At 40.9% G+C, this 576,716-nt stretch overlaps 15 protein-coding genes and 10 long non-coding RNA genes across 52 annotated transcripts in view; 11 read left to right on the top strand and 14 right to left on the bottom strand.

Moving 5' to 3' along the window:
- The window catches only part of LOC120742115 (lysosomal alpha-mannosidase-like), a 14,664-nt gene extending 13,996 nt beyond the window's left edge, over window positions 1-668 (top strand). The window contains 1 exon segment of the mRNA XM_040045262.1: window positions 133-668. Coding sequence (XP_039901196.1) covers window positions 133-236 — 104 coding nt within the window. The 3' untranslated portion in view covers window positions 237-668.
- Window positions 669-25,173: 24,505 nt separating this feature from the next.
- Window positions 25,174-86,739, top strand: LOC120742080 (B-cell receptor CD22-like). 3 transcript variants are annotated; one of them, XM_040045227.1, is made up of 13 exons: window positions 25,185-25,510; window positions 62,697-63,050; window positions 63,170-63,397; window positions 63,676-64,026; window positions 66,637-66,870; window positions 67,054-67,314; window positions 67,592-67,852; window positions 82,527-82,787; window positions 83,065-83,325; window positions 83,603-83,863; window positions 85,673-85,751; window positions 85,831-85,891; window positions 85,971-86,739. In XM_040045227.1, the coding sequence occupies exons 1-13, from the start codon at window positions 25,312-25,314 to the stop codon at window positions 86,112-86,114; spliced, it is 2,955 nt and encodes a 984-aa protein (XP_039901161.1). In that variant the 5' UTR covers window positions 25,185-25,311; the 3' UTR covers window positions 86,115-86,739. The 3 variants fall into 3 exon arrangements, with proteins under 3 accessions (XP_039901163.1, XP_039901162.1, XP_039901161.1); XM_040045229.1 differs by lacking the exons at window positions 62,697-63,050; window positions 63,170-63,397; window positions 63,676-64,026; ... (7 more) ...; window positions 85,831-85,891; window positions 85,971-86,739 and adding exons at window positions 41,444-41,767; window positions 41,922-42,242; window positions 45,573-45,905; ... (5 more) ...; window positions 50,614-50,674; window positions 50,752-51,871 and having other exon boundaries at window positions 25,174-25,510; XM_040045228.1 differs by lacking the exons at window positions 62,697-63,050; window positions 63,170-63,397; window positions 63,676-64,026; ... (7 more) ...; window positions 85,831-85,891; window positions 85,971-86,739 and adding exons at window positions 41,444-41,767; window positions 41,922-42,242; window positions 45,573-45,905; ... (5 more) ...; window positions 70,883-70,943; window positions 71,022-71,271 and having other exon boundaries at window positions 25,177-25,510.
- LOC120742103 lies at window positions 50,757-57,711 on the bottom strand. The gene is made up of 3 exons (XR_005697765.1): window positions 57,601-57,711; window positions 56,125-56,198; window positions 50,757-50,869 (listed from the first exon to the last, which is right to left on the bottom strand). It is a non-coding gene; the product is annotated as an uncharacterized LOC120742103 (long non-coding RNA).
- Window positions 86,740-114,645: 27,906 nt separating the features above from the next.
- On the bottom strand, window positions 114,646-148,744 carry LOC120742114 (B-cell receptor CD22-like). Its single transcript, XM_040045261.1, has 17 exons — window positions 146,794-148,744; window positions 145,106-145,459; window positions 144,759-144,986; window positions 144,136-144,486; window positions 143,802-144,035; window positions 143,392-143,652; window positions 139,818-140,078; window positions 139,259-139,519; window positions 138,909-139,162; window positions 134,404-134,504; window positions 121,584-121,732; window positions 118,010-118,270; window positions 117,450-117,710; window positions 117,093-117,353; window positions 116,020-116,110; window positions 115,842-115,899; window positions 114,646-115,716 (listed from the first exon to the last, which is right to left on the bottom strand). Exons 1-17 carry the CDS (start codon window positions 146,855-146,857, stop codon window positions 115,696-115,698), a joined length of 3,471 nt encoding a protein of 1,156 aa, XP_039901195.1. The 5' UTR covers window positions 146,858-148,744; the 3' UTR covers window positions 114,646-115,695.
- On the bottom strand, window positions 128,761-132,935 carry LOC120742099. The gene is made up of 3 exons (XR_005697761.1): window positions 132,874-132,935; window positions 132,636-132,763; window positions 128,761-131,280 (listed from the first exon to the last, which is right to left on the bottom strand). It is a non-coding gene; the product is annotated as an uncharacterized LOC120742099 (long non-coding RNA).
- Window positions 134,514-137,667, top strand: LOC120742095. Its single transcript, XR_005697756.1, has 5 exons — window positions 134,514-134,863; window positions 135,561-135,626; window positions 136,003-136,158; window positions 136,614-136,706; window positions 137,001-137,667. It is a non-coding gene; the product is annotated as an uncharacterized LOC120742095 (long non-coding RNA).
- A 1,827-nt stretch (window positions 148,745-150,571) lies between the features above and the next one.
- LOC120742097 lies at window positions 150,572-156,581 on the bottom strand. Of its 2 annotated transcripts, XR_005697759.1 has the most exons (8): window positions 156,294-156,581; window positions 155,941-156,124; window positions 155,678-155,746; window positions 155,447-155,586; window positions 155,015-155,269; window positions 154,683-154,904; window positions 154,445-154,572; window positions 150,572-153,089 (listed from the first exon to the last, which is right to left on the bottom strand). It is a non-coding gene; the product is annotated as an uncharacterized LOC120742097 (long non-coding RNA). The 2 variants fall into 2 exon arrangements; XR_005697758.1 differs by having other exon boundaries at window positions 155,941-156,581.
- LOC120742105 lies at window positions 156,307-157,709 on the top strand. Its single transcript, XR_005697768.1, has 3 exons — window positions 156,307-156,399; window positions 156,933-156,935; window positions 157,676-157,709. It is a non-coding gene; the product is annotated as an uncharacterized LOC120742105 (long non-coding RNA).
- LOC120742091 (PHD finger protein 13-like) lies at window positions 156,774-157,689 on the bottom strand. 2 transcript variants are annotated; one of them, XM_040045246.1, is made up of 4 exons: window positions 157,505-157,689; window positions 157,320-157,428; window positions 157,035-157,105; window positions 156,774-156,911 (listed from the first exon to the last, which is right to left on the bottom strand). In XM_040045246.1, the coding sequence occupies exons 1-4, from the start codon at window positions 157,598-157,600 to the stop codon at window positions 156,810-156,812; spliced, it is 378 nt and encodes a 125-aa protein (XP_039901180.1). In that variant the 5' UTR covers window positions 157,601-157,689; the 3' UTR covers window positions 156,774-156,809. The 2 variants fall into 2 exon arrangements, with proteins under 2 accessions (XP_039901180.1, XP_039901183.1); XM_040045249.1 differs by having other exon boundaries at window positions 157,320-157,398.
- Window positions 157,710-166,644: 8,935 nt separating the features above from the next.
- LOC120742104 lies at window positions 166,645-167,802 on the bottom strand. Of its 2 annotated transcripts, none has more exons than XR_005697767.1 (2): window positions 167,236-167,802; window positions 166,645-166,777 (listed from the first exon to the last, which is right to left on the bottom strand). It is a non-coding gene; the product is annotated as an uncharacterized LOC120742104 (long non-coding RNA). The 2 variants fall into 2 exon arrangements; XR_005697766.1 differs by having other exon boundaries at window positions 166,645-166,773.
- A 13,077-nt stretch (window positions 167,803-180,879) lies between these two features.
- On the bottom strand, window positions 180,880-183,113 carry LOC120742100. The gene is made up of 2 exons (XR_005697762.1): window positions 181,754-183,113; window positions 180,880-181,348 (listed from the first exon to the last, which is right to left on the bottom strand). It is a non-coding gene; the product is annotated as an uncharacterized LOC120742100 (long non-coding RNA).
- A 13,163-nt stretch (window positions 183,114-196,276) lies between these two features.
- Window positions 196,277-203,721, top strand: LOC120742086 (B-cell receptor CD22-like). 3 transcript variants are annotated; one of them, XM_040045237.1, is made up of 11 exons: window positions 196,277-196,505; window positions 196,689-196,949; window positions 200,186-200,446; window positions 200,543-200,803; window positions 200,900-201,160; window positions 201,258-201,518; window positions 201,884-201,974; window positions 202,065-202,125; window positions 202,537-202,578; window positions 202,830-203,008; window positions 203,251-203,721. In XM_040045237.1, exons 1-11 carry the CDS (start codon window positions 196,391-196,393, stop codon window positions 203,312-203,314), a joined length of 1,857 nt encoding a protein of 618 aa, XP_039901171.1. In that variant the 5' UTR covers window positions 196,277-196,390; the 3' UTR covers window positions 203,315-203,721. The 3 variants fall into 3 exon arrangements, with proteins under 3 accessions (XP_039901171.1, XP_039901174.1, XP_039901172.1); XM_040045240.1 differs by lacking the exon at window positions 200,900-201,160; XM_040045238.1 differs by lacking the exon at window positions 202,537-202,578.
- Window positions 203,722-211,265: 7,544 nt separating this feature from the next.
- On the bottom strand, window positions 211,266-243,167 carry LOC120742106 (complement C3-like). The gene is made up of 44 exons (XM_040045252.1): window positions 243,035-243,167; window positions 242,928-242,945; window positions 242,774-242,809; window positions 241,530-241,568; window positions 241,033-241,222; window positions 240,156-240,321; window positions 239,833-239,903; window positions 239,509-239,600; window positions 239,031-239,113; window positions 238,855-238,942; window positions 237,834-237,936; window positions 236,620-236,734; window positions 235,627-235,742; window positions 235,382-235,525; window positions 235,008-235,220; window positions 233,516-233,719; window positions 233,048-233,203; window positions 232,804-232,933; window positions 232,040-232,108; window positions 231,436-231,711; window positions 230,461-230,818; window positions 228,160-228,245; window positions 227,092-227,231; window positions 226,801-227,010; window positions 226,635-226,695; window positions 225,099-225,182; window positions 224,811-225,014; window positions 224,510-224,585; window positions 224,086-224,248; window positions 222,033-222,146; window positions 221,797-221,947; window positions 218,438-218,601; window positions 218,176-218,328; window positions 217,962-218,021; window positions 217,740-217,830; window positions 214,686-214,737; window positions 214,271-214,358; window positions 213,767-213,856; window positions 213,506-213,611; window positions 213,172-213,261; window positions 212,994-213,077; window positions 212,280-212,360; window positions 211,952-212,099; window positions 211,266-211,798 (listed from the first exon to the last, which is right to left on the bottom strand). Exons 1-44 carry the CDS (start codon window positions 243,112-243,114, stop codon window positions 211,654-211,656), a joined length of 5,388 nt encoding a protein of 1,795 aa, XP_039901186.1. The 5' UTR covers window positions 243,115-243,167; the 3' UTR covers window positions 211,266-211,653.
- Window positions 243,168-245,691: 2,524 nt separating this feature from the next.
- On the bottom strand, window positions 245,692-261,132 carry LOC120742110. The gene is made up of 3 exons (XR_005697769.1): window positions 261,120-261,132; window positions 256,152-256,157; window positions 245,692-246,761 (listed from the first exon to the last, which is right to left on the bottom strand). It is a non-coding gene; the product is annotated as an uncharacterized LOC120742110 (long non-coding RNA).
- Window positions 246,269-251,484, bottom strand: ccdc130 (coiled-coil domain containing 130). The gene is made up of 10 exons (XM_040045254.1): window positions 251,405-251,484; window positions 250,658-250,707; window positions 250,493-250,546; window positions 250,320-250,402; window positions 249,762-249,817; window positions 249,601-249,661; window positions 249,291-249,433; window positions 248,839-249,011; window positions 247,464-247,602; window positions 246,269-247,335 (listed from the first exon to the last, which is right to left on the bottom strand). Exons 2-10 carry the CDS (start codon window positions 250,658-250,660, stop codon window positions 246,842-246,844), a joined length of 1,206 nt encoding a protein of 401 aa, XP_039901188.1. The 5' UTR covers window positions 250,661-250,707; window positions 251,405-251,484; the 3' UTR covers window positions 246,269-246,841.
- On the top strand, window positions 251,449-253,245 carry LOC120742107 (transcription factor IIIA-like). Its single transcript, XM_040045253.1, has one exon. The coding sequence runs from the start codon at window positions 251,464-251,466 to the stop codon at window positions 252,679-252,681; it is 1,218 nt and encodes a 405-aa protein (XP_039901187.1). The 5' UTR covers window positions 251,449-251,463; the 3' UTR covers window positions 252,682-253,245.
- Window positions 261,133-265,523: 4,391 nt separating the features above from the next.
- On the bottom strand, window positions 265,524-270,392 carry wdr83 (WD repeat domain containing 83). The gene is made up of 10 exons (XM_040045255.1): window positions 270,267-270,392; window positions 269,492-269,604; window positions 269,126-269,246; window positions 268,917-269,022; window positions 268,705-268,753; window positions 268,371-268,497; window positions 268,157-268,224; window positions 267,926-268,034; window positions 267,366-267,480; window positions 265,524-266,353 (listed from the first exon to the last, which is right to left on the bottom strand). Exons 2-10 carry the CDS (start codon window positions 269,592-269,594, stop codon window positions 266,198-266,200), a joined length of 954 nt encoding a protein of 317 aa, XP_039901189.1. The 5' UTR covers window positions 269,595-269,604; window positions 270,267-270,392; the 3' UTR covers window positions 265,524-266,197.
- Window positions 270,393-270,498: 106 nt separating this feature from the next.
- On the top strand, window positions 270,499-273,763 carry wdr83os (WD repeat domain 83 opposite strand). Its single transcript, XM_040045256.1, has 4 exons — window positions 270,499-270,667; window positions 271,155-271,260; window positions 272,317-272,414; window positions 273,369-273,763. The coding sequence occupies exons 1-4, from the start codon at window positions 270,618-270,620 to the stop codon at window positions 273,433-273,435; spliced, it is 321 nt and encodes a 106-aa protein (XP_039901190.1). The 5' UTR covers window positions 270,499-270,617; the 3' UTR covers window positions 273,436-273,763.
- A 52,038-nt stretch (window positions 273,764-325,801) lies between these two features.
- On the top strand, window positions 325,802-475,533 carry cacna1ab (calcium channel, voltage-dependent, P/Q type, alpha 1A subunit, b). Of its 18 annotated transcripts, none has more exons than XM_040045198.1 (52): window positions 325,802-327,923; window positions 367,368-367,473; window positions 369,055-369,194; window positions 396,086-396,177; window positions 396,520-396,672; window positions 397,079-397,266; window positions 399,372-399,475; window positions 399,598-399,713; window positions 399,850-399,894; window positions 400,172-400,264; window positions 400,463-400,660; window positions 403,092-403,204; window positions 403,933-404,045; window positions 404,513-404,644; window positions 404,740-404,812; window positions 406,027-406,147; window positions 406,393-406,460; window positions 407,792-407,898; window positions 408,965-409,118; window positions 411,031-411,635; window positions 414,258-414,565; window positions 415,488-415,620; window positions 415,825-415,954; window positions 417,128-417,187; window positions 417,384-417,490; window positions 418,130-418,132; window positions 424,116-424,127; window positions 427,794-427,893; window positions 428,451-428,611; window positions 428,938-429,075; window positions 429,376-429,577; window positions 429,676-429,840; window positions 429,929-430,039; window positions 430,363-430,446; window positions 432,659-432,664; window positions 435,104-435,220; window positions 435,313-435,378; window positions 438,173-438,264; window positions 438,440-438,590; window positions 439,813-439,940; window positions 440,990-441,086; window positions 449,942-450,047; window positions 450,364-450,471; window positions 453,851-453,954; window positions 457,520-457,641; window positions 458,904-459,039; window positions 460,364-460,477; window positions 462,217-462,234; window positions 462,701-462,736; window positions 466,517-466,715; window positions 468,723-468,961; window positions 470,136-475,533. In XM_040045198.1, the coding sequence occupies exons 1-52, from the start codon at window positions 327,625-327,627 to the stop codon at window positions 470,862-470,864; spliced, it is 7,302 nt and encodes a 2,433-aa protein (XP_039901132.1). In that variant the 5' UTR covers window positions 325,802-327,624; the 3' UTR covers window positions 470,865-475,533. The 18 variants fall into 18 exon arrangements, with proteins under 18 accessions (XP_039901132.1, XP_039901135.1, XP_039901131.1 ...); XM_040045201.1 differs by lacking the exon at window positions 440,990-441,086 and adding an exon at window positions 444,988-445,084 and having other exon boundaries at window positions 327,625-327,923; window positions 453,854-453,954; XM_040045197.1 differs by lacking the exon at window positions 440,990-441,086 and adding an exon at window positions 444,988-445,084 and having other exon boundaries at window positions 327,625-327,923.
- Window positions 327,930-346,437, top strand: LOC120742076. Of its 2 annotated transcripts, none has more exons than XR_005697751.1 (2): window positions 327,930-328,453; window positions 339,961-346,437. It is a non-coding gene; the product is annotated as an uncharacterized LOC120742076 (long non-coding RNA). The 2 variants fall into 2 exon arrangements; XR_005697752.1 differs by having other exon boundaries at window positions 328,425-328,437.
- Window positions 368,629-393,963, bottom strand: LOC120742077. The gene is made up of 3 exons (XR_005697753.1): window positions 393,950-393,963; window positions 379,243-379,252; window positions 368,629-368,726 (listed from the first exon to the last, which is right to left on the bottom strand). It is a non-coding gene; the product is annotated as an uncharacterized LOC120742077 (long non-coding RNA).
- An 18,778-nt stretch (window positions 475,534-494,311) lies between the features above and the next one.
- On the bottom strand, window positions 494,312-495,864 carry ier2b (immediate early response 2b). Its single transcript, XM_040045217.1, has one exon. It carries the CDS (start codon window positions 495,706-495,708, stop codon window positions 495,157-495,159), a length of 552 nt encoding a protein of 183 aa, XP_039901151.1. The 5' UTR covers window positions 495,709-495,864; the 3' UTR covers window positions 494,312-495,156.
- A 7,902-nt stretch (window positions 495,865-503,766) lies between these two features.
- LOC120742073 (syntaxin-10) lies at window positions 503,767-515,795 on the top strand. The gene is made up of 9 exons (XM_040045216.1): window positions 503,767-503,894; window positions 504,408-504,483; window positions 505,328-505,421; window positions 506,050-506,144; window positions 508,570-508,632; window positions 510,120-510,221; window positions 511,581-511,687; window positions 512,388-512,482; window positions 513,087-515,795. Exons 1-9 carry the CDS (start codon window positions 503,860-503,862, stop codon window positions 513,161-513,163), a joined length of 744 nt encoding a protein of 247 aa, XP_039901150.1. The 5' UTR covers window positions 503,767-503,859; the 3' UTR covers window positions 513,164-515,795.
- Window positions 515,796-517,964: 2,169 nt separating this feature from the next.
- Window positions 517,965-554,235, bottom strand: nacc1b (nucleus accumbens associated 1, BEN and BTB (POZ) domain containing b). Its single transcript, XM_040045219.1, is given in 9 exon segments — window positions 517,965-531,073; window positions 532,460-532,557; window positions 532,719-532,960; window positions 532,962-533,017; window positions 533,723-534,182; window positions 537,576-537,797; window positions 539,549-539,791; window positions 541,821-541,971; window positions 552,923-554,235. Coding segments are annotated over 8 exon segments (1,776 nt in total). The 5' UTR covers window positions 541,947-541,971; window positions 552,923-554,235; the 3' UTR covers window positions 517,965-530,744.
- A 4,263-nt stretch (window positions 554,236-558,498) lies between these two features.
- Window positions 558,499-575,716, top strand: trmt1 (tRNA methyltransferase 1). Of its 3 annotated transcripts, XM_040045259.1 has the most exons (17): window positions 558,499-558,691; window positions 558,818-558,874; window positions 559,599-559,967; window positions 562,354-562,543; window positions 564,047-564,234; window positions 564,458-564,573; window positions 565,249-565,361; window positions 567,377-567,525; window positions 567,795-567,878; window positions 568,182-568,251; window positions 571,244-571,378; window positions 571,564-571,649; window positions 572,796-572,904; window positions 573,221-573,297; window positions 573,408-573,527; window positions 574,617-574,728; window positions 575,444-575,716. In XM_040045259.1, exons 3-17 carry the CDS (start codon window positions 559,612-559,614, stop codon window positions 575,519-575,521), a joined length of 1,983 nt encoding a protein of 660 aa, XP_039901193.1. In that variant the 5' UTR covers window positions 558,499-558,691; window positions 558,818-558,874; window positions 559,599-559,611; the 3' UTR covers window positions 575,522-575,716. The 3 variants fall into 3 exon arrangements, with proteins under 3 accessions (XP_039901193.1, XP_039901192.1, XP_039901194.1); XM_040045258.1 differs by lacking the exon at window positions 558,818-558,874; XM_040045260.1 differs by lacking the exon at window positions 558,818-558,874 and having other exon boundaries at window positions 574,617-574,732; window positions 575,447-575,716.
- Window positions 575,717-576,716: the final 1,000 nt, after the last annotated feature.

Genomic DNA, 576,716 nt, shown 5'->3' with positions numbered 1-576,716 from the left:
ATTTTGTTCCTTGTGAGGAGACTTGGTTGCTGATCACTGACCCGTGTCACTGCTGGTGTGTTTAAAGATTAACCAACCAAAAACACTTTGTGTCGTTTGTGGTTGTGCTCACATAATGTGTCTGTTTTCCAGGAGAAAAGCCGCTGCTGAAGACATTTCAAGACCCGTCCACGTGGAAGGTGACCTTAAGGCCAATGGAGATCCGAACGTTCCTTCTCAAAGTCAACCTTAGATAGCCAATCACACATGAGATTTTATAGGATGAATTATCGTATATTGACATTCCTGTGGCTTGTTTACGTTGCTGATTTAATAAAGTGAGGATTTTTAGGGGAAAAAATGAATGAAAAGTTGTATTCACGCTGCCTACGACTTAAAATCGGATCACAGCTGTAGCCCGGACTGACCTGGGCAAAAGTCATTTCAGGATGCCTTCAGCCTTTGATACAGAATGTCTGAATAAGATTGAATTTGTTAAAGCTGCCTTTAACATTTTTGAGAACATTTATATTTGTGGGGGTTTTTGTGCTGTTGCAGTAACAGAATATCGTTTCCCACAAAGTGATATGTGCAATAAAGTATAATCTTTGCATTTCTGCCATGTTGTGTATACTTAGATTTTTCTACTTATCAAGAAGCAGCTAATAATAAAAATCAATCCTCCTTACTGTCCTGCCCTCGTGTATAATCAGTGAAGCAGCATTTAACTGCTGATAATCTGACATCAGAACAGATGTTGTGCTGTTGCTGCTGCAGACCTTTTCCAGTGACAGTCATCTGTGCCTGCTGTCTCCAGCGTGTCTTCAACCACGCAGCGATGTGAAGCCTCGGATGATCAAAAAGGGTTTTTTCCCTGAAAGACAAAAATAAAGAAATACTCATGAAAGCTGTTGGATTCTGATGTAGTAACGTCTGAACAGCCAGCAGTATGTTTTGGCTGTGGCTGCCGAGGCAGCGCTCAGCTTCTCTGGCAGGAAACCAGCAGTGTGTGGCGACCTGCCAAAGCAACCTATGGAGAAGACTAATTCGTCAGCACGAGTCTGCCGTTTCATTTTCCGCCCAGGACATCGAGACTTTACGGGACTAATTAGTATTTAGGTAATTGCCTGCCTTTAATTCAGAGGGACTTGTGTGTGCCAACAGTATGATAAAGAACCCGACGTGCTGAAGCGATCCTCACCTGCAGCGACTCCGTCAGCTGCTGCAACAGTAACGATGCTTTCTGCTCTTCCTCTCATTTTACTGTGCTGTGCACAAACATAGTTCTAAATGTTAAGCAGAAACCCTTTTCACATACTCCTAGTTTGTGAGAAAACCCCTCTGAGCAGAACCATGCCTGGGGTGGGCAGCCCTTTGCACAGATGGCCTCTTAGCTTTAAATGCCCAGCAGCCACAAGAACAGCATCATTTTGGTCTCCACCAAGTCATTACCAAAATGTTATGCTATGTTCACCAGCTAGTCACCATCTTCACCTTCAGTTGAGTGGGATGCAGGTAAAAGCGCTATTTAAGAGTTTTTAATGTAAAAAAAAAAATAAAAAATGGTGTATTTAGGTTGTGTTTAGTAAATCTGACCTGTTTGAACTTCTTGCAGGGGAAGGTCTTGAGCTGAGAAGAGTCTGTGATCTGGTTCTTTCTCTTGTTCTGGAACTTTTTCCTCTTGTCTTGCAGGTCAGCAGAGATTCCACCACTGAAGGAGAGAACAAATGAGGAGAAAGATTAACAGGAAACCAGAGAAAAGAGAATAAAAAAATAAATAAGTGGAGATGATAGAAGGAGCAACATGTGCAAGAAACGAAGAACACTGGAAGAACATGAACCCAGCTTTTTTTTTCTCTCCAAAGAGAAACTCAGGACTACTTTAAGTAACTAATTAAACTAATTCAGGGTATTTAAGGTTTGGGGTTTTTTCCTACGAGGGCAATCTCAAAAGTAAGGTCACCTATGGTTTTAGAAATATTTACATCATTTTAAAGGTTGAAGAATTATTTATTTTTCTACATAATCCCCATTTCACTCGCTACATTTTTGCAGATGCTGTGGCAGTTTTACAATGCCCATGTCGTACCCGCTTGCTGGCGCCACACAATCACCTTCTGGACAAATATTCTTTCAACTTTAGGAACAGGTGGGAGTCACTGTTGGAGGCGTGGTCCTGCTCCTGAAATTCCAATACATAATCTCCAATAACTGGCTAAAAGAGTTCACTTCCAAATTTTAGGTCGTAGGTCTTGGAAAATTCTTATTATTATTATTAACTTGTGATTGAAAATATACCGAAAACCACTACTGCCATCTGTATGACTACTTTAAGTGAAAGCGAATTTTAAGATAAAAGTAATGGATTTAATAGATAAAACAAATTGAATTTTCTTTGTGGTCTTGAGTCAGTATCATGAGGTTTGAGTGTGCTCTTGTGGCCTCTGGTGTTGCAGCTACAGATTTTCATTCCCAGTGCTCACTTTATTATCCTTTCATCTGTTCTCAACTGCTTATCCACCTCAGGCTTTAAAGAATCAGTTAATCTAAACCACAGGTGTCGAACTCCAGGCCTCCAGGGCCGCTGTCCTGCTTGTTTCCCAACTAATCTACCCTTGTAGCTTCTTATTGGCAAAGCACACCTGATCCAGGTAATCAGCAGCAGGTAGGGCAGGGATATCTCAAAAACAAGCAGGATGCTGACCCTCGAGGACTGGAGTTTGACACCCCTGATCTAAACTGAAAAAAAAAATGCATATCTATTATCCTATTTTTTATTTATTAATTTTTCAGTCTATAGAGTGCATTAATGGTTCTAGTTGTATTGAGACTTTTTTTCATGTTTTACATGAAGACAAGAAACATTATACCATTGAACCTACCGCCCAGCTATAAAGACAAAATAACAAAACATAGAGAATGCCAAAAACAAGTTTAATCAAGATCATCACTGCGTGTCGAGCCATGAACAGTTTTTTCAGGCACATCAAAACAAATGCAAAATGACTTAATTGAAACTACTGCAGATGTTCTGAAGGAGAACATAAAAGCGGAAGTGAGTTTAGCTCAGGTTATGGCAGTGGAGGTTGATGAAACAACAGACATTGCAAACAAGGCTCAACTCTCCATCATTCTTCGTTACCTATCCGGTAAATTGGTGAAGGAGGCTTATCTCAGCTTTGAATGATGAGGTCAGTGAAGACAGAAGAGCAATTACTAATTACGCATTATGTATACTAGAGACATTCAACTGTGCATACAACCTGATTCCACAAAGATATAATAGCATATTTGTTATAACATCCAACCTATATGGAGGTAAAAAAAAAAAAAAAAAAATAGAAAGAGTATTAACTCACAGGTATGGACATAAGCTGAACCTTGTTCTGACACAGTCTGCAAAGATTGTACCAGAGTGTAAATCTTTTTGAAGACTCTGAAGGATTTTGCAGCATTTTTGAACAAGTCTACAAAATGTACCAATTTCCTTTACGGAGTAGTGAAATATTATAATAAATATTTCATCCGTTGCAGCTTGAAAATGGAACTTAAACTCAAGGCTTGTTCAGAATATCATACAGAGGTATTTAATGTTAATGAAGAAAGCCCAGATGAGAAGGATGGAGAGACACCAGACACCAACACCATCATGTCTAATGTGGCTCCATCAAGACCATCAAGATCATTTTCTCTTGAGAAATATAAACTTGTGTGTTGAGTAGAAGAGTTGTGTCTGACTGCAGCTATATTTAGCTGAGTGAAGTCACCCACGGGTGGTGGAGGGTGACACTGTCAGACACTTGAGTTGTTATTGATGTGCCTGACACCAAGTTATTTTAGTATATGCTAATCATGATGTTTCAGTTCCTTAACAATAGTGAACTTTTTGTTCACGTTTTTGTACTTGATAGAATTTAGATTCTTCCCCACATTTTATCTGTAGTCTTGGTAACTGTTTAAGTTCTTCATTTTAATTGTGTTTTCTGATCTCCTCTGTGTTGCAGTGGTACAGAGTCATAAAGGCTACACTTCTACTCAGATGTGATTTACTAAAGGAAAACATTATGCATCTGTGGATCTGAAAACAGCCTGACTGCACAGATCACGATGTCTACCATTTTACTCAATAGGGCTTCATTTTGACAATGAGTAACCTGAGAGAGTTCACATTCATAGAAAACCATGAATGAATCTCAAATAATTCTTACATTTTAAATACAATCTTTGTGTTTATGTAAGAGGATAAATTGCCATCTCAGGTTTTTCAGATCTCAAGGTGCATATGATAACATCAGCGGGCCAACAGTATGATACCCAGGTACAGCTGAAATGTCAGGCTGTCTGCCTGATTGCCTTTTCTATGTCTGGATCAGGAATGGGCAGGTCATTTCCATATAATAAATGTCTTCTCTTTCACCTAGACATCCTTTTCTGTTTTTAAAAGGATACAACAATATTCTCAGTGTGTGGAATGTGATGTACTGCAACATATATGTGTGCCTCCAGCACTCAAAGCTGTTTATCCTCATTATCATGCCCCTGCTGCCAGTCCCCTATGAGGCCTTCCTCAAACTGCAGCCTCAATTCATGCTTACTGCATCGACCAATATCTACTAGAAGTGCTTTCAAATCTAAATGAGGATGTGGTCCTAGCTAGTGAACCACATGTTCTTCGAGGGGTCTTGTGGATTTAAATTACTGGTGATTGAAAAAGAGGAAGTTATATTCACGAATTGCTCTGAGAAATGCATAGATGTTAAGATGACAAAACCCATCTCATCATTACTCTGGTAAAATCAAGGCTGTAGAAAATCCATATTTCAAACATATTTGTTTTATTTTCCCTTTTTTTGCAAGTTTAATATTATTTTACAAAGAATATACACTCATATACACAGAAACAAAATAAAACACAAGCATTCAGTGTGAAGTCTAAAAAAAAATAAGTGAAAGACATTTAGATAGAATGCATAAATTAAATATAATATGTTCAGGTTTCCTCATTGACTCTGATTTGTAACAGTGATGCTAACCCTCCAGCTAACTCATTACACCTGGTACAAGGAGAATGAGGACTCAGCAACAGCATCAGGACAGAACTTTACCATCACTGACTTCAGACCTGAACACAGTGAGAGTTATTACTTTGCTGTCCCGAGCATCAGAGGATGTAACACTGGCTGTTGTGGCAGGTGATCAGTTACATTCAGCTGATGCGATTGAGGCTGTGATTCACTAATAGTGAAGAGATTATGTGGCCGAGCTCCTAAAACCTACTATACCTATATGCAAAGGGGTCTCTCCTCAGTTTCTTAAAATTGTCTTGGCTTGCAGTGGCTTGACCATTGCTGTCAGGAAGAGTTTGCCGGCCTTGTGTCGGTGCAGATGATTAAGTTCTTCTGGCATTGTTAGACCTTTACTGCCAGTCCTCCCAAAATGGATGATGCAGCAGAGTGTGGAATATTGGTTTAAACCTTTAAGCCCTAACCCGTCATGGGTGACGGTTAGCATTTTTAGCAAAGGTAGGCAACTCAAATTCAAATTCAAATTCAAATTTTATTTGTCACGTACACAGTCATACACAGTACGATATGTAGTGAAATGCTTGGACAACTGCTCGTGACCTAAAGAAAACAAAAAAAGGAAAGGCTATGAATAAGATAGGAAATAAATATGAAAAATCAAAAAGAAAAATTAAAAAGGGTAAATTTAACTAGGAAGGAATAAAATATAAATTAAGGTTAAAAATGAAATAACTGTACAACACAAATTAGAATGAAGGGTAAATTTAACTGGGAAGGAATAAAATATAAATTAAAGTTGAAAATAAAATAACTGTACAACAAAATACACAATACACAATATAGAACTATATAAGAATGTATGAAGAAATCTAAATATAAATAAATATATACACAATAACAGCAGCTGTACAAGTATTAACCGGAAATGAAGAATATAGTGACCAGTGTTGTGCAAAAACAAAGTCCAGAAAGTCCAGTGTGTGTGTAAGAACCATATGTGTGGGTCAGTACTGTGTGGTGGTGTGATTGAGAGACCGTATCGCCTGCGGGAAGAAGCTCCTCCTCAGTCTCTCTGTGTTGGTCTTCAGGGAGCGGAATCGCTTTCCTGACCTCAACAGAGAGAACAGTCTGTTGTTGGGATGGCTGAGGTCCTTCACGATCTTCCTGGCCTTGGTCCAGCACCGCCTGCTGTAGATTGAGTGCAGGTCAGGGAGCTCGGAGCGGATGGTGCGCTCAGCTGACCGCACAACCCTCTGTAGAGCTCGTCTGTCCTGCATGGTGCTGTTCCCGAACCAGGTTAAGATGTTTCCCGCCAGGATGCTCTCTATGGTGCACGAGTAAAAGTTCCTGAGCACCTTGGAGGGCAGTTGGAAGTCTCTCAAGCGTCTGAGGTGGTAGAGACGCTGTCGGGCCTTTTTCACCACGGTGTTGATGTGACAGGACCATGACAGGTCCTGCGTGATGTGAACTCCGAGGTATTTGAAGCTGTCCACTCTCTCCACTGGGCACTCGTTGATGACGGGGGTCTGGTAGTTCCTCTCCTGCTTAGTGCTGAAGTCCACTATCAGCTCCTTTGTCTTACTGACGTTTAGAAGGAGGTTGTTCCTCTGGCACCAGTTCTCCAGATTCCTAATCTCCTTCAGGTAGGCCGTCTCGTTGTTATCAGAGATCAGGCCCACCACGACGGTGTCGTCAGCAAACTTGATGATGGTGGTGGAGCTGGTAGTGGCCACACAGTCATATGTGTACAAAGAGTACAGCAGGGGGCTCAGAACACACCCCTGGGGGGCTCCAGTGCTGAGAGTGGTGGAGGCTGAGACATGTCCGCCCATCCTTACTGCCTGTGGTCTGCCAGTTAGGAAGTTGGAGATCCACTGACACATAGATGAGCTGAGTCCCAGATGCTCCAGCTTGGTGGTGAGTGTGGAGGGAATTATGGTGTTAAATGCAGAGCTGTAGTCTATGAAGAGCATTTTAACATAATTCCCCCTTCTAGTGTCCAAGTGAGTGAGTGATGTGTGGAGGAGATGAGAGATGGCATCGTCTGTGGAACGATTTGGACGGTAAGCGAACTGTAGTGGGTCCAGTGTGTCTGGTAGTGAAGAAATGATGAAGTCTCTGACCAGGCGTTCAAAGCACTTCATCACTACTGAGGTGAGGGCTACAGGGCGATAGTCATTGAGAGAAGCAGGGTGGGGTTTCTTCGGGACAGGAACAATGATGGACTCTTTGAAGCATGTGGGGATCACCGACTGAGATAAAGAGATGTTGAATATCTCAGTGAACACAGGAGCTAGCTGGTATGCGCAGTCTCTTAGGATACGACCTGGGATGCCGTCTGGTCCTGCTGCTTTCCTGGTGTTCACTCTCTTGAAGGCTCTCCTTACTTCATGCTCGGAGATGACGAGCACGTTTCCGGTGCTGGCAGCATCTTCCTGTCTGCAGCCGTTAGCGCCGCTAACACTAGCATTGTTGGAGACCTTAGCTGCAGCCTCGAAGCGAGCATAGAAAGTGTTCAGCTCGTCTGCCAGAGTCACGGCCGCGTTCGTCATACCGGTTGTTGGTGCTTTATAGTCCGTTATTGTCCTTAGTCCCCGCCACAGGCTCCTAGAGTCACTCTGTTGGAGTTGTGACTCTAGTTTCCTCCCGTAGCGCTGCTTCGCCTCTTTCACCGCCCTCCGCACGTTATATGACGCGGCTTTGTACGGGTCCATGTCCCCCGTCATGAGTCCCATGTTGTAGGCAGCGGTGCGGGATCTCAGAGCGTCGCGGATGGTTTTATCCACCCACGGCTTCTGGTTGGGAAACGTTGTGATAGTCTTTGTCTCCACGGTATCATCCGCTAGTTTCCCGATGAATCCCACAACCGCTTCCGTAAACACGTTGACGTCATCGTCGGAGCTGTTCCTGAACATGTCCCAGTCTGCGTCATCGAGTGCGTCCTGTAACGCGGCCACCGATTGGTCCGTCCAGCGCGCGACCTTCCTCTGAACCGGAACTTCCTGTTTCAGCCTTTGTTTGTATTTTGGCATGAGGAAAATGGCGGCGTGATCAGACTTGCCAAACGGGGGGCGGGATTGTGCCTTGTAGCCGTCCTTGACCGTAGTGTAGCAGTGGTCCAGTGTCCTTTCACCTCTGGTGGGGCAGGTGATGTGTTGATAAAAGTTCGGCGCTGCGCGTTTGAGGTTGGCGCTATTAAAGTCCCCCGTCACAATAAGCGCAGCGTCCCGGTGTTGTGTCTGGTGCTGTGTGAGTGCCTCATGCAGCTCGCATAAGGCGGTGACCGTGTCCGCTTGTGGTGGAATATAAACGGCACTTACAATGACCGATGTAAATTCCCGAGGTAGATAAAAAGGACGACACATGATGGACAGTAGTTCCAGATTTGGTGTGCAGGAGCGTGTGAGAGGAACAACGTTCGCACTGTTGCACCAGTTGTTGTTCACCATTAAACACACGCCGCCTCCCCTTGACTTCCCCGAGTCCCGTGTCCTGTCCATGCGGTGAACCGAGAAGAACTCGGCCGGCTGGATGGCGTGGTCCGGCACCGCTGGGTTCAGCCATGTCTCGGTGAAGCAGAGGAGATTGCAGTCCCGAATGTCTCTCTGGAACTTTATCCTGGCCCTGAGGTCGTCAAGCTTGTTCTCCAGTGACTGGACGTTGGCGAGCAGGATGCTAGGCAGAGGTGTGCGGTGTGCACGAGCTCTCAGCCTGTTCCTGACGCCGGCTCGCTTCCCTCTAGGCCGCCTTCGCTTCCCTTTGTTCTCCCTCGAGATCTCACTCGGCCAGCTCGGATCCGGAGTTAAAAACTTCGAATTGTGAGTACATTGTATACCAATAGAAACAAGAGTGTCACTGTCATACCTAATGTACCCAATGGTGATGATTTTGCCGATTTAGAAACGCTGAAAACTAACTTAAAAAACAAAGACAAAGAAAAAGTGGTCGGAGCAGTCGTGACGGCAGCCGACCTCACCGGCGCCATCTACTCCAGTCCTAGATGCCCAGTGTCCTGCAGGTTTAGAGCTCACCCTGGGTCAACACACCTGAATCAAATGATTACTTCATTACCAGGCCTCTGGAGAACTTCAAGACATGTTCAGGAGGTAATTTAGCCATTTAAATCAGCTGTGTTAGATCAAGGATACATCTAAAACCTGCAGGACACCAGCACTCGAGGCCTGGAGTTGCCTACCCCTGGTTTAACTTAAATGAACTTAATAATATAAGCTTTGCAATAACAGAGTTATTTTCAATTATATCTACTAGCATCTGAGCCTCCATGTGTGAAAACAAATGTTCTATGAAATACTTTCTGTCATTAAAGCTGGGCAGTACCAAGCATTCTTCTTTGATTAATCACTAAAAGTAAACATTATGGGTATATTGGAATCCTTTTCTGTGAAATAACAACACTGAGAAGTTTGTCAAATTTTTTTGTAATCTAATCATTTAATTTTCTGTGTTGTTTTATTCCAACACCATACATGTAGGTGGGCAGTAATGGTCATGTCCTTTTGTCATGAAACCACTGTGTGGCAGACAGCATTTGGAGCTAAGTGCAAGTTTTGTGAGACAAGAAACAAACTCAAAACAACTTTAATGGTGAAATCCTTCAAAATACAAAAATGCAAAACAAGGCAGGGCTGGGGCTACAAAAACAAAACTAGCCCTCCTGTCGTGTTCACCTTCTGTCCCATACTTTAGTGTTCCCAGTCAGAATTGATTGGTCTGTTTTAACTTCACTTAAATTAGCACAAAAAACATTTCTCACCACCAAATTCAGTTCAGTAGGTCGTTCAGTGGGTCATCCAGTCAGTGAGTGAATGGATTCCCATTCATTTCCTATGGTGGTCCTTTTGACCGGGAACACCACAGATGTAACAAGGTTGATTAAAACATACAAAATTCAATGAAAGCGGTGATCATCACGTTTATATGTTCAAGTGCATAGTGTCCAGGATATCATCATCATCATCATCATCGTTTATTGATATAGCACTTTAAAAAACGCACCAGGCAGACCAAAGTGCTGAACAATACAGAAACAAAGAAAAGCAAAACAGAGTATAAAATAATAAGGAAGGATGTCAGTTTCCCACCGAGGTAAAAGCCAGGGAATAAAAATAGGTTTTCAATCTGGACTTAAAGACCTGCACTGAAGACACTTGTCTAATATGAAGAGGAAGGTTGTTCCAAAGCATCAGAGCCCAGGATATCATAATACCTTGAGGCAATCACATGTAAAACACAATATTTATGAGTGTTTTAAGTTGTAAATCGTTCAGATTTGACCCAAACATGACAGGAAGGCTAGCAATCTAGGGAAACAGAACAAAGGAGCACACAGCATTGAGAGTGGATGTGACAAATGACAAGCAGCGACTCTGATAATAAACAAACACCTGGTAATGAGGGAAGGAAGTGGAACAAAATACAAAGCAACAGAGACAAGAGACCATTGAAATAAAACAGGAAATGACAAACACAGAGACACAAACACAAACCTAATGACTAAGCAAATAACTAGCATTTAAAATAAGAGAGACTAAAGAGTATATAATATGAAAAGACACTGATAAACAAAAGTCCATAAATGATGTCAGGAAAAGCAGGACTCAACTGCAGGACTTCTTAATCAAATCAAAGACAGTGAGATTATTTACAAGGTGCAATAAAAACAGTTTCATAATGTGACATCCACATTTGTGTTAATCCCACTCTAACGCCCACACCGGCTCGGACAGTCTCGGTCGTTGTGTCCTTGGACAAGACACTTCACCTACTGCCTACTGGTGATGGCCAGAGGGGCCGATGGCGCGATATGGCAGCCTCGCTTCTGTCAGTCTGCCAAAGGGCAGCTGTGGCTACAACTGTAGCTGCCTCCACCAGTGTGTGAATGTGAGAGTGAATGAATAGTGGAATTGTAAAGCGCTTTGAGGGTCTCCGAAAAGCGCTATATAAATGCAATCCATTATCATTATTATTAAACTCTCTCTGCAACTTTACCCCCAAATATTTACAAAGAGGTGTCTGTGCTGTCTTCAAAACTGCTTCACAGGTTTCCTGGACAGAAAGGAGAACATCTTCCAAAGAACAAAACGGTCTTTAACTTGTGAAACAGGGTTTCACCAGTGTTTGTCATACAACAATCCGGTGTTGACTGGTAGAAATAGCAGGTCGGATCGGCGAGGACATAGGGACAATGACAAATAGAGAACTAGAAATTAATCCTCTCAAAGCCCAGGGACCATGGCATGGTTTTCCAACAATGTTATTGTTCCATCAGCTTTAATATATGATCCTAAAGCCTACATTTCCGGTCTCGCGTTCACTTCTTTTAACACATTAAGAAGATAACAGACTCGTGCAATAAAATAAGCATCGAAGCAATTAATTTGTATTGAGAATTTTTAATAATCAAATTATTTGAACATCAATGGCACTGCTTGCTTGAGAGTAATCAGAATCTCTTGCAACATCGCCTCTTCTTAGAAAGCCATCCTTCTAGGTGTCACTTCTGGTTACAGCGTTTATGGGTCTTTGAGTTTAGTTCCTTTTCTGACTCTGAGTTTATTTATATTTCTGGTTCATGATTTCTTGCCTGTCTCACCTTGTGAGACTCTGTCATGTCCTGTGCATATGTTTAACCACTCATATCTCTGTTAATTCGATATCCATCTAATTGGATGGATATGGCCCATTGTTTTCCTATTTGTGTCTCTCTCTGTGTCTCTCGCTCTCTCCCTCCATGTCTTAGTCTCTGTGTTTCGTCTCCCTTACCTGTTTCCATGTTCCTCTCCTTGTTTCATCCTTTGTCTCCCCCACTCAGTCATTATGCTACATTATTTGCTTATCCCTGTTTCAGCTTCAAGCCTGTGTGTTCTTGTCAGTGTTTGTGCACTTCCTGTTTTATTTTGACAGTCACCTGTCCTGTTCCTAGCTGTAGCTGATTTCCGCCCATTTTTTTCATGTCTTCCTTTTCAAAAGATCTCTGGGCTAAGCTGGGTGTTAGGCCCCATACATACCCAGAAATCTAAAGATATTCAAGGTCCAAACACGGTTTCTCTTAAAACACATCAGAAAGACGATGTTGATATTCAGTATCCAAACATGCTGGGAGCTAAATGTTGCTCTCTAGAGCCCACAACCCTTTCACAGTAAGTCTGCTTTGGCTATCTGTTGAAAAAGTTCTGATCTCTAATCTCTAAATGTGTGTTATCCAGTTGATAATGCACAGTTTAGATGGAGCCGATGTGTGGGTGAGTCTTTACATCCAAGTGTCTTCTCTGCTTACCCTGATATGAAAAAACCTGAGTAGCCTTGCAGAACAAATCACATCAGTCACACCTGTCGTGGCAGCTCCCCTCTATGCCATGCTTTTTAATCAGGGCTAGTTTTTAGAGGTCTGGACAGTTAACCCCAAGGGACTGTTAATTTAAAAGACGGGAGTAACCTGTAAGTGCTATTTGCACTAAACTAACTGAATACTCAGAGTTATCCTTTTACTGTTTAACAGTGGGTTAAAAAAGTGAATGTCCACAATTTCGACTTTAATTGCAGGAAATTATTTTAAAGCAGTTTTGGAGGAGAAAAGCAAAAGCAGAATCAATAATAATAATAATAATAATAATAATAATAATAATAATAGTAATAATAATAATAATAATAATAACGATTAGCTTGAGGTTGGAGATGAGCCTGTGTTTTATCTCAGTGTTCCATGTTAAAACCAGTCTAACCACCATATCACCATCTCTCTATTTCTTTTAACACTAATAATTCCATTACATTTTAACATTCAGTCACATATGAAAGGGTTTCACTTCACATTTCATTAAGTTCAGATTCATTAGCACACTCACTTTAGCATAATCCCTTTTAATCCAAATACATTTTCCCATTAAAGTTCTGTGTTTCTCAATCACAGTTTACTCAGTACTTTCTTTTTGTTTTTTGCTAAATCATATAGTGTCAAACCCCGCCTCTCATCCTATGACAAAAGGGATATGTTGGAAGAGAATGGATGGATATAGTTTTAAAGTCAGACGTTCAGAGATCAAAGTACCCTGTGTCTGCTCTCATTCCTTTTCTTACACACACACACACACACACACACACACACACACACACACACACACACACACACACACACACAGATTCATATTTCTACACGGGCTTTCACTTAGCCCTGAGTTATCCTCTCTGACTACCCATATGTAACTGCTTATTTTTCTGATCAGTATTGAGCATAATTAACTAAAGGTAAAATCACATATAAATCATAATTCTGGGTTTAGCCATTACACACGATTCTTCTCATTCACAATCATGTCAAGATGATAATAGATTGGTGACACAGTTTTTTGTGTGTGTAGACATGTTCCATCATGTCTACATACAAAAGAAAATCTTGACATTACAACAGACATATTCACTATTTAGACCTCATTTCTCTGTTGACGTATTGATCAGACTTCTCAATCATCCAGGTAAGGAAATCCCAAAAAAGTGTCATGGCTGGGGCAGCAGTCGTGTTGTGTATCGAGAAAAGGATCCAAAATGCAGGTACTGGCTGGGGTGAGAGTGAAACAAAGAAACAAACAAGTGATAAAGAGGCTGTGATATTATTCTGTTATCATATGTTACCTTATATATGTAATCAAAGTAGTTGAAGTATGATACTGCTGTAGATCATATTATACCCTTTAACATAGAGTGTGTGATCAGTATGTAGTCTTAGTTTGCAGTATACTTCTGACTTAAAAGAGTGTGAAAATCATTAGATCTATTGGATTGACCTGTATTACTAGACACTGTTGAATGTGTTACACTGTGTCTTGACATTTCATACTGCTGAATCATGAAGAGAATGTTGTGTGCAGAGGACCTTGTGCCGATAATAGAAGAGACAGACCACATTCCATACCCCCACCTTTCAGAAGAGCAGAAAGACAGGGAGCCGAGGTCATAACTTAGGCGCCGTAAAAGAGAAAGAATGTGAATATTTAGGCTTTTACGACTAGGTGGGGGCCACTAGAGACTATAAAAAGCTGAGCAACCCGTCACCATTTTGAGACTGCTGTGACCCTCTTCAGGCATGTCTCCCCATCATGATGGTTCTAAATGCTCTTTGTGTTGAATTGTATGGAAATAAATGATTGTTGATTGAGCATTTATACACCGAGTATTGTCCTTCCTTCAGCCCAAAGATTCAAAGAATTGGGAGATTTCAACAAGGCAAAAACACAGGAAGAGCAGAGCAGGGAGCAAACAAACCTAAACTGAGAGAAACTAAAGAACTAACCTGAAACCAAACACACTCAGCTCAGTCTCCAGTGTCAGCTGGAGAGATGTGAAATGTGAGTTAGGCATCTTAATATAAAGAACACAAATGAAGTTCTTTAAGAGTTATGTTTTAAACTCATTACGTTCTCCTTTGCAACTATTTCAATCATTTTAATGCATGTCCATACATGTACAGATGCTCCAAGGCTTTTGAGGAAGTGATTTTTATTAGATTTTTTCCAGTTTCATAGATGCTCCGCGGCTCGCCACTCTGTCAGTGAGTCCCTCTGCTGAGATAGTGGAGGGTAGCTCGGTAACTCTGGCCTGTAGCAGTGATGCAGCTAATTACACCTGGTACAAAAACAACAAAAAAGTGTCAGGAGGACAACAGGATGTTTATCACTTTAGATCTATCAGCTCTGAGGACAGCGGGAATTATTCTAAAAATATATATGGATGCGCAACCTTTATGACTCTACACACTGATGTGCAATGTAAAAGTTTTTTAGCAGTCCAAAGCTGTAACAATACTTCTTGACAATGTTTAAAAGATGTCAGTAAATGTATATTGGTTCTTTCCTGTTTTGTAGATGCTCCTAGGTTCACCACTATATCACTGAGTCCCTCTGGTGAAATAGTAGAGGGTAGCTCTGTGAATCTGACCTGTAGCAGTGATGCTAACCCAGCAGCTAATTACACCTGGTACAAGGAGGATGAAAAGTTACATAAAGCATCAGGTCAAATCTTCACCATCTCTAACATTGGACCTGAACACAGTGGGATCTATTGCTGTGAAGCCCAGAACAGCAGAGGGTGTCAGATATCCACTTTGCAATTTACTCTTGAGCCAGGTTGTCATGGTCCTGAGTCTGCCACTCAGTGTTCTGTGTTTCTTTATGCTTTTGTTTATTCTGAGTATGTATTCCGTTATGATTTGCCATTTGTTAGGTTTTTGTTCTGTGCCTGCCCTGTTCCCACTTCCATGTTCCCTCTGTCTGTCTTTGGCGTCACACTGTCTGCTTGTGAATCTGTCTGTTTAGTTCAGTGTCTTGTCTGGTTCTCTGTTTCTGAGTTTCCTGTTTTATTCTGAAGGTCCCCATCTCATGTGAGTGTGTTCAGGTTACGTTTCCCCTGTCCCGTCAGCTCTGATTTCTCCCAGGTGTGTTGCCCTTCTGTCTCTCATCCCCTGATTGCTGCTGTGTGTATTTAAGCCCTGTGTGTTCTCCTGCCTGTTGCTGGTTTGTCTGTGTTCCACGGTGTCCTGGTCCCCGTCTGTGGCTCTCTCTCTCTCTCTCTCTCTCTCTCTCTCTCTCTCTCTCTCTCTCTCTCTCTCTCTCTCTCTCTCTCTCTCTCTCTCTCTCTCTCTCTCTCTCTCTCTCTCTCTCTCTCTCTCTCGTTTTTTTTGTTTTCCCAGTTTTAAGGTGATACTGTGCAAAAGAGGTAACACCTCGAATCTGATGAAACACCTGGCGACGCATAGCGTTTTTTTAAAAGCCAAGAAATGCACCGTATTTGATAGCTTGCTGCAAGACCGAGCACATCTACTGCGGGTGTGGTGCCTGTTATTGGACCCAGAGTTAGCAACATCCCCCAAGAACCCGAAGAGGAGAGTCCTGGCCCGTAGCCCTGCCAGTGTAGCAGAAATGATGATGGCAGCAGCAGCCGTTCTTCTCTGCGTAAGTAGCTTAATGTTGTTCGTGGTTGGCCTACGTTATTAAATTAATGCACGTAAGGTGAACTAGCAAACACCGTTGTAGTTACACGTGGCTGTCTTCTTGTTTGATGGCCTTCACCCTGGCCAAAAACGGCTAAAATGACCAAAGAAAAAGTGGAAAACAGGTAAACATGAGAGGTTTCAGGACAAAGTTTGTTTTCCATTGTTTAAGTACCGGTTCGAGCACCATTTAAGCACCGGTATCGGATAAAACCTAAACGATACCCATCCTTACTCATCACTGAAACAGTTGTTATAGGATGACACAGCCCACAGACACAGTTCCAAGATTAAACACACTTGGTTGGTGCTGAGAGTGGTCCTGTTGCTGAGGTTGGGGTCATCTTGTACTTTCTTATGAACTACTGCCACTGCTTCAGTGACTTGAACATAGGTGAAGATAGAAAAAAGGAAAGACCACCTCTGAATCAAGAAAGGGGTCTACAGACACATCTTTCACCATCTTACAATATTGATATTTTCCGTTCTAACTTTTCATACTATGGATTTGTCTTTTGGCTTTGCTTCTTGCTTGAGGTTACATCCTTCCATTTTATTCAAGCTGTTCCTCTTGAAGCTGTTCTCAGGAGGATTAAGGAGATGAGCCGTTTGGGGCTCATACTCTATGGCAGATATCACATGTTTCTGAATCAGAGTCTAATTTTGCAAGAGCTTCTTCATTCAGGCTTTGTCTGCATTTCTGCCTTGTTGTCACTGGTCACCACCTCAGCCTCTGGGGAAGTGCTGTCACTGACCCCCAGTTCAACTCTACTGCATCTTCTCTGCCTTTCCACAGATCAACCTCTACAGGTCTCTGTTTAGTTTTAACCCACTGAACTACTTTTCCAGCCCCCTCTATTTTCCCGCTCCCTGGCTTTTACTACCCTGGTTTCCTTTCTTCATTGTCAGAGCATTTGCATTCATCCCCTTTGTGGTTTTTTTTGTTCACTGAGTTTCTTGAATTCCTGGACATAAAACAGGATACAAATGAAATGTGAATGAAAGTTCTCATCCTCTGGTGTTTTATGTTTGTTTCAGTTATTAAGGATTCAGACTGCTCTGTCTTCCATAAAACACTGTTACACTAAGGAATCCAAGATGGCGCCGCGTATGGATGCCCTGGTGCTTCAGTGCGTTACTTCTGTTTTGTTTTTGTGCATAACTTGTGTATCTGGGCACTCCTCTGGATATTCTTACAACAGAGAAGAGCTTCTTAACTACAGGACTACAACACCTGTGGATTTACTTCCAATATTTGTCGCATCTGCGGCAAATTTACTGCAGTCTTTGATCAGGAAAGTGAGACGCCGAAGGAGAGGAAAGCGAGCCGGCGCACTCGTGCCTCTGAGGAGACGCGGACTGCGAACTGCTCTTCCTGGGATCTTCCTTTCCAACGTACGCTCACTCAGGAATAAGATGGACAAGCTGGCCCTGATGAGAAGCATGAACAGAGACTTTGCCTCCTCCTGTGTCTTATGTTTTACGGAGTCGTGGCTCTGTGAGGGCATCCCGGACTGCACGCTCAAGCTGGAGGGTTTTCATCTGCTGCGCGCAGAGCGGCAGACCTCTCTCTCTGGTAAAACCACAGGTGGAGGTGTCTGCTTCTACATTAATAGTGGCTGGTGCACAGATGTAACAGTGATTGCTCAGCACTGCTCTTCCTCTCTGGAATACCTTTTTATTCACTGCAAACCGTTTTATTCTCCGCGGGAGTTTGCTTCATTCATCTTGGCCGCTGTTTACATCCCGCCAGATGCGGATGCGCAGGCAGCTCAGTGAGCACTCGCGGAGCAGATACTGCACATGGAGCGGACATTCCCGGACTCTCTCATTATTGCTCTTGGGGACTTTAACAAAGCCAATCTGAGCCAAGATCTTCACAAATACTTAGACTTAGAGCTTTTTATTGTCATTGTGCAGTTTCTTGCACAGCGAAATTGGGTAGCTGAACCACAAAAGTGCTAAAGTAAGAAGAAGAGAAACCAATACACAACGAAGGCGGAAAATAAATAAATAATTAAATAAATAGAATAAAATAAAAAAAAACAGTGTATATGTATACATATGTGAGTGGAACTATATACATGGTGTATGTGTAGGAAACATTGAAACAGACTGGGACCAAAATAATTGCACATGAGCCAAAAATATTGCACAGAACATGGAAAGACTGAGATATTGCACATAGATGATCAACAGCAGTGTCAGGATGGATGTGTTGGGGAAGTCTTTACACACTCTTAGTTTGCATTAAGAGTTCTGACAGCCCATGGGAAGAAGCTGTTCTTTAGTCTGTTCTTTAGAGCCTTTTTCCAGAGGGCAGGATGTTGAAGAGGTGGTGGTCCTTTATAATTGCCCTGGCTCTGGAGAGACATCTTGAGCTGGCAATTAAGTCCAGGGAGGGGAGTGGACAGCCGATCACCTTCTCTGCAGTTCTGATGACCCTCTCTTCTTGTCAGCTGTTGTGCAACCAGCGTACCACACAGGGATGGCGTGCACCAGCACACTCTCGATAGTAAATGGTAAATGGCCTGCATTTGTATAGCGCTTTTCTAGTCCATAGGACCCCAAAGCGCTTTACACTACATTCAGTCATTCACCCATTCTCACACACATTCACACACTGGCGATAGCAAGCTACATTGTAGCCACAGCTGCCCTGGGGCGTGCTGACAGAGGCGAGGCTGCCGGACACAGGCGCCACCGGGCCCTCTGACCACCACCAGTAGGCAAACATGGGGTTAGTATCTTGCCCAAGGATATTTGGCATGCAGCCAGGATGCAGCCTGGGATCGAACCACCGACCTTCTGATTAGTGGCTGACCTGCTCTGCCACCTGAGCTACAGCCACCCACTCTCGATAGTGGCACGGTAGAAGGACACTAGGAGTTCAGTCTGCAGCCTGTTCCATCTCAGAACCCTCAAGAAATGGAGGCGCTGCTGGGCTTATACAAGCAGTATATTAAATGCCCAACCAGAGAGGAGAGGATATTGGACCACTGCTACAGCACGATCAGCGGGTCCTATCGTGCGGTGCCCCGCGCTTCACTCGGACTTTCTGACCACGTCATGATCCACCTGATCCCCGCGTACAGACAGAGGCTGAAGCTCTCCAAACCTGTCGTGAGGACCAAAAAACTGTGGAGCAACGAGGCTGTGGAGGAGCTTCGCACGTGTTTGGAGTCTACAGACTGGGACACAATGAAGGCTGCTTCTAACAGCTTGGACGAGTTTACGGACACTGTCACCTCCTATATCCACTTCTGTGAGGACAGCATTGTGCCATCACGCACCAGGGTGAGTTATAACAATGACAAACCCTGGTTTACTCCTAAACTCAAAAAGCTGTGGCTGGAAAAGAGAAAGGCGTTCAGAAGCGGAGACAGGGACTGCTACAGAGAGGCCAAGTACAGGTTCACTAAAGAAGTGGACATTGCTAAACATCAGCACTCTGAGAAGATGCAGCAGCAGATCTCAGAGAATGACTCGGCCTCTGTGTGGAAAAGTTTTAGGAATATCACCAACTACAAGCCTAAAACCCCCCACTCCACTGATGACTTGCTCTTGGCCAACACCCTTAACGACTTTTACTGCCGTTTTGACGAGCCATCAGGCAGCCTTCACACCTCCAACGGCCCCAACAATAGAGACACTTTGGACACTCATTCCCCCACCTCTCCCCCCTCCATAGAGCCATCACCACCATCAAACACTTCACCTACAACACCCCCCTCCACACCCCACACCAAGGAAGATTTCACACCACCTTCTCCCACTACAACCCTTCATATTCATGAAGCAGATGTGAGGAAGCAGTTTAAGAGTCTGAATGCTCGAAAAGCTCCTGGCCCAGACGGTGTGTCTCCTGCCACCCTCAGACACTGTGCAAACGAGCTGGCCCCAGTGTTTTCTGGCATTTTCAACTCCTCACTGCAGGCATGTCATGTGCCTGCCTGCTTCAAGTCCTCTACCATAATCCCTGTCCCCAAGAAACCAAGGATCACTGGACTAAATGACTACAGACCTGTGGCTCTGACATCTGTGGTCATGAAGTCATTTGAGCGCCTGGTTCTCTCCTACCTCAAGACCCTCACGGCCCCCCTCCTGGACCCCCTGCAGTTTGCATACAGAGCCAACAGGTCTGTAGACGACGCCATCAACATGGCTCCACACTTCATCCTGCAGCATCTGGACTCCCCAGGAACCTACGCCAGGATCCTGTTTGTGGACTTCAGCTCTGCCTTCAACACCATCCTTCCAGACCATCTCCAAGGCAAGCTCTCCCAGATGAATGTGCCTGATCCCATCTGCCGGTAGATCACTGACTTCCTGACGGACAGGAAGCAGCATGTGAGGCTGGGAAAGAATGTCTCGGACTCCCAGACCATCAGCACCGGCTCCCCTCAGGGCTGTGTTCTTTCTCCTCTGCTCTTCTCCCTGTACACCAACTGCTGCACCTCCACCCACCAGTCTGTCAAGCTAATCAAGTTTGCAGATGACACCACCGTTATTGGACTCATCTCGGACGGGGATGAGTCTGCCTACAGGAGGGAGGTTGAACGTCTGGTGTCCTGGTGCAGCCACAACAACCTGGTGCTGAATGCCCAGAAGACAGTGGAGATTATTGTGGACTTCAGGAAGCACACAGCCCCACTCCCCCCATCATCCTGACTGACACCCCCATCACCTCTGTGGACTCATTCCGCTTCCTGGGTACCACCATCACCCAGGACCTGAAGTGGGAGCCCACCATCACCTCCATCATAAAGAAAGCCCAGCAGAGGATGTACTTCCTGAGGCAACTGAAGAAATTCAACCTGCCAACACGGACGATGATGCAATTCTACACTGCAATCATCGAGTCCATCCTCACCTCCTCCATCACCGTGTGGTACGCTGGAGCCACTATCAGGGACAAACAGAGACTGCAGCGTGTTGTGCGCTCTGCTGAGAAGGTGATTGGCTGCAGACTCCCATCTCTGCAGGACCTGTACACCTCCAGGACACTGGGGCGTGCAGCTCGGATCTCAGCTGACCCTTCTCACCCTGGACACAGTTTGACCTGCTCCCCTCAGGCAGGAGGCTCCGGTCCATTCGCACCAGAACCTCTCACCATAAGAACAGTTTCTTCCCCTCTGCTGTTGGACACATGAACAATAACCATATGACTGTTCCCACCACTAACACATGACCCTACACTGTGTTCACTGCATCATTCCATGTTTGCACTGATCACCACCTGCACTCATGTATGCACTACTTAGCACTTTTAATTCTTTCTTTTATGTCTATTTAAGCGTTATATGACAGTATGTTTGCACTAAGTACCGCAGCAATTTCCTAATGTTGTAAACCTGCTCAACATCTGGCAATAAAACCCTTTCTGATTTCTGATTCTAATTCAGAGACAGACTGTGTTATACGAGCACTTACTGAGAAGATACCCCACAATCCAGTGTATGGGGATCTGCGGTTTTGCTGATTGTTTTGATAATATATGCGGTACAAACATGATGTAACATTCAATTAACTGTCATTTGACTTTAATTACTATTTTTACTGGCGTATGGAAATTGAAAGCTGTTGGATTAACTGTTGCTGCTTTTCAGTCCGTCAGCCTCCTCTCTGTCATAGTCTTCTCCATATTCGTGTGGATTTGGTGAGCAAATCTGTTACATTATTAAAGTTCAATTTCAGAAATAATAAATGTTATAGATTTAGTGATCACCAATTGTCCTAACCAGGAAAAGGAGGAATTTCAGGGAATCATCTGAGAAGATGACTGAAGACATAGCAGACAACAGAGAACAGGTGAAAACAGTCATATAATTGCTATGCTACACAACAACAATTTGGTTTAGAGAAATAATTCATGCTCCTGTCTTTAATGTAAATATATTTTTAATTGTAGAACAGTGGTGAGCACTTTTGTATCACAGCAAGAAGGTCTTGGGTTTGAATCCACCATCTGGTTGGGGGCTTTCTTTGTGGAGTTTGCCTGTTCTCGCAGTGTCTTTGTGGGTTCTCTCCAGGTACTCTGGATACTTCCTCCCACAGTCCAAAGACATGAGGTTCTGGGGTTTGGGTTAACTGGTAATTCTAAAATTTCCCATAGGTGTGAATATGAGTGTGAATGGTTGTCTGTGTCTCTGTGTTTGCCCTGTGACAGCAACCTACTTCTTGTCTCATGGCAGCTGGGCTACCCCATCCCCACCTCACATCCCGATCACTGGATAAGTGAATGGACTTTTTTTCATTGCATGTGAAGCTTGTAACTGACACAGATTTTCTATACAGTTCCTGTCTGTTCATGAAGAGCAAGAACTGCTTCAGTAGTCCAGTATACGCTATATACTGGACTGGTCATGCAACACAGAGCACCTGTATAAAAAAGCACAAAGCCGACTGTACTTCCTCAGGAGGCTGAGGTCTTTTAACATCTGCAGGAAGCTCCTGAGGATGTTTTACCAGTCAGTGGTTGCTGGAGTACTTTTCTATGCTGTGGTGTGCTGGGGGAGCAGCACAGCAAAGAAGGACTCATCCAGGCTGGAAAAACTGATCAGGAAGGCTGGCTCTGTGATCGGCATGAAGCTGGACACTCTGGTGTCCTTGGCAGAGAAAAGGACACTAAAAGAACTGCTGGACATTATGGACAATGCTGGGCATCCTCTGCACACGGCCATAATCAACCAGAAGAGTCTGTTCAGTGACAGGTTGCTTCTCCCAAAGACAAGAACCAACAGACTTAAACTCCTTTGTCCCACACGCCATCAAACTGTTTAACTCCTCTCTGGAGGGGAGAGGGAGGGGAAACAGGAGGACAAAGGAGGGGGGAACAACTAAGCTGTAGTGCCTCTTCAGTTCACTGTGCAATTACCTTTTATGCAATACTTTTTGTTAATAGACAACGGTGCAATAGGCTTCAATACTTGAAATGTGCAATTCACTTGTATTTTTATACGTGTGTGTGTGTGTGTGTGTGTGTGTGTGTGTGTGTGTGTGTGTGTACACGTTAGGGTCTTTCCTCACCTGCCGATGTACATTAGGGTCTTTCCTCACCTGCCGAACAGCTTGATTCTGGTCTCTGGCTCCGCTGCAGGGAAATGGTGGAGCAGTGTGTTCACTGTGTGGTGTCTGGAAAGTGTTAAGGGTTCAAATATTGAGGATTGATTCAAAATCACAACACTGGTCCAGGAGGGTTAGGTCAAACGATGATTTTAATGAACACACGCGTGGGGAGATACATCACATGCATACGTTTCAATACCACAAATGTTCTGTTAACGACTTTTGACACAGTTTGAAAAGAACATCCTCTTCGTCTCCACGCCAGATGTCTTTCCTGTAACTCGTGCCGCTCTCGCTTCTCCAAAACCTCAGATGCATGCTCTGCAACAAAACTGCCAATTCTGTAGTTGCAAGAAAAATATGTCTGAACTCTTACCTAGAATATAAGTCTACCTACAGTGTGTGTGTATGTGTGTCTCGACCTCAATTGCACTCTGTTTCACCTCTCATCTTTCCTACTAAAACTCACAACCAGACAGAGGCCACTCTCATGTGTGTAACAATCTAACTAAAACTATATATGTATATATTGAATAAATGCTTTAATTAAATGCCACTACTCAAAGCTTAATAAAAAAGAATATAAAAGATAAAACCTGGTTATTCAAATAGCCTCATCCAGACAGCTCCTCAAAATAACCACCAAAAATGCACACTTTACAGAGGAAACAAAGACATTTTAGAAGTACACTTCCTGACTTATTCTGAGTCATCTGTTACCAAGCAAACTCAAACGCAGCAGGTTGCTGAATATACTCAGGCCTGTTTCTAGATTATATGTGATATATGTATTGTAAGCGTGTATGCAGGATGGCAGCTAGAAAGCTACACAAGCAAACTGACTGTTATCACAACAAATAAACATACCCTTGTCTGGCAGTCCTGTGTGCGATGAATCCCACTGTTACAGTGAGCATCATCACACGTTTTGAAGAGAACCACAGCTGTGGGAGCTGTGATTACATTTGCTTACATCAGAAAGTGTACTTGATTGGAAATATTTTCTAAATGCCAATTTATGTTATGTGGCTAATCAGCCATATAATCTATATTTTACTATAGCAAAGATTTTTAACAGCTGAATTTGGGTGTGAATATTTTAACAGCTTTTAAGAGAACTACTTCACAAGACATAGATGAGTGTGTGTGGGCTTTCACTCAGATTGTGTTGCCCCCTTTTTCAAGATATAAAACAACAAATATGATCAACACAGTTGTTATTAGAAAACATGGTCATCACCGTGTATTTTATCATATTTGTTCTCCTGTTATATAATAAAATTTCAAAATTAAATGAATGTGGTTAAATGGGTATAGAGAAACAAGTTGTCCTTTATTCTGCTTGTCAAAATCAAAAAGTAGTATTTCAAACTGTACAATTTCAGTCATGCAGACATTTCTTCACTCTCTCATAATACTGTTAAGTAAATATGGATTACTATGTCATCAAGATTATTAATTAATCCAATTTATTAAATCTACTTTTAGCTTATAAACACACTGGAGTCAGTATTTTATAGAGCTGTTAGCCTGCAGATGGCACTACTTACATCAGCAAGGGTAGTGTGCCCTTCTTCAGCTGCTCCTGCTTTTCAAGGATGAAGGGTGTGACCTTGTGAAAGGAGTGGGAGGACTCTTTGTATAAGATTAACAAACAAAAAGATGAAAAGAACAAAAAGGGAAGAAAAATTATTCACATGAGTCAGAAGGACGTGATTAAATAAAGCCTGCAAGATTTACTTTACTTTTACAACTGACATCAGTTCACACAGAAGATAAAAGTTCAAAGCAGGACATACTGTGATACATAACAGCAAATCGTGTTTATTTAAAACTTGTCTGTGGTACATTAAGTGATAGCCAATGCATTTTTCTTCTCTGCATTTCTCTCTATTTAATCTTAGTATCCCCTTACTTGGTATATGTATCACTGTGTGTATGGGTGAGTTAGTTTATCCTGGAGCTATGAGATCCTCTGAAGGGCGAGGCCATTCAAGGCCTGGTTCCCACTGGATTCTTGGCTGACTCATCAAACAAAGACTTAACTACATTAATTAAAAACCGGTTCATCTCTCCATTCCTCATCATAGCGTTAGACCAGGATTGTAAACATGTTCGTTATTTTGCTCCTCAGACTTGACGTTGGTTGTTCTTAAACAATTGTGAGCCCTTTCAGAATTATTCACATGTACAGAGGCTACAGTCCAGTGTGTATTAACAGTTTCTGCTTTTAATTACATGCCTCAGGAAAAAGCCAATTTTTTTTCCAGCTCATTGAAGACAGCTCCATTGTGGATTGTATTTAAAGGTGTTGCTGGGACTCGTTTACTTCAAATACACATTATCAACCAACAGTTATGTTTTATTGAGATGAGAGGAACAGCTATGAGTTTAATTGCTGCAACCTGTGCACTTCTTGTCCTTCTCAGTTTAACAGGTAGGTCTACTTTACAGTATTTATTCTAAAATAAACAGAAGTGATACGGGAAAAATATTTGTACAACCACTATTTTCTTAAAAGAAAAGAAAGACAAAACAGAAAAAGTTAGGACGGTATGTTATGAATATGAAACTGAAAACAATATTCCAATTTTGTTTCTTGCCACACATTGTAAAACAACAAACAAACATTGGAACAGTAAAGCATTTACACAACACTTAAACAACGTTTAGGGATTGAAGACACCAAGTAATGAAGTGTTTCAGGTGTAACTTTTTCCCATTCTTCTGCAAACAAGTCTTAAGGTGGGCAACAGTACGGGATCTTTGTTGTCACATTTTGCGCTTCAAAATGCGACACACATTCTCTATTGGAGACATGTCGGGCCTGTGTGTAGAATGTGATTTGGCATTGTCTTGTTGAAATATGGCCTTCCCTGGAAAAGATGTCTTCTTGGAGGCAGCATGTTGTCCTCCAAAATCTCTGTGATGGTGCCATCAAAGAAATGCAAGTTACCTTTACCAAGGGCACTGATACAGATTCCACACTGTTGACAGACCTGGTATTTGGACTTATTGCTGGTAACAGTCTGGATGAGCCTTTTCTTCTTTGGTCCATTTCTCCCAAACAATACATGAAATACTGATTCATCTGACCACATTTCCCATCCCAGATGCCTCTGAGCCCAGAGAAGTTGACGGTGCTTCTGGACACTGTTAACATAGGGCTTCCTTTTGGCACAGTACAGTTTCAACTGGGACTTGTGTATGTAACTACATGTGGTACTTGACAAAGGTTTGCCAAAGTAATGCTGAGCCCATGTGGTGATATCGCTCAAAGATGAATGACGATTTTTGATGCAGTGCCGCCTGTTAAGGGTTCAAATATTAAAGAGGGATACAGGAGGGATTCAAAATCACAACACTGGTCCAGGAGGGTTAGGTCAAACGATGATTTTAATGAACACACGTGTGGGGAGATGAACACTGTCACACACTCAGCGTCAATCTCCGCAAAAATAATACAGAAGCAGTTGTTTTTATAGCATCAGGGTATTATTTATGACGCCCCCTCATGCGTCAAGCAGATACATCACAGGCATAACTTAAAACCACAAATGTTCTGTTAACGACTTTTAACACAGTTTGAAAAGAACATTTTCTTCGCCTCCAAGCCACGTGCTTCCTGTAGCTCATCTCGCTCTTGCTTCTCCAAAACCTCAGATGCATGCTCTGCAACAAAACTGCCAATTCTGCAGGCACTCTGTTTCACCTCTCACCTCGCCTACTAAAACTCACAACCAGACAGAGGCCACTTTCATATGTGTAACAATCTAACTAAAACTATATATGTATATATTGAATAAATGCTTTAATTAAATGCCACTACTCAAAGCTTAATAAAAAAGAATATAAACGAATAAAAGATAATAATGAATAACCTGGTTATTCAAATAGCCTCATCCAGACAGCTCCTCAAAATAACAACCAAAAAATGCACACTTTACAGAGGAAACAAAGACATTTTAAAAGTACACTTCCTGACTTATTCTGAGTCATCTGTTACCAAGCAAACTCAAACGCAGCAGGTTGCTGAATATACTCAGGCCTTTGCTCAGCTACTATTTTTACTGTAAGATTAACCTTCTAAGCTCCACGTCACTTACACTCTGCTTAGTTTCCCTTTCTGGGTGCAAAAGCATGCTCTGCAAAAACATGCAATTTCCTGTCAAGACTTTTGGCACAGACTGTACTCAGAGTTGGGCCCTTCTTATATAACCCAATATAATCAGCATATAAGCATTTAAGATTATAAATTTAAACTCAACAGTTTAAAGTGGTTATAACTGCACCTGTAATAAAGGTTAATGTGATTATGATAACACCTGTAATACAAATTATAACATAATGCCAACAGCTTCAATAAATACTTTGATGAAATGATGATTAATGCAATGATAAAGATGATGGTTACGGGTCAAGATGGCGCCTGTGTTTGGCTATGCCGCTGCCTTCGCCCGTGTGTTTGTTTATTTTATATGCTATGCAAGTGTTTTTGTTACAGTTTTTTCTGGTGTCACCTCCCTTCGGATTTATGATCGTCATGCGTTGTTAGCGATCAAATCTGCAATGGATAGCTTTCAGAGTCAACGAAACGAGGCTGTTTTCCTACCGCCGTTAGAGCGTGACGCAGCACCAGGTCTACCTCCACTCTTGCTGGTTAGCTCATTTTTGCTTCAGCGGCCTCGTCGGAGAAAGCGGGGGAAGCGAGCCGGCCTTCACGTCCTGCTCCGTCGTCTTCGGAAAGAGATGGACCTTCGGGGGCTCTATTCCTGGGTTGCTACCGGTGAGATTCGGCTGAAACTTGTCGGAACTGGATTAATCCCCACAACCCACTATGTTTACCACCCAGGCTGTCATCTGAAAGCATGGAAAGCCAAGCCTCATCTCGGCAGGAACCCTGTTTTGCTGCGCGGCTTACCGCATAGCGCGGACTCTGTCCTTGGAAACTCTACCCCTGTCCTGGTGAGTCGCAGCCTTAAATGGATGTTAATTAATGCCCGCTCAATCGCCAATAAGTCTTATATTTTAAATGACTTGTTCTGCTCTGAGAAGCTTGACTTCATGTTTATCTCTGAGACGTGGCAACGTGAGAATGAAATCTCACATCTTTTAGAGCTTTGTCCTGCTGACTGCTCATTTCTCTGTGCACCTCGGATATCTGGACGAGGGGGTGGAACAGCGGTAATTTTTAAAAAGACTTTTTTATGCCAGATGATTTCTTCAGGCTGCTACAACTTTTTTGAGATGCTTATGATAAAAATTGGAAGAGAACAGCCCATATAGAGCATTTTAATTTATCGTCCACCTGGGTCTGCTGTGTCTTTTGTGTCAGACCTACAAGACTTTTTAACTTCCACTATTAAAATGGGCAAGGTTATCATTGTTGGAGATTTCAACATTCATGTGGATGACTCAACAAACAGTACCACTAAGGAGTTTCTGAGCATTATGGACTCTTTCAACTTTGATGTAGCAGGGCCTACTCATACGGCTGGGCACACTCTGGACTTGGTCTTCACCTATGGTGTTTCCCTTGACCACATGAATTTAAATGAAGTTGTTTTTAGTGACCATAAGTCAGTCTCTTTTACTGTATCTGTTAATTTAGAGTCCCATACTCAAGGTTCTACTAGGCGCAGGCGCTTTATTAACAACTCTATAATTTCTGAATTTTCCTCTCTTTTTAATTTTAAAAGTTCCTCTAACGAGGTTGAGCTTCTAACTAATTCTTTTAATGAACACTGTCTTGCCATTCTAAATCGGGTTGCTCCTCTCAAAACCAGTTATTGCTCTGTTAGTTCCCGGACACCATGGTTAAATAATCTGACTTGTGGTTTTCGACGCTCCTATCGGAAGGCAGAGCGTCTGTGGAAGTCCACCGGTCTGACTGTCCATCGTGAGCACTTTAAAGAACTACTTTACCTATATAGTGAATCAGTCAAAGAGGCCAGATCCTCTTACTTCAATAATCTTATAAATCATCATAAAAATAATTCAAGAATTCTATTTGATACCATCAACAGTATTGTTTCTCCTCCAACCCAGCATGCTCTGTTGCTTTCTGATGAAGATTGTAATACTTTCCTTAATTACTTTGTAAATAAGGTGATGGACTTGAAATCCAAAATTTTCTCAAGTGCCTCCCCTTATGAAGATACCCCTTGCTGTCTTGGATCATTTACCTCCTTTTCTCCAATCACACTAAATGACTTAATTATATGTAACCGAGGACAAGGGATGAGTAAACGGGGCAAAGAAATAAATTGATCGTTTATTTATTACATGAGTTAGACATAATAATTCCCAGTCATTTCCAGACAGGACTTACAACACATCCTGCTGATATCCCAGCTGCACATGAGACTTACCACACAAACTGTGCGAAAATAACAACACTGCAACCCGTCACACCCCGCTTAGCGACACTGCAATCGTGGCACACACTGCAAACAATTCGGGTCTCAGCGCAGCTGGGAATCAGTGCTATGTATGGCCTGTGATCTGGGAGAAAAAGGGAAGTGGCACAAACAATTAAACAAAAAAAACAAAAGGGAGGTTAGTCCGCCCTTACACAACTCACTCTCAATCAATAACCGCCTTTACGGCTGGACGGACTAACCAAAACAAAATTACAAATCAATCAAAAGAACGAAAAAAGGACAGCAAAGACAGCACAGCTGAAAAACAAACAACATTATCAATTAAAATATTACCCAATAAAATAGCAATTTTATAAAACCATTCAAAATCATGAAGCTAAAACAAACACTCAATATACCTACAATATTGATCAGTTTCCCTGTGCGCAGTCGATCTAGGGCTTGATCAATTCTTCTATTAAAATTCGTGGTCACACTAAAAAAGTCCAATGACACATTAAAAATAGGCACATGCAATAGCAAACGATCCAAACAAAAATGGCAAAAGTCTCTTACCGACAGTATACCCACTCGCACCTGAGTGAATTAATTGCCTCTGGTTTTTTCCACAGAAGAGCGCTGACTTCACCCCACACACCCACTACCTTTTCACAGCTCTTCAGCCAATCACCTGGCAGAGAGCAACAAACTGCTAGGTGACACTTGTTACATATAGTTTTAGGTAAAATGAAATCCTCATCATGCTCTGTAGATATATTACCTCACTCTGTCCTGTCCGGGTCTACCACCAGCATTGGTCCCACATTACTATCCATCATCAACAGTTCACTGAGGCAAGGCTGTGTTCCATCTTATTTTAAACATGCTGAGGTAACTCCTCTGTTAAAAAAACAGAATCTTGATCCTAGCTCTGCTAGTAATTACCGACCTATTTCAAAATTGCCATTTGTAAGTAAATTACTTGAAAAAATTGTTGAAAATCAGTTCAGGTCTCTATTATGTAAATTACAGATTCTTGACCCTTTTTAGTCTGGCTTTCAAAAGCAGCACTCTACAGAGACCGCTCTCTTAAGAGTCTATAATGATCTATTAATGGCATCTGACGCAGGGAACTGTTCTGTGATCATTTTGCTTGATCTTAGTGCAGCCTTTGACACCATCGACCACAAAATCCTACTTAACAGGCTCAAGGTTTTGGCTGGTATATCTGGCTCTGCCCTAGACTGGTTTTCTTCCTACTTTTCTGTTAGGACTGACAGGTTCACCTCTGACATTGCTGCCCTGACCTGTGGGGTCCCACAGGGTTCAGTTTTAGGTCCATTACTATTTTCTTTTTATATGCTTCCTTTAGCTGGTATCATTCAATCTTTTAGCGACCTGTCTTATCATTTTTATGCTGATGACATTCAGCTCCATATGTCCTTTAAGCCTCACCAGCTGGATAGGCTGTCTGATAGGTTTGTAGCTTGAACCTATCCGCTGGAACGTTGAGGACAATATAATTACACAGCAAGCAAGACACAAAGTAGGCAAAGTTCTTCATGTTACTCATGCATGAGGGAGACCTGCCTGGAGCCAAGTGTCGTTCCACCACTTGACCTCCGTCAGACTCTCAGCCAGGTCCCCCATAGCACTCCTTTTATTGTGGTTACATGAATATGCATAGGGTCATTAACATATAACATCTTACATAGGTATACATGTGAACAAAGAATACTGTGTATGTGTGTGTGTGTGATTTGTGTGAGGTCAAGATGTGACCCTGTGAAGAGTCTATCGGGTCCATCTGAACAAAAGGCTCTTATACTTAAACAGATATACGTGTGTTTGCTAAACCATATATCAGCAAGAGAAGATACGGCCTCTCCTAGGAGGTGTGTGATCTATGCCAGAACACTCTAGAGAGGAGTGAACGCACCCCCCTCTTCATGCTACACAGAGTTGTTACAGACCTCCTAGGGTGAGACATTCTTTCAATCTACAAATGATTATACACCTCTAAGCATATATGGTTAAATATTTCTAAGCATAAATGACAATGAACAATACAAAACCTAACACTGTCCACCTTAGTCCAGTGCTTAACCCAGGTTTCCGATTGGCTTTCAAGCAACTACCTTGTTCTAAATACTAACAAGACCGAGACCATGATCATAGCTCCTCCTGAGCTACATTCTAAAATCAGTCGGGTTCTTGCCTCTTTCTGTCCATCTGTCAAGTCAAATATTCAAAATCTTGGAGTAATATTTGACTCTTCTCTGGGCCTTGACTCTCATGTAAAATCTTTGTCTCGTTCCTGTTTCTATCATTTAAGAAACATGTCTAAACTGCGACATACTGTATGGTTTCCTCAGCTGAACTGGAAAAACTCATTCATGCATTTGTGTCATCACGCTTAGATTACTGTAATTCCCTTTTTACTAGCTTGGATAAATCATTTCTCTCTCGCCTCCAGACAATGCAAAACACAGCAGCCAGACTACTAACTCGCTCTACCAAGCGTGTTCACATCACTCCCATCTTATATTCTTTACATTGGCTCCCAATAGAGTTTAGAATCCGCTTTAAAATTCTTGTTTTAACAGACAGAGCACTAAATGGCCAGGCTCCGGATTACTTATCCAAGCTTCTTATAAAATACACTGCTGCTCGTCATCACCGCTCACAGACTCAGAGTCTCTTAGTTGTTCCCCGTACACGACTGAAGACAAAAGGGGACAGAGCCTTTCAGTTTGTTGCACCAAGGCTGTGGAACAGTTTACCACTACATTTACGTTTGCTTGACTCTGTGGATTCTTTTAAAAAACAGTTAAGAACTCTTCTGTTCAAACAAGCCTTTTGTTGATCTACTTATTTTATATTTTTTACATTTGATCTTTTACATTGTATATAATGTCTATTGATTTTATTGTTTATTTTAATATTTGTGTACAGCGCTTTGTGATTGTCTGTCTGTGAAAAGCGCTTAATAAATAAAGTTTACTTACTTACTTACTTATGAACAGTAGCAGTAAAATAATTTCTTTAATCCTACACGCCTGAGGGATCAGAGATCACGGTTGTTCAGCTTTGGGTTTTGCCCTTGTTCTTTACGCACTGAAATTCCTCCAGATTGCTTCAATCTTTTAATTATGTTATGCACTGTTGAAAATGTCTAAATCTTTTCATTTCTTTCTTTGAGGAACATTATGTTTTACACATTTTGATTATTTTCTCACGTATTCTCACGTATCTGTATATTTTTATATATTTTATTTATTGTTTACTCTATTTAATTTGTAAAATATGTGTACACACACACACACACACACACACACACACACACACACACACACACACACACACACACACGTAGAAAAATATTTAGTATACACATCCAGAAATGCATATACTATTATATATTGTACATATATTTATTAGTTTCAGATGTAGCCATTCTTGTATTTTGCTTGTTTACATTATTGTATTTTGCACAACTCTGTTGCTTGTGAAGCTCGCACACAAGAATTTCACTCACATGTGCTGTACCAATGTACCTGCACATGTGATGTGACAATAAAAGTGATTTGATTTGATTTGATTTGATATTTGTCGGCAAACTGGCGATCCTCGGCCCATCTTTGCTCCTAAAGGACTAGACCTTTCCTGGATGCTGCTTTTGAACCAAATCATAAGTACAATCACCTGTTGACATCACCTGTTTCAAATCAATTCATTATTTATCCAATTTAACTGATTACTAGCCCTAAATTGCTCCTGTCTCAACCTTTATTGGAATGTGTTGCAGGTCTGAGTGACCGGAATGGATGTATATGTACAAATGAAAGAAGCTGATCAGACAAAACATGACATTTTTTGTGTTCAAATTGTCTGCAATGAATTATAAGTCAAAGTATATCTAGAAATCAGTACTTTCTTCTTTTATTTGTTTTTCCACACTGTCCCAGCTTATTGTGATTTGGGTTTTTATTATCTTTAAAATGTAGGATGATAAACTGTATAGCACAAAAGCTCAAAATATAGCACTGAACATTCATGGAAAAGTGATTACCACAATCTCATTATCCACTTTAGGGACTAAAGTGCTATATAAATACAGGCCATTTACTTGTATAGATGCACAAATTCTCTTTCTCTCTCTGTATCCATATATACACACATACACACAACTTAGTTTGGAATATATTATTAGTTCAACTTCAGTATTTACTGGTAGAAAATAGTTTCTCCTTTGAAGTAGTTTTTAAAAAAGCAACATCCTTTACAAAAGGAGCTGAATCTTTTAACATTTTTTTTATTATAAAAATGCATTATTTATTTTATTATTTTTTTTCCTCTCTTTCTCTCTTTTTTCTTTCTGGTTATTATAGTTGTGATCTCTCTGTTTAATATTGGTATTCTTATTTTTATTGTCAAGAATAACTGAATAACTGCTATGATGCCTTCCAGTCAGGTTTTAGACAGAATCACAGCACTGACCAAGGTGTTCAATGACATATGTCTGAATACAGACAGTGGAAAAATGTCAGTCTTAGTTTTACTGGATCTCAGTGCAGCATTTGATACAGTTGACCACAACATATTACTCAAACGACTGGAGAACTGGGCAGGTCTTTCAGGAACTGTACTAAACTGGTTCAAAACATACTTAGAAAACAGGAAATACTTTGTATCAATAGGTAACTTCCACATTGCGGACGCAGCTCAATGCAGCAGCTTCGGCAATGGAGACGCTGAACATGGTCCATTCGGACTCAATGTCCCCAGTCTCCCTCGGAATGCTGTTGAAGCTCTGCCGGAGGTGTGCGTTGAAGATCTCGCGGACTGGGGCCTCTGCTAGATGTTCCCAGCACACCCTCACTACGCGTTTAGGTGCACCAGGTCTGTCCAGCGTCCTCCCCCGCCACCTGATCCAACTCACCACCAGGTGGTGATCAGTTGACAGCTCAGCCCCTCTCTTTACCCGAGTGTCCAGAACATATGGTCGCAGGTCTGCTGATACGTTTACAAAATCGATCATCGACCTACGGCCTAGAGCGTCCTGGTGCCACGTGCACTTATGGACACTCTTATGTTCGAACAGGGTGTTCGTTATGGCCAAACTGTGATTAGCACAGAAGTCCAATAACAAAGCACCGCTCGGGTTCAGATCAGGGAGGCCGTTCCTCCCAATCACGCCCCTCCAGGTCTCGCTGTCGTTACCCACGTGAGCATTGAAGTCTCCCAGCAGGACAACAGAGTCTCCAGGTGGAGCACCCTCCAGCACCCCCCCCCCCACCCCCCAGGGACTCTAAGAAGGCTGGGTACTCTGAACTGCCACTCGGCGCATAAGCGCAGATGACAGGGCGCAGGGAACAAACCCTCTCGTCCACCGGGAAAAACCCCAACGTACCAGCAGCAAGCCGAGGGGATATTAGAATACCCACCCCAGCCCGCCGCCTCTCACCAGGGGCAACTCCAGACTGAGACAGAGTCCAGCCCCTCTCCAGGAGACTGGTTCCAGAACCCAAGCCATGCGTAGAGGTGAGCCTGACTATATCTAGCCGGTACCTCTCAACCTCACGCACTAACTCAGGCTCCTTACCCACCGGAGAGGTGACATTCCATGTCCCTATTGCCAGTCTTGGCAGCCTGGGGTCAGTCCGCCAGGGCCTCCGCTCCTGGCCGCCACCCGGCACACAATGCACCCGACCCCTATGGCGCCTCCTGCGGGTGGTGGGCCTGCGGGAGGATGGGCCCATGTCTCCTCTTCGGGCTGTGCCCGGCCGGGCCCCATGGACTAAGGCCCGGCCACCAGACGCTCGCCCTCGGGCACCCTCCCCGGGCCTGGCTCCAGGGCGGGGCCCCGGTAACCCTATCCCGGGCAGGGTAAACTGTTCCCTCGGTATCCTTTTCATAAGGGTCTTCTGAATCGCTCTTTGTCTGGTCCCTCACCCAGGGCCAATTTGCCATGGGAGACCCTACCAGGGGGCAAAAGCCCCCAGACAACATAGCCCCTGGGATCCCTGGGACACACAAACCCCTCCACCACGATAAGGTAGCGATTCAAGGAGGAGAGCCTGTGGGACTCCGGAGGCAGCCAACAGGTATCGACAGGCCAAGCGGAATGCGGCTCAGGCAGTGGCTGAAGCAAAAACTCGGGTGTGGGAGGAGTTCGGAGAGGCCATGGAAAAAGACTTTCGGACTGCCTCGAAGAGATTCTGGCAAACCGTCAGGCGTCTCAGGAGGGTAAAGCGGTGCTCTACCTGCACTGTGTATAGTGCTGGCGGAGCGCTGCTGACGTCGACTGAGAAAATTGTCAGGCGGTGGAAGGAATACTTCGAGGACCTCCTTAATCCCACTGACACGTCTTCCGAGGAGGAAGCAGAGTCTGGGGATGAGGGGAATGACCCGCCAATTTCCGGGGGCGAGGTCACTGAGGCAGTTAAACAACTCCCTGGTGTTGATGAGGTCCGCCCCGAGTTCCTGAAGGCTCTGGACGTTGTAGGGCTGTCCTGGTTGACACGCCTCTGCAATGTTGCGTGGAGATCAGGGGCAGTACCTGTGGACTGGCAGACCGGGGTGGTGGTCCCCATCTTTAAGAAGGGGGACCGGAGGGTGTGTTCCAACTACAGGGGGATCACACTCCTCAGCCTCCCTGGGAAAGTCTATGCCAGGGTGCTGGAAAGGAGAGTTCGTCCGCTAGTCGAACCTCGGATACAGGAGGAACAATGTGGTTTTCGTCCTGGTCGCGGAACACTGGACCAGCTCTTTATCCTCTCCAGGATGCTTGAGGGTACATGGGAGTTTGCCCAACCAGTCTACATGTGTTTTGTGGACTTGGAGAAGGCATTCGACCGTGTCCCTCGGGGTGTCCTGTGGGAGGTGTTGCGGGAGTATGGGGTGTCTGGCCCATTGCTACGGGCCATTCGATCCCTATACAACCATTGCAAGAGCTTGGTTCGCATTGCCGGCAATAAGTCGGACTCGTTCCCGGTGGGTGATGGGCTCCGCCAGGGCTGCCCTTTGTCTCCGGTTCTGTTCATAATTTTTATGGACAGGATTTCTAGGCGCAGCCAAGTGGCGGAGGGCTTTCGCTTTGGTGGCCTCAGAATCTCATCTCTGATTTTTGCAGATGATGTGGTTCTGTTGGCTTCATCGGGTGAGGGCCTCCAGCTCGCACTGGAACGGTTCGCAGCCGAGTGTGAAGCAGCGGGAATGAGCACCTCCAAATCTGAGGCCATGGTTCTCAGCCGGAAAAGGGTGGAGTGCCCACTCCGGGTCGGGGATGAGTTCCTGTCCCAAGTGGAGGAGTTCAAGTATCTCGGGGTCTTGTTCGCGAGTGATGGGAGAAGGGAGCCGGAGATCAACAGACGGATTGGGGCTGCAGCTGCAGTAATGCAGACGCTGCACCGGTCCGTCGTGGTGAAGAGGGAGCTGAGTGTAAAAGCGAAGCTCTCAATTTACCGGTCGATCTACGTCCCTACCCTCACCTATGGCCACGAGCTGTGGGTAGTGACCGAAAGAACGAGATCGCGGATACAAGCGGCAGAAATGAGCTTCCTCCGAAGGGTGGCTGGCCTCTCCCTTAGAGATAGGGTGAGAAGTTCGGCCATCCGGGAGGGGCTCAGAGTAGAGCCGCTGCTGCTCCACATCGAAAGGAGCCAGCTGAGGTGGTTCGGGCATCTGACAAGGATGCCCCCTGGGCGCCTCCTGGGTGAGGTGTTCCAGGCATGTCCCACCGGGAGGAGGCCCCGGGGCAGACCCAGGACACGCTGGAGAGATTATATCTCTCGGCTGGGAACGCCTTGGTATTCCCCCGGATAAGCTGGAGGAGGTGGCTGGGGAGAGGGAGGTCTGGGCCTCTTTGCTTAGGCTGCTGCCCCCGCGACCCGGCCCCGGATAAAGCGGATGAAGATGGATGGATGGATGGATGGATGGATGGATGGAATAGGTAACTTCACATCTGAGCAGACAAGTATCACATGTGGAGTTCCCCAAGGTTCCATCTTGGGACCCCTTCTGTTTAACATTTACATGCTCCCACTGGCACAGATTATAAAGAACAACAAAATAAACTACCACAGCTATGCAGATGACACACAAATATATATCACAATGTCACCAGGAGACCAAGGCCCTGTACAGGCTCTTGGTAAATGCATTGAAGAAATTAATGACTGGCTGTGCCACAATTTTCTCCAGCTAAACAAAAACAAAACTGAGGTAATAGTCTTTGGCGCCAAAGAAAAACGATTACAGGTCACCAGAGAACTTCAATCTATACACCTAAAAACCACAAACCAGGCGAGAAATTTGGGTGTAGTGATGGATGCAGACCTAAACTTAGAAAAACACATTAAGACAATAACAAAGTCAGCTTACTATCACCTCAAGAATATTTCAAGGATAAAAGATCTGATGTCTCAACAGGACCTGGAAAAACTAGTCCATGCATTCATCTTTAGTAGGCTTGATTACTGTAACAGCATCTTTACAGGTCTACCTAAAAAAATCAGTCAGACAACTACAGCTCATTCAGAACTCTGCTGCTCGAGTCCTCACTAAGACCAAAAAAGTGGACCACATCAGTCCAGCTCTGAGGTCTTTACACTGGCTGCCTGTCCGTCAGAGGATAGACTTTAAAGTTCTGATGCTGGTCTATAAAGCTCTGAATGGTTTAGGACCAAAATACATCAGTGACCTCCTGACCCAGTATGAACCTTCCAGATCCCTCAGGTCATCTGGATCTGGTCTTTTATCAGTTCCCAGAGTCAGAACCAGACACGGAGAAGCTGCATTCAGCTTTTATGCTCCTTATATCTGGAACAAACTCCCAGAAAGCCTCAGATCAGCTGAAACACTCAGTTTATTTAAATCCAGGTTGAAGACTCACCTGTTCTCAGCTGCATTTGAATAAAGCACCAAATCCACACTTTTAAGCTTAAATTTCAAAACTTACATTTAACTACTGATTTTATCTATTGTTCTGATTTTATCTGTTTTGATTTTATATACTGTTTTGTTTGTTGTTAGTTAGTTAGTTTGTTTGCTTGTTTTAATCAATTTTAAATCATGCTTTTTATTTGTCTTTGTTTCTAATGTCTCTGTAAAGCACTTTGAATCACCTTGTTGTTGAATTGTGCTATACAAATAAACTTGCCTTGCCTTGCCTTGCCTTCAAGCTTGGGTCCTCTACCAGAGGCCTGGGAGCTTGAGGGTCCTGCGCAGTATCTTAGCTGTTCCCAGGACTGCGCTCTTCTGGACAGAGATCTCCGATGTTGTTCCCGGGATCTGCTGGAGCCAATCGCCTAGCTTGGGAGTCACCGCACCACTGTTACCTTCACCCTCCACATCCTCTCGAGCTCTTCTCTGAGCCCTTGGTATTTCTCCAGCTTCTCGTGTTCCTTCTTCCTGATATTGCTGTCATTCGGAACCGCTACATCGATCACTACGGCCGTCTTCTTCTGTTTGTCTACCACCACTATGTCCGGTTGGTTAGCTACCACCATTTTGTCCATCTGTATCTGGAAGTCCCACAGGATCTTAGCTCGGTCATTCTCCACCACCCTTGGGGGCATCTCCCATTTTGACCTCGGGACTTCCAGGTTATACTCGGCACAGATGTTCCTGTACACTATGCCGGCCACTTGGTTATGGCGTTCCATGTATGCCTTGCCTGCTAGCATCTTGCACCCTGCTGTTATGTGCTGGATTGTCTCTGGGGCATCTTTACACAGCCTGCACCTGGGGTCTTGCCTGGTGTGATAGACCCCAGCGTCTATGGATCTTGTACTCAGAGCTTGTTCTTGTGCTGCCATGATTAGTGCCTCTGTGCTGTCTTTCAGTCCAGCTTTGTCCAGCCACTGGTAGGATTTCTGGATATCAGCCACCTCCTCTATCTGCCGGTGGTACATACCGTGCAGGGGCCTGTCCTTCCATGATGGTTCCTCGTCTCCCTCCTCTTTCTTGGGTTTCTGCTGCCTGAGGTATTCACTGAGCACTCGGTCAGTTGGGGCCATCTTCCCAATGTATTCTTGGATGTTCGTTGTCTCATCCTGGACTGTGGTGCTGACACTCACCAGTCCCCGGCCCCCTTCCTTCCGCTTAGCGTACAGCCTCAGGGTGCTGGACTTGGGGTGAAACCCTCCATGCATGGTAAGGAGCTTTCTTGTCTTTATGTCAGTGGCTTCTATCTCCTCCTTTGGCCAGCCTATTACCCCAGCAGGGTACCTGATCACGGGCAGGGCGTACGTGTTGATGGCCCGGATCTTGTTCTTACCATTCAGCTGGATAGCGTAGTGGTTAGACTACACACCTTTGGAACACAGGATCGCAAGTTCGATTCCTGCCTGGGGCGTCTGTATCCAGTAAGGGTCCTAAGGCTAGACCCCCTATGCTAAGCAAGCCTAGATGATGTTAATGCAGCACTACGGACAATACCTACAACCACGATATATATATATCATAATAATCTGACAATACTATAATATTGGCCATATTATATTTACATTGCCACAGTGAGTTGACTTTAGTCTCATGAACAACATTAACTAATTGTTATTTACTAACTAATCTTAAATGACTGTTCAGCACAGAAATGAAGCCCAACAATCATGTTTTACAGTCCCGTGGTCTCAGCCTCAGATACTCAACTAATCAAAGTGATGTCATGACAAAAATGAATGACCAACAGAACATTTTTCTCCTTCATTTCTGTCAAACAATGCTATATGTAACGTGTCTCGCGGTTAGTATCATGGTTGCTAGGCAACCTGAACAGCGCGACGATGCGTATACCGTCCCATTTCACAAGCCTCTCACTTCCGCACTTCTCGTACTTATAGTACGCACCATACGTAGTACGCGTAGTGCGCGTACTTCAAGCGTGCAGTCTCTTAATTGGGACACAGCCTTACTCTGTCTGTTGTTTTGATCTCCATCTTGCTCTGTGCGTCATTTGTTTAGAGCCTGCAGTGTTTGTATCCATGAGTATCTGCCAGTTAAGTTGGATTAAGTTATTTTTAATTTCCAGCAATGAAGCTGTTGTTCAGTCCAGCCTGATAATCTTACATTTGAGTCCTGACCTACCTGCCAGCCACACACAACACTTCATGACATTTAAAGCTTCCTTTCTATGTAACCTCAATATAACTATATATATCGGATGATGATATAAAAACGTCGAACGTTTCATTTTACGCTATCGTTTGTTTCGTGGTGTCGCAAAATAAACTCTTTGCGGCAATATTTTTTCATCGTTTTCATGGTCACTGTAGTGGCTATATTAATTTCTTAAAGTTCTCTCTTTCTCTTACATTTAATACAACCACATTACAGACGGACAAGCACCTGTTTTTATGCGTTGTGGTTAGCAACAATGATGGTAACACCATTGCGTGTCCGCTTGTTTATGTTCCATATAAACCTTTCACAATAAAGCTCAAGATCCTGTTGAGACTTTTCAAAATAAACTGAATCACGTGAAAGAGCAGATTGGATGAGAATTAAAAAAGAGCCGCCAGGTGCTAAAAAATAAACCTTAGACTCAAACGCTAGAACAGGCTTTTCCCCGCAGAACGCTGTGCAATAAATACTCACAAAAAAAAAACGTTATAAAACTTATGTCTAAAAATGTATCGTTTCATGCATTGGTTAAAACACTCGGCTCCAGCTACATGACGCGCAGCTGGAAACACTTCCCGCAAGACGAGCTGCCCGAGATTCACAGAATTTACAGAAAATGTTACATTTTTGTGATTTATATTGTTATCGGGACGATAGAATTCTTATATCGGGATATGAGATTTTGGTCATATCGCACAGCCCTACTTCATGACATTTAAAGCTTCCTTTCTATGTAACCTCAATATTCCCATCAGTTTCCCCCTAAATATTTTATTATACAAGTTGTACTGATGAAAATACACAACAGATCATATTTTTTCTTTCTTTTGTTTTGCTTTGAGAATGAGCTGGCTATTCACAGTGAAAATCTTGTCCAACAGGTACAGCTGGGTCTGCCAGCATTTGGGTTGTACGTGAAGGAGAGGATCTTTCACTTTATAATCTTTTCACTGTGTCTGGAAACACAAAGTTCTTCTGCAAGGAAAAATGTGAGCGAGCAGAAAACATCCTCATTAAAACAGATGAAACCACAGCTCAGAGCGGCAGATTCAGCATTAAATACAAAGATGCAGCTTCAGGAAGAGGAAGGCTGACTTTTACCATCACAAATATGAGAAAGTCTGACTCAGGAATGTACCGGTTTGGTTTGGGTAAATCTTCAGCTCCAGATTCATACTCAGACTTTGAGGTCAGAGTTTCAAATGGTGAGTTTCTACTAAAAGTTACTAAAGTCAAAATTGGGAAACCAATCACCTACTCTCATACCTCCATAAACTCTCAGGCCAAATACAGTCCTATTTAAACTCAGTCACTTTATGTATTTATTATATAATTCATGGATGTTCATCTATTTAACAGAAATTGCTAAAAACTCTAGAGTCTCCCGTGCACAGAGTGAGGGAGAAGAAATCTCATTTCCATGTGCCACTGCTGTCCAGGCACAGAGGAAGTTCCTTTGTAAGAATCCGTGTGAGAAAGAAGGAAATATCTTCATTGACACAACTAATGACAAAGTTCAGAATGGCAGGTACAGCATTGAATACACAAAAGGATCTGGGTTTGAACTTCTAGCAACCATCAGACATCTGACCAAGTCCGACACGGGACAGTACAGGTGTGGTTACGGGGACCCTTTATCTCCTGATTCATATCACACTGAAATTATTTTGGTTGTAGATGGTAAGTTTCTTTTCATAATAATAACAATTCTTGATATGTTCATCCTATAGCTTGTTGTTAAAATCTTGCAAATTAGGGATTAGATTAAAATTCATAGTAAAAGATGCCAGTCTTTCTACAATTCTCTCTGTTTTGTCCTTTTTCTGCCCGTCCTTTCCAGCACTGTAGCAATCAGAATTATTGTTTGAAGACCAGGAAAAATGCCCAACAGATTTATTTTACCAAGTGGACCATCCTGGCTTTTGATATACTGGTAGATGGTCAGGTGGCCAGGAGAGGAAAGAGGTGCAGTGCTTTCCCTGCACCTGTAAATTGTTATTATAATTTTTTAATTATGATTAAAATAATCCCACTATTGTCCTCTCTCACCTATTCGCAGACATTTGGGACATTATTGGACACAATATTCATTGTAATTGGGTCTTTTTCAGTTACGTTGTTAAATATATATGCCCCCCCTGGAAGCGATATTTATTTCTTTAAGAAAATTATAGACATGATGGTTACAGAGACAGTAGGTTTTCTAATTGGTGGAGGAGATTTAAATATACATCTATAACCAAAGCTAGATATTTCCAATAGAAAAGCACAGAATACCAAAACATTAATTAAGAATATAAATACATTGATGAAGGAGGTGGGACTAATTGATATATGGAGAAACTTGCATTATACCTATTTTTCCTCACCGCACTTGTTATACACAAGAATAAATTATTTTATTACCTTTGGGGAAAATAAAGATAGAATAAACACTTGTGAAATTGGAGCAATAGACTTAAGCGACCATGCACCAGTATACCTGTCCGTTGATTTAAACCTGCAACCAAAACTCAATAATTGGAAATTAAATTCAAGCTTACTGAATGATCCACACTTCAAAGAACAAATTAAGAAAGAGATTCACTTCTATATGGAAACGAATGATAATGGTGAGGTGTCTCCTCCTATTCTGTGGGATACTTTAAAAGCTGTCCTGAGAGGGAAAATTATAGCAATATCCGCTTATAAAAAAAAGATGAGAAATAAAAAATTAGAAGAGCTGCAAAATAAGTTAGAAGAATTAGAGAAAAGGCATAAAAGAAAAACAACACAGGATATATTGGAGGAAATCATCAAAACAAGAAATGAAATAAATGATTTGACTACATATGAAATTAAAACATTTTTTATGTTTCTTAAACAAAGGTATTACGAGGGAGGATCTAAAGCAATGAATGTTTTAGACTGGAAACTAAAAAAGAAAATAGCAGATAATACAGTTCACAAAATTAAACATCCAGTGACAAAATTAATAAAAAATAAACTAGGAGAAGTTCAGAGTGCATTTGAAACATTTTATAAGACTCGTTATGCTAATAAGACAGAGAGTAGTATAGTTGAAATGAACAGTTTTTTTAGACTCTCTCGATTTACCAGTACTGAATGAAGAACAGAATAAAACTTCGATTGAAGATATAACAGAAAAGGAACCAAGAATAGCAATAAGGAGCTAAAAGAAGAATTAATACCAGTGATGCTTCTCACACTGAATTGGGTCTTAAAGAAGGCTCAAGTACCTTCTAGCTGGAAAGAAGCAATTATCTCTGCTATCCCAAAAGAAAACAAGATAAATTAGAATGTGCGTCATATAGACCAATATCTGTTCTTAATCCAGATTATAAGATGTTTACATTTATCATGGCTAGACGATTACAAAAGTTCTTACCTAGTCTAATTCATAATGATCAAACAGGTTTTATTCGAGAGCACCAAATACAAGATAAAGGACGGCGGACACTACGAATTATTAACCATATTCGACAGAATAAAGTAGAAGCAATGGTAATCAGTATCGATTCAGCATTCGATTCAGTTAATTGGAACTTTCTTTATGGAGTCTTGCGTAGATTTGGCTTGCATGAAATAATAATTAAGACAATACAGGCACTTTATGATAACCCTACGGCAAGGATTAAAATTAATGGCTACCTATCAAATAGCATTAAGCTGCAAAGAGGAACAAGGCAGGGCTGTGCGTGCTCACCATTATTATTCACGTTATATCTGGAACCATTGGCTCACTATATAAGGCAAAACAAAGAAGTAGAAGATATTAATATCCATGAGAAGGAGCATAAATTAGCCTGCTATGCAGATGATATTTTAATATTTTTGGGTCAACCATCAAACTCTCTACCTAAATTAATGCAGTTATTTGAATACTTTGGTCGACTATCAGGATATAAAGTTAATATGAGTAAAACACAATTGCTTAAGTACAACTATATTCCATCAGAAGAAATTAAAAATAAGTACCAATTAGCATGGCAAACAGAGTACTTTAAATATCTGGGAGTCATAATACCTAAGGAACTTACAGAACTATTAAAACAAAATTACTTACAATACAAAAGAAAATTAAGGAAGATATAGCGATTTATATTCGAGAATAGACTCAATTAAAATGATAATACTTCCTAAATTATTATATCTATTTCAAACATTACCAATAGAAATTACCAGAAACGATTTAATGAATGGGATAAAATTTTGTCAAGATACATATGGCAAGGAAAAAGGCCCTGAATTAGATTTGAAACCTTACAACTTAACAAAGGAAAAGGGGGGTGGGGCTTACCTTCTCTTAGGGATTATTATTGGGCAGCACAATTAAGGCCTATGATATGCTGGTGTAATATTTTGATATGCTGGTGTAAAAAAAATTTTTGTGATGGCCAAAAAAGCCATCACAAAAAAATGGCTTTCTTCTGAGAGCCCAACTATGAACATGTGGATAAACATCACAATGGACATTTACAGGATGGAAAAAATGAGCGCAGATGTGAACTACAAGAGGGACCTGTTTGTATCATGATGGAAGAAATGGATGGACTATATTAAAAAACGCAGGCCATTTTTTGATTTTGACGGTGTTAACTACTAGAAGAAAGGAGGAAATATTAGTTATATTAATGGAAACAAAAACACACTCCCTACATGCCTTTTGTATTTTTTTTTCTGTTTTTCTTCCTTTTCTATTTTTCTTTCTTTTTTTTCTTTTTTTCTTCTTTCATTCCTTTTGTATGGATATTTTAGTTGTTTAAATACAGAAAAAAGAAAAATGCATGTAGTGACAAATTGTTTGAAGTTGATGGTATTGTACAGTGATAACTAAATGTCAAAAAAAAAGTAATTAGTCACACTTTAAAGAACAGTATTATGCTGTATTCTGTCTTCTTCTCTATGAAACATGTTTAAATGGAATCTTAGAAATTCAATTCAGATCTATGAAAGTGAATATAAATAAGTCTGCTTTCTGATTTTTCTATAATGGGCTCTGTGTTACAGTGGTGACTTACTCTTCTACTCAGGTCTGCGCCTTCAAAGGATCAACAGCAGAAATACACTCCACATTCAGATACCTATCGACTATAAATGACATAAATACAAGAATCCAGAAAATGTTCTGGTTCACTACAGTCAAAGATAATGAGCCTGTGGACCTGAAAACAGATCCAGAGTATTCAGGTCGAGTTCAGTATCAGTGTGAAAACAACGACTGCACTCTGAGAATCTCAGACCTGAGAGAGAGCGACTCAGCTGAGTACAAGTTCATGCTCATAACAAACGATCCAGGAGGGAAATATACTGGATCACCTGGAGTCACTTTGACTGTTACAGGTAAAACAATATTTGACTGGAATTCACTTTAAACATTTCCATGTGTATTTGTGCAGATGTTGAGATATTTCTGATATAATGTCATTGTTTTTTTTACTCCCAGATCCACAGCTCCAGGTACATGTGAGGAGATCAACAGTAAACTCTTATTCTAACTGGACAGAGCTGACATGTCACAACAACTGTCAGCTACCTGATCAATCTTCCTACATCTGGTACAAGAATGGACACAAACTTTCATCAGAAAAACAATATTTACAGCTGAACACATCTGATACTGTAGACAGTCTTTACTGTGCTGTGAAAGGATATGAGACATTCCCTTCTCCAACAGTGTGTGAGTTCACTACTTTTTGTTTCATTAAGAGAATTATATTTAATTTTTCTTTATTTACGGGAATGTGTCTGTATGCTACTTTAGTCAAAATCCTTTCTTTTAGGGGGTTTACAATGTTTTCTTTTTAGAATATACATTTTTTTAATTTGTTTTTTTACGACCATATCGTCATTCTTATGTTTCCTCCTCCAGATGCTCCAAAGCTTCCCTCTGTGTCAGTGAGTCCCTCTGCTGAGATAGTGGAGGGCAGTTCAGTCACTCTGACCTGTAGCAGTGATGCTAACCCAGCAGCTAGTTACACCTGGTACAAGGAGGATGTCATCAACCCTCTCAGGTACCGAAAACAACATTTTTTCAGATCCATCCGGCCTTCTCAATCTGGAAAGTATTACTGTACAGCTGATAATGGCCTGGGACAAAAGAGATCTGAAAGCAGAAACATTGATGTGAAATGTGAGTAAAATACATTTATAAGCTTTAAATTCTTTGTTCTCAGTTGAACAGTTAACATCAACTTTAGAGATAAGACTTAATTCATCATCATGAAGAGTGAAAACAGATTTACTGCACAATCATGTCTGTTTATTACAATATAAGGAAGTTTGACAAGGAAATAGGAAGGTTTCTACATATTATTATTTTATCATTTTTGTTGTGAGAAGCCTGCAAAGACTTGAGTATATTTATAACCAACCATGTTGTCATTCTTATGTTTCCTCCTCCAGATGCTCCAAAGCTTCCCTCTGTGTCAGTGAGTCCCTCTGCTGAGATAGCGGAGGGCAGTTCAGTGACTCTGACCTGTAGCAGTGATGCTAACCCAGCAGCTAGTTACACCTGGTACAAGGAGGATGTCATCAACCCTCTCAGTTACCAAAACCAACATGTTTTCAGCTCCATCCTGCCCTCTGACTCTGGAAAGTATTACTGTACAGCTGATAATGACCTGGGACAAAAGAGATCTGAAAGCAGAAACATTGATGTGAAATGTGAGTAAAATACATTTATAAGCTTTAAGTTCTTTGATCTCAAGTTGAACAGTTAACATCAACTTTAGAGATAAGACTTAATTCATCATCATGAAGAGTGAAAACAGATTTACTGCACAATCATGTCTGTTTATTACAATATAAGGAAGTTTGACAAGGAAATAAGTAAGGTTTCTGAATGTTACCTTTTATAATTTTTGTTGTGAGAAGCCTGCAAAGACTTGAGTATATTTATAACCAACCATGTTGTCATTGTCCTTATTTCTCCTCCAGATGCTCCAAAGCTTCCCTCTGTGTCAGTGAGTCCCTCTGCTGAGATAGTGGAGGGCAGTTCAGTGACTCTGACCTGTAGCAGTGATGCTAACCCAGCAGCTAACTACACCTGGTACAAGGAGGATGAAAATTTACCAAAAGCATTTGGACAGAACTTCACCGTCACCAAGTTCAGACCTGAACACAGTGGGCGTTATTACTGTGAAGCCCAGAACAAGCTGGGACGTCATAACTCCACCTTACAGCAGACCATTGTGCCAGGTAATCATTTATATTTACATACTGGATACACTCAGAAAGGAGTGCAGTCAAAAAGTCAGGCACAATCTACATTCATGCACTATGGCTAATTATTGGATGGCACTAGAATTTATAATAACAGATCACTGTCAAAATACCTCAGCACAGATAGAACTGTATTACTATCTAAATGTACACATGTACAAGTATTTATTTTGCCAAAATGTTTCCTCTTCAGTGTTGTATGGACTCATAGTGTTGCTACAGATAATTAAACCAGAGCTGATTTTAAAAACTTTGCTCTTTTGAATCTACACTAATCCATCATCATCTTTAAAAGCATATGTTTGTATGGTGTCTGTCCTGTGAGGGCCAAATATCTCAAAATAATTATTTATGAGTTCAGAAAACCAGGCCTGCAACTTGATTTACAAAGATAATTTAAATATATTAAAAATAAAATACTGGCTGCACCTGTAACTGTTCAACTTGCCTGTGTGGTTAAACAGAATATGGCAGGAGTCCCACTGTCTGCTGTCAAGGCTTTCCTTATTCATGTGCTAAAGAGTCCTAAGAATCAACATTGTAACTTATCTATCACGATGACAAGAACCATGTTCTTTTTAATTTACAGTATAAAGTGCATTGAGACAACTGAAATGAGACCTCTAAAAGTTGATTCTGTTAATCTGGACGTAGTGTTTTGTGGGAGAAACGTTTCGTCACTCATCCAGGTGACTTCTTCAGTCTCAGCTGACTGCAGGTTTCCCCAACCTTATAAACAGTACATTTGCATAATGACTGAAACCAGCCCACTGAAGGAACAATGGGCTGGGAGGTCAGTTCCTTAATCATAATTATGCAAATTCTCATGACCATTCATCAACAACCACTGACCAAAACCCACTGATCAAAGCCCACTGATCAAAGCCCACTGATCAATGGCCACGAGTACCATTCACAGAGAGTTGGGGAATGGCTGCAATCACAGCAGTGTAAGATGCTGACAGATGTACCCTTAGGCCCCCTCCTCGATTCAGAGATGGTCTTTCCCTTTTCATGTAAATGGCCTCCTTGACTCCGCGCTCAAACCAGCGTTCTTCCTGTCCAGGATGTGTACATCCTCATCCTTGAAAGAGTGTCCACTGGCCTGTAGGTGTAAATAGACTGCAGAGTCCTGGCCTGACGAGGTAGCTCTTCTGTGTTCGCCAGAGGTTGTTTGGTTTCCCCGATGTATAAATCCTTGCAATCCTCCTGGCACTTAACAGCGTACACTATGTTAATCTGTTTGTGTCGGGGGACCCGATCCTTGGGGTGGACCAATTCTTTTTGGCACAGCGTGTTTTGGGATTTAAAAGCCACAGAGACCCGGTGTTTAGAAAATATGCGTCTCAACTGTTCCGATACTCCTGACACGTATGGGATCACTACAGGTTTTCGCTTGGGCAGCGGTTGTCCTTCTCTCCTGGATCAGCTGGAGCTTTTTTAGGTGCCTTCCCAGCTTTGACAAAAGTCCAGCTGGGATAACCAGATTTACTCAGGTCCTTCTTGATGTGCTGTTCTTCTGCCTCGCTGGCCGCTGTGTCAGTGGGGATGGTGTTCGCTCTGTGTTGTAGCGTCCTAATGACACCCAGTTTGTGCTCCACCTTAAATACTGATCCGTATGCGTAGGTTTACGGTACACGTCAGCTTTTAGATGTCCCCCATTCCTGATGTAAATCTCACAGTCTAAGAAGGCTAACCTGCCACTTTTCATATCCTCCCTGGTGAATTTGATGTGTCGGTCCACCAAGTTAATGTGATCCGTGAAATGTGGTACGTCCTGAGATTTGATTTTCACCCAGGTGTCATCAACATATCTGAACCAATGGCTTGGTGGTGTTCCAGGGTAGGATAGCAAAGCCCTCTTTTCCATTTCTTCCATGTACAAATTGGCCACGATGGGTGAAACTGGGGAACCCATGGCACACCCATGTTTCTGCCTGTAGAACTGACCCTTGAAGACACACATGAAAACACAGTTCCAAAAGCAAACACACTTGGTCGATGCTGAGAGGGGTCCTGTTGCTGAGGTTGGTGTCATCCTGTAATCTCTTACAGACTACCTCCAACGCTTCCGGGACTGGGATGCAAGTGAAGAGAGATGTAACGTCGTAAGAGATCATGGTTTCATCTGCCTCCATAATGACATCTCTCACCTTCTCAACACAATCCAGGGTGTTCTGGATGTGGTGTTCAGAGCTGCAAATCTTAATTTACATAATTAAGATTAAGGAACTGACCTCCCAGCCCATTGTTCCTTCAGTGGGCTGGTTTCAGTCATTATGCAAATGTACTGTTTATAAGATTGGGGAAACCTGCAGTCAGCTGAGACTGAAGAAGTCACCTGGATGAGTGACGAAACGTTTCTCCCACAAAACGCTACGTCCAGATGAACAGAATCAACTTTTGGAGATTTACTTTCCTGGGTGATTAAGAATGCATCAAGACGAAACTGACATGAGAGAAACTTTATGATAAAACACTGTTTGAGATTAACAGAGTGAGATCACGTTACTCTGGTGTGTTTAAATAGATTTCTATTTTTATTTTTCACTGGAGAAGAACTTGGCTTCTGTAGCCTAAAACTCCAACACTGTTCAGACCATACACAGGTCGAACGTTATGGAATACTCAATTAACTATTAGTGCTTTACTTTGATCTTGATCAGGAGCAAAGAAGATAAAAGCTGCTGGAGTAACTGCTGCTGTTCTCCTGTCTGTCACATCCCTCCCTGTCTTCCTCTGGATTCGGTGAGCAGATCTGTTGCATTAAACTTTTACTTTTCAGTCATTGTGTTGTTCTTTTGTTCATTATCATTTCACTCCTCAGAAAAAAGAGGAATTCCAAGGAATCATCCAAGACTGAAGGCAGCGCAGACAACAAAGAACAGGTGAAACCAGAAATATAATTGCAGTAAAAAAAATCATCATTCACCATTCTAATCTAAGATCATTTTTTTCTATGCAGTGTCTCTCTGATCAGGAGGAGCCACAGGAACAGGATGATCTTCAGTATGCCAGCATCCACTTCTCTAAAAACCAGGCAGATCCTCTCTACAGCAACAGCAGTTCAGCCCCACAGACACCTGGAGGAACAGAGAGTTACACTTAAAAACTGAAAACTATTTTAATGAAAGAGTCCAGGCAACTAATCAGTCTTCCTAGATTGTATCACATCATCTCAACAAGAATAAATGTAACAAAGTTGTTGAACTTCATGCAGATCGTACATGATTTAATTACGCTCACCGCAGAAACATAAAATAATTTTTTTAATTACAAGTTTGACTCTTGTTAATATAAAAACCACCTACTTTCACTTTTTTGAGTTTACTGTGTTACACCGCTGTTAAATCAAATTAAAAAGTACAGCCCTGTGGTGAGCAGCTCCTCACATAATACGATGAGCCTCGCTAGAAGATTCAAATGAAAATCTGGGAAATGCATTGCCTGCTTTAGCATTCTTCTTCTGTTTTTAAGTTTGTTTTTTTTTCACCATCATAATATAATTTCATGCTACATACTCAGAATCAACTAATTTGTGTCTATGAACCAAAAGCCATTGATGAAGAGGATCCATCCAGACTGCACCCTGCAGTCAGCAAGATCTGGTCAACAAAGCCAAAATTCCCATTAGCAGAAAGAAGCTGCATCATGGGAGGTTTGGTCTGTTCACTCAGTGAGCGTCATAATTTAGCCAGCATGGTGGCTACTGGAGCTAGTTTCATTTTCACAAACCAAAATATTCTTTTGCTGCTCTTTTTCTTTCCTTATCACTTGTAGAAAAATACACGTATGTGATCAAACATGATTATCATAGTCTGTTTTCTGATGTTTGATATCCTGATGTATTATTATCATAATCACATTTATTTCAAACTGCACAAAGAAATTGACTTTTTAAAACGATTAACTTTTTAAACAAATCATTAAATAACACCTGATTTTTCAATAGCACTTCATTACTCTGATGTCTCACAGTGATATATATGGTTTATAAAACATTATTCTGCTACACCTCAACTTCTATGTGACTTTAATTTTCCATGGTGCTTTTTTTTTGCATCAATAAAATTGTATAACATCAAGTAATGTCATGTTAATGCTGACTGGCTATTTGATATAACAGATCCAAACAGAGCACACTGTCTGGATCTAGGTAAAATGGTGAAATGTGTTTGTTTTGAAAGAAAATTACAAAAATAACATTAAATTCCTTACAAAAAAATATAAATTATAGTGATTAACAGAAATATTCACAACAAATTCTCTGTAAAAACTCCCTTATGTACTGTCACAAACTGGGTCAAAGGGCAAAGAGAGAGTTCATAGGTACATCTTTAACTGAACTCTTTGTATCATGATAGTCCCATACAGTAGAAGACAAATGAGTAAAATCATTTAGCTACATTTATTTCTAAATTTACTGCTATATTTTGTGTTCTGTGCAAATGAACGCTGTCAAAACCACCAACACAAAGCACCAAAAAATGCCTTGAAACGTAAACAACATACATTATTAAAGTGACAGAACTTCAGGTTCCAAAAAGACACAATCACTAATTAGTGAGATACACGAGTCTCACAATAAATCCACACATGTTGGGATTTATCATAAAGACAACACTAAATGCATTTGTACAGCTAGCTTTCTTCATAGACAAAAATAGACACGTGTTTGGATAAGAAAAAATAACTTCACCAAACATGGTGGAGGAATTATTATGGTTTGGACATGTGTGGCTGCCAGTGTTGATGATGTGACTGTGGATATAAGCAGCAGACTGAATTCTGAGTACAGGTATACACTCTCTTCTCAGATTCAGCCAAATGCTGCAAAACCGATTGGATGGTCCTTCAGATTGCAAATAGATAATGAATCAAAGCATATTACAAAACCAACTGGAGAGTTTCTCAGTATTCATCAATGGCAAAGTCACCAGCTGATCTTAACACCTAGGAGCATCCTTTTCAGTTACAGAAGACAAAACTGAAGTCAGAGAGACCCACAAAGAAACAGCTACTAAAGGTGGCTGCAAGAAAGACCAGGCAAAGTGTCTCAAGAGAGGAAACTCTTAAAGTGTTCCTGATTTTTTTCTTTCTTTCTTTTGTTTTACTGCCCTCTAGTGATAAAATGTTAGCTTGCAGCTTTGAGTTTCATCTCTCAGTACTCTCTCTCCCTGAGTGAAAAATCCTTTAAAGAATTTGGCCATTCAAAATAAATATACTTGTTTGTATATTGATAACAAACACCTTAAGGTCTGATTTAATTCCACAGTAAGCACAGACCTTGCCCCAAATCCCCCCTAACCAGGCTAGCCCACAGGTCACATGGCCCACAGGTCACATGACCGCTACTTAACTAGAAACCATGCTTTTTTTTCTTCCCCTGTCATATATAATGAGTAATACATACAAATCATTTCAGTACATAGGTATGTCCCTCAACGTCCTGTTCGGAGAGTAATTACTTTCTAGCTGTCTGATTGGATTTTTGTTTTTAATAAATCAGTCTCATGATTGTGAGCCCCACCTAATGTGTAAACAAATGGAAGGCAGGCAGGGTAGTGAGGTGAGGAGACCAAAGACATTACTGCCAGCAACCCTACATCTGATATGGCTCCCCAGTACCATTCCAGCCTTCCACTAGCACCTATAGTGGATCCTGTTGTGTCATTTGTAAGTATAATTGTCTTTATGTAGGTGAGTGCTAAGCTAGTGCTATGTAGGGCTGCAGATATCGATTGTTCAGATAAGAAATACTTATGTCTTATTAATGAGCAATAATAAAAAAAAAGAGAGTCTTTTAAAATGAATTGCTCATTGACTTCCATTTCAGACATTGCAATGTTTTAAATTTTAACTGGATATAATGGTTGTCAAAAACAACAACAACAACAACAAAAACAACTAAACCCCTTTAGGTAATTTAATACCAACCATATCAATTTTTTTTAAAGAAAACCATTTTTAAAGCAAAAAAATCAAAGATCAAAGTCATTGCAATCTAAACTAAGACATAAAAATGTACATTTATCTTCTTAGACAGCTTTCTGACATTAATGAGGTAGATTAGGCATGTTTTCATTTTTATGAGTTTTTGTGAATGTGTGTGTCTGCAGGTTTAAGTGTACAAGTAAATAAAGGAGTTTGTGCCTGTAACCCTTTAAAGGAGTATGTGGTGGCTGCAATGAAGAAAAGCAAGCAAACAAAAGAAATATTAACACAATTTATATAGCACACTATTTTACATTATTTTACTTTCAATCTAAAAAATGTTTGAAATGAATATGGTCTAATACACCCCAAGCCCTCCTTTAAACTCACCACTGTTTGCTGCAGGTACTGCTACAGCACTCCTACTCTGGAGTTTATCACATCAGTGCACTCCTGAACAGCGGACTTATTTTTGAACAGTAATAATAATTTTTTGCACATCAGGTCATCCTGCATACTAAGCCAACATATTGAGGTCATAGTTCTTTTGCACACATCTCTGTTTCACACTTTAATATCGTCTTCTTTTTGTCTTCATTTATTTATCTGTACTATTTGTATTTTATATGTTCTATTTCTATTGTATATATTAATTGGCATCTCTGTGGGGACAGCAAAGAAAAAATTTCATTGCACAAAGAAATCCCTTTTTTTTCTTTGAATACATGACAATAAACACTTTGAACCTTGAATCTCTTGAATCTACAGAGCTGCGTGTTAAACTAAGATAAGATGAACAAACAACTTCTGTTGAGAATTTTTTATAATCGAATTATTCAAATTACTCCGTGAATTGTTGCAGACCCATGCATTAAAAGACGTGAGACAGGTGGAGGACGATCCCACTCAGTGGCAGACCGGCTGTCATCCCATCCCATTGACCCAGCACCCAAGGGAGGCCATAGCTTCAAGGAGTACAGCAAAGGGCCACATTTCAGCCTGACAGCTTGATCATCTGGATGGGGAACTCTCCAGATTGTAAGTTACCAGAATACTGGAGATGTCATAGGATCCAGTAAATATTCCAGTAAAAGCTGACGTACTGAAGCAACTTCTTTACTCAAAGAATCTGACATTTAGAAAACCGTCACTCCCTTCTTGCTTCCTCTTCTGTAGTGCTAGCCAGATTTTGCTAGAAAATTTTCAATTGGATCTATTTAAATATTACAGCTTCCCATCCCACAGCCAAATAAAGGAGATGTGGAAATTTTTTTTAGTCTGCTACAGATAAAAGATAAGTTTATTGTATTTTTTGACCGAACAGGTACTCTTGTGTGTTCTGTCTTACAATGTAAGAGACGCAGCAGCAGATTAGAATCAAGTATAGAAAGACTTTATATATTTTCTACATCACCAAATTAATACATGGATATTCCCTGGACAACGTAACCCAAAGTTTGCGCTCCATTCACGGGTTTTAGCAAAGTACACATAGCAACCTCCACATATAAAACATATTCCACCAGTAGAGAATAATAATAATAATAATGGATTGGATTTATATAGCGCTTTTCAAGGCACCCAAAGCGCTTTACAATACCACTATTCATTCACTCTCACATTCATACACTGGTGGAGGCAAGCTACAGTTGTAGCCACAGCTGCCCTGGGGCAGACTGACAGAAGCGAGGCTGCCATATCGCGCCATCGGCCCCTCTGGCCAACACCAGTAGGCAAGTAGGGTAAAGTGTCTTGCCCAGGGACACAACGACCAGGACAGAGAGCCCAGGGATCGAACCGGCGACCTTCCGGTTACAGATGCGATTCCCAACCCCCTGAGCCACGGTCGCCCTGTAATGCAGAGAATCTGTAATGCACATAAAATAAATATAAGAGACTGTCATCAATCGCAGAACAGTAACCAGACTCCTCTATGGCTCTGTGGCTGAAGAGTTCACTATATACAACACTTACTCATCATCAAGCCAGTCTATATCTGGAAAGAAATGTTTCAATATTCACCTCTCAGACTCACCAACATGGCCACCCACTGATGGCTCCAACCCTGGCGAGCTGCTCCCCCCATCACCCTCTCTCCACATTCCCCAAGTAAGGACTGATTGGAATCTCAACAATCAGTTAACTTTTCAACGTACATCAAGATTTATACACCTGAGTCACAAACCCAGATTCCCTGTGATGTCCCCATTTTTACTTTATAATGAATATTATTACTAGTGTTGGACCGGGCATGACAGAGAGAAGCAGTGTAGTTTGAGATTCTTTCTTCCCTTAGAGAAATCACACAGGCTGGCGGCCTTACTGCAGACAATAATAAAAGGCACTAATTTACATGAGGAACAGATCATCAGAGAGAGCAAAACGAAACAAGTCTACCACCCACAGTGAGCTGATAATCTGGAGTCCGTGCTGATCCTTTCTTAGAGCAGTTTATTGCACTGATGATTAGCAGGTGACCTGAAGAAGAGGACAGAAGGAGAGAGTGACAAATCATGTTTATTTTAAACTGGTCTGGTGTACATTAAGATTCAAGAAGTTTATTGTCATGACATCAAAACACAAGTGGTTACACAGAGCAGAGCAATGAAATTCTTACTTTAAGAGTTCCCTTCACACAACTAAATAAACAACTAACTAAAATAAAGAATAAACTTAACTCTGAGCATAGAAAATAAAAAATCAAGTAAAACAAGCACTTGTTGCTTATGTAACTATGTGTGAGTGTAGTCAGAATTTAAAGTGCAAGTAGTTATGCAACATCGTCACAGTGGTGATACCTACAGAATATGCAATATTAAAACTGTATTGTATGTATTGTATTATATTGCATATAAATGTACAAAATTTGCGAATTTACAGGTCAAAGATAATCACTGTTCAACAATAAGTCAGTGATTCAGTAGCCTGATGGCCTGTAGATAGAAACGGTCTTTTAGTCTGGTTGTCCTTGCTTTCACACTCCTGTAGCATCTGCCAGATGGCAGGACTGTGAACAGTGTGTGCTGTGGGTGGGTGATGATGCTGTGTGCCCTTTTCCTGATCTGAGTGTTGTAAATGTGGTGTAGTGGTGGGACGGGTACTCCACAGATGAGTTGTGCCATTTTAATGACACGCTGGAGAGCTTTCCTGTCCTGAGTGGTGCAGTTCCCATATCACACTATGATGGAGTTTGTCAGGATACTCTCCCCACTGGGCATCCGTAAAAGTTGCTGAGCAGTTTGGAGGTTAATCCAAATTTTCTCAGTTTCCTTTGGAAGAAGAGTCGTCTTTGAGCATTCGTGATGATCCGCTGTGTGTTATGGGTCCACGTGAGATCCTCACTGATGTGGTTGCAGAGGAATTTGAAGGTCTTCACCCCTCCACCTAAATCCCTTTGATGTAAAGTGGGGGGTGCTGGTCTCTCCTCATCCTCGGGTTAATAATTATCTCCTTACTCTTCTCAGCATTTAAGGAGAGATTATTTTCCAGGCATCAGGACACCAGCTGAGCCAAGTCGTATCCTTCAAGCTTCAGTCTGTACTGCCTCTTGGCTTCCCTCATGGATCTACGTAGGTCATATGTGGCCTTTTTGTAACCCTCTGTGTCACCAGGGACAAATGCAGTGGAGCGTGCATGCAGCATGGAACGCAGCTCACAGTTCAACCATGTTTTCTGATTTGGATACGTTTTATAAGGACTTGGTGAGGACAATATTATCAATGCATGTGCTGATGTAGCTGGTAACCACTGATGCATATTCCTCTAAATCCACAGAACAGTCCTCTCTCAAGGCAGCAGTCTTAAACAAATACCCCAGTTTGTAGCATCAAAGCAGTCCTGAATCAGTCTCTTCACTCTAAACTTTAATAATTTTACTTACTGACGGCGCTTGTTTGAGGAGCCTGCATCCTGGATAGAGGGAAACAGAAAAGTGGTCGGACTATCCAAAATGGGGGCGGGACACTGCCTTGTATGCGCCCCTTACTCTGCTGTAGACGTGGTCCAGGATGTTGTTATTCCTTGTCGGAAAGCTCACGTATTGATGGATCTTTGGAAGCACAGTCCTGAGGTTGCAATGATTCAAATCCGCGGCAACAACATACACGGCATCTAGGTGAGCGGTCTCGTGTTTGCTGACGACGTCGTGCAGTAGTTCACGCGCTGTGGTCCGTTTGGACCGCGGCGGTATGTAGACAGCCAACACAAACACAGCGTTGAACTGCCTTGGTAAATAAAATGGTCTGCACTCCGAAGTCCGCACAACTGTGTTTCTCCACCGCCTGAGTGTCCACACACCATCTGTTGTTGACGTAAACGCATACACCTCCAAGGCAGATGTGCGGTCTCCGTGATGCCCGGAATGTGTCTGTAGCTGAATGCCTGAGTGTGGCGTACTTGCCGTATTTCCGTAAAAATCAGAGCACAACATTAGGCAGCGGTGGTCATGTGGCTCTAGCCTTCAGTTTAACATGTAGCTCGCCTCTTTTGTAGTGATGTGTCAAAAGCAAGAGTGAACTCCCATCGAGTGAGAACAGGTGTTGTGCCAAAGAGTGTTCGCCTGCCAAAAACTGATTTCCGGTGTTTCCCAAAAACTGATTGCTCGTATTTAAACTGCTATAAATAACTTGTTGCTGTATAATATGTGTCAAATGTATCCCTGGTGAATGATATGAAGTCATTTTGAGGCACAAACAACATTCCGGTAAGAAGGCAGAAGGTGCAATCAATTTTTAGCAGTGACTTATCCTTCATTTATCCGGTTTTAAAAAAATCTCTTAAAAATGTGTTTTTTAAGAGTAATCTTAATATTTTGACTAATCTGATCTGTTCAAAAGGACATCAGAAATTGCAACAAATTTAACAATAGTTCTGCAAACATATTTTAAGTGGACAAAAAGGGCCGGATTGGTTATAATGTAAGTACAATAACCCAAAGTTACAAAGACAGGCTACTTCAAAAACAGGTCATTTTTAAATTTTATATATAACAGCTTTGTAAACCATGTTCACCGAAGTCTGTAAACCAATGTATGTAAGATATTACACATTAAAAAAAATACACGGAAACGTTGGAAATCAGTTTTTGGCAGGCGATCACTTTTTGGCACCGGTTCCCCACTTTTTTAAACATGTGGTTTGTTGTGTTGCCACAATATTTAACTCTTCCCACATACATTGCACACAGCTGAACATAAGTGCAGTTATGATCTGTGAACAAAGTCAAGATTGTGTGTTTTGTACGTGCCTCAGGTTTCTCATTGACTCACACGCTCGCGGAGGCGTAGCACGCACGTGAATGAGAGGCGGAAGGCGATTGTAGATCCTATTAACAGGGTATTGCTGACTGTACCGTTAATTGCTGAGTTTACTTTTCTTTGTATGTCATCTTATGATAAAAACAAATGTAATCAAATTAGATATTGATATTTTCATATGGGAATTGATCCTACAACATGAAACGCTGGTATTGGAAGTATTGATATTTCAGGATCACATCAATACCCCTCAGTGAGTGAGTGAGATGGTAGACGGTGAGCAGGAGAGTGCGAGTGCATCGCAAAAACACATAAATATGACTGACACTCGTAAACAAAGCAGCGTCTGGCTGCAGTTTAAAGAAGAAGCAGATACTAACTAAGAGGAGAAACCGCATCAGCCCATCCAAGCTGAGGCATCTAATTTTTCTGAATGTCAACCTGCACTGAGGACAAGTGTTGGTCAAGTTACTTGAAAAAAATAATCAGTAACTAATTACTGATTACTGCCCCCAAAAAGTAATCCCGTTACTTTACTGATTACTTATTTTCTTTTTTTTTTTTTTCAAAAATTTTCAAAAGTAATTAATTACTTAGTTACTTAGTTACTTTTTAAAAACATGATTTACAACCTGAATAGGTGATAAAGCGATAGATCTTTCAGCCCAATTCTACTTTTTCTGCATAATCCATCATACAAAATGTAATCAAATGGAAAAGTCTCTTTTTAAAACTTGTTGTATTAGTTTTAATCTTTTAACTTTATGCATCAAGCAAAAATTAAATTATATGCACCATTCTCTGACTGGAAGAAATTTGTTTAACATTTAAACCTATTTTCTGCACATTCCAGCACATAAAATAAAATATTTTCTTTTGTGTTTACACTCACTCTTTCAAATAGATGCAAGTAAAACACAGCAGAAAATAAATAAAATCAAAGACTAGCGGTCCTTTTGCTCTATTTTCACCTGTAAAGCAGGAGTGGGGTAGGCGGGAGTTTGCCCTGGTGCAGGTGTGCCGCAGCGGTCAGTGGAAGAATCCGCGAGTTTCTCCGTGAATTTCCCATTACGTGGTAGCGCACTCCTGGTGCTTGCTTGGAAGTTTAGGGGTTTTTTTTCGCTGTAAAAAGAAGTTTTCTTCCCAGGCACAACGGACACTAATGTTTTTGTCACTTTTTATGGAATCAAACTCAAAGTAAGGTCAGTACTTCCACGCTTTAAACGCTGCACGCTCATACTCTCTCCCGCACTCGATATATGATCCACTGTTGATCTGCACACAGCTGTTGTCATGAACATTGCACTTGCTTACATCACTGTCATGAGACATTCTCGCAAAAAAAATCACGGTTTTAGTAACGCAGTAATGCAGCGTTCCTACGGGAAAGTAACGGTCATCTACCGTTTTTGCAATAGTAATCCTTTACTTTACTCGTTACTTGAAAAAAGTAATCAGATTTCGTTACTGCCCATCTCTGCTGAGGACAGACTGTTTGGCTGCTGAGTTAATACTTAAATGTACAGAAATATACAGTTAACAGTTGGTTTAAATAATAATGGATTGCACTCATATAGCGCTCTTTGAGACCCTCAAAGCGCTTTACAATTCCACTTTATAATTCCCCTCTGGCCTTCACCAGTAGGTGGTAGGTGAAGTGTCTTGCCCAAGGACACAACGACTGAGAGTGTCCGAGCCGGGGCTCGAACCGGCAACCTTCTGATTACAAGGCGAACTGCCAACTCTTGAGCCACGATCACCCTAAATAACAATAATAATTATTATTATTTGATGCAAAAAAAGTTTATAAGAATCATTTTATATATTTTTCCATAGCTTTACATTTGAATTTAACAGTTCAATCTTTCAAATCACAGTCGATTTATGTAAATTTAATGATATTCTAGAAGAACAGTACAAAACTGTAAAATACACAGTAAATACTTTTATATTACAATTTGTTTTACAGTGTGGTGGACGGCCACTCTGAGTACTTGAGTCCGGGGGTGTTGTGGCCTGCCGGCTGGAGTTGGTAGGATCACAACACAGAAGAAAGCTGCAGTTCAAAAGGTCTGGACTGAGCTCATGGTGAACTTTTCTGATATCCCAAAGTGTTTCTCTGCTGTACGTGACCCTTGAGTACAGGCACTGAATATTGGCCACACTCATTAGCACTTGAATAGACAATAAATACAGTTGGTGTTTTGGGCACGTCGCAAACACGTCTGCCACAATGGGCACCATGATATTTAAGTGACACTCAATGCATTCCTCTTTCTATATCTGCCTTACTCTCCCCTTACCTGGTCACTGTGTGTGTGAGTGAGTAGGTTTATCCTGGAGCTATGAGATCCTCTGAAGGGCGAGGCCATTCAAGGCCTGGTTCCCACTGGATTCCTGGCTGACTCCTCAAACAAAGACTTAACTACATTACTTAAAAACCGGTTCATCTCTCCATTCCTCATGAGAGAGTTAGAGCAGGATTGTAAACATGTTCCTTATTTTGCTCCTCAGACTTGACTTTGCTTCTTCTTAAACACAACACTGAACTTTAAGCTCTTTCAGATTAATCACATACACAGAGGGTACAGTCAGGTGTATTTTAACAGTTTCTGCTTTTACTTACAGACCTCAGGAAAAACGTTTGACAGCTCTTTGAAGACAGCTCCATTGTGGATTGTACTTAAAGGTGTTGCTGGGACTCATTTACTTCAAATACACATTATCAACCAGCAGTTATGTTTTATGGACTTGGAGAGATGAGAGGAACAGCTGTAAGTTTAATTGCTGCAACCTGTGGACTTCTTGTCCTTCTCAGCTTAACAGGCAAGTTTACAGTATTTATTCTAACATCAAACAGAAGTGATACAGGAAAAATATTTATAAAACCACAATGTTTCTCTACTGCATTTTGTTCTTAAAACAGACAGTTTTATATATTATCTTTGTAGCAGTGTGGTACACTTGATGTAGGGTGATAAACTGCATAGCTTCAAAGCTTAAAATGTGCACCAATCATGGAAAAGTGATTAACACAATCTTATTATCTATTTGTATGGACACACACATTCTATCTCTCTCTCTCTGAGTCCATACATTCACACATACACACACAAGTTATCTTGGATTATATTACTATTTCAACTTCAATATTTACTGGTGGAAATTATATCAAAGAAGTGTCTCCTCTGATATAATTTTAATAAAGCAAAATCTTTTAGAAAAGGAGCTGAATGTTTATATTATAATTTTTAATTATAATTGCAATAATCCCACTATTGTCCCATCTCACTTAATCACGGATATTTGGGACATTATTGGATCCAACATTCAGTCTATCATAAAAAGCAATAATCTTTCTGGTGCAGTACTTTCTTATTTTAATCAACAACAAAAATAACAAAAACAAAACAGAACAACCCCCCCAAAAACATCATGACAGCTCAGTACTCTCCGGTTTTGACCTTTAAACTCTCATCTCAAACCTTTATTTCAAAGATTTTGGAGGTGGTGGGTCTTTGTCAACTTAAACCTTCTGCAGGGATATATGAGATTCTTGATGGGTTCCAGTCTGATTTTAAAGTAGTTCACAGCACAGTATGGTGTATGTTGTATAGTATCTTGTTTTCTATAAAAAATGTCTAAATTGAATTTGGGTCTATAAAAGTGAATATAAATAAGTCTGTTTTCTGATTTTTTTCTAACAAGCTCTGTGTTACAGTCGTTCTGGGTCAGGATGTCTGGGGAGTGACTTACCCTTCTACTCAGATCTGTGCTGTAAAAGGATCCACAGTGGAGCTACGCTGCACCTTCACATACCCATCCAGAGCACATAATCCTTACATAGTTTTGAGGACATTCTGGCTCACAAAAGAGAGTAATAATGAAGTCGTGGATCTGACAACAGATCCAGAGTATTCAGGTCGAGTTCAGTATCAGTGTGAAGACAACGACTGCGCTCTGAGAATCACAGACCTGAGAGAGAGCGACTCAGCTGAGTACAAGTTCATGCTCATAACAAACGATCCAGGAGGGAAATATTCTGGATCACCTGGAGTCACTTTGACAGTCACAGGTAACATGTTCATCCACTCGTTTACTATTTTAAATCCAAGTGTTTGCTGTGAGTGTGTTTGTGTGTTTTATCTGAATGTTGTCAGCTGAGCTTAATGTTCTTTATTTACTAATGGGCAGATCTGCAGGTGCAGGTGAGCAGATCAGCTGTCAGTGGTGATTTTAAGTCAGCAGATCTGAAGTGTGAGAGCAGTTGTCCTCTGCCTGATAATCTCTCCTACATCTGGTACAAGAATGAACGGATCATCACAGGACAAACATCTAATCTTCATCTAAACTACCTGGATCCTACAAACAGGATTTCCTGTGCTGTCAGAGGATATGAGAACTCCCGCTCTCCTTCAGTGGGTGAGTTTATGCTTTAACATAATGCCATGTTGTGGAGCCGTGTGGCAAATGAGCTGTAGATTTTATAGGTTTTCATAAGGGTAACACTACTGGTTTGTATGTTGCTGTTGATCACACAACCTGTGTAGTCGGAGCTCATAAATAGTTAACCTACACTGAGGTCACTGAAGGGAGGAGACCTTTCTCATGGGCTTATACTGAGGCCTTATCACATCGTTTTCATTTCTGTCCTCGGATGTTGTGACTCTGACTAATATCCAACTCTCTCTGTCTCACAGTGGTGAAGGATGTCTGGGATGTGACTTACTCTTCTACTCAGGTCTGTGCCTTCAAAGGAGCAACAGCAGAAATACGCTGCACCTTCACATACCCATCGACTATAAATGGAATAAATACAAGAGTTGAGGAAAAATTCTGGTTCATCAGAGACGAAAATAATGAACCTGTGGATCTGAAAACAGAGTCAGAGTACAGAGATCGTGTTGAGTATCAGTGTAAAAACAATGACTGCACTCTGAGAATCTCAGACCTGAGAGAGAGCGACTCAGCTGAGTACAAGTTCAGATTCATAACAAACGATCCAGGAGTGAAAAATTCTGGTGTACCTGGAGTCACTTTGACTGTCACAGGTAAAATAATTTTCAGTGGAATCACTTTAAACACCAAAATGTTGGTGAATCAAATGGACCATTACGGCAAGGCTGGGATGGTCAATTTGGTAAAGTAAATCCGTTGGGCATCTTTCTTTGCCTTTAGACAACAATTCTGATGGCAAAAGAGCCAAACGGGACAGGCAAAAAAAAAAAAAAAAAAAAAAAAAAAAAAAAAAAAAGGAATCACTTTAAACATTTATAAGCTTTGCAGCTGTCTGTATGTTGAGAGTTTGTTTTAATATAGAATAGAATAGAATAGAATAGAATTCAACTTTATTGTCATTGCACATGCACAGGTACAGGGCAACGAAATGCAGTTTGCATCCATCCAGAAGTGCTTTAGTGATATAGATATATTACAATATATATTAGCAATAATATAGATATGTGAATATATTACAGAAATGGGTCTATTATGGTATGTTATAATGTACACGGTATGAAGTATGTTGTGAATATTCTATAACTATAAGTATGTACAGGCTGTAGTGAGTACAAGCTATGTACAGGCTATGAACAGGATATAAATATGAAAAACTATACAGAATATGAAATAAATAACTTTACAGAAATCTGAGATATACAGCTATACAGAAATGGGAACTATGCAAGTTGTAAACAGTTGTAGGATTAAAAATTATCAAATGTACAGAACGATTATTTACACAGAGCTATACAGTAGTGCAGTTAAGATAAGTGAGATATAATTCCTACAGAGGCTATATAAAGTGCTAGTGGTTGTGAGTGGTGGTTCAGTCCATGTTATTATTGTGTGTTTGAGGGTACAGTTGTCCATTGTGTGTGTGTGTATGTTCAGTCCATGTGTTAACGTGGGTCAGATGTCAGGAGGCAGAGTTCAGGAGTCTGACAGCTGTGGGGAAGAAGCTGTTCCGGTACCTGGTGGTCTTAGTCCGGAGGCTCCTGTAGCGCCTCCCAGAGGGCAGGAGGGTGAAGAGTCCATGTGATGGGTGACTGGGGTCTTTGATGATTTTCCCAGCCCTTTTCAGACACCGCTTCCTGTAGATGTCTTTTATGGCAGGAAGTGGTGCTCCGGCGATGCGCTGGGCAGTTTTCATGACCCTCTGCAACGCCTTCCGGTCCGAGGCAGAGCAGTTCCTGTACCAGACTGTTATACAGTTGGTCAGGATGCTCTCGATGGTGCAACGATAGAAGTTCACCAGGATGTCTGAGGACAGGTGGTTCTTCCTCAGAGTCCTCAAGAAGAAGAGGCGCTGGTGAGCCTTCTTGACCAGCTTGGAGCAGTTGGTCGTCCAGGTGAGATCCTCGGAGATGTGGACTCCCAGGAACTTGAAGCTGCTCACACGCTCCACAGCCGTCCCCTTAATGTGGATGGGTGGATGTGGGTCAGCATTCCTCCTGTAGTCCACGATGAGCTCCTTGGTCTTCTCGGTGTTAAGCAGCAGGTTGTTTCTGTCGCACCACTCAGCCAGACGATCCACCTCCTCCCTGTAGGCGGCCTCATCGTTGTCACTGATGAGGCCAATCACCGTGGTGTCATCTGCAAACTTAATGATGGTGTTGGAACCATCAGCAGGTCTGCAGTCGTGGGTGAAGAGGGAGTAGAGGAAAGGGCTCGTCACACAGCCTTGTGGTACACCGGTGTTCATTGTGATGGTAGATGAGCAGCGGTTATCCAGCCAGACATGTTGGGGGCGGTTGGTCAGGAAGTCCAGTAACCATTTGCAGATGAGGGAACTGATGCCCAGGTCTGTCAGTTTCCTGATGAGTTGTGAGGGGTGGATTGTATTGAATGCTGAACTGAAGTCTATAAACAGCATTCTGGCGTAGGTGTTGTTGTTGTCCAGGTGTGAGAGGACAGAGTGTAGTGCGATGGAGACTGCATCCTCTGTGCTCCTATTCTGGCGGTATGCGAATTGGTGGGGGTCCAGGTGGGGGGGAGACAGGATTTGAAGTGTGCTAGGACCAGCTGCTCTAAGCACTTAGTGATGATGGGGGTGAGTGCTACTGGGCGGTAGTCATTGAGGCAAGATGGGTTGGAGTTTTTGGGTATCGGGACGATGGAGGTGGATTTGAAGCAGGCCGGTACCACAGCGTGGGCCAAGGACAGATTGAATATGTCTGTGAGCACTCCTGCAAGCTCCCCAGAACATGCTCTGAGAACACGCCCGGGGATGCCATCAGGACCTGCAGCCTTGTGGACATTGATCCTGCTCAGCACCGCTCCTACATCGGTGGGGGAGAGAGTCAGAGGTTGGTGGTCTGGCGTCACGTCTGCTTCGGTTGTGGTTGTGGGGTTCCCTCGCTCAAAACGAGCATAAAAGTTGTTGAGCTCATTGAGGAAGGAGACATCAGAGGATGCGGGGGAGGGTTTGGTGGTCCTGTAGTCTGTAATGGTCTGGAGTCCTTGCCACATGCGTCGGGGGTTGGAGTTGGAGAAGTGTTCTTCTACCTTCTTTTTGTAATGGTGTTTGGCTTTTTTGATGCCCTTCTTTAGATTAGCCCTGGCTGTGCTGTAGGCGTGTGCATCTCCTGACCTAAAGGCGGTGTTGCGGGCCTTCAGGAGGAGACGAACATCATAATATAATATCTGTTGTTTGCTCCCAGATCCACAGCTCCAGGTACATGTGAGGAGATCAACAGTAAACTCTTATTCTAACTGGACAGAGCTGACATGTCACAACAACTGTCAGCTACCTGATCAATCTTCCTACATCTGGTACAAGAATGGACACAAACTTTCATCAGAAAAACAATATTTACAGCTGAACACATTTGATTCTGCAGACAGTTTTTACTGTGCTGTGAAAGGATATGAGACATTCCCTTCTCCAACAGTGTGTAAGTTCACTACTTTTTGTTTCATTAAGAGAATTATATTTAATTTTTCTTTATTTACGTGAATGTGTCTGTATGTTAGTTTTAGTCAGAGGCCTTTCTTTTGGGAGGTTTACAATGTTTTCTTTTTAGAATATAAATTTCTAAAATTTGGTTTTGTTGTCATTCTTATGTTTCCTCCTCCAGATGCTCCAAAGCTTCCCTCTGTGTCAGTGAGTCCCTCTGCTGAGATAGTGGAGGGCAGTTCAGTCACTCTGACCTGTAGCAGTGATGCTAACCCAGCAGCTAACTACACCTGGTACAAGGAGGATGTCATCAACCCTCTCAGTTACCAAAACCAACATGTTTTCAGCTCCATCCTGCCCTCTGACTCTGGAAAGTATTACTGTACAGCTGATAATGACCTGGGACAAAAGAGATCTGAAAGCAGAAACATTGATGTGAAATGTGAGTAAAATACATTTATAAGCTTTAAGTTCTTTGATCTCAATTGAACAGTTAACATCAACTTTAGAGATAAGACTTAATTCATCATCATGAAGAGTGAAAACAGATTTACTGCACAATCATGTCTGTTTATTACAATATAGGTAGGTTTGACAAGGAAATAAGTAAGGTTTCTGAATGTTACCTTTTATAATTTTTGTAGCGTTGTGAGAAGCCTGCAAAGACTTGAGTATATTTATAACCAACCATGTTGTCATTGTCCTTATTTCTCCTCCAGATGCTCCAAAGCTTCCCTCTGTGTCAGTGAGTCCCTCTGCTGAGATAGTGGAGGGCAGTTCAGTCACTCTGACCTGTAGCAGTGATGCTAACCCAGCAGCTAGTTACACCTGGTACAAGGAGGATGTCATCAACCCTCTCAGTTACCAAAAACAACATGTTTTCAGCTCCATCCTGCCCTCTGACTCTGGAAAGTATTACTGTACAGCTGATAATGACCTGGGACAAAAGAGATCTGAAAGCAGGACTATTGATGTGAAATGTGAGTAAAATACATTTATAAGCTTTAAGTTCTTTGATCTCAATTGAACAGTTAACATCAACTTTAGAGATAAGACTTAATTCATCATCATGAAGAGTGAAAACAGATTTACTGCACAATCATGTCTGTTTATTACAATATAAGGAAGTTTGACAAGGAAATAAGTAAGGTTTCTGAATGTTACCTTTTATAATTTTTGTAGCGTTGTGAGAAGCCTGCAAAGACTTGAGTATATTTATAACCAACCATGTTGTCATTGTCCTTATTTCTCCTCCAGATACTCCAAAGCTTCCCTCTGTGTCAGTGAGTCCCTCTGCTGAGATAGTGGAGGGCAGTTCAGTCACTCTGACCTGTAGCAGTGATGCTAACCCAGCAGCTAACTACACCTGGTACAAGGAGGATGAAAATTTACCAAAAGCATTTGGACAGAACTTCACCGTCACCAAGTTCAGACCTGAACACAGTGGGCGTTATTACTGTGAAGCCCAGAACAAGCTGGGACGTCATAACTCCACCTTACAGCAGACCATTGTGCCAGGTAATCATTTATATTTACATACTGGATACACTCAGAAAGGAGTGCAGTCAAAAAGTCAGGCACAATCTACATTCATGCACTATGGCTAATTATTGGATGGCACTAGAATTTATAATAACAGATCACTGTCAAAATACCTCAGCACAGATAGAACTGTATTACTACCTAAATGTACACATGTACAAGTATTTATTTTGCCAAAACGTTTCCCCTTCAGTGTTGTATGGACTCATAGTGTTGCTACAGATAATTAAACCAGAGCTGATTTTAAAAACTTTGCTCTTTTGAATCTACACTAATCCATCATCATCCTTAAAAGCATATGTTTGTATGGTGTCTGTCCTGTGAGGGCCAAATATCTCAAAATAATCATTAATGAGTTCAGAAAACCAGGCCTGCAACTTGATTTACAAAGATAATTCAAATATATTAAAAATAAAATACTGGCTGCACCTGTAACTGTTCAACTTGCCTGTGTGGTTAAACAGAATATGGCAGGAGTCCCACTGTCTGCTGTCAAGGCTTTCCTTATTCATGTGCTAAAGAGTCCTAAGAATCAACATTGTAACTTATCTATCACGATGACAAGAACCATGTTTATTGCTAATGCTAGTCCTGTTTCCATGCAAAAAGCAGATTGTAACTGATCTCAGAATACTGAAAGCAGAGCCAGTGACATTTACCTCCTGTTAAAAACCAGGGATTTATCCATAATGCCCATGTGCACCCAGCCAGATAAAGCTGCAGGCCACTCAGCTTGAAGTGATTTTTAATCGAATGCAGACGAGGCTATGAAATTAAGATGTGCTACAGGTGTTCAGTGGAATAAGGGGGTGCGCCCAGTTTAACCTGTTCCAGAGACAATAGCCAACTGCTGCACACTGTACAGGATGAATGTTTATTGTAGGGCTTTTTAATTTACAGTACTAAAGTGCATGAGACAAACTGAAATGAGACTCTAAAAGTTGATTCTGTTCATCTGGACGTAGCGTTTTGTGGTGGGAGAGAAACGTTTTCGTCACTCATCCAGGTTACTTCTTCAGTCTCAGCTGACTGCAGGTTTCCCCAACCTTATAAACAGTACATTTGATAATGACTGTCAGTTCCTTAATCATAATTATGCAAATTCTCATGACCATTCATCAACAACCACTGACCAAAAACCACTGATAAAGCCCACTGATCAATGGCCATGAGTACCATTCACAGAGAGTTGGGGAATGGCTGCAATCACAGCATTGTAAGATGCTGACAGATGTACCCTTAGGCCCCCTCCTCGATTCAGAGATGGTCTTTCCCTTTTCATGTAAATGGCCTCCTTGAACTCCGCGCTCAAAACCAGCGTTTCTTCCTGTCCAGGATGTTACATCCTCATCCTTGAAAGAGTGTCCCTGGCCTGTAGGTGTAAATAGACTGCAGAGTCCTGGCCTGACGAGGTAGCTCTTCTGTGTTCGCCAGAGGTTGTTTTTGTTTCCCCCGATGTATAAATCCTTGCAATCCTCCTGGCACTTAACAGCGTACACTATGTTAATCTTCTATGTACAAATTGGCCACGATGGGTGAAACTGGTGAGCCCATGGCACACCCATGTTTCTGCCTGTAGAACTGACCCTTGAAGACACACATGAAAACACAGTTCCAAAAGCAAACACACTTGGTCGATGCTGAGAGGGGTCCTGTTGCTGAGGTTGGTGTCATCCTGTAATCTCTTACAGACTACCTCCAACGCTTCCGGGACTGGGATGCAAGTGAAGAGAGATGTAACGTCGTAAGAGATCATGGTTTCATCTGCCTCCATAATGACATCTCTCACCTTCTCAACACAATCCAGGGTGTTCTGGATGGGATGTGGTGTTCAGAGCTGCAAATCTTAATTTACATAATTAAGATTAAGGAACTGACCTCCCAGCCCATTGTTCCTTCAGTGGGCTGGTTTCAGTCATTATGCAAATGTACTGTTTATAAGATTGGGGAAACCTGCAGTCAGCTGAGACTGAAGAAGTCACCTGGATGAGTGACGAAACGTTTCTCCCACAAAACGCTACGTCCAGATTAACAGAATCAACTTTTGGAGATTTACTTTCCTGGGTGATTAAGAATGCATCAAGACGAAACTGACATGAGAGAAACTTTATGATAAAACACTGTTTGAGATTATCAGAGTGAGATCACGTTACTCTGGTGTGTTTAAATAGATTTCTATTTTTATTTTTCACTGGAGAAGAACTTGGCTTCTGTAGCCTAAAACTCCAACACTGTTCAGGCCATACACAGGTCGAACGTTATGGAATACTCAATTAACTATTAGTGCTTTACTTTGATCTTGATCAGGAGCAAAGAAGATAAAAGCTGCTGGAGTAACTGCTGCTGTTCTCCTGTCTGTCACATCCCTCCCTGTCTTCCTTTGGATTCGGTGAGCAGATCTGTCGCATTAAACTTTTACTTTTCAGTCATTGTGTTGTTCTTTTGTTCATTATCATTTCACTCCTCAGAAAAAAGAGGAATTCCAAGGAATCATCCAAGACTGAAGGCAGAGCAGACAACAAAGAACAGGTGAAACCAGAAATATAATTGCAGTAAAAAAAAATCATCATTCACCATTCTAATCTAAGATCATTTTTTTCTATGCAGTGTCTCTCTGATCAGGAGGAGCCACAGGAACAGGATGATCTTCAGTATGCCAGCATCCACTTCTCTAAAAACCAGGCAGATCCTCTCTACAGCAACAGCAGTTCAGCCCCACAGACACCTGGAGGAACAGAAAGTTACACTTAAAAACTGAAAACTATTTGAATGAAAGAGTCCAGGCAACTAATCAGTCTTCCTAGATTGTATCACATCATCTCAACAAGAATAAATGTAACAAAGTTGTTGAACTTCATGCAGATCGTACATGATTTAATTACGCTCACCACAGAAACATAAAATAATTTTTTTAATTACAAGTTTGACTCTTGTTAATATAAAAACCACCTACTTTAACTTTTTTGAGTTTACTGTGTTACACCGCTGTTAAATCAAATTAAAAGTACAGCCCTGTGGTGAGCAGCTCCTCACATAATACGATGAGCCTCGCTAGAAGATTCAAATTAAATATCTGGGAAATGCATTGCCTGCTTTAGCATTCTTCTTCTGTTTTTAAGCTTTTTTTTTTCACCATCATAATATAATTTCATGCTACATACTCAGAATCAACTAATTTGTGTCTATGAACCAAAAGCCATTGATGAAGAGGATCCATCCAGACTGCACCCTGCAGTCAACAAGATCTGGTCAACAAAGCCATAATTCCCATTAGCAGAAAGAAGCTGCATCATGGGAGGTTTGGTCTGTTCACTCAGTGAGCATCATAATTTAGCCAGCATGGTGGCTACTGGAGCTAGTTTCATTTTCACAAACCAAAATATTCTTTTGCTGCTCTTTTTCTTTCCTCATCACTTGTAGAAAAATACACGTATGTGATCAAACATGATTATCATAGTCTGTTTTCTGATGTTTGATATCCTGATGTATTATTATCATAATCACATTTATTTCAAACTGCACAAAGAAATTGACTTTTTAAAACGATTAACTTTTTAAACAAATCATTAAATAACACCTGATTTTTCAATAGCACTTCATTACTCTGATGTCTCACAGTGATATATATGGTTTATAAAACATTATTCTGCTACACCTCAACTTCTATGTGACTTTAATTTTCCATGGTGCTTTTTTTTTTGCATCAATAAAATTGTATAACATCAAGTAATGTCATGTTAATGCTGACTGGCTATTTGATATAACAGATCCAAACAGAGCACACTGTCTGGATCTAGGTAAAATGGTGAAATGTGTTTGTTTTGAAAGAAAATTACAAAAATAACATTAAATTCCTTACAAAAAAATATAAATTATAGTGATTAACAGAAATATTCACAACAAATTCTCTGTAAAAACTCCCTTATGTACTGTCACAAACTGGGTCAAAGGGCAAAGAGAGAGTTCATAGGTACATCTTTAACTGAACTCTTTGTGTCATGATAGTCCCATACAGTAGAAGACAAATGAGTAAAATCATTTAGCTACATTTATTTCTAAATTTACTGCTATATTTTGTGTTCTGTGCAAATGAACGCTGTCAAAACCACCAACACAAAGCACCAAAAAATGCCTTGAAACGTAAACAACATACATTATTAAAGTGACAGAACTTCAGGTTCCAAAAAGACACAATCACTAATTAGTGAGATACACGAGTCTCACAATAAATCCACACATGTTGGGATTTATCATAAAGACAACACTAAATGCATTTGTACAGCTAGCTTTCTTCATAGACAAAAATAGACACGTGTTTGGATAAGAAAAAATAACTTCACCAAACATGGTGGAGGAATTATTATGGTTTGGACATGTGTGGCTGCCAGTGTTGATGATGTGACTGTGGATATAAGCAGCAGACTGAATTCTGAGTACAGGTATACACTCTCTTCTCAGATTCAGCCAAATGCTGCAAAACCGATTGGATGGTCCTTCAGATTGCAAATAGATAATGAATCAAAGCATATTACAAAACCAACTGGAGAGTTTCTCAGTATTCATCAATGGCAAAGTCACCAGCTGATCTTAACACCTAGGAGCATCCTTTTCAGTTACAGAAGACAAAACTGAAGTCAGAGAGACCCACAAAGAAACAGCTACTAAAGGTGGCTGCAAGAAAGACCAGGCAAAGTGTCTCAAGAGAGGAAACTCTTAAAGTGTTCCTGATTTTTTTTCTTTCTTTCTTTTGTTTTACTGCCCTCTAGTGATAAAATGTTAGCTTGCAGCTTTGAGTTTCATCTCTCAGTACTCTCCTCTCCCTGAGTGAAAAATCCTTTAAAGAATTTGGCCATTCAAAATAAATAAACTTGTTTGTATATTGATAACAAACACCTTAAGGTCTGATTTAATTCCACAGTAAGCACAGACCTTGCCCCAAATCCCCCCTAACCAGGCTAGCCCACAGGTCACATGGCCCACAGGTCACATGACCGCTACTTAACTAGAAACCATGCTTTTTTTTCTTCCCCTGTCATATATAATGAGTAATACATACAAATCATTTCAGTACATAGGTATGTCCCTCAACGTCCTGTTCGGAGAGTAATTACTTTCTAGCTGTCTGATTGGATTTTTGTTTTTAATAAATCAGTCTCATGATTGTGAGCCCCACCTAATGTGTAAACAAATGGAAGGCAGGCAGGGTAGTGAGGTGAGGAGACCAAAGACATTACTGCCAGCAACCCTACATCTGATATGGCTCCCCAGTACCATTCCAGCCTTCCACTAGCACCTATAGTGGATCCTGTTGTGTCATTTGTAAGTATAATTGTCTTTATGTAGGTGAGTGCTAAGCTAGTGCTATGTAGGGCTGCAGATATCGATTGTTCAGATAAGAAATACTTATGTCTTATTAATGAGCAATAATAAAAAAAAAGAGAGTCTTTTAAAATGAATTGCTCATTGACTTCCATTTCAGACATTGCAATGTTTTAAATTTTAACTGGATATAATGGTTGTCAAAAACAACAACAACAACAACAAAAACAACTAAACCCCTTTAGGTAATTTAATACCAACCATATCAATTTTTTTTAAAGCAAAAAAATCAAAGATCAAAGTCATTGCAAGACATAAAAATGTACATTTATCTTCTTAGACAGCTTTCTGATATTAATGAGGTAGATTAGGCATGTTTTCATTTTTATGAGTTTTTGTGAATGTGTGTGTCTGCAGGTTTAAGTGTACAAGTAAATAAAGGAGTTTGTGCCTGTAACCCTTTAAAGGAGTATGTGGTGGCTGCAATGAAGAAAAGCAAGCAAACAAAAAAAATATTAACACAATTTATATAGCACACTATTTTACATTATTTTACTTTCAATCTAAAAAATGTTTGAAATGAATATGGTCTAATACACCCCAAGCCCTCCTTTAAACTCACCACTGTTTGCTGCAGGTACTGCTACAGCACTCCTACTCTGGAGTTTATCACATCAGTGCACTCCTGAACAGCGGACTTATTTTTGAACAGTAATAATAATTTTTTGCACATCAGGTCATCCTGCATACTAAGCCAACATATTGAGGTCATAGTTCTTTTGCACACATCTCTGTTTCACACTTTAATATCGTCTTCTTTTTGTCTTCATTTATTTATCTGTACTATTTGTATTTTATATGTTCTATTTCTATTGTATATATTAATTGGCATCTCTGTGGGGACAGCAAAGAAAAAATTTCATTGCACAAAGAAATCCCTTTTTTTCTTTGAATACATGACAATAAACACTTTGAACCTTGAATCTCTTGAATCTACAGAGCTGCGTGTTAAACTAAGATAAGATGAACAAACAACTTCTGTTGAGAATTTTTTATAATCGAATTATTCAAATTACTCCGTGAATTGTTGCAGACCCATGCATTAAAAGACGTGAGACAGGTGGAGGACGATCCCACTCAGTGGCAGACCGGCTGTCATCCCATCCCATTGACCCAGCACCCAAGGGAGGCCATAGCTTCAAGGAGTACAGCAAAGGGCCACATTTCAGCCTGACAGCTTGATCATCTGGATGGGGAACTCTCCAGATTGTAAGTTACCAGAATACTGGAGATGTCATAGGATCCAGTAAATATTCCAGTAAAAGCTGACGTACTGAAGCAACTTCTTTACTCAAAGAATCTGACATTTAGAAAACCGTCACTCCCTTCTTGCTTCCTCTTCTGTAGTGCTAGCCAGATTTTGCTAGAAAATTTTCAATTGGATCTATTTAAATATTACAGCTTCCCATCCCACAGCCAAATAAAGGAGATGTGGAATTTTTTTTTAGTCTGTTACAGATAAAAGATAAGTTTATTGTATTTTTTGACCGAACAGGTATTCTTGTGTGTTCTGTCTTACAATGTAAGAGACGCAGCAGCAGATTAGAATCAAGTATAGAAAGACTTTATATATTCTCTACATCACCAAATTAATACATGGATATTCCCTGGACAACGTAACCCAAAGTTTGCGCTCCATTCACGGGTTTTAGCAAAGTACACATAGCAACCTCCACATATAAAACATATTCCACCAGTAGAGAATCTGTAATGCACATAAAATAAATATAAGAAACTGTCATCAATCGCAGAACAGTAACCAGACTCCTCTATGGCTCTGTGGCTGAAGAGTTCACTATATACAACACTTACTCATCATCAAGCCAGTCTATATCTGGAAAGAAATGTTTCAATATTCACCTCTCAGACTCACCAACATGGCCACCCACTGATGGCTCCAACCCTGGCGAGCTGCTCCCCCCATCACCCTCTCTCCACATTCTCCAAGTAAGGACTGATTGGAATCTCAACAATCTGTTCACTTTTCAACGTACATCAAGATTTATACACCTGAGTCACAAACCCAGATTCCCTGTGATGTCCCCATTTTTACTTTATCATGAATATTATTACTATGGAAGGAGGAAATGCGCGCGCGTGCACACACACACACACACACACACACACACACACACACACACACGCACACACACACACACACACACACACACACACACACACATTTTATAAACCCTCTGGTGACTGTTAACATATATGTGTAACCAGTATTTGAACCATTCTGCTTGATTTAGCTGCTGTCAAGTTTTAGCAAACAATAGCTGTAGGGCTCAAGTGTTGGACCGGGCATGACAGAGAGAAGCAGAGTGTAGTTTGAGATTCTTTCTTCCCTTAGAGAAATCACACAGGCTGGCGGCCTTACTGCAGACAATAATAAAAGGCACTAATTTACATGAGGAACAGATCATCAGAGAGAGCAAAACGAAACAAGTCTACCACCCACTAATGATGTGTCGGTCGCGAACGAAATGGCTCTTACACAGACACAGAGACAGGCATGAATTTTCTTCAGTGTATTTCTGACATTCAGGATTTCTCTCGAACAAATGGCCATAATTTCCTAACCGTAGGGGCTAGAACGGTCATTCTGACACCGTTTTGTTCAGAAGAGATGGGGGAATCTTCAGGTGTTCATAATTCATAATTAAAGTATAAATTATTGAAGATATATGACTTGCAATACACTGTAACTGAGTAGAGGCGAAGCAAAAACTGCCTTGACTTGCCCTCAAACAACATTTTGTAAATCTAAATCTATATCAGCATCAAAATCATTCTTTCACCGTAAGAAACAGCAGGGGTTGGTGAACAGTCATGGAAAGTTTCAGGGCTCTGTTGAAATCCATCAAAAAGATATGACGAGAGAAAAAAGTGCCTCATTTAGTTGAAGTTGAGTTTGAAATCTGAAGAAATCTGAGCGAGAAACAAATTTCCTACCCTCAAAAAAATGTAATTCATGACCAAACGGTAACAAGTGAGAAACAAATTCTTGAATTGTGAGCGTCAGGAGTGTCTGAAGATATATTGGCACAAGCCTCATGTCTCAACTTTGCTTTGTTAAGCAGATATGACAATTTGAAAATGTGTCTCATTAGAGAAATCCAGCGGTGATTTTGAACAAACTCTCCATTGACTGTCTATGGAGAGTTTTCAGACTTTGTGTTGACATTTTCTGAAAGCCAGCAAAAATACCTACGTTTTGATGTATAATTTGTGGGGGTTGAGTGGAAATTGAGCGAGTAGTAAGAAGTTGTTGGGACATGAAGAGAAAATTCAAAAAGCTCAAGTGTCCACTCTGCGTTAATTGCACAGCAACCATAACAACGCATGTATTTTCTGAAAAATCACAAAGCTGCAACTGAAAACTTAAAGAGGCATTAAATTAAAACGGTAACAGATATGAAAAAGCTGAATCATACATGAATAGCCCAATAATCTGAGAATGTTTTAAAGTTTGAATGGAGTTTCTACGTGAAAGTATAAGGATGTAGTTAAGTTTCAAAATCAAGCAAATTTTAGCAGAATTTTGGAAATTTTCCATTCATTTTCCATGCCTGTGAGGCATTCACACAACTACACACTCCAAACACGCTGAACCAGCGGTCCCCAACCCCTGGGCCTCGGACCGGTACCGGTCCGTGAGTTGTTTGGTACCGGACCGCGAGAGTTGAGGCTCAGGTGTGAAATGTAAATAATTTTTTTTTTTCGGTACCGGTACTAGTTTTATTTTGTTGTATTTATCCGCGACACCTTAAAGGCCGGTCCGTGAAAATATTGTCGGGCATAAACCGGTCTGTGGCGCAAAAAAGGTTGGGGACCACTGCGCTAAACTCAAAACTCGCTCTCTCTCTTTTTCTGCTCTCTCTCTTTCTCCTAAAACTTCCCCTGTATAAGCAGAGAGTGCTCGCTGCGCTGTCCTTAGACAGTAAACGTGACGAAACTATTGAGGAAAAAACGCAGCGTATATATTGTCTATCATGACTCTGGTTTTACGTGGCCTATCAACACAGTTTATAAACTGGTATATATCACCTTGTTGCTTTGTCTTTAAGTGGTCATGTGATTGGCGTACCACGACTACTTTATTCTTCCTCAGTCAAACAGCAGCACTCATGCCATTGTTTTGCCCTCTTAGCTCCAGGTGTTGTGCTAGACAGTGATCGTGATTACCGTCCGCGGGAGCGCGCGCAGCTGCTTAAAGCTGTAGCGTCCAGATTACTTACAGCTACTTCCGCGTTAGTAATGCTGCTACTCGTAACGCCGTTATTCCCATCACTGACTACCACACACCAAATCCGGTTGTTGGTACGTCCTGGCTTGTGTAGCCACTAGATAACAAAAGCTCAACACTGTGCTTAGCATCCTGGAGCACTTCTGTTGTGTTTTGTACGTTGTATGTTTTGGAGTTTGTACGTGCTTCGGGGGTTTGAAGATATTTGTAGCTTATTTTAGGAGTTAGAAATGTGTGAGATAGCATGTAGAATAGTGTAGAGACACTGACACTGCCCTGGATGTAATAAAGGCCTGAACGTGTCATAAAATTAGGAGTAAACTTGATATTGTATTTGTTTTAAATGTTATATACCTATGTGGTATATGACTTTTGTTGCCATGATGCCAGGTCTCTCTTGGAAATGAGATTTTTAATCTCAATTAGATTTTTTTTACCTGGATAAATAGAGGATTAATAAAAAGGAGACCTTCCCCCACCTTGAGCTAAAAAAGTAAGCCAGAGAGAAGTTATAGCTGAGTGGAAATTCCCCAGGGGATGCCTGGTGTTTGTAACCTGATAATTGTGGTCTGGAGGGGAGACACATCAGAAGTGAGTGAGTGAGACGGTAGACAGCAGTGAGGAGGAGAGTGCGAGTGCATCGCAAAAACACATAAATATCATAGACACTCGTAAACAAAGCAGCATCTGGCTGCAGTTTGAAGAAGAAACAGATACTAACTAAGAGGGGAAACCGCATATGCCCATCCAAGCTGAGTCAGCTTGGATGGGCATATGCGGTTTGTCCTCAAGGCCTGGTTCCCACTGGATTCTTGGCTGACTCATCAAACAAAGACTTAACTACATTACTTAAAAACCACTTCATCTCTCCATTCCTCATGAGAGAGTTAGAGCAGGATTGTAAACATGTTCCTTATTTTGCTCCTCAGACTTGACTTTGCTTCTTCTTAAACACAACACTGAACTTTAAGCTCTTTCAGATTAATCACATGTACAGAGGGTACAGTCAGGTGTATTTTAACAGTTTCTGCTTTTACTTACAGACCTCAGGAAAAAGCCACGTTTGACAGCTCTTTGAAGACAGCTCCATTGTGGATTGTATTTAAAGGTGTTGCTGGGACTCATTTACTTCAAATACACATTATCAACCAGCAGTTATGTTTTATGGACTTGGAGAGATGAGAGGAACAGCTGTAAGTTTAATTGCTGCAACCTGTGGACTTCTTGTCTTTCTCAGTTTAACAGGCAAGTCTACTTTACAATATTTATTGTAATGTCAAACAGAAGTGATACAGGAAAAATATTTATACAACCACTTTTACTTTTTTCTTTAAAAGAAAAAGAAAAAAAAGAATTTTTTTACATACAACTCCAAATCAAAAGAGTTAGGACGGTATGTTATGAAAATGAAACTGAAAACAGTATTCCAATAGTTCTTGCAACACATTTAAAAAAAAAGTTGGAACATCCTTTAGAAAAGGAGCTGAATCTTTTAACATTTTCTATTATAAAAATGTATTATTTTTCAGTCTTTTCTCCATGTTTCTTAGTTTCCTCAGTCATATTTCCCTCTGTCTCTCACTCTCTCTTTGTGTTCTCACTCTCGCTGTCTCTCTGTTTTTAGTCAGACTTTCATTGTGTTTCTCATACTTCCCAATTTATTTTGACAGTCTCTTGTCCCGTGTACATTGTGTTCAATTTTGCTTCCAAAGTCTCGTCAGTTAATTTTTTTTCAGCTGTGTTCCCCAGATATGGCAGGCAGGTAGGTTAGGACCCAAATGTAAGACTCTCTGTCCTGATTCTCTCCTGTATATTGGCTCTCTCACTCTGTCTGTTGTTTTGATCTCCCTCTTGCTCTGTGTGTCATTTGTTTAGAGCCTGCAGTGTTTGTATCCATGAGTATCTGCCAGTTAAGTTGGATTAAGTTATTTTTAATTTCCAGCAATGAAGCTGTTGTTCAGTCCAGCCTGATAATCTTACATTTGAGTCCTGACCTACCTGCCAGCCACACACAGCACTTCATGACATTTAAAGCTTCCTTTCTATGTAACCTCAATATTCCCATCAGTTTCCCCCTAAATATTTTATTATACAAGTTGTACTGATGAAAATACACAACAGATCATATTTTTTCTTTCTTTTGTTTTGCTTTGAGAATGAGCTGGCTATTCACAGTGAAAATCTTGTCCAACAGGTACAGCTGGGTCTGCCAGCATTTGGGTTGTACGTGAAGGAGAGGATCTTTCACTTTATAGTTTTTTGACTGTGTCTGGAAACACAAAGTTCTTCTGCAAGGAAAAATGTGAGCGAGCAGAAAACATCCTCATTAAAACAGATGAAACCACAGCTCAGAGCGGCAGATTCAGCATTGAATACAAAGATGCAGCTTCAGGAAGAGGAAGCCTGACTTTTACCATCACAAATATGAGAAAGTCTGACTCAGGAATGTACCGGTATGGTTTGGGTAAATCTTCAGCTCCAGATTCATACTCAGACTTTGAGGTCAGAATTTCAAATGGTGAGTTTCTACTAAAAGTCAAAATTGGGAAACCAATCACCTACTCTCATACCTCCATAAACTCTCAGGATAAATACAGTCCTATTTAAACCAGTCACTTTATTTATTTATTATATAATTCATGGATGTTCATCTATTTAACAGAAATTGCTAAAAACTCTAGAGTCTCCCGTGCACAGAGTGAGGGAGAAGAAATCTCATTTCCATGTGCCACTGCTGTCCAGGCACAGAGGAAGTTCCTTTGTAAGAATCCGTGTGAGAAAGAAGGAAATATCTTCATTGACACAACTAATGACAAAGTTCAGAATGGCAGGTACAGCATTGAATACACAAAAGGATCTGGGTTTGAACTTCGAGCAACCATCAGACATCTGACCAAGTCCGACACGGGACAGTACAGGTGTGGTTACGGGGACCCTTTATCTCCTGATTCATATGACACTGACGATATTTTGGTTGTAGATGGTGAGTTTCTTTTCAGAATAATAACAATTCTTGATATGTTCATCCTATAGCTTGTTGTTAAACAAACAAAATGTTGCAAATTAGGGATTAGATTAAAGTTCATAGTAAAAGATGCCAGTCTTTCTACAATTCTCTCTGTTTTGTCCTTTTTCTGCCCGTCCTTTCCAGCACTGTAGCAATCAGAATTATTGTTTGAAGACCAGGAAAAATGCCCAACAGATTTATTTTACCAAGTGGACCATCCTGGCTTTTGATATACTGGTAGATGGTCAGGTGGCCAGGAGAGGAAAGAGGTGGAATGGTTTCCCTGCACCTGTAAATTGTTATTATAATTTTTTAATTATGATTAAAATAATCCCACTATTGTCCTCTCTCACTTATTCACAGACATTTGGGACATTATTGGACACAATATTCATTGTAATTGGGTCTTTTTCAGTTTAAACCTTTTGCAAACATATATGAGATTCTTGACGGGTTCCAGTCTCACTTTAAAGAACAGTATTATGCTGTATTCTGTCTTGTTCTCTATGAAACATGTTTAAATGGAATCTTAGAAATTGAATTCAGATCTATGAAAGTGAATATAAATAAGTCTGCTTTCTGATTTTTCTATAATGGGCTCTGTGTTACAGTGGTGACTTACACTTCTACTCAGGTCTGCGCCTTCAAAGGATCAACAGCAGAAATACACTCCACATTCAGATACCTATCGACTATAAATGACATAAAGACAAGAATCCAGAAAATGTTCTGGTTTACTACAGTCAAAGATAATGAGCCTGTGGACCTGAAAACAGATCCAGAGTATTCAGGTCGAGTTCAGTATCAGTGTGAAAACAACGACTGCACTCTGAGAATCTCAGACCTGAGAGAGAGCGACTCAGCTGAGTACAAGTTCATGCTCATAACAAACGATCCAGGAGGGAAATATACTGGATCACCTGGAGTCACTTTGACTGTTACAGGTAAAAAATATTTAACTGGAATTCACTTTAAACATTTCCATGTGTATTTGTGCAGATGTTGAGATATTTCTGATATAATGTCATTGTGTTTTTTTTTTTACTCCCAGATCCACAGCTCCAGGTACATGTGAGGAGATCAACAGTAAACTCTTATTCTAACTGGACAGAGCTGACATGTCACAACAACTGTCAGCTACCTGATCAATCTTCCTACATCTGGTACAGGAATGGACACAAACTTTCATCAGACGAACAATATTTACAGCTGAACACATCTGATACTGTAGACAGTCTTTACTGTGCTGTGAAAGGATATGAGACATTCCCTTCTCCAACAGTGTGTGAGTTCACTACTTTTTGTTTCATTAAAGGAATTATATTTAATTTTTCTTTATTTACGGGAATGTGTTTGTATGCTACTTTAGTCAAAATCCTTTCTTTTAGGGGGTTTACAATGTTTTCTTTTTAGAATATACATTTTTTTAATTTGTTTTTTTACGACCATATCGTCATTCTTATGTTTCCTCCTCCAGATGCTCCAAAGCTTCCCTCTGTGTCAGTGAGTCCCTCTGCTGAGATAGTGGAGGGCAGTTCAGTGGCTCTGACCTGTAGCAGTGATGCTAACCCAGCAGCTAGTTACACCTGGTACAAGGAGGATGTCATCAACCCTCTCAGGTACCAAAAACAACATGTTTTCAGATCCATCCGGCCTTCTCAATCTGGAAAGTATTACTGTACAGCTGATAATGGCCTGGGACAAAAGAGATCTGAAAGCAGAACTATTGATGTGAAATGTGAGTAAAATACATTTATAAGCTATAAATTCTTTGTTCTCAGTTGAACAGTTAACATCAACTTTAGAGATAAGACTTAATTCATCATCATGAAGAGTGAAAACAGATTTACTGCACAATCATGTCTGTTTATTACAATATAAGGAAGTTTGACAAGGAAATAGGAAGGTTTCTACATATTATTATATTATAATTTTTGTAGCGTTGTGAGAAGCCTGCAAAGACTTGAGTATATTTATAACCAACCATGTTGTCATTCTTATGTTTCCTCCTCCAGATGCTCCAAAGCTTCCCTCTGTGTCAGTGAGTCCCTCTGCTGAGATAGTGGAGGGCAGTTCAGTCACTCTGACCTGTAGCAGTGATGCTAACCCAGCAGCTAGTTACACCTGGTACAAGGAGGATGTCATCAACCCTCTCAGGTACCAAAAACAACATGTTTTCAGCTCCATCCTGCCCTCTGACTCTGGAAAGTATTACTGTACAGCTGATAATGACCTGGGACAAAAGAGATCTGAAAGCAGAAACATTGATGTGAAATGTGAGTAAAATACATTTATAAGCTTTAAATTCTTTGTTCTCAGTTGAACAGTTAACATCAACTTTAGAGATAAGACTTAATTCATCATCATGAAGAGTGAAAACAGATTTACTGCACAATCATGACTGTTTATTACAATATAAGGAAGTTTGACAAGGAAACAAGTAAGGTTTCTGAATGTTACCTTTTATAATTTTTGTAGCGTTGTGAGAAGCCTGCAAAGACTTGAGTATATTTATAACCAACCATGTTGTCATTGTCCTTATTTCTCCTCCAGATGCTCCAAAGCTTCCCTCTGTGTCAGTGAGTCCCTCTGCTGAGATAGTGGAGGGCAGTTCAGTCACTCTGACCTGTAGCAGTGATGCTAACCCAGCAGCTAACTACACCTGGTACAAGGAGGATGAAAATTTACCAAAAGCATTTGGACAGAACTTCACCGTCACCAAGTTCAGACCTGAACACAGTGGGCGTTATTACTGTGAAGCCCAGAACAAGCTGGGACGTCATAACTCCACCTTACAGCAGACCATTGTGCCAGGTAATCATTTATATTTACATACTGGATACACTCAGAAAGGAGTGCAGTCAAAAAGTCAGGCACAATCTACATTCATGCACTATGGCTAATTATTGGATGGCACTAGTGTTAGATTTGTATTGTTGATTGTCATTTATGCTTAGAAACATTTACCCACATATGCTTAGAAGTGTATAATCATTTGTAGATTGAAAGAATGTCTCATCCTAGGAGGTCTGTAACGGCTCTGAGTAGCATGAAGGGGGAGGGCGTTCACTCCCTCTACAGAGTGTTCTGGCATAGATCACACACCTCCTAGGAGAGGTCGTATCTTCTCTTGCTGATATATGGTATAGCAAACACACGTATATCTGTTTAAGTATAAGAGCCTTTTGTTCAGATGGACCCGCTCCTGGCACCAGCGTTTGGGGAGTCTTCACAGGGTCACACCTTGACCTCACACACACACACACACACACACACACACACATACACACACACACACACATACACAGTATTTTTTGTTCACATGTATACCTATGTAAGATGTCATATGTTAATGACCCTATGCATATTCATGTAACCACAATAAAAGGAGTGCTATGGGGAGCCTGGCTGAGAGTCTGATGGAGGCTAGGTGGTGGGACGACACTTGGCCCCAGCCAGATTTCCCTCATGCATGAGTAAACCAGCCTGCTTGTGTCTTGCTTTGCAGTGTAATTATATTGTCTTCAACGTTCCAGCGGATAGGTACAAGCTACAAACCTATCAACTAGAATTTATAATAACAGATCACCTTCAAAATATCTCAGCACAGATAGAACTGTATTACTATCTAAATGTACACATGTACAAGTATTTATTTTGCCAAAACGTTTCCCCTTCAGTGTTGTATGGACTCATAGTGTTGCTACAGATAATTAAACCAGAGCTGATTTTAAAAACTTTGCTCTTTTGAATCTACACTAATCCATCATCATCTTTAAAAGCATATGTTTGTATGGTGTCTGTCCTGTGAGGGCCAAATATCTCAAAATAATCATTAATGAGTTCAGAAAACCAGGCCTGCAACTTGATTTACAAAGATAATTTAAATATATTAAAAATAAAATACTGGCTGCACCTGTAACTGTTCAACTTGCCTGTGTGGTTAAACAGAATATGGCAGGAGTCCCACTGTCTGCTGTCAAGGCTTTCCTTATTCATGTGCTAAAGAGTCCTAAGAATCAACATTGTAACTTATCTATCACGATGACAAGAACCATGTTTATTGCTAATGCTAGTCCTGTTTCCATGCAAAAAGCAGATTGTAACTGATCTCAGAATACTGAAAGCAGAGCCAGTGACATTTTAACCTCCTGTTAAAAACCAGGGATTTATCCATAATGCCCATGTGCACCCAGCCAGATAAAGCTGCAGGCCACTCAGCTTGAAGTGATTTTTAACCGAATGCAGACGAGGCTATGAAATAAAGATGTGCTACAGTTTTCAGTGGAATAAGGGGCGCGCCCAGTTAACCCTGTTTCCAGAGACAATAGCCAACTGCTGCCACTGTAAAGGATGAATGTTTATTGTAGGCTTTTTAATTTACAGTATAAAGTGCATTGAGACAACTGACATGAGAGAAACTTTATGATAAAACACTGTTTGAGATTAACAGAGTGAGGTCACGTTACTCTGCTGTGTTTAAATAGATTTCTATTTTTATTTTTCACCGGAGAAGAACTTGGCTTCTGTAGCCTAAAACTCCAACACTGTTCAGACCATACACAGGTCGAACGTTATGGAATACTCAATTAACTATTAGTGCTTTACTTTGATCTTGATCAGGAGCAAAGATAAAAGCTGCTGGAGTAACTGCTGCTGTTCTCCTGTCTGTCACATCCCTCCCTGTCTTCCTCTGGATTCGGTGAGCAGATCTGTCGCATTAAACTTTTACTTTTCAGTCATTGTGTTGTTCTTTTGTTCATTATCATTTCACTCCTCAGAAAAAAGAGGAATTCCAAGGAATCATCCAAGACTGAAGGCAGAACAGACAACAAAGAACAGGTGAAACCAGAAATATAATTGCAGTAAAAAAAAAATCATCATTCACCATTCTAATCTAAGATCATTTTTTTCTATGCAGTGTCTCTCTGATCAGGAGGAGCCACAGGAACAGGATGATCTTCAGTATGCCAGCATCCACTTCTCTAAAAACCAGGCAGATCCTCTCTACAGCAACAGCAGTTCAGCCCCACAGACACCTGGAGGAACAGAAAGTTACACTTAAAAACTGAAAACTATTTGAATGAAAGAGTCCAGGCAACTAATCAGTCTTCCTAGATTGTATCACATCATCTCAACAAGAATAAATGTAACAAAGTTGTTGAACTTCATGCAGATCGTACATGATTTAATTACGCTCACCACAGAAACATAAAATCTTTATTTTTTTTTTCAAATTACAAGTTTGACCCTTGTTAATATAAAAACCACCTACTTTAACTTTTTTGAGTTTACTGTGTTACACCGCTGTTAAATCAAATTAAAAAGTACAGCCCTGTGGTGAGCAGCTCCTCACATAATACGATGAGCGTCGCTAGAAGATTCAAATTAAATATCTGGGAAATGCATTGCCTGCTTGAGCATTCTTCTTCTGTTTTTAAGCTTGTTTTTTTTCACCATCATAATATAATTTCATGCTACATACTCAGAATCAACTAATTTCTGGTCAACAAAGCCATAATTCCCATTAGCAGAAAGAAGCTGCATCATGGGAGGTTTGGTCTGTTCACTCAGTGAGCATCATAATTTAGCCAGCATGGTGGCTACTGGAGCTAGTTCTCTAGTTCTTTTGCTGCTCTTTTTCTTTCCTTATCACTTGTAGAAAAATACACGTATGTGATCAAACATGATTATCATAGTCTGTTTTCTGATGTTTGATATCCTGATGTATTATTATCATAATTGCATTTATTTGATAAACTATCAACTTTTTTAACAAACAATTAAATAACACCTGATTTTTCAGTAATCTTAACACTTCATCAGAGTGATATAAATGGTTTCTCTATATAAGGCTACGTCCACACGTACACGGGTATTTTTGAAAACAGAGATTTTCCGTTTTCGTTTTAAAAAATAATCCCGTCCACACGTAAAGGCAGAAATGAAGGAAAACGCTGCTAGGAACATGTCAAAGCAACAGGTGGCGATATATTCCTAACCGTGCAGAAATGTTGGCCAATCAGAAGTCTAGAAGCCTCGGTGGGAAAAAGTAAACAAGGATGGGGCATAGAAGCAGAACTGAGTCCTATGTGTGGAGTGACAGTAACTGTGTGTGTATATGTAAGCATTTAAACACTGCAGAGAGTACAACTAACAGTAATAGTATTGTAGAAATTCATTTCACCGAAACAATAACGTGGCGCACAGTTTGACGTTAAAAAATGCGCACACCTTTGACGCTGCGTTTTCTCCGTTTTTCTCGTCCACATGTAAATGCAAAAACGGAGTTTTCAAAAATATCCACCCTGGCAGGAGATTTTTAAAAATCTCCGTTTTCAGTGACCGAAAACGCCGTTTACGTGTGGACGAAAGGTGCAAACGCATAGAAAAATCTGCGTTTTCAAAAATACCCGGGTACATGTGGACGTAGCCTAAGAATACACAGAAGCAGAAACAATACATTTTGTTTGAAGTAAATATTATAATTAATCATCTAATAGAAGTTATATATGTTGGTACACTATGTAGATTATAGGACAAAGAAGCAGTTGTCAAGGACGAGTTCGGTTATATATACACAGATATACATACGTTACAATTACTTTAGTATCATGGGATTTCAGAGAAACTGTTCAAGTTGCTGTTTCTATCAGGAGAGGAGAGAGAAGAAGCCAGAGCAGAAGTGAGGTGTAAATTGTGCAGTAATATTAAGCTCTTGGTATATTCCATTGAGAAACAGTGAGTGCGAATTAGACTGACCAGAGTTCTTTAGGGCAGGAGAGGGTGGCAAGTGAGTATTGCAGGTAAGTATCCAAGTATAACAAAGAATGCACACTTGCACTGCAGAGCCAGGGGTGTATATTAATGTTGTGAACAGGAAGGATGTCTGGTTTCACTGACCTGATTTCCACAATTTGACCACAGCAGAAAGTGATCAAATAAAGTAGAACGTTCTGAGTGAAACATCTTCTACTCTTCTGTATTTTCTTCTGCTTATTCAACAGACTTTACTAACATGTGGACCCTGAACATTTTATTCTGCATGTTAACTCCGTGTAACTCTGGGCTTCTTGTTGATTCAAAGTGCTGCTGTTTTAAAAAGAGGAAGTTTTTTTGATGATTGGCTCTGAGATATCCAGGAATGTTCACAGGATTCAAACCATCAATAATCCAGATATTCCCAAATGTGATGGCCAAACCCATGGCCACACTCTAAAGTCAGTAACTCTTGTATTTTCATTTCTTCATTTAAACACAGTAACACACTTTAGTTTCCAATAACTTTATTGATTGGTTTGGATACATTTGTTCTATTTCTAAGGGTGCACATTTAGTTTGCTTATGTATTCATACCACTTCATTAGTTTGATTTTTGACTAACCTTTGTCAAAAAAGGTTTAGGTTTAAGTGGTTTTTGATTTTCTTCTTTGGTGTTTAGTTTATTAACAAACCAGACGATACTGCACTGTTTGTTATTTACAATTGTGTTTTGTTTAGTTATCCCTTGTGTGTCACTATGGTCTGATCAGCCATTATATATACCCTTGTGTGTCATTTCATGTTTAGGTCAGTTATGTTTGTTTGGGCAGTCATTAGAGTTGGATGTCTTGAGACCGGTCTTGATCTCGAGACCACTTTTACGTGGTCTTAGTCTTGTCCTGGTCTCGACGGACTTTTGTCTCGGTCTTGTCTTGGTCTCGCTGTCTCAGTTTTGCTGTCTCAGATGAACATAGTGGTCGGGAGATTTGGAGTCAACAGTATCCATGACACACAATGTAACATTCCATAATGGGTCATGCACAAAACCATCAGCTCTAAGAGCCGTGCTTAGAGTACTTTGTTGGGAATCAGAAGAGTCGACTCCCATTGAGCGAGAGCCGGCTCCTCACTTAATTTCCTTTCGCTGCTCAGCTCTCACACAGCGACACACAGTGGCTCGCTGTGCTCAAAGCCCTCCATATTGTGGCATATTATTATTTCGCCTTTCGCGCCCCTCAAACACAACTAAATGCAACCCATTAGATTGAGCAGTATGCCATATCAGTAATTTACAGAAAGGTCAGAGACTTCGTCTGTCATAACATTGTGTTCATAGACCACAAAGAGTTTTCGGTAAATGCAAAAAGAAGCATTTGGCAAAATGCAGATTTTGCAAAGTCTCCTTGACCGATACAGCCGGGACTAATTCAACCTTCACCAGACACCTGGAGCGCAAACACCCTCAAAGGTAAGCTAGCCAGTAGCCATCTTTCCATTTTCAAACTCTTCTGCCTACCTTTCCAACCTCAGATGACCAGGTCATGTTCATGTAATATTATTATTTATAATGTGTTCTTCAAGTTATTATTTAGGGACAGATTTTTTGCAACTTTCTCTGCAGACTTAACTTGTGAAGATCAGAGATGGGCAGTAAAAAAGTAATCAGATTACTTTTTTCAAGTAACGAGTAAAGTAAGGGATTACTATTGCAAAAACGGTAATTAGATTACCGTTACTTTTCCGTAGAAACGCTGCGTTACTGCGTTACTAAAACCGTGATTTTTTTGCGAGAATGTCTCATGACAGTAACATAAGCGAGTGCGACGTTCGTGACAACAGCTGTGTGCAGATCAACAATGGATAATATATCGAGTGTGGGAGAGAGTATGAGTATGCAGCGTTTAAAGCGTGGAAGTACTGACCTTATTTTGAGTTTGATTCCATAAAAAGTGACAAAAACATTAGTGTCCGTTGTGCGTGGGAAGAAAAAACATTTTTACAGCGAAAAAAACCCCTAAACAAGCTCCGAGTGCACAACGACGTAATGGGAAACTCACAGAGAAACTCGCGGATTCTTCAACAAACCGCTGCGGCACACCTGCACCAGGGCACACCTCTGCCTGCCCCACTCCTGCTTTACAGGTGAAAATAGAGCAACAGGACCGCTAGTCTTTGACTTTATTTATTTTCTGCTGTGTTTTACTTTCATCTATTTGAAAGACTGAGTGTAAACACAAAAAATATTTTATTTTATGTGCTGAAATGTGCAGAAAATAGGTTTAAATGTTAAACAAATTTATTCAAATCAGAGAATGGTGCATATAATTTAATTTTTGCTTGATGCATAAAGTTAAAAGATTTAAACTGATAAAACAAGTTTTAAAAAGAGACTTTTCCATTTGATTACATTTTGTATGATGGATTATGCAGAAAAAGTAGAATTGGGCTCTTTATTACCTATTCAGGTTGTAAATCGTGTTTTTAAAAAGTAACTAAGTAATTAATTACTTTTGAAAATAAGTAATCAGTAAAGTAACGGGATTACTTTTTTGGGGAAGTAATCAGTAATTAGTTACTGATTACTTTTTTCAAGTAACTTGACCAACACTGGTGAAGATTGTAACTAACGTTACACGCTATGTACAGGTAGCTAGCACTAGCACTGGCTATCACCTACTTAAATCGTTTTTACTAACTTTAGGTATTTTGGTGAATTCATTGAGCAGAAATATATCGAAACCATTTCAGTGAGCACTTTAAGAGCTGGTATGGTGTGGTTTGTTGTCGACTTTAATGGGCATATTTATGTGGTTGCTGACTCGTAAGGAAGGACGGGCGTTTCAAGAGTGTCCCTTTAACATTGCTAGGCTAACAGCGGTATTCCCAACAGTGAAGCTCAGATCAGAGCAGTCTATGGCTTTGGTCCAGATAGCACAGATGGCAAAACTGAGTCCTAAAGTTCTAAAATCGAACTTAAGGATCTTTGACTATGACTTTCTTAGGTGTTTTCTACTATGTTGCCCTACAAAACCAGTCCAGTGTGTAGGGGCTACTGCAACATGTCATTATTAGACAGTTATTTTGTATTGGTGTAACTTCAGACTTTATTGAGTAGTTCATTTCTTGTCAATACAGCTGTGTCTGATAGCTGACTGACATGAGGAGGCTTAATGCAATATGCAAAGTTAATGCACAGACATTTTGTCTTTTGTAGATTTAATTCAACTGTTTTTCTGTTCTTGTTATTTAAGGTCTTGCAACCCTGAACACTCCAGTATTTTCATTATTACTAGTTGTGCCTAATGATCTATAAATGTGTCACACTGGATTGGATTAGGTTATTTTGTATGCAAAGATCTGCCTCATTGATAGATTTAAAATCACTGTGCTTGTAAGATACAGTAGTTTGTTGTGGTTGAATAGAAACAGATGTTTTACAGATTCCTATTTCCCTGTTTTGTAGGTACTTGGAGTACAAAGCAGGATCTGCAACATCAGTGATAGCGGTCAATCCCACACAGCCTCAATTATCATTGTTTGCTTCAAGCATCCACTTATTTTGCCCAAATTCACCCAGGCAACAGGCCATCACCTAGTCCATCCTACAGGACTTTATAGTTGGATGCTCTCTCCCCCTGACTATCGTTGAGAATCCACATTTTAGACACTTCCTGAATGTCCTTCAAATACAGCAAATACACTCCTGTGTCTAGGACCACCTTGACAGAGAGGCTGACATAATCAAAGCCCTGGATATCCAGCCAAATGCAGCAATAACAACAGACCTCTGGTCTGACCGGAGGCTTCGGTCTTTCCTGGGAGTTACTGCTCATGTTGCCTGCAAGAACAAGGACTCTTGCTGCTGCTATTGTGCTGTGGTGTATCGCCCAAATAGCTTGCTTATATCAGAGTTCAGCGACTTCCTGTCCTCCACTATGCGGTTGTCCAGACTGCTTTTAGTTGGGGATTTTAACATACATGTTGATGACAACTCTGACCTTGCCAGAGGTTTTATCAACATTATGGATTCTTTTCATTTTACCCAGCATGTGTCAGGCCCCACACATAACAAAGGACACACACTGGACATTGTTTTTACTTTGGGTTTGAATATTAATTCTATTTGTTCTGAGGACATTTTTATCTCTGATCATCACTGTATTCTTTTAACACATCTTCTCATGAGCCTTTGTCTCCCGTTCACAGGACAATTATCTCGCGCATCATAAATTCCTCCACAGCGGAGAGTTTCTCGGATGCTTTTAATTTAACTCTATCCCTGAAAAATGGTGTTGATTTCTTAACAGATTTATTTAATATCCATTGTTTTTCAATTTTAGATGAAATCTGTCTGGTTAAAATGAGATCAGTTTCTGTTTCTAAGTCCTTACCCTGGCTAAATGACAATATCTGCTCCATTAAACGCGATTGTCGTAAAGCTGAGCGCTTGTGGAGGAAAACTAATTTAAATGTTCATCTCCTTTACTTAAAGGATCTTTTAGCCTCTTTTAACAATGCATTTAGAGATCCGAGGGCTGCTTATTTTTCTCATCTGGTTGCAAAGAGCAGAGGTAATCCTAAGGTGTTATTTTACACTATTACTGATATTATTACTCCTGCTCCACCTGCTGCCACTAATTCTTCTAATGAAGACTGTGAAAATTTTCTTTCTTTTTTTCTAGAAAAAAGTAATGTAAGGAAAAAATTGTCCCCATCAGCATCTGCATTGTCAGTTCCTACGCCAGCTCGGCCTGTCATTTTAGAAAGCTTTTTTTACCCGTCTCACTACCAGAGCTGGTAAAAATAGTTAATGCAACAAAAGCATCCTCCTGTTCACTCGACATTTTACCCGCATTGTTATTCAAAAATGTCTTCCATTCTATTGGTCCCTGTGTGCTCACCATTGTTAACACCTCGCTGGGGTCTGGTAAAGTCTCTGCTTATTTTAAAACTTCTGCTATACACCCCCTGTAAAAAAAAAAAAAAACCCACGCTGGACCTATCTCCTACTAGCAATTACAGACCAATCTCAAAAATACCGTTAATTGCTAAGATATTAGAGAAGGTTGTGGCTAAACAGCTCACAGCAGTTTTAGATAAACATAATATCTTTGACAAATGTCTGGCTTTCGTAGAGCTCATTCTGCTGAGACAGCCCTTCTTAGAGTTTCCAGTGACTTTTTGATGCAAAACGATGCAGGAAAATGTTCTGCACTCCTAATGTTGGACCTCACGTCAGCCTTTGACACCGTTGACCATTACATTTTGCTTGAAAGGCTGAAATACTGGGTTGGTGTATCTGAGTCTGCCTTAGAGTGGTTCTCTTCGTATCTCTATGAATGATACTTTTTTGTGGCGGTCTCTAAGTACAGGTCATCTTCCACGTCCCTGTCCTATGGTGTGCCACAAGGTTCTGTGTTGGAGCCCTTATTGTTTTCAATATATCTACTTCCTCTCCAGCATATTTTGAGCCCCTTCGAGGACATTTGCTACCACTGCTACGCCGATGACATCCAGTTATATATTTCTTTTAAACCTGAAGATGTTTCTAAGCTGCAGATTCTAAATGAGTGCTTAGAATCCATCAAAGGTTGGATGGCTGACAACTTCCTCCAACTTAATGAAGAAAAGACTGAAGTCCTTGTATGTGCTCCGGACAGACATGTACCTAACATAATGAATGCTCTTGGTCCTCTTTCATATTTTGTGAAACCGTCTATCAGGAACCTCGGGGTAACCTTTGATTCTGCTCTTAATCTAGATGTTCACGTCAAATCTCTGGTTCGGTCCTGCTTCTATCATTTAAGAAATATCTCTAAATTGAGCCCTATAGTATCTCATACTGAACTGGAGATTGTTATTAATGCATTAATTTCATCACGATTGGACTACTGCAATTCACTGTTTACATGTCTAAACAAAAACTCCCTGGAGCGTCTGCAGATTGTCCAAAATGCTGCAGCAAGGCTTCTGACAAAAACATCTAAGTACTCCCATGTGACACCGTTGCTTATACAGTTGCACTGGCTCCCCGTTGTATTCAGAATCCATTTTAAGATACTGGTTCTGACATTTAAAGCTCTTCAAGGACAAGCACCAGCCTACATCATTGAACTTTTACAGCCCTATGTCCGTAGTATGTCCCTGAGATCTTGTGATCAGGGCCTACTTGTTATTCAGCATACAAGGCTGAAAACCAAGGGTGATAGAGCTTTTGCCACTGTGGCTGCCAGACTGTAGAAGTCTCTTCCTCAGAACTTAAGATCTGCAGACTCAGTGGTCACTTTTAAAAAACAGCTAAAAACACATCTTTTTAGAATTGCATTTTGTTAACTTTTGTCTGTTTTTGTTCTATACTTTGTGAAGCACTTTGTGATCTTTTATCTAGAAATGTGCTATATAAATAAAATTTTACTTACTCTTACAGTTTACAATCATTTTTGCTTGACTGTAGGTGTTTCACAGAGAAGCACTGTGATGAACGAATCACCTCAGCATTTGACAACATAGTTGAGGAGTATGGCATTGGCCATAAAATAAGCTACATTCTCACGGATAATGCATCCAATATGAAGCGGGCCTTTAAAGTCAGGATGTCAGAAGTAGAGCACCCTGAAGGTGACAGCAGTGATGACCTCGATGATGAAACAATGTGGGAGGATGCAGAAGATTCTGATCCATCGTCAACGGGTGAACGTCTTTCTTGTTTCGCCCACTCACTGCAACTCGTAATTAGTGATGGGATGAAAGAGGTAAAGGCGATAGCTAGAGCCATTGCCAAAGCCAGCAAGTTTACAACCCTGCAGCACAGCAGTAGTAACCACAAAGACTTGTTTGAGGCACACTTTGGCTCCAATAAGTCCATCCCAGCAGCAAACAACACCCACTGGAATAGCACCTACAGACAGTTAAAGGCTATGATCACACTTGACCATAGGGCCATCACTGAAATGTGCAGCAATACAGAGAATTTAGTGTTTTCAGCACGAGAGTGGGCTCAGCTGTAAGACCTTTGTGCTTTGCTTGAGCCAGCAGACCTTACGAGTGGTTCCTCGACTCGAAGAATCATCTTATAAAGATGGAAGTGCAAATGCCCCAGGTTGTAACTGTAGTCAGGGCCAATGTTCCCTCTAATTTTTCATGTGTCTGAGCGAACACACAAATTCCCTGAGCGGTCCCTTGGACCACTGTGAGCAACAGCAGACGTGTGCACTGCGGTCACGCCAGCATCGAATCCATCCAAGTTACATGGTTTATTAAAATAATCAAATCACAGCATTTACATTTATGTTAAACTACTTTTAACCCTCTGGAGTCGCCGGACGCGCCGGCGCGTCAAAATCACATGACCAATTTCAGACGACACAACTACAAGATACAGTAAGTCAGAGTCTCCATTTCAACTTGGGTCGAAAGTGCAGACTTCAAACGATATACCAGTTTTTGAATTGTGTCGATGGGCCATGTAAAACCAGAATTATGATAAAAAATACATGTGATGTTTTTTTCTGAACAAACCAGTGTCGTTTACAGCGGGAAGACTACAGACAGCGCTAGCAAACACTCTCCGCTTGCGAGTGAAAAAAGAAAAAGAAAAAACACCCCTTCCCTATTGGTGTTAGATTTTACCATGTCAGCCAATCAATAAAAAATTATATGGCAACATGTGACATTTGGTTGTTTATGGAGAAGGGGAAGTTTTTAGGAGTGACACCTGCTACGGAAAGCGGGCGAGCAAAAGACAGAGAGAGAGAGAGAGCGAGTTTTCATATGTGAGACATTAGTGACGTTTAGCGTGTTTGGAGGCTATAGTTAGTGTGTTGTGTAGTTATTGTTTTGTATTGTGTGTCAGTTATACTGCTGAATTTCACATTTTCTCCAAAAAAAAAAAGGCCGTTAAAGGCAGATTCCAGTGTAAACGCTGTTCCCACATGGAAAACTGGACTGATGCACCTCCTGCTGTCAGACCTGCAGGGTTTAGGCCTGTGGTGTTCTCCTCTGTCTTATACTGAACACAAACTACATTTTTTGGACTGGCACAAATAATTTGTGTACCTTCTTATTTGATGCAGCACACCTGATTGTTCTGTAAATAGATTTAAATGGTTATATAAAAAACGCCTGAGGCCTTGACTGCATTTTTAGGTAAATCGTACCATATAACTTTGTTGTTTGCAAAACTTGTGCATAATTTTTAAAAGTGTACAATTACTATTTGCATTTTAAGTTATGAAAATGATTCGTTAAACATGTTTGTGGGTTTTACAGATAAAATATAACTTGAATTTTTTGTCTGAATTTAGCTCAACCGTGCTAATATAGTATACCAAAATGAAAAAAATAACTCAAATTGATATATATATATAAAGCTCTGACTTGTATTATGAGTATGAGTCTGCGGTGTGGGAGAGAGTCCTGTAACTCTGTCTGCAAAATACAGCATATAATGACCAATGTTGGGCAATTTAATTATATAGTTACTTCTTCAAACAGGTAACTGAGTTTTACAAACAACAAAGTTTTTTGCAGCTGTTTACCTACAAATGCAGCCAAGGTGCTTTTTTAAATAAACATTTCAAACTATTTACAGAACAATCAGGTGTTCTGCATCAAATCTGATGCCACACAAATTATTTGTGCCACTCCAAAAAATAATTTCTGTCCACCATGAGATAAAGGAGAACAACAGCCTGATACCTGCAGGCCTGACAGCAGGAGATGTATCACTCCTGTAACACCTGTAACATTCAGCAGTCGCCTCATTGTTCTGACACACACAACAAATCTATTGACTACACTACACACTAACTACACAAGATTTGCGCTAAATGTCTCAAATCTGTCACATCTCAAACACTGCCGTCACTCCTAAAACTTCCCCCTTCCTAAACAACTAAATGCCATGTTGCCATATCATTTTTGGATTGGTCGACATGGTACATTTTTCGACCAATAGGATGGGGTTTTTGGCGTTGTTTTTCCTCACAGGCGGAGAGTGCTATAGAGTAGTATAGAGTCCACACTTTTTCCGTCAATTGTTCCGTCTGTCCTGCTTGTTGTGTGCCCACCTTATTACTAAATTAGGCAGAGCACTCTGAATTGAATCAGGACATAAAGCACGGTCTTTATGTTGCTTTATTGAACACTGTCCATCTTACAACTAGCCACTTAACGGGGCTTCCTTCGGAAAACCACCTCCGGTTCAAAGGTCATCACCTTAAGACATAGCCATATCAATACATGACATCCCCCTTTTCCTTAGACTCTAACTTTAGTTGTAATAACTTTGATGTTTCTTTTTTTTTTTCCAACATTGAACATTCTTCTTGTCTTACTTTCTAACAAGTATATAATCTAACTGTCTCACCACACATGTACCTTTCTTTTTTCAATATATACATGTCGAAATACACATATGAACTTGAAACTTGCCAACTTTAAGTTACCTCTTCACCTTAACATATTATAGTTCATTTCACCACAAAATCACGAAACCTCTCGGGTATCTTTTTAGCCCTCTGTGATCTACTTGGTCTCTCTGGCCCCTGGGAGCCCTCTTGTGGTGTTGGAGTGAAGGTGTCAGTCTTTGTGGGTGTTTCACCTTCCTCCCTTTCAGGTATTGTGTCATAGTGTCCTTCTCTGGTCTCATTTGTCTCGTATTTCTTCACATGTGTGGTATTCCGGTGATAGCGAGCTCCTGTTGGTGATTCAATAATGACTTGGTTTCCAGTTCTGCTTACAACTTTGTGTGGTGTTGCGTTGAATGGTGTTGTAAACTTGTCCACTTTGTCTTGTTGAACCAGCACTGTGTCTCCCGAGTGAACTTTTGAATACTCAGCTCCCCTTCGTTCATCAGCATAAATCTTTGATTTTCCTTTCTGTTCAGCGTCTCTGTCACGCACGTCCAACTCCGTTGTTTTTGCCACACTGATGTTCGGTAACTTTCCTCTCATTTTGCGGTTGAACAGGAGTTCTGCTGGACTTTTGCCCGTGGTTGGATGTTCAATGCTGCGATACACTGTTACATATTTTCTTAGCTCTCGCTTCCAGTCAAGTCCTTCGGCTTGTGCGATCCTGATTCTTTTCATCAATGATGCATTTTGACGTTCCACTTCTCCATTTGCTTGAGCCCATTTTGGTGTAGTTCTTATATGTTTGATTCCATTAGTTTCACAATATTCTCTGAACAGCTCAGATTTGAACTGTGGGCCGTTATCAGATTTGATGGTAACTGGTAGCCCATGTCTGCTATACAGTCAATAGAGTCAATGACTTTTTCAGCAGTTGTAGATGACATTACATCATACTCATAGTACCGACTGTAGTAATCTATCAGTACAAGTATTGAGTGATTCGAAGGTAGCGGTCCCAGTAAGTCTACCGCCACATCTCGCCATGGTCCATCCGGTAAAAGTGTGTTTCTCAGTGGTTCAGGTGGATCTGGTCTGGCTACTATTTGACATCCGTGACAAACTTTACAAAACTTTTCTGCAGCTTTGTCCATCCCTGGCCACCAAACTTTTGTTCTGAGCTGCTGTTTGGTTCCAACAATTCCTAAATGTCCTTCATGAGCTAGTGACAGTGCTTGAGCTCTGAGGTTTTCTGGCAATACAATGCGAGTTCCCCGCAAAACTATGTAGCCGATGACACACAGTTCGTTTGCAATGGGTGCATATGTTTTGCATTTTTCAAAGTGTCCATTTTCAATAGCTCTTCGCACTTCTGTTAATTCTGAGTCTGTAGCAGAGGCTTCTTCAACCTCTCTTGTTGTGAGTGCTTTTGGAGTAGCATTAACTGCAACAAATCTCACATATTCTTCAGATTCATGCTTATGTATCTCTTTTGACGTGGTGTCAGCCAGCAGTCTTGACAGTGAATCCACAATGTTTTGCTTTCCCGCAATGTGCACTACTTTAAAGTCATATGGTTGCAGTCTGAGAACCCATCTTTCTATGCGTGCACAAGGTTTAGATTTCTGGCTGTATATGACCTCTAATGGCTTGTGGTCTGTGATGAGGTCAAACTTCCTGCCATACACATATGGATGTAGTCTCTCACATGCCCATACTAGTGCTAGGGCTTCTCTTTCTGTTTGAGAATATCTTCGCTCACAGTCTGTTAAACTCCGACTTACGTAGCACACTGGTACCTCTTCTCCGTTCTGTATTTGAATTAGCACTGCGCCCAAGCCTACAGGGCTTGCATCTGCTATGACTCTGGTTGGGGCTTCTTTGTCAAAATAGGCTAGGGTACCTGCTCTGGCTAACTCAGTCTTTAGTCTTTCAAATGCTTGCTTTTGTTCTGGCCCGAATGTAAACATAGTTTCTTTTCGAGTTAAACGTCTAAGTGGTTCAGAGAGTGTAGCAAACTGTGGTATGAACCTGCTACTGAAGCCTACCAGTCCAAGAAAGCTTCTCACCTCAGTAGCATTCTTCGGTTCTCGGGCTTCCACCACAGCTCTCACTCTTTCTTCAGTCGGGCCGATGCCTTTCTGTGTCAGCAGTATTCCTATGAACACGAGTCTGTCCATGTTGAACTGACACTTCTCTGAGTTTAGTGTCAGGCCACAGTCAGAGAGTCTCTTCATCACAGCATGCAGGCGCTTATCATGTGTTTCCTGGTCTGGCGCGTGTATGATTACGTCATCTGAAATGTTCTCAACTCCTTCAATGCCAGCTAGTGCATTGGCAATCTCATGCTGATATTGCTCACTAGCTGATGAGACTCCAAATATTAGCCTTTTGTACCGGTATACTCCGTTGTGCACTGCAAATGTAGTTATCTCTCTTGACTCCGGGGTAAGCTCTAGCTGATGGTATCCCCACTTGAGATCGAGTTTGGTGAAGATTGCAGAGCCGTTTAGTCCTTGCAAGATTTCATCCACAGTGGGTATGGGGTATCTTTCCCTGATTATTGCCTCATTTGCTTTTCTCATGTCTAAGCACATTCTGATATCTCTGTCACATTTCTTTGGGAGTACCACTACAGGATTTACCCAAGGTGTAGGTCCTTCTACACGTTCCATAATGTCCATGTCGATTAGTTCATTGATCTTTTTCTCCACTGCATCCCTCAAATCATAAGGTATGCGCCTCAGTGGCTGTGCTACTGGTTTCACATTTGGATCAATGTACAGGCTGATCTGTTTGGTGTTTAGCTTTCCTACTCCTTTGAACACTTTTGGATACTTTTCTTTAAGAGTGTGCTTTAAATCTGTGACAGCCGCCACATTTTCACCTATTTTCAACACTCCTAACTTTATGGAAGTCTTTTTCCCCAGGAGTGGTTCACCATTACCTCTAATCATAATAAATTCAGCCTCTTCAGTCCTGTCACCAATCTTGATTTCACATCTGAATGCACCTTTAACCGTGAGTGCCTTTGCTGAGGAATATGCATATAAATTCCTCTGCTCTTTGGGTACATATGAGCGACATTTTATCTTTTCAGCTTTTAGCTTTTCCCATATGTTTTCTCCCATCACATTACTTGTAGCTCCAGAGTCAACTAACATTTTCAACTCTATTCCCCCAACAGAAAAGGTAAGTTTCTCAGGTACATTATCATCATTTACAGTAAATGCATAATCATCTTGTTCAACAGCATTCACATTTTGTTTCTTTTGTCTTTTTGTACGACACATTTTTGAAAAGTGGTCCTTTCCATTACACTTGTGACATGTTTGTCCTCGTGCTGGGCATTTGGGATCTTTGCCCATGTGGTCAGTATAACCACACCTGTAACACTGTCTGTCTGTTTTATTATCATCTTTCATTTTTCCTTTTGGTCTGTTGTTCTTCTCTTTCTTTGCTGTAAAAATCCGGCTGACCGTGTCCCCTCCTTTCTTTTCCCCGGCGACGCTCATCGCCGCCATCTGCTCCTCCACGCGTTCACAGTGTGAAGCCACCTCTAACGTGCGAGTTAGGGTTAAGCCTGGACCCTCCTGAAGCAGCTTTCTCCGTACATATTCAGAAGTGCATTTAGGCAAATTTATTTGTATATAGGCAAGGCAAATTTATTTGTATAGCACAATTCAACAACAAGGTGATTCAAAGTGCATTTACTCAGGATAGCGTCCCGTATCTGGTTATCATTGTCACCTTGAAAGTCACAGTCTTTTGCAGCTCGCCTTAAACGTGTACAAAATTGTTGCACAGTCTCACCTGGTGTTTGGGACAATTTGTGGAAAGTTTGGCGTGCGTATGCTGCATTCACTTGAGGAACAAAGTAAGTGTTGAGCGCAGTCACCGCAGCGGTGTAATCCTTTGCCTCTCCCGTCTGTGGTAGAGTGGAGAAGACGTCCTGCACGTCCTGTCCGGCCATGTGCAGTAGAAGAGCGCATCTCCGCTGTCTGATCGCGTCTGTAGCATCATCCGTCAAAATAAGACCTTTCCCATCAGCAAACAACTCGAAGGATGTTAACCAGCGCGTCCATCTCGGTCCGAGCGTAGCTGGATCAGTGTAGCAGGCGAACGGTTGAATACCCGACTTTTCCATGTTAGCCCACAAGTTTTTTCGCTAACACCGTGCCGCCGCTGGGTCTACTTCTCACAAAAACAAATCCAGGTCCGTGTCGTCCTCGTCGCCATTGTTGTGTGCCCACCTTATTACTAAATTAGGCAGAGCACTCTGAATTGAATCAGGACATAAAGCACGGTCTTTATGTTGCTTTATTGAACACTGTCCATCTTACAACTAGCCACTTAACGTGGCTTCCTTCGGACAACCACCTCCGGTTCAAAGGTCATCACCTTAAGACATAGCCATATCAATACATGACACTGCTCACATCTCCAATGGTTGTACATGTTGTCATTAACGTGGCTTCACTCCACATCAGCCACGCCGCTTTGCTAGCTAAAACACCGGTGTCGGCACATAAGGACGCTGTCATAGCCTGTCAACGACGTTGATTAGCTGCGTATATACGAATGTGAATCACATCATTGGCTGGACTATGGGATAAGGTGGCATCGTTCTAATCCCATATGGGAGCAGCCAGTCACTTACTGATTAACACTGCAAAACAGGATTGTTAAAGTTTCAATTTTCATTTCAATTTAGGTACTTTTTTTTTTTTGTGCGCAACGCATATTTTCTGTGTGCAGAGACCGTGCCAGCAGTGCGCAATTGCGCACGCGCGCAGCTTAGAGGGAACGTTGGTCAGGGCACTGAAAAGACCCTTAGAGAAACAGTTCTCTGGAATTTTTTAGGCAGATTTGCATGGATGAAGAGGATCCAGAGGAGCCGTTTAGCCACTGGATCTACTTCCTTGCCACCATGCTCGACCCCCAGTTTGGACTGACCTGGGTAGATTTGGATGTCCAAAATGGTGAAACCGGATCAGCACTGAAGAGGTTCAGAGATGACCTTAAAAAGTAATTAACAGGTGGCTGTATAATAATAATTATTTATTGTTATTGTTGCACTTATTAACACTGTCTTTGGTTTTATAGCACCATTAGAAGCATCCTGTCTAATCCTGTCTTTGTGTGTGTGTGTGTGTGTGTGTGTGTGTGTGTGTGTGTGTGTGTGTGTGAGATGCACCTGCAGCACCAACAAAAGAAGACACAGAATTATCGGACAGTGACTCAGCACCACCCCCAAAACAATGTCTTCTTTCACGCTATAAGGCGTATTGGCAACTGTCAAGCCTTTGAGTTGCCGAGCAGCTGAGTAGGGGAATAATGTTGACGCGCCCACTGTTCAAAACGTAAGTCAAAGTTCCAGGTTAAAAACTCCTTTATTTGTTATCAAATCCTTAAAATCTGTAGAAAAACAGTGATCAAAAGACATTCTAAGCTTGAGCGGTCAGCAAAAGTCGACTTCCCCCATCACCCACTCATTCACAAAAATTCCCTCGGGACGTGAACAGGTGATATAGCAATCACTATTACTATTACCGACACCACATGACCCAAAGCTACGCCTATCCACAACAAGGCATTTAGGTTGCAACGCAGCACAAGCCAGGACTCGAGCACTGATGCACAAATAAGCAAGTACCTAGACAGCATAAATGACTGTGACTGTGATGCACTCACCTTTTGGTCAAAAAACAAAGAGCGTTTCCCTAGTCTACACACTGTTGCCTTGAAGGTCCTCTCGAGCCCTGCTTCTTCTGCCCCAGTTGAGAGAGTTTTTAGTAGTGGAGGCATTCTAATGAGACCCCACCACGCACGGCTAGGCTATAAGTTGTTGCAATCTTTAGTTTTCTTGAAGTGCAATCAATCACTGTTTTAAAATGTGAACTGTTTTCGCTCCCTCCTCTCTGAAAATATGCTGTTTGTTCATTAGATATTTTTTGTTCATAATATTTGTTCATAAGATACCTGTTATTTGTCTGTGTTCTATTGTTCCTGCCCTACTGAACAACAGGCTTGATTTCATTGGCAGTGTGTTGTAATCACATGCCACTGAAGACATCAAGATGGCAGAATCGTTTAAGCACTTGTTCTTATTCTTATTAATGCACAATTTCTATTGCTATGTAATATTTGTAGTTTGCATCTGATTAATGTGAGGTGTGCATGTGCATAAGTAAATGTTTTTCAACTCAGTCACTCACACCAAACAAAAGAGCATTTTGTGTCAAGTATATTAAAAATGTAGCCTAAAAAACATTACAGATCTATGTAGTATATTAATCACTTATATAATTTTTTACATAAAGATAACATTAAAAACTCACGTCTCATCATGATTGATGTCTCAATCAGAGACATTATTCTACTTTTTCCCAACACATTCCAGACATTCTTGTTTGATGAATTTCCAACAGTTTAGGTTCAAACATATTTTACATTTTTCTCATCAGCTGCATTTTGAGAAAAGAAATCTATAATTGTGAAGAAAACTTAGCAGTGTCTGATTTAATGTGCCTTATTTCCTGCTGAGGCTCCACTTCTCACTGTGTGTTTCTATGAAGTCTTGTACATTTAACATATTTTGTACTCTAAAAATCCAAACACAGTTTGTAAATATGTTCATGTTTCCTCCTCCAGATGCTTCCTCTCAAAAGCTTCCCTCTGTGTCAGTGAGTCCCTCTGCTGAGATAGTGGAGGGGGCCTCTCACCCTGTGATTGTTAGGATATTTTTAAAAAGGGGATTAAAAAATAAGAAAAATGTAATAACAGAAAGTCATTTTTAGCTGTTTAGACCATCTTTGCCTGCTTATGCCAACAAACAATGTTGGGGTGTAACGGAATACATGTACCAGCATAACAGGGGGGTATTTAAAATACAAAATATGAGTAACTGTATTCCATTATGTGTTACCGTTTAAAAAGGTGGTATTAAGAATACAGTTACTTTGTAACTGACACGGCGGTCTTTTCCTGTGTCAGGCTGTCCTCTCTCTATTTTTGGTAATTCCATGCCGATGGAAACCCAAACAAAACACGCATTAAGAGGCTCTAATGCCGGGGTCTCAATCTCGGGGCCCATGTCACCTTTACTTGCGACCCACATAATTTATGTGTTTTTGCCACACACTCGCACTCTCCTCCTTAAAGCTGTCTCACTCACTGAGGGGTAGTGATCCTGATCCTGAAATATCGATACTTCCAATACCAACGTTTCATGTTGCATGATCAATTCCCATATGAAAATATCAATATCTAATGTAATTACATTTGATTTTATCATAAAAATGACATACAGAGAAAATTAAACTCAGCAATTAACAGGATAGTCAGCAATACCCTGTTAATAGGTTATTGCTGACTCTCATTCATGTGCGTGCTACGGCTCCGCATGAGCGTGAGCCAATGAGAGTCCCGAGGCACTTTAGACCACAAAACATGCAATCTTGACTTTGTTCACAGATCATAACTGCATTTACGTTCAACATAGAAATTGTGCTTTGTGCGATGTATGTGTGAAAACAGTTAAATAGGGATGGGTACCGGTATCCGGTGCCATGATGGCACCGGTTCTGACGTAAATGGTAGTAACCAGATCAAAAAGCAGCGCACATTTCGGTGCTTTATATCGGTGCTTTTTTTCCTGAAATGTCATACACTTTGGATTCTAGCCAATCATTTTATAGTTAACATTGTTATCTTTTTACAAAAAAACAGCTAAACATGAGAGGTTTTTGGACAAAGTTTGTGTTCTCCATTCTTTAAGCACCGGTTCAGCACCGTTTCAAAAGTACCGGTTTGGTACTGGTATCGGATAAAACCTAAATGATACCCATCCCTGTAATAATGTGAATTATTGTTTGCAAGATGTTTTGTTCCACAATAGATTGTGTTGCTGCACGGACGTTTCAGAGTGTCACACAAGTAAGGATTGTTAGGCTGTATGTTGCTGTTGTACATGGCAGAGGACCAATCTGAGTCGCATGACTTGTTAATAAAACTTACTACCCCGTTGGGTAGGAAATAGATATTCTGGAGTCTGTCGTGAATGAGACCAGAATATAACAATCCCTACAGTTAAATACTGTGGCAACATGACAAACCTTGTTAAAAAAAAAATGGGGAGCCGCTCTCACTCAATGGGAGTTGGCTCTTCTGATTCACTACACTGTTATGATTTAATCTTTGTTTTCTGAGTTACCTTTGTTGCAGCTGCTCCAGTCCCTTGATTGAAGAGGCAAGAGATGGAAAAGGGGCAGAGTGAGCTTTAATGGAGGACTGCAAATTGTCTCATTCCATAACTCGGGACCATGGGGGGGTTTGGAGTTCATTATGTTAGTTTCAGTTAGGTTTTGTGTGTTTTTGTCACGGCTGGGGCAGCAGTCGTGTGGTGGAGTTAAATGAGGACCCAAGATGCAAGAAACGTCTAGATGCAGGTGAGCGTTTTATTTACAAATGGTGAAATATACACAGAAACGAGGGTGGCGAGGACTGCACAAAGACAAGAACCTAAACTGGGAAAAACTAATAAACCTGGAACACGAGATGGAACAGAGAGACACACGGAGAGATACCAACTAACGCAGAGAAACACAGACGACGCGACGAGGAGCACAGGCAGACACACACTATAAATAGGTAATCAGGAAATGGCACACAGGAGGGGACACAGCTGGAACTAATGGGCATAACGAGACACAACCAAGTAAAACAGGAAACTCAGACTGTTTTACTACATGACTCGTGGACACGAACAGAGCACAGAGGAAAGACACAGGTAGGGCTGATAAAACACTTGAGCACTAAACACAAGAACCAAACCCTAAGAACTAATACCAAAATTAGAATAAACACTAGTGATGGGTAGATGAGGCCTCGTGAAGCGTTTCAGCACATTCCCCAAACTGTATCGATACTGTGTCGACACAGTGTTGCTGTTTTTCTCCATACTGACACCTGCTGGACCTTAAATATCATTGCAGGCAACTTACTTCAGACTCGCAACAGACACTAATTCAATGACCTAGTCATACTTGTATACACTGTAAGGTATTGTACTGTCCATGGAATCATTTTATATCTTTTACATTTCAAATATTGTAGACATCTTTAAAATATATTGTGAATGTCATTAAGTGAAAATTAGAATGAAAGTATTGTAAATGTAATATTACCCATTTAAATGTAATTGACTCAGAATTTATTATAAATTTTTATTCAGAAAAATAAGTTTATCCAATGTTTTTGCATTCAGTCTATTGTGTTTTTTTTGACACTATTTCCCCAGCTTTGGAAAATACACGCTCACTGTAATGCCAGGTGGAAAAGGTTAGGATAAGATGTTCTTCTATTCCCCCAGTACGTTAAAGGATCCTCTGATCATGAAATGTTTCTCTCCGCCAAGTAGCGCTGGACCTCAATGATGGAGTCTGCTGCTGCATTGTTTGTTTGTCTGCCAACTTCTTCATCGAGCCGATGCCACAGGTTTTCTGAAATAATAAAAAATTAATGGCCGTTTTAGTTTTTGTCATCTACTCCAAATTAGTACACATTAGCATCAAAATAAATGTATGAATAAGCTGATAATACTGAACTTGCCTGGAACAGGTGACTGCTCTGATGAAGGGCCAGGCTGTGGCTCAGATGTTGTGCGGGCAATTACTGCAGTACACTCCACTTTCAGGCAATTGACTGCCTCACTACACTTGGAGGAACTACGAAATCCAAGGTTTTTTAAATCTGGGGTCTAAAAGTGTTGAGAGGGTCAACACACTTAATGACTCCAGATTAGAAGCAGTGTCTGTGACACGATGCCCAAGTTGGTCATGGAGATGGGTGGCAGCTTGTGTGTGTAGATGTAAAGAGTTCCGCTCAAGTGCACAATATAGCATTTTCATCATCGGGATTACCTTTGATCCTGAAACTCTCCTCAGACAACTCCACTGTGGCCTGATGGAAAGGGGCCAACACAAGAAGTGCTTCCCTTATGATGTTACACTCATCAGTCGTAAGTGGACTTAAATCTGTTGGAAGAGAAGCAAGTGACAGTATCTGATATGTGCTGTTCCAACGCGTTGGTACCTCGTTGATAAGTTCCAAGACGGGCCGTCCCATCTGCTGCTGCACTTGAGCAAGCTTTCCTTTGGCTGTAGTGCTCGATCTGAAGAATGATACGATTTGTCTAGATTTATCTCTTATGGATGAAAGTTCAGGGATTTGATCGCATGATTTCTTGACTAATAAATTGAGTTTGTGTGCAATGCAAACTGAATGTCGAATTTGGAGCAATCATGTTTGGTGCTGCATCGGTCACAAGACACCTTACCTTATTTGTGATGGCCCAGTCATCCATCATGCCCTTTTTGAATTGGGCCAAATTGTCTGCAGTGTGACTTTGTGGAAAGTGTTTCACACCCAACACAGATGTACACAACTGCATATTCTCATTAATGTAGTGACAGGTAAGAGCCAAGTAAGCCTCCATGTTCAAAGAGGTCCACAGGTCGGCTGTTATACTCACTGCCACAGCTTGCTGTACTTCCATTTTCACTCGTTCGAGTTCCTCCGTATGTTTTTTGGCTATCAATTCCTTTATGGTCTGAAGATGAAACAAAACTAAATCAGTATGCAGTACTTAACATCAGCTACCTGATGAAACATTGTCTATACAAACCTTTCTGGTTGGACAAACATATGATGGATCAAGGACCTAAACCAGCTCCCTGAACCCCTCACTCTCCACAATGCTAAGGGGTTGGCAGTCCTTTATAATAAAATTCAGGACTGCCTGGTCCAGAGCAATCTTCCTAGATGCTTGATTTCAAAATAATAAAACATATTAATTAAAAAAAAAAATGATAAAGCTGCTCAATGTCTATATAGGCCTATCTGTGTTCATTCTTGGTGTGTTTGTCTCCTGATTTTCATGTTTTGCTCTGTAATGCCTAAACATTGAGGAGGTGCTTTTGTTTGTGTACGAAAGCTCCGCAGAACAGATGCGACATTTAACCTGCAAAAAATAAAATAAATATTTTACACTGCAAGTCACAATGCTGTTTTTCCTATTCTGATAGATTACACTAAAACAAAGGCAGACACGCAGTTAACTTATTTGCAGTTAAAAGATCGAAACGATCCCACACAGCAGAAACTTTTCTTTTTCTTTCGGGCTCCATTTTGTTGTAGAGGGATATGTATTTTTTTTTCTTTGTGAGAGTAATTTTGGATTTTTTGGTGGCGACTCATTCCGTTGACAGATGCTGATGCAGTACCTTTTAAACACAGTTTGGCGTGTTGGCAATGAGCGATACAGCAGCTGTATCGATCACGTGACTTTTTCTTAAAGGACACACTATAAGGTATTGTACTGTCCATGGAATCATTTTATATCTTTTACATTTCAAATATTGTAGACATCTTGGCTAGGTGAGCTTGATACATGCGTCGGTGCGTCAGTGTTGCTGGACCCATCACTAATAAACACAAAAAACAAGGGTCGCTGGGTCAAATGACCCAGGATCATGACAGTTTTACCCCCTTTTTGTGGGCTGATCAGCCACTATTTAAGTTTCCCCTATGTCTCGTTAAGTTACCTCAGTTTTTTTGAGTTATCAGTATTGTTTGTCAACTTTGAGTAGAGTTCTGTTATTTTGACCTCTTTTATGGGCCAAGATTTTGATTCTTTTTGCATGATTTAACCAACTATGTTTTTGGGTTAAATAAAAAAAATCCTTTTTTGGCCTTTAACCTGTGCCTAAGTTTCCGTCACTGCTCCGTCCATCACAGTATCTGATCGATACTTTGTTTCTCTCCCCCTTAAGTTCAGTAGGTATAACTAAATTGTATTAAATAAAGTTTTTAAAATTTTAATTTCAATCACAGCTCACACCCTGTATTTTCACTTCCCGGCAGACTCAAGACTATTTTGTCATACACTCTGGCAAACCCACACATGTGGTAAAACTGTGGGCAAAAGTGATTTTTGTCATGGCTGTGTGCAGGCAGGCAGGGGGATAGGACCCAAAATGCAGGACTCGGAGGCAGACGTGAACTCAAAATACACAGCTTTATTGCTGGAGCAACGGAACAGAAACTAAACTAAAGTGAGAATACAAAAAAATAAATAAATAAACTAAGCAGGCAGATGACCGGAACACACAGATAACCTGATGGTGCGACATGACACTGAGCAAGGGCAAACACAGGGCTAATATACACAGGGAAGTAATCAGGGAATGGAAGACAGGAGGGAGACACAGCTGGGAGAGATCAAGGCTAACGAGACCGGGGGAGCAAAGCTGGACACACTGGCATAGTACACAACCTTTCAAAATAAAACAGGAAACAACAAACAAAGATGCAGACTAAGAAACACGGACTTTACACGGGCAGAATTAAACCTAAACTAAACATGAGACACAACCTAAGAGCTAATCCCTCACCAAGAATAACTGAAACAGATCTATAATAATAAAAATTAACAAAGCACCAGAGCATCAGAAAATAATCCATAATGCAAAAATAAACCAAAACATAAGAAACTCAAAATGCTGGGTCAACACTGACCCAGAACCGTGACAATTCTTTTCTTGTCCTTGCCTAAGTGTGCTTGCTTTTTTGGGGGGGGTTTGGTTTTTTTTCAAGTTCCTCATTACTTTCAAAGTAACTAGTTACCAGGGAAAGTAACTTTGGTTTTACTCAGAATTCTTCTATAATTGTGTTGCTTCCCTAACTGGATACCAGCTTGCTTACATGTTAGCACTATCCTGCCACAAGTGCACTGTGCCACCTAATGGCCTGAACCTAGAATGGCAGTGTAGTAGTGCGAGTGCAAGTTAATGATGAAATGAATGAAACTAAATTTGAAATTAACAATGTTTGTTTTATGTCTCACTTTTTTATCTGTCTGTTTTAAATCGATTTCTATTGTTTCAAACCGCTATAAATGCAAACACATCATTTTGGGGTTGATACAGCAGTGTTATAAATCTAATCATTGTACATAGTATCACTAGGAAGAAGCAGTGGATCACAAAACACCACATACAGTGTGTTGAAACTTTTGAAAAGTATATTTATTTTTGCCATTGAAATGGGTAGAAAGTTTACTTTTAGCAGTGCCAACATTAAACTGTGCCTCAGACCATTTAGGAGCTGTAGGTATCAAAATAGTGCAAAAATGGTTCAACGTGAACACAGTGAGGTTTGTCCAGTCTGTGTAAGCTGAAATGCACCAACTGCAGACCTCGTGTTCAGTAATGATGGGCAAACAAATTATGGCAATAAATGTAGTTTGCCGATTTGAGATAACCTGCACATGATACTTGTCTTGCTGATGCTGAATGCTTTATTACTCTCATGATACAATTGTTTACCAGTGTGAAGTTTGATTTCACTTCCAGATCTTGTTTTCCAGGCTATGATGGTGTGTATGCAGGCTCCTAGCAGAGCCAGGTTTTGAGGAAACTTAGTATGCAAAACACACTAACATTTTTTATTGCAGTGTTATAGGTCCGGGGTGGTGCTGCTCCAGAGGAGGAGACGCCTTGATGTTGCCTGGGACATGCTCTGGCTAACCTTTTTCTTTAAGACAGGAATCTAGGGTTGATGAGTTGACTCATGGGAGTGTCCATGCGTCAAGAGGAGGGGTCCAGAATTACATGAATTACATGAAACTATGTTTTCTATGTTTTCTAAATTGTGATTTTTGCAGTGATTTGTGTGATTAACAGTTCATTTACAGGTATTGAGCCTATGCAAAGTGTTGCATCCATGTTCAGATGAGGCTTTGATGGCCTATAAGTGAAGTTCACTGAACTAAGGAGTGTAATTTGATGATGGTTGACATGCTTTCCAAATAGAAGTTTTTCCTCCTAGCAAGGAAATACAGGTGCAGCAGTCAGAGTGTTGCTGAAAGGAATCTCCTGAGAAATCTTCAGAGGCCCAGTGAGAAGCAAGAACCATTCCAGGCATAGCTGACAACCCAGGCAGTGGTTGAGGTCAAAGGTCGAGCTGGATAGGGACCACGAAACTGGGTTGGAATGAAAGCTGTGCCAAGGGGGCTTTCCAGAGGCCAACAGAGGAGATTGTGGACAACAGATGGGAACCTGAAGGATGAGGGGAGCGTGCCACGCTCCATCGACAGCGCAGAGGGAGTTCGAGGATGGCATCATGATTCTGTGAAAGCACAGGAACCAGAAGCTGTGGAGGTGATGACAGCAGTTTCCTATGAACATCACCTAATGCTGTGTCACTGTACTATGCATACAACGACACTCTGAAGACTGCTGGGATCATAACAGCAGTAAGATGACTGGATCCAGCACCCTTTCCACAGAGGATTTTTCCTGGAGAGGATGGACAACTGAGGAGTCATAAGTATCCCCCACAAGATAAAGGCCTGAAGTGAGGTGATGGGGGTTGATAAAGGCCATAAAACAGGAGGGCTGACGAGGCCTGAGGCCTGGAGCTTTCAAGATAGCTGAGACCCATGTTGACAAACAACAAAACCACCTGGTATGTTTGAATGTCATTCTACATACATTTGGACTCTGGTCCTGTGGACAGTGATGGGAACAACTGGAAGGGACATCTATGAGGCACTACAGAACTTAACTGCTCTGCAGAAATATGTGGCGGACCACACATCAGGAGGAGACGCGTCACAAGGCTGGATAGCCTGGTTGACATCTGGACCATGGTGGAATATGTTCTTAAAGTTTTGACTCCCATTCTTACATTGTTGGCATTGTTTTGCTTGGTTATAGGTTGCATCCTGCCATGTGTGTCATGATCCTGGGTCTGCTGACCCAGCGTTTTGTGTTTAGTTTACGTAGCCCTCAGGTTTCCTAAGTTCATCGTTTTCATGCCTAGGTGTTTCTAGTTATTTTCCCCTCGTGTTTCCACCATGTTAAGTCTCCCCTGCTTTTCATGTATTTCATGTCTGTGGCTTTTGTTGTCAAGTTCAGGTTGTCATGTCTATGTCTCACTCTGTTTCCTGTTTTATTGTGAAGAGGTCTGGCGTTTCTGTGTTCATCGTGTTCAGTTTTACTCTCCCACTGTGACGTCATTATGTTCATGTGTGCCAGCTGTTTCCCCAGGTGTTGCCACTTCCCTCATTATCCTCCTGTGTCCATTTAGTCTGTGTGTTCTCAGTCATTCTTGGTCAGGTTGTCTGTTGTACTGCTCATCCATGTCTCGGCTCCAGGTATCCCTGTCAGTTCGTTATGTTTAGAGTTTTGTATGTTTCGTTTTAGTTCACCCAGTTTAGGTCATTGTTTAGTTTTCATCGATTCCTTATTATTTTGTACCCTCGTTTCTTGCCTTAATAAACGGCTTGTTTTGTTATTCATACCTCATTTCGGTCTGCGCTTGAGTCCTTCCCTGCAACATACGGTCTGCCCTAGCCAGACCGTGACAATGTGTAAGATCGATGGTGAATAAAATGATTGCTAACACCTTTACCAACTACATATTGTTGCAGCAGAGTGACATGGATGCTAAGGCTAATGTGTGTGTATGAAATGAAGCCTGCACTGAAAATGTTGACAAGTGGTGTAGAGCTGAAGATATATATATATACGCTGTATAGCCTTAAAAAATGACAAAAGATCAGGGGTGGGCAACTCCAGGCCTCGAGGGCCGGTGTCCTGCAGGTTTTAGATGTGTCCTTGATCAAACACAGCTGATTCAAATGGCTAAATTACCTCCTCAACATGTCTTGAAGTTCTCCAGGGGTAATGAACTAATCATTTGATTCAGGTGTGTTGACCCAGGGTGAGATCTAAAACCTGCAGGACACTGGCACTCGAGGCCTGGCGCTGCCTACCCCTGGTTTAGATGAACTGCTGGACTTACAGACCAGCAGGTTTAGGGAAGTCATTTATGGGGTCACACACTGACACCCCCCCCCCCCCCCCCCCCACACACACACACACACACACACACACATACTTACACAACGCACAGGCAAGGTACTCTTTGTGTGTATGTATACGTCATATGTTAATGAACCTATGTATGTTCATGTGAGCTCAATAAAAGAACAATGTTATGGGGGAGCGGACGAGAGCAACTGAGGTCAAGTGAAGGAACGTCGCTTGTCGTAGTTCTCTCCCTCATGCATGAGTAACACAAAGAACTTTGCCTGCTTGTGTCTTGCTTTTGCTGTGTAATCAAATTGTCCTTAACGTTCCAGCGAATAAGTTTACGCTACAAACCCATCATTAATATTTCTAACTTGTATAATTTTGACAGGATATAGTTTTATGAAGAACAAAATATTTAAAGTTAAAGTTTATTTTTTTAAGTTTATTTAATCTGGAATAATATTCCTGTCTGTTTTTATTCATATTTATGTTTAAAAAACATTGTTTTACTGTGTTCAATAAATGTTTATCTTGTTTGGCCCCCGACCTAAAGTGTGCCTTAAGTTTTGGCCCCCTGTGCAATTGAGTTTGACACCCCTGTTTTAAACCCTTTGGAGAGAATGAAATGTAAGTCGTCCTTTCTTTATCCAGGATTCAAATGTTTTTAAGGGAAAAAGTCTCATCATATGTGCACCATCTGAAAGTTTCAGCACAATTTGTATTTTATATAATTTGACAACTTTCTGCCATAATTTCAATGTAAAACTTTTCCAGTTCGATTTTATGTCTAATTTGTCTGCAGGAAATCCATCTGCAATAACTGCTTGAAGTGTAATATTGGTGCATAATTCAAATTCAGATTTTTTCCATTATCCTTGTAGTCTTTGTTGTCCTGCAAGGTAGTAGTTTCTTAAGCATGGTAGAGCCATCCCTCCTCTTTCTTATCCTTGCTGCAGAACACTGAAATGATTCTAGGTTTCATAACCTGCCAGATGAATTAGGAAATCTATTTGTCCCACTCTGTAAACTCATTATCACTTACTTCTACCGACAGTGTTCAAAAATATATAAAAGACGAGGGAGGATATTCATCTTCATTTTTAAATAGTATAAGGTTCCGTCTTTGAAAGTTTAAGTTTAAATAATCAGCAATTATATCAGATATAATGTCAGGCACATACCACAATGTGCCTGTGCACATTGTGCAAAAATATCATTTTGCACAATTATAAGTGAGGGTGGAAGATGATCGTAACAGATGGCAGAGAGAGGGGAATCTTTCCCTGACATTTGCATGCTTTTTCCAAACAAACATGATCGACATAAACTTGTGCAGCTAGTCGCTGTGAATGGCAGGTGTGGCCATTCATTCCTTTGAGGCACTGCCTCGCTTTTTCTGTCATTTCCACATAAATTCTATGTTTACTTTAAAACTCCCTGTTATTGATGTGAGTTAATGTGAGTCTTAAAGTGTCTGACCTGAACCACAATGTTAGAAAGTTGTGTCCAAAAGAGGAAAGTAAAAATTGTTTTAAAAATACTCAGTCAGTGAAAACAGCTGACTGTGATATGACCCGTACCACATACAGGAGAAGACCCACAACATTGTCAAACTCATTTCTTTTTAACAAAACAAGCCAGAGATGTTTCAGTGTGAGAATAAAACCCGAAGTCTTTCCAATTCTGTATTTATGTTTACAGCCTTACATGCAAATTCTTACATACAAAGCAACATTTTTACATTTAATTTTAAATCCTTACCAAGGACATCATAAAAATGCAAAGGCATAATTTACAGTGGTTCCCAGCATTAAGCACCACTTGATGATCAAAATAACAAAGAAGGTAGAAAAACAAATGTCTTTTTGGTTCATCAGGCTGAGAGTGAGAATGACTTGAAGGGATTTCACAGTTATGTACAAGAATTACAGATCCTTCCATCATCATTTTTTTTCTAAAATGTATCTTGAATAAAAACACTTTTGATAACAAAACAAATACATGCTAACTTGTTTTGACTAAATATGATGATGTGGGAACTTTCAGGCTAAATATCTTTAGCCTGAGTCTCAGGTGTGTCAAACATATCGCTCACTCTACCCACTGTCTGCCACACTGCACCGAAGTAAGAGACAGATAAAGCATTAAAGGATGAACTGCTGAAATGAATAACAGAAGATTGACATTATTTTTTGTATAAATGATACCATTAAACAAAAGCATCTCGGTGTCTTTCATAGTGGGCACAAAAACATTTCTGTAAATTAATAGAAATTGTTGATCATTTTGATTATAGAGCAAAGCACAGAAAAAGAACTCCCAGTACGGTCTCTGTATTTTATTTTTTATATTTATTTAGAGTATAAGCTCAGTAGATTTCTTTGTAATGACATTAGATTGGCTGACTGTGGAAAAACACCACAGGCTGCTCAGCGCAGGTTTCATACATGAAGAAGAAGAAATTTTAAATTGTGGCAGTCTTTGTTTTATTAAGCAAACATTTTAGTTTTAATGGTCTAACACACAAAAGGACTGTTTGTGACACTTGAACTGAACACCTGCTGTAACCTGACTGGACTTGACACCAGCTGTTCCTGCTCCTCCTTGTCATCTGTCTGTGCTGCAGTCAGAGCCTTTGACGATTCATCGGGATTCAGTCAGGATGAGAGTATACCTAATGAAGAGAGATGAAATGCTCAGACTGAAACAGCTTCACTCATAAAACATGTGCATGTATTTCATAATAAGTCATTTGCTGAGTGGCATTTGCTCCAACTCCAATAATGCAAATAAACAAACCTCAGTCATCTCTACAGGTTCATTTGGTTCAGTTTTTAAGATGATGCGCTTCTTCCTCCTGGATATAATAAAAAAAAAAAAAAAAACAACTTTAGTATAAATGTTATGAACTTTCAACTTTCAAGCTAAGGGTCTAATGGGAAAATAAAAGAGGGGTAAAGTGTTTGTATTGTTTTACCTCGTCAACAGACTCAAGACAAGTAGAGTAATCAGGATCAGAACCACCAGAGTCAGCCTGATGATATTCATGATTATTATTTTGGATTTCCCTAAAACAGAGACAAATACATGGCAGAGATTTCTCAGCAGTAAGATTAGATTGTTTGCCAGGTGATGCTATTAGTTATTTATTGTCATAATCCACTCATACAAACGTTTTTCCTTTAAAATGAATGAATAAATAACTATTTAAAATATTGTATACAGTATAACAATTATATTAATATACTAAAAGATGCATTTTCTGAAGAAACAGCAGTGTGAATGCTGATAACTGATATTTTGAGCTGAAATGAAATAATTGCTGAATGTTAAGTGAAAAATAAAGAATTTTTCACTTGAAAACAAAAGTGCAGAACGGTTGAAAGCTGAAGTTCACACAGAAGTTGGAAAATAGCCGAACATGTTTAAAATGTGTATTAAAAAACCCAGAGTAATGACAAAAGAAAATTTAGAGTCAGAAAACATCTGAATAAATATTAAAAGTTCATATTCTGCATCTCTGAGCTTTGGAAGACACACTGTCTGAAAGAAAACAACGATGGTTTTGTTTGGAGGTAAAAACAATGGCTGTAGATCAAACACTGTTGTTTTCTTTCTTCAATGCTTAATCAGCATCCAAACTAATTACTGTATAAATGTGTGTACTGTATTTACTTTACATCTGTTATTTTAAGGAGTGTAAAATTTACCTGCAACAACAGTCAGCTGTAAGGTGGAGTTATGAGTACATATGTACATTTGTATAATGACTGAAACTAGCACCACTGAATGAACAATGGACTGGGAGGTCAGTTCCTAGATCATTAAAATGCAAATTCTCACGACCACTGATCAACAGCCATGAGTACCATTCACAGATAGTTGGGGAATGGCTGCAATCACAGCATTGTAAGATGGTGAAAGATGAACCCTTAGGCCCCCTCCTCGATTCAGAGATGGTCTTTCCCTTTTCACGTAAATGGTCTCCTTGACTCCCCGCTCAGACCAGCGTTCCTCCCTGTACAGGATGTGTACATCCTCAATGATTACCTGCTACAACAGTCAGCTGTAAGGTGGAGTTATGAGTCCCTCTGTTGTTGTGGGTCACACAGTAATAACTCCCACTGTGCTCAGGTCTGATGTTGCTGATTGTGAAGTTGTGTCCTGATGTTTTAGGTGAGTTTTCATCCTCCTTGTACCAGGTGTAATTAGCTGCTGGGTTAGCATCACTGCTACAGGTCAGAGTCACTGAACTGCCCTCCACTATCTCAGCAGAGGGACTCACTGACACAGAGGGAAGCTTTGGAGCATCTAGCAAACATTAAATAAAAAACATGTATATAATCACATTCTATTAATGTTATCAAGTATTATTTTTTTAGAGATCTGCACTGAAAAAAGACTAACATTGAACATCTATGGATAGAGACGTAGAGTTCTTCTGTCCATACTGATTCTCAGACTTGCAGGAATAATTCCCACTGTTCTCCAGTTTGATGGAGATAAAGTGATAAACATCCTTTTCTCCTGTTGCCAGTACTTTGTTGTCTTTGTACCAGGTGTAACTAGCTGCTGGGTTAGCATCACTGCTACAGGTCAGAGTCACTGAACTGCCCTCCACTGTCTCAGCAGAGGGACTCACTGACACAGAGGGAAGCTTTGGAGCATCTGTTAATATATAAGAGTTTAATGTAAATTATCAGTGTCTTACACACACACTGTTAATGAAAAAACTAAGTTACATACGTAAAAGAGTACATTGATGTGTTATATTTATTAAAAGACATTCACAGAACAAAAAAAAAAAATCCTAAATAACCTTTAGTCCAAAAAAGTGTGACAAAATTGTGTAAAATATAAATAAAATACAAATACAATATATTGTTTTGCAACTCATCAGAACACAGAAAACATACCACATCCTAAACTAAGACAATGTACTTAAAAAATATATTTATTTTACTCACATTTCACATCAATGTTTCTGCTTTCAGATCTCTTTTGTCCCAGGTTATTATCAGCTGTACAGTAATACTTTCCAGAGTCAGAGGGCAGGATGGAGCTGAAAACATGTTGTTTTTGGTACCTGAGAGGGTTGATGACATCCTCCTTGTACCAGGTGTAACTAGCTGCTGGGTTAGCATCACTGCTACAGGTCAGATTCACTGAACTGCCCTCCACTATCTCAGCAGAGGGACTCACTGACACAGAGGGAAGCTTTGGAGCATCTGGAGGAGGAAACATACAACATATAATTACAATATATACAATATATAGTTAGAACCAAATTTTCAAATATTAAAAGGAAAACATTGTAAACTTCCCAAAACGAAACAAATCCGCTTTATTGAGGAGTAAAGGAGTAAGAGAAGTGAACTCACACACTGTTAGAATGGAAAAGCTCTTATCCTTTCACAGCACAGTTAAAACTGTCTGCAGGTTTTTCTTCAAACTATATATCACTATTTACTGAGATTTCGATGTAGACATTTGTAACAGTTCTTACATGTGTTCATATACAGTGACTTGCAAAAGTATTCGGCCCCCTTGAACTTTCCCACATTTTGTCACATTACAGCCACAAACATGAATCAATTTTATTGGAATTCCACATTAAAGACCAATAATGAGCAATAATAACAGTGTGCAATACACATACGCTTATTCTTCTTCTTTTTTTATTACTAAGTTAATATACTGTGTTGTGTTGTTTGTGTTGCGTTGTGTCATATCGTGTCGTGTTGTGTTATATGTAGTGCCGACGTAGGACAGTTTCCCAATCTCATTGTACTATTGTACTATGTATGACTGTGCAATGACAATAAAGAGTTATCTTATCTTATCTTAATACAAAGTGGTGTACACGTGAGAAGTGGAACGAAAATCAAACATGATTCCAAACATTTTTTACAAATAAATAACTGCAAAGTGGGGTGTGCGTAATTATTCAGCCCCCTTTGGTCTGAGTGCAGTCAGTTGCCCATAGACATTGCCTGATGAGTGCTAATGACTAAATAGAGTGCACCTATGTGCAATCTAATGTCAGTACAAGTACAGCTGCTCTGTGACGGCCTCAGAGGTTGTCTAAGAGAATATTGGGAGCAACAACACCATGAAGGGATAAAGTTACTGAGAAATTTAAAGCAGGCTTAGGCTACACAAAGATTTCCCAAGCCTTGAACATCCCACGGAGCACTGTTCAAGCGATCATTCAGAAATGGAAGGAGTATGGCACAACTGTAAACCTGCCAAGACAAGGCCGTCCACCTAAACTCACAAGCCGAACAAGGAGAGCGCTGATCAGAAATGCAGCCAAGAGGCCCATGGTGACTCTGGACGAGCTGCAGAGATCTACAGCTCAGGTGGGGGAATCTGCCCATAGGACAACTATTAGCCGTGCACTGCACAAAGTTGGCCTTTATGGAAGAGTGGCAAGAAGAAAGCCATTGTTAACAGAAAACCATAAGAAGTCCCGTTTGCAGTTTGCCACAAGCCATGTGGGGGACACAGCAAACATGTGGAAGAAGGTGCTCTGGTCAGACGAGACCAACATGGAACTTTTTGGCCAAAATGCAAAACGCTATGTGTGGCGGAAAACTAACACTGCACATCACTCTGAACACACCATCCCCACTGTCAAATATGGTGGTGGCAGCATCATGCTCTAGGGGTGCTTCTCTTCAGCAGGGACAGGGAAGCTGGTCAGAGTTGATGGGAAGATGGATGGAGCCAAATACAGGGCAATCTTGGAAGAAAACCTCTTGGAGTCTGCAAAAGACTTGAGACTGGGGCGGAGGTTCACCTTCCAGCTGGACAACGACCCTGAACATAAAGCCAGGGCAACAATGGGATGGTTTAAAACAAAACATATCCATGTGTTAGAATGACCCAGTCAAAGTCCAGATCTAAATCCAATCGAGAATCTGTGGCAAAATCTGAAAACTGCTGTTCACAAACGCTGTCCATCTAATCTGACTGAACTGGAGCTGTTTTGCAAAGAAGAATGGGCAAAGATTTTAGTCTGTAGATGTGCAAAGCTGGTAGAGACAAACCCTAAAAGACTGGCAGCTGTAATTGCAGCAAAAGGTGGTTCTACAAAGTATTGACTCAGGGGGCTGAATAATTACGCACACCCCACTTTTCAGTTATTTCTTTGTAAAAAATGTTTGGAATCATGTATGATTTTCGTTCCACTTCTCATGTGTACACCACTTTGTGTTGGTCTTTCACATGGAATTCCAATAAAACTGATTCATGTTTGTGGCTGTAATGTGACAAAATGTGGGAAAGTTCAAGGGGGCCGAATACTTTTACAAGCCCCTGTATCTTAGATTATAAAACACATCCTGCCATTTGTCCGCCAATTTTCACAACCATAAAGCTGACTAATTTCTGCATTAGGCTGGATGGAATACCCAGCAATCATACCCTACACACTTTTTTTTTATTAGTAATATGACCAACTAGAAATATTTCTGCCCTTGCTAGTCACCTTAAACTCTAGTCTGTGGTCTTCTTATTGTATTAATATATAATGGCAGTTACTTGTTCAAAGATGAAGAGCCCACTGGCCAGTAACCTGGGCTGCACTCTTGACCGATGACTGAGCATCCAAAAAGAAGGAAGGATGTAAAGGAGAACCAGGACAGGAAGCAAATGACAGCCCACTGGCAAAGGCAGTCTCATTCAGCATAAAGGAGTGGATGCTAGCTTGGAAGAAACCAAGGCTACTTCTGTCTGTGCTGCTAAGGTTTGCCAAACTCTGCAAACTAATAAGCATATTTTGAATTCAGTGACAGCAGCACATTTTCAAAAGATTTGGAGCAGAGACATTTTTACCTTTTTGAGGGTCTGAATATCACAGGCATCCAATATTCATCTCAGTCAATGCACCTTATGCACACAGATTTCTCTAGATTCTCTCAGTATTTGATGGTATCATGCATCCAGAGTCTTAAAACATAAAATCTTTAATTTTACATCGTGGACGATAATTTTGTAAAATTTCCACAATTTGTAGTCACAGGTTTTTACAGATTGAAGAACCTTTGCCCGTCTTTACTTCTGAGAAACTCTCTCAGATTTTATTTTTATACCCAAACATGTTGCCAGTTAACTTGATGCAACATGTTCCTCCAGATGTTTTTAGTAACTCTTAGTTTTCCAGCCTTTCGTTGGCCCCATCCAAATTTTTGGACTTGTGTTACTGTCATGAAACTCAGAATGAACAAATACTTTACTTGTACTCTTTAAATCGTACATTTTCTCAGCTGATTTTTTTTATGTTCTATTATGAATAGAAAACATGTAAAATTTGTTTATGACATTTTCTAATCATGTAATTCTGTTTTTTTTTTCTATTTGAATGCATAAAAATAGTTCAGCTCACACACTCAACCATTGAAAATAAAAAGAATAACAGTATTTCTAAAAACTGCAAACATGGTCTTCGTGATATGTAACTCAAGTTTTTCCATATTCCTGCAGCAGTCTCACAGCTCTTCAAAAAGTCTTTACAGCTTATAAATGTATTTTACTCACATTTCACATCAATAGTTCTGCTTTCAGATCTCTTTTGTCCCAGGTCATTATCAGCTGTACAGTAATACTTTCCAGAGTCAGAGGGCAGGATGGAACTGAAAACATGTTGGTTTTGGTAACTGAGAGGGTTGATGACATCCTCCTTGTACCAGGTGTAGTTAGCTGCTGGGTTAGCATCACTGCTACAGGTCAGAGTCACTGAACTGCCCTCCACTATCTCAGCAGAGGGACTCACTGACACAGAGGGAAGCTTTGGAGCATCTGGAGGAGAAATAAGGAGAATGACAACATGGTAACAACTAATTTTTACATGATTAACAGTTTATATTCTAAAACAAAAACATCATAACTTTCCCAAAAAGAAACCAATCAGCTTCACTGACGAGTAAAGGAGTAAGAAAAGAGCTCACACACTGTTGGAGAAGGGAATCGCTCATATCCTTTCACAACACAGTGAAAACTGTCTGCAGAATCAAATGTGTTCAGCTGTAAATATTGTTTTTCTGATGAAAGTTTGTGTCCATTCTTGTACCAGATGTAGGAAGATTGATCAGGTAGCTGACAGTTGTTGTGACATGTCAGCTCTGTCCAGTTAGAATAAGAGTTTACTGTTGATCTCCTCACATGTACCTGGAGCTGTGGACCTGGGAGCAAACAACAGATATTATATTAAAACAACTCAACAGACAGACAGCTGAAAAGCTTATAAATGTTTAAAGTGACTTTCTGTGAAAATTATTTTACCTGTGACAGTCAAAGTGACTCCAGGTACACCAGAATATTTCACTCCTGGATTGTACGTTATGAATCTGAACTTGTACTCAGCTGAGTCGCTCTCTCTCAGGTCTGAGATTCTCAGAGTGCAGTCGTTGTCTTCACACTGATACTGAACACGATCTCTGTACTCTGACTCTGTTTTCAGGTCCACAGGTTTATTATTTTCGTCTCTGATGGACCAGAATTTTTTGACAACTTCTGTATTTCTTCCATCTATAGTCGATGGGTATCTGAAGGTGCAGCGTATTTCTGCTGTTGCTCCTTTGAAGGCACAGACCTGAGTAGAAGAGTAAGTCACATCCCAGACATCCTTCACCACTGTGAGACAGAGAGAGTTGGATATTAGTCACAACATCCGAGGACAGAAATGAAAACGATGTGATAAGGCCTCAGTATAAGCCCATGAGAAAGGTCTCCTCCCTCCAGTGACCTCAGTGTAGGATAACTATTTATGAGCTCCGACTACACAGGTTGTGTGATCAACAGCAACATACAAACCAGTAGTGTTACCCTTATGAAAACCTATAAAATCTACAGCTCATTTGCCACACGGCTCCACAACATGGCATTATGTTAAAGCATAAACTCACCCACTGAAGGAGAGCGGGAGTTCTCATATCCTCTGACAGCACAGGAAATCCTGTTTGTAGGATCCAGGTAGTTTAGATGAAGATTAGATGTTTGTCCTCTGATGATCCGTTCATTCTTGTACCAGATGTAGGAGAGATTATCAGGCAGAGGACAACTGCTCTCACACTTCAGATCTGCTGACTTAGAAACACCACTGACAGCTGATCTGCTCACCTGCACCCGCAGATCTGCCCATTAGTAAATAAAGAACATTAAGCTCAGCTGACAACATTCAGATAAAACACACAAACACACTCACAGCAAACACTTGGATTTAAAATAGTAAATGAGTGGATGAACATGTTACCTGTGACTGTCAAAGTGACTCCAGGTGATCCAGTATATTTCCCTCCTGGATCGTTTGTTATGAATCTGAACTTGTACTCAGCTGAGTCGCTCTCTCTGAGGTCTGAGATTCTCAGAGTGCAGTCGTTGTTTTCACACTGATACTGAACTCGACCTGAATACTCTGGATCTGTTGTCAGATCCACAACTTCATTATTACTCTCTTTTGTGAGCCAGAATGTCCTCAAAACTATGTAAGGATTATGTGCTCTGGATGGGTATGTGAAGGTGCAGCGTAGCTCCACTGTGGATCCTTTTACAGCACAGATCGGAGTAGAAGTGTAAGTCACTCCCCAGCCATACTGACCCAGAACGACTGTAACACAGAGCACATCATAACAAAAAATAAAGTTAGATTAACAAAAATTAAACAGACTCATTTGGCTACATTTTCAGCTCCACGTGTTGGACAGATAAATAGAGTCTCACTTAATGTTAGAATAAAACAAACTATGATGATAAAGGTAAATGTGTAGAAGTTACAGAGTTGCCAGAGTTGATTCCATTGATCCACTATTACAGTCACCATATGAAACACTAACAGCATGAACTTCTCCTCTTTCCATTATGATGCATGAGACGTCGTTCTGGGAGTTAACTCAACCACAAAGTAAAGTTTTATTAAACAGTTGTTTTCTTTGTGTCAGAGTATTTTAGCAGGTGATAGATGCCATCCTGAGCACAGATGAAGATCTAAAATAATATTTCAGTGGCAAGGCTACCCTTGACCCCCAGGTTAACACAGACAGAGAGGGAACCAGGAAATTCCCGGCCAGCCTGAGTGCTTCTTGTGACACGGAGAGTGGCGAAGGAAGGGCCAATAAAACGCCGTTTCATGTGTCCAGGGTGAAGCCCACGGTAGCAAACAGATAAAAGTAGAAACCTTTTGTTGGAATTATTGCTCATGTAGTTTCATTTATCTCACTTTAAATCTTCAAACTTAGGGGAAAAAACTGGTTTCACACCAATAAAGTGCCACAAACAACACACCACTAGCATTTCTGTTAGAGATGCAATGTGTGTGTTATCTGTTCACACATCACATGCGCTCATTTTACAGGCTAAACAAACACAATCTCTTAGTGTGCATGAATCTTATAGACGGAGTGTCGATCACAGCATGGTCGAGGTGGAAAAGAAGAAAAAAGGGGGAATGATTTGAGAGTGTAGGAAAGGTGCAGGAAATGAAGCAGTGAGAGGAATATAGAGTCTTACACAGTCAGTTTTTGTTATTAAAGGGTACATTTTAGATAATCAATAATTCATTTAGACGTCGGCCATGTTCATCCTGAGAAAATCCACTTAAACACAACAAATAGATTCTGTGAATCTAAGACGACAGATGATTTATAATAATTAGACTAAATTATTGGGTCTTTCACCCAAACATCATTAGTATCCGGATTTATGGCACTGGAATAAAACGCAGATAAAATGATTAGACTGCAAAACTCTGAACTGCTGAGTGTTAACAGTGCAAAGAAAAACATTCAAGAATGGAGACAGAAGGCTGGAGCTGCAGAGCTGTAAGGACAGACGATGTTTCACACAGCATCATTTTACAGATGGAAGAAAAATACATTCACCTGAAAACAAATCAGTGTCTGAATTATATTTTCTGTCACATTTGGTTACTCAAAGTAGACCAACCTGTCACAGTGAGGAGAACAAATCCACTGACTGCTGTTATTACACTCATAGCTGCTCCCCTCATTGCTCTGTGTGAGCCGTTAAAATGCAAGTAGATAACTGACAGTCCTTTCTATAAAGCAGAAGTCGACTCATCCCAGTCTTTAAGATACAGAAGTGAAGTGTTAAAAAATGACACCCTCTCATCTTCCTCCTTATTTGCATACATGGTTAACCAGATGCAAGTGGATAAAACTTCAAGACAGCAAAGCTGCAGTTTTACCAGCAGTGACAGCGTGTCTGATATTCTTTACAATGTCTTAGTCATCCAGGAGATGCTCTCGGTGGCAGGAAGCCTTTTTCAATCTGTGAACAAATGTTTTTGATGTGATACAAGTGTGTGAGATGGACTCACAACACTTTACAGAATTAGAGCTGAGCTCAAAATGAGGCGAGTTAAAGATGAGCGTGGTCTGAACCACGAGTGCTGAGAAAAGCACACATGAACTGTGAAAGCTAATTCCTGGTTATCTTCTTTGCATATTCATTATAGTTTAAATGTGTGTGTAGGTGCCCGTATGATCTGCTGACTAAACACAGTGTACATAATAACCTTGATAGCATAGAGTAGAGAATAGAGCTCTGCCCGTCTCTTGATATTGGCAGAAGAAGCGTGACGAGACAGGTTCAACTTTTTATTGCAGACAAATTCAACAAATGCACATTTGCAGATTATCAAGTTACACGTGAATATTGAAAATACAAACTGGTTAATACACACGGCAGCTTCAGAAAAGACATCAGAGGGTTGCTCTGTGTGTGTTACATACTACACATATTACACTTGTGGTTGGCAGAGTTGGTTTATTGTGGTGCTTTTCAGTGTTTCTGCAGCATCTTGCACAACAACAGTTGTTACAGCACAATTCATCAGAAACTCTGTTTTCACTTTAAATAAAGATCAAGTTTGAATCAAAACATCAGCAAAATGAACAGCTGTGGCACAAGTGGTAACACTGACAATCTGATCACTGCATTTATGGACTGAAAACATTCAATAATGATGTGAGTACTGTCACATCAGCTGTTTGTCTTTAAGAGAGAAAAGTTAGAGGAAAGAATCAAACCCATTTCATTTGACTTCACTTGTCTGTCATTTGTCTTTTAGAAGAGACGAGGAAATGGAAACTAAAAGGTTCTGTACGTTTCTCTTTGGAGGCATTTTTGAAACTGTTTGAAAGAACAAAAGTGTTTAACGAACCCAGTTTCAGATCAGTGGAGCCGAGCAGATAAATACTTTTATGTTCTGTGTCAGAAAAACTGAAATATCCCCACATTGATCTGACATGTGACACAAAACAGAGAGATTAACACTGTCTGTCAACAGAGGCGGCAAAATACTGATACTTTGTCCTTATGAAGAAGTGCAGATACTTGTACTTCAGAAGTATTTAAAAATGCTTGATATTTAAAGTACTGTGAAGTACTGATTCAACATCTTTATGTAAGTCACAAAGTACTGAGGGCTCTGAAATGTACTCACAGTTTCTACCAGATAGTTTTGTTACAAGTTTACAGAACCTGGTGCTACATTAATATAATCATAATATAATATGAGTACATGGGAATACTAACTATTAACTGTTCACTGTCTTTATTATAGACAGTGAACAGCTGGTATTGTATATTTACTTTGAACATGTTAAAATAGTAAAACAAGAACAGAAAAAAAAAAGTCAAAAAATACAAAATACAAGGAAAACAAAATAATAATTATAAATAACTTAAATGTTCAAAAAGCAGTAGGAAGAAGCATAATCTTATTTAATCCCGCCCCCTATTCAATATTTAATAACACACTTTTTCTTCCAGTTTAGGCCCTATCCATCATAAACTCTTCCTTACAATTTGTTACGTTTGCTTTTATTACCCCAGTAACACATCGAACCATATGCAAATGTACAGCTATATATACTTATTAGGGGTGCAACGATATTCGTATCGATATTGAACCGTTCGATACAGTGCTTTCGGTTCGGTACGCATATGTATCGAACAATACAAAATTTGTAATTTATTTTATCAACTTTCCTTCTGACGATGCTGTCTGTGTTGAGCGCTCAGTGAATCTGCGTTCGACTACTCCGCCTAGGCTGCACTGTCGAGCCTAGGCGGAGTAGTCGAACGCAGATTCACTGAGTGCTCAACACAGACAGCATCGTCAGAAGGAAGAGCGCAGGGCAAGCTAGCGAGACAGAAGTTAAGCTCTCCTTTTAACATGGACCTCCCCCACCCTTATTCAGATCTGGCGTTTGGAATTATTTTGGTTTTCATGTGACGTATGACCCTGAAGGTAAGCGAGTCATGGACTAAAGTAAAACAGTATGTTGGATGTGCCACGCAATGCTCAATTACATGGGTGGGAACTAGTGTGTTAGCGCAGTTAGCTCGTTAACGTGTTTGCCGTCTAGCCCCATGCACGGGGCAATCCGTGGTAGCTCGTTAACGGAGATTTGCCGTGTTGTGGCGTTAAGGTCATTTCAACGAGATTAACCTGAAAGCACTAGTGGGAACACAACGAATATGACTGCACATTTACGCCGACATCATCCTAGTGCAAAGACAAGTGGAAGCAGAAAAAAAACAAGCAAGCATGCTACTAACTTTAGCCGAATCATTTAGACAGCTGTTAGCACATGATTCTCCTTATATGTTTAATATGCTGCTGAGAATATAGCCCAGAAGAAGCGGATAGTATAGCTTTTATTTGGAAAGAGACATTTCTCTGTAATAAACTCTCTTTTCCAAAGATGAGTGATTCCTCAATCAGATACAGGGCTCGCAATATCGCTAGCCCGACGTCCCGGGGCTAGCGATTTTTTTCAGTCTGTTTACCAAAATCTATCTCTGCCCTGCCCGTCGGGCTATTGTAGGAAGGAAAAATATATGTCAATGCTTTTGCATTCTTTCAGAAATGTAGCTGGGTAATTATGTCATTGGCATCGGTGAGCCACTGTCAATATGTGACATATTGCAATCGCGTTTGAATTTGCGCTTGTTTTTTTGCTTTCACTTTGCAATCGCGTGAACTGTGTATAGAGAGCGACAGCACTGATCTGTGAGTGATGATAATTTGTGCACCAATTCCTCTGACATCGTCTTATTAATCGTTAGCTTACTATGCAAACATGACAAGTGAAATCTCACGCAGCAAGCTTAAACATGTGAGAGGTTGATCGCGCAGAGAATCGCTGAGCTTATGTGAGTGCGTGTGTAAAAGCAGCAGCATATATATTTGACTACGATGACCTGGATGACTAAGAACCTTCACAGACAGATATATATTTTAGTTCTGCTGAGCCAAATAAGACAGGTCAGGGTGAAGAAGTGACAGCCAAAGAAAAGCTTACCACAAAACGGAGAAGTTATGACAAATCAGACTATAAGGCAAAAAGAAAGTGCAGCTTTATGGTTTCATGGACAAAATAATTTCTGTGGCTGCAATATGACGAGCTAAATAACCAGGGCTGCACATAAGTGGTCCGCAGGTGCGCATTCGCTGTCAAAATAAAAAACACGCACAAGGGTTAGGGTTAAATTTAAAAACTGTACTTTTGAGTTAAAATATATATTTATAATTTTATTAAATGACAAATTAAAAAGGCATGAACATTTTTTTTGTATCGAAAAAATATCGAACCGTGACACCAAAGTATCGAACCGAACCGAACCGTGAATTTTGTGTATCGTTGCACCCCTAATACTTATATAAACATATTTGTGTTTATATGACACAAATATGTTTATATAACAACAGGGGACTGTTGTTGTGATTTGGTGCTATATTATAGCTATATGATGATAATAAAACTGATTTGAATTCAGTAGTTTATTGAAATTAGCCTTTACATTATCTTCTGTTAATAACGGTTGAACATGTAATATCTTCTTTTTCTGTTTTTCTTTCTTTGTGGGGGAAGCAGACAAGCTCGACTAAAGGGTCATCATGGAACTCATAACCACGCAATAAACCACAACACCAATATGAAGATTTTTTTTCTTGCTACAAACTTTGGAAAACCTCGCACATGAATTCTCATTTCAGGGATCCGCGCTGCAGTGATTTGAAGCTCTTCTATTAAAAATGGATGCTTCACTTAATGATGTGAACTTAGTTGACTTAGCTGTTTTTTGCTTGCATGAACAAGTAGAAGTGTCATTCAGTCTGACATAAATGTAGCCTAAAATGCTTTTCTCTCATCATCTGCTCAAACTAACAGATGTAGCTCTGTTCCTTTAGCACTTGATGTTTATTACATTCTTAATGTTATTTTAAACTTGTTTCCTCACAGGTCGTCTCAACTACGTGGTTGAGCGTCCCGCAGAAGAAGGCCTTCCTGAGGTCATCAGGATCCTGGATGACTCTGATACCCAGCACGTCAGTGAAGGTGAGTATGGTGAGTATATCCTTCTCTCATCCTCCCCCTCTTCTCATGAACCTTCTCCTTCAACCTCAGCTCTCACCCCCTCAGCAAAGAGAAGCAGAGAAGACATCTGCACTGAAGAGGTAAGTGCAAACAGGTGCAAGGTAAGTGATGACACGTTCTGTTGCCCTCCAACATCCTCAGGTTCTTTTGGAGTCAGACGCTTCTGGGAAAGGCCTTTTAACCTTTCACTTGATGACAGCGACTCTGACTAGGTAATGTTAGAACTTGTTTTTAAACTTTAAATGTTTAGGTTGGCCTCTGCGTCTTGCAGTGTTTGTAAGACACTAACTATTTAAATGACTAACATATTTTTTCTCAAGCTCTAGCTCACTTCTTCTTCTGTGAATAACGGTTGAAGAAGTTCCTTTTTTTTCTTCTTCTTTCTTTGTGGGGGAAGCAGACAAGCCCAACTAAAGGGTCGTCGTGTAAGTCAGCAATAAACCACAACACCAATATGAAGATTTTTCTTTCTACAAACTTTAGATAATCTCTCACATGAATTTTCATTTCAGGGATCCAGGCTGCAGTGATCCCACCCATCAGATTCACATTGATGTGATAGTTACATGTTTGCTCACTGGTTTTTCTCATGTCTGCAGATATCACCAGTATCGCGAGGGCTGGGAGAGGCAGTCCGCACCGGGGGAGCGGGATCACCACCAGCTGCGGTGGAGGATCCGGGTATGTGTGGGATGAGGTATGAAGTTATTACACCGTCAGTTTCATTGACCTGGGCAGCAATGTTTGTTGGAAGTATTTATGTTTTTTTAATGTCTTTTTTCAGGAGCAGCTGGCACAGGGAACAATCCCTGTAAGTAACTCTCTGTAAGGAACACACACACTTCTTTGTGTGTGCATTATAAATACAATTAAACAGCGTCCGACAGTGCTGCAAACAACGTTGGACTGGTGGGTAATAAGCAAGAGAATAATGCAGAAAACTGATTTTTAGATGGGAAACTCTTCCTCAGAGAGAGAGAGCTCTGCATGAAGTGTGATTTTATCGTGGTGGAAGAAAAACAGCCACAGTAAGAGGGAATAAATGACGATGTTTATGTGAAGCGAAATATTGGGGTCTACTTTATATTCCAGCTCTAAAGTCAATGTCGTCTTCACTCATGAAGATTTTTACTGTCCTGGGGACAGGAGAGAGGAGTCTCGTCAGAGGAGCCATAATTTTATAGCTTGCAAAAGTAGAAACAAATAAGTGTTCATTTGAATTCTTGTCTTAGTGATTGAAAATGGTCTCACTTTCTGCCCTTCACTGTTTGTGTCTAAGGCTAAAAAACTACTTTATCTAAATTAAACGTGACTCTAAATATTACATATTTAGTTGTGTGTGTGTGCACACACACGTATTTTATGTATATAGACTTCTTTTCAATTATTACTCATGATATAACAGTGTGCAGACAGGCCCTGCAAGGACATGAGGAGGAGACAGTGATAAAAGGTGTGTGAGGCTGCTACAGGCTGTGGATCCCTCACCAGCTGGAATAAAAAGAGCACAGCTAACAATAACACGTGTACCAGTTGTTCCTGTTCTGTGCTTTTTCCTTCACCCCGAGTACCAACAGGGCCATAAGGCGTGTCAGCCGCACAGGGCTTCAGATTCCCAGCAGTCAGTGAGGAGATAGGAGGAGGCTACAAAGCTCAGAGTAACTTGGGTTAGAGAACCTGGAGCTGGTGGAGTCATAGCTGCCTTTGTTCAACACCATCTTCTCATCTGGCTTGCAGGACATAACAGCATCCACAGGCGAGGTTAATTCTACAGTCATCATTTCCACTGAGTTCAAGAAGGAGTGAAAGTATTCACTGGGGAACCCACTCTGGAAGAGAGAAGTCACAGAACAGAAGAGGGCTTAGAAAGATTGGAAATATACAAGATATTCAATCTGCACTTTAATGGAATCAGTTAAATAGGTAAGCATCAGGTGTTTGGGGTGCTTCACTCATACTTGACTGAATTTGAATTGCTTGGATCATGAAGGTCATAAGTCTGTGACTGGATCAGTGAGTCGCTTTGTCGGTCTGGTTACACCTCCCACAGAGTTCACATCTATCTGCAATACTCTGTCTTTTTATGGTACATGTTGTGTTGCTCGACTTTTTGCACTGAGCTTATTTTTGCTTTTAGACTCCTTAAACTCTCTGTAGCTCCCTGCTACTTTACAGGGTTTTTTCAAATGAATATTTTTAGACATGAACATTAGACCTTGATGCAGTCCACCTCTGTGGTTATACAGTGAGCCTTGCTCCCAGCAGGCAACAGGTTAACAGAAAATACTGTGAAGTGACTGTTGTTGTTAAATGGTGCTGCATTAATAAAACTGTACTGAACTGAAATCAAATCATTGTATAATAAACTTCCCCATGAACTTCTCCAGCATCTGATTTTAACACTGTGATGAAGCACTCTACTCTTAACCCTGACCCAGCGCTCCAGCCCCTACCGGTCCGTGAGTCACTTGAATTTTACAGTGTTTATTTGTCGGACAAAATAAGTCAAATTAAACAGCTGTCCAGTACCTGTGCAACAGATGGTAGTGATGATTCAACAGAAACATCCTATACAACAACTGATACAGGTATATACATAAGCAGAACTGGGGATACTCGTCCCTAACTATAACAATATCCATAACATCACTCCTCTACACATGGTTGTATTTGAAGCTGCAATGCTTTGCAGCCAGTAACACACCCCTTGAAGCAGCACAGGTGTGGGCAGCACCTGTGAAATTTAATTTACTTGGAAGAAGTGAGTTATGGGTTGAATTGTCCATCCTTGTTCTATTCTGTGTCACCATCTTTCTAACCATGCTGAACACCCTTCTCTGATGATGCCTTGCTGTGTGCCACACACAATAGTGCCTTCATCAAATGCACCAGAGTCTGGAATCTCCCATCTCTCCCTAGCATGGCCCAAACCCTGTCAATCCTTGCTTCCTGAGGAAGATCTTCCCTGCCAAGCACCTGGTACTCCACTAATTCTTCCCTAAGTCTATCCAGGCCCAACCGCAGCTGCAGCAGACTTTTCCCTAGCTCTATGACTGCACATGAAAATGAGCAAATTAAGCACAAGTGAGCTGGAGATATAATTGCTTGCTCTATTATTATACTCTGTAACTTCTGAAGTTGATTATTAAACAACTACCACCATCAATTAAAAAAGGGGATGTACCTGAGTTTGGAGAAAATCGATGCCGTGACTCTGGATCCAACACGGTCAGGTTTTGGAGGATGATGTTGTCGAGGGGGAATGCAGTCATCATCTTTGTGGTCACAGATACAAAGAAGTCTCTCACTGCCCTGTGACACATGATCGGATCAATGATTACAGGCATTGTATGATGGATTATCAGTCAGTTAGCTCTTAGGAGGTAAGCTTATTTGGACAACACAATAATCATAATGCTTACTGGATCATCATTGGGACAGAAGAGAAAAGTTCATCCATGTTGTCCTCCAAGAGGCTTTGTGCATGTATTTCATAATAAGTCATTTGCTGAGTGGCATTTGCTCCAACTCCAATAATGCAAATAAACAAACCTCAGTCATCTCTACAGGTTCATTTGGTTCAGTTTTTAAGATGATGCGCTTCTTCCTCCTGGATATAATAAAAAAAAAAAAAAAAACAACTTTAGTATAAATGTTATGAACTTTCAACTTTCAAGCTAAGGGTCTAATGGGAAAATAAAAGAGGGGTAAAGTGTTTGTATTGTTTTACCTCGTCAACAGACTCAAGACAAGTAGAGTAATCAGGATCAGAACCACCAGAGTCAGCCTGATGATATTCATGATTATTATTTTGGATTTCCCTAAAACAGAGACAAATACATGGCAGAGATTTCTCAGCAGTAAGATTAGATTGTTTGCCAGGTGATGCTATTAGTTATTTATTGTCATAATCCACTCATACAAACGTTTTTCCTTTAAAATGAATGAATAAATAACTATTTAAAATATTGTATACAGTATAACAATTATATTAATATACTAAAAGATGCATTTTCTGAAGAAACAGCAGTGTGAATGCTGATAACTGATATTTTGAGCTGAAATGAAATAATTGCTGAATGTTAAGTGAAAAATAAAGAATTTTTCACTTGAAAACAAAAGTGCAGAACGGTTGAAAGCTGAAGTTCACACAGAAGTTGGAAAATAGCCGAACATGTTTAAAATGTGTATTAAAAAACCCAGAGTAATGACAAAAGAAAATTTAGAGTCAGAAAACATCTGAATAAATATTAAAAGTTCATATTCTGCATCTCTGAGCTTTGGAAGACACACTGTCTGAAAGAAAACAACGATGGTTTTGTTTGGAGGTAAAAACAATGGCTGTAGATCAAACACTGTTGTTTTCTTTCTTCAATGCTTAATCAGCATCCAAACTAATTACTGTATAAATGTGTGTACTGTATTTACTTTACATCTGTTATTTTAAGGAGTGTAAAATTTACCTGCAACAACAGTCAGCTGTAAGGTGGAGTTATGAGTACATATGTACATTTGTATAATGACTGAAACTAGCACCACTGAATGAACAATGGACTGGGAGGTCAGTTCCTAGATCATTAAAATGCAAATTCTCACGACCACTGATCAACAGCCATGAGTACCATTCACAGATAGTTGGGGAATGGCTGCAATCACAGCATTGTAAGATGGTGAAAGATGAACCCTTAGGCCCCCTCCTCGATTCAGAGATGGTCTTTCCCTTTTCACGTAAATGGTCTCCTTGACTCCCCGCTCAGACCAGCGTTCCTCCCTGTACAGGATGTGTACATCCTCAATGATTACCTGCTACAACAGTCAGCTGTAAGGTGGAGTTATGAGTCCCTCTGTTGTTGTGGGTCACACAGTAATAACTCCCACTGTGCTCAGGTCTGATGTTGCTGATGGTGAAGTTGTGTCCTGATGCTTTAGGTGAGTCTTCATCCTCCTTGTACCAGGTGTAATTAGCTGCTGGGTTAGCATCACTGCTACAGGTCAGAGTGACTGAACTGCCCTCCACTATCTCAGCAGAGGGACTCACTGACACAGAGGGAAGCTTTCACTCAAAAAAATGAATGAGGTGGATTGTTCAGTGTATATTAATTATTTATTTTCATTTTACTTAAAATATATGTTTTTGTTAAGTTAACATATGTTTTTCTAATCAAGTCTACGTAATTGTGTCTATTATTCAACGTACATAATACTAATGTGTTACTTGATGGCATAACATTTAAGTTAAGTCAATTAGGATCGATATACCTTGTATATCCACAAGGTGGCAGTAATGCAAAAACAGTTGTAATGAAACCGCGAAGAACAAGAAGGTTTCACGGCTTGGGCCTGCTCATGCGCAAGACTTCAAATTTAATTGAAAAACGCTGTTTTGGCGCCAAGTTGCTGTTTCTTTGAGAGGTAAGACCCCTTTTTTCTTTGACTATGTTGTGTAGTATCTACATGTTGAGCATGGTTATATTTTGCGTTTGTCTTACAAGACATGTTATATCGTTTGCGTGCGCTTGTTCTACATTAGTTTTACTGGGTCCTGGACATGCTTATTTTGTAGACTGTGTAAGAAACATTTTTATTGTTTTTGTTTTATTAAGGGATTAGCTACAGGGATTCATGGGGTTATTTTTTCAAGGGGTTATTTTTCCATTTGCTTTCTTGGGATTCCTTTTCTGTAATCCGAGAGTCGGAAATATCGAATAGGATAGCAAGGATAGCATAAAGTGACATTTAAAATCCAAAAAGTCAAGGGCGAAAGCCACTGTGACACCATTGTTATGCTCTATCAGTAATCGGTATTATGTAAAAATGGTCTGTAAATACAGCATGTTTCCTAGCGGAGTTATGCATATCAACATAGTTATAAATTACAGTTTGTGAAAGTACACACTTAAATTTTTAAATAAAATTATTCAAGACATATGAGTGGACAGACAATGGAGGTCGACAGACCTGGTGATAATTGCTTCTATAGAAAGTTAGCACATGGCAGTGTCAATCTCTTGCTTTTCTTCTGAGTAGTATTTTATTAAGTTGTAATTCAAACAATAATTTGCTTCTTGAAATTAATAATGAATTTCTTGTTTTACTTTATAAATTTCAGATCCTGCCTTTACCTGCTCCCTCCTATACTGATGTGGTGTATGTGGTACTGCTGAGCTTGTATGTGGTATGTGAACTGTTATACTTTTAAAAACAAAACTGTTTTATAAACAAAACTGTTTTATAAGTTAAGTTTTCTTCAGTGACCCATCCCATGCCCCTGTTATTTCTTCTCCAGATCTGAACCATTGTAAAGGTTGCAGTTCAGGGGCCTGAGGCATGAAATTATTTTCAGATCAGCTGTGATCAATATTTTTTGGAACTTGATAAATAACAATAAAAGCTGTAATGGCTCCTTTAGCATTTTGTGTAAATGTTTGTGTTAAAATTATAGCTTTAATGAGGTCTTTCTACATTAGTTTTAGTTATTAAAGTATGTATATGTGTACATATAGTATGTATATTTACAGTACAGTATGTTGTGTTTGTTGACATGTTTTCAGGTGGAAGCAGAATTTGTGAGGATTACTACTGCTCCACTTGTTCCAAGGCTTTTTGCGCAACTTGACCAATACACTGACCAGCTCATAAAAGTCTTCAAGAAAAAAGGAGGCGTTGCAGGGAAGAAAATTAGACAAACTTTGGCCCCTGCCACACAGGTAAGTTATTCTGTTGGTAGCAAAATATTATGGCTAATAAGATCATTTTCAAGTTTAAACAGCTAGTGTATGGTAGCTGCACAGTGCACTTACATTTATATTAAGCAAGACAAAGTTTGGTACTCAAAACGTTGGAAAACTTAAATTACCTAAACATATATGTAAAATCTGATCCCTCGATTTAGGTTAAACCAGAAGTGAATGTTTTTATGTTATGTTTTGAATGCAAAAAAGATGATGTATTAGTTTTGTCTATACCTCCATTATGGACATATATAATGTGGTGGAAACCCTGCCCAACAGGTTAACTATTCATGTCCATGTGATGATTAGTTGGTCTTGTGTTCATGTCTATATGTGCAGTGGATATGTCATTCATTTTACGTATAATGTGAGTTTGTGTCATCCTAAAGTATTTCTGTTTTCTCTTCCTGTATCTCTGCCACTCTCTACAGAAGGAAACTATTGAAAAGGGGAGGGAGTGTGTCCTCAGGGCACTACCTTTTTACCTGAATGAAGACCCAAGCATCCTCTTCAAAGAATAATTGGTTGGTAATTTTAGTTTAGTTTTTTATCTGTATTAAACCAAATTTTGAATAACTAATGTTGTTGCATGTTGTAATGTTGTTGTTGTAATTTGCATGGAACCTGTTTAAATGTTTTGGGAAATCTTCTTGTATACCCAAACTATTTATATTCATCGTTGAATCTGTAGTCTAAAATAGTGGCGCACTGGGGTGCATGTTCCTAATATTGTGTTTACTTCATTAAAGGGTAGCTTTGGCCCTTTTTCTTTCTTTTTTTAAAACTGGATGCCATTTTTCTATGTTTTTGTGTCTAAGCTACAGCTGTTCAGAGGGAGCTGGAACAAATTACCCTTGCTCTCTTTACCATCAGAAGAGCTGATGCCAGCACTCCTCCAGCCGATGTGGGTATAACCATCTAGTGTGTCCTGCATGACCTGGAAGACCTGGCCTCTGCATGTGCACTCTTAATGGGTGGGATATATGCACTGAATCTCAGTTAACCTCGAGACTGAAAGCTTTCTTTGAAGTACTTCAGAAGCTCTTCCTTCATCTGTACGTCAGCAGACTCTTGACCAAGATACAGATGCTCAAGAATAAACTGAATGAATAAGCCAACCCTTAATTTGGATGATGAATGTTCTGTCAGATGGACAGAAGTTTTTCGGAGGCTGAATGGGAATAAAATGGTAATTTGTAAATGACAGATAAAGGGAAAATTACATTTAAGAGAAATTTAGAACATTTTGAAAAGTTTGTAAACTACTACAATTTGAGAGATTTTACTCTTGTGGGGGGGCTAGTAAGAGACCATCAAAAGTATTGAGATTTAAAGGATTTAATTGAGAGATGATACTGCACCAGAAATGTTGAAGGGTGGTGTGTATATTAGCGTTCAAGGCATATTGTTATGAGGTGGAAATATGTTCATATTCAGTTTGTGTTACATTGTGTGCATTGTAAAGGTAATTGCAATACATACTAAGAATAAGGGTAAGTTAGGAATGCAGGATGAATGTATATTTTGCGGACTTTTAAAGACGAACAATTGTTTCCATGTTAAAATGTTTACAACTGAAGTTTTTTGCCCAAACACTGGTAAAATAAATGTTGACAGTGGCAAGTGTTAAATGGTTACTGCTGTGCTGTTGCAAAAAAACTGAACGCTGACAAGCTGTTTTATTGTTAGACCATAATGTTGGCATGTTTTGTTAAAGTTTTATTTGGGATGGTGATGTAATTTTCTTTGATTGCTAATATCAGTGGACTGATTATTATTATTATTACTATTATTATTATTATTGTTATTATTATTATTATCATTATTATCATTACATTAATTTTTTTTTAAATTGTGGCTGTTGAGGTGGACACTTCACTTTGCATTGTTAAAGGAAAGCACTTCATTGGCGTTGTGTTACTGGACTGACCCTAAGCAATCATTGCAAATAGCAACTTTGCTATTCATTTTAGACACTAAAAGAAAAAACACTCCACAGACCTTACTAGCATCACATGTGCATAACTCAAGTGTCATCTTATCAATGTGTTATGTGATCTTCAATGGTTGTTTTCTTTTCTTCTATTTCTGGCAGATACAGACATTTAATTTAAAGTCTTGATGTTGCATCTGTCTACATACTGTTAATTACTAACCCTAATGAGCTGTTGTGTTTTATTTTGGACTGGGTTTACACAAATGCTCACTGAATGTGTTGGCAATAAAAGAAATTTTAAAAAATAAGTTGGATGTACTTAATTCATTTGTGTGGAACCTGTTGACAAAATAGATTTATGTAAAACTAATTAATAAAGCACAAGGTGGCTGAAAATATAATATTTGAATTAATCTAACTTAAATTTAACATTTTACTGCCACAAATAAGAAATGTGTTGAAGTAACTAATCTAAACTATCTAACCTGTAAATATATCATCTATGTTCATACAACATAACTTGATTTAGTTAGTCTTAAATATGTCTTGTTAATCTTAAGTAGTTTTTTTTAAATTAGATGAACTAAAGATTTTTGCTTTAAACTAACATAATTCAATTTCGTGGAACCTGTTGACAAAATAATTTTAATTAAAGTCAACGTTTCATTTTTTTGAGTGTTGGAGCATCTAGCAAACATTAAATAAAAAACATGTATATAATCACATTCTATTAATGTTATCAAGTATTATTTTTTTAGAGATCTGCACTGAAAAAAGACTAACATTGAACATCTATGGATAGAGACGTAGAGTTCTTCTGTCCATACTGATTCTCAGACTTGCAGGAATAATTCCCACTGTTCTCCAATTCAATGGAGATAAAGTGATAAACATCCTTTTGTCCTGTTGCCAGTACTTTGTTGTCTTTGTACCAGGTGTAATTAGCTGCTGGGTTAGCATCACTGCTACAGGTCAGAGTGACTGAACTGCCCTCCACTATCTCAGCAGAGGGACTCACTGACACAGAGGGAAGCTTTGGAGGATCTAGCAAACATTAAATAAAAAACATGTATATAATTACATTCTATTAATGTTATCAAGTATTATTTTTTTAGAGATCTGCACTGAAAAAAGACTAACATTGAACATCTATTGATAGAGACGTAGAGTTCTTCTGTCCATACTGATTCTCAGACTTGCAGGAATAATTCCCACTGTTCTCCAATTTGATGGAGATAAAGTGATAAACATCCTTTTGTCCTGTTGCCAGTACTTTGTTGTCTTTGTACCAGGTGTAACTAGCTGCTGGGTTAGCATCACTGCTACAGGTCAGAGTCACTGAACTGCCCTCCACTATCTCAGCAGAGGGACTCACTGACACAGAGGGAAGCTTTGGAGCATCTGTTAATATATAAGAGTTTAATGTAAATTATCAGTGTCTTACACACACACTGTTAATGAAAAAACTAAGTTACATACGTAAAAGAGTACATTGATGTGTTATATTTATTAAAAGACATTCACAGAACAAAAAAAAAAATCCTAAATAACCTTTAGTCCAAAAAAGTGTGACAAAATTGTGTAAAATATAAATAAAATACAAATACAATATATTGTTTTGCAACTCATCAGAACACAGAAAACATACCACATCCTAAACTAAGACAATGTACTTAAAAAATATATTTATTTTACTCACATTTCACATCAATGTTTCTGCTTTCAGATCTCTTTTGTCCCAGGTTATTATCAGCTGTACAGTAATACTTTCCAGAGTCAGAGGGCAGGATGGAGCTGAAAACATGTTGGTTTTGGTACCTGAGAGGGTTGATGACATCCTCCTTGTACCAGGTGTAACTAGCTGCTGGGTTAGCATCACTGCTACAGGTCAGATTCACTGAACTGCCCTCCACTATCTCAGCAGAGGGACTCACTGACACAGAGGGAAGCTTTGGAGCATCTGGAGGAGGAAACATACAACATATAATTACAATATATACAATATATAGTTAGAACCAAATTTTCAAATATTAAAAGGAAAACATTGTAAACTTCCCAAAACGAAACAAATCCGCATTATTGAGGAGTAAAGGAGTAAGAGAAGTGAACTCACACACTGTTAGAATGGAAAAGCTCTTATCCTTTCACAGCACAGTTAAAACTGTCTGCAGGTTTTTCTTCAAACTATATATCACTATTTACTGAGATTTCGATGTAGACATTTGTAACGGTTCTTACATGTGTTCATATACAGTGACTTGCAAAAGTATTCGGCCCCCTTGAACTTTCCCACATTTTGTCACATTACAGCCACAAACATGAATCAATTTTATTGGAATTCCACATTAAAGACCAATAATGTGCAATAATAACAGTGTGCAATACACATACACTTATTCTTCTTTTTTTTTTATTACTAAGTTAATATACTGTGTTGTGTTGTTTGTGTTGCGTTGTGTCATATCGTGTCGTGTTGTGTTATATGTAGTGCCGACGTAGGACAGTTTTCCAATCTCATTGTACTATTGTACTATGTATGACTGTGCAATGACAATAAAGAGTTATCTTATCTTATCTTAATACAAAGTGGTGTACACGTGAGAAGTGGAACGAAAATCATACATGATTCCAAACATTTTTTACAAATAAATAACTGCAAAGTGGGGTGTGTGTAATTATTCAGTCCCCTTTGGTCTGAGTGCAGTCAGTTGCCCATAGACATTGCCTGATGAGTGCTAATGAGTAAATAGAGTGCACCTGTGTGTAATCTAATGTCAGTACAAGTACAGCTGCTCTGTGACGGCCTCAGAGGTTGTCTAAGAGAATATTGGGAGCAACAACACCATGAAGGGATAAAGTTACTGAGAAATTTAAAGCAGGCTTAGGCTACACAAAGATTTCCCAAGCCTTGAACATCCCACGGAGCACTGTTCAAGCGATCATTCAGAAATGGAAGGAGTATGGCACAACTGTAAACCTGCCAAGACAAGGCCGTCCACCTAAACTCACAAGCCGAACAAGGAGAGCGCTGATCAGAAATGCAGCCAAGAGGCCCATGGTGACTCTGGACGAGCTGCAGAGATCTACAGCTCAGGTGGGGGAATCTGCCCATAGGACAACTATTAGCCGTGCACTGCACAAAGTTGGCCTTTATGGAAGAGTGGCAAGAAGAAAGCCATTGTTAACAGAAAACCATAAGAAGTCCCGTTTGCAGTTTGCCACAAGCCATGTGGGGGACACAGCAAACATGTGGAAGAAGGTGCTCTGGTCAGACGAGACCAACATGGAACTTTTTGGCCAAAATGCAAAACGCTATGTGTGGCGGAAAACTAACACTGCACATCACTCTGAACACACCATCCCCACTGTCAAATATGGTGGTGGCAGCATCATGCTCTAGGGGTGCTTCTCTTCAGCAGGGACAGGGAAGCTGGTCAGAGTTGATGGGAAGATGGATGGAGCCAAATACAGGGCAATCTTGGAAGAAAACCTCTTGGAGTCTGCAAAAGACTTGAGACTGGGGCGGAGGTTCACCTTCCAGCTGGACAACGACCCTGAACATAAAGCCAGGGCAACAATGGGATGGTTTAAAACAAAACATATCCATGTGTTAGAATGACCCAGTCAAAGTCCAGATCTAAATCCAATCGAGAATCTGTGGCAAAATCTGAAAACTGCTGTTCACAAACGCTGTCCATCTAATCTGACTGAACTGGAGCTGTTTTGCAAAGAAGAATGGGCAAAGATTTTAGTCTGTAGATGTGCAAAGCTGGTAGAGACAAACCCTAAAAGACTGGCAGCTGTAATTGCAGCAAAAGGTGGTTCTACAAAGTATTGACTCAGGGGGCTGAATAATTACGCACACCCCACTTTTCAGTTATTTCTTTGTAAAAAATGTTTGGAATCATGTATGATTTTCGTTCCACTTCTCATGTGTACACCACTTTGTGTTGGTCTTTCACATGGAATTCCAATAAAACTGATTCATGTTTGTGGCTGTAATGTGACAAAATGTGGGAAAGTTCAAGGGGGCCGAATACTTTTACAAGCCCCTGTATCTTAGATTATAAAACACATCCTGCCATTTGTCCGCCAATTTTCACAACCATAAAGCTGACTAATTTCTGCATTAGGCTGGATGGAATACCCAGCAATCATACCCTACACACTTTTTTTTTATTAGTAATATGACCAACTAGAAATATTTCTGCCCTTGCTAGTCACCTTAAACTCTAGTCTGTGGTCTTCTTATTGTATTAATATATAATGGCAGTTACTTGTTCAAAGATGAAGAGCCCACTGGCCAGTAACCTGGGCTGCACTCTTGACCGATGACTGAGCATCCAAAAAGAAGGAAGGATGTAAAGGAGAACCAGGACAGGAAGCAAATGACAGCCCACTGGCAAAGGCAGTCTCATTCAGCATAAAGGAGTGGATGCTAGCTTGGAAGAAACCAAGGCTACTTCTGTCTGTGCTGCTAAGGTTTGCCAAACTCTGCAAACTAATAAGCATATTTTGAATTCAGTGACAGCAGCACATTTTCAAAAGATTTGGAGCAGAGACATTTTTACCTTTTTGAGGGTCTGAATATCACAGGCATCCAATATTCATCTCAGTCAATGCACCTTATGCACACAGATTTCTCTAGATTCTCTCAGTATTTGATGGTATCATGCATCCAGAGTCTTAAAACATAAAATCTTTAATTTTACATCGTGGACGATAATTTTGTAAAATTTCCACAATTTGTAGTCACAGGTTTTTACAGATTGAAGAACCTTTGCCCGTCTTTACTTCTGAGAAACTCTCTCAGATTTTATTTTTATACCCAAACATGTTGCCAGTTAACTTGATGCAACATGTTCCTCCAGATGTTTTTAGTAACTCTTAGTTTTCCAGCCTTTCGTTGGCCCCATCCAAATTTTTGGACTTGTGTTACTGTCATGAAACTCAGAATGAACAAATACTTTACTTGTACTCTTTAAATCGTACATTTTCTCAGCTGATTTTTTTTATGTTCTATTATGAATAGAAAACATGTAAAATTTGTTTATGACATTTTCTAATCATGTAATTCTGTTTTTTTTTTCTATTTGAATGCATAAAAATAGTTCAGCTCACACACTCAACCATTGAAAATAAAAAGAATAACAGTATTTCTAAAAACTGCAAACATGGTCTTCGTGATATGTAACTCAAGTTTTTCCATATTCCTGCAGCAGTCTCACAGCTCTTCAAAAAGTCTTTACAGCTTATAAATGTATTTTACTCACATTTCACATCAATAGTTCTGCTTTCAGATCTCTTTTGTCCCAGGTCATTATCAGCTGTACAGTAATACTTTCCAGAGTCAGAGGGCAGGATGGAACTGAAAACATGTTGGTTTTGGTAACTGAGAGGGTTGATGACATCCTCCTTGTACCAGGTGTAGTTAGCTGCTGGGTTAGCATCACTGCTACAGGTCAGAGTCACTGAACTGCCCTCCACTATCTCAGCAGAGGGACTCACTGACACAGAGGGAAGCTTTGGAGCATCTGGAGGAGAAATAAGGAGAATGACAACATGGTAACAACTAATTTTTACATGATTAACAGTTTATATTCTAAAACAAAAACATCATAACTTTCCCAAAAAGAAACCAATCAGCTTCACTGACGAGTAAAGGAGTAAGAAAAGAGCTCACACACTGTTGGAGAAGGGAATCGCTCATATCCTTTCACAACACAGTGAAAACTGTCTGCAGAATCAAATGTGTTCAGCTGTAAATATTGTTTTTCTGATGAAAGTTTGTGTCCATTCCTGTACCAGATGTAGGAAGATTGATCAGGTAGCTGACAGTTGTTGTGACATGTCAGCTCTGTCCAGTTAGAATAAGAGTTTACTGTTGATCTCCTCACATGTACCTGGAGCTGTGGACCTGGGAGCAAACAACAGATATTATATTAAAACAACTCAACAGACAGACAGCTGAAAAGCTTATAAATGTTTAAAGTGACTTTCTGTGAAAATTATTTTACCTGTGACAGTCAAAGTGACTCCAGGTACACCAGAATATTTCACTCCTGGATTGTACGTTATGAATCTGAACTTGTACTCAGCTGAGTCGCTCTCTCTCAGGTCTGAGATTCTCAGAGTGCAGTTGTTGTCTTCACACTGATACTCAACACGATCTCTGTACTCTGACTCTGTTTTCAGGTCCACAGGTTTATTATTTTCGTCTCTGATGGACCAGAATTTTTTGACAACTTCTGTATTTCTTCCATCTATAGTCGATGGGTATCTGAAGGTGCAGCGTATTTCTGCTGTTGCTCCTTTGAAGGCACAGACCTGAGTAGAAGAGTAAGTCACATCCCAGACATCCTTCACCACTGTGAGACAGAGAGAGTTGGATATTAGTCACAACATCCGAGGACAGAAATGAAAACGATGTGATAAGGCCTCAGTATAAGCCCATGAGAAAGGTCTCCTCCCTCCAGTGACCTCAGTGTAGGATAACTATTTATGAGCTCCGACTACACAGGTTGTGTGATCAACAGCAACATACAAACCAGTAGTGTTACCCTTATGAAAACCTATAAAATCTACAGCTCATTTGCCACACGGCTCCACAACATGGCATTATGTTAAAGCATAAACTCACCCACTGAAGGAGAGCGGGAGTTCTCATATCCTCTGACAGCACAGGAAATCCTGTTTGTAGGATCCAGGTAGTTTAGATGAAGATTAGATGTTTGTCCTCTGATGATCCGTTCATTCTTGTACCAGATGTAGGAGAGATTATCAGGCAGAGGACAACTGCTCTCACACTTCAGATCTGCTGACTTAGAAACACCACTGACAGCTGATCTGCTCACCTGCACCCGCAGATCTGCCCATTAGTAAATAAAGAACATTAAGCTCAGCTGACAACATTCAGATAAAACACACAAACACACTCACAGCAAACACTTGGATTTAAAATAGTAAATGAGTGGATGAACATGTTACCTGTGACTGTCAAAGTGACTCCAGGTGATCCAGTATATTTCCCTCCTGGATCGTTTGTTATGAATCTGAACTTGTACTCAGCTGAGTCGCTCTCTCTGAGGTCTGAGATTCTCAGAGTGCAGTCGTTGTTTTCACACTGATACTGAACTCGACCTGAATACTCTGGATCTGTTGTCAGATCCACAACTTCATTATTACTCTCTTTTGTGAGCCAGAATGTCCTCAAAACTATGTAAGGATTATGTGCTCTGGATGGGTATGTGAAGGTGCAGCGTAGCTCCACTGTGGATCCTTTTACAGCACAGATCGGAGTAGAAGTGTAAGTCACTCCCCAGCCATACTGACCCAGAACGACTGTAACACAGAGCACATCATAACAAAAAATAAAGTTAGATTAACAAAAATTAAACAGACTCATTTGGCTACATTTTCAGCTCCACGTGTTGGACAGATAAATAGAGTCTCACTTAATGTTAGAATAAAACAAACTATGATGATAAAGGTAAATGTGTAGAAGTTACAGAGTTGCCAGAGTTGATTCCATTGATCCACTATTACAGTCACCATATGAAACACTAACAGCATGAACTTCTCCTCTTTCCATTATGATGCATGAGACGTCGTTCTGGGAGTTAACTCAACCACAAAGTAAAGTTTTATTAAACAGTTGTTTTCTTTGTGTCAGAGTATTTTAGCAGGTGATAGATGCCATCCTGAGCACAGATGAAGATCTAAAATAATATTTCAGTGGCAAGGCTACCCTTGACCCCCAGGTTAACACAGACAGAGAGGGAACCAGGAAATTCCCGGCCAGCCTGAGTGCTTCTTGTGACACGGAGAGTGGCGAAGGAAGGGCCAATAAAACGCCGTTTCATGTGTCCAGGGTGAAGCCCACGGTAGCAAACAGATAAAAGTAGAAACCTTTTGTTGGAATTATTGCTCATGTAGTTTCATTTATCTCACTTTAAATCTTCAAACTTAGGGGAAAAAACTGGTTTCACACCAATAAAGTGCCACAAACAACACACCACTAGCATTTCTGTTAGAGATGCAATGTGTGTGTTATCTGTTCACACATCACATGCGCTCATTTTACAGGCTAAACAAACACAATCTCTTAGTGTGCATGAATCTTATAGACGGAGTGTCGATCACAGCATGGTCGAGGTGGAAAAGAAGAAAAAAGGGGGAATGATTTGAGAGTGTAGGAAAGGTGCAGGAAATGAAGCAGTGAGAGGAATATAGAGTCTTACACAGTCAGTTTTTGTTATTAAAGGGTACATTTTAGATAATCAATAATTCATTTAGACGTCGGCCATGTTCATCCTGAGAAAATCCACTTAAACACAACAAATAGATTCTGTGAATCTAAGACGACAGATGATTTATAATAATTAGACTAAATTATTGGGTCTTTCACCCAAACATCATTAGTATCCGGATTTATGGCACTGGAATAAAACGCAGATAAAATGATTAGACTGCAAAACTCTGAACTGCTGAGTGTTAACAGTGCAAAGAAAAACATTCAAGAATGGAGACAGAAGGCTGGAGCTGCAGAGCTGTAAGGACAGACGATGTTTCACACAGCATCATTTTACAGATGGAAGAAAAATACATTCACCTGAAAACAAATCAGTGTCTGAATTATATTTTCTGTCACATTTGGTTACTCAAAGTAGACCAACCTGTCACAGTGAGGAGAACAAATCCACTGACTGCTGTTATTACACTCATAGCTGCTCCCCTCATTGCTCTGTGTGAGCCGTTAAAATGCAAGTAGATAACTGACAGTCCTTTCTATAAAGCAGAAGTCGACTCATCCCAGTCTTTAAGATACAGAAGTGAAGTGTTAAAAAATGACACCCTCTCATCTTCCTCCTTATTTGCATACATGGTTAACCAGATGCAAGTGGATAAAACTTCAAGACAGCAAAGCTGCAGTTTTACCAGCAGTGACAGCGTGTCTGATATTCTTTACAATGTCTTAGTCATCCAGGAGATGCTCTCGGTGGCAGGAAGCCTTTTTCAATCTGTGAACAAATGTTTTTGATGTGATACAAGTGTGTGAGATGGACTCACAACACTTTACAGAATTAGAGCTGAGCTCAAAATGAGGCGAGTTAAAGATGAGCGTGGTCTGAACCACGAGTGCTGAGAAAAGCACACATGAACTGTGAAAGCTAATTCCTGGTTATCTTCTTTGCATATTCATTATAGTTTAAATGTGTGTGTAGGTGCCCGTATGATCTGCTGACTAAACACAGTGTACATAATAACCTTGATAGCATAGAGTAGAGAATAGAGCTCTGCCCGTCTCTTGATATTGGCAGAAGAAGCGTGACGAGACAGGTTCAACTTTTTATTGCAGACAAATTCAACAAATGCACATTTGCAGATTATCAAGTTACACGTGAATATTGAAAATACAAACTGGTTAATACACACGGCAGCTTCAGAAAAGACATCAGAGGGTTGCTCTGTGTGTGTTACATACTACACATATTACACTTGTGGTTGGCAGAGTTGGTTTATTGTGGTGCTTTTCAGTGTTTCTGCAGCATCTTGCACAACAACAGTTGTTACAGCACAATTCATCAGAAACTCTGTTTTCACTTTAAATAAAGATCAAGTTTGAATCAAAACATCAGCAAAATGAACAGCTGTGGCACAAGTGGTAACACTGACAATCTGATCACTGCATTTATGGACTGAAAACATTCAATAATGATGTGAGTACTGTCACATCAGCTGTTTGTCTTTAAGAGAGAAAAGTTAGAGGAAAGAATCAAACCCATTTCATTTGACTTCACTTGTCTGTCATTTGTCTTTTAGAAGAGACGAGGAAATGGAAACTAAAAGGTTCTGTACGTTTCTCTTTGGAGGCATTTTTGAAACTGTTTGAAAGAACAAAAGTGTTTAACGAACCCAGTTTCAGATCAGTGGAGCCGAGCAGATAAATACTTTTATGTTCTGTGTCAGAAAAACTGAAATATCCCCACATTGATCTGACATGTGACACAAAACAGAGAGATTAACACTGTCTGTCAACAGAGGCGGCAAAATACTGATACTTTGTCCTTATGAAGAAGTGCAGATACTTGTACTTCAGAAGTATTTAAAAATGCTTGATATTTAAAGTACTGTGAAGTACTGATTCAACATCTTTATGTAAGTCACAAAGTACTGAGGGCTCTGAAATGTACTCACAGTTTCTACCAGATAGTTTTGTTACAAGTTTACAGAACCTGGTGCTACATTAATATAATCATAATATAATATGAGTACATGGGAATACTAACTATTAACTGTTCACTGTCTTTATTATAGACAGTGAACAGCTGGTATTGTATATTTACTTTGAACATGTTAAAATAGTAAAACAAGAACAGAAAAAAAAAAGTCAAAAAATACAAAATACAAGGAAAACAAAATAATAATTATAAATAACTTAAATGTTCAAAAAGCAGTAGGAAGAAGCATAATCTTATTTAATCCCGCCCCCTATTCAATATTTAATAACACACTTTTTCTTCCAGTTTAGGCCCTATCCATCATAAACTCTTCCTTACAATTTGTTACGTTTGCTTTTATTACCCCAGTAACACATCGAACCATATGCAAATGTACAGCTATATATACTTATTAGGGGTGCAACGATATTCGTATCGATATTGAACCGTTCGATACAGTGCTTTCGGTTCGGTACGCATATGTATCGAACAATACAAAATTTGTAATTTATTTTATCAACTTTCCTTCTGACGATGCTGTCTGTGTTGAGCGCTCAGTGAATCTGCGTTCGACTACTCCGCCTAGGCTGCACTGTCGAGCCTAGGCGGAGTAGTCGAACGCAGATTCACTGAGTGCTCAACACAGACAGCATCGTCAGAAGGAAGAGCGCAGGGCAAGCTAGCGAGACAGAAGTTAAGCTCTCCTTTTAACATGGACCTCCCCCACCCTTATTCAGATCTGGCGTTTGGAATTATTTTGGTTTTCATGTGACGTATGACCCTGAAGGTAAGCGAGTCATGGACTAAAGTAAAACAGTATGTTGGATGTGCCACGCAATGCTCAATTACATGGGTGGGAACTAGTGTGTTAGCGCAGTTAGCTCGTTAACGTGTTTGCCGTCTAGCCCCATGCACGGGGCAATCCGTGGTAGCTCGTTAACGGAGATTTGCCGTGTTGTGGCGTTAAGGTCATTTCAACGAGATTAACCTGAAAGCACTAGTGGGAACACAACGAATATGACTGCACATTTACGCCGACATCATCCTAGTGCAAAGACAAGTGGAAGCAGAAAAAAAACAAGCAAGCATGCTACTAACTTTAGCCGAATCATTTAGACAGCTGTTAGCACATGATTCTCCTTATATGTTTAATATGCTGCTGAGAATATAGCCCAGAAGAAGCGGATAGTATAGCTTTTATTTTGGAAAGAGACATTTCTCTGTAATAAACTCTCTTTTCCAAAGATGAGTGATTCCTCAATCAGATACAGGGCTCGCAATATCGCTAGCCCGACGTCCCGGGGCTAGCGATTTTTTTCAGTCTGTTTACCAAAATCTATCTCTGCCCTGCCCGTCGGGCTATTGTAGGAAGGAAAAATATATGTCAATGCTTTTGCATTCTTTCAGAAATGTAGCTGGGTAATTATGTCATTGGCATCGGTGAGCCACTGTCAATATGTGACATATTGCAATCGCGTTTGAATTTGCGCTTGTTTTTTTGCTTTCACTTTGCAATCGCGTGAACTGTGTATAGAGAGCGACAGCACTGATCTGTGAGTGATGATAATTTGTGCACCAATTCCTCTGACATCGTCTTATTAATCGTTAGCTTACTATGCAAACATGACAAGTGAAATCTCACGCAGCAAGCTTAAACATGTGAGAGGTTGATCGCGCAGAGAATCGCTGAGCTTATGTGAGTGCGTGTGTAAAAGCAGCAGCATATATATTTGACTACGATGACCTGGATGACTAAGAACCTTCACAGACAGATATATATTTTAGTTCTGCTGAGCCAAATAAGACAGGTCAGGGTGAAGAAGTGACAGCCAAAGAAAAGCTTACCACAAAACGGAGAAGTTATGACAAATCAGACTATAAGGCAAAAAGAAAGTGCAGCTTTATGGTTTCATGGACAAAATAATTTCTGTGGCTGCAATATGACGAGCTAAATAACCAGGGCTGCACATAAGTGGTCCGCAGGTGCGCATTCGCTGTCAAAATAAAAAACACGCACAAGGGTTAGGGTTAAATTTAAAAACTGTACTTTTGAGTTAAAATATATATTTATAATTTTATTAAATGACAAATTAAAAAGGCATGAACATTTTTTTTGTATCGAAAAAATATCGAACCGTGACACCAAAGTATCGAACCGAACCGAACCGTGAATTTTGTGTATCGTTGCACCCCTAATACTTATATAAACATATTTGTGTTTATATGACACAAATATGTTTATATAACAACAGGGGACTGTTGTTGTGATTTGGTGCTATATTATAGCTATATGATGATAATAAAACTGATTTGAATTCAGTAGTTTATTGAAATTAGCCTTTACATTATCTTCTGTTAATAACGGTTGAACATGTAATATCTTCTTTTTCTGTTTTTCTTTCTTTGTGGGGGAAGCAGACAAGCTCGACTAAAGGGTCATCATGGAACTCATAACCACGCAATAAACCACAACACCAATATGAAGATTTTTTTTCTTGCTACAAACTTTGGAAAACCTCGCACATGAATTCTCATTTCAGGGATCCGCGCTGCAGTGATTTGAAGCTCTTCTATTAAAAATGGATGCTTCACTTAATGATGTGAACTTAGTTGACTTAGCTGTTTTTTGCTTGCATGAACAAGTAGAAGTGTCATTCAGTCTGACATAAATGTAGCCTAAAATGCTTTTCTCTCATCATCTGCTCAAACTAACAGATGTAGCTCTGTTCCTTTAGCACTTGATGTTTATTACATTCTTAATGTTATTTTAAACTTGTTTCCTCACAGGTCGTCTCAACTACGTGGTTGAGCGTCCCGCAGAAGAAGGCCTTCCTGAGGTCATCAGGATCCTGGATGACTCTGATACCCAGCACGTCAGTGAAGGTGAGTATGGTGAGTATATCCTTCTCTCATCCTCCCCCTCTTCTCATGAACCTTCTCCTTCAACCTCAGCTCTCACCCCCTCAGCAAAGAGAAGCAGAGAAGACATCTGCACTGAAGAGGTAAGTGCAAACAGGTGCAAGGTAAGTGATGACACGTTCTGTTGCCCTCCAACATCCTCAGGTTCTTTTGGAGTCAGACGCTTCTGGGAAAGGCCTTTTAACCTTTCACTTGATGACAGCGACTCTGACTAGGTAATGTTAGAACTTGTTTTTAAACTTTAAATGTTTAGGTTGGCCTCTGCGTCTTGCAGTGTTTGTAAGACACTAACTATTTAAATGACTAACATATTTTTTCTCAAGCTCTAGCTCACTTCTTCTTCTGTGAATAACGGTTGAAGAAGTTCCTTTTTTTTCTTCTTCTTTCTTTGTGGGGGAAGCAGACAAGCCCAACTAAAGGGTCGTCGTGTAAGTCAGCAATAAACCACAACACCAATATGAAGATTTTTCTTTCTACAAACTTTAGATAATCTCTCACATGAATTTTCATTTCAGGGATCCAGGCTGCAGTGATCCCACCCATCAGATTCACATTGATGTGATAGTTACATGTTTGCTCACTGGTTTTTCTCATGTCTGCAGATATCACCAGTATCGCGAGGGCTGGGAGAGGCAGTCCGCACCGGGGGAGCGGGATCACCACCAGCTGCGGTGGAGGATCCGGGTATGTGTGGGATGAGGTATGAAGTTATTACACCGTCAGTTTCATTGACCTGGGCAGCAATGTTTGTTGGAAGTATTTATGTTTTTTTAATGTCTTTTTTCAGGAGCAGCTGGCACAGGGAACAATCCCTGTAAGTAACTCTCTGTAAGGAACACACACACTTCTTTGTGTGTGCATTATAAATACAATTAAACAGCGTCCGACAGTGCTGCAAACAACGTTGGACTGGTGGGTAATAAGCAAGAGAATAATGCAGAAAACTGATTTTTAGATGGGAAACTCTTCCTCAGAGAGAGAGAGCTCTGCATGAAGTGTGATTTTATCGTGGTGGAAGAAAAACAGCCACAGTAAGAGGGAATAAATGACGATGTTTATGTGAAGCGAAATATTGGGGTCTACTTTATATTCCAGCTCTAAAGTCAATGTCGTCTTCACTCATGAAGATTTTTACTGTCCTGGGGACAGGAGAGAGGAGTCTCGTCAGAGGAGCCATAATTTTATAGCTTGCAAAAGTAGAAACAAATAAGTGTTCATTTGAATTCTTGTCTTAGTGATTGAAAATGGTCTCACTTTCTGCCCTTCACTGTTTGTGTCTAAGGCTAAAAAACTACTTTATCTAAATTAAACGTGACTCTAAATATTACATATTTAGTTGTGTGTGTGTGCACACACACGTATTTTATGTATATAGACTTCTTTTCAATTATTACTCATGATATAACAGTGTGCAGACAGGCCCTGCAAGGACATGAGGAGGAGACAGTGATAAAAGGTGTGTGAGGCTGCTACAGGCTGTGGATCCCTCACCAGCTGGAATAAAAAGAGCACAGCTAACAATAACACGTGTACCAGTTGTTCCTGTTCTGTGCTTTTTCCTTCACCCCGAGTACCAACAGGGCCATAAGGCGTGTCAGCCGCACAGGGCTTCAGATTCCCAGCAGTCAGTGAGGAGATAGGAGGAGGCTACAAAGCTCAGAGTAACTTGGGTTAGAGAACCTGGAGCTGGTGGAGTCATAGCTGCCTTTGTTCAACACCATCTTCTCATCTGGCTTGCAGGACATAACAGCATCCACAGGCGAGGTTAATTCTACAGTCATCATTTCCACTGAGTTCAAGAAGGAGTGAAAGTATTCACTGGGGAACCCACTCTGGAAGAGAGAAGTCACAGAACAGAAGAGGGCTTAGAAAGATTGGAAATATACAAGATATTCAATCTGCACTTTAATGGAATCAGTTAAATAGGTAAGCATCAGGTGTTTGGGGTGCTTCACTCATACTTGACTGAATTTGAATTGCTTGGATCATGAAGGTCATAAGTCTGTGACTGGATCAGTGAGTCGCTTTGTCGGTCTGGTTACACCTCCCACAGAGTTCACATCTATCTGCAATACTCTGTCTTTTTATGGTACATGTTGTGTTGCTCGACTTTTTGCACTGAGCTTATTTTTGCTTTTAGACTCCTTAAACTCTCTGTAGCTCCCTGCTACTTTACAGGGTTTTTTCAAATGAATATTTTTAGACATGAACATTAGACCTTGATGCAGTCCACCTCTGTGGTTATACAGTGAGCCTTGCTCCCAGCAGGCAACAGGTTAACAGAAAATACTGTGAAGTGACTGTTGTTGTTAAATGGTGCTGCATTAATAAAACTGTACTGAACTGAAATCAAATCATTGTATAATAAACTTCCCCATGAACTTCTCCAGCATCTGATTTTAACACTGTGATGAAGCACTCTACTCTTAACCCTGACCCAGCGCTCCAGCCCCTACCGGTCCGTGAGTCACTTGAATTTTACAGTGTTTATTTGTCGGACAAAATAAGTCAAATTAAACAGCTGTCCAGTACCTGTGCAACAGATGGTAGTGATGATTCAACAGAAACATCCTATACAACAACTGATACAGGTATATACATAAGCAGAACTGGGGATACTCGTCCCTAACTATAACAATATCCATAACATCACTCCTCTACACATGGTTGTATTTGAAGCTGCAATGCTTTGCAGCCAGTAACACACCCCTTGAAGCAGCACAGGTGTGGGCAGCACCTGTGAAATTTAATTTACTTGGAAGAAGTGAGTTATGGGTTGAATTGTCCATCCTTGTTCTATTCTGTGTCACCATCTTTCTAACCATGCTGAACACCCTTCTCTGATGATGCCTTGCTGTGTGCCACACACAATAGTGCCTTCATCAAATGCACCAGAGTCTGGAATCTCCCATCTCTCCCTAGCATGGCCCAAACCCTGTCAATCCTTGCTTCCTGAGGAAGATCTTCCCTGCCAAGCACCTGGTACTCCACTAATTCTTCCCTAAGTCTATCCAGGCCCAACCGCAGCTGCAGCAGACTTTTCCCTAGCTCTATGACTGCACATGAAAATGAGCAAATTAAGCACAAGTGAGCTGGAGATATAATTGCTTGCTCTATTATTATACTCTGTAACTTCTGAAGTTGATTATTAAACAACTACCACCATCAATTAAAAAAGGGGATGTACCTGAGTTTGGAGAAAATCGATGCCGTGACTCTGGATCCAACACGGTCAGGTTTTGGAGGATGATGTTGTCGAGGGGGAATGCAGTCATCATCTTTGTGGTCACAGATACAAAGAAGTCTCTCACTGCCCTGTGACACATGATCGGATCAATGATTACAGGCATTGTATGATGGATTATCAGTCAGTTAGCTCTTAGGAGGTAAGCTTATTTGGACAACACAATAATCATAATGCTTACTGGATCATCATTGGGACAGAAGAGAAAAGTTCATCCATGTTGTCCTCCAAGAGGCTTTGTGCAGCTACTGCAAGAAAGAGTTCTTTGCCTGGCAACTGTAGGCTGGCATCCATGAACTTGATGTCCTTCAGTGGGACGTCAGCAATAAGGCTGGCAGTGAGAAATCTTCCCATCAATCTTCTCACCAGGCCGGTCATCTCCTTGGACCATCACTCCTTCAGCCTAGAAACACAAGACAGATTATCAGTTATGAAAAATTATGAGAACAGCATTATTTATTATCACAATTATTAAGTTTATCTTTTGCTGGGCTGGCTGAGGTGAAACATAACCTTGAACTCTGCCAGTGGCTTCAGAACCTGGAAGAAGAACTTTGTCTTCTTGCTGGTTAAATGCTCTGCCAGCATCTTCACCTTGCCAGGCTTCTCCACATCCTCATACTGGCCTGCAGTGCATCCCACTGGTTGAGCACCCGCTTTATGCAAGTCAGCAAGCTGAGCCACCTGGTTGCACAGTATTGGAGTATCTTCAGAGTCTCTGAGTCAGTGAACTGCACAAACTCTTTGAAGATTTCAGCATGTTTGGCACTAAAGTTGAGAAAGGTCAAATAAAAATACATAAATAAAATACAATCAGGAAAGAAATTGTTAAGTAATGAAAAGCCAGGAAGCTAAAAATGATATCCAATAACAGTCAAATTGTGGAACAGAGGCTCTCTTTTAACTTATGTTCAAGTGTAACATGTAGCATATCAATATGCTTACCTGATGTCGAAGAGCATAAATGCTGCTGCTGATGTGATCAACAGGCTGGCCTAGAGCCCTAATGCCACATCCTGTGGCCAGCTGTACTTCGTCACCTCCTGAGTTTTCAGAGAGAAAACCCTGGCCAATATCACAAATTCCTTTAAATAAAATAATATTTATTTAGAGAGCAATTTTCACTGACGACAGCCACAAATTACTTTATAAGAAGTGTGAATACAAAATACATACTTTATCAGACCAAAGGGTTGGTTTTGGCACAGTTTAATCACCTCCTTGTCCAATTCTGGGCAATGGCACCTATCAAAGTGCACAGAAATGAAAAAACACAGTTTTTCTACTAACTGTACTGCACTTGCCGCTTACTTGAAATAATAGCAACAACACCAATTAAAATATTTAACGATTTAATCTTAAAATACGGGAGGACTCTGTATTATAAGGGATGGATGGCAACCCTAACTCTTAGAAAATAATATTTTATATACACTCACCTTTCACTATTTGAGCCTTTGTTCTGCCATTTGCGTACTGGCGAGCGATCTCCGCATCCGGGAACATATCCTTCAGGGACATGTAGCTTGTAGCTAACAGCATAGCCATCTTTTTCTCGGCATAAATACCACCCTTGGGTCTCCCTTTGACAACATGGCCCAAAGTACTGGGCCGTGATCGGTGCTGCGTCGCCGGAGGCTCGTGCTTCTCTGACCCTTCATGTGTTATTTTATCCACTCAACCAGCGTGTTCAATGGAGAAGTCCGATCTACAAATTTTGCAGGCAGCATACCAATTTTCCTTCGAGCTGTCCTGGAAGAAATCAAATTCTTTTTTCCCATCATTTTGGAACTTGCACGCATATTTCCTTCTCTTGCTGGCCATTGCCATTTCTCTTCTGCTTCGTTTTTCTTTGTTCTGATTCCCGCGCTTGACTTCGAGGTGTCACCGTTATTATTGTCTGGCTGTTCTGACAAAACGTCCTACCTTGTCAAAACATCCTACCGTAGCGTAAATTTATGGTCTTGTCTATCAATCCGTGCTACCTTATCAGAATATGCTACCTTACGTAGTTAATGGCTCCGTCGTATAGGTAGCATGTTCAGATGGCCAAATCACACTTAAAAACTTTGAGTTATTTCGCTAGGACATTAAGAACATGCTTCCTGCATAGTTTTATTTAGGTAGCATGTTCAGATGGCCAAATCACACTATCAAAACATACTTCCTGCATAGTTTTATTTAGGTAGCATGTTCAGATGACCAAATCACACTATCAAAACATGCTTCCTGCACACAATCATCTAATGTTGACAAAGAATGCAAGGAGACATGGAGGGGGAAAGACAGCTGTTTTTATTAGAAGTTGTTATGTGTTTTCCTTACATTTTTTGCATTTATATTCTTGGTTGCTCTCTTTATATTTTGCACATGCAAAATGTGCCCATCTTTGGCAAGATTCACACTGCACCTGGAAAGGAAAAATAAACAGCTCGTATTATGTTTGGTGAATACTATTAGTCAACATTTTAAACATGATTAGCAAGTAATGATACTAAGACTTATGTGTTTCTTTTGTTTTGTTTTGTTTTACCATTTCAATCATGCTGCGGTCAGCGTCAGCATCTAACATGGAGCAAACAATGCAGTAATCCTCAGCGTTCCCTGAAACACATTCATGGTTAGGTTTTAATCAAACATTATTTATTGATTAATTAAAAAATAATAGTAAATTTGTTCCACAAATACTTCATGGCAAATTAGTCCCTTGAATTTTTTTAATTAGACTTAAAGAAGGGTCTTATCTGAAAGTGTTTGAAAAGCACTATTTAAATTGGAAGTACACACTCTAACGTGATAAGGACTTTACTGAACTTACCTCGATGTTCAAGTAGGGTGCAAGCTATCTGCATTCGCTCCAGCACAACTGCTTCTGTAGTGGTTAATACTTCACTGACCTCTCCAAAAGCAAGGTAGTGTTCTGCAAACTGAGATTTCTCATTATTATAATGTAAAGTCCTAATTGTAGCTAACAATAAATGGAATCATTTGAATAAGGGTTACCTTTAACAGCAAAACTCCGCAACTGCTGGAATCCTGTTGCTTGTTGTGTTGCATAGTCTGTAACTGCCACTCCATGGTGTCTTCATGCCCTCTCATCCTCAGAAAATTCCTAGTTGAACAAAAATGTTTGTAATGAAACAAGAAATGTTTTATCTAAGAATAATACCTCAGTATCATGCAACGGAAGCCCAGTTAAGGATGCTTTAGCAATTCTTTTTTTTTTTTTAAAGTCTTTGCACAAATTTACAAACTCTACGTTGGAGATAACATTGGTGCAATTACATCTGAACAAAAACATAGGAAAAAACAAAACAACAAAAACAAAAAATAAACATTTACAACATAAATGGGCCATATTCTTATGACATTTTACATTTTCTTTTCTGGCAACACTAACATACGTGAGGCTTACCTGGTACAAAAAATGAAACACATTTATTAATAGTGTTTCATAATTATTCATTATTAGTTTCAGGAATCTGATTTGACTGTAAAGAGGGCAGCTTTATTTGTCCTTTAGAGTAACATAAATGATTTTGTATCAAACTCAACAGAAGTAAAGGGATCACATTACAAACTTTTTTATATACTCTAAGGGAACACTAAATGTTAAACTTGGCATTAAAAACACCTATTTTGAGAAACTGCCCCTTCTCCTCAAGTAAATCTCTTATAAAGATGTTTTTTTCATGCCACTCTTTAATGAATGACTTCCTATTAATTGTAATGATCCTGTTATTCCACAAGGTGGAGCCATGGGGCGTGAGGTCATGGGGAAAAAACATCTTCCAATAAGATAAGACTTGCTTATGATATTCTGACAGTTTGACAGGCAACTTCCATATATCAAAATCGCATTTCAGGAGAAAATACAACCCTCCCACCTTTTTGAAAATATTTTTGGGGACATGGAACGATATGGAGTCAGGTTTTAAGAGGAAGGCTTTTATCCAGTTTATTTTAAATACTCCAGCCATTGATTGAAAATCAATTGTCCTCATACCTCCTTTGGTGTAATCTTTGATGAGTTGTGTGATTTTTTAATGTAATGTGTTTTATTATGCCAAATGAACTGATAGATTAAAGGAGTTCATCTTTTTAATACTTTGCGTGGTAATGTATAATTAATAAGCTGGATAAACCATCTTTGAGACACCCTCTGATTTTGATAATAGATGGCATCCAAAAATTGTAATATGTTGGGTCTGTGTTTCCACAAGCCCTGCTGGTTTAGAGACTTATTCATCATGAAGAAAACAAGACAGCCAGCGATCGATTGATTTACTTGCAAGGGAGGCCTCGTTGGTATCTACCACAAAATGACCCCAACGACAGCCTCCTCTCGCTGCCTTTTATTGGGAAAACAGTTCACACAATATGTCTGTGAAGGTTCTCAGTCATCCAGGTCATTGTAGTCAAAGGAGCTTGCAAAGAAAAGCGTCTGGACTTCTTTAAGTTACTTGAAGACGTTTCACCTCTCATCCGAGAAGCTTCTTCAGTTCTAAGGTCAAATGGTGGAGAGTCCCAGATATAAACCTAGTGGGGGTTTCCCCCCACAGAGGGACAAAAGGACCCCCTGATGATCCTCTAATCGCCTGAGCCAAGGTGTGAGACTGGGTGTGGGTCCCAATCAGCCAGAGTTTCGGGTGAGTTCATTGTGAAACCTGGCCCCACCTTATCATGCGAATTCCTGAGATCAGATGGTCCAGGATGTGAGTGGGCGTTAAGTTCACACAATACACATCACAGCAAAAACACTGCCCACGTAAAACCCCCAAATGGTTACAAAGACAAGGCACTATGCGTGTGTATGTGTAAATATCTGTATGCATGTGAGAATGTGTGTGTGTGTGTGTGGCCTCCTGCTGACCAAAAGGGTCATAAAAGCAGGAAGCAACATCACAAGAAACAGATCTTCCATCTTCCATCACAGGATGTGCCTGTGATAAAACACTACAGCCCCCACCCAGAACCTCAAGAATCTGGGGAGGGGGACAAAGAATTCCTTTCATCACAGAGTTAAAACAATGTAGAGATGGTAAGCATAAAAATGACATTTAACAATTCACTTTAACAAATATCTCTCATTAACCAATGATTTAGTGTTTTGGACATACCATCAGTTTTATTTTTTTTTTTACTTTTAATATCTTTTTTTAAATAGATGCCTAAATATTTAACTTCACTTTTCACGGGAATCGTCCTCATGCTTTTTTCCAACAATCATAAAGTGAACATTTCTTTAGATTCAGGTACAAATCTGAAGCTTTAGAAAAAACTTTATTCCATTCAAAGCTTTATCAAGCATTGATTAATCCTTCAAAAATATTACTGTGTCATCCGCGAACTCACGTCTTTTCAGTTCGGTATCAAATATATTTCTTCCTTCAAGGTCTATGAATGCCTATCACCGTTTCACATGTATTCTCATTTTCTTTCTCTGTCAGGCCTGAGGTCCCATCTTCTGCGGTGCGCTCTCCAGACAGCTCTCCTTCAGTTCTTTGTTTTCCTTCATCAGCGACTCCATCTTTGTCCTTAGCTTGTCAATTTCCTCTTTGTTTTCTTTGGTTGCCTTTGTGTTTGCTTCAATGCGTTGTTCAAAGCTTCTTGTCAAGCAAATCAAATCTTTCCTCGCATGTTTTTGTGAAGGCTAGCAAGACTTCATATATATTCTCATTGCCCACCTGCTTCCTGGTAGTTTTGCTTCTCAGTTTTTGGGATTGGGACTTGGTAATGGAGTGTGGTCGCCGGTGGGTGTCGCCATTTTTGTTGAAGTTCCATTTCTTCTATATCTTCATCCTCACATGCTTCTTGCATTGCAGCGAGGTTGTAATCATTGTTGGAAAGGCTGTTAGCTTAGGACAAACGGAGGAAAATGGAGGATTTTGGGTGGGTTCCTCGGGATTTTCACACAGCTGAATAAACGTCAAACAGAAAACTGATTAAACAGAAGTGTGAGACGGTAAAGAGTTTACTCCAGTGTCCTGTTATATTTTAGATAGCAAGGAGCAGACGGCCAAGTTCATTAAACTCCACCGAGACCGCGGTGACGCAAATCAGAAGGCTAGATCGTCCAATTTCACAGCCGTTTACTTCCAGCCTACCCGACATTCTGAGGACCCGGCCCACATAGACCGCGAAGGCCGGGTCCTCAGGAGGATGCAGCCCATGAATTTGGACACGACCTGTGTCTCCTGTGTCTAGTGTTTAATTACACCTCAGCATTTTTTGTTATCAGATTTAGTTCAGCTGTGTGTTTTTCCTCAGCTGTCTCCACTCTGCCTACATGTATTTAACCCCTCATTGCTATTTTTGTCCCTGTTCTCCTGGAGTCCTGCTTCAGTCTGTTTTGTTTCTGTCCTGCTCTGATGTTGTTTTGTTTACTGATGGCCAAATAAAGCTTTCTGAAGCTTGTACTGAAAAAGGTTTCATTACTTGAAACTTTTCACCACAGTTGTCTTTGGTGACATCTGGTGGCCTGAAATATGAAGAGCAGGTTGAATCCCGAATTCAAATAAACGGCTTCATTATGATCGCTCACTCTACAGAGCCCTGTTGCCAGTTTCTGTTTAATATCCTGTGACGGTGCTGTGTGATATCGTTCTACCACTGTGGTGCTTTGAACATGTCTATTTGATTAATAAGTAGTTTTGATGAATAAACATTCCTTGTTTAAACATGTGTCATGGTGTGGTCTCTCTTTGCTTGTGACTTCTGGACGTTTGTAAACATTTGGTGAACTTTATGAGTTTATTTCTGCCTTCTGTGTCCTGCATCTGGGTCCACACTCTACCTGCCACACAGCAGACCACGACGGCTGTAACTAGAGAACGGTCGAGGAATCTGGCTGTTTATTTGAAGCAGCTACTGCAGTTCATGGAAACTGGTACAGTTAGCAAAGTGTGATCCATGGTCTGATTTAGATGAGTGAAATCATTGAACAAAGTGAGGAAGCTGATCCACTTTGACATGTCTGTTGTGAAAAGACTTTATTGGATTGCTACATCCAGGTAGGTCTGGATAGCTGCTTGTCCCTTAAAAAATTATTCTTCTGCGTTTTGTATACACTCAGATCTTGGTCTATTATTAAAAGTGTGATATTTAACAGCAACAAATAAACAAAAAAGAGGAAAATACTTTACACAACAGTAACATTTTTTCTAGTAAACATAACAGTATAACATAAATTTGGGCACTGTTGTCTTTTTATTGATTACAAAACCTTTAGAACTAATTATTGGAACTCAAATTGGCTTGGTAAGCTCAGTGACCCCTGACCTACATACACAGGTGAATCCAATAATGAGAAAGAGTATTTAAGGGGGTTTCCAAAAAGTTGATTCTGTTCATCTGGACGTAGCGTCACCCATCCAAGTGACTTCTTCAGTCTCAGCTGACTGCAGGTTTCCCCAAATCTTATAAACAGTACATTTGCAAAATGACTGAAACCAGCACCACTGAAGGAACAAAGGGCTGGGAGGTCAGTTCGTTAATCCTAATTATGCAAATTCTCATCACCATTGATCAACAACCACTGACCAAAACCGACTGATCAATGGCCATGAGTACCATTCACCGAGAGTTGGGTAATGGCTGCAATCACAGCATTGTAAGATGGTGAAAGATGATTACAGTAACACTGTCCAGAGTCAGAGGACTGAATGCAGCTGAAGACGAGCTGTGAGCCTTCACTGAGCTCTGTGTCTGAAATGACCACATTAGGAATAAGTAACAGTGCATATATGACAGAGGAAGACGATCAAATGGAGAAAGGTTTGAGCTTTATTGTGGCTGATAAAGAAAATGATAAGTAGACTAATGGCTGTCTTCACATCTCAGAGTCATGCCCACACACAGTCAGGTCAGAGGTCAGCGGTGGAGGCAGGAAACCCTGGAAACAGAAAGGAGGTGGACGAGCTCGGCATTGAAGCATCCGATCACTGATATGGAGAGGAAGGATTCACATGCTGGAGGCCATTATGGTCTGACTGGTTCTGTGTTTGATTCAGGTGGGGTCTCTCATGGACCCACCAGTTACTACTACATGTTGATGATGAATGATCAACCTTCAAATCTGTTTGAATCTCCATCACTGGACGCCCACTGTTGCTCAGTGCTCACGTTTTTGTTGTTGCTTTCAGAGGTGAAGACTTTTCTGAAAACATCCTTCAGGCCACGGCAAACTTGAAGACAGTGAACGTCATTTCAGCAATCGGTGAGTTCACACTCAGTGATTTTTGTCTCTCTTAACTCAGTTTTAACAGATTAATTGATGGTAAAATGTATTATTTCTGTTCATGCTTTCAAACAATATTTCATGCATTGATGTCTTTGCAGCACTGTGTCTATGGACCTCTAACATGCCAGTTTAATTAAACAGTTCATAAAAAGCTCAGGGTTTTAAGTGTTATATGTAATAAATCTCTTCTTTAAAACTCAGTTTATTTGTCATATTTTCTCTCTCAGGTCTGAATGTCCACAGCATGCTGAAACATGAAGCCATCGTCCTCGCTTTGGAAACGCTTAAGTTTCTGGAGGATAAGCTGCTCTGGCACGATGAGCGTTACACGCCTCTCCACCCGTTTAAACTACCCTACTCTGACTTTCCTTAAACAGTGACCTGTAACATATTAACTGAGTTAAGTGAGTCATTAATAAATAACTCAAATGATAACAAATTGAAAAGTTTTCTTAGTCACTGATGTTTAGAGAGGCCACACTCGTTATGGTTCACAGGAGTTCAGGAGTGAGCGATGAAAGTGATGCTACATCAGAGTCTGTCTCTGGACTGGTTGTTTGAGTTCAGCAGGAGGTGGTGAACCCACAGCTACCAGTGGCGCCGCTTGGTGGGTGGGAGGATCATACTTCAGGTTCAGTATTATAGTTACGTTCTTCCTGGTCAGTTTTTTAAAGTTCTGGTACAGAAAGAGAACTAAGACAGCCACACCATCACCTGTGGCTGACCACACACCGTTAATGATTTGACTTCTCAGTGTTGACAAAATGTTTTCGGTGGCAACATAACTAGAAGCCAAAAGTTCACTTTTGAAAATTCAAGACTAAAGTTCCACATTATGAAAAGTTACTCCAAAAAGTCTACAAAGGTTTTCTTTTTGTCTACCAAAGTACATTTTTGTAACTTCACGTGTCGAAAAAGCAAATAAAGAGATTAAGGAAAGATTTACGGTCAGAATTACCAGAGTTAGCAGAGCTACCGTAGTTCAGCTTATGGACTTTAATAAGGACAGATAAGAATGGTGAGCGTTTACATGCTGTAACGTTAATGATGCTTGAAAATAATCCAGGAACTGCACTGAGCCTGTCCAGTCAGCACAGTCTGTGTAATATGTGAATAATAATACATTTGACTTCTCCTCCCTTTTCCAATTAAAAGTTGCCAGTAAGGTTGTTGGACTTTGGGACCATGGAGCTGTGGTTTAAAAAATTCGTACACAGTGTAATTACTGTATTTGGACAAAATAAGCATTAACTGTAGTTTAAAGTATGCAGGCCAAGGTTCACGTCAGGGCCAGTGGGGTTAGGAGTAAATTGGGTTTAGTCACTGTCTGTGGCAAATAAATTCAATTTACCACCAGAAAAAGCCACAAATGGCAGTAATACTTTTTAAAACGCCTAATGACCAAAATCAGGTAACTTAGGTGCACCTGCTTAACTGCTCATTAACACGTTAAGTGGGTCACTTGCCTGCGTGCAAGAAAGCAACAAGTTTTAATGGTGACCATCAGGAAAACCAACACACCCACACTTAAAATAGGGTACACAGATTTACAGGGAGTGCAGAATTATTAGGCAAATGAGTATTTTGTCCACATCATCCTCTTCATGCATGTTGTCTTACTCCAACCTGTATAGGCTCGAAAGCCTACTACCAATTAAGCATATTAGGTGATGTGCATCTCTGTAATGAGAAGGGGTGTGGTCTAATGACATCAACACCCTATATCAGGTGTGCATAATTATTAGGCAACTTCCTTTCCTTTGGCAAAATGGGTCAAAAGAAGGACTTGACAGGCTCAGAAAAGTCAAAAATAGTGAGATATCTTGCAGAGGGATGCAGCAGTCTCAAAATTGCAAAGCTTCTGAAGCGTGATCATCGAACAATCAAGCGTTTCATTCAAAATAGTCAACAGGGTCGCAAGAAGCGTGTGGAAAAACCAAGGCGCAAAATAACTGCCCATGAACTGAGAAAAGTCAAGCGTGCAGCTGCCAAGATGCCACTTGCCACCAGTTTGGCCATATTTCAGAGCTGCAACATCACTGGAGTGCCCAAAAGCACAAGGTGTGCAATACTCAGAGACATGGCCAAGGTAAGAAAGGCTGAAAGACGACCACCACTGAACAAGACACACAAGCTGAAACATCAAGACTGGGCCAAGAAATATCTCAAGATTGGTTTTTCTAAGGTTTTATGGACTGATGAAATGAGAGTGAGTCTTGATGGGCCAGATGGATGGGCCCGTGGCTGGATTGGTAAAGGGCAGAGAGCTCCAGTCTGACTCAGACGCCAGCAAGGTGGAGGTGGAGTACTGGTTGGGCTGGTATCATCAAAGATGAGCTTGTGGGGCCTTTTCGGGTTGAGGATGGAGTCAAGCTCAACTCCCAGTCCTACTGCCAGTTTCTGGAAGACACCTTCTTCAAGCAGTGGTACAGGAAGAAGTCTGCATCCTTCAAGAAAAACATGATTTTCATGCAGGACAATGCTCCATCACACGTGTCCAAGTACTCCACAGCGTGGCTGGCAAGAAAGGGTATAAAAGAAGAAAAACTAATGACATGGCCTCCTTGTTCACCTGATCTGAACCCCATTGAGAACCTGTGGTCCATCATCAAATGTGAGATTTACAAGGAGGGAAAACAGTACACCTCTCTGAACAGTGTCTGGGAGGCTGTGGTTGCTGCTGCACGCAATGTTGATGGTGAACAGATCAAAACACTGACAGAATCCATGGATGGCAGGCTTTTGAGTGTCCTTGCAAAGAAAGGTGGCGATATTGGTCGCTGATTTGTTTTTGTTTTGTTTTTGAATGTCAGAAATGTATATTTGTGAATGTGGAGATGTTATATTGGTGTCACTGGTAAAAATAAATAATTGAAATGGGTATATATTTGTTTTTTAAGTTGCCTAATAATTATGCACAGTAATAGTCACCTGCACACACAGATATCCCCCTAAAATAGCTAAAACTAAAAACTACTTCCAAAAACATTCAGCTTTGATATTAATGAGTTTTTTGGGTTCATTGAGAACATGGTTGTTGTTCAATAATAAAATTATTCCTCAAAAATACAACTTGCCTAATAATTCTGCACGCCCTGTATTTTTCCTCCAAGGCAGCAGCAGCAGACTAGCAGCAGAAGACAGTTCTGTCCTGCAATCCAAGGCCATGGTCAAAATTACTGGTCTCGTCAACCTTGTGTTGTTAAGGAGTGGGTTTCTACACCAGATCCTACAACTAAAACCTCTGCCCCTCTTAGTGTTGGGCAATCGTGGTTCAAGAGTTGGCAGTTTGTCTTGTAATCGGAAGGTTGCCGGTTCGAGCCCCGGCTCGGCCGTTGTGTCCTTGGGCAAGACACTTCACCCGCTGCCTACTGGTGGTCGTCAGAGGGCCCGGTGGCGCCAGTGTCCGGCAGCCTCGCCTCTGTCAGTGCGCCCCAGGATGGCTACGATGTAGCTTGGCATCACCAGTGTGTGAATGGGTGGATGACTGAATGTGTAAAACACTTTGGGGTCCTTAGGGACTAGTAAAGCGCTATACAAATACAGGCCATTTACCATTTTTTTGTACAATTTCCTCTCATTGGTTACCTCCTCCTTTTCTGTGTTTTGCCAGTTGTCAAACAACAATGTGGTGCATTACCGCCACCAACTGGTTCGGAGTGTGAACCAGAATTCACTCATACCAAATAATCAAAAAAATAAAAGTACTATTGCAGTACTCCATAATAGCAACGACTGACCTGAGGCTGTTGCTGTATCTCTAGATTATCCACCACTAACTAAAAGTTTTTGTTGCATACACATTCATGTAGACACACAAGGGGCTGACAAAAATCATCTAATGCGTCTCTTCATGGGGGGATATGTGGAAGAGAAAATAACTGACAACTGCACAACACTGTTTCAGCAAAACATGACTTTATTTGATTCCGTTTCACTTCTGGCTGGACTCTGACTTGGATGTGGACGCCCTCAGAGAATGAAGGCGGCGCCTCATGGCGATCTGTTCCTGGCGCTTCTCCTTGGCCTCCTGTCTACAAGAACAAATGCGTGTCAGTCAAACAGCTCCCACATGTCCAACTTTGTCTCCTTAACATTTCACCATCACGTGCTCCTTGAAGGTTTTCAACCCATAATCGGCCGAATGCCATTACAGCTATATCATGCAAGGCAACTCAAAACTACACTGCTGAAAAACACAGTCCGGTACTTTAAATTTCAAGTGACTCACGATTAAATCACAACTTAAAAGTATATTTAAGGTCAGGAAATTAATTACAATATGTTGTTAGACACAATGCACTTGATGTAATACAGCCGCTCCAACACTAGTGGAAATATCACACCTGCCAGAAATGTATTTGTCACATTATGTTCATTGATCTGAACCACTAGAAATAAATGTAGTGTTCAGCTACACGACAAAAGCAGACTAGTGTGATCTTTGATTCTCAGCAGCTGGTTAAGAATAAAGGCCTAGATTAACACATACCTTCATCCTCTTGGCCAGCAGCTTGGTGTACTCCGAGGCCTCCTCCTTGATCTTCTGGGTGCACTGTCTCTTGAGAGCCATGCAGCGGCGCTTGCGCTGCAGAGCACGAGGAGTCACCAGTCTCTGGATGTTGGCAGCCTTAGTTCTGGGCTTCTCACCTACCAAAGCGAGAGGATTGAAAGAGTCAATACTGGCACAGTTCAAGGTCAAGTGTGGTAATGAGGAAGAAGCTTAATGTTCTCACTTTCTGTACACACAACTCGTGCTGTACTACCTCAAAGGAAGCACATTGCTTACTTTCCAATTCTACAAAAACAGTAACTTTGATCTCTCTGCAGTTGGATCATCATAACTTTTTCAACAGCACAATGACCCCAAACACACCTACAGGCTGTGTGGCCAAGAAGGAAAGTGATGGTGTGCTGCGTCAGATGGCCTGGCCTCTACAGTCACCTGACCTAAACCCAATCCAGACGATTTTGGAAGAAATGGACGCAGAGTGAAGGCAAAAGGGCCAACAAGTGCTCAGCATCTCTGGGAACTCCTTCAAGACTGTTGGAAAACCATTTCAGGTGACGACCTCATGAAGCTCATTGAGAGAACGCCAAGAGTGTGCAAAGCAGTGATCAAAGCAAAGGGTGGCTATTTTGAAGACTATACAATAAACATTATTTGAGTTATTTCACACTTTCTTTGTTTACTACATAATACTATATGTGTTCATTCAAAGTTTTGATTCTTTCAGATACAATCTACAATGTAAATCGTCATGAAGAAGAAAACCATTAAATTAGAAGGCGAGTCCAAACACACTCACTCTCTGATATATAAGATATAAGAACACACACACACATACACACAAACACACACACACTATGACTATTAGGAAATATTCTTTGGTACTGACACAAGATGAAATATGAGAGAAATATGTAAGATGTACAGGATCACCTGACAAAGCTGTTCTGCACAGTCCTGCAGCAGATTCTCTCTGGACCTGCTGCCTTCCTTTCCTTCGTCCTTCTGGGCTGTCGATGTGGGGTTGGGCTGGGCCAGGGTGAGGGATCCCCCCCCTCCAGGTGGGATAGTGGGGGTGGTTGGGGGCAGAAATGAAAATCCATGTGAGAGATTATCTAAAGTTTGTTTGGGCTGGGCTGGGGTGAGGGATGCCCCCCCCCCCCCCCCCCCAGGTGGGATAGTGGGGGTGGTAGAAATGAAAATCCATGTGAGAGATTATCTAAAGTTTGTTTGGACTGGGGTGGGGTGAGGGATGGGGCTAGCTCTGTGCTTGCCCCCCCCCCGGGGACAAGAGACAAGAGACAGTACAACTGATCAGTTGAGAAGTCAGTTTACCTGATCAGTTGTGCTGTGGGTTGGGGCTGGGTGGGGGTGAGGGATGGGGTTTACTTTGTTGTGCTGCCCCCTGAGGAGGGGGGGATTGCTTACAGGCACAATGCCCTGCGTCAGCTGCTCCTGAAGAAAATACATTAAAAGAAAAAACAAAACAAAAACATAAGTACTTCCAACAAACATTGCTGCCCAGGGTAATGAAACTGACGGTGTAATAACTTCATACCTCATCCCACACATATCCAGATCTTCCACCGCAATGGGCGCCGGTCCACCGCCAACTAAAAAACTATATACACAACTATAAAAAACTATATACAGATGTGGTGTGGGGAAAAAGGGGAGTCAGGCCGGGGAAGCAGGTTTCTGAGTCACTCAGTGTAACGAGAGGAGACAGGGTTCAGATTCAGCTTACTCGCTTGAGACTTGAGAATACATCACTGTAGAAAATTCATGTGAGAGATTATCTAGAGTTTGTAGCAAGAAAAATCTTCATATTGGTGTTGTGGTTTATCCACGATGTGCTTTTGGTCAGGCTTGGCGTCTGCTTCCCCCACAAAGAAAGAAAAACAGAAAAAGAAGATATTACATCTTCAACAGTTATTAACAGAAGAAAATGTGAAGGCTAATTTCAATAAACTACTGAATTCAAATCAGTTTTATTATTATCATATATCTATAATATAGCACCAAATCACAACAACAAAACCAGTTAAACCAAATCCAGTTAATCTGGAACACCAGCAGCCTCGCCTCTGTCAGTGCGGCTACAATGTGACGTGCCATCACCAGTGTGTGAATGGGTGGATGACTGAATGTAGTGTATAGCGCTTTGGGGTCCAGAGGGACTAAGTAAAGCGCTATACAAATACAGGCCATCTACCATAAAAACACACTCGTGAATTATCGTTAGCAAGATGCCAAATTTAGCAAGAGACTAGCATACTTCTTTAGCAAGCACGTGGTCTCAACTCACCAAGATAAGCTATGGGCGGGAACACAGCAAGGTGCTCCGTTAACTTAACACATTAAAGTTTTCAAATCAGCTTTTGGACAGTGCAAACACTTGTTTATAACACTTTTTTCTGCATTAAAACTCACCAAAACTATGGATAGTTCAGCTCATTTGCTTTCAAAATGTGAAAGACCTAGCTAATGCGTGATGGTGGTCCTATGCGTGGAAGGCGGGACTAATATTGCTTCTAAACAAATGAAATTATCAACACCAAATGTGATCCTCTCTCTAACTTTAGAGAGAAAATCACATTTCCTCTTTTCAAAATAATTGTTTTTTCAAAATAAAAGAGTGAGAACGCATTTGTACAAAAAAAAAAGCAGAAAGAAAGAAATAAGAAAAGGCGTTTTCTCTACTTGTTTACACTAACATCTGGATTGATTTGCTAACTCAGCCTGACAGTAAGTCAAAATAGATTTTGGCACAACTGTTTGCAAGTTTGGCTTTTTTGTTTGTTTGTTTCAAATTTCTTTCTGAGTACAGCATGCAGTGAAATGCTTGCATCCGAGCAGACAGGTTGCAGGCTGCAAGACGTTTTTGATAGATGATGTACCCCAGGTAAGGCGTTACTGTAATCCGATTACTTTTTTCAAGTAACGAGTAATGTAAGGGATTGTATTGTTTCTTTATGTTGTTGTGGGTTCTTAAGAATGACACCATTACTTGAAGAGAAGGTATTTTATCGAACTGCGGTTCACATGTAAACAAAGCTTCGCCATCACAGTCTACTCCGAGGTAACTCCCTCTGGCTCTCTAGCTCCCCCTACAGTCTAGGAGTATTAACAACATAAAACATGATACTAGGCAAATAAGGATTTGCTGTTATCATTACAGGGATTACTATTGCAAAACAGGTAATTATACTGTTACTTTCCTGTAAGCACGCTGCGTTACTGCGTTACTAAAACTGTGATTTTTTTGTTAAAAACAAACACCACTCACGCCTCACAGATGTAAAGCTGCCTGCGTAAAGATGAAAGTGACTTCGTACAGCCGCGATTTGCAGGCGCTGTGCAAGAGGTTCGGGAGCAGAAGTCCCATTGTACTACTGCATGAACATGCTTTTCAGCATGTCTTTATTGACCACTTTTCACACATGGTTGCTGTACGCATACAGCTGGCTGTAGCTTTTTAGCTCACAGCCCGACACATACCAACAACAGCATAGATGGCACAGGCGTCAAGGCGGCGAGGCGTGAATGCGGGTGCCACTCAGGTGCGTCCGCCTCCCCAGCAGTGGCGCTGCACACCACGCCCCGCCACACACATTAACCAGGTAAAATACATATTTAGGCAGAATTTTGCAAATATCTATTTTTCATTTTTCAGCACATAGTGCTTTTTTATTTTTTAAAAGTCAGGTCAAGGCTCCAAAAGCCCAAAGGAGATATAAGGGTTGTGGCTCACAACAGTTTTTGTTTGCTACATGGATATTTTTAGTTCAGCTGGGTGTCTTTCCTTTTGTTAGTTCAAAATGTGTTAATTACATGAATAAAATGTAATTTTCTCTGTAGCACTTCATGGATTTCATAAACAACACACCTTAGTTGTTCACACAAAGCATAAAGGTAAAAAAAACAAACAGTATATACAGTGTTATCTTCATTTTAGATGTCAAAAAGTATTTGTGGCTCCCAGTGTTTTCTTTTGCATGGAAACTGTGTCCAAATGGCTCTTTGGGTCTTAAAGGTTGCTGACCCCTGCCCTGGATTGAAACAGGGGTCAAATGTTTCCTGGTCTTCCTGAAGTCCACGATCAGTTCATTGGTCTTTGCCACGTTGAGCTGAAGATTCTGCTCACACCACGTGACAAAGGAGTTGACCACAGCCCGGTACTCTTTCTCATCATCCAACCACTGCAGAGTCATCAGAAAACTTCTGAAGATGGCAGGTCTCTGTGCAGTGGCTGAAGTCTGTGGTGTACAGGGAAAGGACAGAGGACGGTCCCTTGTGGTGCCCTTGTGTTGCTAATTACCTTGTCAGACACACATTGTGGAAGACGCACATATTGTGGTCTCCCTGTCAGGTAATCAACAATCCAGGACAACAGAGAAGCATCCACCTGCATCGCTGTTAACTTCATCATCATTCATCACATTACGAGCATATGTATTTCTAGTTTTAGTTCACACTGACCGTGTAATACTCAGCAACCAGTATGTGTTTTACTCTGTCATTGTTCACACGAATTTAATACAGAAATAAAATACATTGTGTAACAAAGACCATCACCCAGTTTAAGGTTACGCCACAACTGACCTAAATTTACAGTATTGGTAATTACCAAAATCATTTTCTACGGTCCTGTAAAGGTTAATCCACCAGTATGCACAAATTCTTTAATGAAAATGATAATATCAATGATAAAATACAATTATTGTTGTTGCCCATGAAGCTTCATTTTTACTGTTTTACAAATAAAGGGGGTAAATAAAGGATATTGTTTTTTTTGGTTAAGAGGCCAAATTATATTTAGTTGCATTCCTGAACAGAAAATTTATTTTTAGTGGTCAAATGTTAATTTTAATTAATTTCTGTTTCTTCAGAGAAATCCAGTGTGTCGGCCCAAACTTGAGTATAAAAATATGAATTCAACCATTTTAGCAGCACACTGAACGATGTGTACAAGAGTAAAAACATCCAGAATGATTGTGATTCAGATCAGTACAGCATCAGTGGTGTTAAAGTGTTTTTTTGTGTCACCTGCAGTGAAAGGGGCACTAGTTCACTGATTCCACTTGTTTTGGGGTTTATTGGTTCAAATTAAAGCTAAATTAGCTGAATTGTATTTTGCTTTGTATGTAAGTAAAAGAGCTGCATCAGTGTGGCAGACTGTTAAAAATAAGAAATACTGTAGTTAGAAATAGTCCACCTGTCAGCTGATCATACAGCTCATCTTTCTCTGTGTGCTAATCTGGGCTTTTTATGGCCCCTATGTAAGAAACAGTTTGAAAAACTACAAAGGGATATGCTTTTAAGATGATCCATGGTGATAGATCAACAATGTAAAACGTCAGACTTTAAGAAGAAAACAGGCCCAGTTTGTGAACCCAAAATTCAGTTAAATATAATCCTTCTCTGGATGGAATCCAGAAATGGAAATCCAGCTCACCTGCTAATCATCTGCCTCAGACTCACGTTCCTGTCCTCTCGGAGCAGGGTGATTCCTTTGCAATCAATCATCAGAATACTCCACTGCAGCTTCCACTGGCATTCCCACCCTCCCAGTGACCCTCCTCATAGATGCCTCCTCACCATGTCCAAGTAAAAGCTCACTCTCTCTTCTATGAACTCAAAAATACACTATATGGCCAAAAGTATTCACTCTTCTGCCTTCACATACACATGTATTTGAGTGAAATCCCATTCTTAATCCACAAGGTTTGTTGTGATGTCAGCCCACCATTTGTAGAACAGCTTTAACTCCTCTGGGGACTTTTCACAAGGTTTAGGAGTGTTTATGGGAGTTTGTGAGGTCAGACTCTGATCTTGGATGAGAAGTCTAATTTCATTTTCTACTTCCACAGCAAACCCACTCATCCATATCTTTTTGAACCTAGTTTTGTGCTGGTGCACAGTTATATTGAAGCAGGAAGAGTCCATCCCAAAACTCATCCGTTGTCTGAATTTTCCTGATATGATGATTTTACATTTCCTACCACTTCATGGCTGAGTTGTGGTTGTTTCCAATCACTTGCAGTTTGTTATAATTCCACAAACAGCTGACTGTGGAATATTTAGTAGTTGGGAAATTTCACGACTGGACTTGTTGCACAGGTGGAAATATATCACGGCACAATGCTGGAACATTCTTTCACAGACACATGTTTGAAATCCTGCAGCTGGAAACACATTCATAAACATATGAAGACATTAAATGGATATCAAATTGTTACTTAAAGACACAGACAAAAACAGCCACCAAAACAGATTGTGGACAGGGCCATAACACCCCCCTTCCCAAGACCAAACATCTCCCCTATAGATGTTTGGCACTCAGGAGTTCAGAAAACCACGCGACAGCGCATCTGCCATTACATTCTCTGTCCCTTTTTTGTGATGGATCTCCAGATTGAAATCCTGCACTAAGAGGGACCATCTCATGAGCCTTTGGTTAGAATTTTGCATCCTAGTCAAAAACATGAGGGGGTTGTAATCCGTGTAAACAATGACAGGTGCTGAACTAGAACCGACATAGACCTCGAAATGCTGTAGAGCAAGCAACAGAGAAAGAGCTTCCTTTTCAATGGTACTGTATTTCTGTTGGTGGGAGTTGAATTTTTTTGAAAAGTAACCATTTGGGTGATCAACACCCTGCCTATCCTCCTGCAACAGCACCGCACCTGCACCGTCGGCGCTGGCATCCACCTCGAGTTTAAATGGATGTGTGAAAGCAGGAGCGACAAGTACTGGTGTGCTGCAGAGGAGAGCTTTGGCAGACTCAAAAGCATTCTGGCATGTGGGGGACCATACGAATGGTTTTGACACACTTGTGAGACTGGTGAGAGGTGCAACTACATCTGCAAAATTCTTACAGAAGCCACGATAATAGCTGGCCATTCCAAGGAACCGGCGAAGTTCACGTCTAGTGCGAGGCACAGGGAAATCTAGGACAGCCTGGATTTTAGCCAAAAGGGGGCGCACCTGTCCCTGACCCACCTGCTTCCCTAGATAAGTCACAGTGGCCTTACCAAAGTCACATTTGGCAAGATTTAGGGTAAGGGATGCCTGTTTTAATCTTTCAAAAATCTCCGTGAGTGTTCCAAGGCGTTCTGACCAAGTCTGTGAATAGGCTACAATGTCGTCCAAGTACACTTCACAGTTTGTGACACCACCACCACCACAATGTGCATAAGGCGTTGGAATGTGGCAGGGGCATTTCGAAGGCCAAAAGGCATGACGGTTGTTACACCCCGGCCTAGGCAACCGGCGTGCAACACAGAAAAAATAAAAATAAGGGAGAAAAAACAAAACAAAAAAACTACTACGGGTCTCAACAAAAACAATCCCAAAACGAAAGTATCGACAACTATTTACATCAAAGCAAAACAAGACATTTATTTACATCAAAACACCAAACTATTTACAACCGGGGGGGAAGATCACGAACATGACAAACTGAAACACAGGGCTTAAATACATAGAGGGAGCAATCAGGGAATGGACAACAGGAGGGAAACACAGCTGGGGCAAATCAGAACTGACGAGACAAGGAAGCGTAAACTGAACACACTGAGATAAGACAGACTTTCAAAGTAAAGCAGGAAACACATAACAGTCACGCCTAAAACAAAACACTGACAACACCGAATCGTAACAGTTCCCCCCACCCAAAAATCAAACATTTAAAACATGTAACCCCAAAGAAAATGTTTGATTCATGCCCAGCGCATACGGCACTGGCTGCTGTTCTGCAGGCGACGCTGATGGCTGGACGGGCCCCTTGGATCCTCCAGTGGAAACGGAAGGCTGGAGCGGTCCCTCGGACCCTCCAGCGAAGGCAGGCGAAGGCTGGAGCGGTCCCTCGGACCCTCCAGCGAAGGCAGGCGAAGGCTGGAGCGGTCCCTCGGGCCCTCCAGCGAAGACGACGAAGGCTGCAGCGGTCCCTCGGACCCTCCAGCGAAGGCAGACGAAGGCTGGAGCGGTCCCTCGGACTCTCCAGCGAAGACGACAAAGGCTGGAGCGGTCCCTCGGACCCTCCAGCGAAGGCAAACGAAGGCTGGAGCGGTCCCTCGGACCCTCCAGCGAAGACGACGAAGGCTGGAGCGGTCCCTCGGACCCTCCAGCGGAGACCAAAGGCTGAAGCGGCCCCCCGGACCCTCCAGCGGAGACGAAAGGCTGAAGCGGTCCCTCGGACCCTCCAGCGAAGACGACAAAGGCTGGAGCGGTCCCTCGGACCCTCCAGCGAAGGCAAACGAAGGCTGGAGCGGTCCCTCGGACTCTCCAGCGAAGACGACAAAGGCTGGAGCGGTCCCTTGGACCCTCCAGCGAAGGCAAACGAAGGCTGGAGCGGTCCCTCGGACCCTCCAGCGAAGACGACGAAGGCTGGAGCGGTCCCTCGGACCCTCCAGCGGAGACCAAAGGCTGAAGCGGCCCCCCGGACCCTCCAGCGGAGACGAAAGGCTGAAGCGGTCCCTCAGACCCTCCAGCGAAGACGACAAAGGCTGGAGCGGTCCCTCGGACCCTCCAGCGAAGGCAAACGAAGGCTGGAGCGGTCCCTCGGACTCTCCAGCGAAGACGACAAAGGCTGGAGCGGTCCCTCGGACCCTCCAGCGAAGACGACAAAGGCTGGAGCGGTCCCTTGGACCCTCCAGCGAAGGCAAACGAAGGCTGGAGCGGTCCCTCGGACCCTCCAGCGAAGACGACGAAGGCTGGAGCGGTCCCTCGGACCCTCCAGCGGAGACCAAAGGCTGAAGCGGCCCCCCGGACCCTCCAGCGGAGACGAAAGGCTGAAGCGGTCCCTCGGACCCTCCAGCGAAGACGACAAAGGCTGGAGCGGTCCCTCGGACCCTCCAGCGAAGGCAAACGAAGGCTGGAGCGGTCCCTCGGACCCTCCAGCGAAGACGACAAAGGCTGGAGCGGTCCCTCGGACCCTCCAGCGAAGGCGGATGAAGGCTGGAGCGGTCCCTCAGACCCTCCAGCGAAGACGACGAAGGCTGGAGCGGTCCCTCGGACCCTCCAGCGAAGACAGACGAAGGCTGGAGCGGTCCCTCGGACCCTCCAGCAAAGGTAGACGAAGGCTGGAGCGGTCCCTCGGACCCTCCAGCGAATGGACGAGCCCCCACCGAATCGTAACACGGTGTATTGGAGGAAGTGATCAGGAGCGACAAAAGCAGAAATTTCAGATGCACGCGGAGTGAGGGGAACTTGCCAATAACCCTTTAATAAATCCAGTTTGGTGACAAACTTTGCGGAGCCAACCCTATCAACACAATCTTCCATGCGGGGAAGAGGGTAGGAGTCGGGTTTGGTCACACTGTTCACTTTTCGAAAATCAGTACAAAAACGTGGGGTTTTGTCTTCCTTCGGCACAAGAAGGCATGGGGAACTCCAGGCACTCGAACTAGGGACAGCTAGCCCATTTTCCAGCAAGTAGGAAACTTCTTGCTGGAAAACGTGCACGTTTGGTAGGGTTCACACGATAAGCGTGTTGTTTGATCGGAGGGTGGTCACCTACATTTATGAAGTTGTGAAGTCCACTATTTTAAGGGCTTATGAGCTAGTTCCGGAGGCATATCGCCAGAAGTTTCGGTCATGTGAAAAATCTGCCAACCAAACACATGTAGAGTTTGCCAGGGAGAAGACTCTCTTGTTTGATAAGTGGTTAGCTGCAAGTAAAGTGAAGGACTTTGCTCAGCTACAGTGGGGCAAAAAAGTATTTAGTCAGCCACCGATTGTGCAAGTTCCCCCACCTAAAATGATGACAGAGGTCAGTAATTTGCACCAGAGGTACACTTCAACTGTGAGAGACAGAATGTGAAAAAAAAAATCCATGAATCCACATGGTAGGATTTGTAAAGAATTTATTCGTAAATCAGGGTGGAAAATAAGTATTTGGTCAATAACAAAAATACAACTCAATACTTTGTAACATAACCTTTGTTGGCAATAACAGAGGTCAAACGTTTACTATAGGTCTTTACCAGGTTTGCACACACAGTAGCTGGTATTTTGGCCCATTCCTCCATGCAGATCTTCTCGAGAGCAGTGATGTTTTGGGGCTGTCGCCGAGCAACACGGACTTTCAACTCCCGCCACAGATTTTCTATGGGGTTGAGGTCTGGAGACTGGCTAGGCCACTCCAGGACTTTCAAATGCTTCTTACGGAGCCACTCCTTTGTTGCCCGGGCGGTGTGTTTTGGATCATTGTCATGTTGGAAGACCCAGCCTCGTTTCGTCTTCAAAGTTCTCACTGATGGAAGGAGGTTTTGGCTCAAAATCTCACGATACATGGCCCCATTCATTCTGTCCTTAACACGGATCAGTCGTCCTGTCCCCTTGGCAGAAAAACAGCCCCATAGCATGATGTTTCCACCCCCATGCTTCACAGTAGGTATGGTGTTCTTGGGATGCAACTCAGTATTCTTCTTCCTCCAAACACAACGAGTTGAGTTTATACCAAAAAGTTCTACTTTGGTTTCATCTGACCACATGACAGTCTCCCAATCCTCTGCTGTATCATCCATGTGCTCTCTGGCAAACTTCAGACGGGCCTGGACATGCACTGGCTTCAGCAGCGGAACACGTCTGGCACTGCGGGATTTGATTCCCTGCCGTTGTAGTGTGTTACTGATGGTGACCTTTGTTACTTTGGTCCCAGCTCTCTGCAGGTCATTCACCAGGTCCCCCCGTGTGGTTCTGGGATCTTTGCTCACCGTTCTCATGATCATTTTGACCCCACGGGATGAGATCTTGCGTGGAGCCCCAGATCGAGGGAGATTATCAGTGGTCTTGTATGTCTTCCATTTTCTGATGATTGCTCCCACAGTTGATTTTTTCACACCAAGCTGCTTGCCTATTGTAGATTCACTCTTCCCAGTCTGGTGCAGGTCTACAATACTTTTCCTGGTGTCCTTCGAAAGCTCTTTGGTCTTGGCCATGGCGGAGTTTGGAGTCTGACTGTTTGAGGCTGTGGACAGGTGTCTTTTATACAGATGATGAGTTCAAACAGGTGCCATTCATACAGGTAACGAGTGGGGGACAGAAAAGCTTCTTACAGAAGACGTTACAGGTCTGTGAGAGCCAGAGATTTTCCTTGTTTGAGGTGACCAAATACTTATTTTCCACCCTGATTTATGAATAAATTCTTTACAAATCCTACCATGTGAATTCATGGATTTTTTTTTCACATTCTGTCTCTCACAGTTGAAGTGTACCTCTGGTGCAAATTACTGACCTCTGTCATCATTTTAAGTGGGGGAACTTGCACAATCGGTGGCTGACTAAATACTTTTTTGCCCCACTGTAAGAGAATTGGTCCTGCTGGAAGAATTCAAAACGTGTCTTCCAGAGAATGTTGTTGTATATATCAATGAGCAAAAGGTGGATTCGTTGTCTAAAGCTGTTGTTCTCGCAGATGAGTTTGTGTTGACCCATCGCGCTACGTTTTCAGCTGTGCGCCGTGAATGGGCCCTGTTGTCTAAACCTGCAAGGAGTTTGAGGGTTTCTCCTAAACGTCAAACGCGCTCTGATCAGGTTCCCATGACTGTCCAAGAATGCTTTTATTGCCATGATACTGGCCATCTCATTGCCAATTGTCCGTCGCTCCGTCGCAAAGAGCAAACTCACACATGGAAAAAGCCAAAAAGTGTTGGTTTTGTTCAGTCTGTTTCTACTCCTAATCCCGTCAGTGATGAACCAGGAAATGACAGTCTTGACAGCAGTTACCGACCTTTCATTTCACAAGGGTTCGCCTCACTGACTGGAATAGAGGAGGATCGCGTGCCGATTGTAATTTTGCGCGACACTGGGGCTGCCCAGTGGAAAAGCGCGTTGCCTTTTTCAAGTAACTCGTTTTGTGGTGCTGATGCTCTCGTGTGGGGAGTGAAAATGAGTGTGTTACGAGCTCCGCTGCATAGAGTCTTCCTACAGTCACCTCTCGTTTCGGGCCCGGTAACAGTTGGGGTGCGCGCTCGCTTGCCCGTGCAGGGGGTTACTATGATTCTGGGGAATGATCTAGCCAATGGAAAAGTTTTCCCGATCCCTGAAGTAATTGAAAACCCCGTCGATGATTTTGTTTTTGTTTCTGAGCCTGCTGCTGACAGTCTGCCCTCTGTTTTTCCTGCCTGTATTGTCACACGCGCCCACAAGCGTAAATATAGTGATGTTGAGTTGTCTGACTTTTTTCTATGTTCTGAAGCTGTTCCTGAGACTGCTCAACTGCCTGTGGAAAAAGCTGAAAAATGTGTGTCTGATGAAATGCTACCCGCTACGCCTGACCTGTCTTTTGAGGTAAACAAAACAGATTTTATTCATGCGCAACAGAGTGACCCGACTTTGGCCAAATGTTTACTCGCCGCAAATTCCAGCGATCAGAATCCCCGTGTCTACAGCATTGAAAATGATGTGTTAATGCGCAAATGGCATCCTCCCTCATCTAGTGATCTTGGCTGGAATGTATTTCAACAAGTGGTTGTACCGCAAAAATTCCGACCCCAAGTACTCAGCCTCGCACATGACAGTTTCTCTGGACATTTAGGAATTAGGAAAACTTACCATCGTATTCTGCATCACTTTTTCTGGCCAGGTTTGAAGTCTGAAGTGACCAAGTATTGCCGTTTTTGCCACGTTTGCCAGGTCAGTGGAAAACCCAACCAGGTTATTCCTCCCGCTCCATTGCATCCAATCCCGGCTTTAGGGGGACCATTTGAGCACATAATCATCGATTGTGTAGGTCCGCTTCCAAAAACAAAGTCAGGACATCAGTACATCTTGACTTTGATGTGCGCCGCCACACGCTTCCCCGAGGCTATTCCGTTACGCAGTATCAAAGTCAAAGCCATCGTCAGAGCATTAGTAAACTTTTTCTCCACTTTCGGTTTGCCTAAATCAGTTCAAACGGACCAAGGATCTAACTTCATGTCCAAGATTTTCGCTCAGGTCTTAAAATCGCTATCCATCAAGCATCAAAAATCCAGTGCATATCACCCCGAATCACAGGGTGCGCTTGAGCGTTTCCACCAAACCTTAAAAGCCATGATTAAAAGACATTTAACCAATCCTGTTAAATGTCCGGCTGGGCTAACGTTTGGGATCTGAATGGCAGCAGGAGCCTCCACCCCTGACGTCATCCGTCCACTGGCAGCTTGTGGGATGGTTGCAGCAGCTTCTGCTCCCGCATCCACCACCAAACCTCCAGTCGCCTCAACCGGCCGAGGTTTCGACTTTGCAAATACCCCCTTATCCACCAGCTGTGCTGTCAGGCACTGCTTAATTTCTGCCTTTTTAGCATGTAAAGGCACACTAACATTAAACAATTCTGCCACCAACAACAAATCTGCCTTTGTGCATCGATCCAACTTATCCATGATGGGTTGCAGTGCAAAACCATCCACGTCAAAAGTCATTGTGACTAGATCACCCCCAACACTACAAGAAAACTGCCAACCAAAAACTGCAGACAACCCACAAAACACAATGAGCAAAAAGAATGGCAAAAGAAAAGAGCGGACGAGCCCCCACTTTATGTTACGCCCCAGTCTAGGGGTACAGGAACGCAACATAAGTTTGAAAAGATTGCCCCGCCCTGGTCCCCAAAACCATACACAGAGGGAAAACCAATTTCTTAGTGAATGGTGGTTTATTTCTCTACACTGCAAAATGAAGCTCCGGGGTGAACAAAGGCCAAAATAACAAACAAAACAAGCTAAGTCAGGAGGAGGTGCTATCTAAAACCCTATGTGAAATCAAACATCAAACAAAAGACAAGCGCTACACCTAACTCCCTAACTGAAATAAACAGGAGAAAACAGTGCAAGGGAAAACAATAAGGCAGCTCACCCCTTCTGTTCCAGTGCTATTTACAATGTGCTATTTACAATGAAGACTAATGTACACACTATATACAGAACTCAGACAGTCGCAAAAGTCACAGGCACAAATGTCTCAGGTTTTGGAGGCCAGGGTCAGGTCTGCTGCTGCTGTCAGTGGCTGCCCCGGGACAACTGCTGGTGATGGATTTTGAATGCGACCACATGATCAGCGGACCAATCGGCAGCCGTCAGCTCATCCAATCTGGGGCCTGCAAAGACTTAAAGACACAGACAAAAACAGATTATGGACAGGGCCATAACACAAATATATCAAAGCTGAACTCATTTCCTGTCCATCTGCTTATAACAAGAAACTGCTCTTGTTCTCACACCAAGAAATACAAAATTAGTGACACTTCTGTTTATTTTCAGTTGGCTCATCTGCATATTAGTGCTGTGAACAGGAAGGAAGCTGGTATTTTATAATAGTTGGATTTCTTTCTTGTACTTGGAGAGCACAGCAGAAAGGTATCTCAGTAAAACAGCTCCAATGATCAAAAGATTAAGTTAGAGAAAAAAAGAGCACATGCTGATGTAGCCAGATGGGCTACTCGCCTTTCTTTCTCTCTCTCTCTCCTGCGCTCGTTCTCTTCGCTGGGCAACTAGGTTAATTGGGAACCCACCTGCATATTGATTGCAGGGTGGCGTTAGCCCGTATAAAGCTAAGCCGGTGTTTTTGTTGGATCATTCCTCCCGTGCATTCAGCGCAAAGCAGCAGTAAATGCTGGCACACTGCGACGGACTGATCAGCAAGAGCAGATCATATGACAGCTACAGCGCGGCAGTTTGTTTTATTCCGACGTTGCGGAGAGAGGTGCTCGTGTTACCAGTGAGAGTATAGCGCCTCCGGTCCTGGGGGTTTGGCTGCTGTATTCACCTCTCTGTGGCAAATCGCCCAACCTAAATCGGAAGAGTGAAACGCCTTCCCAGCCGCTGTTGTGAGGACTCCTCCTCGGTGGAGCCTGCTGTCTTGTCTCGTCTTGTCTTGTTTTTAGCTTGTCTTATCTTGTTTTTATTAAGTAGGCTTACCTTTTTCTGGTTCGCCTGGTTTTATTCTATTTTATTCTGGACTGTTGCTCGTACCCACGCTTCTGTGATCGGGCTGAAGCGACCCTCTGCCCGAGTGTCGTGCTGGGACTTTAAATCGCCTTGGTTGCCGGTCTCAGCCGGTGGGGAGCCAGACCAACTTGCGATTGAGAATAACTACTACCAGCACGAGTGGTAGTTTGACCCGTTTGTGTGTGTGTGTGTGAGAGATTTCTTTTATTAAAGTGTGTTTTAGTTTTTTATGATCTGTAGCGAGCCTGACGCTCAGTGTCCTTTTATTCTTTTAACATATTTTTCTGTGTTTTATTTCAGTGAACGGAGGACGTGCCAGTGGCCCTGGGACCTCAGGTGGTGGATCGTTTTCACACTTTCTTTTGTACAGCACCGGGTGGGCTGCAGTGATTTTCTTTTTGTGTGCTTTTCTTTTGGTTCCACGGCTGCTGGTAAGTCCAAGTTCCATGATTGTTTCATTTTCACTTTAGGACACTGTCAACAATGACGCTACATCTTGGTTTTTAATATTTTATTTATTTTTACTATAAATAAAACTGTTTTAATATTGGAGCCAACCTGCCTCAGTGTGCATCCTTGAATCTGTGCGGCCTCCTTTTATTCCTTTTATCTATTTTTCTTAAATATATTTCCTGGGGGTGAAATTCCCCTAGGTGGCATTGTCATTTTATTATTTCCTTTTATCTAACCCCGCCGACCACTTGGTCACACTGAGAACAACATTATCTTTATTATTTCACTGAACGAGTGAAGATAATCAAAGTGGATTAATAGTAGTTTTAACTTTTGTGTTTACTTGCATTTGTCCTACTGTGAACAGGAAGGAAGCTGGTATATTTAAACACTTCCTTTATCTGCCTGCAGACCACAGCAAAAGAAATCTTTAGACAACGTCCTTCACATTTGTAAGTAGAACTGTTCTTTGATGGGTCTGATTCCTGGATACATTATTTACCTGCTGACATGTTTCATTGTCTCTGAAGTCACACAGACAGATGAGAGGAGCAGCTTTGAGATTAAATACAGCAGCGAGAGGATTTGTTGTCGTCGTTCTCTCTGTGTCAGGTATTGTGTGTCGACATTTACATTCACCGTTTTAAAAGGCAAATGTAGGAAAGTTGAATTAAGTCTTTAAAATCAGGCTTAAAATCAGAGTTGAGAGCAAAACCAAACCAAAATGATACAATTGTAGGTTTTTATGAAAAATCAGTAATTTCCTGGACGCCGCAGGTCCAAATTCTGGGTTATGGATTTTTCTCTTTTTATTTATTCATTTATTTATTGTGACTAAACGTTTCTATAGACTCAACATTACTTTTAAGAAGGTTGAAATGGAAACAACATGTATTTGTGGCAACTACATATAATCTGTGAACATGGAAACAACTTTATCCCAGAAGGCTGATTCTGATCTGGACGAAGCGTTTTCACTGGGAGAAATGTTTCGTCGCTCATCCAAGTGACTTCTTCAGTCTCAGCTGACTGCAGGTTTCCCCAACCTTATAAACAGTCAGTGTAGTGACTAACGCGTTATTAAGGAACCCGTTATAGTAACTAGAGATGGACCGATCCGATATTACGTATCGGTATCGGTCCGATACTGACCTAAATTACTGGATCGGATATCGGAGAAAAATAAAAAATGTAATCCGATCCATTAAATATCACAAAAGCACCTCACAAAACTTGCAACACGCCGTAACTCACCTCAGAACGTTAGCACATCGAGCAGTATGCATCACGTGATAGAGCGACTGTGGCATGCGGGACCTGTTGGTGGTCTGGATAGCATTTGGAGCTTCGCTAGCAACCCGGCATTTCATCTCCGACAAAGTTATCCCGAGAGAAGTAAAGCAAGTGTGTAAGTCCATCTCTGAATGTTTGTAAAGCATTCCTGCGTTAAGCTTAACAAACGACTGCCTCTTCTTGCTGCTACTTCAATCATGAAACTGCTTAACGATCAGCTGATCGGCTTTTCTGTAGCAAGTCCGTGTCTCTAGTTTGCTTTTGGCCCACTTTGCACCAGAAAGAGGAAACCAGCGGCTGAACAACAGCAGCACGTTTAAGCTTGATAAGCTGTTGTTAGAATTTATTTAATATTACTTTCTACTCGAGGATCTTTTTCTACGTAGCTGACGCTGGTAACTGTGCAGGGGCGGATCTAGCAAAGTTTAGCCAGGGGGGCCGATAGGGCATTAACAGGGAAAAGGGGGCACAAAGACATACTTTTCTTTCTTATTCTCATTTAAAATGTCTAGCTTTTAATAAATAATTATCTGACACCCAAAGTTTTAATTTGATGCAAAATGAATAGAAGTCCATTACTGTATATAGTAACTATTAAGTCTAATATATATACCCTAGTAAGCTATAGTACTTTTTCCTTTGGGAAGGTACCATCTGTGCAGTGTGCAATTTTGTTGAAGAAAGATGTTGAATCTATTTAATATTTCTTGAAAAAGAATTGAGTTCTGTGCATTTTTTTTTTCACACTGCATCAAATTAAGGTTGATTACGTCGATTAAGCATCATGAGGTGGAGCGTGAGGGGTGGTTCCCTATTTTTTATTTATTTATTTTTGTTGTTGCTGGGAGTTGGAACCCTATTAGTTAGGTTGCTTAATATTTATGCTAAGTACTCTTTAAAATACCAGAATAGGGAGGATGGTGTAGGTTTAAGTTTATTAGATTGATCAGTATTGCTGAACTATGAAATATTTTTTTTTGCATACAGGTATAACAGAATAGCTTTAGTGTAGTTGTTGTTTTAAACTTGAGTATGAACTTATACAAAATGCAGCAAGATATTTAAAAAACAGTTTTGTATATATATCGGATTCATATCGGTATCGGCAGATATCCAAATTTATGATATCGGTATCGGTATCGGACATAAAAAAGTGGTATCGTGCCATCTCTAATAGTAACTACGTTATTATTGTGGTAACAAGCACGGTAACTAGTTATTATGCCAAAATCAGGAACACGTTTATCGTTACTGGGATTTAGATAGGGTCGTTATTCGTTACTTCGTGTGCTGCGTTCGACTTACCTCGGAAATCGGACCATGAACCTGGGAATGTCTCACTCGAGTAAACGGCGTTCTGGTTAGCCTCGTCAGAGAAGTCGGGATTCCAATATGGCAACGCCCTCGAAAACGGTTGTTTTGCTAGCCCTCTATAAAAACAAATTACTTCTAAACACATATGCAGCTCATCTGCAGTCTGGCGTTACCTACATCTTCCTACCACTTAATCTACCATCATATTTTATTTATCTAGCTATATTATTTTAGTACTTATCATTTAATTTATTTCTCTTTGTGAGGCTGAAAATACTTTTTGCAGTTCAGCTTACAGTTTACACAGAATGGACAAACCTCACTGTGTTCATGTTGAACCATTTTTGCACTATTTTGATACCTACAGCTCCTAAATGGTCTGAGCAAGGGTGTAGATTTGGTTTTGGCATTGGTGGGGACGGATGATTCAACCACCGAACCCTGCCCTGTTTCTTTTTCTTTTTTTTTCTTTTTTGTCTTTGCTTCTTGATAAAAAAAAAAAGGAGAAATATACTTGCCTACATATGCTATTCTGCATGCTTTTAAACCATTTAAAATTACAATTCATAGTTTTATATGTGAATTATATAACGTTAAATTACTATTAAACAAATGACTGACTAAAGTATTTTAAGGCTTTAGTTTACTTCCACATTCCATATAAATCAGGTATCACACAAAAATAAAAATAGCTTCAAATACAGTCATGACAATAAAAGAATATGACTTTAAGGACTTAACAACATTACTTCAGTTATAGTACACCAACATCTCTGATACATTAGCACTAAGGGAACACTGAATGTCCATAAAACTACTCATCTAAGATTACCACAAAGTAAAAGATCTCTCAGCAAAATTATGCAACATTTTAGGCACTATTGCCCCGATTAACTCAGTGAGCTGAGATTTTTTATTCTAAACATGAACTACTGTTACAGCTACTGGTGTCCCACACAACAACTCAATGTCCACTATGTGAAGGAGCCAAACACATGCCTTCTCCTCTCATTAACTGAGATGAACTGCTGGCATATTGGTTTTACATCTATACTGTCCAGTCTCTCCTGGTGGACATACAGCAGCATTGTTTAATCTCATTTGAGTCATTGTTAACCTTAGCCATCTTTTTAGTCTTCTGAGATCACTGAAGCTTCTTTCAGCCTCAGTACATGCATTTTATCCTCAGATTAAAATTATTATTGTGTGCTTGATGTGCCTCAGCTTTGGCCCAGGCTCTTCCCCTCTGACTGCACTAGGACATATTGCCACCTGATAAAATAACACATTGATTTGTGCCATATAAAAAGTGAGACATGTCAATTCAGATTCTTTGTCAAATATACACTAATGAATCAATTTACATCAACAGCCTAACAATTGTTATGATAATAAATACTAGTTAATCTATAGCACGAAATCATCAGTCAGTCACCTGTAACCTCGCCTCTTCACCTCTGTCCGAGCTACAACATGGCAGAGCTACATGATAATAAGAATAAAATGTGGAGCTGCTTCAGTGTTTCTGTCACTTTGTGCAGATCTTGACTCATCAGTAATGTTTGTAGGGTGAGTGCATTTTTAAAACAATTTGTGCAAACTGCACTACAAGGTGGAATATTTGCAAAATCATGACTACCTCATGATATTTTGTCTCAAAAATTAACCCTATGAATATGTCAGTACCATTAGGATGAAATTATTGTGTCACCAACATTTTAACGTTAGACATACAGTGGGGCAAAAAAGTATTTAGTCAGCCACCGATTGTGCAAGTTCCCCCACTTAAAATGATGACAGAGGTCAGTAATTTGCACCAGAGGTACACTTCAACTGTGAGAGACAGAATGTGAAAAAAAAATCCATGAATTCACATGGTAGGATTTGTAAAGAATTTATTCATAAATCAGGGTGGAAAATAAGTATTTGGTCACCTCAAACAAGGAAAATCTCTGGCTCTCACAGACCTGTAACGTCTTCTGTAAGAAGCTTTTCTGTCCCCCACTCGTTACCTGTATGAATGGCACCTGTTTGAACTCATCATCTGTATAAAAGACACCTGTCCACAGCCTCAAACAGTCAGACTCCAAACTCCGCCATGGCCAAGACCAAAGAGCTTTCGAAGGACACCAGGAAAAGTATTGTAGACCTGCACCAGACTGGGAAGAGTGAATCTACAATAGGCAAGCAGCTTGGTGTGAAAAAATCAACTGTGGGAGCAATCATCAGAAAATGGAAGACATACAAGACCACTGATAATCTCCCTCGATCTGGGGCTCCACGCAAGATCTCATCCCGTGGGGTCAAAATGATCATGAGAACGGTGAGCAAAGATCCCAGAACCACACGGGGGGACCTGGTGAATGACCTGCAGAGAGCTGGGACCAAAGTAACAAAGGTCACCATCAGTAACACACTACAACGGCAGGGAATCAAATCCCGCAGTGCCAGACGTGTTCCGCTGCTGAAGCCAGTGCATGTCCAGGCCCGTCTGAAGTTTGCCAGAGAGCACATGGATGATACAGCAGAGGATTGGGAGAATGTCATGTGGTCAGATGAAACCAAAGTAGAACTTTTTGGTATAAACTCAACTCGTTGTGTTTGGAGGAAGAAGAATACTGAGTTGCATCCCAAGAACACCATACCTACTGTGAAGCATGGGGGTGGAAACATCATGCTATGGGGCTGTTTTTCTGCCAAGGGGACAGGACGACTGATCCGTGTTAAGGACAGAATGAATGGGGCCATGTATCGTGAGATTTTGAGCCAAAACCTCCTTCCATCAGTGAGAACTTTGAAGACGAAACGAGGCTGGGTCTTCCAACATGACAATGATCCAAAACACACCGCCCGGGCAACAAAGGAGTGGCTCCGTAAGAAGCATTTGAAAGTCCTGGAGTGGCCTAGCCAGTCTCCAGACCTCAACCCCATAGAAAATCTGTGGCGGGAGTTGAAAGTCCGTGTTGCTCGGCGACAGCCCCAAAACATCACTGCTCTCGAGAAGATCTGCATGGAGGAATGGGCCAAAATACCAGCTACTGTGTGTGCAAACCTGGTAAAGACCTATAGTAAACGTTTGACCTCTGTTATTGCCAACAAAGGTTATGTTACAAAGTATTGAGTTGTATTTTTGTTATTGACCAAATACTTATTTTCCACCCTGATTTATGAATAAATTCTTTACAAATCCTACCATGTGGATTCATGGATTTTTTTTTTCACATTCTGTCTCTCACAGTTGAAGTGTACCTCTGGTGCAAATTACTGACCTCTGTCATCATTTTAGGTGGGGGAACTTGCACAATCGGTGGCTGACTAAATACTTTTTTGCCCCACTGTATAATTTTAACAGCCTCTGTAAACTAATATCCTGGCTTGCTCGAGGCTGCCGTTTTCTCTGACATTTTCAATCAAAATTAGAAATGCTACTCTGAGACTGAGCTAACTAATAGTGCTGCATGTTGTGCAGTTAGTTTACAAAACACGTTATTCATGGTTACATACAATTTTAGACTGATGCGGGCCAAAGCCTAGCATAGCCTGTAACGTTATTGTGACGGACACATTTTATGAGTGAACTTGGCTTTAAGTGACTTACAGGTTTCTTTGAAAAATACTTTCTTATATCCAGGTTCTTCCTTGTTGCTGCCATCCTCCTCGTCACCTTGCAGTGCAGGCTTGCCGCTGCTAAAACTAAACAGAGCTCCCTGAAAGACACAGCCAATCACATTGGCCATATGTGATTGGCTGTGATGTGGGGTGGCTGTAGCTCAGGTGGCAGAGCAGGTCAGCCACTAATCAGAAGGTCGGTGGTTCGATCCCAGCCTGCCTCCTGGCTGCATCCCAAATATCCTTGGGCAAGATCCTAACACTGTGTTTGCCTACTGGTGGTGGTCAGAGGGCCCGGTGGCGCCAGTGTCCGGCAGCCTCGCCTCTGTCAGCGCGCCCCAGGGCAGCTGTGGCTACAATGTAGCTTGCCATTGCCAGTGTGTGAATGTGTGTGTGAATGGGTGGATGACTGAATGTAGTGTAAAGCGCTTTGGGGTCCTTAGGGACTAGTAAAGCGCTATACAAATGCAGGCCATTTGTCACATGAGGTAGGACTCCAGTAGAGAACGTAATTTAACTCTTTCTGCACCGCTGGGTGAATGAGACGTTGACAGATCGCTTTTTTTCTATCAGGTTTGTTTTTCTTTACTCGAGGAGATCAAATTAATAATCGCTGGATATTGGTGGGGACACGTCCCTTCCATCCATGCCAAATCTACGCCCTTGGGTCTGAGGCACAGTTTAATGTTGACACTGCTAAAAGTAAACTTTCTACCCATTTCAATGGCAAAAATAAATCTACCTTTCAAAAATTTTAACACACTGTATGTGGTGTTTTGTGATCCACTGCTTCTTCCTAGTGATACTACTTCCAATGATTAGATTTATAACACTGCTGCATCAACCCCAAAATGATGTGTTTGCATTTATAGCGGTTTGAAACAATATAAATCGATTTAAACAGACAGATAAAAAGTGAGACATAAAACAAACATTGTTAATTTCAAATTTAGTTTCATTCATTTCATCATTAACTTGCACTCGCACTACTACACTGCCATTCTAGGTTCAGGCCATTAGGTGGCACAGTGCACTTGTGGCAGGATAGTGCTAACATGTAAGCAAGCTAGAAGACTGGCATCCTTGCTGGTATCCAGTTAGGGAAGCAACACAATTATAGAAGAATTCTGAGTAAAACCAAAGTTACTTTCCCTGGTAACTAGTTACTTTGAAAGTAATGAGTAACTTGAAGTAAGTGAGTTACTTTTGATAGAAGTAACTAGTAATGTCACTAATTTAAAGTAACTTACCCAACACTGATCATGAGTAATAATTGAAAAGAAATCTATATACATAAAATACGTGTGCACACACACACACAACTAAATATGTAATATTTAGAGTCACGTTTAATTTAGATAAAGTAGTTTTTTAGCCTTAGACACAAACAGTGAAGGGCAGAAAGTGAGACCATTTTCAATCACTAAGACAAGAATTCAAATGAACACTTATTTGTTTCTACTTTTGCAAGCTATAAAATTATGGCTCCTCTGACGAGACTCCTCTCTCCTGTCCCCAGGACAGTAAAAATCTTCATGAGTGAAGACGACATTGACTTTAGAGCTGGAATATAAAGTAGACCCCAATATTTCGCTTCACATAAACATCGTCATTTATTCCCTCTTACTGTGGCTGTTTTTCTTCCACCACGATAAAATCACACTTCATGCAGAGCTCTCTCTCTCTGAGGAAGAGTTTCCCATCTAAAAACCTGTTTTCTGCATAGTCACAGATACTTGTCTTTAAGTGAAGATTTAAGGTGATAGGAAATATAAATAAATGCAACTTGAATCTTTACTGAAGCTCAGTGTTTGGCACAGAGTTCATGTTCACTGCTGTAATAACCAATAATGATTAATATAATATTGGCCATATTATATTTACATTACCAAAGTGAGATGACTTTAGCCTCATGAACAACATTAGCTAATTGTTATTTACTAGCTAATCTTAAATGACTGTTCAGTACAGAAATGAAGCCCAAAAATCATGTTTTACAGTCCTGTGGTCTCAGCCTCAGATACTCACACAAAGCTCATGTAGAAACAAATGTACAAAATATGTTCTCCTTCATTTCTGTCAAACAAAGCTGTATGAAACATTTCCAGCTGTTAGTATCATGGTTGCTAGGCAACCTGGGCAGCGCCCATTTCACAAGCCTACAAGCCTCGCACTTCCGGCCTCAGCGGTCTTTGAGTACGCGTCCCTTGAGGACCGTTAAGGCTGCGTACTTTAAGGCTGCAGACCCTGAATTGGGATACAGCCATACATACTAGGGCTGCAACGATACACAAAATTCACGGTTCGGTTCGATACTTTGGTGTCACGGTTCGATATTTTTTCGATACAAAAAAATGTTCATGCCTTTTTAATTTGTCATTTATTAAAATTATAAATATATATTTTAACTCTAAAGTACAGTTTTTAAATTTAATGTTGCTGAAACAACAAAGTAATAAAAAAAATAAATCTGATTGAGGAATCACTCATCTTTGGAAAAGAGAGTTTATTACAGAGAAATGGCTCTTTCCAAAATAAAAGCTATACTATACGCTTCTTCTGGGCTATACTCTCAGCAGCATATTAAACATATCAGGTCCCCATAAGGAGAATCATGTGCTAACGGCTGTCTAAATGACTCGGGTAAAGTTTGTAGCATGCGTGCTTGTTGTTTTTGTCTGCTTCCACTTGTCTTTGCACTAGGATGATGTCGGTGTAAATGTGCAGTCATATTCGTTGTGTTCCCACTAGTGCTGTCAGCGTCAATCTCGTTGAAATGACATTAAAGCCACAACACGGCAAATCTCCGTTAACGATTGCTGTCTTGAAGTTTTATCCACTTGCATCTGGTTAACCATGTATGCAAATAAGGAGGAAGATGAGAGGGTGTCATTTTTTAACACTTCACTTCTGTATCTTAAAGACTGTGCTGAGTTGACTTCTGCTTTATAGAAAGGACTGTCAGTTATCTACTTGCATTTTAACGGCTCACACAGAGCAATGAGAGGACCAGCTATGAGTGTAATAACAGCAGTCAGTGGATTTGTTCTCCTCACTGTGACAGGTTGGTCTGCTGTTAGTAATTCTACTTTGAGTAACCAAATGTGACAGAAAATATAATTCAGACACTGATTTGTTTTCAGGTGAATGTATTTTTCTTCCATCTGTAAAATGATGCTGTGTGAAACATCGTCTGTCCTTACAGCTCTGCAGCTCCAGCCTTCTGTCTCCATTCTTGAATGTTTTTCTTTGCACTGTTAACACTCAGCAGTTCAGAGTTTTGCAGTCTAATCATTTTATCTGTGTTTTATTCCAGTGCCATAAATCTGGACACTAATGATGTTTGGGTGAAAGACCCAATAATTTAGTCTAATTATTATAAATCATCTGTCGTCTTAGATTCACAGAATCTATTTGTTGTGTTTAAGTGGATTTCCTCAGGATGAACATGGCCGACGTTTATCAGTGTGAACTGTTTGTTCCTCTTTTTGTTTTCATGCTGACAAAACCCAGACTATCAGTCTCACTTCACCTCTTTCCTTTTTTCTTTGTCTACATGAAGAACAAATTGTAAAGTCATAGCTGCCATTGAGTAAGTGATAGTGACACTACAGCCACTTCAAGCTGCTCTGTAAAATGAACAAGTCATTTAACGTTTAACAAAACTTTATCTGTGAAATGGAAGTTTTTAGCTCGTTACACAGAAAAGCCAACGTGTAATGTCCCCATATGAGAACATGTCTCTGTGTCTGTGTTTGTGTCCTTCTTTGTGGTTCTGCTGAAGTGTCTCTATGTGTCAGTGTGTCTCTTGTTATATAAGTGTGTTTGGGTGTAATTTATCCTAGAAGTTACTTGTGTAAGAAATTGTTAATTCCATAGACTACATTTTTATTTTTTATTCTTTACCCTTTAAATCAGAATGAGGTCCAACTACTTTTATCTGTTTTATGTATTTATTATTTTACTTTCTTTTTAAAATCCTGTCCTGTTCTCCTATGTTTTCCATTTTATTTCTGTTTATTGTGCTTCATTTTGGTCAGCAGTGGATGTTTTAAGTGTGTGCTAGAACTCAATTTGACTAAACTACCAAAATACTCCATTAGGCCTATTTTGGGTCTAACCACTGCTCTTCAGTAGTGCTTAGACTACTACAGTAGTGATTAGTGCCTTCCTGTTTTGGAGTGTTTCTGAGTTAATAATTGATTATCTAAAATGTACCCTTTAATAACAAAAACTCTGATACTGACTGTGTAAGAATCTATATCATTGCAGTGACGGGCATGTCACTGCAACCCCCTCTGGCTTTTGCTCCACGGCTGCGGGGTGACCCTGGGGCTCTCCTCAGCTCTTTCATGGACAGTGGCACAGTTGTCCTTCCAGTTAATGTCCCATTAAAAGAGCCATAAATGTAAAAAAAAAAAAATTAAAAAGAGTACTTTAGGACCATGGTTGCCTCGATTTTTATTTCTGTCTTCTTCTTTGTGGTGCAGTTCGCCGCCACTCTGCCCGTTTAACCAGTATGTAAGAAAAATAACAAAAGATGGCCAATTTTAGAAACTTAAGGAATGGTAGGAGCCAAGAGGATGGGTAACCACAAGGAAAACACAACCACAAGATGTTGAAACTGCATCTCGTTGTATTAAAATATTGTAAACTGTATTACAACCAACAACAGTAGCGAATACAGCGTGCATGCACGAATACCAAAAAAATATAATAAAGTAAAATGAATTCAGACCCGGGTCTTTTCAATGTCAGTGTTGTCCAGTTCAGGCCTGTTGGGTGATCTGGGCACTTTACTGGTGTGAAACCAGTCCAACAATCAATGTATGTTTTGCACATTGTGTTCTGCCACAATCAGCAGAACAAAATGTGCCACTGCAAGATTCAGTTCCATATGAGCTGTGCCTCACCATCCATCGCAATGGAAGATCATCATTCTTCTGTTGATTTCCAGAAGGTCTGTGGAAGTTCTCTGTGGACTCTGTTTCTTGATATCCAATTTAAAAAAAAACTTACCAATGCAAAGCACCGTGTATTCACAAAAAACAGGTTTCCAGATGTAGCAGCTGACCGAACAGACCTCAGGCTTCAGCCGCTATCCAGCCTGAATAGCAACACCATTCCTTTAGCATTGTAGGTACACCTTTAGCGGGTGTAGCGCTAAGCAGCTTTACCAGTGTAAACAGACAGGAAACAGCTAAAGGCGGGACAACAAATCCGATTGGTTAAAAATGAAATCGTCCATCAAAGTCAGAAAATAATGATAATTAAACACAACAGAATATATAACAAAACAAAAAGTAACGAGGCTTTCAACCCAACGATAACTTACTTTTATACAAGTTTATACAATTATTCAAAATTTAGTTGTGCTTTATTTTTTTTGTTTCTTTTTCTGATTTTGAAGATTTTAGACTGAAATACATTAAACTACATGAGCAATAATTCCAACAAAGGTTTCTACTCTTATGTGTTTGTTGCTGTTACACGTGCTTCTCCTCTCCCACGTCCTCTCCTGTCTCCATCATCACTGCTAACCATCTCCATGCTGCCTTCACTCTCATACGATGGCTGAAACATGTTTAAATTAATTTCAAGCTCATCTTACCTTGTGCACAGAGCAACAGTGGGTCAATGCAGTCAACTCTAGCAGCCTGTAACTTCTACACATTTACCTTTATCATCAGCAAATCATTTTTCATTATAGTTTGTTTTATTCTAACATTAAGTGAGAGTCTAATTATCTGTCCAAATGACAACAGTAACTGCAGGTTCTCATTACACTCGGTCTACAAAGCAGCTGCTCTCACTGAGTTCCTGCTGTCTAATGTGAAGATCTAATGAATCTTTAGCTGAAAATAAAAACCTGCAAACTTTGTTTTCCGTGACATGAAGCTAAAAATGTAGCCTACAGAAAAATACTAATCCAAATGAGTCTGTTTAATTTTTGTTAATCTAACTTTATTTTTTGTTATGATGTGCTCTGTGTTACAGTCGTTCTGGGTCAGGATGGCTGGGGAGTGACTTACACTTCTACTCCGATCTGTGCTGTAAAAGGATCCACAGTGGAGCTACGCTGCACCTTCAGATACCCATCCAGAGCACATAATCCTTACATAGTTTTGAGGACATTCTGGCTCACAAAAGAGAGTAATAATGAAGTTGTGGATCTGACAACAGATCCAGAGTATTCAGGTCGAGTTCAGTATCAGTGTGAAAACAACGACTGCACTCTGAGAATCTCAGACCTCAGAGAGAGCGACTCAGCTGAGTACAAGTTCAGATTCATAACAAACGATCCAGGAGGGAAATATACTGGATCACCTGGAGTCACTTTGACAGTCACAGGTAACATGTTCATCCACTCGTTTACTATTTTAAATCCAAGTGTTTGCTGTGAGTGTTTGTGTGTTTTATCTGAATGTTGTCAGCTGAGCTTAATGTTCTTTATTTACTGATGGGCAGATCTGCAGGTGCAGGTGAGCAGATCAGCTGTCAGAGGTGTTTCTAAGTCAGCATATCTGAAGTGTGAGAGCAGTTGTCCTCTGCCTGATAATCTCTCCTACATCTGGTACAAGAATGAACAGATCATCACAGGACAAACATCTAATCTTCTTCTAAACTACCTGTATCCTACAAACAGGATTTCCTGTGCTGTCAGAGGATATGAGAACTTCCACTCTCCTTCAGTGGGTGAGTTTATGCTTTAACACAATGCCATGTTGTGGAGCCGTGTGGCAAATGAGCTGTAGATTTTATAGGTTTTCATAAGGGTAACACTACTGGTTTGTATTTTCTGTTGATCACACAACCTGTGTAGTCGGAGCTCATAAATAGTTATCCTACACTGAGGTCACTGGAGGGAGGAGACCTTTCTCATGGGCTTATACTGAGGCCTTATCACATCGTTTTCATTTCTGTCCTCGGATGTTGTGACTAATATCCAACTCTCTCTGTCTCACAGTGGTGAAGGATGTCTGGGATGTGACTTACACTTCTACTCAGGTCTGTGCCTTCAAAGGAGCAACAGCAGAAATACGCTGCATCTTCAGATACCCATCGACTATAGATGGAAGAAATACAGAAGTTGTCAAAAAATTCTGGTTCATCAGAGACGAAAATAATGAACCTGTGGACCTGAAAACAGAGTACAGTGATCGTGTTCAGTATCAGCGTGAAAACAACGACTGCACTCTGAGAATCTCAGACCTCAGAGAGAGCGACTCAGCTGAGTACAAGTTCAGATTCATAACAGACGATCCAAGAGGGAAATATTCTGGTGTACCTGGAGTCACTTTGACTGTCACAGGTAAAATAATTTTCAGTGGAAGTAACTTTAAACATTTATAAGCTTTGCAGCTGTCTGTCTGTTGAGTTGTTTTAATATAATATCTGTTGTTTGCTCCCAGGTCCACAGCTCCAGGTACATGTGAGGAGATCAACAGTAAACTCTTATTCTAACTGGACAGAGCTGACATGTCACAACAACTGTCAGCTACCTGATCAATCTTCCTACATCTGGTACAGGAATGGACACAAACTTTCATCAGAAAAACAATATTTACAGCCTGAACACATTTGATACTGCAGACCGTCTTTACTGTGCTGTGAAAGGATATGAGACATTCCCTTCTCCAACAGTGTGTGAGTTCACTACTTTTTGTTTCATTAAGAGAATTATATTTAATTTTTCTTTATTTACGTGAATGTGTCTGTATGTTAGTTTTAGTCAGAGGCCTTTCTTTTGGGAGGTTTACAATGTTTTCTTTTTAGAATATAAATTTCTAAAATTTGGTTTTGTTGTCATTCTTATGTTTCCTCCTCCAGATGCCCCAAAGCTTCCCTCTGTGTCAGTGAGTGCCTCTGCTGAGATAGTGGAGGGCAGTTCAGTCACTCTGACCTGTAGCAGTGATGCTAACCCAGCAGCTAGTTACACCTGGTACAAGGAGGATGTCATCAACCCTCTCAGTTACCAAAACCAACATGTTTTCAGCTCCATCCTGCCCTCTGACTCTGGAAAGTATTACTGTACAGCTGATAATGGCCTGGGACAAAAGAAATCTGAAAGCAGAAACATTGATGTGAAATGTGAGTAAAATACATTTATAAGCTATAAAGACTTTTTGAAGAGCTGTGAGACTGCTGCAGGAATATGGAAAAACTTGAGTTACATATCACGAAGACCATGTTTGCAGTTTTTAGAAATGCTGTTATTCTTTTTATTTTCAATGGTTGAGTGTGTGAGCTGAACTATTTTTATGCATTCAAATAGAAAAAAAAAAACAGAATTCCATGATTAGAAAATGTCATAAACAAATTTTACATGTTTTCTATTCATAATAGAACATAAAAAAAAATCAGCTGAGAAAATGTACGATTTAAAGAGTACAAGTAAAGTATTTGTTCATTCTGAGTTTCATGACAGTAACACAAGTCCAAAAATTTGGATGGGGCCAACGAAAGGCTGGAAAACTAAGAGTTACTAAAAACATCTGGAGGAACATGTTGCATCAAGTTAACTGGCAACAGTCTCGCAACATGTTTGGGTATAAAAATAAAATCCGAGAGACGGAGTTTCTCAGAAGTAAAGACGGGCAAAGGTTCTTCAATCTGTAAAAACCTGTGACTACAAATTGTGGGAATTTTACAAAATTATCGTCCACGATTTTATGTTTTAAGACTCTGGATATCTGACAAACTACATTACATTATACCATCAAATACTGAGAGAATCTAGAGAAATCTGTGTGCATAAGGTGCATTGACTGAGATGAATATTGGATGCCTGTGATATTCAGACCCTCAAAAAGGTAAAAATGTCTCTGCTCCAAATCTTTTGAAAATGTGCTGCTGTCACTGAATTCAAAATATGCTTATTAGTTTGGCTAACCTTAGCAGCACAGACAGAAGTAGCCTTGGTTTCTTCCAAGCTAGCATCCACTCCTTTATGCTGAATGAGACTGCCTTTGCCAGTGGGCTGTCATTTGCTTCCTTTCCTGGTTCTCCTTTACATCCTTCCTTCTTTTTGGATGCTCAGTCATCGGTCAAGGGTGCAGCCCAGGTTACTGGCCAGTGGGCTCTTCATCTTTGAACAAGTAACTGCCATTATATATTAATACAATAAGAAGACCACAGACTAGAGTTTAAGGTGACTAGCAAGGGCAGAAATATTTCTAGTTGGTCATATCACTAATAAAAAAAAAGTGTGTAGGGTATGAATGCTGGGTATTCCATCCAGCCTAATGCAGAAATTAGTCAGCTTTATGCTTTTGAAAATTAGAGGACAAATGGCAGGATGTGTTTTGAACTTTTCCACATTTTGTCACATTACAGCCACAAACATGAATCAATTTTATTGGAATTCCACGTGAAAGACCAACAAAGTGGTGCACACGTGAGAAGTGGAACGAACATCAAACATGATTCCAAACGTTTTTTACAAATAAATAACTGAAAAGTGGGGTGTGCGTAATTATTCAGCCCCCTGAGTCAATACTTTGTAGAACCACCTTTTGCTGCAATTACAGCTGCCAGTCTTTTAGGGTTTGTCTCTACCAGCTTTGCACATCTACAGACTAAAATCTTTGCCCATTCTTCTTTGCAAAACAGCTCCAGCTCAGTCAGATTAGATGGACAGCGTTTGTGAACAGCAGTTTTCGCCACAGATTCTCGATTGGATTTAGATCTGGACTTTGACTGGGCCATTCTAACACATGGATATGTTTTGTTTTAACCCACTCCATTGTTGCCCTGGCTTTATGTTTAGGGTCGTTGTCCTGCTGGAAGGTGAACCTCCGCCTCAGTCTCAAGTCTTTTGCAGACTCCAAGAGGTTTTCTTCCAAGATTGCCCTGTATTTGGCTCCATCCATCTTCCCATCAACTCTGACCAGCTTCCCTGTCCCTGCTGAAGAGAAGCACCCCTAGAGCATGATGCTGCCACCACCATATTTGACAGTGGGGATGGTGTGTTCAGAGTGATGTGCAGTGTTAGTTTTCCCACACATAGCGTTTTGCATTTTGACCAAAAAGTTCCATTTTGGTCTCATCTGACCAGAGCACCTTCTTCCACATGTTTGCTGTGTCCCCCACATGGCTTGTGGCAAACTGCAAACGGGACTTCTTATGGTTTTCTGTTAACAATGGCTTTCTTCTTGCCACTCTTCCATAAAGGCCAACTTTGTGCAGTGCACGACTAATAGTTGTCCTATGGACAGATTCCCCCACCTGAGCTGTAGATCTCTGCAGCTCGTCCAGAGTCACCATGGGCCTCTTGGCTGTATTTCTGATCAGCGCTCTCCTTGTTCGGCCTGTGAGTTTAGGTGGACGGCCTTGTCTTGGTAGGTTTACAGTTGTGCCATACTCCTTCCATTTCTGAATGATCACTTGAACAGTGCTCCGTGGGATGTTCAAGGCTTAGGAAATCTTTTTGTAGCCTAAGCCTGCTTTAAATTTCTCAGTAACTTTATCCCTTCATGGTGTTGTTGCTCCCAATATTCTCTTAGACAACCTCTGAGGCCGTCACAGAGCAGCTGTACTTGTACTGACATTAGATTACACACAGGTGCACTCTATTTAGTCATTAGCACTCATCAGGCAATGTCTATGGGCAACTGACTGCACTCAGACCAAAGGGGGCTGAATAATTACGCACACCCCACTTTGCAGTTATTTATTTGTAAAAAACGTTTGGAATCATGTATAATTTTCGTTCCACTTCTCACGTGTGCACCACTTTGTGTTGGTCTTTCATGTGGAATTCCAATAAAATTGATCCATGTTTGTGGCTGTAATGTGACAAAATGTGGGAAAGTTCAAGGGGGCCGAATACTTTTGCAAGCCACTGTAGATGAACACATGTAAGAACCGTTACAAATGTCTACATCGAAATCTCAGTAAATAGTGATATATAGTTTGATCCGATCATTTCCACATTCAAAAAGCTCCATGTTCATACAAATATTTGAGACATTTCTTTAAATAACAGACTGCTTTATCCAACTGAGGACATCAACTGCAGCTTCTCATTACACCCAAAGCAATTCTTCAAAGCAAAGCGGTTTCATTGAGTTTCCTCTAATATTGAAATCAAACAAGTTTTTAGCTGAAGAAAAACCTGCAGACAGTTTTAACTGTGCTGTGAAAGGATAAGAGCTTTTCCATTCTAACAGTGTGTGAGTTCACTTCTCTTACTCCTTTACTCCTCAATAAAGCGGATTTGTTTCGTTTTGGGAAGTTTACAATGTTTTCCTTTTAATATTTTAAAATTTGGTTCTAACTATATATTGTATATATTGTAATTGCATATTGTATGTTTCCTCCTCCAGATGCTCCAAAGCTTCCCTCTGTGTCAGTGAGTCCCTCTGCTGAGATAGTGGAGGGCAGTTCAGTCACTCTGACCTGTAGCAGTGATGCTAACCCAGCAGCTAGTTACACCTGGTACAAAGACAACAAAGTACTGGCAACAGGACAAAAGAATGTTTATCACTTTATCTCCATTAAATTGGAGAACAGCGGGAATTATTCCTGCAAGTCTGAGAATCAGTATGGACAGAAGAACTCTACGTCTCTATCCATAGATGTTCAATGTTAGTCTTTTTTCAGTGCAGATCTCTAAAAAAATAATACTTGGTAACATTAATAGAATGTGATTATATACATGTTTTTTATTTAATGTTTGCTAGATCCTCCGAGACTTCCCTCTGTGTCAGTGAGTCCCTCTGCTGAGATAGTGGAGGGCAGTTCAGTCACTCTGACCTGTAGCAGTGATGCTAACCCAGCAGCTAGTTACACCTGGTACAAAGACAACAAAGTACTGGCAACAGGACAAAAGAATGTTTATCACTTTATCTCCATTAAATTGGAGAACAGCGGGAATTATTCCTGCAAGTCTGAGAATCAGTATGGACAGAAGAACTCTACGTCTCTATCCATAGATGTTCAATGTTAGTCTTTTTTCAGTGCAGATCTCTAAAAAAATAATACTTGGTAACATTAATAGAATGTGATTATATACATGTTTTTTATTTAATGTTTGCTAGATCCTCCGAGACTTCCCTCTGTGTCAGTGAGTCCCTCTGCTGAGATAGTGGAGGGCAGTTCAGTGACTCTGACCTGTAGCAGTGATGCTAACCCAGCAGCTAATTACACCTGGTACAAAGACAACAAAGTACTGGCAACAGGAGAAAAGGATGTTTATCACTTTATCTCCATCAAATTGGAGAACAGCGGGAATTATTCCTGCAAGTCTGAGAATCAGTATGGAGAAAAGAACTCTACGTCTCTATCCATAGATGTTCAATGTTAGTCTTTTTTTTTCAGTGGAGATCTCTAAAAATAATACTTGATAATGTTAATAGAATGTAATTATATACATATTTTTTATTTAATGTTTACTAGATGCTCCAAAGCTTCCCTCTGTGTCAGTGAGTCCCTCTGCTGAGATAGTGGAGGGCAGTTCAGTCACTCTGACCTGTAGCAGTGATGCTAACCCAGCAGCTAAATACACCTGGTACAAGGAGGATGAAAACTCACCTAAAACATCAGGACACAACTTCACAATCAGCAACATCAGACCTGAGCACAGTGGGAGTTATTACTGTGTGGCCCACAACAGCAGAGGACGTCATAATGTCACCTTACAGCTGACTGTCAGGGAAGGTATATTTTTTATTTCACTTACTCATTTGCTCATAGATGTCATAACCCACTATATATAATAATTTGTGTGGTAGTAATGAGCAGCTCATGGCATTGCTTATAATCAGTGCATGGACACACTAAACAATAATAGCAAACTATTCACAATCACTGGGAGTTTAACTTATACAAATCTATTAATATGGTGAGATAACAATAATGCTCACAAAACAAACAAACAAATCAAGCAGTCCATCAATTACAACTTAAAAACCAGCAACATTTATATAGAAGAGAAAACAAAGCAAGGATTATTGTCTGTAATCCGTAATCTGGCTGCATATAAATACATGTTTTTATTTTTTATATTTGTTTTTAAATCACAGATTTCCCGCAGGCGGCAAAACTAGCTGTCACTGGAATAACTCTTGTGGTTTTCCTAGTTATTATATGCCTCTTGGTCTTTTTCCTGCTTGCGTGAGTATCTGCTGCACATTAAAAATCACCTTTGTTGGTGCTCAGATTGCTTACTTTTAATTAAGTTTTTCATTCATCCCCCTGACCTAGAAAAAAGAAGCCCTCAGCATTATTTCCTGCGCCTGGAAACAGACGGGACAACAACAACAAGGTGAGCATTTAATAACTGAGTGTGAAATCCTGTGAAACTGCATTCTGGTTATTCGTTAAAATTCAATTTGAACAGTCAAAGTGAAGCTTAAAATTCCAAAACACCTGCAGAAGAAAAGAGTTGAGCCACCCCAATTAGACTCATCCTTAACAATGTTTTGATAAACTCAAATGTGGCTGTAGTACTCGCAATATTCTCTGTAAATCAGAGTTTTCTGCTAAAAATGTCATGAGCAACTGGGGCATTAATAATGTCCATTCAGGTGACATCACGACTGATAAACCACCCAGTGGTATCAGACCCCCTGCTGTCTGTGGCCATAGACGCACACTGATTTAAAACTAGCTTGGAATCTCTGGATGTCTAATCTAGCTGGCTCCATAACATTTCCAAGAACATTTTCTTGAACAGGTTTCCTGCACATCTCCAAGTCAGCACACAGGGAAGACAGAGGTAAGACTGAAAACCAGATCTGAACTGCAAAAGAACTTTATACTGAGAGTCAGGGATGTTGAGGGGGAGCTCTGGGCAACGTTACTTATCTTACTTTAAATATGAGTATGAGTATGCTTATTTATCCCAAAGTTGGTCAATCTTTATAACATGAATATTTATAAACATAAATAAGTAAAATGGCTGTAAGTAGAGCAAATGAAGGAAATCAGCCAAAGTTCAACAGGTTTCTGAACTCTGTGTTTTTTCAGTCTCCACCCAGTCACTCAGAGGAAGATGAAGAGCTTAACTATGCTAGTGTCCGATTCTCAACGAACCAGACTGATCCCATTTATTACAACATCCGATCAGCTGGATCCCGCAGACAAAAGGTGAAAGAGGAGGATGAGCATGTAGAGTACGCTGCAGTCAACTTCAGTCCTGCCCCGAGGTAACCAGCACTAAGAATTTCAGTTGTATAGATGCATGCATCCATGTAAGGAAATCCAAGAACGTAACATTTACAGTGGGAAAAACATTTCATCCAACTGACTTCATAGCCTGAGGGTAACCGCTGTGGACTTTAGTGATTCTCTGACCGACCTGGCCTGCTGCTTTATACACTAGAAACATGAACTTGGGCACACATATTACAGCACGCCTCCTTCATCCATCCTATTTTTTTTTCTCCAGAACTGTACACCAGGACAGTGAGGAAGATCTGTCTGAATTGTACAGCACAGTCAAGAAAATCTGATAAAAGCAAAAGGAAGCCGAACTGTGGACCATTCTTTAATTGTCAGTTCCTAATAGAGCTACTGGACAGTAGATATGATTCTACAATATAATTTTGGTCAGGCGTTCATTGTCCCCTGAGGGTAACCGCTGTGGACTTGATTGTCTGATTTCATCTGAAGTTTTGTACTACACCTCTAGTTTTAACTTCAACTGATATTGCTTCAAAAGAGTGTCCAGATGTTTGGGGAGTAGAGGTTATTTTGTCATTTTCTTTGAAACTACTTGTTCAACACTGGAAAAAACAACAAGTCCATTCAAGATTTTTCAGGTTCATAAAGTTTGGTACAAATATTCAGGTTATCTGTTGCTGTCTATTGCCAAGATTTAGTGCAAACCTTCATGTCCACCTTCTGATCCACCATCAGGCAAAAAATTCATCTCACACGTTTGTTGGAAGTCATGTATACTTGACTAAAATGTATATTTCTTTTAGTTTCATGAGACATAGGAAATGTTTTTGCACTGCAGCACTGTATGTAATAGCTAATACATGGTAAGCTTGTATTTATTAATATTATTAATATTATTGTTGTTGTAAAACATCAGTATTCCGAGTTAAAGAGCACCGAGTTATTGGAAAAGAACATGCGTCCTGTTTCCACTCCATAGTAGTACAGAATAATATTTTACACATTTTCCACGATTCGCTTTAGTTCTGTCTGTTTTATATTTTGTCTGCATCATTCCTGCTCTCAGTTGTTTAATTGTAATTTGCTTAAAGTAAAACCATCATTATTTAAAAGAACTCTTCTGTTTCCTGTTGTTAACTCTGATGGCAGTTTTGAATGTTGTTTTAAATGCATTCTTTTCACACTGATTGTTTATAACATGCTTTACAAATAGAATAATCTTTACATCTGAGTTCCCGAGTTCATGTTTTCGTGTCAGATATTTCTGTTTCAAAGCATTTCTTGTGTTATTTCTTGTATTATATTGTAACCATGTGCCTTTGTGTGCTCATGTTAGTTTTTACTTCATCTGTTAGCTTTTGTATTTTGTATATGGTGGTGCAGTGGTTAGCACTGTGTACTCTGGCTTCCTCCTACAGTCTAAACACATGCAGTAAGCGGGGTTATGGTGATTTGAAATTGCTCCTAGGTGTGAATGGTTGTTTATCTCTCTGTATTAGCCCTGCTGGTGACCTGTTCAGGGTGTACCCTGCCTCTCGGCCTATGGTAGCTGGTATAGGTTTTAGTCCCCTTGTGACCCTGATAAGGGTAAGAGGATGGATGGATGTTAGTTTTCTGTCATTGTTGTTGACCGTCCTGAATAGTTTGTTGCTGAATACTCAGCTCCATCAGATCATCACTTACCCCAGTACTTCCTTGCCACCCTGTTTCTTAATTTGTCGTCATTTTTCATTTCTTATCTTCCATGTCTAGAGGTTGTTTTTGTGTCTGTGACTTAGGTTTTTTTTCTTTCTTTTTCTTTTGTTCATTGTTCTGCTGCATGATCACCAGTACGTGACCACTTCCTGGATTTGACTAAAGGTTTGGAACCACACCTGTTCAAGTAGATGGAACAGTAGATAAATAAGAAGTCGGGGGAAGTCTAATGTCAAACCCATGTGTTATGCAAATGAATAACAGATAGATTTCAGTACACCTATTAGTAATGCAGCACATTGTTAAAGGGCATAGGGCCAAGTATAGAGTCACAGATTCATTTTTTTTTAGTTGTGAAACTATGTAAATACAAATCTAACAAGACGTTTCCTGTACAAAAAGGGCAGAAATGTTATGAAGCTTGCATCTCTCACCAAGTTGCCTTTTCTTGCCTTTTACTGGCACGTTGTTTATTCTGCAGAGAGGTAAAGAGGGAGGATTTAGCAACATCTTAATCTCTTTGAGTGTTTGAAGTGATTAATCATTTGTTCACTGTTTACTTTTAACTTCTTGTATTGTCACTAAAATCACCAAGAAAGCAGCTGTAAGTCTGACAGCAGCAGAGAGTGGATGTATTGTTCTTGTCCTCTTAGTGTCCCGTCAGTCCATCCATATTTACACTGAAGAGCACTTAGCCTTGTTATTCACAGCTGGTTTAATGTAGATTACAAAAATGAACCAGCCCCGTTCTATGATGACTGCTGAGCAGGTGTGTGTCTGTGCATTACTGCCTCGTTCATGTATCATTACGGATTATGTTTAATCAAATATTTCATTCAAACTGTTTATATATGTGTGTGTGTGTGTGTGTGTGTGTGTGTGTGTGTGTGTGTGTGTGTGTGTGTGTGTGTGTGTGTGTGGTCACATGATGAACACTAATCAAAACACAACAGCAATCACAAATACAAATAAAAATGCAATCAGGTGCATCCCACAGTGGATTTAGTTCTTGTATTATGAAGATAAAAGTATTAAAATAAGCGTCGGTGGAGAGTTTTCTACAGTCGCTGGTTTTACTGCAGGCCTGTGCATGTTATCATGTCTGTGGTCTTATTGAAAATTGCACAAACAAGGTACAAATCACTTCCTGTTGCTCTGCATGCATCACTTTTCTTCTTTCACCACAACGAACATGACATGTTTCTAAGTCACACATCAAGCATGTCTCATTACTATCTTGTTAATCTTCTCTTTCACTCTTGTTGTTATTCATCTGTCACAAATTACTCCACCCGGCCTGCACTCACTTCTTCATCTCTATTGTGCAGTGTTCATTTCATGGCTGACCCCAGGTGTTCATATTCATCCACCTTCACTATTGCTTTTGTGATCCTTGCACGTTCACCTTTCCACCCGTCTCCCTCTCATTTATACATGTATTTTGTCTTGTCTCCACTGACTTTGATTCCTTTTCTCAAACCACCAGCATTAGGGCCGGGATAGCTCAGTAGGTAGAGTGGTCGTCCCTGTGATCGGAAAGTTAGGGGTTCGAATTCACTGAGCGGCTACCCTGAGGTACACCTGAGCAAGGTACCATCCCTACACACTGCTTATTGGCTGCCCACGGCTCCACTGAGTGAATGGGTCAAATGCAGAGAAAGTAATAATTCAAGCTGGTCCACTCGTTTCTCATGTGTTTATTTTTTATGTCATTAAAGATGTTTGCCGTACAAACATTCCACCGTTGAAAAAGAAAAGTTGGACCAGTACTCAACTTTGATCTCTCAAAGGACTTTTTACATTTTGCCGGATAGACCGGCAGGCCGCTCTATCCGGTAAGTCCAAAGGTGGAGGGGTCTGCTTCTACATCAATAGTGGCTGGTGCACAGATGTGACAGTGATTGCTCAGCACTGCTCTCCCTCTCTGGAATACCTTTTTATTCACTGCAAACCGTTTTATTCTCCGCGGGAGTTTGCTTCATTCATCCTGGCCGCTGTTTACATCCCGCCAGACGCGGATGCGCAGGCAGCTCAGGGCGCACTCGCGGAGCAGATTCTCCACATGGAGTGGACATACCCGGACTCTCTCATCATTGCTCTTGGGGACTTTAACAAAGCCAATCTGAGCCATGAGCTTCCCAAATACAAGCAGTATATTAAATGCCCGACCAGAGAGGAGAGGACATTAGACCACTGCTACAGCACGATCAGCGGGGCCTATCGCGCGGTGCCGCGCGCTTCACTCGGACTCTCTGACCACGCCATGATCCACCTAATCCCCACGTACAGACAGAGTCTGAAGCTCTCCAAACCTGTCGTGAGGACAAAAAAACTGTGGAGCAACGAGGCTGTGGAGGAGCTTCGCACGTGTTTGGAGACCACAGACTGGGACACAATGAAGGCTGCTTCTAACAGCTTGGACGAGTTTACGGACACTGTCACCTCCTATATCCACTTCTGTGAGGACAGCATTGTGCCATCACGCACCAGGGTGAGTTATAACAATGACAAACCCTGGTTTACTCCTAAACTCAAAAAGCTGTGGCTGGAAAAGAGAAAGGCGTTCAGAAGCGGAGACAGGGACTGCTACAGAGAGGCCAAGTACAGGTTCACTAAAGAAGTGGACATTGCTAAACATCAGCACTCTGAAAAGATGCAGCAGCAGATCTCAGAGAATGACTCGGCCTCTGTGTGGAAAGGTTTTAGGAATATCACCAACTACAAGCCTAAAACCCCCCACTCCACTGACGACTTGCTCTTAGCCAACACCCTAAACGACTTCTACTGCCGTTTTGACGAGCCATCAGGCAGCCTTCACACCTCCAACGGCCCCAACAATAGAGACACTTTGGACACTAATTCCCCCACCTCTCCCCCCTCCATAGAGCCATCACCACCTTCAAACCGTTCACCTACAACACCCCCCTCCTCACCCCACACAAAAGAGGATTTCACACCACCTCCTCCCACCACAACTCTTCACATTCATGAAGCAGATGTGAGGAAGCAGTTTAAGAACCTGAATGCTCGGAAAGCTCCCAGCCCAGACGGCGTGTCTCCTGCCACCCTCAGACACTGTGCAAACGAGCTGGCCCCAGTGTTTTCTGGCATTTTCAACTCTTCACTGCAGGCATGTCATGTGCCTGCCTGCTTCAAGTCCTCTACCATAATCCCTGTCCCCAAGAAACCTAGGATCACTGGACTAAATGACTACAGACCCGTGGCTCTGACATCTGTGGTCATGAAGTCATTTGAGCGCCTAGTTCTCTCCCATCTCAAGACCCTCACGGCCCCCCTCCTGGATCCCCTACAGTTTGCATATAGAGCCAACAGGTCTGTAGACGACGCCATCAACATGGCCCTACACTTCATCCTTCAGCATCTGGACTCCCCAGGAACCTACGCCAGGATCCTGTTTGTGGACTTCAGCTCTGCCTTCAACACCATCCTTCCAGACCATCTCCGAGGCAAGCTTTCCCAGATGAATGTGCCTGATCCCATCTGCCGGTGGATCACTGACTTCCTGACGGACAGGAAGCAGCATGTGAGGCTGGGAAAGAATGTCTCGGACTCCCGGACCATCAGCACCGGCTCCCCTCAGGGCTGTGTTCTTTCTCCTCTGCTCTTCTCCCTGTACACCAACTGCTGCACCTCCACCCACCAGTCTGTCAAGCTAATCAAGTTTGCAGATGACACCACCGTTATTGGGCTCATCTCGGACGGGGATGAGTCTGCCTACAGGAGGGAGGTTGAACATCTGGTGTCCTGGTGCAGCCACAACAACCTGGTGCTGAATGCCCAGAAGACAGTGGAGATTATTGTGGACTTCAGGAAGCACACAGCTCCACTCCCCCCCATCATCCTGACTGACACCCCCATCACCTCTGTGGACTCATTCCGCTTCCTGGGTACCACCATCACCCAGGACCTGAAGTGGGAGCCCACCATCACCTCCGTCATCAAGAAAGCCCAGCAGAGGATGTACTTCCTGAGGCAGCTGAAGAAATTCAACCTGCCAACACGGACGATGATGCAGTTCTACACTGCTATCATCAAGTCCATCCTCACCTCCTCCATCACCGTGTGGTACGCTGGAGCCACTATCAGGGACAAACAGAGACTGCAGCGTGTTGTGCGCTCTGCTGAGAAGGTGATTGGCTGCAGACTCCCATCTCTGCAGGACCTGTACACCTCCAGGACATTGCGGCGTGCAGCTCGGATCTCAGCTGACCCTTCTCACCCTGGACACAGTCTGTTTGACCTGCTCCCCTCAGGCAGGAGGCTCCGGTCCATTCGCACCAGAACCTCTCGCCATAAGAACAGTTTCTTCCCCTCTGCTGTTGGACACATGAACAATAACCATATGACTGTCCCCGCCACTATCACATGACCCTACGCTGTGTCACTGCATCATTCCATGTTTGGCACTGATCACCACCTGCACTAATGTATATATCTTTCTACGTAGCACTCTTAATTCTTATTCCCATGTATATATCTCATGTATATCTCATGCACATATCTTTCTACGTAGCACTTTTAATTCTTATTCTTATTTTTATATCTTTATGACACTATGTTTGCACTGAAGCACCGCAGCAATTTCCTAATGTTGTAAACCTGCTCAACATTTGGCAATAAACCCCCTTTCTGATTCTGATTCTGATTTTAAGTCTTATTCACACACACACACACACACACACACACACACACACACACACACACACACACACACACACACACACACACACACACACACACACCTTCATTACACTGCACTTGCTTGTCCTTTAAGATAAATTGATCTTAATCTGTGTTAAACAGCGAGACAACTTTAGAGGTGAAAATAACATCATTATTCATGCGGTTATCTACCAAGTCAGAGCCAACAAGAAGAGCACTGAATCAAGAAATCATATAAATAGAATCTGTCAGACAAAGTGAAGTAGGTTACAAGATCAAAGAAGGTCAGAAACAATCTAAAGAAATTCAAGGACAGATTTAAAATACAATCATTCATATCTATCGGTTTGTTAAGCTTTACAAAGCCTAGGGCTTTGGGACTCAAGTGAACCACAGAGAAAACCATTATCTACACACAGAGGAAACTGGGAAGAGTGGTGAAACTTCCCAGGAGTTGCAGGCCAAAATGACTTCATGAGTGCACTGACTACTCATCCAGGAGATCATGAAAGAACCCAGAGAAACATCTGAAGAACTCCAGACATCATTTTTGACCAGGACATGTCCTTCAACGCACATATTAAACAAATATGTAAGACTGTGTTCTTCCATTTGCTCAACATCTCTAAAATTAGAAATATCCTGTCTCAGAGTGACACTGAAAAACTAGTTCATGCATTTATTACTTCCAGGCCCCATCTTATCTTAATGACCTTGTAGTACCATATCACCCTATTAGAGCACTTCGCTCTCGCTCTGCAGGCCTACTTGTTGTTCCTAGAGTATTTAAAAGTAGAATGGGAGGGAGAGCCTTCAGTTTTCAGGCCCCTCTTCTGTGGAACCAGCTTCCAGTTTGGATTCGGGAGACAGACACTATCTCTACTTTTAAGATTAGGCTTAAAACTTTCCTTTTTGCTAAAGCATATAGTTAGGGCTGGACCAGGTGACCCTGAATCCTCCCTTAGTTATGCTGCAATAGACGTAGGCTGCCAGGGATTCCCATGATGCATTGAGTTTTTCCTTTCCAGTCACCTTTCTCACTCACTATGTGTTAATAAACCTCTCTGCATTGAATCATATCTGATCATATTTGTTATTAACCTCTTCCACAGCATGTCTTTATCCTGTCTTTCTTCTCTCACCCCAACCGGTCGCAGCAGATGGCCCCGCCCCTCCCTGAGCCTGGTTCTGTCAGAGGTTTCTTCCTGTTAAAAGGGAGTTTTTCCTTCCCACTGTCGCCAAAGTGCTTGCTCATAGGGGGTCATATGATTGTTGGGTTTTTCTCTGTATCTATGAAGCGCCTTGAGGCGACTTTTGTTGTGATTTAGCGCTATATAAATAAAATTGAATTGAATTGAATTGAATTTTCCTCTGTTATGGTCAGATTTCGTGGTTCAACAATAAGAACGAGACTGAACAAAAATGGCATCCATGGCAGAGTTCCAATAAGAAAACCACTGCCACAATAACTTGTCTCACATTTGCCACAAAACATCTGACTCCAGGGAAAATATTGTGTGGACTGACGAGACAAAAGTTTAACTTTTTGGAAGGTTTGAATCCTGTTATATCTGGTGTCAAATTAAAAGCATGTTATAAATCAACATCATAAAAACAGTCAAACATGGTGGTGTTAGTGTGACGGTCTGGGCTGCTCTGCTGCTTCAGCTTTCTACCAGAAAATCCAGCCATCATTTTGTGCCTGAAAACATAAGCTAAGTTTGGTCATGTAGCAATGACCCACAGCAGACCAGAAAGTGATGGCATAATGAAAGTCCAGACCTAAAGCCAATTAATATGCTTTGGATTGGACTTATTGGCCATTCATGATTGTAAAAACTTCCAGTGTGGCTAAATTAAACAATTCTGCAAAGAAGGGTAAGCAAAAGAATTCCTCCACAGTAATGTGAAAAACAGTTTATGGGGTTTTCAAATAGGGTCAGGTAGGTTTGAATAGCCTTTTACCCCTTAATAAAAAGATAATTTAAAAAAATGCATTTTATATTTACGTGTATTTTCTTTGTCCAGCATAAAAATTAAGTTGATCTCAAACATGTAAGTGTGACAAATATGCAAAACAAAGAATAATTACACATCTCTCTCTGCGGTTTATACTTCTTCATTCTTGTTCAAAGTTATGGTAACTGGCAAGACTCTCACTTCCCTTTTCACAGAGAAAACTAAATATAGATTGAAAGAATTTATCAGGGGTACACAGTAAGTTGCGCATACAAAATTATTTCCTTTTTTTTTTGCCACAAAATTGTGTGCGACAGCTGCCCTGACACCTCTACAGCCTGCAGGCGTTGACCGACAGTTCGTTGGCAGTGTCGCTTAGACTCCTGCATTTAGCTTGCAGGCTGGGGTGGCTGGAGCACTCTGCGGGTGAAGGCCAGCGCTCCACCCAGGTGTCCTTCCCCAACACGTAGATGAACCTGACACACAAAATGAAAAAAGAAAGAAAGACAGATGGCAAGTTAACAAGTAAGAGCACCCAAGTGTTTCATAGTAAACTTGTCCTGTCATAGTTCCCAATTTGAATCAACACAAAATTATTTGTAAGCATTTATTTTTCCTGTTCTGCTCACTTGTTGGTTTCAGTATCAACATTCCACTGGTCGTCCTTGGGGCCAATGATGAGGTATTGGGAGCCCTGCTTCAAGTCTAGTCCATCTCTGCAACCTCCGTGAGACATGAAGATCCTCGTCTGACCCGCTCCAACTCCACCCTCCAGACCTGGGTGGGAGAAGAACAAATATGATAAGCCTTCATTTGTCTTTGAGTTACAAGAATGCACAAGCAGCACTTCATAAATGGGGTCACCAAATAATGAAAAAGTTAACTGGACCACATCATTCCTCCATTGTTCGCACTGAAAAGACTGAGAAGTGAAAGCCAGTCACTACTAGGACTCACCCAGTTTGATAACTTGTGTGATCTCCATCTCATATTTGTCGTAGTAACTCTGGATGACATTCAGCACCTTCACCTGGAAAACTAAAACACAGTAGCAACCAAACCTGAGCATCATGAGCAAATTACTCTAAAATTAATCGGACTCTTAAATGGGTGAGGCACTGTTTCCGTATATTAATAGTAACTGTTTCCACGACAAAATAATAATAGCATTACTAACAAAAGGGGGAGGTGACAGTTTCCCACCCTTTTCCAGTAAGATACTAAACTGAAATTCTGTATGATGCCCTGGGGAGTTGCTATATGAGCGATTCATGGTCCACATGGTAAATGAGAGAAAAATAAAGCAGGAGAGCAATAGTGCCATCAGCTAAACTTTCTTTACAATGTTTTAAATATTACAGTTTCTGTGAATGCTCACATTATGCTTCCATTTATTACTCAAACAACATATTATTTGTTCCTACTCTAACAGCTGATGCGCTGCAGGGCTTATGTCATTGTTACTGCTTGAATAAGGGCGTTTAATGTGGCTTCTTTTATTTCTATAAATATTAAAATCTTAATCTCTTCATCTAGCGGCAGTTTTGACAACGTACATCTGAATATTTTTAAATCATTTGAATGGCAGTCAGCCAATGAACATGCAAAAGTGTAAGCCTCCAGTGTGCAGGCATGCATGTTAAAGCCGCCAGAGTGTAAAAGCACATGTACCATGGTGTAAGCTCTTGCAGGCAAACGTCTCTCTTTCTTTGCTGGGGAAGTTTTCACTGTCCGCTTTGGAGATGCAGCAGTCACCTGGAGGTTTTGAAACCACGGGAGGTCAAATGTGCAGAGGTGGAAAAAAAATACACGCATCCTTTAATGCATTGTTGCAAATCCCATACTTTACCCTGTGTGCAGCGGCAGACGTTGTTTCTGCAGATCTGGCTGAGCTGCTCCTTGTTCTCACGGGGGGTGTAAGTACGACTGCAGCGGCGGTCTGTGACAAAGTGAGAGGGGAGACATCTAAAAGCTTTAATATTATTATTATTGATTTATCTTGGTTTTATGTGAAATATAAGGATGTAGTACAACTTGGCCACTTGGTTGGCCGCTCTCAGCCATGCAACATATGGTCACCTGCTCATCCCAGTGAGCTAAACTGGCGTTCCTTTTATAAGTATTTCTTATAATACTGTATTGCAGAATCTCTGATTTTTATGTCTACAGCTGTATTTCCCAACCTGGGTTGTAATACTCGTAAACAGTCACTGAGGATGGCTGCAGGAGGCCAACTTTGAAGGTCTGCTGGAGTCTGAATATTAGGATCTCAGGCTCTTTGTGAGAAACCTACAAAAAGAAACAATGCAGAGCAGGGGGAATGTTATAAGACATACTTCTTAAAAATGATACATAAAACTGACTTAAACTGGACAGATTTTAACTCCTCATACTCTTTCTTCCTGTAATCCAATAAATGAGACAGTGGTCTACAGCACAGTTACCTTAAACAGGTGGATGATCAGGGATCCCCTGTCACTCAGGTTATCTACTATCTGGAAGTTGTTGATGTAATGATCCACTGAGTTGGACAACTAGAGACAAACATGTTCAGAATTTATTAGTTCAATTTAAACAGAAATAAAATTCTGCCGTGTAGAAAACATTCTATAAAATTGTATTTAAAGTGTAAATTCACAATGCAATGCTGTATTTATTACCGAAATATGTTAAACCCATTACAGCCTTAGGTGATGCAGGGGTCAAACAAGTGAGCTGAGGTGTGCTTTTTGGTGTGATACTGATAAATTACAGTAAAGAAAACTGAGCTTGCAGCTTAACTTTTTCACAACACGCACAGAAAAAAGTTTGAATAAAACAAAATAAAATAAATGTAAAATAAATTCAGGTTTACTCTGTGTAAGAAAGCTAAAACTAAACCTGGATCATTTCTTAGCCATGAAAGCTTTGTTTCAGATTTTTGAAGCACTGGCCTAGAGGCTGATTACCATCTCCAGGTCTGAGTTTTCTGGGGTGAAGCCAGTGGGCAAACTGATGTCAAGAACCACCATCCTGACATCTCTGGGTCCTAAAGCCCTGTGAAAGAAAAGCAGAAAGCACTGACAAAGGATATGAAATCTAAATCTGAAAGGACCCAAATGATCTGATTAACCTCATGAGAAATGTGAGCAGCTGTTCTGAATCGCAGGATCAATAACTCACATTCAGTGGACCAAATGTTCAAAGAAAATTTATTACGGTCAGACAGACTCACATTTGGCAGTTTTTGGTTAAAAATGTGGTCGTCCCATATTAAAAAGTTGACTGTTTTTGCTGTTTGCTACACTTTGTATGAAGTAAAAGATATAAAAATACACTTTTTTTTTCTTATTCTCTAAAATTTAGCAAGTAATTGTATCTTACCTCACTTTGATGGTGATCTGATAGGACTTTTCTACATCTGCTGGAGGCTTTTCTGTTATGAGATGGAGGAAAAGTGTTATTAAATATGTAATCCATAAAGCTTGCTGAAGATACTTGGTGTGTATATGTATTGATAGTTCTTTTTATGTATATGTTTTTCATATTGCAGTTGCTGTCTTTTCTACTGTTTTTTAAAAAAAAAAATCAGATGTTTGATTTCACACTAGATGCCGTTCATGATTGAAACCTCCCATTTACTAGCACACTGGCTTTTACCTCCCAAGGTAGGGTTTGTGTCCCCTCCAGGTCTTGAACTGGGGATCTTTCATAAGTAGAAAGTTTTAAAATTATTTTTTAAAAAGCCACATAAATGGTCCTCCTTGGGGCCTATGATGTTTGTATTAGTGTACATACATCAGTATTTTAAATAGTATTTCAGCCATTCCCAAAATTAAGAATAGAGAGATTTTCAAAAATCTTCTCCAGCCCACGTACACCTTAAAATCAAACTCTGACCACACACCAGCCTGAGAGGAATTTCCGTCTTTGTTTTTATGTGAAACCTCGATCTGTTGATGACTGACTGTTTAAAGCTGATTCTCCAGTAACAGCTCTCTTTTCCCACCTAAAAGCTACTGTACAATTTGAATTCTTTCTGTGCCAGTAATGAGATATATAACATACACTCCAGATTCCATTAAAACATTAAACAAATAACATGTTTGTGTTATGGCAGGCTTGTAGTTTACAGTTATTTAAAAAAAGTTAAATTTGTATCTTTTGAACTAAGTCCTGTTTTATCTCATTTCAAAATATCAAGGAAATGAAACGTGCTGAAATGTGTTTCATCATTGTTTGACCCTTATAATAACTTAAACCCTAACACCTTACAAGAACATAAATACAGCTGGTAAAATAAGTATTCTGTCCCAGGGCAGCTGTGGCCACAACTGTAGCTCCCTCCACCAGTGTGTGAATGAATAGTGGAATTGTAAAGCGCTTTGGGTGCCTTGAAAAGCGCTATAGAAATGCAATCCATTATTATTATTATTATTATTATTATTATTATTATTATTATTATTTAATGTGTCACCATTTTTCCAAGTAAATATATTTCTAAAGGCACTATTGACATGAAATTATCGCCACATGTCAGTAACATCCCAACACACCAACTGACATGTATTTAATGCCTCAAACAAAATTCTTTGTTGGTGATGAGAGCTTCAAGACGCCTCCCGAATGGACACGCTAGTCACATGCAGTGGTCAGGTGTGATTTGTTTCATTTTTCCACACAAACAGTCTTCAAATCCTGAGGTCTCTGTGGGCTCCTTCTCTGAACTCGTTCAGTAGATTTCTCAGCTGGATTCAGGTCAGGTGATTGGCTGAGAAACCAGCTGAGAGTTTCCTTGGCTGTGTTTGGGACGATTGCCTTGCTGAAACATCCACCCTCGTTTCATCATCATAATCCTGGTGGAGGGCTGCAGATTTTTATCAACAGTGTTATAGTACATGTTTCGGTAACATATTGGTCTAATGTTACCTGTATAATTCATCTCCTTGTTTGTTGTGTGAAGTTGGCACTGGTTTCGTTTGATTTTATGTGTCACATTTGCTGTGAGCCAGTGGCTGTGATGGGGTTGGATTAATTGAAGGCCCACACTACAAACACTGCTGTGATATTTTGTCTCTGAGGTATGTTATATGGCCAGAACTAAGATGACTTGATTTAAATATGTTGATGGTGGATAGTGTGCTGCTCTGTGAATTGTATAATGAAGATGGGGTGATATTGTGTGTCTCTGTGCAGGCCAGGACCTACTATATGCCACAGCCTAAAGGCAGAGTTGGGTTGCTGAGGTTGGAGTAATTACCAGCCTTCTACTTACAGGGTAGGTCTTGAAGGACAACTACTAATCCCAGTTAAGTAGTTGGCATGTAAAGTGCAACTGACTTGTGCCATCGCAGGCTCGCGCCTTCAACTATGTGTTTTATACCTTTAGCAAGTGGGACGCTGGACTGTGTATCTCTTCATTTTTTTGATCATTGTACTAATAAATTATGTCAGAATTGTATTAGTTGTCATCTTTTGCCCACAGCTGAGACAGCTGGTCAGACCTAGAATATGTCTGTATTCGATTTCCATTCATCCTTCCTGAAATTACATGAAGTGTGCCAGTGCCATATGCAGAAAAACAGCCCACACCATGATGTTCCCAATTCCAAGCTTCATTGTTGGTATGGTGCTTTTGGTGCTTTCTTTTTCCTCTGAAAATATGCAGTGCCCTTTGACCTCGTAACATTGTGTGTATTATGGTGCCAAAGGTCAGTTTTGACCACACTATAGTCTCCCAGTATATCACAGGCTTGTCTAAATGCTGTTCAGCAACTTTGAATTCAACATGCTTTTTCCTCAGAAATTGAGTGTTGCATGGTGAGCGTTCATGCAGGCCATGGTGGTTGACCGATTTTCTTTTTTCTGTAGGTCTCTGTAAGTCCTCCTTGGCTTTTAGACAACTCTTCTGAATTCTTTTCACTCCTCTGTCTGAAATCTTGCAGGGAAGATCTGGTCCTGGCCGGTTTGTTGTGAAGTGGTGTTCTTCCCACTTCCACATTATGGCCCCAGCAGTGCTCACTGCATTCTTCAGTAGTTTAGAAATTCTTCTGTGACCAATGCCATCAGTATGTTTTCCAACAATAAGGTTGTGACAGCCTCATATTGTTTTAACCCATCATGAGATGTTTCTTGTGTGACACCTTGGTAACGAGACACCTTTTTATAGACCATGGACTGAACCAGCTGATATTAATTTGCAATAAGTGGCATGATTAGTTCCTAATTACTAACAGATTTCAGCTGGTGCCTTTTAGTACCTCCACTTTTTGTTCAGTATTTTTCCCCTGTGTCATTTCTCATTATAACGCGTAACATCATTTGATTTCTTTGCATGTGTAGATGTCAATTGCACCTTTAGAGATACATTTAGTTAAATTGGTGACACATTCAACACTTATTTTATCTGCTGTATTTGAGACATATAAATGGAGTTACCCTGGGACTCTTCAACAGCAACACTGAGCTCAAAGTGCTGGCAGGGCATTTTCTCATCCACCTCATGCAGCTGGTTATAATGGGTCACAACCTTGGGTCAAATTTCAGGAAGAGAAATCGATCAGTCAAAAACGATTGTACAGCCAAATATAGGTACTGTCCTACTATTTAATTTAATTATCTCTAATGAGTTTTATTAATAATCATTCAGTGCATTTATACCTCAAGTATTCCCTGTCCGTTTCCTTGAGCTCTGACTTCCAAATCAAGGTTAGCAGGCAACTGTGCAACAAAAGCACCGCAGAAGAAGAAAAATATTGGATAATGATGTTATTACACTCAGTGATGTTCTTAAATCCCAAATCATCGCAGTTCAAAGTTATGAAACTCCGCTACAAGCCTGGATTCTGTTTATATTTCTTTTAATGTCTCTCACCTTGGATGAGCGAGCGCCATAGGCTGTCCTTGGGTCAAAATGGTAGCGGATGTCTCTGCGTCCAGTGATCCTGATGTCTACATCCAGACTGAGGTCATCAGGAGGTCTCTTGATCATATACTCTGACAATGCCTGAAGCACCACCATGGTGGACTGGAAGAGTAGAGAACGAAAAAACCTAACTGACAGCCTTCTGACAATGAAATCTGGCATGAAATATAATATCAACAAGTGAAATAAATCTAAATATCCTTTAACTGACCTGAGTAGAGCCAAAGCCGCCTCCTCTTCTTCGCTGGCTGTTCAGCCATTTAAAGGCTGCTGCTGCTTCCTCCATGTGACCCAACTTAATAAGAGCCAGCAGGGCATAGCCGGTCGCCTCCAAGGTGAAGAAGTGGTTTTCCCTGTCAGGCCAGTGGCTGCCACCTGCAGCAGCGACAGAATTAGAGGGATGTTTTACACTTATCCTCAGTGGCTTTTTGATACTATTTGAATGCCGGCTTTAAGAGCACACAGCTTTAGTCCGTACAGCAAAAGTGCAGTGATTAGGGCTATGTCATACCATACTGTCTGCCATAACATCAGTACAAACTTTTACGTGATTGAAAAATAGTGTTATATGACAATATCAACGATATAGCAAGTAAACAGAATCCTGCTAGTAGACAGAAATTAGTTAAATTCAATTATATTGTATTTTATTTATGTAGCACTAAACCACAACAGTTCCTTTAAGGTGTGTTTTATTTTCAGGTGAATACCTTATAACAGTGCTTCCCAAACTTTTTCCAGCCACGTACCCCTTGAGACATGTCACCCTCAGCCGCATACCCCCTGCTACGAACGACTCTTAATTAGTGTCTATAAATACATTGCAATACCGCATGCATAAAAATAAATACTGCACAGTCGATTATTTCTCACCACAAAATGAATTTATTAATATATTTTAGTAATGACAGAATTTTAATAACAAACTTTACTACTTAATACTAGCAGTGTATCAAAAGATTTATTCGAATTCACCCTTTTGTCGAGAGCATAAAGGCCATATATGAACAGAAACTTTATTTAATGTGATGGATGTGCTTGAGCAGAGGCACACAGCTCTTCAATGTTTGGCTCAATTTGGGAAAGGCTGAGTCTTAAATCGTTTTCCACACAAAGTCTTGCTCTGTATTTTGTTTTCATGTTTGTTAAAGCAGAAAATCCCCTTTCGCATAAGTATGTGGTGGCGAAAGGAGTCTTGACAGCGCGCTTAGCCAGCGTGGGCTGTTCAGTGCGCAGTCCTATCCAGAAATCCGCCAGGGTCTTTTGAGCGTGTTCAACTTTTAGAGATCCATCTGTGGCGATCTCAATTAGGCTCTCCTGGTCAGACGGTGATAACGAAGTAGGCACGGCGGTGAACGGGTGACATATCCAATCATTTGAGCCGTCCGTCTCTGGGAAGTATCAGCATAACTGCACCGCCAGCTCCTCAAGGTGCACGTTACATTTGCGCTTTACACTTTTTGATAGTGTGAGATCATTAGAACACAGAAAATCATGCAGCACGGGAAAGACTTCAGTGTTGTTTGTATCCATGCAGTTCTTCCAAAGGTTTAACATCTTTATCATGGCCTCAACTTTATCTTGAACATTGAATATAGTTGCAGAAACACCTTGTAATCCAAGATTGAGCTTGTTCAGACGAGAAAATATATCACATAGATAAGCCAGGCATGTAAGGTACTCTTCATCATGCAAATGTTCAGACAGCTCAAAGGGATGGTTACTGCAGAAAACTTCAAGTTCATCCCTCAGCTCAAAGAAACGGGCCAGCACCTTCCCTCTAGCCAGCGAACCTCTGTGTGGAGTAATAATGTCTCATGCTCGCTGCCCATCTCATTGCACAACGCAGCAAATAAGCGGGAGTTCAGCGGCCTGGCTTTCACAAAGTCAACCATTTTTACACTCGTGTCCAAAACATGTTTCAAACGGACAGGTATTCCCTTTGCAGCAAGAGCCTCTCGGTGGATGCTGCAGTGTACCCAGGAGGCATCTGGCGCAACTGCTTGCACACGCGAAACCACATCTCCGTGTCTCCCAGTCATGGCCTGTGCGCCATCAGTACAGATGCCAACACATCTGTCCCACACGAGTCCATGTGTGTTCATGAATGTGTCCAGCTTTTGAAAAATATCTGCGGCAGTTGTCCTTTCTTCCAGCGGTTTACAGAACAGCATGTCCTCCTTGATGGTTCCTTCATGAATGTAGCGCACATATAGGAGATGCACCAGGCCAGCCACATCCGTGGACTCATCTAGCTGTATTGCATAAAATTCACTGTGGCGTATGCGCAGAAGTAGCTGCTGTAAAAGATTTTCTGACATTGCATTGATGCGCCGTGAGACAGTATTGTTTCATGATGGAATGGACTGTATCGTCTTTTTTTGCCTTTTCCCCCAACATTGTCCCTACCATATCTAAAGCAGCAGGGAGAATGAGGTCCTCCACAATAGTGTGGGGTTTGTTGTTTTTAGCCACTCTGTAACTGACCATGTAAGATGCTTGTAGTCTGTTTTTATTCATAAGATCTGGCACCTGAATGCAGGTTTTACTTGTTGAAAGTGATTTTAGCTGTCGCTCAAAATATTCTCTTGGTTTATTTTTCAAATGGGGATGATTTGTCTCTAAATGTCTGCGCAAAAGTGAAGGTTTCATTGAGTTCTGAGACAATGCTTTTGCACAAATAACACATTGTGGCCGGGAAAATCCACCAATATTTATACACATGAACCCCAGCGAAATATAATTGTCATCATATTTGCGCTTCTTTGATGAGGTTGTGTTACAGTCCGAGCTGTCATGCTTTCTCCCACTTTGACGCTCCACATCAGACACTTCATCACTTTCCACATGACTGGCTCCAGCTATGCTAGCAACTTGGCTAGTAACCACAGATACATCTGTGCTAGCATCCAAATCTGACGAACACATTGTTGTTGAACAATCACCTGTGCGGTCACAGGAAAATGCATCTTCAGATATGAGCTTATTGGTTGTTGTGGCCGGTGTCTCTGTGGTAGGGCCTTTTTTTCTTGTTAACCACTTGTCCATTTTCGCGCTGCACTGAATGCTTGGAAGCAACTTCAACTGTTAGGTGTCAGACATTTGGGCAAGTCACGCCCATGTATTTTGTCAGAGCTATTTTTTTTGCTGAACACCAGAGGGTGTTCATAGCCACATAAAACTGCATTAGCGCAAATTTCGGCTTTTAAAATTTTTGATCCCCACTCCAACCCCGACCCACGCGTACCCCCTACAGCCACTTGCGTACCCCCGAGGGTACGTGTACGCTAGTTTGGGAACTACTGCCTTATAATAATACACAGAAAACAGCCAGATGACTCCCTAGGAGTGATTTGGCGACAGTGGGAAGGAAAACTCCCTTTTAACAGGCAGAAACCTCCAGCAGAACCAGGCTTTTTGTTTTACTGATGCTTTGCATGATGATAAACCAGGACTTTAAGCAAGTTTTAGTTGCTTAAGGTACATTTACTCTGGTAACTCAAATGAAAACAAGAAAACAAAACAAATCAAATTAAAAAACAGAACTATAATCATTCTGATTGAGGATACCTCGGGCTGCAGCTTCAAGTAACGGTTGATGAACATTGTGAGGTGCCCCCGCAAGAGCCAGAGCATAAGAGGTGATGGCCACGGTGTACGGTCTCCTCCCATTTCTAGTCAGTGCATTGGTCAAGTACTGTGTCGTCTTACCCATGGCATTCTATACCACATGAGTGGGTAGATGATGGGTTAGTATAATTACAATTACAACAAGTGTTAAAGAGACATTGCTGCTTGTAACTTACCTCCATCTCCAAACCAGGAATGACGCAGGTGATCCCTGCCTGCTTGGCCTCAGCTAGTGCGATGTGGACAAAGGCGGTAAGTGTTATCTCTGGGTCATCGCCACGGAGACCGCCCTAGAGGCGATGAGAGGGAGAAGGGCTTTATCGCAGTTATCAAAGATTTTGGGCAGAAAGCACCTAAAGTAAATTTCCTGGTTCCTTTATAGCACTTTTCTTTCCTACTGAGCACTCAAGGAGCTTAGACATCATTACCCAAAGAACTTCTATATAATATTTGTCGATGATACAATCTAACAGTGATGATCCGATGAACGCATCAGAGGAACTCAGTTTCTTTCCAAAGGATACTGTGCAAATTGCATGCAGACTGGAACAGTCCACCAACAACCATTCAGTTAGTACGGGACCTGCTCTACCTTCTGAACTAGAAACTTTTTAAGGGGTTATTCAGTATTTGAGACCTTCATCATCTCTTTCTCCCATGCCTTGTAATTTTGTATTAAAACCATCGGAATAATTCAAGTATTTGATTATTTAGAATTTTAATCACTGAATAAAGTGTCTAAAATAATGGAAACTATTTTAAATGAGTTAAATAAAGTTGTTTGTTAGATTTTAAAAATGTACAAATGCTTAAAGTTAAAGAAAGAAAATATGTCATCAGAAAATAGTGGCATGCTACATGACAGCGTGCTTTTTCTGTTGATCATCAGCAGACAAAAGGATTATAAAGACTGGGCCTTTTTGTTGTATTTACATTCTACTTTCATAATAATCTCTTTCTTTTCAGTTTATTGATTTGATTTTGTTAGTCTTGGAGGTTGTGATTGAATAATAAAGCAATCATTTTGAAAGGTGTAGTTTTTACTTCATATATGTGCCTGCATGTATTTTATCCATCTATCCTTATGGGCTCAAATTGTGGTCATAAATATTTTGTACAATGTGAAAGGACCATAAAGCAGCTCTATAAAGCACCCCTCCAATAGCCAAACCCATCTGTTCTCCGATTGGATTGTTAAATTTGTGATTGACATGACAATTGCCAATCAGATGAAAGGAAGAAAAATAGGGTCAAAATTCGTACTTGTAACTTGAAACTTGAGTGCAGAGTTTCACACGTATTTTTTGGCTAAGTCCACACACAAATCTTTTTTACGCACACACAAATTCTTTTTACACATACAAATCCTGATTTACAAGTACAAAATATTTATGACCACAATCTGAGCCCATATATCCTACCGACAGTACAGATTCAGACAACAATTAACACTCACATTTACAGGTGTAAGCGATGGTACAACAGGCCATCTACCAATCAGAAGGTTGGTGGATTGACTCCCAGTTCTCCATAGGAGAGTCCACGCTGTGGTTGAATCTCAGATTCAGAGGGAACAATATAGTTTTTGCCTGGGTTATGGATCACAAGAACAGCTCTTTAATCTGTAAAGGATAAGGGATTCTGCCCAACCAGTCTACATCTTCTTGGAGATGCCTGGAGAAGGCATCAACCGTGTCTCTTAGGGGATCATGTAGGGAGCACTGTGGGAGGATGGATATCTAACCTGTTGTGCCATCTAGTCATGAGCTCTGGGTCATGACTGAAAGAAAGAACGTCTGGGCTTCTCTGCTTAGACGACTACCCACAAGACAGACGGACGGATGGACGGATCAATAGACTGATGTTTATTTTCCAAGTTACAGTTTGTCTGAATGGTTTAAATTTTATAAACTTAGCTGTAATAGCTATCATAATGAAACAGCTTATTTTGTTATTACACATTTATTGCAATTAAAGTTTTTATTTATTCTGTCGCACTCCATAAATTCTACATTTCTGTGGCTGCACTGAATAAATTTGTCCTTTTTCACATCTGATTTTCAGTCGTGTGTTCAGGCTGAGAGGTTATGCTCGTGAAGACGTGTAGTTTACAAGAGAAACAATACAAGGAACAGGAAATGAAAACTTTTCTCTCTTTGAGTGGAAACCACATAGATTACCAACCTCACAGTGTGAGTGTGTGGCTGTATACGTGCATGTGTGTCTCACCGTCATGGTAGTGCTGTAAACTGGGTTGTCCTCTACATACATTCCTTTATTTTCTCTGAGTTTGTTCATCACCAGGTAGACCAGAGGGTCGCACACTTGTTGCTTCTCAATGCCCATGATGGAGTGAGCCATGGAGAACACCTTTACCACATATGCTGTGATCCTGTCAGTCACAATCTATGTCATATATATGATTTATCTAACAGAATAAATTGATCTATTTATGAATCTCAAACTGATTTTCCTCACTGACTCACTTCTGTACAATTTAGCACAGTAAAACTGAAATAAACATGTATTGTTTTTGTTATGTGACACATGTAAGTAGGAAAATCACTACCGCAAAGACTAATAAAAATAATATTTTAGTGTTGTCAAAACTGAAATACTTGAAAGCTCTAAGAATGTAAGGATTCGTCAGTACCAGGTACTCGCTCCTTCCCTCCTGTAGGGCGGGTAAGAGCCGTCACGCCTTCTGTATGCCAGCTGATTGTCATAGCCTGAAAACACAAAAGAATTTCCTGTTTTAACCACAAAGACATAGACAATAACTAGGTGTTCATATTCCAGCCTTTTGTGCTTAGTCAGAAAGTTTTTTGCAAACTGGTTTTAGATTTTTTTTGCAAACCTCAGCTTTTATTGTAGAATTAAGCCATAGAAAATAATAAAAACAGTAAATCCCCCTTTCCTTCTTTTTTGTTCTTCGCTTTTTGCTTTCGTCTCACCTCTCTTGATGTACTGGAGAGCCTCTGCCCTGCGCTGCACGCCTACGCTCTCCCAGTTGTCAGTTCGGTCTAAGTAGAGGGTGGCAATGAGGGGCAGAGTAATGGAGGCTAGGTTCTGCTCCACACAGCCACCAGGCATCCTGATCAGAGATCCCAGAGAGTCCTCGTTGATGGAGTTCTCAATACTGTCTGCTAACACGCTGCCTAGTAGGGAAAAAGAAGTTTCATGAACAAGCCTCCTTCTTGGTTTCATTTTTGATCCTTCTCACCACTCTGACAGTTACTGACCTCTGACATTGATCGATGACTCAGGTTGAGAGTTTGGCACTACTGACTCCAGTTCAATCTTTCCAACACGGACTGTCTGCGTTCCTGTTTTGGATGCAAACATATTGACACCGAATTAAAAATGAAGAGACTCAAAGGGAGCAGATATAAATGGGAAACCTCATAACTTTGGTAAACTTTAGACCCAGTTCCATAAAATCTAAATAAAAACAGAATGCAAAGATTTGCAAATGTCACAAAACCACATTTTATTCATAATAGAAAATATCAAATGTGAAAATGCACCATTTTAAGAAAATTGTTATTTCATTTTGAATTTGATGGCTGCGACACAATACAGGACAGGGCTGTATTTATCGCTATGTAGCATCCCTTCTTCTTTTAACTACAGTCTGTAAAAGTCTCGTAACTGAGGAGACCAGTTGCTGAACTTTTGGGAGAGGAATGTTTTCCCGTTCTACATCCGAAATAACAGTCTGCAATGCTGGGATCCACATGGCCTGACCAACAACCCCAATGCCAAACGATGATAGCACCTCTCTTTGGAGAGTTTTTCAGTCTATCCCAGACCCTAGCTGTTCAACGGGTGTCCTGGGTGTTGGATTTTTTATTTCACGTGTGGTTAAAAGTAGTTGTGGGTTTAAAGAATCGATTTTCCTGATTCAAATCGATTTTAGTTTTAGAAATCGCTCCCAAAACTATTTCAACAACCACCAAACAGCTAGTGTCAGCTTTGTTTTTATACATAGGCTAATTATAAAAACATGGATATGTCCTGATAAATGATCAGAATTATAACATTTCTGACTGTCTGAGTCAAATCAAATCGGGACCTTGTGAATCAGAATCAAAGCAGTTATAGAAATCGAGTCTCTTTTGAATGAGGTTTGGCACAGAGAAGATGAGGCAGGAACTAGTATCTGTGGATAGCTAAATGTATTCACAGACAGTGAGTTCGGGGACTGATCACATGCCAGTTATTACTGCAGTGCTGTCTGAGAGTCTAAAGATCAAGGGCACCCAATTTTTCAACCCTGCCCCCTTGCACGCAGAGAGATTCTTTTTTTAGATGATGTTATGTATGATAACTGATGATAAATAAATGAGGGATACTAGAGCAAAATTTTTCTGCAATTTTTAGACTCAGTTTGTGAACTCGGTGAGCCTCCACCCTCCTAATCTGTTTGTTTTAGAACTATTCATGTTACTGAGCTGCTACCAATAAACCCAGTTAGTCTCCAGCTGTTCCTCCAGCTGTTTTGTTTAGTACCACATACTTTTCCCACTTTTTTTGAACTGTGCTTCTGACATTAAATTCAAAATGAGCTAATTTTCCATGAAGTACTAAAGTGTGTCATTTTAAACATTCGATGTTCTTATTATAACTCTATTGTGAATATGCATCTATGAGATTTTCAAGTCATTACATTCTGTTATTATTTACATTTTACATATTTGTCACAACCTTTTGGGAACTGTGGTCATAAAATAGGGAATGACACATTATCATACCTCACTGCTTACTCATCTACTTACCCCCCTCAGCGGATGGGTTCAACACCACACTCCAAACTTCAGTCTTCTGCACTCCATCGAGCTGTTTGTATCAGGAAAAAAGGTTTTGATTCAAGAAGATATGTGTTACTTCTTAATTATCTTCTAAGCACACAGAAAATGCCAGTTTCATCACACAGTCACTTACCACTACCCGTAAAAGCTTCTGGATACGGTCTCCTCCCGCCATGTCTCTCCCGAGCACCATCACCTCCAAGGGATGTTTTCCCACCACCAGCGGTACAATGGTGTAGGGCACAGCTATCGAAGAGCCAGCTGGCACTGTCACTTCCTGTGTGTGTCTGTCCTTGAAAGCAATGCTGCATATGCCTTCAGTCTTCATGAGCACCACCCTGACCTGAACAGAAAGCGATCAGCGGTTACAGAAGAAGAAGCTGGTAATTTATGAGAAAGAGTAAAAGTAAGTCAATAATCTTACATGTAGTTCCTCAGAGCCGTAGTTATGGACCACAGCTTTTATTTCAACCTGTTCGTGTCTCGCCACTGAATACGGCAGCTTCAGCTCCACAAAGAAACGTTTCCACGCTCTGAAGTTGTAGGGCTCCGCAACACAGAAACCTGCAGATTCACAAGATGGTGAAAAACGTCTGTGAGGGATTAGGATTCTGACAATTTCTCTATCATTCGGGTTGATGATAGAAAACAGGATAGGTTGGAAACTTTTAATCGTGGAGCATTGTTTGCCACTGTTTGTTTTCACCTGGAGGTGATGGAGGTAGAGCACATTCACTCTGTTGCCAAGTGTGAAAGTATATTATTTTCTTTTGCTCTGAGAAATTGGTGGTTGACAGAATGTGAAAAACTTTGTCCTTAACTTTTAGTTAAACATAGAAAAGCAAAACTTCTTTTTTTAAAAATGGTTAATTTAAGAATTGGGTTAATTTTTGATTGTTGCCACGACACGATATTTCTTATTAATATAAGACATCCCTACAAATCATGCTTTAATCTTACATGGTAGTGTAAAACTTGCTGTCATTTCCTCCTGATTAAACTACTGTAACTCCTTATACACTTGATTGAGCCAATAAAATACACACTGTCTGGAACAACCTCATAGAGGAAATCTGATCACAGTATCTTCCAAAACACTCTTAAGTTAACATTTGTATACATTTCCCACTGACTCTTCTTTTATGTTGTTTTTTTTTATAATATTTTATCATCTCTCCTCTCCAGATCTCTCCTGTCTCTCTCACTATGTCTATCTCACTTTGTAAAGTATTATGTCAATGTGTTTTGAAATACGCTATATAAATATTGTGTATTATTACCACTATTACAAAAAAAGTGTTGTAACAGTATATCCATAATCAAACATAATGATAATTTTTAGATAACATCCTTTTTTGGGATTACACAAAATAACCGTTTTTTTATCTGGAAGTTTAAAAGTGTTTCCCATTAAAGCCAGACTGCATCAATTTCCAAAAACTGAGTCCCTAACCAGTTAAGCACTTTGATTCCCAGTTCGCTGTCATCTCACCTGTGTGGGGTGATGCACTGACAGCCAGAAGCCCCCATTCTGTGATGCTATCAGGTAAGGGGTCCCCCATTGTCAGCGAGGCCAGCCTGTTGATAAGATCCATGTTATTTTTTTTTATCTTACAATAGATCCAAGCTCAAAACTACAAGTAGACAATTGCTATACTATATTATACTATGTAGAAATTTTGCATACTCAACAGAAAATGTGTACAGTATAGATGTCTAAATATATATTTAAAGTAAGATTTTAAAAAAATAAACCTTTTACAGTTAATACACAGAACATTTAATTTTAAGTAAAGTTTTTCTTTTTTGTTTGTTTGTTTTTTGCTGTTAACAAACAACAAATCAGTGTTTAATCACTAACTGGTATCCATCCCATTAGTTTGAGTCTGATCTATCATGAAGTCTTTATTTCAGAAGAATAACATTTGGTAATGATTAACTAATGAATAATGGAGTACACTGAATTTTACTTTCCACTAATGTCATTAGACTTAAATTTATTTATGAACTTACCACCTATGACACCAAACATGCTGTATATAAAAAATAAAGCACTGACTAATAAATTAACATGAATTAGATATTACTAATCACCTGTGTATATTAGTTATCATTGTTAGCTGAAACATAACTAGCCAATAACAATTCATTAACTACCAGTTTACTGTAGTACGAGTTATGATTATGGCATAATAATGTGCAGTTTAGAAAATGACACTTCTCACTCTCTTTTATCTCTATTAAACTGCAGTGAAGGTTTCTGAAGTTTCAGCAAACAATCTATAAAACATTAACTTGGTTCTAGACACTAGCAGATGGTTTTCACAGAGCAAGCACGACACAGATACAGTGCAGGAATTTGTGTTGCTACATTGTGAGTGTACGCACACACACCGATGGTCACGATGGTGAAACACAGAATGATGTTGTGTTCATGTTTTCTGCACTTAGAACTGTTTGTTCTGCTGTTATCACTGACCGAACAGCACGATCCCCGCTCGCTTAAAAAAATGTTTTTTTCTTTTATCAGACAGACAGATTGAGAGAAATCAGTGAGCGATGATCCTAATTAGTCCATTAATCTGTGGATGTTGACAGAAGGACAGCATTTAAAGCCAAGTCTTGTAAACTTTTCAAATACTGCGGACATTTAAGTGTTGCAGCAACACGTGTTTAAAAGTCTATTAGTTCAGTTCGATTTGATTTACTGTATCACACCAAAACACAACAGTATTCGCCTCAAGGACCTTTATATTGTGAGGTGCAATAAAAGTCTTTAAAGGTCAATGGATATGAAATACTGTGTTCCTGCTAACCCACAGAAAAGCTGGTTTACTGTCTATTTTTATCAGTGACGATGAATCATGATATTTTACAAACCGAGTCACACACTGCTAGTAGAGTGTACACCGCAGTCAAATGAACCCACTGAACTTGAGTTCAGTTTTTTCCCACTGGAGCCCACATGATATTAAAGCATCTGTAACTAATATTTTCAGTTTACCTGTTTCCTCCACCATGCTTTCACACTGTGATAAATTTGGTTTAATATGATTTACATGCAAGTGGGAACAATCACAAAGGCTACACTAAGGGCGGATATTTGCATTATTGTGATGCGCTAACTTTGGATTTGCCTAGAGCTGGTACTGATCCGTGTTTGTCTCTGTGCTTGATTTTTAAGATTTCATTCAGGTGGTTTATCACTAAAGAAAAAGCTGTTACCAGTGTCCATGATGAAGGGGTGAGAAGTAAGTGTAGGAGAGAAAGGCAGTATATGACGATGCTTTAAATATCGGACTAGTGGAAAGTTAAAAGTATTAATGAACAGAGATGGGCAGTAACACATTACAAGTAACACGTTGCTTTTTTCAAAGAACGAGTAAAGTAAGGGATTACTATAGCAAAAAAGTAATTAGATTCCTATTACTTTCCGGTAAGCACGCTGCGTTATGGTTACTAAAACGTCATTGTGTTTGTGAGTATGTCTCATGACAATGACATGAGTACGTGCAACAACTGTGGCAGCAACAGACGTGTGTAGATCAACATGCAGCGTTTAAAGCTTGGAGGTACTGACATTACTTTTAGTTTGATTCCGTAAAAAGTGGCAAAAACATTAACGTCTGCTGTACACTATTTTCAAGTAATTTGACCAACATTGTTTATGACTCAAGTACTCAACAGTGGTTTAATTGCATGTCCCGCTTTGCAGCTGAAACAACCAAGTTACTAACTAACCAATCAGACTTGTCCTCATTAGATGTAACCTCTGGTCTAATCATTTACTCACCCGTCTCTGCTGTCTCTATCTGCCTGATTGGGCAGGTTAACATCCATCCACATCCAAGACTCATAGAACTTGGAACGCAGATATACGTCAGCCTCATCTGTATACTCTTCTTCCTCTTCGCCTTCTTCGATGATCTCTTTTGCAATTGAACTAAGCACATCATATTCGTCCTCTGCTTTCCTCGCATAATTCTCAAGGTACACTTCACGCCCAATTGGTCCAGGCTGGCCGGGAAATGAACGCAATACTTCAGTTTCAGGTGGTCCAGGTGGTCCAGGTGGTCCAGGTGGTCCAGGTAGTCCAGGTAGTCCAGGTCGTCCTTGTAGTCCAGGTTGTCCAGGTGAAGGATATCTCCAGTCTGTAATATTTGAATATATTCACACAGTTATGCACATAGTGTTTTAGACAACACCCAGCAGATTGTTAATCAAACAATCAAGATGTGATTAAAGTATAAGCGTTTAGCTTTTACTGGTGTTGACTTCATCCATAGTTATTATTGGAGAAATTAGTGAAATGTTTTTTTGTTTCTTTTTTTTTACATAATAAATAAAATGTTTCTGTAGAACATGAGGTGCTCTTAAACTCTAAAAATCTATTGGCGATCTCAGTAGATGGAGCAGGAGATGCCTTCTGCCCTGATCAGAGAGTTTCAGTGCTGTGAGTAAAAGAGGACAAAATGCCGCAACTGGCGCTCCACAGGAAAACAGTAAATGTCAAGCAGACTGTTTTCCTAAGAAGCAGCTCCCAGTAAGCTAGCAGAGGTCAATGTCCTTAAACTGATTTGAGAGGACCCAAAGTTTTAGATTTGTGCCAAATCTAGAAATGTCTTTAAATAATAATATGAACTATTTTTGATTAACTATTTTATTGTTATACTGCTAAATTTTAAATTAAATGTAAAAAACTTTGACATATCAAGCTAAAATCAAAGATATGAATGCCAAATTGATGAGAATGAAATATAGAAATTACTGAAGTTCTCTTGCGAGAGATGTATTCTCCGATGTGGCATAATAATGTGAGCAGCAGTGGTGGTGGGAACAGGTGTTGTAGTGGGTGATGGTGTCGTAGGAATCTCTGTATTAAACGGCTGGTCCCTCAATGTGGCGCAGCAATAGCGGAACGCCCGGATGCACTCCCATCCCTCAGTGATGTAGAGGGAGCGTCGTGTGCAAGAGTACGGCATCGGGATCTCCCGAAGGCCATCTTTACAGCAACGATACTGCAGCTTCTCCTTGTAGTGACTCTCTGGAGGCAGAGGGGTGGAAGAGAGGTAAGCAGCAGGGTCAGCACCAGTTGTATGATACTCTGTATTTTGCCATTTCTATGTTAATGAAATGCCAAATTCTAAATGTCTAAAAGTGCGTATAATAAAATTGTTGATAATGTTGCCCCGCATCTGCTGTTTAACCATAACATTTAATGAAATTCACCTTCTCTTAACTTAATTATTTATTTGATGCCATAAATTTCACACTAATGTTACAAGGTGGAAAAGCATAGAAAGCAGAGTTAAACTGCAGGCACAATTTATACGAGCTAATCTCAGCTGACTAAAAAAACAGACAGCACTCACCCAGCTGTGCTTTACGTCGCAGCAGTTCAGCAGAGCGCCGCCTTCTGGCATTGCCTGGACACTGCATGGCTGGGGGAAGAAGAGTAGAATAACACTATTAATCTTTGTATACATAATCAGGGTTTAAGGTGGGATTTGTGAAGTGTTGAGACATCTGGCATGGTGGTGTAACACAGGGAGAAGAATAAGATGCGCAACTGCACTGAGGTTTACTGCTTTGTATGGGTTTAATTCAATTCATCAAGACATATAAGGGGACAGATTGGCTTAAATATAAACGGATGCCTGCTACACTTAATGTAAAAAACTGAAACTACTTGCCAGTTATACCCTAATTTCAAAACAACTGTGACATTGTTTAAAATAAACATAAAAATGCAATGATTTGCATTTTTCATTGTGAATAAAATATGGGTTTATGTGATTTCCAAATCATTGCACTGAATTTTTATGTACATTTAGCTAAATGTCCAAGTTTTTATGGGACCGGATTTGTATAAATCTTAGTTTTAAGTCAGTTTTAGTATATTAACTTTTAGCTAAACCCATGCATGATAGAAAGCACTGTAATATACAGCACTGTAATAGACAGCACTGTAATATACACCATGATGGCCCAAGTGATGAGCAGATTGTAGAAGAAATGGCCTTAGTAGATGTAGAAAGGTCTGATTTGCGGCAGAAACATGGTCTTCAGCTGCTATAAAGGTAAAGAGGGACTAAAAAGTTTAAACTTTCCACAGATGCTCCATGCTGATAGATACCTTTCCTATTTGGGGTTTGAAAGCCACGGCTGGAGGAGAAAAGCAGTCCTGCATCTTGAAATACCCCCTTGGCATCTGGGCCTCCCCCTCGTGTGCAACCAATATCACCGTGCTCGACCACGTCCCAAATCTGAGCAGAGGGTTCCATTAACAAAAGGTGAAAGGACTTCTGCATTGCAATTGTCTTTTTCAGTCTATTATCAATATTATAAAACAGAAATTTTCCAAATCCAAAAAAGCACACCTTCTTTTGCGTGAGTCTGTCCCTGCTGAGAAGATACACAGCGTTGTCCACGGCCACCAGGCTGACCTTTGCTCCCGGGTCACCTCTTATCTTAAAGCGAAACATCTTCCCAGGAAGGTAGTCTCTGGGTACGCCGTCCACTGGCCCCACTGTGAGCTATAGCAGAGAATGAAAGCAAAAAAAACCCAAAACAAACCCACACAAACAGAACCATAAAAGACTAAAGAAAAGAAAAAAAAACTTTTGTTTGTTGGTTTTCTTGTTATCAGAAACATTTAAGAATGCAATAAAATCATAATTTAAGACCAGTTTAATAATGGTTAATGAACACACCCGGAGTAACTGGGGGTTCAGTGTCACGCCCAAGGATACTCTGACACGCAGACTGAAGGTGGCAGGGTTTAACCACCAACCCTCCAGCTGGTAAACACTGTACCTTCTGAGTGAGTGAGAGAGCTGAGGACTCACCCCTCCTCCAAGACAGGAATCCACCACATCTATCCAGACGGAGTCGGACACCACCTCCTCTCTGTCCATCCAGGGAATAGTGTAATACGCCACAATACGAAACGATGGCATCATGTCTGGTGTTACCATCAGCCCGATGTTGGTGACCAGCTGACCAGTTATATCCATGCGCCCGGCTTGTATGATTTTTCCTTTACTGAGAATCTGAGAATCACACACACACACACACACACACACACACACACACACACACACACACACACACACACACACACACACACACACATATATTTAGTGTATCGAGGAAATATTCAAAGTGCTTCACTTTTCACTTTTATTTTGTCATGTTATTTTAAAATGGATTACATTTATTTTTCACCTTAAACTTCTAAACACAACACTCTATTATTAAAGGATGAAAAAATATATATATAAAACGTATACAAAGGTAATTCCAGCCTTCGCCATGCCATTTAGAATTGAGCTCAAGTGCATCCTGATTACACTCATCATCCGACAGATTGTCCTGTTGTAAATTTCTTAGATTTTTGCATATTTATCACACTTTTTTATTGCCTCTATCAGTTTGAATAGGGTTACAAAACCATTTCTAAGGCATTACGACTCCAGTGAACCACAATGAGAGCCATTATCCGTAAATGGATAAAACTTGAAACAGTAAAGAACCTTCCCAGGAGTGGTTGGCCTCAACAACTCAGCATCAACGGCTCATCTGTGAGGTTACAAACAAAGCTAGAACAACATATAAAGAACTGCAGGTCTCACTTACTTCAGTCATATTCAGTGTTGATTCATCAATAAGAAACACACTGAGCGATAATGGCATCCATGGGACAGTTCAAATGAGAAAACTACTGCTGACCAAAAAGAACACAAAGGTTCATCTCACATTTGGATTCACAAGACAAAATGTGAGTGCTGTTGCATCTGGTATAAAGCTAGCACAGCGTCAAACAGTCATGGTGGTAGTGTGATGGTCTGGGCCTGCTTTGCTGCTTCAGGACCTGGATGACTTGATGGAGCCATGAATTATACAAGACTTTCCTGAAGGAAAATGTCTGACCATCAGTTTATTTCCTGAAGCTCACGAGCACTTGGGTTTTGCAAAAGGACTATAATATGAAACAGATGAAGTCCACCCCCAAAGACTCAAAAAAAGAGGTTTTGGAATGGCTTCATCAAAGTACGACCTTGCCATTCATGCTTGAAAGCGGAAGAAGACGGCTGTAGTGATATATTTTTTCTTGATAGATAGATAGATAGATAGATAGATAGATAGATAGATAGATAGATAGATAGATAGATAGATAGATAGATAGATAGATAGATAGATAGATAGATAGATAGATAGATAGATAGATATTTGTATTTGTTTTATCTTTGACTGTGTGTTTTATTTTTTATTTTTGTGGACAGCTGATTGTCCCACATTCTTTTTTATGTTCACGTGTATTAGAACATGTCAGCTCACCAGGTAGGTGATAAATTTGATGAATCCTCTGAACGACTCATCTGCAGTACTGACTTTGAGCTTCACGGACAGTCTTTCTCCTAAAGACACTGTGGGAGTTCCTGTGGAGACATGCAGGTAGTTCTTTTCATGGTCATGGGTGGTGTAGGGCTGAACAGTGAACTGTTGCTTTGCCTGCTGCTCTGGTCTCAAGCCATCCTGTGCTGTTTCAGCCTGCAAAAGAGGAACAAACAAGTAGAAAAGAAAAAAGTATTAAACTAAGACCAATACCTGTAGCTAGAAATGTAACTAACTTATTAGCCTTCATGACTTTAAATAAAAAAAATAGATCACACACACAGGTAGAATCAGTGAGGTAGAACAGTCATACTAACAATGATGGTTTGTGGTTGATCATTCTTGGGCATGTTGATGGCAGCTCTGGTGGTTCCGGAGGACACGACTAATGGGGTGTCGAGCAAGTTCAGCTTAACCAGGACGTTACGAGCCATGGAACCATCATGGTGGCTCACCTGAATCTGGAAAAGATTGCTCTATCTTTTTAGATGCTCACTACAATATTTATTTGAACTTCAATAATTAATTCATATAGAATGAAAATGCAGAGAATGACCCTTACTGTGAAGTCAAAAGGCAGGCCTGGCTTGAAGTACTTTGGTATGTTTTGGAACAATAAGACGTAGGGAGATTCCACAATTTTAATGCCAGACTTCTCGGCCTCAACCAGATCACTTCCTGTAATGATCATCAAACAATCCAAAAAATATATATATAAATAACCACTGACGTAATTAATGTTGTGAACAGAGAATCTAGCCTGCATCAGACTAGTGACATGTCCAGGGTGTACCCCACCTCTCACTCTATGATAGCTGGTTCTAGCCCCCCTACGCCCCTGATAAGAATTAGTAAAAGAGAAAGGATAGATGCATGGTGGAACACAGAATCAAAAGGTTCTTGGAGAAAAGAGTCCTGTGCAGTGTGGAGGTGCACTAAAGGTGAACCATTTCATGTCCATTTTCAGTTATTGTTGCTTGAGCTGTTAGTTAGTACTGCAGCAGATAAACAGGATTTTGCTTTTCAGCATTTTAACTGTTTTCCCCCAGCAGCAACAGCAGCAACATGACCTACATTTCCAAATAATATGATATTAAAGAGAGTCAAAGGTTTTGATTACTTTGGTTTATCCAGAATGCTAAAGGGCATGTTGATACAATTCAGAGCGTAAGTTGCGTCAGTTTGGAGTTTCACAGTAGACATTATTGATCCTGGCGAGCAGTGGTTAATTACAACACACCGGAGAGTTTGATCTTACTAGGCTATCAGAAAAGGAGCAAGGCAAAGTTGACAAGCTGATCATCAACTAATGTGAGTAGATAAAGCAGTTACAAAGCCAACTTAACACCATGTCCAAAATTCTGAGTTAGTTGCATTAGAAAGCACACGAAATTAATCTGCTCATTTACAGCACATTTTATCATTGTGTTAGATTTGCAGGATTTTAAATGTGCTTATTTTTTACATTTATTTATTTATTGTTTTATTTATTTGTGGTTCAAAATGTTGACTTTCTTTAGTTTGTCTGAAATTCTGGCTCACACTTCATGTTTACCTGTCTTGGTGAGCACAGAGGCCTTGACATACACAGAGTTCCCGATCAAAGATCGAATGTTGGGGTAAGCACTTTTGATCTCCTCCATGCTCAGTGTAACAGTTCCACCATCAAGCTGCACGAAGAGAAACAGTCATGACAACACATTTAGCAGCTATAAAGGCCATTTAGCCTACCCAGTATGTAAAATTATTAATATAAACTCTTGGCTCAAGCACCTCTTTACAGCCACTATGCTTTATGAAGACATTTGGCAAGGATGTTTCATCAGCAAGCTATTGTCTGTACACAGAGTACGCAAACTTCATACATCAAAGAAATATTTGAAATTTAGTTGAAGCAAAGACTTTGGTGGTTTCTTTGTTTGTTTGGGGGGGGTTATAAGAACTTTTTTAAGTTCTTATAAATTACTATTTTTGTTCTCCAGCTGCACTCACACCGTATGTTTGAGTCCCATGGCTCTCATCAACTTCCTTTTTAAAACTACTTGCAACTATTTTGCATATAGATAAAAATGACTTAAGCATTGCGGTTTATGGAATAAGCCGGTATGGTCTGAGTCACCCAGCCCTAGTGACCAGTATGTGACCCCACTGAGTTGTCTGCAAATACTTCCCATTTGCTTTCTGAGTCGTAGTAAAACTTGTAAAAGTGCAACACAAACCAAAGACAGAGAATGCTATCTTCAGAGCAGAAGTTGTGTCTTCCAGTTAGCATTACTCTGTTCAGAGTTTCACTACTGCTAGGTGAGTAGGTTTTTGCAGGTGAGCCATTGTCTTTCACATGATCTGCAAGCAACCAAAGCAGTCACACAGAGATTTTTCAAATAGCAGGCCCAGGGGTCACTGGCTGGTCTCCAGGCCCATGTTACTGGGGCTTTAACAACTGATTTTACAGTGAATGCCACCAACCACTCACACTCACACCTGATTAAAGCATAGATATGTTATCCTTGCAACAGGTGGTTGCCAGATATGATGCTGCAGGCCTGTGTGACTAAGGCCTAAGTGTTATTAACAGAAGTAGCTGCTAACAGAGTCTCTTTTTGTCACCTTTTTTTTTACTGTCCCAGTATGGTTGTTTAACACCAGAGCTAAACAAAAATAATAGATAAGTAAAAGGAAGCAAATAAGTACATTAATTTTGACATAGATCCGAAATACAGAGGCCAAAATCTACAGCCATAGTAATGTAAACTTTTAGAGTAAACTTACATCTGACACCTGCTTCACTGAAGGTAATCTTATCATTTCTTTATTGAGCTTGACTCCAAACACAACATAAGCTGTCCCCTGGACTGGCTCTCCATACAGGTACCTGAAACACAGTCCCCAAAACAGTTATCCATCAGTCAATGGTGTGTTTATAATACCTATCTAACAGTTCCCAAGCCAAATGAAGCCAACACAGAAAATGCAGTTGCTCTAATGACCTCTTGGACAGACAGTAAAAAACATGGACGTAACGTCTGGGTCAGAAAAACTAAGGCATTGCAGATGAGCCTTAAATATGTATTTTGAAGCCCCAACGTGCTGCTTCAGAGAAAATACAAAGTCCAGAAAATGATGACCATGAATGTTCTTATGGCTAAGAATGTCATTACATTTGTATTTTTAAATTCTTGACTATTTTAGAGTCTGTTTACAGGGTAGGACATCATTTCTAAGGAAGAGTTTAGAAGAGTTTATACTAAACTCAGCCCAAGATTAAATAAAATAACCTAAAATTCATTGTGATGGAAATAACATTTCATCATCATCGTCATCATTTATTTATATAGCACTTTAAAACACACCTGGTAGACCAAAATGCTGTACAATACAAATATAAATATAATAATAGAAAGCAGAAACCAGACATAGCAATAAAATTAATAAAAATGTCAGTTACCCACAGAGTTAAAAGCTAGGGAATAAAAATAGGTTTTTAATAAGGACTTAAAAACTGGCACTGATGAAGCCTGTCTAATATGGAGAGGAAGGTTATTCCAAAGCATCGGCGCTGCGACAGACAACGCTTGGTCTCCTCTAAGTTTCAGCCGTGACTTTGGGACCGAAAGCAACAACCGCTCAGCTGACCGAAGGGAACGAGTGGGGACACGGGGCTTCAACAAGTCAGACAAATAAACAGGTTTCAATAGCATTGAAAGGCTAGGATTTAGTTAGAGACTAAATATGACCAAAGGATGTCACAAGTAAGAGAGTTTGTTGGTGTGTTTAAGTGTAATAAACAAACCTGGCTGAGATTTCTACTACCAGTTCACTGTCATCCAAGCTAAGGAAGGTCTTCTTGGGTGTTAAGGTAACATTGAAGGCAGGAAGCACTAAAAAAGAAACATTACAATGAATGTGACATTCAGAAAACACAGGGAAAGATATTATTCATTTGATTAGCATAATAACTCCACCTACCATATTTCTTCACCTGAAACTGAGAGGTGAAAGTGTTCTCCTCCCAGTGGTCAAACCTTGCTTTAATAATCCATGTTCCTTCACTATAAGACATAAATGTTGCTCAACACCCAACGCACTGTTCATCCCAACAATGTAAAGGTCAAATAAAATGTCTTTGCTTTTGTTCTTCTCTTTCCTAACTGAGATTCTAACATTCTGCCATGTTGTTCGTCTTGCTGACTCGCTGCACATATTAAGCAGCAAACAGGTACTCTGTGTGCCACCCAGTCAGCATTTGTAAGATACTCTAAAATCTAAACTGGTGCAGGTGGTGGCCTAAAGTAAACATGTGCATGAGATAAAATCATACTGGAATGATGACTTCCTAAAAATTTGATAAGACGACTTAGAAGCCAAGAATCTATAAAACATCTGTGTTAAACTTTCACACAGCTTGTAATATAACGAAATAGTTATCAAATGAGTCGATACTTACTTGACGTATTCAGAGAGTGGAAATGTTTCTGAAAAGATCCCATCAACAGCCCTGGTCCTGGAGACCTGTTTAACCACCACACCATCTGGATTCTATAACACAGAAACTACGTCAGCAATTGAGCTGATACATTCAGTACATGAAAGGGTTATCACCAAAATACTGCCAGAATCCAGTTTCTACAAAAGCTACCAAGTTATGTAGCTACAGGACAATCCCTCTTGTACTGTCACATGGATGGTTTTAACATCTTTTGGCACAACCATTTTATATTTCAGCATTCACAAAAAAAAATTTTATATTTGCAATCAATGGTTTGTTCACCTCAATATCTATTGCGATGGAGTTGTTGAAGGCCCTAAAGGTTGGAGAAGACACAAAGGCTCGAAGTCGAACTGGAGACGAAAGGAAAAGAAAGTGGACATTTCTTTTAAATCAGTTAAAAAAAATTATTATTTATGATCTTTGCTACTGGAAACGTTTTAGCAACCACTATCACTATCATCTCAAAATAGTCCTTAACAAATACGCTATTTAAGATTCAACCTGAAAACTATCTCGTCTAGTCATGTTATAGTTGTTTTAATTGTTCGCATCTTTATTTTGAAGTTTTCTTTGAAGTTTTAATGAATATCCTCTGTTCTCACCGGTATCTCCTGGGTTGTAGATGGGTTTGTCTGTCTGGATAAAGATGTACCCAGAGTGAAAGGTTACCATCAATAGCCTCTTCTGAACGTGGAAACCTCCAAAGGTCACTTTCAAAGTCACAAATTTCTTCTTCTTTTCTTCGCGATTCAGTAAATCAGAGGGAAGCTGCGATGAGATGTGATTGTGATATAGAAGACAGTTACTCTCAAAAGCTGCTCTCAGTCAGTGAATTTTATCAGTTTTTTATTTCTAATTTCTTTCATTCACTTTGACTTTAGCATTTATTTCAATTTGAAACAGTTTGGATTACATTCTGTCAACCAGAATGTCAAAGATGATTTTGCTCAGGATCCATCACAGTTGACAGGTTACTACAATGTGTGAAGTACAGAAAGACAGTTATGTTGGCACTGGTTGCCTGTACGGTACAAGGTAGTGAGAACCTAAATTAACTGAGAAGTCAAGGAAGTTCACAAACATTCATATCCAAGACAAGCTGTACAAATTAATCTCGTTCCACAAAAAACTGACTCTCAGGGGGACAAATTCTTGGGAATTTTAGGAGGGGCAACGTCTTACCATCGCATTAGCTCACTGGTGCTTTGACTGGATGAGCTAACAATAAATAAATATGAGCGAAGGCAGCTGCATGCAACAATGAGAATGACTTCTTTTTATTTTAAGAACAAACAATCAACATCTAAGATTTTGCACTTCTCCTTTTGTAACTGTTTGAGGCTATTTAGTGAACATCATATCACAAATAGTTCACACATTTTTCAGATGTAGGTTAGTAGCTTCCAATAAATGACACTTGTGCACGTATCCTCTGTTTGAGTTGAATGGGTAACCTTAAATATGAGCTTGCTGAGTCACCTGTATAGGCTTGAGGGTGCTGAATCCATTTGCCTGATTTAGTGTGACTGAGTCCTGTAATAACGTGACAGCCTCGTTGAAGTCCTGGATCAGGATGGAGACAGCGATGGGGTCAGACACACTATCAGCCTGTAAGTAGATGTTCTCATCGCTGTCTGTCCTCAGCACATCTGGAGCCAGCAGAACGAACCTGGAGGAGAGCAACAAAACATGGATTTCAGTAATACTACTGTCACCAGTGGTTCAGTCTTTATTGTGGCTACTGCAGCACCACTGTTATACAATTTCAGCACTCCTATGTTACTCTGGTGAATAATTCTAGCAAAAAACCAATTTCATTTTGAACCGACAAGCCAAAGCATGAAATATGAATATCTAACAGAGTAATAAAATTTAAAAAAAATAAACAAATAAAGATAGAACACACTTTGGTAAACATAATATACAATTTGGTTTGACTGATGTATTAAGAGAAGGCATTTGGTGAGCATCTGTACCTTGGTGAAGGATTAATTGTTTTCTGTGGTTTTTCTTTCCTACAAATGAAGAGGAAACGTATTAATTTCCGTCATCACATAGTGCTGCTAACTGAGACTCGGATAAAACATATTTTGCACATATAACAATGTACGGCTCATGACACTGCATTTTTCTATTCATCTTCAGTGTGGGAACATTTACTTATGTAATACCAAGTACCATATTTGTTGCATGAGATTTTGTGAGATTTTGAGACGTCTGCATCAGCAGCGGGATTTTTTTCTTAAATAAAAAACCTAATTAAAAATGAATTGTACAAAATTCATTTTAAGAAATAAGATAAGATAAGATAAGATAAGATAAGATAAGATAAGATAAGATAAGATAAGATAAGATAAGATAAACCTTTATTAGTCCCACAGGTGGGAAAATTTTTGGTCACGGCAGAAAGTACAAGTTTAAGATCAGTAAAAGTTAAGAAAAGCACAATAGAATAGGATAAGAAAAAATAGAATAACACAATATACAACAAGAATAAAATACTTTATACAATAGAATAAAGTGCTGTACAAAATAGAATAAAATTCTTTGTTATAGTAGGAAAAATTGTACTTGGTAATATTGCAAATCAGTTACAATTGTGTGTGTGTGTGTGTGTGTGTGTGTGTGTGTGTGTGTGTGTGTGTGTGTGTGTGTGTGTGTGTGTGTGTGTGTGTCAGCACATGTGGTCATCTGCAGAAACCATGTTATAAATAAACTGCACAAAACATATGCCACATGCAGCAAATATGATACAAATTTAAACTGATATACAGTATTTCATTTCTTCTTCTTTTTTAAATGTCACCAGGTTCAATAAACTCTTTTCAAACAATGCAAATTTTTGGCAATTATTTCAGACTGGCTTAACAGGGTTACAATTAAAACGGAGAGGGGATAATGACATGCAAGTTGCAATAACAAATGTAAAAAACAAATGAATAAGAAACAGCATGCCTTAATAATATTTTTAAAAGGGACATAAGAAATTCTTAATCATTATAGCAGAAAAGGCCACACAAACCCATGATGAGAATACGTTTGATAAGGAAATGAGAGCACATATCCAAAGATTGAGGGTAATAAATATGAATTGATATTTTAAAATACATGTTAAAGAAAAACAGTGAATCAACGCATCTTAATTTCTTAACATTATTCCTTTTTTTAGTCTATGCATATTTTGCTTTCTGTTAGGCCGAATCCATCAAAGGTTACTTACTCATGAAGATCCCAGTATCGGTCAATTGGTACAAATCTGGGGATGAGATTCAAAAACAATAACTGAAGCTACCAGAGGCTTAACCTTGTCTGTACTATATGATTCTTGCTCACAGACCTCCTGTGTAAACATGTTTGTGCACACACATACATACCTGTCCCTCCATGGATGCCTGTAAAGATCACAGCACGATTATTATACAAAACCTCAAAGATGTAATGTCCAACACACAGCAGGTACTGAGTAAGTAAAGCCTCTTACCTCCTAAAATAGTCAAATTGTCCATTTGAGTTGCAGAAAAGTACAAGGAATAAAATATTGTGTAGCTTCAGTCGAACCATAACGATTGTCTTGGAGTTTCTGTGGACTATGGCTACCAGTCAGTCACCTAATTTGAGAGACCCAAAAACTACTGTAGTCAATAGAAAGGGGAGGGATGTAGCTGCTGATCAATAAAACAAACTATAGACTTGTTTGGCAAAGAATGATGGGGAGGTCTTAACCAGGGCAAAGGGTCATTTTGTTTTTAGTTCACTTATTTTACTTACTAACATGACGAATGAAGCTCAGCTGGAAGTTACAGTAGCACAAACCATGCATTTCATTGTCAATTGAATGTGCACGCAGCAGTCATGTGGTAATGAAGAAAATGTGTAAAGTTGTTGTATTATTTGTGACTGACACAGCACTGGCTTGGCTTTCTTGTTATCTGTGTCTGTTTTTTTCAAGCAACTGGTGGGTGGACCTGACCCAGTTTCAGATGTTGGCCCCATTTGGATCACCCATTTAAGCTGCATGCAGATGTCACATATCAACTCCTATCAGGTTTAAACTCAATGAAGAACCCAAATCACAGGCTCATCTGGTGGGCTTTCTTTCAGTCTGACAATTTGGACATTCATCATATCAAAGATAATGTCATGGCAGATGCTTTGTCCCGTGTCCCTCAGGCATTTGTCACAGCTGTATCATTAATATGCTTTGTACTAGTTCCTCTTCAGTATTCCTTCCTCCGCTAGGATCCAAGACAGCTGAGTCTGGAGATGGAAGCGGTTTGAGCATATATCAACGTGCTTGGCAGTGAGATTGATTGTGAATAAAAAATCTGTAAAATGCATATCTTACATGTGTTAGGTTTATTTATAATGTCAATACAGGGAGTGCAGAATTATTAGGCAAATGAGTATTTTGTCCACATCATCCTCTTCATGCATGTTGTCTTACTCCAAGCTGTATAGGCTCGAAAGCCTACTACCAATTAAGCATATTAGGTGATGTGCATCTCTGTAATGAGAAGGGGTGTGGTCTAATGACATCAACACCCTATATCAGGTGTGCATAATTATTAGGCAACTTCCTTTCCTTTGGCAAAACGGGTCAAAAGAAGGACTTGACAGGCTCAGAAAAGTCAAAAATAGTGAGATATCTTGCAGAGGGATGCAGCAGTCTCAAAATTGCAAAGCTTCTGAAGCGTGATCATCGAACAATCAAGCGTTTCATTCAAAATAGTCAACAGGGTCGCAAGAAGCCTGTGGAAAAACCAAGGCGCAAAATAACTGCCCATGAACTGAGAAAAGTCAAGCGTGCAGCTGCCAAGATGCCACTTGCCACCAGTTTGGCCATATTTCAGAGCTGCAACATCACTGGAGTGCCCAAAAGCACAAGGTGTGCAATACTCAGAGACATGGCCAAGGTAAGAAAGGCTGAAAGACGACCACCACTGAACAAGACACACAAGCTGAAACGTCAAGACTGGGCCAAGAAATATCTCAAGACTGGTTTTTCTAAGGTTTTATGGACTGATGAAATGAGAGTGAGTCTTGATGGGCCAGATGGATGAGCCCGTGGCTGGATTGGTAAAGGGCAGAGAGCTCCAGTCCGACTCAGACGCCAGCAAGGTGGAGGTGGAGTACTGGTTTGGGCTGGTATCATCAAAGATGAGCTTGTGGGGCCTTTTCGGGTTGAGGATGGAGTCAAGCTCAACTCCCAGTCCTACTGCCAGTTTCTGGAAGACACCTTCTTCAAGCAGTGGTACAGGAAGAAGTCTGCATCCTTCAAGAAAAACGTGATTTTCATGCAGGACAATGCTCCATCACACGCGTCCAAGTACTCCACAGCGTGGCTGGCAAGAAAGGGTATAAAAGAAGAAAAACTAATGACATGGCCTCCTTGTTCACCTGATCTGAACCCCATTGAGAACCTGTGGTCCATCATCAAATGTGAGATTTACAAAGAGGGAAAACAGTACACCTCTCTGAACAGTGTCTGGGAGGCTGTGGTTGCTGCTGCACGCAATGTTGATGGTGAACAGATCAAAACACTGACAGAATCCATGGATGGCAGGCTTTTGAGTGTCCTTGCAAAGAAAGGTGGCTATATTGGTCGCTGATTTGTTTTTGTTTTGTTTTTGAATGTCAGAAATGTATATTTGTGAATGTGGAGATGTTATATTGGTTTCACTGGTAAAAATAAATAATTGAAATGGGTATATATTTGTTTTTTGTTAAGTTGCCTAATAATTATGCACAGTAATAGTCACCTGCACACACAGATATCCCCCCAAAATAGCTAAAACTAAAAACAAACTAAAAACTACTTCCAAAAACATTCAGCTTTGATATTAATGAGTTTTTTGGGTTCATTGAGAACATGGTTGTTGTTCAATAATAAAATTATTCCTCAAAAATACAACTTGCCTAATAATTCTGCACTCCCTGTAGTTGTCCAGGTTTGTAGGAACTGTTTTATGGAAATGAGCAGGTCAGGCTAAGACGCCCTATAAAGAAGCCCTGCCAGGGCCTCCTTTCTTTTCTTAATGGGTGCTGCTTGGTTAACAAAGCATTTTGGTTTTTGGTGTTGGCACATGCTCACTCATACACCAACGCTTTCAGACATGGCATGCATATGCTGACAATTACTCAAGCTTTTTTTTAGTTTCTTTATTTCATGAAAGTATTTAACAACCTCCCAAGTCTACATATGGTCTCACACCTCATTGACATATACTTTGAGCCAGGCTGTGACGCCTTAGTGTTAATCTGCTGCTAAGGTTTTTTTTTACACTGCTGGAATTGCAGCTACTAGAGCAGCAAACTGATCTGGGTGTTTATCACCAAAGATAAATCAATAAAATTAATTGCTTTTCAATCTGGCAATAAACTACAGGGATTTCACCACAGCGCCTACATTAACCTTTAATGTTGAAATGTATCCACTTTAAAGCTTCAGAGCGCCAATGTGCAGCTGTCACTTTAAAAATAAACTCCAATACTGAGAATTAGCGATAAAATAATGATCTAAAAATAATTACTTTCCACTTTGCAGGTTAAATCCTAAGAGCAATGATTTTCTGCAGTATTCATTTCCTATGTTATTGCAACAGTGTTCTGTTTCTTATATTCTTTATTCATTTGTAATCCCTGTTTCATCATCATCTGATAACATCAACGATTGGAGTAGGCAGCGCTCATAGAGATCATTTTGTGCCCCTTTTTGTGTGAGTGCACACAAAGTCTGAATCAGAAAACCTGGCTGGTAACCACACTTGTGACTGTGATTATCTTCAGCTGGGATTTGTAAAGCCAGCCGAAGTCAAAGGACCGGCTGTGTTGAAGCTCCTTTGCAGTAAACCCCTCAGGCCTGTGATAAAAATGAACTTTGCATCTGGTACAAGTTATTCTACTGTGGATGGATAAGTTCAACACTTTGAGCCAACATACTGAACTAAAATTTAAACAAAAATGCAGCAATACTAGATGAAGCAGTTTACATTTAATTTTACAAGCTTCTTGGCTGTTTTATTACTGGGACACATGTTTGGGCATCTGAGGGATGTAGATTAGATAACCAAATACCATATGCTGGGTCAAGTTCTAAACATTTTTTCCAACACATTCACACATGACACTGTAATCTGCAGGCCACACAGATCTTAAAGATGAATGCAGCACTATTACTTCAGCAGATAAAAGAAGCATATGTTAGACGTCTATCTACAGTTTGTTTTTATCTCCATTTTTCTTGTGACTCTTCACTGAAAACACAAAGTGTCCCATTTATCATTCAGTCTCACTGTCCAGACTCTGAATCCGAGTCACTGTAGTCTGCCACCAGAGATGTGACTCCTCCTGAGCATTTACTCCGGTCCTCCACCTTTCCATTTGTCAGTTTTTTGTCTGCTTCCTCTGTAGGTCTAATATGTACTTCCTTGAAACCATCACCATTTGTCTCATTCTGAACCATTTGTTCCGATACTATACATGGGGTTTCCACTGTGGGTGTGGCCAATGAAATGTCCCCATCGCTTGTGCTGACATCATGGTGTGACTTTCTCCGGGTGAGGGTGGCACACTGTTCAGTCTTGTTTCCAGACTGTGATGTCCGTTTGCGGATTAAAGGACTGTGTGAGGATCCCAGGGCTTTGGCCACAGCTATTTCTTTCCCCTGGAGTCCAAGCTTATGGAGCAGGCTGCCTGCAGCACCACCTGGTGGTGTTGACGCAGAGTTAAACCATGAACGAGAGGCGATCTCCTTCCTTTTGCTCTGCTGTTTGTCCTCATATGCTAATCGGAAATGAGGAGAAAATGATGCAGAAATTGTAAAGGATTTCAGACATTTTCAAAGTGAGACAGTAAATAATTCACTATACGCTCTTTAAATGTATATACTTGTGACAAAATATGTTGCTTACAGTCAGGTGTCTGGTAGGTAAGTAGTGCTGCCAGTTTCTTATCCTCCTCCTTCTCTGGTAACAGTGGGATGGATAAGTTGGTTCTCATCCTCACCGCATTATCCTTCTCCTCCTGATCAGCCAGAACTTTCTTCTCTTCCTATACAGCCAAGCAACACGACAAGGAAGACATTGTATGAACCTTTTAATTTTGTCATTAAAATCCAGAGCTTGAAGGAAAATTTGAAAACAAAATCCAGTCACACAGGCCTAGAGACTAGGTAGTAGCTGCCTGGCAACCACCAAATACAGGAATGGGTATTCCCTGACCAGCTGAGAGTACTATAGGTTGACTCCTGTTGGTCTGTGCAACACCGTACACTTCAAACAAGTGTAAGCTGTTGCACTGAAAACCTGTCTGTGACTACTTCAGTCAGTAGCAGATTGCCACAGTCAGCCGTGGTTTGTAGGAAAGGCGCAGACTTATGTATAAGCATTCGCCAACTAGCAGTAGTAAAACACCCCAAAGTGGCATGCAAACTGGAAATGAAGCTTGTTTACCTTTACAGTAAAAGTTGTGTCCTTTGAAACATGCTGGCTTCAGCAGTGGGGCACAAATTTTGTTTTAACAATGAAAACTGTCAATTTCCGATTTGTCTCGTACTTCCAAGTTCTGTGGGGCAGTGGGCAATCCTACAAACTATGAGCACTAAAGTTTGTACAGCACCCGCTTTCTGGACAACTTTACAGTGACAGCCAGAAACCCACAGCAACTACTCAACAACCAGCCAGAGAACGAACATTTTGGTCCTGATGTCCAGAGGCTGCCTGGTGGGGTCGCTGACAGACGTCTAGGCCCGTGATAACACAAAGGTATGTAAAAGGATGAGTAAAAGACTATTACAGAGAGTGTTGAGGAAAATGCAGTTACATGCATATTTTATTTTCACTAGCAGTAGTTTAGGTCTTTAATGTGAATATCAGTTCACAGACACGTGACTAAAATAAATGAAGAAAATGCTTGATTTTTTTGAAAACACACAAAAGAAAATATGAAAAGTGCCGCTGTAGGGGGAAACAAGATTTAGCTTTTCATTTGAAACATGCTATATTCTATGCATTATAAATTAACACAGCAGACATTAAAGTTTTACTGGCATGTGTTGTATTTTTCTTTTGAAATGTGTAATGACTGAGTGAAAATATAATAATAATTTACAATGTTATACTTTATTTTATAATGTCTTAATGTTTTCTGCAAGCAAAGGGTGTCATTCCAGCCACCGACCTTAATTTTAGGCCTGAGTGAAACATTTAGAAAATGTTACTTCTGAATGTCTAAGCAAATGAGAAAAGTAGTATTACTGCAATGGCCAAAAGGATGTCAATATCTTACTCTGAATTTCCTACGGAGGGTGCTGTTGAGCTGGAAGTCATCCTTCTTCCCGGCCTGATAGTCCTGGATCTCTGACAGAGACGGCAGAGCCTTTTTTAGCTTCTCCTTGTCTTTCCCACCGTGGTCCAGTTTGTACATGGCATCCGTCTCCAGCTTCTCCTTCTCTGCCCGCTCTGTCCAAAGAGGAACAAGGAAAGTTACATTGTATCGAGTAGCAACAAACAAGCACTTTTTTTGTAAAAATGACATCAGATTACATCAAGTATTCAAACAACCATTTGTGGAGATGTCTTTTGATGTGATATGTGCTGTCTATATGATTCTGTCCAACACAGAAAAATGATTATATCATAGTGCCCATTTTGTGCATAATATTTACACACAGTGCAGGTAAGAGGACTGACCAAACCATTTGTTTGTTTGTTTGTTTGTAAAAGCCACAACTGTGTTACCTGTAGTGAGAATCTGTTCATTCTCAGCCATGTCCCAGCGCTCCTCCTTCCTGCGAGCCCCGCTTACTATGACATAGTCACAAGTGGCTGGGTCTGTCTGCATCTCAATGTAGTTCACACAGAGATGGCACTTCATCCGAAATCTGGTTAAGAAAACAAGATTTTAATTCGAGGACAGCTTCAAGATGAATTTTACTGTGATACTGTAAAGTGCAGCATACAAACACACACATGTTTATAGTTCTGATTTAAAGTTTGCACAACAGCAAAAGCTTTTTCTTTTAACAGCTGACCTGATCCTCCCGTTTACCTGTAAATTGGCGTGGTGTAATAGTTCCCCACTTTCTTCTTCTCCGCATTGTACCGAACCCCTGTGCAAACAACACATCAGTGTTGTGGAAATGAAAAGAAGGACTGATTGTACCTCAAAGAAAATGATACAATCTTATCATTCATTCATTCCAAACTTACCCATGCCAATGTGATTTTTGCAGCCATCACACCAGATGTTGTAAGGCATCTCAAACCTTGATGGAACCAAAATAGATCATTAAAACATGTAATTTGGGTGAGTTTTAAAGAAAGACCCTTATATACAAAAGCTCCAGGTTCTGTTCAATGTTTCTGCCAGTAAAAGGAAATGCTTTATTTTAATAGATTCACCATCTGGCTATTTTAACACAAAAATAATAATAAGTTATTATAAAACAATAAAACTAAATCCATACAATTCTAGACAGAAAAAAGGTAAAGCTGGAGAAAAAGCCAAACAAAAATGAATACTAATCAAAAACACACAAAACTCTAATAACTATATAATACACATATGTACATGTATCATTTTTCTTATTTTTAATCACATGGTGATGGTGGTGGTAGAATATCATTCATGAAGCCACAGCTATACAGTGGCGTCTGTCATTTGAATGTACAAATATTTTTGTGGACGGTAACTCATACAAGACTGAAAATGTAATAATTTCCCATCTCCAGCCTCAGTTCATTACTACTCTACAAGTGTGCACTAACCTGATAATGAGGATGCCCTGGGACAGTTTCCGGGCTCTCTCACGCAGGGCGTGGGTCTTATGGTAGCCATTGAGGGATCCATGCTAAAGATAACGAATGATAAAAATGTAAGCCATGCAAAAAAGTAAAATTAAAACAACTGACACCCAAAAAGTTTGTGTGATCTAACATACCTTGGCCGGATCAAAATCTGGAGGATAGTACTTGTTTGTTCCCTTTCTTTCACCCTGTCAAGAAAACAATGCAGAAGACTTTATTAATAAAGAATACAAACTATTATTCTTTAGCTAGTATTTCCAATTGTGTGCATCCCTGGAAACAGCTGAATTAAAGCTTACCATTGTGACAACTGGAACGCTGCCCCAGGAGTGAACTCACTCCTTTTCACCTGACAAAAAAAGAAGGTCAGTCATTGACACCACACTGTAACAGTAAGGTTAATGTACCTTTCATTGTAGCAATTTAAGCGCCCTCCTTAATTATTTTTAAGAATATTTGAAAAGTATCCTGTAAGTTAGGGAACATACTGATTTCGCAAGGAACACATAGCTTTGCATATGTTATCATAGTTTCACTCCCTGAGTATCTTCTAAACCACAGACAGCATAAAACACCGCACCTCGCCACCTAATATTTCAAAAGCTGGCGAAACTGATTTCATCCGAAAGCACGTTGAAACAAATAGCCCAGTAATCTTTTAACAAACAGTTAAAGACAAAATGAAGCTCTGATTCGGATGTATAACAAAAGAAACCAACTGTCTTTGAAGCGCAAAACGTCGAAATTAGTTTGTTAAAGAGCACGTGAACACTGAAAGCATTTCTGTTACACTAGTGTCGTGTACATTAAACACTATATCAAAAGGTATTTTGACAAATTGCTGGAGAGGATGAGCTATCGCAAGCTGGCCGAAGGCTACGTAGCCTTAGCAAAGCTAGCTTGCTACTTAATGTTAGCGCCTGCTACTAGCGTGAATGAGAAGAACGTGAACACAAAAACATCCATAAATAAAAAATCACTGCAGTGACATTTGAAAGATCCAACAGCTGTGATTACTCGTGGACGAAAATCTAAGGTATACTCACAAACAACCTTGGAACTGCCGTTTGTACTGCTGCTGCACAACAACAACATCAGAGGGTTGATGGGTAATGAAGACGTAATTTCCTGGCATCGGAAGTGGCGTCACGTCGAAAAGCCCTCTGGGAAGCGCCGGTATCGGGAGAAAAAACGTGTTTTTGAGCGAGCTAAAAACAATTCGCCTGTCAATGCCGCAGAAATGGAAGCGAAAGTGGAGTCATACAAACGTTATATCTGTTCGTTTAGCGGCTGCTCGGCTGCCTACAACAAACAGTGGAAACTGGACGCTCACTTGTGTAAGCACACGGGGGTGAAGCCGTACTCGTGCGAGCGCGACGGCTGCAGTAAGGCGTTCTGTAGTAAGTACCACCTAGCGAGGCACGAGCTCAGTCACAGCGGAGAGAAGCCTTTCCGGTGCACCGTGGACGGCTGCGCGGAGGCCTTCACCACCAACGCAAACCGGGCCCGACACATCGGCCGCATCCACTGCCTGGAGCCGAGGAAATACGTCTGCAGGTTTGAGGGCTGCGGCCTCGAATTCAAGAAGAACAAACAGCTCAAATCTCACATGTGTGAGCAGCACACTCAGCTGCCCCCTTATCAGTGCACTTACGAAGGCTGCCAGATGCGATTCAGCTTCCCCAGCAAACTGAAGCGTCACGAGAAGGTCCACAGAGGGTACCCCTGCAAAGAGGAGAGCTGTGTCTTCACGGGGAAGACCTGGACCGAGTACCTGAAGCACAGGAAGGAGCAGCATAGAGTCACCCTGAAGTGTGAGCAGTGTAGCCGAGTGTTCAGGGACACCTGGTTTCTGCAGCAGCATCAGCACATCCACTCTGAAATGAGAGTGGTCCTCAAATGTCCCAGGGATACCTGTGACAGATCGTTCACCACTGCCTTCAACCTGCAGAGCCACATCAGCTCCTTCCACGAGGAGCACCGACCCTTCGTCTGCACCCATGCCGGCTGTGGGAAGACGTTCGCCATGAACCAGAGCCTCCAGCGTCACAGCGTCGTCCACGACCCACAGAGGAAGAAGCTGAAGAAGCCAAGAGCCAAAAGATCTCTTGCTTCGAGGTTAAGCGGTTACTGTGAAACAAAGAGAGTGGTCTACAAAATGCAACCCGAACATGCAGCGCATAGACAGTCTTCACAAGAGAAAGCTGACCAGCCTGGCCCTTTTGAGCTGGTGTCTCTCCTACAGGATGCATCCTTGCTGTGCAGCCCTGCTGTGGACAGGCAGGGACTTACAAACACCCTGGCTACACCATTATCAGTGTAGCGTCAAATGAAGAGGAGCACCCCAGTTTTGTGTGGACAGCAGGCACTTTAACAGAGCATTTATAATACATATTATTTGTGACATGGTTGTTGGGAGTCTTGGTGTTGAACACTGGTCATTGGTTGGTTCATTATAATTTACAGTCTTTCTGAAAGGGAATTCAGAATGAAGAAGTGGAACGTGATCCTGGTTGTCTGTCCTCCGGGTTATGTCCGCTGCAGTGTTTCATTGTAGAAAAACATTACAATGTTTTGTTTTTCCCCAGAGCCATTCAGTTATATATGTTTGGTGTTTGTATTTAAGAAAATATATTTTGTTTACTGTATAAAACTTGAAAAAATGTGATGGGTGTTTTGTTACTACATAATGACAGTATTTCAATAAAACCTGTGGAATGTATTTGTTTTTCTTGAGTGCTCTTGTATGTTCATTTAAATAAGTGGGTCATAATATAACCTGTCCAGGAGTTCAGTACAACTAAAATGCAGAGCTTGGTGTTGACATTTATCTGTTGGTAATTCAAGTCTTAAGACTAATAATAAAACCGTCTTCAAATCCTTTGAACTCAGGGTTTGTACGGGTGCTTGAAATCCTTGAAAATGCTTGAATTTCAATGTTGTCTTTTCAAGGTTTGAAAAGTGCTTGAATTTCAGATGTGGTGGAAAAATGTGCCGTGTTGACCAATCAAAAATGATATGGCAACATGTGGCATCTGATTGTTTGGGAAGAGGGGGAAGTTTTAGGAGTGACCAGCGAGAGAGAGAGAGAGAGCAAGAGTTTTGATACGTGAGAGATTTGTGACGTTTACCGTGTTTGGAGTCTCTTTTAGTCTGTTGTCTTGTGTGGTTAGTGTGTAGTGTAGTCGTCGTTTTGTTTTGTGTGTCAGTTCTACTAGTGAACGTCACAGTTGCTGCCTTAAAGCCACCAAAGGCAGATTGCAGTGTAAACGCTGAGTGACACACCTGCTGTCAGACCTGCAGGTTTATCCCTGTGCTGTTCTCATCTGTGTTATAGTGGACACAGACTATTTTTTGGAGTTGCATAAATAATTTGTGTGCCTTCTTCTTTGATGTAGAACACCTGATTGTTCTGTAAATAGTTTTAAATGGTTATATAAAAAACGTCTGAGCCTTGGCTGCATTTTTAGGTAAATAGTACCATATAACTTTGTTGTTTGCAAAACTTGTGCACATTTTTTAAAAATGTACAATTTCTATTTGCATTTCAAGTTATGAAAATGATTCGTTAAACATGCTTGTGGTTTTTACAGTCAAAAATATCATTTTCTACTCATGTTTTATGCACAATATTTACATATTTACAGTATGTCAAAATGAGTAAATAACAGATTGGCAAGATAAACAGTTTTTAAAGGTGAAATATAGAGGCCAAATCAAAAGTAGTCAGAAACGTCAGAAACGGCCAAAATATTCCCTGGACCCCAGAGGGTTAGACGCTAAAAGCAAAGTTGTCACTAAGTACTGTTTATATTTGTGTGTATTGCAGCTTTTTTTGAGTATTAACTTGGTGCCTTTGGGTGAAATAATGGTAATATGAGGGACCGATCCATATGGTCACAAAGAATAGCCACTTGTTTCTGTGCTACCAAAGTTTCATTCAAACTGTGTTTATCGTCAGCACCGACACATTAAACGACTTAAACATTATAAATGTCTTCAAGCTCACACTGAGGCCTGTGGGACACTATCAGCCGCTCAGACGGTACACACATTTATGTGTGTTTGTATATGAATATTTCATACTTTAAGGCTGCCTGTTTATTTAAGGAAGATGAACAAAATACATTAGAATTGTACATAATAATATGACAAATGATAAATTCAATAGATTTTAAGTAGATACATGTAAATTTTCTTAAAGTCTTATATGTTGAATTGAACTATGTGATGTGTTCAAAGCCTCCCAGTCAGTGCTGTTCTCTGTGCCTGTCTGACTGTACATGATGTTATTAGCACAAACACTTTAAAGGTGATCATTTAGGACTTCAGCAATAATACAGACAGCAATGTAGTTGGCAATAAAACAGTTTTATTGGGAATTAACGTAAAAAACAAACAAACATCTGTCTCCTATTTTCTGTCACACAGGAAAGAAGCATCAATATCTATTTCTCTTTGGGGGAGGGGGGGGGGGTTCAACAGGAGAAGAATATCTAACAAGTTGATTTGTTCACATCTTAATTTTTAAGTGAAATGTGCATTTTGAGTTTATACACTATGTATATAAGGCGCCCGTCCTTTTGCAGTATTTTTGTGTGGTGTGTTTTTCTGTCTTAACAAAAGGGGATCAAAGGTATTTAAGTTCACCTGGGATGATTTGTTTTAATTTTCACATGGTCTTACAGAGGTGATGCGAATTGAAACATGCACTTTTTTTGGGGGGGGGGGGGGGGGGGTGCTGGAAAAAAGCTTGAAAAAGGACCTTGAAAGTGCTTAAATATGTACTTGAATTTCACCCTGTGAACTGCAGCATAATCTAAAACACTAAATTTTTCACAGTGATGATAACAGTGGTATTTATTTGGAAATAATGTCTTGCTGTTTAGCATTTTTGTTCACATCACAGTCTTTAAAGAGTTTAGGAATGAAAACGAAACTTTCACCCTGACACTACATGGCTAAACATAACAATAAAAACATCTGGACACGCCTGTCTATAAAATACAATAAATGAATTATATTCTGTTTTGCTTTAGAAGTGTTTCTAAGTTTCAGGTGTGTGCAGGTATCCCAGAAGTCTTAAAAATATATTAAATACATCTAATAATAAAAAGCCTTGAGTACTAATTTGTTTAAAAGGCTTTGCATCGTGATGCAACTTTGGTGCTCTACAGTTCCAGCTTTTTTTTATATGTGAAAACCGATTACATTCTCTAACTTCAAAGTCTAAAAACCAGCTTAAAGATGGTAAAGTGCCACAGAAAAGGCCTTGAGGATGATGAAGATCTTGCTCACCGACCTGAATGTCAGTCTGCAGAAACAGAAGAAGCGAGATTAACAATAAATTGAGAAAATCTCTGAAGTCGGTCTCTGTATTTTTAAGGTGTTTTAGAGTCAGACTCAGACAACAGCATAATAATATGGACAACTTTGGTATGTTGGTATTCAAAGGGGTCTTCAGTTGAACTTTTGGCTACCAATAGACACCCTGAAAATGTTGAAAAACAGCAGTATCCTACACCCTGTGTTCAGTATGAACTTTATCTCACCCCATTCATCACGTTTGGGAAAACTGGATGAGTGTTTGGACAGGAGCAGATATCTGCAGCCAGGTTCCAAAATCTAAGAGCAGATTAATGCCAATGATAATGGAACTGCCTGCCTGTCTTATCACGTACAGGTGAAATGTCACTGTGTCATCATGGTCTAGGAGTTTTCAGCTGATGCCAACAACCTTGCACAGCCTCAATCACAGGAGAGGTGTGTGTGTGTGTGTGTGTGTGAAATCACCTGCTGCTCAGATTAGCTGGAATGAAGCCCTGTGCATTCTTATGCCTTGATGACAAACGATAGAGCGTCTCCGCTTGGACCAACAGATTTACGGCATGAATAGGAGAAGCTCCGTGCAAGTTTGACATTCCAAGGCTAAATCCTCTCTGAATATTTCCAGTTACAGGAAGGCTGCTCCCTTCATTCCTGACCCGCTCAGCTCAGACGAGCCCTATATGGACTGACTGTCTGGCCAGCTCCTCCAGGAATGCACCAGAGACTGCAGCCAATTAGTATTCATAGAATATGAATGTAACATGTCCTGTTATCAGTTCCTATTTTAAGAGCTTCCTACATGACTATTAGAGTGATAAAAGCCAAATTCATCATGTAGAACTAATTCTTCTTGGATAACACAACTGCAAAACCCTGTGATAGCTCTGCAGTCATCAACACACAGATGCAATATAATACACATGCTCTTACTTTGAAATGGAATCACACTCTTTTTCTTTGATGAACATTAGTTTCTCTGTTTTGGGGGCGGGGGGTTGTTGTGTTTGTAGGTTTTGAAACCTACACTGCACACTGTGTATTAAAAAACTTTCCCCATTACATGTATGATGGTGAACTTTTCACTTCATCAAATCAGTTTTTGCAAGGCCACAGTTATCCCAGTTTCTGTCTGAACATGATTATAGGCTGATGGCACTGGTTTAAAGGTAACTGCTATACAAACTTGTATTTGTAACTCAAACACTTCACTTATACTTGAAAATGTAGTTAGATGGTGGATAATTACAGTGGGGCAAAAAAGTATTTAGTCAGCCACCGATTGTGCAAGTTCCCCCACTTAAAATGATGACAGAGGTCAGTAATTTGCACCAGAGGTACACTTCAACTGTGAGAGACAGAATGTGAAAAAAAAATCCATGAATTCACATGGTAGGATTTGTAAAGAATTTATTCGTAAATTAGGGTTGAAACTAAGTATTTGGTCACCTCAAACAAGGAAAATCTCTGGCTCTCACAGACCTGTAACGTCTTCTGTAAGAAGCTTTTCTGTCCCCCACTCGTTACCTGTATGAATGGCACCTGTTTGAACTCATCATCTGTATAAAAGACACCTGTCCACAGCCTCAAACAGTCAGACTTCAAACTCCGCCATGGCCAAGACCAAAGAGCTTTCGAAGGACACCAGGAAAAGTATTGTAGACCTGCACCAGACTGGGAAGAGTGACTCTACAATAGGCAAGCAGCTTGGTGTGAAAAAATCAACTGTGGGAGCAATCATCAGAAAATGGAAGACATACAAGACCACTGATAATCTCCCTCGATCTGGGGCTCCACGCAAGATCTCATCCCGTGGGGTCAAAATGATCATGAGAACGGTGAGCAAAGATCCCAGAACCACACGGGGGGACCTGGTGAATGACCTGCAGAGAGCTGGGACCAAAGTAACAAAGGTCACCATCAGTAACACACTACAACGGCAGGGAATCAAATCCCGCAGTGCCAGACGTGTTCCGCTGCTGAAGCCAGTGCATGTCCAGGCCCGTCTGAAGTTTGCCAGAGAGCACATGGATGATACAGCAGAGGATTGGGAGAATGTCATGTGGTCAGATGAAACCAAAGTAGAACTTTTTGGTATAAACTCAACTCGTCGTGTTTGGAGGAAGAAGAATACTGAGTTGCATCCCAAGAACACCATACCTACTGTGAAGCATGGGGGTGGAAACATCATGCTATGGGGCTGTTTTTCTGCCAAGGGGACAGGACGACTGATCCGTGTTAAGGACAGAATGAATGGGGCCATGTATCGTGAGATTTTGAGCCAAAACCTCCTTCCATCAGTGAGAACTTTGAAGATGAAACGAGGCTGGGTCTTCCAACATGACAATGATCCAAAACACACCGCCCGGGCAACAAAGGAGTGGCTCCGTAAGAAGCATTTGAAAGTCCTGGAGTGGCCTAGCCAGTCTCCAGACCTCAACCCCATAGAAAATCTGTGGCGGGAGTTGAAAGTCCGTGTTGCTCGGCGACAGCCCCAAAACATCACTGCTCTCGAGAAGATCTGCATGGAGAAATGGGCCAAAATACCAGCTACTGTGTGTGCAAACCTGGTGAAGACCTATGGTAAACGTTTGACCTCTGTTATTGCCAACAAAGGTTATGTTACAAAGTATTGAGTTGTATTTTTGTTATTGACCAAATACTTATTTTCCACCCTGATTTACGAATAAATTCTTTACAAATCCTACCATGTGGATTCATGGATTTTTTTTTTTATTTATTTATTTTTTTTCCCCACATTCTGTCTCTCACAGTTGAAGTGTACCTCTGGTGCAAATTACTGACCTCTGTCATCATTTTAAGTGGGGGAACTTGCACAATCGGTGGCTGACTAAATACTTTTTTTGCCCCACTGTATATATATATATATTAGAAGCACAATATGTGAGTATATTCAGTCAGTTGATACAAAAAAGTATAATTTAAGAAGTGTTACAATTTTTAAAAAAAAAAAAAAAAAAAACCCTTGGTGACTAAACTCGCTTTGGTACTAACAATTGGTTTAGGCTAAAAAAACTAATAAGGAACCATAAAAGCATCTCTGACTCCATCCTTTAACTTGCTACAGCATGGAGTGTATTGTAGGGCAATGAGGTGTCCTTCTTCGTGTTGGACTGTACAACATTTTCCCACATACTGAGACAATTTCTCACAATTTGACTGGTTCTAGTTTTTCTAAAAGCCGACTTGCATATAAAATTAACAGGTAACAGCAATTTCAAGTGTCATTAGGAGAAAATGTAGAATACATGACAGGAAGAAGACTTTAGGTCCACTGCACTTGCTTAGTGAAGGAGGTAGGAGTATCACAATCAAATGGTTAATGCCTCTCCTTACCCAGGTAGGATAATTTCTCATTGTTGAATGGACAGACACTGAGGAAGCAGTACACTGATTCTGATTCTGATTCTGATGCACGTGCTTCACAAGATACAAAAAACAAGGTGCTGAGCATGTAGGAATGCAGAGGCAAAGTCTTATGGAGGGCAGTGATTTTCACTTTAAGGATTTACAATGCTTTGCAAATGTAAAAGTAGGCCAGGAACCAGACAGTTTATTAAAAACCTAGAAGTCAATCAGGCCAGTCTAAAGAAAATAGAAAAATACAGGCAAGCATTGTTTTTGGATTTGAAGAGGCCACCAGTACATGACCAGTGGCCATGGCTTATTGGAAAGATGTAGATTGTAGATTTCCTGTGTTTAGGATTGTTGTCATGCTGCATGCAGGACAATGACAACTTGACCAAGTTTTACCTGTCATACAGATGGCCTTACATTTGATTCTACAATACTTTGGCATACAGAGGAGTTCATGGTTGACTCGATGAGTGCAAGGTTCCCAGGTCCTGTGTCTGCAAAATAAACCCAACTGACCATGCCACTGTGCTGACAGTTTGTATGAGGTGTTTGTGCTGATCTGTTGTGTTTGGTTTTCACCAAACGTGGGAATGTGCATTATCTCCAGACATCTTCATTTTGGCCTCGTCTGTCCAAAGGACATTGTTCAAGAAGTCTTTTAGTTAGTTCAGATGAAACTCTCCAAAACAAAGCTATGCTGACATATTCATTTTAAAAAGGATTTGTCTGAATAAGGCATACTTGTTCAGTCTTGTTCTAATTGTACTCTCATGAACCTTCATGAACTGAGATGAAGCTCTTGGGGTTTATTTTGCAGTTTCTTCGGATATTGCACATCTTGGGGTGAATTTGCTGGGGCGTCCACTCCTGAGAATATTGTGGCATTGTGTTAGAACGCACCTGAATGCTCCAGGACAGCAAACAGACAAAAACTGCTGACACTGCTGAAGATCATTTAATCGAGTAAATGTGATTATCAGCACATGACTTACCATCTTATTTCCTATGTAAGCAGTAAGTGTACTCAGTTTTCCAGGACTCCATAGAGCCCGCCTACAAAGTAGAAAAAGACCTTAATGGCAAGAGGTGTTTGCAGTGGGATGAAAACAAGCAAACAAAAAAGAAAAAAACTATTCAAGGTTTGCCTTCGTTTTTAAGTGGGGCGTAACAGTTTGCACAGTGCAGGGCTCAGTTTTATTCAACCAAATAAGAAAGAGATGTTTCAAGCACCTCTGCTCTACATCAGGTCATTGGTTCTCTGTGGTGCATTATGTGTAAACATCAGCAATTGGATCCACAAAATTATATATATATAAAAAAAGCACAGTACTTACAGTGATATCAACCTACTTTGTTTTATTTTGACATACAGGTTTTGTTACTGCTTTAAATGCTGGGTTTCTAACTTTAGAACAATATCAGTCAGTGTGCTTGATGATGTCTGATAAATAGCATCAGATTTCTATCTTTTCTGTTTTTGTTCATTTACAGAAACTGATGCCACGTTCTTTCCATTCCTGTCTTTTGACAACAGTGGAATTCCAGACGGGCTCGTCACCCTGTAATCCAAAAGGATTGCTCTTGCTCCACTGTATTTCTCCCACCACCTCCTCCCCTTTCCCCTGTCTCTTCCTGTCTTTTTAAGAAGTGGAAGGAATGTGTTGGGTCCTTTGCCCTTTTGTTTTCTGGTTTTCTATGCAAATAGCTGGGAAATGGAAGCTTTCTGTAATAAAGGTCTTAATATTCTGAGGACAGCTAACTGAAAGTTTTGTCCAGGCTACATATACATTTACAATAAGACCAAAAAAGATAAGCAAGAATGGCTGGACACATTTAAGTGGTGTCTAGCTGTGGTATTGTGGTGTTTTTCTCTACTTGACTGGTCCTGTTCCAAGTCCTGAATCCATATGGCAATTTAGTCATATGAGAAAGATTTAACCTTTCACCTTTGGTTTTAAAAGAAATTGTTTGTTTTTCAATCGCATTCAATGGTTTTCATCAGAAGATGGAAGCAGCAAGTGTTATTATGTAACTAAAAAGTGGAACATCACTTACCACTTGTGACAAATATGGTCATAACGAGGGGGAGAGGGTCTGCGTACAAATAAGACTCCTGGTGTCAGATGTGAGCGAGCCTGTTGATTTATCTACATCAGTTCAGTGATTGTTGGTCATACACACTCTTCTCCAGATCAGGAATTCATTTTAATGCCCAAATCCAGTTTCTGAACTTTGCAGACATTTTCATGTTTAAATTTAAATTCCACATACCAAAACACATAAATATATAAAAGAATAAGAGCTAAAGAATTACAAAAGATAAGACGTGCAAATCGTGCTGTGCTGATAGCAAGAATTACAACACAGCAATCACCAGAAAGAACATTAGTTTTACTGAGTCTTCTTAATATTAGAGGTCTGGCTTCAATCCTTTGGACAAAATGAGTGTGTCCAAAGAGATTTTAAGTGTATTTATTACTGCATTAAACAGCACCAGTTCTCATCTATTATACCACTGTTGATATGAATTACTGAGGACTCATCCCTAAGTCTTGAACTAATAATGGCCCACAAAAATTATTGCCAGGAATTTCAATAATTCTTTCAAGGATCAGGCTTTGAAGCCTGAGTAAATTTCTCGATTGAATGAAAAATGAGTATATTTTTAAATAAGCTCTTTAATGGTAAAAGCCTTGTCTATTCATCGAAGACTCAGGCAAATGTAATAATATATAATATAAAATAATATCATATTTTTTGCTCCTCCTGAACTGACTGTTACAAGTTTACCAGTAATCATTTTGTCTTCTTCTCGTTTAATTTCTCTATAGGTAGAAGTTGCCACATTTAAACTAGATTTGGTTTAATTCCCTTTTTAAACATTTAAACATTCACATAAAAACAGAGAGTACAGACTGTCCTGCGGGAAGTAATAAAATCGAAACACAAGGACATTATGTAAACTCCTCGTCTGCTAATTCTGTGTAAAAGCACTTAAAATGTTTCCTCCTGACCTGCTCACAATAACTTTAGCGCATTGGGTCTGTGCACATTTTTACTGCCGTGCAATGAAAACTTACAGGCCTTTTTCTTCGCCTTATATTTTTCAGAGCATTTCTGAATGCTCACAACTTCCGTAGTGCATGTTGACGAAATATTTTGAATATAATGTTGTCATTCATTTGGGATTTTCATGGCATTAACTCTCTTAATCTCATATTAAACATTTACCAAGTGTATAAAATATGACCATGTTCATATTAGAAAACAATTTGGATACAATATGAGCCTTGTGTCATAAAAAGGAGACCTTTTTATAAGATGTTGCTGTTTAGACCAGCCACTTATCCCAAAAAGTGATATGACCCTTCAAAGTTTAGTCAAAAAATTTGCAGAATTAGGAGAAAACATCCAAATTAACAACGCCTGTCTCTATTACTCTATGTCACGGATACTAGGTTTGCAGTGAAACTACAACATATCCAATCCCCAAGTTATCTCCAATGCATCCATTCGAGTATCAAAGTCTATGAATAATAGATAGAAAGCACTTAAAAGCATAGCAGAAGGTGCTTGTATGAGTGGGTGTAAATGAGGCAAGATGTATAAAGTGCTTTGAGTCCTCAGGTAGAGTAAAAAGTGCTGTATAAGAACCAGTTTATTTACTATTTGTTTTTCAGTGCTGGATTTTTGAGATAATGAGGACTCGAAAATGCAGGACTGAACAAGGCAACTTCAAAGTGGCACATCTAAACATACTCCTATATACTGTACTGTATGTAAATAATCATTGTATTTAGATACAATTTTTTAGGGTTCATTAAATTCGCTAAATTTGCTTTAGCCCAGAGAATATGATATATATACTTTCCGAAAGGAATTTTGAAGCGTTAGAGCACAGGCTTTCCACATCACCTCAGTCCATCTCTAATAATGGATGTCCCAAGCAGAATATCTTGGTGGGAAGCACAGAGAAAGGCCAAAATAAATTCACAAAGTTTGGTAACTTACAAATGAATTTGAGCTGATTGCATATCTTCAGAATGATAAAGATCATTTGCTAAATAAGGACCAATCGGGCGTTCGCCCTGCGTGCGGCTGGCAGAAACTGCCCCCAAATACGAACTTTGATGAAAACGTGAAATTCCAATAGCACTGCCTGTTTGGGCCCTATAACTGTTACATAATCCACATTCTACATATTCCACTTGTCAGCCACACATTGCTGGTGAAATCCCTCAATTTACAGACCAGCTCAAGAGAAGTCACCCAATGTGGAATGTCTGTTGAAGCAGCCCTGTTATGTTCTAATTATAGCCTCCTCTTGTTATTCTTAATGTGTTTCACATTTTCACGTCTCTTGCATTTAATCAAGAAGCAGAACATAAGAGGGCCCAAATATGAGACATTCCACAATGACTCAGTAGGCCTTTTTTATTTCTCAGCCCGTAACACTTCTCATGCATTTCCTCCATTGGTTATTCCCTGTATTTATGTTTGGATAAATTACTATCTATGAATGTTTGACTATTTGCTTGTCTGCATATCTACTGATTCACACAGTCACACATACCTCTCAGCATTACCAAAGTGACATCACTGTCCACCACTGAGGAGCTTTTAAGAAGCCCTGAGCCTTTGGGAATCCATATTGCTAGGGGCCAGCATCCTCTGGAAAAACATCTGGGAGAATCTCAACAATAAACCAGTGATTTACATCAATTAGATAATCCCAACAGGACAAATTCTGGGTCAAGCGCCCGCCTGCCCTCCTACGCTCCCTGTCAGGCTCAGGTGAGTAGGATAGTCTGTTGGCAAGTAACGGGTTAGTGTCTGTCTCCCCGCTACACCTCCTTGCCTCATCCCTTCACCCCCCCTTATCTCCTGGGGCTATATATTGGAGGTCGCGACTCGTCTGCATCTTAGGCATCACTCGCAGACATACAAACCCACCCCACTTTGATCGACAGCGAAAAACGAAGACCAGAACATAGAGATGAGGTCCCTGTTGAAGTTTGTGGTGATTCTTTTCTGCGTCGAGAGGGGACAAGGCCACTTGCTGAGATCGCTGATTGGTAAGTGAAGACTCAAGTGACGGTTGGAACCGATGACTTTTCGCTTTGAGAATGTGAAAATTAAAGTAAATATAGTTGTAAGTGGGTTTATCAGTTGTATAAATGACTTTGTCTTTTCCAGATCTGAAACGACAGACAGCGTCTGCACACATTTCTCCAGATGAGGACAAAAGGAGCAGTTTTTCAGCTGTGGAAAACAGCCACATGGAAGCTTCTGGAGTCGGACCATCTTTGAATCCCATCGTACCGATCCCAGTTCGATCACGCCGCTCAGCTCTGGACTCCCAGTGCGGCCTCCACTCCATCCTGCTGCAGGTTCGGGACCTGGGGCTGGGCTACGACTCAGATGAGACTATTTTATTCAAGTATTGCAGCGGCACGTGTCCCCGTGTACGCTCCAACCACGACCTCACCCTCACCAACCTGCTGCTCACTGGACTTCTCCCCAGCCCAGTGCTCGGGGAGCTGTGGCACAATGCACCGTGCTGCAGGCCCACCCACCACGAGGACGTGGCCTTTCTTGATAACTCGCACCGATGGCACAAGGTGGAAAAGCTGTCAGCTGCCGGCTGCAGCTGCGTGGGCTAGATGGCTGAGAGTAAACGGGTACTGTAAAAGGGGGACATGAACTTGGCGAACATTCTCTTGTAATGTCTGTAAATGAATGAACTTTTGTTCTTTCGTGGTGTGCAGTTAATGAAGCGGAAATCAGTTCTTATGAAATGAGAAACTCAATAAGCTGAAAATAAGCTGTTTTCTTTATGACTTCTGGGTGAAAATATCAAAACTACTTGGCTGCCTTAAATGTTTGATTGCAGTTGCTGTTCTCATTGACTCAGTTTTAATGGCATGTCCGCTAATAATATGTGTTTATGGGGCATTAGAAGTTATCTGTTCAAAAGTGCATTGATTGTTTTTTGTCTTTTAATGAAAGCTTTACTATTTTATTATTGCTAACTGATTTTTGTTGTAAATATTTTCTGATCTAAAAGGGTAAACTAAGCTTAAGTGTCAACGCAATTCTTCAACAACAACTTGACCATTTTGTAAATACACTCATATGTATTTATTTAAACTCTTTGGTGCGATGTTGGGGTTGAATAACAGAACTGACATGTACAAAGCTGCGTAGACACGCCCAGTGGTTCGACAATCACTGCGAATTGCAGTGGACAGTTTTTTGTATGTAAGATAAAATGTATGTATGTAAGATAAGTTATTTATTTATTTGATACTTTTTTGTCATTCTCATTATATTTATTTTACAATTACAAATTACATTGCAAATCTACGATGTCCACAATCTCTGATAAAAATAAACTCTTGCTGACCACATCTGTATTTATGGGAGTTTTCTTAGTTGAAAAAGACACATGCAGTAAATGCGTTGGTGTAATTTACACAATGTTTATTATTGAAGGATTTTATATATAAAAAAAAGAATGGCACAAATACAAAAATCACTCATTTTGCAAGCTTGTCTGTTTAACTTGTGGATTTGAAGTGGATTCACAATCACAATGTTTATGTCTGTGAACCAAAGCCAAGTATTTTTCTTTCTTTACTTTTTGCCTCTATATGATTTGGCTGGTTTGTTAAGGATTCACTTGTCTTCTCGTCAGACTGATTACAAATTAAGAATTTAGTTTACTGATGTAACTCAGCTTCAAACAAAAACAACTCTAATACTTGGAACTTTTTAAGAATTAAACAGTTTCTTGTTAAGATTTTATTCAAGCTGAACCTTTTTCACTTTATTTTTGAGTGGAAAACAGAAATAAAATTAAATGGAGGAACATTTCTATTTAGCTCTGATAAAAAGCTTGGTTTCTCAGGCATGTCCATTATCACTGGGTGCACACCTAATCCCATTTGATTAGTATGCCAGAGAACAGGTTCTCCTGGTAAGACTCACATAACAAACACTATAGTGATAACTCCAGCACCAAACCCAGTGTTTCCAGGCACAACATCTGGCTGTGGGAGGAACAGGTTTGTGCGCTTCTCTAAGGTCCGTAAGATAGACTGTATGTACAGACAGCAGGTTCTTGTTTTCACCCTCTACGTGGCTATCACATCCTCCTCCATCTCCTCTTGCTCTGCGCCCCACACTTGGACACGCCCCTCCATAGCTGTGAGGAGACGGGTCTCTGTAGGGTGGAAGGACAGGGACTGGACAACTGCTTTCCCCACCGGCAGCTTCAACGACAAAGACCCCTGAAAGTAAAACAAGCAAAAATGTTAGTTTGGATGCTAGACTGTATGCTTTTAGTAAAGAATTTTTGTGTGGGTTTAACAAATACTACTAATACTATACTGACAAATAACCTCCACTATTCATTATTTTGTCACAAAAATCACACAGGTTCTACATGATAATGATCTGCTGGGGGTTTGCACTGAGAACGCTCTATTTCCACCCACTGTGGTTCTGACTAACTCTTGCATTTCACCTATTATTTGAACAAGACATGCAATGTTTTTCATGTATTAGACGTTTCTGAAGACGACATTTTCAGACCATTGGTTGCCATCATTTTCTGTGAAAATCCAAAAAATGTGTTTCTTATTCAGTACTTCAGTGCTTCAATCCATCCCTGTGCTCTCATTTCCAAAAGTGGGCAACATTTTGGTGGCAATCAGATTAGCAAATTAGCTGAGATTAGCCAGCCTGCTGCTAAATTTATAATCCTAAAATATATCTGCATTAGCAGTAAGGCTAAAATAAGACACTTGAATGACCAAGTGGGAACTTAACCATCAGTGGAAATGCACAGTCAGGATTAGCAAGGCTAGTTGTGCATATTAAATCTACCTCTACGCAGTCTTTTTCCAGTAAAAAGTTAGCATACCAGCTAAAAAATATTGTTTTTGAGCCTTTAAACTCACAGAGCTGATCTGGTAACTTAGCGGGCTATTTTGAAATTCAATTCATCAGCTAATGCTACAAGCTAACTATCACTAGATTTGTGTAGCAAAGCTAGTTTACACTCTGTATCTTGCCTGCTTAAGATATCATTTATAAAATGATACATGTGTCTGGAAATGCTACTTGATTATCTTCCCTGGTTACTACACCTAACTGTGATACTAACAAATGATTACAGATGTAAAACCACATTGATGCAAAAGTGACTGACAGAATGCAGATGTTGTTCACTTCATTTAATAACAGTTGTTTTCTGCAGAGGCCCTTTAAGTACCCTTTGAAAATCAAATTCATAGTTACCTCCACCAGGTCCCAGCAGTAAACGTGTCCGTCCTCTGAGCAGCTCAGGACGTGGGTGTCTTTACTGGACAGGCAGCAATCCAATTTGTAGCCCTTCATCTTGTGTCCGGTATACCTATAAAAACAAGTACATGATAAAAACACGAGGTAAAAAACCTATTTACATCAGTAAACCGTACCATTTAGAATCTTGTAATGATTCACTATAATTTAACTGCGCTCTGTGGGAAATTTCATTTTATGTCATTTGGACCTGAGGTTATGTTAAATGTTGAGGTATCTCGAGTGATGTCATTCGGACATTACTCAAGAGCACAACCAACGGTCGCGAGGGACAAATGTATGTTCTCTGACAAGCTGATGGGTGGTTGCTGGCTGCTGCTGAGCGAAACTTGTTGCAAAGAAAATATTGCAACCAGTCAGCTTGTCAGGGAACAAGTTTTCAGATTTCAGTTAGTAACAAAAAGGTAACAAAAAAACAATACTTCTTGTATTGCTTTTACTTTATGAAGCCATAGTGGCAGCACATCACACTGTAAGTGAAAACAATCAGCACTCACTCTCCCAGCATTTCACCGGTGCTCTTGTCTAGAAGTCTGAGTGTTGAATCCAAGCTGGAGCTCAGGGTGCACTGACCATCTTGACTGAAACACACACAGGTAATAGGACCTGGAACGCAAGGACAAAAACACTTCAGTGGTTTTATATTTTCAGTGAAACTGTTTTGCTACAAAAATCAGTATATAACAGTAATATCTGCTGAGATTAAACTTTAGAGTTAGATTACTAACTGCTGATGAAGTCAACATGTAGCTGTCCCATTCTCAGGTCGTAGCGCCTCACTCTGCCGTCCACCGACCTAAAACACAAGATCATTATTATTATAAGCTGCCATAGCAAAAATGAACAAAACAGTTGAATAAACTAATCAAATCTGTTTTTAAATTGTGAAACTTTTAACATGCAGGTTGTTTTTTTTTTTTCAACTATGTCTGAAGTGCTAACCCGGTGAGCAGCTCGTGTTGTGCCACCTTGAGGCTGCTGATGCTGTCCCGAGCTTCGTCTAGAACCTGGATTGGCTCATATCTTCTGGATCTGGTGTCCCAGCACCGAACCGTCCCGTCTATGGACCCTGAATGACGAGAATACATAAAAATGAAATGCAGTAAATACAAATGTAATAGTTTACACATTTGCTAAGCAAATACGAGAAATACTAAAAATAGTTCCATTAAAGCATGGAAACTTTGAGAATTTACAGATAACTGACTTTGACATAAAGCAGACACCGGTTAAAACATCCACATTCCATAAATAATTTAATGTCATTATGACTCACCAGACAATATGACTGTTGCCTCCTCATTAAACTGCACGCAGTTAACTTTCTGCAAAGGAAAATTTGAAAAGGAGACAGACAGTAAAAATATTACATAAAACAAGTACACAGGCACAAACAACAGTGCAGCCGCCATGAAAACATGCAGATGTTTTTCAAATGAAATACCACGATGCCCAAAGTGAAACAGAGCTAAAAAGAGAAGGACCCACCCCGGCATGACCCCTGAGTTTGCGTGTGACCTGGCCAGTGGCAACGTCCCACAGAATCACCGTCTTATCTGAGCTACATGAGCAAATCTGGCTGTTGTCGTAGGACCTGTGCAAAGAGCCAACGAGAAAAGGTCATTCATTTATATTACTTCTGATCCTATATTCCTGAGACTAAAACCCTGTGGACAACCCCATGGTAATTCTCTCACCCATCTGCATCCAAAACCTCATATCCATGACCACTGTACGTCTTCAACAAGGTGCCTCGGCTCGTACTCCACAGTTTTAAAGACTTGTCACTGCCACAAGACAGCAGGTAGTTCCCATCAACTTAAAAGACATGGCACAGAGACAAGCTGATATAAGTGGATAACTCAGAACTGAGGAATAGAGCTTACATACTTTGAACTAATGAAATAAAGAACATATTCTATTGAGTTGACCTGAACTTGTAATATTTTATTATGCATATATACATTACAACCAGATTTAGCAATTCAGTCTGTTCAGTCTGTTCAGCCAGCAGGTGAACAGACTCAATTTGAGGATAATTTTTTGGGGGGGCTTTTTCTTACTGTTGAAGCGAACAGCCCTGACAGCTCCTTGCTGACAGTCTATGGTCCTGAGAAGATGTTGAGGAAGTTGAGGAGCCTGAGGTCTGGGCTGAGGAAATGCCATCACTTAACCTCTGTTTAAAACACACATACACACAAACATTTTAGCTACCCACATTAACATCTCCTTCTAAAATGAAAGTCAGAAGCAAGACAGAATACATGTGTATGAATGGGAGAGAGGCGGGTGATATGGTGATGATGCAAAGAGTAGTAGTAGCACTGCAACACTGGGGGAGATTAGAATTAGATTAGATCAGAGAGACAGCTCAGGTCTAGCAGTTTGGAGACAAAGTCAAAGAGCCAAAGCTAAGGTGGTTTAGACCATAGTATTGAACAAAGGATGTGGAGGTGCCACATGTGAGGGAAAAGACGAAGACCACAGAGAAGACAAACTGATGATATGAAGGACATGCTGTGGCGATCCCAAACTGTTAAATTCTTCTGAAAGTAGTAGTCTGCTGTAGATTTAAGACAAGAGGTTTACACGGCTACAAAAATTTAAGCTAGTTACGAGTATGATATTACGGAGTATATGATATTCATACAGAAAGGACAGTTTTTTTTATTAGTTTTCACAAAAGCACTACATACCAACATAAGTATTTAAGCTATTTAAGTTACGTCACGGATACATTTTGGCAATTTCTCCTTATTCCATGAATGACTTAAAAGACCTCTTGACTAAAAGCAGTCAGTTTTATTTACTTCTATGTAACTTATTTCGTTCACTTACTTTTACTAAGACACAGTTTCAGGGACGTGTCATGTTTGCATTCTTGATTAAAAGCAACGTTTCTGCTCAGTTTGTAGCTACAACCGGCTCCTTTAAATCATTTCTTCCATGTTTGTAGCACAGACACGCAATGCATCATGGGAACACTTATTCCCGTCAAAATAAAAGCTCAAATAGCATTTACCGCTTTAATATTGGCCTATGGATTGAGTTAAGCTTTTATTGTTAAATACACCGGAAACGACTCTCTCTGTCGACGCTTTTCCTGAAGTGGCTGGTCAGCTGTCTGTCGGTTTTCGGTTTTTAAACTTATTTTCATTTGCTTACTGTAGGAAGACCTTGAAACATACTATGTCATCCAACAATATGGCAGACCCGAGGAGGCAAAATAAAATCTTAAGGTGGGCGTTTAAATCAGTAAACAAATTTCTACGTTATAGAATAGAGCTAACAGCTAGCTAACCTATATCATTTATAATGAGTGAAGCCTGAAAGGATTAACTGGGCGAATTAGCTGTAGGACTTACTATATACTGCTCTTGGTTGTTTAATTTTTTCCATTACACAAAATCGTCGTGACTAACCCAACCTGTTCCCATTTTGGTTTAACCGTTATTTACCATTGTGATTGTCAATGGGTCTCTTTTGAGTTAGCTGTCAGTCAGTAGCAGTTTTCATAAAGATGTACAATGGTTAACTAAGAAGTTGTTGTAGGGAAAATGATAACAGCTGCAAATCAAAAACAACCAGTACCAATAAATTAGGCAATAACTTGTAAAATGTGTGTTTATTTATATAAACTTAAGACCAGAGATTTTAACAGTGACCAAGAAACAGTAAGTTTCCCTTTTAGTTGTCTTTGGTTAAAATACGTTTGTGTTGTGACAGGTACAAACCTCCCAGCACAGAGACCAACCCGACACTGGAGGACCCCACACCTGACTACATGAACCTGCTCGGCATGATCTTCAGCATGTGTGGACTTATGCTCAAGGTGACCTACACACACACAGCCCTCCTCACACCAAAACTCTGACTTCCATCTCCTTTGTTCTCTGCATGTTTGTGTGTCCACATAAACATGTGTTGCCCAGGAAGGATAGACCTTAGTCTCATTCATTCCATTTAGAAGATTAAAGGTAAACCTGCCTTTTTAGATGAAAGGATGAACAGCAGCTATTGACGTGACCACAAAGGACACGATGAGTGGGGGGGGAAAAAAGACGATGGAGCTGAAGTCATTCATTCAAGGTCCAAGGAGAACATTTTTATAACTGACTTTCTTTCGATCACCAACGGGCCATTTTTACTCATTTTTGATTCAAGTCAAAAATTTTAGAAAGAGCATCTTAAATTTTAGGCAAATGCTGGGAATTATTGCATTTGGTGTTTTAAAGATGGTGTACAAACAGTGGCAACACCTAAAAATGTACTCTCTTGCTGTTTTCACATTTGCACTTAAGCTCTGAACCTTTGTACACATTACTCAAAGGATCCCCTGTGTGAGAATGCAGCTTTCTGAATCAGTTGGAGCAGGCATTAAACACACTTTACTCTCTTCCAGCTCCTCAGTATATAAAACCTGTGGTCTTATTTTGAGCCCATGTGATTCATGTTCTTTCTGTTCCATTCTCTACTCAATACTGTAACTAAGGATTTAGTGATTTAGAGGCTTGTTTGAAAACAGATTTCAGGACCACCCTTGGCTTCAGACTAGATTTTTCCTGGAATGCTCTTATCCTGTTTGGACCTCTGTCCAAATGGGATAACAGATGCTCAACACAGCATAACCCCCACACGGGTTATGCTGTGTTAAGCATCTCTGTATGCTTTCTGTGATACGAGCACTTCCAGACCACATAATTGTTCCTCATGTACTTCATGTACCAGTTAAGAGCAATTTAGGAGTTGTGCTGTTAGATGCCCCTCTATTTCTTTAGCAGATTTCAGCCTTGCAACTTTTTCACCTTTTTTTAAAAAGGTGAAAAAGCTAATAAGCTCGTCAGAACATAAACACAGTCTAAAGCTGACTCATGTGTTTGTGTTTCAGCTTAAGTGGTGCGCATGGATTGCAGTCTACTGCTCGTTCATCAGCTTTGCAAACTCCCGAAGCTCAGAAGACACCAAACAGATGATGAGCAGCTTCATGTGAGTGTACCATCCCATCTGTGGATGCACTATAAACATACTACGCAATGCATGTGTGGCAGTCCTTTGTATATTGTTTAATATTTATCGATGTTGAAGGCATTTGATATAAAATTAACATTTTTTGGCTCGAACTGGAACAAACTTAAACTATTTTTGTTAGTTCTTAGTTATAATGGCAAGTAAAATGAAAAAATGTTTAGATTATAGGAGAGGATTTTGTATTTTTGAAATTGGAGTTTAGACCTATTGTCTTTCTGCAACTGCAAGTCCAGACAAGCCAGCTTTAATGTCCAAAAGCTTTTAAATGTGTGACCCCTCTAGGAGGTATGTTTGCCTATAAAAGAGCACTACAGTAGGGCACCTGTCCAGGCTTCACAGACAGATTTGCAATGAGGAAAACCTTGTCCATTGTCTGAATGACGTCGTATTAAAAATGAACCTAATGCACTCAAAGATTAGTAATGCAAAACGTTTGGCTCGGCAAATAATGTCGGACGACGAGTTAAAGGCACCAGCCTTGTGTGTGTAGAAGCTGGTTCAAGGCCAAATTTAGGACACTGGTATCCCTGTGTTATTAAACAACGGCAAGTGGCTATGCAGGATAAATGGACAGTGGAGAGCAAATATGACATTGAGGTTATCAGATGAAAATGGTCCCACGTTTGTGGGTGAATTTACGCCATAGAAGCTTCAAAAGGTTCAGGCACAAATTCTACTCTTAGCTGTGCTCAACTGCAGTATTTCATAATACCCAAAGTATTCAGCAAAATAATACAATTAAAAGCAACAAGGAGTGTGTTTTTGTTTTGTAAGCAGTGTAACAATGAGTCATTTTAAAGAGCTCCCCTTTGCAGAAAAAGGTGCTACAAAGCAAAATTTTAACATGCCTTTAAAAACCCAAATTTCACAGTTTTCATGATGGTTTGAGCCCATTTTCTGTGCTGTCTTCAGGCTGTCCATCTCAGCAGTTGTGATGTCCTACCTCCAGAACCCACAGCCAATGTCACCGCCATGGTAACCAAGGGCCAATCTCAGGAGAGAGCAGAAGTTAATTGTGGATGCAGGAGTGGGTGACGGCACATCTGACTGAATCCCCCGGCCATCTATGAGCATAAACAGAGACGAAGAAGAGCATAATGTAATAGAGAGAAAACAGACGAGCAGGAGAGGTAGACAGCAAGGACAGCTCTACGTCAAGATAGAAAGATAAAATATCTTGGACTTCTGTTATATCTTGGGTTGGTAAATATCTTGGTTTCTCTGTTTTTTCTGTTTATAACCTTTTCTAAGTCTTTTGCTTGTTCATGAACTGATGTTGTCAATAAAGTTGTACGGTTTTAAAAGGATCTGCTGGCTTTTATTACTCTGGAGGAAAAGTGTTAAGGATTTGCTTATATGACATTTAAATTGTTTACTTGGCCTTAAATAAATATTTTAACATACATCTCATTTTTGTGACACTCGGGTACATTTGACAGGTCACAAAATAAATAACAGACTTTGACACCTCCTATCAAGTTAATCTCTCCCCTATTTACAGTTTGGTTTATTCCACAAAGCTTCACCATCATAGTGAATTACACTAAGTCCTACTGAATCCTCCTGCGAATACTTGGATGTTACTGTATGTCAGTGTTTTGATGCGTGCTTAATTAACCAGGTATGCAAATCCCAGAAAGTTAATTCTGTACATTTGGATGTAGAGTTTCCAGTGGGAGATACAAACGCTTCACCCAAAACTAAATCTGTCTGAACAGAGTCAACATTCTTGGATCTGCATGTCTCTCACCCTTTCCACAACTGCTGACCGCATCTGCTTTAAACTTGTCAGGTACACAAGTGTTTGTTTGCATGCCTTTCTGAACTCTCAGCCCTCTTAACCAAAAGTCTAACCATCATCAATAAGTTCTAAAACCCATCCTTAAGCTGTTGTTGGTCCCCAGATACTTCAAGGAATCCACCATCACTCCTGTCCCCAAGAAACCGGTGGATTCATGTCTTAAGGACTACCATCCTGCACCAGACAACACGAAGAACATGTCTGCTCTTCCATCCCTGACATGTTGGACCCTCTTCAATTTGCCTTACCAAAAGAACAGACCCATCAACGATGCCATCATGCTGGCAATATACACTGTGCTCACTCATCTGATCAAGGGGAATACGTATATAAGAATGCTCTTCACTGATTACAGCTCTGCATTCATCACCATCATTGCTCTGAAATTGCTTCCAAACATCAGAGGCGTTAAGGTTGAAAGGGTCAGCAACTTCAAGTTCCTTGACATGAACACTACCAGGGGTCTCTCCTGGAACCTTTACAGACACTGTGGTCAGAAAGGCATGTCGTTGTTTAAACTTACTAAGGAGGCTTAGGAAGTTTGGGATGAACCCCCAATATTTCCTCAACCTTCTACAGGAGCACTATCGAGAGCCTGTTGAAGGCCTGTGTGACAGGTTGTTATGGGAGTTGATTTGCCAACAGTCAGAAATCACTACAGAGTGGTGCAGGTGGCAGACAACATCACTGGCAAGTGATGTAGCCATTACGGGCATTTATCTCCAGCCGAGTGTGCGTGAAGCCCACAGCATTATCAAGTATCATAGTCACCCACCTTTTTACATTTTATTTTTCTATGCTTTTTTCATGGTTTTTAAACTTACATTGCTATTTATCTGGTGACATTTTTAGATGCTGAGTGACTTGTTTTGTCTTGTCATACACATTTCATTATAATGTTGACCCAATGTTAACTTACATAGGACAAATAAAAATGAAACTGAACTGCAACTGAAAATATTAAGGTAGATTACTACATTTTAGCACTCATACAATTATATTAAAAACTGGAATTCATGGAACAGTTATATTCCTCCCACCAGCAAATGCATTTGCACCCAAGTCTTATGTAATATACACGTACAGACGTGTGTGACCAAAGAAATATGCTCACGATCGCACCTTCTCTTTATGAGGTATGGTGTTGAACAATTACCAAAAAATGTGGTAATGGTATTAAGGCTGCATTCATTTTTTTAATTATTGCCAAAAATATCTTTTCTGAAGGTGGTAAAAGTGATCTTGATTTTTGAACTATTGGACCATAAAATTCTAATCAGTCCTTCATAAACTGGAAAAAAACTCCCCCGAGCCTCTCAAGACCTATCACATTACTATTAATAAGGCAGACAACCCAAAGGTATTCTCCTGCATATATATATATATATATATATATATATATATATATATATGCAGGAGAATATATATGTGTTCGTTTGTTACCTTGTTTATGTTCTTGACAGCATTTGCTTCCATGTCATTCTATCTGTAAATTTCATAGCTTGAAATCTTTTGAAGGAATTCTGATCAAGCTTTGTAGGGCTGTGGAGTCAGGTCATGTTAACAATTCATTACAATTTTGATGATTTATTGGTCAAAAATGGACAAACAGCCTTATAATTCAGAATGTAGATTCTTGTGTGGTAAAATATATAAATATAAAAGTACCATATAAAGATTTAAAATATCATGTCACAACTGACCTTTGACCTCTCCATCTATGTCAGTAGATTTATCTGAATCTCAAACTGATAATAATGCTATATAGAGCTGTTTAACACTATGTTTCTTACTGACATTGTTTGTACTGACAACATTTATGCATATACGGAATGATATATGGAGATTCTAAATATCACATTACAGTTTGTATCTAAATATCATGTCAGATTTGACTTCTGATCTCACTTTTACATTTCACATCTGCCTTTCTTTCAAGTTGACCCCAAAATGTGTTACATCTTTAAAAAAGTATTTCCTAGTTAGTTAGAAATATACTTAAGTACCATTAAATAATAAGCCCAAGTTATTCATGTCCACTTCTTTACAAATCAGTACCTTTTATCCATTACCCACTGCTACATAATGATTGTATATTTGAAGTAAACATCATTTACTGCACTATAAACTTGTTAAATAAGGTTTTAAAAGAGTAAAGATACTTATACTTAAATGCTGTCCCGAGAGTGAGCTGCCTTGGTCGAGGTTTGCACCATCTGTGTGCTTCTTGTTCAACTCAGTTTTCTTCCTCTGGTGATCCACAAATCTCCTACATTAACTCTACTCTCCACAGTTTAGAAGCACTAGTTAAAACAGTCCACAGCTTATAAAGATCTTTTACATTACCTCAGAGTATACTTCAAAGTTTTCCGTTTCTGATTGTACACTTTTCCTTCTTTGTTGAGGAGCAGTAATCGCCGCCACACAAACACACACTCACCCTTTAGTCTTTGCTTCTCCAGTGTCTCATTCAGCAAGGGCACTGAGCACAACTCATGCAGACACCTACACTTTGTGTGCTGATGACAGACAAGAAGCTGGAGAGTCAGCTGGATGTGAGACTGATTTAGTGGCTTATAACTCATGTCCCCCCAGGCCTGGTTCCACCACAGCCATGCCAAGTGGGCACTTGAGCTGCTTGGCTTGCTGCCACATTTACAGCAGAATCCATTGGATTTTCCCCTGATTCTGTCCTGAGTCAAACTGCTAACTGAATTGTTTTTTGAAGCCCTTAAAGAGGCCAGTTTTGTAGTTTTTCCTTTCCATCTGCTCCAGTTGTTTGTGATCCATGGGGAGGATATTGAATTTGGCTGAGTTAGCAGTTATCGTCAGCGCCCGATCAATGGGCTGCATAATTTGGATATTGAAAACTGCCACACTTAACTGAATGGAGATTTTAAGTTCATTGGATGACTGGCTGGAGGCAATTGTAATTAAATCTAATCTCACTGTTTTGCTCTGCCTCATCTGATCCGAGGACTGTAAAAAGACTGCTGGACAGGTGTGCGTCTAACACTAGAGGGCACAGTGGCATCACAAATGAATAAATCTCTGATGAAATAATAACACAAGTTTAGGTGAGTGTTATTAAATTCACAGTAACTTTATACATGAAATAGTTACATATTTGGCATTTTCCCTAAAATGATTTAAAGATCAAATAACAGAATAATCACTATATTTTTTAATGACGCACAAAAAGTGGAAGGTGGCCTACCCTGATTTTTTTTTACCACTGCAAAAAAAATCGTCTCACTATTATTATCATAAGAATAAAACATGGTCCATAAAATGACGTGTTGATGATGTTAAAATTTCTGCATGTCCTGCTGGACTGCTTTTATATCAGTGAGTCAGTACATTACCCTTTCTTCTGCTTAGTTAAGCAGCTATTCCCCTGACAAACACAGGAAGACATGGACTAATCCTGCATTCCACCTTAGAAACCTGTGTCATAAAGCAGGTCATTTCCAATAACTGTTTGCTTTCAAGAATGAAGAATGTGAAGTAAATTGCAGGGAAAAGATTGGATGACTTCCAAAATTATAAACAGCTCTGAAGTTATTACTTGAATATACTTTGCCTGCATTTCTTTTCTCTGTTACTGAAGGGCAAATTTTAACGATTATAGGGAGATGTGGAACCAGTCCGCTCTGCCAAAGTAAGTATTTCCTTAATCAGCTGAAGAAAACCCAGTGCTTAATTTGTCCTGAACACAGAGAGGTTGCTGGTAAAACAAATAGAGTGAAGAGAAAATTTTTGTGAATTTTGTTGAAATATTAGCACTACCTGGAATATGCTGAACAACGCATGGATGCAGCTGTTACAGCTAAGCAAAAAAATGTGATCACATGATTTCACAAGTTTTTCTGCACTTGCTGTGAGCGACAGCAAAATGCAGCAGGCAAGAGATGGTAAAGTGTCTTATGTTTGACTACAGTATGAGCCAGTTAATTATGTGCTGCTGCTGCATGTTGACAAGTCCCAACTGAATGTGGTTTTTGAGCCCGTCATTTGCATGCTGCAGTTCCAACGTGCCATGCTGAGCCAAGACATAGACTCCATACGTCACTGATACGTCTTCCAGCACATAAAAGATAATACTGACGTGTTAACAAGGTTAAAGACTTGATTTTCAAATGGGATAATGGTTAAAATTTATCAACAGTTTACGACTGTATAAACCAATAAATAAGAAAGATTATGAAGTTTGAACAGTGCACACTCTCTTAATGACACGTAATGAGGGGCTACATTTAAAATTGGTCATTATTTTCATATGTTGAATGATATGATTACAGTGGTAACATGGGGTGATATAGTTAAGTAATATGAAGCCATCAAAGACTAAAATTTTTATTGTGAGGGTAATTCTAACATTCCAACCTGGAGTTTTACCCCTGGCTGTCAGACTGTGTCCCTATTTGCCTGGTATATATTTATTTACTGTATTAGATTGCATCCTTTGCAGATTCTATAGTGCAGCAGTCTCTGTACCACAGCCCATGTGAGCTGTGATCAGGCATTAAAGTGCATGTGTGTTAACGCGTGTAAAGCTCAGTGAAACCCCACCGAGTCTCTGTTACTCTGGCAGCTTTCTGCGTCCTCAAATGAGGTTAAACTGCATTTATGGCTGTTAGATGGGAACACCAGCACTGTGGGTGAGAAGATGCTGAGTTGGTATTCTGCGTCACCAGCCTGTCACGCACTCACTCTTTGTGCATGGAATAATGCCAAGACTCGGGGGGCAAGCGTGCACAGAAAACTCAAATGGTAGGCTGCACAGTGTTACCGGTGCAATGGCACGGGTTTTCCATGTGCAGCACAGTTTGACACCAAATTCTAAAAAAAGAGAAACTAAGTCAACATAGGTCCTGTAGCTTTAACCTATAAATCTGCCTGAAAATGATCTCCTTTGTCTCTATTTTAAGGAGACACACTGGGGAATGGACCATAAAACATAAAAATAGAGACAGAGGTGAAATAAACTAACATGGCAAATAATAGTTTTCATATATCTGAAATTTGTCTCTTTATAGCCTATAATCATAAACAATCATAAAATGAAATAAAGCCAGTTCCTCATAGGTTTTAACCATGTACAGCCCTGTGCACAGATACTCTATCTGCTTCGACTCTCAGCAAAGCAAATATGAGAAAAAGCTGATGGGGGAATTACATAAACACCTCGATCAGAGCATCAAGGGGATAGTCCCGCTGAAGAGTGTGGATGAAGAAAATGAAAGAATTTATAAGATCAAATTACACAACGACAGTCCCGGTTAGAAAAAAATACAATAAAAAAGTAATTTCATTGAAATAGACAAATTAAAATGAAAAATAAGTAAAAGTCAATCAGATTTGAAGATCATGCAAGGCAAATAAAGTGTCTGTACTTACAGATCACAGGCTATTATAGCCATGCTCAGTGCGTCAAAACACTACAACCTATAAATGAAGTCGATCTGAATAGTAGGAGAGAGGACAGAGAGAGAGAAGGTGGTGGGGGGGAGTAGTGGATGAGGAGCATCAGCCCACTGACCGAAACGTCCTTTTAAGAAGAACAGACCACAACTGACTGGAAAACATATCCTCCATAGCTCTCCAGTTTCCCTGGTGACTGTTCGTCCTCAAACAACATTATCGCATCTGGGCTCTTTAGTGCGCGTTGCACTGACTTTCACTGCCCGGCGGACGTCACTTTAGTCGGGATGTTCTGGATGTGAACATGGAGTTTTCCTCCCCTCCGTTGGTGGATACGTTACTGCTTCTTCTCCCCCGGTCCACCGCTCCCAGCACCGCCGACTGGTTTCCAGCCGCCTCCGCCCGAGAGGTGAACAGGTCGGGACCACCGGACACCCGGTGGGAGGGTCTGGAGTCCCAGAAGTCCGCAGGTTTAGTATTCCCTGGAGAGCAGAGCACCTGACAGGTATGTCAGCCGCTTTATACCCGCGCTGAACAGCTGCATTAACTCAGGGTGGACATTAACAAAACATTTTGACTCCGGGAACATCAGGTCACTTTAAACATCGAGTAAATGATGCGTGTGATTAACTTCACGCATCACTTGCCAGAACAAAAAAAACATCTTAAATGAAAGTTGACATATTTCAATTATACCGAAATCTAGAATATTAATTAGCATAAATTAATTAGAATAGTAAAATTTGCCCTGTTTGGACGAGTTTGTTTCTGTTCCATGTTTTAATTGGAGAATGTTTCATTTAACTGAACAATGAATAGTAATTGCTGAAAATGTGGGCTGAGTGATTAATAGCCTACAGTGTAAATAATTTCATGTAAATTATTAAGTGACAGTTCAGCCTTTGGAAAGTTTCTGCGTGTATTTTTTGATTTTTTTGACTTCTATATGTCAAGCATATCTCCTTACACATAAGTAATTTGGTGAAATGACAGCATCTAAAATTAGATTCAAATTATGTCAGTAATATTTTCCAAATAAAGCTTCATATAGTGTTAAAAAACTAAGATTGAATATATCCTTCACACAGAACAATGCTTCCCTTTGTTTAGATTCTGTGTGAGACACTGCAGTGTGAGTTAAAAGAAATCAGGACCAGCTTTTAAAGACTACTGAGCAAATTTTTAAGCATAAGGGTAATAATATCAAAATGTACTAAGATAATTTTCAAATCATAAAAAGATATAGGTGTGAAAGATTCCATGTTTTTTTCTCTCTCCACACAATCACTCCACCACTTTTGGCTAAAATCCGACCTGCAGATGTCTGTCAGAGTCCCACATGAGATATGACAAGTGATTGGCAGACAAGGCTCAAAGGAGGGCAGCGAGGAGAGCTGCACCGGCCCGGGAGCATCTTCATCTCACTGCAATAATAACTGTTTGCCTTTTGCTCACTCACTGTTGATAAAAGACACACAGAGGAGGGAAAGCAGCTTATTTACAGTCCGCTGTGGCTGACACCCTTGCATTTTTCATTGCTTCTGAGTTCCATGGATCGTACTTAATAAAGCCTGTTTTATGGGTAAGCTGCTCATGAAAGAGTAAACACTAATTCAAGTCAATTCAATTTAATTCAGTTTTATTTATACAGCATCAAATCACAACAACATTCGCCTCAAGGTGTCACAATGGCCACGGGCCGATAGCTAGATTGGACTCGATTGCAGATAACAACAACAGAGACGGCTCAACGTTTTGCAGTGTTTATTATTTAGTCAACAAGTGAATATGTGGGAGGGTGTCACTAATGATGTAACCGTGTGACAGTGGGGGTGAACGGGGGTCTAGCAGGTTGCGACGGGAACGGAGCGGTTGCGTCTGGGAAGAAAAGAGAACAGGGTTAAGAAGGCGGCAGGTGCAGGGTATCCAAGCAGAGGTGAAACTGACTGATAGCGCTTACTGGTGACCGGCGTGAACCTCGCTTTGAGGGAGAGGCAGCGATAGTCCAGGGGAGTAGTGGAAAGGCTGGCAGACCTGAGTTCCACTGTGTCCAAGGTGGTGCGTGAGACTGGAGGGCAGGCAGGTGAGGGTCCTTGTATTTTTCCTGAATATGAAGATGATCCACGGAGAGCTGGGGTTGAGGGTGATAGCAAAGAAGGTCCAGGGAATCTGAAGCACATGAAACCAAAGTTAACAAGGGAAAAAGTGGCAAGAGCGTAAAACGCCGCCGAGTCAATACCAACGTGAGGTCGTTGGCGAACTGGCGGTGAAGACGAGTCAGAGGGGGCCTTAAATCCTCAACCTGATTGCCTTGAATCAGTCTCAGGTGTGCAGGACTGCAGCAGGGATGATGGCTCCGCCCAGGGGTGGAGACCAAGGAACTCGAGTCTCCAGATCCTGACACAAGGTGCTTTATATTGTAAGGTAGACCCCACAATAATACATACAGAGAAAAACCCAACAATCATATGACCCCCTATGAGCAAGCACTTTGGCGACAGTGGGAAGGAAAAACTCCCTTTAAACAGGAAGAGAGTTTTTCCTCTAAAAATTAATGTGATGTTAATTTTAGGAAAGCAGGCAATTTCTCTGTTGGATTTTTTGGTAGCACTTTATAATAATCCCACACTATTAAGTAATAAGGTAGTAAGTTATTAGCAAATGCTTAATTCATCGTTTATATATCATTACTCCTTCTTGGTATGACATTTATAATAGTTATGATTATCACTGTGATTATTACAAGCAGTAATATAGTAGCACTGATAACAGTAACAGATAGATAAACATATCTGTATTTATTAATGACACACTAAGGAGGAGTAATGAAATATATGAATGTGAATTAAGCAGTTAATAGTGTGACATCATTTAAAAAAGTGGTACAGATTATTCTACGTACATTGCTATTATTAGTATGGCTATTATGGCCACTTAGGTCCAGTAAACAACAATTTAAAAACAACGCTGACATATTTTCACCTTTTGGCTGTTCTGCTCAAAAACAGCAGAAACACCCAGAACAGCATACGCCAAAATTATCTCACACACAGACTAAAAAGATACACTGCACAAGGTACAAAGAACTTCTTTTTTTTTTTTAGGTGTTTTTAGGTTGCTGTGAACCCAATAAACACTTAAAATGTATTTAATAATCTCAAAATCTGGAGTGATTTTGCAGAAAAAACAATTTTATCAGTTTATTGTGATGCTGTTATTAAACCCTAACTTGATTTGGGGCGGATCGTGGCTCAAAGAGTTGGCAGTTCATCTTGTTGCCGGTTCGAGCCCCGGCTCGGACAGTCTCGGTCGTTGTGTCCTTGGGCAAGACACTTCACCTACCGCCTACTGGTGATGGCCAGAGGGGCCGATGGCGCGATATGGCAGCCTCGCTTCTGTCAGTCTGCCCCAGGGCAGCAGTGGCTACAACTGTAGCTTGCCTCCACCAGTGTGTGGAATTGTACAGCGCTTTGAGGGCCCCGAAAAGCGCTATATAAATGCAATCCATTATTATTATTATTTCAAGATTTCACACAAACAAAGCACCAGAAGGTGCTGGAAGCCTTTCGCAGCAATATACGGAGAACAAACAGCTCACTTACTGATGCTGAAGAAAAAAATTACAACCTACAGATTCCTCAGTCCTCTATCTAAAGGAGTCGAGCTCATGATAGACATTGACTTTTTCTTTCCAGGCTATTATTGAACATACTGAGTCAAATCTGCTTCCGCTTGAGTGAGTTATGTAAAATCTCTACTTTCGGATCACTCCAAAGTACTACTGTAGCCAAACATAGTCCCTCTTCTCTGCTTTTCCTTACTATTTTGGCATGTGTTGGCTCAAACTTTACATCAGAGTAACATAATCAGATTTAAGTGTTATTGAACATTCACACAGAGCAGGGCTTCTCAGCGCTCACAGATATGGAAGTTGTTTTTGTAGTAATGAAATGGATTCTGACAGATGTGTGAATGTGTGATTTTTGCATTCTTGTTTACCAGACCTAATGCCACACCTGCACACCTGCCTGTTGCTTCTGGGTCATGTCTGCTTGACCCTCTGTCTCTTTATCTATCAGTCCATCTCAGTGTTTTCCATCTGTCTGTCTGTCAGCTTTATTTAACTGAATGGAGCTTTATTGCTTTATTACCATTAGACGAAACTGGGATGATGTTAGAGTCTGTTGCTGTCAAATTAAAGTAACAATAAACAGAAGCTGGCCAGGCAGAAAAGTCAACATTGGTAACACACCACATAATGAATATGCAGTTTATGCAGTAAACGAAGATAAACAAGAATGTACAAAATATAAACTGGTGTAGAAAGGTCATACGTATTTCAACCAATAAACGTCTCATCTGCTTCAAAACAGTTCGTATGGATGATGAACAAAAGATTCAATGGCTGTAGTCGTCTACAGTGGTAAAAGTACATTATATGCATACAAGAATTGGGGCAATGCTTAATCTTTGAATTCAGATGTTTTCATCCCATTGCCAAAGGTGTGTAAAACCTTTGCAGTCTGCAGGATGCCACTGTTGAGGCAAGTCAGCTCATTAAATTTCTTAGAAAGTGGTATTATTGCAAAGTGGATGTGTTTAAGGACCACTGCAACTCTGCCATGAGGTTGCAGACCATGTGAAGTTACAGTGTTGTTGAACTGGAGCTTCAGTTTCTATGTCTGAGCAGCTACTGTAGATGTGATGTAGGTAGCCCAGTACTTTTATTTATATGGTGTAAGTGCACACATATTGACCTCATATTTGCTTTAGCGGGAAGTATTGGACAAGTATTTAGGAGAAACAACTTGAGTAGAAACAACCCTGATATTAGTTTGACAATGGTTTCAACCCCTCTTTCAAGTAAATGTTCTCAATGGATGAGAAATGGATGGATGCATTTTTTTTCTTTTTGTGCTCAAACATGTCCACTGTCCTTGTTTGTCCGGAGAACATTGTTCCAAAAGGCTTGATCTTTGCTTGTATGTTAATTGTCAAACAGGTTTTTTGGGGTGGACAGCAGACTTTTTCTGACATACACACCAGTCAAAAGTTTGGACACACCTTCTCATTCATGTTTTTTCTTTATTTTTATAATTTTCTACATTGTAGATACATTCTGAAGACATCGAATATATGAAGAAAGATATTTGGAATTATGCAGCAAAGAAAAAATTGATAAATAACTCTAAATATCTCTTATAGTTTAGATTCCTGAAAGTAGCCACCCTTTGCTTTGTTGACAGCGCTGCAAACCCTTGGCCTTCTCTCACTGAGCTTCATGATGTCGTCACCTGAAATTGTTTTCACGTCACAAGTGCGCCTTGTTCACTTGTGGAATTTCTTGCCTTCTTAATGAGGTTAGAGGTCAGATAAATGCCACACAGAGTTCCAGTAGCAGACTCATCTCTACATCAACTGTTCAGAGCAGACTGTGTGAATCAGGCCTTTATGGTCAAACAGCTGCTAAGAAACCATGACTAAGGAAAAGCAACAAACAGAAGAGATTTGTTTGGGCCACGAAACACAAAGAGTGGACATTAGACCAGTGGAAATCTGTGCTTTGGTCTGATGAGCCCAAATTTGAGATCTCTGGTCCACCCACTGTGTCTTTGTGCGATGCAGAACAGGTGAATGGATGGTCTCTACATGCATGGTTGTCACCGTGAAGCATGGCAGAGGAGGTGTGATGGTGTGGGGGTGCTTTGCTGGTGACACTGTTGGGGAGTTATTCAAAATTGAAGGCACACTGAACCAGCATGGCTACCACAGCATCCTGCAGCCACATCCAGGCTGTGTAAGGGCTACTTGACTAACAAGGAGAGTGATGGAGTGCTGCACCAGATTGGCCTGGCCTCCACAGTCTCCTGAACCAAACCCAGTGGAGATGGTTTGGGATGAGATGGACTGCAGAGTGAAGGCAAAAAGGCCAACAAGTGCTCAGCATCTCTGGGAACTCCTGCAAGACTGTTGGAAAACCATTTCAGGTGCCGACCAGCACATATCGAGAGAATGCCAAGAGTGTTTAAAGCAGTAATCAAAACTATTTAAAATAATCTAAAATATAAAACACGTTTTATTTCCCACTTTTTTGTTTACTACATAATTACATATGTGCTCATTCGTAGTTTTGATGCTTCTGTAAGAATCTACAATGTAAATAGTCATGATAAAGAGAACCATTATATAAGAAGGTGTGTCCAAGCGTTTGACTGGTAGTGTATTCCTGTTGCAGGGCAACTTTGTTCACTCATGCATTATGACGCCAGCCACCTGCTAAAGTGTTCAAGGATTCTTAGAGACATCTTTTGCTGAAATTGGTGGACACTGGTTTAAATTATTAATTTCAAATAATGCATTTTTATGCATCCACAATCTTTTTTTCTTGAAAGCCTTGAAGAGGTCTTTAGATCTCAATGTGACACTACACTTAATTATCAAAGAAAACACCTGATCCTAGAGGTCTGTTAGTGGCTTGAATAAGATTTGACTAACAGCTAGAAAGGGTTGATTGCATGTGTTATTTGTTTGTCAATGTCACGCTTATCTGTAAGCTGTATTACCATACAAGTACAGGTTCACAATTATCTCCATAATGCTCACAATTCACTGCAAAATGCCCAGTGATTGTTTGGGATTTAATTTGTCTGCATGTTCTCCCTTCCAGGTAGGTCCTCTTAATAATAGTATGACGTAAATAAAATGCTTTTGTCATGGGTGTGCTGGGTTTCAGGAAAGCAAACAAGATACTATGCTCTGGATCTTATGTAGTAGTTCGTATGACAGGTGAAATTAAACCCAAAGTAAATATGGGCAGGTTTCAGAGGAGCAGTTGTGAAAAGCAACCATATTCCATATCTGTATTTTGATTTAAAAAAATATTTACTTTAATGTATTTTTTGTTTGCCTTTATATGAATTCAACTATTCAAATTTATAAGCTGAACTAAAACCTCCACCACCAGAATAATGGCTCTCAGCACGTTGCCAGTGGGTTTTATTCATGTCCAGAACTAGTGTGGTGACTCACTGGGACAGTTTACAACTTAATTGAGCTTTCTCTAGCCAAATGATTCCATCTAAGCTTTTGTTTTCTGTAGCGCCATGCTGGTGGGCTGATTGGCATGCAAGTCAGTGTGATGTATTCAATCCAAAAAAATGGGGGCATCATAAGATTTGGTTTCTAAATAAAACACAGTTGATGAAAGATATTTGTTGGGGTATTGTCCTTGTATAACTACCATAGAATATTGCTAATGTCATTTTTGTATGCCCGGTGTGTTTGGCACTTAGGGAAACCCCCACCCCCTTCTGTTATCCAGGTGTCTGGATAAGAGACGCGCGCTCTATGAATGTACACTGAATCTTTAACAGTCCAGCGACCAAAACGAAACAGCCAAACTTCATTCAGCTCGGCGCTTTTACTTCTCTGTGTTTCCACCTGGGAGATTTCTGCAGCTGAGAAGACAGAATTTTATTGCACACCAGAGTTGTTTGTTTGCATTTTCATGACTTTTTTTCTTTTTATTTCAGTTGACTAAAATGCTATTTCACAGTGAATTGTTTTGTTTTGTCTTGGTAAACTATTATAACCATATTGCATGCATGGCGACCGTTACCTCTGCAGAGGCTCACATACAGATGCAATTGCCACTATTCATATATCAGTAGTAGTACCTTTTCTTGACATTGAATGATGGTTAAAAAGAATTTCAAAATAAAAGTTGAACCAACATCACAAATGTTACTACAGTGCTGGTTTGATGTACGTCTTCACTGTCTTCGAGATATCTTTGTCAGACTTTTCTAGCAAGAGAAATTTTGATAGAATAAACAAAACAACTTAATGGGTTTGAAATGCAAACACTGGGGAGAGATAAATGATATTTGTAATGCTCTGAGATGACGGTGTGTGTTTGTTGTTGGGTAACGTGTCCGTTCTTCCTCTGAAACACATAGTCAGCTAAGTTGAGAACACAGTTCCTTTTGTTTTTTAAGTTTCTTTCCCAAATAACCAACATGTCAGTATTACTTAATGATTCTAATTTTTTGTTTTGTGGTGTTTTGCTTTAACGCAGACTCAGCAAGGCTACAGTCAGAGTCACCATTCGGGTAATTAATCTTAGTTAAAGGAACTGAATGTGTATGCTCAGTTTCCGATTTGTAATAGCCTCATATAGCTGATGCGAGAGGAGGAAGAGTCGGGCGTGTTAGCATTCACCTGCGCCTTAATGGATGCAGCAGTCAGGAAGCTGTGACCTCAGAGGTCAGTTTTTTGTTTTGTTTTTTGTTTTTTTGATGGGGGAGCAGAAGCAGGTCAGCAGCAGTCAGGCTCTGTAAGCTGTTAGGCTGCTAAATGGCAAGTTGCATCACTTTTATCCCCGCTGAATGAGTGATGGACTGAGCAATGGGGCTGTCTGGTCTATTTATGACTGACAAATGTTGTTAACCAAATAAGAATTTTGTCATACATTTTTATGGGCATATGATAAATGATGATATTAAATTATTGCCCTGCCCTAGCCTTTGTTAAACTGAATGGCCTTTCAATTCAATGTGACTCTACCTTCTTGCTGTTATTTAATTTCCTGTGGTGGGACAATTTAATTTTGCAATAATTAATCACTTGGGGTTTATTTAGATGCTCTGACGTCATGTTTTTTTTTTTTTAAGTTTCTATGGAGGGTGTGTAATATAAATATATACATGCACTGTTACTGACACTCACTAATGTCAGTAGACTGAATGCATCCCATGCAGAGATTATCTGTTTTATGTACAATGATAATATAAAAGCATGGTGGTTCTATAGTTTGCACTTTTAGCTCAAAGCAAGAAGGGTTCAAATCCAGGCTGTGGCCTTTCTGTTTGGAGTTTACATGTGATTCCTGTGCTTGTGTGGGTTCTCTCTGGCTTCTTCCCAGTCCAAACATATCCATGCATTAGGTTCATTGGGGATTCTAACACTTGGCTGTAGGTGTGAATTGGTTGGATGCACCTCACCTCCCCCCCTACATTATAAAAGTATTCATACAAATGCTGTACTTTGCCTTTCCAGAGCCAGAGACAGTCCTGAGATTCAGGTAAACAGCTTTCCCAAGACTCTGAGGCATTGTTTTCTCCTCTATTCTTCTCAAATCCACCAAATCTATGCCTCTTTAAGTTTTACTCAGTTTCTGCAGGAGCTTTGTGCCTGCTTACGTGGCAAGGCAAAGCAAACTGTGCTTCTAATCAGTAATACTTTCGCTCCCTAAAGGAGGAGACAAAATACTGAAAAACATGACAGCTGACTTTGAATTAAACCACGTAAACAAGTTGTTTGCAGGGTGAGTCATGTTTAATTGAGTGAGATAAGTCTCGCTGCACATTTGACTGTTGCTTTTTGTTGGAAACTAAAGTTCTAACGTCAGCATATCAGCAGTGAGCAGGATGGATGAACGTATTCAGTTAGCTGTGTGATAATAGCTAGCTGAATACCTTCATCCAAACGAACCGTTTCATTTCTGAGAAACAGAACAGCTTCATTATTTAATTTATTAGGCATTCAGAAACGTCACTGTGCGTGTTCACACGACAGCGGACTGTCACATGTGGAGGCTTTGCTCAGACTGCAACAAACCATGTATGTTATAGAATCTCCATCTTTTGTTTTTTTGATGCATAAGTGATAATTCATCTGCACAGTGAAAGAAGGTAGTTATAATACTCTCAAATGACATTTGATCTGGAGGTCCTTGCTTGTCATTGTGCTGATTGTGAGATTCGAGGCTATTGTTAAACCTGGTTATTATACACAGGTGAGAGTGGGAGCTGATTTCTTGCAATCCAGCCTAAGCTTTCACTGAAATTCACCCAAATGGTAGAAAAGGTTGCCCAAATTACCACAATCAACCAAAGATGCCTTTTGCCTAAATAAAAAGGAGGTCCGTTTTGCAGAAAAATGCCTAATCTTAGATAACTGGTCCCCAGTCTGATTCGGAGTTAAGTGCCAGGATTGTAGCTTTAGAGTATAAGACCTGCACTTCTTTGATTTTTACCACAACTTTACCACATTAAAGGCTATCTGTAAAAGATCACATCAGTTGAGTGCGTTTGCGGTTGTAGCTTCCAGCTCCTTCTAGAAGTCCTTTAGCAATGTTACTTTTCTCATGTGGGTAAACGGCTTGTAACTGTTAGGCAGTGTAGACTGGCCCTCTGTACTAGATATGTACAGTATGGAGAGTTGGAGTAGTTCCCCGCTAAGACCAGAAATGCAAAACCTTCCGACTCTTTGCTTGTCAATCCCTGAGGGAGGAAGAGAGGGACACGGCGAGTGAAAGTGAGAAAGAGTTTTGCTTCATCTGCATGGCTCTGTCTTTCCCTCTCAGCAATTAGTCATTCCTCCACTCGTCTGTCATGTCCACTAATCTCTCCCACTCCCCACTCTGTTTTGCTGCCTCTGTACCTTTCATTAAAGCGCACTCTCCACCACAGTCACCACAGTGCCTTTGGGTGACTTCTGGTTTCCTGTTTTCGCTTCTGTCACACTGTTTTCTGTCCTTTTTTGCCCCCCTTCCCCCAACACACACACACACTTTGTTTCTCATCTGTGCACCCTCTTCCCCCTTCTTTACCTGTCCATCACCCTCTCTGTCTCCCTCTATAATGGCTTCTTGTACCTCATGTCTTTGTGAATCCTCAGTGTCCTTGTTAGTTCTAGGTTGCCCTTGCTCTGTGGTATGTGCATGGTCCTCAGTTTTGTGTGTTCTCTGCTGCTGCCCCTAATATTACTAGACCTGTGTTATTCAAGCCCTGCAGCATACACACACACACACACACACACACACACACACACACACACAGAGAGAGAGAAACACACCCGTCCTCAATCACCAAACAAACTCCTTACCATTGCAGTATGTCTCATCTTTGTACCTGCAGCGTGTGAACGTAAATCTGTGTGTGTGTGTTGCTGTCTCTGTGAATTAGTTTTCGCTTTACACCATGTCAGGGAGAAATAATGCGTAATGCACTGTCAGCAGGTAATGGGTAAGGGAAAACGCTGTTTCCATTATCCACACACTTATAGACTCACATAAACACAAAAACAGGGGGATTTTTTTTCTCTTTTTTTGCAACTGTGTAGTAAAAAATGAAAATGCCAAATTAGCGCCATTGCAGGCGTTGCATTAAGAGAGTTTCTGCTTAAACCTCTCACCCACCCTTATTGCTCCCCATCCCTTCATCCCTCTCACTTTTGGTTTGGCCTCTGCACTTTTATTGATCGCCTGCTTTATTAATGCTCTCCTCTAACTCTGTAGATTTGTATTCTTCATTTTTTCCTCACTTTTTTTCCTTTTTACTTTCTTCTTTGCTGAGGGTAACAAACATTATTTTACTTCCCCCTGGCTGAACCTTAATATTAGAAACAAGCACTAGAGTGTGAAGAACAGAGCTGCAAAACCAAAGCCAGTTGCAGTTTTGCCAAGCACACTGGAACACAGAAATGAAGTCCAATCGCAAACAGTCCTCTGAAAATGTGGAGTCCCAGGACTTTTTGCAGTACTGTCAAAAATTAAGTACATGTAATGATTCAGCATCTTGCAAAACCACCTTTAGCAGCAATAACTTCACACAATCCTTTTCTGTGTCACTTTGTCAGACTCTCAGTTCATTGCAAAGGAGCTTTGGCTCATTTATACTCATTTATAAAACTGTGCAAGGTCCTTGCACAGTTTTTCAGTCAAGTTGAGCAACACCTGCATGTTTTTTCAGCCATTCTGTTCTAGATTTGCTAATGTGTTCGGGATCATTGTCTTAAGGTATGACCAAGTTTGGGTCAAGCCGTAGCTGACAGGCAGATGTCCTCACATTTGACTCTAGAATACTTTGGGATACAGACGTCATCTTTAGGTGCCCAGCTCATCTTTACAACCTGCTAATTGCTATTGGGCCTTAATGTAGGTGTCGTAACTGCTGTCTGCAGACTAAACAATACAACTTTTGTATTTGTCATTAAATAAAAACGTTCTGTTTCTAAATTACTGACTGCGTTCTACTCTGTTGTTGTCCTCGTGCTTCATAGTTGTTGTGCAAAGTACTCTCCAACCCAAGTGTTCTTTTCTGAAACCTCTGAAATTGTTTTGCTCATTTTTGCTGTTAGAGCTGTACCCTCTTAACTGTTCCCTTACACCTCTGGGTTCAGGACTAATGTTAGCTGATGAGCACAGTTACAAAAAAAAGCAGCTGCAAATGTATTCAGTGGAGCCTGCAGCAGAGCAGCAGAGCAGCAGATTGTTTATCATGATTTAAAGAATGATTGTAGAGCTTTGTTACAGCTCGTAGAGTCAGCTAAAGAAGAACTAACTTGACTTAGAAAAAGATATCAAGAAATATTCAGTGTTTGATTTTGATGTTGCTGTTGCTTTCTTAATTAATTCTTTTTATGGCTCTGAAGATAAGAAGTGTTTGGCTGTACCACAAGCAATATTTAAAAAGGCCACAACTGCTAGTTCTTCTGTTTTCTATTAATTCTATCAAATTTAGCCTTTGTTTGAAAAATGCCTGGACATGTGACATGTTGTCTGACCAAGAAATACAAGTTTCTACCCATTTTGAATGGCTACATGAAAAGCAAGATTTAAAAAAAGAAAGTGCTCATATCCCAGTAGTCGATTGTGTGTGCGTCTTTGTTCTCTCTGCACAGTGAATTGCATAGCAGGTACAAACAGCTCTCAATTTTGGACGTTTTTTTGTCCTTGAAGGGTTCATGATTTTGCAATCAGTTTTGTTCATGGTAAGTGACAGTGATAATGACAAGTAGTATACTGCCTACTTTCACGCCTCCACACAGCTGGCCAGTCTCTGCATGAAGTGCTTTTGCTTGTCTAATTATTGGTTTTGAAAAGTAGCAAAACAAAAACCCCAAACAGTTTCCTGTGATATTCAAATCACGTAATAGCTGCAAATCACACGTATTTGTTGAAAGTGAAACAGTTACTTAGCAATGCTGTTAATCAGCTTTTACTACTCCTTTTTAAGTGTCCACAGTATATTCTCATAGTGCCAGATGCCTACATTCACAGACATCATAATTCTCTTGAGACTCTTTGTTTTGAGCAATCTCTTAATCTCGTACTCTTACTGAACTCAGTGCAGGTCAGGAATGTAGTGCGTGATAATTAGTGGTAATTATGTTTGTTTCCTTAAATAATCAAAAAATCATTTGTTTTGATATTGTTTCATTTATTGTTTATTGTTCTGCTATTGCTTACGTACCTTATAGATACACATATATAATAGATCTTTTTTAACCTCCACAAAGTTCATTGCTTGTTACTTTTAAGATGGACTGCCTTATTATCAGGTTACCCTAAAAACAGAGTAACTAGATTACCATCAGTGACAATAAAGACCATATTTCTCCCACATTAGCTTCTCTTTGTTGGCTCCACAACACACATAAATTCTTCTATTTATATGTAAAATCTTGAACTCTAAGGACCTTTCATATCTTCTCCCTCATCTCTTTAATCTCATAGCAACATCCTGTCCCAGTAGAGTTCAGACTGGAGGTCTACTTGTATTTACTAGAGTGAATGGGAGGATAAAGCCTTCAAGATATTGGGGTCCTCAATTGGAATCAGCAGTTGGGTTTGGGACACAGACACATTTCTGGTTTTAAATTGGCTTCCCTTTTTGATGCAGGTTACAGGTAAGGCTGGATCAAGTGGCCCTGAGCCATGCCTTAGTTATGCTGCTGTGGACTCCGGCTGCTGTGGGACGAGATCTCCTCAGATGCACTGTGCATTTCTCCTCCACTCCCCTCCACTGCATTTGTTGTCTGTAGTTTGTGACAGCACCAGGCTCAGGCTTGCCCATACAAGATTTTCTGATCAATGGAGTTTCTGCTCTAATTTGGCATTTTTGGAAAGATTTGAATTTTTCTTTGAACAATGAAAAATGATGGAATAAATATATTGCATTCAATTTTCTGGGTTGACTGTTGCAGCTTTATAGTGAACGTTCTTTTGATTATTGAATGTCTCGCTTCTGTCTCTCTTTTCCTTTTCTTTCGACCCTTTTCCTCCAGCTCCATGCTGTCCCCTCTCTATCAGGACCATGGCGGTTCGGGGTTGTGGCCTCAGACTTCATCCTGTTCCTCTTCCTCTCAGGGCCTTCACCGGCCACTACGCTGCCACCCGCCACCAATCAGCGGGAGCAGCGTGGGTCCCAACCCCACATACTATCATACTGTGTATGACGTTCAGGTGGAGCATTACAGCGAAGTGCCCTTCAGTGGTGGAGGTGACAGCTACAGGCGTCTCTCCAGCCAGGACTCCATGTCCCTCGTTACCAGCAACAATGATCCCACAGTTCCACTGATTCGCCGGAGGGGAGGACTGGTGGATCACCGGGATGTCATCTTGGCACACCAGGCGCACAAGCTGCACAACACACCACAGGCCAGGAGGAAACAATGGGAGTGAGTAAAGATTGTGTTCTGAGATCAAAATAGGTTGTGAACTGGGAGGACATTTTTCTTCGTTTAAGTTAATCTTGAACTTTTCTCAGGGTTCCTCCTGGGAAAACAATTACACTATATTTTTCCATATATAAGTAATTTTCTTATGTGTCTAAAAATAATCATTTTTTCCTGTCATTCTGGTGTGACAAGCTTTAAAAACCGCTTTACCCATCAGTCTTGGCTGGCCTGTGTTTCACTGAATTACAAACTCAAATATGACAACACTGAACTCAGAGCTGCGGGTTCTGTTAAAAAGAACATTTTAAGAATAGTAACTAAAATTGCTGTTCGGGACTTATATTATTCACTTTTTTAGTGTCCAAAGGTTAAGACCTTTGACTTTTGATTGAAAATACACCTTGTTTTTTGCATTTGGCACTAATGTTTCAGCCATAATTAGAGTATTCTATCCGAGTATCCTGCTGTTCATGCTGTCAAACCGTAAGTTAATATGCCATAATTTATTATGTTGACTGACTAAAGCATTAATTTAAGAGCCCAGTGTTTTATGTCCTGTTTCCGGGAACAAATGTAGAGCTTAAAACATAATGTACCTAATAACACTGATGGTAACTGAGGTGTGGAATCAGTTAATCAGCTTCAGTCAACATTAGTACGGTTTCCCTCTGTTCATGTCTTTCCATGCCTGCCTGCCACCCTCATCCTGCTTTCCATAGAGACATTTTTTTAATATTCTGCACACCTACACGTGAAAAACACAGCTTATCTATTACCTGCCTAACACAGAACTCTGCACATGTTATCTAGAGGGATGGAAAATCCAGAATACATATTTACTATTCTCAGTGCTGACTGCATTAATCATATTGAGGATCTGTCTTGTGAAGGTCCCAGTTCTATAATTATTTATAATTATGTGTGTGGTTAATAACTTCTGGATGGTGCAGCACTTTAATTAGTTTTTCACCATGAGATTAGCATTCATACAATCCTTCAATCTCTTTCAGTTCTAAGGTTTCATATATCTGGACATAATAAAAAATCATCAGGTCATTAATAGGTCATAAAATTGGGTAAATATGAGCTCAGATGAACAACAACACACGATATTGTGTATTAGTCCTGATTCTTTCCTCATTTCTTTATATTTTGCTGGGAAAATTGGAAATAGTTCCAGCGATTTATTGAAATATGTGCAATCATAGATGGAAACAACGTGCAAGGCAACAACAGTTTGCACAATTCTAATGAGTTTGAATGTCAATATTCATCTGGTTTGGTCTTATTTTAAATAGTTTTAGTTATTGTTTTAATTCTTTTATTGGCCTATTATTGTTTTATATTGTTATTATTGTATTACATTGTTACTTTTAATGCCATTTTTATATTGTTTAGCACTTTGTGCAGCATCGGCTGTTTGAAATGTGCTATATAAATAAATTTGACCTTTGACCTTGACCTTAATAGGACCACCTTTATTCTTTAACACAGTCTGAGCTCAATTAGACAAGTTTTCTTGTAATTTCTTTAAGTAATCTTCAGTTCTTCATGCTTCTTTTGATGTTGGCTACCTTCTGTGCTGTTCTCTGTCAAAATGATCCCACAGTAGTTCAATGATATTCGTGTCTTGGCTATGGGAGTTCAGTCCATGACTGATAGTTTTCCACTGTGTGTTTTTCAGTCCAGATATGGTTTAGTTGAGATCACTGTCATAGTGAAAATGAAGCTGATCTGATGCTTCTGCAGGTCTGCAGTCTGCAGGTTTTACTTGTAATCAAATCCTGCAGCAGCTGATTTGACTGAGTAACACCTTCAGAGAAGAAGCAATCAGTGAAATGAAAGCGAGTGCAGACTCTTTCGTCACAATGGTTAGAACGTGTTTATGGATTGGTGAAAGGATGACACTCAAATCAGAAAAAAAGATCTTTAATGAGAATTTAGAGGTCACAAAAAGTACTGCCCAGCTGTAACATGAAATTAATCTCAATACGAGGGAAACATGGGGAAAGACACCTAAAAACGTCTGAGGAACGACAGGAGTAACAAGGCACAAGTGAGCTCAATCAAGATAATTACACGGATGGGAAAAGGAACAAGGGAGTGAAGTGAAAACACCAAATACCCATGATCGCCAGGACAAAGGAAGAGCTAAAAATACAACACAAACCAAAGATCATACAAGTAGCAAAATTACAAAGATCTTTACTCACAGTACCACATGGCAGATAATAATTCAAAGCAGTTACTCTAATCATTACCTGACCTGACCTTCTTACCGCCCATAAGGCAAAAGTTTCCTTTTTCCATCACATGTCCTTGAGCCGACCAAGTACTGAGATCTGTAACAGAGGCAGAGAGCGGTGACAGACAGGGTCTTATTCTGCCTTTTTGGGGTTTTTTTTTTGTTTTTTTGACAGACAAACAGGCAGAACGATGGGCAGGCAGACAGCTGCTGACCCAGTTGCAGATCAGACCAGGTGTGTCAGCGAAGCCTGAGGGGGCGAACCTGATTTTTATTAGACATGACAGGTTAAAGCCCCACTTACCCTGTCACGCAGTAGATCTGTGGATGGAAAGACTGCCGATGGGCAGGATAGATTTTGTTACCCTCTGGTGCTGTGTGTCTGTCACTCCATCTCTTTTAATGCCAGTCTCAGAGGTAGCGCACGTCTACTAGCTGATCACACCCGAATGGCAAGTAATGCAACAGCTGTATCATCTCGTCTATCCTCTGCCATTACTCCCCTCTAATTGTGACTGAGAGCATGTTTACTGCTTCCGGTGCATCACCTGTCTGCTGGCTCGCTGTCTTTGGCATCAGTTCAGTTAAGTGAGTTCATTATTGGCACAATACCGAGTTCCATGTGTTGCCAAAAAACGATAAAGTCATTCAAATGACACTCCTCAACTGAATAAAAACCAGCAACAGAAAGAGAACCAGAGAAATAGACAGAAAAATAGATGTGAGCTCTGAATAGAAACAGACATGGTTGAATTTTAACACAGCTGTGTCAGTCTACAGCTGTGTCACACACACAGACCAGAAACTGCAATTCCTGGAATAGTCACTTGGGCCTGGCCCCAAAAGCCTATTGATCCCAAGGGGCTGAAAGATGAATTCAACATTCAGGCAAAAACTGTAGGGGTCAGTCCCAATAGACTCCCATGTTAAAATGTCCAGCTTTACAATGTTAAAAACCACATTTAGAGCCTGATACACTTTTGATCTCTATGGATAGTTATTATAATTATTAATAAGTAATACATCTAACCAATTTTACCAACCAAGCTATTTTACCCATGTAAGGTTTATATATATGCCACATATCTGTATTGTTTGGTCTTAATTTGCACTTTTATCAAATGTTTAGTGGACATTGATGAGCTAAATGAGCTAAATCCTGACCTATATTATGGTGACTAAGGAAAAACTTAGTGGGTCAACAAAGCAGAGGGTAAAGACAAATCATGAGGCCTTAAAGTTATTCATATGGCTAAGTTTAGCTAATTATCCAATATTTATATTTCATGATATGCTAGTTTAATTAAATTTTTCCAGCACAATAAAGCATTGTTTTTTCTCCAAAGCCAGCTTTGAACGTCAGCTGAGACACTGCCCTGGCCAGACCCCTCTTACTGTTTGCTGTCACTAGCACTCAGTTACTGTACATGTTTTTTAGGCTCTGTTAAGGTCACGGCTTGTTGAGAATGTCTGTGGTTTGAAAACACAAGGCAAAAAGACACAAAGGCAGGGCCCAAAGGAAGAGTTGACAGTTGTATATTCTGACCTATCAAGAAAAACTAAAACATCAGATAAGCTTTTATTTTTGGAATAAAAAAAAAAGTATTTTTTCTTATTTCTGTTGTGTTTTGTGTGCTTTTGCAGCGTTTTTCTTATTGCTGGTGTTTTCTTAAGTTGCAGTCCATTTGGCCTCTCAGGGCCACCATATTGATAGTGTATATCCTGGATGAATATACAGCTTTCAAGCAGGAGAAAAAGAGGAACCACAGATAAGGACATGCAGAAGGTCAGAGTGACAGAAAAGGGTGCTAGATATAGGGTGAGATGGAGGAGGATGCATCCACTATGATGACCCCCAAAATGACTGCTTTTGGCACAAAGGCACTAAGACATGGACACCCATGTCAAGACTTCCAAAATCAGAACCGACCAAGATGGACATTATAAAGATGTTGGACATTTAGAGTTGAGATTATGTGTCGAACTCCCAAGAAATTTGAATTACAGTTTATTACCGTTTCATGAGAAACGGTACACAATGACTGATTACTCAGCAGGCTGTTTGTGAGTTTTTAGTCTACAACTGTGACCTAGGTGAAGATCAGACCACATATCATGAGTGTTTCCTTTTCATAGCTGATGGATATGCGACAGTGAATTGGAATTCAGGTCACAGGAATCCAGAGTTTTAACCACTACACCAATAATCATTACTCAGAACAATCATAATTTGCTCTGATTAGCTCTCTGTCTATTAATCAGAAAACTGTTGTTATTCAGAATTTCTACATCTTCAAGCACTCCTTGTTGGTCCTTCTAACAGGATGAGAGGGACGTGACGAAGAGTAGTCTGTAGTGTTCCTCATTAGTATAGGAGACAGGATTTCTGGCTATCATGATCATGATCAGTGTTTGATAAGGAGTGAGGTTTTGCTTTGACCATCATAAAAAGCAGACATCTAAGCAAAAGTATCCGCACTGTTGTTTGGTTCACATGCATTAATCAATAAATAGGAAAGAAAACATTTAGATGAATATGTAAACTAATTATTAGAAAAGACCTCAACATTAGACTTATAGCATTGTATAACCTTTTCAGTCCATTTCTGCTGTTTTGTTAACTTTGAAAACAAAGTCTAAAAACTTACTTACACAGATTATTATATCTTTGAAAAACATCCTTTACACACACAACTCTGTTTGTTTTAATTCCATGTAGGAATATCATGTTTGTTTATCTCTTAAGAAGCAGTCGTTTAAAGGCATTCAGCCCAGGAAAGTTCATTGCAGCAGCACATCTCAACATGAAAATAATATTTTTAGCAATTCTGTAACCAGAGACACCTGTGGTGCTGCATTTTCTGTAGGTGACATTAATTATGGCTAATTAAAATCATCTGCCTGCTGCTGTGTAAAGACAGCAGACCGTTCGAGGATAACACGAGAGACTTGTCCCAAAAACGGATACAGTGAAACGTCTATCACCAATAAATCAACATAGGGTACGTATAATAATGCAATGAGTTTTATCTCCATAGACAACTTTAACTTAGATTATCTTGATTATGTGAAGCATCAGTTTAGAACAGATAAGTCTCTCTGTAGCCATGTAACCATGGCTACAGTGTTTGTATCCATTTGTCATTTGCCAATACTTAGCTTTGCCAGATTCTGTGATTTTTCTAGTGATTTTGTGTTTAAAAGGAAATGACAACAAATGGGAGAGCTAATCCAAGTGATTTAACAGTGAAGCTCAAAGCACCAAAATTAAAGTATAATTAAGCACAGAGATGTTTCCAGCCCCGTCTCTCTCCTCCTAGATTTCTTCTTATTTCTCTTCTCTGCCTTTTCCTTAGTGGCAGCTATTTGCAGTACCCTCACGCCAAAGCTGCAACACCATGCCAAAATCTGTCACCCCAACACCACAAACACATACTCATAAATCATTTCGTGTATGTGTGTGTGTGTGTGTGTGTGAGATGGTGTGCTCAGGCGGAACACTCTTCTTTCAGGAGCATACTAATAATCTGCCTGCATTTCGATGTAGCTGAGGCCTCGGTCACACAGGCCTAGAGACTCCTGGCACTCTGCAGTCGCTAGGGAAAACGTGCATTCACCATTGGCAAATGGTTGCTGGAGGTTGCTGGTTGTAACTGGATGAAAATTGGTCACAAAGAGGATGCTGCACTAAAAACCTTCTTGCCATTGGTCCGATCACTTGGAAGTTGCTTCTCATGGAAATGGACAACATTCACTTTCAATGTAAAAGCCACTCCTTTTGAAATGTGATAGCTGCAGCGCTAAGGCGTAACTTGTACTTTGAAAATCAACGGTTTGGCATCCTCACCTTTCACAGATACACCACCTGCTTAATGATTAGTTTGTAGATAATTTGCCATGTGCACACAAATGAGGAAGGACTGTGGAAACCTGCTAGTAACCAAGGCAATGACACAGTTTTTTGGGAGCACCTCTTGGCCAGTTTTGCAGTTGTTACATAAGAAATGTATTAAATATCACATTACTGGCTATTCTTAAAAGTAATGCAGTACATTACTTAATTATTTGCCAGAAAAAGAAATTCATTACACTACTCATTAGATTATTCTTGTGGTATTCTATCAAATTACCTAAAACAATATAATCCTATAGGCTGCAGTCCCACACACCATAACGAATCTTTATCCTAATGAGGAAACACATACAATATGAAAGCCTGACTACAAGCCTGACTGCTCATCACTGCCTTTGTTACCTGCTGAAGTTCAGGGTCTGGCTGCTGAGCTGAGGTTGGTTGATTGTAGGATGCCAGGAGGTCACTGACAGATCTCTACATCTGTGTCATTGAGGCTTTAAGAAGCATCTTTCATCCTAGCCAGTTCTGCTCTGTGTTGGCTCTTGCTGTTGCTCTCTCCACATTATGAGTTCTTCATATGTGCTTGGAAGCACCAGGAAGTCCCAGAACAGTGAACACAATGAATGAAGCTTGAGCAATCAGTTTCACAGTGACAGCCAGCATCTTCTCACAACCAGTCAGGGAATACATGCTATTCCATGATGACTGGTGGTTGCCAAGGAGTAGCTGACTGGTCTCTAGCTCAATTTCCTTTTGTTCATTTACTTTTAAATGTAATTTAGAGAAGCAATTCAGCACTGAGAAAACAAGCTTAAAATTCAAGATAAAATATGTGTGCAACATTCACATGTAAAAAAAAATCCAGTTTGTTTAAAATCAAACTAGGGCTAAGTGAAAAAGAGCAATATGTAACAAGTTTTTATCGATTACACAACATCTTGAGTTTTATCGCTCGTTGGAGTATGCTATGATAGTTGATCGTCATGTATGAAAGCTACAGACATACCACAGCCAAAGCTCTTCTTGATCCTCGCTGCATTCATGTTGCAGATAAAAGAAGGACATAAGATATTAATTTACACCAGCGCAGATTTTTGGATTAGCAAAACTGAGTTGTTTGTTGCAACTAAGACACCAGACACCTCCGTGCGACTTCTTTAATGCCATAAAAATCAAACACATTATAACCTGAATCCTTCCAATGCCACCAGTGAGTATGATCAGGACGATAATTCCTCCAAAACATATTTGATAAAACAGCAAAGAGCAGCGGTTGGATGTTTTGGAGACGGGGTTATTTGAGGGGCAGATTGTGGATGGATTTTATAAAGAAGGGAAAAAGTCAAATGTACCTCCCCATCCCTGTCTCTCCTTCAGCGGCTGGCTTTCTGTTGAGTTGTATTAGTGCCAACATCAGTCAGTTTGTTACGCTGGCTTGACGACACCACTCTGCTGCCAGCTGCACTTCCGACTGGAGAGTGCACATCATTCATTTTAATTTTTACCCCTATTTTTTTCTTCTACGTCACCTTTTTCCATTCATCCATCCGTCCTTCTCTATCCAGTCTTTTGCTCCTTTTTCCTTCCTTCCCTCCCCTTTGACATTTCATCTGATTTATCACTTCTCAGTGCTCATTTTTCTAACAGTTTTTCTCTATTTCTTTCCTCTCCTCTTACTATCAGTTTGTGGATTTGTGTTCTGATTTGATCTGATGGTTTTTGGTGCTCATGTGATGTCACTGAATCTATAAAATACATTAATGACATTTGTCTTCAACCAAGGTTATTATTAGTACTTTCCACAGTTCCGCAGCTACTTCTAATGAAACAAGCTGTGTGAGCTGTATTTTAATCATTACTTTAAAGCGTTTTCACAATTCAGTACACTGACTGCCTGCATCCCTTTCAGCTGTAAAAAGGCCGGACAATTCCCAAGTTGGAAATTCTGTTTATTTGTAAATTACTTTAGTGTTTTTCTGTGTCTCTTAAGAAGCGTTTAAGACTACAGGCTACATAAAATCTCTTATTTGACCAACATCAATTTTTCACACATGTAAATATATTAGATTTTAACAAAAGAGGGCTTAGTCCACTCACAGTTGCAAAACTTCACTTTTGCAACTGTAAAGCAGCTGCTTCTGACTTTGTCATGTTTCGGCTGTGTGCAGGCAGGAATTGGACCCAAACGCAAACTCACTACAAACAGGATTGAACTTAAAATGGCAGCTTTTATTGCTGAACAAAGAACGTCTACAAAACCTAATCTGAGAAGAATCTAACAAAACACACACACACAGGGAGAAACACACAGCATGAGGGACAACACAACACTGACTCAGAGAAACACAGGGTTTAAATACACTAGGAAGTAACGAGGGGAATGAGACACAGAAGGAGGGCACAGCTGGGAGAAATCAGAACTGACGAGACAAGGAAGCAAAGTAGGATACACTCACATGAGGCACAGACCTTCAAAGTAAAACAGGAAGTAGCACAGGCGCAAACTAGACTAGGGGAGACAGAGCAACTAAGAAACACAGAGAACAACAACAAAGAGACACAGAGGGCAGCTACTAAATACTCAGAGAACTAAACAGAATACAAGAAGGCCAAACTAAGACATTAGACTATAGAACAAACTGGGGCAACAAAGAACTAAGAGCATAATACAAAAACTCAGAGACACAAGAAACTCAAAACACTGGGTCATCAACCCAGGACCGTGACAGACTTAAGCTTCAGTCACACAGGCCTAGAGATCAGCTGGTAAGCCCCTGGCAACCCGAGTTGCTTGGGTGGTGAGTGATTACTGAAGGTTAAAGGCTGTCCCTGAACAAAATCGGTCACGAGCTTGCTGCACCAAAAACCTAATGGTGATTGCTTTGACCGTTAGCAGATTGCTACAACTGCACATAGTTTTCATAGAAGACACCAAATACTCGCCATTTATTCTGGAAGCTGTAGTGAAACTTGAAATATTCAATTCTCTTTTATTTTTACAACCACAACAGTCGCCCCAAGGCGCTTATTGCAAGGTAGACCCTACAATAATACATACAGAGAAAAACCCAACAATTATATGACCCCCTATGAGCAAGCACTTTGGCAACATTGGAAAGGAAAAACTCCTTTTTAACAGGAAGAAACCTCCAGCAGAACCAGGCTCAGGAAGGGGCGGCCATCTGCCGTAAGCGGTTGGGGTGAGAGAAGGAAGACAAGACAAAAGACATGCTGGGGAACAGAGCCAGAGATTAATAACAAGTGTGATTCAGTGCAGAGAGAGTGTATTAAGAAATACTGAGTGAGAAAGGTGACTGAAGATGCATGATGGGAATCCCCCAGCAACATATACCTATTGCAGCATAACTAAGGGAGGATTCAGGGTCACCTGGTCCAGCCAGAACTATATGCTTTAGCAAAAAGGAAAGGTTTAAGCCTAATCTTGAAAGTAGAGATAGTGTCTGTCTCCCAAATCCAAATTAGCAGCTGGTTCCACAGAAGAGGAGCCTGAAAACTGAAGGCTCTGCCTCCCATTCTACTTTTAAATACTCTAGAAACCAGAGAGTGAAGTGCTCTCAGACTGTGACACAACCCAAAACCCAAAAACATTTGTCTTCAGAATAAAAACTGTCTCCATTTCCAGTTTGCATCACAGTGTCATTATGTCTTTACTGAGTAGTTTGCAAGTGTTTGCAGACAAGCCAGGATCTTCAAGAAAAATTACTGGCAACTACTGCAATCTGTGACCAAAGCAATCCCAAGGACATTTTGGTGCAGCACCATATACCTGTTGCTAACTAGTTTCACACATCGACTAGATGGATGCAAAGAACACACCCTGGTGGTTTTCAGTCACTGACAGGTATCTGGACCTCTGTGACTGGAAGCAGTGTTATATCTTATGTCCCTGCCTGTTCTATTCTGTGCTGATTCTTGCTACTACTTTCTCCACTTCATGCTTCCTAACAAATGCATATTCAGGGGTCAGCATGTCCCGGAACAGCAAATCGAGCTATTTCACCAATTACTTAAATAGCTTGAATCCTTCTTTAACCATCCGCTTGTTTACTGAAAAGGTTTTCTTTTGAATCTTAAAAACTGTTAAAATAAAAAAAAAAAACATGAAGAAATAAAAGACTAACCATAAACACCATACATAAAAGACTGCTTTAGAAATCTGAAAAGACAGTCTGGTTGTGCTACTGTACACAGTTGTTGCAAACAATGAAAAAATGATTGCACTCCCAGATTTCACAGCTTCGGCCTCACAAGACCTCCAGCTCACGCTGGGCATATAATCTCTAGAGCTCTCGCAGTCTACAAGCAAAACAGCATGTCTGCAGTGTAGGTAATTAACATGCTTTCACAATTACAATCTACAACTTTATTTGGATCAAACTTCTATTCATGTATTTTTGTATTGTGTGTGTGTGCATTGAATCAGGTTTCCCCAAAAAGCTTCCCCTTCCCCAGGGAAAGGTCCAATAGTGGAATGGGACTCATACATGCCTTCACCTCTCTGTCTCAGTCTGCCCCTCTCCTTCTGTTTCTGTTTACATAACCAACATCCAAACCCTCAGTGACTCACCCCACTGTCTATCCTTCACTCTACCTCGACCTGCCAATGTCCACAGACACACGCAGCCTGAACCGCACTAGCAAGTCAGTTTGATCAAAGGGCTGATGTTCCTTTGACTGACAGCCACTCAGAAACACAAGAGGGAGTGTACTCTGGCATGAGGAGTAGGTGATGGAGCACTCAAGTGGGAAGCTGCTGCCCTCTTGTGCCCATGGTGGTGAAGTGTGAAGTCGTTATCAGTGATGTGTGTTTGATTTTATGTGTCCAGAAGAATAAATCACAGCTCTCGTGTGTGTGTGTGTGTGTGTGTGTGTGTGTGTGTGTGTGTGTGAGAGTGTGTGTGTGTGTGTGTGTGTGTGTGTGTGTGTGTGTGTGTGTGTGTGTGTGCCCACGTCACGCTGACACATACTCTGACGTAGATGGGCTCCATGCCCACACAATGGACACGATTTAGGGAAGAGAAAACCTTGCAGTGGGCTGTGTCTGGATGTGCTGAGGGAGGCAGCAAAGTCAGGGCTTGTGGCGACCCACTAGAGGGCTCTACTCACACCCAATCTTGGAGGAGGGGTTCTAGAGCTCCTGTGTCGTGTGCCCCATGCCTCCACAGGCTCATGTTACAGTCGTGTGAGATTATAATTCTGACTTGAATGTGTGTGATTAATGTTTTTTTAATATCACATTTAATACAAAAGCCAACAGTACCCAGTTAAACACAAAATAATGTTCTAGTGACTTTAAAGCTTCTTATCTCTCACAACACACCGTAGTGCAAAGTTATATGTTTACATGTTTTATGCGATAAAAAAATCCAAATGTTTTCATGAGGATGAAATTCTCAGTCAAAAGTGTGAAAGCTGTCACATCACAGAAAACATGTTGACTCTGCAGCACTTTTACACATGAAAAGATGAAAAGAAAGAAGAAGAAAGATGGTGATGTAGGAAAAGGAAAAGGAGAAATGCAAACAACAGCAGCAGAGAAACCAGAGAAAAGGAAATTCATTACATGTGAAACAGAGCTGATTGCTCTCTACACTAGCAGGACCCTGTTTTTAGGTTTTTGCACCTATTTGCAAAACCTTATGCAACCACAAAGTGTCAGCAGAGGACCATCACAGTATCATCCATGCTGAATCAACACAAACTCTCACTGCCATTCACTCTGTCATTAGATGCAAACACAGCGACTTCAGACTTCATGTACTGCAAATGCTAAAGCTGATAACACTTTTTAAAATCTTAATTATTAGCAGCTTATCATTCATGCTGTAAATGGTACAGCTGCAAAAATAAAACATAAAATAAAATAAAAGCTCCGTATTTTCACCATCAGTCCAAGATAAATCAGTTCCATCAATCACATTTGGCTGCTACAATAGGAAGATTTCAGGTGTAAGATCTAAGGTTTGTAATCTGCAGCAGAGGCTTTATAGTTTTTCTGCAGAGAAAGCATGAAACCTCAGCAATTTCCTTCCCCGAATAAATAGAAGGTTTGGAAATCATTGATTCGTCCTTTATTTTAATGAGGAGAAGTCCACTGGGAGGGCGTACACGCTCTCTGAGGATTAAACAGTGCACAAGACAGCAGTTTAAACAAATATCCTCTTTCAAAACACACAGAGGAAAATACATGTACTTCACGCATTAATACACGTTGTCCTACAATATGGAAACAACAAACCGTGTCATGTGACGCCATCTGTCTCGCATTTTTGATCCAAAATTTATAGTTTTTCCACAGTTGCTTTGGCTCACTTCTCACGTTGTTTTTGAAGGTCTCAGCTCTGCCTGCTGTAAAAAAACATAAAAAGCTGAAACTGTCACTTTATTAGGTACGCTTGTTCAACTTCTCTGATCAGCCAATCACGGGGCAGCAATTTAATGCCTTTAGGCACGTAGTCATGGTCAAAATGACTTGATGAAATTCAAACTGAAGGTGATTTAAGTGAGTTTGCTCCCCAGGAAACATGTCTGTGTGGCCACACTGTGGGTCACTTCAAGTGAACTGTGGGGATGTGTGGCCAGGGAAAACCCACAGTGGGCTTCAGAGCTCCTTTCTGTGGGCAACCCATAGTTGGCTCCTCAATAGCAATCCCATATAGGGGCCCAAAAGGACAAAACTCCTGTGGGTTCTGTGTGAGCGCATCCATTTGGGGCCCACATCAGACAAGTGTGGATTTGCCCCACTCACACAGGTGGTGTTTTTGGTTTTTTGTTCAACATTCTGACCCAAACATCATACAAGCTGTGGCGGTAATGGACCTTGGGGCACACCTGGGCACCACACTGTTGGGCATGCTGTGAATACACTGCAGTAATAGACCCCACTGTGGGCCTCTCTCTGTGTGGGCAGCTCACAGTGCTACATTTCTTACCAGTACTGGACAACTCACTGTGGCCCATGTAGATCTGCCTATAGTGACCCACTGTAGTAGTTTCTATTTCTGCTAAATCCTACAGGCTGGTCCTTTAAGACAGTGGCCTGCCTCCTACGTTGTTACCTGTATAAACAACTTTCCACTTCCACTTTTTATACTATTACAGTGGTGGTGCTGTAAATCAAACTGGGGACTCAAAGGTGGAGGATTTTGGCTCTATCCCAGCAGAGGTCAGTGGGAGGATGGTTTATTTGGCTATTTCATCTGCACTGCTTCCATTAGAGCACACTCACATTTTAGCTTGTGAAAACAGGTTTGCCTTTTCAGCAATTTTTTTTGTCCACTGAGCTTTAAGTTTAGATGTACTCTCAGAATCATTGTGCTACACATAAATATTATAAAATGATATCCTCTTTGAGGTGATTTTTTTTCTTTTTTTTCTGCAGAGAAAAAAAAAGGCCCACTTTTTTTCTTTTTTTTCTTTTGTTGTTGTTGTTGCTGGAAGTCTCCACGTCTGAAATGATTATTGCAGATGCCGGATGTGTGGGTTTTGTTGTGTCAGCCTGGATGGACAGCTACAGCCAACACAGTCAGCCTATCAATTAGCTAATAGTCTTAGTCACAGCTATCTTCCTGTAATGACACAGCCATTTCTCTGCCTGCAGAGAAGGAATTGGAGGGGGTGTGTTTAGTTTTGGGCTACTCTGCATGCAGACATTTGGCATTTGTTTCCTTAGCGAAATTGATGAATTTGCTTTTATCTGCAATCTAAAAGAGCAAAGTGCTAATCTATATAGGGCTTAATTATGGCTCTGTTGCTGACCTGCATTTAGTCATCTCATATGTAAAAAAAAATGGCTTAGATGCTGAGTGTGAAATCTGAGATGTCAGAATTTTTTAAAAGTTGTGTTTTGACCACAAGATAATTTGAACTAACTGGGCAGCACAGTGGTGCAGTGGTTAGCATGGTTAGCACCTCACTCAATAAGGTTCTGGGCTCAAATCTATCAGCCAGCTGGGGCCTTGCTGTGTGGAGATTTTATGCTCTTTGCCTTCATCCCACAGTTACAACTAATATACACCCTATACATATTAGGTTCATATGTGACTCAGTGGATAGAGTCACACCAATCACAGCTGGGAAAAACTTAACAGGAAGAAACCTCCGACAGAATGGATATTCAATATGTAAAACTTTGAGTGCAAGTTTGTAAGAGACATTTAATCTTTTTGGTGACATTGCATGGATTGCCTTGTGGTTCCAGTTTGTCCAGTTTTCTTTAACCTATTCAGAATTGACCATGAAACACACTTTTTTGACTTGATTTTGTTCCGCTTGAAAAGCATGCTGTAACAAGGATTTTGAAAACTGGTCTGTAGTAGAAATAGTAGCAGTTGTAGCTTTCATTACTGATTTTAACGATCAGATGTTACTGAATTCTGTGACAGTTGCATCCAGTTAAAACTGAAATCATTGACCCAAAACAAGTTTCTGTGAGTACTGGTCTGTATAAATCCATCTGTTAGACATCTTGGTGTTTGGTTTGATTGTACTCTGAATCTTGACCATCCCATTCAGTGTTGACCGGTTATGCGTGTTTATGCCGTTGTGATTGATCATATTACTTTTGTGGACTGACAGATGCTTCGGCGGCCTGGTTGTCCTGGAAAAATGAATGTTGATTGCACATGAAAGGCCCGAGGTTAAACAAACATTATTACACAAGAATGATGAACCAAAAAGAGACAAACCGCCCTGTGCCTCATTTTTAATTAATTAATTTGAGTGTTTCGTTAAAGTTTATAGTTTATGGTCTCTTTCATCGCCTGCAAAACTGAATGTTGCTGACGGTGAATGCTGAACGAACGTCGCTGTCAGTTTCACAGCCGTCTTTTGTCATATTACCAATGAAGCACTCAGATATGAACCTGTTGTTGCATTGAAAAGGTTAACAGAAAAATGACTTTGTACGGCCTCCTCAAAGAAACCCAACGCCTCGGCCGCCAGATCTGCTTTTTACAGTTGAACGACTGCCAGCTACCCTCATTTAGTGAGGGCACCTCCCTACCCTTCATGCCTCAGCTTTTTCTCAATGAAACCTTTATACTAAGGACATTCATAACACACATACATATGGCTGCATTCACTTTATGCTTGATAGATTGATGTGGTAAATGACTTTATACTTCCAGTGGCCTGCCAAGCTCGAAGCAGCTGCACTTAAGCAAGATTTTCATTATTTTTTTAAAATTATAAAAAAGGTCTGCCTGTGTTCTTATATAAACATCATTACTCAGGTCGCGTTATAGTGACGAGCCAAGAGTCATGGGCAAAACTGACTCCCAAACAACAAACAAAGCCAGCAGTTTTCCAGCATTCACTGCTTTCATTGATCACTAAGCATTTTTTCACTGCTATAGTTCATGATTCCTTCTGGTTTCTGAAGCAAACCTCCTTTTCTTTCTGTGTTTCATGTTTGAACTCAATCGAATTATTTCCTGTTTTATTTGGTAATTATACTTTCCACTTTTGCACACTTTATTTACTTCTACTTCTTCTCGTCTTTTTTCCCCTTGTGTCAAAAGTGCATTTTTGACTTTTATCTGCTTCTGAACATGATAGTGCTTACCCACTATCCAAATGAACACCAGCATGTACAGAAACCAAGAGCTGAGGAGAGCCAGTTAAAGACAATTAAAGAAGACAAAAAGCAGACCGCAATGAGGCCCAATGAGAAAAAAATGGATGACAGTTTATGGAGGTATGTTAGAGTGAAGAGGAGGAAGACGTCCAAAGAGAAGGAATGGAAACGAGGTATGATAGTAAATGGAAGGAGAGGGGACATAGAGCTTAATTCAGTAGTTAGGAATGAAGGAGGAAATGAAAAAAGGGAGAAAATGTTAGAAAGCAGGAAGCAAAAGAATGGAGGCTAAAAAGATAAGAAAATAGAAAGATGAGGAGGGAGGAATGGAGAGAAGGGAAACAGAAACACAAGGAGAAATGTGAGGATACAAGAAGGGGAGGGAGGGGAGTGCAACAGAAGGAATAAAGGATAAAGGAAAGATCTGGTTTACCTCTGTGTCCTGCTCTACTTACTGCAAACACACACATTTGTACTTTTCTATTTATGAGGACCACATTTTATCACAAACTATATGTGTAGGAACTACTCTGCCCTTCAGCATAACCTAGGAATCACCCATTTAAAATCAAAGATTGTGAAGGGTGTAACTGGAAACCTGAGCAATCAGACATTCAGACAAGTTATAAATGTGACTGCAACATTTGTTTTCTTGCAGCAGATGCAACTCTGAAACTCTAATAGTTTCTAATAGCCAAAGTCCTAACCCTCTAACAGACCTCTGCATAACTAAGAACCAAATAAAATGTCCTCTTGTTCCTTGAAGCCTTCACTGTGAAGGTCTCAGAGAGACAGAAGTACAAGACACACATACTGTGCAAGAGTTTCAGGAGCTAAAAATAAGCGAGCTAGCTTGTTCTTGGAGAAAACCAGACTGGTTCAGTGATGTTGGCTCTTTTGGGGCCACACCATCTGTTACAGGACTCTGTGTTCTTCTTGTCGTTTCACGACTCTGGGGAAACTGTCTTAAAATGTGGGACCAAATGAGAGGATGTAAGCATCAATGGCATCACCCTTTGCTGGTCTGGATGTACAGTTCTCTTGATTGGCAGTTTCCTAAATAACAGTGCTCACTATGAGGTTTGCAGATTTGTCATAATTTCTGAAAGGAGAGATTAGAGTGTGCGTTTCAATACTTTGAGCGCCACAAACCGAGCGCCATCTGCAAACACACATATCAGCTGTTGATGTCTGCCTTCTCTTGAAGACGCTGGAGGCAAACTGTTAGAAAATAATCTAGATGGATGAATAACACTTAAATTTGATTTCAGAGTCAAATGTCCCTTTCGCACACAGATAACAGCATACTGCTTTGGAGACATGGAAATGTAGAAATGTCCCCACACATCATGTCAGCACAGGCCACGCTCGCTGTGATTGGTCAGTCCTGTTATGCGTTTCTGGATACTTAACTTTAATCAGCTGGAAGAGAATGGAGAGATTCCCCACCACCAGTTTGTGTTTTGAAGGCAAAATATCAAATCAACACAGGAACAGACATGCAGGTATAACTGTGGTTTTTGTCCTGTTTGACGCACATTGAAGCTTCATTTTTTCCATCATTTAGTCAAGCTGTTGCATTCCAGCTCTACACACACTCATGGCAATATACTGAAAAAGTATCAGGCCTTTTTTTCCCACTCAGGCCACCTCCAGATTTACAGAGCACCTGAAGCAGGACACAGGAACAGCATTTTATTTTTTTAATAAAAGCTCTCGTGCAAAGCTCTCAGGCTGATTTCTGGTCTCACTATTGCCACGTCATATGCATCACATCAAGTGCACCTTACTCAGAGCTGCTCATTTATCAAAAGGCAGTAATTCACATGAATGAAATGGAATCACTGGTCAGTTATGAAACCTTTATTTCAAAACAACAAGCGTATCCAGTTATCATTAACAAAGACACACAGGATGCAAACTGTCCATGGTAAATGGCCTGTATTTATATAGCGCTTTACACATCCAGTCATCCACCCATTCACACACTGGTGATGGCAAGCTACATTGTAGCCACAGCCACCCTGGGACGCACTGACAGAGGCGAGGCTGCCGGACACTGGCGCCACCGGGCCCTCTGACCACCACCAGTAGGCAACGGGTGAAGTGTCTTGCCCAAGGACACAACGACCGGGACTGTCCGAGCCGGGGCTTGAACCAGCAACCTTCCGATTACAAGACAAACTGCCAACTCTTGAGCCACGATCACCTCCATGAATCTTCTCTGTGCTCTTTCTCTTTTCTTCCTGCCCGGTAGCTCCATCTATACCACATCCATGGTCCAATATATCCACATTTTGTAAACCTTCCTTTTCACTCTTGCTGCTGCCCTTCTGTAACAAATCAGCCCAACACTCAGTTCCACCCTGACTCTCGGATTAATAAATATAATGATGTAATGATAATTAGTAAACAGTTAAAACAATTAACTTGCCTTTAGTAAACAATAGTTATTATGGTCTGCAATTGAGAATATAACAGCAGGATGCAAAGAGCGTACCATCACACAACATAATAATCATACACACACACAAATACACACCATATTGTGATGGTACAGTGAAAACAGGCTGTTCTTTCCCCCTCCCTCCCTGCCCTCATATCTCCTCTCCTCCTCCTTCCCACCTTCGCACTATCTCACTCTGTCCCTGTTTTCCTCTTTTTCACCTTCGTCCACCTCCTTATCGTACCCACTCAATCGCTCGCTTTCTCCTCTCCTCCCCTCGTCTCCATTTTGTCATTTCACTATCTCTCCTCTTTCAGGTCCTATCTGGTCCTATTTCCTGCTTCCTCCGTGCCTCTCCTTACCTTCCACTCACCTTCTTTTCATCTCATTTTTAGCACCTTACTTTTGGTTTTGCCCTCCACATCTTTCCTGCTTTCTTTATGTTGCTTTTGTTTTTTCTTCTATCATATACTTTTCCCCTCTTCTATAGTCTTTTCTCATACCCTCTCTCTCTTTTACCATCTTCTCTTCTGTTTTCTCTGGTTTTAATTCCCCAATCTTGACTTTCTGTCAGTTTCTCTCCTCGTTTTGTTTTCACTCTGACTCTGGAGGCATTCGATGAGTGAAGAAAAATTGTTCACATGGGCTTCTTCTCATGGATATGCTTTTTTTTAGTGTTTTATAATTATACTTGTCGTCCTATCTGCCAGGCTTTGGTGATGACACCTATAACAACTGGAAACCATCCGGAAAGTGGAAGGTTTATTCCACCACACGGTGCCATAAATAGACTAAAACTCAGCAGAGTGCTGCAGTACTGCTCTTGAACCTACTACCCACTGAGACATGGATGATTCAGATTGTGAATAAAGTTTGAAGAACAACTAATTGGGCCCTGGTATGGGGTTTCATCCATCCACCACTGGGTCTCTGGCAGCTGCCCAGTACAAACTGTACTGCAAAAAAAAAAAAAAAATCACATCACAGCCGCAGACTGTGTGAAAAGGATGAATGCAGCCACCATGACGTCTAACACTGGTTTGTGGACTACAGTTTTGAAGCCTCAAATTTAGTGCCACTCCTGTTGCTAGCTTGGCTTCTTTGAAGTTAGCATGGACGATATTTCAACAATACCTTGTAAGTTGTCAGCAAATGTAGCGTTAGCTGGCTTGGTTAGCAAGCAAAATTCATACTTTTACCACAATGATAATTAAGGGGAATTTAATGTTTAAGTAAAAAGCAAACTTAAAGCAGAATACACTTATTTGAGCACATCACCATGCATACAGGCAGCACGGTGGCATGGTGGTTAGCACTGTTGCTGCACAGCAAGAAGGTCCTGAGTTCAATTCCACCATCAGGCCGGGGTCTTTCTGTGTGGAGTTTGCATGTTCTCCCCTTGTTTGCGTGAGTTCCCTCCGGGTACTCCGGCTTCCTCCCACAGTCCAGAGACATGCAACTTGTGGGGATAGGTTAATTGGATAATTCAAATTGCCACTAGGTGTGAGTGTGAATGGTTGTCTGTCCCTGTGTGTTGGCTCTGCGACAGACTGGCGACCTGTCCAGGGTGTACCCCACCTCTCGCCCTATAACAGCTGGGATAGGCTCAAGTGCCCCCCGCGACCCTGAAAAGGATAAGCGGATGGATGGACCATGCATACAATCTTACAATGAGCAAGATAAAACAGCACACTTTGTCAAGTATAACTTAAAACCTTAACACAGATGAAATTGATGAGTTTTTAAAAAATAAGTAGCTTGATAAAGAAATTCTCCCTCTGTGGAATTAATTGTATTTATCTATTTATTTACTTTTGAGGATAAAATATTTCCTACTTGTTGGGAGATTTGGGATTGCTGTTGATATGTCAGTCCTCAACCTTCTCATGGCAACAAACATGCTCCATATAAAGGCACCAAAATATCACAGTTTCCTGACTTTTGGAGTACTAAAGCATCCCGGTGCCTTAAATCTCCCTTCATAAGGTCTTCTACATGCTCCCAACACACACCCACACAGACCTATACTCACGTTATCACCATTATCACTATTCCTTGTCCAAACATATCAAATATATCTGAGCCCAAACTGACCCTTGACCTCCTGACTGCTCCTCAGACCTGATTCTGAGATCTACTCTTACTCACTGTCACTCTCATCAAGTTCACTGTGAGGGTGTCCTGCCATAAAAATGTGTCAATTTCCTGTAGGTTGGTACAAGTTCATCTTAGTGCATGGTTTGACTACTTATATATGACTTATATATCACTAAGCATGGTAAAAAATGTTAATAAAGAGGTTCTTCTGGGGATCCCAATCCTGCACATCTGAGTCAGATGATCAGCTAGGTGTTAAATCCTCCAAGTGCCTGATAACAAATGTCTTGGAGCAAGGAAGAACCCCAAACAGTCCCCAGAACAAGAGCAGAGAACCACAGCTTTAGCTATTGCCCCCAGGAAAAGTGGCTTCACTGCAGTTTTGTCCTGAGGCAACAAACCAAAAGGATGTTGTTTTAGTAAATAAATGAAATCAAAACCCGTCTTTAAGCAGACAAATATATTTCTTTACATAGTAATGCATGAGCACATATATTTTAATATGGTTACTTCAATTTAAACATATACAAAACTGCAGTTTTCTGCCACAGAGAGTTAGGATTATTACACAGAGTTTCTCAGTGACTTTATATCAGAGGTGCCGGGAAATAGCCAATTACATGTATGCATGAAATTAGGAGTAGCTGTCTGCAGCAGGCTTTGTAGTTAAGTGGATTCTTGCCGTCTCTCAGCGTCAGTCTTTCATTCTGGACTGTATAAACATGTCCCATTAGCGTGTGGTAAGATATTAAATTCACACTGAACTCTGAGCTGACCCACTTTGGTTATATAACTCCATCCATCTACCTTTTCATCTTGCTCTGTCTTCCCCTGCTTCATCACCTTCTGTGTTACAAAATACATACAGTGACTTGCAAAAGTATTCAGCCCCCTTGAACTTTCCCACATTTTGTCACATTACAGCCACAAACATGAATCAATTTTATTGGAATTCCACATTAAAGACCAATAATGTGCAATAATAACAGTGTGCAATACACATACACTTATTCTTCTTTTTTTTTTATTACTAAGTTAATATACTGTGTTGTGTTGTTTGTGTTGCGTTGTGTCATATCGTGTCATGTTGTGTTATATGTACCGTAGTAGGACAGTTTTCCAATCTCATTGTACTATTGTACTATGTATGACTGTGCAATGACAATAAAGAGTTATCTTATCTTATCTTATCTTAATACAAAGTGGTGTACACGTGAGAAGTGGAACGAAAATCATACATGATTCCAAACATTTTTTACAAATAAACAACTGCAAAGTGGGGTGTGTGTAATTATTCAGTCCCCTTTGGTCTGAGTGCAGTCAGTTGCCCATAGACATTGCCTGATGAGTGCTAATGAGTAAATAGAGTGCACCTATGTGCCATCTAATGTCAGTACAAGTACAGCTGCTCTGTGACGGCCTCAGAGGTTGTCTAAGAGAATATTGGGAGCAACAACACCATGAAGGGATAAAGTTACTGAGAAATTTAAAGCAGGCTTAGGCTACACAAAGATTTCCTAAGCCTTGAACATCCCACGGAGCACTGTTCAAGTGATCATTCAGAAATGGAAGGAGTATGGCACAACTGTAAACCTGCCAAGACAAGGCCGTCCACCTAAACTCACAAGCCGAACAAGGAGAACGCTGATCAGAAATGCAGCCAAGAGGCCCATGGTGACTCTGGACGAGCTGCAGAGATCTACAGCTCAGGTGGGGGAATCTGTCCATAGGACAACTATTAGTCGTGCACTGCACAAAGTTGGCCTTTATGGAAGAGTGGCAAGAAGAAAGCCATTGTTAACAGAAAACCATAAGAAGTCCCGTTTGCAGCCATGTGGGGGACACAGCAAACATGTGGAAGAAGGTGCTCTGGTCAGATGAGACCAAAATGGAACTTTTTGGCCAAAATGCAAAACGCTATGTGTGGCGGAAAACTAACACTGCACATCACTCTGAACACACCATCCCCACTGTCAAATATGGTGGTGGCAGCATCATGCTCTAGGGGTGCTTCTCTTCAGCAGGGACAGGGAAGCTGGTCAGAGTTGATGGGAAGATGGATGGAGCCAAATACAGGGCAATCTTGGAAGAAAACCTCTTGGAGTCTGCAAAAGACTTGAGACTGGGGCGGAGGTTCACCTTCCACCAGGACAACGACCCTAAACATAAAGCCAGGGCAACAATGGGATGGTTTAAAACAAAACATATCCATGTGTTAGAATGACCCAGTCAAAGTCCAGATCTAAATCCAATCGAGAATCTGTGGCGAAAACTGCTGTTCACAAACGCTGTTCATCTAATCTGACTGAGCTGGAGCTGTTTTGCAAAGAAGAATGGGCAAAGATTTTAGTCTGTAGATGTGCAAAGCTGGTAGAGACACACCCTAAAAGACTGGCAGCTGTAATTGCAGCAAAAGGTGGTTCTACAAAGTATTGACTCAGGGGGCTGAATAATTACGCACACCCCACTTTTCAGTTATTTATTTGTAAAAAATGTTTGGAATCATGTCTGATTTTCGTTCCACTTCTCACGTGTACACCACTTTGTGTTGGTCTTTCACATGGAATTCCAATAAAATTGATTCATGTTTGTGGCTGTAATGTGACAAAATATGAGAAAGTTCAAGGGGACGAATACTTTTGCAAGCCACTGTATGTCATGGCAGATTATCAACATGCGTTTTGTGCATTTTCTTTCTTTCTATGCGCCCATCCCTTCTCCTCTTCACTGCCCCACTCTCCTTTCTAATGAAACAAACTCAAAAACCCTCCCTATCACCCAAATTGCACAGTTGCTTTTGGACATGAGCAAGATGCATGAGGGGAGAGCAGCACTGGATATTATCACTGTCCTGGATGTGTTCTTCTTCTTCTTATCAGTCAGTGTATTGGGAGTCATAATTTACTCACTCACTCGCAGCGAGGAGCAGCGGATCTCACATGACAGCCTCTTTGAAATGATTAATCGCATTTCCTCCACTTATACATCATCTAAAGTAACAGAATAAACTCAAAGAACACTGACGGGATGTTACGCATGACGATGGACTGCAATTCCATTTCAAATGGCATGAGTTCAGGGTAAATTCTGTATTTACTCTTTCTCCAAACTATTTGTCTTCACCTGTGTAAGCTATGTGTGGCCATTTCTCTAATGAAGCATATTTATTGGAGTGATTTGACATTTATCCAACTTGATATTATAGCCCCTTGGTGGATATTGGATATTGTGGCCATATGGACCTGACATCCTTGACTTGCCTTTCCTTTGGCCATCACTCAGTTTCAACATATTGTGCTGCACTAAAATTAGGACTGTTTGTTTGTTTGTTTTTACCCGAAAGCTTTGTGAAAATGCAGAAGTAGTGTGTGAGTTTAAGTACAGCCTATGATTGTAGCTTATAGAACCACTTTTAGCAGCAGTGATTTAAAGCAACTGTTTTCTGTGTGACTTTATCAGACTCTCAGGTCACTGTGGAGGAGTTCTGGTCCACTGAGTCACTGAGGTTTGCAGGCTCTTCTGGTCTCACCTCGGGGTTGCAGTCACGTTGAGGTCCATTGTAACATCTTGAGTCTTTTTAAAGCAATTCTGTTGTAGATTTGCTGGTGGATGGTATGGGGTCTTTGTGTTGATCTGCTGTGTTGTGCATTATAAACAAGCATCTCCACTTTAGTCTCATCTGTCCAACGGACATTTGTCCAGAAATCTTGTGGTTTGTTTAGATGCAACTTTGCAAACCTAAGGCATGCTATGTTCTTTTTAGAGAGAAGATGCTTTGTCCTGGTGGGATTTCCAAACAATCCAAGTCATGAACTTCAACATTTACGATCCTAACCGAGGCTTGTTGAGTCTTCGATGCAGCTTTTGCACTTTCTCAGAGCACTGCACGGTCTTACTTTGGGGGATATGTGCTGTGATGTAGTATATCTAAAGGGATTAGCAAGCATGTTGAATGTTTCCTATCTTGTGAATAGTCTGTCTAGCTGTAGAATGATGGACTTTGGATTGTTTAGAAATGCCCTTATAACCCTTCCCTGATTGGTGGACAGCAACAGTTGCTTCTCTACGATCATTGCAGATGTTTTTGCTCCTTGGCTTTGTTTTGCCTGAATGCACCAAACCAGCAAACTGCCAACATTTCTGCTTTTATACAGGTGTGTTTGATTAGCAGCACCTGGTACTTATGTAAGCAGTAAGGGTGTATTTCTGGAAATGCATTTTTGCTTCTTTTGTTTTGAATAAACAATGACAGTGGTGTATATTACATGTTGTTGTTCATCTGTGGTTGAATTAACCTAATTTTAAGACAAGGACAAAATTAATTTCATTTTATTAGCACCTTGAGGCGAATGTTGTTGTGATTTGGTGCTATATAGATAAACTGAACTGAATTATATCCTGATAAAACCTTTGAACTCAAGGAGGGTTTGCTTTCATTTTCACATGACTGCGTGAGTAAGGATTGATTGTTCTCGTGGAATATGTTATTATATTTGAAAAGGCTTTTACATCATAAACCTGCAGTATTCAAACACCTGCCAACAAAAGATACAAAGACTTAAACAAAAATAGGCTTTAAATGTTACATTTAAAAAGACAGAGAGACAGAGATTAATGATTATGGTATTGATTTTTTATGCCAGACATTATTTTTAACTGACAACAACCAAAGTAATAAGAATAAATATATGCCAGCAAGAAAATGAAGTAAATAGGAAGAATGCAATACACAGAATATTTATTTACAGGAAAAAATGTACGTTTAAGCATGAAAAACATCATTTTGTTTTGATCTAGTTATGAAGAAGAGTTTTTATAACTAGATTTTACAAACAAAAACAAAGACTTTTAGATTTTTAAAACCTGCCTTTGATTCAAGGTAAAACAAGAAAAAATTGCAGCTTTTTTTCTTTGTTTAACCAGATAACAGTTAAAAAAATGTTTATACTAGATCATATAAAGAGTTTTGTAAAAGTCTTTCTGTAGTTGTTTTGGAGAATATGCCCTTTGTTTGGTTAAATTAATATAATTTTATATTTTCCTTGCTGATTTCTTTTAAGACTTCTGTGTTCCCAGTATTTTGCCTTTTTTTGTTTGTTTGTTTGTTTTTTTACTCTTCAGACGTGTTTGCTGTACCTGAATCTTGTTATTATTATTTGTTTGGTATATTGCCTCCTGTCCTGCATTTGGAAGCAATGCAAAGTGAGAAACATCTTAGCTGGGTATGTTGAGCCTAACATCACAAAGGTGGCTAGATCACCATGATTACCACAAAACCTGGTTCGTGTTCACTTCACTAAAATTCTTTCTTCATTCTGAACTATTCTCTCTTAAGTCAGAGAATATTTGCAAACATACTGAGCTGTGCATAATAGCACTGAATGAACCGATGATGTAAAATCTCATTAGTGTAAACTGTATGCCTTACAACGACATGGGAATTGATGTGCATTCGGGTATTGATGCAGAAAATGTAGAATTATGCTCATGTTTAGTCCTGATGGTATACAAAGTCTGTTTTACACTGCATTTAAATATAAAATGTAAAAAAAAACGCCGCTCACAGTCAGGTCCTTCTGATCTCAGGCATCTCTTTTCTGCTGCTTTCACTCCCTCCCTTTATTTCTTTGTACTTGTCTCATAGTGCTGATTCCTAGACTGGAATGCTTACTCCACACGCCAGAGTCGGGCCCATTAGCTGAGACTAGCACACTCATCTTCCTCCTCACTTCCATTAACCAGCCAATCAGTTAATACAGGTTGAGTCGCCATGAGAACGAGCCAAAAAAAAGAGCAATCATCTAATTAGCTTGGACGCTACATCAGCTCTCTATATCTCTCTCTGCCTATCTTTCTGCAGAAGCCCCTACCAACGCCACATGCACACACACATGCGCAATCACTATTCTTTCTTTCATGCACACACACTTTCACATTCACAGTAATCCAGAGCACTGAGAGCTGACATGTCCTCAGACAGGCTCTTAAATTATGTAGCACCATGTGACCAAATGTTACAAAACGCTTCTCTTTATCACCTGACACGTTGTGTGAAGCATCTTCATTTTTGTTCTGTTTGGTTTTCCGTGTGTGTGTGTGTGTGTGTGTGCCCATGGTTAAGTCTGCAGAACAAAATCAGTGCAGAAGAATCCCTTTTGTTGCTTCCTGGCATGCAGACATACAAGTTTGCAACAAAACAACTGCTCTGAGTTATCATCCTGTTTTATCTCTGTGTTTGGTCTCCACCACATCCTATAAGACATATTATTATATTATATATATATCAAAGTTCTTCTGCTGGTCTCAATCTTTGTTCATAATTTGAGTGCTGCACGGCTACTATACAGTAGGAAGCAAAATAAACAGGCTTTCTGTGCTGTAGTTATTTCTTTTTAAAAGTGTGCTTATCATCTAAAACGGGATGATTTAAAAACAACACAACAACCCAACCCTGTTGTTTCCCATCTACAAGATACCAATAATTGAGTAGATCTTTAATTCCAGAAGTACCAGCCATATTTGATAGCATTTCAGAAGCTTTTCACAGCACACCAGTTTTAACTGTGTTTCAGGTTTCCTGCCAGAGTAAAAAGGCAAAGTATACTTCAGGACTATTGCATGTCAGAATCTCCTGCAGTGGGTGAACGTGTGCAGATTATCAGTTAAAGGTCAAAGAAGGATTATTAGAAATGATGCCAATAACTGCTTTCACATGTAGATGGGTGTCTGTGTGTGACAGAGTAGGTTTCTTAGCCCTTTATCGTGTGCTGGGATGGTACTCTGAGTTCACAAATACACACAATAAATGATTAAACTAAACCTACATTCTTGCTGGTTAGAGACCCCGTTGTCACTTCTGGTTTCTCTTTTCTCTGTAAATGTTGCTTCATTTTTCAAAGCTTTCAGTATCCAGGGCAGAGGTTTGCTGATTGTGCAGGTTGTTTTTATCACCAGCCTGCCTGATGGTCCCATAACAGTGCACTCACACCTGGAAGTTTCAAGTCACAATCATTAATGATGTACTAGGATAAGAGCTGCTTTGAGGTTTTTGTCATTAAATCTATGTTTGGAAACCAAAATTATGATACTATGGGAAAAAAAATTCTAAATAATCTAATTATTTACTATACTTTAAAAAAAAACAATCATTTAAATGGACCACCATGGATATATATGAGGCATGTTACTGCATATGACACCGAGCAGCTCAAAGCAGCTGAATTCATTTACAGGCTCTGCTTTAATTTTTAAAAGTAAACGTTCTCACATTTTGGTGGGTGATAAAAAATTTTCCTGTTCAGTTTGGAACCTTTTTTTTTCATTGCCTGGCAAGTTTGGACTGCAGGCTGGCCAGTTTAGCAACTCGACTCTTTTAACACGCAGCAATGCTGGGGGGAAAAAGCATGTGAGTAGGAGTGCTTCCTGCATTCAAAATAGTTTTCATTTGAGGTGGTCTTTGGAAGTGATATCAAACTCCTATTCCAAAAAAATTGGAAATCTCTATTACAGCGCTCATAAATCCATGTTTTATTCACAATAGAACACAGAAAACCTATCAGATGCTTAAACAGACACATTTTATTTAAAAATAATAATAATAAAACTATAAGCTGGGAATGAAAAAGAGTCTCTCAGAGAGGCAGAGTTTCTCAGAAGTAAAGATAAGCAGAGGTTCACCAGGAAGAAAGAAGAGAGGTGACGATCAGTGAGCAGCAGTATGCGTTCATGCTGTGAAAGAGAACTGTAGATATGATTTTTGCTTTGGGAGTGTTGATGGAGTAGTACAGAGGAGAAGATAAAAAAAAAACTGTGTTTTTGTGGATCTAGAGAATAGGATGGGCTTACAGATGAGGTCAGGCAGCATTCTCTGTGGACTATGATTTTTGCAGAAGGCATTGTGATCTGCAGAAGGTGGAACAGAGTCTGTAGAGGTGGAGGTATGCTCTGAAGAGAAGAGAAATGACAAACAGCATGTGTGTGACTGAGAGGGAGACAGACGGAAACGTGATTGTGCAAAAAGAAGAAATAGTGAAGATAATAATTTATATACCGGGAACTGACCATCCAAAGTAACAAACAGTGCATAGGACAGGGGAAGAGGAGAGTTACGGGATAGCAGTGAGACCTGCTATGATATATAATTTGAAGACAGTGGCACTGACAAAAAGACAGGAAAGAGAGCTGCTACTGTTAAAGATACTATAGGCATCATGGACGAGAAGTCAGTGAGCCAGAATTGGGCGTTGAAGAAGGAGCTGCCAGGCAGGAGGTACAAAAGAGGAAGACCTCAGAGCAGGTTGATGAATGCAGTGAAGAAAGATATGCAGAGGGTTGGATCCACTGTGATGAGCTGCAAATCAAGCAGCCAAAGGAGAAGAAATATGTCATATTATATAAGCTGACATGATTCTGTTTTTAATATGATTTCTATGTTTGATTGTGAATAAAATATGGGTTCATGAGATTGGCACATCATTGCATTCTGTTTTTATTTATATTTTACCACGTGACTACACCTGCAGCTACAGCAGTCAATGAATAGAATGAACTGCTGCTGGCTCCAGAGGCCTGACACTCAACTTTTACTTTAGTCAATGATGGAGGACATCTTTTCAGTCCAGCCTGTCTGGATTGCCATCATTTAGAATGAAAATTCCAGTCTGCATTCAAGAGAACCACTTCATATTCAGATTCAGTTGAATGAATCATTTATAAAGCAGAATTGTTTGTTTTTTCTCAAGTACCTCGCTCGGACAAGTTGTCACGATGTCTGCTCCAAAGTAAATCTAATTTTAGTGTAAAACTCTCACTGCCCGCGCTCTCAGTTAATTATACCCTGTTTTCATTTTTTCTGATCAGAACGTGAACGGGCCCTGATCCCTCGCTGTTTTCTCTCTACTTCTTCTCACACAGCTCTGTTGCCTTGGCCTGCTGAGTGAGATCAAAGAACGGGCGGGGGGGGGGGGGGAGTGAGGGGAGTGAGGGGGGTCGTCATTTCAAGGGGGAGGTGCCAGGGCTTCCTGCGGGGGTAGCCTGTGTGAACGCTCCCTGAATGACAATGCTGCGCATCAGGGCCTCACTCCCTCAGCAGCGCGTACACACTCACCCACACACACACACACACACACTTGCAGGAGTACAGCCTGGAAGGGCTGTATGGCCATGCAGCAGCAGCAGTAACCGAGACATGCCAGAGTGCAGAAATATTTTTTAAAAAAGTGTCCAGCCGTAACCTTCCGCTCCGTCTGTCCTCATCATGAATAAGTGATAGGCCAGCGTGTCATGTGTCATCTGACCCACGGCGTTGTTTCCGTGATTTCGCAAAATCACAGTCAGGCTTGTCCACCAGCCCCAACCCCACCCGAGCATTTCTCCACCGCCACCCACCTCTTCCCGACACACACTCTCTCGCGCGCTGTTAGTAGCCGCCAGTCTGCGGGAAGCAGATGACGAGCAAATCCAGTCATGCAGACATTATGACGTTGAAAAGGCATCTTGGAAATACTAGCATAACTCGGAGCCTACAGCTGGTGGCGTGTACATACATTATATGACCTCAGGGTAAGACTGCAATCAAGCTAGAAGTAAAATAAATAACTTAATAATCTTTAGGGACTATGATAAAAACACATAAATGAGTTTTATGTGTAGCATTTTATTTATTCACGAGATTTATTTTAGTCTGATCCATACTTTCACGTGAACGGCCGAACAAGTCCACCGACTCGCTGCTCCTCTTTTTACTTTATGTTTCGCAGTGTTTCCATTTGATTAGAACATGGCTGCATTAAACTGTAGCACCAATCATTTCTGCCTTTCTCGATAACATAATTGGCTAGTTTGTCTTACCTAATATCACCAGTCTGTGAAAATCTCCAACTCAAGCGAGAGTGCTGACACTCAGTTCCTTGCGTGTAATTTTCATATGATGACCAGTCCTGCATTGGCACACACGGGAGAAAATTAAACTCCACTGTGTTGCATTCCCTTCCCTGAAGTTTGCTGAGACTTTTTAGGCTTTCACCGTTTGCCTTCATAATCTTCCCCAAAATACACCATATGGCCCACTTTCAGTTCTGCGCGGACAGTTTTGTTGTTGTTGTTGTTGTTGTTGTTTTGTTTGTTGTTTTGTTTGTTTTTAGAAGAGATTCGGACCTCCTAATGATGGGTGGTTACCAGCCAAAGGAGACAAACAACAAGCAGAACTTGCAAATAGTTCTCAGTATTTAACAGATGGCAGCAGGTACAGTAACTAACCCACCCTGAGCAGTAATCTCCTTCCAAAGGAGTTGGGCTGGAGTCTGGTGCTTTGTAGTGTTGTTTCAGAACTTTGGACAGCGCCAATAGGCCTTTGGAAGCTTGTCAGTGCCTATTTCAGGACCAAGGATAGCATCAAATTGCTTAAGTGACCAAACACCTTATTTTCTTTACAGACCTATAAATAAAAAATACCTTTAAAAATTACTTTGAATGGAATTCCTTCTTTTTCCTGCTCTGGAGAGGTGACAGCTTGGTTGGTTTAGCCCAAGCAAACAGATTGCTGAATCGTTTCAAAGACAACTCAGATGCCAGAGCCAGACTGACAGACGGCCTGGAGGAAGGGAGGATTGAAGGGAGATAAAAACTCTTTCAAATTGTCCTTAAAATAACTGTACGTTCACAAAAAGCAAACACTAAATTCCCAGCTCTCCCCCTGGCAATCAACATGAGAGGTATCATGCCCACAAAAAGCATAATCACGGTAGATTTTTTTTTGCTGTTGTTGTCCGCGGAAGTCCATTTGAGTTTAAATTTATTGTTAGACTTGGCTTAGTACAGGATTACATAATTGTTTGTACAGTTGGATGGGTGGGGTGGGGGGGGGGGGTAAAAAGTAGTTGCATAAGAATTTTTTTGATAATGAAATAAATAATAATCATCTTTGTACATACTGAAAGACTCCTGCTTTTATTTGCTGGAAGGCTAGACTGAAATTGTCTGGAGATAAATTCCTTGTATGTGCCCCAAGCTCGTCTGTGCCCATGGCAAAACCTTGTGCTCAGCCGGTTGGGTTTGAGTAAACAGTGAACGAGGCGAATTGGACTGCGCCGTTGGTGCTTTTGACACTTGGCTACTGACAATGGAAGCCTTCCGCATGTGTAAATTCCAGTGATCCTAACAGCGGTGGTTTCATGATTATCATGTGTTTAAGCTCGTGGGAAATCAGTCTTCCAGAAATCTGTCTTTTGGCCTTCCTGATTTTATCTTCACACACTTAAAGTTTTTCACTCACTGTGCTGAAAGTTAAGGCGAGAGATGCCGTACCTAAAAGTGTCGCCCGTACATCTCCGTCGTGCGCTATGGGGAGTGGGCTGGAGAGGGGGAGGCTCCGGGGAGGCGCCGTGCGTCGTGCGCTGCAAGGCTTGGCCTCTGATATGTGCGCGGCGCTCGGTTCCCGTTTGACTGATCAGATGCTCAGCGCGCGGCTAAACATCGACGGCTGACTAAACTCAGGAGAGCCACTGAAGCGCTCGGCTGGTCGTGTTTCTGTTCTCCACGGAAATACAGCCTCCGGACCCACTGCGCGTTGCCTCACGTCCCCCTTGGGGGTCGAGGGAGGAAAGAAGTAAAAAAAAAAAAAAAAGAACGATAGGGAGAGACTCCTAGAGAGAGAGATAGAGAGAGAGAGGGAGATAGAGAGATAGAGAGAGAGAACAGACGCTGGGCTCTGGCTCTGCGGGGCTGGCCGCTTCTCTGTGGTTCGGGGAGCCTCGAGGGCGATGCTGCTGGGCGGGGATCTTACACAGTTTCTGCCCGGTGGCGGAGGAGAAGATGCGAGCTGCAGCTACAGAACACCCGCAACGCCACCGTCGTGTTTTCAGACCAAGAATTGATGGTGGTGATGATGCTGCCTCCCCCAGCGCTCTTTTTCTGCTCCTCCGGATCCCTTTCGCCCGGGATTCTTGTTCTCCCGACACTGGATTATAGATGATTGCTGTGGACACTATTTTTTTCTTTTAATTTACATCAACTCTTTTTATTTTCCGAAGCGAGGCGCAGGGAAAAGACATAAATTGGCGGGCTGAGGACCGGTGTATTTTAAAAGCGGTTTTTTTATATAATTTTTTATTTTTTTATTTTTTGCCTCTCCAAGTGCGTGCAATCACGCCCAAAATCGGCGACCGACGCCTTGGCGGTGAGGAGGAGGGGGGGAGAAGAAGAAGACGGAGGAGGAGGGGGAGGAGGGATGCCGCACCGTCCATCACCAAATATCAACAAATGTCACCAGGCTCGGATTTTGGGGAAGCCCCCCTCGGCTGGCGTTTGCTTGTAACCCGAGTAGCAGTGTGGTGGCAGTGAGAGGCTGCAGCGGGACTTTCTGCCGCGACATATCAAACGTTGCAGATCTATGGCACAAAATTAAATGAATTATTAAAAATTTCATTCGTATCTATTTCTATTTTTATCACCGCCGGGAAAAAAGGAGGTGGAGGAGGACTTGGGAAGGGGGGGAAGACAACTGCAGATCCTGTCAAGATGCACTAGGCTGGTGAGAGAGGGGGGGAAAGACGCAGTCTCAAACTAGGATAGCCTACTTAGTGGAGATGATCGCAATATTTACTCAAACGCACAGCTATGCATCTTTATGGCATTATTCTAGGATGATCGGTGTTTTGTTTGCCCGATGAAAAGCAAGAGGCGATTCGCTCTTGGAGAGGGTTTTCCTAACCAAAAAAATAAATAAAAATAAACACAAACAAACAAACAAAAAACAACATCAACAAAAAACGGAATGTCTTAGAGGGAAAAACGCCGATTGTGTGACAAGATTTTCCCTTTTTTCTCACAAATTTCTGGCCACAACTTAAAACAAATCAGTTTTTTTCTTTTTCTACAAGAGAACTGATTTTCCAGAAATTCCAGAAATACATCCCTCCGTTTCCCATTCATATTCCAAACACACGATCACAGACACCGTGCGCTCTCCCTCTCCTCTTCACCCTCCCCTCTCCTCCTCCTCCTCCTCCCCCTCCTCCCTCCCTCTCCAATCACAAATGGAGGTATCTTCTCGGCGCTGAAGATCTGGGAAGGAGACAGAGATAGAAGGAGAAAAGAGACTCGAGATAAGCCAGAGAAAGCCCATCTCCATTCTGCATGTGTGTTTGGAGCCGAGGCTGATGGGGTGGTGGCATGTGGAGGTGTCACTCTGAGGTTCCCCCCCAGCACCTTCCTAACCTCTGGCGTTTGGTGTCTGCAGAATGGCGCGTTTTGGAGACGAGCTACCCAACAGGTATGGAGGAGGAGGAGGAGGTGGTGGTGGCGGTGGTGGCGGGGGTGCCGGCGGACAAGGGGGCCCCGGCCGTGGCGGCAGCAGGCAAGGGGGGCCCCCCGGAGCGCAGCGGATGTACAAGCAGTCGATGGCCCAGAGAGCCCGGACCATGGCCCTGTACAACCCCATACCCGTCCGGCAGAGCTGCCTAACGGTCAACCGCTCCCTCTTCCTCTTCAGCGAAGACAACGTGGTGAGGAAGTACGCCAAAAAGATCACCGAATGGCCATATCCTTTCATAGCAATGCCAAGCAGACTGCCAAGGTATCGCCGCTGCTATGTTGTGTGGTGTGTTGGAATGATTGGCTAGGTGTGGCCTAGTGTGGTGTGGAGTGGATTGGTGCTGAACTAGCCAATGGAGGATGGATGCCAGAGCCGGTGTGGTGATTTGCAGTACGATGTACAGTGTGTGTGAGTGTAATATGTGATGGTTTCTGTTTTCTCTTTGCAGTACTGTGAAGTGTTACATGCTGTGTTGATCTCCAGTGTGTGCGGTGTGTGTTTTGCGGTACTTCACAGAACACATGATTCCATCTCGTTCTCTCTTTTCGTTTTCGCTGCTGTCTCCTAACCTGCTGGCCGCAGGCTTATCTGAGTCCACTGATGGAATGAAAGATGATCTTGATGATGATGGCGGTTGTCATGACACCGGCAGTCGCAATCATGTTGATGCTGCTGCTGATTAAGGTGCATCTTGAATAGAGCATTTAGCTCAAACCGGTTACTAAACTCGTGTGTGTGTGTGTGTGTGTGTGTGTGTGTGTGTGTGTGTGTGTGTGTGTGTGTGTGTGTGTGTGTGTGTGTGTGTGTGTGTGTTTTCGGTCGTTGTAGTCAGAGCTGAGTGCTGATGTCAGCATTTTGAAGGCTTAAGCACCATGCAACCAGAAGGGAGAGGAAATGACTCTCTCCTACTCTCCCTCTCTAATTACTATTGACCATATATGGGTGGCCTATGGCTCATCCAACAGGACAGCAAAGGAAAAAGCTGTAATTGTCAGGACAGGTCGGTCTGTTACTGTTGGAACACTCTCATGAAGCCCACTATTATATCTTGTGTATAAAAAAAGAAAGGAGATGAAGCATACAGTACAAGTTTGAGACTTTTTAGGTAACTGACAGGAAATGAGTGGACTGAGTCTTTTTGAAGCGGACCAGCTATGCTTTTTCTTATTTCTTACATATATTTTTCCTATAGGAGTAAAGATATCAGCACTAGCAGCATGTCCAGAGTGCCTAGCGCATGTTAGTTGGAAAAGCGGTTCAGAAAGTGGATGGATGGATGCTGTAATAACGGTGGATAGTTTCAGGCAATGTGATCGGCACATGTGCAAGTATTCTCTATGAGCCAAAACCTCAAGTTTCGGACGGTCTTTGCACTCTTGGCCCTTTTTGATGTCAGAGAGAGCAGAGCATCTCTAATCTAGCACCTCTGGCTGTTATAAAATAAGCCCCGCCCACCTGCTGTTTACATCTTAGTGTTGCAAGGGCCAACTGACCAGAGCAAAATAAATAAATAAATCAGCTGTGAGGGGAGTGGGAAACTGAGCTAAAAGCGCTTGTTTCAGACAGAGCTGAACTGAGGGGCTGCTGGAAGGCCTAGTATACCATAAATAAGGACTATTTTTAAACTGTGACTCATGCAGAGCTACTCATGTCAAAGAATAACAATTAGCAAAATGGAGCTCCTTTAAATCGAAACTGATATAGCATCAGTGACGTCACGATACAGCATTTTCAGCAGCTGCAAAGATTTTAAAGACAGAAAATAGAAACACGCATCCAGGCTGACTCACTATACTATTTTCTTTCTGACCTGGAGAGGCTTATTTTTCTTATTCATTAGTCCACCACTTGTTTTCTTAATAAAACAATAAATTATTTAAAAACAATGTTAGCTAATATTGGGGGGGGGGGGGGCTCTTTGCGTGCTTGAATTGCTCATAGTACGATTTCCTACTTTTGAGTATGTTGTTACTTAGACCACCTGCCTAAATTCCATATTCAAATCATAAAATCGTAGAATACATTTAACAGTACATATAAAAACATCTTGGAGATCAGCTGTTTAATTAAACTGCCAAGGCTTTTGCCTTTATTTGATAAAGCACTGCGGGAGTGAATAGGACATTCAACAAAGATCCCAAATTGTATTAGAATCAGTGATTTAGTAATTATATGGGATGAAGACCATTAATCCATACAGATGCATAAGTTATGGCTCAAACCTGTCCAGTAGTCCTGCACTGAAACAGCCACAGGGTTCATTTGAGCAAATCTTTTTTTCAACTCCTCTGTTGTGTCTCACTTTGCTGTTAGTCACTTTTAGTTAGAGGCAAGATCTGCAAATCTGCCATTCACCAGTTTTTGAAGAGGTATAGTTGGAGTTTCGGCGTAGTTGCTTCACTCCAAGTGTAAAATGCAGTTTAGACAGAAGGCACAGGAATGTTTTAGAAGCTTTAAAGTAACATTTTAATAACATTTGTTATGCTTTTATGCAGAATAAAAATTTTTTCACTATGTTAACATTTTAGAGACCAGATAAAATGGTTGGTTGGTTGATTCAGTGGTTCTGAAACCTCTCCTGCAGAGTTCTCATTCAGAAATGAGGTTATTTTCAATCCTCTGATCCCAGCTTCCATAGACTCACTTTTAGGCACATCCTTTCCTTACTTGTGAAAGATGGGAAGTCTCCAAGATGTTTTTTTTTTTTAACTTATTTGCTTTCTCACAGTCAGTTGTTAAAATTTTGAGTAGAATTCAACCTATATAGGAATTTTAAGACTTACACCAATATTTGGTGGTTTTAAAAGCCAATATTCTGAAATATTGTCTGCTATTTTTTTCTTTCAGACACATGAATCATAACCAGATTTCCCTAACATTTGTTATACGTACTTATTTATGTTCCCGTTTACACTCTGTTGCTGTTTATGATGTTCCAAAATCACGTTGCCACCAGGGATGTTGCAGAGAAACTATATATGCAACATCAACACCCGGCACATAGCTAAAAGTAACATAAGCCTATTGATACGTCAGTCAGGCTCTGATTTTAAGGAACACGCTGAATTTTGATCTGTCCTGTTTGTGGTTTCTTTTTTTTTTTGTAATTGTTTTTTGTGGTCACTATCTTTACCTGGCATTTCTTTTCCAAACTCGTCCGTGCCCTAGTAGCGATGCAGAACCATGATTTATTTGTATTCAGCCCACAAGTTTAGGAACCACTTCGCAAATTAATCCATGAGAAAAAACCATTAGTTTCAGCCCCTGTAATGAATAAGCCTTACCATAACAGCATAAAGTTCCCTCCCAGTTTGTATTAAATGCTTTGATGGAAGACAGTTTGCGTGGAGAAATGACATCAAGTGTCAAATTTAGTCAAAGAGGCTGGCTGATGGTGGGAAAGGGTGACTTACCCCAAACACATCAACTACCTTGTCCCTAACACCACAGGTCTTTTATGGTGAGCTTAGAGTATGACATCCCTCATGGAAATTCTTCCATCTAGTTTTTAGTGTTGTTTTTAATAGTTTTTGCAGAACTTTTTACAGCATGATTGTAACTGTTAGAGGGGAATGAGTGTTTCAGCTCATTTAAAAGAAATAAAGAAAGGAAATAGTAATTTTCATACTAACTGAGAGGATACAGAGTAACTACTCTCACAGGGCTTTACTCGCTGAGCTAGTCTATTTTTAGTAGGTAAATGATGTGAGAGCCAGGTCACATGAGAATGTGCCTGTATGAGAGAAACAATTCATTTGTGGTAGTGATGCCTGTGGTGTGTGTGGTATCTGTGTGTGTCTGTCTGTGCGCAAGTTTTATTATCGTGCTTTTATGTTTTCAAAAAAGTCTGATCACTAATATTCTGCAACAGAAATGGTGAAAGAGCTGTTTTTTTTTATTAGAGTCTAAAATTAGCCAAGTTAGAATCTGTTAAAAAAAGAATCTGATGAGATGATGATCAGTAACACTCCCTTCACCTGTTAGCAGTTTAAATGTTGTGTACATTTCCTATAATCTGGTCTCACACTAAGCAATTAGTGAAAATAAAATGACATATAAGATACCGAGTGGAGAGCGGTGCGTGTTCAGAGGGTGAGGGGGGATTTATTAGACGAGAGAGGAAATGCTGTGTTTTGGCAGAGTGCCTTAATAAAAGTTCTTCATATTTCTGCCAAAATGTTTTGGCTGTTCTGCTGGAATGAAAACATTTTATTTATTTATTTTTAGGAAATCCATCATCCTACAAAAATAGCTGAGTTTGCTCTCACTTTACAGCCTTTGTTTCACCTAATGTGTCCTGGTTTCAAGTGGAAAATGTTTTTACCATTAAATAAGGCATTTTTAATGGTGTTACTGTGAGATGAACACGGGAATCATGTCCAGGATAATGGCAATAAAGTTTCATTCTATATCCAAAATTATTAAAAACTTTTAAAATGTAAATTTAGAAAAAGGGGGAACAAATGATAAGCAAATGATTAAAAATACAGCTTTTAGAAATAACAGTTAATGTCCAGGCACCATGAATGGGGGCAGTACCACAGGACTCAGGACTCTTCTTCTTTCTTTCACACACACGAATCATAACCGGATTTCTCTAACATTTGTAGGAACAATCAGACTATATTGGTTTCACCACAAGAATCAGCACAATAGATACGTTCGTTTTAAAAATATAACCATAATTAAAATCATACCATTAAAAAAACATATGACTTTCTTTAGCATGAACAATTGTGAGGTTATTTGACTGATTAAATTTATTTTAAGTTGTAATAGCTAAAGTCACCTGAATCATTGGTAGATTGTTTGTTAGATATAGGGATTTAATACATTTCTAACTACATAGGAGGTGTCTGTATGCTCTTAGCTTTTGTTCCAGTTTTGGTATATAAACATATACTTTACTTTGTAAAGTAACTCTGTCTTTCACAGTTAATCTCCAGTCAACTGTAGCTTTGTTTTCCAACTAAATGTAAGATTTTTATTCCTCAAAGATGTTATATGGATGCTGTGATGGAGGTGTAGTGTTACATGCAAAAGGACTATAATTCAAGCAATCGAGGTTTTCAGTAATGAATCCCACATGGGTGGGTTTAGTTGTATAAAGAATGTTAAATATCAGGGTTAGGGTTATGTAATCTCAATGTAATTTGTGATTTTTGTTTAGTAACTCACCAAAGATGTAGTCGCGATTCAAAGCTTTGCAGATGACTGCATCTTGTCACCAGGGGGCAGCATCAAAAATATGTGAAACAGCTGGCAAGAAGGGCTGATGTTTTTTGTTTGTTTGTTGGTCCTCTGGCTAAGCCTCTGTTGTGGACAAGACAGAAGTCATAACAGACAAAGAACTTCTTGTAGTGGAGTGAAACCAAGTGTTAAAAACAATACAGACTCTTCACCACAGACATTTGTCTGTGGTTCCCACATCTGCCAAGGATGCTTTTGTTTACCTGAAACAGTGAGAAACAATAGCCTTTCCATATTTAAGTCTCTAAAAATAGAAATACACCATTAAGTGAAAATTTGTTTTGACCCATGTGAAGCTATCAGCAAATGAGATCACAATGGCATTGATAAATGCCGTTGGCATTGATAAGTCCTGGTATGGGCCCATCATTAAGTTTACTTAAGTTACTTACCTACATTTCTAGGTTACCAGTGTCCTGTCCCATTCAAGGGTGATGACAGCAGTACATTTTATATGCACTTATTCACATTTTCACTAGAGGTAACTTAACTGTGCACAGTTAACAGTGCACAAATTACTCATGGGGTCGATTTCAGTGCACTTTCACCTGCTCAAGTGTGACAAATAAACATGCTCATTTGAGTTTTCTATCCAAACATGCACCATGTGGAAGCATCTTTGTCTGTTTTTACTTTATATCAGTTGATTTTCTTTCCACTGGAAAACATTTTCAAATGCAAAGAACATCCACTTCCTGATTTAAAAGTGCAGTGAGCATATCCCAGCATGCTGCCATCTGTACAGAGCCAGGCTGTGTTGGCTGGCAGGCGCTGTGGCTTCTTCCACCAGAGACCCAGAGGACTTCATTATACCTCCCTCCCTTTCCTTTGCCTGCATTTCCCCATTCCCTCTCGCCCTCCCTCCCTCTTTCCCTCTCCACACTCCTTTCATCTCCTCTTCTTCACTGCACTTCTCTGCCTGAAATCCAGTTTTAAATCTTCTGTCCTCCATCTTCTCTCTTTTTTGCCTTTTTTCCCATTTTATCTTTACACAGCTGTCACTCTGAGTCTAATTTAGTTTAATGTAGGGCCAATATCACCAGAGTGTACAAAAATACATATTAAGTGTCATATATAAGTGTCATAAGTTTTTGACCCAAATGTAGCACAGACTTAACAGAATTTGTGTTTAACAGGATAAATTAAATGAAAATGAATGCATATTCAGGAGTTGGGCATCACATCAAGAAAAAACAATCGGTGTTGTGAATTCCCTTGTGCGCTGTCGTTAAACCGCCACAGACAAAGAGGGTGCTACAAGATGATGTAATCTAATAGTGCCAGTAAACAAACCCAAACTCCGTGGGAAACATGATGCAAATATGGCATTTCTGTTCTTTCATGTAATCATTTGGGGGAGTCACTGCAGACAGCATCCCCATAGATCCATCTAGTCAGATCTGTGCATGGTGGTTTTTTCCATCTGTTTCATTTCATTATTTTTAATCAGTACCTTTACTAAGGTGACTGGTTTGTTTGGCATCATGACACAAAACAGGAGTTTCTGTCACGGTATGGCATGGCACACCGTGGAAGGAGTGGGGAAGGAGGACCCAGGCGCGGTGCTCTATGTATAGGCAGTGTTTATTTACAAGGTGAAAAACAACGTAACAATAAATCCCCGTGTTCTCCCAGACTCCCGTGTCGTGTCTCCCGTGAATAGTCCGTGTGCTCTCTGCTCCCGTGTCGGCACCCCCCGGTGCTCGCTGCTCTCCGTGGCCTCCACGCTCCTCCTGCGGGAAACAATAGCGGCAGCTGTCAGGACACTCCGAAATGGCAGGCATACACTTTCTGACTAAACTTAGACAGGGTGACTAACGTGGAGTCTCATGCAATGATCCCGCGTCGGTGGGAGCTCCAAGACTCTCCTAAGTAGCTCCCCCGACGAGCCCTGATCAGCGGCAGGTGTGTGGCTTCGGGTGTGGCCAGTCCCTCCGCAGGGCCACACCCCTCATGCCTGCAGGTGGCCGAGGCTCCATCCTCAGGCACACCCGGAGCAGACATACAGCACCCATACCTCGCCTAAACATATGAGTGGACAGACTAACCAGCACAGAGAAACACACATATGTTACACGCACAGAGAAGTGAAAACGACACCAAAAATACATAATAATAATACACATGTCCATGACTGCCCAGGGATCCTGGGTCGCCCAGTCCCAGGACCCTGACAGTTTCTCTGTTGAAACGTGATCTGTCTAATAAATGCCATAGGAGAGCTAATAATTAGCTAACCAACGTCATGGGCGGGATTAAAAGTATTGTTAAGCACTCCTTAAACTGTTTAGAAAAGATGGATGTGGTTTCTGGGTCTAAAAAAGTGAAGCCAGTGTAGAAGTTACAGTGTGTAAAATTTCATTTCTGATGTCAGTAAATTGAACTCAGCTGAATCTTACCCATCCCAATTCAAGTTCATGGTCCTAATGAGGGTAGTTGCTGTAGGACAAAAATGTTTTAGTCAGCCTAGAGAGAGAGAAAATATTAACTGTAGACTGTATTCTATAATGTCCACAGACATCTAATGTGTTTCTTAAAGAAAACAAATATATACACAATATATTTTTACCAGATTTTTATAATGTCAACACTTAAATCAAGAAATAAAAGACAGATGTTTTTTGGTATTCTATGTTTTACTGCTGAGTAAACTTAAAAACTCTGGGCAGTTATCTTCTAGTTAGGTGCTATCTGTGCTGTCAGTCCACTGCTTACTTCAGGTGTCAATGGCCAGTGAGAAGAATCCATGTCTATTTACTCTGGAGGAGGCTATAAAACTTTGTCAAAGAAATCCAAAAAGAGTCAATGAATCAGTGAATCTCACTTCTATGTGATGGCAGCAACACTGTGATGAGTTTTTGAGAACATGCTCAACTTTTCTGTCGGTAAGTGCTGCTCTGTTAGCCTATGTTAGCCGCTAATAGCCTGTGTTAGCCGCCCTTAACCTGTGATAGCTGATGTTAGCCTCTATTATCTACTGTTAGCCAGTGCTAGTGAAACTTTCTTTGAAGGGGCTGTAACATTGTGGGACTCGGACATTTAGTGAATGAATTCTCATATAATGTTTGAATATAATCAAGCTGTTCATTAGATTGAAAGTGTGATTTGTAGAACACTAAAGCCTAATGTTAGCTGCTATAATGTTATCTTATAACCAGCTGTTGTTATTTAGCCAGCTCATTGTCAGCTGTTTAACTTGCTGACAGTCAGGAATAAATACATGTTTGTGCACATTAGCATGTGTTAGAGCAATGACATCAATTGAGGACATGAGGCTTGAGGCAGTGTTGCCAACTCCTCAGTAAGGAAAATCGCTATTGGCTGTCCTAAAAGTCGCCAGAAGTCGCTAAATGACGTCATCGCCTAATTTGCATAATTGGTCACGCTAATCTAATTGTAACCTATGTTGTTGGAGAGAGAAATAACATCGTGGAAGAGACATAAAGTGAGTAAAAAAAACGTCCTAAATGCATTTAGAGTTTATTTAGAACTACAAATTAAATTTCTTTTAGCAATTATTGTTTTTTTTAATGTCACAATTCCAACCCTGCTCCTTTACCCGGGCTTGGACCGGCAAAAGTGACGCGAAATAGGCACTCTGGTGGAGTTACTTTGTGTGTATGTTTATAAGTAGTTTTAAACCTTGTGATCCACAAAACAGCATAAGAGTAAAAGAGTAAAAGAAGAACTGACTGCGTTACAGCACCCGCTGCTTGTTGAGAGTAAAAGCGATACGCGCTTTCACGTCTTTTTTTAGCGACTTTTTTTTTTTAGAAATAAAGTCGCTAAGGGGTCTGAAAACTCGCTAAATATAGCGACAAAGTCGCTAAGTTGGCAACACTGGCTTGAGGTGAGAATACAGAGGATAACATTTTATTAAGATACCAGTCATTTACTGCTTTGGTGAAGGGGACCCCTTGTTGGATGATAAAATTTGCCTCTGCACGCAAACACCTATGAGTGTCTTGTCCTCTGCCTTTGACATACAGGCTATGTGATTAGTCAGTGATATCCTTCATGGGCACTGTATCTGAGATGTAAGGGCAGTATGCCGACTTCCAGAACCCAGCATCCACTCATACGTGTTTTTAATGGATTAATTCCAAGAGAACATCCATTTGTTGGAAAACATAATTACACACTAATCAATCTATATTTGTTACAATATGCTTTTTTTTTCTATTAAATGAACTCAAAAAGGGACTGACTTTACCTTTAAAGTTACATTCTTTCTAATAGTCAGCAAGGAGCAACTAAGTATAAGAGAACAGCCTGAGTTCCCTTTAACCGTGCCATCAGTATCCATGCCATGAGTTTCTGAGTTAACCATCTCAATTGCTATTTTAATTTTTTATTTATGATAACATATTTATCACTTTGTAATTTATGGCTTCTATTGGAGTCAGAAAGACAAAATAACAAGAAATGCTTTAGTCTGGTCCTACTTTGTGACTGACAAGTCACTACTTCAAGTGTGCACTCACAAATTTCATCGGCAAGACATGATGGCAAAAACGCATAGCTCGAGGCTTCACGTCAGGATTTCACTAACAAATGGGTGATGGGACAGTTTAAATCTAATATTAAAAAAGAAAAAGCAGAAGTGAAGTTGGGTTGGAGGAAACTTATTTTCTGGTAAGCCCCAGACTACGGAAGCGTAGAGCTGCCACCCAGGTAAAAGAAAAATAGAGCTATATCACGTTATAACGTGAAAACTTTATTGTTCTAACAGTATACTTTTCATGTTTGTACAATATAATATAACGTCATTACAATATACATAACTATCACATTATAACAAAAAAAATTCACGTTCTTACAATATCAATACTATTTTGTACGAACGTGATAATTATATATTATTTGAACAATAAAGTTTTCAAGTTATATGTTTTATTTTTCAAACATGATATATATGTTTGCCTTAAAACATAGTGAAGTGGAAGACAGTGCAGATCAGAGTTCGAGAAAATGGCTTGTTTATCGGAATTAGTTAAGTTCTGTTTTATGCTTGGATTGAGGCATGGGGAGATTTTGTTGTAACGTGATAGTTATGTTTATTGTAATAACGTGATATTATGGTGGTCAGCATGAAAAGTATATTGTTAGAACAATAAAGTTTTCCCATTATAACGGGATATACTTCTATTTTTGGCTGGGTGGCAGCTCTACGCTTCTGTACCAGGCTGCATTTTTTAAAATCTTATTTTATTTACTTTTTATTCTAAAGCTTGCCTCATAAGGGCAACTGCAGGCACCCACCACCTGTCTTCACCACAGGATGTCTGCAGAAGTAGACATAGGCATAAAGAGGCTCAGGCCACAATTTACATGTGCACATCAGGAGAACTGCACATTAGCCACATTAAGAAAAGGAGAACCGACGACAAAAGCAGATCCTTCTACTGGGTCAGTAGGAAACCTTCTTACGACTTTTATTTCTTATAGAAAGATCTTTTTGGTCATTTTTATGATCTCGGCTTAAGCTGGCCTAAATTGGGCCTCAGTCTTGCTCTTTAGTGAGTTGTGAACAGGGCTGGCTGTAAACAAAGGTATAGGCGCACTAGATTTACCTTGCAAAACAAATCTAGAGCTTTCTACTGAAAGGTGACTACAAAAAGTAATTATCATTATTATCTTGTTTTCATAGTGGTTTAAAGCTCAAATCATAATTGAAATTAAAACCAGATCAGTCGCTCGTTTTTCACTCCTAGATCTGGATTGGATGGTCTCCTTTTTTAATATTCAAGAAAGCAACTGAAACTTTTTTTAGCTACTGTTTGGTTTGTTACATTTTCCTTTTCTTTATATCACATTTAATGCTTCAGTTACACATGTTATTCCTGATATTACGACAGCCAGTGACATTTATATTGGAGTGACCCATTTAGTTTTTCCTAAACTTGGCAAGTAAGAAAATGTGTCTCTATATGTTGTCAAAGCAGCATACCATCAAACAAGGTGACAGTGTTGGAATCTCTCTCTCTCTGTCTGCCTCTCTCTCTCTCTATCTTACCATCTGTCCAGGGCATTTGTTGTCTGTGTGGGTTTCACACTTTCCCAGCTGGGTCCTGGCCACACTCCCTGGTATCATGTGAGGGAAAGACATGTGGGGAGAGGTAGCAAGTGTGAGGCCTTGAGCGAGATTAAAGAAGATTAAAGAAAAGATTAAAGACAGCTCCCCTACCTCCACCCTCACCCCCCCCCCCCCCCCCCAAAAAAAATAAAAAAAATAAAACAGCGATCAGTCAGTTCACCTGTTCACCATATTTTTAATGAAATATCAGAACATTGTTAAAATTGCCCTGAAGAAATCTCATGTAGATAAATAACACAATGTTCCCAAGGACTGTCTGTCTTTTTGTTGTTCAACTCTAATTGATCAACAACTAGTGATCTAGTGATTAAACATTCATCTGAGATTGCAGTTGTCTGAATCTGTGTGTAAATGAGCATCTTCGTGTGCAAACATTTTCATCCATAGGATCAAAAGCATATAAAATGCTTGTCTCAGTCAATAATATTGTCCCAGGTGGAAGGGAAAAGCTCAAGCTTTTTCAAGCACTGTCACTTTTGCCAATCAAGACAAATAAGATATAATAATGTAGATGGATTACTGTAAAAGTGTGAAAATGAGTGAAAATACTGTCATTTAGGAAATTATTATATCTCGGCTTAAAGAAAGCTAGGATGGCTGTGGCCCAGGTGGTAGACTGCTAATTAGGTCTATGGATTGATAGGCAGGTCCTCCAGCCTGCATGTCAACGTGTCCATGGGGAAGTTGCTGAACCATCAGAGTGTGAGTGTGTGTAAATTAGAATGTTAATAAGAAGTGCTATATGTAGAAAGGATGCAAATTGTCATGATTCTGGGTCCTTTCGACCCAGCGTTTTGTGTTTTCTATTATTGTGATTTTGGTGCTGTTCTTCCTCAGTTTAGTGTTTATTCTTTTCTGCCCGTGTATTCGTGTGTCAAGTCCGCGTTTCTTTGTCTGTGTCCTTGCATGTGTAAGTTCCTGTTTTATAGTGAAGGTCTGCGTCTTATGTGAGTGCTTTCAGTTTGACTCCCTTGTCTCGTCACGTTAATCACTCCAAGCTGTGTCCCCCACCTGTGTGTAATCTCCCTGTGTTTCTCTGAGTGTATTTAAGTCGTGTCTTCTGTCATAGTAGTTGCTGGTTTGTCTGTGTTTCTCCCGCCGTCATCCTGTGTGGTTTTTCCCTATGTTTTCGTCGTCTCCCTGCATCTCGGTTTCTTATCTCAAGATTTCAGGTTTGTTTTCCTTAGTTATTCCCAGTTTAGTTTTTCTTAGTTTTAAGCTCACCCTCGCCATCTCTGTTTGTATTTACATTGTTAAATAAACTCACTTGCACCAGAGCTGCCGCATTTTGGGTCCTAATATAGTCTCACACGGCTTGCCCCGGCTACCCATGACACAAATACATGCACATTTAACTTATGTTGTTGAGACCTTAGCATCTCTATGTACTCTTTGACATGATACCAGATTGTGCATACTCATATGAGTATGCACAATCTGTAAGAAAGGGATTTTGGGTCCCTGAAGCTTTCTTAGTTCTGTTTGTAGTTCTGTTTGATTGCATTCAGATAACCAGTAAAGAAGGATAGCATTTTATGACTGTTTAGCTATTTATTTTTTTCCTTATTTATCCCCATTCATAAACCTTGACAGGCAGTTGGAGGCAGAATTGGCCTAGAGGCTAAGTGTAAACACACGGGCTTCCCAAAGATCTTCTCTGCCTGAGAGGTTGACATGTTTACATTGCTACTGTGTTATTATACAGAAATAAACAGGAAGTCTGTAACATGTACACTATTTGGCTGAAATCATTTTGGTTAAACACTTACACGTGCAGAAATAAACATGATCTACACACACACACACACACTGATGCATCAGCTTGTGGTTTGGCTTCATCTTTCTGGCATGGACCAAGCAGATCTGTTCAGATCAGTCACGGGTGATGGAGGCTCGCATGGCTGTGTGTGTGTGTGTATGCGCGTGTATGGGTGGGGGCAGGTGATACTGTAGCACCTGTTCAGCAGGATCACTTACCTCAGGGGGCTTTGCTGCATCCCACTACACACACACACACACAGTCACAGTCAGTGCAGCCCAGTGGTTGGCAGAAAAAAAGCACCATTTGGGACATTCACGCTCCAGTGTGCAATCTCTCTTTCACTGTCTGCCTTTCTCTCCCTTGTTTGCCATAACACTACCTGGTGACATAATGGCACATTTGATAATGCTGACACTATTACATTACAATAAAAAAATAAGGTACCAAAAAGGAAATATGCTTGAACAACAAAGGTAAAAAAAAAAAACAGTGCGTCTTTTAAGAAAAATGCAAAAATGAAGCTAAAAAAAGAGAAACTTTTACTCTTGATACCATATATAGTGCAGCCCTCCATGCAAGTTCATCTTTACTAGATACAGCATCCTGACAGACAAGCACCATAGTAATAGATGTTTTGACAGAACTCTACTCAAGATATGTGATCCTCACAGTCAATTCTCTCAGAGTGTGAGTGTGTGTCTGTCTGGATCTCACTGTGGTGAAATGTGATGCCCCTGTTGTCCTCTCCTCAACTCTGAGTGTGGGCTCTCTCTCATCTATTTGTGCGTGTGTGTGTGTGTACATGCGTGTGTTTGATATCTGTTGCATGTCATGGACAGATGTGCACTTTAAGAAGTCAAGATATAGAAACTAAACAAAATGCAAAAAGCGAAACAGAGACACTCAATCACTGAGTAGCCTGTAGAGAGGGACAGTGGGACAGTGGGCTAGAGATAAAAAGAGGGGGTTGTGTGAAGTAGGAGGAAAATGGTGAAGAGAGGAAAGAAACCAATTGAATGAGGGGAAAGAAGTGCATACAGTGATGGGTGAGAGAAGAGGAAACAACAGCAAGTGCAGAAAAGCAGTGACAGAAATGTGAACACAAGGAGAAGAAAGAGTTTAGTGAAGACAAATATTACTGAGTAACACATTGACCTCACTGGAAAAACAACAGCTGTGTGTTTTTCAGAGGTGTTTTATATGCACTGCTTAAAAATGAAGAGAACACTTAAATTGCACATCAGATCTTGATGAATGAAATGTTCAAGTTGAAAATCTTTACTGACATCATTGCGTAATTTTCTGAGAACAAAATCATGTAACATTGGTCTGTTGGAAACCGTAATCATCAACTCTTTTATGGGCGGATTGAAAATCCCACCCAAAAAATCTTAGATGATTACAATGTCATTGAAAGCAGACATCTCAGCTGTGCATCTGTCTTTGAGAACAGAAACCCAACCCAGCTGCTGTTCAGACCACCGTTCTATGGGGGGCATCCAATCAGAGAAAGATTGGTGTAAAGGAAGGAAGAAGAGAGGTAAAAATGGTTGTTACACAAACTGGATCAACACAGTGGATGCACCAAGGTCCAGTATAAGATAAATAAACATTATTACAATTTAAATCAAAATAAAATGCACAAAAGTTGTGTAATGTCACTCCTTTTATTTTGGCTTTTTGCCATTAATGAACAGTAGAATGAGAGGAAAGTATGTGGAGTGAGTGGTGGATCAGATGCAGTAAATAGTCTGGGTCAAAATCGAACCCAGGTATCTGCAGTGACGTCACAGCTGTTAATGTAATCAAGACCTAAACCTTTAACCCCCAAAACTATTGGTTAGGCTTTAAATATCTCAATAGCTGATGTAAAATATCTTTTTAGAAAGTACTTTGATGCCTAAACTTAACCAAACAGCAACTCATGTGAACCAAGGCCTCCATGTTGAAAGTCCTGTGCTTGATTTGAGCCACAGTGTCTCCATCTCCAGGGCTGTCTCTTTAAACTACAGTGATTGTAAATGTGAAAACACTTGTCTGTTGTTCTGGAAGCGACAGGCAATCAAACTATCATGTAGGTGTGAGAATGCGCTGAACAACTGATATGATGCATTATTAGCTGAAAAACACAGAAATCGACACGATTAATTGGAATCAATCAGATTGTTGCTGCAGTGACGGCTCAGTCCTTTCATGATCCTGTTGGAATTAAAAAGTCCACTTGCTGTTTCAGCCTGGTCTCTACAAATATCTGACAAAAGAAATAAACCGCAGCTTGTATTAAGATCATTAATCAAAACCATTTCAGCTTTTCATCAAGCAACTTGGCTACAACTGATATGATCTACTGCTGGCAACTCTTGTCATTTACCACCAGTGAAAATGATGGTTGAGAAAAAAACTGCATGAAGAGAGGCTGAGAGAGGCAGAAAAAGAGAAGACAAAACAGAGGTAGACAAAAAAGATAAGTGAAGGTGGAAAGTAGGTGGCGGGTGGTAAAAAGACGAAGAAAGGGCGAGAGAAACACAGAAATCTGGAGAAAGAAGGACAATTGGGGAGCTATAGTGTTTCCCCCCATGTTGAGTCACTGATCTACATTCAATCTGCACTATGTGAATTATTGATTGGCCTTTAGCCAGCCTGCGTGTGTGTGTGTTTGTGTGCGTGAGAGAGAGAGGGATGTGCTTGCTGAAAAGCACAGTGGTGTTTTCTTTTTTTGCGTTTTTATTCTATTGATGCAGAACGGGGGACAGGTAGAAGAGGGACAATGGAGCAGACTGATGGACACACCCGTGCTTGTTCCCACCCCATCTCATTCATCCAACACAGAAAACATATACACACATACGCACACCGACAGATGTGTAGAACAAACCAAGGAGGCAGCACTGATATATAAATGCGAGGCGCTCGCGTTGAGGGAGACTGGGACTCTTTAAGCCAACCCTCTACATGCTGTCTTCTCAGGCCAGATGAACCCGACATATCCTCGGTCTACCTAACAAGAGTGGTTTCGGTTTTTACATTTTCTGAATGTTTGGATTCAGCATTTCTTTAGTACACCTGCACAATGTCTGAACTTGCACATCAGGAAATAGATGTTATTACTAGGCAGTTTCTCAGTGTGGGTGGCGTTTCTATATTTGTAGGCTGTTTCATCTCCCCCTCTGTAGTCTGCATCTCAGGTGTCCAAATGATGTCTTAGTCATCTTCTGAAAAATCCATTATTTATTTGTTTATGGGAGGCGGTTAAAATTGGCGGTTCGTTGTTGATTTGGGTAAAGTGATTACCCTGCGTTAGTGAGAAGCAGCTTGGTGGACTGTGATACGTATAGCACAGAGAGAGAGAGAGAGATGAAGGATGTAAAGAAGATGGTGTGGAGGAACTGTAAAGTGAAATAGAACATGATGTCCCTGAAAGGTTTTTCATCTGCTCCATGCACAAAACCTGAGAGAAATCAATTTCCACGGCAGAAAAGGGTCACGTGGAGGGCATGTAAATCCAAATAGGGAGTAGTTGAATACTTCAGTGTTAAGGCAAAGTTTGTTGGAGCCTAGGGAAAAGAATTTTTGATAATATTGTTGCTTCATATTTGTATTTTTTTCTATTTAGTTTGTTCAAGCAGTCGGACAGACTGGTATTACTGGACAGTATTATGAATTTTGAGTCCTGCCATATTAATTTTTAAAAAATATAAAGTATTGAAGAAGAAATTTCTTCACTTCAACTGTGAGCAATAATGTTGCAGAGTGGAAGGATTTAGGAACCACGGCAACTCTGCTACAAAGTACAGGATAACATAAAGATACAGAGCGAGGTCGTCAAGTTAAGTGCGCGCTGCTGACTCTTTATCTGCAGAGTCAAACCATTAACATCTGAATAAAAACTGTGTGCCGGTGTTCTGAGAAACCATCGTACTTTGGCAAATCATCCTACCCGTATTACAATTTGATGGTGACTTCTGACTAACCCTAACCATAACAAATATTTACAATGGGTTAAAAAAAAAACGAAGCAAATTTGGGTTTTGTGTTGTGTGCATGCGCAACGTATGCGCAGAAACAACGGGTAGGATGGTTTGTGAGGTAGGATGGATTCCCGGGAGCTTGGTAACATGGGTTTCCATTGCAAAGCAGCTCCTGTAAGTGTAATGTAAAAATTCCCAGGTATTTCTATCAGTACAGTGCATATATAAATTAAGTTTCTCATAAGCAGAAGAGGATGGATGGATGGATGGAGTTATGTCTCATTGTGTGTTATGAGCTTGTTTGTAAGAGTCTGGTTGTTGCTGGTTACTAGTATGGCGATTAATGTTGCCTCATTCAGATTTGAAGGGATCACTTGTTCTAGACATCTTTTTTAAAAGAAGCTTTTCACCCTTCTTTTTTTGGACAAACATTCATTATTATGGATGGTTGTGCACAACTTTACAATTGTTTTATTTCATGCCATTATAAACCAGCTAAATGAACCATATTGTTTTCTAATGAGTCATTTTTATGTCTGAAACATGATAGTAAGTCTAAGATGGTAATGTGACCAATAGAAGAAAATAATAAATAAGAACATTTTTGAGCAGTTCTCTTGTTTGCCTTCAGAGTTGTGATTACTTATTGTTTTTTCCAGTCTATTGAGACGGCACACTGAATTAAGAAGTAAGCAGTTTATTTACTTTTGGCTTCAGGAGATTGTAATGGCATCTTTCAGCTGTCATTTCTGGAATTTTCTAGAATATTTTTTGTGTGTAAAGACCAATAATGAAAAAAACTCAAAAGCATTCCACAAATGCAGTATGGGCTCATGTTGTAAAAGAAGACCATCCCTCCCCCCATTCCTGCCAGTCTGCTACTAATAGTTATTTTGCCAAATTAATGAATGGTGGTGTCAGGAAATGATCACCTTAATGATTCTAATTATTGTAATTGCGCTGCAATTGAACATTATTCGAGGTTTCAGATAGATAATGGGACGAATGGTGTGCCGTGAGTTTGATATGTGAGGGCTGTGGGGGGACAGAACTACAGAGTGAGGATATTACATAAAAAGAAAAAGCACTGCCAAAGCTCTCAGCTGCTTCTCTTCCTCTTACTCCATCTCCTTTTCCTCTCCAGTCCTTCCTGGCCGGTCTCCCCTCCTCCCTCTTCCTCCTCTATCTCTTCCTCCACTTACACCCCTCACGGCTCTCCTCTGTTTTGCTCTCCTCATGTCCCTCCTCCACCACACCCCTCCGACCCCCTTCCATTTTCTCTCTGGCTGCTGTCAACTGCAGTGTGGAGAGCAGATTGGAGCAGTGAGAGACAGTGAGGGATAGAGAGAGAGACACGGAAGAAGATATGCAGAGAGAAAGTGAGGAATGCGCAGTAAAGGGTGTGTGTGTGTGTGTCTGTGTGTGCTTTAAGAAAAAATAAATAAAAAGTAAAAAGGGAATGAAGGAGTAGTGACGGGCTCATCGTGTTTGATCTGAGCTGGTTTCCACCCTCCTGCAGCCCAGGGCACCTCTCCCCAGAAACAGGGCCAAATGTAGGCAAATGTGTGCATGTGTGTGTAGCCTACAGTTCACGTGGGCAAGTGTTTGATCGATCTATCTATCTATCTATCTATCTATCTATCTATCTATCTATCTATCTATCTATCTATCTATCTATCTATCTATCTATCTATCTATCTATCTATCTATCTATCTATCTATCTATCTATCTATCTATCTATCTATCTATCTATCTATCTATCTATCTATCTATCTATAAAAAGTTATCAATGCTGTGTTAGTTTTACATTGGATGTAACAGGACACAAATATTCCAATGATTCTCGATGATCCGTCTTGGGTATCATCAAGATGTTTTTTTGTGGCAAATGAGAAGCGAGTCATTGTTTGTTTTTGGCCAGCAGCGGTTTTTGGCCTTGGAATTCTACCATGGATGCCATTTTTGTCCAGTGTCTTTCTTACTGTTGAATTATGAACACTGACCAGTTCGCTCCTGGGAATATTCACCACTGTTCCAAATCAATAATGTGTCTCAAAGTGGTTCACTGGAGTTCCAAAGCCTTAGAAATGTCTTTGTAGCATCTCCACACTGATGGATGTCAGTAACTTTGTTTTTCAGCTGTTCTTGAGGTTTTTTAGATTTCTCGATTCAACACGTCTTGCAGTAATGAGGTCTGGGTGTGGTTAGTGAAACTGAACTTGGCTTTCCAACTCAGGTTGCTTTGTGCTTTGCATAAGTTTGCAGTCGTCGGAATTAGTACGTCCAAAGCTGAAGCCATGGTTTTCAAGCAGAATGAGTTTCTGATTCAACTGAAGGATGGAGGAAAAGTAAGGGATTTCAGCTGATATATTTTTTGAGCATCTGCACTGATGGAGACATTGTGCTGGTCTGCTGTGGTGAAGAGAAAACTGAGCATTGAGAGTGCTGAGAGCTGAGAATAAGATCGCATTTTCAAGTGGCGTAAATGAGCTTTCTCTGAAGGGAATCAGAGCTCTCCCTTAGAGATAGGGTGGGAAGTGCGGTCACTTGGGATTAGCTCATAGTAGAGTCACTGCTCCTTTGTAAGGAGCCAGATGACATGGTTCAGGCCTAGGACAAGTAGGTAAGGTCATTGAAACGAATCCAACTAGAAGGAGACTCCAGTGCAGACCCAGGACACACGGGTCTTGCTTTGGAGCCCTTTGGAAGAGCTAGGAAGAGAGAGGCAAGAGCATCTATGCTAAAGTGCTGCCTCCAGAAGCAGAAAACAGACAGTTCTTTCATCACATGAATGCAATTTGAAATATTCCTTTAATGGTCATCAGAATCTTTCACTGAAATCATTTTTTTGTTTTGTTTTTTTATCACCAAGTGACCCTTAGATTAGATCACTAAAATAGGAAGAATCTTGGTTTAAGGGTTTAAATCAAATTCACATTACATTTTTTTTATTTGTCACAACCATGCACAGTACGACATGTGGTGAAATGCTTATTGCTGTGCAATGCCCGACCATTAAATCACAGTAAGAATTGACAGTAAGATTTCCAGATTACTACAGAATTTACAGATTTTAACTCATAAATTTACAGTAAAAAGAACGAATAACGAATTATGAAAGAAATTATAAGAAGTGTGCAAATAGTGTGAAAATAAACAGAATGCGTGTGATGTGTGTGAGAGAGCCCAGTTCTACACCTGGTTCAGGGCCTGAATAGCCTGGGGGAAGAAGCTCCTCCTCATTCTCTCTGTTTTGGCCTTAAGGGAGCGGAAGCGCTTCCCAGACCTCAACAGTGAGAAGAGTCCATTGTTGGGATGGGAGAGGTCCATCATAATCTTCCTGGCTTTGGTCTTGCATTGCTTGGTGTAGATGGACAGCAGGTCAGGGAGCTCTGATTGAATGATGCGTTCGGCTGAGCGCACCACTCTTTGCAGATCTCGTCTGTCCTGCTTGGTGCTGTTCCCAAACCAGGTGCAGGCGTTTCCCGCCAGGACGCTGTCGATGGTGCAGGAGTAGAAGTTCTTAGGTCTCTAAGTCTTCTGAGGAAGTCCTAGATCCTTCAACTTGGTGAAAAGCTTGAAGGGAATTATTGTGTGGAATCCTGAACTGTAGTCCACGAACAGCATCCTAACATAATTCCCTGTGCCAGTGTCCAGGTGACTCAGGGATTTGTGGAGCAGGTGAGCTGTGGCATCGTCTGTGGAACGATTAGTCCAATATGCAAACTAAAGTGGGTCAATGGTGGCAGGAAGTGAAGAAGTGATGTGATCTCTTATCAGTCTCTCAAAAAGGCTCCATAAAAGTTTTGAAGAAAACAGTAACTTCTCCTGATGTTTTACTGCAAAAACAATAAAAGTCAGGAAAAATCTCTCCATTAACTTTTTCACATTGATCTTTAAACTTTGGAAAATGTGGAGAAAACAAACGTAAAGGTTATGTCTTTACAGTAGGTGTTAGCATTTGTGAAATCAAAACATAGTGCCAGGCAGTGAAGCAGGCTGGCACACTGCAACATCAGCAGGCCTGCCCATCAGACTGACAACCAATCTGCCACATTAGTGTGTCATTTGGCCAAGCCAGGGGGATTGGCCCTGTCATTCTGAGAGGGTGGTCCCTGGGTTCAGCATGGCTGTCAATCAGCAGGCCCTGAGGCAAAGATGCTGAGGAGGATGAGTGGATAACAGAGAGGAGAGTCACACTGTGTCAGAAGGGGACAAATGAATAAGTGACATGATGCTTTCTTTAAGTAGTGAGGGAGGATTTAATGGCCTCTGAGTGTTTTGGAAGGGTATAACAGTTTGCCAATATAGTGAGTGATTTGTGATTAGTTTGTGTTTTCTTTCCACAATGAACCTCAACTTTAAAACCTGAAATTCAAATATATTTTTTATGGGTTTTAAAGAATGAACCTGTAAATTGTAGTCTTTCTGAGTTAGGTTAGCTTGTTTTTATTGTTTGTGTGGCCCAGGATGGAGGGAACTTGGAAGGAAAGGAACTGAAGAAGCAGCAGCATGACAGCCGCACCCCACTGACAGAGGCTAATAACCTCTGAGGTCGCTCTGGGGCAAAAGAGGTCAAACAAACTGACCTTGTCTTTATTAGCTACAGCACTTCAATGTAACAACTCACTCTGCCTCTTCTCTTTTCTGTGGATTTTCTGCTCAAACTGTTACCATTACAGGACATGAACATTATTTAAAAAAAATGAAATAACAGAAAAATTAAATCTAACTGTATTTAACATCTGATTACTGTGGGCTAAAATAATATGACAAACTTAATTTTTGTTTTTAGAGAACTGAGTTCAATTCTTCATACTGTGTGACTGAAACTCTGTCACAATGTTCTTTGTAAAGGATTGTAGTTACTTTAATTGAACTGGTGGGCTGGATTGTCTCATCAGTGTCTGCACACAAAGTCACTTATCTCAGTCTATCAGCAGGCCTGCTACATTAGCTGAGGTCACAACGTCAATACCAGCCTCAGATCCGCAGGTCAAAGGTCATCTGTTTGAAACGGGGAGGATGAGACATCGATGTCATTAAGTCTTCCAGGGTACTCTCCAGTCACAAAGCTGTGGAGCGCTGGTACGGTGGAAGGGACAGAGAGGGACGAAGACTGATAGTGAAAGTGACTGAAGGTATTTATATTCATTTGCCTTTGAATTAAAGAGCAGTGATGCATTTCTAATAAATTTACTGAAGATGTTTCGGGAGAAAGTACATAACATTTTGCAACACTTGAATCAGGTTACACATAACTGGGATGTAACATTTCATCATGCACCCTGGCCCTAAATTGATTTTTCCAGACCAGAGCTATCCTATTTTTGGTTATGACGCTTAAACCCTCTTCTCTTTTAACAAGTGACATTTGTGAAAATTATAAGCAATCAGATGCAGATTTTTATAGAGACCAGTGTCTCTCCAGAAACATCCCAGAGTGTCCTTGTATGGCATTATTATTATTATTATTAGATGTCATTCTTTAAGTTATATAAACTAAAATGTTTCTGCAGATTGGTGGGGGGAAAACTACTTTTTTCATTCTATTACAGTGAAGAGATTATGTGTTAGGAAAAGGTGGAAAAGAGACAGAGAGGAGAGGACATAATTATAATTACAGCCTTTAATCCTCTGGATACACACATACACACACTCCTATACCCACACTGGGCAAGCTTTTAATTAACTATTTGGCGACAGGGGACTCTGGTATTGGGCTAATTATTTGAACCACACATCCCTGCACTTGTCTTCTCCTCTAAAATGCTTCCAGAGAGGCAGACAGGTATTTTTTTGATTTTTTTTACTCTGAGCTCACCTGGTAATGAAAGGTTTTGTGTGTAGATCAGTATGCCCTGAAATCCCTTGAAGCTGAAGTCAAAATCATCGGGGACAACGAGCGAGCTAAAGTTAGGCTTCTTTTCTGCTGCAGACTTATCCACAGTGTAATAAGGATTTAGTGTAAAAGGAGGACAAGGAGGCAGAATAACCGGCTCTCGTCTCCTTATTAAAGGTTTTAAAGGCTCCCCGACTTTATCTGTGGACACAATTCAGCTCAGTTTTAATACAGTCATATTCTAAGAGGGATTGTGTTTGCTGCTGGAGTTTACAGCAGAAACACAATGTGAAACGTGGTAGAACACAATGAACACTAGATAAACAGACAATCCCAGGCAAAATGTTCAGTGTTACTGCCTTTACTCATCTGTTACTATATTTTTCATTAAATATTTTGACAAAATTGAGTGGAAACATGAAAATATGCAACTTCCTGAATAATAAATAGTATTAGTCTGCAAATGTGTTTTTAATAGCTGGGTTAATATACCAAGCTTGTGCTGTATTTTGTTAGTCCTGTGTATCAGTGTTTCCAGACCTTCTTTTAATAGCCTAGATTTGTGCTTTCTTTATTGAGCCCTACTTATTTTTTTCCTTTTTCTTTTTAGTTCACTAACCAATGTGATTTAATAGAATGTCTACTGAATCAAATGCACGCCACTTGCTAACAGTTTTATGCATTAATATTATATACAGACAATTAAGCCATATACAGATGGCCGTTTAAACCTTTGTTAGTAAAAGACTAAAGCTGTGTTAAATGATTTTTGAAACAAACTCTCAGAAACACTTCTGTCGCATGCCTTTCTGTTTACACATTGTATCCTTTCTAAGCGTTAATTGTCAGGGTTAATTATATTGTTTGGAATGTTTTTTGCTCTCAGACACATCTATAAATGTGCTGTTGCTCAGTTAAACACTACTGCAATACACCAAATAAACAAATAAATAACTTATCTTCTGACACTGCGCATCCATACAGAGCAGTACTGTGTTTGAAAAGGTAAAAACCTGTGACTGAACTCTTTGTGTACTAAGTAATGTAACCATTGAATGTATAAACACACTGGCTTCTTAAATATTGCTGTGATAGGGTTCCAGTGTAACATTCACATTGATTTGCTTTGCACGCTGACTGTGACTTCACTATATCTCTGTAGCATTTATACCAGCACTTGATTTATGCTTTAGCTGGAAATTTACACCATAGCTACATCAAACCCACAAACACCCCCCGAAACCCGACGCCGTAACCTGACATGCACCTCCGAGGAAATATGACTACACGACAACTTGACGCAGTCCGCAGCTATTGTGATTGACCTGTTGAGTGCCAGCGATTCCAGCGACAGAATAATCATCATCATCTCAGTAAAAGGAATGATAATAATAGCGTCAATATAAGGATTCACAAATGTCAGCAAATTCCTGGAGGTAGATTGCTGAGTGTATTTGAGGTATAAGTATGTGAGGAAATGTTCACAGGAGTGGAAAAGCTTGAAAGACAAAATTTTTTGTTCCCAAACCAAAATATACGCAAAAAAAAAATGATGGGGAAAAAAGATCCCATCACACCTCCTCGCAAACCGCAAGGAGGTGTTTGGTTCAGCACTGTGTAACTGTTAATAAACTATTTCAACTAGAGACAGCAAGCAATCGCCTTCCAACTGCTTACCAATCAGTCTGGGAATATACATTTTCCCCTAGCGACAAGTGGTTGCCAGGGAACCGGATGCAGACCGATCTCTAGGATTGTGTGACTTGGGCCTTACATGTTGCTAGGCAAGGGCCTTGAAGACATTCAGTTGCGCAATAAATATAATAAATTAAAAAATGACATCCCGTACTTCTTTTACATAAAGTATAAATGTGTCACATTAATGCATTACTATGCTGTGGATTTGATGTTTTGTGAGATGGCAGGGGCTGACTAGCTGGAAGTAATGTTTACCTTGTTCACAGGTTTAAATAGAAATATTTCATGGCCGATACTGCTCACACCACATCTCATCTCAGATACACGAATGCCTCTTTGGACTGTTCACTGGTGGTGGTCAGCTGACCTTAAAAGCACTGTTAGAAATTGTTTAAGTAATCTGACTAGAATAAGAATTCATCACGTTTGTGTGACGATTGCGTGATGTTAGTTCAAGAACAAATGTGATTCCAGTCTAGTAAGCATCAAATATCTGTGTCCATCAGTGTATGTGGATAAGTGTCTGTGGGAGGATTTGTTACACGTCTGACTGTGAGTGTGCATAAATGTGTCTGTGTAGGTGTGTGTATGCATATGTGTGTGCGTGTGCATTAGTGTGTCTCCATGCATGTGTGTGTGTTTGCCAGTGGAAGCGGCAGTCAGGTGGATGCAGTCTGTTTCTAAATCAAATCTCTATGTGATTCACTGGGTTGATGAGTCACCACAGCAGCACGAGCTCAACCAGCCTTGTCTTCCAGTACATCCCCCCAACCGCACACACAGTTCTGTGTATCCTGTTCTATGTTTGTTCCCAGCTGTACATTTCTTCATATATACTCGCTTGTGTGTCTGGTTGAGTGTACACCTGTATGTGTGTTGAACTGTGCTAAATAATGAGATAGTGCTCTATTCTGCGGATGCAATTTGGTGACTAATGTAGAAGCTGCTGATGTCATGTGTTTGCTTCTCCTCATTTCCTGGACATTCATGATTTATCAGCCAATCACCTTCGGCACACAAAGACAGACGCAAAGACATATGCATGTGTGCACTCATTATCCATACACCAGTGAAATGGTGCTGGTGGTAAAATGTACCGGACATAAGCTGATGATGTGATGCTGCAAGTTGCTTTTATTCAACGAACCATGAGTAATAAGGAAGGGCAGAAAGTGGAGTGGTGTGTGGAGAAGTGGGATAGTGTGTGGTTCGAGGATGCAGTGTACAAGAGCGACTGAGAAGGTGTGAAATTAAACTAGTAACAGTAGTAGTTGTACTACTGGAGCCGAGCAGTAGCATGCAGCCTCTGTATCAGCAGACAGCCGAGCTAAATGCATCAATCAGAGTATAATATATACATGGAACCTCCAGTAAGCAGTTTACACATGGAGCTTTCTTGAATGTGCATCAAAAGTAAGCGTGTAATGGAAGAATTTTCAGGGATGTACACTTCGTTATTTTCCCTACTCATGACTACTTGGATAAATAAAGTTTTAATAAAATTCAAAAAATGTAAAAAACAAACAAAAAGGAATTCAGAGCAACCACCACAGTGAAAAGAAGATTGTCATTTCCTTCCACTGCAATTAGAGTTTGGCAGCATCGTTCTGTAGAGGTGGGGAGGCCCTAGCATAGAACCAGGCAGGCATCAGAGGCAGATGATATGATTTTGCAGCAAGAAAGCAGAAGCTGGGTTGCAAAGAGGGTTGCAGGGGAACAGCACCGTTCCAATTAGATGATTAGAAGATATCAGTTGAACCTTCAACTGATATAGGCTGGATTCAAGATCAGCTCATCTTCTGGGATTGTGGCTCGGTTTAACTTCATAGCCTGCTTGAGCTGACGCTATGCTCGATTTGTTGCACTGTTTCATTTTTATTCTGCAGTGTAGTCATTCAAGACCATGATCTCTGTAGTGCACATAATATGGCGAAAAATAGATGTGCAAAGCTTGTAATGGTGTGTAGCTCTTATGGGAAGTTAGTCTGAGGAGTAATAGCCATTACACTGCCTGTGTAGACACTTTCTGTAATAATGGATTGGATTTATATAGCGCTTTTCAAGGCACCCAAAGCGCTTTACAATACCACTATTCATTCACACACTAGAACAGATATATAGAATTTAAAATGGTTTCTAAAGTTCAACTTTCATTTATATTGCCGCTAACCATTTTCTAAGATTATAAAGGAAACATTTTAGTTGCTACAAAGGTTTCTTGAGACTTTTTAACAAATATGTCACCAAAAAGCACTTGATATTGAATGACTCTGAAAAGGCATTTTTATTTATTTATTTATAAATGAATTATTCCTACTGTATAATCTTTGTGAAGGTTATCACACTACAGCTAAAATATATACACATTAGGGAAAGGGAATTAGGAAAACATCAGGGAAAGACTGTTGGAAGTATACAAGGAAGCATGTTAGACACTTGTACATGATGGGACACAAGCCAATCTCAGCTGTTAAAGGAGACTTAAGCTGCCATTATACCCGCCGCACCGTCATAACACAGATCCAGCCATTTATAGCTGTCGTTAAGGTGCAAGAAGCCGCTGCAGTTTTCTTCTAAATGATAGATGTTGCCACTAATATGCGCGCTGATAAAGAGAAGAGAAGAAAGTTCTTTCCACAAACTGAAGTTTTCAAACAGTTGTAACATCTCCCTTTGTGTGTTGGTATATCTCTGAGCTTCTGTGCAGGATTATTAAAACTTCGGTAAAAACCGACACAATCGTACACTTGTGTCCTCTATCCAGCCGCGACAGCCACGGCACAACACGCCAACTTAAATTAAGAGGTGCACGACCGGCCGAAGCACCACAAAGATTGTGTCTTGGCACACAATGATGTGATGTGAAAAAGGTCGTGAGACACCCACAACACAAGTAATGCGGCAAGCATAAAAATGTCCTTATGTGGCCATCCAACAGCAGAAATTTCAAATCTGGCATTGGATAGAATGGATTCCTTTCTTTTGTCAGATTGACTGTATCTTGAAAGTAAGCCTTGCTGGGGCTGATGTTGTAAGAGAAAGTGGCATCCACCACACCATGGTGTATGAAAAGATAAGTGGCATGTTCATCAAGCAAGCATGTCATATGTGGATCACATTTTAAGCCTTCGTATCTTTTCAATTATACATCTTTTAATTGCCAGTTCGGCACAAATTATGGGCTGTTAAACTAGCCGTGAAGATCAGGGAGTAGTTGGATTTTTTTAAACTGATGACAGCAGACATGATCATTTTTTTAGAGACCGCCAGCTAGGCTACAAATGACACCGTGGTGGTTTTTCCATGTATTTCTGCCCTCGTAGAGAACATCAACTTCTGTAGTATTTATATAAAGTCTTACAGCCGGTATGAGTGCATATTTATGTGAGTGTCCACAGGTGTGGAGCAAGTGACAGTGAAGGAAGGGCTGTTGAATGATTTGTGGCGAAGGTGAATGTTGTGTATTTGTGTGAGGCTGTAAGTGTGTGTGAGAAAGAGAAGACAGACTAGTCGCTCATCGCTTCTCCTGACAGGTTTATGACTGCTGAGCTTGCAGGACGCTCTTTACACATCAGATCTGTATGTGTGTGCGCATGAGTACTTTATGTGCCTGTGTGTGTGTGTGTGTGTGTGTGTGTGTTTTTCACTGGCTTTGACCCTGCCCAGTCTACCTGTAGGTCTGATGGCGGACAAAAGCTCAATTTTAATCTATATTTTACATGGTTCATGAAAGGAGGCAGTAGTTAGCTAACTGTTTTACAATCTCAGGAAGGAGGTGGATGCACAATAGATTTTCTCCACTTGCTCTTATAAACACTTGGAGATTCATTTTATGACAAGCTGGTATAGCCTATATATTAATAATCTATCATAAGCTATACTAGCATCATGTGTTCTTTCACTTTCTGTACCATTGTAGGTCTTCCTGTTACATTCTTTTCAATGCCTGAAACACACTCATAGCACTTAAAGCAACAAAGGCTGAACAAACCTATCTATAATGTGCCGTTATATTATGCTCAAATTCTTGCTAACCTTACAGAGAACCAGCAAATAAAGATCTTTTGCATCTCTGGCATGGGTCTGGACACCACTCCCCGTGAAATATGTAATCCTGTAACAATGTATGCAGTGCCTGCCCTTTTAAACAACCACATATATTTCATGTTTGAGCATGCACTCTATTGTTGGTACTGACTGCGCTTCAACTGGCTGGCAATGGAGCTTTGTTAGTGTGCACATTCATCACTTGAAAGGTTTATGAAGCAGCATTGCCAGGATTGTTATGTCAGGAATATGGAGTGGTCATGTGATCAAAAGATCAGTATTTTTGCAGTGTTCACTTTGTATGTAAAATTGGTACCAAGGGCTTCATTGTGTGATGCAGAGGCCTCCTGGCCAAGTATACCAGTTGAGAATGTATTGTTTCCCACACATAGATATTTAGTGCTCTGAGATATCGCAACTTTTGGTATCAATCTGATACCAAGTAAATACAGGACCAGTATTGCAATGCCAGTACTTAACTGGCACCTGCTTTTCTTTTAAAGGCAACTTGTGCTGGGGAGAGCAGTGTGTCATGACCTATGAGATGAATCATCATCAATCTGAAAATTGTGACCACATTTTAATGAGCACTAAATCATGCCTTTTAGCTTTTTGTGTATTTTGAAACTTTGGGTTTTGTCTCAGAATCACTTTGGGTCAGCGTCTGTTGTGTAAATGTACTATAGTCTATAAATAAAACAGTTAACACATAAAGGACCAGACATTTTTCATGGTGCATATTTGAGGGATATTTTTTCAATGTTGGCATCCATTGAAAACAACAATGCAATTAATTTAGCAGTGGATAATCCCCTCACTTCTGTTTTGAAAATTCAGCTGCTGACATGCGAAGGGTTCCTGTCCCTCCATCTAAGGTTCCCTTAGATTAGATTAGATTAGATTAGATTACTGATATCACTGAGCTATAGTGAATCTCTTGTCCAGCGGTTGGATGAACTCCGTCTCCACTGTCTTGGTCTGCATCTGGCGACTGTAATCCTTGTTCTGGTTTGGGAGCTTCTGCTAGCTGTAAGGCCAGTGCAAGCAGAACCTCAACCTCCAGCAGGTTGCTGTGAGGCTGAGCTCACCAAGGGAGCAGAGCAGAACAGGGACTCAAGTTACATACATGAGCTCAGGAATTTACTGAATAGGGTAGCTGATTATTGCTCCATTACAAAGTATTAAATGATATTATTTATTTGTGTATGTAAAACAGCATGACTGCGCTTCCTTTAGTGCACAAATGCTCGTGCAAGGGCACATGCACAAGCACTCTCTGCTTAACTAATGCCACAAATGTACTCTATTGGAAACACTAAAGTGAGAATGTGCATTTGTCTGACTGCAGAGCTAATGGAAAGGGACAATGAACCTTCTCCAATAGCCTAGCAATAGACAGGAACACCAGCAGTGGCCATGGTAACCACAGCCAGAGATGGCAATGGCTGTATTCATAGCTAACGCAGTGCTGATGCTAATTTCAGTGTGACTTCATCACGTGAATGCCTTTAAGGTGGATATGTTCTGGTCCTTTGGGGTTTTTCTTGCTGCTGAAATATCTGCTGCTGCCATTTAGACAGTCCATTGGTATTTTCTTGCTGGAACCAACAGTTTAGCTGGTGGCTCAGTGAGCATGCTCAGGGCTCTCGCTCTCACACATACACACACGTTTATGCACACATACTGCAGCTGCTTCAGCAGAAGTAAAATGGAGAGGCTACATGTAGCAGTGTGTGTGTGTGTGTGTCTGTCTGCTGACAGTAACCTACTTTTATGGAGCCCACTCACTCAGAATGATAAAAATACTGCAATTCTTCCTCCTTCTCCGTTTTCTTCCTCCTTTCAATCTATCTTTAACTCCATCTCCTCTGTCCTCCTCTCTCCATCCTCCGTCCCATCACTCCTTCCAAGTCTCTTTTTTTCTAATCCCTCTTCTTCATCCTGTATCACATTTTTATCTCCGTCTTAGTCTAGGTCTTTCAGTCTCTTTGCACATTTCACCCTCATATTTTTCACTTCTCTTTCTCCTTAACTCTAAGGAAAGGAAGCAAAAGATGGAAAGAAAGGAGGCAATGTAGGTATAAACGCGTCTTCTGGTGCTAGTCATCAAGATTAAAAGGGAAAAGATAGAGACCTTAAATCAGACAGGATGGTGTGAGACTGGGAGGGAGGATTAAGAGAGGATGATGGTGGAGAGATGTGATCCTTTTGGCTAGGAAAAAAAAAAGAAAATGGGTAGGGAATTATTTTTTTTTTTAATTAAGCGTAAATGATTGACTCTAGGTTGTTGGTCACTATATGTTGATGCTGAGTCTAAACTACTATTTAACACTGATGAAAGGAAGTTAGATTGTAGCTAAAATTTCAGAAGAAAATTAAAACGAGAAAAAACGACGGAATGCTTGGTTGTTGATTTGTAGCTTCTTACGCCTATAAATTGAACCAATACACTAGAACAACGAAACCCTCCAGTCACTCATTTCAGTGTTCTTGTTCCGTTTAAATCCTCACTAGAGCATTGTTAAAACTGCTGTAACCAATGCCAACCAGTGGGTTTTGTGTGCTTCTTAGCTTTTTATTGCACATTGTTGGATTGTTAAAGCTGCATCATAATTTTGGTGGAAATGCTTAAATGGCCTAAAAAATGTTCTTGCTTAGTAGAACAAATGGCTAAAAAGAAAAGTCACATGAAAGTGTTTTTGTCCTCTGCAGCCGGTAAATTTACGAGCCACTACATTTAATAATTCAGAAGATGACTAGATTGTTAAAATAGAACAGGACTCCAGATGATGGTTGACCTACAAAAGAAGCCGCTCAAGCAAACACACCTGCCAACGTTACAATCGTCAAAGAAAGTCGGACTGCTTCTTCCGAGTCTCGTATTGCAAATAGTTTTGTTTTGTTTTTGTTTTTTTAAAAAAAAGATCAACTGATTTAGCTTTTAAAATTAGCTTTGAAAAGTGTCATCTACTTTTTTTTCTTGATTTTCATCGGTCGATACATTTGTTTTCTTTTATTAAATTATTGGCCGCTTTCGTTTAATTCCCATGGCAATAATTAAAATCAAATCTACTCTAATCTAATCTAGCATAATCTAATGTAGTTTCCGTTTCTGTTTGTGTGAGTAAACTAAACAGAGGAGAAATCTGATTGAAGATGATTTCACTGGGTTAAGATCATATTTGAGTGTGCGCTGTTGTGACATTTTGTCATTTTAAAGTGGGTGTTTTCAACCAGAAGCCCAGCTAAAGCAACAATCAGAGCTGGTTCAGCAGTTGTGTGTGCTATAAGATCTCTATGCGTGTGTGTGTGTGTGCGTGCGTGTGTGTGTGTGTCACAGTTCTCGCTCCCTGGAGAGGAGACTCTTTCCTTCAGTTGCATCATGGGAGATGCTGCAAGTGTAACTGTGTGTTTGTTTGTGAATGTGGTCTGTGTGAATAATTTGTGTGTTTATGCATGCTTGTGTGCGTGTGACATTTTGATTGTATGTGTGGTTCACATTCTGTGTGGAAGCGGTGGGTACAATGGCTCCGCTTGGGCCAGAAAGAAACGAGAGAGTGACGGGCAGCAGACGTCGTCTGCGAGCGTGTGCGAGAGGCTGCAGAGAGCGAGAATCTATGCAGTTCTCATTACCAGCCTGCAAAGTGGCACAGCGTATATTCTGCAAAAAAAAAATCCAAAACGGCACACACACACACAAACAAACACACACACAGACACACACACAAGCTTTTTCCACAAATCAAAAAGAGCTAGGATCAGGCGAGAGAGAGAGAGAGAGAGAGACGCACCCTTTTATCTTTCACATGTCTATATATAGCGATTCATGGTGGAGAAGAGTGGAGCAGCATGGGAGGGAGGGGACGTTGAGGTAGAGGAGGAGAGGATGGAGAGAAGGCAAGATGGCTGAATTAGAGTGGAGCATAAGGAAAGAAATAGAGTGATTTTTTTTTCGTGTGTGTATCTGTGTGTGTGATTTAAAAGAGGAAAAGGAGGAGAATGCTTTCAACCTGCTGGTACCATCTTCAGGGAACAGATACAAGGAAAAGTCAGGTGGGGGGACAGACACACGAGGAAAGTGAGAGGCCTGCCGGTAAAACTGGACTTCAGTGGAAAATCTGCAGGGTAGAGCGAACCAAATAAATAAATCATAGTAAGGCAGGCAGGGAGCTGAGGTCACTATTGTAGTGGCAGACTGGATGATCGCCACAAACATACCACAGCTCCCCCCATCACCATCATGACACTCTCTGTGGTATTTTAATATTTTTAATTTAGCTTTTGCTAGTGGTGCAACGGATGAAAAAACTCACGGTTCAGATCAGATCACGGTTTTCAAGTCATCGGATCAATTTTCGGATCAGCAAAAAAAGAAAAAAGACAAGAAAAATTTAACTCGCCATTTATTTATTTAAGTATTTTTTGCCCATTATAAAACATTCAACTCAAGACTCATTCCACACAATTATGTAAAAACTAATTAAGGTGCAACATAGGGCAGTACACGGCTGTGTATCTACCACTCCGCTGTAATATAATGAGTGGTCATGGTCACGTAGCTTTACGTTGCCCTGGAGGTCCACCCATCTGTAGGTAGGGCAACAGAAGATGCCTGTGACAGTTCAGCCATAACTTTAGGCTTTTCCTGCTCATACATGCTTGGAACGATCTCGTCTCTGAAGTGGATGTGCAACGGGATAACATAGCATGGCTCAAGCACGTTCATTATATGTTTAAACTCCTTGTTTCGCACATGTCTGTAGCTTTTGTAATAGCTTTAGCCCGATTGGGCAGCAAAGGGCTGCTTAAATGCCACAAACTCCTCTGCTCCTCCACTTGGTCTGCTAGTGCTGGCCATGACTATCGCTTGACAGACTGACCACGCACACCATACACATACTTTTCTTTTCTTTTTCAAATCTTCGGATCACGTGCGTGCCAAGAAGTGGGATCGGTTCGGATCATGGATCAACAGTGATCCCTTGGACCACTAGCTTTCCCCATTTAAGATTTTTGGATTGGCTTGTGGTTTTGTGAAATTAGAGCAAAAAGAGGACAGCAATTTCCTTGCAACAAATATAAATTGGTTGCATTGAAGTTTTTGGAATTTTGCAACTGATTGCCGCAGCAATGACTAGCTCTTCTCCCAGTGGTTGAGTGTTTAACACCCTCAACTTCTGGGAGGCCACTTTTGTGGTAGAAGTCAACCTGTCAATCAATCACAGTCAACTCACATTGACCTCTGTCACAAAGATCGGGACATGTTTGCAAATAGTTTCCGTCTAATTTCTAAACGTACACATGTTGAAATCAATCTGAGTTGCTCTGCACCAGTGGGCACAATCATGTGCCATGTATCTGTCTTCAATAGGAGACTCGACTCAAATATTCCAACTTGCTGTACTTTGGTTACGCTGTAAAATATAAAAGGTTGCTGAGGATTTTGTCATGTTTCACTGAATCTCTGTTTCAACTTCAGGACTGTAAGTAGCTAATGTGAATTCTTGTTTAATGTGAATTTCTGTGTATGTATACAGCAAAAGTCTCTTCAGAGATGGCTACTGACTGCGAGTGGTTATAGACGTTGCCCCCATCTCAGTCTCATTTAACAAGCACTTATTTATGTGCTCTGGTGATACCTACCTAAGTGTTTTTACAGTGTCCTTTTAGCCTCTTGGATTTATGTGTTCTCTGATTTTCACTTTGCCTCCCTGCAATTTCGCCTGCAAGTTGCATTCAGGTTCACTCCACTTGAAAAATGTGACAAAAGTGCAGAAGAGACTCTTTTAACCTTAAGTGGAGTTAAAAAATTAGAAGATGTGTGTCTTTGCATGAAATTGTTAAATGCTCTTTATAAACTCTAAAGCATTTTTCAAGGAGGATGGAGAGAGACAAAGTGAGAGAGAGAGAGAGTGCTTGCGTCACTCCCATAAAGGAACTGACTCTTGCTGAGTTGGGTGCTACACTGTTTCATTTATTTGATAAAGCTTCATTTGGTGTGATTTAAAATCTCCCCCTCATCAGGCTCGGCTCCCCTAAAGCACAGCCTCAGCGCCACGCCAAAATGCCTCATCAGCTGAAAACACACACAGCCTCCCCGCGCGCGGGTGTGGGCATGGATGTGTGTCTGTGTGTGTGTACAATGCAAGCTGGTACTCTGGGACATTTTTCACTGGATGACTGAGACGGAGGAATTTAAATAGGTGTGGGCGGTTTTATGGAGGTTTGGGGTCATGGTGTGTGGACAGATGAAGAATTTTGAGAAGGTTAATAGTTTATTGTCTACATGGACAAATTTCTTTACTACAGTGGGTACATGCATCCATCACGTAGCTGTGAAGGTTCCTTTTCAAAAGCATAATGCAAGTTTGTGTATGTAAAAAAGTAACTGTGACCAGAATGCATGTATCGCCAGCTTTTTGTGAAGTCAGCCACCATGACCTACAGTGACAGGGTGTAACAAATGTCAGGGAAATACGTTTTTTGTTTTTTGTGTGTAAAAAAGAAAAATATCAGCTGATTTATCAGAGTATCACACTTTTAACCTTCTTATAAATTAAAAGAAAATACAAAAGATGTTTTAATTTGTGTTATTTTTGCCACATGCAGCAAAATGTGACATTGCAGCGGTCTAAAAAACTCACAAAATCTGTTTCAAATACAATACATTTGGTATTACAGAGTTAAAAATCCTGTTATTGTAAGCCTTTAAATTAACCAGACTAAATGAACTGGTTAGTGGTCTTTGGGTGTAAAACATATGCCATCAAATGACTAATGTGATATTTATCTCATTAGGGCCCAGTTGTCAGGTTGAGTGAAGGAATTTAAAATGACTTAAAACTTTGCATTAAATTATAATGTCAATAAAACTGGGAGATACTTTTCCATAATTTAGTTTAATTTAGTTTCCATAATGTAAATGTCTCATCAAATTGTCTACAGTGTTTTGTGCACATAAACTTAGACATAGTCGCAGGTCATCAGGGTATATTACTGGCTGTACAAGTGTATTTAGAAATGTGTGTTTGGGGGATAGTTACCTTTAAGAAGTTCAACGATTCTTTAGAGGTTAACAATCCGCTCATTCTTATTTTGAAAGACCTGCAGGTGAGATAGTCCAGACCACTTCCTGTCTGATGTTTTCCTACCAGCACACTTACCATGGCTGGGCTGTTGATTTCATGGCCCTTAGCATCGTTAACCTTACACTTACAATTTCTTTCTAACTTTTCACTGAATTTATTTATGACATTGTTATTATATGATTTTTGTTCTAATGTAGCAAAGCGATGGCTATTGTAAACTTCATTGATTACTTCTATGTGATTGTTTTCTGCAAACTTATTTCGTATAGTTTTTTATTTATTATGTAATTTGTTTGTTTGATAATTGAAGCGACTCACTGACGATAATACAACTGCTCAATCTATGGCTCTTTTTTTAAAATGACTTAAATTATTAATGAACTATCCAAATTGTTGCCTTCTTTCTGCAAATTGACTGCAGTACCTGCCAGTCCTCTTTGTGTCTGTTGTCTAACAGTTTGCTGAGAGCTTTTACTGTACAAAAGTCCAAGCTTCACTGCCTAAGAGTGCTACAGTAGTAGCAGCTTTTGTTATACCCACACTGCAATTGCATTGTGAGTATAGTAAAAGCTCCTACTGTAGTAGCAGTATTAGGGAATAACGCATACTATATTACAGCAGCAGGACAACATGATATATTCAGATTGTGTAGGTTTAGAAATGCTAAAGAAACCTTTTTGCAATGACTGTGTGTGTGTGCGTGTGGGTGTGTGGATGTGCACGCGCGGTCAGTGTATTTGGCAGGGTAGAGCTTGTTTGTGGCCATCAGAAAGCCATTTTAATTAACAAGAGAGGAGCACACACACTCATTTTTGCAGTGCTCACCAATAATACCCTTGCCAGAAATTTCAGCTCCTTAATTGCTTCCGATTCACCTCTTTTTTTTTTCTCAAAAGATGAATAGAGTGATGTGTCAGACGAAAGAGGTAAAGTAAGACAAAAACAAGGAATGGTCACATTTGGAGGAGACTAAGGAAAGAAGGAAATGGAAAGAGAAACATTGAGGATAAAATGAAAAACACACAGAAAGAAATAAAGATCTGAAGGAATGGGAGGAAATGAAAGAGAAAGACACACACACACAGGCAGAGTGTTACCTCCTGCTTTCAGCAGGTTGTTAGGCCAGCAGAGTGTGTGTCTGCTGAATAATAGATGGTGTGGCAGGCTAGCATGTAGTCGTCAAGCACATACACATGCACTCTCTGCACTGCGGCCTGAATTAGATTATTCAAATGAAATACATTTTAAGGTTATCCTAAAAGTGAAGGAATAACTTAAATATGAAGTAACCATGTAAAAACACTTAGACACTGTGAAGTGCTGTAAATCCTGCACTTAGATCAACAAAAAGCTCTTTCTACAGATATGTAACCAGTTCTGTCTTCAGCACCTTTAATAACCAGAGTAGTCATTTGAGTGGTTAGGACATCATGGCAGACAGAATCTGTGGGTACATCTGGACATCGTCTGGTTTTAACATCACGCTCCAACTCTGCGACTCTTTTTTGCTTTTTTGCTTCAACACCTGTGAGCAGAACTGTTTCTGCATTAGATACTGGCCTCTCCTTTGTGATATAGTGGCAAAAGTGGTCTCTAACATGGCGCACCAAGCACAGCACAGAAACACAGAGTGTAAGCGCAGTGTTCCTGTGACAGGGGAGCGAAATGTTGCAAAGCAGTAGGATACCATCCATACGTTTTTGTTTTCTAGGCCCAAGATAAGGTAAAGTTAAATGAAAAGTGGCTAAACCTATTTAACAAGTGTCTAGGTTTGTGACAGTTGAAAGGATGATTGGTACTGAGATGGTTTATACTGCCACACACACAAAAAAAATCTTTGGTGGAAGAATCTGAAGTCGTCTCTACATTCTCCAGCTGTCTTTCCAGTAGCGCTGCCATTCTCCGCTGTAATTTGGCCAGTGGACTATTATTAAATTGACTACTCATATGATGTTTTCCATGTAGAAGAGAGAGATTTGTGGACTATTGCTGGTGATATTATTTTGATTTTTGCATCATATAATTAGAACTATGACCAAGAAGAATGCAGCTCCTCTACTGCTCGATAGTGCTCCCGGAGGCTAATAATATAATAGGTGTGAACCCCTTAAAGAGCCATAGTGGGTGTTTTGTCTTTGACCAATATAGCTTTATTTAAATTACAGCGAGCATACCAGTTCATCAGGTGTACTACCTACCACTACTACCACAGCTACCCAGTGGCTAAATAACGGAACATCTGGACAAAGCACTTTTTCACCAGTAATAAGATTCAACTTTGGAAATTGTAGTCTGCCTCTTACCGCTGCACCTTTCATAAGTATAGGTGTGTGTGTTGTGTCAGCCAGCCAGCATGTGCCATGGAGTTCAGTGCCGTCTTGTTAGTGTGTACTCCGTAGACCAACCTGTCTCATCCTCTCACGTCAGCCGTTCGCCTCTTATCCTTCAGACACACACACACACTCGCACACTGATGCACAGAGGCTGTCCTGCAGGCCATAGTGTCAGTGTCAATGTTGCATCTGGTAAACACGACAATGGGCGCATACTAGCGCGCGCACAGAGAGACAGACACACACATGCAAGCTAACAGGATAATGACTGGACAATTAGGCACAGGCTTGATCTGTCTAGATGTATCCGGTCATCTTAGCCCCTCCAGCAGCCATTACTCAGGCATGGACACACACACACACACACAAAGCGCAACACATTCAAACACACTTGACTGGATGGAGCACTGTGAAAAGCTGGCTGCCCCACCAGGCAACCTTTGTGAGTCAGGCTGTGTGTGTGTGTGTGTGTTGTGGTGGGAGTTGGAATTTAACTCTCATGTACTGCTGTAATAAAGTGACCGTTTTCGGTTTGAATTTCATAATGTCAGTCACTGTTTCTCTGGCGTTTTCTTCTGCAGAAACAAAACTGTGCAACGTGGTGTGCTGACAAAGCAAATCAATCTTCCCTCGGGCTTTATTGGTTTTCTCTTTCGGCAAACTGATGGGTCTGAGTTTGAAAATGGAATATCGAGAATCGTACACGGAAGTACTGCAGTATTCTTGAGGCATACGCAATATTATTTGGCTTTTTTTTTGTTGTTGTCTCGCGTTCATTGCTGTTCAGTAAAATTAAAGGTTGTTGAAGGTAAAGTTTATGGTGGTCGCACTAGGGTTGTCTTGTTTAAATAAAGTTTAAGTACAATAAATAATATAATAACAGCGTAATGCGCTGCAGTGGCACCTATAAAGGCATGGTAAAATCAACATTAACTGAAGTTCATGTCCAGTTAAGTGTATTTACAAAGACGGTAAACAAGCAGATGAGTCACACGGTGCTTTACAGAAATGGTAACAGACATAAAAATGGACACAAACAAAGGGGAAAAAGCTACACTGAAGAAAAGCCCTGCCTTCTATACGATATGTAGCAAAATTCCTATGTGTTTGTATTTGTACTTTATTTATCATAATGTTTTAAACTGTTTTGAGCACCATCTCCCCTTTTATTGTCATTGCTGTTCTTGTTATTAGTCTTTATTTATTATTTGAACTATTGCTCCCATCTTTATATTTATTTCTAAATGTTCTTAAATACTACATCTTCTGTTGTAGTATTTAAGAACATTGCAGGACCAAAGAATTCTACTTGTTTTACTTGTTCCAATAAAGCACTGAGATTTGCAGATTTACATTTCCTTGGCTGTGTGACATTACAAAGAATAGTGAATATGTAATCAGACATTCAGAGCAACAGAAAGAAAAATGTCACCTGGCAGGCTGGACTTCTTTTCAAATCCATTGTAAAAATGTTTGCAAGTGTCGGTGGCTGGATCTTTGTGGTGTGAATGGCTGCAGTGTTGTGTACTGTATATGAGGTGCATGATTCTTCCTGGTGCTATTGACTTTAACACCAGCTGTACTCCATTTGAATGGATGATTCTCACCACCATCATTGCAAACTGCATCGTCCTGGCTCTGGAACAGCACCTTCCCGATGGAGACAAGACGCCTCTGTCCGAACGACTGGTAACACACATTTTACACACACACAGACACATATACACACATTTAAATGTGGTTCATGTGCAACATATGCATACATATTCAGTGTGCGCACAGATGGAAGTACATACACATGGAGACCGTTGAGGTACACTAGACACACTGATACCAAATATGCAGAGCTCACTCACACAGGCTAAAATAAGAAAAGAAAAACAGTACGTTCTCATCATTTTTATCACATCATTATTTCTGATGTGATCAGGCCTGTGAATTGAACTTTGGAGCAAATTGGTACATTTCTAACCATGTTGACTGATATTGTTCTCAGCACTTCATAGGTTTACACCGATTAAGTATAACATTATGACTTCCTGCCTAATATTGTTTTGGTCCCTTTTGCTGCCAAAGCAGCCCTGACTCGTCAAGGCATGGACTCCACATGACCCTTGAAGGTGTGCTGTGGTATCTGCACCAAGATCTTAGCAACAGATATTTTAAGTCCTTTAAGATGCGAGAAGGGGCCTCCATGGATCAGACTTCTTTGTCCAGCACATCCCACGAATTTAGATCTAGCGAATTTGGAGGCCAAGTCAATACCTCAAACTCGTTGTTATGCTCCTCAAACCATTCCTGAAGCATTTTTGGCAAGGTGCATTGTCCTGTTGAACGAGGCCACAGCTATCAGGGAATATCTTTTCCATGAAAAGGTGTACATGGTTTGCAACAATGCTTAGGTAGGTGGTATGTGTCAAAGTAACGTCCATATGGATGACAGGGCCCAGCATGCACAGCAGCCTCTGCTGGCTTGACATCTTACCAGGTAAGCAACACACACCCGGCCATCCATGTGATTTGAAAGACAAAATGATTAATCAGACCAGGCCACCTTCTTCCATTGCTCTGTGGCCCAGTTCTAATCTTTGGTGGTGCTTTCGTCAGTGGATAGGTGTCTGCATATGCAGCCCCATACACAACAAACTGTGATGCTCTGTGTATTCTGACACCGTTCTGTCAGGACCGGCATTCACTTTTTGGGGCAATTTGAGCTACAGTAGCTAATCTGTTGTATCTGACAACACTGGCCTTCACTTCCCACATGCATCAATGAGTCTTGGCCACCCATGAGCCTGTTGCTGGTTCACCACTGTTCCTTCCTTGGACTTACTGACCACTGCAGACCAGGAGCACCCCGCAAGAGCTACAGTTTTGGAGACGCTCTAACCCAGTCTAGCCATCACAGTTTGGCCCTTTTCAAACTGGCTCAAATCCTTATGCTTTTGAGGACCACATGTTCACTTACTCCCTGATATATCCCACCACTAACAGATGGCATGATGAAGAGATAATCTCTGTTATTCACTTTACCTAACAGTAGGGATAATGTTATGCCTGATTTGTGTAAAGAAGTTTTAGGCTTCCATTAAAAACAAAAACCCTAAAGAAAAAATCTCCTTGACCCTTTTTCTTTTTCTCTCTTACATTTCACTTTTCTATCTGCTCTTCCCTTCTCTTTGTGTTTCTACTCACATAACTACCCATAACTTCACTTTTTATATTCCTTCTCCCATTTTTGCCTTTCCATCCTTTTCCTCTCCCCTGCAGGAGGAGACAGAGCCCTACTTCATAGCCATCTTCTGTTTCGAGTCTGGAATAAAGATCCTGGCTCTCGGTTTTGCGTTACATAAGGGCTCCTACCTGAGGAACGGCTGGAACGTCATGGACTTTGTAGTTGTCCTCACCGGGTGAGTCCACAGCTCTCGTTTTAGTTTTGGATTTATTTTAGCGATGTTCTTCTAAGTGGGGTTAAGATTAGGTTTTATTTTCTTGTCTGTGTTTGTGCCTGTTTGTGTTTGTAGTGGTTAGTGGTTCCTAATGTGTACATGCTTTTGGACACTGAAATGTGTAGGCTGTGTTTCCATGGCTACCCATTTCACTCGAGTTCCAAGTTTGGTGGGGTAATCACATGGTGAGGCTTTGTTAAAATTTGTTCCTCTGGAGTGAATAATTTGGGATATTTGTGTGGGGATTCATACATCTGTAATTAGCCTAAAGTGGACATTTGTCCTGCTGTAATTTTCCTTTCAGTTTAATTTCTGCTTGGGCATTTATCACAAACATAAACATTTCAGCTTTAAAAAAACAGCAGTGGGTCCACATAACGACACTAGTGTCAGCCAATTTCTCTTCATTTTCTAACCTGATGGCCGAGGCTAGATTTACAGTTAGGACAGAAAATGTTGAAATATTGTCTCTGCCAAGCGTTATAACTGAATTTCCAGGTTGTTACATTCAGCTTCCATCTTGAGTCTGACACTCCTCTGCTCTAACTGATTTCATTCGGGCAAGAATTCGATTTTTCCAAATCAATCACTAGAGACCAATATATGCTCTTAAATCTCTTAAGGTTCACCACGTTTTTCCATTTATGTATTGTAGCCATTCCTCAGGAGTGCCAGAATAAACAGTCGTGCATCATTAGATAATTGCTTTAGTCATACTCATGGCGCTGACTGACTAGTCATTGATCCTTCTGCAGCGGTCAATGGACAGGTTGTTCCTCAGCTGAGAAACTGGAGTTTCATGTCACAGTGCGAGATGAATCAGTCCGCCCAGTCAGATGGAATATGTCAAAGGTCTGGACCTAGACAGGTTTCTGCAAAAGGAAGCTGTGAGCAGCTCATTTAACTCCATTGGAGTCCACATAGCTTTTTTTTTTATGGATAGTCAAACTCAAGGAGAACTAGAACCAATGACATGCCAGCTTACTACCTGACTTGGACTTAATTGTAAGCTGTTCATATGACTGCGTATTTTAGTGTCCTGCAATGGTATGCATGTTTAATAGGGGACACGAATGGAGGCAAACAAAATATATCAAAGAGGGTCCATCACACTTACCTCTAGCTCCATATTGTTATTCTTGGACTCTATGAATGGAGTCATTCTGTATGGTTTATAGTTTATGGTTCAAAAGAATACTATTTGATTTTATAATGGCTCTTCGAGCAGCCCTTCAGTTCATCTTCTCTCCACAACAAGATGTTTTAGCTTTTTTCTCAATTCCCTTGAAGAAACTTTCTTCTGATTTGAAGAGTGGGTGGACCTTGTTTGCTCATAGCCAGAGCTCAGTGCCTGAGATGACCATATTTGTGATATTCTATGACATCATAAATATCCAAGAGTAAAGAAGCCTGAATACTGGCTCTTAACCACGGATGACAAAAACACAAGGCGAGGCACAAGGAGACAAACTTTGAACAAGGTAGAGCAGGAGCTGGTAAAGAGACTATCAGACTAAGTAATGAGGGGTATAAGTACAGAAGGAGTTAACAAAATGAAATCATAGATTGTTGAGCAGACAAAGGTGGGAAATTAAACAACAGAAGTTTACCACAATGAAACAGGATGTGTCTAAAGCCACAGTTACAACTAATGTGGTGGTTAGTACTCCCTCAATCTGTGACATCAACACACTCCCATTAACCATTTATACTGGCACTTGAGGTGTGCTGGACTCACTGCAATCTTCTAAATAAAACAACAAAACAAAAACCACTGTATCGGTGCTGATATGGGAATAGATGTTGAAACAGGAAACACCAATCACAGTATTGTTTTACGTAACATCTCATCTTTACTGACTGTAACATGTCAGAATCTCTGCTCCTGCAGCAGTATATCATTGAAATGCCAGTGAACAGCCCTGCTCATATTGTCATGTCTCCAACCCAGCTGCATTGTCTTTACATATATGCCGGCAGGTGGCATGAGTAGTCATGTGGTTGCTGTGTGATCTAAATATGGCTGCCATAGTGGGTGGGTGGGGGGTACAGATGATAACAAGATGTAGAGAAGAGAAATAGGCAAATAACAGATACGCATATACATACACACACTTATTTCGGTGATAGTGTAACATTATTACAGACAACACATCATCAATAATTTTTAGATGAATCCTTAGTCTGTTTGTGTGTTTGCATCAAGTAGCTTGACTTTGTGTCTTTTCTAATCTCAAACACACTCACACAGACTCAGCAGAGGTCTGGTTTGACAAGGTGTGTGTGTGTGTGTGTTTGTGATCAGGGCCACTCCTCCTCAGTCACTCTTCCTTTAATGAGGACACATACACACATACACGTACACAGGCTGGATCAGAGCGTCCCTGCAGGGAGCAGCAACCAGGGCAAAGTGAAATGTCACTTCTGCAAGAGATAGGGGAGCTGGTTTGTTGTTATGGCAATAGCCAACAGAGTGGTAGCATAGTTTTCTGCATCCTTCTTTCTCTTTTCTTCTGCTATTCCATCTGTATTTAGTTAGCTGAAAGCGCTAGCTGCTGAAGCTAAAACAAGAAGTAGAGAAAATCCCAGCTGGATTTAACTAGAGCTTTAAACTGGTGGCCTTTTACTGCTTGAGGTAGTGTTGTTAGCCCTTCCGCTTTACCCCCATCATCATGTCACTCAGCTTTACAAGATGTTAACTGATGCCATGGGAGCTAAACAGGCAAGCATAAATCGCAGCCAGTCCTCAAGTAAGGTGTGTTCACATGTAGTGATGTTTTTATCACCTCTGCTACCACATAGTGTCTCCAGAGAACTGATGACAAGCCACGCACAATGCAACACTTTTTCAGAAAGTAGCATACTGTAGTTTCTTTTGTTTATCTTTGGCAGATCACAACCAAACTGTCCTGCTGTAGAGCACCATATTAGAGGTCTCTGGGTTTGTAAGGGAATGGAAATACAGGTCCCATCTAATGGGTTCCCTAAAATTTTCTTTTCTTAGAGGAAAAAAAGAGAATTCTAAAAGAGCAGTAAGGAAAATTATAACATTTATTGGGTTTAAGGGGTATTATAGATATGCTGGATTAACACAGGGGATTTACAGCGTAGTGGATTCACCTACTGATGAGCAGCACAACAGGTTGTTCTTCAACTGTATTCCCTGAAAAAAAAATTAAATGGTTTCGGACTGGGAATACACTCAGTGTGATTTGCTGGGGGGCAGTCTACATGTTCTTGCCTCTGCTGAATTATTTTTACCCCTGGTGGAGATAAATTTCTCCCCAAGTGATTTTTTCTAGAGTGTGGACAACAATAACATCACAAATGGACTTTCACTGACTTTCCTTTGACAGTTAAGCTCAAATGGCAAATGGGAGCTAGCTTGAGCCATACCTAACTTTTCATTATGCCACTGAGCACCAATAGATTGTCCCACCATGGAAATTGCAGCTAGATGATTGAAAGAAAACAACAAATGTTCATATTTTACAGCACCATCAAAATCCTAGAAATATAATTACTGAGTCTTAGTCTTAACCAGATACCTGATAATCATCATCAGTCAGTTATTTCCCCATGAAGGTGATACGTAAAAGATGGACATCATGTAGGGCTGCTACTTATGACATTCTGCTAAGCCTTATATGAAGAGCATTTCAGTAGTACTGTACTGTATTGATGGCTTATTGGCTTTGCCACTGATGGCGAAGCTTTACAGAAGAGCAACCACCCTGGTAACTTTCATATAAAGCATGAGTCACAAGTTAGAACTTTTTGTCTGGGATGATCTAAAAAACAGTAAAAGGCAGGAGTCATTTTACGATACAGTCTAATTATTTACTCTGTGTAGTTGTTTTGTTTTTTTCAAATTCCAAAAGCTTGCTGTTTTTCTCAGTATATGGACTAGGGGTTGCTTCCTTCCCTGTTCAGTCTTTTGTGCAAGATTTGCACAGATGAACCCTTCACAGAGGTCTGTCACTAAAATAGATAATTTTGTTAGTGTGACAAGGATCCATCCATCCATCCATTTGATACTGCTCATCCAGGCAGCAGGCTAAGCAGAGAAGCCCAGACCTGCCTCTCCCCAGCCACCTCTTCCAGTTGATTCAGCGAAACACTGAAGCCTTCCTAGGCCAGTGGAGAGACATAATCTCTCCAGCATGTCCTGAGTCTGCCCCAGGGTATCCTCCTAATAGGCCATACCCAGAACCCCTAACCCAGGAGGCACCTTGGTGGCATCCTAATCAGATGTTCGAACCACCTCAACTGTCTCCTTTTGATGTGCAGGGAGTAGCAGCTCTACTCTGAGTTCCTTCCTAATAACTGAACGTCTCATCGTATCGCTAAGGCTGAGTCCAGCCAACCTTCAGAGAAAACAAATTTCTCTTGATTTATCCACAACAGTATTCTTTTGGTCATTACCCAAACCATGTGACCGTAGGTAAGGGTAGGGACATAGATCGACCGGTAAATCACCAGCTTTCCTTATATGATCAGCTCTCTCTTCACCATGACAGCCTGGTACAGTGTCAGCATCATTCCAGATGCTGCACTAATCCAACTGTCAATCCCCCAATCCCCTTACCCGTCATTTTTGAACAAGACTCCGAGATACATGGAGTCCTCCACTTTGGTCAGCAACAGCAACTCATCCCTGACCCGGAGTGGGGGACACCACATTTTCCAGCTGAGGATGATGGCCTCGGACAGATTCTCATTCCTGCTGCTTCACACTTGGCTGCAAAGCACTCCAGTGTAAGCTGAAAGCCACCATCTGATGAAGCCAACAGAATTATGTTATCTGCAAAAATCTGAGACAAAATCCTTAGGCCACTAAAGTGGAAGCCTTCTGCCACCTGGCTGCGCCTAGAAATGAACACAATTTGCCAGGGCAGCCCTGGCAAAGTCCAGCACCCACCAGAACTGAGTCTTACTATGGCCAGCAGTATAGATCGGAAACACCACCCCAGTCTGCCAGTCCAAAGGCACCATGTCATTGTTATGTTGCTGAGGTGTGTCAACCAAGACAGCTGCACAACATCCATAACTTTAAAGAATTTAGGGCAAACCTCATCCACCCCTACCACCAAAGGGTTGTTGAAATACCTCAGTGACCTCAACCCAAGTGATGGATGGGTCGTGCCAGTCGTCCCCAGAGTCTGCTTCCTCTACTAAAGCAGAATTTTGTGGAGAATTGTGGAGATCCTTGCTCCTTCCACCAGAGTCACCTGACAGTTTGCTAGATTCTCTTGTTCTGTGGTCTCAGTGCCCTCCCACACATGTTTTTACTTCAGCTACTGCCATACCCACACTCTGCTTGACCTGTCAGTACCTGTAAGTCCCACAAAATAACCAAGCTGATAGGACTCCTTCAGCTTGATGGCTCCCTTCACCTCCGATGTCTACCATTTGGTTCAGAAATTACCACTGCAACAGGCATCAATCACCTTGCAGCCAAAGCCGTCATGATAAATATTTAGGTTAAGTTTCAAGCCTGGTCAAACTGTTTTGTAGGGTTTTTTTTGTTGTTGTTTTCACAAATCACAACCTGATCGCAGGTGACATCAGTAGCTTCAGTAATTTGTGAAAACATTTTGCCCTTTTTATAACACCTTTTAATATGCTAAGAGGCTAAATATTTTAATAATTGTAAAGTTGTAGCGCTAAGTGGGTGGGGAACAACACAATGTAAAAGAAAGTGATTTTTTGGTTTGTTTTGGATTACTTTGAATTGTTGTCACGTTAGTGAAATGAGCAATTTGAGATCCAGGGAAAACATAGAGCAACCTTGTGCCTGCCTATCTTTTAATGTGATTGCATACATTCAGAATTGTGTTGTGTTGAAAGTGATACATAAATGAGACTGCTGTTTCATTTATGAAAAGGTTACCAGGGTGCCCATTCAGACATGAAGCTGACACATTCAGATGTCTCAGATTAATCAAAGAAGGGTTTTACTTTAAAATCATTAGCTAAGTATGCACATATTGGCTTTTTACATCCAAGTGCCATCTCACATCATAACGGAACCAACGGTTAGTGCTTCATAGCTGCCATGTTTACATTCAACTTTAAATACAGCTTTAAACTGCAGTCACTGAAATTCAACACGTCCTGCAGCATTCTGCGTGGATGGATGGATAGATGCAGTAAATGGATAGATGTAGATATGGGTAGAGCGAGAGAAGCAGAGTGAGCCCTCTGAGAGCAATGAAGCCCCTTGCCAGAGTAGCAGTAGAGTACTACTGCAGCTAGAGAGCAGAGGGAGGGAAAAAGGAGGAGGAGGTGGAAGTAGAAGACACGTGACATTGTTTCTCTATTCCCCTGGGCTCTGGATAACAGGACAGAAAAAGAATGGGCTTGGCTGTTAAAGAAGGCGTGAGAAGGATGGAGAGCAGAGAAGAGTTTAGAGCAAGAGGAGGGAGACCACAGGAAGCAAGGAAAAGTGATGGCTGGGGGGACAGCGGCAGTGAAAGTGATGTATGGAGAATGAGAGAGAGGTTTGGAAGAGGAATGGGAGGAGGAGGGAAGTCAAAGATGGAGATGGAACAAGGGGGGAGGGGGGAGAAAGAGAGAGGGAAATGAGAAATGCCAAGAGGAGCGCGCTGAGAGAGGGAATGAATGTGTGTGTGTAAGCGCTGCAGTAACCTGCTTTTCCCTGCTCCCTACGATCAATCACTCGCCACAGCCTATATAACACACTCTGCTTGTAGCTTATGGTGCATACACACACATAGACACTGTATGTAGACACACACAATTACGCACAATTACTATGCTTGGCCTATATTGCCAAGTGTAATCATACTTAAAGCCACTATGTATATTTTACTCTGAAATCAACCTTCTGTAGTCTTCCTATGTGTGAACGCTATATCTGTGCGATTTTAGGGTTAAGATGTGGTCTTCCCTTTTGTACAGTGTAGCAGTGCTGCCTCAGGAGCTCTGACCACTGTCTTATTTGCAATTTATTGCAAAACACGTAAATTTGTCATTGAATCACGAGTAATACACCGCAGCAAAGTCTTGAATTTCTATTTTCTCTAGCTACTGGTCACCACCTGGTTTCTAGGCCTGTGTGACTGAGGCCTGGTACTACCATTGCTGATATCTGGACAAACAAAGATGCCAGTGAGATATCAAAGAAGTCACATGTCTGTGATCAAAAATAACATCAGATCTACAAGAGGATCTACAAGGTTTTACAATGTTTAACACTGCACCATGCACCTCTTTGTGACTGATTTCCCCAACCGCTAAAAGCCACCTACAACCACTGACCAGCCAGTTGGGGAATACTAATTTTTCCCTAGCAACTGATAGTTGCCAGGTAGTCATTAAGCAGCCTCCAGGCTGATCTGACTGGTCTTAGATGAACTAAGATTAAATGTCCTATTCTGTGAATATTGATATTTAAGAATATAGATGCATATTGAATATTATCCATCCATCCATCTTCTTCCGCTTATCCGAGGCCGGGTCGCGGGGGCAGCAGCCCAAGCAGAGAAGCCCAGACCTCCCTCTCCCCAGCCACCTCATCCAGCTTATCCGGGGGAACACCAAGGCGTTCCCAGGCCAGCCGAGAGATATAATCTCTCCAGCGTGTCCTGGGTCTGCCCCGGGGCCTCCTCCCGGTGGGACATGCCCGGAAAACCTCGCCCAGGAGGCACCCAGGGGGCATCCTTGTCAGATGCCCGAACCACCTCAACTAGCTCCTTTCGATGTGGAGGAGCAGCGGCTCTACTCTGAGCCCCTCCCTAATGGCCGAACTTCTCACCCTATCTCTAAGGCAGAGGCTTGCCATCCGTCAGAGGAAGCTCATTTCCGCCACTTGTATTCGCGATCTCATTCTTTCGGTCACTACCCACAGCTCGTGACCATAGGTGAGGGTAGGGACGTAGATCGACCAGTAAATTGAGAGCTTCGCTTTTACACTCGGCTCTCTCTTCACCACAACGGACCGGTACAGCATCACTGCAGCCGCTGTCCCAATCGGTCTGTCGATCTCCCGCTCCCTTCTCCCATCATCAAGACCCCGAAATACTTAAACTCCTCCACTTGGGGCAGGGTCTCGTCCCTGACCCGGAGTGGGCACTCCACCCTTTTCCGGCTGAGGACCATGGCCTCAGATTTGGAGGTGCTTAATATTGAATATTATATTTGACAAAAGTAATTATTAAAAGAAAAATCAAAGTGTCTGTACGCTGTTTTGGACAGTTGTTTTCAGTCATTCAGGTGAGGTTACTTAGCCTTACATAAGAAACCTCACAGCAGTACATGTAAGTCTCTCACAGGTAGCAGTTCCCCTTTATACATGAAGGTCTAGTTGTCCCTCGCTATAACGCGGTTCACATTTCGTGGCCTCACTGTTTTGCTGATTTCTTTTATATGCGATTTTTTTTATATGCAATTTTGCATGCTTTTTTTTTTTTTTTTTTTTTTTTTACAGCGCATTGTGTTCTGCATCCTGATTGGCTGTAGACCACTGTCAATCAATCTCGTGCTGTGTCTCCTGTACAGTACAGAATGCGTCCAGCTTGTCAAATTTACATAAATCTTCGATCACTAGCAGTGTGACTCTGAAGTGCTGCACTGTGTGTTTGTAAGTTTTCTTCCCAACAAACACAACAATGTCGACAAAACGTTTTGCACCATCAAAGGCATCTGTGGGTGAAGTGTGAAAATGTCGATGCATGTCTGAGAAAAGTGTATAAAGTGTGTAGTGAGGGATTTTACAGCCTTAACCTCCTAGGACCTGGCGACATCACATTTTGGGTTATTTAGACCAAAATACTCAATTTTGCTCTACAAGGGCCTGATATCCACTTACGAGGACATTATACTGCTACTGTTCTATCAAAATTTTGAACGAAGATTTTTCTTAAAAACAAAAATAAGGTTAAAAAAAAATCTGGTAATTCTTTGTTTTTACATTCATTGGGCCCCAGTATGCCCAAATATCAAAGAGAAATTAAAAATGCATACTGTGGAAAGAGTTCGGGTCTTAGGAGGTTAAAACATCTATAATAATTGTAAAAAATAAAGTTGGCTACTTCACAGATTTCACCTGTCGCAGGTTATTTTTGGAACATAACTCCCACGATAAATGAGGGAACACTGTACATGAAGAATATTGATATTATTGTCTAGAATAAAGCATGTATATCACTATAAATACACAAAATGTAAATACAGTAAACCATATAAACTACTAAATGTCTAAAAGTGTCTCTCATCGTGCCCAGAAGATGAACCTTGTCCATTTTACATCATTTTCTTCACTTTTTCTTCAGTGCTAATCAATGCCAGGCCAATATTGAAATTTTGCAGGAAAGATAACTAGTAAGTTGTTCTAACATTATGGCGGTTACCTTCACTGTGCAGTGGCCAGTATTTTTGGCTTTAATAAATCCAGCTCATCCAACAATGCAATATTAACTCATGTAACACACAGTGCAGCATCTGGGGTACACAAATAAGGCTTCAGACTTTTAGTTTAGTTTCAATTTTTAGTGTTACTACTGTCACTCTCTTTCTTTCTCACTTTTTATCTCCTCTATTGGTTTCTGGGAGAGTGTGTGCTTGTGCTGTGTGAGTCGTGACTGAGAAGGCTTCTGCCACTGTGTCGTGAAGTGTGTGTGTCTGCCTGTGTGCATGCACGTGTGCTGACTTCATTCTTGGCGAACACACTGGTGAGACAGATACTTGATGAGGACAAGAATTAATGAGAGGAAGAAAAGAGGAGCAGGAGCGCACACACACACACACACACACACACACACACACACACACACACACACACACACACACACACACACACACACACACAGTGACTAGTGTATTTAGTATTCAAGGATGACAGTCCATTGATTTTTAGTACTGTGACGTCACAAAGTAATTTAATCATTTATAGTAGAGTCTGGGCCAGTCAGTCAATGAGAGGACACCATATATGCCCCTGTGATTCTCCTAATGGATGGTCACGGAGACAATGTTAAATATAAACCTTGCTCATTCTTCAGCCAGGTATATTTTTTTTGCATGTGCAGTCTCATTGGCTTTCATTATAAGGCAAAGTTATTGTTAAGGATTTATCTTTTATTAAATTGCATACGTCATAGCTTATACCTCTTTTTACAAGGACAGGGCACCGACTCTAGAACTAGCTGGCATTCCCACTGATAAAACAACTGGCACTGGTACGTCACAAAAGGGACAAAACTTGACACAGTAACGGATTATGTTCACAGATAAAAGCCACCAATAAGAGTAAACTGCAGCACATAGGTTATAGCAAGGTAAGACTGTACCACCATGATAAAAGACACCAATAATGGAAAGATAGCAGAGAATTTAATACAATACAATACAATAGGTCAATAGGTCACTGCAAGCAAGCCAGCATTTAACTGGTAGAAAAGGCAAGTTTAAAAAGATATGTTTTTAGCCGTGATTTAAAAGAATGAATAGAATCAGACGCCCGGATGCCAATCGGGAGATTGTTCCACAGCTCCGGTGCAACTAGAGCAAACGATCGATCACCTCTAGATTTCAGTCGAGATCTGGGCTGAACCAACAGTAACTGTGAGGATGACCTTAAAGCCCTAGCAGGAGCATATGGGTTTAAAAGTTCCTTAAGATAGCTTGGTGCAGTGTTATTGGTAATTTTAAAAGTAAACAACAAAATTTTAAATTGACACCACTAACATCTGTAGCCATGGAAGGGACTAGCATAAGAAAACAACATTTTCTTTCGTTTCTTTTTCCTACAGAACCTCTTTCTCTAATTTGTTGCAGTTTTGGCTGGGTTTAGAAAAACACTAAGAACTAGAACTAGAACCTGATGTTGCAGCAGCACAGGTACTAATACCTGGTTTACAGTGTACTAGTGACAGTTGTAGAGATCAGCGAGTTACTGTACAGAGCTTTTACATTCTGTTGCTGTCTAGTGCCACCTGAGGCATTGTTAAGCATTTGTGGAATAACTGGTAATGTCTTGTTCATGTTTGTGGTCTTGCTGGTTCTTTAACTTTATCACAAAGAAGACAGAAACCGTAATATGCAAAGAACTTATTTACACCAAAATGAAGCGATTGGGTGATGACAAAGACAAAACTATCCCCTGTTTGTGATTCTCAGCTGCTCAACTGTGCTTCTTTGATCTTTTTTTGAATGATGTGAACTTCGTTCTCTTCTTTGTGAAGTCAGCTATGACCGTTCCCTTTCCTGGTTAAGCAGTACCCAGTCAACTAGGCATTTGTTAAATTCCCATAATCCTTTTCTCTGTCAGAGAAATAGACAAATAGACACCAGTGCAGAAATGTACAATCATGCTAATGATGCTATACTGTTATCATGACATACAGAGAGTTAAATGAGTTTACCTATCTACAGCGTAAACATATGATTAAAACCATAAAAAGATAGGCTGCACAAAATAGACATGAACATTTTGGAAAAACATCACATCTCAATGGTGTAAAACAAATCGTGCATTACCTGACCCATATCAATATAGATATGGGTCAGGTAATGCAATGAAAGGATGCCACATCATTTGATTGACCTACAAAAGGCTGAATTCAAAGACAGAAGTGATGAAATGAGCAGCAAGCTAGTCCATTTTGCCAAAATTTTATTGCAGGAACTGAAAATGGTACTCAGTACTTTGTATGACCTCCACGTGTTTGATGTCTGACAACATCGGGGCATTCTCCTAATGAGATGACGGATGGTGTCCTGGGGGATCTCCTTCCAGATATGGACCAGGGAATCACTGAGCTCCTGGAGAGTATGAGATGCAATCTGGTGGTGTCAGATGGACTGAAACGCATTGCCTATTGGATTTAGGTCAGGCAAGTGTGCGGGCTAGTCAATGGTATCAATTAATTTATCATCCGGCAATTGCCTGCATTGTTACCATGAGGAACCCAGGACCCAGTGCACCAGTGTAGAGTTTGACAATGAGTCCAAGGACTTCATCCTGATGCCTGCTGTTGCCTAGCCTGTAGATGTCTGTGTGTCCCCAAACCATCACTGACCTACCACCAAACCATACATGCTGAACGATGTTACAGGCAGCATGACATTCTCCACGGCTTCTCCAGACTCTTTCACATCTGTCACATGTGCTCAGGGTGAACCTGTTCTTATCTGTGAAAAGCACGGTGCCGGTGGTGGAGCTGCCAATCAAGCTCCGCTGTGCCAGGCAGTGAGCACAGAGCCCACTAGAGGATGTAAGATGCTCAAGCCACCCTCATGAAGTCTGTTTCTGATTGTTTTATCAGAGACATTAACAATAATGGCCTGCTGGTGGTCATTTTGTAGCTTTGGCAGTGCTCATCCTGTTCCTCCTTGGTTCTGGTCTCTGTCCTGCTGATGTGTTAAGGACCTTTTACTGTACTTTCCAGCTCTCCTCTATGGAATCTCCTCCATGCTCTTGAGACTGTGCTGGGAGACAACAGACCTTCTGGCAATGGCACTGTGGTGTGATTGAGATATGCGGGTGTGTTGTTTTGAGCCATTTTATTTACTGCGGCTGCAGCTCACAAGCTACCAGCCGCACATGCAGGTGCGTCTGCACGGCACCGCCGACCACACCTCAACACAGGGACCCATTGATGTGCCATTTTGAAGGAGCTGAACTACCTGTGCAACCTATGTAGGATCCAAGTATCACCTCATGTTACCAGCAGTGACACTGACCCTAACCAAATGCAAAATTAGTGAAAGGAAGTCAGAAAAGATGAGAAGAGAGAAAATCTCAGTGTCCTCCACCTGTGAAACCATTCCTGTTTTGGGGGTTATCTCATTGTTGCCCCTTTAGTGCAGCTGCTGTTAACTTCATGAACCTCAAAACAGCTGAAACTGATTAACAATCCCCTCTGCTACTTAACTGACCAGATCAAGTTTAGCCCACAAGTTTAACTGACTTGATGCTATGCTGGATGTTCCTTTATTTATTTATTTTTCTTTTTTGAGCAGTGTATGTTGGATCTACAAATCACTGAAAAGGCTACGTGCTGCTCTTGAATACAGCAAAATTAAACATCATTAAGTAAACTATAAACGATTGTCCCTGCTATTAAAGCTCCCAATTTAGCATACCATGCTTAAGATTAAAACCGTCTTGCTCTTTCTCATAAAAATGTGCAAGAACACACTGTACATTTGAGAAATAGAATCTGAGAGGTTTGGAGCATTTCTCCCCATCTCAGTAGGTAAAGATGCTCTATTGAGTCACTGGTGTATTTGGCAGTGACACCAAATTACCTCAGAACCCAAGACGGAGAGTAACAGAAAACTCTGACTCACTGCAGGGAAAGCTGAGCTCACTTTTGTGTCAGAAACAGGACAGATGAGATGAAACCAGTCTTCATGAAAATGGTTCTCGGCCGTATCGACTCAGGCCCTACGAGTTATGAATAGCTCCTTCTGTGTGCATGTAATGCTGGCTAACTTTGATGTGAAGCATGCCACATTACAGTAACATTACAGCAGCAAATCAAAATGTAATCAAATATTAAGAAGCGGTACACAGGGGTGTCACAGTGGGTACAGAACAACTGCATTAACAACTGAGAGAGGAATTTAAGTCCAACAAGGAGAGAAAAACGAGGTCAGAGACGGAGCACGTACTTTTTGAAAGTTGTCTTGTTGCCACCACTTCCATTATCATTATTGGTCTGCAGTCATTTACAGGCTCATCTCTCCCCTATACGTTCTCCCATACCCTCAAGCTCTGTCCCCTGCAGGTTATCTGCCGCAACCCACAGAAGAAGAAGGACAAAAAATAGATGTAAGGTTGTACAGTGATTGTAGTGGCCACATATCTGATGATACTCACTCAGCTGTTCTTGTTCAAAAGTAATGGCATTGAGTTACATTATGAGCTTGACTGTATTCACTGGAAAAACAGCAGCATTGGCTTCTGGTTTAAAGCAATAAATAAACCAATATTGAAGTAGGTGGAAGAAAATAGGGTGGACAGGTGGTTCTTAAGGGACGTGCTATTGGGGTGGAGAAACAATCTTATTTTAAGTGCCACTCTGGAGAGCAGTTTTGGGTCTGCCTTCTTGGTAAATGCACAATAGAGCTGTATTAAAATCTGTTTTTGTGGTTTGAGGAAAACACTACTGATCAGCCTGCCATTTACCATACAACTGCACAATGAAGTAGTCTTTCAAACAAAGCTGCTGCTTCAGTGTGCAGTGCTTTGTGTTCACCCACACACCCTCGTGAACAAAAATAGAGTTACAGACAGAAACACACACCCACAGACACACAATGTGAGGGCAGCAGAGTGTTAAAGGTAAGCCAGTAATTGTCGTTTATCATACACACAGAGTTAACAAGCATGTCTGTCCTGAATTCTTTAGCCTAAAGTGTCCTTTTCCAAGATATGCAATCACTGTCTCTGACCTCTGACCTCTGACCTCTGATCACACTGAGATTTTCTCCATCACAATATCAAATATTTTAGGTGACCTCTTTTGGCAATCGTTCTCACACCTTTGCAGCAATTTGTGTACAGTAATTCTTAACAGCGTGTTTTTTATCATTTCCTTACTCTGATGTCATTTAATCATATTAAAACTGAAAGGTTCTTCTTTATTTTCATGACTATTTACATTGTAGATTCTCAGTGAAGGCATCAAAACTATGACTGAACTCATATGGAATTATGTAGTAAACAAAGTGTGAAATAACTCAAAACATCTTTTATATTTTAGATTCTTCTTTGCTCTGATCACTGCTTTGCACACTCTTGATGAGCTTCATGAGGTCGTCACCTGAAATGGTTTTCCAACAGTCTTGAAGGAGTTTCGCAGAGACGCTGAGCACTTGTTGGCCCTTTTGTCTTCACTCTGCATCCATTTCTTCCAAAATCGTCTGGATTGGGTTTAGGTCAGGTGACTGTGGAGGCCAGGCCATCTGACGCAGCACACCATCACTCTCCTTCTTTGTCAAGTAGCCCTTACACAGCCTGGAGGTGTGTTTGGGGTCATTGTCCTGTTGAAAAATAAATCATGGTCCAACTAAACGCAAACCAGATGGGATGGCATGTGGCTGCAGGATGCTGTGGTAGCCATGCTGGTTCAGTGTGCCTTGAGCTTTGAATAAATCCCCAACATGTCACCAGCAAAGCACCCCCACACCATCACACCTCCTTCTCCATGCTTTACGGTGAGAACCATGCATGTAGAGACCATCCATTCACCTTTTCTGCATCGCACAAAGACACAGGTGGAACCAAAGATCTAAAATTTGGACTCATCAGACCAAAGCAGAGATTTCCACTGGTCTAATCTCCACTCCTTGTGTTTCTTGGCCCAAACAAATCTCTTCTGCTTGTTGCGTTTCCTTAGATTTCTTAGCAGCTTTTTGACCATAAAGTCCTGATTCACACAGTCTCCTCTGAACAGCTGATGTAGAGACGTGTCTGTTACTGGAACTGTGTGGCATTTATTTTGGCTCTAATCTGAGTGGCTGTTAACTTGCAATTTCTGAGGCTGGTGATTCAGATGAATTTATCCTGAGCAGCAGAGGTGACTCTTGGTCTTCCTTTCCTGGGGCGGTCCTCATGCTCGCCAGTTTTGTTGTAGCACTTGATTTTTTGCAACTGCACTTGTGGACACAACCAAAGTTTTAGCAATTTTCTGGACTGACTGACCTTCAGTTCTTAAAATAATGATGGACTGTTGTTTCTCTTTGCTTAGCTGGTTCTTACCATGATATGAATTCTAACAGTTGTTAAACACGGCTGTCAGCTGTGTACCAACTTGCAGTTGCCTCTGATCTCCACTGCTGCTTCAAGATGATAACCCTTCAACTTGAACTTTATTTTGGACTAGACTGGCCAATTGTAGGGCAATAACCAGAGATGGATTAGGGTGAATGGTGAATAACGATTGTGTTGATGTACCAATATCAGGCTAATGGCTTTTTGAACAGATAATGTTATCCTCACTAAAAGCTGTCAGCTGCACAGTTAGCTTAGACATTGTATTCTCAAAGAAACAGAAAGTTTTTTGTATTTGACAGAATTTGATGTAAGTTTCAAAAACTAAACGCTCTTCCTCAGATGTCCTACAGTAGAACTTCCTTCTAGTTGTCTAACCTTCTGGGATGACTCCACGTGCACAACCTGGTGAATGTTTAAAATTCAAGGGACATGCTCCCTGCAGGACTTCTGGGTGCTATCTGGACAACTGTCATTGGATCTATTTCGGACTCCTAGCCAGCGACGCAGTTTTGCATCTCTGTACTTTGTTTATGCATTGGCAGTGTCATATTATAAGTTCTAATATTGATGTCATTTTGAGTGGATAATTTGCTGGTTTTGTCTGACAGACTTGCTGCAAAACTGTGATACTTTTTTTCTTTCTTTGCAACTTGGTTACAACCCATCCTTTCACACTGTATATAGTCATGCAAATGCAATGATATTGATGAACCTTGATGGATGGAGTGAATTGGAGTCAGGCAATTCACAGTGGGCAGCATGATTATACATGTTGGGAATTTTGGCTGCAAAAACTCCAGAAATCAAACATGCTGTAAACACAAACGTTCAAGAACATTACATGCACACAAGTGTCCAACAACACACTGAAAGGAAAGACACACGCTAACAAGGACAGAGAAGTCCAGACGTCGTGTCCTTGTGAAGTCCAGCAGTCATGCTGGCAAGAGACGGAGGAACAGGTGGGCAAATCAGCCGGTCCGGCAGAGATCGAGGGAACAAGGGAGAGAGGTGAATGGAAAAACCAAAGATTAGAGCCATGGGAAAGATTGTGTGAGGAGGAGAAAGGCAACAGGCATGTCCCAATATAATTAAAGGACAGAGGAATGAAATGAAGGTTGCAGAAGAACTGACAACCAGTGACTCTACTTGACAATTAGATTACACAGAAAATTAGAAAATGTAAAAATACAACATATCGGAAAGTTAAACTTCTAGTGACACAACTACTCCTGGAAATGGAAGCACCTTTTGTACCTACTAAAGAAAATATTCTGCAAATGTTCCCAGTATTCATTAAAAGAATACTGCCCACCGATATAAGAAAATTGCCTCTCCTAATTATTTGAAAACCAGCCATTAAGTTGGCCAGACAGGTCAGAAAAGCACAGCATACATTTTAATAAAACACAGGTGACCAGGGGAAAGAATGATTCATTCCTCTTTATGACCTCCTCAATTTGTCCTTTTCCTTCCTATATACGTGAAGCTAAAGTAGAAAAAAGGAGGAGAGAGGAGAAAAAAACTGAAGAGAACGGAGGAAAGGTGGTGGGAAGGAGTGAGTTTGGGTGGGGATAGAAGGAGGGACAGAGAGTCCATCAGCTGAGTGTTAGTAGTCTGCTGAGATCAGCAATAACACTAGAGTGAGAAAATTAACCGAGGGAAAGCAAGAGGAAGGGGGTGATGAGGGTGGAGAATGTGGTGAGAATGAGTGCTTCTGTCCTGCTGCTGCCAATGAAAGCTTCAGCTATGAGGAGACGGAGAGGAGTGGACAAAAACAGAGAAGAATGAAATGAGTAAAAAACAAACCAGTTGTTTGAGTGAAAATATAAATGCTGTACTGCATCATGACTGTTCCACAAACAAATTTGAAATGAACAGCACGCTACAAAACATGTTCAGTCATCTCATTGTTTATTCTTCATTATCTGTTGGAATTCATTGGAAGCACTGGCTAACCCTTAGGTTGTAATGCAGCATTATTATTGTATACTGTGATATTGCTTCTGCTTACAAAAAGCTTGTGTCCATTCAGCCAATCTGGATTGTATTTTCCTAAATATGAGGCCACATTTCTAGCTTCTAAACATAAAGTAATTGCAGAAAACTAATTAATTAGGAACCAGAGCACAAGTTATTGTTTGTCCCTAAAAGTACACTGAGGAAATGTATTATTTGTAATAATGCATTTGGCCCACATACAGTACTGTGCAAAAACTTTAGGATAATTAAGATGTTTGGCTTCATGCTATCATAACCCAGTTAGGTAGGAATCATGATGATCATGACAGCACCACCAATCACTTCAGCCGAAAACATTGAATCATTCTGGGTTTAAATGAAGCCATTGAAACAATTAAGATGGCTTTAATTCACAGAAGAACTGAGGAAAACTCTCTGACATGTTGTCTTTTTAAAGAATCTTTCTTTACTACTAAATACATTAGAAAAGCTTTTAAAAGAAAAACAAAGAATTAGCGCTCTAAGTTTAGATTAGTATCAATGAAAGCAGCATTTATTGGATTTATAAGACACATGATGCAATTTGAATATCTGTTACATTAGGTTCAAACACATCCCTTAAATATGTATATGTGTATATTGTCCAGTACATGTGTGAATATGTGTGGAGGGTTTAATGGTTGAGGGCTCAGTGGGAGACACTAAGGGGACAGGAGTTCACACTGTGATGACACATGGCACTCCTACACTATTTCCACACAAGGCACACATGGGCTATGTGCAATTCATTTACATAGACATACACATGCACACAAACACAGCACAGCTAATGCACGTGTGACTGGCTGGAACCTGTCCAAGGCTCTTTCATGTTGTCTGTGTGTGTTTAAACATGCAGCACACGTGGCTTTTGCACACAGACCGTGTTGTGTATACGCTGATAACATTTAACATTGTATGCTTCTACATACAGATAACTGTATGAGCCTGCATCACATACACACATGTATTGACACTGTAAGTTTTCAGTAAAATGTGATGTGCAAACATTCATTTAACATTCAGTAAAACTGTGCACTGTGGTCAACACATTTTAGAAGGCACAACCTTTATTTTGAAGGCAGTCTCCATTTCCAGTTTGTGTTTGTGACATTTCTCAATATTCAAGTCTGTACTTGCATTCTTGGTAGTTCGTATTTCACATGGCAGTCTGGACTCAAGATGATTATTGGATAAAAAAAATCAGGTCTGATGTTAGAATGCTTTTATTTTCATTTTAGTTGACACCCAAAACAGTAGACAGCTGGTGTTTGGGGAAAAAAATGAATAAATGTTAAAAACACAAGTTAATCATTTCTGGAGCAGTCTTCAGGATGTCTACGTATCAACATGCTGCTCCAGATGTTCCTGCTTTTTCCTCCTGGATTAAAATATCTTTAATGTTAGATTTGATTCAGAATAAGCTGTTAAAATAAGAACAGCACATTTGTACATCAGGGAATAAAGTGAGACATTCAATTCCAAATATACTGACAGCTCTCCAGTGAGACATTAAAGTTAAATCAAACAATGCAGTTATGAAACTTAACTTTAATCTCAGCCTAACTGATTTGATCGGGAACAAATAAAACACTAAAATAAGCCAAACAAACTGTTAGAAATTATCTTTATAAATCGTGTTTTGTGTTTAACCTCTACTGAGTAGCAAAAGCACACAGGGTTTTTGAAAACGATGAGCCTCAACCTCCCTGATCTCTGGAAACCTAGGAGCACTTTCACTAATAGGCAATAAATCGAGCAGATATTTGAAGTTTACACATCTACATTCTTCCCTGAAAATATTTAAAAAATATATTTCTGTGTCACAGAAACAGTAATATTTAAAACTTTGCTTACAGCCTTAGCTGCTCTCTTCCATTATTTCTTCTGTGGGGTTTCAGATGAAATGCATTCTGGGATACTTGACTTCACCAAGTCAATGCAAGTCACCACCAATGAACACTCAATAGAATAAGTGACTGGGGCAACTGGCTAATGGCCTAATCAATTGCAAGAATGTTTTTTAATGTTTTTTGTTTTTTTAACCTGCGACCGTTGGTTACAAACTGGTTGCCAACTCGTCTCTGCCTCTATGACTTTTGACCCTAAACTTCCACTGGTCCAAAATGGCAGACAAGTTAGGATCATTTTTTTAATTATTCAGTTAAAATAAGCTTGGTTGTTAATGTAATATCATATTCATCTTTTTTAATTACTGTACGATTTCATTCTGTAGAACTCAGCTAATCAGGTACTGCTTTGTACTGATGCAAAGTTTGGCATGGCAGGCTGTGGCAGGTCACCTTTGAAACCAGCCTCAAGTAGCCATTAAAGGAACTGAAGTTTTTGTCATGTCCATGTTACAGTGGCTTAATTTTAATGTGAATCACATTATTTTATGTGTGCAACTTACAGTTATATCGCAGCCCAATCGAGAAGAAACATCATACACATACTAGTCTGTTGATATGGCAACTACCACTTTAGGCTATCACGCCCCATTTGCTAGTTAACTGCTTGCCTAGCTAAATTCTTAAGAAGGCGGATCCAATTGAAACAGTAGAAACCACACAGAGAACCTCTGTATAAGTACAAGTAGGGTCTTATTTTTTAAATTTTGGTAATTAGATGTATTTTGTAAAAACTTCAAACACTTAAGACAAAGACATGATCAGAGAAAGTCCTGTGCCCAAACTGCAGCTTGGGGTTTTGCCAGTTCTGGCCAAGACTGGTACACATCCAAGGTAATTAGTAAAGGCTTGAAATCAACTGCAAGACCTATAAGTAACCATTGAAAATTCTAAAATACGTGCACAAAATATCAGAAGTAATGGATGTATGGATAATTTTTCCTGTTTTATCTCATGGAAATAATAGTTGCTTCTTAGCTGTGTCTAACAAAAAGGTTAAGAACTGTTCACAGGAAGACCAATTAGTGAAATCAAGATCCAAGTCTACAAAGAGGTTTGGCCGGTTTTCATTTGCATAAATAATAACATCTATGTTATGTGTGTGTGTGTGGGATGTCTGATGTTTGTACAATACGGCCATTTCAGAATAAACCAGAAGCAGAGAAAGTGGATCATCCATTCTACCTGGGCTTCATTCATCACTGTCATCTGATCATGCATTATGTATGCACACACACGTGTCTAATATGTGTGTCTGTGTTTCCATGCAGTAAAACAATGCGCCGGTAAGCATCAGTCTGCATGCAAAGAAGCTGCTCTTGCATTGTGTGCTGTGTTCCTGTCAGCAGGCTCAGGATCTGTGGTTAGAACGGGGGAGCTGCAGGGGCAGCAGGGTAGGTGAGGGTTATGTGTGTAAGTGTATGTGGGTGGGAGATGCGGGTGTTTGGAGGGGTTGGAAAATCAATCGCTGGGAGACCCACTTCCCATCCCCGTTTCTGCGGCAATGCCAAGATTCCATCAATGAGCATGGGCTGCGTTTCCCTGGCAACGCTTATGAATGAGAGCAGGTCGGTAACTGTGGAGACTAAGCGAAGAGAGGAATTGCCAGTTGCCATGGCAATGCCATGAACAGGGATAGACCGAGCAGAGTGAAGGTGGCGAGTGACCTCTGAGATCTTAATCAGTGCCATCAATCATCATCATCAAAGCGCTGTTCCTCAGCGGGACAGCAGCAAACAGAAGCCTCATGTTGCAGCACGTCTTGGACCTTGACTTGATACTTTGATACTTAGGGTAGTTCGCATGTTATTCTCTGAACAGTACCAGTGAATTGTAAAGAAATTTGGGGATATGAATTCAATCTTTAACATGCAAAAACAAGTTATAATTACATGATTAAAATAATGTTGAAACAACAGCACACCAGGCTTACAATACTTATACAGGACATTCCAGTTAACCTCTAAACCTGCTGCCATCAAAATAATGACTAAACACTGGAAGGGATACTCGTGACGTTTAGTGTTTATCTTATTTACGTCCACCTTTTATGAAAGGCGCGTGTAGCTACTGTTCATTTGAAAAGGCCTATTTTGAAACCTCAATTTGAGCACCCTACTGAGTGTTTTTTAAGCTCAAGGTGAGGATATTTAGATAAAAGGGTGGAGTGGTAAGTTATCACGTGACCGTAGAGCTTGGTTAGGCGCATCTTTAGATTCTGTAGGTGCAATGCATAGATTCAGTGCTACGTAAATGATTACTAAAAAACTTTTAAATGATTTTTTAATTATTAAACTAAAGCACAGACTTGATAGAAATAACAATACACAGGCGACATTAACAACAAAAACATGAATGAGAGGTCTAATTCAGCGATTTGAGTTAAATAAGGTGAAGGCTAGGAGATAGTGATTAGGCTGATTACAGTTAAACCTGTCCAAAGATCTGACTAATGTTTGGACCTAGGCCATTGTTTAACACTTCATTCATTTGCATCTGTTACACAGATGTATTGTGTTTTTTTACGTCCTATCATTTCTATCATATATTGTACAAGACAATAGAGTTCAGGTGAACTTAGGTAAAGCTAACACACTGTTAGCATATGTAATTGTATATGTGTGTGTGTGTGTGTGTGTATGCATGTGTGTGTGCGTGTGTGCATCTTTGCAGGTTGATAGCTAGGTGTTTCCCAGCAGTGAGATCCTCTGTCATCACTGTCCAAACACCTCCTCCCTCTGCAGCTGAAACACTCTGTCTTTCTCTCTGGAGTCTCTTCAGCTCTCTCTTTGGGGGTTCATTGACTCTCTGCTTGTCTCTACTGCTGAATCTCACACTTTTGACGCACAGGACTATCACTCTTTTTCAATCCGCTCACTCCATCTCACACTTACTCTCTCTTAAGGGATACCTCGTCTCCCTCTTCCCAGTCTGTATTTCATTAGGGAGCGTCTAGTTTAAGATAAATCTCCCTTGTAATACCCTGTGTTTGTAGCCTATATTCCCAGTTTATTTGAATTAATTTGGATTTTAGGGCAATAGAGATATAGAGCTTGTTTCTTTAAGCCTAATTAAGGGCCATGACCTTTTTTTCTTTTTCTTTTTTTTAGTGGAGAGCTTTTTTTTTCTTTTTGTATGCTACTAAGTGTAATCCATGTCTGAGAAAACATACTAATTGTGTATGGTTATTAGCATTTAAACAAATTCAGAGACAGAAATATGTCAGTTAGCATTAGCAAACAATACCAAAATGCCAACGTGCCACAGGCTTCCCTGAGGAACTAGTTAAATCACTTTCTAATCCCAATCTTGACTAAAGAATAAATCTAACGTCAAAGACGCCAGCCTAGTTTAGGTATATACAATGGACCCTACTGTTGGTGGTCCATTCAGGTGCTATTCTTTTATTATTTTGAGTATTGGTTTTAACTTTTTCTTCAAAATTGTTTTGGTTTTAGTCCTATCTTTGCATTCACCTACTAAAGATTTTAATAACTGTCTTGACTATTAAAATATTCAGATTTTCAATCGTAAATTAATATTGTGGCATCAAAGCTTTGTTTAACTGGTGCCTTTTTTCATGAAAGATTTAAGCAAAAGTTGTGATACTAATTAAAAAGATCATAATGGTCATGTATAACACGATTACACAGCCTTCTGCTCCTCACGTTTGCCTCCTCTCCTTCAACTTAACTCTTAGGGATTTGTCACCCATAGCTGTTCCTCTGTGTCTTCTCGCACTCTTCCATGCACTTCGCTTTCCACTTCATCCATCCATCACCATCACCACCAGCAGCATACTCTCTGCTCCCTCTACTGGCCACATCAATACACTGTGGGCAGGTTCATCCTTTGACAGTGGCGACTGCATCCTCAGTGTTAGAATTGTCTTCAAAAGCAGTAGATGCCGTCTCACATGAATGAATTTTGGAGCTCTAGATTCACCTTAAATTGATTGTCACAGGAGAAAAAAAGTGGGACAAAAATAAACAGAGGGCGAAAGGCAAGGCAATAAATGACAGACACAGAGAGACGGAACAGCAGAAAAGTCAGATTAATGATATCAAAACAGACCCTTTGTTCTCTTACCTCATCCATTTGTTTATCTGCCCAGAAAAATGTCCCCTAAGCTTTAATGCTCCAAGTGAGTAAGCAGTAGTTTGTGCAGGCCAAAAAAGAAAAACCATATGATCATAAAACCAACAGAAAGTCATCCACAATAAATTAAATCATGAACAACAAACCTATTCAGTGGATGTGGTGTATGTCAGGTTTACAGTGTTATATAATATCATGCTGTGGGAAAGTGTATGAGAAAAATGAATCAAGCAAGGCAGAAAAAAGGGCAAACGGAAGTTCAGTTTACACTGATTAAAATGATCTAGTTTAAATTCATTTAGGTTACTATTAAACTACCTAACTATCTCAGTCTAGACTCCCTTAAACAAGCTGCTCTGAGCTGTTTGTTTTCACTAGAACCTCGTTGTGATGTTCTCATCGAGAACATTTGTTCATTTATTATTGACAAAATCTGTTTTGTCCATGAAACTTGATAATGTTTAAGTATGCTTTAAAAGTAGATGTTAACTTATTAAACTGCCACTAGCAGCAGCCATGCAGCGTGTGCACATTCCTAAAACAATTGTTCTGATCACCTGTAGTTAAACATCACCTCAAGCCACCCGTAAACGTCATGCTGTTTCACTTGCTTCATGTCCTGAGTGCTCTCATGAACGCGGTGATTGAAGACTGAAGCCGTTTGCTTATTTTGCTGAGGTCAGGTATTTTCAAATCTGCAGCATTGCCTTTAGCTGTGGCAGTTAAAAAGCCATTGAGAGAATGAGGGGATTGGCTGCTGTCCCTGTGTCTGTTAATAAATGACCTCTTACTGGAATTAGCAACCAACCTGTGGAGAAGTGGAGGAGGGAGTGAGATTAAGAAGGTAGTGGCTGGAACAGGAAAAGCAATGGATGGATGGATGGCAGGGTGGCAGATGCCAACATTTAACAAGTTTTAGATTTGATTTGTGCAGCCCTTTTGTCATTGTTTCAGTCCACTTCCTGTTTCTTAGAAAGGGTGGTACGATTGACTGCTAAATGCTACTCCTATTGTTAAATCTCATGCCTTTCTCACACATGGTTAAAAAAATACAATATTGCTTTTTTTCTAATTTAGGGCATACATTTATACGGCACATAAAGATGGGACAAAATAGCATGTGAGCACCTCCATTTCCACATAGTACTGATAGGTGGGGTTAGGTTTGCGTGTGATTTGCAAAAGTTGTGCTGTTCTAATGATAGGCACAATCTGTTCATTTCAACATGGCATGCATAGTCTTCCAAGAGTCGTGCAGTTAAGCACAATTAGGCAAACTGAGAGATGATATTCAGCTGCAAGTCATTTACTAACAGGACAGGCGCCGCTCGTTAATTGTAATCAGAAAACCATATAAATGTGTATGCTAAACGTAGGCAGTGTGGCAGACAGAGTCATAAAAATAGAAACAGGGTTCAGTAACTGACAGGTGCCCAAAGTAGGACTGTGAACTGTGCTACAGTATTTTGACATCACGCTCTGTTCTTGTATTAAGACAACTTACATCTCGTCCATCTTCAGAACAAACCGTAAATGTCTGACTGACAAAGGTTCATTTCTATACTCTCAGACTGGTTGTGTTAACAGTGCCACCACAACTTTACTATGGTGGATTTGTTTAGGAAAAAAATTAAGTAAATTAAATTTAAAAAAAATATGCAGGTTTTTTTGTATCTGTGATCTATATCTCACGTTTTGAATTTGTGTAGGTCAACCACTACAAACAGCCATGTATGCACAGCTCGTGAGATCACAGTGAAAACCGTATGAGCTGTCCGTGGTCCTGAATTCTAACTGTTTCCTTTAAATGCAATCTTTAAAAATGTAAAGTTATTAACGTATATGCATGGATCAGATGTGCTGATGTTCATGTATGGCCTGATTATTTTCAGGATAAGGTCCGATTTCATCATCATGATCCCCCTGTTCTCTCTTTTCTTCTGTGATTTCATTCTGAATGTCTTTGCATAGGCTGTGAAATCATGGCCCATATATGAAATAACGCAAACATTAGTGAATCAGTTTGTGACAAATACAAGAGGGTCAGAACCACCAAACCCACCAACCACAGTTTGTGTTAGCAAACCCGGTCCACAGTGTCATGTATTATGGTGCTATAGGAAAGCTTGCTTACAACTACGGGCCATGTAAAAGCTGATTTATGAGAAAGCAGCTAATAAATGAGTCCAGATATGAATTATGAGGTTTTTTCAGTGGTCAAAGGATAGTCATACAAATGCACAAAAATGCCAGCTAGTGAATGAGAATGATGCTGAGGCTGTGCGACAGCTGGGCTTCTCTTGCTTGTAATTGGTAGCTAATGTGTGGACAGTTACAGTAAGCAAATCATTTCAAAGTATCCTTGTTTGAACTAACTGAGCTTTAAAGAAGAAAGTGAAACTTTTTAGCATCAGATGTCTGCCGATGCAGTGCGCTCCTTCCCTCTATCTCACTCCTCTTCCTCAGTACATCCCCTGTCTACGCCCCCACACTTCCTCCCTCCCCCTCCTATAGGACCTACCCTGCCTTCCGCCTACGTTCAAGACAGGTTGGAAAATTCCATGCTCCTTCTCCAGCTGACTTTGTGCCAGAGCTCTCTCTCTCTCTCACACACACACACCTACACATTAAAGACACACAGAGCAGTCAGAACAGATACAGAATGTGTCAGCAGTTTCCAACAGCAAACATATTGTTACTGAAGTAACACATCACACACATAGATATTGGTTTAAGGTGAACATATAGTTGTCTTTATGTTTTCTGATTGTTATTTTTGCTTTCAACTGAGACGTTTTCTGTTATTTAGCCCTTAGCCTAGCATTGATGGGTAAAATAGTTGAAGTACCTTGTCAGTATAGCACAACAGAGCACAACAACACATCGTAACTGCATCTTTAAATTTCACTACAAAGCTCTGTGAATATTCAGAATGCAAAATCGGTTTTGAGACCTGCACAAAGAGAGGATTCATTGAAGCTGCCTTGAGCAGAACTGGTTTAAGCTAGGTGTACCTAATAAAGTGGTGAGAGTGTAAATGATAGTGTTGACTGCTTTCAGAGACGATCTCATGTATTTTGTTTCTTTCTCTGTAGTATTTTGTCGTCAGTGGGGTCTACGTTTGACCTGAGGACACTGCGAGCCGTCAGGGTGCTGCGACCCTTAAAACTGGTGTCTGGAATTCCAAGTAAGTGTTTTTGTTTCTATGCTAATTTCAGATCCTTCCATACCAACCATGTCACATTCAAGTCCAATGAATAAAATCTGAACAAATCTAAATTTTACTGCAAGTTGCAACGTTTTTTGATATTCTGTATATTCTTTGTCATTACAACGTGGTTACCAATCGAGGAGCTACTAGACAAGCTAACCTCACTGCTCTTAATTTACTGATTGACATTTAACAACATCGACCTTACATTTATCACTTAGTATCATACTGTCTACTTTATTTTTGATTTGTTCTAAAAAGCACCCAAGCTATTCCATGTCTATTATTTATTTGCGTGTCTTGCACTGAATCCTCCAGGCCTGCAGGTGGTGCTCAAGTCCATTATGAAGGCTATGATCCCCCTGCTGCAGATTGGTCTCCTCTTATTTGTGGCCATCCTCATGTTTGCAATCATCGGCCTGGAGTTTTACATGGGACAGTTCCACAAGACTTGCTATGATGATGTTACAAGTAAGTAGAAAGTGGTAAAAAACCAATGTGTGGTGAGCCTTTGTGACTTGTTCCAACAGAAAGGGTGGTGGCCCCATCCCATTTCAGGTGTACATAGGGCTTCTGTTCATTAGGAAAATAACAAATAAAAAATAAAATGAATGATGGAGGCTTTGGTTTTTTGGGTCCTGGTATTTTTATGCTATCCTTGTGGCTTGTTTTAATACTTGAATAGGACAGGACCGGGTTCATAGACTCAAAATACATGATGTGTGTAACTCACTGAAAAAAGCGTGTTTGTCAGAATTTGTTAGCCTCTTGAACAGATGAACACAGCCAGTCACTGCATTTTTTTTCTTTCTGACACCCAAAATGGGGGTTATTTAGTTATTTTATAGTGAAGCTGTATCTTTCTCTCTGTGATCAGATGAGACTGCAGATGACAGGCCGTGTGGTACTGCATCGCCCTCCCGGCTGTGCTCCAATGGCACGCACTGTGGGGAAGACTGGATTGGACCCAACTACGGGATCACCCAGTTCGACAACATTCTGTTCGCCGTGCTCACCGTCTTCCAGTGCATCACCATGGAGGGATGGACAAACATGCTGTACCACGTATGTCTGACTAGCCACCCGAGACCCTTTTTCTTTTAACTGAACATCAGGCGATTGGGGAGAACCATCATGCTTTCACTGTGGAAAGCAGTTACCTGTACCCACTGGTTTGTGCATTGCACCAACACCAATATTTACTAATTCGTGATACCATAAATAAAATCCTCTAGGCATAATGAAAATTTGCTGAAATGTGACCATTGACTAAACCATGTTATTTGTCAGATAAATGCATTAAAACGGCTCCAATGTATTAACATAGAAGCCGGTAGAGACTGACTCACTTTTAAGCCTCTGGTCATTCAAGGAACTGCAGTTTGAGGTTTAAATTTGGTGAAAGCAGTAAAGTGAGTTTTACTCTTTTTTGTATTTAAGCACACTGGACTTGCTACATTGGTTGGAGGTTAGAGTTGAGCTGAATTTCAATTATCCAAACGAAGCATAAAGTATTTAAAGATCTGATTCAAAATGCCATTTATTTGCCCAAAAGACATATCCCATATACTCTGTCATTATCTCTTTGACTTCCTTTATCCATCATCTGTCCTTTTCCTGCTTTTGGAGCTGCTCTCTTTTTCTTCTCCTCCGCTCACTATTCTGGTCCGTCTTGCTCTATATTTAACATCTTTTCTGATGGATGGAGGCTGACTTCCACTCTCACACGAGCAGTTGGGAGGAAACCAATGAAAATTTAATAGAGGATGGACTGAGCATTGTAGCAGCAGTACAAAATCCAGTGCATAGATGCAGCCCTCCAACAGTGGATTATAATCATAGTTTATTAGCTCATAGTTTATCAAAAAGAAATACGATATCCTTCAGCAGCCGGGTTCATGTTATTGTCAGTTGAGTGAAAGAAGTAAGTCACACAGTGTCTGAGGATTACAGGGAGACCCAAAAATCTTTGAACATACTTTCTAAATGTTTCTTAGTTTTGCCTCCGTACACCACCCACAGTGGATTTTAAATTAAACAGTCAGCATGTGAGTAAAGTGTTGGCTTTCATTTTAGAAAAAAGAATGAAAATAAAATGTACTCTTTAGGTATAAAGACATTTTCTATACAGTCCTCTGTTTTCAGAGGTTCAAAGGTAATGGGACAAGCAAACATTTTTTAAATATTAGTATAGTTTATAATACTCGGAGGACAATCGTTTCCACTTTACTTTCAATTGCTGCTTGTTTGTGGCTCTCGCTGCCTTCAGTTTTGACTTTAGTAACTGGAAAGCATACATTGTTGCAGTGATGCCCAAACTGTGGTGTTGAGCATTGAAGGTAGTTCAGGTACAATTTTTCTGTATGAATTTATTCATTTATATGAAAAGTGAATTATAGCTGGTAATAGGAGGGGGTTAGTTTGAGATATTACTTTGACCTGCATTTACTGTTCTTGCATCAAAGTTTTGGTAATAACACTTTGCATAATACTGGGTTGCATTAGCAATTTATAGACAACAACCTATGTTGTTTAGGTTTCTTGAATAAAAATTTTAAGGAAGTGCATCACTTCATCTTGTATTTTGATTGGAGTGAAGATTTAAGATTGGGTGGGATGTTTTAAATGGGCCACAGCACTCTTGACTTTTGGAATGACTGCTGTGTTAGGTTCTATCTATGAGATACATCTAATCTATTAGATCAGATTGGGGTCAGATCAGTGATTTAACTACTGAAGAATACCCCTTTCTTTGCCTTGAGAAGCTTTAGGGTTGGTTTAGAAGTGGTCATTATCCATCTCAGTGTTTTGCAGCATCTGACTGAGTTTAAGCAAAGAGTTTAGCCTCAAATATTTCAAAATTCAATGTGCTACTTGTATGAACAGTCACACTGGCATTGTGGTTACATAAATGCCCACGCCACCATGTTTGACAGATGATGTGGTGCACTTTCTCTCATCATTCTGGTACATGTTAACCTTGATCTCATCTCTCCGAAGCATTCCACAAAAATGAACAAAGGAATCAAATCTGACAGTTGTGTGCTAGAGTGACTAAAGTGTTGAAAGGCTTATTAGAACAAACGTAGTTGACATTCTCTGCAGAAGAAAAGCAAAGGAAAGTTAAACCAACAGTGCATGACCGATGTGTGGCCGTGTGTTTCTTGCAGAGTAACGATGTAAGTGGCAGTTACTTTAATTGGATGTACTACGTCCCCCTCATCATCATCGGCTCCTTCTTCATGCTCAACCTGGTGCTGGGTGTACTCTCAGGGTAAAAGCCTGCCATTTGTCTTACAAAAACAATTGAGCTTTGTTTTTTTTCCCACAATAATTTGTGTTTTGCACTTTCGTTCCATGAATAGTAAAAAAAATAAATGACAAATGTTCCCACAGTGAATTTGCCAAAGAGAGGGAGCGAGTGGAGAACAGGAGCGAGTTCCTCAAGCTGAGGAGACAGCAGCAGATTGAGAGGGAGCTCAACGGATACCTTGAGTGGATCTGTAAAGCAGGTCAGTGCGCACTCGCATTCACACCAGTGCTGACACATGCTGCTCAAGCTCCTACTAGAGAATTAAAAAAAACACACACACACACAACCAAATCCTGATATAATGCTCGAAAATCTCATTTCATTGAATTCTACAGAGGAGGTGATTCTGGCTGAGGAAGATACTACAGGGAACTTTGATGGTAACTAAACTTCATTTGCTGTGTTAATGTTTTTATATGACAATGAGAAAGGCACTGCCCATAGAGTATAAATAAAGGTACATCAAATAAAAGTCTAGTACAATTTTTTTTTTTATCTTAAATGCTTTAGCGGTTTTTAGAGCTGCTCATTTAAATGTGCAAATAAATGTGGGATTTAGCGCGGTACAGCAGCAAGTGACAGATTCTGTGGGAGGGGTGAGAGAGTGACATCTGAGAGACAGACTGAAGACGAGACAATTCGTTTCTCTCTCTCTAGGTTCGAGGCGTAGGCCAACCATCAAAACCAAAAACAACAAGACAGAGCTGCTGAACCCTGAGGAAGGAGAGGACAACATTGGAGATGCAGTAGGTAAGACAAACACAGGGATGACACGCAAAGGACGAATAAGGACCAAGAGCAGAGTCGTGTTTTGAATTCTACACTATCTTCATCATTGTAAAGATAGAGGAAACTGAACTGGAGATATAAATCTGTTAAATCTTAAATATAGACTCTTATGTCTCCCTTATATCCCCTTCGTCCCCGTTTTCTCCTTCTTCTTCTTAGGTTTTGCACGCTCCAGCATAAAGAGCGGTAAGGAGGGCTCCAATTACAGCAAGAAAGAGCGACGGCTGCGATTCTTCATCCGTAAGATAGTGAAGACGCAGGCTTTCTACTGGATAGTGCTCTTTCTGGTGGGCCTCAACACCATCTGTGTGGCCGTGGTGCACTACGACCAGCCTGAGATGCTCACTGACTTTCTCTGTGAGTAAAAGCCAGAGACTGTACAGAAAAGATGGATGCACTGTGATGACAAACACTTGTTTGTGGACCCCAATTTTTAAGTTTTGATACTAGATGCCCTCTGTATAAAGGTACATTCATGGATTCTATAGACACATCACACACACACAGGTGGCTGCTAATTACTGCTAGCATTTTAATAAATTAACACAGGAATTTCCCTCACTAGTTCAGTTTGCCTTTATATTTTGCTAGAGCCAGATTTTCTGATTATTTTTAAAGTGCTCTTGAGAAATAATTCAATGTTTTTCTTTGGACATCGGCTGCTTTTTCTCTTTGTTTTCAGTCTAGTGTTTTTTAAGTGACCTTTTTTTTTTTTTTACCGAATTTCCCAGAGGAACCCACCCGAGGGATTAATAAAGTTTTAACTTATCTTATTTTCATGTTTTTCTGTTTGTTGAGCACCTAAGTCAAATAATCCAGTGTTGTGTTTTCAAATAACACATACCTTAGCAAAGAGCTAATTTTAAATTGTATCTGAAAGCACGTTTTTACTAGCAGCCTGTCACAAAAATACATAATTTGTTCCCATTTCTTTAATATATGAAAAAAAGTCAAAGATAACAAAGTTTAACTGGCATAAAATAGTATTTCTGTACCAACAAGGTGATTCCCAATGAGCTATTAGTTTACAACTTGGGGTATCTCGGCATGGTGTGCAGTGTCCTTGAAAAATTTGAGGAAATCGGATGAAAGTAGAAGTGCTTGAAGTAAAAAAAAAAAACTCATCTATGGTAAATGAATAGTATCTGAAAGTTGTGGCAAAAGTCCAGCAAAGACTTGACACAGGACCTAAGAGATGCCCTTAAGTTGATCCATCCATTGTTTGAGGAAGCGTAATCAGAAATGGTCTCAGTGGAAGGCTGTCCATCAAGACGCCATTCTTAAGGAAGAGAAACGGGAAGAGAAGGCTCAGGTATCATCATCGTTGTCGTCTTTATTTATAAAGCACTTTAAAACAACCACAGCTGACGCAAAATGCTGTACATTGGAACTGAATAATAATAATTAGGTAAACCTAATTACACAAGAACTGGATTGAATATCAGGGCCAACAGTTCTCACAGAGTGATGAATCAAACTCTTTAGCTGAAATCACGATCAGTATGTTCAGAGGAGGTCGGGTGTTGACTTTCAAGCTCAAGTCTGTTTTTGGTTTATATACCCAGGTTTATGTTTGCATATGCTTCAATAAATTACTGCACATATTTCCCATTTCCCTAGTAAAATACAAACAAAAGGTGGCTCAAAACTTTTACTCAATATAGAATGTACTCTATTTTTTCATATGTTAAATTCCTTTATGCTGTGAGTCATGTAACTTAAAAAGAAAATACTACCCCAGCTCTTTATCACGTGTTATTGTGTGAGCAGCATGTTAAATGCTAATGATTAAGAATTATTACGATTAAAAACAGGAGAAATTAAAACTAGTGATTACTTCAGTATTTATACACTACTTTATATACGAATGCTGCATGTTTTATTTGGGTCACAGGAATGTCTGTTTGGCACTGATGTGCATTAACAGTACACCATGTGCAGGGACCGTTGGTGGACTACATGCAAATAAGAGTACAGGATGCAAAATGCAACACTAAGGCAAACATCTGACACTACGTGTGATGTGCTTCACTGTTTCCAGTTTAATCTCCACCGCTGCCCACTCTCACCTCGTCCCAACCTGAGTCATCTTTTTTACACTTCAGATCTACCGTTTCCTCCTACACATGCAAACAAGCCTTTACAAATTTAACTACACCAAACAGCAGAAACAGAGTGTGTTCTCTATTTCTCAAGCGTTATCCCCATTCTGTAGTTACACGTATCCTTGATCTGCACTATCATGCTCGGAAGAGTTTTGTTTGCTGAGTTCCACTTGACACACGTTGTGTAACTCTTTAGTTTTAGTTGCTGGCTTGCTGCTGCTGATGTGACCACACACATAAATACTTACTTATACATGTGTACACACAGGCCGTGATGGAGTCAGCTTGTTGTCCCTGGCTGGTGTTCAGCTGCATTAGCATACAAAGTTGTCGTTGCTGATGAAGTCCCTTCATCACCACAATCTCATACAACACTTGCTAGTGGCTCGCACCTCTATTATCATTCACTCAACTGAGTCTTTCTCTCACTCTGTCATGCTCCCATCTGGTTTTCACTACTACCTTCTACATCTTTTTACCTGATTTTGATTTTTGTCTTTTTATCTCATTTGGTTTTTCTCTCCGTGGCCTCACTTTCTTTCGTTTTCGCCTTCCTTTCTCCACATCCCAACGTCGCCCTCTTGTTCTAACTCACATTCCTCGCCTTCTGTTTCTAACAAAATCCCTTCTCTTTGCTTCATTCGTGCCCCAAATCATTCTTTTCTCCTTTGTTCTCTCTCCAGTCTATGCAGAGTTTGTCTTCCTCGGTTTGTTCATGTCTGAGATGCTGATCAAGATGTACGGTCTGGGCATCCAGCCCTACTTCCATTCCTCATTCAACTGCTTCGACTGTGTGGTGAGTGCACAAACTCACACACTGAAACTAAGTGCAAAAAAAAAAAGTACTGATTATAAAATCCAACACTGCATTTAATCTCTCACTGAATGTATTAGTGTGGTGGTCTGCTTCTGTAGTAAGTTTTGTTTTTATTGGGGTTTTTTCTTATCAGTTTATTAATTCCTCAGCAAATGTGATCAGAAGCAAAGACTCTTTAACTCCAACACAGAGACATTTCCATTTAAATTCCACTTTTTTGTTTTAAATTAAGCCATCTCAGGATTAAATGTTTAGTGATAGGTATTAGTAAACATGGGTGTTTTCTCTGTTTTGTGATCATTCAAAAACTAAAAGTGCAAAATGTGCCTGGTCAAATTTCTTTTAAAGTTATAACCTATGACTCCTTTTTAGCTTCAGTCTAATACTAGACTAATCTTCTTCTTATGACTTCTTCTTTATAAAAGTAATGTTTACTGACAAAGCCGGTGGTCCCCTGGAAAGGACCCAACAATTCAAAGTAAAATAATAATAAAGAAAAATATGCATTTACCTCAGCTTCTTGGATAACTAAGCAGCATCCTAATAATGTCTATGGTATAAACAAGGGTTCTTGTGCCTTGGCAGAGGAAAAATTCTGTTTTTGGGGCTTCAGAGATTTTTTTTGATAAATAAATACAAACTTAAACTTCTAATAGCTGCTGATTGAACTCAGCGTTCTGACTGTATTGAATTGTGTGTGCGTGCAGGTAATAGTCGGCAGTATCTTCGAGGTTGTGTGGGCCACCATAAAACCAGGCACGTCCTTCGGGATCAGCGTGTTACGAGCTCTGCGATTGCTCCGCATCTTTAAAGTCACAAAGTAAGTGTCTCTCGCTCTTCCTCTGACTTCTCTTAGACTTGCATGCTCTTCCATCAGTACACAAATGAAACGATGATGATAATGAAGCACATGATAAGAGGCCGAGCTTATGGTACATGTAATGAAAGAGAGTTGGATGTTTTTACTAGTGCACGTCATTCTATTTGGGACACCTGTTGGTTACTGGAGAAGCTCAGAGGTGGTAAAAACAGGAGGGTATACATGAAAAGGAGTAAAACAGCTCAGACACAATTTCATGTTAAAATATCAAATTAACAAAATAAAGGCTGAATTCGGCTTAAAAACATGTACCTGTTCAGAGTTTACGTAAATGGTTTTGATCCTCTTCTTTATCGCTGCCCTCTTTCCTTCCTCCTCTCTCTTTTCTTCTATTGCTTACTTTTTTTGTTGTCTCATTTATCCTCATCATGTGTCCTTCTTCTTGCACACGTCCTCCTTTTCCTCAGGTACTGGGCACCACTTCGAAACCTGGTGGTTTCTCTGCTGAACTCCATGAAGTCCATCGTCAGCTTGCTGTTCCTCCTCTTCCTCTTCATCGTGGTATTTGCCTTGTTGGGGATGCAGCTGTTTGGAGGACAGTCAGTATCACCACTAACTTAAGAAGAAGCTCAACTGCCAGTATTAAATTTGAGCATCTATTTTCTTACTGTACATTTTCCTTTCTTCTCCTTAGATTTAACTTTGACGACGGAACGCCTCCTACTAACTTTGACACTTTTGCTGCAGCAATCATGACAGTGTTTCAGGTGGGGAAGAAAGCTTTGTGCCTGGTTTCTTAGAGAACGAAGCAAATATTAAAATGAGAGTAACTCTGTTTTCCAGACACATTTCTACACTTCACATGACTGAATATTAACAAAGCCTATTGTTGTGCTGTCATCAGTCTTGTTCAGTTCTGACTGCAGGTCCAATGTTTCTGTGTTGTCTTGCAGTGATTTAGAAAGCTGTCTTTTGTTAGGAGCAGTTTTTGCTTTATTTTCTTTGAGTGACTTTGTCAGAGCTGTGTCACTCAAATGTACCAGCTGTATGTGTGTATCAGAGTGTGTAGAGGTATCTAAAGGGCTGAGGGCATTTAAAGTAACACAGCTTCATGTCTAATTAGGGATATCTGATATTTGGATTGGACAGTGGTCCGATCCTTACTCGAAAAGCTTGATTGGACAATGTATGTATGGCTGATAAATTCAGCTTACTTGTTATTTACTACAAAGCACATCAACAGCAGATTAAGCATGACGGTTATCGTAGCATGGAGGAATTTCACAGCAAAGCCGCTGCAGCGTGGAGACGTTGCAGTTCAGCAACTCCCAAAACCTTTTAACTAGAAATGGTGTTCAAGTGAGTTGACGCAAAAAAACCCACCAGAATACGTAAAATCTCTGTGAATATTTTGTGTGTCGTGTATTTCGTTGAACTCCAGTGTTCTAAAGGCAGCCGTGCACACCAACTGTGTAATTTTGCTGAAAGAATTTGCGACATTTCTTTTTTCTAACCAAGCTCCAGTTTTCCAGATCTGAATAAACAGATCTGACCAATCAGATTATTGCATTTTGCAATACGTGCACTTGTAGCTCAAAACGCGCAGTACTGAATATAGTAAAATAATACAGTTTTTAGCTCAGACACACAACTAGATGCTGCTCTGGGTCAATCAGATCTCCGAAATTATTTCTCTGGAAATATCGAGCGAAATATGTGCAAACCATGAAGTTCTCCCAGCGGCTGTGTTCTCTTTATTATGTGATTTTTGAGGATGAATATTCCACAAAAATGCAACACATTCAGTGCGCATATACATTACACCACAAGCTCGGATCCAAATGTTATTGGTTAGGTTATTATTACTGCTTGATTACTTATTGTTAAGAGATAAGTGGTCAAGCAGTGAAGCGACTAAAGGCTTTCACAGCAAACTCACTCCTTTTATATCAGACCAATGAAACTAAAACTCTCTTGACAGATCCTGACAGGAGAAGACTGGAATGAGGTGATGTACTATGGCATTGAGTCCCAGGGTGGAGTGAAAGACAAGGGGATGATCTTCTCCATCTTCTTTATTGTCCTGACACTCTTTGGCAACTGTATCCTGCCTTCACGCTTACCTGTGCATGTACTCAAATGTGCTGTATACATGTACAGTATCTATATGTACTAAGAAAAGTTATACAGATGCATATATTTTGTCATATACATAAAATTCAACTTGTTTTGCTTCTTCTGTCATTTGCTTATCTACAACACGTCGTATCTTTTTTGTCTCCACTTGGTTTTCATGAAAAACACTCAGCTTCCTGTCAGCATTTCTCCCTAACCTCTGCCACCACAGACACTCTGCTTAACGTCTTCTTGGCCATCGCTGTTGACAATCTGGCCAATGCCCAGGAGCTTACAAAGGTACAGGTCTACGTGTTATGCTATGTGTTACCCAGCTGTTGTGTTTAGCTAAAGAACTTGCAAGCATAATGATCTTCCTGACAGCTTTCACTGTGAGCATGCTTTGGGCCAGTTTATAGAAATATACACTGCTGATAAAAATTAAACAAACACTTTTTAATCAGAGTATAACATCAAGTTATACTCTGTTAAACTGATTAGGTCAGTTAAGTAGCAGAGGGGATTTTTCATCAGTTTCAGCTGCTTTGGTGTTAATAAAAACAACAGGTGCACTAGAGGGGTAGCAATGAGACAACCCCCAAAACAGGAACGGTTTCACAGACACTGAGATTTTTTCCTCCTCGTCTTTTGACGTTTTTTTTTTCTTTTTCACTAGTTTTGCATTTGGCTACAGTCAGTGTTACTACTGGTAGCATGAGGCGATACCTGGATCCTGCAGAGGTTGCACAGATAGTCTTCCAGGATGGCACATCAATTTGTGCCACTGCCAGAACATTTCTCCCGGCATAGTCTCAAAAGCATGAAGGAGATTCCAGGAGAGCTGGACAGGGCTGTAGAAGGTCCTTAACACATGAGCAGGACCGGTATCTGCTCATTTGTGCAAGGAGGGCCAGCATGACCTCCAGCAGGTTACTGGTGTGAATGTCTCTGACCAAACAATCAAAAACAGGGCCTGGCATCCTCTAGTGGACTCTGTGCTCACCGATGTTGTCGGCATGCATACAAACATATGGAGGTCATACAGACTGTTGAGTATTAATTTTGAGTTGCTACAATGAAATTTTGGCAAAATGGACTAGCCTGCCACATCATTCTTGCACTTTAGGTATGTTGATCATTTTCATTTCCATAAAACGATGCTCTATCCTTTTGTTCCTAACACATTACCAGTCCATATTAATATAGATATTCACTGAGACCTGATGTGGTTTTGAAATGTTCCTTAATTTATTTATTTATTTATTTATTTTTGTGCAGTGTAGTATCCTAAAACTTATTTTTGTGTATTTCACTTTTATATGTCAAAAACACTTGCTGCACTTGTAGGCACAGCAAATGATACGTTTCCAGCATTCAAAATTGACCTCATGGAAACCTCTCGTCTTGTCTCCAGCTGCAGTAAACTTAGTTCTTGGTTGCCAACTATAGTGCAGCTGGCAGTCATTTCAGGTTTTTTGCTAGATTGACAAGAAGACACCTTCAAGCGGCATTAAGTCACTGAAGAGGGAAGAATTGTTTTCGTCTCCAGTGTTGGTGGGAGTTCATTTTGCTCTACCTCTATCAGTATTTACACTAAAAATTTAGACCAGATTACTGTTCTTCTTTAACAGGATGAAGAAGAACAGGAAGAGGCAGCCAATCAGAAGACAGCACTACAGAAGGCAAAGGAGGTGGCAGAGGTCAGCCCTCTGTCAGCTGCCAACCTGTCTATTGCTGCGTGAGTTGACACATTTACACAGATAACCCTCAAAGATGTGAGTACATTCAAAACACTGCACATAAAATCCATCATGTGGCTGCAGTGACAAAGAGGCACAATCCCACGTGCAATGTTTGTTTTTTTTTCTTCCAGGACTGTCTTTCGTAACATTTATGATTGGCAGGCATTCATTTGCACACAACACACACACACACAGTCACCATCACACTCTCACTGTTCTCTAAAACACGATAAAGCGATTGTTCTGAGAGTGAAAGGAACAGATTCAGGGCTTTGTGAAGGGAAGAAGAGCGAGAGGCGGACAGCCTGTAGAATCTTCTCCTGGCAGCAGAAACACTGACAATGGTATACATGAGAATGTTGCTCAAATAAACTCACTGCTCCTTTGGAAGCCACTAGACTTTTTAGTCGCTGTGGCTAACTGAACCTGTGCTGAGAAGATTTGGTGCTGGTAAATTTGTGTTGGAGAGATGGTCCTCAGTCACAGGTGAAGATAATTCCTTCATAAAACTGCTCACAACATGGTCTGATTAAGTGTTTCAAAATTTCTGGAAAAAACTCCAATCTAATTTTATTTGTTGTTTTCAGTAATAATAAGGCAAGTAAGATGCATTTCTTATATTTAAACCAGTATCAGCCAAACTGCAAAGCTCTTACCTAAACAGTCTACGTGGATAAATAAGAACATACCTAAAGTCATACATATAATTGGATTTTCCCTTTAAGGATGAACCGTTTTTACATTACTGCTACTGATGTGTGGCTAAATTTCAGTGGGTTTGTCCTCAAGTGTCTAATCCTTCTTTTCCTTTTTCTTTCTCACTTACTCATTACCATCTCTTTCCCCATAACACCTCTGACAACAATACAATGACACCAATTTCCTTGCTTATTCATTCTTCAACATCTTCACTTTATCTCCACCTCGTCCTCCTGCCATACCTGAAATCACTCACGTCTGCCTTTCTTTTATTTTACTACACCCTCTTGTGTTTCCCCTCCATCTTCGCCGTAACTAAAACTCCTTTTCTCCTGCCTAACATCCCCTAATTTCCCCCAACAGTAAGGAGCAGCAAAAGAACCACACCAAGGGAAATAAGTCAGTGTGGGAGCAGAGAACAAGTGAGATTCGCCGACAGAACCTAATGACAAGCCGCGAGGCACTCTACAATGAGCTGGAGCAGGAAGACTGGAAGGCGGGAGTGGAGGGAGAAGAGGTGAGGTGTTTCCCCCCCTAAGAAAAAAACACATATACACATATATATAGAGTCTACTCCTGATATATATGGTAAATATTTGTTGTAATGTGTGTAAAGCAATCTGTAACCACCTTAAAGGGATATTAACCCCTTAGCAGTCCTACAAATTTTGCCTAAAAGGGTTAGGAGTCGGACGTACCGTGGGCGGTACGTCCGACTGCTAAGGGGTTAACACCACTTCTTTTTGAATGGATGACTCTTGGAGGACACTTGTGACACATGTATTAACATGTAACATGACATTGAAAATCATCTATTGTAAGGTCAAAAACATTGTATCAGAACGTTTGTGTCCATTGTTCTCCAAGAGTTGGAGATCCTGTTCAATTGCACGTAATTTTAAAGCTAATCTATAATTCTGAGATTGAGTTTATCTTAACCCTCTTAGGTCCAAGTCATCATTGGTTATAACCCCAACAGCTGCTCCAAACCTTATGCATGTGTGCCTTTTTTGTCCCCTGATTACCAAGATTTTGGAAAACAGCTTAAAAAGAATTACATATTCTGATTGCATAGAGTTAGAGTTATGGTTTCCACTGATGATGACTTAGACGATAGATGGGTATTGAATGTAAAGTCTATTTAAGATCAGTAAACTTTATCTCACAGTAATATCCAATGTCCAGTCAATGTGACACTCATTGCTTGGTGTCTTGATGCATGCTCAATCATCCAGGTAAGGAAATCCCAAAAAGTTGATTCTGTTCATCTGGACGTTGCATTTTCGTCCAGCTGAAAATGTCAAGATGAACAGGATCAACTTTTTGGGAGTCATGGCTCAGTGTTTGTCTTCTTTTCCATAATTAGATTTCATATATAAAACTGATAACTGCTGTGTATTCTGGGTCATAATGTAATCTACATGTTTTGATGCCAGCGTGTAATATCCCTTTAAGCCTGTGAAGGAGTGTTATTTTTGCAATGCTATATGGGACGGCTTGAAGCTGCGTGCTTGGGACCAATGCAATATTAAAGTGGGGCATGCAGAGAAAGCAGTGGACTCAAAACTGGAATGGGGCAAAGTGCAAATCAGGAGGAGGCTGGATATGACTCAGCATGTATGTTCACAGCTGGTTCTGTTTTAGCATTTTGTGGCTTTACAAATTAAAAAAAAAGTTTAAAAACTTGTTCACATGGAGCCAAAAATGGTGGGCTGTGACCCAGGGAGGGAATGGGACCAGCACGAGTGCTGTAAATCCTGCTTGTTTATTTCTGGGTTAACATATGTATATATAAAATATGATACCAAAGAAGGTTAAAATACTCCGGACTATATTTGATTTGCCAGCTTAGAAGCAATTGCTACTGCAACCCAAAATACATGAAAAGCTGATGTATTTTGCTTGGCTTGATGAGCATTTGCTTCTTTAAAACAGCAATTTAAAAAGTTTCAAGCATGCATGGATGGCAGTGTCATTGCTGTGGTTTTATTCTAGAGCAGCTGTTTTCTTTCCGTTTGCAGTATTGTTTTTTTTACTCATTATTACATGATTTACTGTCTTTTATTAATATACTGTCTATTTGAAATACACAACCATGGAAAACAACCACTAATGTTTAAATTTGCTACTTGCTATGTGAAAAAAAATTCCAAATGACAATTTAGATTTAAAAAATATACATCTTAACATAAATGATCACCTAGACAAGAGATTCATGTTTGCAAATGATAAAGAAAGATTTTAAGTCAGTCTCTAGGATTCAATTAAATTCAAGTAAATGTATTTGATTGAAATGTATTATAAGTGGTGTACTGAGACCTGCTTAGAAAAACATGATCATACATGGCTAGCTACTCCAGGGCTAAAATTTGGCTGATGTTTGCATATAACCTCGTAATGTCATCTGCTACCCTGTCACCCTAACTCAGGCGTCTTACCCACGGAAAGGACGTGGTGACATGAAAACCCACTTGGACAGGCCGTTGGTGGTGAACCCACAGGACAACCGCAATAATAACACCAACAAGACCCAACCTGGAGAACTGCCACTTGACCAGGAGTACCGGCACCAGGACATAGATCACTGCCGCCGTGCCGCCCACTGCTATCACTATGACCGTGATCACCATCAGAAACCCTTTGGGCCAGACAGCAGAGAGACAAGCCAGCTATCAGAGACCCGTATGGAGCACGGCTTCAGCTGCACATCTCTGGGTAATGTGGAAGCGAGCGTAGAGGGCCATCCAGGGGAGGAGAGGCACAGCCACCGGAGCCATCGGGGCCATCGGCACCGGAACAGGGAAGGCCGTGAAGCTCGCAGTGTTTCCCCCCACCAGAGTGAGGCAGGAGAAGGACATAATGAGCACAGGAGGGCCAGGCAGCACCGCAGGGCAGCAAGAGAAGGAGAGGAAGGCAGGCGACACCGATCCAGGGGGAAAGAAGGAGAGGGGGGGAAAATCGCGGAAGGAGAAGGGCGGAGAGCAAGACGACATCGACATGGCAACCATGATAAGAGCAAAGGGCATTGCAGAAGGTAAGGAAAGTCTCGAATTAAAACCTGTCAGTCATTAATACTCAGTATAGGTTGTTGTACTGGTGAATACAGTGGTTAGAAATGACCTAACAACCAAAATTATTGCAAACGTTTTCAATGAACTTGCTATCGCTGTGCCTTTGAAGTAGTCACTTCCATCCTACATACAGTCTTAGATGGCTAATGGCTACAACCTACAGCCATTAAAGATAATATTTAAAACGCTGTCTGTACATGGTAAATGGCCTGCATTTGTATAGTGCTTTACTAGTCCCTAAGGACCCCAAAGCGCTTTACACAACCAGTCATCCACACACACATTCACACACTGGTGATGGCAAGCTATATTGTAGCCACAGCCACCCTGGCGCACACTGACAGAGGCGAGGCTGCCGGACACTGGCGCCACCAGTAGGCAGTGGGTGAAGTGTCTTGCCCAAGGACACAACAACCGAGACTGTCGGAGCCAGGGCTCGAACCGGCAACCTTCCGATTACAAGACAAACTGCCAACTCTTGAGCCACGATCATAAATGTAGTCTCCTCAGTCCAGCTGTCATAACTTTATGATAGTTAAGAGTTAAAAGACCTGAGATAGAATGATTAAAGACTAGTGAGGACACCATTGATTGAAGTTCATTTGTGTTATTCACACAACTGCAGACATTTCAAATCCATTTAAAATCTGATTGTCGAATCTAAACAATAAAAAGTATTAAGCAGCACAATTAGCCACCAAAACTTTGGTAAAGTAACACGAGTACTGTACAATTTTGTAGGTTCTAGTTAAAATCACACAATTATCACACAGCGTATATACAGTGGTCCCTCGTTTATCACGGTAGTTACGTTCTAAAAATAACCTGCAATAAGTGAAATCCCTGAAGTAGCCAGCTTTATTTTTTACAATTATTATAGATGTTTTAAGGCTGTAAAACCCCTCACTACACACTTTATACACTTTTTTTCAGACAGGCATGAACATGTTCACACTTTTCTCTCTTGTTTAAACACTCTTAAAGTTCAAACCCTTGTAGAAAAACAAGTCCAGTATTATAGAATAAAACCAAAGTCACCCGCGGTTGCCTTTGACGGTGCAAAACATTTCATCGACATTGTTGTGTTTGTTGGGGAGAAAATTTGCAAACATACAGTGCAGCACTTCAGAGTCACGCTGCTAGCGATCAAAGATTTATGTAAATTTGACAAGCTGAACGCAATCTGTGCTGTACAGGAGACACGGCACGGGATTGATTGACAGTGGTCTACAGCCAATCAGCATGCAGAACACAATGAGCTGTAAAAAAAAAAAAAAAGCATGCAAAATTGCACAAAAAATAATCCGCGAAACAGCGAGGCCTTGAGAGGTGAACCGCGTTATAGCGAGTGACCACTGTATGTAGTTAATTTATTTATTGTACACTGAAAAAAATGAAATAAAAGGTTAAAGTTACTTAGTAGTTTGATGATCTTTAATCAGTTATGTAACTAAAACTTGTAAAAGTGGTCAATTAGTTTAACTCACCTGGTCAGTTTGTTCAGTATGACTTTAGTGATTTGATCTATTCAACAGCCTGCAGTCCTCTTCATATTATATACAAAACGTAATGCAAAATGAAAGAAGACATTCATTTGTTTTAATAGATTTACTGTTCTCTAATGTAATTCCCGGAACAAGTAAAAGTACAAACGTGTTCACGCTAGATGTCCTTGTTACCCAGCTCTTTGGGACTGATTTTAGTTGTGGGTTAAATGAGAGAGCGATTAGTAGAATCAAACGCCAGAAAGGTAGAATTTACTGCATGAAGTCCAAGTTGCTGCTTTGCTATGAGGGTCCCTGGTTTCAAAAAGCTGACTCAAAGTGCTGAGAGGTCATCGTCTGTCAATGCTGTAACATCCTCCATGAACATGGTGTAGGACAGATGAGGGTGTGACCTCATCTCCCAGAGCTAGTTGTCATTCACTAACAAACAGATCCATTTAAAATCTGAAATTCAACCAAATTGTTCACTGATTAAATCTACTGCACACTTAGTTGATCAGGGCTTCATTTCATCGCAGTGTTCCTTAACATTCTTCATATATCTGCGTTGCACATTTTAAGACAGTGAACATCTAGGCTAAATGTCCTTGAACAGTGCAAAGCCATAAATGCAAATTGCAGTGTCTTTGTAACCAATCAGAGAGCTCCTTACATTGCTCCACACGGCTAATTAGCATTGCATTGTCTACAAGGATCAAAGGAGTTAGGGAAATTTTAAGTGAAATAGCTAATACAATAGTTAATCTATTAGCTATTTTCACAGCTAATTCCATAGTTACTCCCATTGCTAATTTTGTAGCTAATCCCAAAGAAAGCAGGAAAAGGAAATGCAATGAAATAATGGAATGGAAAAGAAATGAAAAGGCCATTTTAAATGTTAGTTCTGAATTTAGAATTTTGTAAAGACTGTTTATTGAGAGTTTAAGACTTTTAAATTAAAACTACCAGGCTATGTATTACAACTATATAAAGACACATATCAAGTGCATCATAGGATATTGGCCTTGGTAGAGAATCTGCCCTTCTGTGTGCTCTGTGTTGCTCTTGTGACATCTCCCCCATCTCTTTTTCCTTCATCAGGGAACACCACAGTACTGGACCAAGCCTCTCTACCACCCGTCCTATACAGCAGTATAATGAGGACCTGGACAACTTCCGCAACAACAGCAAGCTGGCCAATGCCCACGAGCACCCTTACGCCCTACCACCAGATCACCCTGACCATCCTGACCATGTCAATAACCTGCTCAACTGCCGCGATGCTGATACCCACACGCTGCTTCACAGCATGGACAGCTTGATCCTCACTAGCATGGTTAAACCTGACTACACAGCCATAGAAATGCCCCCTGTCTACCCTTACCCCTCGACCAACGCCATCTTACAAGGTGAATCTTGGAGGCTCGTATGACTATAAAACTAAAGATGGCTTTTTGGGGTCTATAATTTGTTTGATAGGCATCTTCTAGTTTAGACAGAGAGACATTAATGCAGTACAAACTGTACTTCTGACTGGTTGTACTGACTTTAACATTAGAAGACTCTTCGAGAAACACGTCAAAGATACTTTCAAAAATGTATAAAAGAGTGTTTTGTTTTGTTTTATGGGTCAGATTGCAAAAACATTATACTCTAAAATATTATTTATTTTTGATGCCATTATACCTTCATGGTATTTCAGAGTATTTTTCAACAATAAAATGTAGAGCTAATGCAACGAGAGCTAACGCAGTAACGAAAAACCTTTCTGGCAGGTACCCTACTATAATAATATAGTAGGGTAATATGCACTCCTTACGCTCCAATAATGCCTGATAATTTCTGCTGCAGCAGCTACCTGCGTTTACTGAAAGGACATAGGACTGTGGACAATGTGGTCAATAAACTGCATTTGTATACACTTAGATATGGCAATAGACGAGTGTCTGGCCTCCACCTTTTTTATTAATACTAAACTGCATGGATGCAGTTTTATTTTTACCTTATACCAAACGTTCACAGTCACCATTGCTTCCAGGCTGCTGCCTGGTCAACCAATAAAGAGCGCCCTCCAGTGGTCGCTCATGAGCAGTTCACTACAATACTGCACCCCAGTCTAACTTTTTTTATCAGTTTAATTTTTCTTTGAACATGTTTTTGACTGTACTATAATACTGTGTATAATATCACTGCAGTGACACCTAAATTAAAATTGTTGGCTTTCCTCTTGAACTTAACAACAGTGCAATATCAGTCTTTGTGTGTCAAACGTTGTCTCTTTGTGTCTGTCGATTCTGAGTTCTCCCTGTTTTCTTTGCTGGATTTGCTTAGTGAACAAGAACGCCAACACCGACCAGAAGAAGAGTGAGGAGAAGAAAGAGGAGGAGAGCGAGGGCGGAGATGAAGATGGCCCCAAACCCATGCCTCCTTATAGCTCTTGCTTCATATTGTCCACCACTAACCCGTGAGTATATACTCTGTGTGTGTCTGTGTTTATACACACACACAAGCTCCAAGCTTTGTACCATGCTGTTTTCTAGAATATGGAAAAGTTATTGTAAAGGAAAGTTTTTCTTTACAGCCTAAGACATATTTCATATTTAATGTGTTGTGGGGTTTTTTGTTTTTTATTTCTTAACATGCACACGCGTCTGTGTGTCTGCGCCAGGTTTCGGAAGTGCTGTCACTACATCCTGACTCTGAAGTATTTTGAGTTCACCATCCTTACTGTCATCGCTATGAGCAGCATCGCTCTTGCTGCAGAGGACCCTGTCAACCCTAAGTCACCGCAAAACGATGTGAGACACGACTATGTGTTTGTGTTTTTCTGTCTGCATCGTTCTTCTTTTTTGATGGGATGTCTACAACAGATATAAAAATGAAGATTTTGAGAATTTTTAGCAAGATCTGGGAATAGTATATGGTTCTAAAGTAAAGTTATTAGTTGTTAATAAATCCTGTCAGTGAAGAGGTCAGCAGTGGTGATATAAATAGCTTGTGCTAGGGCTAGAAGGATTTGGCTACAGCTAAATTGTTGATAACACATATTAATCATAGGTATCGCATCATCCTAATTAATATTTCCTTTTTACATACCTATTGATAACAATGTGATAACGAGGAGTGATTGCAAGGCAGATATTTAGCAGTTTTGCAACCGACAGTTCATATCCGGCACACAAGATTTCCTGTTCCATCGATGGATTTGCTTGCATCCAACCAAAGCTTACTCAAACAGGATTGGTCGGTAGCAATGCAAACCAGAAAGCTTCTATTACCAATGTAGGCCCTTGGCTATAGATCACATGCAAATATCTCTTTGTGGATTCTGTTCATCAACCCAGGTTTCCCCAACCTTATAAACAGTACGTTTGCATAATGACTGAAACTAACACCACCAACAAAAATAAGCTGTGAGGTCAATTTCTTGATCATTAACCATGATGATTCTTGATCATCGTCACTGGTGCTCGTCTTAGTCATTATGTAAATGGAGGGTTGGGAAAACCTGCCATCAGCTGAGACTGAAGAAGTCACCTCCCACTGAAAACGCTACATCACGATGAACAAAATCAACTTTTTGGGATTTCCATAAAGACGTATTTCCTTACCTGGATGCCTGATCATGCATCAACACATCTCTTTATGGAGATTGGATATTTAGTAGCTTTTTTTTCTCTGTTATTACATTAAATCAAGATTTAGAGAATGTGGAGGATAGGTTAACACCGAAAAGAAATATTATGACAAAAGAGAAGAAATTATGAATAATCTCACTCAAGTGGATTTTGTGATTGAGCTGTTTGAAAATGGAAACCTAAAATAGGTTTAGAACTAGGATCATTGTCTTTCTAGTGTGTACTTTTTTTTCTTTGCTAATCTCTCCTCCGTTTGTCGCATCTTTTCTCACTCTGATTCATCTGCTCTCTCTAATATGTTAATTTATCTCATGGTGTTGTGTCCCTCCGCAGGTGCTGCGTAATTTTGACTACGTTTTCACAGCAGTCTTCACATTTGAAATGTTGATCAAGGTAACAAAGTATCACAGTGAGACTGTGTGTGACTCTCTACTTTGAGCCCTTTTTTGTGCAGTTGTATGAGGCGTCCTCTGTTTGTGTGTGTTTCTGTATTTGTTAAGGCCAGCGTGCTTTAGAGGGTAAAGTCAGTGTCCCTGTGTATGTGTGTATATGAGTATATATCATGCTGAGCACACTCCTTGTCTTCCAGATGGTGGTGCTGGGCTTGTTTCTCCACGAGGGATCCTACTTCCGTGACTTGTGGAACATTCTGGACTTTATAGTGGTTAGTGGTGCTCTGGTGGCCTTCGCCTTCACGTAAGTTCCCCTCCCCATCCTCCTCTTCATCTACTCCACTATCCTTCCACACCCACACACACATTTAACCATTGACAGAAAGACCTTTGTCAGTCAGCCGTGTACGTCCAGTACACTAGGCGAGGCCCGGCTTCCACCCTCCTGTTGTCTCAGTCTGCTCTGCGTCAGAGCTCATCATCCCCTCATGTCCAGTATCCCCTTCGCTCTGTTCCCGTTTCTGCTTCTGTCCATCTTTTTTCCCAGTCTTTTCTGTTTTCTGTAGGCCGCCTCCTTTCCATTTTCATCTCTATTTCTGTATTGGTCGCCATCACATGTGTCATCATATCAGCAGGTCTTTCTCGATGTTCAGTCGCCACCTTCATCTCGACAACTGACAGCGATCCATAACTAAAATGTATCCCTGATATTTCACACTTAAAAGATCATCACCATCTTTTATTTAAAGAGGCTTTTTGTTATACTGTCATCTTCATTTCATCCACTGTAAGAGTTTCCCAAATCATTTCCCACACAACTGTCTATAAGCTATAAAGTGCAACCTGCTCCTTATCAACATTTTCTCCTCCCAAATCTTCCTTGATCCCGATCCCTTTTTTCCCTGTTTGCCAATCCATGCCACTCTGATTTCCTTCTAACCAGGCCGTGAGTCATCTCTTTCGTCCTTCCTTCCCTTTTCTTGCATCTCAGTCCCTGACTTAGATCCCTCAAGCCCTGCTTACCAACACTCCCCCCAGGTCCTCTTCAGCCCATGTCCCTGCTGATGCCTTCTTGTCAAACACCTTTCAACTCCCTCTCTCATATCAGCACCTCCCCCTCTCTATATTCACCTACCCGTTTTCTCAGTGTCATCGCCTACACCTCTGTTGTTCCTAACATATGGCAGAGAGAGTAACCTAGCAAGGGAGTGCTGTACTGCTCTCTATGATCTTAGTTGGCCTCTCCGTACTGAACCACAGCCCCTGGGTGTATGCCATGAGAACTCCCACAGGAAAAGTTGGGAGATCATCAAAATTAGTAAGATTCATCCTCTGTCGGCCATGAATGTCAGTTTTTGAGATATCTAAGGGTGGACTACAGAGGAACATTATTAGGAACTAAGTAATAATACTAGAATGTGCTATATATTTAAAATACATTTAGCACAAAGATACAGTGGAAGAAATGTAAGAAAATCTGATGGTACTCAATTTAAAAATGAACACCATCAGATTAAATGCAGATTTATTCAACGTTGTTGAAACAGTGCAAAGTTGCTTGCCATATGGTTCACAACCGGCTGTAGAGTACTCCTGCTTTGAATTTTCATGCTGTATGTTAAGAAGAGGTGTTGCCCATTGCTCCCTAACTTGCCGTTAATCCCACAAACCACAACCTCCAATCTTTGTTGAGTACAACTCCTATTATCCGCTCCTGATTATTCAGATTCCACCAAATGCACCATTCAAGCTTCCACTCTCCAAAACCCATTGTATCCAACATCCTCCACCTCGTCATTCTTCCCCATGCCCCTGTCCGGAGGTCAAAATTGGTCATTCCGTGGGGGTGAGGGCGCCCCAGACACCTTTAACCCTTTAATTGCCCAGGCTCTACATCCGCCACTTGGAAGAACACTTGTCCCAGGAAGGACTCATCTCCTCAGCGTCCCTCCTTACTTCTCTTTTGCCAGCACACACTCAAATGTACACACATACTCCTCCACCATTCTGACCATGTTAATGAAACTGGAGGCACAGGTATTTAACTCTCCTTTTTCTGCACGACCCAGGAAAGTACATGGGAGGGTAATAAGCAAGGCATGCTGGGGCAGGGTGTAGTGGATGGAATGATTTAGTAGACGTTATTGCGATGGATACAGCTGAAGGGATCATTTGTGTGTTTGTGTTTGGTAGAAAATAAAAACATGCATTCTCCTCAGCTCTCTGGATGCCCATTGCATGTCTTACTTAGTGTCTACATGAACACTTGCTGTGATGGACAGTAGACAGCATCACTAAGAGCTATGTTCATGATGTTTTAAGCAAAGAATTATCTCCTAAATATGGCATCTGTATCTGAGCAAATAGCTACTGTAAGGGAGTGTTCAGATTAAATATGAAGCGTGTTTTAGAGACAGCACCACTGCATGAAAACTTAAGGGGTAAGAAATCGGAATGTGACGTGAAGTGAAGCTTCTTGTTTTTGTTTTTTTTGTTTTTTTTTTTCAGAAAATCACAACACCAATCCAACCATTTATTTTGTTATGAAGAACATTTTTTAAAACAGGTTATATGAAGAAAAACAATAACTTAAGGAGAAAAGAACATTTACTCATTTCTTTACTGCAGAGGTACCGAAAATAGTATCAAGTATTAAACTGGGATTGGTATTAAATCAGCATCCTGACAACCATAAAACGATGGCATGAGCTATACTTGATGAGAGTACTAAAGCTTTTTTGTTTTATCAAATTATTATTTTATGGATTTAGGTTATCGATACAGATTACACAGATTAGACAGATCGAGCGCATTGTTAGATTAAATCTCATGCTAGCTGTTACCATATCCTTCGATTCTTTGATTAATTCTTGACACTTAATCACATTTGATCTTAATGTCAAAACTTGTGACACTTTGTACTGAGTCCAAAGACACAGAGTATACCGAATATTATATTCGTGATATAAGGCCAGAAAGTGGAATTCTCACCCAATGTGAACAATTACTTGCTTCTTTTCTAACTCATCACAAAATCAGCTCAGCTCAACTATGTACAATCATTCATACATATCAATCAGCCACAAAATGTAACGAGTTAATAGGTGAAGTGAATAAGGTAGGAAAGAACTGCCCAGAAGTGTGTCTGTAAGAAGCCAGAAGCATTGATCTGGCTTCCAAATTCCCAACAAACCAACAAAAGATGCATAGCTAACAAACATCCCAGGCTCCCCGAAGTCCCGTATCCTTCCCTTATTTTAGGAGGACAAAGAAAGGGCAACATAGTATTAGTTATGGTGTAGCTGAAGGGTGAATGAACACATATGCACTGGTCAGTATTTGAGTAGATATTAGCTGACCAGGGAAGCTGCAGATGCAGGCAAATACAGCATAGAGAAAATAGGGTATCAAATTATAAGGCGATACTCTACAAATTGAACTTGTCACACTGTTGGTGAAGCACTGCAGCTATGGTATATTACAGATATTGTTCAAAACAAAAGGTGTACCCAGTTAATTTTTAAAGATTTTAACAAAAAATAATATTAATAGTAATAAAAATAGTAACTTTTTATACCTAATTGATTATAAGGTCTTAATTGGTTTTACCTTTAAAAGCACCAATCCAGCACCACCTATGGTAAATGGCCTGTATTTGTATAGCGCTTTACTAGTCCCCAAGGACCCCAAAGCGCTTTACACATGCAGTCATCCACCCATTCACACACACATTCACACACTTATAGTACCCGGGTTTTAGATTATTTTGGTTAGGCAAGGAAAATGTCAAACACACACAAGTATAAATAGCAAAATATATAAATAGTAAAAGGTGACAATTTCCCACCACTTTAGAAAGAAACACAAACAATTGTTTCAGATGGATGATAAATTTGTAATGGCAAGTTAAAAATCAGTCCACTGCTGCACCCTCCCCAGCATGACTCGCCACTGAAAAGAAGATGCCTCCTGCCCCCCTGCACTGGTGTTCCTCCCCTCTCCTCCCCTTATTTACTTCTTGAATCACCCTTCCCGTTTCTCTTTAGGATGCTCTCGCACCATTGCCCCTCACACCTTCGCCTCCTCTCTCCGCCCTCTCTGTAGTTTTCTCCTTTGCCTCCCCAATCCTACCATCCGCTTCAGGGCTGAGCTACCAGACATTTTTACTTAAGGGGGCGAAGGCTTCACTCCCACCTGTGTAATTCCACTTTGACGCATGACATTCTTTAAAAGCAGGTACATCACAGAACCATTGTACAGAGGGTTTTTTAGCATGGTCGCAGTACAATGGCTTCGTATTTTTATGGGTTTTGAACACAACAACCACGCTTTTGGCACCTTTCATTCTCCAAAATAAATGCTGAATGATACAGTGTCATTAGTGAAATTTGCATGCACTCACAGTACACTGTGAAAGTGTCTTTCCTCTCCCGTTGACGGTGTGTGTGTATGGGACAGTGCACACAAATCCTGGTTTCTTGAGTGTCCGCTTGTGATGGATGTCCTGTGTATATATCTATGCGTTCTAACGTGTCAAGAAAACCTGGAACCGGCCACTTGGAAAGATTTAACGCCTTTCTCTTCTCCTGTGTAGATGTGCATGCAAAGCAAGCTTTGATAAAATCCCGCTAGATTTGATTGCAGATCTAATGAGGGCAATTTGTGCTGTAGGCCTGGTCTAATTGATCATTATGGTGTGATAAGATAAGAATTGGTGTAAATGGATGCAGCAATTGAGTTTCCTCCTCCAGCCGTGAAGGTAATTCTTCATAGAGATGGTAGCACAGCAGGCCGCAGCAAAAGACAGCCAGGAGGGAGGGAAGATTTGCACGTCTAGAGTCTCAGCAGGGGGCCTGATTCACAGAAGTGCTCTTATTATAACTGCAGAGCTCAATGAGGTACCTGAGAGTAAAGCAGCGCTGATGGAATAAAAGGTACATCGCTGCAACGTAAGGAGGCACGAAGAGGCTCAACAAAACGATATTATTCTATTTTATTTTAAAGTGTAAATCTTTTACATTATATGTCATGTTACAGAATCTACTCTAAAGAGTTGTAGTGTTATTTAATAAATTACACAGCCCCCGTTTTTATTGTATTCAATTGATTTGAGCCAAAATGTTCTAAAAAATATAAAAGCATTACATTATGTGCTTATATTATATTAGCATAATATATTACTATGATCCCAGACTGCTTCAATGAAGTCGATGTCTGAATTCAGATTTATGACTCCATAAGATGTGTCGCCGCTGATTTTCAGTCCAGTTCTTGTGTAATTTAGCACACCTCAGCCTTTTCTCCCTGTTTCCATGTCAAACTGTGTTATCTTTGGCTTTTTTAGTAGCTTCAGCTACAGAAATGTGAACAAATGATTTTAAAATTGTGTAACCACAACACTGGTTTATTCCTTGAGTTAGGTGCTGTTTTTATCTGTGAATAACTCACAGTCAGTGTTAAGTGGTTTTACAAAGAAACAAGACAAACCCCAAAACGTTCCTCTGAGAAAGCTCAGGTACAAGGACTGGACTTAAAATTGAGTATTAAAAAAGGAGCCGATGTTAAATAAAAACTTTATGAAATCTGCAGAAAGCCTGGAAAGTTATTTCTTAAGACCACTTGATAAACAGTTAAGTATAAAATGTAAGGTTGTTCATGTGTGTTACCATGAATCATTTATCATTTTTAAGGGAATATCTACATAAAGCGATACAGCCCATTTTAAAAGACTCATTCCAGCACTGTTCCAGTGTGTTCCCTTGACAAAAACATAGCTCAGGAAGCTCAGAAAAGGAGCTCAGTTAAACAGAAAATATTAAGCTAAATCAAGTAAAGCAGCTTAAGGATAAATATCAGTACAATCCTTTCAAAGGAACCGATGATTAGAAATCATTTTCCAGTTTGGTCAGCACTGAAAACTGTTGTGCTGATTTAAAAAGAAAAAGAAAAAGAACACTTGCTAGTTGGTTTGGAGAATATGTGTTTAATTATTGTCTCAAAATGACAAAAAATGAAAAATATGAAAGTATTATTTTTTCAAAGGAATGAACGGTATCATGTGACAACCTGTAGTGCGTCCTTCACAGAACACCACCAGTTTTTCTCAAAGGAGTCGTACACCCTGTTGCAAACTTTCTTTTTAAATCTTTTTTTAAACTAGAAATTGTTTTTTTTTTCAAGGTGAAAATTTAAGACTGTAATTAAGCCAACATTGCCTAATGCTACAGAGCCCCAACGAGCCAAATGTAAAGTGGTTTTTGGCTCAATAAATATTCAGATCAATAATCATTTTAATATAATAAGCTTACATTAGGGTTGGACACATGGATAAGAAAATAGATGGATGGAATTTGCATTAGGTAATGCGATGTGTTGCTGGAAAAACAGAGTGGTGGTTACTGAAAATGGGCTTCTCTGTACCTATGTATATATTCCATTAAGAATCATAAGTAATATATGATTAGTGATTCCTTTAGTCATTAAGTATAGTGTATTTCTGATAAGTTACACTAAACTTTTGAGTGATATTCTAGCTGACAGGTATTTCGGTATCCCACTCAGTGTTTTTTATGGAGACGAGGTGGGCATGGAAAGGAATAATCTGTGTGCATGCGTGTGTGTGTTGATGGGTGGAGGGTGTGTATTTGTAATCGGGTATGCAGGTATGCCCATCTTGCTGTCCTTTTTTGTCTGTCTCTCATGTGAATGTATTTTTTCCTGTTTCTACCAAACCCCCTCTCTCTTGTGTCTGTCTTTGTTGGCCTCTTTGTGTATGTGTGTGTATCTGTGTGTGCGCGTGTGCTTGTGTCTTTCTATGTCTTTTTTCCCTTCCCTCCCCCTCTTCCTTTCTTTCTCGTCTTCTTTCTCGGTCTTTCTTTCTGTCGCTGTCCCTGACTCTTGCTGTCTCCATCTTCGGGGAAACTCAACAGGAGCGTCAGCGGGTAAAGTCCTTCCTCTGCCCTGCTCTATCCTGCTGTCTTCTTTTCTCCATCACCGGGTCAAATTGGCTTCTCTCTCTTTCTTTCTTTACTGTTCTTGTCATCCATACTCATTCTCGCCGTATCATTTCCACTTGTTCTTGTTTCCACCGCTGTGTCCACAAACCACAGGAAACCATTTAAACACCTCAGTAGATTTGACTTAAAGGCTTTGATTTGTAATAATACCTTGTTTAATGAACGCACAACTTAAAATTACCAGAACAATAGTATCAAAATGACACCCCACCCCCACTGTCGTTTTGTAAGCTCTTTCTAAAGGAGGCTATAAACCTTTTCTGCGCGTGTGTCCCTCCCTGTTATTGGCCTGCATTCTAACCTAATTTCCTAGAATTTATGTTTTTGTTTTGGCTAAATTGCAACAGCAAATGTTTTTTGTTGTTTTTTTACCTTAGACATAGCCATCATGATGTCATCCGTAGCGTTTTTGATTTGCACTTTGAAGCCTTGATGTGTCATTCTCTAAAATCTTGTTTTTCAGTCCCAGAAGTGACCAAATTTAGACAAAAGCATGGAGTGTAATTCTATTAAATAAGGCTATGAAATTTTCATTACAAGGTACATCTACAAACCATGTGACAGGAATGTCAAACTCATTTTGCATCATGGGCCACATGGAGCCCGCTTTCATCTCAAGTAGACCGGACTGATGAAACTCTTCCTGTTAGTGTAAATAAGTTGAATCCCTAAGATATCTTAGTATAAAAAACTAAGTGCATGGCTCTTTGGGCTTAAATTGTAAGAAATAAATGTGCAAAATCACATAAAAACCTCTGGTGGCTCATTGGCCAGACTAAATCAGAAAGCTTTTTGTTAATTCACAGAAAATAGCCTTTTTTAAACTGTGGAAACATATAAAAAATAATATATAAAACTTAACTTTCTATACTAGTGAAAAAATGGGTGTGTATCCTAGAAACACTGATACCTGCTGGAATTTCACCCAAAACGATTTATTTTGTAACAGGGTGCAACCATAAATACTCAACAGTTAGACATTTTAGCACGCAACTCACTTTAGGAGCCAGCCCCAAGTGGTGGGTTAAGGAGCTGCAGAGCCTAACCAGTAAATTAAGTCTATAAAAGATGCATGTAGCTACCATTACACCGGCCATTGTTTTGAAACCTCAAGATGAGCGTTTTTGCCATCAGCAGGAAAGCCTGTAGAGCGATCAGTAGTCCTTCTGTAGGGCTAGAAGTCTTTTGCGTCCTGGTGGCCTTCAGATTAAATGTCACATTGGCTTTTTTTTTCCACCTGATCGAGGCAGAGTCATGTAGAGCGTAAACAAGAAATCCACAACAAGTTGTCACATTAATAGTTGTGACTAATAAATAACTATACATAAAAAATGTTAGGAAAATCTGTTTGTGCTTCATGTGCCTGAAATAAATTAAGAATATCGGCCAATATATTGGCTTTTGAACACACCAAATATCGGTATCAGTATCTGAAAATCAGTAAAACTCGAGTTCTTGGCTCTTCAGTGTTGTCTTCATTTTGTTCTGCCAGTTTCTAAAAAGAATACCAGATGATCTTTTTTTATGTGGTTTTGCAAAATTTGCAACTCCCACGGGAAAACATATTGTTCTACACCTTACAAACACTGCTGCCAAGCTTCTGAGTGCATGCTGTGGCTCTTACACATCTGTTGGTCAGGAAAACCCATTGTGTTGAGTCTGGTATCTTTTGTTTTGTCACCCAGAAAATGTAGAATATTCACAAGACTCTACTGGTGTGGTTGTGTTGCTACACAGGTGAAGGTGAAATACAGGCTGTTACTATAGATGTGCCATCCATCCATCCATTCGCTCCCGCTTATCCTTTTCAGGGTCGCGGGGGGCGCTGGAGCCCATCCCAGCTGTCATAGGGCGAGAGGCGGGGTACACCCCGGACAGGTCGCCAGTCTGTCGCAGGGCTATAGATGTGCCTTTGGGCTAAATTAGGCAACTTTCTATCAATAGATAATGTCATAGATAATCCCACATTGAAATGCAAGACAAAGTATTTTGTGATATTTTTACATGAGAGTCGTCGGCCTCAAGAAGAGACTTTATAGTCCTTCACAGATCACAGGTGTTTAACTATATTTAACTTTATTCCGCTTTTTAACGAGCTCTCCTTTCTGTCATACATCATTTTACTTGGCAGAATACCAAAAACATTCAATCATATGTCAGTCATTAAACTAAAAGGACTGCTGCCTTTGCTATTATGCTAGTGTGCATGTGTGAGATCTTGTGCGTGTCTGTATGTGCAGGGATATTGTTAATTCCCAACACCTTTGGCCTTACTTGGCTTTACTCTAATACTCTAAGCTGCCTGGAGTCAACTTCAAAGGGGAATTCCTATTGATTATCGATTTAGTCCCACTCTCTCACACACACACGCACCAACACAAACCCTGTTGTGCAGACACGAAGAACTGCCAAGGCTCCGACTCAGTCAATCAGCAAAGAATTGAATTGTCTTATGTTTTCTGTCACAGGAACTGAGTTCATAGTTAAAGAGCTCCTTCTTGATGGACGACCTCTTTTCTGCACTGGCTTGGCAAGCCTCCAGTGCCTCCGGCCTCTGGTTTTTGTCACCCAAAGTGGCCCATCCACTTACTGTTAAGATCAACTGAGCTATTTAGTTCCTTGGCACCTCAATTTTTTCTTCACTGATATTGGTATATGGGTACACAAATCACAAATAAATGTTTAGCTATAGATTTCAGGCATAAACAAGCATTTAAAAACACAGGACTAAGAACGCTTGACTTTCAGCCCAAGATAATTTCCTCTGGTCACTTTCATGGCTCATTTAACACTCCTGGTGTTTGCTTGTGTTACGACTTGTGATATTGTGTTCTGCTAGCAACGTCACATGTCCAAAGTGTCTCACATAGCCTCTGTCTACTGCCCTCGTCTCTTTCAAGAAATCCAAAACGTGACAGCTGATTTTAACAAAAACGAAGCTATGTGAAACGTATCGGAGACACGTCCATTAAACTTTAACAAATTCAGGATTATATCAAAAATAATCCTAGCCATGTAATACTTAAAGTTCACGTTTCATGCTGCCAAATCGAAACATCCATTACTCCTGGAGAACCTAACAGCGCATGACTGAAAAAGAAAGAAAGAGGTTTGGCTGGGCACTCTGCCGGGAGATGCCTGTCAGTATGGAATGAGTGAATGTCTTGTTGTGTGATAGTGAAGATTTTAAGAAAAGGTCGTGATGCTTCTCGATGTCCATGAAACCAAACGGTCAGACAACCGAACACGTTCTCTCCCACCGGTTTCATGTTTGACGTGCAGTTCAAAGTTTCTCTTTTCCTGCAGAAGAAGCGACTGTCCGCACAAATGTTATGTGTGTATGATTTTTATACAAGGCCGTATCATATGTTTTTGTTTTAGTTTTCCACACAGAAGTTATGTTTAAAAGATAAATTAAAGTTAATGGAAATGTCCCTCACCCCACCTCATCCCTTTATAAAATATAATTGTTGAATAATTTCAAAGGGTTTTGTAAGAGCTCTTTGTTTCATCCCATCAGTTCTCCACTTGGTGCTGACATTGTTTTCTAACATTGTTTTTTTTTTTTGTCATTCCTTGGATCAACTCTAGGGGGAATAACAAAAGTAAAGACATCAGTACAATCAAATCCCTTCGTGTGCTGAGGGTGCTGCGACCTCTTAAGACCATCAAACGTCTCCCCAAGTTAAAGGTAGAGCCATTTGCCCATCACTTTTATTTTCCCAGGTGACATTATACTCACTGAATACTCACTGAATTCCTCCACTGTGACAAAATTGCTGAAAATGTGTCCAAAAGAGGGAAAAACAACATCTGTCAGGGGATCATAATCCTACAGGATGTAAGCTAGCTGAAATGTGTTACCCCAAAGTGCAAAAACACTGTGATGATTTACAGACTTCCTGGTTTTAATTAACTATAGTTAATCACCCTTAACCGTGGGGCACATGGCTCCCCTGAGCCCGGTTCCTGGTTCTTGTTAAAAGGGATTTTCTCCTTCCCACAGTTGCCATGTACAGTTGCTCAGACGGGGTCATTTGATTGTTGGAAATTTCTGTCTATTACTGTATCATCTTTATCTTACAATATAAAACCACTTCAAAACTGTTGTTTTGATTTGGCGCTATATAAATACAAACAAATTTAATTACATTTTAAAAATCTTTTCTAAAAGTTGTCTCTGCCATCTCCTAAGAATTTTCAGACGGCTTCATTACATTTGTAAATGTCTCCATCTCTGCCCTGCAGGCTGTCTTCGACTGCGTGGTCAACTCTCTGAAGAATGTGTTGAACATCCTGATTGTCTACATGCTCTTTATGTTCATCTTTGCTGTGGTGGCCGTTCAGCTCTTCAAAGGTCGCTTCTTCCATTGCACAGATGAATCCAAGGAGTTTGAGCGCGACTGCAGGTGGGTTCAGATGTTCTCTGGGGAGGCGGTCTTTGGTTACCAAGAAATAAATGTTACAGTCTTTATGGCTGTACTGCCACCTAGAGGAGCTTGCTCGGCATCATAATACATTCTGCTTTTTTCAATAGGAAAATGCCATTACTGAACACTGGGCCAACCAACCAACTTATTATTATGTCAAATATAAACAAAGCAGAAATATACCTTTAAGTATGAGTATACATATAGCTATGGTGCTTTTGTGAACGTACATTTTTACATATTGGCTGATGTTTTTTGTTGTGTGTTTGTATTATTTAAAAAAACATGTTGTGCCATCTCACCAGGGGCGAGTACTTGGTATATGAGAAAGATGAAGTTAAAGCTGAAAAGCGGGAGTGGAAGAAGTACGATTTCCACTACGACAACGTGGCTTGGGCCTTGCTCACCCTCTTCACCGTCTCAACTGGAGAGGGTTGGCCACAGTGAGTGGATTATAAACACACACAGAAACCCACACACAAATAATAAACTCATTTTTTGATCAAATTTGTTACTGATATACAAATTTTACTTTGTGACAGCGAGAGTTTTACTTTAGCACACAAAAAGTTTCTTTTCTCTTAAGCAACGATCGTTAATATATGAAGTTCCTCTTGGTGCTGCTGTATGTAAATAAAATGTAAAACTGAACTGAATGAGTGAAACTGAGCCACTGGGGATGATAATATATGTATCAGTACATTTTTATTTAGCCTTTTTCCTCCATCTCTCCCTTTTTTTAGGGTGTTGAAGCACTCAGTGGACTCCACCAATGAGAATCAGGGCCCGAGCCCAGGTTACAGGATGGAAATGTCCATCTTTTACGTGGTGTACTTCGTTGTCTTCCCCTTCTTCTTTGTAAACATCTTTGTGGCTCTCATCATCATCACCTTCCAGGAACAGGGGGATAAGATGATGGAGGACTACAGCTTAGAAAAAAATGAGGTGTGGAGAGAGATTAAAGTTGCTTTGTGCTTTTTCAGATGTCTTGTCCCAAAAGTAAATTAACCGTAACACGCCTCCCCTCTGTTCTCCTCATCCAGCGAGCCTGTATAGATTTTGCCATCAATGCCAGGCCTCTGACTCGCCACATGCCAAAGAACAAACTGAGCTTCCAGTATCGTATGTGGCAGTTTGTGGTATCTCCGCCCTTTGAGTACAGCATCATGGCTCTAATCGCGCTCAACACCATCGTCCTCATGATGAAGGTAGAAGTCGCCCTCTGAGTGAAGTATAATGCATCATATGTCACTAATGCCGTTCTCATTGCTTTCCTGTCTATGTGTGTGTCTGCAGTTCGAAGGTGCATCGATGGTCTACAATAATGTCCTGAAGAACCTCAACATTGTGTTTACCACCTTCTTTTTCTTGGAATCAGTGCTCAAGATCATAGCATTCGGCCCTCTGGTGAGACTTTAAATGAAAACGACCTGCACACAAAAACACACTTTCCTTATGTAGGCTGACCCAGTCTATATGCACCAATATTTCATCCTATTATTCATTAATAAAGCAGGTTATTTTGGGAGGCAGATCTAGATCATGTTTTTCTGGAGAAACCCAGAGTGCACCGTGTGGAGCAGTAGTCATGCTAGCAGCCTCCTTTCGCCCTGTCTCTACTGTAACATCAGCACTATTGGATCGGGGCTCCTTACCTCCTTCTGGCTTTAGGTTGTGAAAGATGCAGATCTTTAAACATCTCTCGTTTTGTTGTCTTTCTTACCTGACAGAATTTCTTCAGAGATGCCTGGAACATTTTTGATTTTGTGTCTGTCCTTGGAAGCATCACTGACATATTAGTGACAGAATTTGGGGTAAGTGCTGTACGGTGTTTGGTCCAAATGAACAATAAAGAATGATTTGTCGAATATAAAAGAGGCTCAGAGGAAAAGCCAGCTTTTTTGCACATGTGGTGACTGGCCTTTGGAGACGTCTGTGAAGTCCTTAAAATGAGGCAATCACTACCCAAGGCCTCACTGAAACCACTAACAGACAGAATTATTAAGTCATGGCCTGTATTAAAGCAATTTATTCATGAGATATTAAACTATTTTAGATGCAAGAGATATTCAATATTAAGGCTTCAGCAAGACTATGAGGAATCCTTCCATAAATCTTGCTTAGCCTTCTGAAGTCATCAGTCCATCATAGATAAATAATAGCTTCGGACTGATTTTTGGACTTGTCAGAGATCATTTATTAAAAGTAATCTGGATCAGTAGGTTGCAACCCAAAAAAGTGTCCTCACATTATATAGATGCACATTTGCAAAAGTGGGACTTAAAGAAAAGAAGGCAGTCACTGGCCGCTCCTCCTATTATGGAAGCTACGGTAGATAGTGAACATTGTATCACGGTGCAGCTGTTGTTTCTAGCTCATTTTGAACCTGTCTTCAGTGAGCAGTCTCTCGATGTTACCTGTGAGTTTGTTGGTACTTGTATGTGTAATAGTATGTACATATGAGTTAATATAAGTGTGGATATGAGACCAGTACTTCAGTAGAAGTTTCAGCCTCTCTTCACTGTCCAGCTGTTGTATCATTTTTGCTTGGTGTGTTTTGAATTTGTCATCAGGCTTTCTTATACTAAGTCTTCCTCTCATTCACACTGACTAGATTAGCAGTAACTGTGCTAAGTACTGCCGTCTAGCAGTGTTTGCAGATGATTAAAAACACCCTCTGGCCGTGTTGGAGGGGCCACATTTGTATGTGAACAGGCCTTAATTGACACCTATGCTGCTTCAAACAGTGAACTGATTGTTTCAGACAGCTGATTGATTTCTTGTCAGGATGCTGCCAGGTGGTAGCAGTTGAACTGCTGGTTACTGGCTTCGCAAGTAAATTTGAGTGTTCATAATAGCTAACACTTACTTTTGTTGTGAATTTTCATACATAGCCAAAAACAGCTTTTGGTTAAAGTTAACTGAGCTGGCTGTATATTTACAGAAAGAAAAAAACCCAATAAGATTATTATTTTTCTCTTTAACATCTTGGCTTGCTTTGTGTCTGGTTCATTGTTAAAGATTTGACATATCTGCTAAACAGAATGGCACGAAACACCAGTCAACTCAAGAGCATCCCAGACATTTTCAAGTTAATGACTAAACACTAATGTATCTAGAGGTCGATTCATTTTTGTCTAGTTTTAGGATCTGGACAAATAATAACACTTCAAGCAAATATCCGGATTCTTCCGTTTAGTGTTTTAAAAGGAAGCTGTTGTTTCTTTTTTTCTTTCTTTTGTACAACACCAATACCAAAAAAGTTGGGACCCTGTGTAACATGTAACAGGGTGCAATGTTTCGCAAATCTCACAAACCCATATTCTAGCTACTTTGTCTGCTTTGTCATAGTTTCATCTTGCACCCATGTTGTAGTCACAGCCCTGGCTTTGCTCACCTGAAGATAGTTGGCTTCAAAAGGGAGAGGAGTTCTTGTAGCTTATCTCTGTCAGTGAGGGCTTGTATAAGTTGTGAATCATGCACACTTACTCCACTAGTGTCAAAGAATAAAAAATATGGAGCAGCAAATTGCCTTTGACTTCAAATAAATGAACTTTGGTTAATGGAAGCTGGAAAAGAAGAGAGGCTGAACTTACTCTTTCCCAAATGAACTGCTGTTGTCTTGAAGTGTTTCAGTGCTTTTGTGATGACGCCCATATTGATTCTGTCTTCCTCTTCTATCTCTTCACATGCTTTCTTTAAACCTCTCTACTTTGTTGGCGCCCTACGCCCCTCCCACTCCCTCCTCCTCTGATAAAATCCATCCAATCAAAATGCACTATGAAATCCTTCATCGTGTTCTCCATCCATGCTGCACCATGACATGTGGTGGTGGTCCTGTGATGATGATGATGATGGTGATGGTGTGTGTTCCATGTCCAAATAAAACACACAACCAACACCCGCCAACCCACCCACTTACCTTCTCCCCTCCTCCCCCAAAAAATATCTTTCACCCACTCACATTTTACTACAAATGAAAACAAAAATCCTCCCATTCCTCTTTCTACATATTGGCATATGTAGAATCCGGTTGGTTTGTAATTTATCTCTCAAAAACTTTCTCCTGCATCTTCATTGACTGTGCACACCCTCGATTCATTTGTTGCTCCCCAGTCACCTGCTCTCTCATGGCCAGTCTTAACCCTGAACCCAGTGCATGCGCTTTCTGGATGTTGGACTTTTAAACTCTCTGAACTTCCTGGTCACAGTACTTCACTCATCCGTGGACTGAATGTAAAATAGTTCAGGTGGCTCCTGGGACGAAATTGATCTGTGAGGTCGATGGACATTTGTCCTCCAAAAAATTAAAGGAACACTTTAAAAACACATCAGATCTAGGTGGGGTGGGGGGGCATGCTGGATATCTACACTTATAAGGACTAATGTGTTGGGGGGGGGGGGGGGGGAAGGATACCACATTAATATATGGAAATGAAAATTATCAGGCTAAAGAGGGTTGAATTAAAAGACACTATAAAAAATAAATAATGAGGCACCCTAGTCTATTTTAGTCAATTTTGCCAAAATTTTATTGCAGCAGCTCGAAATAGTACTCAGTAGTTTGTTTGGCCCCCACATGCTTGTATCCATGCCTGACAATGGTGGGGCAACAAATGATAACAAAATGTCCTGGGGGATCTTCTCCCAGATCTGGACCAGGTCTGCGACCACTAATCACAGTCAGTTGCCGTCTTCGAAGCAAGTTAGGTGAGTCAAGATGGACTCAGTCAACTATCATTTTACGATTAAATGAGGTCACGTTAGCAAATTCATGCAGACTATTTTTAATAATACACCATGAAAATCACAAATCTGTTAATATCTACATACAGTGCTGTAAAAACATATTTGCCTCCTTCTTGATTTCTTATTTTTTGCATATTGGTCCCACTTAAATGTTTCAGATCATCAAACTAATTTTAATATTATACAAAAATATAAAATGCAGCTTTTAAATGATTATTTCATTTACTAAAAAACATTATTCAGACCTATCCTGCCCTGTAAAAAAACGAATTACCCCACTAAACCACACTAGACACATTATTTCTGTATTATTACAAATAGATTACATGTATTTGCTAACTTGACCCCAATAAATAGTGAAAAATGATTGCACAGTGACTCCATCCTATTGCCGTTCTGTTAACATCTTGATGCACCAAAGTTGCTCCAAAAACAGCAGCTGACCATCAGTCTAGTAACCATTTTACAGGCAACAAGCTCATAGCACATGGCCACCGTGTCATTACACCTGGGCCAAGATTACCAGGTGTTATCTTTTATATACAGTCTATAGATTCATCCATAAAAGTTCCAGTAGTTTGGTAAATTTCTTGCCAGGGTTACTGATTAAGAACACGAGGTGGACAGTTTTAAAAAAATATTGCTTACAAGGCAAAGCCAAACTTTTTTATATTTGAATTCTGTAGTTTGAGATGTCTGTGTTCCTCACAAGAATGTATCACACACAAATGTATCAGAGTATTAAATCTTCAAATACAGTTAAAAGTAGAATCTGCACCAGTGGCCCTCTCTGGACTGCATGTCGGCCAGCTCCTTTCTCCTAAAGTATGCTGCCTGAACTGAGGCTGCTCTCTGGTCCTTCTCCCACGCCTTCCTCTATACCACTTCTTCCTCATCCTCCTCTTTTTGCCTTGCCTTTGAACGACAAAATGCCAGAGCCTCACCAGAGTTTGGCTGTTGTGTGTGAAATATTTTCTCTGTGTGACATGCCAAAAAAGCAGAAATAGGCTCAGTACAAATTCCCAAGGGCATTGGCAAAGATCCCAGCAGTAAGAATCACATATTTTACATTTAACTTATCAGTTCTTTTCAAAAGGGAACAAAAAATACCAAAATCTTTAGGACATACAGGCATCTATATCGTAATGTCACTCTAAATTAAGGTTTGTCAAATACTGATTGGTTGTTCTCCTCTAGAGACAACAGAGAGCAACCTAGCTTCCTCTAGATGGGAGCAAACTCAAGCCATGCTCTGTTAGGGTTTGTCATTATGTGTGTGTGTGTGTGTGTGTGTGTGTGTGTGTGTGTGTGTGTGTGTGTGTGTGTGTGTGTGTTTGTGGTTGACAGGCACATTGCACTATGCTCCATCTGATGTGGCCTGCTTGCCCCCACCCTCCCCAGAGATCAGTGCATTTTTTTCTCTTAAAAAAACTGTTTTGTTGTATCAGATTGGATGATGACCTTTAAACTCGTACAACTCTTCTTCTTCTTTTTTTTCCTTCCTCCTTTTTTCCTTTCTGTCTTTTTTCCCCTTCAGCCTTTTTACTGAGAGCCGTTATGTTTGCAGTTGCATTCATTTAGTTGGTTTTGACTTCCCTTCTCTCTTTTTCTTTGTCCTCTCTTTCTTCAAGTGTTGATTTTGTTTTTTCTGTTTGTTAGAGGAATGCTGTGCAGGTGCGGCATACTCGGTGAAACTCACTGTGTTCTCCCTTTGTGCTCTAGAATAATGCCTTCAGTTTGAGCTTCCTGAGGCTCTTCAGAGCAGCTCGCCTTATAAAGCTGCTGAGACAGGGAGAGACCATTCGCATCTTGCTGTGGACCTTCGTCCAGTCCTTCAAGGTATTCAGTCAATAAATGACACAATCAAAAGGTATGCACATGTCACAATACACTTAATGGGACTAAAAAGTGTTTCCTATCTGCCATGCTAGGCTTTGCCATACGTGTGCCTGCTTATTGCCATGCTGTTCTTCATCTATGCCATCATTGGCATGCAGGTGAGTACTGCTTACAGAGTCCTGAGATTTTTACATTTGATGGGTTGGGACAGTTAAATGCTTCAGCAACAGTGTGAACAACACAGAATCTGTTCACAAAGGATAGAAGTGTCTATCCTGTATCCAAAGGTTTACTTACATTACACATCATAGAAGTGCAAGTAAGATAAAAAGAGGTTAAATTAAAGATCTTCTTGTGCAGTCACAGTGCGTCTCATAAAACATGTAATATACATATACTCAGAACCACTAAGGGAACACTCCATCATCACAGTGTGACACAAGTCAGTTAAACTTGGGGGATATCAGGCTGTCCGCAACTCAGCGGAGTGGAATAAAATGAATGGATGGAACTGCCAAAAATATTGTTGCATCATAACTAACTAGACAGATTCATATAGCTGATGTTTGACTTTGTGTTTAACTGTGATGACCACGTGTTCCTTTAAGTTTTTTAAACATCATAGTATAAATTGCACTGCAAAGTATACATACTAATCTCAAGTCAAAGGCAGGGTGAGGTAATGAGCTGCTTTAAGCTTCAAAAAGTCATCACAAGGGTTTCATTATAGGTTTTGTATATAGACGTAAAATCTGCAAAATAAGCTGGCAAATAAATACTGCAGTACAATATTAAAAATGCAAGGTGTGATCAAAATGTTTGCTGTAAGGTTGTCTGCTTCCAGCGGTGCTGCTGTTTCTGGATGCCACTGTGGGAGTGTCACTTTTGCATCTACTTTTTTGGGTCGAAATCGTCACATCTCAACTTAAATTTGCTTTTGAGAAAGAGGATAAAGTTGCAAGAGGGGAAATCAGAAATCTCCTGCCTTTTTAAAGTGCTGTATACCAGTGCGGTTCAGTTCTTTTATGGCTAATCTTCTCCCTCACATGTCTCTGGACAGTAGAAATCTGCACTGACATTCTGACCCTGTAGGATGAATTAACAGTGCACAGCCCCATGCATGTTGAACAAGCATGCATATTGTTGTACCTCTAACTTGAAGAGATCCAATCCAAATGAAGCAGGAGCGGCTAGTCCTGGCTCAGCTTCGGCACCTGGTGAGCTCATCACTGGACCCACTTCAGTTTGCCTACCAGCCTGGCAGTGGAGCAGATGATGCCGTCATTCACCTCCTACATCGTTCCCTCGCTCACCTGGAGACCGCTGGAAGCACTGTGAGAATCATGCTCTTTGATTTCTCCAGTGCCTTCAACACTATTCTTCCCTCGGTCTTGAAGGACAAGCTGGAGAACTCAGGAGGGGACCATCACCTCACTACCTGGATTTTGGACTACCTCACTGACTGACCACAGTATGTGAGAACTCAGGGCTGTGTGTCGGACAGGGTCTTCTGCAGTACGGGGGCCCCACGGGGAACGGTTCTGGCTCCGTTCCTCTTCACCATCTACACTGCAGACTTCTCCCACAACTCCACCCAGTGCTTCCTGCAGAAGTTCTCTGTTGACTCTGCAATAGTTGGCCTCATCACTGATGCAGACGACAAGGAGTACAGAGGACTGACCCAAGACTTTGTGGACTGGTGCCAGCTGAACTACCTCCAGATTAATGCCAGTAAAACCAAGGAGCTGGTGGTAGACTTCCGCAGACACAAACATCCTCCACTGCAACCACTGAACATCCAGGGTATGGACATTGAGGCTGTGGACAGCTACAGGTACCTTGGTGTTCATCTGAACAACAAACTGGACTGGACTCATAACTCAGACGCCTTCTACAGGAAAGGGCAGAGCAGGCTGTACCTGCTGCGGAGACTCAGGTCGTTTGGCGTGGAGGGCCCACTGCTGAAGACCTTCTATGACTCTGTGGTGGCCTCAGCCATCTTTTACGGTGTGGTCTGCTGGGCTGGCAACATCTCTGCCGGGGACAGGAAGAGACTGAACAGGCTGATCTGGAGAGCCAGCTCTGTTCTAGGATGCCCTCTGGACCCAGTGGAGGTGGTGAGTGACAGGACAATGGTAGCTAAGCTGTCATCCCTGTTGGACAACATCTCCCACCCCATGGAGGAGACTCTGACAGCACTGAGCAGCTCCTTCAGTGTCAGGCTGCAGCACCCACGATGTGGGACGGAGAGATTTCGCAGGTCTTTCCTCCCCACTGCTGTCAGACTCCACAACAAAGACTCCAACTGACCAAACACACACATCCACACATGTGCAATAACACTAAGTGCAATACTCTTTATCTGACAAAGTTGTATTTTTACTCAGTTGTATTAAGCATTTGTATTCTATTTTTATCCTATTGTATATTTTATTCTATTTATTCATTCTACTGTATATAGTATTTTTTTTGTATTCTATTCTGTACAGTTGTGTACAGTATTTTATTCTTATTGTATTCTAATTTTTGCTATATAACTTTTGGACTGTCCACTTCCTGCTGTGACAAAACAAATTTGGGACTAATAAAGGTTATCTTATCTTATCTTATCCCTGGAGTCTGTCCACAGATGCAACAGATGATAACGAAGGGGGGATCATCCAAATTAAACCTTGTGTATTATTTGTTTGCTTATTTGTTTCCTTTTAAGGGTTTAGTCATAATGCAATACATATGAATAAAGAAAATGTTTTTAAAAATGGAAATATTTAGTAGGAATAAAACTTAAACGACGAAAATGATGTGCAAATTGACAATTAAAAGTCGAGTGCTGCAGAATATCTATTGTTGATGTGTTAATGTGCTGAAAACGCTGCAACAAGGCAGTTCCTGTTGTAACGACGTTGCCTAAACTTCTTGATTTTTCCTTGTTTGACTGCTGTTTGTGTGTAGTTGTTTGGGAACTTAAAACTAACTGAGGATGATGGAATCAATGAGCACAATAACTTCAGAACCTTCTTCATGGCCCTAATGCTGCTGTTCAGGTAAGACTTTACTTCCTCTCTTCTTCTCCTGTTGACGCTCAGTCTTTTTCTCCTTAGAAGCAGGACAGTAGCACTGATGTGCTATTGTATATGTTATCATATCTTCTATATTAATAATCTTCTATGTTCATATCAAGTCGTGTACAATGCCCTCTTTTTTTAATGTCTCTCATAGGAGTGCTACGGGTGAAGCGTGGCAAGAGATCATGTTGGCTTGCCTGGATAGGAAGGAGTGTGATCCTGAATCAGGGAATGATAAAAAAGAATGTGGCAGCACCTTCGCTTACACATACTTTGTCTCCTTTATCTTCTTGTGCTCTTTTCTGGTGAGAAAACCCACTGAATACACTTTTACGCAGTTGATCAAAATATGGGTGATAGAGCAGGTCGCCAATCACAAGGTCGGTGGCTGCTTCAGTCGATGCGTCAAAGCATTCTTGGGCTAAATACTGAAACCCGAAAAACTCCTATGCATCCACCAGAGTGTGAATGTTAGTTCAAAGTGCTTAGGTATAGATAAAAGCATTGTATGAATGTGTTTGATTAGGTGAAATTTGTACTAGAAAGTGCTTTAAGTAGGGCAAGAAGGCCACTATGTAAGCATTTCAGTCCATTCCACTCACCCGCCACTTTGTTAGGTACACCTATTCAACTGTTTGATAAAGCAAATATCTAATCAACTAATCAAATCACAGAGATTGAATGCATTTAGGCATTCAGACGTGGTCAAGAAAATCTGCTTAATGTGTCAGACACTTTGTTTTTGCCAGATTGGCTGGACGGGGTATTTCAGAAACCTCTGATCTACCGTGATTTCCCCATACAGCCATCTCTAATATCTCTAATATATATAATAAATATTCAGTGCGTTGCAGTTCTCTGGGTACAAATGCCTTGCTGATGTCAGACATCAGAGGAGAATCACCAGTCAGCTTCGATCTGATTGGAAGGCAAGAGTAACTCAAATAACCAGTCATTACAACCATGGTGTGTATGAATATCTGTGAGTGTACAATACTTCAAATCTTTGAAGCAGAAGGCCACAACAAGTAGCACTCCTGTCTACAGAAAACAGGAAACTGAGGCTATAACAGGCTCAACAGAAGTGAATAAAATGTTGCCTGGACTGTTGATTTCTGCTGTAACAATAAAATGGAACATGAAAGCATGGATCCATCCTGCCTCGTATCACCAGCCACTTTGCTGCTTCCAGCAGTATAACATGCTCAGATCATCTCAAACTGGTTTCTTGAAATGAAATCAGTACATAAATGGCCTCCGCATTCCTCAAGCATACGCTAGAAATAGAGATTTGTTTAATGAATGTGCAGCTGATAGATCTGCAGCACCCGTGTGATGCTGTCATGTCAATATGGACCAAAATCTCTGAAGAATATTTCCAGCACCTTGTTGAATCTGTGCCAGATCTGAAGGCAAAACATGGGTCCAGCCCAGGGCTAACATGTACCTAATAAAGTGGCCAGTGAGGGTATGTTATTGTTTGAAGAAATTTTTTACATCACTGTGTTTGCGACATACTTGTTACAGATGCTGAATCTGTTTGTGGCTGTCATCATGGACAATTTTGAGTACCTGACTAGAGACTCTTCCATCCTGGGGCCTCATCACCTGGATGAGTATGTAAGGATATGGGCCGAGTACGACCCTGCCGCCTGGTGAGTGACACACAGGTGGACTCAAATCCACACAAAAATACAACTAAAACACACACTGCACACTGTTGGAAAGTTCTCTGATCTTACAGCGATATACTGTTATTTTACCGTGTACCTACACTAACCTCCAAAAATGGCTTCTTAGTGTAAAAAACCCCTTATAGTACTGTATTATATTAAAGTCTTACAAAATAATACTGTCAACTTTTTGAATACCATTGTACTGTTACCATTATAATGCTTCCAGGGTAACATCCATATAAACAGGGGTGCACATAAGTGGTCCGCAGCTGAGCATTCTCTGTCAAAATAAAAGACGCGCACCAGATAAGAAGTTGCAGCGCGCGTTTGCGTACATAAGATTTTCTGGAGGAGGACAGACATTTGTTTAGTATGCAAACACAACAATATTTCTCAGTTTTTCCACATGATAAAAAAAACATGGTGCTGTAGTAAATGAAAGCAATCTTTCAGCATGACTCCAAAATTTAAAGTCCAAAATTTATGCCTCCTTCACATTTTCCAAAGTTGTCCAGTGGGCCAGATTGGTGTGTTTGCCAGGCCAATTCTGGCCCCCGGGCCTTATGTTTGACACCCCTGATCTACACAAATGTATAAATAGTCTTTTGCTGAATGCAAAGTAACATCTTAACCCCTGACTTTCTCTCCTGCCCTGAAATGGGTAAAGACTGCTGTCGTGCCGATGTCTTATCCGAGAAGCGTGCAGATCAAATGGGATCTACAACGTGTGATGATAGTTCAGAGTGGGACAGTTAAGGCTGGCCTGCTTGAGCAGTTTCCAAGCATCTATTTCTCTTTTTCCTCTCTCTCTCTCATAACTTTAAATGCCTTCTCTTCCAAAGTTGAGATGAATGTGACCCTCCCTTCTCCCCTGTGAATTTTGAGCGTGCATGCTAAAGATGATTTTCTGAATCTTTCTGCTTTTTTTTCTTTTTCTTCTTTCTGCTCCCTTTGTATTTCTTTTCTCTCTCTCTCTGTATTTTGTGTGTTCCCTCACCTAACCTCCCCTCCTTGTATTTTTCTTGCAGCGGGCGCATACATTATAAGGATATGTACAGTTTATTGCGAGTTATCTCCCCTCCTCTGGGCCTTGGCAAGAAGTGCCCACATAGGGTGGCCTGCAAGGTTTGGACCAAACCCCTAAAGCACAAACTTAAACGCAACCTGCTCGCCTTTAAGAGACTGGAATGAATGTTGCTCTCTATCACTCTTAAAACCAATTTGTTCTTACTTCAACTTTTTGATTTCCATTGGTTTGATTTTTTTTTTTGGGTTTGCTTTAAGCTCATTTCACCATTTAACCATTTTTTTGGTGGGGGGGGTTCTGTTGTATATGCATTCTGACATGACAATGAGAATGTTTGGGACAATGCAGAAATGCACACACACACTCACTCTCTTGTACACACTCACACACACACACACTGATACCAGTGTGTGAAGCATGAGGTGGTGCACTGCACTTGCTATTGTCTTCTGACTGAAAGCGGGGGAAAATTACACTGACATGTTTACTTTGAATTCAGGATTGTGTAAACATTAGACTTTAGACTCCAGTCAGCCATTGTGTTTTATTTCTGCTTGCTGTCTAATTTTGCCTGGGCAGAAAATGGTTGAGCGATGTGCATTGTTCTTGTTTGAGTTGGGGTTGGGGTGTGGGAGGCAGGGGTTATTACAGAGCCATACAAAGAGAGTTTGGTCTGAGCTTAACAGCCAGTGTTTTCCAGCCATGTGTCACAGGAAGTCAAACGTGTGCAGACTTTGATTGTACTCACTGAAGCAGCTCATTCAGGTGACAGACACTAGTTAAACTAGCAAGTACGAGCTCTTGTTGCTAGCTGAAATGAAAAGCTGCTACATCTTTAACTTCCATGGCACATGTTTGGGAACAGCTGTCCTAACCTGTTTGTAATATTACATTTTAAAGCCACTATGTGTAGTCTTTTGTGCATTTATACTGATAGATTACTCACACAAAAATCGAATATATTTCTTTAAAATAGATCACAGAAACACTAAAACATTGTGTTTTATGTCACTAGGAAAAAGTCGCCATAATTCAGCCAAAATCTGTATATAAAAGATGGACAAAACCACCAAGTCTTGTTATTACGCCTCAATTTTAGAAATATGGCCATCTTGGCTTTTTGAAATCATTGCTACATTATAACCTAGTGTTAACAAGGTGTGACCAAACATTATATGGCTATATTACATACACAAATACCTGCCCATTAACAGTAATTCCACAAAGCAAAACTGGAGCCAGGACCGCTTAGAAAGTTTTATGTACAATTAGTCATATAGAGAGGCATATTATTTATCAGGTAGTTGCATTAACCCTCTGAGGTCAAAGTCATCGTATATAGCAAATCTAACCCTAAACCCATACTTTGAAGAAAGGCAAAACAGAGTCTTTTTGATATATTTTTGATTGTCTAGCCTTAGCGTTATGGTCATCACCAATGATGAAGGTTAAAAGTGTGCCAACAAATCTACAAACATTTCCCTTCAGCAACTCCAACTAGTTTATCATAACTTGGTCTGTATCTCTAGAAATGTAGCAGCATGTCACATCAGCGCAGGTCACAAGGCTGTGAATGGCCCATTCTGATCAGCATTTGTTTATATGGATTTCCAGTTACTAATTCTTTAGTAACTGGAAATTAATTTGGTGATTGAGAATGGAAGAGAGGAAACTTCACTGCCACCTGGTGTTGGTGGTAAAATCGCAGAGCACGGGGATAAATGCTAACAGCATTGTCTACTTGTATAGTGTGTATGGTAGGCTCTACATTTATTCAAAGTCGAAGTATAAACTAAGATGGATTTTCTGAGTAATGGACTGGAGTCAGTCTCAAGTGTCCAGTTGAGGAATTGCAGTTTTTCTTCACTTCCTTATTGGGTTGTCCTTGTAGCACAAAAGGTTGTTTCAGATATAATGGTAAATGATAAATATAATGATTGAAAGGGTTTTTTTTTTTTGAGTAGCTTCTTTTCTAAACCCTTCTTAACTTGTATGGACTTTCAAACCAGTACACGTAGTGGCTTTAAAAATTAGACACACCAAAACCAGTATTTAGCCTGTTACATTACCTTTATATAAAATGCACCCTGTACTTTTAGCACAGTAATATTGAAGTTAAATGTACTTTTGCAATACTTTTCCTAAAGCTAAAAGGACTAGCTACTATTAACTATTTTCATAAGACAACAAATCAGCTATCAAACGACCTCCTTTAGTTCTTTAAGTATAATTTTCATGTAAAATCAATCTGCAGGAGTTGGGTAACTGTTATCTGAAGTACTGTGATGAGATGGCCAAACTTGCTCTGTTTGTGGCTCTGGTGTGTGGGGGACAAAAAAGGAAAGGGGCAGGGTGTGTGTGTGGTTTGGGGCGAGGACTCTTAACATTAAAAATAGTCTTGTGTCCACCAGGTACCTCTTAGTAACTGCTTGTGTCGGCAGAGGTTCGTGGGAAGATTTGTTAGTCATACCGTTTACATTTGCTTTTTGAAGCTACTGCTAAGTAGCCAGTTGAAGTGAACTTACAATTTATTTTTAATTCACATTGTAGTATTTAACAGTTAAAAAACCCAAACAATCTGCATCGGGCTGCAGATATGTGTGTTCACAATGTTACACCTTTCCATTTGTTAAGTTGTTCTTGTCCTCTATTGACTTAGTTATATTTGAGTTGTGAGACGTCTAATATGTCTGTAGTATGAGACCTGTTGTATACAGGGTGTATTGGAAGAACCACCCAATTTCAAAAGGCTATATTTGTTTAAGTAATAGACATAGAACTTTGTAGTAAAGTTTTAAATACATGGCTGAATAAAAAGCTTTACTTACGATGTTCACAAGTGCTCGATGTGTCTCCCTCCGGATGCATAACACACATCCATATGATAATCAAACTCATCCTATACTTTTGCGAGCATGTCTGGAGGCATGGCAGCCTCTAGCAATCACGCAAAACTCTCAAATCCACTCTTTCTAACAGTACGTCTTTTGATTATTACTGCTGAACAGCTGTGAAATTGAAGTACTTTGAAACTGAATGGTTCTTTTTGAGGTGCTTTGTACCCTTCAGTAGATATTCCACTTCATTCAACCTAAACTAATAGGTACAAGCTATCTGGACAGGCTAATTCAGTTGCATTTTATTGTATTATAAACAACTAATGGTTTTCAAACAACCAAAACTTTTTGAATACCTTCTACTCAGCTGCTACCCTTGTTGTAAATGTGTCGTGACCTTTCCCATCTTGAGGGAGGGCTCCCCTGAACATCTAAAGGCACAGCTGTGAGTGGAGGTTCCTGGTGGAGACTAAGCCTCAATAATGGACTGCATTGACTTGTCACTGTGACTCACTCCGATCTCTGCAGCGGTGCTTTCTTTGCCTGCTAGAAGCCCCGCTGCCAGTTCTATCCGAGCGGCGAAAGAGGGCACCGTCTTTTAACGAAAAAAAATACCCACTCAAATCCCCTTTTCGACTCGCATAGAACGGTATCTTAATAGCAAGTAACTAAACTAAATAACACCTCCTCCAACCCTCCCCTTCCCTAACCTTTCTCCCTGCCTTCCTCCCTTCCCTCCTCTTCTCTCCACTAACGTTACAATATATCAAACTAGAAGCCACGTAACACACCCCCTCTTTCTCTCTCGTTCTCTTTCCTTCTCTTTTTCTCTCACCACAGCAACCACATATCCACAGTGATCAAAACAATAACCTCTGTGTATTTGTTTCCCCCCCTCTTCCTTTCCTTTGTCGGTTTCTTTTTATTTCTCCTCATGTCTCCCCCGAACACACCTCTGTCTGTCTGTCTCCGTCCTTCCCTCTTAATCCTCCTCTTCCTCCCTCCCCCCATTGTTTTTCTTTCTTACGTTTTTACGTCGTCCGTCTTTGTTTTGTCTGGTGTGGGTGTGTTGGCGTATGGGGTGTTGGATGCATGTGCATATATGGTGCACGTGTGTGTGTTTGTGTGTGCGTGTGTGTATGTGTGTTCGTGGCCACTCCAGCGGCCGGATCAGTTACACAGACATGTATCAGATGCTAAGACACATGTGTCCGCCGCTAGGCCTCGGGAAGAGGTGTCCCGCCCGGGTCGCCTATAAGGTAGACTCGCCCCCCACCTTACCCCTCCACCCCCCTCAGCCACCACCCTCACCTCCTCCTCTCCCTCCCCTCTCCCATCATTCATTTCTTCCTCCTTTTCCCCATCCATAAAGTCTCCGTTCTTCAGCCTCCCCATCGCTGGGGAAGAGAACCTCTTCTCTTTCATTTGCTCAAGCCTCCCTGTCCCTTTTCCTCCTCCTCCTTCTTACCCACTCTCCTCCACCTCCCTCCCTTCTTCCCTCCCTCCTCCCAGCGGTGTTCTCCTCATTGTCTGTTAGTGGTGGTTGTGGTGGTGGTGAGCGCTGTCCTCTCTTCTTTCTCTCCGACCGCGGGGATGGAGGGATGGGCTTTTGTCGTGAAGTGCAGTGATAGTGGATTGGTAGTCAGTCCTCTTTCTTTGATTTCCTCCCGTCAAGCCACAGGAGTAAGGGAACGGAGGAGGCTTTGCCAGTCCTTCTGCAACCTGCACGGACGCAAGCAAAACACAGTTAAGCACAGGTGTAACTTAGAAAGTAAGAAAACTTTCAGACGTCCATGTGTTTTTAGATTGGTGTAAGTAAGTCCACTAAATATTAATGACTACTTTCAGTTTTCATTTGTTTATAGCCTATTTTGTTCTGAAATATTCAAACTTAAGAAAAAAAATTGTTTTAAAATATATACATCTACTTAATCTACATTTATTCATTATTTATTGCAGGTTTGCATTTTAAAATTATGTCCTATAAAATGCTTATAGAAATTTTTAGTGCAGTGAAATCATGCTTGAAAAATTGTGAAAAATACATAATTTCCACACGCCATTGATGTATTTCAGGAAACATATACAAGCAACACTTAAATTGAGATAATTTTATTAAGGGTTTTATTCACGCAGTGCAATATTTGCTTACGATGCGGGTACAGAAGGACCGGCAGTGGTTTCTGTCTTCAAACCTCTGTGCCTCTTATTCCTGTGGATGGCTCTATTATTCTGTGTATTATATACACGCACACACACATTACCATACACATATACAATGCTTATACAAACATGTTCTGGCCCTTGTAGTTTTTTTCCTCATTTTTCAAGATGATTTTTTGACATTCAAGCATCTCTGGCTTCTTTGTTCCTCAGACCACCAGTGTAGAGATTTGGATTGAGCATTTCAGCATTCACTGTCTCTTCGTCTTATTGTCTACTCTCTCTTTACACCTCAGCTGAGTCCTTCTCAACCTGTCCTTCTTCTTATTGCCATCCAGATTCACTAAAACACTGTTGACAAGATGGTTTGGTGCTTTTTGTGCTTCAACCAGGAGGGAAGTGATTTCTCTGATTATTTATTTTTTTAAATGACATCTAATTAAGCTTTTTTTAAAATTAAAATCAGGAAATATGTTACTTACACCTAGAAATTCAGCAGCAGCTCAAAGGGTTTTGTGGTTAGCAGTACTCGCTGTATCTGTCGGCAATTATTAGGAGCCAAAATTCACTTTTCACAGAAAATTAATTTCAATTTTTTATTCAGTTTTATTCAATTTATTTGTCGCGAGGACTGAGAAGAAGGGAGACGAAACAAAGCTACTCACAAGTGAGTAGGTTGTAAAATACACTACTGGAAAATTATTAATAATGACTGTGTTCCCTTTTTGGTGAACCACACTATAGTTATTGAAATGTTATACTCTTTAAAAATAGTAATATTTATGGTCACGGTCTTCTTTGTAGGGTTGGCGTGAAAGGATCTAATCTCTAACATGCGATGGTGTTGGTTGAAAAAAGAAATTAGAAACATGCTGCTTACCTGAAGCAGGAGCTCAGAAATAGTAGCTCAGAAAGTTGGGAATCGATAGCTACAGTGTATCCAGAAAGTACTGACAGTACTTCACTATTTCCAGCTTTTGTAATGTTACAACTTTATTCCAAAATGGTTAAAATGTCTTTTATTACCTCAAAATTCTACTTTACTTTGATTTTTTGCAAAGTTATTACAAATATGTTAATTATTTGAAGAATTCACAGCAAAAAAAAAATGTCCCTTAAAATTATTTCCCAAGAAACAACAGTCACTAATTCACGCAAATACTTAATGAATTGGCCAACTCTGTTTAGCCAGCACCAAATTAGATCTGCCTGCTCCTGTAATGAGCTACACCTGATATGACTCCTAAAGTCAATTATCTGTATGTGCAGTAGATCCACTTATCTCCAAATATCTGTGTGTACAGTAGCCATTTATTATATGTGGTGAGTGAAAAGCAGTAATTTTAACAATTATTAGAAAATCTCCAGCGTTACTCATTTCTGTTGAATCTGGATGTCAGTAATCTTTGTACTATCCATTTGCCTCTCTCATTCTTCCTTTTCATCTGTTTTCCTCTTTTCTCCACTGACCTTCTGCCTGCCAGCCATCCTTTCCCTCACATTCTTCTGTCTTTCTACTTCTACATCCACTTGTCTGTCACCAATTAGGAGCCATCTTCACTCCTTCATTACATCCCTCTGTCAAGCCCACTCTGTCTCCACTTTACCTCTCCTTCCTGTTCTTTCTCTTGGTTTCCTCTCCAGTATGTCAAACTGTCTTGGCACTAGCACCCATCACATACTTCAGCCATCAGAACCTTCCAGTATTCATTTACACAAATCCGACAAAAAGAAGTCAATTAAAGAACCTTGTGATATGAGAAACAGTTAATGAATAAAGAGGGGAAGGTTTACATTGCCCTTAATATTTAGGCAAAGTTCTTGATCTTCACTTTAGTGGACACAAAGCCCTTTACTCAAAGTAAAAAAAGAAAAAGCTGTTAAATGTGTATTGCTACGACAGATTGTCTCTTTTGAACTGACCTCTGTCAGTGTTGTTTTTAGTCTTCGTCTTTATCTTTTGTCGTGTTCTGTAATTTTCAGCCTCTCTTTTCTCTTTTCTATCTACACACACACTCTCAGTTCTCCTCTCAGTTTAAATCACACTGACTCACGTTCTCTTGATTCCTCTTTTACTCTTTCAGTGTTTTCACAACCCTCCTCTCCCTGCTCATTCTCACCTTTACCTTTTTATCTGTAACTACATCTCATGACCAAGCTTAGAGTTGACTAGTTTAGCCCGACTAACTGTTATCCCTGCCATGTGTCCCCTTTGATACGCCCCGGTCCCCTTACCCTACAGCTCTATTACCACAAAGTCTGGTTGGTCCAAAACCAAAAAAATAAATAAAATAAACAGAAAAAACAGAACTTCAATCATCTGTTTTTTAAACTTCTATATGATTTTTTTCTTCTTTCAGGGAATGCCACAACTCTAATCCTCTCTAACTCTTACACCCCCTTAAGACACTGCACCCGTCTGGCATTGAGAGAGATCTTGACTTGATACGAAGTAACACCTCGCTGTCCAATTTGACTTTAGGGCAGCCATGAATGTAAAAAGTAGAAGGAGAAAACAAAAGAAGAATCCAAAAAGTGTGAAATTACCTGTCAATCAGTAGGATCAATCCGATTGGATTGAGGATACTCTCTTTGCGCGGATGCACGGCTGCTTGTATTGTAAAAGTGGGTTTTAAGGGAAGTCATGGGGAGTAGTGGGCTGGGTGGGAAGAGTTTGGGCTTAGATAGTGGGAGTGAAGTAAATGCATGTTGCATGCTGTGTCCGGGTTTGTTGGATTTTTTGATGGGGTGTTGCATGAAATCCTCTTTGTCGCATGGCTATGGGCGACATCGAGCCTGCCTGCCTGTTGCCTGTCGAGCGCTGTGGATGTTGGCCGATGCCCTCTGCCTGCTGCACACTTGGCTTTGGGCATGCCCGACACTTGCACACACTCAGGAACACAAGAGCACGTACACAACTCCACCGCCATCGTACTACCGTGCTTGCCATCGTGAGTGCCCAACGCTCATGTTCGTAGGTAAATCTGATGGATGTTAACTGGTCAAGATAGGAACGGCAAGCGACCCCAGCTGGCCTAGCTTGTTCAGTTCTATCTGCAGGTTTCTCCATTGGTTTTACCTGGTATAGACATGTAAAGACAGGGAACCTCTTTAGAGGTAGGGGGAGCTCTATAGCAGTTGCCTCAGTTAAACAAAACCACAGCAGTCTCCTGAAAAATAGCAGAATTACACCAGTGATACTGTTATTGTTCTTCAGTCAACTTATTTTGTCTCTAAAGGACTCCAATTAAGCACTCTTAATTGGAGTCTGTGCAAATAATTGTGTGTAAGTGTAGAGGGAAGGGATGATTGTTGGGGTAGGGTGGGAGGTGGGGGGTCGGGTCTGTGTATGTGTACTGTTATATCTATCTATATGTGTGTAACAACAGAGATGTGTAAATGCACCCATGCATTCACACATTTAGGGAACATGGGCACAGGTTGGGTCGGAGGCCATTTCGGCTCCGATTGTTCTTCCTTGTGGTTCTCAGCTCTCACAGTTGCTTAGCAGCAGATGGCCCTCATTGGATATAGCTGTGCTGTTTCGTAGAGTATCACTGGAAAAAAAAGAAACAGGAGACACTGGAACTCGACTATTCAACATTCTGTCATCACGTAAATGCTCTTGCACTTGCCAATGCAAAAAATTAGCAAAGCTGTGCAACAGACTTAACCCACGAATTCTCAAGAGTCACTCTATATGGCACACGTTTATCAGAGGATTCACTGACTCTACACCCAGGCATCTGTGCCTTAATTCTAATCTCTCTCAGGGAATATTGACTAAAACCTGGGCAAATCCGGTCCAGCTGGAATTGGCTGTAGTCTATGGAGCTCTCTCAACCCTGCCCCCAACCCCTCATCCCCTCCCCTTCCTGGAGGTTCAGGCACACCACAGTTCAGCAAGGACACATCCCTTTCTCATCCTCTCATCCCTGACTGGCTTTCCACAGAGGCTGTTGCGCATGGATCTACCGGTTGCTGATGACAGCACGGTGCATTTTAACTCCACGCTCATGGCTCTGATAAGGACAGCACTGGACATAAAGATTGCTAAGGGTATGGTATGAAGTACTGTGACACTTTGAGTCTCTTTCTTCACAGTTTCTGTCTCTTTCTCTTGAGAAGTATGTTTTAGATTATTGTAGCAAATATGACAAATTGCTAACAAATTACTTTTTTGTTTTTGGGTGAATGTTTGGATGCCTGAATGGATAAATATATTTCTTTTTGGATTTCATGCCATTGTGCCTCTCTTTTGGTCGGTACCTTGCTCTTTTTGTGTCTGGGGGCTCTTCACATGTGGCCGGACATCTCCATGTGTCTACAAATGTTCAATGTGTGTGCATGGACGCTTTTGGTACATGCTACCCAGGTGGTGCAGATAAGCACCAGATGGATGCGGAGCTTAGAAAGGAGATGATGGCTATCTGGCCCAACCTATCGCAGAAGACACTGGACTTGCTGGTTACCCCTCACAAGGGTAAGTTGTAGGAAAACAGCACAAAGTGGTGTGTGTGTGTCCGATCACCAACTCACCAAGAGGAAAGCTTCTACCAGCCAGTGTCATTCACTGCTTTGCATCTCCTGATCGGGGAACAACAACAAAAAACACACACATTAACAGTACTTACACACATGCATAGATTTACAAATGTAAATTCTTTTCAAATGTTGCTCCAATACTTTGGGCCAGAGCAAAATAGTACATGCATAAAGCCAGACTAATATCATCAATTGGGCGGTAAATTTAGATGGATGATGCCTCTTTGTCACACCGTGTCATTTGTGTTCAAGGTCAGTCATTTAATGAATCCGAATCCAGTTAACTTTACACTTTAGAAGTTTTCAAAGTTACTTCAAAGCCTTCACTGTACATGAGGTTGGGTCAAAATTTAGCACTTAATCAATTTGAATAATTTTAACTCCAGGTCCAGGAGAGAATAATTTGTGGCACTAAATCATTTGGTAACTGGGAAGTTTTACTTGTTTTCTGATCATTCACTGGGGAAAACTTCAAAATTGTGCATTTTGGATAAACTTGGTTAAAATGTTAACACAAAAGGTCTCCTTTTTACCTCCTTGTAGGATTCTGTGTACATTTTCTACAGGACGACCAAAGTAAAAGTGTTGGACTATAATGACTAGCTCCAAAAAATTAGTATGTCGTCATCAACAACACCTCATACTAGCTGTCAAGCACGGTGGTGGAGTGATGATTTGGGATTGTTTTACAGCAATGGGACCTGGGCACCTTGCACTCATTCAGTCCACCATGAACTCATTCAAATGTGAGGCTGTGTCTCCCACAGCTAAAGCTTGGCCCAACATACAGCAGGTCAGTGATTCCAAGCACAGAAACAAATCTACAATAGAAAAAGAAAAAGATCAAGGTGCTGCAATGAAGTCCAGACTGCAACCTGATTAAAATGCTGTGGAGAGTTAAATGAATGCCTGCAGACTTCAGTGAACAAAAGCAACAGTGGGCCAAAATTCCTCCACAACAATGTGAAAAACTGATTACTTGTACTTCGTCCTTGTGTTTTGGTATCAGGCTCAGCTTCTAGCTGTAACTCCTGTGTCACTGTAATCTGCTAATATAGCTTATGGCTCTGAAATGGAAGAGCATCATTAGTGCTCACATGTTCCATAATATAGTCTGGGCATATCACATTGATCAGATAAATTTAGTCCTGAAGATGGCTTTTGTTGTAAGTTGAATACGCAGAGGTTATCTCATAAAGACACAAGGGCTCAAATTCAGCAAACTAAGGGACCAACGTTTTGACTCACCCTCATGTAGTTGAAAAAGTGTTTATAGTAAAGTAAAATTTGATATGCCTTCACTAACTATACTTAAGTGATTGTACATAAAAAAGGTGGGAACTTTATTCAGCTTTCATTGATTTTAAATGGGATTACCCTTCAGATAACATGTACAGATACAGCATACCATACTTAGATTCACATGGGCACACCGACGCATCACATAAGAGTAGAAACAGCAGGACACAAACCCACACCATGAAACTATCCACCCATTCAGTCATTCCTGTTATCAGGAGGTGCCTACTATAGAAGATCCTCTATAGAAGTCTTTTCACTACAGGAAGACTTTAGGATTAAAACTTTATACAAATGTAATGAATGTAAAGCCTGATTGGTTAAAAATACGTTTATGAAAATGCATATAGTGCATGTTTACTTCTTAGTACTTGCATGGAATTGATTGAGATATAAGATATGTGTGGTCATATCTTATCACACATTAATATCAGTTTTAATGCTCGAAGACTTTTAGCCACGCCACTTTGAAAAGGGCGCCACAAGTATGCGGTGTAATCTAGTAATTCACAGTGTTCACAGACAGTCGAAACAAAGCTCAATATTTTTCTGATTTTAAATATTTATGTGTTTCACCCAAACTCTGGGGATATGTATCCGGAGTTTTTGGAAAAAAATTGAGCTCCTTTTTTTCTCAGGGATCACTTGGCTGTGGTGTCCACGTTTCTTAATGAGGTGGCTGCCTAGTCCTAAACCTTCATATTAATCTATAAGGAATTTATTTTCCTTGTATGATAAGATGATAGCGAAATAATAAGAGCATGTCCTTTGAAAAGATATAAGAACAGCATCTGCCTGTGAAAAGACTACCAGCTTTGTTACTGTACTGTGTTGTGATATTGTATATGCCTGTAGTACACCAGCAAGTGAGCTTAACCTTGTTTCAGTTAAGGCTTCATTCGGGAATGTTTGCACAGTGGTTACTGATATTCTTCAAAAAAACAAAAAAAATGTATTTGTTTGTTGAATGTTAAGTATTTTGATGAAGTAATACAGGTTCTTATTTGCCCTTAGAAAGTGCAATATAATTTTTTTTAAAACATGACAAGCTACAGTGTTCATAAGCAAGATATAATTTAAGAACTGCCAGAAATGCTCCTTTAACATTTAAAGGTATTTGCTATGTGAACTTTCAGACTGTGTGCTTGCTCATAAATTTCTCCCAAGAATTCATTTGTTTTCATATTTGCCGGGATGGCTTTGTTCTAGGATCCTCCCACCCTGTAAAACGCATATGTGGAAATCCTAAGGTGGGAAGAACGCCAGTAAAATCGAGAGCAGACATCATTGATAACAAACATGACATTGATTAAGTCATAATGGAATGAAATGGAGAAGCTGGTGTGGAGGTGGGTTGCAAATCGGCTTGCAGTGGCAGCAGTAACTGTGTGCAGACTGAAGCAGTTTAAATAAATTTGGTTCCTATTCTCCCAACAAGAGCTCAAACTGTCCCACTGACATTCTGAAATGTATGAAAGCGGTCATGATACAACTCTTGGCTCAAACCATGAAATTGTCCCTGCTGCTGCCTTCTTGAGAAAAACATCATCGCTCGATGATACGGGGACGTGCCCATCAGTCTAGAACAGGGTAAATCTGGGCTCATCAGACCACATTACCTTCTTCTATTGGTCCAGAGTGTTTATGTGTTTATGCTTCCTAGCAAAACCCAAACCTTTCCAGTTATTTATCCACATACCAAAACTGCTGAAACTAAAGTTTTTCTTTGCTCAGAAGTATCAGTAACCTCTGATCAAATATTCTCGGCGTGTACCTCTGTCAGCTAAAGCTAGGAGCTCCTCAGCTCAGAAAAAGCAAATGCTGAGTATTTTGTTGACGTTACAGTTTTATTTATTTTTTAATGCTAAGCTAAGATTTCCAGCTGCTGGTGGATTATGCATGTTGTGTATTTCTCTGTCAGTGTTTGTGTCTTGTCCCCCACTCCCATCCCTCCCCCATGGCTCAGGGTCCCATCACACTCGGGTCTAATCTTGCAGGGTAACTTGTCATTTTCTCAGCAGCCACAGACTTGACGGTGGGCAAAATCTACGCTGCCATGATGATCATGGAGTACTACCGGCAGAGCAAGATGAAAAAGCTGCAGGCCCTGCGAGAGGAACAGGTAGACTCCAAGCCAGAGAAATATTCCAAATACCGAAAGACTTTTTTCTTTTTGTGTTCCTCCTCCTGGTCGTCTCTTGTTTGCCGTTCTTCTGCCAGATATGGATTTAAAAGAATAAGAAACATGTCTTATACATTTAAATCCTGTGCTGACTCCCAGCTACACTTCTGAGCACAGCTTACCTCCCTCTTGCACTGTACCGTCTCTTTAGCATGCTTCTAAAAATCTACATACTTTTTCTAGTACCTTCTTGCTTTCTTGGCTAACCAAGAGATCAAGAAGCCTATTATTTTACAAAGCTTGCTAAAAGGGTTATTTTATATAATTTTTTCCAGACAGTTAGCAACTTGACCCTCCCCCACACTTTCACTTGTTTTGTTTGTTTTGTATCATGGATAATTTGAGCATGGTAAGGAGGATAAAGCATAACCAAAGGTTAAACTAAGGATTTTGTTGCTTGTAATCTTCTGAACAGTGATGATGATGATGATGATACCACATGGCCTTACCTTTGTTCCTTGTCAGTGCTCGTCCCCTTGTGTCAATGAATGCCTTTAAGATGCACTCGCTTGTGTGGAAACATCTCTCCACTTGTGCAATCGCTCCTAGATTTGCCCATGAAATGGTGTCAGGCTCATTCTTACTGACTCAGATGCATGTCTTGTCTCCAGATTTCCATTTTGTCGAATGAAGGAGTGCATTGGTGAATGGAGAGTATGTTGTTCCTTTCTCTTACCAACACTACATCATGTCCAAAACAGCGTGTGTCCTGAATGCAGCTATCCCATCGGACTGAACGGACAGTTCGACACCAGCTCTCTCAACATCAGCAGTGCACGATGACTTTAACCATCTCGTCATCTCTACTTTATCTCGCCACTGCTTTCCTCTTTTCTGCTGCAGTCTTTGTTTTCATATTACCGTGCTTCTTTGAAGGAAGAATCCACCCAAAATTTTCACGTGTATATTTAGAGAAGTCTTTTTTTTTTTCTGTAGCATCAGGTTTGGATACCCAGTAGGGTTGGGCATTTGGTTTCACTTTTCAGTCATCCTATCATCCCCCTGCGGCATTACCCATAGCATTGCCACTGGGATCCTGCCGTTAAAGTAACACTATCCACCCTCTGTAATGTGCAATGTGTGGCCAATGCACACACAATAAAGGCACACAAGTGAAAAAGAAACACACGTGCCAGAAGTTAATTTTTCACATCCAGCATGATGGAACATTTTCACATTTACATAGAACGCTGATTTCTTCAGCAAACAGTAATTAGTGAACAGAACTGCCTGGATGTGGCTTTTCAGATTTAAGTGCTCCCTAGTGAAAGCTGCTTTCCTTAGTTTCTGAGCCAACAAGCCCACTTTTGGTTAACCCTCTAAGGCAGAGGTATAGAACTCCAGGTCTCTAGAGCCGGTGTCCTGCAGGTTTTAGATGGGTCCTTGATCCAACACAGCTGATTTAAATGGCTAAATTATCTCCTCAAAAAGTCTTGAAGTTCTCCAGAGGCCTGGTAATGAACTAATCATTTGATTCAGGTGTTTTGACCCAGACTGCAGGACACCCGCTCTCGAGGCCTGGAGTTCCCTACCTCTGCTCTAAGGTCTAGCAGCACTGTACAATGAAAATGTGTGATCTTTGGGCTTTTGCAAAATGTTCTCCAAAGTCTTGAGGGGTTTTTTCTTCAAAACATATGGTTAATGGTTAAGGTTACTTAACGTCAGTGATATCTTTGACCTCATCTAGATGCTGTACCTGTCGATCTATGTTCCCACCCTCACTTATGGCCACAAGCTGTGGTTAGTGACCCTGAAGAATGAGGTTGCACACACAGGCAGAGTACAGGTGCTGCTCCTCCACATTGAAAGGAGGCATTTGAGGCAGAATGCTTCCTGATGGGTCCTCGGTGAGGCGTTTGGGTCGTGACGGCTTCCTGTTGTTGCTCAGACCCCAAATCAGAAAGAGAAAATAAGTAAAATTGACAAATATTTATTTTAGACCTAAAATGACTAATAAAAGAAGCTAAGGGTGGCTCCTTTCTTTAACAACTCATCTGTTTACCTCTTTGCCTCCATTCATTCCTGCTGTGCACATGTCAAGTGTGAAATGTCTTAGTCATTGTTTGTTATCGTTGTCTGTCAGTATTTTGTTGTTTTGTCTTTGTTGGCTACTTTGTTTCCTTGCCATGGATGTTGTCTCATGTCCCTTGTGCCCATCCTCCATGCCATCTGTGTCCTTCTGTCTTCTATTTATCCTTCCAGGAAGCTAGAGACTTTGACCTGTCAAGCTCTCCCTATTTGGTCAATCCAGGTTGATTGCCACCACGTTTCTCTAACCGAGACCCATTCTCTTCAGCCTGTGTTTCTTTGAATCTGCCTGCTCCCTTCTCTGTCTGCGGGGACGTTGAGGGAAGATTCCTGAGACCAGTGTCTCCCTGTGTAATCATTCTATCATGGGAGCATTCATTCATACACACACAACTGCAGAAACATACTCAGTTGGAGCCAACGGTGTTCAGTGTTTCTCTGTTTGTCATTATCCTATCCATCTAAACATTTCTACCATGAGTTTTGTCAGGATCCATCAGTGGCTCTGGTGCTAGAACAAAACTGTTCAGAGACAAACTTAAACTGTTTTTCTCCTTGACACTGGAAAAGACAGTTGGACAGGATCAAAAAACTTATGGCTTTTTTTTAAAGTGATATCTTTGTGACTTCATTCGTGAGAACAAACAGAAGTCATATCGGTTGTCTCTGTGTCTGACACAACCAGTATGACGTGTGTCCTGTGGCGAGCTTAGATAATGTCAGCATTTTTAAGCAGCTAACCAAAGCTGGCCATTATTAATGGTGCACATTGTAGCCAGACTTCCTGTCCAACAGATCAGCCTGATGTGTCTGAAGAGGTTTGAATTTGTTTCTGAGCAGCTCTTCAGTCATTTATCCTCCGGCCTTTAGCTTCCAGACCATGGAGGGACATGACATGGGCTCTCGCAGTCATGAACCATCAACGCTAAGCCACTCCAGAGAGGACTCTGTTGAAACAGGATCTCCTGAGAGTAAAACGGCTTGACCTTTGACCTGTCTGATGGAAGCAGAAGTTGCTTTTTAATACTGCTGGTTTAGGATCAGATTACTACTTCTCTTGAAGTGGCATGTTACTCAAAACAACTTGGCAGATCAGTATATGATTTTTGAGTAAAATGTCTCTATATAGATATATTTTGTGAGTATGAGAACCTGGTCCAAGACCTGAGATTTAAGAGCAATCTTACCTCAAGGTAAAAGCTCCCCTCTGACACGGATCTGAGATCAGTTTTGCTACCCTGAATCTCTACCCAACATATCAGAGTTAACAGTGTCCCTTTAACACTTTCTGGGTAGCAAGCAGACTCCAGATCAAGTCTTTGGGGAAACTTTACCTTGGATACCCACAGCCATGTGCTTGCTGATGGCGCCCCCGTGTGGGTGCATGCTGCGAGTGCATCCTGTGTTTGTGTCCTGTGTCTGCCCCCCTGAGTGTGCCTGATGCAAGCCTGCAGGCCATGTCGTGTATCTCACACAGAACCGAACGCCATTAATGTTTCAGCGCATGGAGCCGCCCTCTGAGGGAGGCGGCACGGACGGCCAGGGAGGCCAGGGCCAGAACGGCCTCTCCAGCACGCAGCTAGACAACATCAACAGCACGTGAGTAGAAAACGGGGAAGCCCATACACACTGCAATGAGGCGCTTCAGACAGAAACGTCCAGTACAAATACATTACGCATACAGTCGCATCCACACTGTACATCAATTCAAAAAATCTGTTTGTTTGTTTTTTATTTTCCCCCCTTTTGTGCCAGTTCCATTCCAGCTAATGCCTTTAACACTGATTGTGAGCTATAGTGAGCTGAAAGGAAAGGTTTGAAAGTAAAAACAAGCAAAATGTGCTTCTTTTTTTTTTTGACCAGACCTTTTACAGCTGTTTATGCCTTATTACAGTTTTTGTACATTTTTCACTATAATATTTTAGGAGCCATATTTAGAATATAAGGCATCATGTGACTTCTTGAAGGTTATCAAAACTCTTATTTAGTTTGGTCTCCTTATTTAAACTTTGAAAGATATTGATTATAAAACGTGCCACAGTTAGGATGCTCCAAAGTTTGCTGGAATTCTGATAACTTTATCATTATTCTCTTATTAAAGACTTATTAAAGTCTTTGCAGAGAAAGATGGTGCCACTAGCTCGCACCAGCTCATCCACAGCACCTCAGCTGAATCTCATGCTTCTCTTTTTTTTAATCATATCATCACATCAAACAAAATAATATACTGATGTTTTACTGTGATTGAGAAGTTTGAGGTAAAGAAACCCTAATCCTTAAAACAAACCTCTGACAAATATACACTGTGATCTCTGTAACATAGTTATTTTTCAGTTAATTATGATATTAGTTTTTCCTCAAGTGTAGATTAAAATGTAATTTTGTTTTCATTTTCATTTCCAAACCTTGGATTTTAAATGTAGTGTAAACATAAATCAGATCAGATACAGAAAAAGTACAAGCGCTGTTTATCAAGACATGAGTATAAGGTCTTGATGCCAGGTCTCTCTTGGAAATGAGATTTTTAATCTCAATGAGATTTTTTACCTGGATAAATAAAGGATTAATAAATAAGCAACAATATGATAATTATAGTATCTGTAATCATGTTACCATGCTAAGATTAAAATTAAGCTTGAAGTACAGCTCCTGTTTAGACGGACTCTATAAATCAGTAAACAGGTCAATAGTAGCCGACATATTGATCCCACTCTAAATTAATTCCTTGGTCTTCTGGAAATTCGGTGTTGTTGCATTAAGGATTACTGAAAAATTACAGTATCCCTAGCATTCCAATAATATTTATGTTTGTGTGTGTGTGTGTGTGTGTGTGTGTGTGTGTGTGTGTGTGTGGGTGCCAGACCTCCTGAGGGTGGCATGACTGAGAGCCAGTCATGGGTGACGGCCAAAGCCCAGGAAATGTTCCAAAAGACGGGTAACTGGAGCCCGGACAGACCCTACCCCGACGACCTCCACGACAACCGTCACAACCCCCAGGTATAATGACACCGAACATGCATGTTGTCACCGTGGTAACATCAGTCTAAACCCAACCAGTCCCTGCTTCCACACTGGTCTAGTAATATCTGTGGACATAATAGAGAAGGATGTAACTATAAGACTGCTTCTAATTATTTGGAGGGAAGAAACAGCAATCCCAACTCAACAACCTACTTCTGCAGGGTTTTTCAGCTTGTGTAGCTACTCAGTGACCCTACTTGCTATTACGTTTTTCTAAAGCATCTAACATGTAAAACTTCCTGTTAAATAAATACAGTTCAAAACATTTTAGAGGGTTTTCTCCACTTCAGTGTCCGCTGCTAATTCAAAGCTGAAACAATCTTATATTAACCTGTAAAAATGTTCAGAGCTCTACATTGTAAAGTGAAACGCGCAGCTTTCTAAAGAGAGCAGTTAAAGACAGGTAAGGTGTGTCACTATGCTCCTGGTTTCCTTTGCTCCTTGGCGAGCATTTTATTTAGAAATGTCTTTTTGTAATTATCTAAGCACACAAGTGGATGGATAGGCATCTAAGCCATGGAAGACACCTTTACAGAACTGGACTTTAGCACTTAATCAGCTCCTTCATTCCTGCCGTTTCGATGTTGCTGCTGTTACTCCGCAGGCACAACAGCAGTCTTTTTCTTTTTCCAGATGTGCCCACTTTTCTCCTTTCGTTCTCTTTCTCCATCTTCCTCCTCCTAGTCCATGTTCCCCCTGCCTTATTCTCTCAGTCTGACCATCTTCCTCTCCCTTGAGTTTTCCTGTTTCCTCTCCAACCTCCTCTCGAGTCAGTGGCTTGAAGTTTACAGATGTGTTTTGTGACCTACACCTTTTCCTCCCCACTATTCCTTTACTTCCGCTTGTCTGTTGGGGTGCTCCTACTCCCCAGTGCCTCGTCTCCCTTCTGAATCCCATGACGGCTGCACAAAGACGAAATGTGAATTACAAGTTGTGTAAGTGGGCTGTTGAGCTCTTGAGATGCTCCAGTTTTCAGAGGGTTGGCAGCTTGATACTAAAATAGTTTTCCAGTGGTTCCAAAGAAGTATTTCCTTGTTGGATTTTGGATCTAAATATATTATGGTTATGTGGTTTTATAGTTTATAAGCTGACCTAATCCATCCCCACACTAAATTTATGCAGCTTGTTGCATAAATTGTCCTATTATTCGTCCTGCAATTGAAAAAAAAGAAAACTAATATCATATGAATAATCCTATCCTTGTAACTCATTAACATCATGTCATGCCCCTCGCTCGATTGGTCAGTGAGTCTCCCCCTCAGCAGACAGTGGTCACGCCCCCTCTCATTGTGTTTTACAGACGGTAGAGATGAGGGAGATGGGGCGGGACGGGTACTCCGACACTGAGCCCTATCACCCAATGGATGGGCATGGGCGGACCCTCTCCATGCCCCGCCTCTCGGCAGACAACCAAGTGAGCACCTTCATCTCACCATCACTCACTGTCATCCTCACTCTCTCACATTATGCCTGACAGCTGAAGTGAATTGGAAAAGCTTCTCTCTGCATCCTAAAACAAATAAAAAGGAACGAGTCTGACATCATCTAAAACCTTCTCGTTCGAATAATAATTTTTCATATTTCTTAAAGCATTTCAGGTAACTCTGGGTCTCTGAATGAGACGTGCCACTTAGGATGCAATGTCAGGGCAGGAGACTGCTGTGAATTCACTTCCCTCTGTCTCGTTTCCCTTCCCTCCTCTTTTTCCACCCATCCTCTAACCAGCACTGCCTCCCTTTCACCCTTCACTCCTCCAGCAGCTGACCCATCACTGCTCATCTCCAAGCTCCATCTTTGAGCAGCACTGCAGAATGTAAAACTGGGTCTGAAGGCTGGATCAGTGTCCTAGATATGTATATTAATATACATCTAGAAGACCTGTGTGTAGAGAATATTTAACCCCTCCCCTGTCACTGCTCCCCGCTCCATTTCCATTGAATCCTTGGTGTGTCTGTCCCGTGTGAACTGTGGCCAGAGTCACTCTTCAGCTGCGAAATAAATAAAACTCAGCGTCTGCAACACTTAAAGGGAAACAAAGCACACGGTTGTTGACGTGAAAGTTACACATAAAGGGGGTCATCCGTTCATTATACTGGGCCATGACTGACAGGATGAAGAGCGTGATCTCAGCTACCCACGCTGTCACTGAAGTGAAGCTGTGGCGTGTATGATGATGGGTGCACACATGTAAGGCATGCCTTTTTTTAACTGACAAAACTTTGACAAAAAAAAGATTCGATACATCTGCAGATCAGGTTTGTGTATCCTCACTTAACTGTGGCACAAAAATCCATTCCAACAGAGAGCTTTTCCAGCACTCCACAGTCGGAGGTGTGTTAGCTAAACCTGTCACGCCAAGGCAGGTGTTGCAATAGTTCAGTAAGGATCTAATTAAATAACGCAATAAATCTGCTTTTTACTTTAAAGAAGGATTATTGAAACTCAGTTAATCAAACATTTCAGCACATGTCACATACAGCGCTTGTGGACCTACGTACTTACTTTGAAGCCTCTGGCTGCAGTTACACACACACCAACACATTCATGTCCACAGCATTTCACTGCATCACGTCATGTTGCTCTCACTTTGGTATGTTGGTTCCTTCATAAGGCTTTTCTGTCCAAGCAGTTGGAGTAAACAGCAGGATTGTGTACATAATAAAAAATCAGCTTATACCTTTTTACTTATGTTTCTGTGGAAGCACTTATTAAATGTAACGTTACAATAAAGCTAACGGTTATCACCTTACCCTCACATTGTTGTACAGTTATCCAATGGCTGTGATTTATTGTACTGTATTGTCTTAGATGCTTTTCATATTTAGTATCTGCGCACCAGTATGCACTCATTAAAGCAAACGCTGCCTGACCCAGGTCTGTTACCTATACATTTGAACATTGCTAAGTCTTCAACTCTGAAAAATAGAGTTGAGGTTTAGTGTAGTTTAATATGACGCTGCTTTGAAACGAAAAATGTCTCTATAATCGTAAAGTATCCAGAAGCTACAGAAAGCTAGCTCGTTCTGTAGAAAATATCCTGTGCGTGTATCTGTGAGTGTGTATCTGTGTTTAAGCGTGTGTGTTGTGTAAACAGTATACATGTGCGTCTGTACACTGTTACTTACTGTATTCTAACACTGCTCTGCCTTCCAGAGTGCTCGTGCTATTTCGGTAAGTGTGTGTGTGTGTAAGAGAGTGTGTGTGTGTGTGGGGGGGGGGATGTCCTCTGTCTCCTCTTGCTCGCCCGCAGATCTCTTGGCTCTGAAGCGTGCTGCGCGCTAGACATCCTGAAATTAACTGAACTCTCTCTTTCTCTCTTTCTCCTGTCTCTGCACCCCAACTCCTCCTTCATTTCTTCCTTTATATCATTTTATTGTATTTCATTTTTCATCCTCCTGTGTTTTTGTCCGACATCCTCATCTGTCCTCTTCAAAAAACAAATCCTGTCTTTCTCTCCTCCACAAATCACTGTCTTATCCTGTTATCGATTTCTCTCTCTCTCCATCCTTTTTTCTCCTCGGGTCCTGGTGGCTATGCTACGTCGGGCCTGTGCTCTGTGTGCGTGTGTGTGTACGTGCGTGTGCGTGCTACACTGCTCTGCTATACGTTATCATCTCTGTGTTCGCCTGCTCTGCAGCGGAGGAGACACAGGCCTCGCGGAAATAACCTCAGTGTATGTACCTCTTGCTCTATCTCCATCTGCCCTCTCCCCCGCTCGTTTCCTCTGTCTCTCTCTGCCGGTCTGTCTTTCCAAACTGGATCTGCAGCAGATTGTAGTTTTGCTGGTCATTTCACCCCACATCAGGTGCCATATGGGTGGAGCTGAACAGCAGTGAAACAGTTCGACTCGCCTTTCGGTGTTAAAGAAACTGCCCCTGCCCTGGTATTCAGGGCAGTTTGCATTTCCAAATCCTTTTCATTTTTGCAAAATTTTCAGCACTCTGTGTGGCCGACATTTGTTCTTCAACAGCCATTCAGAGTGTTCACGGGCCATGATTGAGTTTTCAATCAAACATTGAGATGGAACCAAGTGGGTCAGTCGGTTGAATGGAAATTCAAAACCTCTTTGCTTCTGCTCATTCACCAAATATTCCAGTGTTTCCAGAGTGGCTGCACACTCAAGTGTTCTGAGCAAAGGGTATTCATCTCTTGGACAGAAACTCAGCGATTTCCCCAAATTTCAGATAAATCAAACGTCTATCTAGTTTTCAAAAGCCACCATTTTAAGTGCTGTGCCACACTTTTGTGTTCATGTCTGTAGACACAATATGAAAGTCAGCATCAAGCAGGAATTTTATGCCTTTTTAAAAGAAATCTCTGTGTTGTCTGCATATAGTCGTTTGTGGTAATGGGTTGTGTTCTCCTTCATTGATGCACCTGTAGAAAAAGTCAACCTCTGTATTACATTAATGCAGTGAACCCCACCCATCTGGCACTCGAGCCTCTTTGATTCAGCTTTGACCTAATTGTCACTGTTCAGATCTACTTTGATCAGGCCTTCTCCTCTGTCTTCCTCTTCTGTCGGCTTTTCTTTGAGCTATCTGAGTCTCTCTTTTTCTTCTTCCTTTTTCTCTCTCGAGTTTGCTCATGTTGAGCTCGCTCTGCGCCCCATTGTTTTCACTCCCTGTGAGAGTTTCACAGGGGTTCAGCTCATACGCAGCGTCTGTGTGTGCTCGTCTGTGTGTGTCTATTACCTGTGCATTTGAATCCTTTGCATCACTGCAGACCGGGTCAACAGTGTATGATGAAAAGCATGGACTGCCCTGATATGTGACTGTTGGCCAGTACCGGGGATAGGCAGGGTGCCGGCATGTCAGTACTCATGCATGACGTGGCAAAGTCTCACTGTGGATGCGAGAGAAAGTGGTGTGCCAATGAGGCAAGGCGTTGCTTTAGTCAAAGCCTGATGTTCAGTAGCATAAAAGGTGGCATGAAAGGCAGAGTGTGATGCTCATGATGTAGCTGCGTTGTGTTCAGCGCCTTACATTAAGTTGCTTTCAATTCAAAATTAACAGTATAACTAGGGATGAAACAAAAATGAAAAACTGAAAAAAACCTGCCTGATGAGGCGTTAATGGACTAGTTTACTGAGAGCTTGGATGTCTACAAGAATGTGAGTCAACTACTCTCAAAAGGTATACAATAAGACCACAAAAGAGACTGATAAACTAACTAAAAACCAGGGAAGACTAGTCAAATCTGGCAAGTCGGGTCAGTAGTGACTAAATATTGTTATTCTAGCCAAAAAAGTACCATCTCACAAAGACACACTCCAGTGCTGATTGTTCTCAGTCAGAATTTTCAGAACATTCCCTAAAACTCTGCTTTGACAGTCTGACTCTTGGGACATATTCTTGGGGAACAACCTTTTAAAATAAAATAAAAAAAAGACAGATATACTCCTGATCATGCTCCTCACCTAATGTGCCGTCTTCAGATTTGGACACAGCTGGACTTTTCCACTCAAAAGTTCTGTTTGGTCTCTGGATTATAGCCAGAAATCTTGCTCTCACAAAGGGTGAAGCTCCTCTACGTCGAGGGTGGGTCAGTTTGACACAGAGTTTGATCCTCTCTGTGAAACTTGAAGATCCATGTTGAAAACACTGAAAGTGGCAGCAGGTAAAGTTTCTGCGATTTGTGGGTGTAGCAATGCAACTTTTTGATATTAGCTTTGGCCTTTGTAGTGTCCAAATAATGGGGGGGAAAGAATATAACTTTGTAAATATCTAATGGTTTTTAATGATATTTATTTATTCTTCAATAAAACATTACTTTACAAAATGCTGTTTTGTCAAACTCATCAACTTAAAATGGAGAAATGAGGCTTTTTGTCAAAATAAACTATTCGAAGTCCGACACAAGTTTTTCTGTGTGTGTGTGGGTGGATTAAGGGTGTACACATTTCTGTACTGCCAGCTACTCAGAGAACATGCATGGCTTGTGTACAGAAAGTCTGTAAGTGGTGACATTCGTCTCAGGGCGGAGAATCCTCCTGTGTTTGTCTTTGTCTGGCCTGCTGCTTGCAGACTGACCTGCTTTATCATCGAGTTAATGTGAGGCTTTGTGGGGGTTCACAGTGTGGGCAGGGTCTTTTTCCTGATCAGAGAAGCCTGACAATGAACCCAGCAGGAAAATCATGTAGAACTGGTCCCAGTATATATGTTGTAGGTCACATTTCAGCTGTGAGTAGATGAGATGAGTAGATGAGCCTTCATAGTGAGCAGGAAGTAAATCACATCACCAGCTCACTTTTGATATTTGTTTATTATTTTGTTTATTCAAACAAACAGTGGACAGTGAAACATTTTGTCTCATAGTTTTTTTAGTGTAGGATTTTCCTGTTGAGTTCTTGAAGAGCTTTTGCTCTGGCTCAGAGCGCCTAGAATGATGGATTGTCTTATCCGCAGAGTGTCCATATTTGATTTATATTCGATCATACTTAGAAAGTATGCATGTAGTGAGAAACAAGATCAGTCTTTGAATAAGATGTAACCCTTGCTGCTCTATTGTCAGATTGGCGTAATGTTTTCCTCCCACACCATCTTTGCATCATTCTCATTAATGATGAGGACTAAGGCTCTCCTTACCATGTGTTTCATACCTCTGGCATGACATTTATGTCATCCAGCTAATTAAAATATGCCAGTTTGAAAAGCAAAAGTTACATAAAATCTGTTCTTTTTCATGGCTATAAATATATACACATTTTTTAAGAAATGCCAAGTAATGTGGAATTTTCAGCTTTGCATTTTGTGTTTTTAATTATAAATCAAACCATAAAAAGACTGTCTGGTATCTCAACCCGAGTTTCATGTAAATGAAATATGGCTGCTGTGGGGAAAAGCACAATATAGCTCCTCTGTGCATGTGAGGCATGGTTTCTAAAGCTCAACCTCATGCTTGTTCTCTGTCGCGCTACCCTTTTCTCCTCTCCCTGTGAGTTCCCTGTTTATATCTGTGCATTTCATATCACCATATTTTGGTGAAGAGGCATGGTGTCACATGCTGTTTCATACTTAGACTTAATACTAAGGGATTTCAGGTCCTTTCCTTCAAGTTACATGAATGCTAATGCCGTTAGCTGGGGTCAGATTAGGCTATTCAGAAATCATATTTAGATCTGTATAGGTCACCACACACTACAGCACACAAGCCAAATATTCATATTATCAAATCAAACTGCACCTTCTGAAATCCTGAATTGCTGTCTTGTTCCGAACCACCACGCATCTAAATCAAGAGTTGGCATTGGATCATAAAGCACTTATACTCAGCAAAAGTCACTGAAGTGACTGGTGTCCTTCTCAGACATGAGGACGGACTCCACTCCAGCAGTCCAAGGCCTTAAATCTCACTTCTTTTTATCTTTCTCTCCCCTACCTTATGATTTCTCTATCTGCCTCTATCTCCCTCTTCTGTATTTTCTTCTACTCTGCCTCCTTTGTCCTCGCAGACCATTACTGACACAAGTCCGATGCGTCGCTCCACGTCCAGCCTAGTTCATGGGCGTACAGGCAGGGGCGTGAGGCTGGACGACTACTCGCTGGAGAGGGTGGTGTCTGAGGAGGGGAGACATGGAGGACGCAGGCACAGGGACAGAAGCCACCGCACCTCGCAGCGCTCCCTGACCAGATACACCGACGCGGACACGGGTGAGTAACTCAGAATGGTTATTTCCTTTGAAATCAGACCAACATCTGCACCAGTGTTCAGTTCACCAAAGAAAGATGAGCCATAAATCTCAGTGTGAGAGCAGTGCATCGTCTGCGTACAGATGGTGTGGCTAAGCTGACTGGTGTTTTGATTGCTGTGGTCAGACTGTCATGTTTAACACCATGAGAAGATCCCTAAAACTGTAACTTTCCATATTTGAGGGCTAGTGTTAAAATTAAATTATGTAAATTGGTTGTACAATTGGCATCATGGACAATCACAAATATAGGGCAAGTTTGTTGTGGCTGTTCATGAGCATTTGACTTATTTGTTGATTTAACTTTGCTTTTATATGAAAAAAAAACTGTGGCTTGGAAATAAGTAGACAAAATTATAAGACTTCACGGTTAATTTGGAAAATATGTTATTGTCATTTCATTACCACAACTGCAAAATAAGTGAGTTAAAAATGCTACAAAAGACACATAAGCAGTCAAAGCTCAGTTCAGCTAAGCTAGCTGCCTATCACTTAGAAGAATACTTTACTTTACTTGACTCACGGCAACCTTAACATAGTTGTGGTCGAGGGGAAGTAGCTATAGAAATCAAAAGTGGGGTTTTTTTGTACCAGGCTATAAACATGCTTATTCCTTCTCTAAAGTTAAGGACTGGAAGGTCACAGGAATTGATTTAGATTCAAATGGATATTTTAAAATTAAACATTAGCCTCAAGTTCAATGTTGTTTTCATCTAACTTATTACGTTTAAGGACCAAAACATGTCCAAAGATTTATTGCAACTGTGTGCAATGGATTTGTAATCTTGCTGCCTTTGACTTCAACAAGGGTGACCATGTCTGCAACTACCTGCCATCTTCAAATTAACATTTTTGCATCAGAAAGCTGTTGCCTTCTACATACACAGAAATTCACATTAACTGCTTACATTCAGAGCCAAACCTCATAGATTTGAAACAGAAAATGAGAAATTCTTCCACAAATAGTGACCTAGTTGCTAGGTCCATTATTGGGCAATGGTTTAATTGCAAATTGACTCAGCAACCTTGCTTTTATAAAGGAATAGAACCAAAATACAATCAGCTGAGTCTCCTATTGCAAAGATCATGTGACAGATGTGTTTTGCTCATAATTGCGATACGTTGACACTGCATTTATGCATTAAATGGTAATGGTTTACAAACCTTCACCAATCAGTGGTTCTAGTTAGTCCTAGAAGGACCATAATTGTTTGGAGACAGGTTGTCTCCCACCATGCAACCTGTATAATCACCTCGTGATCGAAAGTGGTCACTGAGCGATTCAGAGTAAAGCCCAATGAACCTCTGGGTGACCAGATGGTGACTGCAACTACTTGCAGTTGGTTTCCGACAAAATAGTACCTTGATAGTACCTTTTAAGATTGCAACATATGGACATTTAGAAACTTCTACATATAGTACTGCGTGCAGTGTTGTTTGCAGCTAGGTCAAGAGTAATTCAGCAGCAGTTACTCCATTTACCTAAGTCAACATACATTTACAGATCATCATATTCACAAATATTAGTGCAATTCAAATTTTGGCACAGAGAAGTCCTTGAAAAGAACATTGCACAAGCAGACAGCCCACTTCACCATTAATTGTGAGTCCAAATTGCATGCTTCAGCTGTAAAACTAATGCAACAATGCTGACAGAGTTAACCTCTAAAACCCTTTTATAATTGAAGAGCTCTCTAATCTAATGGAGAATCCTCTGCTCTGCCACATCGATTCTGGAGTGGAGATGTTCTGCATTTGACTGCACAACTGGAGTGGATTTTCTTCTTGCATGTTTTTGCAGTTTTAAGAACTTTAGCTTTACAGTAAACATGGAAAGTTTATCGTGTTAATCAAGTGGATAAAGGCTTCTTGAGAATTAAGAATATCTTTGAGTAGAATTTTTGTTAATATGTTCTCAAGGATAATAAAATTATTGGTTTAAATGTAAACTGAGACGTCTCTTTGCCAGGCCTGGGCACAGACCTCAGCACCACCACACAGTCAGGTGATCTGCCACCCAAGGAGCGCGAGCGGGACCGTGGCCGGACCAAGGACCGTCGTCACCACCATCACCATCACCATCATCACGGCTCCATGGACAAGGAGCGGTACGGCCACGACCGCCACGACTACTCCCACAGGCATCCCCACGACCGTCACTGGTCCCGGTCACCCAGCGAGGGGCCTGACGGACGAGGTCACAGACAGGTGGGCTCCAAAAGCAAAGATTATTGTCAAGGTTCAGCTGTTTAATTTCTTTATAGAATGTCTCATCCGGAGCATTTTGGATTGTTTGAGATTTTCTCTATTTCTGCATAAGCACGAGACACTTTCTCTTGAGCTTCAGTTCACAGACAGATGACTTGATCTGTTGATTTTTATTTTGGTGGCATTAATAGGACATCAGAAAAGGCCTAATACATGATCCTGTCAGCACCCGGTTTCACAGATAGGATAAGGTCCTTATGCTGGAATGCAGTAATGTCAGGATGGCCTTTTACTGCTTAAAAGTTACCCAGTCTTCTTTTGTGAGCTCCCAGCCGATCCCTTTGGCCGACCACTCCTGGGGAGGATAATAGTGGTCCTGAAATTCATTCTTTAAAGACAGTGTGTCTAACTGTGGGTTGATGAAATCCAATATCTTCAGAAATAGTTCTGTAACATTTCCAGCCTAATGAACATCAACAACTCACCCTCTTTTGCCCTGAACGATGTACTTCTGCAAATACTTTGAGATGATCAGTTTAAAAAAATAATTACTGGCTAACAGGTTCAGGTACTATTTATTGACAGCCAAGTAACATTGGGAAGAGTCAAAGTAGAATACGTCACATTTGCAGGATCTGCTTTTAGGGCTGATATTAAAAACAAAAAGTTTTAATTTCATTTTTGCAGAAATATAGAAAAGAGTACACAAAGTCTCAAGCACCAATGTAAACATGCAATTATAGTATGGTATGACCTGTTTTTGTCTTAGATCTATATTTTGATGTACTTGGATCTTCTTATTATGACTTGAGGACAGTAGTTAATCATTTCACATATATTGTGACCCTTAATCTCCAGTAAGAGTTCACAAAAGGTTATTTCCACACTTCTATTTATGGATGTCAATCTCTCTTTTTTCTGTTATGCTTTTTTTTCTTTGTCACCATTTCTCTGTCCATTTTTCTTCAATGTGACATGTGGCTTCTTGATGTCAATTTTTTGCTTCATCACTATGTTTTTGGATGATTTTTAATGGTGTCTATCTATCCATCTTTCTATCCATCTATCTCTCTTTCTTTCTGTCTATCTATCTCACCTCCGTTCTGTTCTATTCTGGTCTCTGTTGTTATTGTTGTGGTGCGTTTTGATTTTCCTTGTTTACATTTTGCTGTAGGGCAGTAGTTCGGTGAGCGGCAGCCCGGTTCCCTCTACCTCGGGGACCAGCACTCCAAGGAGAGGCCGCCGCCAGTTGCCTCAGACCCCTGCAGTCCCACGCCCACATGTCACCTACTCCCCCGCGGTCCGCAAGCCCGGCTATGGCCCCCCAGGGCCAGGTCGCCTGCGTTCACCCTCTCCACGACACTTCTCCCCTCCAGACCATGACAGAGGCTACCACCACCGACCCCCGTCACGCCACGCCTCTCCCCACCACGGGGGCTCTTCATCCCGGCATGGTTCGCCACGCTCCCCTAGGCACCAGTCCCCGCGCTCGCCCCTCCACGGCTCACCCAGGTCACCTCACCGAAGCCGCTGGAGCGGGCCTCCACCCGGGGACAGCCTGGAGTGTGACGGGCCCTTCTACGAGAGAGATTATGAGTATGAGCGTCACCACGAGCCTCCCGCCTACGAGCAGAGCCTCTCCCACGGCAACCCTCACCCACATGGAGGAAATCCTCACCCACACCCACGTTCACCTAGGACTGCCCGCCACGGGCCTCCTCCACCCCCTCAACCGCATCCACGCAGGGTACCCAATGGTTACCGCTCATCTTCACCTTCCCCACACCGACGGGGACCACCAGGGGTGCCGCCACACCCACACCACCGGCCTGCCCATGCCAGAGGGCCCCGCAAGGGCCTGCATGAACCTTATAGTGAGACGGATGAGGATGACTGGTGCTAGCAACCATAAAGAGCTTGGGATATGGCAGGAGAGGAGAAGAAGAACAGCAGTCTCCAGTGCTCTGGCCTTGGATATGTAGACTAAAAGAAAAAACAAACAAAAACAAAAAACAAAACAGAGTGGTGGGAGGGGTTGGATACCCTCAAAACCCTCTACCTTCAGCTCTCAGACTATGAACGAGTGGAAGGGGTGGAGGGGAGGGGGGGGCAGCAGAAAAGCCTTTTACACATTTTGTGTAATACTCAAATGAGTGGCAGAGCAGCATATGGGTAAAAAAGAAAAAGGGACCGCCAAGGCCTGGACTCAGTTTACCTCTGCTTCTTTCAATCTCAGAACTACACTTCCCAGAATCAGCCTTGATCATCAAGACCTGGCTGCAGGAGGAAAAGAGAGGTGTGGGAGTGCAAGCAAGGGAGGAGCACGAGGTTATTCAAGTGCGATGTTATGAGGCCTAAAAGCACTTCTCTCAGACTGATGCCTGATTGCTTAGATTTGCTAGACGTGTGCTATTTGTCACTGGCCAGACTGCTACTGTAAAAGCCTGAAAATGAGCTGGAACACAGAGTCCGCCGCTTAGACTCTGCTCCTAGACTGATATGTTTAAAGATACATCAATTAATAAAAAGCCAGGACCCCCCCAACCCTTACATGCCAAGCTATGCCTCCAGAAAATCAAACTTGAACAATGAAGAACACAGTGAAACTTTACATGACAAACACTGAAAAGAAAAAAAAGGGAGAACAACCACTTTATCTAGAACCTTTTTCCTGTCCAACTGACAGAACCAGGAAGCTCCGCCTATACTGCAAAAACCAGCCAATCACAGCGCTGGCTGATATTTGATGAGTTTTATCATCTCTGTTTACTGTTAAGGACTCGCATAGTGCTGATGGAACTGATGTGACATCACTTCCTGTCCAGCAGATGGTGGTGATAGGAGTAGTAGTAGTAATAGTGGTGGCAGGGGGGAGAGCCACAGTGTGGGCTCACTTCCTGTTCACTTGCACTTGTGGGCTGGGCTCAGGTAACTAGAGAAAGGGAGTCGGACACTTTGTCAAGCCCCTTCCCTCTCTGTTACTCAACAGAGGATGACCCGACAGGAAATGACATCACACAGTTGAATAGGGCGGAGGAGAGGAAAGGAGGGATGGGAAAAAAAGACTAATTTCTTCAGTATTTCTTCTGTCGTTTACTTCTTGTTCTTCTTAGGACATTGGAGCTTGGTTCTTCTGTTGCATTCGCTCAGCCTCCTTTGATCTTTTTCAGAGCTCAAAATTTGATGGAAACCTGCATGACTGATTAAATACATATTAGAGAGGAAATCTAACTGGTGTGGGTGGGACCTGGGGGGCTTTGTAGGAAACTTTGCATTTAGGTTTACAAAAGAAGCTCCCTTCTTTCCAGCTCTTTCTTTCTCTCTCAGATCTCAGCAGAAATGTTGTTTTGTGGTTTCTTTGTACCTGAAGCAGGTTTTGACAGTTGGGTATTTTATTTGTCTCCGTTTATGCCCAAAGCTCTGTTACTGCAACCTGTTAGAAGACAAGGAGCACCTTAAAGTTTCTGTCTGCACTTGAGAAACAAGAGGGAGAAAGGGCATGGAGAAGCGAACCTCTAACACACTTTATTTATTATTGTTAATGATGACACTTTTATGAATAATGATATCAATGTCAATGCAAAACGATGGTGACAATGATGATGATAATGGTGATGATTGGTTGAATTGTTGCTGTAGATTTGTTGTCATGTTATTTGGAGTTATGCTGTGTATGCTATGTTCATCCTGTTTACATCCATTATGTTATTATTCCCCCGTTCAATGATGTTTATCGGGTTCCTGATGCCTTGCTGCAATGTTTCAAGTCAACTGCAGCTTGGGAACTCTTCCTGAGCAGCATTGTGTGCTATAATGCAAATCTTTAAAGACACACTTTTTTCTCTCTGGAATGGTGGATTCGGAGGTCAGATGGACTCTCAGTTATCTGACCTGAAGTGGTTCAAAAGGGGTCATAACTCTGTCAAGCCAACCCAAAGATCAGTAATTTAGGTTCAGAGTCAGAGGTAGGACAATTTATTGAGAGCCGTGAAAACTTTGTCTTCTCTTCACGCTTAAGAGGTGCTCAGAAAAGGTCATTTTACCGAGTTAAAAGTTCTACTGAGATTGAATTCTCCCACTTGCTGCCAAAAAAAAGCTTTTCAATCTGTTGGGCTCTGCAGTTTTGTAGTGAGAACAGCACAGTATTAGTGGTACAGTGTTGGTGTCGGTCAGTATTTTTGCCACCAGGGGGCAGTGATAAACATACTATGTTATTGGCCCTACCTTCCCTGTCTACAGGACCGTCTCTGAGCCACATCCTAGTTTCAAGATCAGGAGTCAAAGCTGATCTTTACCTTATATCTTTGCAAGATATATATGTTAAGTCCTTGTGTTTCGCAGGAAACATGGATGCAGCCCGAGAGACAATATCTGTTTGTCAGTCCGCCCTTCCGCTTGCTTGTCTGCGCCAATGCTGACCATCCACCCCACCCTACAACCCCTTCTCTCAGGTCTGGCTAACCAGAGTCAACTAGTCACCCCAGTTCAGTCACATACGGTTGTAGCAAACCATTCCCTGCCAAAACCAACCTCAGTATCCACCGACCTTCTTTTCCCTGATTTATCCTTCTTTTGCTGTCCATTTGACGTCTGTTCTTTCAGCTTGGTAGAGAGTGATGCTGAAGGTTCAGGACAGAAACACTTAGGACTAATAATATTTCATCCTTATTGTTATGAGGGATAACACTTATTGAATATTCAATAACTCTAGGACAAACTGATAAAGTATAGATAAATATAGTTGATTACCTACAGATAAACCTAGATATGATATCGTAGATGTAGTTATAGACAACAGAGTATAATTAGAGTTTCAGATAAATATTTATTTTGCATACCGATCATGCTCACAAAGAAGTCAAAGAATCGAGCTACTCTTAAAACCTCGCGCTGTTTGCAAAAGCCAGAAAACAAACCCCAGTCCACGTGTTGACTCTATGCAGACCTCATAGGCATCCTCATCATATTACTTCAAAAAGGTGAACCTACGACGCAGTGGTTCTGTAAAACAGGCCGAGGAAACGGGAACATGCAGATCTGAGAAAATGTGAACACTGGCACCGATGTTTTTTTCCCCAGACTTCACATGACATCACACCCCCACAGTTCATGTACCTCTGTAGCTGTCTTTTTCCCTCCCTCCTCCTGATGACGAATCCCTTTTTTTCCTCCACAAATTTCTATTCTCTCCAAAAGATGTGTTGCCTCCAGGCCTAGTAGTTGAGCATTGCGTAGGAAAGATGTGGATTGGGGGGGTGATTGTTTTTTGTTAACTGTTCATTTGCTTGGTGGGCATGAAGGGGCGCATAACACGAAACCCCCTTTCTGTCCTCACCTACAATCAAGAGGTTACGGCAGGTGGGGAATGTTCCCCAAAGCCCCCTACAGAGCCACAGTGCCTTCTGTATCCGAGTCAAATTTGTCATGCCCCATCTTGTCCATCGCTCACCCCTCTCAACCCTTAACCCACTGTAGTAGATGAGATCATCCACACTACGCCTTAAAAGTTGAGTCCCACTGGCGCCCATGCTAGCATAGAAATGGGGAGAGTGGTGACTTTAAAACTGGGCCACAGTGAGGAAACGGTCAAAAGGCTAGACTCGAAGCAGGAAAGCCACATCGCATCCAGAGTGGGACGGACGACTTTAAAACTCCCATTCAGACATACAGATTTTTGTAAAAGTTGCCAAAATCCTAAGAGATCCACACAGTTGGAATCAAAGCCTTGAGGTTTTGGCCTCTACAGACTAAAATGACCATCATTTCAGGATCCTGCTAACTGGCTAGCCCTCTTGGCTATGGTGTGGCACCATCTCGTGTCCATCCCAGAGATGTCCTGGGTCCAGTTTCAGGCGGTGTAGTGAGAGCTTCACAGAGGTGCACGGCAGTTTGCTTACTTCTCAGGTCCCTCTAGAGTTAGGTAGCTAGATAGAAAACATAAAGAGTCAGCTACACGACAACACGCAGGCGTCAGATTGAGTTATTGTATGGTTTTACCTGGTGTGGTGTCAGAGGTTGGAACGGTAACCCCACCTTTCTGCTTTCACTAGCACATTATACACCGACTCCTCTCCGTCAACAGCCCGCCGACGCACCGACACGCCACACTGTTGACAGGCAGGCATTAAAAAGCCACCTCCATTTTGGCTCCATGACACCACTCGCTTGTCCAGAATTGTAACAGCAGATCCAAAATGGCCGACACACAACACTGCCCTTTTGTGAAAGCATGTTGTGTGTGAGCATTTCCAAAAACAAACACCGTTCTCTTTGACGATAAAAGATCAGTGAGCATTTGATCTTTATTAGTTTTTGTGGGTGTTTCTCTTTGTTTTGCACGGGATTGGGGAGGGAGGGGAGGGTCTGCAAGGTTTTTTGCTCAGTCATCACTTCTCTCCACATCTCCTTCGCATCTTCACCTCTGGCTTCTGTCACCTTTCTAAACGTGTGACTAATCATTTCTGGATTTTCTTCTTCCTTGTGGGATAAAGGAAAACCGAACAGATGCACCAACCCATCCGCTCAGTTGGCTGTGAAATTGTGTCAGCGGGTCAGTCGTGAGGCAACGTTTCGAAAAAACAGAAATAAGGGCTCTCTTTAAAAAAAAAAAGAAGAAGAAGAAGAAGAAACAGTACACCGTGGGTTTTAATGTACAGTAGTGCTGCCAAAAGTTGTGCTTATGTAGCTGAAGCCACTCTGTGGTCTCCCCTTTGTACAGCACTAAATGTGTGCATGCGTGTGTGTGTGTGTAAGGGGGGGTCAAGAGCAAGGCAGGGGAGGGACGGGTGGGAGGGGCCGAAGGCAATTTCTTAAGAGGTTTTGGTGACTCCAGGGGATGGAGGGGGGAGTTTGGGGGAGGGGAGGACAGGGAGCAGCAGCAGCAGAGGTCATAGAGATGTTTTACACAATTTCACAATGGCACTGGACCATTTTTCAGGCTCATCCTCATCCTCAGAAGCCATGTTTTCCACCGTCAACCCATCCACGCTTTGTCCCGCTGTGAGGAAGGCGGGGCTACTGCTGCCATAAGGAGACATTTCCTCTGTTTGTGATGTCTGTGACAGTGTGTGAGTGTATATGACTGAGCAGGTGTTTCGAGTGGCGTCCAAGTGTGTTTAGTGCTGAAATCGATTTGTGTGATTAATCACTAAGCCTTGTCATTATTATACATATACGTATCAGGTTTGTCACGATACTAGAATTTAAAAGTCAATACTGATGCCATGGAAAATCCTCAGAACCAATGTCAATACCACAGGGAAAAGTGAGAGAATATTTTTAAAAAGAAACATCAACAGCAAAAGTACTTTTAAGTTGTGCGAACGTGTGCAAAAAATACAACATTGTTGTTCAGAGTTATGAGCGTTATCTCCTTCAGCTGTTGAGTTGTCTGCTAGTGTGTGAAGTTGTGTGTCAGCTGGGGGAGGCCAACACGGCACCGCTGGTATCAATACTGTTGCCAGTGAATATCTGATTGACTAATAGCTTTTTTCTAATAAAAATCACTTCAAGCTTCTAAGATTTTTGGCAATGGCTTAAGAGTTCCTGTTAAAGTGCAGGTTTGTTGTAATGTGGATTACAAGCATTGAAAACACATTTGCCCATTAGTGTTCATTAATGAGCCCGGTCTTTATTTGAAAGGAAGAAAATAACAGTCAAGTTTGGTTCAAGTTAAATAAGTAAGTCTAAAGTAGTAAATGGTTTTGGAAGGTTGCGTTGGCTGTCTCTATAATCGACTAATCGTTTCAGCACTAACTGTGTGTGTGTGTGTGTACATGTGAGAAGATACGGGACTGGGTTTGCATGCATTCGTCCGTTTATTAGTGTGTGTGTGAGTGTGTGTGTGTCCTGGCACCATCGGCTACAGAAGGTAATCCTCAGTGCCTTACACTGTACAGGACACTAAGATGATTTCTTCATCTGAGATATTCACAGCGCACACACATTACGTTTTAACGTCCTCATTGCCCATTGGTAAGGATGGTGTGGAGGGGGTGTGTGTGTGCGTGTTTGTATTTTTAAGGGGTGGGTGGGGATGGGGTGGGGCTCGGTAGATCATCATGTCACATGTGTCACCCATCGTCTCCCTCTCTCTCCGATGCCATCTAATGTGTATATTGCCTCTGTAATTCTTGTGTATACAATCCATAAAGTTTGTGGAAAAACTCACTGTGTTCATCAGATCTCCATTCATTCTACACTCGTGTCGCTTCTCTTCTCCCTCCGTCCCCTCGGCCTCCCTCACCATGTCATACCACCCGTGAACGCAAGGTGGTGGGATTGAGCTTTCACAGTCATCGCTCATTGTGAAACGCCCGTGTGGATCGGTTGAGTGAGTTGATGCTTGTGTGCGCATTTTTGGTTTGGAGGCGTCTGTCTGCCGCGTGTGCGCCTTGCTCAGTTCCTCGTGGAGCCTGGCAGGTGTTGGGGCTGAATTTATTCACTTAGATGAATAATTTGTAACTCAGATGAGCTCATCTGATCAGCAGTGAGAAAAGAAACCATTCTCAGTGATCCGTTTCTCACCTCAAGGAAACAGAAGAACAGCAAATACAGCCCGGCAAACCCTTACATTGTATGTTAGCGGATTAAACTGCATTTAACGTATCGATAATCTCTTTAGCAGATAAGGTCTTTACATTTACACTGAAGGAGAGAGTTATTAATGCCAAAGCATGACACCTGCCTGGTTCCCTAATCCAATCAGTAAATCGATTCTTCAGAAACACGGGTGAAATGCCTCTTGCTGTAGCCGCTGCAACCCTCAAGCAAACTCCCCACTGTTTCCATCCATGTCCTTCATTCTTCCCTCACCATCTCTGTGCTCTCTGTTTGTTTGCATCGCCATCAGCCCACCAGAGAAGAGTTGCCTCCAGAAGATTCGATTTCTTTTTTGCTTTTTGCTCTCAACGTCAGACACTGCAGGCTGATAGATCCCAAAACTGGACTGTTTTGTAGGTTTGAAAATACTGTTAAATATGTTCTTGTGAAGAAGACTCTGAATCCCTTTAACCAATTTAGGGAATATTAGTGATGCAGCAAACGAGCTATTACGTCATGTTCAAGCCACTAGAGATGTTTAATCTGCTGCTTTGTGACAGTTAGGCAACAGCTGGTGGAACAGTCACACCGAGCCAAACAGAAGGAGTTAAAGGTTTCAGAGTGACCTTCTCCAGTTACACAGCCCTCCATCAACTGTTAAAAAACAAAGGGTTCAATCTGACTTCAAGGGATCCGAATACCAGCCGATTAAAAAGCTTTGTCAGCGCTGAGATGCAAAGCTGGGAATCTCTCTGGAGCAGCCACCAGCCATCCATCGCCACGCACGCCATCCGACCCTCGACCCAGTAGAACCAAAACCAGTGCCACAGTAGTAAACCATACAGCAAGTCGGGGTGGAAAAAAAAAAGATAAAAACATAATCATACATGGCAATTTAAGATAAAAGAGAAGTATTTAATTACAGATTTGCATGTGCAATGTGCATGCCACTATGTTGGGTAACAAGTCAACTTCAGGAATTAAAAAAAATATATTAAATATAAAGAAAAAGTATATATATGTAAAATATATATAGATAGATAGATAGATGTTTTTAAGAGCAATGTGTTTCTTTTTTCTTCTATTTTTAAAAACAAAAATAAAAAAAACACAAATAAAAAAACGGAAAAACAAAATCATGCTAACAAAAAAATGGAAATGACTTTGATGATAAAATCAAAGAATGTTTGTTTCTTATATTTGCCAGTTATTTCACGGGGAGGGAGGGGGGGTATCCATGGGGTAAGAAGGATAGATAACACTTAAAATAACATTACAAGAAAAAAGAGAGAGAAAAAAGATTTTAAAAAGGGGGGAGAAGGAATACTAAACTTTTCCTGGATGATAAACAATCCCTTTGAGAGTAAAGAGCTGCCTGAACCTGAATCTGGTGATGTTATTCCCGTTTATGAATTCCCTTCTTTCTCTCTTCCTCTCTCTTTCTCACTTTCTCTGACCATCTCTTTCTCTCCCTGTTTCTTTCTCTATCTCTGCTGTTTCTACCAGTGCATTTTGTAATTTCAAACAGAACTCTTCCTAAAGAACCTGAATAAACCAGAGAGAATGCATTCTAACCATCCTCCTGTCTGCTTCATTGATGCCACACACCGTGACACCGCTGACGAATCAGAGTACACATAATCTAATCACATCTAGTTGGTGTGATAACAGATGTGAAATAGCTTGTTTTAGCTCCACAAAGAACTGTAGGTGAACTCACTGAAATCAATACAAGACTGAACAAAAACTCTCATTGCAATTCATCACATGGAAAATGCATGTAAATAGATTTCGGTTGTTCGTGAGAGGAGAAGCTTATTGTGATGTTCTGCAAACTTGAACGCAAATCCAAATGCTACAGTCACAAACTGGAAATAAAGGATGACCATTACTTACATTTTACTCTGCAGTATTTCTAATGGCCTGCAGGGTGCCTCTTCTTGTGATAAAATAAAAGTCAACTTGCAAAGAAGTCTGTAAAAAAACAACTTTCTGCCTTCCCTGATTCATGAGTGCAATAAATACTTTCCGGATGAGTTCATAGTGTCTGCTAGTTAAAAGTCTTGATAAATATTTGTGCCACTTTTATTTATTTATTTATTCTTGTTGCTAGCTGCTGTAGACTCCACCTAGCCTTGCCCAGACATCCTCCCAAAACACTTGCCTGCCTTCTTTTACTTTGTCATCTCAAAGTGAATTGTTAAGATCTCAGTAAAATAAGAAAAAATTACCCATCTGTTTACGAGGAGGTGCTGGTACCATATGACCAATGAGAAACATGAGCAAGCGTGCCAGGAGCATTTACACTGCTCAAAAACAAAAAAAAGCTGTTGTCACTTTGATTTTCAGGTTGTCTTTCCATTCAGCCCCCTGTAGCTCAATACTTTTCATTTCCATCAAATGATGTGGTATCCAAAGACATTACCCAGTCCATATAGGAATAGCTATCTAGCATGATTCTTTTTCTTACGGAGAGCTTGCTCTCCGTTAACTTTTTCTTTAAATTTACCTTCTACTGAGGACTTAGACGTCATTGATTCTCATTATGAAAAAACACCAAATAAATGAGGCACGTGATAACTCAGGGTTAAACCCTTAGCTTCCTGATACCGAGAAGAACAACAGATGAATTACTCTGTCCGTGCGAGAGTTTTCTGAGCTTTCAGGACGTATGTTGCACGATCACATGTAACAGGAGTAAATAAATTGTGTGGTGATTTAAATGCGGGGACAGTGAGCACTGTAACCAGTGGCTCTTCTTCTTGTACTGTTTCATTACTAAACCAAATTATGGATGACAGAACAATGTTTTAGAAAAGTCAGTACAATAATTTTAAACAATTATAAACATTTTTAAACCATTTATGTTAGTTTATACCAGCTGTCTACTTTATTCAAGGTGTCACAGCAAGAAGACAGAAACAGAAGTCACAAGATCAGAGCAACTTGTTATGACAGAGTAATACAGAATACATGAATAATACAGTGTTACACACTAACAGGATGACAGCAGACACACGTGCTCACAGTGAAACAACAGGAATGATGTGGTGAAACTTTTACTTAATCTGCATTTAGTTTAAAAGCAACAAACAGTATCAGGGAAACTAAGTTTGTGGGATTTATTTACGCTCACACAACTTATATTTTCACACAGGACCACATAGCTTTGGATAGCTTTTCTCCCTTGAGAAATGAAATCCTCACTTAAAAACTGTATTTTGTATTAAGTGTAATGATAGAAATGGTTTGATGAACTGAAACACTTAAGTGGGAGAAAGATACAAAAGAGGAAAAATCTTTCTCACAGCAAAAATTACTTTGAGCATTCAGGTCTACATTGTGGTCATTTATAATCTAAGCAGCTATAAATGTAAGTGTTAATATAATGATTATAATCTTTTCATGCTGTTAGCTATGAAATGACCCAAATACAGACACTTGGAATCAAACTATAATCTAATAAAAGGCGAGCTGTTTATTTGTACAAAACAAAACAAAAGGCCGATCCACACTGAGGCAAAACTAACTAGAACTAAACTGGGAAAAACTAAATGCTAAACACAAGAGACAAAGAACAAAACATGAAGTTGAAAAAAACATGAAAGTGAATAAAGGCAGACAGAGGACATGTATACTTAGAAGAGTAACATGGGAAGTGGAAACACATGGGAAACACAGCTGACACAAATGAATGATGATACAGGGGAAGCAAAACTAAACACACTGAACATGGAAACACAAGACCGTAAAAATAAAACAGGAAATAATGAGATGAAGACTGTGACAACACGAGCTTGACAATATGACTTGGAAAACACAGACAGGAAACACATAACAGTCTGGGGAGAAGGACTGATACACAAGAGGAACGTGAAACAGATAAAGGGAAACGAGGCACAGACTTAACTAAAAATCACACATAAAGGACAAACTTACACAGGAAACCGAAAATTACACATAAACAAGGGAGCATGGATGAAACCAAACCTAACTAAGACACACTAATAATAACACTAGAACTTACCATTACATCATAAGAAATCAGACATACATAATAAACTCAAAATGCTGGGTCACAGCCCCAACGCCCTCGCAAAAAACAGGTCCACTGTTAGGTGGTTCCTAGGCAACTTCATGGCATATTATTATTCATTGAAATCATTACAATATATCGTGTAAAATTCAACTTTTCCAGATATAAATTAGTCGTTACTCTCTTGAATATGTTATAGGTGCATAAATACTACAAGTAAGTCAGTTTGGCCTGTTGGTAGGTGATTGCTAGGCAACATGATCTGATATCGATAAGAACCTTCAGAGATCTGTGAAGCACCCTGTGCCAGCTTTGGTTGCGCAGATCCTGATCATACGTGAGGAGTTTCCAGACAAACAAACAAACAAACAAACAAACAGGCAGATTTACTGCACAATATTAGAAATTTACAAATGAGTTTTGCAATTGCTAAGCAATTAAACTGCAATGATTCAACAGCATCTGTCATCCAAATTCTATCTCTTAATGAGTCATTCTTTTCAGAATCTCTTTTTTCTCTATATTAGCTTCATTTCACTGTAGAACCTGGAGAGGGCTTGATTTACTACCATCTCATCACTGCTGTCACTTTAATCACTATCAGTGTGATAATATATACGTCACTGAGATGTTCCTGAGTATCTCCTGCAAACTAGATCCCTGAATGGATGAGCGAGTTAGTGAATGAAAAAGTGGTCCATGTATGCAGCCAGCTCATCACAGGTGTGATTACCCTGAAAAAAAAAAAGCTGCCTCTCTATTTAGGAATTTGAAGCATGTTGAAATCAAACGCCCCCTCACCGAGCGTCCCCAGAGTGCCTCCCTCCTGTTCCTCCTCCCACTCTCTGTCTACGTCTGGCACTACGTCACTGATGGCAGCCGTGGAAGACACACAAACATACACACACACCTACATGTTCGCACACATGCAGTCTTTGCTGTGTCCTACGCTCCCCTCCTCCCCACGGAGTCACGTTTTATTGACATCCCTCCTCCCTTCGTCTCTCTGAATGCCTCTTCCTGGAGCCATCCTTCTTCTCACATCTATCCTTCCTCCTCCTCTCTGTCTGCCTGCGTCTCCACTCACATGGATGTCTTCCACCTCCTCCCACACACACACACACACACACACACACACACACACACACTCATACTCACTGGGTGGCACGTGACAGATACCCAAATAAACTAAAAACATGAGAAGAGTTGCATCTTAATTAGATTTTTATGAAAAGATACAATGATCTGTGTGATTTAAGGACACTTAAAGCATACCCACAGGCCATTAGCCTGCCTACTGCATCAAACACACACACACAGTCACACAAGGCCAGATACATTAGAGCACTTTGTCCTTCTCCTGCAGTCTTAAAATAGACTCCTCCTACACAATGTGTTGCCCGTCGGCATCATTTCCCATCTCTGCCAACTCTGCTGCTGCCAGACGTACGCACGCACACACACACACACACACACACACACACACACACACACACACACACACACACACACACACACACACACACACACACACACACACACAGGCTATCTTACTCATTCATGCTCATAGTTCCTCTGCTTTAATGAAACATATCAGTCAGCACTAATAGAGCGGGATATCATGTGTTCACAGCCTTTTAACATGGACTCATTGAGCAATCACACGCACAGAGCCGCAACTCCTAACTACTTCCTCCTCCTTCTCCTCTCTGGAGAAGCCCAAGGCCACTCACTAACCACATTTTGACAGAGCGGGACTCCCTGTTCAAAGAACTTTCTTCAGTTTGTTCAGCAGGGGGGTTTTGGAGGACAATGAAGTGTTTAAAAAGTCATGACAAGTTTTGGGAAGGTAATTTCCCCTAAAAATCCTGTCTTTGAATTACTCATATGGCTCATATGATCTCTTAATTGCTTGATGCTTCACCCTTTCATCGCAGAAACATTAAAAAAAAAATCAAGAAAAAAAAAAGCTGAGGCCAGATAAACTTTTATTTCCTGCCAATCACGTGGGCTTCTGTTAAAAATGACCTGTGGACAGTTGTTTCTTCACCAGTAATGAAAATGCAGCATAAGGCGTGGGGTGTAGGTGGTGCTAATTCTACCATCAGGTGTAATGAAACATTGCACAAGTAGAGCGTGCAATTAAAGTGGTAGCTATGAGAGGAAATAGCCATTTATGTTTGTATCATTTGTTTATTTGAGAAAAAGACAGCTGATGTTTTTGCATGTTGCTGCGTTTGTCATGTTTCCACCATCATTTTCATTTGCACTTTCTTACTTCCATGATCTGCCAGTCCAGCAAATCCCAGTGCTGCTCTGTTTGACTGACACCTGGTGACTTTGTGTAATTTTCAAGAAATCAGTTTGGATTTATTTGAGTTGTGTGACATCATGCTGGAGGATCTTTACAGTGTGGTCATAAAGGGATGGACATGGTTTGCAGTAACACTCAGATACTTTGATGTTTAAATGAAGACAAAGAGTCCAAGGTGTGCCAGAAAAAGTCCCCCAGACCATTATAGCAGCCTGAGCTTTAGTGTGGAGGACCCAAGCGCAGACATATGGAGGCAAGGTTTCACAAAAAGCAAACCATTTAGTAGATAAGGGAAGTAAAACCAAAAGCAAAACACAAGTCACCAGAATAAAGTAGGAAATATGAAAGCAGATTATCTTGACCATGTGTCAATGCCTACATTCACTGACTTGCTACCATGAGACTGGCTAATTAGATATTTGTGTTAACCAACAGTTTAACAGGTGTACCTTGTATATCTTATGCTGATTTTGTGACTATAACTGTAACCGGAAACTGTAGCAGCTAGTTATACTACTATACCTCAGTCATTATGTAACAAATAACATGCCCTCCTGTGCACTTAATTGTACTAACAGACCTTCTGAGGCGTCTGTAGCCTGTGACTGTATGATGTGCTAAGTGGGCTGAGTGACTGTCATGAAATCATTAATGTGTTAATGTGGTGAATGCCAATGTTTTATTTTGAGATATCAGAGACTGTCAGTTGCAATTCTATCCCGCTCTGTGTCCTGCTAATGTTTGCACATGCATTGTTTTAACATGTCGATAGCTAATGTGCTTATATAAATGTCAGACATTAATTGAAACCATCTAAGCAGTGTAATGCAGCGCTATAATGTGTAGAATATCTGTATTTACGCCCATGTACACGATCACACAGGTTATCTCCCACCAGCACAGGCAGCGCGGCGTCATTGGACGCATGCATACATCCTGTGACATTTCCTGCGCTGTTCTTTTTTTAGCTCCGAGCTGCTACAGCTCTACGTCATGCCTCTGTCTGGCCTCTGCACTCTGCATTTTAATCAGGCAGCTTCTTACATAGCTTTCACAAGGCAGCACTGATCCAGGGAATCCATCATATCTCTTTGCTTTGCTGCTGTAGCAACAGCGTGATATGTAAGAGCTGTGTTTACCTCATTCATTTTGAGAACTAGGCCTGGACATATTCTCTTGTTATTATTCTTACCATCAAAATATAACCAATTAACAGTCCACAGAATGAACTGATCCTTTAAATGATCAGTGGAAATAAAGCCAAAAAATAGCTCTTTGCATAAAGGTCCAGTTGATGCACTATAAACACACAGTCTATTGTTTAATTTGTCCAGGTCTCGGTTACACAACTGCTCTGCCGGAAATGCTCACTAGAACAGCAAGCGAGGATTAATCTGCAGCTGAAAATAGTCCCCAACAAATGTACTGTTGTTTACTCCCGCATGAGTCATGGTTGCTAAAAATAGGTCCCAACTCTCACAGACAGTGATTAGAAACGTTTAACTTTATATTCATGTATTTGAGGCATTTTAGAAATCTAATATTAACGCTGGATCATTGTTATATCTTCAGTTGAAAATCAGCGAGAGCTTAGAGTTGAAAACTCATGAACGATACATAATATGACTAAACTGAACTGGCATTAAATTTCTCCTGATATTACCTATAAAATGTTTAATAAATAAAATAGTTACCTATAACATTCCATTAGTGTCAGCTTTAATTTGTGTTTATTGCAACACACTACGTGATGCCATAAAGTCTTATCCTTTAATATATATTAGCATGCTAATATATAGATATGCTGTATAGGTCTCCATTTACAAGACTAAAGCTTATTCAAACAAACAAATAAAAATTTAATTGAGTTTAGTTAAATTTTCATGTAATTAAATGAAAGTCTGAAAAAAAATTAAATGTTGCTGGGACCTAGCAGTGCCAATATACCCACATAGCAAGCTGGTCTGGCCCAGATCTGGTGTCAAGCCGGCACTGCTGGCTGACCGGTAAATGGTATGTCATCCAGATATGGGTCAGGCCTGACGTAGATGGCATTTTTTATGTGATGGCATGCCACATCTGGCCCGATTGTGGTTTGGTGTATGTAGCCCAGGCTCATAGAAAACAGGTCTGGCCCGGATCCGGCATCAAGCTGGCACTTCTGACTGACTGGTGTCATGGCAGGGTGTATGTCAACCAGATGTGGGCCAGGTCTGGCAATGATGGCACTATGTTCCTATTTTCCTATTTTAGTTTGAAGACCCAAATTCCACTTTGCAATCAATGTTCCCTCTGCGCAATTGCGCACTGCTGGCACGGTCTCTGCGCACAGAAAATCTGCGTTGCACACAAAAAAAAAAATCTAACCTGAATTGAAATTAAAATTAATACTTTAAGAATTCTGTTTTGCAGTGTTAGTCAGTAAGTGACTGGCTGCTCCCGTATGGGATTAGAACGACGCCACCTTATCCCATAGTCCAGCCAATGATGCATTCACACTCATATATACGCAGCTAATCAACGTCGTTGACAGGCCATGACAGCTTCCTTATGTGCTGACACCGGTGGTGTTTTAGCGAGCAAAGCAGCGTGGCTGATGTGGAGTGAAGCCACGTTAATGACAACGTGTACAACCATTGGAGATGTGAGCAGAACAATTGACGGGAAAAGTGTGGACTTTATACCAGGCCAAGTAAAACCAGAGTTATGATAAAAATATATGCAATGTTTGGTTTTCTTCCTGAATACTATCATTGTTTATCTTTACTGCGGGAAGAAACGGTAAAAACTGTGTTTTATAAGGAAAACGCTCAAAAGCACTCTCCCCTGTGAGCAAAAACACCCCCCCCTCCCAACTCCCCCAGCCTTTCCTATTGGTCGAAAAATGTACCACGTCGACCAATCACAAAAATGATATGGCAGTATGGCATTTAGTTGTTTATGCAGGGGGGAAGTTTTAGGAGTGACGGCAGTGTTTGAGATGTGAGAGATTTTCGATGTTTAGCGCAAATCTTGTGTAGTTAGTGTGTAGTGTAGTCAATAGCTTTGTTGTGTGTGTCAGAACAATGAGGCGACTGCTGAATGTTACAGGTGTTACAGGAGTGATACATCTCCTGCTGTCAGGCCTGCAGGTATCAGGCTGTTGTTCTCCTTTATCTCATAGTGGACAGAAATTATTTTTTTGAGTGGCACAAATAATTTGTGTGGCATCAAATTTGATGCAGAACAGCTGATTGTTCTGTAAATATTTTTGAAATGTTTATTTAAAAAAACACCTTGGCTGAATTTTTAGGTAAACAGCTGCAAAAGACTTTGTTGTTTGCAAAACTCAGTTACTTTATTGAAGAAGTAACTATATAATTAATTGCCCAACATTGGTCATTATGTAGTGTATTTTGCAGACAGAGAGTTACAGGACTCTCTCCCAGACCACAGACTCATACTCATAATACAAGTCAGAGCAATATATATATATATATATATATATATATATATATATATATATATATATATATATATATATAATTATATGTATATATTATATATATATATATATATATATATATATATATATATATATATATATATATATATATATATATATATATATACACATATATATGTATATATTTAAAAAAAAAGATTGAAAGAAAGAAAAGTTTTGTTTTCAAAATTGGAGTTCAAGTTATTTTTACTTCCAATAGTGTTAACATGCTACACAGGTCATGAACAAGATTTGTTTTTTAAATTTTCATTGTAAGTGGGCTAAAGCAGTTAATTAAAAGCAGTCTAACATAAATGTAGATGCTGTAATTTGATTATTTTAATAAACCATGTAACTTGGATGGATTCGATGCTGGCGTGACCACAGTGCACACGTCTGCTGTTGCTCACGGTGGTCCAAGGGACCGCTCAGGGAGTTTGTGTGTTCGCTCAGACACATGAAAAATTAGAGGGAACATTGGTTGCAATACTATACTGCTATGGTAGCCAACGTTTCAAATGCAGGTTTGACAGGTTTGTGAGTGTATACTTTATCCAAAACCTAGTGAGGGTTTACTCATATTTACCACTGGGTGGCTGTAGCTCAAGAGGTAGAGCAGGTCATCTACTGATTAGAAGGTTAGTGGTTTGATTGATTGATCATACTTTATTCATCCTGAGGGAAATTGGGTTAAGGCTGCCAGCCGTGCCAGCGCTGATCCCTGGCTCCTCCAGTCTGCATGTCAGGAGTGTGAATGTGTGTGAAGTTAGTTAGGAAACACTCAGTTTAGAGTAAGTGTGTGATTGGCTGAATGTGGCCTGTTGTATAGAGCACTTTGTGGAATTTGGGAGAGTAGGAAAGCGCTATGCAAGAATCAGTCTATTCACTGTCTGAACAGAGCTTTGTCATGTTACTTTTGCACTATTATGTTCCGGCACATGTTGTTATTACATGGCTTGATTAAGGTACACATCAGGCTGACATTTGGGGCCAGAGCTGAAACTGTTCTGGGCCAGCACAGGGCCAGCAGTGTGTCTGCAACTGGCCTTGTGCTGGCCCATGTGCGGGCCACCTCTGGTAAACCAGATCTGGGCCACCAAAGAGCCGTCATTCTTTGCGGTATGTGGGCCATGTGTAAGCACATTGTGTGGGACAGATCCAGGCCACACCAATTTTGCTATGTGGGTAGGAGAGGGGACATTAAAGCTTGGCTGCTCTGTAAATCAAAGTGTTACTTTGTTTGACAACTAGCTAAAAGGCTATATAGCCCTTGATTACTAGCAGCAAAAGTTCTCCTTCTCAGGGACAAATTGAATGAGCAAAAATAGAAGAAAAAGAACCAACATCTTCGCAGGCCTAGCGAGAGAAAAAAGGGACAACAAGAATTTGTTCTAAATAGTTTGCTGATTAAAGAAAGGTAAGATCCTTTATGACTAGAGAGAAGATTTTCTGGATAAACTAGACTTACCTAAGCAGACAGCTAATGCTAATCATTGGCTAACTCACCCTGATCAATCACCTCCATGTTTGACAGTTAGTTTAATCTTCCGACCAGGCTCTGCATCAGTTTCCTAACTCAAAGTTGAGAAAGCGTTTTAGAGTCATTTTATATAATCAAAGAACTCAACTGTTTTGTATCTCTATGTATCCCTCATGATGGATAATTCATCTCTAACAGACAAACCTTTTAAAAGCCTAACTGGTAAAGTGAACGTTCACTCATTGGACAGTTCATTAGTTACACCTAGCTTGTACCAGGTTGGAACCTGCTTTGCTTTAGTTCATGGATTCAACAAGAAGCCGGTGTTGAGCCTGTATGAACTGCAGCTTCAGTGTCCTTACAGGAGTGCCATCAGGGTGTCTTCTGCAGCTGTAGCCCAGCCACTTTAAGGTTTGATGTGTTGTCCATTCAGAGATGCTCTTCCGTATATCTTGGTCATAACAAGTGATTATTTGAGTTATTTTTGGTGTCCTATCAGCTCGAAGCAGTCAGGCAATTCTCCTCTGACGTCTGACATGAACAAGGCATTTTTGCCCAGAGAAACCAAAACCGTGCTACCTTCAAAGTCACTTAATTCATCAGAGTACAAATACACTAGCTTTAAAGACTAAAGGTTTAAACTGAATCTCTCTCAGTATCAGGTTTTGATTTTATATGTTAAACCGTGATTTAACTGTGCTTGATTCTTTTCGCTATAGGTTAGAAGACTTCCTCTATTACTGTTAAGTGTATCAACATAATACAGTAATTCATTGAATTCAATTCAACCTAAAACCTCTAAACATCCTGACTTAGGTCTTGAACACTAATAGGATTATAAAGCATTATCAGCTGTAATCCAGCACTTCCACTCACGGTCAAGTCAGACACTAAGAAACGAGCAGGACGTAATTACAAGGAACAGAAAATTGATGTTGATGGTCCTTAGATTGAGCCCAGTTTATTACCTTTTGAAGTGCTGGGTTTTTTAGAAACAGGCGGTACATTTGTGTACCAGCTTTTCTTGCAGAGGCACACTGAAAGGAAACAGACAAAAAACTAAAAACGTGCAGATTCACTTAAAAGGAAGATTTGCACCTCTGACTCCATTAAGGCACCTCTCAGAACAGCGTGAACACACAAGCCTGCAAATTTATAAGATAAACGGCGTGTGAGGTGAAAATTCGATTTAGTTTGATGGAAGTACTTATTTCAGGCTTCTATTTTTTTGTTGTTGTTATTAAATGTGTGTAATGCTGTTTGATTGGAGCACACGAACTGTCCAAGGACATGTTATATTCTTCTTTAAGTGGCTAAAGTAGAACACTGTGTACCACAGCTGTTGTACGCAGCTGTGGAAAACGTGGTGCGTTCAGGTGCGCAGCCTCTGAGTAGAAGGTTTTTCTCTTGTCTAAAAAGTGAAGTTGCAGGTATTAGAGGACCAATCTGGACTGTGGGGGTGGCGGGGTGGTGTGTGAAGAGTTAATATGAGCCTCCATCAAAACTAAAGTGTGGGCAAGCTTTTTCCTGCCTCATACGGTATGATGAAACTATGACAATGATTGAGAAATATGATGACTGATCAGTGCCTCGGTTAGTCAGCAGTGAAAAATGTGGCTGACTGGCATGACATGTAAAATTTTGGTGGGTATTTATGACAGTCAGAGAGCTAAGACCACACCTCTGTGGGGGGGTTTCATTCTCATGGAACTTCACTTACCCAATAAGTGGCATTGTTTTTGCCCGTGTTTTAAATTACACAGAGCGAGTTAAGTCGTTGTTTCACATGGCGATAAACACACACACTGGAATTCACTCTGGCAGCATAATTATTGCAGCTTAAAGAAGGATTTATACATGAAAGCGCAGAAAGCGTACACATGTAGGGTTTACTACGTATGGTTTGACCCAGATGTGGAAGCTGTTGTTGGCAGATCAGGGTCACTGTGATAAAACCCTTATCCGAGAGCTTATACAAGCATGCATATCTGGTGGCAAAAACACTTATAGTGTGATACTGAAGCTGCTGAGCCCTTTTGAAGGAAAACAACTGTGATAGCTGTAAATATGAATTATTAGAAACCAGTGGGTCTGAAACTGAAGGTCCAAATTCTACCACAGAGGAGTGGTCACCACTTAATTAAGGACGAACACAGATTTTTATATATTTTAAAGACTTTTCTTATTTTGTCCTTTTGTTTCGTGAAATCTTTTTAGCTATTAAAAAACAAACACCTTCAAATCACTCTGGATGATCTCAAGACATCTCGTGGAATCACAAATAGACGCTCCTTCTTTTTAGGGGTGGAAGATAAAAGAAATAAAAATGATCCCTCCATGTTTTTGATTTTGGATCTACTTGTGTTGAGCAGTTTAATGTGATTCACAGTTTGCAATATTAGATGTGTTTTTTACTGCACCCTTTCAGTTCATCCTCTGATTGAAACAAGCCATTTCAGCTCCATTACCCTTGCCTTTGTGCTAACTCTTTCTTCAGATTGGATGGACTATGCAAACAAAAAGCCAGAGATGTGTGCTCGGGTGGCCAAATGAAGGATACTGCCTCTCTTTAACATCATAAGCGTAAACTCTTGGCTCACTTTTATATATGCTCAGAAAAATGATTTGAAACTATACCCATGTTTAATATGAGCACACCATTATCGCACTATATTTATTGCAGAAAAATAAGAACAGTTCCTTTTAGTCCAAATCCGCTCACAAGAAAATAGCTGAAAGCAAATCGATCATTTCATTCATTTTTGAGGTGAAATGGTCCTTTCTGTTTAGACTAATTCATAACCGGGACGGCTGAAAGTAGCATGCTGCAGTCCTAAAATAATAACGATAATAAGAGCACTGAAATTATAAGTATACATTATAACACCCTTACATTAATAACAGTATTTTCTATATATTCATTTAATTTTCTTTGTTCTTTTTACACATTCTTTAAGAGGTTTGTAGTACAAAAATCGCTTATCATTTGAGGAACATAGCCAGAATCAGACAAGTTTTGTCAAGCAACACTGCAGAGGTTCTTGTCCATGCATTTGTGTCTCGGGCCCTCGCTCTCCCAGGAACAGACCTCATGACCAGGGAGAGTAGGAGGCTCCGGTGAAGTCTCAGTCCTCCTCTCTGGGTCCTGGAGGCATACAGCTCTTCTTTCTGGGCTACCAAAGAAACGTTTTAGAAGTCTACAGATGGTGTAAAATGCAGCTGCTCGCATTTTAACAAGAACTGGGAAATTTGAGCACATTACTCCTGTACTGAGATGTCTTCATTGGATACCTTGTCAGGTTCGAGCAGATTTTAAGGTACCTTCATACCTCTCCGACCTTTTACACCTTTATGTTCCATCTTGTGCTCTACAGTCTCAGGACTCTGGCCTTCTGAAGGTTCCTGGAGCCAGAAAAAAGACAACTGGAGAGCGTGCTTTTTTCTTTTCGTGCCCCGTTTCTGTGGAACAACCTCCCTCAAGATATTAGGCAGGCATGCTCTGTGGAGGTTTTTAAAACTAAGTTGAAGATGCATTTGTTCACCCTATCTTACATGTCTTAATTCTATGGCTTTTAGTTTTTACATTTTTACTGTTTTTAACTTGTATTGTGTTTTTTACTTGTATTGCTATGTGTCGCTTTTATTTTATTTATCTCTTTAGTTTCAAATAGTTGTACAGCACTTTGTTTGAAAGCGCTTTATAAATAAAGTTATTATTATTATTATTATTATTAAAAAACACATTTTGGGGTCAACTTGAAAGAGAAGTAGATGTGAAATGCAAAAGTGAGTGAAAAGTGGTGATATGTAGAACCCCCTTATATCATTCCCTATATGTTGTCAGTACAAACAATGGCATTATGAAACATAGCATTATTATCACTTTGACCTTGAGACCAATCTATTGATCTTGAAGGAGAGGTCAGAGGTCAACTGTGGCATGATATTGTAAACCTTCATGTGGTACTTTGAATATCTTGATAAAACACGCCACACTTCATACACCACACACGAATCATAGTTTCTAAGTGATAAGGTTATAAAGGTTTTTGTCAGTTTTCAACCAATAAATCATAGAGTTGACCTTCAACACCTCGGTGGATGTAAGGTAAACTTACTCAAAAACTTTTGAGTAATTGTGTTTACAGACAAAAAGAATGACACACAGGTCTAATGTTTTAAGTTTAAGGTGTTCACAAACCTCATGTGGTTCCAGACTTAGCGGCTCTCTGGAACGTTGACAGCAGTGGAAAAAGTTAGACAACTCTACCTTCGAATTACTTTCGTTTTTTCCAACGAATGAACTCTTCACACTTCAGGATGACATCAGACTGAAGGTCAAAATCTTTTTCTACTTCACCTTTTCCTCAACACCTTATAATAAATGTTTACAGTCATGTTAGTGCTCTCCATTGTTCTGCACTGTAGCTCATGTGTAATAAAGGAATGCCATGATCAGACTTCCAGGAACCTTGTTTTTCTTCACTGCTGACTTCACTGTGTACTAAATGTGGCTGCAACTATAATCAAACCCATGAACTCATCGCAATTGGTTTTTCAGCAAACATTCCACATACTGTGTCCGAGTCTTGTCAACAGGATATTTGTCACACTGAAGAATTACTCCAGTCTTTTACAAACAGCCTGGCTTATTTATAGCTCTGCCTCTCACACTTTGTTGCAGCAGTGTTGCCATCCTCTCCTACATTAGAACAGCATGTGACCCATAAGTGGCAAAAATAATGGTAATGATTTGCCAGAACTACTAAATAACAGCTAAGCTGAGGAGTAAAAATTATAATTTTTCAGTATTTTGGGTCAGGGGGAGTTGTAATTGTGTGAGCTGTGTAAGTTCTTCTTTCATTTTTAATTCCTCTTCACCTCAGGTTCTGCTTCAATATGCGGTAAATGAGGAGGAAGTAGACGTGGGTGAAGGGTAATGTTAAAGGTGACAGGGATCTTACATGATAATGAGGATGATGACTGCACAACCGGAACAACCTGATCAGAGTCGCCTCCGTCGTTGAGTTTCGGGGTGTAGTTAACACTCGAGGCAGCTGGCAGGAAGTTAATGATGAAGAAACCCTGAGGTTCTAAACACCACCTGCTGCTGTGTGCATTATTCAGCAGCGGCGTTTGGCCCCAGCTGCAATGTTGCGTAACTCTTCTAATACCCCCTCACCGAATCGGTGTCAGGTCATGTTGGTAGGATGTGATTCAGAATTCTGTCATAATCCACAGGAAGTGGTACAACCAGCGAAGCTGTTCATTTGTGTGTGCGTGTGTTTGTATGTGTCTTAGTGTAAGCACGAGATTAGTGACAGCAAGCCAGACTGGCGCTGGGCTGTACCATCCTCCTCCTGTTTTAAAGGATTGACCCTCTAAACTGTGGCCTAATGTTGACTAGCAGACCTTTTGATCTGAAAAGGAGGTGTGTGTGTGTGTTTGAAACTTTAAACGTCAGTCTATTAGAACAAAGATTTCAGGACAACTCATTAACCTTTCTGCATGTTTATTAGAAACATTTACAACATTAATTCAGTCACATGAATTAAAGAGCAGCTTTGAATGTGAGGTAACATCATTTCACAGACGAGACATGAACAAGGTGGTTTCAATGACATTAAAACACACACAGTTTAAATTAATGGGCTTCCAACCCCACGTGGACAGCCATGTGAACACAGTATGTAGGACAGTCCCCCAAGCAGTAGTATCGATTTATCAAAGTCCACAGCAGCAGCAGCTGAACGTGCATGTAAATGTATGCACAGCAGTGTGTCTGCCTCAACTGTCCTTCCTCTTAACAGTGTTTCAGTGTGATATCCGGGTGTAAAGGCCGGGAAATCCCTGAATGCCCGGTTTTGTGTGTATGTGTGTGTGTGTGTACTGGTTTATGGTCAACTGTTAACCACTTCACTTCTTCTCTGTCTGACTCAAGTCTCTTTCTGCTGATTCACACATACACACACTTTGAGTCAGCGGCAGTCACTTGTTTGGACTCATTAAACTGAAGGTGAATCACCAGGAAACAAAAAGCAACACAACCAGTTCCCCTTCGGGTTCTTCCTCAAACTTTCCGCCGTCTCTCTTGCCGGCCCGCTTCTTCTCCTTGTGTGCTTTGTTGTTATCTGTGGGGGCTTTACAAGCCCGGCAGGCACACTGTGATTGACCGGAGAGCTCGGACCAGTGCCCCGGTAATCCCACTGTCCCGGGACTGCTGATGTAGGTCAGCTCCGCGGTGCGCAAAGGGATCACAGCGCCCTTATAGGTTAACGAGGAGTAGAGAATCACTCCGCTCTAAAGTCCCCATAGGAGGCTAATTTCTCCCTCCATCTGTTCAGAAGGCAGGTATAACCCGGTTTAGAGACAAAGTGGTCAGGGACTCCCCGGCGCGACAGCTGCCGAGTGGGACCTCATACCTCTCTTCCCCGGGCTCCAGCCTCGCCCTCTTACTCGGGAGGAAGTCAGGCGCCGCCGACGCCTTCCCTCGGCGTTTCCTGGACTGTTTGGCAGGGCTTAAGTTCTCTTTGTCCTCTATGATTTCGCTATCACACCCGTCCTCCGTGTTGTCAGGCTCCTCTGGAGCCGTTTCGGTTGAGTTAAGTACCGGCTGGGGTTCTGGCTGAGGCTCTGGTAGCCGGGTTTGTTCCCCTGGGCTGGAGCTGGTGTCCATCGGCTCCTCCGGAGCTGACTGCGCCCCGCTCAGGACCTCGCTCTCCCGGGAAGAGTGATAGATGTCCCGGGCAGACCTCATGACCAGGGAGAGTAGGAGGCTCCGGTGAAGTCTCAGTCCTCCTCTCTGGGTCCTGGAGGCGTACAGCTTGCTTATAGACACGGCCAGGATCCGCCTGGCTTCGATGTTCACTTCCATTGCTGTTGTGGCACTCATTGTTTTTCTGTGCGTAATTGCGCACCGTTGTTTTGGCACTTTAACCAAAGGCGAAAGGCTGAGTTTAACTTTAGTTTCTAGCTTGTATTCTATCTTAGCTCAGACTTCGGCTCTTCTCCGTTTGTTGTCATCTGAGAAATGAGAGCGTGTGAGTAGCAGGGTGGTGTTTTATTTCCTCTCTGACGTAATGTGGACTTCATTCCTCTGTAAGTGACAAACAGGCGCCGCCCACACCTGATGTAGCTGTAGCAGCACACACACACACACACACACACACACACACCATCTGTTCTGTCTAGCATTCCTTCCTCACAGTTTTGTCTCGTATTACTTGGATATCTTTCCCTTAGCTGTAATCAACTTGAATGGTGCTTTGGTTTCTAGTAACATATTTTCTTTTTATCATTTTCAAACTTTTCCATAAAACATTTTAAATATGTCAAACATGGTCTCAATGTTTGATGAATATTTTATTCAAAAATATTTCTAAGACATTTTATTTTAAAATACTACAAATTCTAAATCACTGTAGGCTTAAATCGCCCTTTACTATCTATCTATCTATCTATCTATCTATCTATCTATCTATCTATCTAAAAAACTTGCTCGTGGCAACTTTACGAGCAGAGGTTTGAAACATGAGAGGCTATTGAGCACATCAGATGTCAGATGTGCTGCCTGGTGTTTAAGGATGTTTTTGAATGTAAAGTACCTTTAAAAATAATAAATGAAGAATGGTAATTGAGCAGCGTGAGATTAACCGCTGTTTACATTCGGGTAAAAACCCAGGCAGCAATTCGAAGAACTGACGTGGGAAAAGGAAGTGTGTTCAGTTTCTCGTGAGTTTTGGCTCCTCCTCTATATCACACAAGCACACAGAGCAGCGTACTCGTGACTTCAGAGGACATTCCGTTGACTTACATGACTAGCTGTACTGTAACCATAACTAGCCCAGAGTGCTTGTTGTCTAAACTTAGCCCCAGTCCCAAACTTAAACCTTCAGATCTAACCAACTTGTTGTGTGTTTGTCACTCTAGCATGAAGACGCTCTATAACTAGCTTTAGGTCCCCACAACAGGAGTAACGCCCGGACCACACACTCATGCGCTCGCCGCGTCATTCACTCACACGTTCTGCCTCCATATATGGCTCATCCGGTAGCCTGGGAACGCGCACAGTGGAAAAGCCGTGACGCGAACGCGCAACCGCAGCCCTTCCTCCCCACGGTCCCCTCTGTCTCTGTGTGCCCGGGCACAGCGGTGGTGGCGTCATCTGTACTCCATATATGGAGTTATCACCGGTGTAAATAAGGTTACTTAGCAGCTGTACGACCGAAGTCAAACGGCAGGAGCCTTTCTGTCCGTGCTGCTTTCAAGTCCCATTGGAAATATGTTATCTTAGCCTAACAGCGCAGAAAAGCCTCAGATTCTGCAGGGAGAAATGCGTAATAGAAGTCTTTCTAAAGAGCAAACGGATGTGCACGCACTTTTATCAATCAGTTTGTTATTTATCTCTCCCTTTATTTGGTAGGGACAATGAAATATGACAATGACCGCTGATCAAAAGGTGAAGGAAAAAGGCATAAAAGCTACAACGAGATATTTCTTCCATTCAGATTGCAGCATCAGATAAGTCAGCATGACAAAAGTAAATATTTTCACTTAGCCTACTTGTGTCATAAACCTGTCTGAGTTTGCTTTGGGGTTTTTTTTCTACAAAAACGCTTAAATGCAAATTCTGGGTATTTAGTAAAGGTCAGTTTAAGGTTAATACGTGGGGATGATGGACTGTATATAAAAGATGGACACAGCTTTGTGACATTATCAATATATTTGTAAATTTGTGTTTTAAACTAAACTTGAACTAAAAAGCAGAAAAATGAATTTCTTATACTTTGAAGCATCTGTGTGTGTGTGTGTGTGTGTGTGTGTGTGTGTGTGTGTGTGTGTGTGTGTGTGTGTGTGGAGGGGTGTGTGGGGGAGGACAGAAACAGTAAAGCAATCAAACAAAATGAACTCATACACCTGAAATCAGGCAAATTCCATAACTTAGTACAACTACAGTTTATGCCCTCTCGTCAGGCACTCATTTTCATTTTTTTTTACGCCCACACGTAACTCTGCCTGTCACACAACTGCAAGTCAGTGCAGTATAATCATTGGCGCGGCGTGCCAATTACACTCGTTATCACTAACACTGGTAATCATCGCCCTCAAGTGCTGTAAAACATGCAAGCGGTAACCATGGAAACGTTTCCCATCAATGCTTTTCCTTCCCTGATGACGTGGACATGGCACCAGAAACACAAACAATATATTGGATACAGCTTGCACTGCATGCACTGTCTTCTTTGTTATTCCAACTATAAAATTTACTGGACGTGTAAAAGAATAGGGGCAATAAAGTGGGCTGCAATAGCTGCAATATATTTTTATGACTTTGCCAACAAAACATTGTTGTTTTAGCTGGTTGCTTTACATTTGATAGATTTTACTTTACACTTGGGTAAAAGAATAGAATTAGAAGATCACAAAGATGTTATCAGAGATCGCTTTAAATGTTCAGGAAAGCAAATGATCAAAGTTTATTGCTACTTGCAAGAATGCCCCCTTTTTTTTCTTTCTTTCAACAATCACGTAAGTTTTTGGTCTGAATCAGTAAAAATTGTAAAAAAATAAACTGATTTGTTGTTAGCAGTTTGTTTTTGTTTTTGTTTATAATCACATTTTACTCCTAGTATGCACGTTTAATGAGCTATATAAGCTGAGCAGATCTTAAGCAAAGAAAACAACCAAACATGACTTCACTTGAGGTCTGTGGATCCGTCGCTATGGTGACAATGTTATGTGAGATTATACTTACGCTGCCTCTGCCTAAGGCCAAATGTGAAGCGGGGAGTGTGAGTTGGTGTGTGTGTGTGTGTGTGCACAGCAGACTAGAGGGCAGGGCCCGCTTTTTCACTGCGCAGTAATTCTTTGTATAGGATACAGTAAACAGTGGTTGGTAGTGCTGGGAGATGACCTAGTTGGCAAAGCAGACTACAGGTGGAAAGCATAGAAACAGTTGCTACAATGAACATTATATAATGGCTGAGATTTTATTAACATATGCCTACATTTTAAAGCGCCATAGCTGCTACCGTCTATTTTTTAAGGACGGTTGTTAATGCTCTTCAGTAGGATATCCACAGTCAAGGGAAAGAGAAAGTACACCCTATTTTAATTCCAAAGTTTTACCTATCAGGACAATAAAAAATAATTTAGTCCTTCCCAAATTAAAAAAAAAAAAAAAGATAAATACAACCTTAGCTAAACAACAGTGCATGACACATATTACACCACGTCGTCATCTGACAAAAGCTGAACCAAAATGTGGAAGCAGTGTGTGAAAATCTAAGAAAAATACAAGTACACCCCATGACTCAATAACTGTTAGAAGCATTTTTAGCAGCAATAATTTGAAGCATTTGTTTTCTGCACGACTTCATCACACTCACACATTGTTGTGGAGGGATTTTGGCCCGCTCTTCTTGACAGTGTAGCTTCAGTTCATTGACAGTTGCAGGCATTCATATTTGCACAATTCTTTTAAGGTCCCACCGTAGCATTTCAGTCAGGCTGTTTCCTGTTGTAGATTTGCTGGTGTTCTCGAGATCATTGCCATGTTGTATGACCCAGTTTTTTCCAACGTTTGCTGTCAGACAGATGTGACACTGCAATACTTTGGTAAACAGAGGAGTTCGCCGTTGACTCAGTGACTGCAAGGCGTCCAAGTCCTGTGGTTGCAGAATAGGTCTAAATCACCCCTCCTCCACTTTGCTTGACAGTGGAGGTGTTTATACTGATCTGCTGTGTTTAGTTTCCAGCAAACATTGCCCTGTGTATTATGGCTAAACATCTCCACTTTGGTCTTGTCTGTCCACAGGACATTGATCCAGAAGTCTTGTGATTTGTTCAGCTTTGCAAACCAAGCTGTCGTGGGTTGTTTTTTTTGTTTTTTGTTTTAGATAGAAGAGTCTTTCTCCTGGCAACCCTTCCAAACAAGCCATACTGGTTCAGTCTTTGTCTAAATGTGCTGTCGTGAACTTCAGTGTTTCGCATACCGGCTGAGGCCAGTCTGAGAGTCTGAGATGTAGCTCTTGGGATTTTTGCAGTTTCTCTTAGCATTGCTTGGTCGGACTTTGGAGTATATTTGCTTAGACCACCACTCCTGAGGAGATTGACAGCTGTCTTCAATCTTTGAATAATCTTTCTCATTGTAGAATGACAGACTTCATTTTGTCTGAAAATGCCCCATAACCCATCCCAAGCTGATGGGCAGCAACTTCTTCTTTAATTCCATTGTAGAGGTTTTTCCTCTTCGGCGTTGTGTTATCACACACCCAAATGCTCCAGATCAGCAAACTTTCAAAACCTCTGCTTTTTCTTAGTTGCTCACTCTTGCTGATGATCAGTTTGTATGTCTTTACCTGATTTTAAGACCTGCTGAGAAACCTGCTGTAAATCCAAAAGCACACACACACTCTCTACTTATTAGGTTGCAGCTTTACAAACTCTATTTTTATTTGAGTGCAACTTTGATTGAACATTTCCTCCGGGTAAACAAAGTAATTACTTTAAGAAAAGATATAAATAAATCTTATAAAGTTTGTATCTGTCTTGTGTGAAACTTGTATGAAAAGCATACAAGAATTAAAACAGATATAAGATCCCTTGAAAAATTATATAAATGAAACTTGTATGTTTTGGATACTTACTAAAACAATATATGAAAGTAATGAGAAAGTGGCCACTTTCATGAGTAAACCATATAAGCCTTATATGATTCAGTATAGGCCACATCTTATGCAAGTCTTTTATAAATTTTTACTATTTCTTTTCCATATGGGAAGCGGAAAATAAATCTGAATTGATTCTTATAGTCATATGCAACAGTCGTACACTCAGGTGTTTCCTTTTTCCAGTCCCAGCATCTCTGTCGTGAACTGCTTTTGTCTGTTTCAGTAGGAAAGCTTCTATAGATTAGCACATCTCCTTCTGAGCTACACATTTCTTGTGAGACTCACATGTACTGTCACTTCCCATCATGCGCTTCCCATGAGACACTGAAAACAACACACACAAAATAAAAAAATAAAGCAAAACACACAGTTATAAGTACTCTTGCAGTCTTCTGTGTAACTGCACTTCCTTTTCTCTGTGCTAGTGTTTGTAACAATGCAACAAAATCTGCAATAATACCTGCTTTCTCACGAGCCAGTGGATAAATGGCAGACGTTTAGACAGCTGTCAGTCCTGCAGTATTAGCTTTGAAAAGCAGATGCAGTTTCTCAATAGAGCTGATTTACACTTGGCTCTGATTCTTGACAAAGGATTAACTGTGTGATAACCAAGCAATCATTTTTTACTTTTTATTTTTGTTAATTTTGTAACCAAACGCTGCAAACACCCTGTGGTTCCAGCTTCCTTGACTTTAAATCAGTGCCTCGACAAAAACAAGTGGTTTAAATAAATCACCTCGGTCTGCGAGGAAGTGCGAACGCACTTATCAGCAGCAGCAAGTTGCATTAGGTCATTCTTACTGGGAGCACTTAAAGGCACCACAAAGGAATGGGTCAGACTTCTATATTTAGACTCGCTTCTCTGACTGTTTTCTCCTGCTTGTTGACTTTGAGCCAGTTTCCCTTTTTATACCGGCATGATTTGGTTGAGTTCAGATCTTGTTTTGTTCCGCTAAAGAAGATTTTCCTGCTACATCACGGTGTTAGGGTAAAATGAGTCAAGGTTTCCATCAAAGGCAGATCTGCCTTCAGCTGAGCTGGACAGTACTGAAGCAACGGCGACAGATCGAGTGACAAAACGAATGGAATTTGTAAGAATCAGAAACGTGTCCTCGTATCAGTTTTTTATCAAAGGGGTTTTTGAAGGTATTTTCCTCTTATTCAAACAGAACGTCGAAGGATGGTGGACATGAAACTGTACAGACTACAACTAGTTTTAAAGCATATTTGTGAAAAGTTTGTGACTGTGTTGTGCTGTATAATCACTAACTGTGTGGCAGGGGCTCAAACATTTGTCTGCCTAATGATGGTCCAGAAATGTGTTTACATATGACGCACACATAAGCAAAGAGCAGGGCTTCTAAATGCAACAGAGGGAGACAGTTTTCCAAACGATGAAAATGAAAGCTTTTTGGATAATAAAGGCATTCAAACTTTGATTCTTCTTTCTTGTGTGCGTGTGTTTACATGTGCAACGGTTACCTCTCTATTTGTTTGTGGAATTTGTAAATCTAGATAAGCTTTTATGACATCACATTTATGACACGCTAACTGAAAGCCTGGGATAGTACCGGCTATGCGAACACAACAGCGGCACTTTAAATCAACTTGTGACTTGTGTGTAAATGTTGACTCGGTGCTATTACCCCTCAAAAACTTGGGGTCACTTACAAAAAACCCTGGTTTTAAAAGAGAAGATCTTTACCTAATATGATGTGAAACTGGTCAGAAATATTGTAGATGATGAGTAGTTATTACTGGAATCAGAATCAGTGATCGTATTCCATTGAAATTCTGTTTCAATGTGTTTATGATCCTTGGTGGAATATCTATGTGTACATAGGCCCGCTGTCTACAACCACTCCTGTGTTCCAGTGACACATAGCTAATGACCTCCCACAGCTAGTGGGAGGTCATCAAGTTAAAAGGCATACTGATAATCAGAAAACCCCCTTTTCCAACTATGTAAGCATGACTAAAACATGTTGTGGTTAAAGATACAATTACTTGTATCTTTAAGCTTCGACGTTTGTGCAATTGATTGCAGTCGGAAAATGGACGATAAGAAGAGACTATTTTCTGACCTTTCAGAATCAAATCAAATCTTCAAAACAAAGAAATGAAGTCTATTCCACAAGGGGGGAAATAAGATTTCATACTACAGTTTCATCTAGACGAGAACAGGATGCCTCACTGGTCCTTATTAAATGACACCTAGAAGAGCCAGATTTCAGTGTTTTTTAAAAAGAAGTAGTACACCATGTTTCCCAAACACAGGGGGGGAAAAACACACTTTTTTATTTTAAAAAAATCTGGTGAGTTTTGAAAGCTCCTCACACCCTCCACTGATGATGCTTCAGACGCTTGACTGGGCAAATTTACTCCTCGTTTGATCAGCTTGGTAGTTTTCAGCTGTACTAAAATAAGAGTTTAGTCTTTTAAATAAGAACAGTCACCACGAGTTCAACAAAGTATTGCAAACATTCCTCACAGATTTTGTTGCGTATCAACACGATAGCATCACACAGTTTGTCAGATTTGCAGATTTGTCATTGGCAAGCCGACAATGATGGGAATCAGCCGTGCCGCCACATTCCAAACGTGCTCCATTGGACTGAGAGAACCTGGAACAGAAGACGGGACATTTATAGCTATAGCTGTGAATTTTCTCAGGACAGGATGGGAGGAATTGGGGGAGTGCAGGATGACGACAGGAAGGAAGGAAGGAAGCTGGGCAGGACAGGGTGGGCTTGAGAAAAGCCCACAGGAATAGAGACAAATGGGTGGGACAGGACGGAGGCATGCAAACACGGCTGTGGAGGATTTGCCAAGCATGCTTTTTTTCTCTCCCCTAGCAACACCCTGCTATTATCCCTTTTTTTCTTTCACCATTTTCATGGATTGTCTCAAATTAATTTCTAATAGGACCTCCATAGTGTCCAATGACACATCAGCCTAGGTCAGATTTCCACACTGAGGTTGGCGAAAGCACTTTCCATGAAACTGTTGTCATCATCAGATGGACTTTGCCCCTCTTGCCCACAGAATTTTCCATTACCTTTTCCAAATCTGCAGTACATGGTCTGCACTTTGTACTTGAATCAATCAAATAATATATACTATGTCCAGCTCCCATACCTGTTTTATCTACCTGTTTGTTTATAACTATTTTATTCTTGTCCTTTGTGTTTATGCTTGTGACGAAGTCCCAGCAAATAGAGGCTCGGACAGCGCCTGCATAGCTGTTACTGAGCTGAGTTATATAACTACCATACCACCCCCAACTCTCCACCTCCCCTCCCCGTCTTTTTTACGTCTGTGTGCTACCAGTGACGTGCGCATGCGCTAGGTGTGAAGAGGAAGGAAACAACATGTCGATAGAAGACCCATTTTTCGTTGTGAAGGGGTGAGAAATGAAAACTAAATGAGACGTGAAAGCTCGCGTTGTTATAAACTAACTACAGCTTTTAGCGCGTTGAGTGTTAGTTACGCGGGGGTGTTGCTATTTTTCCCCTCAAAGCAAAATTATATCAGAGAAGTTAGCCAAGCGGCTAGCTCTAGCTAGTTAGCATTAGTGCTACTGTAGCAGCTGCGCAGAGGGGCTCAGTGAGTTTTCTTTTTTTTTTATATATATATCAGAGCGACGAACTCAGCACTCACTGAAATCCGTTTCTACCCACACCCCACTTGGCTGTCAGTGAAAACACCGGGCCAGCTGTGGGACTGGCTGTGGTCAGGCACTTTAAAGTCGTTGCGAAGTTAGGAAGCATGGGAACTGGGGTTTGTTTTGGTTAACCGAGGGGCGTAGCTGCAGTGCTCAGTTCGGAAAACACCCCTGTACTTTAAATGATTAAAGGGCGAAGTCAACTGGCTATGATTTTCCGCGCTGATAATGTTCCTGTTGTGTGTTTTTGTTCAGGGAGGTGCAGAAGGCCCTGTCTCGAGCTCGGGGCCTGTTTGATAGATGGGAGGAGCTGTTGCAGGAGGGGACACAGGTGAGCCTCATGGGCTGACTCACGTGGTACAAACATGCTGCCAGGATGGCACACAACTTTTCAGGGTCATCAGGTGTTCATTATAGTTTTAAATATTGTAACTGGAAATAATCCCGCGTTTATCGAGTTATCATGGCATCTAATTCACTGCTGTTTGTGTGAGGTTTATTTTCTTGTGTTTTTAATAGGATGTGTATACTGTCCAAAGTTTTGCAGGGCCTTAAGGTATCTTGGACACTTAAATATTTCATAGGAATTAAGGGGAACTGGTATGCCCATGTCCAATTTTTTTTTCCATAAATGTTTGGACAAGTATTGCATTAAAATAACCTTTAAACCCCTGCCCCCCACTTTATTTCTGCGCAATAAAATTATTACTCATTCTTATTGATTCGACTATGAAAATGTTTTCTCTGTTTTTGTTTTTTAAAGTTTTTTCAAAGTATTGGTTTTATTTGTTTGTTTTTTAGCATTTTAACCCTCCTGTTATGTTGCGGATCAGATTGACCCAGAACAGAAGAGATGTCACATGTCATCTGCATCACTTCAGAAAACACAAAACATCAAAATTATAAAAGAATAATAATAATGGATTGCATTTATATAGTGCTTTTCGGGGCGTCAAAGTGCTTTACAATTCCACTATTCATTCACTCTCACATTCACACACTGGTGGAGGCAGCTACAGTTGTAGCCACAGCTGCCCTGGAGCAGACTGACAGAAGCGAGGTTGCCACATCGCGCCCACGGCCCCTCTGGCCAAAAAGAAAATTGTAAAATAATCAATGCCAGTGTTTCTGACACCTTTGGATGAGTAAATTTGCCCCGGGTCTGTTTGTTTCAGGTGAGTCGAGATGAACTAGACTGGAGCGCCAACGAACTGAGAAACTGTCTGAGGGCCATAGACTGGGACCTAGAGGACCTCAGTGAAACCATCAGTATCCTTGAAGCATGAACAAATGGCTTCCTAATGCCCCACAATGCCACTGTCATCATATGATGAGCAGTATTTTTAAAACAAACAGGCTCTTTGTGCACACTGTCTTCCTGTTTTCGTCCTGTTTAATCAGATTGGTCTCCTAAACTGGAACCATTTTAGTTACATAATAATTTACCATAGAAGTATTTGAAAAGTCGCTGTCAGCGCTTAGGAACATATCAGGAAACACTGCTGATGGAAAAGAAGAGAAGGCGAGCTTTTATTAAATGCCTGAACTTCTTGTGGGGTTTTTGTCATCACTGATGGAGACGGATTATTAAGTGTGAAATGAATCCAGGGAGTCAAGAGGTTGTCAGAATACCTGAAATTTAATGCAATACCTGGTCAGCACCATAACACAAGTCCTTCTAGAAGCAGGTGTAATTGCACAGCAGTCATACCAAAACTGTCTCTAGACAGTGGTCACCTGAACATTCATGTATGAATCAGCCGTCACATCTGATTTTGGTGCCATCTTTGCATTTGTGAAATTCTCCACAAGGTTTGTTTTAAGTACCATGTATCACTCTTGTAAGAGATGTAGCACTGATTGAGCCATTTTGTTGGTGGGTCCTTGACTGGTTCAGGCATCGTGGAGTCAAATCCAGGGAAGTTCAGACTGGGTGATAATGAACTTCAGGAGAGGAAAGATTTTGTGGAGCGAACCAGGAAGTCTGTCCAGGTAACTTCAACCTGAATTCATTTTTTTTTCCTGTTTCCACACTCTTATATATTCAGACATCAAGTCCTGTGGTCTTTTTGTTGTTGTGTGCTCAATAAACATTTGTGAATGACATGAATAAAACATTGCAGATGACAAATTGTAGATGAAACAACATAGTTGTCCTCTTCTTAATTTATAGCAGAGCTATTTGATACGGTTGCTTTAAGTCTCAAAGGTGTACCTGATAAAGTGATATCTGCTTAAACATGATAATCTGGAGTTTTGTCAAAAATCTCTCTGTATTTACCCTTGAATACAAAACATTTAGTATCCAACATGTTACACTGCTCACAAAAATGAAAGGAACACTTTAATCAGAGCACAGCATCAAGTCAAATTTTTGTAATTTCAGAGTATTGTTCACTCTTGCCTAAACATAAAGCCCTTATCTAAATGAAAATGAGAAACTAAATTTACCAGTATTTTCTTTGCTTTGATGACTCATAAGTTGTGCTCTAATCTTCTGCAACATATTTACACACAAACACAGTATGACTAACAAACACTTATTATTTTGAACACACTGAGTAATCATTCAGTGGGGTTTTCCAAAAACTACTGGGCGTCAGGTGATCTAGACCTTATCTCATAAATGGTTCAGAAGTCGTAGTACTCCCAGATCCATCAGAAGCCTTTTTCAAAAGAATATTTTTCATCTAGTATTATAATAATTAAAAACAAGCTATTCTTATTTGATTTTAAAACCCCTGGAGGGTCTTAGGTCGATTTGTGGCTTTTTTCAAATTTTGATTACATGCCATTTGCACAGTGTTGAATGGACTATAGCCAAATTCTCCAAAAAAAAGTTTGATATGATTTTATTTCAAAATTCAAGTCTGACTTCCTTCAATTAGCTTCAGTGGCTAAGCTACAGACAAACTTACACTATTGGGCTTAGTGGTCGATTTGTGCCCCATTGACTTCCATTATAAACGCTATTTTTCACTGCAGAATTATTACCGTTAATGTCTTGGTGATTACTTATGTTTCCGTGTCGTTTTGTACTATTGGCCTTAGAGTTGTAATTTTTTTTATTTGTCCACCGGGTGGCGCCCTTGCTCCACATTTGACCCCGGGCTGGAAAACAGCGGGCTACTTAGACAGACCTGCGGGAAACGAAGCCTCATTTCCGGCGTGCAGCAGCGGCTTCGCCCGCTGATCGGGCGGGACCATTTTCGGTCCCTAGGGCCGTGAGAGGGTGCATTTTTTTTTAGTCAACAGGAAATGACGTATTTGTTGTCACGTGGTATCGGACGTGTGTGCTGGAAAAAGGGGTCCCCGGTGATCGTGCCCCGGTGATCGTCGCGACTTACCCCGGGACGATGCACTTATTTCGGCCTAGAGGAGGAGCATTTGCCGCCTGGAGACCATTTTCTGGTCCTGAAAAAAAAAAAAAAAAAGGCGATCGAAATGAATGTTGGTGCCAATCTTTAGTCCATGTAAAGGCCTAATTATAATAACAATTGAATATTACCTCAAATGTTTTTTTTTGGAAAATATTCAAGTTTTATGTTTTTTGGGGCAAAAAAAGCAGTGCGCTCATGTGACGAAACCGGGATATAAAGGGTTAAAATCCGCGAAATGTAATTAAAACTTGACATGAATATTTCAAGGAGAAGTAGGTCTAAAAGATTGGCTAATTTAAAGTGGAATAAAATATTAATATATAAATTTTTTATAGCACTTTTTTGGGCGTGGTCGATTTGTGGCTCTAAGCCCAATAGTGTATGCATTTTTCTAGGACCCTCCAGAAGCTTTAGCCCTATGCTGAGGGTATAATGTTTTATTTTGAAACCGGTTTCCAGTAGCTACAAGTGTTCTTGATGGAGCGCAGACAGCTGCTTCCCTGGAAGGCCTCCGCTGTGTCTTTGCAGCTCCAGTGTTACCAATAAAGTAGAGGCAAAGTCAAACATTAGTCAAAGCAGCAGCTCCCAAAGCCGAGCAACACTTATTTATTCATTTTCCCTGTTTCTATTGTAACCACATACACAGTTTATTTCTACCTGTCGACATATTTAACCGCGCTGCAGCTGTTGAGCTCCTGACTTTTAATGAATTTAAATCAGTGTCCAAGCTGTAGGCACAATGGAAAACATGAGTCAGTTTTTAACACGACTTAACGGCAAAGGTGGCATTCTTAAAATAGGCCTGGAGAACTGAGTCACCGGAGCCAAACAGAAGAGCTCCGCTGTGAAGGAACAAAAGACTTTCTGACATTTCGATTTGCCTGACAGCGATTCTGGAGCAGCACAGAAAATCTCATTAATGAACATGTCTGCACTGAGGCAGCCTTTAAAAGGATTTTTCTGCTGCTATTGGGACAAATGGTGAAATGAGAGGTGTAATTATTTGTGTTTTGCTTTTTGTGTGTGTGTCTGTATAGGACATGAAGGATCAGTTGTCCAGCCCTTCTGCTGTGGCTCAGGCAGAGAAGAAGAACAGACAGGTTGGTGAAGATGTAAACATAAAGCAAAACACACACACTGTGTACACATAACACACATATATATATATATATATATATATATCCACACTACTGGGTAAAATGCAATTTGAGGTACAGGGTCTGAATTGTGGAACTCCAAATTAGCGTACTTCTACATCTACACCATCTGTTTTCACCTGTCGTGCACAGGACCAGGTAAAAATCTGCTCCTGTAATCTGAGCTACACTTCCCTAGAAATATGACTAAGCTATTGTGATTGTCTGACTCCTACATTGCATTTCCTTTTACTTTCTCACCTCAGTTTTTACCCCTCAGCCGTAAAAGGCTGATGGGGTATTGTCACCCGCTGGGTGAGCAGGTGCTTGGCCCGAACTCCCAGGTTTGAGAATACAATAACTCGAGAATGAGGTGATGTAGGATTTTGAACTTCATGTCATAGGTGCAGCTACTAAAGATCTCAGATGAGTTTAAATCTCAGTGACCTGGACCTCAAGGTCTAAGGTCAACTTCTTTTGAACACACAAAATAAATCGTGAAAAATGTCATCTAGGATTTTTAAATTGATTTCATAGCTGTATTTACTAAAAGTTTGCACAATTTGTCTTTTTGGTAACATAAGACTGAAGTTTGTTACACTGATGTAAGGCGTCTGCTCTCTCAGCGTGTAAAAATGTTTTTTTCATTTATTTTTTTCATTTTTCTGCTTCCTTCTTCTGGTCCTGCTGTTTTTTTCTTACTGTTTTTCTTTCTACTCTATTAGTTTCTTAAACTTTGAAAACAGGATGAACAGGCACACACAGGAAACAACATTTGCCAGTGTCCAAATATCACAAATGTGCTGGTTTTACATGTGTGCTAATTCTTTGAAGAAAGTAAGAAGGTTTCTATGAACCTGGTAGTAAATGAAGTCCACTGCTAACTTTGGCTGCTGGAGCTTCATATTTACTTTCAATAACCTTGGAGTGTGTTTTATGAGAGAGAGGACCTGACCCTTCACTTCAGTTTATTATGTTCTTTATGCCCATTCATTCATCACGAGCCGCACCTTACATAACTCACAAACGAGCCTCGCTGTAGTTCACATGGACACCGTTATCATGGAGGATTTCTTGTTTTTGTTCTATTGATGATAAGGCACGAGCTATATTAATGGAGCACAATGCTACTGCAAAAGTTGCTCTACATTAGCTGAGAAATCCTCGCTTTTGTTGTAACTTTAAAACAACACATTTCAAAGAGCCGTTTGTTGTTGCCCCTATTCAGGATTTTTTGGTCTTTGCTTCGTGAAGCGCTGACAGACAGATCAGTTTCCATCTGCCACAGAAAATGAATAACTGCACCATCTTGTGTTTTGAAAAGCTGTCAAACTCCTATTATTCCAACAATAATTCTCCTCTGGAAACTCCTACAGCACACAGACACACAAACATACACGTACACTCCCAATTTTCTGCAAAGGCTGAGTCTCGTGTCTGTGTTTGTCCAGGCTCTGCTGACTTCATCGGGCCAGGACAGGTCAACAGGATTGGAGGCTCATCTGGTGTCTGCAAACTCCAGATACATCCAGGAGCAGCAGGAGCAACAGCAGGTAAGAGACCAGCTGAAACTGAACAGATGTAGAGCCAAAAAAGGAAAGTAAAAGCCTCAGATGGGGGAAATATGAGAAGAACAAAGGGAAGGCACTAAAGGAGATATTGTTGTGTGACAAATGATTACATGTAAAACGAGGATTCATGAAAAGTCCCATCAGAATATTTTGTTTGTTTGTCATGTGATAGATGACAGGAAAGCTTTAATCAAAGGATCACACAGAAGGAGTGAAAGATAAGCTCGTCAGTGAAGGATTGCTGCTGCAGCGTAGCAGTGAGGTGAAGGAGACGTGCTGCAAAGTATCACACTGTGAGTGAAGTGAAAGACAGTATGAGCTGTGGGTTTCTACTTCCTGCGGTGTGCGCTGATATTGGTGATGAAAGTGTGTGATCACACATCCTGTGTCAAGTTGTGGTATTTAGTAAGAAATAGTGTTTCTTCATGTCTTTTTTTTAATGAAAGAAAAGTTTGACCTTTTGTTTCATTACCTCAGCAAGGATGTGGTCTCCTCTGCGTTGACATCACTGCGTGGGGTTTGTAGCAGTGTATGATTTGGTTCAATGATATGATTTAGTGGCACTTTTTTTTTTTTCTTTAAACGGTTAGTGTAGAGATTCTGAAAAGAAGCACCCTCGATACAAGCTGTTCACTGAGACACAAAAAACATGTTTGTTTTTTAAAGGGGCAGATTTACCAAGCAGGGAAATAGAATTTCAATAATTCCCAATACTGTAATTCTGTACCAAGAGTGGGTCAGAAGCAGTGAGTGACTGAGGCTGAACCAGTGTGTGTGTGTTGGTTTTAAGCTGGTATTTCTGTATGGAAACAGCAATGACATCCAGACCAAAGAGAGGCAGCGGAAAAGAATCAGTCAGTTCTGACACAAGAGTGAATCTTGTTGGGGGGGCTGCGTCTTGGAGGTTGGGGCAGTTGTTCTCTCAATGAATCCTGAGAGCTCATATGTCCAAAGACATTCATTTAAATGTGGTATAGAACAGAAAATACAATACACGAAAGAAAAAAATAGTAATGATTTGTGATGTTTCAGAGCTCTGTGTTCTCGCTGCGGGTGGAAAACGTGCAAATGGAGGTTCTTTGGTTCTCTCTGCGATTTTCATTCCTCAGAAATGTGATTTAAAAGAGAGCAAACTATAAAAAGTAACTAAACTTTACTGGGAACACATTCATGGCCTGTATGTCTTTCTTGTGTCCCTACAAGTGTTGGCGTCTACATCTAAGGGTGAAGATCTTTAGGCTAGGATTAGGTTCAGGTTAGTTGAAGGATTATGGAAAATCTTCAGTAAAGAGATGTAAGTCTGTCCTTTGAAGTGATGGGTGCGTGTATGTGTGTGTGTAGTTGATCATGCAGGAGCAGGATGAGCAGCTGGAGTTGGTGTCGGGCAGTATCAGAGTCCTCAAAGACATGTCTGGACGGATCGGAGACGAGCTCGATGAGCAGGCCGTGTGAGTACACATGCACACCTTTGAGAGCTTTTCCTCAGTTGGCTGAGAAAACACAATAACACATAAAGGTGTGTCCCAGTCATCATATGCTCTTTTTTTAGATGCCTATAAATGTCACATGTGTGACTGCTGAGTTAGGACTGAATACTGAATGCATTCGTAGCCCCACAGTGTTTACATCCATGTTAAGCAGCACTTCAGGATTGTGGGTTTTGAACACACACACACAAACACCTGACAGTCTAAACCAGGTTCAGGTTTTTGTTTGATGTACTTGATCTAAATCCTGACTGGATTACAGGCCGGGGTGTGTCCAACATCACCGAAAAGCACCTCTTCCATTAAACTTTTTACAGCTTTGTCCATTTATATAATAATGTCCTATCAAAAGCCTGCTGTAACTCCCTGTAATGAATCCAAATGTTTAAAACAAATCGCCAAAATTTGTTGAAACTACAAATGTCTTGAGCCGCAGTCCAGTTTGATCAAGACCAAGGTCAAATCTTTTGGTCTTGATCTTTCTCAAAAGCCTGTCGTTTTGCCTCAAATTAAGATGATATGCCTTTTAATCGCAAAGGCAACTTTTCATTGATCCTCTTATAATCTCGTCCACATCCCTGCAACAGCCAGGCCTTTGTGAGGTCACAATGTGCAGACGCTGATGTTAAAGTTCTCGCGGTATCGCTCGTTTTGTTTTTAGGATGTTGGGGGATTTTGGAGATGAGATGGACCAGACATCGTCCCGCATGGACTCTGTGCTGAAGAAGCTGGAGAAAGTGTCTCACATGACCAGCAGTGAGTTTACACACAAGCAGTTATATTTTCTACATTCACAGAAAATTTACCTTCAATTAATTTAGTTAAAGTGACACTGCCTGATTTATGAATTAAATCAGTCAGTGTGGGCTGTGAGAAGTGCATCTTAACTGTGACTCTGTAGACCCTGAAACATTGCTCTCAAAGTTTAGCCTATCTGCCAGTTCCAGTTTCTGCAGTGCTGTTTAGCGTTGAGTGTTTCTCATTCATTTCATCTCCCCTGTTCTGTCTGTTATAGCAGACAAAACTGTGAGGAACACAGCTTGTGTCAAAAAGAGTGACAGCAACCACAGCAGTGTGTAAAACAGAAATGAAATGAAGAAACAGGAAAGGGAAGCGCTAAAAGGCCAAAACATTTCCTGTGTGACCCTCAGTATTATGCTGGGTACTTGAATCAGCTCTCAATCATCAGTCGTAGTCCAATCAGACACAAAGCTAGTTGGAAAAAGAAAATAAGCCTGACAAAAACTTGAGTTTCTTCCAAAAAAGAGCGGTGTGTTTACTGTAATATTTTATGCTGCCTAAGGTTGTTTTAAGCTCTGCGACACTGTAGCGCAATGATGTCCTGTGCTGTGTCCGTCAGGTCGGAGACAGTGGTGTGCCATCGGTGTCCTGGTCGCCATCCTAATCGTGGTCCTCATCCTCTTCTTCGCACTCTGACATAAGCAGTCTATGACCTCTCGACCCCGTTCACAGACTCCTCCCTGTCTGGATGGCTGGACGGTTACAGAGCCCCTCCCATCACTCCCTTTGTTTGTGCTGAGGGGAAGCTGGTGATCTGCAGGCTATAGCGAGGATGGATCCTCCACTCCACTTCAGCCATTCTAGTGGGGAGGGCGCTGCTGGTCTCTCAGCAGCACAGTTTAGCACGGGGAGGCGGGGGGGGACCCTGGTGGTATTATGTCTTTTATTTTGATGCATTTTGGTTATCATTGGAGTTAGAGGGACTCGGGGAGGACTGCTCCTGTTGGGTTAAAATCACAAACCTGCTAAAGTTCGCTTCGTTTTAAGCCAACAGCAGTAGCATGGGGGAGGATTTTCAGTGTTGCCTTAAATCTATTTTTATACCATGTTGAAATGTGCAGTTTGTTTGTGTGCCTAGATGTAAATCATGCTGGGAGCTTACTCCTTACTAGCAGTAATCAGCATCGGGCAGGTGTGCAGGTTTTCCCTCCACTGATGAAGAGTTTAGTAAAAAGTGCTGCTGAGCTGTGTGTGGGGGGGGGGGATCTTATGGATCCTGGTTTTGCCTGTCAGATTCATTCTGAGTCTCTTTTACTCAGCAGACATAAATGATTCATTTCCTGCTCTGATAGTGATCTGCCACAGAGAGGCAAAGGCCACCTTCCTTCGCACCCCCGCAGACATTTGAGCACACGATTGGCTAAGGCTTTGTTACCCTCACTGGTTGAAGAGAGAAAACCTTGGCTTCAAGCGAATGGCTCTGCCTCTCTTTTTTTATTGAAAAGCTTCAGCTAATGAGCAGAGGAATAGTTGCTGGGCAGGATGTCCCCACACAGCCTAGATTTAGGCTTAGAGCTCCCTCTGCTGGAGCCTGAGGCTCATTTCTATTCTTTTGTGTCACGTCAGGCAGTACTACCCACACTGAGGTGTGTTGCAGCACTGTGTAAATGCTTCGACTTGCTTTTTGTGTGTAAATGGAAATTATTCTTGTACAAAGCATCTGATTTTTAATCCTGTGTGATCCAGATATCTTCACTCAAGCTTTAATCACCCAGTTACAGAGAAAATGAACTCTTTGTTTTGTAGGTCAGAGGTCAGGTGCCTTTGCCTGTTGCAGGAGTGGGTAAGGCTGAAAGCACCTGCCAGAGCTTTGTGTAAGTTAATGTGAGCTCTTGTCCCAGCTTCAGAAGGGCAAGTAGCTCAAAAACCGGGAAACGTGTCAGTCTGAAACAACACGGAGGCGCATGAATGTAAAGGCACAAGAAGGGCTTTGAACAGAGAGCTTCCTTTTACTGTTTCACTTAAACCTGGGAATTGTTTTTACATGATTATAATGTAACGGCACATCAGACACGTACTTGACAGGTTTCATGTAGTGATGGTGCTGAATTGATTGCAAAGCTGATTGTGCAATTACAGCACTCAGTGTGTTGGTCATTGTTAACTAATCTGATCTGTGCAAATTGAAGTATTAGATGATCACTCCCACCGATCCTGGTTTTTAAAGCTGGGTTAGATGATATGGTTTTGGTTCATTACTCCAAAATAACTGTACAGCGTATTATAACTTGCAGGTAGTCAGAGAAGAGACTGGACCCGTGCACGTCCTGTAGTTGTGTTTTGTGCCATCAGGACACACGGGGGTAGAGAAGTGAGGAAAGGGACAGGAGGAATGAAATCTGTGTGGAAGTGGAATGTGGTGGACTTCTGTGAGATTACTGGATTTAAGCAGGGGACTTGGAAGAAAAGGGTGTGAGTCCTGTGGGAAGCCACAACTCAATGTTGTCTTGTTTTTAACCCAAATGAAGCGCACACACCCGTGTGCCTCTGGTGGGAGGGGCTTTTGCCCAATGCAGCTTTAATGGTACTAGCAGTAGATTATTTCAGATTATAATAACTGCAGTTAACATCAGTGCTGAACTCCATCTAGCACACATTTACACTAATCAGCCACAATATTAGGACCCCCTCCCTAATATCACATAGACCCCCTTGTGCTGTCAAATCAGCTCTGACTCATCGTGGCATGGACAACGGGAGTCTGGGGGGATTAGGATCTGGGGAGATTGAGCTCTAAGTCACTTTTTGTTGCCCTCTCAGAGTATCAAAAGGTGGATGGCACGAGTTAAAATATCAGCCACACGAGCAGCATGGCTAAAGGTTTAAACACGATTACGTCAGTGGTTTTTACTAACCTTTGGTTCAAAACTGCTAATGAAAGTAAATATTCAAAGTGCCAAAGGTCACATTTGTATTTATTCTGGGTGAATGACCAGCTATTACAACGAGTATGTTTTGGATTTTTGGATGTAAATGTGTAAAATACAGTACTGGTAGCCATCGTGTCCTCTTTTTCACACATGATGTTTGAGTATGTCATTGTGTTTTTACTGCCTCTGCTAAAAAGAAAAAAAGGGCAACATTGGTGACAAAGTGTAAACTTTTCCTGTCATATACACTATATACTGTATGAAGAACAAGTGAAGGGAAAAAGCAAACTGCATAAAGTGAATCACACAATTGTTCTGTTACTGGCATCCAGAGATTTTTTTTTAAAATTGCTGATTGTGGTTATAAGTTTCATTAAACTTGAAATGACCGAATAACATCCTGAGTGTTTATCTTCTTTGAGGTGCTCGCTCGGCGTCATGGCTGTGTGTCTCGAGGATGGCAGTTTGGCTTCCCTCTTGTGATTTGTTCCTCTGATAAAAGCTTTCACTGGATTGCAGATGTTTGAGTTTTAATTGAGAAGCACTTTGCAAAATGGAAACATCCCTGCATGTTATTCTGAGAGCCACACGGCCATCATTATGTAAAATTACATTTACTTTAACTGTGAGGAGCGCGCTGCTACTCCCCGGAGGCTCTGTGAACTGCACACATCTCTTAAAATAACCAGACGGCAGTCGGGAGCCCGACACGTTCGTGCGTGTTTCAGACATCCTGTGAAACTGGGAGAGGAGCTGATGGGTTTTATTAGTCAAGCCGAAGCTGCTCAAACTGTGAGCACATTTTTCTGTGACAAATGCTAAGCCACCTTTCAAGATGGTGTTATTTATCAACTGGGAGAGCTTACATTAAAAAAAAAAAAAACCACAGGAAATGGGACACTTCAATGTTAGGGAGAAAAATATTGTGCCTGTTCTTTCCACTGTAAGAAGTGCATGTCCATCTCATGTGTATAAGCGCAGCTCCAGATGCTTTTCCACCAGCCTGCAATATTAAACATACAATAGCACTTGCTATTTATCATTGTATTTCCATGACAACGAGTAATAAAAAGCATTGCCCCTCATGTTTGTGTATTTCGGGGGGTGCAGCTGCTTACCTGTGCACACAAAGGCCTCCTCCCACTTCAGATGCATCCTGGGGCAGTTGCTGCTAAGATTGTTTATTTGAATTCATGTTTATTTTCAAAAGGCTGCCTAAACTTGGCTAAGAAATAAGGAGGAAAAGCCCCATGTTCATAAAATGTGTGCAAACAACTGAATTTTGTTGGAGAATAAGGTGTGGAGCATTTCTGTGGTGTAATGAGTTTAGTTTAGGGTTTATTTAAGACGTGTGGTAATAAAGTTGACCCCTTGGACTGCGTTCAAACCTCCACCCCGCAACTTGAATTTCATTTTCAGACGAGTACAGCGAAGGCCAGAAAACTTATGTCTGTCCAGTGTGCTGCATGCCTGCTCAACTAAATGCAGCTAAAGTGAATTGCATCGACTCTTCCCCTTCAGAGGCCTCACAGTGTTACACAACACCTCTGTGACAGTTTTAATTTAGCCACTGGACAAGTGTGTGGATCTGCTGAGGGATAGAACAGCTGTGAAGGCTGTGTTCTCTGAAGAAAGAAGTGGTTTGCACATCTGTGGGCACACATCACACATCAAAGAGTGCAGATAAACTCACAGTTATTTTTCCTCCTCCCTCAGTTGACCACAGGGGGGCGCCATTGGCAGTCACATGATTGTGTGTGTTTTATTTGCCCGCTGCTTAAAAGTTCAGTGTAAAACTGACTTCATTAGCAGTTTTGGGAAAATAAATTATTGTATGTTTCACTACCCAATGGCAGCACATCTTCTGCTGTGTCTGGGAAACTATTTATTCATTTCAGTTTCATTTAAAGACAACACTAAGAAGTAAAACACAGCAGAAAAACAGTAAATAATGGATGTTGACCTCTGGTAGAGCAAGTTGTGATGTCATAAACTGTAAGTTTTACATCTGCATCTTGTTACTGTTGCTGTTAGCATGCCCAGACTAGCATTTAGTTCAAAACGACCACTTTTACAGATGCACTCTCTCACATTATCTAGCACAATTGTTTGCTGAGTCTCTCACAAACCCAGTACTCACATCATATTACTAATAAGTATTTACTTGATGGAGCATATTTCTGTTAGTTCACTACCTAAGACTCCAAGTTTCTGCTTTTATTTCTTATTTCTAACCAACTGTAACCTCTTGAGCTGAGTGCAGATTTCTGTCTGCAGTTCCTCTCATGACCACTTGAGGCTCCCCAGTGACACCCATTATTAACTTAAAGTTTACATCCTGGTACAAAAAAAAAGGTTTTAGTCTCTAAAGCTAATTTCAGATCTCATTTTATGAGTAAAAGATGAGGTTTTTATTTGTATGATGTGAATATGATAAACATGGGACCTGCATATACAGTAGTGGTCACACTGAATGAGGTCACATGTTTTTAAAGTAACCACCTTTTCAGATGGTGATGCATTTTGGACAAAAGTAAATCGCAGCAAATAAAGACACAACGCCGCTGTAAGGTCAGTCCTGTTTGTTACAAACCTTTTATTAAGATATTCAGATTTCTTCCTCATTTTTAATCAGTCTGGTTTCTTTTTCTCTTTACAGTAGTTAATGTGCAATTATCTTTATTACTGGGTCACAGTTAGGAATTCACAAAGTTATTGGCACTTGGAACACATGAGGGAAACACTGGCATGTACAAGGAGAGCAGGGTGGGGGGGTGGGGGCTGATTCGAGGGAGCATCTGGGCAATCATCTGTATGGAGTTCAGGGGGAAGAGGGGGCAGGGCTTGGGTAAAGGTCTGTGGGGAGAGGTGTGTGTGTGGTGGGGTGAGGTTGGGTATTTTTCTTTGACATCAGTAGATGCTACTGCATTGTTTTTGTTATTTTTATATATTTATATATATTTTTTAAACTTCCAAAAGCTGTCATTTCACTTTTCCTTTTTTTTCTGGGCTATGAAGAATAATAAAGAATAATACCTCATGCTGCGAGTGCACATCTAACAATCAAACTTTGATAGTGCTTCTATGTCATAATGTACAGTTTATATATTTATATATTTATAGTGGAAGAAAAAAAAGGAGAAAAGAAAGATCTGCAGACTGTTTTCACCCAACAACACCAGAGACAAGAAATAAAACTTAAAAACAAAAAAAGAGTCATTCACGGTTGCTATGATCATATGTAAGCCCCGCCCCCGTTTCTGAAGCATGATTCTGAGGTAAGACTGTGTTGACATGGACTCCCAGCTTGTGTCCCGTTTCTGTAAAAACCCTGCACTGTATGCATTCAAATGGCCCGAGAGCGCTCTGCTGAGGCTCCTGGGTTTGTTCCTGAAAAACAAAAAAAGTATGTACCTGCTTTGTAACGGCAGCCACAGCAGTTCAGAAGCTGCTCGCAGCACTGAGATATCTGTGGGGATTAAGGTCTGCTATGGCTGAGAGCTCCCGAGGTAAACTGGTACTTTTTCTTTTTTTTTTCTTTTTTTTTTTGAAAAACTGCATCAGCGACACGAAGACGCACACACGCACACGTGTCCTGCAGCACCTCCAGAGAGTGTGCAGGTGCGGGTGCGAGCTTCGGCATCTCAGAGGTTTGCCTGTTTTGTATTCATGTATACATATACAGTATATATATAGATATTTATGCATCTGTGAGCATGTGTGTTGTCTCTGGTGTGTGGGGATTTGGGGAAAGAGAAGAGTAAATGTTTCTGATAGACGACTACAGACCAGCAGACAGCAGGAAAAAGACTCGCGCAGCTCAAGGACCGTATCGGAGGTCGGGAGAAGGGGTGAGAGAGGTCAGGTCCGCTACGCCGAGGAAGAAGTGGAGGAAAGCTGGCTGAGCAGAGGGATGGAAGGCGAGACACAAACCAAGAGGCTTCACTTCAGGATTACAATCTTGTATCGTCTTGCGTCCACTTCCTGTTCACTATTCTCAAGTTTAGCCCGTTTTTAACCACACAACAAAAGTGTCGACAGTCTCAGCAGGGCCCCTACACAGGAAAAATCCACCCTCGATTTCTACAACTTCGACTTATCAAGTGTTCAGACATCCTCTGTCTTTTGGGGGTGTTTTGGCCTTTTGTCCATCAGTTTTTGTTTTCCTTTCTGGAATATGTTATGGCTTTGTACTTTGGTTTTGTGAGTCTATAATTCATACAGTTTAAAAAGAAAACTTTGCTCTTCAGCATTAAACCTGCACTAGTGCAAATTTGTTCAAATAGTGACAAACCATCAGAGAATTATCTCCCTGCTGGGAAGTAACTTATTTAATACTCTACTTTAAAACTATTTAGATTCTATTTTGTATTCTTGCACCACAAAACACTTCTTCACATTTACACTAACAGGTGCACTCAAAACTGAAAACGAGTAGAGACACCAAACATTTGGTAGCCAAGCGGAGGATATGTTGTTAGCACAGATAATGATGCTACGGCTAGCTAGCATTAACATTTAACGTTAACATCACATGTGCAATGTTAATGCCCTGTTTGGTATTTATGTGTTAAATAGTCCTGACTGTAAAAGAATTTGGTTGTTAGCATCATTAGTGCAGATACTGACAATTGTGCTAGCTAGCTAAAACAGTACTTTTTTTACTTTAATGCATTAATGACTGTTAAATTGTTACAGTGACTGTAAAATAATATCATTTTTCAGCATTTCAACTATTTTTAAATATCTTTTTAAAAATATTCGACATATCATGGCAGGTGCAGTGAAACACTGGAATCATCATTTTTGCTAACAGCCCAGACACAGGCTTCGTTTAGCAGTTATAAAGCCAAAATTTTCAAACAGTAGACCAAAACCAAAGCTAAGAAAGTTGGCACAAGGGAGGATTTTTCCTTTCGTATTTTGACCGCACATTAAAAATTTGTTGAACAAAAAGTGAATACAAGTGTCAAAAAGATAATACAGTGTCCATGCATCAGATAAACTGGATGGAATTTTTAGCCCAAAAAGACACTCGAGTACATCTGAAAAAAATCACTTTCTTAAAAAGTTCTTAATAATTTGAATACATATAATTGGTTTTACTTTCAAGCTCAAAACTCTCGATTGACCCTGAACCAGTAAACCATCAAATTCTTATTGTACGATCGTTCCTCTATTGGTGATTTCTTTTGTTCATTTCCACTTCCATATACGTGTAGGAACCCTGTTTGAATCAGCAAGACCAGACTTCACCCTTTGTTGGTAACCCTCACCCAACTCCCACCCACCCACCTACCTACCCACCTGCGTTCCATTGCAATCCATTCCCACATGGGTGAAGGATGATCATCATTTTTACACTTTACAAGAGAAAATAAACATACAAAATAAAAAGGGAAGTACAAAAATGTAAAAACAATTCAAATAAGCCCCCCCAACCCACCCCAAAAAACCAAACAAAACTCACATTACATCTACAATTGTCAACCTTACATCAACAAACGTCCCTCTTCTGATGCCGACATCCAAACCACAGACAGGAAGTGACACGGTGAGTGTGCTGGGAAAGGTGCAGAGGGCTTTGGCTCTACTTAACAATTGAGCTCTTGCCCAAAGGTGCTTTTCTTTTCTATTTTTAAGGGGAAAAAAGATGACTCCACTTTCTCCATGTCACTTTTGTTCCTCGCTGTGGATCGGACGCCGAGACAGAGATCAGGAATGAAAAACATGTGGAGTGACTCGTGGATGGAGGATGGAAGCAGGAAAACGGCTGCAGTGCTCTTTTCTTTTGGAAGTCATGTCGGCAACATTTCAATCTGCTGACAGCTTTTATTTGGCATCGCAGACATTTTGGCAGGTTTGAATTGGATTTGTAAAATGAGCAGCAGTAGCCTCCGGCAGGCCTGCTGTTAAGGTGCTCGGATAAAAACAGTGATCGAGACTCTTTGATTACAATCATAGCTTTTGTGGGATCACTGTTTCTTGGGATCCTGCCACCTGGTGGTTTTGGCATTTACTGCAACTTCTGAGCCCCCCCCCCCCCTCACCAATTCTCTGAAGCTGCAGTAGCTGTAATTAGCCCCCAGGTGACGTTTTAAAGAGGAAAAAAAACATTCAAGCAACAATAGCTTATTCTTTGTGGAAAAGCTGGTCCTAGAACCAGGTCAAGTAAACTTACTTTGGGTCGATTTGTGGTGTAAGTTTATGCAGGCTTGGCAAAGACTCTGATCTGAATTATGCAAAGACAACAGCGAATAAGATTTCATCCATGAAAGGACAGTTTTTTTAAACAGACATTCAGACACATTGCCTTAAAATGATGTGAGCCCGCCACAGTTTTGTTTGCCTCAGCTCTCCATCCATTTTTCAGTCCGTCCTGATCATGTCCCGACAACGGCTGCAGTACAGTAAAAAACAAACATCTGGTCCAGCATTACACCGCCTCTCCAACCCTCCCCGCCCACAGCACCTCAATCATACAACAATCGCAATGCAAAAATATGTGGTTCTCTTTCTCTATTTTACAGCTAACCAGCTTTGACTCTTTTTTAACACAACTTGGCAACTCTACATACAGGTGTTAATGTCTTATTAGTAGCATCTCCTTTAAAAATAACTTTCAAAAACTACAGTACGCTTGCTCGAATGTAAAAAACAACAACAACAAAAAAACAAACAAACACGATGAAAAAAAAACTGTAAAACTCAAACAACCAAACTTTTAGCACTTTGCTCTGGCCCCGCTCAACCTCGAGTTAGAAAACTGTGCTCAGGCATAGCTGCCCTACAAAGGGGCAAAAACTGCAACCGACTTTAAAAGGTCAAAGGTGACAGATGATCTTTAAATCTTATATGCTAAAGAAAAACAACAATAATAAAAAAAGATATTCTGTGATATACAGCCTATCATACTAGGACGTCCGAGGCTTACTGTTCAGGTTCATACAGTTTTTTTCTCTTTGCACGTCTAAGAGTGTTTAAAACTTCTGTCTCGTCTCTCCGTAGCACTCGGCTACTTGCTTGTAACATTCCCTCCAAAACGAAGAGTAAATAAAACAGATATGAATAAAAATATCCCTTAGCTCTGCTCGCTGGAAGTACGCCAACTTTACAGGAACTGTGAAGTTCTGGACCGATACCCAATAACCCATTCAGATATTTTTTTCCAACTGTTAATGGTTTTTTTTAATTATTTCAATCTTTGTGCCAAAAATCATTATAAAACATAACTGCCCTCTTTTAGAGCCTTTCAGCTCTTCAGTGTCTTTTTGAACATCTTATCAACGGAAATTAATCGGACAACAAATAAACATTGATCACTGATATCTGCACCTGCTGTTACCAGTCAACAGGGTTGATATCAACCATTATTTGTATATTTTAGAGCATCCATATGAATCTATCTTGAGAATCCTGGTTCTGAAAGCCAACTCGAGCCTCTGTGCACCCAGCTGACTACCCAAACCTCCAGATGACCAGGTCAAGCACCATCAGACAGCAGAAACTCCATCAAAAAGCTTCCCTCTAATCACGACTCCTGCACTTTGTTCTCCTGCCTGCCTCTGTGGAAAATTTAAGACATGCAGACTGTTGTGTTAAAACAACGCTGTAGGCTAACGGCTGCCTCAGTAGCTGCTTTTGGACCAAACCAGACCTACCAGTCTTTGATCTGGTTGCATTTGCACCAGTAATACAAACTCTGAAGTGATGTATTTCCCAGGCCAGTGCTTGGTAATTTCCAATCACCTCCTGTTGTGGTCTTTTCATTTCCTGTAATCCCGCTCTATCTAGTTTATCACTTCTCTGCGGACGCCTGGCAGCAAGTTGAAGGGAAATGCTAGCAGGGACTATGTATTCACATCATGTTCTTTGTTTCAGAGAGGTTCGAGACAGCCTGGACTTCACTGTCAGTTCACTTCTCTGCATTTTGGTCCATTTTTAAGGCTAATATAAGGAGCTGTTCTTTACATGCCTAACCTTTTACCACCATTTACTTTTGCTGGCCCTGCATTTGCATGTTCAGCTGCTCAAAGTACACTTACATCCTGACTAATCACATTACATTTCCCTCACTGAAAGTTCCTCGATTGTTGAGGAAGAACTTAATTCCCAGGAGGACATAAAGAAAAAAGACCTTAAAAATGGAGCTCTATGAGCGACGAAGGCCCCGCAATTTGTGTAAAAAGTGGGGTACATCATCCGTTGTTCCCAAAACTAAGGTACAAAAGCAACTAGTATCTCCCAACCTATGACCCTGTGTAGGATGTTCTTATATGAAAAGGATACAAAACCTCTCTCTGCTACATAATTACACATATTATTGCTTTTTTCCAAATTCTGAATAATTCAAGGACTACGTCTAGAGTTCTCCTTTTTGATGCCACTTCTGGGACAGTCTTGATGTTTCTACAAACAATTTGGAAGATTTTTTTTTTTTTAATCCAATTTGTGTCAGGAAAACAAAGAACTCTTCATTACAAGCTTTCAGCTTGTTATCTCATCTTTTAACATTTAACCAGTGCAAGATTGATGGAACGACAGATAAAGATTGGCCGGTGCCATCTTATTTGTGGATGGGCCAATGGCGGTCAGCAAGGCAAATATTGATACAGTGGTGCATCCAGAGCCCTTTAAACTGCCTTGTTCAAACAGTCCAAACATCCAATGATATTCAATTGAGCATCACCGAGGAAAGGACGAAAACAAGCAAATATTTACATTTGGAAGCAGAACAGAAGTGGGAACCAGTGATTCTGATGATTCAGCTGATAAACTGATTCATGCTATGGTGATCGATTGATCATGTCAGCTCTGGTTCTTGCACACAGTTTGCCATATAATGAATATGGAGGTGATATTTTGCTTAAAGAGGTCACATGTAGAAAATAAAGTTGTGTTTCAGTGTACTGTGAAACACTGTAAACTCACACTGCCCCTTATTACGAAGCTCAAATGGCCTCACACTGTCACACCATCACACTGCAGTGCTTTAAAAGAATTCAGCCAAATCTGTTTCTGGACATTAAAGGTATTACTTAAATATTTTAAAAATTAGTGCAATTTTAACTTTGTGGGGTTAAAAAAAAAGGCGCTGAAAGGTCACGTCTTTATCTGGATCCCCGTCGGCGTCCACTAACTGGGTGCTCTTCTTATCAAGCCTTTTTAAGAGATTTAAGCAAATCTACCGTTTATTCATTCAAGCCCTAACCCCACCCTTCTGCAAAATGTCACGCTACATAAACAAACAAGCACCTAAGTATTTATCGTGGTGGCACAGGGCCACGGAGAGACAATCACCACATCCTCCTCCCTGTCATTAGTCTCCTCTCTCTTCCTCTCTCCTCTCACTCCTGTGTCTTTGTCTGGATTGAGGCTTTGCTCGTGTGACGGCAGAATGCCGCAATGCCTCGTCTGTCCTGGGAGATTCTTAACAAACATCTCCTCCTCAAGAAGAACAGCAGCACCGCCGCCGCCTCCCCCTCCTCCTCTTCCCCTTACTGCTCAAGTCTTAGATAATTATAATTATTTCTCACTTGGTCACTTGGTTCAACAGTCTGGTTGATATTCACCTCATGATTGGCTGCGTCTCTCATGTGGACACTCTGATTGGCTGGCCACAGCAGCCAAGGGAATATGGGGACAGATAGACCTTCCTCATCAATAGTGTGATTATTAAAAGGTGCGGTTAAAACAAAAGAAGACAGTCGGACCACGGCGTCCACGCGCGCACACATACACACACACACAGCACTGACGTGCCCGGTCAAATGTACCTACGCCCAATTAGTTTCAGATTTGCATTCGAATAGCTCATATGTATGCACACACGCACGCATGCAGCAACATATTTGGCAGCCTGTTCTCTTGTTGTTATAGACAGCTCACCCACACACACACACACACACACAAACACAGATTTACACACACAGACCCACACACAGAAGTGGATACAGATATACAGGAGGGGAGAGTTTGGCAGGGATTTGCATTCTGTGAAGAAAATGGAGTCGAGACAGAAATGAAGCAGTGGTCGATGGAAAATGATGGTTCACGTAATGAAGCAACAAGGGACCCACACTATTTAGCTGCTTCCTTTGTGTGTGTATGTGTGAGAGCGACCTAGGGCGGCAGCAAAGAAGAGAAAGAGAGAAATGTATACATAAAGAGGCGGCGAGACAGAAAGATGTAAACAAAGAGAATGGAAAACAGAGAGACAGGCGAGGACACGGAGAAAAGAGGGAGGGAAGAAGACGAGAGAAAAAACAATCGAGAGATGAAGAGAGGGGTGGGGAGAGGAAGAGAGGGGGGTGGGAAGTGTCAGAGTCCTGGCTGCAGTTTTGCTGCTGTCCCATGCAGGAGTACAGGATGTTTAAAAGGCAGCAGCAACTGGACATCTGGGAGTAAATTTGTAGATTAAAAATCCCCTACTGCAAAAAAATCTGAGTGTTGGAGATTTGCGTTACTTATAAGTGATTTTTATGTTTTTAAAAAAATATCCAGGAAGAGTCGAGCTGTAGTCATGACATGCAGCATGCCCGCAACACATCTGCACGTTTGATATCATACACATATACAGACTCTGTGCTGTGTATATGTCACTCTGCAGGTGTGTGTGTGTGTGTGAGACAGGGGGAAAAAGAAAGGTATGCCGCTCTTGGAGGCAGACAAAAACAAACAGCCACTCATCTCAACCTCTGTGCACATACCACCCACACACCCACACACACACACACACACATACACACACACACATACAGACCTTGCAGAGCTGAGCACCCAAACCACCCACACACAGTGACAGACATGCGCAGTCGCCCCATGAAGCCAGACACACACGTATGCAGCACATAGATCGAGACGCAGACCCAGCCTGGCATAGGCATGCGCATTACACACACACACACACACACACAGTACCACTGTCAAAAGCTCTTTCTAGTGAGGAGGCAGACATTAACATGCCATAAATGGAGATAGAGGGAAGCGAGAGGAGAGGAAAAAAAACTGCATACATACATTAATATGCGCACACACACACACATTAAAAGCACACCCACACATTCTGTTCGCCCACAGATACACACACACACACACACACACAAAGCCTTTACAAACAGCTCCCCAACCCACCCTGCAAGAAACCACACACACACGTACATACACAGCCGTATGCATGCATGCATTCACACCAAATCATCCGAGCGTCCCAGCCACCACCACCCCCCCCCCCCCCCGCTCTTCATCCGTCCCTCTTCTCTATGGAGGCTTAAACTGTCCTCTCCTTCCCTCTCCATCTCTCCCAGATTTTTTTTGATTCCCTCATTTAAGACAGTGCTCTTACACAAAACACTGCGAATGAGCCAAACCACAGAAAAAGAAAGCAAAACAAAAAAAGTGCAAACTGCCCCCCCCCCCCCCCCCCCCCCCATCATATATCTTTCTCTTTTTCTTTCCTTGTTCATGTCTCACACTTGTTCTGTCCCCAGGTATCGAACTTGGTAGAGTCTCTGTGGATCGTACCATGTGGTCCATCACAGAGGGTGGGGCAAGGCGCCTCCCCACTTCCTCCTCTTGGCCTTTAGGTGCTTGTCTCAAGACTAAGGGTTCTTTGACTAATAGCATTTGATTTACATCTAAATATGTATATTAAAAAAAACAAACAAACACATAAACATCTTTACTCATAAAACAGGTTTTAAAAAGCAGACAAATTTTTTTCATAACACTGATCTATAAAAACTGGTTTCGTTCAACGCGCCCCAGAGGTTGCTTTTTTTGGTTCCACACTAAGATCTTGTACAGGGTTGTTTCTGCGTTTCGCTTAAGAGACAGTCTGACTACAGACTCTTTGCTTTGCGTGTGCGAGCGTGTGTCTGTATGTGTGTGGGCGGTGGGTAGAGTCACAACAGCAATATGAAACTGTGACAATGATATTAAACAGTTCAAATGTCTCCACTTGCCCACTTCACTAGCATTAAGGTGCTTCAGGTTTCTTCTATCGCAAAAACACGGGCCACGTATGATTAGGAAAAAGAAATAAAACCTGTGTCCCGTTTGGGTTTTGCCGTGCTCAAAAAACAAAAAATCCACATTTTTGATGTGTTTGTCACAGTGGAAAATTGAAAGTAACGCACGCAGGAAGACAGGAATTAAGAAAGGGGGAATATTTAAAGTGACAAAAGATTTTAGCAAAGCCTGACTGACACTGGGATTTAGAGGAACAATGAAAACTGAGATCAAAGATGCATTAATCTGCTATTTAGGTTTGATACTGGTCTGATCGTGGGCTGATCCATTTGGTTCCATTCTTAATTGCTCTGTGTGGAGGCATTTCGAGCCTGCTACTCTTAACTTTGACTAAATCTAATAAAAAGTTCTTCCGTCACTCTCATTAGGTTTGCTTTAACAATTCTTAGAAAGCTTTTATTAAACTTGGAGTAATGTAACAGGGTTATCTCCATTAACTCCATTAATATTATTTGACCTCACCTGTCTCTTGTCAGCACCAGTCGCAGCACTATTTCAGTCTTGATTCAGTCTCAAGACTGAAAGAGTAGCATCAGTGCACGCCTGTGCTGTCTATTCAATTACAAGTTATAGCAGGATAAAGATTTTCACATATTTTTCTGGATGTGCAGATATATACAGTCTCAGTCCTCTCCATTGCAGCACCAACTGTCATACTGCAGTTCACCTCACTGCCAACTTAGTGACTTTGCTGGAACATTTAGCGCCATTTACTGACCTTTTCCTCAAAAAAAAAAAAAACTCCTAGCAAAAAGCGCTACTTCACAATCACAGATCTTCACCACCTACAAGAACTCCCCTCAGAGAGTCCTCCTGCTGCTTAGCGAAGCACCAACCAAAATCTGAGCTCTGCGTGATACAACAATGCATTTCACAAACTAGCACTGCGCTCTGAGACCGCTAAGAATATTGTAAACAATAAAGTGGAAGTCGCTCTTTCCATTTCTACATCACTTCAAGGATGATTTTCTTTTTCAATAAGGAATAACATATATGGAAATACAGATTCACCTGTGATGCCAATATTGCCCAATCAATATGTATCAGTCAGGCTCTAGTTATTAGTTCATTGTTATTGATTGCCACTGCTTTGATTTGAACAGGCAAGATTAAAGGACTGAAATTAAAAACTGGTTATAAAACAGACTGAACATCCATTTCAGACAGCACAGTGGCATTGATGATCAGAGTACCAGTGGGACTAAATCAAACGTTCCTCTGGACCTGCATTCAACTTCAAACTGAACAAGAGCAGAAAGCCCTTTCCAGGGTTTTCTTGATGACTGTATTCAGCTGCGTTGCCAAAGCTGAAGGCCAGTTTTTTTTTTAAAAGAAAAGATCTACTTCTGCACTCTTGTTCTTTTTTTTTCTTGAAAGCTACCACTCACACACGCAAGTACCAAAAGCAACCATGACTGCAACGACTTTCAGGGTTGTTTCTATGCCAACATTTCTCTGATTTCTATCATTTAGCAGCTTTCCTTTTTTTGTCATTATAAGCACTTATAAAGCCAGGAATTTCACTTTCAAACAGACGCGCACAACTTTGAGCCACTTTTCTATCTGCTGCATTCTCCTCAAACACAAAATGTATCTGAAACGTATCGCTTCGATGCGATTCCCCTTTAATTCCCACGTCGCTCTGGTGTACTGTAGCTGATGCAGCTGACAGCCCCCAAATGCGTATTAGCGCATGTATGTGTGCTCACTGCAGTGATGGGTGAATGAATCGCCCAAGCGTGTGTGAAACGCTCTGTCTGGCCTCCCTCGCTCTCTCACACTCTCTGCGGCAGCAGAAACTGTGCGGCCATTCAGACGCACACCTACACGCGCGCACGGAGCCGTGCTGCTCGCCATGTACCGCCGCCTGAATTAGCACCTTTGTCCGTGCCAGGCGAGCACATATCCAGGCGGGCAGAGCCTGAGGAAGCCCGTTCTGTTAATATTCTCAGAGAAATCAATTTAAACATGAGCTGACATGAAAAGAGCACCGCCGCTGTATCCTCTCTCTCTCTCACACACACACACACACACACACACACACTCAATTTGTCACTAAGCTCACAGGCAGAAACTCGCTTTAAGACAATTCTCGACTTTCGTTCAGATTTTTTTTTTAAAAGGGGAGGGGGGGAGTTAAACAAACTTAGAAATTGGATTCTAGCTTTTTCTTATTTTTCTCTTTTTTGCCTTTTTTAAAATAAAGCCACACCGTTTTCTCAGTCAGATACATACAAAAACTTAGTTCGATTGTACTCATACCGCAGGAAATAACACAGTGCATTTATCACACGCAAACTCTTTTACAATCATCGGTAACAAATTTCCTCTCCTTCAGGAGTCTCGGCAAACATCACACACAAAGGTGACAAAAAGAAAAACAGAAAAAGTAAACAAACTGATATTTTATTTTTTGTTTTTTTTAGAGTTTAACGGCCAAAATGTGGAGAAGGTTTGGGAGGGGGGGGGAAGGTTATTGATTAGCCTTTAAACTCGCTAACAAATCTGAACATATCACCAGCCAATCGAAAAGCTGCTGTCCAAGTCAGAGCATTTCTCTGAAGACCAGTAGGTCAGCTTCCCGGCATGGCCAGCTGGGGTTAAAGAGCAGGCTGAGGTCAAGGAGATCATAAACCATGCCAATATACATATTAATATTCATTTCAACCCCTGACCTCACCGAGCCCAAACACTCGGAGAAGCTTTCATCTGGCAGATGAAACAAAGCAAACCAAAACAACAAAACAAAAAGGGCTCGGCGCAACCTCACTCAGCTGCATTTCGAATGCTTCGCCACGCATACATTCAATATCAAAAACAACAGTGTTACCGAAGTTTGGAGAAGGAGCCGTCACCTTCTCCAAACTGGATTACCCCTCCCCGCCACCCCTTCCCCTAGGGAATGTCTGTGATTATGGTAAGAAAAGGTTTTTAGTGACAGTACACACTCTTAAAAACAAAAAATAAAGGCTGAAATCAGGTTTCTAAAGGTTGCAGAAGGATGAGGAACTGGGGGGGGAGCAAACCTCCTTCTGCTACCTTTCACCATGGTTTTCCATCTCTCTCCACAAGAGCATTCAAGAACAAACTGCAGAGATTCATTCTGAGCTGTGGAGACAGACAGAAACGTGGACAAACAAAGGAAGGCAAGCAGAACAAACTGAAGAAACAGATCCCCAAACATAAAGCGGGCTAGGGGAGGAGTGATTACTGTCATCAAGACCAGAGTGGCCATCGTTCTGTTCTCATCACCCCAGAGATATTCCACCCCTCCTTCCATCATTCTGTCCATTCTATCTATCTGTCCGTTCACTCACTCAAAACAAAGTGCTGCTATCTCCCCCCGCCCCCTGCAGGCCGTCTGCCGGCGTGGCTCCGCTTCCCGCTTCGCTGTTGTTGGCTGCTGCCGCTGCAGCCACGGCTTCCAGTGAGGCGGGGTCAAAACCTTGCTCCGTCCCCAACGCGTCGGCCTCCATCTTCACGCTGTCGGCCAGGAACGCGGAGTAGGCGTCGCTGTCGGCCATCAGCAGTTTCAGTTTGGGGATCCAGCTCTTGCGGACGACGCGGCGGGCGTTGGTGCACATGTCGGCAGCGATGGCGTTCATTTCGCTCTCCTTGAAGCTCGGTGCGAAATTCTGGCAGTAGACTGGAGCGAGGCAAAGAGTATGTAAAGGGACAATAAGAGGAAATGATGGGAGAGAAAAACATATGGCAGAGAAACGCAGAAACGCATTAGAGCCTAAATTCTAAAGCTGCAGCTTTGCATACCTGCAGCTCCAAGATCTCACTGACATGTAATCACAGACTGTATATAAACATAGGCCAGTGTGATGTCATTGATTTGTAGACTTTAATTTCGAACAAAGGGCAACCTTTGGGTACATCATACTATTTATTCATCTCTGGCTCTCTTCCACAGCATGTTTTTTGTTCTCTCTTCCTTCTCTCACCCAAACTGGTCCCTGAGCCTGGTCCTGCTGGAGGTTTCTTCCTGTTAAAAGGGAGTTTTTCCTTCCCACTTTCACCAAAGTGCTTGCTCATAGGGGGTCATATGATTGTTGGGTTTTTCTCTGTATGTATTATTGTAGAGTCTACCTTACAATATAAAGCACCTTGAGGCGATTGTTGTTGTGATTTGGCGCTGTATAAATAAAATTGAATTGAATTGAACTGAACTGAACTTGAGGCTGGCTCCAAAAGCAAGTATCATAGACTCCCAAGCCCAATTTGTCTTCTGTAGCTAATGTACATTTTCATAACAACTGTTATAGTTTGCCCTCATATTTATTAGCGTTTAAAGCTCTGGGTGTGCTTGCTTTATGTGACTAGTTGATGCTGGTAAAGGCGACTGTAGCTTCCAGCTCTCTGCTAGGCCTCAGAGCCACTAATTTGAGTCACTTAACTCATTCACTGCCAGCCATTTTCAAATCAGGTAACTCCCCACTGCCATTGACGTCTACGTCAATGGCAGTGAATGAGTTAACTGGATGTCCAGACATGGAGTTTTGGTGTTGGTGTACTGTGAGGAAATTCTACTATAAATATCTGACAAGTCTCCTTGCTTTCTGTGCAGTCAATTCAGTGAATTGAGTGAAATTTTAGTGCGTTATTTGTAGGCTATTTAGCATTAATTAGCAGGTATCTGTATCTGGGCCATGTCAATGACAATCCTTTGTGCTAGCGTTAGCTTATAACTGAGCACATTACCCTCTTGTTTAAATGTGGTCACTTCTTGCTTCAAACTGAAACAGACAGCGGTGACCAAAAAAGCTAACATAACATTTCAAAATGGCACTTCACAACACAAAAGGTTACAATGGGTTGTGTACATCTTTTATATACAGTCTATGATGCAGAAGCCTGAACGTTGACATTTTAGTCACCAGAAAGCATCGTGGTCTGTGCACTGAGGTTTAAGGCAATTTCATTTCGGCTTCACTTTTCCAACCCGACGGCTACGTCCATCTTCCTTATACAGTCTATGCATGTAACTCTCAGTATACATACACTGTACGTCTTCTGTATGACTCACATTTGACAGCGTGCAGCACTCTGTTGTCCAGAGGTTTACGACTGGGATCATTGGTTGAGGAGCGGATGCCGGTTCCACAGCTGTTAGCCAGAGTGCTCCTGAGGAAGTTAAAACAAAACAAAAATACACATCAACACATAAAATACTTGAATGGACAATGCACATCTTTGTCTGCTGTCAACAAGCGCAAAAATGATCAACCATAAAATCTTTATTATATCAGTCTTACAAAAATAACCCCCCAAAATCAGACACTGACCTGTCGAAGAACGCCGCCAGAAGGCGTCTGAGCAGCACTTTGTGGCGGGTGCCGGCGCTGACGTGGCAGTTCATGAGCTGGGCGCGGGAGATGAACACAGAGGTGCCGCTCACCAGTTCCAGCTTCTCAGCCGGGTCTCCTTCCTCATACAGCTTTGGGTGGCAGCGGTTTCCGATCTGGCTGATGAGCTCGGCGGGCAGCGATGCTAGTTCCTGCCGGGACCGCCCCCCCCTGCCCCCCCCGCCCGCCCCCTGAGTCTGGGGCTAAGTCTGGCAGAGCCTCCACCCGCTCCCCGACAACTGAGGAAGGGAAAGATCGAGTGTTACCTTTCTTTTTTTTTGCAATGAGGGTTAGGGATCATTTAAAAATGTAATATAGTAGCAACAGCTTTTCAGCAGTGATACAAAACTTCTAAAGGGAATTACAAAGGGGGCCAGCTCTCAGATGTTAAAAAAACTGGATGCAGGCCGTTCAATCATACACGTTAGCCATAAACTTTTAACATCCAGTTTTAAATGTACTTCTGTTAATGGTCCTTCTTGTTTGAAACCACTGCATATTTACTGTAAGCACATGATGCTGCTCCTTCGAACTTTTCAGTCTCAAGTCTGATCCTAAAACATTCAATAAACAACAAACCTCGCTGTGCCCCAGTTTCCAATTCCTGCGTGTAACAAAAATACCGTTCGACCAACTTTATACACCATCGTTCCATTCAAACCTCCATGTGATTGTCCTCAAACTAGTGATCAAGCAGACCATAAACAGCTCACAAACTTAAAGCAGGACCACAGCTTTCAGCGGTTTCAGTGTTTTGAACATTTCGCTCTCGCTAACATCCTCCACTATTGAGAAAGTTGGATAAACAAACTTTCCACCATTCGTACTCGTAAACACACTACAAGCGCTGCAGAGATCAGAGGAGGAAACTTTTAGATGGAGCTGCACAGTAACCCTGGAATGAACTCACCCGCTGATGCGTTTATCCTGCTGTCAGCGCTTACCTGCTGCTCCGGCGTTCAGCATGCTGTACATGGTGTACATGTTGCAGATCTGTCTGTACTGCTCTTCAGTCTCATCTGCTATATCATCCTCCTCCTCATCGTCGTGGTAACTGATGGGCGAGTCGCTGGTGTACATGCTCAGGGTGCCCGGGCTCGTACCCTCTGGGGTCCCGCCGTTGTTGTTGTTATTGTTGTGGTTACTGTTGAGCACAGCTCCTCCCACTAAAGCGCTGCCTCCGCTGCCCACCAGAGAGGCGTTAGCGGCAGGTCCGCGGCCAGAAGCGTCCTGGGTTATTGTATTGGAAGAGGACGAGGAAGAGGAGGAGGAAGAGTAGCGTGCGGCCTTCCTCAACCCGCCGCCCCCGCCCCCTCCTGACCCCCCTCCCCCATCACGGTTACCCCCCTCCCATAGCCGCTTGGCCACAGGGGTGCAGACCACAGAGTAGGGAGAGCCCTCCGGCTGAGGAAGAGAGAGAGGGAGAGAAACATGCTGGTTATAAACCAGCGCCTGACTGGAACACTCAATAAAACACAGCAATAAACAAATGTCATTTCATGGTTTCGTGGCTTAGAGTACAAATGGTACGTTTCCCATCTCAAGCAGCATCAAACAAATATCACTGGAGGTTCTGGCAGCACGTTTTTAATGCACATATATTGAACAGAGGTGCCGGCCTCAGCTGAAACAGAGCACACATGCTCGTTATTAGAAATGATTTGACTGTAATGAAGCGAGATGGGTTTGAGATAAAACATTCATTCAGCCACTCATTGTCAGTTCGTCAAATGCCTCCCACTGACCATCTCAGACAGGGGAAGATGTACTTCTTACAAGTACAAAATTCCAGGTCGCTACGGTCATAAGTTTATCAAAAAAGGATTTCAATAGATGAAGGTGGGTTTTCTTTTTAGTACAATAGAATTCAGCTATGTAGAAATGATCTTCGGTGTCAAACTCAGGACCTTCTTTCTGTGAGGCAACATTGCTAACCACTGCGCCACCATGCTACCCTGCATCCCCGTTTGTAATTCAAAAAATCACACTGAGAAAATGACAATAAACACAAATCACACATTCTGCATATATTATGAATGGAGTTGTTCTGGTACATGGTGTCATTCCTGGGCAATGTCACACTGATGGTGGATGCTTTTTTCTCTATTCTAGCTTTAACATCTCAAGCCTCAAGCTATCAGTTTTCAAGAATATTATATGCCTCGTGTGTGAGAAACTGTGAATTCAATATCAGTCATCTAAAGGCCCCCAGATCTGCTGATAATGATTGGACATCCTAATATTTTAGGGATTCTCCATACTCATGAAGACATAATACCAGCACCACACCCATCTCTTAAAGTATTTTTTAATGACAGCATAGATCTGAAATTTTGCATAAGAAGAAGAATCTTTTCCCAGGAATTTTTCAGGTCAAGTTAAGAATTTTTTGTTTTGTTTGTTGCTTTTTTAATTGAGATGAATTGAGATGGAAGGGCACAAAGGCACAATTTCACACAGCCAATAATATGTAACTGAGCTATCGGGAGTATCAAATATATGACCCAAAGGCCAGAATCAGCCTTGGAAATCCAGTCCACTGAAGGCTTTGCAGAGAATGAGAGCATGAAAATGAAAGATGCGGTTACATTTTCTGCAATTCTACGACACGTGTTCAACTGTGGTACTTTCTGGAATATAATGTGTTGCAAACCCTCAACCTTATTCCTCGGCCTGCCTCTGCTATCTCTGCATATCTATGGAAAACTAATGCCCATTGCCTTGGTACATTATACATTATCGTCCAAAGATCGTTAAATACAAGAACAACAAAAATAAAAGGCTGTGCGGACGCGTTTCTGTGATCTATGACTGTGGCGTGTAGTCTTGGCAGCAGAATGACTAAATGCAAATCTCAGGATGTTCATTTGCTTTATATAAAGTTTATTATTTAAAATTCCATCCATCCATCAATCCAGCCATCCATCTTCTTCTGCTTTATCCGGGGCCGGGTCGCGGGGGCAGCAGCCTAAGCAGAGAAGCCCAGACCTCCCTCTCCCCAGCCACCTCATCCAGCTTATCCGGGGGACCACCAAGGAGTTCCCAGGCCAGACGAGAGATATAATCTCTCCAGCGTGTCCTGGGTCTGCCCCAGGGCCTCCTCCCAATGGGACATGCCCGGAACACCTCACCCAGGAGGCGCCCAGGAGGCATCCTTGTCAGATGCCCGAACCACCTCAGCTGGCTCCTTTCGATGTGGATGGCTGAACTTCTCACCCTATCTCTAAGGGAGAGGCCAGCCACCCTTCGGAGGAAGCTCATTTCTGCCGCTTGTATCCGCGATCTCGTTCTTTCGGTCACTACCCACAGCTCGTGGCCATAGGTGAGGGTAAGGGCGTAGATCGACCGGTAAATTGAGAGCTTCACTTTTACGCTCAGCTCTCTCTTCACCACGACGGACCGGTGCAGCGTCCGCAGCACTAATCCGTCTTTCGATCTCTGGCTCCCTTCTCCCATCATTCGCGAACAAGACCCCGAGATACTTGAACTCCTCCACTTGGGGCAGAAACTCATCCCCGACCCAGAGTGGGCACTTCACCCTTTTCCGGCTGAGAACCATGGCCTCAGATTTGGAGTTGCTTCACACTCGGCTGCGAACCGTTCCAGTGCAAGCTGGAGGCCATCATCCAATGAAGCCAACAGAACCACATCATCCGCGAAAAGCAGAGACGAGATTCTGAGGCCACCGAAGTGAAAGCCTTCCACCACTTGGCTGCGCCTAGAAATCCTGTCCATAAAAATTATGAACGGAATCGGTGGCGGAGCCCATCATCCACCGGGAACGAGTCCGACTTATTGCCGGCAATGCGAACCTAGCTCTTGTAACGGTTGTATAGGGATTGAATGGCCCGTAGCAATGGGCCAGACACCCCATACTCCCGCAACACCTCCCACAGGACACCCCGAGGGACACTTATTATTTAAAATTAAAATTAATTACATTAAATGTGTCAATAAATAATCAAAACGTACTTCTTTACACTAAAAGAAAAATGGGAATATTTGTCTCAAATATGAACTCCAATGACGTTAACACTCCTGATTTAACAATCACATAAATAAATCATAACACAAGCTGTAACAGAAACTGATTAATTGGGCCCAACTTTTATTAAAATAATTATATTTAATAACCAGCCCTCTTGCTATTTTTCTAAATCGTCTGAAAATATCTGATGATCTGTTTTCTTGGCACTATTTCAATATTCAATATTTCAGTCTCTGTTTGTTTTGTTGTTGTCTTTTTAACTGTGGAAACAAATCAGTGGTGGAAAAAGGCTGACGTCTACAGGTTAACATTTCACTTACAGAAATGTTAAGTGAAAATAAGAAGTAACATGCAATATATCAGCTTTAACAAGATCGCACGTCTCACACACAACTAACGTTAAATCTGCCACTGATGGGGAAACGCTACACCTGACAAATATGATGATGTTTGCTTATCTATACCAAAAGTATGTGATGATGATCACACTGCCCCTAAAGAGATATGCAGATTAGCAGCACTTGACATCACATAAAAACTATTTTTGGAACTCACAACAGATGCTTTCCTCCATTTTCAATGAAAAGAAATGAACATATCCATTATATATACTTCGTTATTAGGGTAATCTGACTCTACCTGAAGCTGAAGTAACCGAATAAGAAGTAGGACCTTTAAAAAAATTCATGTTCCTTCCTCGGAAAGTTTTTGGACTCTTACTTCATTTCAAGATTATGCTTCATCCACCAAAAAAGAAAGAAAAGACAAAAACATGTGGGGTTGTGTAGCAAGGCCCAGACCAAACCTACCTGCTGTGGCTGTGGAGCTGGCTGAGGTGTTGTGGCTGTATGTTCAGTCTTCACCTTGGACACGAGGGGAAGGGGTGTCAGGCAGGAGGCAGGCCTCCCTACAGTGGCAGCACCGATGCCAACTCCGCCCACTCCCACTGTTTGAGTGACGGGGCTCTGAGGCTCAGAGGATGGGGTCTCCTCGGTGTGGAGACCCTGGGAGTCACAGCTTGGAGAGGAGACCTGGTGTGGGGAAAGTTTCATGAATATGATCAAAACATATTATGCCATTAGAAGGGTAAATCTACTGTAAACATACTGTATGTCTGATATCTACTCAAATCTGATGGTAGTACTGAAGACAGGTAAAAAGAGACAGCACTATTAAATATATACATATATTAAATATTTACTGAGGGAAACTTGGTTGTTTGATGGAGCTGGGCTTAACATTTCTCAAATAAGGTATCAAAAATGTGTCTAGCACTCTGTTTTAAATCTCAGGCAACACATGGCAGCAGTGGTGCAATAATTTAGTAATAAAGAACGTAAATGATGACATTAGGAAGCATCCTGAGCTTGAACAAATGAAGCCAACACTTGTATTACAAAACCTGCAGTTCCTCTAGTGGACAGCAGAGGCTCGCTCCAAACTTGAGTTGATCCTCTGTCCGAACATACCCAAATATTAAATTTCCGAAAACAATCCTTAAAAGGGCGATTCAACAAACAGAGCTGGAGTCTTTGCATCATTGTTTTTATGAGGCGGGGGGTAAAAATCACTGATCTATTCTTTTTCTTTAAGGCTTAAAATTAGGGGTGTAGCTTATGTTATCAGAATATTTTGTCATTTTATTAGAAGTAACTAATAAAAAGTCTGTCCAAGAAGTTTGCACTTGGCCTCAGTTAAGAAGAAACTTCTGTTTTATTTGTATGTTACTTAGCACTAGCTAGCTAATCTTCTATACACAATCTATGGAAATGACCAAAGTAATTCACACCTGAAGTTCATGTATAATGGTACAAAGAAGTCAGAAACAAATGACCATACAGCATTTACTGTAAAGCCATCAATGAGGCAGTGGAATGCTACAGTAATAGTTTAACAATAAAATAGTAATATCTGAAAAATATGTGCTGATTAAAAGGTTAATATGTTCATGTTATTGTGGTTACAATCTAAAGCAGTATAATCAAATTAAGCGAAAAGTCCTGGAGTTCAAAATTGACAGTCTCCATATTATAATGCTGAAAAGAATTCTCCTTAATGTATGAAACATTCACACACAAAAAACATATAAGGCAACTTTAAATCTAGTAATCATGAATCAAACATGGACATCCTGGCTATTTAACATCACAACACTACTGGGAACTAAAAGATCGTTCATTTTTAGCACTATTTGGTCATTGTATTAACAATTCTATCAAAAATTTCTGCCAAAATAGCTGATGGAGTAAGAAAACTACAAATAATGAACATTTTAGGAACAGTAAACTGTGATTGCACGATATGATTTTTCTAGTATCAAATCTTGTTGTATTGATCGTTTTTCTACTGGTCTACTAGCACATAGCTGGCATTTTATCAACTCTGTGTCTAGAGGTGTAAGTGGAACTTTCAAGGAAATCAGTCCCCCTCATTAATATGCTAATTTATGCAGCCAGGCACTCCAGATCTAATCAGATCATCTGCTACTATAGAGGGAACCTGTAGTGTCAGTACGACGTTTCAATTATTCTCGATTCACGAGAACGTGTCTACAAACAGAGACGCCCCCATCACAACATAATGCCACGCATAATGTCACGCACAACAGGTAACACGGCGGCAGCACGCAGAAACGGCTATTTTTACATCTGCTTCATTTTGATTACATTTAAATAATCCTCATATTCACAGAAGTGTTCCTATGGATGCTCTTCTACATTTGCATTCAACTTTAACAGACGTTTAAATGACTCGATTTGTGATTGCTTCATTATCAGCTTACCTTAAGGAAAAACTCGGTGCCTTTCTCCATGATCTGTTGGATCTGGAGGAAGCCGGCGGTGTACATGAGCAGAAACTGGTCTCCCACATTCATGCTGAGGCGCCCCGTGTAGCAGAAGGCCAGGATCTGCTGGAAGCTCTGCGGCTGCACGGCCGGGGGTAGCTCCACCACCGAGCTCTTCCCCCCAGCATTGAACAGGTCCCGGAAGTAGGAGCTGCTGGCTGCCAGCACTGCACGGTGGGCCTGAGGGGTAAACAGCAGGGGTAGTGAAGTCGTAAGGGTTTAAAAATACATAGACTCCGATGCAGTAAACAGTATATATCAACATCCATATCCGGAGATTTGCACTTGCTCATGTTTGTTGTCAGTAAGGCAGAAGACATAAACAAACAGGAAAGTAGTAACAGAAGAAGACTAATACATTTTTATTGTTAATCTCTGGTTGAATTTATTTTAATGGAAAGCATGAAAATTGCATCCTGTTGTAAAGGAAACTTCACGTATTGCTCAACAGTAACTTTTGAAGCACTGCCAAAATTAGTGTCTTCAGGTTACGATGTCAAATTGCACTAAACAGTCCAAAACTAACAGTTTATTGACTGATCAGGAGAGGCAGACAAAGGAAGCTCAAAAAATGTTGAGACTATTAGTTTTTGACCCGAGGCATCGTTTTTTTTATCCTACCAAGAGATTCTCACCAAAATCCTGACACTACATGCACAAACAGTACTCCAGGCAATTCATCTGCACATTCTGGCAACAAGGAAGCACGAGGACCTAGAATTACCAGCTTGTCGCTGTGTCTCTCAGTGAACTGAGTCAAGCTGCATTTTACATCCGTGCTTGTCTAGACTCATACGTAGAAGACTAAGGTTGCAGTGGCTGAGATTTTTCCAGTTCAAATACGACACCTTGGCTTGGGTTATCTTCCATTTAGTGAGTAGCTGTCAGACACCAATGTCAAAATAATAAGCTGTATTCACTCTGAGGAAGAGACTGGGAGTCAGTCTTTATGTGTAAGCCAACATCAGGCTCTACTTAAACACTAACTTTGTAAAACAAACTGCGGCAAATAAATACACCCAAGAATAGAAATGTATTGAATTGGTATGTCATAGTAATTATTAGCATGTGGAGTGGAGCTGACAAGAGACAGATAATGTGAAAATATATTCATGGAGTGCAAAAAAAGCTCCCCAACAAGTGTTACACTGAACATAGTGAGAGAGAAGGGACGGCAACAGCAATGTCGCTGTCAAAGCTTCTCAGTCCCGTCAAGTTATATGTCCATGCTGTGCAGTTTGCATTAAGTCAAAAGTTACTGCAAACTTAAAAGAACACTTACTGGTGAAACGTGTGAAATACCTCCAAACATACTGCCAAAAGTATTCGCTCATCTGCCTTCACATGCATATAAAAAATAGTTCTTAATCCATAGGGTTTGATATGATATCAGCTTCAATTTATCTGGGAGGGCTTTCCACAATATTTAGGAGTGTTAATGGGAATTTTTGACCATTCTTCCAGAAGTGCATTTGTGTGTTCAGACACAGATTTTTGGATGATAAGGCTCACACTCTCTGCTCTAACTAATTCTAAAGGTGTATGAGGCTGAGGTCAGGACTCTGTGCAGGCCAGTCGAGTTCTTCCACACCAACAGGAGCAAACAGAACAACACAGAATTGACTGCAAAGAATAGATGACTCCCACAGATCAGTTCGCTCACCTTGATAACAACTCACTAACAACTACATCCCTAAAAACAACTATAAAGGAATTTGATAGGCTGACACCAAAGATCAGTGTCACCAGGTCATTATCTGTCCACTGATGAAATATGGCCACAATCTCTTCTTCTCTTTTTCACTTATGATGTTGAAAAATTAATAACACTAGTGCTTTTGCATTTGGGTCATCCGAGATAAATGTTGTCATAATCAGTAAAAGTTTTCTTGAGTTACAAGCAAAAACATCTTTTGAAATGTCACAGTGACATTGAGATCCTTTCATACTTTAGTGAGAGTGCACATTTCTGCCAAATTTGGAGAAATTCAAAGTAAATAGATTACAGTAAAGAGTTGTATTCAGCATGGATGGGTGCACAGACAACAAGAATGTGTTTGGCAATGAGAGTAAGCTATGTGGAGACATAAAAAGATCAATTACTTTTAACTTTAAATATGCACTTTTGATTCTGCCTGTATTCAGGTCAAACAAAAATGCCGTTAGCTATATTAGTTTGAATGAAGTCGTCAAAAAACTTAATTCTGACCTTGAAGGCATGTCCCTTGACGACCACGGAGACGTCACAGTAGAGGCCCTGCAGCCGCTGCTCGTTCAGACACTCCAGGACATTGTTGCCAAAGTTAGGGATCGCCATCTGCAGCGTCTGAGCCATAACGCTCTGCCCAGCACCACAGGGTCTGCAGGAAGTAGAAACAAGTTAGTGTGTGGATAACAGGAGCACTGGAAGGTTAAAAAGGAAGGAGTGGGTGATGGAGGAAAGGAATTATCTGGAAGGAAGGTAGATGAAGGGATGATGGGGACATACAGGTAATTGGCAGGAAGGTCAGGAGAGTTGGGAATTGGTACAGGAAAAAAATGAGAGACGTGATGGAAAGGAGACGATAAAATGAGGCAGCGTGACAGGAGCAAAGGAAACCAAATAAATGAGTTATGAGATAAGAGCGCAAAGAAGAACTGGAAAATATGCAAAAAACACAAGCAAAGCAGAGTTAAGGAGGGACGAAAGAGACTTAAAATAAAGAAATGGGGTAAGTAAAGTGTGTGATGATTAATGAATTAAGTATTTGGTAAACAACTTTAATTCAAAACTCTATCTTTCAAATGAAACAGAATTTGGGGCCACCAGCCACAGTTACATAAGCCTTTATCTTTTTTCTTTAAAAAAAAAACAACCCTTGTTTCATGACATCTAATTCTCAGTTAATAAACTGTTTTGGTGGTTTTTGGCCTACTTTGTTATTTTCTTGTCGTTGCTTCCCAGTCAAAACACAGCCTCTTACATAACTCATCTATTTCACTCGTCTTCGTCACCATCCAACAAAGAAGCTTGTGATCAAAAGTGGAGGAACTGTCAAAGTACAGAAAAGGAATAAAATAAAGCAGGACTTTATCTCTAAAATCGGTGTTTCTCATGACTGAAGTCATCACTTTTTTGGTTTTGTTTAAAAATGCACAATACAAACACAGAACGACTCGAACGCCAAGTATGACAAAGCAGAAGTAAACAGACGAGAGCACAAAGGTGAGTCACGACTCCACTGAACAAATACGTTATATAGAGGATCGTGGCCTCCGAGTGATGGATGGTGGCCGAGCTTAGCTGACACCGACAAGTATTTGGAGCGCAGCTTGTGGTGAGGAGCTGATGATGATGAGCTCCTACCCTGACTACAAACCCAAACAAACCACTAATAGGAAACTGATTAGCCTCGTTCCTCCACTAGGAACGAGGCTCACAGACCAAGCCTAGAACCTACACACCAGCTTTCTAACTCCGGTTCTCCTCATACATTTGCGGGAGTGTGTACAGTGATGCAACAGCAGACACTTAAAGGTTAAAAAAGATCATATATACAGCTTTTCTTGAGGTTGCTCCCTTCTGGGGCTGCACCAGCAGATGATCTGCTTCCCTCTCACCCTATTCCTAAAATCCTCTTCTGTCACACAAATACACAAACTCCATGTCCTCTTTCACTACATCCATGAACCTCCTTTGTGGGATTCCTCTTTTCCCCCTGCCAGGCACCTCTATATTCAATATCCGTTGTCCAGTAGATCCACTGTAGGTGTTTTTCGAACAAAGACTTCTTGGGATTCCCAAAGGGTAACTACTTGGGGTCCACCGATTTTTCGGCGGGCTGATATTGTCGGTCAATATTAGCCATTTGGTCATCTATTGGCAGACAAAGGAAAATACACAAAAACTAACTGATCTGCGAAGCATGGGACAGAGCATTATAGAATAAATAAATTTAACAGGTTTTGTTAAGATGTGTCTGAAATAATAAAAAACATACTTGCAGATACATCAGATTTTTAAATCACCAAATCCATATCAGTCTTAAAAATCCTTTATTGGTGAGGATCTAGGAGCTGTTCCAAGACCTACTTACCTCGGACAGCGTTTTTTCTGTTTTCATTTTAACCACTAATAAAAATGCTAACATGACAAAATGGCATTTGACACTGCAGCAGCAACAACAACTGCAAGGAGATAAAGCGTGAAACACCCAGTATAACGTCATTATGCTACATGTGGCGTGGACAGAATAGTGCAGCATGAAATGCAAGCTAAATCTTTAGTCAGTGTTGCGTGTTTTTTTTTACTTTGGCCAGCTACATGATGATTCGCTGATATTACACAGCTAAACTTTACATGGATTATTTTTGTCAGTCATCAGTGCTGCAGCAGTGTGCAGTTGACCAATCACCATATATGTATGCATTTCCTTTTTTAGTTCCAACTTTAGGGAAATTATTTTACATCACAAGCGAGACTTTTGAGTCTCTTAGGCTACGTTCACGCTGCAGGCGAAAGCGCATCAATTCCAATTTTTTTGACCCTATGCGACCCATATCCGATCATGGTATGACAGTGTGAGCGGCACAAATCCGATATTTTCAAATCCGATCTGGGTCACTTTCGTATGTGGTACTGAATCCGATACATATCCGATGTTTTAGAAAGCGACTGCTGTTTGAATGGTCATGTCGCATTAAATCCGTCTTTTACGTCACTGACACAAGACAGACGGCAATTATCAGCTCCGGAGAAGACATCGCGAACACTTCCTGTCCATCCCGTGTAGATGTTAGTGAAACTGTTGGGAAAACAACGTGAACATTTTATTTATAATGTATAATCTGCAGATTCTGACAGAAATCTGCAACTATCCTTTGAAGCACCGCTCCTCTCTAAAACAGCAATAAGGATCATTATTAGGTTATTTACATTATTATGTAAATAACAAAATAACTTAAAGCAAAAATTGGGAAACGTGAAGTCCGAAGTCTTTATATTAAGGGCCATCAGTCAAACAATATAGTTTGCTCTGGGTCTAAACAGAGCGCGTTGTGTGTGACGTCTTCTTTTGCGCATGCGGGCCGCTTTGAGCGTTCACACTAGAGCGCGTTTGCTGTCACATTTTATTTGTAGTGTGAACAAGCAGACAAAAAAATCGGATTTGATCAAAAAATCGGAATTGAGCATTAAGACCTGCAGTGTGAACGTAGCCTTAGACTTCAGTCATACAGGCCTAGAGACCAGTTGGCAACAACCTGGCAACCTCTGCTTGTAGTTTGCAGATGTTTGTCATTTGATTTCAAAGCTGCAAATAAAGTTGTGTTGCAAACTGGAAAGCGAGAGGGTGATTTCAAAGCAAAGGTTGTAGCACTGAGGAACAACTTGTGTTTCTAAGGCGAATATTTTTTTTCATAGATTGTCTCCTGCTTTGTGAGTAGCTTGAGTAGCAAGTCAACATCTTCCACACAAACTATTGCCAACTGCAACAACCTGCTAGCAACCAAAACAACAGCACCAAGTGCCTCTTTGAAGCAAGCTTCCCATTAACAACTGCGAGAAAAACCTCCCCAGCTTGTCATAGAATACACATTTTTTCCTTGCGAGTAGAAGTTACCAGATGGTTGCCTAGTTGGTCTCTAGGCCTGTATGACTGAGGCCTTACTCAAAGGTCTCGCTTGTGATGTAAAATACTTTCCCTAAAGTTGGAACTAAAAAAGAAAATGCAAGAGGTTCTCAAGGGAACTAAGAACCAGTGCCACTTGAGAAATAGCTTCAAATGTTTTAAAGTATCAGATTTCTATGCCTCTGAGCTTATCAATTCCTTTATCAATGCCTGCAGGTGCTGGCAGTGTGCACTTTGATTGCAAAACAACCTCATACACATGTCTAGTGTTACCACATAAAGGAGTTATGGCAGAGAGGAAGAAGAGGCTCAGAGCATGACTTGATTTCACTGAGAAAGATGAGAACAGTTGTGTTCACAAAGTCACAAAGTGATTATTTCAGGTAGGGATGGAAACACCAGCAACATGCTGAAACATCTTACACACAACGTGAGCTTCACTTCCATGTATGTGACGCTCTAAATACATGCAGAACAAGTGCTATTGCTACTGTCGCCCAACAGTGCTGCTCAGTGGTAACTGGCACTAAATAAGGTGAAATATAATAACATTAGCACCATGCTTAAAGCTTAAATTGTGGGGCGACCGTGGTTCAGAGGGTTGGGAAGCTCATCTGTAACCGGAAGGTTGCCGGTTCGATCCCCCTGCTCTCTCTCTCTTGGGCAAGACTGCCTGCTGGTGTTGGCCAGAGGGGCCGATGTTGCGATATGGCAGCCTCACTTCTGTCAGCCTGCCCCAGGGCAGCTGTGGCTACAACTGTGGTTTACCTGCACCAGTGAGTGAATGAATAGTAGAATTGTAAAGCGCTTTGGATGCCCAGAAAAGCGCTATATAAATGCAATCCATTATTATAAATTAAAACAAATGCCACACAAACATGCTCTCATTTCCTCCACCTCAGATGCCAGCTAGCATTAGGCAGTACTCTGTTTGGGACTTTAGATAATGAAGCTGTTCTGACAAAAAAACCTCGCTGTACTCATTTTCTCACATAAAATTGAGCCAAGAATTGATAAAGAACCAGATCAATAAGCACATCACATTAAAGAAATCTACAAAATCTTATCAATTCCCATCTCTAGCCTTGACACGAAAAACTACCTGCCATTCAGAATGGGAAAAGCGTGACTGATCCATGTTGCTTATTTGAACTGTCACAGGAATGTTAATGGAAACCTGGATGTAATAGTGTAAATCATCAAAGCGCGCCGATGCAAAGAGCTTCTAGGGTAGGTACTTCAATTTCTGGTAAAAGTTTTCAATATCTGGATTCTGATTTTTTCATAACAACTTACTGCCAAACACGCCTGTCCCTAGCACGTTTCAAAGCCTTTCAGTGACTTTTTAAAAAGTCAAAATCATTGTCTCTGGGACAATGAATCATGTACTATTCTAGTCTTCTTAACTCTGATCTAATATTCATCACACATCTGACAGAACTGCTGGATCACTTCATCAGCTGGAATCAATAGAAAAAACATCTTGATAATAAGAAATTGCTCACCTGACGTATATTGTAATCTTGAAAAGGTCTAGAACTCTGTAGGTCATTATTTCTTAAAGTCTGATTAACCTCCCTCACTTGAGGTCATAAACAGATTGAGTACAGTTTTATTATGTAGACACATCATCAAATCACAAAGAGCTCATGTTATAAAAGAATATTTATTCATCTCTGGTTTACAATAAAAGAAGACAATTTGACTGTCATTAGCTACTTTATAATACAGGTTCCTTCACCACCACGCCACATTGCCTGCTAATTGTGGCTTTCTTTATTAATTTATATCACCTGACTTACTGTTTACTTTACCGAGGAATGGCAGAACTGGCTTTATGCCTGAGTACACACCGTACTCAGGTCTTAGGTAAATGTTAAATGATTCAAAATGCCACCATCTCACAATACAAAAATGATTATTTGGAATGTAGGGTATTTTGCCTTAATAACCAAGAACAAACTTCTAGCAGACTAAATTAAGTTTACCTTTTATATGACAAAATGGATCACATGTGAAATGTTAAAACTGCAATAAGTAGAAATCAAAAACAGGCAAAAAGAAACCCAAAAACAACAACAACCACAACAAAACCGACATGAAAAAAGAAACAATAAGAAAGACAACAAACATAAGAACCACAGCTTTTCTTCACCTTTGTCTAGTAAAAAGCCATGGTTATGCACATGCTCTTATGCCATGTCATTTGCCTTCGAACAGGACTTGAAGCCATTCTGCATTAAGTGAACTTAAAAATGTCTTTGCACAGTGGATTTTATTAAAATTCAATTATAATTTTCTAGTTAATGTGAAATATTCTACAGCCTGGCCAGAAGTGAATGTGGGCTTTTAGGAAGTGAAAAAAAGCAATGGACAATGGGTGCACTGGATTATCATACTGTTTTCATAATTGATGAAGGCCAAAGTAAAGTTTGATTGATTCCCCAGACTTACTTTTTGCTATTTACTCTCAATCTGGGTTTGGCCAAAGTATTCCATCTAGATTTTCTAAAGCCAGAGGCCAGGCTTAAAACAGTGAGTCAAACTCCAAGTATCTCCAGTGATTACAGTCATGATCTGATTTAACAAGTGATTTGTTGTGCAGCTGTAGTGAACAATATTAAGTCAGCAAAGACAAATGCCAAATAAGAAATGCTGATGCATAACTTCCCCAGCACTACACTTAGGTAGTTATCCATTCAGCCACGAGTGAACAAAGAAGGGCAGAGGGCTTATAGCCTTATAGTATAGTTTTTTTATTTCATATTCTGTATAGTTTTTCATATTTATATCCTGTTCATAGCCTGTACATAGCTTGTACTCACTACAGCCTGTACATACTTACAGTTATAGCATATTCATAACATACTTCATACCGTGTACATTATAACATACCATAATAGACCCATTTCTGTAATATACTCACATATCTATATTATTGCTAATATATATTTGTAATATATCTATATCATGGCTAAAGCACTTCTGGATGGATGCAAACTGCATTTTGTTGCCTTGTGCCTGTGACATGTGCAATGACAATAAAGTTGAATTCTATTCTATCATAAACAAAATGTATCCCCTTACAGGAAATTCCATCGCCACTTAACTCAAGCACAATAGCCCTTTTTAATGCTCATAAATGGCAAATACATGTTTAGTGGGTGGAGCTCAGTTGGTGACAGAAAGTGAATGTTTTCCAGTTTCATATCTTGTGGGAAAACCCAGCAAATGTACTGAAGACAATTCACTGACGTACCAAATACAGCAGGAGACAAGGCCATAGAATGTAGCTGTAAAAGACGTAGGCTATGGACTTTCCACGCACTACCTCTGTTCTGAAGAAGTAACAGTGAGGGAACAAATTGTGGACTTTTAGATCCCCTGAGAGAAATCCTCTATAACCACATAGTCACATATCACATTGTTCAGTCTACTGAAAGTGGCAGCTTTGCAGTTGCTTTACTAACTACATCTCTAACTGTTCCTTTATGTGTGTTTAAGATCTTCTATCTTAAAAATGCACTCAAATTCTGAATGGTTTTGTTCACTTTAATCTGCTTATTTAAGCGACTAGCAGCAACATGGCAACCAGAGACCAGAGAAAGTCAATGACATTCAGCGACTTCAAACAAAAGGAGCAAAATAGCAGCTACGAAGGGGGGGGGGGGGGGGGGGGGGGGCGGCTCTCAAATAAGGTTGTCTAAAGTTCCCAACATCAAAAGTTTTATGACAAATGACATTTTGAAGTTTCAATTTCAATGACACTAACATATTAAACAGATATCATAACCTGGCCAGTACACATACTGATGGCACCTAGTGCCTATGACTAATAATAATGTAATATTGTTAATGTTGGAACTAACATGATTCCTCATCGCTAACATTAAGATATCACAATGCTCTTTGTCTAAAAAGTGTTACCTTTCTCATGAAGTCCCAGACTGAGGCTGAGAAAAGGCAACAATGGCTTACACTCCAAATTGGTCTACAAACACAGATGGAAATCTTACAAGCAAGCACGACATGGTCCCAAGTCTGTAACTGACAGACTGTTGTGACTATGCTGGACAGCTTTTTCCTTTGGGTCATGCTGCTAAAGCAAGCCACCATCAGTTCGTTCTTTCTACAGGAAACCAACAACCAACTTGATTTGGTTCAAATGCAGTGATCCGAGTGTAAAACAGAATCTGCCTACTTCACAATGCACTTTATTCCTGAAAAAAACTATCATGCAACAAATAAACCTACAAAGAGATTGGAAGCACCACTTTGCAAGGAAACTGGACATAAACTGATGATAAATGGGCAGAAACCCCCCAAATACTCATACAATACTGATACCATATGTATGTCCATGTTTTTCTCTTTTAGATAAAAAAAAAGCTGACCAACTGTCAAAGTGACAACAACAAAGTTTACATAAATTAAAAGTGAGTGTGTAAAAATTTGACTTACACCTCCCAATTCAACTCCGTGATCCAAGCTGCTGTAGGACAAACATGTTTTAATCAGCCAACATATCAAGAACATTAAATTTAGACTGTACCCCATGAATGCTGCGGCCAGCTGGCATGTTTCTGTAACAGTTTGGACCGGCTTTGCCCCGCAGTTTCTCCCTATCTATGGAAAGCTATCAATCCATTGTTTACCTCAGCTGTCAATGCTGGTTGAAAAGCATCTACCCTTATTTAATCTAAACGAGGCTGTAAATCTTTGTGAAAAAATAAGGATACAGGTCAGTGTTTCAAAGAAGCTCACTTCTATCTGATGACAGCCATACCGCCGTATTGTGGTTTTTGCCACAATAGCCGCTGGTAGTCAAACTATCCCTGAAGTAACTTTGTTGGAGTCTCTGGAGAGAATAAACTTCCATGAGACAGGAAAGTGTGATTTTTAGGGTATTGTGAGGGAACATGGTGACTTCCACAAACCACAAACCTACTCCTATGTATTTTAAATTTATATTAATGATTTTTTTAATTGACTGATGTAAGTTTTTAAGTTTAGGAGAATGCATCAATTAGTTGGAAGACATAATTGTTCACTAAAGTATGTATATTGATGAGTACAATTTTTTTTTTCTATTAAATAACCTCAAAAAATGACTAACTCCACTGTTAAGGGGTGGGTTGTTTTTTGTTGACTTGCTCTCTCACAATAACACAAAGTGGGTAAAAGGCAGACATACAGATTTCTATGCAACCAGATTCAGCCCAAAAATCGGATCTGCAGCAATACCTCTAACTTTGCTGAAGTGGTGACAACAGCTATAACTTTGTCATAAGAACAAGCCAAGACACATGACAATGCCTCTAGTTCCAAACCCACTTAATAACTGCACATTCAGCATACAGCCCAAAAGTGACCAACGCTTTAATCACCGGGAGTCCTTCTGGGAAACGTTGACAAAGAAGGTTTTGCAAAGGTTAACAAAACAAGAAAATTACAACTTTTCACAAACTAACCTCACTCCTGGAATGGCTTCCATCGAAATTACAAAACAATACCATATCTGGAGGTGGATTTTTCCCTTTAAACCATAACTCCTTCAGTTGAGCTTCTCCTTGGCCGGTAATAAAAGCCAGTGGCTGTACGGTGTGAAGCTTCCAGGTGTGAATGTGAAGCAGGGTGCTGCTCTGGCATGCACGCTCAGCAAACCTTCACTGGCTGAAAAATAAAGGGTGAACAAATTGGACTAAAGCAGTCCTGAGCTCCTGCCTTACGCCTACATAAGGGCAGCGCTGAGAATAGGGGGCCATCATAATTAATTATGTTTATAGTGACTAATTAAATCTGATTGATGCAGGCATGAAAACTATGACAGTGGACTGAAAGGGAAGAGTAAAATGTGATTACTTACAACTCCACTGCCACACATTACATCAAAAGCATTTTAATTTTTGTTTTAATGAGGCTTGATCTAACCTGCACAGATCAGCCTTGGCTATCAGCATTTTTATATACAGATAGACAGAGAGATAGATTTCAACACTAGCCACCACACAAAGTGGAATATAATGCCTTAAAATTGCAAAATATTACTATGTTTATTAATTGTGTAAACTGCTCGACAATATAATTACACTTAATTAATTGTGCAGTCCTGTTCTGTACGAGGACAATTATGATCATAAACGGATTATTGGATTGGGAGCACTCTGTACAATTTGTTCTGTAAAAAACAGTCTCATTATATCGGGTCTCTGTTACCGAGTGCATTGTATATAGGTTAGTTTTCTCCTACCTATTCTTTTTGAATCGATAAAGCTTTGGCAATAAGAAAGTTCGTTTGTGCCTTGCTATTGTACCTGGACACGTTATTGTGGCTTGACAGCTTGTGTCGATGTAAAGAAATCAATATGCATTGAATAAGTGCAATTAAAATTCAACTGTAGAGGCTCCGAGTGATATTTACTCAGCGCAATGTGGGTCCTATACAGGATTTGTTTACACGCATTACTTCTACTTTAATCAGAACACAACGATCTTACTGGGAAATGTGGGTCGTTGTCTTTACAAAACAGTGTTTTGATAGCGAAGAAAGTCTAAAAATGACTGTTTCTGATTCTATGGCACTAAAAATGCACGATCTGCTCCGCTAACATCTGCACTTCCCATGGCCTTGAGCAAGCAATTGAACTGACAAATGTCCCAGTGGAGCATCTCAGCGACCAATGGTGAGATGTCTGTGGCTGTTTCCAGGTGTAAATATGTGCAGTCGTATGAATAATAAGCAGCTGCCAAGACAAAGCATGTCTGCTGAAAAAATAAATAAATAAAATCTCCCCACAGTATTCGAAGACAAAAAGAATAAAAATAAAGCAGCGAACACATCGAGTGACAGTGTGCACAGTTGCTGATAATGACAATAATAAGCTGGCGATGCTGATAAAAGTTTCAACATTTTAAAAGCAGAACTTTTTTTTTTCATGCAAGCTGGTTTCCATTCACACTGCTTCATTGACATGTCATGTCACACAGGGATATGGTACCAGGCACCTTTTGCTCCTCACAGGTCAGAGGTCACAATAACTTCCAAGAAACAGAAAAGGAGAGTTAACTCACACTACTTGACCCTTGCCCTGTATTCCCCATGTGCCCCACTATGTGCTTTGACTCCACAAGAAAAAAAGAGTGTGTGACTGCGTGTGTGTTTCAATCATCTGCAACTTTGAAAATTGTTTTCCAGCACCAAAAATAAAGCAAAAATATATATATATACTCAGGTTTATGCAAACTAACCACATGCTGCTGCTAATACCAAAACACCAACATTAGATTACCGCAGTCATTTTGCTGCCAGATAATAAACCCGAGCAACCACGTGAACACGGGCTTTTGATATCAATATCAATCACTGCTTAATCATATTCAGTTTCCTGGTTTGGGGAGGTTAAAGGTGGCCTGTTAGCAAGTAGCAGGCTAAAGCTAAGGCTAACACTGGCAGAAGTAAAAACAGTTCACACATGCACACAACTCACAAACAAGGCTCCAAATCACGTGTAATAAACGCCAGCCTTGGGTGGCCTTTAGTTTGCAGCCGTTTGGGCTAGAAATCCTGTATTTGCTGAAACTCGTGAGCAGACAGGCATCACAATGTGGCTATAGTCGTAGCCTCCCTTGAGCACGACTAGAGCAGAAACTTCAAAACCGAGATATCATTTATACACATTAATTATACATCAATTAATCTCACATGAAAGTCTCGCAGAGTCTCGCTGGCGGACGCCTCGGAGAGAAACAGCCCGCCGCCACCAGCGGTGCAGCAGGGCAGTCAGAGCGGGCAGAGAGCTCTCGGTGCCCCGCCGTGTGCCAGCCTCGATGCCCGGTAGAATTTGGGAGTCCTCAACTGGCCCGGGCCGGTGTGTGCGTGCATTCAGCGGAGGGAGGGGGCGAGGGAGGGGGCGGCAGCGGAAAATGGACAAAAAAAAAGGAGAACGAGAGAGCTCCTCTTTTTTATTTTTGAATGTCAATGATGGTTTTTAACTGCCCTCAACACACACGTTTATCGTCTGGGGGACCAGGGGTACGAAATATGGCACAAAAATAGTCGGGGGCGGGGGGTAAAATATTCAGCAGTTCCCGTCTCCCCTCCACTCCGTGCCAGCGCGGTGTGATGTCCGTTAAGACCGAGTTCCCTCCTCCTCCGGCCGAATGGCAGCTACCGACATGGGACAGACACGCGTTGTTCCCCCTCCAAAATGTCGCTTATGCTATATCACAGCGAATAAATGCTTTATTGCATCTCCACCAAAAAGCGGACTCGGGAACCACGCGGGGCTATCTTCACTCTGAGGAACTAAGATTCTTAAGGTATTTTTTAAAGGAGAAGCGGGGGGTCTACAGCGGAGGGCGATCCTGGCACTCCATCTTTAGCCGACATCAACAGGTCATCCCGGGACACAAATGCGCTGCAACTGTGGGCGAGACAGACGGATGGATCCGGCATGGCGAGAGAGGAGAGGAGAGGAGGGGAAAGGAAAGTAGGGGGCTGGCTGTAAAATCTTAACCCATTTACCGACAGCAGCCTATGCCATGAGATTACACAAATAAGCAACTACCAGCGTCGTTCAAATGAAGCAATGTCTAAAAGGAAGAGGGGAATAAATGCACGCCTCGCTCAAACCTCAGGTAGTTTCTGAGAAAGTTCAGGAATGCTAGAGAAAGAGGAGCATAGGTCTCACGAGAAGACAGTCGCCCAGGGGTAGCCCGAGGCGACGAGTGAGTGGTGCCGGTGTGAAGTGGTTAAAGTTTTGGTCTGTCCCCAAGCACCCATCCCCCATAGGAGCCAGCACAACTTTACCACCCCACTCCCCTAAAAAACAATAGCCTAACCTCCACTTCAACAAAACGCCGAAGTCCCATACACCACCCCTCCATCTAAATTCACCCACAGAAATGTAAGCACATACAAACACGCAGTGGTGGGCACGGGCAACTAGCAAACCCGGCCCCCCAACCACCCTCCCCAACGGGCCGAGTCCGAACCGTTACACACGGTGACCCGCCGAGCTTCCACTCACCCCTCGGCTGTGTTCGCTGGAAAGTGTTTCAATGGAGGAGCAAAGCAGAAGCGGTCTAGTGTCTCCCTCCGCCTCACTACAGACACTCATTCACTGTGACTGTACGCCGTGAACCAGCAGCGGAGCACGCATACACATACATTACTTTGCGAGCGCGCAGGATGTCGGGCGTGCACGCACGCACACACACGTGCCAGCGAGAAGAGAGCGGAGCTATCGAGGAGGACGCAGAGGAGCAGAGCGGGGATTTTTTTTAAACTCTCCCAGGGGTTGCAGACAGATCGCAGAGCTACCGATGGACAGACAGACAGACACACAGAGGCTGTATGCACTATTTTATTGGGCACTTTGTTTACTGTATGCTATATTGTCAGCAGGTCACAGGTGCGTAATCTAAAATGACTAGCCCACCTATTGATTTATTATTAGTGTCTTTACATCAAAAAAAAAATCAGAGTTGCATGATGTCATAACTTCAAACCAAAGTAAAATAAAAAAGTTTACCTCAGTGGTAATCAAAATAAACCTCACCAAATCTTTAATTTGTCTCCAAAGCCTTTAAAAACAAGTTAAGGGGTAAATTATAGGCTCGCCCACACACTCACTCTGTTTTCATTCAGTGCAGACAATGCGGAGCAAAGTTTACATTTTTCTGCATTTCAAGATATAGCGATTTTTTTTTTTCATGTCAAAATGCATAGATGTTTTTTCATCGCTTTTATTCGTTTTATACGAGGCTAAACTGTTTTGTTTTTTCGTTTTGAAATATGGTTAAATAAGACAGAAATAATTTAGAAAGCCGGTAGAAATGCATAGAAATACAGAAATAGTCACACGGGTAATGTAAATACAGATGTAGCCCAACAGCAATAAAACTGGCGGTAATCAGATTACATCCGAAAGAATAACGGATCACGGGTTCGAGCCCACGCGCCGCTGCGGGCAGGTAGACTGCCAGCGTCCCCAGCCGACCCGACCGTCTGAGCCCCACCCACCAGTCCACCCACTCAACCCCACTCACTCACCGGCGTGTCTTTGGTGCTGGAACCAATTCCCCTCCGATGCCCGACACCGCACGGACGTGAAGCCTGCCGGGCCGGCGGTTCGATCCCCGCTGTCTGATCTGTACTGAGAGTGCGTCTAGACTCCGGGCAGGTGAGCCCTCCGGGGCCTCCAGGCGCTGCGCACAGTGAATACTAAACAGGATGAGACTGCATTCAGGCACGGCACTGCGCTCCCCGCTCTCTCTCCCTGTCATGCCAAATACTATTAACTCTATAATTCTCCTGTGTCAGATGTATAGCGCCACGCTCTCTGGGCATTCATTGTCACAGCGCCCCCATCCAGATGTTCAGGCTCGTGTGCGTACAGTAGAAGCAGAACCCTCTATTTTTTATTTTTCCTCTCATTTACAGTCAACCATGTCCCATTTTGTGGAAGCTGGCTGCAAACCGCTCAATAAGCAGATGGTAGATATTTGATAGTGAATACGAGAAAGCCTGCTGTATATGCAATATATTGCTTTTCAGTGTAACTCATTCGCTCTACTGTTCAAGTTGTAACCTATAAAATATTTGTAGCCAGGTGAAATACAAACAGCACAGAAAACAAAAACCATCTTTAAGTAATCAGGTATAACTTACACTTCACCAGGAGAGCTGGAGCTCTGTTTCAGGAATAAAATGGTAACCATTGCTGTACTTATTTTATTTTAATTTCAGGTTGTTGGGTGCCCCCCCCAATTGCTTACATTAAAACACAGCGTGAGATCTGTGCCTAAAGCGCACATGCCCTCTCTGCATGTCAGCTAAAGGACAATCTCAGGATTGAGTTTGACAGTGTGTTCACTTAGACTGATGTAACAGGGAAATAAAGGAGATGTTCTTCTACCACACAATATTAAAATAATACAGGTTAATCCAAAATCCAAGATGAATCTAATCTGAGAAACAAGAACCAATTTTACTGTATATAAATAAATAAGATCGTGGGAATTGTATCAGATATTTATATATGGCATAGATGTTGCCCGAGGCAGTGTTTATGCAAAGTTTCATCAAGATTGGTCCACTTGTCTAGGATGCAATAGTGAACACACAAACATACATATACTACAATCATCATTATCATAATTATTTATATTATTTATATTATTTATATTATTTTCATTATCATCATTATTAGTAGTAGTATTAGTAGGATTGTTGTACAATGTATTACAATGCAAAATGTGCAATACTGTAATAATTCAGTTCAGCTATTTTATTGTTAGCACACGCAGAAGACTTGTTAATGTAAAAAAAATATAGTGATAGAAACTGTACTTAAACCAGTAATGGCTTTAGCAGTTGTTACAGTACTCATATAGCTACAAGCTACAACTGTGGTTTCCCTTCACTAGTGTATGAATGTGAGAGTGAATGAATAGTGGTATTGTAAAGCGTTTCGAGGGGTCCCGAAAAGCGCTATATAAATGCAATCCATTATTATTATTATTATCATATAGAATGCTGTAGTGTACATTTCCATACATCTTATGCTTCAGTAGAGCTGTAGGTGTAGCAGAGCACCTTGTTGAAACCTGAAAAAAACATGCAAGTATTTTTTCAAAATAATCTTGGCCTCAATGCAGGCTCGTAGTAAGACTCATAAAAGTTGTTTATACTTGCAATCAGCTGATTTTGAAGGCATTTTCTGTGGCACACATTCAACAACGTGTGGAAACATTCCTCTGAGATTTTGGTCCATATTTGACATGACAGCATCACACAGTTGCTGCAGATTTGATAGCTGCACATTCATCATGTCAGCCTCCCATTCCACCAATCCTGAAAGTTGTCTACTGGATTGGGATCTGGTGACTGTGGACACTACTTGAGTACAGTGACGGATCTGAAGGATGGATCCATGCAAAGATGCCTCACACCAGACAGCATTTTTCCAATCTTCGATTATCTCATTTTTTTGAGCCCCTGTCAACTGTAACCTCAGTTTCCTGTTCTTAGCTGACAGCAGTCTGCTGCTGCTGTAGTGCACCTTCTTCAAGGTTTGACATGTTGTGCATTCAGAGATGCTCTTCTGCATACCTTGGTTTTAACAAGTGGTTATTTCATTGCTGTTGCCTTCAGCTTGAAGCAGTCTGGCAATTCTCCTTTGACATCTGACATCAACAAGGCATTTTCACCCAGAGAACTGGGGCTCACTAGATATTTTGGACATCGAACGTGAGCAGGCTATCTTGATCATATCTACCGGTGTGAATGCAGTGAGCTGATGTCATGGGATTGACTGATTCAAAAACTGAATTTACAAGTAGACGAAGAGGTGTAGCTGATAAAGTGTCCAGTGAGTTTATGAATCACAATGTTTTCAGCATGTTTTATGCTTTTAAATAATGAGTACAAAGTGATAGGATTTCTGCAGTGGAAATAAAAGATAATCGAATAAAGCACAAGCATCTGAAATAGGACATAACTGTCTAGGAAGTCGGGCTTATTGTAGGGGAGATCATGCTTGCTAGGAACTGCTGGGTTCTAATGTTCGCCACATTATCTGAATAAAAATGTCGTTTTTATCTACTGGAATATTAACAGACCCGCGTTTGCTGTGTGGTAATTAGATTGCCACAGAAGGACAAAACAGAGACAGTGACACAGTGACCCTCTTCTGGACTGCACTGCTGATATTGTGCAAAAAGCCCTTGTAGTTGGTGCGGCTACAGCTTTCCAGCATTGTTCTCTATAATAAAAATAAGACAGGAAATACATACTCACAGTACCCTGGGTGTGACAGCATTGTCATCTGCAAGAAAATGGCAAGAGCAGCACAAATGCAAGCTTTTAATTGTCTCATCATTGTCACGCAATAACGACCTACATTTCATTAACCGCTCCTGTACAACGCGTACAGCAGCACGGCACTGACCCGAGCTGACCTTATTCTCTCTAAGGCAGTTTTTATCTCCTCACATCATAGGTCTGAGTTAATCCATAGGCTATGTTTAGCCTTTTCATCAGAATGCATCACTAACTTCGGGCACGGTGAGATTAAATTAGATTATTCATGATGTGTTTTCCAGTTTCCTCGCATGTTCACTGCGGGGGAAAGTAGGCCAGTTTGCGCAGCGGCAGAGCGATAGACCCTCTCTCTCATGTGTCCTCACGTTACACTGTTTCCCTTACATTACACGGCTGTAGGCGGAGGTTAGGGGAGGGGGCGGGGAGCAAGCCTTTTTAGCGCTCTATTTTCTGCCCGCGCGGGCCTCCGTAGAGTCGCTCGCTTCAAACATGGCAGCTTCCATGTGTTAACGTGAGAGCGAACCGCAAGCGGTGTGTAACAGAGAGTAAACAGCTAGCACAGGGGTGCCCGTTGCTTTGGAAACAAAATAATAAAACTTCTGAGAAAACAGGAGAGCCAGTGTCCACGCAGAGGAGGTGACACGGGTAAAAGCACTTAACCTTTGCTTATTTAGCCTAGCTAGTCAACATGCTAATTAGTTTGCGGCGATAATGTATGTTGTATGCAGAAACGTTACCGTAGTAACATCCGTTTCTGCTCCGTTTCAACAGAGCAGAGATTTACTCACTGTTATTTTATTGAACGACTGAACTGTAGAAGCTACAAAGGTGAGTTAAAAGTACATTTTAGAGGATATTTCATATTCAAGTGCTGAAGGAGTCTTAATCCATCAGTGACTGGGCGAACCTGTACTCGGCAGCAGCTGTGTAAGCCATTTAAAAAGTTAAAACTTCTTTGGGGACTCAAAGGATACCATTAACGTTTTGATGAGCACGATAAACTAGTGTGCTAAAATGCATATGAATGTGTTCATTCACACTCCAGTGAAAGGAAAGGCTCGGGTATGTGGCTTTTTGTCACATCACAAATGAAATATGAGTTTCCAAGTTCGGCCAGAAAACCTATTTACCGTTTAAAGCTTTTCTAAGAACACTAAGAAAATTGCACCTCTCACTTTCATTTATTTTTATTAATCAAAAAAGTGATTAACAGCTGCTTAGCTGCTCATTCAAAGAAATCAGCTAGAGATCATCTGGTTAATGGTTAATGGCAGAACACCCATTGATTCTTCAAAAGCATGAACTCCAGACGAGTCAAGCTCTACTGATGTGGTATTGTCATGGTTGTAGTGTGTGCTGTCTCACACAAAATAACCCATATTTTTTGAGATCTGATGACTGCCAAGGCTGTAGTGTACCATTAAGAATTGCATGTAACGGCTCTTTATTGAAGGTGTGCGTGATTCAAGTCTGTGTTGAGTAAACTGTGAGGTTGTTCTTTTTTTAAGCCAACATATTACTTAAGACATTTTAAATGTGTGTTTCCTTGCAGCCATTGTGGCTTTATGCTGGTGCGGACAGCCCGGCTGTTCCCCTTCATCATCTCCCATCACCTGCTGCATCCCTCTCACACACATTCAGCCGGACAGGGATTTCGGTGGAGTGCAGCTGCTGCTAGCAGGGGAGTGAGATTCATGGAAACTGAAGTTCCTACCTCTAACCCTCCAGCTGCATCTGCTGAATCTTCAGCAGATGGCACGGGCCAGTCCGCCACTAGCTCTACAGGTGACCAGGAGAAGATGCCTTCTGTGGGACTGTTACCAGGAGAGACAGTGGTTAAAGAGGGAAAGGCAGCCATCTTGTTCCCCAGTGCCAATGAGGTGTTTTATAACCCAGTGCAGGAGTTCAACAGAGATTTAACGTGAGTATGAACTTCGCCTTTATTGCCACTTGCAAAGTATCCACAACTGTCTCCATGTTAAAAGAAAAACTGATGGAACAGTAACAGTCAAAGTGTGATTTAGATAAAATAAGGTGTCTAAATCCAGGTTTTTCCAGGCTCATTGAGATGTGATATAAGCATGTTTTGACTATGTCATTGACACTTTATGAAACATAGTGTGTATATTAAAGAGAGACAAGGCCCTACTTGTTGGGTCTATATGTCAGAGAGTTGGACAAGCTAAACTCTGTAGGTATGTAATTAAGACTGATTTTTGTAGCTCTGATTAAATCTAATAATAATAATAATAATAATGGATTGGATTTATATAGCGCTTTTCAAGGAACCCAAAGCGCTTTACAATGCCACTATTCATTCACTCTCGCATTCACACACTGGTGGAGGCAAGCTACGGTTGTAGCCACAGCTGCCCTGGGGCAGCCTGACAGAAGCGAGGCTGCCATATCGCGCCATCGGCCCCTCTCACCAACACCAGTAGGCAGTAGGGTACAGTGTCTTGACACAACGACCAGGACAGAGAGCCCGGGGATCAAACCGGCGACCTTCTGGTTTCAGATGCGCTTCCCAACCCCCTGAGCTGCGGTCGCCCCTAGAATGCAGCTCTGTACCCACTCCTGTAACCTGTGCGGTATCCTTAAGTATACCCTCCTAACATTGACACTAAAGTGACTCAGTGAACTGTGACATGTGCGTTTAGTAGGAATATGTGGTGTAAATAGAGCGTTTTGTTTAGCACAAGGATATTACTTCTGTAAAACAAATTACAGCAGGTGGTAATTGTGTCTAGCATGCCCATTATACTAATAAAATAGCTTGTATTCCCCAAACATATGCACTGTGAACATATGCAGTTTCTTTATTTTCATGGCTCAGATGATCCATGCATTGACTCTGTCCTGAAGTCTCACTTCTTCCTGTGTTTCTGTTATAGTAACTCGTGTTTAATTAATTATCCAGAGCAACACAGACACAAACCAGTATACAATCCCAAGTGCAAAAAGTTGGGACCCTGTGTAAAATGTAAATAAAAACACATTGCAGTGCATGAACTGAGACATTGTATTAAATTATTTGCTCATTTTGAATTTTATGGCAATTGCACGTCTTAAACGTTGGGCTGTGGGGAATAAAAGGCTGGAAAAGTAAGTGATACTATAAAGGATCACTCAGACAAACATTTTTCAACTAATTAGGTTATTTGGCAACAGGTCAGTAACATGAAGGAGAATCAAAAAAGCATCTTAGAGAGACAGTTTGTCAGAAACAAAGTTGGCCACAGGTTCACCAATCTGAGAAAAATCAAAATCCAAAAAATCTGTAAAATTACAGAAATCTCTGTGCGGACTGGACAAGGCCATAAATCATTACTGGATGCCCTCAGGCAGCACTGCATTAGAAACAGGCATGTTTTGTTTTAGGGGCAAAAGCCCATTTAAAATGGGCTGAGCCAAAGTGGAAAGCTGTTCATAATGTGCAATTCTGTTTGGGAAAACGTGAACACTGCATCATTTAACATGGTAGTAGAAGAGTCCCGGTGCTGAAGTGGCCTGCCTCGGGGCAGGATTTCACTTTGACGTCCCTGTGGCTTCATCCATCCTTTATGTACAGTAATAATCTGCTTTTCCTGTCATTTCATTAACAAAAGTGTGTTAATTAATAGAAAAAAAGTCACAAAAACCCCTGAAATGCTGGTGACTTTCCCTGGTCAGGGAGAAGATTGTTAAAAATCGCTTCTACAGTGGCCTCAAAAGTATTTGCAATGTTAAACAATCAACAAACTTCCTGAGCTTTGTTGATCTTTCTTTTTTACAGGATGAATTTTTAAGAACTTGCCATTAAAACAAAAAAAAACAAAACAAAAAAAAAAGTACCATAACGTATATTTTTTACTACTGGCCACATAGTGGCACAATCGAGACCTGCTCTTTGTTCTCAAGAAACCATCTAGATTCTTTAAATTTGTCTTTTTGCAAGGTAGTTTTGAGAGACGAACACTTCAGAGCAACACTCAAGACCGAAAACCTAAAACCTTCAGCAGGACACGGCTGCTCTCTTTACATAGAAAACTCATCACTCAGTTGCTGTTTGACAACCTTGTTTGAGCATCTTTGGAAAGATCGATCCACAACTACAAGAAACTACAGAGCAGGATTTGTGATTTTTTTTTTTTTTTCTCTCTAATTTTCTTATTGGTCTTTCATCCGTGTGGACACATCTCCCGTGTCACAGGAGATGTGTCTGAAGGAGAGAGAAAGTCCTGAGAGTTACTGCTCTGCCTGGACCCCGTTCTCATTTTTCTCTCACGTGTGCGTTTATAAGTAAACATTCCCTTTCTTCTTTCCAGATGTGCTGTGATCACAGAGTTTGCGAGAGAGCTGCTGGCTCAGCGAGGGGTGAAGGTGGTGGTGCCAGGCGAACAGGAGAGGGTGGTGGTCTCTCTGTCAGAGGAGACAAACGAGGCCGAGGCACAGATGGAGGAGAAAAACGGATCAGAGGAGCCAGCTGTAAAGGCAGCTGCGGGGGAGAGATGTGAGGTATGTAAGAGTGATTTATTTATGTATTTTTTTAGTGCAGTTGCACACCAACAGGCTTTTATTGCTAAGTATGAATACAAATGCAGGATTTTAATGGTACATGTATCCAGCTTCTAGTTTAGAAGGTTTTGTTCATGCGTACGATCCAGAACCTGATTTATTCACGTGTGGAAGTTAAATTAAATACCATCTGAAGACTTTAGGATGATAATGAACATGAACAAGGCAGAACAAGTGGTGTACTTGTATTTCTATGTGAATGGTTCTGTATCTAAAAGCCAGGTATTATTACTGCCCAGAGGGACCTCCCATGCTAAAATCATATGCACTGGTTCCAGTGGAAAATCCTTCGATAGAGGCCAATTTCACACTTTTGGGGCCACAAGTGGTCGAGAGGCAATTGGATCATTTTCAAGAAACTTCAGAACATGTCATGAAGTTGATATAATCTCATTAGTGTCATTAGACTGAAGGTTTTTGTCTTTGTTTTGTTAATTAGAACAGTTGCTGGTGATCCCAGCTTTCCCTGAATACAGCTCTCACATTTTTTAATTAGTTTCAGTTTCACTTTGAGTTGATTAATTCTCAATAAGGAAGGAAAAACCTGAGAGCAGCGACCAGCTTCAAAATGAAAATGTTTTTTTGAGGGAATATGTACACAGAGGGAGCAACGTTTTCACATTTTCTGTTCCAGCAGTTGTGAATTGACCTGAGAAAAATAAAGAGTTGTTCCACACAAGTAAACATAAAATCCTCCTCAGCACTGTTTCTGTGTCTTCCAGTCAGTCTTTGCATTCTTTTGCAGAGTCGATGATCAATCATGAGCTCAGTGAAGAATGTTGTTGTTAAAGAGTTGGATTCTTTTTTTATTGTTATTATCGAGTTATTGGAGACCAAAATGAAGCGAAATGAGAGTAAATGTAGTTGTAACTGTAAACTTGCTCTCTTGTGGGAAAATCTTACTCAAGGTTTAGGAGTGTTTATGGGAATTTTTGAGCATTCTTGTAGAAGTGTATTCTGAGGTGAAACACAGATATTGGATGAGAAGCCCTGGCTAACAGTCTCCACTCTAATTCATCCCGAAGGTGTTCTGTCGAGTTGAGGTCAGGATTCTGTGAAAGCCAGTCAAGTTATTCCACACCAAACTCGCTCATCCGTGTCTTTATGGACTTTGCTTTGTGCACTGATGTGCAGTCATGCTGGAACAGGAAGGGGCCATCCCCAAACTGTTCCCACAAATTTGCTTGTTTTTATACACCTGTGGCCTTGGAAGTGATAGGAACACCTGAATTATATCAAAGACTACTACACCATATATCTGGAAGATGTGGTGTATATTCAAAAACGTAAAGCAACTCTTTGATTAAAGAGCTTGTAATTTTTGGCCAGCAATGTGTAATTTTCGTTTTCAGGACTTGTTTCTGTTGCTGCCAAGAGGCCAAAGAGTGCGTGTGTGTGTCTTTGTGGAACGTTAAGTGTGTTTCCCCAAACCTTTTGTGTCAGCGTGGTCTGCGTGTCCTGGAGGGCCTAGCAGCATCTGGTTTGCGCTCGGTGCGTTTTGCTCTGGAGGTCCCAGGCCTGCAGAGCGTCACTGCCAACGACTTCTCTGCTAAGGCGGCGGCTCTGATCGCCAGGAATGCCCAGTACAACGGAGTGAGCCACCTGCTCCAGGCCAGCTGCAGAGATGCCAGGTATGACTAGTCAGCATGTTCTGCTGCTTTACTTCCCACTTTTATCAGCTCCACTGTTCAGTACCATCTTCTTTCCCCCCATACTTCTTGTTTCATTGTTCTTCACTTTTTACCTTTGACCTCCTGTTCACATTTCTCATGAGCATCTTTTTTTGTTGCTTTTATCCAAATTTACCATTTAAGATAAATAAATAAAAATTTCTCTCTCTGGTTTTAAACACAGCATGCTGATGTATGACATGCGAGCGAAGAAGGATCGCTATGATGTCATTGATCTGGATCCCTATGGTAGCCCGGCCTCTTTCCTGGATGCTGCCGTTCAGTCTGTCAGTGAAGGAGGTGGGTAGTTCACCGTAGCAGCTCCTCTAGGTTTCATCACTTTCAGGGATGTGGAAAGTTTCAGATCACTGTTGTAACTGCAAGTATTCAACTAGTGCAGAGGCTGCTGACACATGCATGTATGCAGTCTTTTAAAAAGCCAACAGCATGGTGCATGTGTGTGATAGACTAAATGTTAACTGGCTGAAAGTTTCAATTAAATGTGATTTTTATAGCAACAAATCACAACAACAGCCACCTCTAGGTGCTTTATATTCTAAAGTAAAGATCGTACACTAAGGAGCTCAGTCAAGTGCTCCTTGCCAGCTTAATGGCCTGTTGTATGTAGCCCAATAATGGAGGTAGAAGCTGACACCACACGGAGCTGTTTTCAACACTGCGTTTCAGCTGAAGTGAATTCAGATTACTTTTCAAAATTCACCATAAAATCAGTTTGGCAGCTGATCAGAAGTGGGCGAGAGATTGTTAGTGAAATAATTCTTGTTTGGTTTGATCCACTTTAAGTGTCAAAATCACTTTGTTTGTCACAAAGCAGAGAATAGTGTGTGTGTCTCTTTTTGTGTATATGTATGATGTCTAATCTACACGGTTAAGCCGCCACTGCAGGTTTATAAATTTCAGTCTTTTAGATTTCTCGTCTTCTCTCTTCCCCCCCTCTCTCTCTCTCTCTCTCAGGTCTTTTATGTATAACCTGTACAGACATGGCGGTGATGGCAGGAAACAGTGGAGAGACTTGCTACAGCAAATACGGTTCAGTCTCCATCAAAGCCAAATATTGTCATGAAATGGTGAGGGCACAGAGTATACACACAAACAAACACACTCTCCACACTCTGGCTCACTCTCAGAAATGTGAAAATGACACATTGCAGTACATGCACAGTCATGTTTGCATTAGTGTGTAAGCATGCAGAATGTATCTGAGTGAGACGGTGACGCTGTAAGTAATCGTACGTTCAGTTTAGCCAAGTGAGTTTTCGTGACGTCAAAAACAAATGATATTTTATTCTTGTTGCGATTGTCTGAGGTTATAATCCTTCAGTGTGCACACTTTGGGAAAAGACATAGCAGAGCAATGATTGGCTACCTCTCCAGAAGTTCCTCTTCTTGTGGATCATCTCCAGCTCCTCCATTTTGGACCGCAGATGGTGACTCTACTTTCTGTTCAACCTGAAGGCATCAAGCCTGCACTTGCTTCAGGTACAGTATAAGTTGGACCTCCGGCTAGTAACGGATCACCGGGACAGCCGTCACCAGCTGCAGTCCAAGATGTTGGAGTCAGTTTCAGGATGAGAGACTCAGAATTGACTGTTTTATTACATGTAATTAGAAAACTCCCTGAAAAGCCTTCAGTTGATCCAAAATGATGCAGCGAGAGTACTGACAGGGACAAGAAAGGAAGAGCATATTTCTCCTATTTTGGCTTCTCTTCACTGGCTCCCTGTTAAATCCAGGACATAAAAGATCTTTAATAATCATCCCCCATCTTATCTTAAAAACCTCAGAGTACTGTATCAACCCCAGTAGATAACTTCACTCTCAGACTGCAGGCTTACTTGTGGCTCCCTTTCCTGTTGAGATTTGGGAGACAAACACTCTCTACCTTTAAGATTAGGCTTAAAACTTTCCTTTTTGATAAGGGATAAAGTTAGGGTTGGATCAGGTGACCCCGAATCCTCCCTTATATATGCAGCAATAGGCCTTGGCTGCTCGGTGCTTCCCCTGATCCACTGGGTGTTTCTTCTAAACTCATTATGTGTTTAATTATTAGTAATTGATTAATCTTTGGATCACGTTCACACTATGCCTTTGTTTCGTCTCCCTCCCCTCATCCCAACGGGTCACAGCAGATGGCCGCCCCTCCCTGAGCCTGGTTCTGCTGGAGGTTTCTTCCTGTTAAAAGGGAGTTTTTCTTTCCCACCATCACTAAGTGCTTTCTCATGTTTTGTCAGATTTGTGAGTTTTCTCTGTATTATTGCAGGGTCTTTACCTTTATAATATAAGGAGACTGTTGTTGTGATTTGGCACTATATAAATAAAAATGAATTGGATTGAAATTAAATATTAGTAAAATAACAAAATATATGCAAAAAATACAGAAAAAAGTAAAAGACATAAAATATCTCTATATACCACACAATTCTACATGTTTGAAAAGCAGAAGGATACATTTTACACTTATTTGATGAGTGAAAGTCACGACTGTTACCTGCCTGTAGGGAAACATGAGACAGGAAGACTGTAGGTGGCTTTTTAAAATAAGGGTGAAGGGCTTATCGAGTCATCTAAGTCAAACATGCAGCTGTCTCAGTGGGATCCAGATGAATAACAATAAATTACACAGTATACTTGGGCAACCATCCAAAGAGTCATCGTGTAGACAACGCCGTTCGTGTTGAATATTTTCTTTGGCAGAAATACAAGAAAAGAGCAACTGGTGAATGTGTTTGCACCACAGCCAGAACATGTGTGGTGTTCTCATAAAGGTCTTTTCTTCTTTTTCCCACCTTCTCATGTGCTATCATGATCTGATTTCATGCTGCATATAGCACAAGTAGTTTTCCACACAGTACTTCTCTAGCTGTGAGTGGCAGTAATGGAACATAAATGCAAGGATCATTAAAAAAACCTCATAAATTCTATTTGATTTGATGAAAAAGAAACCCCTCTGCAGCTGAATAAAACTTCTTATCCAACATAATTTCCTCACATCCCTGTAAACAGATCCGAGATGTTTTCCAGATTTTCACAGCAAGAGAAAAAAAGTGCTGAATACGTGCCTCTCTCCATCTTTGAACTCCAGGCTCTGCGCATCATCCTGCACAGTTTGGACCAGAGGGCAGGAGTGTACCAGCGATACATCCAGCCCCTGCTGTCCGTCAGCGTCGACTTTTACATTCGGGTCTTCGTCCGCGTCTTCACAGGACAGGCTACAGTCAAAAACTCAGCCAGGTGCTCGCTCACACACACGCACGCACTGTCTGCTAACAAAAGCTGATCTATCCTGTGTGATGAAAGATGAATGATCCTGAAACTGGGTCACTGCAGGAACAAATGCACAAAGTAACAGCAGCAGGGGGATTTGTGAGGGTAAAAGTAAAGTGCTAATAGAATAATAGAAATCTGGGTACGTGACACTAAAAGATGATATTATGACTGATGTGCTCAGTATTGAAACACAATATGACACTGCAGTTGAGTCCCGTCTCTCTTTGTTGCAGTAAGCAGGCGCTGGTGTACAACTGTGTCGGCTGCGGGGCTTTCCACTTGCAGAGAATGGGCAGGAGAACAAGCAACGGAAAACAGTGAGACACTAAACACTCTGCTGCTGCTTCTAATGAGGTTCTGTGTGTGATGGTTCAGTCGAGGTGTGCTCATCAGCGAACTGGCGGCTTGAAATAAAGTCCTCAGTTTATGGTGTTTCTGTTTCTTTTTGGATGTAAAAATCTTAGGTTGAACTCAATCAAAAGGTTGAGTTCAAGGAGCCATGGATGGATATGTTTGGCTAAATGCTTTACTATTAAATGTGAGGTTTGCTGTTCAGAGAACCCCTCTGTGTTACTTGATGATCACTGCGTGCGGTAAAGTCGATGTCTGTTTGATTTCAGCATGAAGTATTCTGCTGCCACCGGGCCACCGGTTGGACCAGAGTGTGAGCACTGCGGACAGAGACATCAGGTGATGCACAAACACGTCACGTCAGTGTGCTAGCATTCGCTCTGGGTTACAGTTTTTGTTTTGGTGGTTATGGCAGAAATGTCCCACTTCTCAAGCATATGATCACTGATACATTCACAGTACTTGGCTGGGCCTCCTCCTTACCACATATTACTGTATGGAGGCGATCAGCTTTTGGCCCTGCTGAGGTGTTACTGAAGCCCAGGTTGCTTTGACAGCTGCCTTCAGCTTGTCGGGTGGATCTTCCTCTTGAAAATACTTCACAGATTCTGTGTGGGGTTTACGCTAATCGAGCACAGTAATAACATGGTTGGCAAACCATTTGGTACTAGTTTTGGCACTGTGGGGAGGTGCTAAGTGCTGCTGGGAAGTGAAATTAGCATTTCTATAAAATGTCTTAGCAGATGGAATAATTAAGTACTCTAAAATCGCCTTCGTTGACTTTGCAGCACAAGTTATCAGACTGTGGAAACTGTGGATTCACTTGAAAAACATCAGAATGTCGAGTGTAGTGCTGGTTCATGCAGGACTAACACCAATCACATCAGCTGATCTTATGTTTGTAATACAGAGCACAGTTTTGAAGCTGTTTTGTCCTACCTAGAGTTTGTGGGCATCTGTAGGTTGCCTAGCAACCCAACTCCACCTGTTGTGCTGTGTCCAGTCAAATCAGTGTGGTTGTGTTGTCATTTACAGGGAGTGCAGAATTATTAGGCAAGTTGTATTTTTGAGGAATAATTTTATTATTGAACAACAACCATGTTCTCAATGAACCCAAAAAACTCATTAATATCAAAGCTGAATGTTTTTGGAAGTAGTTTTTAGTTTGTTTTTACTTTTAGCTATTTTAGGGAGATATCTGTGTGTGCAGGTGACTATTACTGTGCATAATTATTAGGCAACTTAACAAAAAACAAATATATACCCATTTCAATTATTTATTTTTACCAGTGAAACCAATATAACATCTCCACATTCACAAATATACATTTCTAACATTCAAAAACAAAACAAAAACAAATCAGCAACCAATATAGCCACCTTTCTTTGCAAGGACACTCAAAAGCCTGCCATCCATGGATTCTGTCAGTGTTTTGATCTGTTCACCATCTACATTGCGTGCAGCAGCAACCACAGCCTCCCAGACACTGTTCAGAGAGGTGTACTGTTTTCCCTCCTTGTAAATCTCACATTTGATGATGGACCACAGGTTCTCAATGGGGTTCAGATCAGGTGAACAAGGTGGCCATGTCATTAGTTTTTCTTCTTTTATACCCTTTCTTGCCAGCCACGCTGTGGAGTACTTGGACGCGTGTGATGGAGCATTGTCCTGCATGAGAATCACGTTTTTCTTGAAGGATGCAGACTTCTTCCTGTACCACTGCTTGAAGAAGGTGTCTTCCAGAAACTGGCAGTAGGACTGGGAGTTGAGCTTGACTCCATCCTCAACCCGAAAAGGCCCCACAAGCTCATCTTTGATGATACCAGCCCAAACCAGTACTCCACCTCCACCTTGCTGGCGTCTGAGTCGGACTGGAGCTCTCTGCTCTTTACCAATCCAGCCACGGGCCCATCCATCTGGCCCATCAAGACTCACTCTCATTTCATCAGTCCATAAAACCTTAGAAAAATCAGTCTTGAGATATTTCTTGGCCCAGTCTTGACGTGTCAGCTTGTGTGTCTTGTTCAGTGGTGGTCGTCTTTCAGCCTTTCTTACCTTGGCCATGTCTCTGAGTATTGCACACCTTGTGCTTTTGGGCACTCCAGTGATGTTGCAGCTCTGAAATATGGCCAAACTGGTGGCAAGTGGCATCTTGGCAGCTGCACACTTGACTTTTCTCAGTTCATGGGCAGTTATTTTGCGCCTTGGTTTTTCCACACGCTTCTTGCGACCCTGTTGACTATTTTGAATGAAACGCTTGATTGTTCGATGATCACGCTTCAGGAGCTTTTCAATTTTGAGACTGCTGCATCCCTCTGCAAGATATCTCACTATTTTTGACTTTTCTGAGCCTGTCAAGTCCTTCTTTTGACCCATTTTGCCAAAGGAAAGGACGTTGCCTAATAATTATGCACACCTGATATAGGGTGTTGATGTCATTAGACCACACCCCTTCTCATTACAGAGATGCACATCACCTAATATGCTTAATTGGTAGTAGGCTTTCGAGCCTATACAGCTTGGAGTAAGACAACATGCATGAAGAGGATGATGTGGACAAAATACTCATTTGCCTAATAATTCTGCACTCCCTGTATGGCTGCTCTGTTCTCTCACCTGGCTTTCCATATGACTGGTCCCAGAGCAGCGCCAAGTGGCCACATAAATGACTGCTGATGGAACAAAACAGTCTGACTGTAGAGGTTCTGACTGAAATGTGATTCTATTGTATTTGGGAACAAATGTAAAGGTAGCTGACTTTTTTTTTCTCCATTAAAGTTTTGTTAAAATGACTTTAAAGTCAAGGGTGCAGTGGCCCACTTAAAAACAGAAAAATCCCACAGGGACCTCCCAAACTTCAGTTTTCACTCTAATCAAAATACAAGAGAGAAAGATGGATTCATTGAAATTTTCATTCAAGAAACATAAACGACTCTGGCTGTTGGCTATTAATTGCTAATGCTACCCAGTCACATGCACCGTGTTAAAGCAACACACCTGCCAAACAGGGCATCAACTTCAATATAATAGCAGTGAATTTAGGTTGGAGTAATGAGTAATATCACAAACTAACCACCTGCTATTACCAGCTTTAATTCACTTTTTTATTGAAATAAATAAATTAATATAAATGTATTACTGTACATAGATCTAAGTTCAAGCTGACTGCCTGCAGTACCCTTGCAACTCACCAGGGGTCCCCAGCACATACTTTGGGAATCACTGACTTAAATGGTTTATATGTCCATAAACTGGCCTGCTTGTTTCTGGTTGTTACTGTGTGGGCATGCATAAAACTCCATTTGAAGCCTCTACCTCTCCTCTTTGCAGCTGGGCGGTCCGATCTGGGCAGAGTCCATCCACGACCTGGAGTTCGTCCAGAAGGTTTTGTCTGCCGTGTCGGGGAACCCTTGCAGGTTTGGGACATCTAAACGCATTGAGGGCGTGCTGAGCATGGTGACTGAGGTACTCATTCCCTTTCTTATATATGCTCTCACTGCTGGAACAGGTGCTATTTAATGGGATTGTCCCGTGGGTGTGGTTGGTGGCGTTAGCCGGCTTTTTGTTGTGTGAGATAGACCGTGATCACGTTTCAGTCGTAGTTTCCTGTCAGACTGAAGCTTCATTGCCTGTGACGTGCTCTGTTTCAGGAGTTGGAGGATGTGCCGCTTTATTACACCGTGGACAATCTGAGCAGCACGATACACTGCAATACTCCATCCCTGCTCCAGTTTAGGTACACACACACACACACACACACACACACACACACACACACACACACACACACACACACACACACACACAGTTTGCATCAACTGATGGTCTGTATGCATTTCTTAAAGACTTACAACTCATGCTTTCTTAAAATTAGTTGTAGGTTGTAAGCTGCGACCGCACAGGAAGTGATTCACTCGATGCATGTCACTTTGAAGCAGTTGGCAGCGGTTATTTCACCCGCAGTCATTTTTGATCGTGGAGTGTTGTTCACGTGCTCTCTGATTGCCACTTCGCTTCGCTGGCTGATACAGCTTTACTGTGAAAGAACTCTTTGCAAATGTGTAATTGTGTAACTACACACAGACACTGTTAGACACTACTGTCTTTAAAAAAAAGTTTTTATTTGATTAGAGAATTGTCAGTGACAGCAAAATGTATTCTTTAGAAAGGCGTCACACACCCAGAAAGGTTACAAAGCACTGTGTAACACACACACACACACACACACACACACACACACACACACACACACACACACACACACACACACACACACTTTTTTGCTGATAGAAGGAAGTCAGCAGTAACTTGAAAGAGCATCTCTTTCCACACGACATATCAAACCTTGATATTGAAATCTGACACACGGCTTTGACTGAGGCATACCACCTGTTGTTGCAATCTTTTATTTGCAAGGGTCAGCCAATCAGAAGAAACAATCCTGAAAGGGGAGAGGGGAAGGCAAGGGAGCTGAAATGGCTTCTTTCAGATAGACGATGAACTCGGCTGCTGCACCAAAGCCCTGGATCAAATTAATAAGAATATTTTGATTATTTTAAACTGTCAAGTATACAAAGCTCCAGTATAATCCTTAAATAAAAAATATGGAGTTGGAAATGAGCATAGCTGCCCCCGCTTTAAAGCTCTCATCCATTTATATCTAACACGGAGTCTGTGGCATCTTCTACCTTGTTGTTTAGGTTATTCTCCTGCTGTGCATGTGTGAATGTCCACATTTGTTTGTTTTCAGTGATTCCAGGAGGAAAAAAAATATCTTACCCGTGGCTTTCCGTTTGTCTGTCTGTAGGGGAAACCTTCCTCCTCTCACATTTCTCACAAACTGAATCATCAGAGCATCCTTCCTCTGTCTCACTCTTTTCAGGTCTGCTCTCCTCCATGCTGGCCACAGGGTCTCCCTCTCTCACGCCTGTAAAAATGCCATCAAAACAGACGCCCCTCCTGCAGCCATCTGGGACATCATGCGATGCTGGGTAAACTTTACAGGAGAAAAAGAAAAGCTATTTTTAGTAATCCTGAACACAGCCACACGCTGTTGTTGCTTAAACATTTCCATGTCCTGCTGGAAATGTCGACACTAAATAAAAAGTGAACATGCTTATTCAGAATCGTGTAACACATTTCAAATTCAAATTCAAATTTTATTTGTCACGTACACAGTCATACACAGTACGATATGTAGTGAAATGCTTGGACAACTGCTCGTGACCTAAAGAAAACAAAAAAGGAAAAGGCTATGAATAAGATAAGATTTAAAGTCACACATGCATGTTTGATGATCTGCTGCAGGAGAAAATCAACCCTGTAAAGAGGGAGAAATTATCTCCGACCAGCCCCGCATTCAAGATCCTCTCCACTGAGCCCAGGTGAGCCACTTTGAGCCATCAGGAGCACATTTACCGCTTTAAAAGATTCCACTGTCTCTGAAAAATGCACAGCCCTAACCTGCAGATCAGTAATGTTTGTGTGTTTGTAGCTTTGAGGCCTGTTTCACTGTAAGGGAGGACGCCAACCCTCAGTCCCGTAAGCGCCACCTGACCCGGTTCCAGGAGAATCCTCAGGCCTTCTGGGGACCCAAAGCTCGCGCCAAAGCTGGGTAACCATAACAACAAGTTTGTTTGTTTTTTTTAATAGTCCAGAGGTCACAAGTGTCACATGCTGATGTTTCCAAAGCAGCTAAAATGTGTGTCAGTTGAATCGAGAAGTACGGTGGCCTTGAGTGGTCAAACACACTGCAACTTCAGAAAAAACTGCAAAGACGCACAAAACACAACAGAAATACGAGGGCAAACCCAAAACTAAGGTATCCAAAGCAGTGGTGACGTAGAGAAACTGTTCATACGGCTGTTTGCCACACTGTTGTGATCGGTGCTTCCTCCACTCCCGAACAAGCATGCGCAGCTTCGCTGGGACGCTCCATCTTGGCTTGGCAGCCCTATGAAAATGGAGCTCTCGCTGAACGCTACCGCCAAGTGCGTGCAGTGCACAACTGTGTTTTGGGACTGAAAGGGGGTATTGTTGGTTGACTTTCTGCCACAATAAATGCTGACAGGTACTGTGAAACACTGAAAAAAACTCAGAAGGGCAATTCAGAACCAGAGCAGAGGAATGCTGAGCAAGGGTGTAAGCATTCTCCACGACAACGCGCGTCCGCACATCGCTCGTCAAATTGTCACTCTCCTGCAAAACTTTGGTTGGAACTTCATCACCCACCCATCCTACAATCCGGACTTGGCACCCAGTGACTCCCACCTGTTCCTAAAGTTGAAAGAATATTTGTCCAGAAGGTGATTGTGTGGCGCCAGCAAGCGGGTACGACATGGGCATTGTAAAACTGCCACAGCATCTGCAAAAATGCAGCGAGTGAAATGGTGATTATGTAGAAAATAAATAATTCTTCAACCTTTAAAATGATGTAAATATTTCTAAAACGATAGGTGACCTTACTTTTGAGATTGCCCTCGTAGGAAAACCCCCCCCAAACCTTAAATACCCTGAATTAGTTTAGTTAAAGTAGTCCTGAGTTTCTCTTTGGAGAGGGAAAAAAAAGCTGGGTTCATGTTCTTCCAGTGTTCTTCGTTTCTTGCACATGTTGCTCCTTCTATCATCTCCACTTATTTATTTTTTTTATTCTCTTTTCTCTGGTTTCCTGTTAATCTTTCTCCTCATTTGTTCTCTCCTTCAGTGGTGGAATCTCTGCTGACCTGCAAGACAAGAGGAAAAAGTTCCAGAACAAGAGAAAGAACCAGATCACAGACTCTTCTCAGCTCAAGACCTTCCCCTGCAAGAAGTTCAAAGCAGGTCAGATTTACTAAACACAACCTAAATACACCATTTTTTTTTAACATTAAAAACTCTTAAATAGCACTTTTACCTGCATCCCACTCAACTGAAGGTGAAGATGGTGACTAGCTGGTGAACATAGCATAACATTTTGGTAATGACTTGGTGGAGACCAAAATGATGTTGTTCTTGTGGCTGCTGGGCATTTAAAGCTAAGAGGCCATCTGTGCAAAAGGCTGCCCACCCCAGGCATGGTTCTGCTCAGAGGGGTTTTCTCACAAACTAGGAGTACGTGAAAAGGGTTTCTGCTTAACATTTAGAACTATGTTTGTGCACAGCACAGTAAAATGAGAGGAAGAGCAGAAAGCATCGTTACTGTTGCAGCAGCTGACGGAGTCGCTGCAGGTGAGGATCGCTTCAGCACGTCGGGTTCTTTATCATACTGTTGGCACACACAAGTCCCTCTGAATTAAAGGCAGGCAATTACCTAAATACTAATTAGTCCCGTAAAGTCTCGATGTCCTGGGCGGAAAATGAAACGGCAGACTCGTGCTGACGAATTAGTCTTCTCCATAGGTTGCTTTGGCAGGTCGCCACACACTGCTGGTTTCCTGCCAGAGAAGCTGCACGCTGCCTCGGCAGCCACAGCCAAAACATACTGCTGGCTGTTCAGACGTTACTACATCAGAATCCAACAGCTTTCATGAGTATTTCTTTATTTTTGTCTTTCAGGGAACATGTACCCACGGAGACGAGTGCTGCTACTTCCATGACTCGGAGCAGACAAATGAACAGAAAACAGAGTGATGACTCTATATTTTTCCTTTATTTTAAAATAATCTTATTTGTGGAATTTGAATGGATGTTTGAATGTTGCTCAGCAGACTGTTTTGGCTTTTAAAAGTTACTGTACATAACATTTCCATGATTTAGTTCTATACCAGAGGGTTTTTTCTTTTTGACTGTCAGCCTGTGTTCACACCAATAAAGTCATTGCTGTGAGACTGTTTTTGATATTCATAAATAACATCAGGTGGACGATTATAATCTGACACACCTTTGTCACTCAAAAGGTCAAATCGTTATGAAAAGCACCTCTTTGTATAGTTTTCTTTACGTTTCCACTACAAAAACAGTTGCTTGTATAGCACCTCAGCAGCCATTTAGCTTCTCACACTAAAAAACACCAAAAAAACCCTTTTTGATCATCCGAGGCTTCACATCGCTGCGTGGTTGAAGACACGCTGGAGACAGCAGGCACAGATGACTGTCACTGGAAAAGGTCTGCAGCAGCAACAGCACAACATCTGTTCTGATGTCAGATTATCAGCAGTTAAATGCTGCTTCACTGATTATACACGAGGGCAGGACAGTAAGGAGGATTGATTTTTATTATTAGCTGCTTCTTGATAAGTAGAAAAATCTAAGTATACACAACATGGCAGAAATGCAAAGATTATACTTTATTGCACATATCACTTTGTGGGAAACGATATTCTGTTACTGCAACAGCACAAAAACCCCCACAAATATAAATGTTCTCAAAAATGTTAAAGGCAGCTTTAACAAATTCAATCTTATTCAGACATTCTGTATCAAAGGCTGAAGGCATCCTGAAATGACTTTTGCCCAGGTCAGTCTGGGCTACAGCTGTGATCCGATTTTAAGTCGTAGGCAGCGTGAATACAACTTTTCATTCATTTTTCCCCCTAAAAATCCTCACTTTATTAAATCAGCAACGTAAACAAGCCACAGGAATGTCAATATACGATAATTCATCCTATAAAATCTCATGTGTGATTGGCTATCTAAGGTTGACTTTGAGAAGGAACGTTCGGATCTCCATTGGCCTTAAGGTCACCTCCCACGTGGACGGGTCTTGAAATGTCTTCAGCAGCGGCTTTTCTCCTGGAAAACAGACACATTATGTGAGCACAACCACAAACGACACAAAGTGTTTTTGGTTGGTTAATCTTTAAACACACCAGCAGTGACACGGGTC

Source organism: Simochromis diagramma, unplaced genomic scaffold, assembly GCF_900408965.1.
Source record: "Simochromis diagramma unplaced genomic scaffold, fSimDia1.1 OVJJ01000610.1, whole genome shotgun sequence".
NCBI lineage: Eukaryota > Metazoa > Chordata > Actinopteri > Cichliformes > Cichlidae > Simochromis > Simochromis diagramma.
Note: the sequence above shows the minus strand (reverse complement) of the source record. Positions and strands in the feature narration are given on the sequence as shown.

Bases quoted from the DNA above. Each gene is read 5' to 3' on its own strand.
- LOC120742080 (XM_040045227.1), top strand. From the start codon at position 25,312: ATGCCTCAGGAAAAAGCCAATTTTTTTTCCAGCTCATTGAAGACAGCT. The intron at 63,051-63,169 runs GTAACATGTTCA...ACTAATGGGCAG, and splicing joins AGTCACTTTGACAGTCACAG to ATCTGCAGGTGCAGGTGAGC. The intron at 63,398-63,675 runs GTGAGTTTATGC...TCTGTCTCACAG, and splicing joins CTCCCGCTCTCCTTCAGTGG to TGGTGAAGGATGTCTGGGAT.
- LOC120742114 (XM_040045261.1), bottom strand. From the start codon at position 146,857: ATGAGGGGAGCAGCTATGAGTGTAATAACAGCAGTCAGTGGATTTGTT. The intron at 140,079-143,391 runs GTGAGTAAAATA...TTCCTCCTCCAG, and splicing joins CAGAACTATTGATGTGAAAT to ATGCTCCAAAGCTTCCCTCT. The intron at 118,271-121,583 runs GTGAGTAAAATA...TTCCTCCTCCAG, and splicing joins CAGAACTATTGATGTGAAAT to ATGCTCCAAAGCTTCCCTCT.
- LOC120742091 (XM_040045246.1), bottom strand. From the start codon at position 157,600: ATGAGAGGGCATGAAGACACCATGGAGTGGCAGTTACAGACTATGCAA. The intron at 157,106-157,319 runs GTAAGTTCAGTA...AATGTGTTTCAG, and splicing joins CACCCTACTTGAACATCGAG to GGAACGCTGAGGATTACTGC. The intron at 156,912-157,034 runs GTAAAACAAAAC...TTTCCTTTCCAG, and splicing joins ACCGCAGCATGATTGAAATG to GTGCAGTGTGAATCTTGCCA.
- LOC120742086 (XM_040045237.1), top strand. From the start codon at position 196,391: ATGGACACAAACTTTCATCAGAAAAACAATATTTACAGCCTGAACACA. The intron at 196,950-200,185 runs GTGAGTAAAATA...TTCCTCCTCCAG, and splicing joins CAGAAACATTGATGTGAAAT to ATGCTCCAAAGCTTCCCTCT. The intron at 200,447-200,542 runs GTTAGTCTTTTT...AATGTTTGCTAG, and splicing joins TCTATCCATAGATGTTCAAT to ATCCTCCGAGACTTCCCTCT.
- LOC120742106 (XM_040045252.1), bottom strand. From the start codon at position 243,114: ATGGTTCGACTGAAGCTACACAATATTTTATTCCTTGTACTTTTCTGC. The intron at 213,078-213,171 runs GTAAAGTATGGG...CAAAACCTCCAG, and splicing joins CGTCTGCCGCTGCACACAGG to GTGACTGCTGCATCTCCAAA. The intron at 212,361-212,993 runs GTACATGTGCTT...ACTGTGTTTTAG, and splicing joins CTGCAAGAGCTTACACCATG to TTTTCCAGGTGAAGGTGCTG.
- ccdc130 (XM_040045254.1), bottom strand. The intron at 249,012-249,290 runs GTAACACAGTTG...CTCTTTGGACAG, and splicing joins TGAACAGATTCTCACTACAG to AGCGGGCAGAGAAGGAGAAG. The intron at 247,603-248,838 runs GTAAGATATTGA...TTGGCTGTATAG, and splicing joins CCCTCCGTAGGAAATTCAGA to GAAGAGAAGAAAGTTCTGGC.
- LOC120742107 (XM_040045253.1), top strand. From the start codon at position 251,464: ATGGGTAATGAAGACGTAATTTCCTGGCATCGGAAGTGGCGTCACGTC.
- wdr83 (XM_040045255.1), bottom strand. From the start codon at position 269,594: ATGGCATTTCCTCAGCCCAGACCTCAGGCTCCTCAACTTCCTCAACAT. The intron at 268,035-268,156 runs GTTAGTAATCTA...CTTGCGTTCCAG, and splicing joins ACATGTTGACTTCATCAGCA to GTCCTATTACCTGTGTGTGT. The intron at 267,481-267,925 runs GTGAGTGCTGAT...TTGTTTTTATAG, and splicing joins ACCGGTGAAATGCTGGGAGA to GTATACCGGACACAAGATGA.
- wdr83os (XM_040045256.1), top strand. From the start codon at position 270,618: ATGTCATCCAACAATATGGCAGACCCGAGGAGGCAAAATAAAATCTTA. The intron at 270,668-271,154 runs GTGGGCGTTTAA...GTGTTGTGACAG, and splicing joins AGGCAAAATAAAATCTTAAG to GTACAAACCTCCCAGCACAG. The intron at 272,415-273,368 runs GTGAGTGTACCA...TGCTGTCTTCAG, and splicing joins CAGATGATGAGCAGCTTCAT to GCTGTCCATCTCAGCAGTTG.
- cacna1ab (XM_040045198.1), top strand. From the start codon at position 327,625: ATGGCGCGTTTTGGAGACGAGCTACCCAACAGGTATGGAGGAGGAGGA. The intron at 406,148-406,392 runs GTATCCTGCCTT...CTGCCACCACAG, and splicing joins CCTGACACTCTTTGGCAACT to ACACTCTGCTTAACGTCTTC. The intron at 415,955-417,127 runs GTGAGACACGAC...GTCCCTCCGCAG, and splicing joins CTAAGTCACCGCAAAACGAT to GTGCTGCGTAATTTTGACTA.
- ier2b (XM_040045217.1), bottom strand. From the start codon at position 495,708: ATGAGTGCCACAACAGCAATGGAAGTGAACATCGAAGCCAGGCGGATC.
- LOC120742073 (XM_040045216.1), top strand. From the start codon at position 503,860: ATGTCGATAGAAGACCCATTTTTCGTTGTGAAGGG. The intron at 503,895-504,407 runs GTGAGAAATGAA...GTTTTTGTTCAG, and splicing joins CCATTTTTCGTTGTGAAGGG to GGAGGTGCAGAAGGCCCTGT. The intron at 506,145-508,569 runs GTAACTTCAACC...GTGTCTGTATAG, and splicing joins GAACCAGGAAGTCTGTCCAG to GACATGAAGGATCAGTTGTC.
- trmt1 (XM_040045258.1), top strand. From the start codon at position 559,612: ATGCTGGTGCGGACAGCCCGGCTGTTCCCCTTCATCATCTCCCATCAC. The intron at 565,362-567,376 runs GTGAGGGCACAG...TTTGAACTCCAG, and splicing joins CCAAATATTGTCATGAAATG to GCTCTGCGCATCATCCTGCA. The intron at 571,379-571,563 runs GTACTCATTCCC...GCTCTGTTTCAG, and splicing joins TGCTGAGCATGGTGACTGAG to GAGTTGGAGGATGTGCCGCT.